This window comes from Siniperca chuatsi, linkage group LG19 (genome assembly GCF_020085105.1).
Source record: "Siniperca chuatsi isolate FFG_IHB_CAS linkage group LG19, ASM2008510v1, whole genome shotgun sequence".
Lineage (NCBI taxonomy): Eukaryota > Metazoa > Chordata > Actinopteri > Centrarchiformes > Sinipercidae > Siniperca > Siniperca chuatsi.
In genome coordinates this window covers 3948153-4497275 of record NC_058060.1, presented here as the reverse complement: position 1 = coordinate 4497275, position 549123 = coordinate 3948153, and the positions used below count along the sequence as shown (strand labels likewise).

Sequence of the window (549123 nt, the reverse complement as noted above, 5' to 3'; positions counted from 1 at the left end):
TGACATGAAAATAATAGATTATCCTTTGAAATATGGATGCTCAGTAGTTGAAGTGACGACACTGGCTCAGCATGTTTGTAAGGCCAGTTGATGTTAAGCTTTTTGCTATTTTACATCCTACAATATGTGAGATTTAAACATTTTTTCTTCCCTTGTTCTGGAGTTTTTGACTGTATCTGTATGACTGGGCCTAAACTAGACCAAAAAAGCTACATTCATGTTTCGTGTCAGCAAAACATTTTTATATAAGGACTTTTTGGACAGTCTTACTTCAATCTGCTTCTGCTGTATGAGTTGGTCCACAGAGCTCTGCAGCAGGAGAGCTGCTTTCTGAGCCTCATCTCGCTCCCTCTGCTCCCTCTCCAACACCCGAGACTGAGCCTGTTCCACAGACGGCTGCAACATTTCTATCCTGTGCTGTTGCTCCGTGAATTGTTGAGATTGAGATGTTTTACACTTCTCCAAAGACTGCTGGTACTCTCTTTGCGTTTTGGTCATCTGTGACTGGTAATGCTGAAGGGTGCTGGATATTGCACTGTAACATCTAACAAATTTAATACAGCACTTATGAACAAAAGTATTACATATATAATAGTAACACACAGGCCTGAACCATTAAAATCAGCAAGGTCCCAGTCTTGAAGGGCTACTATAAGTTTTGCCACCAGATGTCACTGTGCTTGCTCCATTTTTTCCGATACAAATAGAAAGAAAACCCCAAAGCTTCATAAGGCTTCACCCAACCATCACTAGTATTAGCTTTCTTTGCATTATTGAGAAAAAGCCGAGATATAAAATATTTTCGCTGACACGAAATCTCCCAGTTTGGGTTCGAGAGGCAGAAGGGACAGTTCACCCCAAAATCTAAATCATTGGTAGAAAGAAAATTGTTCCTACATGAAACTGCTCACAACAAATCTGTGGATTATCTTGAGTAACTGGGTCATTCATGATTTTTGGAAAGAGACATTGCTGAGTTTTTTTGGCGCTTTGCGCACCACAAGCCGAGTGTCATACAGTTCTGTTAAAAAAAGGCAGAAATCTCTGTGGCCGATATCTCTAAAACTCGGCAACTCACACCAAAACAATCTAGATGGATAAATAGCACTATAGGTAAGAGGAAAAATATGTATTTTTGTTTTTGGGGTGAACTGTCCCTTTAAGACTTTCCTCTTTGACAAAGCTTATAGTTAGGGCTGGCTCAGGTGAACCCTGAACCATCCCATAGTTGCCCATCCCATGCTGCTATAGCCTAAACTGCCAGGAAACTTCTCATGATGCACTGAGCTCCTCTCTTTTCCTCTCCCTTTCAATTTGTACGCATTCTTATCCCATTATTACATGTTACTAACTCGACATCTCTCTCCTGTAGTTTTGTGCTTTCTCGTGTCTCTCCTCTCTCCTTCTGTCGCTTACTGCAGGTATTTCTGCCTCTGGAGTACTACAGTACTAAAATCTTGCATTGTTTGCATCCATGTTTACATGCTGGTGGTATCCTTCTTTCCTGCCTTTGCTGGTGCATTACAGCATATTTTGGGGTGTCACTGCCACCTGTCAATCAGTGGAATAATGTGACACCTTTGGTAGGACTGTGTATCGTGTCATCTGCGTGCGTGCGCATGCATGTATGTCCTTGTGCGCATTAATACCAGTTACCTGAATTAAAAGACTTTTGAAGACATGCCGATAACCTGGGTAAGGACACATTAGTTAACAGGTTGAAAGGGGGATTGGACAGTGGAAGACCAAATTCCATGTTCTCCTTGGTGCTCCACAGTGCACATGGGATTTATAACATCATCGCTGCATGTGCACAACAATACTACCCAAAAATAAGATGCGGCACTACTCTAACCTGTAAAAGGATATGTTTGGACAGGGATGACTAAGATGTGTTGTGCAATAATTTCTACTTTGCAGCTCTGAATGTGATTTAAAACAGGGATATTGCACCCCCTCTCTACCAGTCATCCTCCTGATAAAAGTCACTGTGGGAAGCTTCATGAATGACTCTCAGTCCCTCTATGAGTAAGGAGTATTTTTAGTCTAGTTTAACTTTAATCACAATTCCTAGGAGGGATTCTGAGGCACATGAGAAATACAGGTCCTCAGTATTAAGTCCTGGTTATAGCCCTGGATATGACGACAGTGGTAATTTTTCACGTATTCTCATGTATTAGTCCATTAACCTTAAAGGGACAGTTCACCCCAAAATCAAAAATACATATTTTTCCTCTTACCTGTAGTGCTATTTATCCATCTACATTTTTTATTTTTTTTTTTGGTGTGAGTTGCTGAGTTTTGGAGATATCAGCTGTAGAGATGTATGCATTTTTTGAATATAATGGGACTATATAGCACTCGGCTTGTGGTGCTTGACGAGCCAAAAAAAAAAAAAAAAACATTTGACAGCCCTTGTTCTGTGCAGTTTCATGTAGGAGCTATCAGTAAAAAGAAAATAGTTCCTACATGAAACTGCTCACCACAAATATGTGGAGTAACTGGGTCATGATTTCTGAGAAGAGACATTGCTGTTGAGTTTTTCAAATGACATTTTTTGCTTTTCATGTGTCATTTCATGCTATTTAGTTTCTACAGACTTATATTGTGCAGAGACAATTTCAATTTCAAAGTGAAAATGCCAACAAAAGAATACGCAAATACTAACATGTTGTCCCTAGCATAGAGATGGGCAGATGACACCGAAGCTCCGAAACTTGTTTCACACCTTTGAAGCACACTGTTTCAATACATTGTGCTTGTGTCAAATGAAGAATATCACGTGACTGATGACGTCCGAAGCTTTTAAAGTTTTACAGCTAAACTACAGCACATTAGTGGGATAAGAAGAGAGGAGAATAATTGAGAAATATGGTGATGTACATTAGAAAGAAATAATCTTAAGTATGAGAACATTTCCTCCTGATACCAAGTAATAATGTAATAAAAGTAATTTAATGAATATCACTCTCCAAACACATCACATTTGGACTATGAAATGTTGCATACAGTGGTGTGCAAAAGTGTTTGCCCCCTTCCTGATTTCTTATTTTTTTGCATGTTTGTCACACTTAAATGTTTCAGATCATCAAACTAATTTTAATATTAGTCAAAAATAACACAAGTAAACACAAAATGCAGTTTTTAAATGAAGGTTGTAATTATTAAGGGAAAAGAAAATCCAAACCAGCAACAACTGCAATCAAGCGTTTGTGATAACTTTTTTGGCCCACTCATCTTTGCAGAATTGTTGTAATTCAGCCACATTGGAGGGTTTTTGAGCATGAACTGCCTTTTTAAGGTCATGCCACAGCATCTCAATAGGATTCAGGTCAGGACTTTGACTAGGCCACTCCAAAGTCTTAGATCTGAAACATTTAAGTGTGACAAACATGCAAAAAAATAAGAAATCAGGAAGGGGGCGAACACTTTTGCACAGCACTGTAAATATCAAACATAAGCCCACATAAAACTTTTTTTCCACCAAAAAGGTACAATAATGTTTCGTGTCAGCAAAAATATTTTGTATCTAGGAATTTTGCATAATTATTTTACTGTAACATATTGCGCAATAACATCTATATTTAATACCGCACTTCTGAACAAAAGTATACAGATTTAATAATAACACGCAGGTTTCTTGGACACATATGAGACAAAAAGTGTTAATATCAGCGAGGTGTGGTGGTGCTTCGGCCCTAGTCTTGAAGGGCTGCTATAAGTTTTACAAGCCATCAGATCACTGTGGTCACTGTGTTTGCTGAGTTTGAAGCTCCAAAGCTTCTAATCTTTTTCAGCACAAAGAAAGCCCAAAGCTTATTAAGGTTTCATCCACCCATCACTACTCTAGCGGAAACAAGATTCCAAACTGAAGCAGTTGTTGATTACTTGCGGCCCCTACCGGCCGGTTAAGAGGAGTGAGGAGCCAGCAGTCAACGGCGGTATAAAACAGAGCAGTCAATAAAATAGGTTTTTCAAAAATTTTGAATCACTGCAACCACGAGAGGTCCTTGAGCATACAGTCATAAATGTGCACAAAAAATATTAGTCTGATGGGTCCAGTAGTATGCGAGATTAGCTGGGGACAGATACACACACACACACACACACACACACACACACATATACGCCCAAACGCATGCTTACACCTGGCTGAAATAAAAAATGTTGTGTGAAAGTGACCTTTCCTCTGTTTTACAGTTCCACCTAGCAGCACCAACAACATAATTCCTCTTTCGCTTTTTTCATGTTTACAGTTGAATGTGGAAGAGTGTTCTGTGCTCCTGTTGGTCAACGTTTGGAACACGTTGAGGAATTTGTTGTGGAAGGCAGAAAAATATAGATCTGATATTCTAGTCTTTTTGCTGAGACTTTTTGCCCAGATGTGGCATCAGTTGTTGTTCACTTTGATACGCTACAAGGGATAAAATGATCAATTGTCGCGCCCAACCCCCATTTTTGTTCCTGACACCCTACATCTGTTGGGTCGGGCTGTTATTGTGCTGATATCGTGTAGTCTGAACCCGGTATAACACAACTCACATTGCTTCTGTCATCTGTCATATTGGTAGCTAAACTCTGACTGTCAGTCACACTGCAGTCTCTGTTGTATGTTACCTTCATTGTGACCATTATTTTGGCATTATGGTTACATGCATTGTTGTTGTTTGTACAAGCAAACCTGTAGGGTGTCAGGAACAAAAATGGGGGTCGGGCGCGACAATTGGAACCAGATTATAACTGTGGACAGCTGCACCAGCATGGAGAGAATATCTAAACCACCAAAGCTTGATCAGCAACAAGCACACACGTACAGTACTGTTCTTCAGTCCCACAGCTGAACATGATTTACAAAACTGTATTTTGACTGTCATATGCTCAAGAACACAATGTCTCGCTTTTGTGCATATACAGTATTTTTGATGGATGGTGAAAGCTGGTCTCAGGCCTGTCACAGTTATTAGCTACAGCATATCTCACATTTTTGGCATCTTATTTCCAGAGCCTTGCGCCACTGACTGCAGTCAGCTGGTTTGCATCAGCTGACAGAAATAGCTCTGGTGTCATGCATTCTGTCCTGTGAACACACATGTCCTGTTGGTAAGATGGTGGTATGGTGGAGCTTCAAAATAAGGCAGACATGCTGTTTCACAAAGGCTACACTTCCATTTTAGTGTCTCGTTTCAGCAATGATTAAACACTCCCCAGAGAAGAGAGTTGTGAAGGTGCAGGTGTTTACCTGGGTCATTTGTCAGCTTGACTGTCTCAGCTTGAGTACAGTTTAAATTTAAATGGTGATGGTTGGCACACAACTTTTGTCCAGACTGAAATATTACAACAACTATTGGATGAATTGCTATAAAAATTTGCGTCAGACATGTTGGTTGTGGACATTTTCCAAATACAGTGCAGATGCAGTTAGAGACGTTGTTATGGAAGCCTTGTTTGAATCAGCCTCTGCTAAACATGTGATAGAAATTGTGCCAGCTGCTTCAGTGTGATACTACTGCGTATATGCTTGATTTCAATGCATGAAAATACAAACAGTTTTAAGTGAGTTTCTTCCAGTGTACTGGCTCTATTTACATACTTTATTGGCACTGTCACACAGGACAGGTGCTACCTGTCAAACAGTGACAGCCTCATCAACATCAACAGCAGCAACAGCAGAGAATGTCTCCAAGCACATTAACATGTCAATGTGTTTGTTTAACAATACTCCGCCATACAGATGAATCTAGTACTGTAATAATATATCAGTAAAACACTGACATAGATACCAGTTTAATTTACTGGCAGTAAACAGCATTTCATCTGAAAAAAAAACATCTCCATACAAATCAAAGCGAATTAAATTAAATGTTATTTTCTAAGGAAAAAAATTAATTTGTTGGCGCTGCAAAAAGAGTATAATAAAACAAGAGAAACATTAAAAAATGTATGGAAATAAAACTCAAAACTGGACAATTTTAAACAGTGTAACAGTGCTGGTAGATGTTGTTACAGATGACTGCAGCTGTTAAGCACTGTGATAACAAAGGACTGCTTAAATCTTGTAGTTTTGATATTATGTTGCAATAATCTGCCTCCTTGACTCAACTCAAACTTTTGGTGTAGAGGGTGAGTTCGATCACTTAACATTCTGTGTATTTTATTTATGAGCTCATTATAAATACTTATACTAATCTCTGTTTGATTCCGATCTTACTCTGTCTCTAAAATGTGCTGTAGTTTGTTATGATCCTTAACACGCATATTCCCAAACACACAGATCAAACCAAAAGGTAAGACATTCTACCAGTTCGTTGAAGGACATGATGATCTATTCTAAATTTATCTGACTAAAACAAGAAGATTCTACACAATTAGTACACTTTATATCATCAACCTCAATTCCAAAATAAGACGGTGTAGTCCCTCATTCGTCCAGGAGTGTTCTATCGTAGAAAAGGTTTCAGTTGTAGTCATCTGGACACTGTTTTCAGAATCAAGACATTTCGGCTCCCATCCGGAAGTCATTCTCAATTGTGAAAAATGGACAGGGAACTCAGAAATTTAAGCTACTCTGTGATTACTTAAGCCCTGCCCTCAGGAAGGAGTCTACCTGAGTATCTGTTGATTACTCTGCCTAGTTTCACCTGAAACTGAGTAAACCCAGTAATCAGCAATCAGGCCTATTGTTTTTTGGCTGCACCTCCCTCATCACTGTTCAGTACCTGATTAGCATATGATTGACCAAGGTGCTAATACACTGTGGTAAACGTTGGGCAGATTGAATCTCAGACCACCATTTCTGTTCAAAGAGGGGTTTTCTTTTTTCACAAAAATGGCTTCCTTGACACCCCGTTCAAACCAACTCTTCTCTCTACTTAGAATCTTCACCTCACTGTCTTCAAATGTGTGGTTTGTAGCTTTTAGATGCAAATGCACAGCACTCTGCAATCCTGAGTTAGCGTGTTGTCTGTGCTGATAAAGTCTTTTGTGAAGTGGCTGTTTAGTCTCACCTACGTACCGTTCTTTGCAGTTTTCCTCACTGCATTGAATTGAGTAAACTGCATTGCTCTGTTTTTGTGTGGGCATCTTGTCCTTAGGATGAGCGAGTTTCTGTCTTAAAGTGTTGCCTGGTTTAAAGAAAACAGGAACATCGTCCTGTCTAAAGATCCTTTGTAGTTTTTCAGACAGTCCAGATACATAAGGAATGGAGACACCCTTCCTTCTTGGTTCTGTTTCCCTTGTTGATAGCCCAAGTAGGATAACCACAGGCTGAGAGTGCATTCTGGACATGCCTTTCCTCTTTCTTCTTACCCTCTGAGCCGGTGGGCGCTTCTTGGGCTCTATGTTGTAATGTCACCCAGCTTGTGCTGTAATGGATGGTGTGAATCAAAGAGCAAGTATTGATCCGTATGTGTTGGTTTCCTGTACACTTCTATCTGGAGCTTTCCATCCTCTCCTCTGAGTGTAGAACAATCAAGAAAGGCCAGGCGGTTCTCTTTGGCATCCTCTCATGTGAACTTGATGTTGGGGTCCACAGTATTGATATGCTCTGAGAACAATTCCAAGTCTTGTTTCTTGATCTTCACAAAGGTGTTATCCACATAGTGGTACCAATGACTTGGTGATGTGCCCGGGAACGAGGACAATGCCTTCTTCTCAAACTGTTCCATGTACAGGTTGGCCACGATGGGAGAGACCGGAGAGCCCATGGCACAGCCATGAATCTGTCTGTAGAAGTGTCCCCGGAATTGGAAGTAGGTTGTGTTAAGACAGATGTTTAATACTTTGCAGATGTGTTCAGGTGTAAGCTTGGTCTTTTCCTGCAAAGTGGAGTCCTCCTGCAGTCTTCTCCTCACCGATGTCATTGCTTCTGAGGTCGGGATGCAGGTGAACAAGGACACAACATCATAAGAAACCATTACATCATCTGGGTCCAACTGGAGATGTTTCACTTTGTCCACAAATTTCTGTGTGTTTTCCACATGATGTCCTATGTTCCCCACCAACGGAGCCAAGATTGTAGTCAAATGTTTGGCTGCGTTGTATGTGATGGAATCTGTGCTACACATGATGGGTCTGAGTGGAACATTCTCTTTGTGAATTTTGGGAAGGCCATAGATGCAAGGAATGGCTTCCCCAGGGTATAGTCTGTAGTACAGAGGCCTGTCTATCACCTCCTCCTTCTCAAGCTTCTGTAGACAGTCTATAACCTTCTTCTTGTAGCCATTGGTTGGATCTCTTTTAAGTTTTTGATATGTGGTTGTGTCTTCAAGAAGGTTGTTGACCTTGGTTTCATAATCAGCTGTGTTCAGAATCACAGTGCAGCGACACCTTGTCTGCTGGTAGAATGTTTATGCTGTGATCCTTCTGCAGTGCTGAGAGTGCCCTCCTCTCTTCGGATGTAATGTAAGAAGGAGGCGGTTTGGCACTCTTTAGTGTTGCTGTGACACGTAGCCTCAGGTCTGCAGCCTCTGCTTCTGTCATCTTGTTCTTCCTAATGGCTGTTTCTGTGGTTGTGATGTAGTCCACTGTAGGGATGTGGTTTGACGTAACTGAAAAGTTGAGCCCTTTGGAGAGTACATCTTTTTCTGCCTGTGTCAGGATGCGATCTGAGTTCCCAGTACATTTTTCACAATTGAGAATGACTTCCGGATGGGATCCGAAACGTCTTGATTCTGAAAACAGTGTCCAGATGACTACGACTGAAACCTTTCAATTCCAAAATATATAAAAGTTAAAAACATTAAGGGGACATCAGACCTCTGCATTTAAATTAATCACCATGTCCTTTTTTATAACATTGACATGAAGATCTCTTTTTCAAAACACATTATAGATTTAACATCAGATTAAAAAACAACGCCAATGCTGTATGATTGGATTGAATGATTGAATGTATGATTTTGCTTAGAGGACTGGCATTCACTTGTGTACAAAATGTATAAAACAGGAGTTAAGACACAGCCTTGTGGTGCTCCTGTGCTAATTATCCTAGAAGATGACAGCACAGAATATAAATGTGGAATCTGCACTGACTCAATAACTTGAGTTAATGCAGATTCCACATTTACTTTATTGCACCTTCATCACAGCAGCACTAATGATAACTTGCAATTATTACTTCTATTATTGCAAACCTGAAATGCAATTGTAATTCTTCACAATTTATCTGTAATCACGACTCCCATAACCCTGTCTGTATGCAAATAATAATGCTCCGGTTGGAGAACAGTGCCTTTTCTATATTAGAGTACACACTGTTACCATAGAGCTTAGAGTGTGCACTTTTATGTTTTTATGTTTTATGTTAAGATACATCATAATGTGTGTTATATAATAAACTGTATTGATGTATGAGCAGTGCTGTTTGTAACTAGTCTAAACTTACTATATTAACTTTTTATCTAACACGCTTCCATACTAATATTTACTCAAGGCAGTGAAGAAAAATGTGCTCTCTTCTCTCTCACAAACTTTTATCATCTGCCATGAAACCGATCATATATAATACATATCCGCACAGCAGGTCAGATTATAGAATGTATATGAATAGACATGACAGTGATATGTTATTAAATAACTCAGTAAGGTAATGATAATGCAATTCCCTCGGGCACCTGGGAAGGATCAGACAGAATATGTTGAATCTTTTGCTTCATTTTGGAAAAGTCCAAAAGGCCAATTCAGCCAGGAGCATAGTTGAGGGAAACACTGATGAACAGATGGATGTAGAGATGGACAAAGAAGGATGGGTGGATGAATGGAAGAGCAGCAGATGGGTGATCTGTTGTCCAGCAGCACATAGCAACAGGACAGCTGAACATACAGTTGAGTCACAAGCTGCTGCTGGCACCACACAAGCTCCTAATTACAGTTGTAGTGATAATAACAATGAATTAACCATTAATATTAATTTAATATTGATGTGTTTTATAATTCATGTCTGTAAGAAGACTGGCTAATAATTATTTAATAATAATAATACTTAAGATTGTCGGGTTTCAGGTAAATCAGTGTCCCATCTTAATTTAAAGTATTTCCTCCCTGATCCAAACAGAACTTAGATTTGCCAGCTAGCAGCCCTGCCACTCCCCGAGCCTGAGTGAGCACCACACTGTTAGTCATGTCAATCAAACCATTACTCAGCCTGACACTGTTTTTTTATTTCTGTTTGGGAGGGGTGGTTACAACAACAACTCAGTAATGAAGAGCAAATACATTAAAATATATGATTGGTGTTATTCTATATTTTTCCATGAAAAGACCAAAACCAACTTTGATAGTCCATCTCTCATTACTTTCTGATTTCCCTACCCTGTCTGTGGCTCTCAGCTCAAAGCCCATTGGTTCCTAATTTGTTTTAAAGGCTCAGTAATTTCCTAAAACAGCTATAATCACCATCAGTCGTGTATAATGAATCTTATGGAAGTGTCTCAATGCAATCAGTTCACAGCTTAAGGGCTATACATAGACACCCAATTTAGTTTTGATAAATCCCCATTAATATGGAATTCAAGAAATTGTATCCAGTTTTTCACTAAAGACCCATATCAATTCAATACAGCTTATAGAATATATCTGGCTATAATAAGAAACATACTGTATATTGCAGTCTTTATTTGTTTCTTTTGTTTGACTTTGAGGAAGCATTGTTTTTAGTAAAAGCTGCTACTGCTTTATATCTATAATGTGATACTATAATGTGTGTACATGTGAAGACACACAAGCACAAACTCTCACAGGAAAATAACTCAAAGACAAACAGTGCCCTCTACTGGCTTTGATGGTATCTTAGACAGGCTTCAAATCTCCACTAAAACCCATACACACACACAGTCAGTTTATGGAGACCCAAGGTGTTCAGTATTATCAAAAGAATAAATACAGACAAAATGTATATATATATATATATCCATAAAATTGGCAAATGATCCAATACATTTTTAATTTATTAAGCTCTTTATTATTCAACGTTTTTCCATCCTGCTTCTTTTCACTGTAAAAGAGTTTATTGCAGGTCACTTTTATTTACATTCCAGCAGTTTCTATTCCAATTTGTCCCTTTTTGAAAGTCTGTTTTATTTCCAACTGATCATTTTATTTAAAGGAGCTGTATGCAACATTCACTGCCACTAAATGTCGCACTAGAGCACCAGCATCTCAGACCAAAACAAATAGGTGCTACGTGTTATGGACAGAGAGGCTGGTGACACCGATAGGGAGACAGAGGTAGGTTTATTTGGATTATGACCAGAACAGACATGTGAGCAGGTATGGAGATGGGGAAGTCCGTTGGAGGGAAGATTCGCTGGAGAGGGAGATCGCTGGAGAGGGAAGTAGGGGAGATAAAGAAAACCATGGGGAGTCCTTCAATGAATGAGGTCAGACAACTGGCTGAGGTGAGTGCTGGGTTTTTATGCTGGCTGTGATTAGGTGCTGATGGGGAGCAGGAGTGTGATAGGGAGCAGGTGTGCTTGAGTAACAGACGGTGGAGCCTGGCGTATCCATGACACTACGGCCCACCAGACTCCATTGAGATAAACAGTAATTTTACCTTGCAGATCAGATCTGATCAGATCTGGTTTGGTTGAAATAAATCCTTTATTCACCGCCATAGACTGTAAAGACAGACGATGCGTCTCCACTTCCAATTTGTGCTGGTGACATCATTTGGAGTCAGAGTCAGTGCAGTAGTGATCAGAGTTGGAGCCGCGATATCGACTTCCTGCCCATAAACCTGGCCTGTAACCCCCTTTTTATAGCATCAAATAACTAATTAAAACCAAACTTATCAGAAAAATGAACAAAATTATCAGCTTGTTAGCATGATAAAAACTACCTAAAATGACACAAACCGTCTTTTGAAAAAATGTATTTGATGTGTACTTTGAGTTGGATTAGAAAAGAAACAGCTGTTATATCGCTCTCCTCAAAGTCAACAGTTTCACAGCTCCAATTCACTAGCAAGGACCACACCATCAACCAGATACGTATAAATGATTTCTTGATGAAACAAGATTGTGTGGGAGACTTGACTCGCTGTTCACTTGGTTGGCTACTATGTGTGGGGGAATCTTCGTTGGGGAATCCGCCATAGTGAATTATTTTAGACAAGATTTAGCAGATCTGAGATCTTTGAGATCTGAACAAATGTAGCAGTGATACACTTGGGAGGACCAATGGCCCATGATTTGTATTAAGTGCTCAAGAATGCCATTGTGGGAGACCGAGGTAGCAGCTTCTATCTTGAAGGAGTAACCAGAGTAATGAATGGGAGAAATGCCGGACAAGGAGAGCACATGGCAGAAGTGCTGGTGGAACCAGAATCGAGTAGCCGCTCGTCCAGACTTGGAGACGAAGAGAGGTTCTGACGTGGTTATGCTCTGGGATTTCCGGAATTGCAAGTAGTTTGCAAGTGTCTCGAAAGGGTTCAACAGTGATTGGACCTCGAAATAAAAGATAGGGTAGGATAGCCGATAATTGGTTTTGGTTTGTTTTATGTAGAATACTATGGTGTCATCTGAGTCTGAAATGAAGGCGTGACGGCATGGGTCGAAGTGAAGGGTAGAGGAGGTGAATTCAGAGCATTTGAGGAAACCAAAGAAAGCCAGCAGAAACATGGCTTCTAAGGTTCAAGCAACATGAGGGATGCTGTATCCAGAGCGGATAGTGTGGATGCAGACTGACAGCAAGTCGGCTGTAAGGGGGCAAGGATTTTGAGCTGGCTCTTGATGTTGAAGTCCTCTGAGAAGTAAGGATTTCTGAGGATGGTTAGAGGCCGGGTCAGGGCTACCAGTTAGAAGTTTGGAGAAGAAGCTGATACCACTAAGGTAAACTTTGATGGTGTGTGTTTTGAGCCATTATGGTGTGGGCATAAGTAACGCAACAGGACAAGGTGACGAGATTGAACGACAGGAAGGTTATATTGTACTGTATTGGTTGTGAAAGTGGCAGAAACTCCTCCAAGCTGACCAGTAAGTAGAGGGTAGAGGGTGCTAAGCTGTTGATGACTGAGTTCTGGAAGTTGTTGATCAGGTTTATGAGGGTAGGATTTATGTGACGCCAGGGCTGAAAATGGAGGAACCAGTGTTGGATGTGTATCTGCATTGGGGGGGTCAAGCTTCTGAACTTCTGGAATGAGAAAGAGTCAGTGATGGCGTTGGAATGACTGGGAACATGAGCTGCACGAAGAACGTATTGGTGAGTAACGGAGTGCCAGGTTAAGCAGCACATGAACGGCATGATGGATGGGACGTTGGAGCGACCTTTGTTTATTATGTTGATGGCTGCGAGGTTGTTGGTGTACATGAGGCTGGACTTGCAGGACCATTCATGGCCCCACAGAATGGCTGCAGCTGCTATGGGGTAGATTTCAAAGAGAGCAGAGGAAGTGACCTGGCTTTCACTTGCAAGCTCCTGAGGCCATGCTGCTGTGAACCATCTTCCGTTGTAGAAACCCCCAAAACTGACACAAGGAGCGGCGTTAGTGTACAATTGAATGTCATGTGGGTGAGTCAGTTGTACGTCGTAGAGGAAGGTGAGCCTGTTCCATTTTTGAAGCAAACATGTTTGAGCAAAGCAAACATGCAGTTCGGCACAGCTGGGAATGTCCAGGGAGATGGAACGGTTAGTTTATACACGATGACGATGGAAAGCAATTGATAGTGAGAGATAAGGCTCGCTGGATGATGATACGTAGGCAAAGTTGAGGTGAGGAAATTGGCTTAGTGTGGGCGGGAATAGAGCAGGAAGAGGCTGGGTGAGAAGGGGTACCACATGTGGAGCATTGTAGGACTTAACGGGTGGCGAGGATGCGGCAGTAATTTAATTGTCAAGTGTGCCCTGGCATGTGTCCTCGTTGGCCTGTTGAAGACGGAGTGGATGTGATATGGTAGAAACTGTTGCCTCCAAAATGGAGGGCCAGATTAAGGATGATGGCCATGTAATTGTCCATTTCCTGCCAGCGGGTGGGAAATTGTGAACCACATCTCTGAAGAGATAGAAAGCATAAGCAAACTCTGTGGGTGTTCGCCCTTTCAAGTAGAGGTGCCCTTTGTGTCCTTAGAGGAATCTGTTGGTAGGTGGTAGACGAAGGGAAAGCATGATGAGGAGAGCAAGATCTGTGTATGTCTATGATCTGTTGGTTTAGACTAGTGGGAACTGGAGAGGGACAGGAGATAAGGGCTAGGATGACGAATGGGAGGACTGGCTGTAGATGGGCTGAAGTTGATGGTTGCCTGCTAGGCTGGAATAGGTTGGGAGGAAAACCAGAGTTAAGTATGGAAGGAACGTGGTGCTGCGAGGGCTGTGAAGGAAAGCTGGGCACCGGAATCCTGGTGTGGAAGGCTCCAGCTGACGAGAGCTGTGGGGACTGGGAGACGGAAGATCCTGGCATCCTGGTGCCATAAGCCCTGTCTGGAGCAAGCTGCATTGCTCATTGTCGAATGCCCTCACTAAAGCCAGCTGCTGTGGTTAGTTTAAGACAGTGGGGGATATTTATGTCACTGAGTAATGTGGATGGTATTATTATTAGTGTGGATGACATAATGCCGTTATGTACATGAGGTTAATAGGTTAGGATGTAAAATAAAGCAGTAGTATCCTGCATGGCATTGTTGGAGCAACAATACAATAAGCATAACAATTAGTATGTTAGCATTACATATCTAAACTCCTTGGGATTGTTCAGGTGGAAAGCACTCTGACCTGCTCCAAGTCACTCTGTATATATAATGCATCCGGTACAGGTTTCGCTGAACTAACAAAGTCATACATCAGAAATGCACCCAAGGTATAAATATTTGTGACCCTCTAAATACTTTGGTACAATTTGGTAACAGCTATCAAAATGAAGCAGTAATAAGCCATCCTTTATTGGCTGACAGAAACACCCCACTCTGTTGGGTGACCAGGTAACTTTCTAAATAACAAATGAGAACAGAGTGGTGTTTCTATGGTGGCCCTGAGAGCTCAAAACACATGCAAATAGACAAAACACAAGCAAATTGAGAAAACATCTTCATCAATTTGACAACACGTGCAGCATTTAGAAAACACGCTGCAAATACAGAAAACAAAACCAAATATACAAATGCGTCGCAGTGTTCTATATCAAACTGGCTAGTCGGAAGAAGATAACCCGCCTTCCAAGGTAGCACACAGGACTGCGTTCCCAGTGGCGAAAGCAGCATGAGGAGATGGCAACAGCTGATACCAACCCAGCTTGGGAGACAGTGCCTTCATCATTGTCATCATCAGAAGATTATGCCGTAGGACTGGTCTGGGGCAGCCCCTACTGCCCCAGTGTCAACAGGTGGACCAGGGGGAGAACTACTGACAATGATGAGAGACTTCTTGGCAGCACAGCAAAGGAGAAAGAGCAGCACATTTTGGCAGAGATCAGAGGCCTTAGGGCCTCTCTTCCACTGACTGACCAGTTGCCTCAACCTGCCACCCAACCACGTCAAAATGTTGCCCAAGCAGCACCTGCTCCGAATCGGCCAGTCGCTGCTGCAATTCCAAGCACAGTGACAGCAAGCAGTCCCAGACTTGCTGGCTTGTTCACCTGGATACACCGTCAGAGGCACCCCCTCTCTGGTTTCAAGACTTCAGCAGCAGATCTGACCAGCCAAGGCCAGAGTGGAGGCACTATACTGAGACATAAATTCTGCAATATTAGATGGGTGAGGACATTGAGAATTATTTGTTATGTTTTGAGCACATTGCCAAAACGTGGAAATAGCCATAGAGTGAGTGAGTTTGATGACTTATTCCACTGCTGTCTGGGAAGGCATTGAACAAGGAGAGAGCCCACTGATATACAGACTTGAAAGCAGTGCTGCTGACCAAGTTCTCCACATCCCTGGAGACATGGAAAACTTGTCGGTAGATGCCATCCTGGGATGGGATTTACCAGTACTCATGGACCTACTGCAGGAAAAAGAACTGCCAGTGGAAAATGACTCTGGGGAGAAGGGGGAGGTCAATGTGAATGTTTCTTTATGGAAGTTTTTATTTGACTTTATTATTTGTAACCCACAGAAGACATAATACACAAATATTTAATTGTCAACAAATATGTAATTGCACATTTGTGGATTTTTGTCCATTTTTTACAGCAGCAATCTGTAGAAAAAATCCACAAATGTGTACCATAATACACATACCTCACTATCTACAAACATGTATTTGTATTTGTGTTGTGTAAAGTCATATCTACAAAAATACAGAGTGATTTGCAAATATGCAAAACTTACTCTGTAAAAACGTATTTTAATTTCACATAAAAATTGTATAGATTTTACAAATTTAAATAGTTTCACCACAAAAATACATGTAAAGTGAAATTTACACATTTGTGGATCCATTTTTACATGTGAAATGGGTTTTGAACATTTGTAGATTGCTTCCTGTCAGCTTATGGGCCACGTGACATTTGTGACTTCCCTGAAAATGTAAATTGAGGTGCAGTTACTAGCTACACCAGCAGGTGGCAAGATTCCCTCACATGAGCTGACAGAACTACAGTCTGTAAGCTACTGAAAGGAGGCTAAACAAGAGCCATCTGTACAACAGGAGAAAACAAGTTGGCTTCTACCAGGAGGTGAATGACAAGGTGGAGCACCTTTAGTTAACCCAATGGTCGTGATTTAGGATCGGGTTCACCATTGTCTTACTTACTGGCATTACCTACAGTTTGCTAACGTTAGTGCTAGCTGTGGCAGTGGCGTACAAGCTAGCTCACGTTAGATAATTTAGTTCGGGGCCCTGTTTCAGGTTGTTAACACTGAGATAAGGTGAAACTCTTGGTTTTTCAGTTCCAGAAAGAGAGTCCATATAAAGCAATAATAAATATGTATGTGAGTTTGTCACACCACAGAAAACTGTGTTATTAACCACCCAGCCAAATTTTAATGATTAAAAAAATCACCAAGTAAGAAAAATAAGTTATCAAAATCTTGAAAAAATGAGCAGTATTCTCTGCTCTCAAATGCTTCAGGTGTGTCCACTGAGGGCGCTGAAACCACGTCCACTCGCAGGAAAGCTGCGCCCTTCTTAACTGTCAAATAGCTACAACAAAAATAGATGCTCCCTCCAGCAGCTTAATTGGATTCACACAGCCATACAAGTTTGAGCCTCCAGAGCCAGAATCCAGTTCAGAGGACAATGACCAGCTACTCGAGAATCAACCTCGTCCCTCTCAGTCTGCAACAGAAGGGTAATTGTTTTCTTCCTTTTATGCAAGTTAGCAATATATAACTAGCATGGCAAGCATGACTAGCCAAATAAAGTTAGGCGATCAATAAATAATAGAATAAAACATATTTTACCACTTTAGCAGATTATGTTAATTATTATTATTTGTCTGTCACAGATCAAACTAACAGCCATCATGGTTTTAGTTATGTTACATATTAAAATATTAAGGACTAGGACTAATGGTAACACAGTGTTCTCCACCACCAAGTATATATGTGTGTGTGTGTGTGTGTGTGTGTGTATAAATGAGGGAATATCTTGTGGATCCACAGTAGCACTGAAGCTGTTCTGGAGGCTCGTGGTGGCCAGACTCTACATAAGACACTTGATTTTTTTTTTCTTTCATTTAAAGCCCATCTTCAGCTACACATAGTTCCAGTCTTCTGACTGCTTTAGTGTGGATTGTTGAATGTCATCATTGCAAATCACACAAGCTGAGCAACAGAATATGCTCTAAACTGTCCGGATAACTTTTATGTACAGTTGTTCATATTATAGAATTGACAACTCAAATGACTGACAATATTTTTAGTCACACTGAATTAAACTATATTGTACAGGTACACCTGTGGAGAATGCAGGACAATGCCCACATAGGATGAGAATGTCTGCTGCAAAGACCTTAATGCTGTATGTAAAGATAAACAAATGTATCTTCCACAATGATCATTAAATGTATGAATACACAACCAGTAGAGTATTAGATGTCTAGCACTAAAACACTTTATAACACATACTCCAACAGGTTCAAAATAGATGTGGAGAGCTTCCTGAAGAGCCACAGTGCATGACTCTTCCTCCAGGCCTTGAGCCTGTCTGCCTGAACCCCTACTCCTTGCAAAATGCCATAAAAACCTACCAGGCAGACCATGGGCCACTGGAGATGAAGGAAAGTAAGTAAGTAAGACATTTTTTTAAATTTTGAATGTGTAGAAATTACATTTGTGTTGATCAAATGATATGCCTGTCTTTAAAAAACTGATAAGGTTTAGGACTCAAGAACCTCAAATCGCACTGTTTATGCAATCATATTAGTGATGTTGATTAATGTATACATGGATCTGTGTATAAATAATCTATGGGAGGGTACACTACGTTACAGTATCTTGAGGATCAATGCACACTGAAAACAACATAATTTGCTTTAATTAGTCAAGTAAAGTCAATTTTATTTATATAGCCCAATATCACAAATCACAATTTGCCTCAAAAGGCTTTAGAATCTGTACAATATACGACACCCTCTGACCTTAGACCCTCAATTCGAATAAGGAAAAACTCCCCAAAAAACCTTTTAACAAGTAAAAAAAAAAGACAGAAACCTCAGGAAGAGCAGCAGAGGAGGGATCCCTCTCCCAGGACAGACAGACATGCAATAGATGTCGTGTACAGAAGAGATTCACAATAGAAAATCATAGTATATACAACTATGATGACAAAATGTAGATTGTAAAACATAAGTGAAGAGCATGGATCCAGAAGCTTCAGGTGATGCCCACTAAGTAGGATCTGATACACTGTATATAAAATTGCCACATGACATGACATTTTGTTGTTATTTTGTCATTACAGTCATGCTCGCTACCTGGCCTACAGATGTTTTGTTTCCTGGTGCTGGGGATACCTGGGAAAGCACAACAGGGTTGTCATACCTTCTTGTGTTGTGCTCCATATTCATCAGGAGTACCCGGATGAAGAAGGGGACTACACAGGTAGGAGTACACAGGCTTTAAACCTCCCATTTAAATTTAAAGTCTTTTATATTTTAATTGTTTGGTAATGTTTTATGTACACAATTATTTATTCAATACACTTTTAATACATTTCATAGAAGTCTTGGACAGCTGTCAATCAGTTTTTGAGTAATGACATGTTTTTATGTGTGTCACAACTTACATTTTTGAAATGGAGGCTGGTGAGGCGCTAGTGCAAGGATGGACTGAGGCAGGAGGTAGGCTGGAGGAAGACAAAGATGAAGAACCTTACTGTCTGTGTGAAAGGGTTTAGGTTCTTACCACAGTAGTAACATCAGTGTGAGCTGCATTCCATGAGTGTGACAGGATCTGTGTGTGATCTGTCTCTTAACATCACAGACATTCACAAAGACAAACTAAGAACCTGACCTCTCAACATACCTGTATTCTTTCTGTTGCTTAGTGTTCTTTTAGACAATTGTGTGGCCACAGTCCTTTTCCCCACAAAGCGGTCTGTCTGACATCCAACTTCTCTGGTGACTTTCTGCATGTTGTCACACTGGCACTCTGTCTCTCTTGTGTTTGGAAGGGACTGCTTTGTGAACAGATAACAGTTGTAATTACTTGTCTAATAAGTCAAACATACTAATGCATATAAACAAAAGACAACTTGGTAAAACTGGATAGCAGTTTTCCAATTACTCATAACCCACCTCATTTTTCCACTGTGGGGGACAATAACAGCTGAGCAGTAGCTTTAGTTGTGAAATTAAGTTTAGTGAAATGACTAAAACATGTATGCTGCATGCATAAAATTACATGACAACTCAAAATTTTAACCTGCTTTGGGCAAGTAAAATCAAACTCTCTCTCTCTCTCTCCATGTCTTTCTCTCTCTGTCTCAGTTTATTGAATATTTTCACTTCGCGGCTGATGCTCCGGTGCTGTCTTTTGTTTTTTACCTTGCCCCACTAAAAACTAACGTTACCCGCCACTGTGGCTGGAAGGTTCGTAATTCTACATTCCAAATTCTGTTAATACACGTCTCCCTTTGTTCAGTCCCTGATCTCCTGTTGATTGTTCTCCTGTTCTCACAATTGAGAATGACTTCCGGATGGGAGCCGAAATGTCGTGATTCTGAAAACAGTCTCCAGATGACTACGACTGAAACCTTTTCTACGATCTACATTCCAAAGCAAAATAATCACCCGCTTTTGGTTAGCTAATTTTACACCCTCCTTGGAAGGCACGTCTCCCTTGGTACATGTTTGCCATCCCCATGTACATATAATTCCTTGCCATAGCTATAATGATGCACATAAAATATTACCCATCTTTTGTGGATTAGCAGTGTATTTTCCGATGGATTCCAATATAACATTACATGCAGTAACGTTAGCTAGCTTACATGAAAATGATGTTAGGCTAAGATTACACAATGTAAAAATCACATTATGGGGTTGCAAAATTTAGTAAAGTTACTGTGGACTACCTACTATAATTAAAACATAAGCACACAAGACAACTTACACTCATTGGTGGGCACGTATGGATGAAGGCCGGGGCGGGAGATAATCAGTTCGGCCCCATTCACCAGTAACAGCAGATTATCAGTGAATCCCAGTTGTCTAGTTTGTAAAACTATCAAATGTAAAATGTTCACTGCGGAGGCGGGTGTTGGTGGTGATCCTCAACTCTCCATCAAATTGGCTCTTCACAAAATCAATCCACCTCTTCTTGATCTCATAATTCTTGGGAAATTTAAATAAGGAGGCCGAGCTGTTTTGTAAATTCTTGCATCCAGGGAATATGCATTGGCGGGACGAAGGCATAGCTAGCTAGTAACCAGTAGGCTGTAGTAACTAACGGCAATAACATTAACTCTGGATTGAGCGTGCACATCACTGATGCTAATACGCTCTAGTTATTATATAGTATTAGGGGAGGGGCCATGCTCGGTGGCTCCAGTGCGTTATCGAGCCATGATTTCTGGGTAACCTCTTTAACACATCAATGGGTTCATCATTACTGCACGAGTTCCAAAATATGTCCTGAACATATGAATTACAGGGAAATGTGTATAAAATGATGCACAATAAATCTGATTTTCTATTTGATGCAATGCTCCATATGCAACACAGCCAATAGCATCTCGGCTTTGAATATTTCACTGTACTATAAACATTCACATGTTCATCGAACATCACAAATTGAAATCTAATATTGTAGCATGAGTAGGTTGAATTTTCCTTGAAGAGTTATCTAAGCTGAGTAACCTGGAAATTGTTTGTACTTGATGCAAATGACAGCATTATCATTGTGACGTGGCTTCAATGTTCTGCAACCAGCAAGACACAGAATGTGGGAAATCAGTTATAGGAGTAAAAAGGCTCTTTCCAAGAGAATGAAGCAGATACTGTTTGTGTTGTTGTCAAGCAAGTTAATCATAAAAATGTGTCCAAACTGAGAAAATAAATTTTGCCTCATTGACAGTCATTTACATATACTTTGGCTAATTGCCCTTCTGAGCTTGTCTACATAATTTTGACAACATAGCAGTGAGAGCATGATTGTCAAATATTGCCAATATTGACAACATGGAGGTATACACTACAAAAGCCAGTAACTTCAATGTGTGATTGTGCCAGTAACAGAGATTTATCTTTATAGATGAGAAAAGTACCCTGCTGTCCACAGAGGGCATACTCATCCAGATATTCATGACAGTTGGACATTTAAGCCAAATAACACTTTCAGTTGTTTAGTACTCTGCAGTGGAGGAACTCCATGTACACTGCACTGCTCTCACAGTTTTGCCTTTTTCTTTTTGCTCCTGCTGAGAAGAATTTTAGGTGTGCAGATATGTCAACTCACTAGTACTCTGTGGTGACATGACATACAGCAACATTTTGATCAAAAACAAACAAAAACAAGCCCAGCTAGATTGACATTGATCAATCATGTACTCGTCATCATGTCTTTTAAGCAGCTGGTGAGCTGGACACAAGAGGACAAAAATAACCGTTTAAAATGTATCAATTTAATCTGATCATTTGTAAAAATATTTTTTTAAATCACAAGTTGTTCTGATTTGTCAATAATTAGTTATACTTTTCATTGTTTGTGCAAATTATGTATTTTAAATGATCATTAAACATCATATCTCGCTCTCGTCAGCACCTGCACACTATTGCTTTGCTTAGCATTTTGTTTTACACACCTTATCCTACACTATCCACACACATCCACATGAACACTACTGATTTCACTGACTAACACACATCATGTCCTAAGTTATAGTTCAATTTATTTTCTTTATTACAATAAATAATAATATATTTGCCATGATGCAACTCTTTCCTCTCTTCTCCTCTCCCTCTCCATCTGTATGCATTTTTATCCCATTACTGCATGTTACTAACTCAACATCTTCTCTCTCCCATAGTTCTGTGTGTTCTCGTTTCTCTCCTCTCTCCTTCTGTCACTTTCGGCAGGTGTTTCTGCCTCCAGAGCTGCAGAGTCTGGATCTGTGGATGTGAGCCACTTGCTGCCCCCGTGTTCCTGCTCGACAACTGCTACTACAGTTGTTATTGGCTCTGTTACTAACACTGTCATTATTATTCCTATAGCTGTCATTTCTATTATTATTAATTTATTAATATTAACACTACAATTACATTTCTACTATTTTAAAAATTCTAGGTGGTATTTGCATTGTGCAAATAAAAATAAATTGAATATATTTATTGGTATTCTGTGTCTTTTGCCGTTTCTCTCATGACCGACGCTTGAGGAAAGTTACAAATGCCTAGGCCAATGTGATGTGTACTCCACGGTAAAGAGGTTGAAAGCATTACTTGTTTCACAAGACATTAAGATTTTGCCAAATTATGACACTAGGTTATTATCCATAGGTTCTATCATTATAAGTAGGTACACATCTTTTAATTTATTTCAAGTGTACTTAAGTCATTCAAAACAACTTTTAATATTGATGTTTTCATGAATGCAAGATATGATGATTTTAATATGTTAAACTGTTGCTTGTGTGGTGGTACATTTTTGTTAAACAAAATGGATCAAGACTAAATATACTTTAGAGAAAAAGCACATTCTTAAAAGCTGTCGTTCATCAGCTTCTTATGTTAATTGGAAATATAGTGGTGATTTAAACTTTTAACAAAATAATAGTTATAAATGAAAATATTAATATGGTATTTATAGGTTAACATTTTGCATAGATCTTAGCAGAAAGTAAAAAATGAAAAGATGTTATTTGCTGGCTTTGTTTGGACATTTCTTGTGGAAACATTTAATGAGAAACTATACTCTTGTGAAAACAATTATCTGCAAACTGAATAGTTATAAAGCCCCCTAGGAGGTGTCATTCATTTGCAATCTGAGAAGATCTTGCACAGGTATTATGGGGCAAAAAAAAAACATGGCTGATTGAATGCATACCTCCCAGGGAGATTCATAACTACTCAATGTGCAGGTAAATTCGATTAAAATGTGAAATCTAACATTTTAAGTCAGTAGTAAAGACAAAAGAAGTGCAAATATAAATAGAATTTATTCAAATGTCCATCCATCCATCCATTTTCTACCGCTTGGTCCCCGTTAGAAATCGCGGGTGACTGGAAACCTATCCCAGTGACTTCGGGCCTTAGGCAGGGTACACCCTGGACAGTGGCCAACTCGTCGCAGGGCGAACACAGACACAGACAAGGACAGACAACCATTCACTCACACATTCATTCAATACGGGCAATTTAGAGTTATCAATTAACCTACACATGCATGTCTTTGGACGGTGGGAGGAAGCCGGAGAACCCGGAGAGAACCCACGGTAACACGGGGAGGACATGCAGACTCCACCCAGAGAGATTGTGTGATGTTGGTCCGGTCCGGGAATCGAACCCACGAACCCACGATCTCCTTATTGGGAGGCAGGAGCTGTAGCCGCTCTGCCACCGTGCACCCCTTTATTCAAATGTGAACCATGTTTTTTTTTAAAAAAAGGAGATAAAACACAAAAGGTGGACAGTATTTAAAACTATAAACGTAAAAGTAAACACATTTATTAAAATAAGATCAATAGACTGGGCCTGTGCAAGAGGTATGCCCAGAGAGCTGCAGAGTCCATGGGGTCGTAGGGGAAAAGGGGATTAAGGGTGTGATTGTAGGAATGAGGAAGAGCAGAGGTGGTATGTGTTATGGCTACAGATGTTATTTTTTAACAATTATAATAAACATAAAAAATAAACTCAACATTAGCCATGACGTTCAGGGCTATGTTTAGGTGTAACAAAATGGGTCCTAAAGGCCAAATTCATAAACAGTGACACTCTCAGCTGTAAGCAGTTCACTGCATTTGGAGGTGGTCTTTAAAGCAATTAGCTACTGTACTTAAAAATATAATATATAATTTCTTCTAGGTGTGAAATGAACTCCATCTTTCAAAAATAGCTGGACTGTCATGTCTAATGTGAGGGTGATCAATCATTACACCATTTAAGCTACAAACAAATGTAGCTATAAAACTGAAATAAATTTAGCTAAACAAATTTCGTGGCCTTGTCGAGCTTTACCGACACCTTTTGGGTCACAGACAAAACATGATCTTCATGCCAGGGTGCTGGAGGTGTAGCTGGTGCAGGTCCTCCATCATGTTGACCAGCTTGATGCTGCTGACCTCCCCATGTCATTGCCGCCACAGTGGATGAAGAGGACATCCAGTGCTGCTCTTCCTCGCAGGGATTGGGAAAAGAAGAGGAGAAAGCCTTTCCACCACAGTCCACCACAGCCAAACCAACAGACACGGATCTTGAGCATGCTGAGGTTGCTTACCAAGGTCTCTGCATCTCTCTCACAAATGATCCACACTGTGATTATCGGAGGAAAATAAATTAGGGTAATAAATGCTTCAGGTAATGAAAAATGTAAAGTTAAGAAAAAGGGTGGCTCAGTTTTTCGTGTTTACAATACTATTATGTCACATCTGTAGGAGAAAATGGAACAAGGGAGAAACACTTCAAAATAGATGACAGTCTTTAACATTTGTTGTTGTTGTTGTTATTTGAAGACAGGCAATGTAAAATCAGCTGTCTAAAGAGCTTTGTAGGGGAGGAGAAGGATTTTAAATTATATTCTGGATTTTACAGGGAGCCAGTGCAGAGAAGCTAAAATTGGAGAAATAGGATCTTTTTTCCTAGTTCTTGTCAGTACACGTGCTGCAGCTTTGTGGTTAAACTGGAGAGTCTTAAGGGACTTATTCGGGCAGCCTGATAATAAGGAATTGCAGTTGTCCAGCCTAGAAGTAACAAATGCATGCACTAGTTTTTTGGCATCATTTTGGATAAATATTATCAAAGATAACTCAGCCTTACGGTGGTGCTGGAGGCCAGGGCAATGCCATCTAGAGCAACTATGTCTTTAGATAATGTGTGAGGTGTTTGGGGCCAAGTACAATAACTTCAGTTTTGTCAGAGTTTAACATCAGAAAATTGCAGGTCATCCAGGTTTTTGTATCCTTAATGCATGCTTGAAGTTTAGCTAACTGGTTAGGTTCATCTGGCTTGATCGATAGATATAATTGGGTATCAACTACATAACAATGAAAGTTTATGGAGTGTTTCCTAATAATATTGCCTAAAGGAAGTGTAACCCTTTTGCCAACCTGCTCGTTATTAACAAGGAATAACTACTAGGTCATCAAACAGACCTGCAACTCTGACCAAATAAGCAAAAATGATTCATACATACATATAAAATAGTAGAGCCATGGAGGATCTTGTGTCCTAACACATGAAAGTATTCTATTTCTCACCAGTTCATCACTCTTATTCCAGGATAGATTTTTTTTCCTATTACATTGTACATTTTTGTGAATATGAAGCAATAGTATTGCCTGACCATAGACCGCTAACCCTTCAATTGGGACTTGGACATAAGTATACTTCAAGGACATGGTGATTTGATAACAATTTACTGTTACACAAAAAAGTTGTTGAGGAATTAAAAAGCCACATAGATTTGTATTTATCTATCAACGACACTCCAGATATCACAAGATCTACACTATGGGAGGTACTAAAGGCCTATTTTCGAGGGCAGATCATTTCTCGTTGCAGCTTAATCAATAAGCAACGCAGAGAGAGAAACTAAGCTTATGGATGAAATCACAGAGATAGATCAACTGTACTCAGTCTCCCCTTCACCAGATTTGCATAAAAGAAAACTGTCCCATCAAACTACTACTAATATACTCTATACTATAGAAACTGCTAAACTTCTAACTCAAGCAACACATAATGTAAATGTTACGAACATGGTGATAAAGCAGGCAAGGTGTTAGCACACCAAATAACAGGCTGCATCAAGACTAATTACAAAAATACAGACTAACTTGGGAAAAAACACACTTGACCCAGAAGAGATTAACGACACTTTAAAAACTTGTTACACAAAATTGTACTCCTCAGAATCTATAAGGGTTCGATCATTGATAGACAAGTTTTTTGAAGTACTTTTTAATGATGGGTTATGAAAACAAAGAACTATTAGAAAAACCCATAACAGAGCAGAAATAGAGCAAGCCATACAAAAGATGCAGAATTCCAAAGCCCCACACCCAGACAGCTATACTTAAAGAGCCTTAAGGGCTTCAGAAGTCAAATTTCACTTCTTCTACTCAATGTCTTTAATGTAGCACTCGTTAAAGGCTATCTCCCACCAACTTTTTTTTATCAGGAATGTATCTCCTTAATTCATAAGGACAAAGATCCACTGGATCCAGGGTCATATAGACCAGTGAGCTTACTGGATGTAGATAATAAAATACTAGCTAAAAATATATATTCAAAGATTATTAAACAAGACTCATATGCAAGTTACTAGCTCTCAACACCCTGAGATACAGCTCTCTCTGGACGCAGAGAAAGCCTTGGATTGACAGTTTGGATTTAGCCCTAAATTCATTTCCTTAATTAGGTTATTATATGCCAAACCTCAAGCCTCAGTACAAACAAACAGCATCAGTTCCAGTTACTTCCCTCTAGACAAGGGTGCCCTCTATCACCCCTGGTATTCAAACTTGTCATTGAACCTCTTGCTATTTCTCTGCGTACATCAAAGAACTATGCAGGAATTAAAAAAGGAGACTAAACATAAGGTGTCATTATACTTGGACAAGTTGTTAGAAGAATTTGTAGTAGTATCAGGATATAAGCCCAAGACACTAGAAGGCATGGTACTGTCTTGCTTTTGGTTTAATTATTAGTCTTGTAACATTCGCTCTGATGGAAAATTGATTTACTCAGCTCTACCCACTCCTAACCTAAGGTTAATGAATCCAATAGTCTCACATTCAATCAAAATTTGGTCCCAGATAAGGAGACACTCTGGCTGGCAGAAAAGCTCAGTGCTAACTCTGTTGACAGACAATCATACATTCACTCCATCACTCTATGACTCGTCATTTCATCAATGGTACCTCAAAGGCATACAATCTATATGAGACTTATTTATTAAAAAGATTTTTCCCACATTCCATCAACTACAGGAAAAATGTAAAACAAACAAACCTAAAACAAACTTTTTCAAATATTTGCAAATTCGTAAGTTTTGTAAAATGAACATTTTCATCCTTTCCCAACAAACCATCTGGTTCCACAATGGATACATTGTTCTTGTCCAACCCTTTAACTAAAGGAGATATATCAAAAATTCATACAGACTGTACAGCCACATTGAGCCATCTGAGAGAGGCCTGGCAGGAGGATCTGGGTGTGGAAATCATGGAAGATCGGTGGAGAAAGGCCCAAGATCACATCCATTCCTCTTCTGTATGCACCAGACATGGATTGTTGCAGTTAAAAATATTACACAGACTACATCTATCAAAACTGAGACTCTCTAAGATGATTCCTACAGTAAATTCACTCTTTGATTGATGTCGACAGGCACCGGCTTCATTAGCACACATGCTTTAGAACTGCCCAAGCATTAATTATTGTAAAAATAAAAATAAATAAACCCATGACTGGGTGTTATCTATGGCGATATATGTGATGTCCCCTTTTGTTTGTTTGTTTTTGGGTTTGTTTGTTTTTCACCCTTGTAATAATAAATATACAGTATAACTATTATATGATGACATGTAACTATTTAAAAAAAACAATAAACAGAAGTTAAAAAAGAGAAGATTTTTGTGTTTTAACTATTTCTTGCCAACCAGCAGCCGGGCACTAAGTGTGATAACTTCACAACACTACGCAACATTGCAAAAATCAGGCACATCCTGTCTCAAAATGATGCTGAAAAACTAGTGCATGCATTTGTTACTTTTAGGTTGGACTATTGCAATTCCTTATTATAAGTCCCTTAAGACTCTCCAGTTGATCCAGAATGCTGTGGCACGTGTACTGACAAGAACTAGGAAAAGAGATCATATTTCTCCAATATTAGCTTCTCTGCACTGGCTCCCTGTAAAATCCAGAATATAATTTAAAATCCTTCTCCTCACCTACAAAGCTCTTAATGGTCAGGCACCATCATATCTTAAAGATCTCATAATACCATATTACCCAACCAGAACACTGCGCTCCCAGAATGCAGGGTTACTTATGGTTCCATGAGTCTCCAAAAGTAGAATGGGAGCCAGAGCTTTCAGTTATCAAGCTCCTCTCCTGTGGAATCAGGTCCCAGTTTGGGTTCGGGAGGCAAACACCATCTCCACATTTAAAAGTAGGCTTAAGACTTTCCTCTTTGATAAAGCTTGTAGTTAGGGCTGGCTTGGGTGAGCCCTGAACCATCCCTTAGTAATGCTGCTATAGGCCTAGACTGCTGGGAAACTTCCCATGATGCACATCTTTCCTCTCTCCTTCTCTCCCTCTTCATCTGTATGCATTTTTATCCCATTACTGCATGTTACTAACTCGACATCTCTCTCCCGTAGTTTTGTGCTTTCTTGTTTCTCTCCTTTCTCCTGTCGCTTACAGTAGGTATTTCTGCCTCCGGAGCTGCAGAGTCTGGATCTGAGGTTGTGGGCCACTTTTTGCCCCCGTGTTCCTGCTTGACAACTGCTGCTGCAGTTGTTGTTATTGGCTCTGTTACTAATACTGTCATTATTATTCCTATAGCTGTCATTGCTATTATTATTCATTTATTAATATTACCACTATAATCACATTACTACTGTTTTAAAAATTCTAGGTGGTAAGAATTCTAGGTGCCTCCCTCTGATCAATGATTTAGTTAAGAGCACTCCTATCAAAAATGAGATTATACCTCCAGTGCAAAATTGCTAACAAAAAGTAATGAATCAAAATTAAGTTTATAAATGCACCTTTGATGGGCAATTTACAGATCTCTTTGGGAAGACTGCAATAAAATCACACAAAACGTGTGTGAAAAATGTATGCGCATGCGCCAGCCCTCATGCTGCTCGTTGCCGTAGCTCCGTCTCGTCGTCTTACTTTTTCCAACTTTTAACTTTCCTTTTTCTTCCAAACTTGAGTAACTTGTGTGTAAGTATAATTTAAACTACGCTCTTTACGAAAATGAGAGTAGAAAGTGTTTTAGTACTTTTTTTCGCCGTGGAACTTCTTCTTCTGCTACTCGGTCAGGGCACCGCTGCAGATCAGCTGTTTGGTCGCATTGTTTACACCAGGGAACAGCTGATCGCACTGAAGCCGAGCAGCATGGCGCCCAGGACAACCGATGTCCCCGCTGAGATCGGAGGAGGACACACCGAGGATGCAGAGGTGGAACCAAGCGGCGAGGGAAGCGGCGAGGGAAGAGAGAGGGGTGCAGACAAAAGAGACTTAAGAATAAGAGATTTAAGCCGTGTCTGCCTTCTCTCGTCATGGGCAACGTGAGATCGCTGGCGAATAAAATGGACAAGCTAACGGCGTTAGCCTGGAGTCAGACGGAGTTCCGTGAGTGTAGTTTGATGTGCTTCTCAGAGACATGGCTACACCAGGACATCCTGGATCATGACGTTTCCATCGATGGATTTCAGACTGTTCGGGCCGACAGGGATCACACCAGGAGCGGTAAGCGGAAAGGTGGTGGGCTTGCTGTTCTAGTTAACAACAGATGGTGTAACCCTGGTCACATTACCATCAAGCAGAGTATCTGTAGCCCGGACATTGAACTGTTAGCTGTGGGACTCCGGCCATATTATCTGCCACGTTTTCACATGCCATTGTTGTGGCTGTTTACATCCCCCCCCTCTGCTAACCCGGCATTGGCGTGCAACGCCATTCACACCGCCATAGCACATCTACAGACTCAACACCCGAGTGCTCTCATATTAATCTCGGGTGAGTTCAACCATGTCAGTGTTTCAACAACACTGACTAATTTCACCCAGTATGTGAGTTGTCCTACTAGAGAGGAGAGGACACTGGACCTGCTGTATGCTAACGTTAAGGACGCATACAGCTCCTCCCCCCTCCCCCCCTGGGTAGGTCAGACCACAACCTAGTTTACCTTAAACCCTGCTATGTGCCTCTGGTTAAAAGGCAGCTCGCAACCACAAGGACAGTGAGGAGATGGTCAGGGGAGGCCTACGAGACACTGCAGGAATGTTTTGAGGTGACAAACTGGGATGTACTCTGTGAGCCTCATGGAGAGGACATTGACGGGCTCACTGAGTGCATTACTGGCTACATTAACTTCTGTGTGGACTGCAATGTCCCAACCAAGATGGTCCATTGTTATCCGAATATCAAACCGTGGTTATCAAAGGACATCAAGGACATCCTGAATGCCAAGAGGAGGGCCTTTACTGATGGTAATAGGGAGGAGGTGAGGGCTATCCAGGCCGATCTGAAGGTGAAAATCAGGGAGGCTAAGGAGAAGTACAGGAGGAAGCTGGAGTGGAAACTCCAGCAGAACAACATGAGAGAGGTCTGGAGCGGTATGAAGACCATCACTGGCTTCAGACCGACTGGCAGCAGAGGAGTTGAAGGCAACTTGTACAGGGCCAACGAACTTAATCTGTTCTTTAACAGATTCGACACACCGGCCCCTGTTCATCCCCCCTCTAACTCAGCTGCTGTCGGCCCTCAAGCTCCTCTGAGTACTCTGCTCCCCCCTACCCATCAGGCTAACAGCCCTCTTCACACTAAGGACTCCCCTCCTCCCCCACCTGTAACTTCTGCTGTGTGCCTGACTGCTGACCAGGTGAGAGGACAGCTGATGAAACTCCACCCAAACAAGGCTGCAGGCCCCGATGGCATTAGCCCCAGGGTGCTAAAAGCCTGTGCCCCCCAGCTATGTGGAGTCCTTCAACATGTCTTCAACCTGAGCCTTCAAAGGGTCCCCATTCTGTGGAAGACATCTTGCCTCGTTCCTGTGCCGAAGACGCCGCGTCCCAGTGGCTCCAAGGACTACAGACCGGTGGCACTGACCTCCCACATAATGAAGACCCTGGAGAGACTAGTGCTGGATCAGCTGCGGCCCATGGTCAGACCCCTCCTGGACCCCCTTCAGTTTGCCTACCAGCCCCGACTGGGAGTTGAGGACGCCATCATCTTCCTGCTTAACCGCATCCACACCCACCTGGACAGGCTGGCAAGCACGGTGAGGATCATGTTTTTTGACTTCTCCAGTGCTTTCAACACCATCCGGCCAGCCCTGCTGGGTGAGAAGCTGGCAGCGATGCAGGTGGATACCCCCCTTGTGTCCTGGATTGTGGACTACCTGACTGGCAGACCACAGCACGTGCGCCTGCAGCACTGTGTGTCGGACAGTGTGGTCAGCAACACTGGGGCCCCTCAGGGGACTGTCCTCTCTCCCTTCCTCTTCACCATCTACACCACGGACTTCAGCCACCACACAGAGTCCTGCCACCTTCAGAAGTTTTCTGCTGACTCTCCTGTGGTGGGATGTATCAGCGGTGGTGATGAGACTGAGTACAGGGCTGTGGTGGGTAACTTTGTCTCATGGTGTGAACAGAACCATCTGCAGCTCAATGCGACAAAGTCTAAGGAGCTGATTGTGGATCTACGGAGGGCCAAGGCACCATTGACCCCGGTTTCCATCCAGGGGGTCAGTGTGGACATTGTGGAGGATTATAAGTACCTGGGAGTACACTTGGAAAACAAACTGGACTGGACCAAGAACACTCAAGCTGTTTACAGGAAGTGCCAGAGCCGCCTCTATTTTCTGAGGAGGCTGAGGTCCTTCAACATCTGCCGGACAATGCTGAAGATGTTTTATGAGTCTGTGGTGGCAAGTGCTATCCTGTATGCTGTTGCATGCTGGGGCAGCAGGTTGAAGGTAGCAGACGCCAACAGACTCAACAAACTGATCCGTAAGGCCAGTGACATTGTGGGGGTGGAGCTGGACTCTCTGGCAGTGGTGTCAGAGAGGAGGATGCTGGCCAAACTACACGCCATCTTGGACAGTGTCTCCCACCCACTCCATGACGTGCTGGTCAAGCAAAGGAGCACCTTCAGTGGAAGACTCATCCCACCAAAAAGCACCACAGAGCGCCACAGGAAGTCATTCCTACCTGTGGCCATCAAACTCTTTAACTCTACCCTCTAAGTGTTAGTCTGTATGACCGTAGGTCACTAAACTGGACATTGATCATTACATCTCTGCCATACTTGAATAATTGTGCAATATGCTGTGTACTACTCCCGTGCAATTTTTAGTTTTCCCATGTTAGTTTTTCCTATTTATTGACATTGATATTATATACCTCCATTACTGCTGTGCAATATCTTAATAATCTCAATAAGCTACACTTAACTCGACAGTACATGCACCACTGCTTATTACTTATTTATTACATTGTATTATTATACTGTATTATCATCTTCAACCGGTAAACCCACTTGGTACTTCACACTTATTTTATCTTATACTTATACCCACCTGGTACTTAATTTATTTTCTGACCTGTTTTTATGGTGTTTTATAGTGTATTATATTTTTTGCTAGTACTTTCGCCTTTGTGCACTGACGTAAAGGTGAGCTACTGTAACAAAGAGTTTCCCTTCGGGGATCAATAAAGTATTTCTGATTCTGATTCTGAAAATGCGTGAGTGAGACGAACAACGTTTATTGTTACATTATTACATTCTGTCTCTCACCACACATCTTATCATATCACCCTCAGATTGCTCTAGAAAAACATGCATGTATGGTCTGAAGTATGCGTGTGGTGCATTCATTCTCACAGCACATTCTGTCTTTACCAGTTTACCATGTGAGGGAAATTATGTATGTATGTTTTTGTGTGTACGCATCAAATACATCTGGCTGCAATTTGAAAAGAGGGGAATGAAGGAGATATTTAGCTGCTTTCTTAATATTCAGATGTTTCATCGTAGAGATCTATACAAAATAATCCTGAAAAACTTGTGCGGATGCATGCTGTTTTCACACGTAAACAGTGTTATTGTAAACAGTAAAAATTTGCCAGTTTAGTGTGGACATATGGTCTCAAACTGAAACTATGCTTCTCTGAAGATACATATAAACATGTCTTTGCGAACCTGTGCATAGGAGGGTGTGGGAGGAGCCGAGGCACACACCTCCCAAATCTCATCTACACATTTTTCACGAGACAGCCACGCAAACGTATCCAAGTGAACCCTGTGCACAGTTGCCGAAATGCGATTGTGCATAATTCTACCCATAGTCATGATGCCTTCAAAAGCCCCTTTCACACATGCAAATCTTAGCCCTGGACTATCCATGTTCATCTCTGTTGCCCCATTATTCCGAAACATTCTGACAGCCTGTTATCCCGAAAAACAAACGCTCATTGCTGTAGTGTGTATTTTCGGAGCAATGACCTTCGGAGCAATGGATGTTTGTTTTCGGGATAACGGGCTGTCGGACAATTGGGCTTTCGGTCCAATGGGACATTTTTTGGACTATTGGGGTTTCGGAATAACGGGCCATCAGGAAAATGGGCAGTCCCCGTAGCCCCCATGTGCAGTTACATTTTTGAGTAGTTGCACATCAGCTATGGCATAACCCCTTAACCGCTTAAGTCCATCTTAACCATTTTTTGGGGGATGAGCCTACAAAGAGAGCCCCCAGTCGACAACTTGGTATTTTTGGAAAAACTAGTACATCTAGTACTGAGATGTAACAACTACTGATGTTGCCTACAAGGCCTCAGGGTCCAACAAACGTGCCTGAATAAAACTGACACAGAGCAGAGACAGGAGAAAGCAGCCTGTAAAAGTGTGTGTGTGTGTGGAAGAATGCTATTTATATAGCTGTCCCTCCAATGTGGGCTCATAGAAAACCCAAAGTGTGGCCTTCTAGAGCAGGGCAGAGAGAAGCTGTTTGACCCTGCTTCCAGTCACAGCTGGCACACTGTCCACTCTGCCATCCAACAAATCAAATTTAATTGCAGACGTTTTTTGCTAACCTGTGGCTTTGTAAGTCTTTGATTGCCCTAAAAGCACTCAATCAAATTAGTGATGTTTTCACTCTGCAGACCTTGAAACTCTTTAACCATAAGTTTCATGGAATCAGACAGAAGTGTGAGCTGACATATGATAGAGAGCCTGGAAACAAATATTCTCTCTCATTCATTCCCTTTTCATTTTCTATTTTAATTAGCCCTACTTCTCCTCCTCTGTAGCCATCTCCATCTTTCTTCCTCAAGGTTGCCATAGCAACAGGGTCCCTATCGCAGTATATATTGTCTTCAAAATAAAAAACCTAAAGCTTTGTGCTTTGAACTGGAAGCACACAGAGATGTGATGATTTTTGCTTCCACCAACCAAACAGGGATAATTGTTGCAGAAAATATACAAGCCTTGCCTTTCAAATAGCATGGAGGGGTGACACTGAGTTCTTTTATGTAACTATAACTTAAGCTTTAAAACAACCACCCCTTTAAATATTTATGTAGTGGTAAATGAAAACCAAACAATCAGCTCCAGTTGGTAATCATCATAATGGCATTATAATCAAAAGAAAGCCATATTTCATTTTCAGAAAATAATCAGATTGTGCGCAGGTCATATTGTGTGGGTTTTACAGTAGAGCTGCTGGCCTTGTCATACTTTCTTTGACTGAAATGTTCAAAGGTAAAGAGAGAGAAAGTGAAGCACTGAAAACACCAGAGTTTCTCACAATTACCCACAGTCCTGTCAGAGAAATATCTAATTTCTCTCTCACATACACCCTTCATCCCCCAATAATCTGTCTATTAGGTTTTCATTAACCTTAGTGACATAGCCAATGGTGCCATCAGTACTCAGAATGTTACATTTCTAAGCCAATAAAAACAAACGTGAAAAAACATGTAATCATGTAACTTGATGTAGTGTAAAGTAAACATGTGTGGTTGACCACAATATTAATAGAATCAAATCAACACACGATATAATCTGTTGTGAAAAAGGGAAAGGAAAAGGTGAAAGGCCCTCCATTAGCTGAAATTGAGAGTAAGCTAATGAAATAGGTGCTTGTTTAGTGGCTGCGAGATTCCGGCACTAACAACATAGATAAAATAGTTATCCCTGTAAAAGATCAGACCACTCACCTGTGAATTTATTTTAATTTCATTAAGCAACCACCGGTCTAGACCGCACTCCTTTATAATATTAATTACAGAGACCCAAAAAATCCCACCATGAGCATGCATTTGGCGACAGTGGCAAGGAATATCTTGCTGATACTCTTTTATCACACAACACACCTGACACTTTTCTCTACCCGTTCCAACCTGCTTGCAGTCGCCTCTTCACCTCTTTTCCACAATCTCCATTGCTCTGAACCGTTGACCCTAAGTACTTAAAGTCCTGCACCTTCTTCACCTCTGCTCCCTGAAACCTCACCGTTCCACCTGGGTCCCTCTCATTGACACACATGTATTCTGTCTTACTGCGGCTAAGCTTCATTCCTCTGTTTTCCAGAGCAGACCTCCATCTCTCTAGATTTTCCTCCACCTGCTCCCTGCTCTCACTACAAATCACAATGTCATCCGCAAACATCATAGTCCATGGAGATTCCTGTCTAACCTCATCTGTCAGCCTGTCCATCACCAGAGCAAACAAGAAGTGGCTCAGAGCCGATCCTTGATGCAAACCCACCTCCACCTTGAACTCCTCTGTCACACCTACAGCACACCTCACCACGGCCTTACAGCTCTCATACATGTCCTGCACCACTCTAACATACTTCTCTGCCACTCCAGACTTCCTCATACAATACCACAGCTCCTCTCCCGGCACCCTGTCATACATCTCTAAATCTACGAAGACACAATGCAACTCCCTATGACTTTCTCTGTACTTCTCCATCAGCATCCTCAAAGCAAATACTGCATCTGTTGTACTCTTTCTAGGCATGAAACCATATTGCTGCTCACAAATGCTCACCTCTGCCCTTAGCCTAGCTTCCACTACTCTTTCCCACAACTTCATTGTATGGCTCATCAGCTTTATTCCTCTGTAGTTGCCACAGCTCTGCACATCTCCCTTGTTCTTAAAAATTGGCACCAGTACACTTCTCCTCCATTCCTCGGGCATCCTCTCACTCTCCAAGATCTTGTTAAACAAACTAGTCAGAAACTCTACTGCCACCTCTCCTAGACACTTCCATACCTCCACAGGTATGTCATCAGGACCAACTGCCTTTCCACTCTTCATCCTCTGCAACGTCCTCCTCACTTCACTCTTGCTAATCTTTGCTAATCTACACCAGTCACTTCTTCTACTCTTCATTCCCTTTCATTTTCCTCATTCATCAACTCTTCAAAGAACTCCTTCCATCTTCCCATCACACTCCTGGCACCTGTCAATACATTTCCATCCTTATCTTTAATCACCCTAACCTGCTGCACATCCTTCCCATCTCTATCTCTTTGTCTGGCCAACCTGTACAAATCCACCTCTCCCTCTTTAGTGTCCAGCCTAGCATACGTCCTCATATGCTCTTTGTTTGGCCTTTTCCACCTCTACCTTCACCTTACGCTGCATCTTCCTGTACTCCTGTCTACTCTCTTCAGTCCTCTCAGTGTCCCACTTCTTCTTAACTAACGTCTTTCTCTGTATACAGTCCTGCACTTCCTCGTTCCACCACTAAGTCTCCTTGTCCACTTTCCTCTTTCCAGATGACACACCGAGTACCCTCCTACCTGTCTCCCTGATCACATTAGCTGTAGTGGTCCAGTCATCTGGGAGCACTTCCTGACCACCCAGAGTCTGTCTCAGCTCCTCCCTGAAAACTACACGACATTCTTCCTTTTTCAACTTCCACCACTTCATCCTCTGCTCTGCCTTTGTCCTCTTCATCTTCCTCACCACCAGAGTCATTTTACACACTACCATCCTGTGTTGTCTGGCTACGCTCTCCCCTACCACTACTTTACAGTCACTGGTCTCTTTCAGATTACAACGTCTACACAAGATGTAGTCCACCTGAGTGCTTCTACCTCTGCTCTTATATGTCACCCTATGTTCCTGCCTCTTCTGGAAGAAAGTGTTCACTACAGCCATTTCCATCCTCTTTGCAAAGTCTACCACCATCTGTCCTTCTGCGTTCCTGTCCTGAAGACCAAACCTGCCCATCACATTCTCATCACCTCTGTTCCCTTCACCTACATGCCCATTGAAATCTGCACCAATCACCACTCTCTCACCTCTGGGGATGCTCTGCATCACTTCATCTAACTCACTCTAGAATTTCTCCTTCTCTTCTAACTCACATCCTACCTGTGGGGCATAACCACTCACAACATGGACAGGGAGTCAGTGTCTGTTTAAATCTCGTCTCAAAACACATTTTTATCTGAAAGCATATCCTGATTTTACGTGAACTGGCTGTTTATTTTACAGTTTATTTTATTGCTTTTCTGTATTTCATGTGTTTTATTTCTTTATATTTCGTCATTCACTGTGTTATTTTATTTTTCTTGTTGTGAAGAACTTTGTACTTTGTTTTGATAAGTGCTCTATAAATAAAGTTTTATTATTATTATAACATTAAACATCACCCCTTCAATTTCCAGCTTCAGACTCATCAACCTGTCTGATACTCTTTTCACCTCTAGAACATTCCTCACAAACTCCTCTTTCAGGATAACTCCTACTCCGTTTCTCTTCCTATCTGACCCATGGTAGAACAACTTGAACCCTGCTCCTAAGCTTCTAGCCTTGCTACCTTTCCACCTGGTCTCCTGGACACACAGTATGTCCACCTTCCTTCTCTGCATCATGTCAATCAACTCTCTAGCCTTCCCTGTCATAGTCCCAACATTCAAAGTCCCTACTGTCAGTCCTACAGTTGCTACAAAGCTGCAGTTGTCGAGCAGGAACAAGGGGGCAGCAGGTGGCCCACAACCACAGATCCAGTCTCTGCAGCTCCCGAGGCTGAAATACCTGCTGTAAGCAACAGGAGAGAGGAGAGAAACGAGAAAGCACAAAACTACGGGAGAGAAGATGTTGAGTTAGTAACATGCAGTAATGGGATAAAAATGCATACAGATGGAGAGGGAGAGAAGGAGAGAGGAAAGAGGTGCATCATGGGAAGTTTCCCAGCAGTCTAGGCCTATAGCAGCATAACTAAGGGATGGTTCAGGACGCACCCAAGCCAGCCCTAGGAAAGTCTTAAGCCTACTCTTAAAAGTAGAGATGGTGTCTGCCTCCCGAACCCAATTTGGAATCTGATTCCACAGGAGAGGAGCTTGATAACTGAAGGCTCTGGCTCCCATTCTACTTTTGGAGACTCTAGTAACCCTGCATTCTGGGAGCGCAGTGTTCTAGTCGGATAATAAGGCATTATGAGATCTTTAAGATACAATGGTGCCAGAGCATTAAGAGCTTTGTAGGTGAGGAGAAAGATTTTAAATTCTATTCTGGATTTTACAGGGAGCCAGTGCAGAGAAGCTAATATTGGAGAGGGCAGGGCAGGCAGACAGGGATCACACCGGGAGAGGTAAGCGGAAAGGCGGCGGGCTTGCTGTTCTAGTTAACAACAGATGGTGTAACCCTGGTCACATTGCTATCAAGCAGAGTAACTAACTTCTGTGTGGACTGCAATGCCCCAACTAAGATGGTCCATTGTTATCCAAATAACAAACCGTTGGTAACAAAGGACATCAAGGACATCCTGAATGCCAAGAGGAGGGCCTTTATGGATGGTAATAGGGAGGAGGTGAGGGCAATCCAAGAAGAAGTACAGGAGGAAGCTAGAGAGGAAACTCCAGCAGAACAACATGAGAGAGGTCTGGAGCGGCATGAAGAGCATCACTGGCTTCAGACCGACTGGTAGCAGAGAAGTTGAAGGCAGCTTGGACAGGGCCAACGAACTTAATCTGTTCTTTAACAGATTCGACACACCGGCTCCTGCTCATCCCCCCCCTAACTCAGCTGCTGTCTGCCCTCAAGCTCCTCTGAGTACTCTGCTCCCCCTCCTCCATCTTCCTGGGAGAGTCCTACTCCACCTTCAACTGGCTATCAGGCTAACGGCCCTCTTTACACTACTAATGACTCTCCCCCTCCCCCGTCTGTAACCTCTGCTGTGTGCCTGACTACTGACCAGGTGAGAGGACAGCTGATGAAACTCCACTCAAACAAGGCTGCAGACCAGTGACCCCGGTTTCCATCCAGGGCGTCAGTGTGGACATTGTAGAGGATTACAAGAACCTGGGAGTACACGTGGACAATAAACTGGACTGGGCTAAGAACACTCAAGCTGTCGAGCAGGAAGGGCCAGAGCCACCTCTATTTTCTGAGGAGGCTGAGGTCCTTCAACATCTGCCGGACAATGCTGAGGATGTTTTATGAGTCTGTGGTGGCAAGTGCTATCCTGTATGCTGTTGCATGCTGAGGCAGCAGGTTGAGGGTAGCGGACGCTAACAAACTGAACAAACTGATCCGTAAGGCCAGTGACATTGTGGGGGTGGAGCTGGACTCCCTGGCGGTGATGTCAGAGAGGAGGATGCTTGCCAAACTACATGCCATCTTGGATAGTGTCTCCCACCCACTCCATGACATTCTGGTCAAACAAAGGAGTACCTTCAGCGGAAGACTCATCCCCCCAAAAAGCACCACAGAGCGCCACAGGAAGTCATTCCTGCCTGTGGCCATCAAACTCTTTAACTCCTCCCTCTAAGTGTTAGTCAATATGACCCTAGGTCACTAAACTGGACATTGGATCATTAACATCACTGCAATACTTGAAATAATTGTGCAATATTCTGTGTTAATACCCCTGTGCAATATACTCTTTTCAGTTTAAAATTCCCTATTTATTGATATTGATATTTTTACTGCTGTGCAATATCCTCCGTCTCATTATAATCCAAATAAGCTACACTGAACTTGACAGTTCATGCACTATTACCTTATACCGTATTATTATTATTATCATCAACTGGTAAACCCACTTTGTACATCACACTTATTTTATTTTATACTTATACCCACTTGGTACTTAATTTATTTTCTGACCTGTATTATAGTATATTATATTTTTTGCTTAGTACTTCTATTCCTGTGTGCACTGACGTGATAGTAAGCTGCTGTAGCAAAAGAGTTTCCCCTCGGGGATCAATAAAGTATATCTCATTCTGATTCTGAGATCGATCTGATGGATAGGATTTAAACCAGCTTAGTACGGCTCCTTTAATGCCAATTACATGTTCCAGTCTCTGTAATAGCATGTGATGGTCAATGGTGTCGAACATAGCACTAAGATCTAACAAGACAAGTACAGAGACAAGACCATTGTCTGATGCAACTAAAAGGTCATTTGTAATTTTCACTAGTGCTGTCTCTGTGCTATGATGCACTTTAAATCCTGACTGAAAATCCTCAAATAAATTGTTATTTAGAAAGTCACACAACTGATTGGCGAGTGCTTTCTCAAGGATCTTAGAGAGAAAGGGAAGGTGAGATATAAGTCTATAGTTGGCGAAAACCCCTGGATCAAGGGTGGGTTTTTTTAAGAAGCGGTTTAATTACAGCTACTTTAAAGGATTGTGGTACATAGCCGGTTAGTAAAGACAGATTGATAATATCCAGTAAAGAGGTGCTAAATGAGTGTAAAACGTCTTAATGGAATGGGGTCTAAAAGACAGGTTGATGGCTTAGATGAAATAATCGTCGAAGTCGATCAAAACACACATCAGGCTCTAAAGCTGTTTCCAAGGTTCCTGTGTTTGAAGACAAGTCGGCACAGTTTGAAGGCAGGACTTGATGATTTTTTTCTCTAGTAGTTAAAATTTTATCATTAAAGAAGTCATTACTACTGAGGGCTATAGGAAAACATGGCTCAATAGAGCTGTGATTCTCTGTCAGCCTGGCTACAGTGCTGATAAGAAACCTGGGGTTGTTTATATTTTCCTCTATTAATGATGAGTAGTAAGCTACTCTGGCATTACGGAGGGCCTTCTTATATGTTTCTTCTTGCCAGACTAAACGACATTCTTCCAGGTTGTTGGAACGCCTTTTCCTTTTAAGTTTTCGTGAAGTTTGCTTTAATTTGCGGGTTTGGGGGTTATACCATAGAGCTAACCTTCTTTGTTTTATTATCTTCTTTTATAGAGGAGTGATAGAATCGAGTGTCCTTCGCAGTGAGCCTGCAGCACTATCAACTAGATGGTCAATTTGGGAGGGGCTGCGATTTGCATAGGAGTCCTCTGTTATATTGAGACATAACATTGAATTAAATGCAGATGGAAGTGCTTCCTTAAATTTAGCTACAGCAATATCAGATAGACTTCTAGAGTAAGACTTGAATTTGCTTCGTATTCAGGATTCAAGCGAATTTTAAGTGCGGAGCAATTACAGTATTATTGTAGCCACTGTCTGTGGGCACCAAGAGCTCTTTGATAGCTACTACTTCATATTTATTCAGAGACAGGACAAAAAAAGGACAACGCTTGGAGAAAAGTAAGTAATGACTACCAGGTAAGTTCTGAAAATGTGTGTGTTACTTGATTCTAGCTATCGGTTGTCCAGGATTAAAAATTAACTGAGGACTAAGCTGATACAAAAACTCCTCAAGGCATTTTCTCTCATGGCAATTGAAAGCAAACTGACCAATACATTAGACTTTGATGATATGGTGGATGATTTTGCATGAAGCAGAGACAGGAAAAATGCATTGCATAAGGTAAGACTATTTTATGATTAATTTAGGCTTATAAAGTCTTCCTGTGTTTGCTATTGCCTATCTATAGGCTTTCAAGGTGCTGAAGGCTGTTTCACTGCTGTCTGACCAGGTTACCGGGTTCCTCTGTTCCTTGCTGGTCAGTGATGTGAGTGGGGCTGCAATAGTTGCAAACTGGGGCACAAACCGTCTGTACCAGCCAGCCAATCCCAGGAAGGACTGCACCTCTTTCTTGGTGCTAGGACAATCCTTCTTGAAGACAATGACCACTGGGTTGCCCCAGTCGGAAGGCTCAATCACTCCAAGCTTCAACATCTCCTGCACCTCCTGCTGCAGCTGCAACGTCCCTAGCAATACAGTAGGTATGTTGTTGGATTGGTCGTCCATCCTTTAGGCAAACAACATGCTTGATAAGGGTGATTTTCCCTGGGCTGGTTGTAAAGAGGGAAGGAGCCTCCTGGAAGACCTAGAGGAGCTGTGCAGCTTGCTCTGGTGCAAGATGTGCCAGGCCAGGAGTAGCAGTCATAGTTAAGGTTTCCTGGTAGACGGCAGGCTCCGAAGGCGGAGTCTAGCATGAGTCTGTGGCAAAGACAAAACGGAGTTACCACCAAGGCAAGAAACAAGAATAAATCTTCACTTATCTTAAAATGCAGTTGGAGCCGTCATGAGGTGTGCGTACACATGTACGGAGACGATCTGGCACTGGTAGTGTGGTAGAGCCCGGTAGATAAGCAGTGTAGATTGATGATGATTGAAGTCAGGTGTGCCGGTGATCAGCAGCAGACAGGAGACCAGGAAGCCAGACCAGAACACAGACACACACACACACACTGCGAAGAGCAGAAATGGCAGCCAGTGGTCCCAACCCTTGCCAGTTTCATCCATCCATTGCATTGTGCCCCCCCCCTGTCTCTCTGTCTCTCTCTCCGCCCACCATTGAGTCTGGTTCTGTCCAAGGATTCTGCCTCTTAAAGGAAGTTTTTCCTTGTCACTGTCGCCAAATGCTTGCTCATGGTGGGATTTGTTGGGTGTCTGTAATTAATATTATAAAGAGTGCGGTCTAGACCTGCTCTATAGGAAAAGTGCAATGAGATAACTTCTGTTATGAATTGATGCTATATAAATAAATAAAATTGAAACTTTTGCAGCATCTTCTTCAGCGTCTGATTGAATCGTTCAACAAGACCGTAAGTCTGCGGGTGGTATGGCATGGCCTTAATTGCTGAGATGCCCAGCTTTATGGAATAGCTGACTTGCAGGCAGTGCATGTTTTCTGACATGTGGGGCATGTGGTGCAATATTTCTGAATGTCTGTGTACGTGGAGGGCCAACAAAAGCGTGAATTGATGCAAAGATACGTTTTGTGGCAGCCAAGGTGTCCAGCCCATGGGAGTGCATGTGCCAGGTGCATGGCAAGTGCTCTACAGCTAGCAGGGATTACCAGACGTCTGTGGTCATCATCAATTGTATACAACACTACTCCTTATCTACAATGAACCTTTCCTTTCCCACACACTTTCCATTTGTCTCATCTAGCACCTTAGCAAACAAAGGTTTCAAAGTTTTTATCTTCCCTCTGCAGTACAGAAATATTTTCAGGTACTACCCTACAAACAAAATGTGGTTGGGGCAATGTACTATTAACATCCTCTATTGGTCTCATAACATCTTCTTTACATATCAAATTAAGACCAGGGGCCCGTCTCTGTGACGTCACAAAACAACATTGTGTATATATTACAATTATGTTCTAAAACGTTACATTGACAAAGTAATACAATAACCTTACCTGTGATTAAGTCGGCAGACAGTCATCACACAACGTTGTGAATCCGACCGTTGTAATGCTCAATTTAATTCAATTCAATTGTATTTATATAGCACCAATTTATAACAGAAATTATCTACTTCTGTTATGTTACTTCTGAAGTTATTTACAGACCCAACAGTGTTATAGATTTACATTGCTGAGACGTTGTTTACACTTCATTATTACGTTATTTACCTTTCTACAACATTGCTGATCGGTCACTTACTTACTAAATCCTGACCATAACATTTATATTTTGTGTATTAAAAAAGACATATCATCGTGTTGTAATTTAATCTCTATACTATCCTACCAATGAAATGTCATTGTTTCTGTAATTCATGACCTCAAAATTTATTTTAAAAGATACTCAGTGCAGCAGTAAATATACACATATCAAGCCCAAATACCGTTGAGATCAGGTGCATCAGGTTACATTTCTAGGTATGCGATATGTGCTGCAGCAAGCATTATTATGGTACAGAAGATGAGACATAAACGTACAAAGCTAGATACAGAAACAACACGAAAGTAATGCAATAGCCATAGCGGGTCCAACAAAGCATAAGTGCTAGTATAATATACAGTCCCTCTCATCACCATAATCATCACCTCCACCAGCATTATAAGCATCAACTGCAGCATATGGACAGAATATCATGACTACCTCCTCCCTAGTATGATTCTTATACAATGATGGCATCACCGTCATTACAGTTTCTTGATATGTCAACAAGTGCACAAGAACTAAAACTCCCAAAACTGCTTGTCAGTAAAATATACATTGTCTTGCATTGTTGTAGTTTCAGGACAGTAATAACCATAGACCAATGATTTCAAAATTGGTCTATGGTTATTTTTGTCTTTTTCAAGCGGTGAACTACATTTCAGTTAAGATCCCCCACATATTAAAGTAGGACATCTGCAAGGATTAGCAAGTTAAATTTAAGGCTTTTTAAACATTTTAAATGCTAAATGCTTAGAATAACATTTAAGACAGTTTGCCACACAAGTAAGTACTTGCAAGTTGTAGTTCTAGCTTCTTGACAGTTTTACAATTATCTAAACGGCAACATTTTTCCAAATCTTTATTTTGGTCCAAGAAAAGGACATATTTCAGACTTTTATCACCATGATATATTCATTATATAGTCATTATGTATTAGACAACTGTATGAACAAAAATAAGGTTGGAAGGTTTTGCCTAGAGTCTGTAGTTGTTCTTCTTGGAGGGGGAGTCTCTGTTGGTTTTCAGGCATTTCCTGGTCGAGTTCACCCATGTGTTTTTGAAGCGTGTTGAGGCTAACTGAGTTGCTGAGAGGCAGATAGAAAACAATGACCCAATTGCTGATGCTATGGTGAGCAAACCACCCAGGAATCGTTTTGGGCGATTCCTGCCACTGAGGTCCTCTTCACTGACCAAGAACATCTGTAGTTGTTCGAGGATGTGGACTGTTGTTTGTTTTGCTCGCTCCACCATATCATGGGTCTGGACTCCGCTTAGTCTGCCCTCGGTCAATTGTGGAGGCAAGTGGATATGTTTGTGGTACACATTCCAGGGGTCTAGGCGCACATAGACTCTTTGGGTGTAGAATTTGCAACATGTGATTAAGAGCCCAGGTACACAATAGTAGTACAATACCGGTCAGTAGGCCAGGTTTGACCACATCAATGGTTGGGGTGACTCTCAGGTTGAAGAGAATGCCAGGGATCCAAGGGAGCTTCATTCAGAAACAAACCAGAGTTGGAGTACTATATGGAGAGGGGGTGTTTGTTGTTAGAAGTTAGTGCATGCTGAAAGGGCGTGACTCCTGTGGAGCGATGCGGGGTGGACCTGATGGCCATCAGGACCAGTGGGAGTTTTACATCCTAGTCTTTGCCATTGTTGTGCACATACTTTTTGAGTATGTATGATGACTTGACCGGATGACTGAGGGTGTTACGGGATGTGGAATTCTACTTCCACTCCCAAGATGTCACATAAGTTGGCGTATGAACACATGGTTCAGCAGCTGCTGGGAGGCATTCAACCCATTTAGAGAACGTGCAAGTTATAGTGAGGAGGTACTTGGTACCTCCTGAGGATTTTAGGACTGGTCCGACCCAGTCGATTTGAAGATGCAACCAGGGCAACCCCCTTCTCTGGAGTAGTGCACGGTCCAGTGGTTGGAATGGCTGGAACTGGCAACAGACCAGGCATTCTTGGACATGGGACATCCAGGACTTGGTGTCGCTGGCCATATTTAGCCAGTAAGCCACCTGATGGAAGGTGTGGAGAGTGGCTTTGTAGCCGCAGTGGCCCCCAACAGGGGAATTGTGTGCATGCACCAACATGACCCCTCTATGGTTTGTTGGGACCACCCACCAGGTTGGTCCTATACCATTAAAGCTATAGACTAGCAGGTCTTTTTTCTAACCTGAAATGAGCCTAGTTGAGGCAGAGAGCTTGCAGCTCAGTTGACCATGACTCAGTTGAGGGGTTCCACAGAACCCCTCAACTGAGTCATGGTGAAAGGAGCAGCCATTCACATAGACCCTTGGAAGGTCTTGATACATGTTTTCTTCATAATAATGGTGATTCGAAGGAAGCGATGGTGCAGTGACCAGTATGGACTGGGGGCTTGTCTGCCCTTCGCAGTCGTAGTGTTGGCACTCAGCCAGGCCCTGCCCCAGAAGCCATGTTGTGGTTTGGACATATTTGACCTCAATGTCATAGCCTTGTAGTACCATCATCCAGGCGACAATGCAGCTGTTGGACACATGCCCTTCCCTCAGCTGTTGGCTATTAAGGAAGGTGAGAGGTCAGAGGTCAACTTGCATAGGCAATGACCCGCTTGTCTGTGTTGTGTTTTTGTGCCAAGGCGGCACTGAGGCAGTGGAGAGATAGGCTTGCCTTGAGGTGAAACTCCTTGTCGGGGTAAGCCAGGCAGGGGGCAGAGCAGAGTTTTTCCTTCATTCAAGAGAAGGAGCACTCTTGCAGCTCTCCCCACACAAAGGGCTTATCCTTATGGGTGGTCTGGCTATCTCTGCATAGTCCTCAATGAACTGTTGGGAGTAGTTACACACACCCCGGAAGCTTCGGAGTCCTGAAACATCTGTCGGGTCTTTGATGTCTTAAACGGCTCGAATCCTCCCAGTTTGGGGTTTGATGGCTCCTACTGTTAGACCCACATATTCCACTTCCGTGCGGCACCACTGGCTTTTGGTGATGGCCAATTTGGCTCCTGTGGTGGCAAGCTGGTTAAGTATGTGACAGATTTCATTCAAGTATTCTTTGAACATTTGACTTCTCATCAGAATGTTGTCCACATTCATGAGATTACTGCTGGAGGCAACGTCGCTCATTGCCTTGTAGAGGAAGATGTTGAACTCAGCTGGGGAGTTCGAATACCCAAATGGGCAGCGGCTCCAAGTGTATTGGTGGTTACAGAATGAGAACACCAATTTATATTGGTCAGCCGGATCGACTCTCATGGTCCAGAAGCTGTTTGCCACGTCCATCGTGGAAAAGAAGTGAGGTCCCTTCACCATGGCCAGTTCTTGATCCAAATGGATCATCAGCCAACGGGAGAGCGCGACCTGCTTGTTCAAGGAACGGTAGTCGATCGTAGTGTGTGTTGGCAGATCTTGTCGTACCATTCTTGGCTGACGGCTGACTTTTCAGACCAGATAGCCAAGAGCGCACCTGGAGTTGTGACACTATTGAGGTGCACTGAACCAACCATTCGAGGGCTGTACAAGTCTGAGCTTAAGTTTAAATTTCTCAGGGAGCACAGGAAGAACTCGTGATGGTGAAAGGGGTTCAGACTTTCAGTCTGTGGTTGCGGCACACTCACAAGCAGCTGAGAAGGATCAGCACCAGGATCAGGTGCTGAAAAGGCATGATCATCGGTAGGGGTCCTCTGGATTCCTGGATGAGGGTGACTTGTCCGTCTAAGGTTGTCTGACTGCCTGTGGAGCAAAGAGATTTGGGGGATTCGACCTGAGCCCAAATGTGTCCCTTGTGGCAGTCAGTGAGTGGGGCCAGTCGGTCCAAGAGGTCCTGAACGATGAGCAGGGTTCTGTGTCCAGGATGCAGATGTAGATGGGATTCACCAGTGTCATCTCCTGGAGGGTAATGTCAACTCAAGCCTGCCGTGCGGATCTCGCGTTGGCTTCCACCGGGATCTTGTGTCGTCTTACACCTAGGTGCAGACCCACACACACACACACTCACCCTGTTTGTGTTAGTCAGAATTGGCATTTCAACTTGCACTGGTTAGACACTGATTATATATTCACATTCCTCATGTTATTACCTATTAAAAGTACCCAAACAACCTTTAAAATAAGACGGTGTAGTCCCTCATTCGTCCAGGAGTGTTCTATCGTAGAAAAGGTTTCAGTCGTAGACATCTGGACACTGTTTTCAGAATCAAGACATTTCGGCTCCCATCCGGAAGTCAAAAGGTTTCAGTCGTAGTCATCTGGACACTGTTTTCAGAATCAAGACGTTTCGGCTCCCATCCGGAGTCTCAATTGAGAATGACTTCCGGATGGGAGCCGAAACGTCTTGATTCTGAAAACAGTGTCCAGATGACTACGACTGAAACCTTTTCTACGATACAAACAACCTTTGTATATCTTTTCCAGATTTGTGTTACTTCAGTTGGGTAGTCATTCGTCTAACTCATCATGCTGAAACTGAGTAAAATGTGAGCAAGGCCTCAAGATAACTTTATTTATAAGATCTACAAGAAAAATAATGTATTGTTTGGTCTGGAAGTGTGGTTCCCATGGGGAGGACATAAGCACGAGAAAAAGATGTTTCCGTAACTAACATTATATTGTTTTGTCTGGAAGGTGTGGTTCCCGTGGCATAATGAGGTGGGAAAGTGGGTGCACAAGAATGAGGTCAAGTCTTGGTCAGAATTACAGCTGAAGCTTTGCAGGTGTGTTTGTATGCGATGGGTGGGGGGAGGGTTGGGTGTGGTGTGGGGGTATATGGGGAAGTTTTCCATCTACTGGTTGAACATAATATAGTCTCGCAAATTCATTTGCTATGGCCAATCATTTTTGACAGGGAACACCAGCTTGAATAAAACCATTAAAAATCAATGAAAGTGGTCATCACTAATTATTATATGTTCAAATGCCTAGTGTGGAGGAATACATGAAGCCTTTGGTCAGTCAGACAGAAGAAAGTTGTAATTGGTCAATTTTGCCTGGAACACAACAGGAGGGTTAAATTTAAATTATCTGTTTATTTGGCTATTTTGCATTTTTTTTTATAGTGACAGTAGAGATACAGACAGGAAACATGCAGCTACATGGTATGTGCCTCAACCAGGTCACCAGGAAGCCCCAAGCAAGCTTGTTTGCTTGAAAAACTTTGCTTGACTGCCTATGAATTGTTTCTGGGTTGATAAGAGTGGTAAGACTAAAGTTTACGGTGTGCAGCTGTAGAACCAAAATAATTAGAAGAGTCTTATATCTTCAAAGAGCTGCTGAGTTAGCTGTTACTGTCATGCCCAGTTCCTTCATTTGTACTACTAACAATTTCTTGTTACATTTAGTCATTTGATTCAATGTTAATCAAATCTGACACTGACAACACAATTTTGAACAAAAAAGACCATCATCTACTGATAACAAAAAACATGAAACTGGAAGCTGTACAGTGCATCTGTCCTTTTTTCCCCAACTACAGCAGAAACAAATCTCTACAGCCCGAATGTAGGACACAGCGCAATGTGCTTTTAAATAATTTGTCAGGCTCTTCATCCTTTTGAATGAGACAACTTTAGCATTTCCAGTGTGTATTTTTAAGTTATTGATTACAGCTATTTGAATTATTCACTGTTAATTTGACATGACTATATGGTTTGAGAGCAGTCTGTTAAGCTTCTCAGAATGGTAATGCTTTAGTTTTAGTTTTTTATTAGACATAGACATATGTTGCAGCCAGAGGCACAGGCGGACGCCAGAACTTCACTTGTCTTTATTAAGTCTTTGACTTTATTTCTATATTTAACAAGGACAAACCAGCACGTTCCTTCTCTTAAGTCTGCCTGCACACCTTCCTTGCTGCCAAAATAAAACTACTACCTTCTTATAGAAAAGGTTTCAGTCGTAGTCATCTGGACAATGTTTTCAAATTCAAGACGTTTGGCTCCCATCCGGAAGTCATTCACAATTTTCACAATTGAGAATGACTTCCGGATGGGAGCCAAACGCCTTGAATTTGAAAACATTGTCCAGATGACTACGACTGAAACCTTTTCTACAATGGAACACTCCTGGACGAATGAGGGACTACACCGTCTACTACCTTCTTGGTAACACTAATAAAACAACTGAACAAGATACATTCTTCTTCTACAACTTCTGCTTTTATAACTTGCTATTCACTCACAGGCTTCACCTGGTGGTGAAACTCATACAGCACATTCCCAAACATCAATACTGCTTAAAATAATACTGCAGCCTAAATAAAAACATGAAAATCAGTGCATTTAAATTATAAACATTGCCTGCATATACAGAAATAAGGATGCAATTGCAAATAGAAATTATACTAAAAAAGTAAATTGTAGGGTCCCTTATAAACAGTATCAAACTATAGGAAATAACAAAATAGTAAAAATAAACAACTTTCTAAATATCAATTAACCTTTCACACATAGCTTTTCTTTTCTCAAAGCTCCTCTAGATTTGACGAAAAGTGAATTTGGAGGACACAATCAGTGTACCCTCTTCAGCCCTCTATATTCTACAAACCATTGAGTCCAGGTGACTTTTTAAAGTGTGCTTTTGGGTGGTCCTTAATAACTCGTAAAGTCAGGAAATATCATGTAAAAGACTCATATATTTTTCAATCACTACATACATTTATCACATGATCTAGACCAATTAAAATAAAAGAAAAGGAAAGATTGTAGGATGTAATGTATTGCACATTACGGAAGCAGGCATGAACTCTACTGTTTGTTCTTGTTTGCAGCCTGGACTTGTTAGTAGGGGTGTAACGGTACATGTATTCGCCATGAACGGTTGACTTCCTTGGTCGTTGCCATCCGAATGGCAAAGACAAATGAGAGACCAGAGCTGGAGGATCGTCCCAACGATTAGTGTCAAACTGTATGCCGACATTGTTCAACTGATGTCAGGTATGTCTTTGGTTGCACTTGAAACATGTCATTTACGACCGCATCACCCAAATGTATCGATTAGCGAAATAAGACAAAAACAGACTGGAAGGCGAGTCCTTCTTTCCACAGAGTTCAAGCTGCTTCTCACTGCAGATTCAGACCCTGCCAAAGCAATAACTAACGCTATAGGAGTATTTATCGCTGCAGATATGCGACCAAACTCGGTCATAGAGAGTACAGAAATTAATCATATGGTCAATGTGCCTGCCCTGTATAAATGAGCGCAATCTCCTTCTTCTTCTGAAGTTTTATGGCGGTTGGCAAACAGCTTTTGGTGCATTACCGCCACCTTCTGAAATAGAGTGTGGATTAGAATGGTCTTATGCCTATCCTATATTCTTTTTCTAAGTCCTGTCTTTTCCAAAAAACTAAATATTGCCCTGTACCCCACATGCCCTGAGTTCAATTGAAGTAACTCCTTTAACCCGAACTTAATGCGATCTCTTCCCAGTTAGTTTTTTAGCATCTGTCTTTCCTGCTCGTACCTAGGACAATTGAAAATTACATGTTCTACAGTTTCCTGTATGTTACAATACTCACATATACCAGTCCCATGTTTGTCCCATGTATGCCCAAACCTCATTCTTGAGATAATGTCTTCTTCTTATTTGATCTACTGGTTTCCCTCATTTCTCCTACTTTCTTTTGGATACTTTAGTAATGTCTACCTTTTGTTTCCCTGTTCCAAATTTCCTGCCATTTCTTTTTCATTTCTACTTTTGCTTATTGCTGCTAATTATGCTTTTAACTTCAGCCTTACTATAATTTACTGTCATATTTACTTCTACTCTCTTAGTTGCATCTTTTGCATATTTGTCTGCCAGTTAATTTCCCTCTACCCCTATATGTGCTGGAATCCAGATGAATTTCTCTATTATTCCTGCTTTTGTAATTCTGAAGATAATTTGAGCTATTTCCAGCATAATGTCCTATCTTGCTTCTGACTGTATACTCTTGAAACTGGTCAATGCACTACTAGAATCTGATCCTATTAAAACCTTGCTTGGTTTGCTGCTTTCTGTCCACTCAAGGGCAAAATGAATAGCCAACATTTCCCCAGTAAATACTGAAAGGTTGTTACTTATTCTTTTATTTGACACAAAATTAAAATCTGGGATTATGAATGCAACTCCTACTCTGTTACTTTCTGCTTTTGATGCATCAGTATATATTTTAATATACTCAGCGTAATTTCCGGCAAGCTGCAGTTGTTCAGGAATTATCAACAAGTCACTCTTACGATGGAGCATTACTGATATTTGTGTTATTTATTTTTATTTATTTTTTCTTGTTGACAATATGCCAGTATTTGAATGCTTTAACTCTTACAGTAAGAATTATAGCCAATGAACCACTGCTGAATGTTTACTTTTTCTACATTTCTACATTTTTGTGTGTTTTTCCTGCTGTACCAAAAATGAACATACCGTTACACCCCTATTTGTTAGTAACTATATGTAAAGTTATATCAAAAAAGTATCACAACAGGCAAAATCAGAGACTGTTCTCCCAAGACCAAGTGCCCCAAAATTACAATATTTATCTTCAACTGACAAAGTCCTCTTGCAGCAGTAGGAATTATTATACTTATTTCCATTGCGGTCCTTAACCATAGCATTGTCACATCACAAAACAGATTCATTTTTCAACAGTGATTTGTAGCGGTTTTGGAAGGCACAGACAAATGATGTTGTCCTGCTGATAGTGGCGTCAGATCAGAAAACTGTTCTGTGTCATTCTAAAAGGCAGTTCCAAACAACATATTTTGTCATTTAATTTTGTTGTTTAATTCAACCCCTTCGCCACGGTATGCTTAACTTTGAGGTCTTTAACTTTATAAATTGACAGAGATGACTGAAACGCACCTTTATGTTTGGTCTCTGTGAGGTTAGGAGGACTTATGATTTTGAATCCTCTGTAGACTGTCTCATTAGGGAGAAATCACAGGTTCAGTCTACTAGTTCTCATCTCTGTAGGTTCTGAATGAGGATACTGTAGTTGGCTATGATTAGCATGGTTATGGTTAAAAATTTTAATTAATGTAATTTAAATTTAAATCTCCACTTATCATAATGACTAAATGTAATGGGAAGTGTACTCCAGTGTCACACTGTGACATCCCTCTTGGCAGTGGCATGTGGTTCATTAAGGGCACTGGGCCGCCCCTCCTGCAATTTCAATTGTGAAATACATATTTTGATAAAAAATCGTTTTTATTATTGTTGTGTGTGTATATAAATTTCAGTTTTTACTCTCACATAAATCATACATTATTACAGAAACGTGCAATGACTAATGAAAAGGCGCTGCCTACTACAGTCTTTGTCTGTGTGCCGAAGGGTGTACTTTTCTCTGCCCGACGGTGGTATGTGTGTAATATGGTCAGCTTTTACTGGTGGCCCCAGATTGGTTGACACTGCACGCTGAAAATAACTGGATCTGGGGCGGAAAATTTTACGTTCAAGAAATGTTGCCAGATGGGGTGATTTTAGGATGGATTATGTTAGTAAAAATGATCTTGGGAGGGCTGACAAAATTTTGTCCTGGCTTGTCATAGCGTGGACGTTTTTATTATTTTTTTCAATATTCACATTCTTTTCTGGCTAATGATGACATCTTTTAACCAATATAACCAACCAAATTAATAGCCCAGGCTTTTATTTGCCTCAATCTCAACTCAACCTGCCTAGATTTGGGGCAGGAGGCTATATGGGACAGGCAATTCCTTTTGCACAAAACTCTTGCTCAGCAAAGATGGGAAATGTTTTTTATATCAGTTAAAGTGCGGTCTTCGTTTGATGAATGAAGTTAGCAGGCAGTGAGCAAAGGACTCCACGTGACAATATTCACAACTTGGATTATTGTTTATGACAACCGTTTAGATTTTTTTGATTGGTGGACCCTTGCATACTAAAGGAATATATATAATCGAGGAATAGACACATATTCAGACTTTATGACCACTTCAAAGGTAGGGAGGCAACACTTTTATTCATCTCTTATTTACCATGCAGGTAAATCTGAATTAATTATACTTTGGTGCTCATGGTCTTCGTAAAATAAACTGAACGATTGAATTGTGAAGAATGTAACCGATCTAACAATGTGTAGCATGTCCATATTGACAAAAGTTTAAACATTTATTTTTATATGCGTGGTCCAAGCAGCTTTAGATGTTATTATGTTAGATGTTATTCCAGTGACAGGGCTTTTCTTCCACCATTTCCCACTTCATTAACAAAATACTATATTTTTTAATTATTTCTATTTTGAGATTCTTAATGGCTTAAATAAATGTAGGCTACAACTTAATATTTTTCTTTTTGTGGGTGCAGTGTGTTTGTACTCTACATTCAGCCAATTAAATGTTATTTCAGAATCATTATTATTATTAGTAGTAGTAGTAGTAAATAATGCATACTCACGGCCAAAATATACAGAGCTACCTCTAGGGCTGTAGCCCTACCTAGTGGAAAAGTCACGCCACTGCCTCTTGGGTTTGGTTAAGTGCAACAGAGCTGAGATTTATTGTGTATGTTTGTGCAACTTTGTTTATATAAACAGAGTGTGTATTTTCATGTGTGTGTTAATGTGAGTTTGTATGTGTGTACCTTGAAATGTCATGTATGTGTCAAGGCAAGTTAACATTTGAGTGAAAGCGGAAGGCTATTCCAAAGCTTTGGAGCCGCCACCTCAAAGGCACGATCTCCCTTTTCCACTGGCCTCGATCGTGGAACAGTTACAAACAGTTGTTCTGAGGATCTAAGAGGCCTATAGTTGAAGTTCTGAAATGTACAGGGGTGCCAGCCAATGTATGGCTTTAAAAACAAATAAAAGAACATTAAAATCAGTCCTGTATTTGACATGTAGTCAGTGCAGGGATGCTAGTACCAGTGTATTGCTGTCTCTTTTTCTGGTACCAGTTAGTAGTCTTTCTGCAGCATTGTGCACCAGATGCAAGCAAGACAAGTGGACTGTCCAACACCTAGGTACAGTGAGTTGTAGTAATCAAGCCTTGAGGAGATTAATGCGGTAACAGTCTTCATATCGTTGAGAGAGAGGATGGACTTAAGTTTAACAATGTTCCTTAGCTGAAAATGGCAACCTTTCACCACAGAGTTGATCTGTTTTTAAAATTTCAGTGCAGAGTCAAAGATGACACCAAGATTCCTGGCATGGGCATGAAGGTTTAATGTCAACGGTCCTAAGTGGATAGCTATATCCCCTGTGGTGTTGGGGGAGACCAAAAACAATCACTTCTGTCTTGTTATCATTCAACTGAAGGCAGTTTTTTTTGCTATCCAGAATTTCACATCCTGCAGGAAGTTAAGGATGGATGTGATGGAGTTGGAATCCCCCAGTTTCAGTGGAAGGTATATTTGCGTGTTATTGGCATAACGGTAAAAGGAGACATTGTGCTTGCGGAACTTAGAGAGCATTCAAGCACTGCTGCTGATTAAAAACTGCATTTAAGCCTCAGTATTTTGTTCATGGAGAAGAGTGTTTGCTACAGGTTGAGCCTTGCTCTTTTAGACGGTGGAGTGCTGGGTACCAGTGCTGTGGTCAAGCTAATGTTAGCAGCTCTGCTTTTTATTCACTTTCACAGTTATTAAGATCTGGATCTTTTTAATCAGGTGGAGTTTGACATATTTTCTTCTCTTTGGGCCTGTAAGTGAAGGGTTAAACAATTGTGAGAGTCCTCACATTTATCACTGTGCATATATTAGTTTATTACGTTTCAAAAGCAATTTCTCTTTTTACCAGAAATACAAGACAACATAAAAGCATCATCCCTGTGCACAGAGGTTTGTCTGCACCTCCTCTATAACACAAGGTAAGTTTATCATTTGGCCATTTTACTGCTGAACTGCCAGCAGTAAAGTGTGTTATGTGCAGTCAGTAAGTTTAAGGGTAGGAAACCATTAGTGTGGTCTTTTTTAGATATTGACTTTGACTTTAACATTTCCCACTGCCTTTAGCGCCAACAGCTGCCACACACAGTCTGCCAGCTAACTTTAAGAACTGTCTTTCAGGAGAACAACAGAAGAAGGTCTTCCATCTGCACAAACGGACTGCAGTCCACAAACAGTCCACAGCAAGGAATTTCTTCAATCGGAACCAATATTCTTCCATGCCTGGCTAAACGGGACCGCCAGATAATCACAGCAACTTCAAAGCAACTTCTTCCTTTATAGACTGCTAACGTAACCACCAAATATAACTGAGCATAGCATAGCAGAGTACATGGCTAAGCACAGGACTGTGTTACTTTTGTGAATGTACATGTATGTATTTATTTTCTCTGAGTTTTATTGTTGTGATGTGCTTCCCCCCTGTTAGGATTTGGTGGCCACATTTTAAGTTGATGTTATGTGTATGTTATGTTATGCTTCACACAGACAGAGTCTTTGCATGCTAACTAACTCTCTTTTAACCTGGCACTGTTTATCCTACACAGTTCTCACTTACACTTCAATTTGGCCCTTTAACAGAGCCACACTCTTTAACATACATGGCCTTGCCGCAATTTTGAACACACACACACATACACACACACCCTTTTGTTCTGTAGTTTAGTGTTTTTAGAGTTAGACTTCACAATGTGTGTCTTTTGCTTCTATTATCTAAGGGTCAGTCTATATGACCCTAGGTCACTAAACTGTGCAATATCCACTCACAATCTCATAAGTCTCATAATTATAAGTCTCATAATCATCTTAATAAGCTAACTTAACATGACATTACTCATTATTGCACATTACTTATTACTTATATTATTACCTTGTATTATACCGTACATACTTATCAACTTCTAAATCCACTTGCTACTTAAACTTATTTTAGCTTTTATACTTATATCCACTTTGTACTTAATTTATCTTACTTGTATTATAGTCTATTATATTTTGATTTGCTTAGTACTTCTATTCCTTCTATTCTCAAGTGTGCATTCATGTGATAGTGAGCAGCTGTAATGAAAGAGTTTCCTCTCGGGGATCAATACATTTCTGATTCTGATTCTGAAATGTTTGTGTATAATTATGCTGGTTTCTTTAATGTTGCTCAATAGTGAATAATTTGCCAACCTCTTCTATGTTGAACTCCAAATCCTTCAACCTACTAGCTATTAATGGTAGTTTTGATTATAGTTATCATTTTAATTATTAATTGGAGTCCTACATTGATAGTTGAATGTACTTTATGAGACTGAATCAATTAATTAGCTGTCATTTTCTTCTTTAAAAAGAGTGGTGCTCCCGAGGACTTTATTAATTAAAGTTATTATTTATGATTATCTTTGATAATTCTGACAACATATTGTCTGTAGGCAGCATGGCGGAACTGACAGTTGCGGTCAGTCGGGTGTTGGGCATCAGACTGCGCGCAGACATCATTCCAGATTCCCTCGGCCAGCTGCAAGACCCCTTCTTGAAGGATGTACACATCCATTTGAGGCAGCATGGATATGCACCAGGCCAGCTGCTAACCATAACATACCTTCTCTGGGTCTGATGGTATTTCCAGACACTTCTGACAGATGCACCAATGTGGTTGTCAAGGGAAAAGATGGTCTGGATCTGAGTCCTGCCTGGTGTTGAGACGTAGCGCAAAGATCAGGTTAGGGAGAACATGGAAGTCTCCGACAGCTCCTCCAGATTGAGTGTGCTCAGCGCTTCCTGAAAGGACATACATGTAGTTATGAAATATTAGTACACACAGTTATATAAAGCTTTGTTGTGGTCAAATTACAGGACAGTATACTGTAGTAGAATGTGTTGACAGACGATGACTTATAAACTACAAGTACACAAACCATGTCCTCTTGTTTGGTCTGTCTGATGTGGACTGTGATTATAACAAACTTACTTGCACAAATCAAATTGTAACAAAGTTCTTATTGACAACTGCAGCTTTACAGCTTGGGTGTTTGACAATTCAAATAACTTTCTTGCAAGTTGCCATTACCTTGTTGGCTTTAAAAACACTATGAACAAGGCCCAGTTGCTCTATTCATGTTTGCAAATGATTTTGTTAGAACTCAGAATTGTCTGGTTAACCAGCTGTGCCAGCTAGTTATTGATCCAGCCAGTAGGACAGTAGCTAATATTTTCAAACACAATATTCATACTACCATACGGGTGTAATGTATCGTTAGTCTGTGACTTCAGTAGATGGCTAGCAAGCTACATTTATTGCCAATGTTTGGTTTTATTGTACTTACTGGTTAGAGGTAAATGACCCACTGCTCTCCATTGCTGCTAATACTGTAAGGTGCAAACACCTCTGTGCGTTCATGTGTTGAGGGAGGGGGAGGGAAGTGCTAGTCTGCAAGAATAGACAGAAAGTTAGCAAAAATGCTGATATCACTTACAGCCCCTTTAAACCAAATGATTACACATGGCAATGCTAACTAATTTTATTCCACTTCCAGAGAGACAAAGTAACAGAGAGCAGGGTGGGGAAAAAAAGACAAGAGAAAAAAACATGCCTAAATATGTGTGAAATTAATGCTGCATTATTAAGCTTTCATTTATCTCATTGATATCAGCCTCCCTCTTTACCGTTCACACTCCTACAGCTGTGTCAGAGCTGTATTAGGCTATGATATATAATAGACTATAATACAGGTAAGATAAATTGGTGTAGAGGATGATATGCTGATAAGTATGTACGGTATAATGATACATTGTAATAATATAAGTAATAAGTAATGTGCAATAATGAGCACTGTCAAGTTAAGTGTAGCTTATTAAGATGATTATGAGATGGTGGATATTGCACAGCAGTAATGGAAGTATGAATAAATATCAATAAATAGGGAATTTGTAAACTGACAAAAGAGTATATTGCACAGCAGTATTAAACAGAGAATACTGCACAATTATTTCAAGTATTACAGTGATGTTAATGGTCCAATGTCCAGTTTAGTGACTTAAGGTCATATAGACTGACACTTAGAGGGAGGAGTTAAAGAGTTTGATGGCCACAGACAGGAATGACTTCCCGTAGCGCTCTGTGGTGTATTTTGGCGGGAATGAGTCTTTCGCTGAAACTACTCCTTTGCTTGACCAGCACATCATGGAGTGGGTGGGAGACACTGTCCAAGATGGCATGTAGTTTGGCCAGCATCCTCCTCTCTGACCTCACCGACAGAGAGTCCTGCTCCACCCCACAATGTCACTGGCCTTACGGATCAGTTTGTTGAGTCTGTTAGCGTCTGCTACCCTCAACCTGCTGCCCCAGCATGCAACAGCATACAGAATAGCACTGGCCACCACAGACTCATAAAACATCCTCAGCATTGTCTGGCAGATGTTGAAGGACCTCAGCCTCCTCAGAAAATAGAGGCGGCTCTGGCCCTTCCTGTAAACAGCTTGAGTGTTCTTAGCCCAGTGGTGAGATGTTGCTCATGTTTAAAGGAAACCAACGTTGACTCCTGGTAGGAGAGAGGATGCAAACTGCAGTCTCACTGCTGTAACAACACATTAGTCACTTGTTACTTTGGTTTACATTTACTTTAAAGTGACTTAAATGTGGTTAAAAACTGGAGTATGAGAAGACTACCAAGTGGATAGAGTCCTAGAGAATGTCTATCACCATGACAGTGCTTCTTCATTATACTGATGGAAGAAATACATTGGGCCATAATAAATGCATTCCTGCAGATTTAATTTTTTCTCTACTTTCTTGCAGAAATTATTTCCAAGTGAGGATCAATATGGCTCCTCAGCTATAAAAGATTTAAAATGCCTACATAAAGCAAACCAAACAAAGGAATAAAATTAAATACAACCCACATTGTTAAAATGTGTTAAAATAACAACTATTTAGGTTTTTGTATTTAATAACTGATTGAATTGTTTTTCATCGTGACATTAATTTTCTATGCCACATTAAAATCAAATAGTGCTGTCCAGCAGAGAGCAACATAAACAGTAGGGAGGATGCCATCCCTCTTATTAATAAAATATCCAAAATCTGTCCCCCTTGTTAACCTGCTCAAAAGATGCTTTGTCTCATAGTGGCGCTTCACTTTGCGTGTAATCTGCTTGGAGCAGAAATATGCAGCAGAACCGAAGTCTCCTGATATACTGCAACGCTGCGAAGGCCTGTTAGATCTCTGCAATAAAGTTTAGCACCAACGGCTATTGCACAAAGCTTCCTAGTTAACTTTTTAGAAGCACAAAGCAGGTTAACGCCAAGCTGTTAACTCTGTAAGGACAACCACAGGCAGAACGACCGGCTTCCTCCATTCTCTACAAGCGGACACTGCACAGCAAAAGACGCTTCAACAGTGGAACCACAATTCTTCCCAGCTTGGCTCGTCTACAACAGACTGACCGCCAGCTAACAACAATGCCCCAAAGCAACGTCTCTTTCCCTCCCATGGACGGTAACGTAACAACTGGGCATAACATAGAGTAACTAAGCTAAGCACAGGACTGTTTAGTTAATGATGTACATGTACTGATGTGTTTTTCTGAGGTTTGTTGTTGTGACATGTTTATCTGTTAGGTCAATTTAGTAACCACATGCTAAGTTGATGTTAGTTATCCTCCACACAGACAGAGTCTTTGCATACTAAGTCCTTTTAACTTGGCACCCTTATCCTAAACAGATCATACACATACACCTCTAGTTTGGCCCTTTAAAGACAACCACAGCCGGTGGAGAGTAACTTTAAATCTCCTGCTTCACATGTTCCTTTCTTCTGACCACATGGGTTCATGCTTGTGCGTGCAAGACATACAGAGGCAAACGGTTGCTTTCTAGACTTTCAGTAGTAGTAAAATTCATCCATCCTGAAATCGTCTCAATTCTAGCTATCTACCTTGCAGACATCTAGTAGCATTAGCTTATCCTCATTGTACTGAGAACAGCAGGGCAGCAACATAGTTCACAAACCGGTGGAATTCCATGGGGGAAGGTCTGAATAAACTCTCAAACAGTAAAGGTGTCAATTTGGATACTTGCCAGATAAGACCAGAACTTTCCACCCCGGAAGAAAGACATGTCTTGTCATGCTAATGGAGCAACAGCAAAATTTAAAGACAAAAAATTGACTCTCTGGATTAGTTTAACTAAAGGAGGAGAAACTAAAAATATCTTCTCCTCCCTTATCTGTCTCACACACACGCAAAACAACACATTCTTTCTTCTCTCACCCCCTGATGTGGTCAAAGATAAGGTTTGCCAGACACCTATCATAAAAGTTGAAAGTACATTCCTAAGTGAAAGAACTGTGATATTCTTGGTGTGTAACCCAAGTCTAAATTTATGTGAATTACCTATATAACCAATCAGTAATCCAGCTAACCTTAAATCAGCACGTTTCCTTGATTTATAACCCAACTTTTATTTTTGTTGGACATGAAGTTATTAATTCAGGGAGTTAACCTCTTATTTATCAGGTGACAGCATTGCCACCTACTGACCAACAGACAGAAGTCTCTTCAACCATTGCTATCATGAATCTGTATAATATTGTAGCTATTATACTGTATTAAGCAAATTGTATAACTTGTTTAACCTTATGCCACTTAACATTATTAGTAGTGTTAAAACATGTGTTAAAGGTAATGAAAAGTCTCAGATAACTAGTTGAATGATCTGCTGAAATAGTTGTTGGTTGAATAATTTTTCTCTGAATGTTACATAACCACTATGCTATTTTAATACCTCAAATCATGATTGTATGCCCATAGTGATGTTCAGAAAACATGAAGAGCCATGCTAAAAGTCCCCGAGCTGCTGGAAGAAATCCAACTTTGAAAGCAAAACCCTTCTGAAAGAAGCCTGGGCAATGTCTGTGTTCTAACACAACAAAGGTTAGAACCGAAGAAACTTTGAATCTCCCAGAGAACTGTGCCAGCAGTGACATGGCCCGGACCTTTTAACCCTGATTCAACCATGTAAAGCACTTTCTAATTTAGATTTTGAATAGTGTTGTGTAAATAAAGTTTATCATTATTATTATTATTATTATTATTATTATTATTATTATTATTATTATTATTCACCATCTGCCTTGAAATGAGACCACCAGTTCGGCCAGGAGACCTCATCAGATCGGAGACCAACTGCTTCACGATGTCCTGGGAGTGGCTTCCTAAATCACGGAGTCTAAGCCACAGGCAGATACGGCGGCACCTTCCTCTGCACAGCAGATTGACCCTTGCACACCATGTTGGAAAGCCGGTGGAAACACTTCACCTTTGCGAGCGCTTCAAAACAATAGGCTAAAACCACGTTTTTTCTGTGACAAAGAGTTGATGTTGAATAAAATATATTAATTCCTATTTAGATAAATTACCTACCCTACTGTTACATTAGCGTCTTGCAGTCGTTGTCTTACCTCACTACTGCCAACAGTGTTGGGCAGTAACGCATTAGTAACGCGTTACTGTAATTGATTTCTTTTTTAGTAACGGAGTAATTTAACGCGTTATAATTTTGAATATAGTAATTAGAGTATAGTTACAGTCCCAGGTCAATTTGCGTTACAGCTGCGTTATATTGTTGCCGACAGAATGCAGTGTTTTATCATCTAGATTGTAAATAGAAAATTCATCCCTGCCTGTCGCCCATGCGATGCCGTTTACCTGAGACCTACTGACTGGTAAGCTCCTGAGTGGTGATTACTATCAAAACAATCTAAGCATGGAGAGCGAAAAGTTCGCGTTCTGGAAATATAGTCATTATTTTGAGTTTATTTCAGTCAAAGGCAAGAACATTATATAATTATGTGGGGGGACACACATCTAATTTATTAAAACACCTGAAAGGTGTTTTAATCACAGCATGGTAAAACTTATCAAGCATGGTAAAACTTATCAAGAAAGCACCGAGTGATGAGACCAATGCATCAACTTCTACTGTCGAGTCCAGTGCCAGTGGATGCACTTCTCCAGCTAAACAACAGAAGTTGGATTTCTCCCGTCCAACACCAACCGTAAGTGGAGAAGAACTGAACAAACTCATCACTGGGTTTATCGTGGATGATATGCTACCTATTTCCACTGTGGACTCAACTTCCTTTGGCCGCATCATTGAGAAAATACCCACACACTCATGAACGGGCCAAAAAGGTTATTCTGTTGTTTTTTTGGGTGGGGGCAAGTAACGTAACTAGTAATGTAACTAATTACTTTTGAAAAAAACTAATCAGAAAAGTAACTTGATTACTTTCAAAAGGAGTAATCAGTAATCAGTAATCTAATTACATTTCCAGAGTGACTTGCACAACACTGACTGCCAATGACTTAAGGTTTACCTCATCATTCAATATCTGTACTCATCTGTTTGTTTGTTTATTTTCCTTTTCATATACCTTATTAATCCTTCCTTTATTCTGTTACTATGCATTTAGCTATAAATAAATGTCTTCATTTATTAAGTAACAATTTGTCTGTGTGTTTTCTTTGAAGCAGAAGACAAGGTCAATCTTTCAAAAATAATGAATTCCTTCTTAAGAGACTGATCAGTTTAATGGTTGACATTTAATTAATTCGTTTTTTTGTTTTCCCGCTTAACCAGGTGGTGCCCCTTAATGAGAGTATTAAAGTGTAATTATTTGATTAAAGTAGTTGATGCTCCTACATCATTCATTAAATTAGTGTTTCCAAGCTAGCCCTCCATTATTCAACGTAAACACGAGCTGAGGTCGGCGGCAGTGGCAGCAGCAAAAGAGTTAGGGCGGCTGCTGCTCTCATAACAGACAGATCACTGAAGAGAAACAGTAGGCTATTGGAGCAAAATCAGCTTGATTATCTGGTCTGGGACAATAAACAACATTTATGATACTAGTTAGCAAAACTTGCTGTATTAATCATATCATATTGCTAAGTTTCCTCTTTTTTAAGCCCACAGCAGCCTGTGGTGTACAGACTGGTAGGATTGGAGGTAGCAGCAGCGGGGGCAGAGTTACGTCCTGCTGGGCTGATTGAAAATATAGAATATCAATGTTTCCAGGCAGCAGCTACAGCTCTCTGCTGGACAACACTGAAATGCAATACACCTCTGCACTATTCATTCAGTTATCAGACAAAAAGATAAATGATAGTCCTTTTAACATGTTTTTTCATTTAATTATAACACAGTAGAGGAAATACCTATAATAATGTTTATTATATTCTTTATTTCTTTGTTTGATTTGTTTTATTTAAATCACATCAAATGTAACTTTATAATCCAAAAGAGGAAATTAATTTTGTGAGAGGTACATACAGGGGTGAAAACTGTACAAAAAACATTACAGAAATTTATAAATTTAGGCATTTTAAATCTTCCATACTCAGCTTGATATAAAAAATGTCCTGTAATTTTGAAGCCAGCTAGTTGTTAACCTATTCACTTTTCACATTTTTTCTTCAGCTGAGAGTTTACTTTTTCTAATGGACTTGAGGTTTGGTGACTCACTTACATGTCCATTTGTAGATTTTGCAGTAATCAGCAAGGCTACTTAAGTAAAATGCTCTGGGTTTTAGGCCTGAGTAATACAAACTGTGAATATGAAATGTGACAGCAGCCACATGGATGAGAGGACATACATCGATTGGTTTCAATAGCAAACATTTATTCCAATCATTTGGACAATGCACAATTTGTCATCTACCCTGATCAGCGTGCTCGGAATACTCAGTGTGATTGCTAGGTTCAACTGTCTTTAAGCAATTAATACTTTGCTATTTTGACTGTTACACAAAAACTTAACTATTGAGCCTTTTTTTTCTTTTTGAACTCAACTAATCCAATAACACTTTATTTGAAGTAATTTATTTCATAAGACACTTCTTCTTTATGAATGTTTTTGACTGTTGTCAGTAAGTATCATTCGGTCAATTGTGTCACTTTTAATGCAAGTTGACGTTGTTTGACATTAACCAAGACAACAATGTCTTCATGACAACTTGACATTAACCAAGACAAAATTGTTTTTGTTATAATAAGTTGTCATTAACCAAGACAAAAATGTCTTTGTTATGACAACTTGACTTTAACCTAGAAAACTTAACTTCTCATAAACATGCCATAGCAGTCCTAATTATCAAACTTAAAGAAACTATTTAGCTTTGTGTTACCATTACATTATACTGTCATATGCGGTTGGTTCTGACATTGGCTGTCATAAGACATTATAATTGTGTCATGAATAATTCCCTTGACCTCAAGTAAAGTGGAAGCATTTGAACTTGTCATAAAGATGTCATTAAGTTTCATCACACTGTCAAATGCTTTTATAACGGTGTCATGAAGAATTCATCAACATAAAGCGCTAACATTATATAAATGTAATCCATCATTATTATTATTAAAACCCCTAACTGCTGCTAACTGTAACTGTTAGCTGCCATTAGCTAGTTAGCTCTGTTAACCGTGCAGCCTGCCACCAACTCTTCTCAACCACCACCAATGTGGTTAGGTTAGCTAACATTACTTTAGCAACAAATAAAGCTATCTGTCCATCAGGAAACGCTGTAGATCACCTCGGTACTGTTCTCTGTCATCAAATGCTACCACTTCACTTGAGGTCAGGGAGTTATTCAAGACACCATTATAAAAGCATTTGACAGTGTAATTAAACTTAATGACATCTTCTATAATGGTCTCATGAAGGCCAATTTCAAAACCAATCACATAAGACAGTGTAATGTACTGTTAACACATTAAGCTAAATAGTTTCTTTAAGTTTGATAATTAGACCTACTATGGCATGTTTTCTTGGTGTCAAGTTGTCATAACAAAGACATTTCAACATCAACAACAATGTCAACTTTGCATTAACAGTGACATAATTGACTGAATGACACGACATAAACTTTCATAAGACTCCTTCATGTTCATGACAGATGTCATGTAATGGTTATGACAGTGTCATGTCAATCTTATGCACACCCCTTCAAATAAATCCATTTTTACAGTTTCTTTTCTTGCTGCATAGAATTCATACAGCTGATCACAGTATCAGAAAACATTAATTATTCATCCAGGGATAACACAGGGGGCAACACATGCAGAGAGCATCCATTCACATTGGATCTACATTTCTACCCATGTGTCACATTACACTCTTTGATTTCACCAGCCTTTGCGACAGACTCTGAATCAGACAAATCATTTAAAACAATGCCACAGAAATATTCACATCATATCTTTTTTATTTATATCCAATCTATATATTAGATATGTTACTTTGGAGGATTTCTGTTATTTCTATGTGTCATCGTAAAGGGAGTTTGATTCGTGTTGGTCTGCAGGTTAGGTTGCAGTGTAAGAAAGCAGAAGAGAACAATTCATCAAATTCCATGTGCAGACCCAAACCAACAATGAATTGATCCTACTAACAATTACTGTGTGTATCCAAAGCCTGATATATCTTATTCCTCTGTTCCTTAGAGCTCCATTGTTGTCCAAAAACAATTTTTTCAAAGGAGATATTCACACATCCAACTATATCAGCTGCAGGTGCATCGGAAAGTATCACTTCAGTCTTGAGAAAAGATCCTGCACACTGCTCTTGCTCAGCATCACAATTTATTGATCACACTAACATTTAGATCCCTTTGGACCTCCGTCAAGAAGTCAATGACTTCAAACATGATATCTCATCATTTAGTTTCCAGGGAATTTAAAAAGTGACTCTGCCAGAGAGAGGTGGCATCATTGATGAAATACTTAATAGAAGTATACTGGATATTTAATTTGCAAACTTTATCCCCCAAAGGATTGAACGATGCCATTCCATGGCAGGTCATGCTCTAAGGAGTTTTGGGATTCTATAGACCTACTTAAGTTACACTCATAATACAAGTAGTACATATGATTACACAACTTGGAATGACTTACGAAAGCTACAAGGCAATGTTTTCATTCATCAGATGTGCAATTTCTGGAAATATTCTTGTAAATAGACTTTATGTGTTGTAGTTTTCCTGTCTTTCTTTTCTCTTTCTTTTTATTTTTCTTATTTGCAGTAGGCGATTTGAGGGAGGATGAGGGGGGATGCCATCCCCCTTGTTAGCAAAATGACCAAAATCTGTCCCTCTTGTAAACTGCTCAAAAGATGCTCTGTGCTTTGTCTCGTAGTGGCGCTTCACATTGCCGCTATTAATCACCACAATCTCTGAACATATGAGATATACTTGTCTTGAACTGCTTGTGGGAAGATTGAATGGCATCTGTTCATTCTTGATTAAAAGTTCTGTTTTCGCTGTCTACTTTTCTATTTTTAGAGTACATCATGTGAAATTATTTCTCGGACTCGTCTTGTCTCTACTCTCCTTGTGTGTGTGTGTGTGTAGCCTACCTCACTCACTGACTCAACTCGCGGGCCGCCTAATCAGTGCTGTAAAGGCTAGAAAAGCTGTGCCAGTTAAATAGAAACTGTCTGTTAAATGTATTGATATTCTCTACAGCAGATGGGGGGAAAGAGAAAGTGTGACAGCAGCATGAAAGAGGCCGGGTCACAAATGAACAGAGCTTGGACCAAAAGTGCCCTTGAATGCTCATTCATTTTTTTGTTGCTGATCTCACTTATTTTTCAGATATAACAATGTTGTGCTGCAAATTAAATGTTTATTTGACAATGTAACATAATTATTATACACTATTTCAGAGTTTAGTAAAAATAGTCTAGCCTTCCTCACCCTCCACCGGAGGGGGGGACCCCCACAGGAGAATAATTGTCCCACACCTGTGCACACAGAATGGGTGGAGCATTATCTATTTAAGATCAGTGTTTTAAGAATTGTTTAAAACACTCTTGACAAAGGTCCAGATGGACCAAAACGTTAGTATGATGCTGAGCAAGAGCAGTGTGCTGCATCTTCTTTTCTCATGTCCAAGAACTATTAAAAACACATCAATGAGCCACATTGTTGCACTGGGTGACATGATCGTTCATTACCATGAACACACACACACACACACACAGTTTATTTTGACTAAATCCCACATACACTGTCCTGCTGTCCCAAATACTCACTAGAGCACCACATGTATTATTCCTCCGCTAAAAATAGTCCCCAAGTTACTGAGCCTTTTTTAAAGATTTATGTGTATTCAGTAGGAAGCAATGGGGTAGGAGCGGAGAGCCACAGAAACAGTAGGAAATGCAGAAAATAATGAGAGAGGGACTAACACATTGTTGTTTTTTGTTTTTTTCACAGGATTTGCTGACAATAAGAAAAACATAGTCAAAAGAAAAATATAGTGTTTTTCATTAAGATAGTTAAGTACCAGTACCAGTAATTATCTTTACTGTTATCATTGTAGCATTGCATTGGAAAAGATCATTTAGGAGAGGGTGTTTCTCCCGAAGAAACTGTTACTTCTGTCCTACTCAGCTATATTGTACTGTTTATGATTGTAACTGTATAGTGCTTTGCGAGTATATCTTCAAAGAAAAAACAGCTGAATAGAATATTTGACTGCCATTGAAACACATTGTCTTTCTAAGGCTTGCATTAAACATTATACTGTATGGTAGCCAGTCTAAGTGTAAGTGTTTATTTTAAAGGAAAGCCGTCTCTATAAAATGCACCTCAGTATGACAGTGAAGAACAACTATTGGCCATGCTGGCTAGCATATCTGAAGTCAAAAGTCTAACAAATCACACAATCCTAGTTAACTCATGCTAAAATTAAATCTTCATTGGATTGTGTTCCACAAATTCTAACAATACCCAGTGGTAACTCATGTTTCATGTTTTGACATTTCGAGAGCAGTCAAAACTACTTATTATTGTGATGATAGTGGGGGCAAGAAATTATTGTGAGGTACAGTTTAAAACCAAATCTAGTGATTTAACGGTTTAAATACGACAAAAGATTGTATTTCAAATATTCAGTCCCCCTAGATTACTTTCTTTTCGAGAGTTTGTTTCAGTATGAATCAAAACCTCAGCTATTATTTTTATTTTTTTTACATGTTTGTTAAATTACGTACACATTACAATTTTTTATGATGCAGTGAGTGGCAGCTTCATTTAAGCAAAAAAAGCCAGCCTGTAACAATGACCTGAAGCGACAACAGTACTTAGATAAAAAAAAACTCACTATGAAACACTGAAATAAAGAACATACTGTTAAACGCTTGTGTAATTTCAAAATAAAAGCACATTTATGATAAAAATGTTGTGATATGCACTACATAAAAGTGACCATGCAAATATTATTGGGGTAAAGAATAAATCATGTACAATATAATGCAGGTTTGCTATACAAATACTGAAAATTATGATGATTTATATTTTTTTCTATGAAAATTCTAGCTTTGGCAAATGTTCTCAAATAGTCAATTTGGCAAAGGACATTTGGTGCCATTTGTATACTGTGGGTGCTTATTTAACCACTGAGATACTAATTAATGAGGTGCACCATAATGTAAACTACTGTCAACAACAGATTTTGTAATCGCTCAACTTTTTTCCAACAGTCACTATCCTGTACATACTGTGTATCAATTTAAAAAAAACAAAACAAAGAAAAACATATTAATTTGAGATAACTATTATCACCATAAACAAACCAGATGGTTGCTGAGAGAACTGGCAGCCTCTGCTGGCCTGTACATAGCATTTGATACACTGGGTTGGATTTGGTAGAAAATCTGCTGGTTGCTTTATGGCACAAAAGTTAATTACAGCACAAAGCTGGAAGAAAGTGTTGTTCTTCAAGTGCATAAGGCAGACAAGAAGATCAATTGTAGTCTCTCTGTGTCTAGTACAGAAATAGATATATTTAGCCTAGCTTAGCAGAAAGACAGGAAGAAAGGGGAAACTGGTAGCCTCTATCTAAAGGGGGGAAAATACCTTCCAACAACTTTGCATCATGACAAAGCAACATGAATAGAATGAAAAAATGAGATATGTTTGAACTTGTGGTAAAGTTTTTTCAACAATGCTATAAGTGTATGTTATGGCCATCAGTTTTAACTATTTCAACTTTGCTTCTGAAAAATTGCGTCTTTTCTTTTCTTTTGGTATAGCATTTGTTCATCTTTTGTGGCTTAACTGGGAGAGTTCCATGCCCATCCAAGCCCTGGAAGTGCTCCAACTGCCCGTCATGCAAAAATGCATAGACATAGTTTTTGGGAACCTTGGACACCCAAATAATTACCCCACTTTGTGAGTCTGTTAATGTTAGGATTTGGCTGTGGATTTGACAGCAGCAAGTGTATTTTGCAAAATGTTAATTTGAAAGCTACAAAGACAGCTTTTAAGCAGATTGAAACCTATCAAATTCAATTGGGAAGCTTGAGGTCAAGTATTGCATTGAGTTTTAATTATCTTACAGTATAAAGAATATTCCACTGTTTTGCTGCTTTTTTGTGCTGTAGATATGGGATTGACATGGACGTCCAAATGTAAGTACAGGATATAAAGAGTAAGGTCAGGGTTTACAGTATACAAGGTACAGTAAACGCATAATTCAGTGCAAGTCACAGCAAATTCGACTTCAAAGCTACAGAAGGAATGCTAAGCACACTTATGGTTCCAAACAGTATTCTGTTGAGTATGTGATATCTGTACAGAAAAGAGCCAAAATACAAAACATATCTCTGTCACATATTAATGTCATTGTTGTTCACTCTTTGTAAAATAATTAATTCTTTATCTATTCAAATTATACAGTATGTTATATGGTAAATAGTATTTTCTGGTGTAGCACCCTTTTCAAACATACACAATATTTACAGTGCAGGGAAGTAAACACTGGTTTCACAGCTATGATACAATTATTTTGCTGTAGTTTGCTACAGTTTAAACGTTACTGTGCTGATTGCTTTTTTCTTTTTTGTGATGATTTCTATCCAAAACATATGGAACTGTTTAAAAAAGGCTCTCCCATCCCCAAAGCACTGGCACAGCATCAACATTACAATAGGTTTCCTTAGGAGTGACCACAAAAGTACACAGTGATTATTTCAACAATACTGGAAAGGTTGTGATTTAGTGTAAACATGTACAAAAATCTCATGCTGAATAAAACCTTTTCATTTGAAGTTTTTATGATATATACAATGGCAGGTAAAACTGACTGTTGTCGCAGATATGGGGTTCTCTGAAAATCCAGCCATCTTGCATTATTAGCTACATCTTCTCAGAAGTCTCCAGTCATTTAGTTATTCCTTGAAAACAGGAGTTATCGACGTTCCTTTGTAGAAAATGTTCCGGGCATTATCAGGGCTGTTGGCTCTCTCTGGAATCAGGATGATATTATTGCCTTTTCTCCGCAGTGTGGACTCACGACTGGAGGCGACTGAGGGGGTTTCAGAAGCTGTCTCTCCACCTCCTCCTCCGCCTCCACCTCGTCCAGATGCAGAACCACTACCATCCCCTGGAGTGACCCTTATTGTAGAGAGGCCCTGAGGGTGAAGCCTCTGCTCTGACTGGCTGGTGTTCTGGGTGTGAACAGTAACTATGGGCGGGCTGCTAACGGTGGCAGTGGTGGTAACAGTATGATTGGCACGCTTCCTGTCAATGGACCCTTCACGTATCGAGTCTGAGCTTTCTGAGTCTCTGTTTAGATCGTTGAGCTCAAAGGACTGCCTCAAACTCCCACCTCCTCCTCCTGATCCTCCTCCTGCTCCACTAGTCCCTGTACCTCCACCAGCTCCAGTGCCATGATCCAGGGACCGCCACCTCCATGATCCGCTTCCATCTGTGGATGGAGCTTGGATCACAGGCCTGTTGTTTCCAGGATGGGCGTCTACTCTGACAATTGCTCCAGTACTCCCTGAAATACTGCCTGTGGTGCTACCCAGTGCGCTGGGCCCCATGGTGCTAGTGGGGTCTTGATCAGTTAGTGCCCTGTAGCGAGCAGAGCCCTGGCAACTCCCAGTGGTGCTGCAGCCAATGCTGCTCTCATCTAAACTCTTGGAATGGGTCTGTAGTAGGCTCTGCTGCTTGGACATAGCAATCACTTGCATGATTCGTGGCTGGGTGTTCTGCCCATTATCATTAGTCCTGCAGGCTGTAGTCTTCTCTGCTGCCCTTTGCCAGTTAGCCTGAACTGTGCTATTTAATGTTGACATCCCCTCACTTCCTCCTCCTCCCCCCATCCTTGGGGAGGTGGTATTGTTATTCTCATGAGCTTCCTCTGGTATGTGGACCAGCTGTGAAGATCCAGGTCTAGATTGCATGGATATCCTGGCCCCTCCGGTGATGCCACTACAGTTACTGGGCAGGGTGGTACTAGCACCTGTGGCCAGTTTGGGCATGTATGCATGACCATCAAAGCCTCCATTCAGGCCCATAGCCGATGGCTCAGAGCTTGATCGGAGCTCCATGCTGCCATGGTGGTGCGGATGCTGGGAGGACTGGCCAGATGACGAATCTACAGAGGAGGAGGAGTCTGGAATCTGCAGGGAGCATTTGTGGTTGTTCTTACTTTTCCATTGAGACAGAAGCTGCTTTGAGCGGCTGGAATCCATGGAGGCATGGTGGAGGGTGGCAGCGTGACGTCTGGCTGCTTCCTCATACGCTGCCATAGCCTGGGGGGTGTGAACCCGAGGAAGGGTGTGGCTAAATGTCACCATGGCGTCTTTGCTCTGAGGGCTGCGGGGGGAGATCACTTCCACATCTGCACTGGAGCGCTTCAGACTCTCATCAGGTCTCTGCTGTTGAAGGCCTCGGTGGAGGAGGCCCTCAGAATGGGAGGTGGGTATGCCGAGCTCCCCAGACATGCTGGCTTTCATTTGCAGGTGATGGAGTATGGCCTCCTGGCTTATGTGGGGCAAGGAGCAGGGGGGGCGGTGTAGCAGTGGAGAGGGGATGGCACTTGCCTCCTCACTAGGCTGAAAATTTCCAACTGCATACAACCCCTGGCAAAAAGAGAAACATTATTTACAGTACATTTTACTTGATGCTTATTTTACTTGATACCTTTAGGAGTTATTTGTCGATACATTTCGAATAGACTTACAGAAAACCTGAGCTTATAGAATCATTTATGGTTTTACTGTGGTACACCTTTAATTGTGTGCATGTGATAGGTTTAAAACTAACCAAACAGAGTGCACTGGGGATTCAATTTTATTTATGAATTCAACAAATAATTTTCTAAAATTAAGACCTAACCAACATGAAACATGAAAACCAATTTTCACTCTTTTCTCTCACTAGAGGGAATTGCCAACAAATGACATAATAGTAACTCTCTTAACTCCTAGGGACTTGGACTATTCAAATTTAGAAACAAATTTTTAGCCATGCCAGCAGTGTGGCTCGAGTTGGTCGGACTGAAATATCTCAGCAATTATTTGATGGATTAATGTGAATTTTGGTACAGGTGTTCAAGTTCTCCAGAGGATGAATCCTAATAGTTTTGGTGATCCCCTGACCTTTACTCTAGTGCCACCAGTAGGTTGACATTTTTGGTTCAAAGTGAAATGTCCAACTGTTGGATGGATTACTATGACTATTTGGTGCTGACAATTCATCGATGACATTCATGGTCATTCATGAATTGTAATACTTCAGAAAACTGTGGCTTTTCACCTAGTGCCAGTATTGTCAAATACTTTGGTTTATGACCAAATACCTACAAGACTAATAACATTCCCATCAGCCTCAGCTGTACTTAGTGATTAGTGGTAATTAGTAAATCTAAATATGCTAACATGCTAAGCTAATATGTTGAACATGGTAAACAATAACTAACTTTAGCATATTAGCATTGTCATTGGCATTTTAGCATGGTGACGTTAGCTGAAAGCACTGCTGCTAGCATAGCTGTAGACTCTTTAGTCTTATTTCTTCCATGCACGAATGTGGGAATACATGGGTGTGTGTCAGGTAATTGTACAAATTGCTCATGCTTCCTGTCGAAGCAGTTGCAGTTTTTATGTTTAACTTCATTTTGTTCCATATCATGTTAACTGACGCTAAATGTGCCCAGCTCTTCATCATCTGCACTCACACCCCCAGCTGAGATTTCTAGAAGATTTCAGTCATTTTCTCAATCCAAGTCCTCCTGAACACTTCTTGGTTAGAGCAGTGTCCAGGAGGACTTGCTTTGGGTTAGATATGATTTGATGTTGTACTGTCAGATGTTTTACAAGGGTAGGCAACAGCCTGTCTGAAGGAATTAATTTACCAAACATAACAATGTGACTTAAATTAGGTTTGTTAGAGACTTAATTTGGTTAATTTCTCAGCTCTACTTTCAGTAACTGTAAATCAATGTAACTACAGTATGTAAGTTTTTGGTCGAAAACGTCTAATAAGCCAAGTAGGACTGCAACACACATTTAAGCTTTCATTATGGAGGACTGCTGCTTCAGTCTCCAGACAGGCCTTCTCTACAGGGACCATTGGAAAGGACACTGTTGATGGGACTGGCCCCTACCAGGTAGACAGCAATAGCTCCTCCCAGCAGGAACCCCAGGTAGACGTCAATGGCGTGGTTCTTGTACTGAATAATCCGGGTCAGACCACAAATGATGGCACAGATAATGAAGGAGAAGACCAGCAGGGGCTTGAGAAGCTTGGATGAGTCTGTCAGCGTGCTGTTGAAGTACATCTGTGGACACAACACATTTACAGATTTATTTTCCATTGTTTTCCATGATTATGCTTTTATGTTATGGCAGTGTGCTATCCCATCACCCCTCCCAGGCAGCATTATTTGGTATTTAGGTGGATATAAAACAGAGGTGGCCTCTCTCTCTATATTGTCTGATTATTGGAGATGTTCCACAGAGTGTGAGTCACCATCTCCAATCACTGTAAAATTTCATTTGGGATAGATTAATTAAGTCAGCCAGTCCCTGCTGTGGTCATTCTACAGGCACCTCAGGATCTTTACTAGGAGCCAGTATTTGTCGAGAGACTACCACATTAATGTTCTTTCTGTACTTTTGAGTCACTCAAAACACATTTTTTCAGTTTTACACAATTTTAGTATTTTACTAGCAAGGTCAGTATATCACTTCCAAATACTTACTAGGGGGTGTGAGGGTGATTATTAAATGTATTGTTAATATTTTTGTTTTTATTATATATTTTATTATCAGATTATTAATCTGTTTTTACTATGGAATGTGTGCAAAAAGGTCTTATATATCATACATATATATCATAAATGATCCTTCAGCCTTTAAGACTGACCAGGCAGTCCATTGACACATTTGAATGACAGCTGAAATAGCAGGAGCACAGAGACACAATGCAAACAAGCTAGAACTGTGAACTTTAGTTTATAAGCCACAAACAGTCAACAATTCTTATCAGTATTAGGAGCCCATTAGTATTAGTATTATTATTATACAATGTATTATTATTATTAGAATGGTGATGACAACGATTATTACTATGCAGTTTATTAGTACTATGATGTTGATGATGATGATTATATAGTTTTTTAGTACTATGATGATGATGCTGATGATGATTATTATCAGTTATTATTACTAGAATGATCATGATGCTGATTATTATTATTATAGTCATTTTTGTTGCTAGTATTTTGTATTGTGTAATAATATGAATTTTAGGCCCATCTTCCCCCTAGGAGCCCCTTTTTCCCTTCTCTCTCTCTCCCCCCTATTATTGTTATAAGTGTTATTAATGTGAATGTCCCTTTTTTCCGTTAATTTCCTTTTTTCCTTCCTCTCTTCTTTCTCTCGCTTCTATGAGGATACTTTTGTGTGTTTATTATGCAATCAAAAAATAGATTTGAGAGCAAAACTATCGACACTGCAATCGCATTAATTAATTTGTGATTTAAAATGTATTGTAACGAAAGTTTTACTTTTGAAACTGAAAGTTTTGCTTTTACAACTGAAAGCTTAGCATTTGAAATGAAAAGCTTTGCTTTTGAAACGAAATGGACTATGCTCCATTCAACTTAAACACTCCCAAGAAACTCCAGGACACAGATGATTCATTGCCATAAAGTTTACTGGGAATATTGTGAAACTGTAATGCAATACAAATGAGATATATATTAATATTGAATCCAAATACAAAGTGACAGAAAAAACAGCAGAGATTATCTACACAGCGGTGATCTATATGATAAACGCGATCGAGCTAGTAAACAATCAGCAGTAATAAACATAAAGCTAACTTAGCCGTCTCAATAATCTTACAAAAGATGAAAATACGCACTATCCTAATATTACATGATAAGAAATACTCACAGACGTTGCTTTAGCAAAAGAGAAGAGGAAAAAGCGATCTCGCACACTGCTGCAACTGACTACTGCACGGCGATCTACTTCCTGATTCGAGGCGTGCGCCGGTATTACGCTACTATAGTTACAGAAATAAACAGATTGCGCTGTACTGCTGAGACAAAATAAAAATACTTTTTTTCTCAAGTGGCATGACACTCCCCGCTTGGGGTCTTTAAAGAGCCCACATTAATTAACAGAATCAGTCTTTGGAGAAAAAAGCAAAAACACTTCTGTAACGGGCTGAGAAAAGGTCTTTCTGGTTCCATACTTGACAATTTCCACTTGAACTTTCAGAACCAATCCATCTTCTCCTGGAAAGGTTTTTGTGATGATGCCTGTAGGCCATTGATTTCTCTTATCTTGATTGTCTTTCAAGAGAACCATGTCTCCTTCTTGTAGATTCGGCCTCTTTCCTTGCCACTTGTGCCGAAGCTGTAATGTTTTGAGGTATTCATGTTTCCACCTGTTCCAAAACATGTTTGCTAGGCCCTGAACTCGCTTCCACTCTTCTCTGATGAGATGCGCTTCCTCAAAGCTTCCTGATGGAGGAGGAGGTGCAGAACCAGTTTTGAGGGTTAGAAGCATCGCTGGAGTAAGGATGAGAAGCGATTCCAGATCCGATGACACCGGGATGAGCGGTCTAGCATTCATGATTGCGGCTACTTCGGCCATGAAGGTGGTCAGGACTTCATGTGAAAGATGAGACCTTTTCTGCTCAAGCAACATGCAATCCAAAATACGGCGGGCAATGCCAATTATTCGTTCCCATGCACCATTCGTTGCCATCTGCTGATGTTCCATTTTTCCCCTCAGTCTTCTACAAGTAATGCATCTATGAAGCAAACTGCTCATGCAGCGTTTAGCTCCCACCAGCCAGAATCCTGCCGCTCGAATGGCACCTTCGGTCAGATATCTTCCTTGGTGTTTCACTGCTTCTTGATAGTGAGACACAAGCAGGGTAGCTAGATGATGCCGGCCAGGAATGACGATGGGATGAACCTTGTTCATGCTTAGATCCGACTGCTCAATTCGACTTCCTACTCTAAGTTGATTTTGGTCCATGATGGGGTGTGGTTTCCAAAGGCTGCCGCTCAGTGGAATGTTAGATCCTGAGTTGATACACTTAAGTTCCTCTGAATAGCACACGTTCTGGACGCTCTTCACAATACACACTTTGGCTCTCAACAACTCTTCCTGTGTAGGTCGACAGACATGCCACCCTTGACATTCATCCTGGGTAAAGTGGGCGAAAGAACGAGCCATGTGGATGAGGTGAGCTATGGCTGTGAGGAGAGTGCTGAACTTGGAGAAGCGTTTGAAGCGTTGTGGATGTATCACATCTCTGGTAACATGAGTGAAACTTGCCACCACCTGGAGACGCACTTCAGAGTTGGCGTCAGGGTTGATAAAGTCATAAGCCTCTTGAAGCTCAGGCGAATGTGAAGATACATCATGAAGAAAGGCTGGCCCTTTGAGCCAAGTTGTGCTGCTAAGTGTGTCTGAAGTCACAGTTCTTGACTGAATGTCAGCTGGGTTGAGGTGCGTTGGAACGTACTTCCACGGGCCGGAAAAAGGTGATTGATGGATTCTTTGGATCCTGTTGTGTACGTAGACATAGAATCTCCTTGACTGGTTCTGGATGTATTCCAGTACGACCTTGCTAACTGTGTAGTAGGTGATGTTGTCGAACGCTGTGTCCATCTCTGAAACTAACATCTCAGCGATCTCGATGGCGAGTACAGCTGCACAAAGCTCAAGTCTTGGAATAGTTCAATCAGGCTGGGGCGCCAACTTTGCCTTCCCAAAGACAAAGCCAATCTCCGTCTGTTCTTGGTGGCTTGTCACCTTGATGTAGGCTACGGCTGCTATTGCCTTGACCGATGCTTCTGCGACGATACAGAGTTCTCTTCTTAGAGTGCCTGTGGTGGAGAATGACGTATAAGGACGTGGCATCTGGAGTCCCTCCAGTTCTCGGAGTGACCGTTTCCATCTAGTCCATTCAGTCTCCATGTCTTTGGGTAGAGGTGTGTCCCAATCCTCTGCTTGCTTAGTCAGTTCTCTGAGTATTAGTCTTCCATGAACCGTGAAGGGTGCGAGGAATCCTAGAGGGTCGTAGAGGCTGTTCACGGTCTAAAGTACTCCTCTGCGAGTGAATGGTTTCTGGTCATCTTCGATTTGAAATATGAAGGTGTCTGTGCGCATGTTCCAGAACAATCCAAGGCTACGTTGTATTGGCAGATCATCAACGAAGAGATCTAGGCTGTTGACATCCTTGGTGCGATCTTCAAATGGAAACGCTTCGATAACTGCTGGCAATTTTGTGTAGCCTGAGGTTAGAAGCTGCAAGCATATTCTGTGCTCGCCTGAGGACGCTGATGGCCTCTTCCTCTGCGCTGAAGGACTTCAAAGCGTCGACAACATAGAACTTGCGGTCGATGAATCTTCTTGCATCACTACCATAGTTGCCTTCTGCTTCCTTAGCTGCCAATTGCAGACCATACACTGCAACGGCAGGTGAGGGACTATTCCCAAAAAGGTGAACCGCATTCTGTAGTCCACAATGTCAGAGGTAGGGTCATTGTTCCTGTACCAGAGGAAGCGGAAAAAATCACGGCGATCCTCCTTAACGAGAAAGCAGTGGAACATGTGCTCGATGTTGGCAGTGATCACCACCTGTTCCTTCCTAAACCTCATAAGAACACCTAGCAGGCTATTATTAAGGTCAGGACCAGTGAGCAAAATATCGTTGAGTAACACTCCTTCATATGATGCACTGCTGTCGAAGACCACACGAATCCTATCTGGTTTTCTTGGATGATACACACTGAACAGGGGTAGGTACCAACACTCTTGTCCAGGCTGTACTGGCGGGGCGACTTCAGCGTGTGCCTTCTTGAACATTTTCTCCATAAACTCTAGAAAATCGGCTTTCATCTGTGGTCGTTTTTCCAATGAGCGCTGGAGCGAGATAAGACGGTAGAAAACCTGCGTCCTGTTGTTAGGCAGATGCTGTCTCGGCAACCAAAAGGGTAAAGGTGCAACCCAACATTTGGAACTGTCCTGATAGCACTCAGCTTCCATTATCTTCAGAAACTCTAGATCCTCCATGGATGGAGCGAGTCTATGGTCGTCGGGAGAACAAGCGAAGACAGTTTGCCCTAAGCAGTCTCCACTGAGTGTCATTGAACCACGGATGGAGGTTGGTGCTGGATGATGCTGAGGTCTAGACGCTTGACCAAATACCTCTTTCACTCTGATCTGGTTGTTGCATGGTTGAAGATAACTCGTACGACCGTTCTCTAAGATGGCTGTTTTGTAGCTTCTCACCTCTTGCGTTCTGTGAGCACCTCCAAGGCACACATCACAGACGATGACCCATCCTAGATCAAGCCTTTGCGCAAACGGTGCATCTCCAGGGCCACTTATCTGTTCTCGGACCTTGTGTACTTGTAAGATGTCTCTACCCAGTAAGAGGAGAATTTTGGCATCCAGATGTAAAGGCAGAATCTTGTCAGCGATGTGCTTCAGGTGGGTATGATGGTAGGCTGCTTCCGGCGTAGGAATCTCAGTGCGAACGTTAGGGATTTGGTTGCACTCCAGTAGTATAGGCTGATGAATGCTTATTTTCTTGTCCATCGACTCCACAGTGTAACCGCTGGCTCTCCTCCCCGCTGTCTCTGAACACCCTGCACAGGTCTTGAGGGTATATGAGTAGGAACTTCCAGAGATCTTAAAAACCTCAAAGAACTCCGACAGCGCCAGGGAGCGATTGCTCTGTTCGTTGATCTCCCAGATTTCTGCTTTGTCCTCCTCCTCTTGTCCTGAAGTGGAAGGGGACGACTTAGATTTCCAGGTAGGTGGGTAGGGGTGAAGTGCTGTGACATGAGCCGCACTCCCACACTCTGTACATTTTATCTCAGCAGTGCAATTCTTTGCGAGATGGTCTGTGTAGGAGCAACAGCGAAAACAGATGTAATGCTCTTTCAAAAACTGTTAATGCTCTTCTCACGGAAGCCTCTGCATTTCCTCAGAGGGTGGGGCTTTCTATGCAGAGGGCAGTGTTTGTTAGGATCAATACGTTCCGTACTTTCTCTACACTCGGCCTTAGCAGTTCCTGAGACCTGCGTCTTGTGAACGTATAGAGATGTTTTAGTAGGTTTCTCCCACTTACTCTTTCTCTCTGCTGGAGCTTGCATGAAGAAGTTAAAACTTGGGTCAGTGCGAGCCCTTACCTCCGTGGCGATGAAGTCTACCAACACGGACAAAGGTGGAAAGCTAACGAAATGCTCCTGTTTGTATCTTGTGCCAAGGTAAAGCCACTTTTCTTGCATGTTGTATGGAAGTTTCTCAATAATAGGCTTAAGGTAGCCATCTTCTTTGGCTGCCTGTAGCTCCGACAACAGGTCGGCTAGATCCCTGAGTCTTTGTGGATATCCGTTGAAACCTTCGGAAACCATTCTGTTGAACAAAGCCTGTTCGACGGCCTCTAGTGAGCCATATATTTCGTCGAGGCGTTCCCATGCCATGTGCAATCCAGTTGTTGGATCCTTAATGTTAACTGTTTTAATTCTTCTCACTTGTTCTGTCGACTCTCTTCGCTGAGTGGGTGAGACGTTGAGAAGATAGCATCATTAGGTTGAGAATGCGTAGGATGCAGCGTTGGCAAAGCATAATCACTACCTCTTCTGACTGATAAATCTCTGCTGCAGTGGCAACTCGCTGGTCTTCGTCTTGAGGAACCTGGCTGCTAGCCTTACTGCATACTTCAAAACCCATATCTTGTAGACCAGCCACGAGGGCATTTGCCTCTGCTATGGCGGCATCCTTTTCTTTCTCATCATTTAATGCATCAAGATTAGCTTGAACGCGGGCCTGCTCTACTTTAAGTTCGATTTCCTTCTGCTTGTGTGCTGCTCTAGCTTGCGCTGCGTCAGCCTTCGCCTTTGTCATGGCGACAGCCATACTAATCTTTGAGCTGGACGATGAACCAGATGAACGACTGCTTCTTGAACGCACAGTCTCAGACTGGATATCTTTGTTCCTTTTTCTACTGTTGCTATGTTGTGACATTGTGACTCACGCAATAGCGTTGCTGACAGGGCGCTGTATTGTTAGCAATTTATCTCTTGGTATTTAGTTGCTTCGTAAGATAGCGATCCTTGTGACCCTCGTTAGCTGCGTTGCCATCTTTTCACTGTCATGGACTATGCTCCATTCAGCTTAAACACTCCCAAGAAACTCCAGGACACAGATGATTCATTTCCATAAAGTTTACTGGGAATATTGTGAAACTGTAATGCAATACAAATGAGATATATATTAATATTAAATCCAAATACAAAGTGACAGAAAAAACAGCACGGATTATCTACACAGTGGTGATCTATATGATAAACGCAATCAAGCTAGTAAACAATCAGCAGTAATAAGCATAAAGCTAACTTAGCCGTCTCAATAACCTTACAAAAGATAAAAATACGCAATATCCTAATATTACATGAAGAAATACTCACAAACGTTGCTTTAGCAAAAGAGAAGAGGAAAAAGCGATCGTCTGAGAACGGATGACTGGTAGAGCTCGCACACTGCTGCAACTGACTACTGTAGTTACAGAAATAAACAGATCGTGCTGTACTGCAGAGACAAAATAAAAATACTTTTTTTTCTCAAGCGGCATGACAGCTTTGCTTGCTGTTAACTGACTCTCATTGAAAGATGTGAGACACATCCCTATTGGCCAGCCTCAAACAGAGTGACAGTTTGGCAACATCCACTGTTTGATTGACGCTCACTCAATTATGTCATCTTGTCTTTACGCCCCTCTTATAATGGAAAATTGGTGCCACCTACAGCACCAACTCCTAATAATCACATAACAGTAGTGGATGGAAACAAAGCATTCATTCGCATTTTCTTTTGCAGATTATTTTCTCACCAACCGAAATTACTTGTGGGAATATGGCTTTATGGTAACCTAACTTCATAAGTGTGGGAATGTGTAGAGACATGGTATTATTGATGTTACTGGTGAGAAAAAAAACATTACTTGTTGTCCAGTATTGTCCTGCAGTATTGTACAGCTTGTGCATGACCGGAATCAATTGTATATAACATTTATGCTTTGCTCTTTATGATCACATTACAATTTTATGTGTCTTAAGATAAGCACATTAGGATTTTAAAGCTGAGCATACCTCCCTTTAAAACCACAGCACAGTTCAGCAAAGAAGATGCTCTGAAAACACAAGCCATAGCTCGGCTTCGCATTCTTGTTGAAAGAGCAATCAGAAGAGTGAAAGAGTATCATATCTGGGTCAACACTCTTCCTCTAACTTTGTCTGGGACAGTCAACCAGCTGTGGACCAACTGCTGCTTGATGACCAACTTTCAGGGACCATTTGATTTGAAAGGCCACATACCTGTTGCATAGAATATGAATGTGTTATTGTTAAATGTTGTAGCCACTAATGAATGATCCTTTAGACAGTGGTTCTGAAGTACAATTTTGACATACTTGTACTTTACTTGAGTATTTTCATTTAATGCTACTTCATACTTCTACCTCACTACATTTCAGAGGCAAATATTGTACTTTTTATTCCACTAAATTTATTTGACACTTATAGTTACTTTTCTCATCAAAAAACTGATATGCTGATATTGTTATAGTTTGAGGGTTTTTCATTTCCTGTTTTATTTTGTAGTATTATCCTTCCCTTGTGTGTCTTGTGGTTTTATTTCCTGTCTTTGTTTGCTTTCCCTCCAGTTTTGATTGTTGGCCCTTCCTTGATTGTTTGCACATTCCTTGATTGTTCGCTCATTGTCTCACCTCCCCTAGGGTACTTAGTCCGGGTCTCTTTCTTTGTTCAGTGTCGGATCATTGTTATTCCTGTCTGGTGTTATTCCTGTCTGGCACGTGTTCCTGATATTTGTGTGTGTCGCCGTTTGGTGCATGTTTCGTTGTCCTGGTTCCTGTGCCCAGTTCCCTGACATTCTTACCGTGAGTTCTGTTTTGGATTCTTTGTCTCCCTTGGACCGTGTCTGGATTCTGGATTTTGAACTTTACCTGCTCCCCTTGGATTTGGTTAGCCTCATTGGACTCTCTTCCTTGTTTCCACCTCTGCCAGCCTGTAACCCATATTCTTGTACCTGGACCTGTATCTACCCATTTGCCTGTTACCTGCTTGTTGCCTGTCTTCCTGCCGGTCTGTCTGCCTTACCTGTCTGTAAACCTCATCACCCCAATAATCACTGTAGCCATCCGACTACTACACCCTCATACCGCTTCCTGGTCATCTGCATTTGGGTCCACATACCACACCAGCATACGACAGATATGATATGATGCAGTACTGTGTTACTAATCTACCCACATTACATGTATTTGTTAGTGATAAAAACAGAATAATATAATATTTTATAGTAAAATAACATTTTTAAAAGGTGCCATTCTGCATACTGAATACTTTTACTTTTCATACTTTGTAAATTTTTCTCACCTCTGTACTTTTAAGAACTACATTTTGAATTCAGGACTTTCATTTAAGTATTGTTAGACTATGGTATTTCTACTTTTACTAAGTAAAGGTTTTGAGTACTTCTCCCACCACTGTCTTTATAAATACAAAAAGTATGAATTCATGTTTGATATAATGTGTTGATTTATATGATGATGATCAACTGTAGGTTAATGTAACTACAGTGAGCTTAATGCTCATTAGGCCAAGAGCATTTTACCCATTTTACAACTGTCTTTTATGTAGTTGGGCAGTAATACAAATACAGTAATACAATAACAATACAATTGTGGGTATATATAGAACTTGACAAGAACAGTCACTCATGTGAACTAAAATAATAGTTTTAATATTTGTTTCTACATTGTTTAACAAGACCAGTTCCAATGACAATTATCCATTTACAAAAATACTTAAAACCCCAAAACATGTCTCTTGGAGTTTAAAAATATTAATAAATATTTACACGTATAGGCTCCTAGATATACAGGTAAGATATAACAAGTATAGGAGACAACGAGTATACATTTTTATCCCATTAATGCATGTTACTAACTCGACATCTTCTCTCTCTCGTAGTTTTGTGCTTTCTCGTCTCTTTCCTCTCTCCTTTTGTTGCTTTCAGCAGGTATTTCTGCCTCCGGAGCTGCAGAGTCTGGATCTGTGATTGTGGGCCACAACTGCTACTACAATTGTTATTAGTCTTATTACTATAATTATCATTATTATTCCTATCACTGTTATTCCTATTATTATCACTTTATTAATATTAATATTACCACTACCATTACATTATTACTATTTTAAAATTCCAGGTGGAATTTGCATTGTACTATATTTCTTTTCAGTTTTACCTGGCCTTTCACACATTTGACATGCCCTGCCTCAGAAATGTTACAGATGTCTGTGCATTTAAATTCTGCAAGCCCAGAACTAAGAGCTACATTAGGGTCATAAACCTTTGCATCTGGTCTGGCACCAAGGTGAGGAGCATCGGGATGGATGACAAAGCCACAGGGTGAGACATTTACATTGAACAGTTTTGAGTATTGTTCTAGCATCTATGGTTCACGCTCAAGGCCCCTTTTCATTGCGCTAGTTTGTTTTACTCCCTTGCACACGGCAAACCTCATAGAACCTAATGGCTGTTACTCTTTCCATAATGTATACTGAGACTCCTCTTGTGTGCCCTCCTCTACCATAGCTGCAATCTCCTGTGTGACATGTAGACTCTTCAAATGGAAGAACTGGTGGAAGTTTGGGACAAAGTGTACAGCAGTGGAAAATTGGGCACCATCCACAGGAAGTCTGGGGAATGCTGGGGCATCTGGGTGTTTGACATGGCCAGTGGTGAAACTCACAGCACAGGTCAAAACCTGGAGTCAACCAGTAAAAGCTCAGACAAACCATGCAGCACCGAGGATATTAGCAGTTGGGGTCTGAGGCTTTTTAGTTCTTCCCCAAGGGACAGGACTGATTGGTCAGGGAGGGATCCTGAAACAAATTAAGCATAAAAACCCATAAATGTTAAAAGTACAGGTATTAAATTCATCGTCCTTCCGCACTTCTCGATGATATGATCATGAATACACAGTAAACAGTACAATAATAATGACCATTATCTGTGTACGCTTGATAGAGGGTTGATTTACATACGCTCCTGGCAGATGGCTTTGGTTTCTTCATTACCAAGTCCTGAATAGGCTCTGCACAGATCCCCTGAGAATGATACAAACAAACATCAATGATAGTAATAATGTCTTGCTTTATTTTAAAAGTTATTGTCAAGGGGTTTTACACAATGTTGAACAAAGTTACCTGTGTCCGATGCCATGTTTGTACAGTGCTTGTGCAGGCCATAGTTGGTGGTACCGCCTTCACCTGTATAGAACTTTGCCTGCTGCACAGGTGCATGATGATCCATTCAACTGAATATACTCTGTGCCAGCTTGGAAAACAATCTACAGTAAAGACATAAAACTTCATTTGACTACAAGAAATTTAATCGATCATTTTTAAAATCATAATGTGCTTATATTAAGGTGCATAACATTGTAATGTGATCATACAGAGCAAAGCATAATGTTATTAACAATTAATTCTGGTCATGCACAAGCTGTACAATACTGCATGACAATACTGGACAACAAGTAATATTTTATTTCTCACCAGTAACATCAAAAATACCGTGTCACTACACATTCCCATACTTATAAAGCTAAGTAACCATAAAGCCATGTGCCCAAAGGAAATTTCGGTTGGTGGGAAAATAATCAGCAAAAGAAAATGAGAATGAATGCTTTGTTTCCATCCACCACCACAATGTGATTATTAGGAGTTGGTGCATTGAGGTAAGCAGCAGGTGGCGCCAATTTTCCATTATAAGAGGGAGCAACAAGATGACATAATTGAGTAAGCGCCAATCAAATCTCAAACGGTGAAAAAAACAATGTAGAAAACACAATGGAAATGTGACATTTCTGTTTGTTTAATGTATTAATGTGAGGAAGGTTACAGTCTCCTCAATTCTCCACACAGATCTGACAGGTCACAGGTCTGCCTCTATTATTAAAATCGAAAATGCATATAAAAACACGTGGATAAAAGCCCAGACAGCTTAGCTAGTGTGAAACCTAAGACGAGGAAGTGACTAACATTAACTAATGTTAAGCTGGCTACGGGCTGATAAAATAATACAGCATGCCACAAATATAGAATTAACTAACTTTAGATCGTGGAAACTAGTCGCTACATGCACAACGTCATGCAGGCTAATAGACAGCCTGGGCACATAATGGTAGTGACTAGCTTATTGAGCTAAGCTAGCAGCTACAGGCTGACAAAATAAGTATTTCTTTTAACCCATTACAATATCACACATTTTTAAACAAAAGCAATCAACGTACAACAGTTCAAACATAACATTCTTGCTATCACTAAGACAAACGTTATGTGTAAACATACCTGTGCACTGATTTTCTGTCTTCTCTCTGCTCCCGCTCCCGTCTTCTCCATGGAACTCCGTCTATTGTCTGCTAACAGTGGATGTTGCCAAACTGTCACTCTGTTTAAGGCTGGCCAATAGGAATGTGTCTTGCATCTTTCAGTGTAGGTCACGCCCACAAGAGTCAACTAACAGCAAGCAAAGCTTTTTGTTTCAAAAGCAAAGCTTTTCATTTCAAATGCAAAGCTTTTCGTTTCAAATGCAAAGCTTTTGATTTCAAAAGCAAAACTTTTGGTTTCAAAAACAAAACTTCCGGTTTCAAAAGCAAAACTTTAGGTTTCAAAAGCAAAACTTTTGGTTTTTCATTAATACATTTAAAATTACAAATTCATTTTACTTGCAATAAAAAAATGTTTTGATTGCGGTGTCGATAGTTTCTCTCAAATCAATTTTTTGATTGCATAACAAAGACATAAAAGTACCATCATAGCTTCCCCATATATCCTTACACACACAACTCCTATACACACATATACACAAAATCTAAATGTATCTACTCAATTTTACTCAGGTACATCCAGTTAATTACTTAAGCTTATCTGTATTTCTATCCTTTCCTTTGGTTGTTGTTGTTTCTCTCTCTTGCTTTCTCATGTCTCTTCCTGTTAATCCCTTGTCTTGCACTATTAAAAAAACAAACAACAAAAACAGACAACGCCTTGTTAGCAGTGGTGTTGAAGACTAAGGACCATGCCATTTAGCATCTAATCTGACCGATGTTGACATTTGCAGTTGAGTTTTCAATATTCTGTTACAGCTGACAAGCTAATTAGCTAGCTAGCCTGCAAACCAATGACAGCAATCAAATGGGCCACCCCATCTTTTTTCTTTGTTCCTGAAAAGTTGACATTTAGAGATGAGTGGATTCTACGCAGTGAAGCAAAAATAGCTTAGAAGAAAGAACCATGCAGAAAAGTTAATAATGGCTGATTCCATCATCCACCACTCAATGTTTCGCTGTGTTAACTTCTACTATATCATTAGGAGCTACATGAGATAGTGAGCAGGGTTAAGTTCAAGGTTCAAGGTTCATGGTTCATTTATTTATCATTATACAACTCAAGAGTTGTACAACGAAATGCAAGCTGTAGTCCCTTCAAACTACACACAAAAAAAACAAACAAACCAGAAAACTATTATTTATGGTTTAATACAGAGAATGGATTGGAAACTGTTCACTTGCTCCACCTCAGCTCCACTGATGTAGACAGGGGTGTGTGTCTCCGTCTCCTTTTTTCTGAAATCAATGATCAGCTCCTTGGATTTACTGATGTTGAGCAGTAGGTTGTTCTCTGTGCACCACTCTGCAGATTGTTGATTTCCTCCCGATATGAATTCTCATTGTTGTTTATAATCCGGCCGATGATGGTAGTGTGATCCACAAACTTTACAACAGAGTTCTCTCCATGTCAGGGATTGCAGTCGTGGGTGTACAGCGTGAACAGGAGGGGGCTGAGCACGCAGCCCTGAGGTGCTCCGGTGTTGAGCAATAGAGTGGTGGGTGGGTGACTGTCAATCCGAACTGTCTGGGGTCTGTTTGTAAGGAAGTCCAATATCCAGTTGTAGAGAGTAGTACTTTAGCCCAGAGTGCTAAATTTCCCAGTTAGTTTCATGGGGGTGATTGTATTGAAAGCTGAGGTGAAATCAACAAATAGCAGTCTGATGTAGGTGTTGTTATTTTCAAAATGTGTGTGGGCTGAGTGGAGGGCAGTGGAGATGGCATCCTCTGCGGATCTGTTGGATCTGAATGGTGAACTGGTGCTGATCTGAACTGGTGGTGCCCAACCTTCTCAACCCTTAACCACAACACTCTCCAGCTGGCGGGTCACCAGTGGTGGCCAAGTCACTGCCACTCTCCTCCAGGCTTCCAGCTAGTGCCCTTCCTCTTGTGTCAGAGCCAACAGGAGGCTCTTTCTGCCGCTTCTCCCAACCTTCTGTGGAAAATATTTTCCTTGATATAGACATATATAGACAATCAAGTTCAATAATGATTCAGGTTGTGTTGCTAAGTGAAAGCACCAACCTGCCTGTATTGCACCTAGTATGGAGAAGCACTCTGCCTCTCCCATGTAATGGCACTCCTAATTGTGTATGCACTTTGAAGCACACGGGGAAGAGTGACCGTCCCCTTCCCTGTGTTCCTAGTGCATGAAATAACTCACTCACTCACTCTCAAGTAATATGTTTCCTGATTAATGCATATAGTGTTGTAACAAAGCCTTTATTTTTATATAGTTTAGAATATACTGTAGATTATTAAAAGTGTCTACATTTGATGAACATACATGAGCGTTGTGAGAATAAAATGTGCATGCTCTCTTTACACACGCAATACCAACAGCTGTGGGCTTTGATGTGTTTTGCCAAAGGTCGGAGGGTGCTCGTTTGTTGCAGAGTTATGATATGCTTCATTTTAATGAAAGATTCCATTGAACGGAGCCTGGGAAGTTTTGTGATAAACTCTTTCTGTATGATAAAGAGACAAAAAAGATGCTCTTCTCAGGAGTCATATCTCTCTGCCCAGATCCTCCTGTTTTAGTTTCTCACAAACAACGCTATCCTTATCTTTACCCAATGTATTCTCCTCCCACAGGACTGTTAGTTCCACCAGGATGATTTTCTGTCCCTCAGGAGACCACATGACAATGTCTGGTCCCTGGGTTGACTGCAGCTGATTCTGCTTGGCTTCACACTGGAAAACAGGCCTCTGACCCTCTTTTACAAAGGTGTTGGTGCTCATTAGTGGTTTTGTTTTGGCTTGGTGTTTCTTTCTCCTTTCCTGCTCCAAGATATCTGTGACCGTTGTCAACATCTTGTCATGGTGCCACCTATATCTCCCCTGGGTCAAAGCAGTTTTACACCTTGATAGGATGTAAAACAGTTCTGAGGTCTGTTTGATTAAAACCACCAGCTACAATAAAAATACTATCTGGTTGTTTTGTCGTAACTGCTGATGACCTCATACAGTTCCTGCAGTGCATTATTTGAATTTGCATCTGGGGGAATGCAAACAGCAGCAACAAAAACACTGGTGAATTCTCTGGGCAGATAATATGGTTGTCATCTTATCATTAAAAACTGGACATCTGGGAAACATTGTCCATCAACTTTGATCACGTCATCGTTTTGAGCACCATGCATCATTAATGTAAACACAGATTCTGCCTCCCCTCGTCTTACCGCACACCAAGTGCAATAAGTCCGTGGGTTCAAACCATTACTCACCGAAATATAGACAGCAGCAAAGGATGCAAGGGTAGCGTGCTGCGACGGGAAGGATTTCCTGCAAGAGATGAAAGAAGAGAAATAGACTCAGCCAACGTTCACATCTATGTGTGAGTCAAAAGTGGGTGGAGAGAGGGTTTAACCACAGCCAACAAAACACAAGCATAATGAGATATCTCAAACACCAACCTGCACACACACATGGTTGTTATGAGTTGAATGACTGAACCATATGCATCTTTTTTTGTTCTCTTCTTTTGTTCACATGTTAGAACCCCAAAAATAATTTAACAATGGCAGCAATGAAGCAGATTTTTACATTGTAGTAATATGAAACATATACAAACATACACACACAGTGTGAATGTTGGATCAGTCATATATTGCAGTGTAGCAGCAGCAGCTTAACTGTATACTACATAATGAAAGTGAACCTGTGGCCCAATTTCTCACTGAGCTCCAACACAATGACCTACTTCTGATAACTCCTGATACTCATTCCTCCAGCCAGCCCTCATTTTTACTCCTGTGTGTGTGTGTGTGTGTGTGTGTGTGTGTGTGTGTGTGTGTGTGTGTGTGCATGTGTGCTACAGTTGTGTGCTCTCCTCCTTAAACCAGCATTTATAACAGTCATAAAAATTAGATTTACATATGAAAACTGAACTGAAGCACATTTCTGAATTAACTGATCCACTATTAGTACTGAAATAACCAACACAACTATAGTTGTATATATTATTATGCATCTGCTCTTATGCATATATTATTATAAATCTATACTGTTATAAACACAATAGTTAGGGTTTCTAAATAATAATAAATTAATACATATAATACATTTAAAAATATATGTTATAGTCAGATACCTATGTGTACATTGAAACTGATTTTGCAGGCTTGATTTGACTAACTCAGACTGCTAAAGCCTCATAATAGCTTTAGATAAACTTTAAAAATTTTTTGCATGGAATGAGGACTGTGGATTTTGTACCCCATCACTTACACTGGAGGCATGTTAGGAAAGGATCTTTTACTGGCAAGTATGAACAGGAGGAATAATTATAGCACACAAAACTCTTTCAGTGTACATATGAACATGTGTATATTGTTTTAAGACAGACTTGGAAAAAATGTGAACTTATCCTTCTACACAACCTATTCTAGGCAATATGGCCCATACTGTATAACATACTGTATATTTATGGTTGTAATGGTTGATCATATTCCCTATAATCCTCACTGTTTCCCGTTACATTGTGCTTGCTTCTTGTCTCCATTCACCTGCCTGGTGTTGATGTTATTTAGCCCTTTTTGACCAAATAGTTCCAGGAACTAAGGAGACTCAGGTACTGAACTAGGAACTACTTTAGTCTTTCCTGTTTGTGTTTCCACCGTATCTGAAGAACTGTGAAGATTATTATCAATTATAAGAGGCGTTGATTCAACTTAATGATGGCTGCAGTCTGTGGTGCTGTGGAACTGTATTGTAAGAGGTGTTTCTCTTATTTAGCCTACCCTTGTTGATATAAATGAAGAACCGTGAAGATTAGGCTAATTACACTGATGCCGGATAAAACAACAGAGTCAACTTGTTCTTTGTAATTTGCTGTTATGAAACTCACATTGTAATGAATGGATGTAAAGGGGATGATCATCATGACTGTATTAAATCAAACAGCAAATAAAGCTTGATATCTCTTGTTCATATGCTAGCTTTCTTACTCTCATTTACAGGCACTGTCTTTATCTCACTCTTTTTAGACTCATTGGGAACTTCAATTAAATTTAATTTAATTTATATTATATATCTAAATATTTAGCGACAATTCATAAAAGAAGTTATCTCATTGCACTTTTCCTATAGAGCAGGTCTAGACCATACTCTTTATAATATTAATTACAGGGAACCAACAAATCCCACCATGAGCAAACTTCCTTTAAGAGGCAGAAACCTTGGACAGAACCAGACTCAATGGTGGGTGGCCATCTGCCGCTGCCGTGTTAGGTTTTGAGAGAGAGAGAGAGAGAGAGAGAGAGAGAGAGAGAGAGAGGTTCAGCAATAAACATTACAAGAAATCCTGGACCATCCTGGATCATTGGGCTACTACCCCTTTATTGGTGACTTTTTTGGGTTCAGGAACTATGTCTCGGGAACTAAATTCCGAAGCCCAAAAAAGTAGGCAATGTTACTGAGTTAAAAAGGTTCTTTGAAAAGTCCTTCTATGGAAATACTATGGAGGGGAGTGCTTAACTCTAGCGTTTTTTAATAGTGAGTTGGTCCTTCTGCTTCCGCTTTTAAAATAGATTAATAATACCCCTTGTGCACAACCACTGCAGCAAAACAGCTTTCCATGCTGCTCTGAAAACGAGAATGAAGCTAAAGCTGCCATAGAGAAAGCGGAAGACAGTGTTTATGCCAGGAGCAGTAAGTTATTTTTAGACCCCCATAGTCTGCAGTCAAATCTATGTGTGTCCCAAATACATGGGTCAAACCTTAACCCCCTCGCCCACATCCCTATGCTGTCTACTGTCACACACACACACACACACACACACACACACACACACACACACACACACACACACACACACACACACACACTCACATGGAGACATGATTCCATTGAATCTCACAGAAACCAATCTCCATTAATTAGAGACAGAAAGGAAAGTGCTGCAAACAGACAAACTCAGTGTTGATCATTTAAGCTAGTGTCTATCCAGAGGACCGTTGCTGGGCATCATTTAGTATTGCATCTGTCTGTATTGAGTCTTGCTCTGGCTGTCTCAGAGGACTTAAAAAAAGCTTAGACATTAACAGCTAAATTGCAGGAAATTATAAGAGCTGTTGATTCAACTTAATGTTCGTTTTGAAGGCTGCAGTTTGTGGTGCTGTTGAACTGTATTGCATTATACTAAGAGGTGTCTTATTTCGCCTACCCTTATGGTATATATAAATGGGATGGGAAAAAATAATAGAAACACCTGTCAGTAAAACACAATACAATGCAAGAGCACCACAAATACAGCCTCAAAAATTTGCATGTTGAATCAACACCTCTCTAAAACAGTTTCAAAAAAAATTAGAACATTCATGAAGGTGGGATTTATTGCAGGACTGCTGTATTATTCCTTATCCACACGTATACAGAGATTTTTGAAAATGCCCTCTAAGGTGCAGATTTTTCAAAACTCCTGTATCTGTGTATCCGTAATGGCCATCAGAGAGAAAATGAGTAGTGGTGTGAAGTGAACCAGTGGAGAACTCGGTAGGCGTCTTGGTAAATGGCCAACATTAGCTAACAATACAATATCTAATGCTGTGTTGTTTCACTTCAATTCAATTCAATTTATTTATATACAGTGGTGTGAAAAAGTGTTTGCCCCCTTCCTGATTTCGATTTTTTTTTTGCATGTTTGTCACACTTAAATGTTTCAGATCATCAAACTAATTTAAATATTAGTCAATGATAACACAAGTAAACACAAAATGCAGTTTTTAAATGAAGGTTGTTATTATTAAGGAAAAACAAAATCCAAACCTACATGGCCCTGTGTGAAATAGTGATTGCCCCCCATGTTCATTGCAGAAGTTATCTCATTGCACTTTTCTTATAGAGCAGGTCTAGACCGTACTCTTTATAATATTATTTACAGAGACAGAAACTTCCTTTACAAGGCAGAAACCTTGGACAGAACCAGACTCAATGGTGGGTGGCCATCAGCCGCTGCTGTGTAAGGTTTTGAGAGAGAAAGAGAAAGAGAGAGGTTTGGAGAGAGAGAGAGAGAGAGAGAGAGAGAGAGAGAGAGAGAGAGATAGAAAGAGAGGGAGAGGTTATAGGAGAGAGAGAGAGGTGTTGGGGGGAGGGAGGCACAATGCAAATACCACCTAGAATTTTTAAAATAGTAGCAATGTAATTGTAGTGGTAATATTATTAAATTAATAATAATAGGAATGACAGCTATAGGAATAATAATGACAGTATTAGTAACAGAGCCAATAATAACAACTGTAGTAGCAGTTGTCAAGCAGGAACACGGGGGCAGCAGGTGGCCCACAACCACAGATCCAGTCTCTGCAGCTCTGAAGGCAGAAATACCTGCTGAAAGCGACAGAAGGAGAGAGGAGAGAAACAAGAAAGCACAGAACTACGGGAGAGAGAAGATGTCGAGTTAGTAGCATGCAGTAATAGGATAAAAATGCAGAGAAGGAGAGAGGATAGAGGTGCATCATGGGAAGTCTCTCGGCAGTCTAGGCCTATAGCAGCGTAACTAAGGGATGGTTCAGGACTCACCCAAGCCAACCCTAACTATAAGCTTTATCAAAGAGGAAAGTCTTAAGCCTACTCTTAAAAGTGGAGATGGTGTCTGCCCCCCGACCACTTAAATTAATAAAATCTAAAGTTAACAGAGGAGGAGTTATAAATAAAAACCTAAACAAAGACGCTGAAATAGCACAACAAAATAGGAGAGTTAAATGTGGACTCTTAAACATCAGATCTCTGTCATCAAAAGCTGTACTGGTGAATGAATTAATATCAGAGTATCATATTGACTTATTTTGTTTTACTGAAACCTGGCTGGGTCATGAAGAATGCTAGCCTGAATGAATCCACTCTGCCCAGTCATATTAATACTCACATTCCTCAAGTCACCGGTCGAGGAGGTGGAGTTGCAGCCATCTTCAACTCAAGCCTATTAATCAACCCTAAACCTAAACTAAAACTCATTCGAAAGCCTTGTTCTTAGTCTTTCATACCCAACCTGGAAAACGCGACAGCCAATTCTATTTGTTATAGTGTACTGCGCTCCTGGTCCTTATTCTGAATTTTTATCTGAATTCTCAGAGTTTTTAAAACAGATAAAGTAATTATTGTAGGTGATTTCAATATTCATGTGGACATTGAAAGCCTTAGTACTTCGTTTATCTCATTATTAGATTTGGTTGGCTTTTGTCAGAGTGTACATGAAGCCACTCACTGTTTTAACCACACCCTCGACCTTGTTCTGGTATATGGCATTGGAATTGAACATTTAATAGTCTTTCCACAGAATCCTTCTTTATCAGGCCATTATTTAATAACTTTTGAACTGCTATTACTGGACTACATGCCATTAGGCAAAAGTTCTTACTCTAGATGTCTATCAGATATTGCTAGATTCAAGGAAGCGATTCCATCTGCATTTAATTCAATGTTATGTCTCAATATAACAGAGACTCCTATGCAAATCGCAGCCCCTCCCAAATTGACCATCTAGTTGATAGTGCTGCAGGCTCACTGCGAACAACACTCGATTCTATCGCTCCTCTAAAAAAGAAGATAATAAAACAAAGAAGGTTAGCTCCATGGTATAACCCCCAAACCCACAAATTAAAGCAAACATCACGAAAACTTGAAAGGAAATGGCGCTCCAACAACTTGGAAGAATCCCGTTTAGTCTGGCAAGATAGTCTTAAAACATATAGGAAGGCCCTCCGTAATGCCAGAGCAGCTTACTACTCATCATTAATAGAGGAAAATAAAAACAACCCCAGGTTTCTTTTCAGCACTGTAGCCAGGCTGAGAGAATTATAGCTCTTTTGAACCATGTAGAGCCTGATGTGTGTTTTGGCTGCTTTGCTCCTGTCAACCTTCTTCACCTGAGTTTGACGATTAATTCATCTAAGCCATCAACCTGTCTCTTAGACCCCATTCCAACTAGGCTGCTTAAAGACGTTTTACCCTTAATTAGCACTTCTTTACTGGATATGATCGATCTGTCTTTATTAATAGGCTATGTACCACAATCCTTTAAAGTAGCTGTAATTGAACCGCTTGAAAAAGCCCACTCTTGATCCAGGGGTTTTAGTCATCTATAGACCTATATCTAACCTTCCCTTTTTTTCTAAGATCCTTGAGAAAGCAGTCGCCAATCAGTTGTGTGACTTTCTAAATAACAATAGTTTATTTGAGGATTTTCAGTCAGGGTTTAGAGTGCATCATAGCACAGAGACAGCACTGGTGAAAATTACAAATGACCTTTTAATTGCATCAGACAATGGACTTGTCTCTGTACTTGTCTTGTTAGATCTTGGTGCTGCGTTCGACACCATTGACCATCACATCCTATTACAGAGACTGGAACATGTAATTGGCATTAAAGGAGCCGCACTAAGCTGGTTTAAATCCTATCTATCAGATCGATCTCAGTTTGTACATATTAACGGTGATTCCTCCGTGGACGCCAAAGTTAGTCACGGAGTTCCACAAGGTTCTGTGCTTGGACCGATTCTATTCACCTTATATATGCTTCCTCTAGGCAATATTATTAGGAAACACTCCATAAACTTTAATTGTTATGCGGAGGATACCTAATTATATCTATCGATCATGCCAGATGAAACTAGCCAGTTAACTAAACTTCAAGCATGCCTTAAGGACATAAAAACCTGGATGACCTGCAATTTTCTGATGTTAAACTCAGACAAAACAGGTATTGCCCTGGCCTCTAGCACCACCATAAGGAACCTCTGAGTTATCTTTGATCAGGATATATCCTTTAACTCCCACATGAAACAAACTTCAAGGACTGCCTTTTTTCACCTACGTAACATTGTGAAAATCAGGCACATCCTGTCTCCAAATGATTCAGAAATATTTGTGCATGCATTTGTAACTTCTAGGTTGGACTACTACAATTCCTTATTATCCGGCTGCCCGAATAAATCCCTTGAGAATCTCCAGTTGATCCAGAATGCTGTGGCACATGTACTGACAAGAACTAGGAAAAGAGATCCTATTTCTCCAATATTAGCTTCTCTGCACTGGCTCTCTGTAAAATCCAGAATAGAATTTAAAATCCTTCTCCTCACCTACAAAGCTCTTAATGGTCTGGCACCATCATATCTTAAAGATCTCATAATACCTAATTATCTGACTAGAACACTGCACTCCCAGAATGCAGGGTTACTTGTGGCTCTTAGAGTCTCCAAAAGTAGAATGGGAGCCAGAGCCTTCATTTATCAAGCTCCTCTTCTGTGGAATCACATGCCAATGTGGGTTCGGGAGGCAGACACTATCTCCCCATTTAAGAGTAGACTTAAGACTATCCTCTTTGATAAAGCTTATAGTTAGGGTTGGCTTGGGTGAGTCCTAAACCATCCCTTAGTTATGCTGCTATAGGCCTAGACTGCTGGGAGACGTCCCATGATGCACCTCTTTCCTTCTCTCCCTCTCCATCTGTATGCATTTTTATCCTATTACTGCCTGTTACTAACTCGACATCTTCTCTCTCCCGTAGTTCTGTGCATTCTCGTTTCTCTCCTCTCTCCTTTTGTCGCTTTCAGCAGGTATTTCTACCTTCAGAGCTGCAGAGACTGGATCTGTGGTTGTGGGCCACGTGCTGCCCCCGTGTTCCAGCTTGACAACTGCTACTACAGTTGTTGTTATTGGCTCTGTTACTAATACTGTCATTATTATTCCTATAGCTGTCATTCCTATTGTTATTAATTTAATAATATTACCACTACAATTACATTACTACTATTTTAAAAATTCTAGGTGGTATTTGCATTGTGCCCCCCAAAACCTCTCTCTCTCTCTCTCTCTCTCTCTCCCTTTCTCTTTCAAAACCTAACATGTCAGTGGTGGATGGCTGCCCACCATTGAGTCTGGTTCTGTCCAAGGTTTCTGCCTCTTAAAGCAAGTTTTTTCTTGCCACTGTCACCAAATGCTTGCTCATGGTGGGATTTGTTGGGTCGCTGTAAGTAATATTATAAAGAGTACGGTCTAGACCTGCTCTATAGGAAAAGTGCAATGAGATAACTTCTGTTATGATTTGGCACTATACAAATAAAATTGAATTTAATTGCTCCATCGAAAGTGGGATCAATGCAGTCTCTCTTAATCAGACCAGGTCTTACCCAAAAAGTCCTATGGGCTAAAGGGCTATGCTTCCTTTGGAGAGTCACCCAACCTCCCTGGTTTCCCGGCTAACAGGAGCTACCTCTGGTCGGTCCGCACCGGCTACTGGGGGCTGACTAACGACAGCAGCTAATGATTTTTTTCCGATTGTGCGGAACCATGTTTCCAATTCACTAAGCCTCGCCTCCAATGCTACAAATAAACTATATTTATTACATGTACCATTATCACCAAAGGAGGCAGAGGAATAGCTAAACATTTGACACACTGAGCAAGAGAGAGCAGGAAAGTTAGCTGCTAAGGTAAAGAATGGTAGCTAGCAAAAATGAATAGCTTGTAAACTGTGGGATTAGTGAGAAAGTCATTAAAAGAAGGAAATAGCTATGAGTGCTTGGGCAGAACTAGTGTATGTTTAATAGTTTGTCACTATAATGAAGAATCGAATAAAATTAAATGTGATGAACTAGAGCTGCAAAAATGTTCTACTAGTAAAACACAAATACCGGTGACCGGAAATGAGACAAGGACAGCGAGTGCACCCATCAGCTCGGACATCCATGCCAAAGTTTGCTATCACATATAATGAGATATAACATGTTAATTAGTGAGCTTTAGAGTTGTGGAAAGAGCCTGGCTAGCTGTTTCTGTAACAATTTACTTTAACCCCCCCTATTTAGCATTTGTAAACCCTATATAAATTGAATGAATGGTTTCTAACATACTATAACTTTGTTGTACACAGACATAACATTTTTAGGTGTTTATTTACTATATTGTCATTCATTATCTGTTTACACCAGCCTCCACTTATGAGTGCCCATAGGAGGAGTTATAGTTGGTGAAAAATACATTAATAAACACATATCTTCTTACAACTACATTATAATGTGTTATAAACCATTTCTTATCATTTATTGGGTATAAACAGCTTATAAATGCTAAATAGGGGGTTAAAGTAAATTGTTAGCGCTGTTTCTCCCTGCTTCCAATCTTTATTTTAAACTGGGCTGATGGCTTCCTAGCTGTTGTTCCATACATAACACACAGACGTTAGACTGATATTGACCCTCTCATCTCACTCTCAGAAAAAACAAAATAAGCTAATTTCCTAAAATGTTTAAGTTTAGCTTAAACAGAAACATAAAATAAACAATGTGGTAAATGGTTCTTCGAGTTATAACCAAGCTATGTAGTAAATAGCTTCTCAGTGAGAACCAAGCAAATTTAAAGTGTAACTTCACCTCAAAATTCTCGCGTAAACTCTTGTGAATGATGCATCTCGATCATGCATATTTTTGAAAATGAGCGCGATTTCACAGACTCCTACTCAAAGGCTGGGGGAGGTGGGCTGCCCACCTCTGATTAGAGGGCGTTAACACTCTTTTTTAATATAAATGTCATGACGTAAATGAGTCCCAAACGGTTGACTCTATGTCAGCATTGGCCTTGCAAGGCTCATAAATTTGGTAAGAATGACAATATTAACGACAGCATAGATGTGTTTCATCACAGTACAATCATATAATTGGGTTTGCAACAAAAAAACAACGTGTAGTACCTCTTTAAATTCAACAGTTTGATATTTGCGTGAATGTGGATGTCCAAATTAATTAACGATCGGAGGAGAAAAGAGAGGACTAGTGAAGTGTGGGTTGTGAAGGAGTCGGCTCCTTTAAGTGAACGATGGGAGCCAGCTCCTTCCTGAGAGCCGATTCCCCCCCCGCCCTCCACCACCAGAAAAAAGAAATGCATGACAATGAACAAATGACACTTTTGAACAGAGCAGAAATATTTTTTGTTTCATATTATATCAAGTTTTATTGAAATATACTAATTGTGTAATTATTTATTTACCATACTATTTCATTACTAGGGTGTTATTTTTGTTGTGCAACTAGGACAGTTATTCTTGACATATCCCACTTTTTAACCATCAATATAACTGAATATTTCAATGTATTGCAGATGAGGAATCTTGCATATTTATTTTTTGCAACAAAAAGGAACGGAGCCTTAAAATCCAACTTCCTCCAAAGAGCCGTAATTCCCATCACTAGAGAGGCTTAGGTCTACATAACAACGTTAGCTGTGGTGAAGCTAGTAGCCTGAGTCTGAGGGACAGTTGCAGGAGAAAAGAGAGAGGACCAGAGAGGAAATGCAACCAAACTACATACAGTCAATGGACCAAACCCGCACAGACAATAAAGAGATGTGGAGAAGTCCCAGTCAAGGTAAAAGTTAGGGAGAGAGACAGCAAGAGTGCAATGTCTGTGTGTATGTGACAGAGGGAGGGAGAGAGAGAGGCAGCCTGTGTGAGAGAGCGCAAGAGCGGAACTTAACGTTGTATCCACTGGAAAGACACTTTTAATAATACTGTGTAGCAGCAGCGCTATTCTGTATTCTTGAGATTGACAGCAACCAGTAAATGTATCTTTCTCTCCCAGTTCCAAACTTGTTGGGATATTAAAACTCCTGGCTCAGCCTTGTGAACTGTGAGAAGCTGACAGAACCCCTTCCTGTTTCGTTAGATGTTGCCTAGCAATGCAAGCAACAAACGTTCTGAGGCTCAGGAGGATATTTTATGATAGTTAAAACAGAAAAGCGAGATGAAAATTAGATGTATGTGTAAATTAACAACTGATATTTGTAATTTGATTACAAATGGGATTTTGTAGGCAAGTGGTCATGGTGTAAGCAGATAATATCCTCCAAGACTGCACGTTCCATGATTGCAATGGATGACGCAGGGGCTGAGAACCTGGTTTGCCCCTACATCATCCATTGCAATCAGTTGCAATCACTTGTTGGGTATTATCCCTTACATAGCTCTCATAAGGATGCTAAAGTCATTTCCATATCTAACTGTGACAGTTACTGATACACTCTGCAGTCAGTTTCTTGAAAAATCTATAAATGTTTATTCTTGTCAGTTCAAACATTATTTTGTAGCTTGAATTCACAATGGGAACATGTTTCCATTCTCATTCTTTTGATTCCATCCAGGTTGGGTGTGCACAGTACTTATTTCATACTGGATTTCTTCTTGTCATCTTAATTTAACATTTATTAATCAAAGGGCCTCGTTATTGTCATCACTCAAGTAGACTCAATTATATTTTCTCTGTTTTCAACAAGCTTCTTTAATTATTTGGTTTTCTCCAAAAATCCATGAACAACCACAGAAACCTGCCAGTGTTTGTCTTTGTAACCAAGAACATCATAGGCTATCCCCCTCTCTCTGTCTACTTCTCTCCCTGTGACCAAAATAATTCTGCTCTGGCTCATACTTTTATGAAAACAGATTCCAGCCACAAACAAAAAACAACAATTAGCAAAATCCTTCCACAGACATCAAGGCCATTGAATTTGCCCGAAAACATATTGTTTAGTCCAATGTAGCTACTTAATGTTAATGTGGTGAATTGGCAAATTATAAAATGAAACTCCTGTTTTGTGGCTGAGCCCTCTACCATTTAAACATGTCCAAAGCTGCCATCAATCTATGCTATCGTCCACATTTCATGAGGGCAGACAAAGCAGAGAGTGCCACCTACAGTCAAACTTCATCTACACAAAATACAAAGAAAAGGGAGAATCATAGCGACATCCACTTTGATTATCAAGTGATCTCCGTGACAACAAAATAACAAATGACCAAAAACCAACAACAGTAATCTATGTATTTGATTGCATCATATTGATCCTACTATTTTTTGTCATGCTGCTTTTACAGTATCATGTTCTCATGAAAATAGTCATCATATAGTTGTAGTGTTTTTATGCCTTATAATACCATATGAGTAGCAGTTAGCAGGTTTCACACTTGGCCTTGATGTCTGTGGAAGGATTTAGCTAATTGTTATTTTTTGTTTGTGGCTGGAATCGGTTTTCATAAAAGTATGAGCCAGAGCAGAATTATTTTGGTCACAGGGAGAGAAGTAGACAGAGAGAGGGGGATAGCCTGTGATGTTCTTGGTTACAAAGACAAACACTGGCAGGTTTCTGTGATGTGCATGGATTTTTGGGGAAAACCAAATAATTAAAGAAGCTTGTTGAAAACAGAGAAAAGATAATTGAGTCTACTTGAGTGATGACAATAAAGAGGCCCTTTGATTAATAAATGCTAAATTGTCTCTATCTTTCTCAATTCAAAAAATCTTCTCAAATGCCTCCTCACCTGCCCTGGTTGATGGCTGCGGAATCGGCCCCTGAGCAGATATCCTCCATAACATAGGGGTTCTGCTCACAGCTGACATTGAGTGTGGTGTAGTTGGGTTTACACACAGTGAGAAAGTAGGGTGTTGGGTAACCTGTCATCAGTTGGAGGATGTCAGTGATAAGGGCCGTGGCACAAAGTCCGAACGCATGAACGCCTGAGGACAGAGGAGAATGTGATGTAAAGGTTGGGAAACAAGCTGAACATACAGACAGCATAAACACTACTGATCTTATTGTTGGATGTGCTGTACAGGGCCAATATATGCAGGCAATGTAATTATTAGCTTTAATATCAGATGTCTAAAACATTACAGTCAGCCTTTGAAATGCATAGGTTTTAGAGTTGATAGACACAGTATACAATTCACACCCACAGAAATGAGCACTTAACCTGTTAATAGGACTTGCTTTAATGTTTGCTGTCTCTTTCTAAGACACACACACATGCACACACATACATACACATTTAAAACAACACATTTTGGCTACCAGGGGTGGGAGTAACGCATTACATTTACTCTCGTTATTCTTACAAAGTTGTATTTTTGTGTACTTGTACTTTTTTGAGTATTTTTAAAATCAGTAAATTTACTTGTACTTTATTACAAGTAAATGTTTTTGTGAACAGTACATAAAATGCACAACAATGCAATAAAATTATGGATGATGTCATTATGGGCTATGGTTAAGATTAGCATTATTGTATCGCTGCATAGGTAAATAAAAGGTTGCATCTACGTTAATCACTGATTTAATGCACCACCCATCGAATTAGCAGTTAAACTGAGAGGAGATTATGGAGGACTTTGCAGGTCACAAAGCTCACACAAAGCCGTTCAGAAAGGTGAGTACCACAACAAACTCACTGATTGTTGTAACTTACTGTACAGAGGAGGATGTCAACAACCACTGCCTTGCCTAGAAACGTAGTGTTGTGTGTGTGCGTGTGTGTGTGTGCTACGTGGTGTGTAAAAACTTGCTGTTGTTGCTTTAATGTGTTTGTGAGCTGTAGCTGCTGTCGAGTTTATATTGTTTATACATCTCAGTGTTGTCTGCCTTGCTTAACTCTGTTGTTAAAGTGGTAGGTTATTTAATATATGTGGCTTAATAATACTTGTTGCACCCGCCACCATATCAATAGCTCTTTTTGTGTAATATTGGTCATTTTTGTGTAATTGTCTGATTTTTGTCCTCTTTTCTGGTTAATTCTTATAAGGCAGTACTGAGATTGTTTATTTATAAATATATACATAAGGCTCTGTGGCATGATGTTGTCTGTAGACACGTTGACATGTTAATGCTCTAGGCATTTTGTAGCCTAAAGGTGGTCTTTAATATAAAAGTTCTATCATATAATATTATCATCATCATATCATAACACAATGAGTACATTGTAACTGACTAACTTTTTACTTTTATCTGAGTAAATTTTTACACAAGTAAATTTACTTTTACTTGAGTAAAATTTCTTTAAAGTAACAGTACATTAACCTGAGTAATACTCTTTCCACCCCTGTTGGCTACTATAGTTTGTCTGGGTTGAGAAATCTTAGCATAACATTAGTTAAGTAAATGTTGGTTCTTGCTCGGTGAGCAAGAACCAACCAAGAAGAAATCTTTGACAGCTGAGCAACTGTCAAAGATTTCCTTTGCCTTATGTTGCAAATGAGTCATGAGAAAAAGTCACCAGTCAGTTACCATACTTTATGGCCAATGTATCGAAAGAAAAAAATCAGTGTACCAACAAAGCGGACGGCTCTGCGTATGAAGGAGTTGAAGTTGCAGCCAGCAGCGTTGATGTTGGCCTCGGCCCCAGCACCACTCTTCCTCTGAGACAGACAGCAGAACAGGATGGCCTCTCCAATCATTATCTGTTAACACACATAACATACCTGTCACACGTGTTTGCATACAGAAGTGGGTGACAAGGGTATGATTTCCACTGGGGATGAGGGCAGATATGTCCCCTCACTTTTCAAACTCCTATTTTTGTCCCTCAACTTTTACAGTTTTAGTTTCCATACCTGCTTATTCCGTGGGGGGCAGCTTATCCGAGCACGCACTGGCTGAGAGGCAGGCAACACCCTGGACTTTTGCCAGTTTATTGGTTTTGTGATTATTTGTGATGTTCATATTTCTATATTCAATTTAATGTTCTTTTATGACTTTTAATTGTGTGAAGCAAGCCTAGATGTTTTTATATCATGCTTGGACACAGATGTAAACAGTAGCATCTGAGTGTCAGAACGTTGTAACCCACTGAGACTGGCTGTTTGATGTGGGTGGTGTCCCACAGCTTGGCCTATCTATGGCCCTCCAACGCTCTGGTTTAAGCCAAGAGTGCAGGCCAAGACAGCTCCTTCCTGTGTGATACACGCATGCACACAAATGCACACTACTCTAGAAATGACATGTGGTATTGCAGTGGGATACCTAGCTGTCTGCAGAGCAACTATCTAGGATCACAGATCTCTGCAGAACAATGAGGTTGGAGAAAAATGTGAATAATACATATATATATATAATGTTGATTAAGGAGAGAGAGACAAAAAATGGATGGAGAGAAGATAAAGGAAGGCAGCATCAGTGATTGACAGAGAGAGGGATTAGGAGTACTTTAAGGAAGGCCTCCAGGGATCTACTGAAACTGACACACTGTACTTATGAGTCTCACTATACCAGGGTTTATCTAAGAAATGTATACCATATTTTTCTCTTGCAAAGGAGAAAAAGTCATTTTCTCTCCATTTTTCTCTTTTTAGAATTTAGATTCTTTTCCTTCACATTTGGTAGTTTTTACTGTTTTACAGTCAGAGTGTATTCTTGTCAGGGTAAAAACAGCGAGGCCACAATGACACTCAACCACTCCACTAAAAGCCAAAGAGTTGCTCCACCAGCAAAACAGACTGGAAAAGACTGGAAGCTGCTATCACTCTCAGACAGTTTGACAGTTCTTTCAAGATTCAAGGTTAATTTATTTGTCATTTTACAACACAGGGCTGCACAATGAAATGAAAGTTGTAGCCCCTTGGTGGAGTTGAGGAGTCTTACAGCCTGAGGAAAGAAGCTGTTCTGTAGTCTGGTGGTACAGCATCGTTATTTATAACCCTCCCCGGAGCTACAAATATTTTTCCACGAGCCTCCCTGAGTAACTGGGGGAAAATGCATGACCCTCCCTCCACCATAAATAACCATATTTTATTATATTCACACCACGTTTTACAACCATTATGTTTAATTGTGAACTGTGACTCTTAAACCTTGGCACTCTGATCCCCCTTTCCTCATTGGGAAAAAAAACAAACTGCCAGCCCAACTTACTGTGTTCTCTCCTATAGTAGCTACTCAAAAGTTACCTATGACAATTCCAGCTCTGAAACTAAAATGCCTCTTAAAGCAAGTTTTTTTCTTGCCACTGTCGCCAAATGCTTGCTCTGAGTCTCTGTAAATAATATTATTAAGAGTATGGTCTAGATCTGCTCTATAGGAAAAGTGGAATAAGATAACTTCTGTTATGAATTGGTGCTAAATAAATGAATTTAATTTAATTGAATCTCAATGGGAATTCATTTATTTTATTCAACACCAACTCAAAACTGTGATTTAGCATAGTGTTTTGAAGCGCTAGCACGAATGAGATGTTCCCACTCGCTTTCCGCCGTTGTGTGCAGGGTTGTTGCCGTGCAATGAGAGGTGCAGGCCTGTGTGCCTGTGACCCAGCTGCAGGTTACGCTCTCAGGTGACTCCTTGAGAGCAGTCGGTCACCGAGCAGATGAGGTCTCCCAGCCAGTCTGGCAGTCTCGTTTCAGGGCCGACGCCAAAGATCCGGGCCAAGACATTGCACTGTTCTCAGAGAGATGCAGGACTCAGTTTCCTCAGTTCTAACTTTTGTTGTGTTAGAACACAGACGCTGAGCAGGCTTCTTCCAGAAAGTTCTCACTTTCAAAGTTGGCTGGATGTTGAATAAAATGCATCTGGCTACACTAACTTCTTCAGCTAGGCTTGAGTAATTCTGTAAATATCGTGCTATAAAAATCGCAAGGCTTAGTGGTACAAAAAGGAAACAACTCTTCAGTTTGAGGCACTCAACGGCTTGTTTAATAAAAAGGTTAAGTTGTGAGTGGACTTTAGGCGAGGAAAAGAAAAACATAAAGAAAGACGTCTAAGAAAAACTAGTGTTGGGACCACAGGTACTCCACCATTTGAATTTGTTCATTTGTGGGACTTTAACTAAACTTTGTATTTGACCACATGCTCCTTTGTTCTGCAAACAAAGGAAAGCCATTGACCTCAGTTTCCCACAATCCTCCAGACTTCACACCTAATGACCTGCTAGCCACACTGAGAGAAAAAAAAGAGGTGCAGATGGATCTTATCTGTTAGAATTTTTTCTCAAAAACCACTTCTGAATCACAAGTAAGGAGGAAAATATGAGTAATGAGAAGAATGAGGTACCAAAGAACAAACTTTTTTCAATATACCCATCATCTTCATGGGCCTCTTGCATACATGCTCAACATGTTTTTCCAGTTTAATTTCTATATACTGTACATATAAGTTTTACAATGACTTTTAGAACTATAGACTTTCTGATGTATATAGTAAATATTTGTAATTTTTGCATTACTACTGTTAAGGTGTGATGATAACATAAAATATTTGTGTTTGGAACCTAAAATCTATTTGGTGGTGTGCAAGATATCAACATAACTACTCCTACCGGGGTGAATATACTCAAAACATAATGTGAACCAAGCCCACTATATTTGGTTGTTTGTTAAGAAAATTTTTAACATAATGGTCTAAAGTGTATCTTATCATTATGCAAATTGTGATATGCTACATGACAGAGCAATAAAGGATATTTTAAACTAAATTATAACTAATTTGAAAGCCTTGTTCTTAGTCTTTCACACCCAACCTGGAAAACACAAGAGCCAATTCTTGGTCTTTATTCTGAATTTCTATCTGAATTCTCAGAGTTTTTATCAAGTTTAGTCCTTAAAACAGATCAAGTAATTGTAGGTGATTTTAATATTCATGTGGACGTTGAAAATGATAGCCTTAGTACTGCGTTTATCTCAGTATTAGCTTTGATTGGCTTCTGTCAGAGTGTACATAAAGCCACTCACTGTTTTAACCACACCCTCGACCTCGTTCTGGTATATGGCATTGAAATTGAACATTTAATAGTCTTTCCACAGAATCTTTCATTATCGGACCATTATTTAATAACTATTAAACTGTTATGACTGGACTACTGGACTGCCATTAGGCAAAGACTCCTACTCTAGATGTCTGATAGTGCTGTGGCTAAATTTAAGGAAGCGATCTCATCTGCATTTAATTCAATACTTTGTCTCAATATAACAGGACCCTTATGCTAATTTCAGCCACTCCCATAGTGACCATCTTGTTGATAGTGTTGCAGGCTCACAGTGAACGACACTCGATTCTATCAGCCATCTAAAAAAGAAGATAATAAAACAAAGAAGGCTAGCTCTGTGGTATAACCCCCAAATCCGCAAATTAAAAGCAAACATTGCGAAAATTTGAAAGAAATGGCGTTCCAACAACCTGGAAGAATCTCATTTAGCCTGGCAAGATAGTCTTAAAAGGTCCTCCGTAATGCTAGAGGAGCCTACTACTCATCATTAATAGAGGAAAATAAAAACAACCCCAGGTTTCTTTTCAGCACTATAACCAGGCTGACAGAGAATCACAGCTGTATTGAGCCATGTATTCCTATAGCCCTAAGTAATAACAACTTCATGAGCTTCTATAGTGATAAAATATTAACTATTAGAGAAAAAATGTATCACGTCCTGCCCTCAACCGGTACCAATTTATCTTCAAACACAGGAACTTTAGAAACAGCTGTAGAACCTGATATATATTTAGACTGCTTTTCTCCTATCGACCTTCTTCAACTTCAACGATTTCTTCATCTAAGCCATCAACCCGTCTCTTAGACTCCATTCCAACTAGGCTGCTTAAAGAAGTTTTACCCTTAGCACTTCTTTACTGGATATGATCAATCTGTCTTCATTAATAGGCTATGTACCACAATCCTTTAAAGTAGCTGTAATTAAACCGCTTCTTAAAAAGCCCACTCTTGATCTAGGGGTTTTATCCAACTATAGACCTATATCTAACCTTCCCTTTCTCTCTAAGATCCTTGAGAAAGCAGTTGCCAATCAGTTGTGCGACTCTCTAAATAACAATAGTTTATTTGAGGATTTTCAGTCAGGATTTAGAGTGCATCATAGCACAGAGACAGCACTGGTGAAAATTACAAATAACCTTTTAATTGCATCAGACAATGGACTTGTCTCTGTACTTGTCTTGTTAGATCTTATTGCTGCATTCGACACCACTGACCATCACATCCTATCACAGAGCCTGGAACATTTTATTGGCATTAAAGGAACCGCACTGACCTGGTTTGAATCCTATCTATCAGATCGATCTCAGTTTGTACTATGTTAATGGTGCATGCCAAAGTTAGTCACAGAGTTCCACAAGGTTCTGTGCTTGGACCGATTCTATTCACGTTATATATTTACTTCAAAGACTGTCTTCTTTCACCTATGTAACATTGCAAAAAAATCAGGCACATTCTGTCTCAAAATGATGTTGAAAAACTAGTCCATGCATTTGTTACTTCAAGGCTGGATTATTGCAATTCCTTATTATCAGGCTCCACTAATAAGTCCCTTAAGACTCTCCAATTGATCCAGAATGCTGCGGCATGTGTTCTGACAAGGACTAGGAGAAGAGATCATATTTCTCCAATATTAGAAATCCAGAATAGAATTTAAAATCCATCTACTCACATACACTCACTCTTAATGATCAGGCACCATTGTATTTTAAAGAGCTCATAATACCTTATACTGCGCTCCCAGAATGCAGAGTTACTTGTCGTTCCTAGAGTCTCCAAAGTAGAGTCTCCAAAGTAGAATGGGAGCCAGAGCCTTCAGCTACCAAGCTCCTCTCCTGTGGAATCAGGTCCCAGTTTGGGTTCGGGAGGCAGACACCATCTCCACATTTAAGAGTAGGCTTAAGACTGTAGTGGCAATTTCTGCGGAATAAAGAAACACTCAAGGCAACCACTTGTCTTTCTGTAGGTTTACTTCAAATGTCTGCAGACGGACTCACAGCAGTAAAACATACATCAGTATGATCTGCTCTGAATGAGTACAGAGGGAAAGGAGCATCAGTTATTTATCCAGTCTTCAGGGTCAGGCTCCTCAGCCTGGGAAGAAGAGTGTCCCTGAAGCCTGGGCATAACAGTCAATAGCATGTTTTATATTCCGTATCATCATTATCAATGAACTGTTCTCATCACGTACTCCAAACAATCATACACAGATCAGTATTGACGCCAAACAGTTGTGTGTCTGATACACAAAGAGTCATATGTATACATCAGAGAGTCTGTTCTTGCCATTACAATTCCTCCCTTTTAACCTTAGAAATCATTTTAAAAAATGCTAATCGAAATAATTAAGAACAAACGTTAAAGGTAGGAAAGGAAAAATCAAACAATCAAATAAGTGGGGAAAACCTCAAGTGTCAGAGGAAGAAAAACCCAACATGTCCTTATTATTAGCTTATTAAGCAAACTTCAATTCAATAGCCTGTCATTAGCAGTCATTATATCATTATACCTGGACGCAAATAGAAATTAACTCAAAAATATTATGAGAGACTAAACCAAAGAACTAAGTCATAAAGAATAAGCATGTGTGAATCAACAGAACTGTAACCATTAGGTAAATAACTCTAGCAGTAATATATGATTTCATGAGCATTTTATTCTAAATTCGCATCATACTTCAAAATCCAGTGTGGTTATATGCAATTTCATTCTCCTAAAATCATATCATTGTCAATCGGTGGAATCCATTCAATAGAGCTGGATGTTTCTATTGGCATATTCACATACTGACCCATAGATGATTTAATTGCAGTAGAAATCATATCGTAGAAAAGGTTTCAGTCGTAGTCATCTGGACACTGTTTTCAGAATCAAGACGTTTCGGCTCCCATCCAGAAGTCATTCTCAATTGTGAAAAAATGGGACGGGAACTCAGAAATTTAAGCAAATTTAAGCTTTTCTACGATAGACGAATGAGGGACTACACCGTCTTAGTAGAAATCATATATCTGAAACAGGGAATTACACAGCAGGTCAAAAGGAGGAAGAGCACAATAACTAAGAACACGAGTTCCAACATTTTCATCAACACATTCTTCCATCCTCCCATAGTCAGCCATGACCACATGTCCCATCCTCCCATACTATGGGAGTCTAGGCTTTTCTCTTTGTGCAGTAGATCGTTCAGGTGGGAAACAACATGGGTCATATTGTCTGTGATATCTGGAACATAGGTGCAACAATCAGGCCTAATAAGATGACAAACTCCTCCTTGACTAGTCACCATCAAGTCTAAAGCCATCCTGTTCTGCAGGGCCACGTTTGATCCCCTGCATGGTAGGAGTGAGAGTGGAAAACCCTACCTCTACCAGGGCTGTCAAGTTCTCAAGATCTATGGCCAGGTGGTCTATCTTGTGTGCATTATTCCCAATTAATTAATTGAGACTCATAAAATACACTTAACTATCAATTTGGAACTCAGATTAATAATTAAATTAATAACTATAACCAGAATTACCATCAATAGCTAGTAGGGTTAAGGACTTGGAGTTCAACATAGAAGAGGTTGGCAAATTACTTACTCTTGTGAAACATTAAAGAAGACAGCATAATTATACACACACATTTATTTAACAGATAAACAAAGCAAAAATACAATATGAAGACTAACTCTAAATACTAAATTACAGAACATAGAGTGTGTGTGTCTGTGTGTGTGCCAAAAGGAATGTGTGTATGTTTCTTTGTTCTGCCTCTGTATGTCCTGAGTACACAAGCATGAACTCACGTGGTCAGAAACAAAGAAACATGTGAAGCGGGAGCTTTAAAGTTACTCTCCGCAGGGAGTGGTCATCTTTAAGGGCCTTTGAGGTGTATGTGTATGACCTGTTTAGGATAACGGTGCCAAGTTAAAAGGAGTTAGTTAGCATGCAAAGACTCATAACATAAACTAACATCAACTTAGCATGTGGCTACCAAATTAACTTAACAGATAAACATGTCACAACAATAAAACCTCAGTGAAAGCACATCAGTAACGTCACATGTACAAAAGTTAAACAGTCCTTTGCTTAGCTATATACACTGCTCCGCCCAGGTGTTACATTACCCGACCGTTGGGAGGGACAGAGAGGTGGCTTTGGTGCTGCTGTTAGCTGGCGGTCAGTCTGCTGTAGACGAGCCAAGCTGGGAAGACTTGTGGTTCCATTGTGGAAGCGTCTTTTTCTGTGCAATGCCCGCTTGTAGAGATCGGAGGAAGCCAGTTGCCTTACAGAGTTAACAGCTCAGCGTTAACTTGGTTTGTTCTTCTTAAAGTTAGCTAGTAGGCTTTGTGCAATAGCCTTTGGCGCTAAACTTTATTGCAGAGATCTAATAGGCCTTTGCAGCACTTTGGAAGATTAGGAGACTTTGGTTCTTCTGCGTGTTTCTGCTCTGAGCAGATTACATGGCGAAGCCAGGAGGAAAGAGTTCAGGTGTGTGTCTGCTGGTGAGCATGCCACACTGAGTAGACAACAGTAGGGTTGTCTGCCGCAGTGAAAAATTCCAGGAGAAAGAGAGAGAACCAGTGATCACTGACCTTATTATTATTATTTATTATTTACCTGGTGACATCAGTCAGACTGGCCAATGCTGCGTTCAACGGCTCTCAGGATTGTGGGAGAAAAGAGAATGCAGTCTCCTAACAAAAGTTCAGTTAACAATCACCCAAATGAATGAATTCATCTGTGGAGTCCAAACACATTACATTATTATTATTTTAAAATTCTAGGTCGATTTTGCATTGTGCCACCCCCTCTCTCTCCGCCTCTCCCCTCCCCTTCTCTCCCTTCCCTCTCTCTCTCTCCCTCTCCCTCTCCCTCTGCCTCTTTCTCTCTCTCTCTCAACCCAACCGGCAACCACAGATGGCCACCCACCCTGTCTGGTTCTGCCCAAGGTTTCTGCCTCTTAAAGGAAGTTTTTCCTTGCCACTGTTGCCAAGTGCTTGCTCATGGTGGGATTTGCTGGGTATCTGTAAATAATATCATAAAGAGTACAGTCTAGACCTGCTCTATAGGAAAAGTGCAATGAGATAACTTCTGTTATGAATTGGCGCTATATAAATAAAATTGAATTGAAATAAATTGAAAAAACAGTGACAACTCAGTCATCTTGTCATTTACTGAACACCGTAAAAGTGCCTGCAGAACCAGGAGAGGGAGACAGCTTAAAAAAATCCACAGCAGTTGCTCCACCAATCACTCATCCAAAAACTGCTGCCAGCTCACTAAATATCTTCCCCAGTACCACCCCGTCAGCACGTTCTTATGATTTTACCAGAGGAACATGAACTGAGTTAGAATAACTTTAACTAAAGTCAAACAGCAGCTCTAACATAGAGTGACAGTCAAAGCACTTCAGCACTTGGCAACCTGACACAAGGGAAGAAAAGCCTCAGGTCTTCTCCTGCTCCAAAAGTTGCTGGGAGACGGATCTCTGAGGAAGAATATGTTATCCGCAGATATGAGGAGTCTGAATCTAGTGATGTCTGAGGGAAAAAAAAAACAACCTGTCTGATGGATATCAGAGGGACCTGTGAGATCTCCAGGGCTTCGATCGATGTTAGAGTGTTGAGTATTACCTCATCAGCAGCTCTGCTGCACATCTGTATCTTGGTTTCAGATAGTGAGCTTCTGGGAAGACACTGCGGTTTTAAGCTCTTTGTGCCTCTTCTGCCAAAAGTTACTATGCACTATGAAATCAACAATTCTCTGGTAATGGGTTACGCATCTCTGTGAGCTAAGCAGAGAGATGGAGTTGTTTTTTCTTTTTTCTTTCTGTCTTTTTTTAATGTTCAAGGTGAAGAATGAGAGATAATGTCATTTAGATGGGAGAGAGCTCGATGTTGATGTACTATTGGTTATGTTTGGTTTTAGGTTTTGGAATTTGGGAGCACTATCTGACACTATAACAAAAACTTAGAGCGTGGCCATCCCACTGACTTCCACTTGTCCATCACCATGTAATTGTAATGTCCCAAGTTAGATTCTGGCTAAGGTCCTTTGGTGAGTGTCAAAGGGTACAATTTCCATTGAAGGTTGCGCGGACATGCTCCACTCACTTTTCAAAGGAACAAGCCACTTTTACAGCTTTAGTATGTTTATCACTAAAATCTCTCTAAACAATGTCCTCTGTTGCAGTAATCCAGATGAGGACACCCTGTTTATGAAAAACTACCCAACATCCTCTGCATGTTTTTAGGGGAAAAAGCTAAATCACAGCTAAGGCAGCAACAGGAATTTTTGGTGACCAAATCGTAGAGATTTTACTATATTATTATAGTTTAGGGATTGAATTTCTGGTGAATTTATCCCCCAAATAAAACTAAAGCTATCTGCATGGCTAGATACCACCACAAGTTGAGAAAATGTGAAAGTGTTTTTTTGTACTTTGTTGACCTTAAAGGGGGGAAGAAAAAGAAGAAATAGAATGACAAATAAAGAGATTGTTCAAGGAAAGTCAGTAATGGAGAATACTGGCTGTGCTGTGTTGTTACTCTTTGCTGTCAGAAATGGTCATCAGGAAGACAAAGTATTTAAAGCTTAGCCTGTTTTTTGTCAGCACAAAATATAATTAAGCTAGTGATTTTCCTACAAAAAGCAGCTTACTGAGAACATGCCCTGCAGTTTGAATAAGGAAATGATTCATTGCTCAGCTGAGCAAAATTATTCTTTCCTTTTTACATGTTCTCAGTCACAAATATCCTTTATCACCTTTATCAAGTTGGAGACCCACACAGATGTTTTTGCTTATGTTGCCGCATTACTCATGATTGTGTGGGTTTGTACAAACTGAGCTTGATTGACATCTCCCTCACTCTTCTGTTTTGTTCCACCTGTTAGGGCAGGACAACTTACACCATTATCATTCGTTTTAGAAACACAAGAGGCATGGCTCTAAGGATGGTAATGTCCAGACTGAAATGTCTCAACAACTATTAGATGGATTATCATGAAATGTACAGACAGTCAAGGTCCCCAGAGGATGAATCTTACTGCCTTTGGTGATCCCCTGCCTTTTCATCTAATGCCACCAACAGATCACATTTTTCACTTATGGGACGTGACGTGCTGACGTGCTGCGGTAAGCGTATTGTCTCATTTCTGGTCACCGGTGTTTGTGTTTTACTACTAGTGTATTTTTGCTGCTCTAGCTCATCACAGTTAATTTTGTTCAATTCTTCATTATAGTGACTTCTGCTCAAGCACTCATAGCTCTTTCCTTCTTTTAACGACTTTCTCGCTAATCCCACAGTTTACACGCTAGCACTGGTGAAAAGTACAAATGACCTTTTAATTGCATCAGACAGTGGACTTGTCTCTGTACTTGTCTTTTTAGATCTTAGTGCTGCATTCGACACCATCACATCCTATCACAGAGACTGGAACATGTAATTGGCATTAAAGGAACCCCACTGAGCTGGTTTGAATCCTATCTATCACATCGATCTCAGTTTGACCATGTTAACGGTGAGTCCTCTGTGCATGCCAAAGTTAGTCACGGAGTTCCACAAGGTTCTGTGCTTGGACCGATTCTATTCACGTTACATATTTACTTCAAAGACTGCATTCTTTCACCTATGTAACATAGCTAAAAATCAGGCACATTCTGTTTCAAAATGATGTAGCAAAACTAGTCCATACATTTGTTACTTCAAGGCTGAATTATTGCAATTCCTTATTATCAGGCTGCCCGAATAAGTCCCTTAAGACTCTCCAATTGATCCAGAATGCTGCGGCATGTGTAATGACAAGGACCTTTTAATTGCATCAGATAATGGACTTGTGTCTGTACTTGTCTTGTTAGATCTTAGTGCTGCATTCGACACCATTGAGCATAACATCTTTTAGGCAATATTATTAAGAAACACTCCATAAACTTTCATTGTTATACAGATGATACCCAATTTTATCAATCGCTCAAGCCAGATGAAACTAACCAGTTAGCTAAACTTCAAGCATGCCTTAAGGACATAAAAACCTGGTTGACCTTCAATTTTCTGATGTTAAACTCTGACAAAACTGAAGTTATTGTACTTGGCCCCAAACACCTCCGAGACACATTATCTAAAGATATAGTTACTCTAGATGACATTGCCCTGGCCTCCAGCAGCACCGTAAGGAACCTCAGAGTTATCTTTGATCAGGATTTATCCTTTAACTCCCAGGTGAAACAAACTTCAAGGACTGCCTTCTTTCACCTATGCAACATTGCAAAAATCAGGCACATCCTGTTTCAAAATGATGCTGAAAAACTAGTTCATGCATTTGTTACTTCTAGGTTGGACTATTGCAATTCCTTATTATCTGGCTGCCTGAATAAGTCTCTTAAGACTCTCCAGTTGATCCAGAATGCTGCGGCACGTGTACTGACAAGAACTAGGAAAAGAGATATTTCTCCAATATTAGCTTCTCTGCACTGGCTCTCTGTAAAATCCAGAATAGAATCCTTCTCCTCAACTACAAAGCTCTTAATGAGCCAGAGTCTTCAGTTATCAAGCTTCTCTCCTGTGGAATCAGATCCCAATTTGGGTTCGGGAAGCAGACACCATCTCCACATTTAAGAGTAGGCTTAAGACTTTCCTCTTTGATAACGCTTATAGTTAGGGCTGGCTTGGGTGAGTCCTGAACCATCCCTAAATTATTCTGCTATAGGCCTAGACTGCTGGGATACTTCCCATGATGCACCTCTTTCCTCTCTCCTCCTCTCCCTCTCCATCTGTATGCATTTTTATCCCATTACTGCATTTTACTAACTTGACATCTTCTCTCTCCCGTAGTTCTGTGCTTTCTCGTCTCTCTGCTCTCTCCTTCTGTCGCTTTCAGCAAGTATTTCTGTCTTCGGAGCTGCAGAGACTCGATCTGTGATTGTGAGCCACCTGGTGCCCCCATGTTCCTGCTCGACAACTGCTACTACAGTTGTTGTTATTGGTTACTAATACTGTCATTATTATTCATGTAGCTGTCATTCCTATTATTATTAAAAAATCACGCATTGTGCCTCCATCTCTCCCATCAACAACCCCCCCAAACCTCTCTCTCTCTCTTATAACCTCTCTCTCTCTCCTCTCTCTATCTCTCTAAAAATCTCTCTAAACTCTCTCTCTCTCTCTCTCTCTCTCTCTCTCTCTCTCTCTCTCTCTCTCTCTCTCTCTCTGTCTCTCAAAAAACCTAACACGGCAGCACAGTTGGCTGCCCACCATTTAGTCTGGTTCTGTCCAAGGTTTCTGCCTCTTAAAGGAAGTTTTTTCAAATGCTTGCTCATGGTCGGATTTGTTTGGTCTTTGTAAATAATATTATAAAGAGTACGGTCTAGACCTGCCATGTAGGAAAAGTGCAATGAGATAACTTCTGTTATGAATTGGTGCTATATAAATAAAATTGAATATAATTGAATTGAACTTATTCAGAGGAATATCTCAACACAGGTTAGCATTTAGCCACTGTGCCTACATGCAGCTTCACTGAGACACTAGCCTGGCTGTAGACTCTTAAGATGCTTTACGACAGTGAGCGGTTGCTGCAAGGTGAAGCTGTAGTAATAAATTTAATGTGTTCACAGTTATCTCGAACCCACCAAACGTTTTGGCCTAGAGTCAAAATTCTTTCATCATTTTAATCTCTCAAGTCATCTGCATCTTGTCTACTGCTCTCAAAATGTAAAATTTTTTATTTATTTTCTCATTTTTCTCGAAATTATATTTTCGACATCTCATCAGAATCCGCTGGGCCAATCGTCCCAAAATTTTGTCAGGATCAGCTACAGACTTCACTGATCTGATGTTGTTAAATAGAGTTTGATACATCAATCCGTTTCAGTTATACAAACAAATAAATATTTATCAAAATAGCAACAAATGTAATCCTGTGAAACACATCTTCACTGAAGGCCATAAACTACAGTACAAATGTTTCTGAAAATAGATTTACCTCAACAGAGCATCAGCATATAGTGATGACCACAATGAATTATTTTAAAGAAAAACGACAGTTTTGTTCTTGTCAATTAAATAAGAAACAAACATCCAAATGCACGCAATCTGCTTGGACCCCATCATTGCTCCTTGCGGCTATATTTATAAAGATAATTTTCCAAAAGAAAACTGAGGCATCAGGTGTAGGGAATAAGATACAAATAGAAACTGGAAAAGTAACTTAAAAAAAACTGACTGTTAATGTTAATGTGAGTACTACTACTGTATATACAAGCTTTTACATATGTAAGTATATAGACTATAGCTAGATATCCGGGTGCTATGTTATCATAATCACATTATCATAATAACTGAAAACGACAAAGCGACAGTACAAACCTGAGGAAGCTTTGCAGCTAATGCTTTCCAACGAGTTGCTAGGCAACAGCTGGTGCAGCGAGGAGGAGCACAGCCAGGGGATTGATCCATTGAAGACAATAAGTGAGTAACGTAGCTTATTTTTATTATGCAGTTTGGGTATCATTTATTACATGCTATTCCTGTACAACAGGAACATAATTCGTCCTTCGAGTTTTCTAATAGATGCATTGACTACTGTTCACATCAGGAAGAGTCCTGCAGACAATGAGGCTGAAGGATGTGTCCAGGAGGGTCCAGGCTGCCAGCAGAGGAGACAGAGGACCACACCATACCCTTACTCCATAACAGCCACCCTGACCGGGAGTGGAAGAGGCCGTGGGGCGGAAATGGGGCAGGGAGACACATCACCTCAGGCCCCAGAGGAGCTGGGTGGAATGGTCCTGGTGTATGTGGGCCTTATGATTTATATGGCACTTCTGAAACTGCCAAGAGTTAGAGACGACTGGAGGAAGGGCTCACACCTAAGTGTACACTATTCTGCTTCTGAAAGGACCAGAGACAGGTTTGTGGCAATTAGCAGAATTTGCACTATTTGCCTCTTACCTCTCTTCTTCTCTCTCACTCCATCTGTATGCATTTTTATCCCATTACTGCATGTTACTAACTCAACATATTCTCTCTCCCGTAGTTTTGTGCTTTCTCATTTCTCTCCTTCTGTCGCTTCCAGCAGGTATTTCAGCCTCCGGAGCTGCAGAGACTGGATCTGTGGTTGTGGGCCACCTGCTGCCCCTGTGTTCCTGCTCAACAACTGCTACTACAGTTGTTGTTATTGGCTCTGTTACTGATGCTGACATTATTTTTCCTATAGCTGTCATTCCTATTATAACTAATTTATTAATATTAACACTACAATTACTGTCTACTATTTAAAAAAATGATAATAATTCTACGTGGTCTTTGCATTGTGCCTCCCTCCCTTTGTGGAACATTTGTTGTTCATGTTCAATTGATAATATATTTCTCTGAAAAGTCACTTTTATTATTATATTCTATTTACTTCTATTTGACACGTCTATATGGTCAGTAAATGAAATATAGGAATACACCTGTTTTTAACTGAAAAATGCCTAGAATGATATAATAAATGGCTGTGACTTGCTGAGGAAAGGTTAAATGTAGACAAAAAATCATTTGGAAGTCTAAAACACTGAAATACTTGAATGAGCTGCTGAAATAGTTGCTGGTTGAATAATTTTTCTCTGAATGTTTCATAACCACTATACTATTTTTATATCTCAAATCATGATTGTATGGCCCTAGTGATGTTTGAGTATGTGATATTTGCAAATAAGTGTCAGAAAACATGAAGAGCCGTGCTAAAAGTTTGAAAGAAAGGAATAGAGCTTTTGGCGCGAAAGCCACACCCAAAACTCCTCCTCCTTTGGCAAATGGATAAAACCACTTTCACCGGCATAGCAGTCTTAGGCTGGCCCTCACCCCTGAGCTTTTATTTTCTTAATACGTATTGCTTTATTTTCCTCGCCTAAAGTCTGTTCACAATTTAACCTTTTTACAAGCAAGTTTTTAATGCCTCAGTATTAAACTGAAGTTGTTTCTTTTGACTTTTATATTTTTGTAACTTTACCACTAAGCCTCGTGATTTTTGCAACGTTATTTTGTTTTAAAGTCACTCAAGCCTATCTGAAGAAGTTAGTGTAGCCAGAGATATTTTATTTGACAAGCCACAATATTACAGACTCTACAGAAGCCGCCCCGAGCCACTGGAAGCCAACCAACTTTGAAAACAAAGCCTTTCTGAAAGAAGTCTGTGTTCTAACACAACAAAGGTTAGAACCAAAGAAACTTCGAATCCTACATCTCTTAGAGAACTGTGCCAGCAGCGGCTTGGCCCTGACCTTTGCCGTCTGCCCTGACCTTTGCCATCCCGGAGTCTGAGCCACAGACAGGCACGGCAGCAAATTCCTCTGCACAGGGGATTCAAACCTGCACACCACATCGGAAAGCCGGCGGAAATGCCTCATCTTTGCCAGCGCTTCAAAACAGTAGGCTAAACCACAGTTTTGCTGTGATAATGAGTTGATGTCAAATAAAATATATTAATTCCTAGTTAGAGAAATCAATTGCCCTAGCATTAGTATCTTGCAGTCATTTTTATAATCAAATCACATACCTCACCTCACTATTGCCAAGATCAGGTATATTTTTATCACGCAATATCTGCTATTTCATCTGTTGGGCAAGACACTGAACCCCAAATTGCTCCCGAGGGCTGAGTGATTGATATGTTAATTTCTTTGAACTGATGAGCAGTTAGCATCTGCCATCAGTGGGTGAGTGTGATATGTAGTGTGTAAAGCATTTTGTGTGGAAGACTAGAAAGGCGCTTTACAAGTACAGTCCATTTACCATACCTTATTAATTCAGTTATTCAGTTATTAGGCATTTAGCTAGAAATAAATGTCCTCATTTAATCAGGAAGAAGTTGTCTTGTGTTTTCTTTAAAGCAGAAGACAAGGTCAATCTTGGAAAGAATTCAGTCCTTCTTAAGAGACTGATCAATTTAATTTGTTTTTGTTTTCCCGGTTAACCAGCTGGTGTCCCTTAACGAGAGTATTAAAGTGTAATTATTTGATTAAAGTAGTTGATTTTCCTACAATAAACAACTGGCAGATGTAGTATAGTATATATTCAAGCACTTGATCAGAACAGAAACTGTTAAAATTATTCTTATCAGAATAATGCTAATGCTTGAGGGTGTATTTCATTGTGGGAAATCCTGATAAATTAAGGTTAGTGTCATAGTTGTCTGTCTCATATTTTCTGTCTCTAATTTTCTGTTTCTAATCCTTACCGTGATGGCAGGTCCGGCGAAGGCCAGGCTGAGCAGCATCAGCAGGGGGATGACCTCGTGGTTCGGGTCGATGTAGGGCAGGCTCAGGCTGCGATCATGGCAGTTGAAGCCAGACTTCACCGGCTTGAACACATCCGTCCACTCCAGGAAGTACAGACTGACCAAAGACGATACCAGGATTGGCAGCTATCGATGGACACAACAGGAGAAGACAGAAATACAAAGTTATAAGAAAGTTCAGTCATAAACAGCTGAGGCAGGAGGAGTTTCAACAGATTGCCAATGAATAAATAAATAGATAAACAGGCAGTCAATGCTGCAAATGTCACCATAACACTATGGTTCAATGACCATACTAATTTGATTGGATAATGAGGACGACGGCATGGAAAATAGTTTTCATGACCTAAAGGGGGTGAGGATGGTGCTGAGGGTGATGGAAGATGGCATGTGGAATTAATTGCTTTTATGAACATCAAGTGCTCCCACTCAGCTCAGCTCAAATCTACTGTGTGAATTCTACTCATCCCAATAAACCAAATGAGAAACAGCTAGTTCATATTTATTATAGCCAGCTTAAGGTCTTAAAATCATAAAATACCAATCATAACACAGCAGTTCATTCCCAACCATGAAATAAAGTTAGAGTAATAAAGCTGTTGTTGATCTCTCAGTTGAGCAAATCAAAGTGCTTCAGTGGTCTGTGGAAGATAGCCAGGGATCAACTCTGCAGAGGGCTCAGTTGGTTATGTAAATTTCTGCTTTAGACATGGCTGGCTGCAGCGATTTCACCACTGACCTGTCACAGTGTCACTGTACTGTGTGTTACGTATTGGTGGCATTTTACCAGTGGATATCTAGTCCTGTCAAGAGCTCTGAAAGAGCAGAGCTGTGGAGCTGAGAGTCCAGACAAATTGTTTTCACCATGGACACAAAGAATTTTCACTAGGCCCTATAATAGCTACATGTCACAAGTATGTAGGAGGACAACTAGAGACTCCAAGATGGCGCCTGTTCATTTCAATAAAATCTGACTTACCCAGCATATATGCAAAAAGAGAGCAATTCTGTGTTGTGCAGCCCTCTGCATATGTGCATTTGGCTCTCTAATTTTCTTTATTCTGGTCTACCTCAGTCATCAATTTCTGCAACTTGTCCAGAACACTAGAATCCTAACCAGAACCGGAAAATGAAATCACTCCAATCCTGATCTCTCCACAGGCTCACTATATATTGAGCTGGATTCCTCTTGTAACTGTGGCTAACGATCATGGGTAATGTAGCCTAGCCTTCCGCTATCCAAAACTGACAACAAAAAATTTTATTTCTCAGAATTGAAGGAGAAATAATCTAAATTGATAGCTGTGACATTAACCTATCTTACTGATGAATTATCCAGGACACTTTCATGTTTTTGTGTGGAGAAATGTTGAGGATATCATTGAAAGAAAATTCTAACATGGTAGTTAACGGTGAGGAAAATACATCTAGGTCCTCGGTTCTTCAATATTGCCGGTGGTTTTACATTGGAGTTAATTGAAAGCCTGGTGCATCTCATGCAGACGCTAAAGAGTACCTTGTGCATCTGTATGAGACACCAAGGGGCGTGACAAAATACCTGTATTTGACAACCTGGGAATGAGAACGAGTTGGGTCCTCCCACTTAAATTAGAATAGCTCCTTCTTTGGAAGGCCAGACTCAAAACTCACCTGTTCTCTCTGTCATACAATATATAACTTACCACAACCTCCTGTTTGGTTCACTCACCTGTTTGTTTAAACTCTTACTGTGCACTTCATAGCTTTAAATCCCCATTTATTTTTATGGTTTCATGATTAATAACAGTATCAATTACATTTATAAAATTAGACTTTTTTAAACTTCGTTATTCCATGCGTCTATTGTCTATTTGTACTGTATGTTACTACTTTGTTGTGTTTCTTCTTTGTAAAGTGTTTTGTGTTATGATGCACTTTTAATATATCACGATCCACTCATTCCCTGGCCCCACCGGCTTGGCCAATAGACTTTACATTAAGATGATATCAAGCACATAAAAAATGCTTCTCTGAGAATGTTAGAAATACAAAACTTTATAGTTTAAAATTTTATAATGGTGGTCTATGGGTCTATGCTTTGTGGGAAGCAGTGGATTTTTTTCAGTACCGCAAATGGCCACTGTGACGAAGTGGCAGCCTGGCTGACTCCATGGCACTGACATTTTAGAGATAGAACTGTGTCTGTTGTGTGAGACAGGCATCTTAAAAAAGTAGAAACTATTCATAAAACAGTGTTGGTTAATATGTATGTATTGCTGCATGAGCGTCTGTTAATTGATATGATTCTAAAGTATCAATAAATATTTTTTGCAAGCAAGGAGTTCTTACTCTTTGACATTCATCCTTGACATTCTATCAGCTCTCTGTATCGCAGAAAAAAACACTGTTGTTTTATAACCTCCCATAAAAAACCTACATCATACAAAGAAGAGCGAGATGGACTAAAATGGCACGACTGAGTCATGCAAATGAGACCAATTCATTAAAAGGCTGGTAATATCACTGCATATCTCTTGGGGAAAACATGAGCACCTAAAATTGCTCTGACATTTTGCTCATTGACACTTAACAAAAAAGAAATGAAAACTCAATAAGTGACAATGCCATTCAACACACCAACGCTCTGCAGTTCTGATGTGTCAAAATTCCTTCCCAAATTTTTTCCCAGCCCCCGGGCTCTGTGGTGTCCCATTAAAGTGTCCACAGAAGACTGCAGTGAGATGCGTCAGTGGGAGTTGAATGTGGCCCGCAGCATCACAGGCTTTATCATTCAGCTTAATACCCTGATTCTCTGGTACACAGCGGCAGGCGTGCTGCTCGCTCAGCTAATGCTAAGTAGAGCAGCGTGATAGAGAAGGGCCCCACTAGGAACCCAACATAGGGGGATCTCTTCAAGTCAGCACTCTCCGGTTGTGAGCTGTACACACTTGTAGACACACACACAACCACACAAGGGCCTCTGTTTGTAGACTTCCTTCCTTTTGCCTGTCTCACATTTCTGCCAGGGGTTACTCACTAACACACTACTTTTCTTGTCTTTCCATCCTGGCTTTTTATCATCCCCTCCTTTCTTTCCTTCCCGCCTTCCTTCCTTGCAAAGAGAGAGGTTTCATCTAGTTTTGAATCAGTTTATTCAACATTAGTGGTAACTGCTGGGAATTAGGATATTTGTACAGATGGGAGACATTAAAAAGATTGGTGGAAGGTAGTCAAGAATTACTTTTAATTTTATTTATATAGCACCAATTCATAACAGAAGTTATACTCATTGCACTTTACCTATAGAGCAGGTCAAGAGCGTACTCTTTATAATATTAATTACAGAGACCCAACAAATCCCACCATGAGTAAGGACTTGGCGACAGTGACAATCAGGCTGCATTCACAACCTGAGAGTATTCAGTGCGCTCTTAACTTACAGTGGCATAAAAAGTCCTAAAAAGGAGCCCTAGCTTCAGAAAGATTTAGGACATTCGGAGCAAGTACAAGAAAGGATGTTAATGATACCATTGGTAAGTATGACGCTGTCTTTGTGCCAATAATGAAAAATCTCAGCATGCCTCTTTTTGGTATTCAGAATGCAGTCAATTTTATTTTAAAGGATAATCCTAGTTTATTACAACTTGGTTCTTATTTTTGTAGTTTGGCCATTATTTTATATCTGTTATGATAATACTGTAGTCACTAAAGTGGGGGGCACACAGGAGGATCGTTGAGCCGATGATGAATATGATTTGGGCGTGATGACTGATGGGACCAAGTTGGACCGGGTCTGCTCCAGTCTGGGTCAGTTGGTCATGACAATCGGCAGATAAAATCATATAATGTGTGATATGTAAAGAGTCTAATCTGAAGTCTTTAGATCCAGCAGTGCCAGTCGTTCACATAAGCATTTTTTTAAACTCCAGAGGGAGACATACCCCTAAATAAACAGCTTTACCTGAAGTTAGCTTCGTTTTACAAAATTCACTCACCTCCTATTACCTCTGTACAGTCCTACACTCCTCTCCATGTAGGATCTCACCTAAACTCTTTTTTTCCTCCTTTTTCGGCCTTTTCAGCGCAAATTGCACTGCATGTAAACAGTGCAAGCTGTTGGTTGCCGTCCATGTTTGTTTTAGAGCAGAGCATGCAATAGTTGGCGATCTCGTAGGATTTGCAGGGTCGTGTATCCCAGAACTCCAGTGGTTACTGGCCAGTGTTTCAGTGTATTTACTCCTTGCTGACTGGCAAAGGCTAAAACAATCTCTGCAAGTTGGTGGAAGCAATCTTTATATGGTTTGTCCATTCTTTGTAGCTTTAAGCTAGTATTCAGCTTTGTCCCAAGCTTAAGTTAAAGGTTTCCTGTGGAGTTTTCTTGTAAATAAAGTTCTGTTCACATTCAGTGTTTCTCACCAAAACACATTGTGTATATCCTTGAGGTCTAACATACATGTTGAATGCATTTCCTTCCTCATAAAACATCTCCAAAGCTGATTTTTTTAACAATTTGAATCTGTCATTGTTCACATCCATGTTTGCTAGCTTGCACCTTTCCTCTTCTCTGTCTTTGTGGGTGTTTTTTGCACGCAAGATCAGTTGAATAGTGTCTAACCAGTGTCATGTATGTATTGTGTCTCCTGTGTGCTCGTGCTCAGACAAGCAACGGACAAATCAGGGACCCACTCATAAAAAATGGCTACATAGCGCTACTACAGTGGTGGTCATAACACAGGGTAACTTGTACTGCTGATATCTGAGAACACAACAACATCACTAAAAAGAAAAAAAACAAAGGCTAATGGCAAAATTGTTATCCAAACTGTCCTTTGTAAACATCTAATATAGTTTACAGACCCTCTTCCTGCTTAAGCTTTGACCTACTGTACTTGTGCGCACAATGAATGATTATTATCAATATTTCAGTTGCGCCCACTTTCAGAAGTGGTTTAGATAATCTGGATAAACTGTTGGTTTGTTTCCAACCTGTCTGATCATCTGATTGCTCGTTTGTTGCCCCATCTGACTTTGTTGTAGCGATGTCACCATCTTCCGAGATCTCAGCAGTGACTTTGTTGAGTACAACCTTATCATAACTGATAGAAATGATTGACAAATTGAGAAAATTAAACAAACATAGAACTTGATTGATTCCCCTTTTTTCAGAACACCAGAACCTCCTCTTCCTTTGATTCCTGCAGCCATTTTGTATTTACTCAAGCTGAAGTTCTCCTCCTCACTCTGAACACTGCTGTCTTGAGGGATAAGCTGCTTTGTGAAAAGTTACTTTTAGGTTCTAAGATTTAATCAAATATCTTTTGTTAGAACCAGGAAGCTTTGTGAATATGGCCTTGAATGTATTTCTAAAGAATGGAACTCTGCAGAACTCTACATCTGTATACATTATCACTGATCCAACCAACAATCTTCAATTATTTGTTCCCTGAAGAAGAACTTTTTAACAAAATGCTTAACATCATTTTAGAATTAGAACAAATTTTCACACATTTCAGTTCCCAAATACATTGAGCCCAAAAGGTATCAGTGATGCATTTCTTTCGAAACATTTGTGCAATTTAGTCATTCTGAATTGTTAATTTCGAATACTAATAATTTGTTAAGTTCTTTAATTAGTAATTTATTCCTTTTAATTAATATCAATGAATTATATGAATTAATAATTTATTAAAATCAACAGAACAGAAACAATCTGTTGTCCAGTAAAATATATTTAAGAAATGTCATAGATATTGTGTTAAAAGTTAGAGATAGATTTAAGCTCATGTTGATATGGTTACTGGTGATTCGCTTTGTGTATTACTATTGCAGTGCCTGTTCATGACGTGCCTGTTCGGAATGGGCCGATTGCTTGGCTTCCAGTATTGCTGCATTAATGCACAGGAAAATTAATACTGTTGATTTGAGGTGTGAATGAGTATATACACGAACAACACGAAATTAATTTACTAATTTATTAATTACTATTATACACAGATGTCAAGTACTGTAATAGTGAATCGTTTCCCATTTCATGTATAAAGAGGGCTGCATTTAAAAATACAATACATAACAGAGAGCTTTTGAAAAAATGCATCCGAAAATAAAGTGGATCGATCATATTGGGCTCTCAGATCGTTTATTTTCTGTGCCTTCAGTTCGATCATTTGAGTGGGTATATTTGCTCAAAAGATTTGTGCTTAAATGAGACATACTGATTTTGAACTGCCCTGGGAAGTAGCCCAAAAGCTGTGTTTTCACTGTCTACTTTTCTCTTAGAGCACACAGCAGAAAATTTTCTGCAGTTAAGATCATATATACACTGAACAGATACTGCATTAGTGGTTAGGCCTGCATGCTGCAGCAGCAAGACTAATAACAAACATGTCCCATATAAATAATAATAAACTATTAATGTATTGCAGTTAAGACAATAAAGCACATTCAATACAAACGTAAACTAAGAGTTAACCCCACCACCAAAACACAAGATTTGAAGTTTTTAAAATATGTATGTGGATGTACCAAATGTAAATGGTCAAAAGAAAAAAATACCAATTGACCCATTTAAAACTAGAAAGCACTCAACAACTAAAGCTGATCAATCCTCAATATTTTATTAATAGAAAATGTTTTAATTAGCATCTGGCTCTACATCAAAATACATACAGACCATTTTTCAACAAAGTAAAATAAGCAGTAAATAAGTAAACAGTGAAAATGTTCAAAATGCTCTCTTGCTGTTGATGTTGAGAAAACTTTTAAAAACAAAGCAACAAAAAAACTATTCACTCAATTCTTTGAACAGCCGATATAATGGAATATGTCTATATCTTTTAGCAGTATCCGGAAAGGGGGGTTAGATGCAATAGAGGGCAAGACAGCACTTCTCTCTCGTAGAGCCTTTGGTGACCTGGAGTATCCCTCCGTCAGAGACTCCATGAGGGCCGATGCATATGCTGGGGAAAGGACATTTTTTAGTAGAGACAACATATAGGAAATTGTAAAACCAATTTTTTCTTATTGTGTAGAGTGTTGAGGCAATGCTGCCAGTGTGACTAAGAAGTGCCATTAGCCATTGACGGGACAGAATATTCAAATACAATAAATACTTAGTTCCAGTTTATCAGGTACACCAAGCTAAAACTAATGCAGTCCAATACAACAGCCCTGCAATAAATTAAATCTTCATGAGGGTTATGGTTTTTTTTGTGATTTGTATAATGCCTTGTTCGTGTGTTTTTACTCTCTTTCTTGAAAATGGCTGTTGAGCTGAAACAGCAAATAAAAAAAGATTCATAAGTTGAAGAATGTCACGCATTTTTCAAAGCATAACTTTACAGAATTACCTGTGGTTTACTTTTTAATTAAATTTTGGTGTGTTGCATCTCCTTTATAAAATAAAAACGCAAGCAATTCTTGGCACAATCTGCCACCACAATATTTTATGACTGATTTTGGGCCTCACCACTTATGGAGAACAAAGAACAGAAGCCCTTGGGAAAAAAGCCTGAACTCATAGAAACGGCGCAAAATCTCCACCAGCCATTAATTCAAATCTAAATGTGAAATTTCAATTGATGCCAAACCCTGGATTCCTACGGGACAAGCCGCCACAGGAGCGCAGGAAATCGTGGCGCTCTGGCCACAGATCATTCACTGTCTTTCCACTGTAACTCTGGTTACTACAGGATGCGCTCAACATTAAACTTTTATTTTCCTAGGAAGGTCTTAACTCGTTGGACGAGCAATAGACTGTTTTGTTTTTGCTAAAACACTTTTTGGATCCTGATTGCTATACTCCACATAACAATCTTTACTTGCAGAAGGAATATAGGGATTTACCATTTGTCTTCATGGAGAGAAGAATAACCGCTGAGCCCCACTCTCTCCCCACTAAAAGTCGAAAGCTGCTTCCCTCCACTGCTGCCTGAATTGTGTTTTGCATTATTGTGGAAAGCAACAGACTGCTGTGTCCTACAGCAGCTGTGTGTTTTCGTGCTTAGCACATTTCTTTTTTGAAACCAAGCCATCAAGTCCAAGGAATTGTCTGTAGACCTTCGAGACAGGACTGTATCGAGGCACAGATCTGGGGAAGGGTACAGAAAATCTCTGCAGCATTGAAGGTCCCAATGAGCACAGTGGCCTCCATCATCCGTAAATGGAGGAAGTTTGGAACCACCAGGACTCTTTCTAGAGCTGGCCGCCCAGCCAAACTGAGCGATCAGGGGAGAAGGGCCTTAGTCAGGGAGGTGACCAAGAACCCGATGGTCACTCTGACAGAGCTCCAGCGTTTCTCTGTGGAGAGAGGAGAACCTTCCAGCAGAACAACCATCTCTGCAGCACTCCACCAAACAGGCCCGTATGGTGGAGTGGCCAGACGGAAGCCACTTGGAGTTTGCCAAAAGGCACCTGAAGGACTTTCAGACCATGAGGAACAAAATTCTCTCGTCTGATGAAACAAAGATTGAACTCTTTGGCCTGAATGGGAACCGTCATGTCTGGAGGAAACCAGGCACCGCTCATCACCTGGACAATACCATCCCTACAGTGAAGTATGGTGGTGGCAGCATCATGCTGTGGGGATGTTTTTCAGTGGCAGGAACTGGGAGACTAGTCAGGATCGAGGGAAAGATGAATGCAGCAATGTACAGAGACATCCTTGATGAAAACCTACTCAAGAGCGCTCTGGACCTCAGACTGAAGGTTCATCTTCCAACAGGACAACGATCCTAAGCACACAGCCAAGATAACAAAGGAGTGGCTACGGGACAATTGAATGTCCTTGAGAGGCACAGCCAGATCCCAGACTTGAACCCGAATGAACATCTCTGGAGAGATCTGAAAATGGCTGTGCACCGACGCTCCACAACCAGATGGAGCTTGAGAGGACCTGCAAAGAAGAATGGGAGAAACTGCCCAAAAATAGGTATGCCAAGCTTGTAGCATCATACTCAAAAAGATATTTAGGCTGTAATTGGTGCCAAAGGTGTTTCAACAAAGTATTGAGCAAAGGCTGTGAATAAATTTTTCGTTTTTTATTTTTAATCATTTTGCAAAGATTTCAAACAAACTTTCACGTTGTTATTATGGGGTATAATGGCATTATGCCTGCCATTTTGGATCTGTGCGTGATGACCACGTCCACCATCTTCCTCGCACCCCCCTCTCTATTGTCACACACACACACACACACACACACACACACACACACACACACACACACACACACACACACACACACACAGACCAATCGGAAAGGTCGGCGGTTCAATCCTGGCTTCCCCCAGCCCACATGTCGAAGTGTCCTTGGGAAGACACTAAACCCCAAATTGTTCCCGAGGGCTGTGCCTTCAGTGTGAATGAGTTAGTTGAACTGATGAGCAGTTGGCACCTGCCATCAGTGTATGAATGTGTGTGAATGGGCTTTGAGTAGTCAGAAAGACTAGAAATGTGCTATACAAGTACAGTCCATTAACCATTTACCATTTGGATGTGATGGTCAGTGCTCGAATTCACCCTCCACTGTCCACTATTATTAATGTAAGGTACTACTTTAAATATCAGCATTTCTAAGTTTACAGCCACCTTTTGAGACTGTTTTTCACATTTGGTTATTGGTTCTTGATCCCAGGGTAGTGCCCTGTAATTATAAATCCATATTAATGATTTTGATAATATTAATAATTATATTAATATTCATAAATATATTTGATATTGTGCTGATAACCAAACCTGAATGGCAACACTGGAGTGTACTGCAACCAAAATAAACCAAGCACCAACCAGCACCAATGAAGATTGGACCACTAATAATTTTCAGCCACATACTGTATGTACTGTAGGTATGTTGTACCTGGTTCCAGCATGGATGTTGTGAACATGGTTCACATCACATCTGGATCTGCATTAGAGTGGAAACTACAGCCCAGTACAGGTGGTGAATAATGGCTGGCCTCCACAACTTCAGGTCCTCCCTCTCCTTTGCAGCAGTATCCAAAGTTTTATGTAGACCTGTTTTAGAACAGAAACAAAATCTTAAAAAAGAAAACGTAATTGTAACAACAGCCAACCTAAACGAAACTACCAAAAGCCCTGCCATAAAATCTACCTGTACAGAGCTTACAATGTTCAGTTTTTGTTGATATTTAAGTCTGAGATGTGTTAATTCAATTATATGTTAATTATTGAGGTCATAGTGTTGAGTTGTACCGGACTGCATCATACTGAGGTGTTTCTAATATTTTGCCCTCCTACATTATGTATATGCAGTGAATTTGTTTGCTACAGAACATGCACAGCTAATGCTAGATAGCCTATAAGAGTAAAGTTACATTACCTGATAGAAAGTTTGAAGTCACACTGTGAGCCACAGTGAAGCACAGATGGTGGTTGAGGAGCTAATGGAGAGAAGGCCTCTTGCTCTGGGTCGATAACTTTAAGGTACTGACCGAAATAACCCAGTACCAAGTAGTATCGAAACATCTCCAGTCAAACGATACCTGCATTCGATCCTTTTTGTACCCACATCTAGGGGAAAAAAAATACTATTTGTATGGGTTTGCTCACAGCCAATCACTGCAAGTGTTCTTCGATTTAATGCGACATGATTGGAGCTACTTCTGCAGCTAGAAACTACGTACAGTCGGTGGTGGTGGTGGTGGTGAAGTCAAGCACTGCAACACTGGGTGTAAGTCACCAAGGTGTAACTAGACTTCAGGGTTCTAATGTTAGAAAACTGAGGTCGCCGATCATGCCTTCTCATGTGGTAGGTTTTACAAAGTTGGATGCTAATGCTAGCTACCATTAGCCATTATGCCTTATCAGCTGGTGGGTTTTACAAAACAGTTACGCTGCCTTACAACACTTCCCACACGTTGCTTCTCATCATTGAAGTCATTATGCTGAATAATCTGGAAGTTAGTGAGCATTAGAAAATATGACTTACGGTGCACAGTTCATGTTTTCCGTCGGTGGCCGTAATGTTACCAGCCGCCTGCTGACGGTGGACCTGATGAAGCAGCTGTGTGTACTGGAGTAACCGCAGCAGCTGTCAGTCTCACACGGTCCTGGCTTCGTTGTCCTGAACTCCATCATATCACCAGGAACATAATCCTCCTATCTAAAATGAACACGGCCACGGTTATCGTTACAGATGCAGCAGTTAAGTTCTGTAGCTTCACCTGCAACACCCACCGGGCACCAAAGCTTGCTAGCTAGCAAGCGTTTTCTGTTAGGAAACGGTGTTGAGCAATCTGCACAAACACAATTATTCGTCATGATGTAAAATGGTGAAGTGTAATGTAAAACTACCCAAAAAAGACAACTGCTCAGACTCACTACCACCTACTACCGCACATTGAGCTAAGGCAGAGTCAAGGCTACCAACTGGTAAGCGGTGTGTGCAGCTCTCTAAACAATCAGAGAGCTTGTTACACTAGCACCGCCAAGACAGTCTGACAGACCGTTTGGATTTCTATAATGCAAATAACTTAAAACTACAAGCATTTCAGCCCACAACTTTAAATAAATGTGTTTTTGATGTTTTCCGAAGCCACTTTACGCACAGATTTACACACTAGCATAAAACTTGGAAAGCAATGATCATAAGATGGAGAGAGGAAGAACAAGAAAAAGATATACTGTTGAAGGCTTTGGCAGTGTTACAGGAACTAAGCGAGGGGGAGTCTGATGGTGGAGAAGTTTCAGACTCTAGTAATGTGGATTGGAGTGAGGAGGAGAGTTCAGACTCCCGAGCCTTAACCCCCATGCCAAAAAAAGAAAAGTTGTGCCAGCTGCCCCATGTGTTGGCGTGTCCACTCCAGGTAGACATGGTTATTAATTTTGTTCATTTGTTTTTATTACTTTATTAGTTTTTTCTGGTTAATTTTTAATTAATTTTATGAATTATTTCATGTGGGATAAAGCATAGATGCAGCCACTTCAATATGAACCAGCTAGCCTATATTTTGTAAATACAAACTAGATGATGTAACTAGTATAGGCTATAAACAGATGATGAATAGGGAATTATAATATAGCCTTATAAATCTCAACAGTTCGACTACCAGATGCTCAAGTGCTGCCGGCTGCTGTCCAGTCCAGTGCTCAAACCACACTGGTCTCTGTGAATGCTCGTATCTCATCTCCAGGTAGAACAAACCACTTATGGCTATTTTTGTTATATATCAAAATCAAACACCAACAGGCAATAAACAAGGCTGTGTTCTAAAAATTTTTCATAAAAAGTTCATAAAAAATAACAATGTAATAAATCTCAACAGTGCGATAACCGGAAGCTAGTGACATGAGAGTGTGCACACCATCTCCAGATGCAGGTAAGTCTGTTGTCTACCAAAGTAGGTTACACAAACATGTATAGACCCATCTCTGAAAACGAAAATATTTATTTGAAGTAAATATCTAAAGCCTGATTAGCATGTATACATTCTAGCCTGTGTTGCTGGGTAGCCGTTCTGCTGTCTTGAGGAACTATATTACTTGATGGAAGAATGATTTGTTATCAATAAATCAGCCCATTTTATGTTCCTATGTGTTTATTCTTTGAAATATTACTAGGTAGTCTATAGTAACCGTTTTATAAAAGCAATGCCACTTTGGGCTGTGATTTTAGGGATTTTAGAACAGATACATATTAATCTCCATATGCAATTTTTTTATGTTTTGCAGTCCTGAGCCCGTGTGAGCAGGGGAAAGATGGAACCATCTAGGAAGCCATCCAGCCTGGAGGACACTCGGGGACACAGCAGTCACACAACGGAATTCGGGGGCCCCACAGCGCAAGTGCAATATTGAAGATGCTCTGAGCACTTTCTTGTGTTTGCTGGACAGGCAAATGCTGCAGCATATATAGGACAGCAGCATGGCAGAGGAGCATTGTGTTGAAGAGGGCAGTTCGTGGGATCTTTCCATTGCTGAGCTAAAGGCCTTCATTGCCGTGATGTTTGTAAGAGGAGTTTATTTATTGGTCTGAGGAATGGGGGCTGGCCTTCTTCAATGTGAAGATGCCAAGGAACCACTACAGGGATATTATGCTCTACCTGCCCTTTGACAAGAAGGACAACAGGCATCCGTCAGATGTGTGTAATGGATTTGTCGCCAACAGCATTGCCTACTACAGGCCTGGGGTGAACATGACTGTAGACGAGCAGCAGTTCCCCACCAAAGCACAGTGCTGCTATACAAAATATATGGCAAGCAAGCCACAAATTTGGCATAAAATTCTGGTTAGCTACAGAGAGACCAAGTACCTGAATGGCTTCCCATACCTGGGCAAAGAAAAAATGTGCCCGACACATCAGCGTTTGGGAGTGTGGTCATGAAGCTGGTGAAGCCACATGTGGGAAAGGGAAGAAATGTAACCACTGACAACTTTTTCACATCCCTCACCCTCTCCAAGAAACTGCTGATGAAGAACACCAGCCTGGTTGGCACTGTCAACAAGGCCAGACATGAGCTTCTTCCTTCAGTCCAGCAGCAGAGAGGAGAAATGTTCTCCACCAAAGTGCTCAAGCATTGAGCGAGCCACTCTTACAGTGTACCAGGGCAAACCGAGAAAGAATGTCACGCTCCTCAGCACAATGCATCAGACTGTATCCATCGGGAGTGACCAGAAGAGAAAGCCAGAGACCAGACGTTTCGACTCCCATCCGGAAGTCATTCTCAATTGTGGATGACTTCCGGAAGGGAGCCGAAACGTCTTGATTCTGAAAACAGTGTCCAGATGACTACGACTGAAACCTTTTCTACGATGGAACACTCCTGGACGAATGAGGGACTACACCGTCCTATTATTATTATTACAAACGTATTCATCGTGCGCTATAATTTCCATTATTATAGGTCGGGGTTGACTTGCTGGACCAGACGACTCGTCTCTATTCAGTAAAAAGTGCAACTTGAAGATGGCCGGTCACTGGGTTTTGCAATTTCCTGGACATGGCTGCAATAAATCCTGAGAGTCTTCATCCTGCAATTGGCGAAGGAACTGCGAGCAGATCACATGTGCGCCAAGGCCAGTCTGACGGTACCTATGGAGCCAAAGCAGCCACAACCAGCAAAAAGGAGGCAGTGTCCGGTCGACAGCCACTGCAAACAAAACAAGACCTTGATCTCCTGTAAGTGGTGCAAGCAACCTGTGTGTGGGAAGTGCACTGTAAGGGTAGAGAGCTTTTGCCAGACAATTTGATTTTGACATATTTAGCGCTATGCTAGTGCAGTGTGCTTGCCTGCTTTTCTCTGTCAGTGGCTGCCTGAGGAACAACTGGACATTGAGCACCCCCCCACACATGCTAACATGTGAATAAGGGAAGTACTGGCACTTTTTTGTTTTTATTTTTTAAGCACTGCTTGTGAACATGAACAATAAAATAACATATGACGGTCTGGCACTGTTGCTGTGCTTGTAGGAGATGCTAGAATGCTGGTGGTCCTAGTGTTAAATGCCTAATTAAAATCTGTATTCTCAATTCAATTTGTGAATCCAGTTATTTATTTCTTTTTAAACTGCATTTTCAAATAGATTTTTAAAGTCCATGATTTATTTATGAATTCATTAATGTATTTTTAAATGATGTACTTATAGACTGTTTTATGTTGTTTTTGTAAATCCCTTTTTAATTTGAACGATTGATGGATTAATTTTTAATTTGTAAATTATTTTTCTAATTCCTATCTGTATTGCTCATTAAAATATCAAACAATAATTACTCTGTAATTTAGTCTATTTATTTATAGATTAATAAATTCATTTGAAAACATGTATTAATGCTTATTGTTATTGTACAATTAGTTATTAATTCATTAAATGCTTTTTTACTATTTCTGTGACACTTGTGGTCCTCCATAGACAAAGTCACATAGTTATACTAAAGAATCTATAGCACAGGACAACCCATTTATGTCATGGTTAGTCACCATGCTGTGTGATCCCTGCAGTATTCTGTGCAGTTTTCCCTCTCCCTGTGTGTGTCCTCCGTTTGTCTGTAGTGTGTGTCTGTGTGTGTGTATGTGTGCTCCAGCTCCCCGGGCTTCCACCGGCTGCTGATCACCGGCGCACCTGTCATCAATCATCATCAGTCTCCACAGCATAAAGACCAGGCTCTTCCTCATCTCCAGTGACAGATCGTCTCCGTATACCTACATCCCTCTCGCCGGTGATCACAGCTACGTCACCTCATGGATCTCTGCCCACCTGTTCGCCCATCCTGTTCCTGCTCTGCCAGCAAATCAGCAGTCTCCTTGCTCAGCCAGCTAACTAGCTGATTCCCTGCTCTGCTAGATAACCAGCTGTCTCCCTGCTCTGCCAGCTAACCAGCGGTCCCCCGGCTCTGCCAGCTAGCCAGTGGACTCCCAGCTCTGCTAGATAACGAGCAGTCCCCCGGCTCTGCCAGCTAGCCAGTGGACTCCCGGCTCTGCCAGTTAACCAGTGGTCTCCAGGCTCTGCCAGCTAGCCAGCGGTCTCCCAGCTCCACCTGTGAAAACCCCCGTGCCACTCGGAGCCAACTCACGGCACTCTGCGGAGCCGTTGCCGGCCTCACATCGCCGGCCTCCGTTCTTGGTTCCGTGCAGTTCCATCGAGGATTGAGTTCACAGCTTTCCCAAGAGCTGTAGTGGACAGCTCTGATTCCCCCCTCGAGAAAAGACTATTTTTGCACTAACAACTGTGTGAATAAATACTGACTTATCCCCTCACTCCTTGTGTTCTGCATTTGTGGGTTCTGACTCGTACATTACGACAATTTACCTATAGCTAAGAAACAAATAGTTTAGAGTGCAGAGAAGGTGGGAAGATTGATAAAGTTGAATCTATACAATGATAAGGGGTTTAAATAATTCACCTAAAACAGTTCCAAAATTTCCCTCAGTCATTCACCTTGGTGATGGTACCTCCAATTAAGGTGTGCAGTTGCTTTTAGGAATCAAGCTCATCCATATATCAGACTGGTCTAATGCTCTAATGAAAACTTGAAAAATCCATTTACATAAATATCAGCCCTCTGTATTATTAGAATGCTGTATTTTGTTTTTGGTTTCTCAATTGTTATTAGAATATGGGTCACTGTGTTTGCTTTTTGTTTGTGTACAGTTCTGCAACTAACGATTCTTTTACTTATTGATTAATCTGCCAATTATTTTCTTGATTACTTGTTTGGTCTATAAAATGTAAAAAAAATAAGGAAAAATTCTGTTGCAATTTTGCAGAGCCCAAGATGATGCTATCAAATTGCTTGTTTTCTATGACCAACAGTCCAAAACCTAGTACATCATATAAAACAGAGAAAAGCAGCAAATGCTCACATTGGAGAAGCTAGAAGTATGAAATGTTTTAAAGTAGTTGCCAGTTATTTTTCTGTCGACTGACTAATCCATTAATCGACTTGTTGTCTCAGGTCTATTTGTGTATGTTATGAAATTAAAATGAAAAACAAACATAAAAAAATGCTACAAAGAGACGCAAATGCTGAAAGTGAATACACTGAATGGCAATTGGCTATTGATGAAATCTGCTGACCATAAATAGAGTCAAAAATGGGGTTTGAAATAATAAAAAATCTTGGACAAGTAACTGCATGAAACAACACGCATGCAGGAAGCATCCTGCTTGTGTGTTCCATATTGAAACCAGCTCATGCAGCCCCCTACTGAGCCCCATGCTGTCTCCCTCCTTTCTCCCCCCTCCCCCACTCTCAGGACTGTTTTCTTGGCTTAGTGTCAGCCTCCCTCACTTCTTGTCCAGCATCTCAGCTTGTGGAAATTAGAAATATAGGTCAGTGGTGTCAGCGCTCGCACTGCTCATGCTCTGCAGATGAAGCTGCTCCAGGAGGAATATTGTACTCTCCATACTTCAAAGTAGATTTCTGCAGGAAACGGAATTTTACATCCTGTTATTTTGATAGTGTAGCAGGATTTGTTCCGGCCAATAGCAGCTATCTGATACGGTTCAGTGTCTCGACACTTATGATTTCTTTCATTTGTTGGTGCGTTAAATAAGTCATTTAATGGTGAAACTAACCAGTGCACAGAAAGCAAGTCATTCACCATCTCATCAAGATGTATGCATGTGCTGTTCAGATCACACTAGACGACATTAAACTACTGTATCAGTAAATATTCCCTACAGATAATAGGGTATCAAGCATAATATGGATAAATTCTGCATGTTGCAGGACTATTTCTTGTCCTAATAGTGGCAGGGCCAACATATTGTAATGTCAGTCGGTTTGTTGGTCACTCTGTCCAAGACTTTGGTACAGAGAAAGATATCGATAGCTACTGGCCAGATTGTGGTGGATTTGATATGGATATTCATGGTCCCTGAAGGAAGATTAATCATGATTTTGAAGACCTCTTGACCTTCGGCCAGGGACTCACTAAAAGTTTCTGCTGGCAAAAAGTCACCTTTAGGTCAGAATTTCTCCAGACCCCATTTGCTCCATGACAAGACATCTGTTAAACTAAAGGTGTATATGCATGGTCCCCAGATGATCCCTGTTTTTGCTGACCTCCTAATCAGTCCTTTAGTGTGGGGCTTTTGAAAGTTCAAGGTTCAATTTATTCATCCATAAAAACATGGAAATTACAGTGCTCCCATCCTAATGTACCAACGCTGATTACCAAAACACAGGAAATAAATATCTATAAAATAAAAACATGGTAAAAACAACACAAACTACAAATAAATCTAGACCGGACCACGTGTCCATGTGTGATATATGGGTTTTTTGGGGTTAATCCTATGTTTTAAAATCTGACAGATAAAGAAAGATCCTTCATCCCCACGATCCTGTTAATACAACCAAGGGATAGTTACCTTGGTATAATTAGTATAAAAAAACCTGACAGTTCACAAATTTATATTGTCTCCACTCCAAATTATGTAGGGATATATTTTCTGTGGTGTAGCATTGCTCATGTAATAGAACTTGCCCACATACTTATTAGTATGCATGTATGTACAGTATGTGACGTGTTGCAGACTGCGAGACTACACTGTGTGTGTTTGTGTGTGTGTGTGTGTTTGTGTGCTCGTGCCCATTGTCATTTTCTACTGTATGCTTGAATTCACTCTGGGCCAGTCACCCATAAGCATTATGTCATTACTATTACTACTAACAACAACTCATCACAATCAGTCACTGACAAGCTAGCAGCAAGAGAATTCTGAAATTTGTGTTCATGTCCCTGCAGTCCAGCACTGAACCTACAGTATGTGCTCAGACTGTACCATGACTGCTTCACAGATGAACTTCCATTGGGAAGTGTTTTCACTTTTGTTAGTTCTCAACATTCTTGGATAGGGGATGCTTCTCTTGATCATGACAGGTATCTTTGCAGCCCGGTAGCCAACACTGCACGGGCCTGTACTGGAATCATTGGTCTGAGTTTTTGTTATGTTTGGACAACTTGTAGCTTTCTTTGTATTATGTATTTTTATGGCACTGTTGCAGGCTTCTTGTAAAATTCATATGTGGACCTTTTAATTTAAAAAAAGTGTGAGTTCCCCTGCCCATGCCACCAAAGCTAATATTACTAATTGTGCACAATATATATCGAATTCTTAAGGACACATTGCAGTGAAATTGGCTGAGCACATTCATGCTCCCCAGTGGATAAACCCATGAATTTTAATGACTCTGTGACCTTTCCTTTACCTTCAGGATAAATGCTACATTTTTAGCTCTCTAAAAGACTTTCAGAAAAGCCAAATAATTTGTATGTTTGTTGCACCCAACACTTTTGATTTTGTCAGGTTTAAAAATCATGCCTCTAGGAGTCATTATTGTGATATTTGACTTTTGTTTTGGCATTGTGTTATTACATAGTGCAGTTAGATTTGATTTTCTGCTTTGTGCACTTAATTCTTTGGGTGTTTAAATGTCAGTAAGTCGGCCTTATGTCATACAACACTCCTCTGAAAGTTTTCCTGACAATAATCCCTCCACTGGCTCCCATGTGTTCCTGGCAGGCCCTTAGTGATTACAGAGATGAGAGAACAGGGAGGAGACAGTGCAGTTTGAATAATAGATGTGTAAAAATGGAAAGCAAGCTCCAGTGGGCTTTTGCTGGCAGTTATTTTTGGCGGGTGCTGGCCCAACAGCACTGACAGTCATGGAGCTTTCTCAGTGAGTTGAGGTGTCCGACTGGTAATGATTCAAGTCTCTCAGTAGAAAATCAAATGTGTTATGAAGCGAACGTTTTGGATAAAATAATGGGAAAATGGAAGGAAGGCTGCCTGTACTGTTTTTTTTAAATATATTTAAAAGAATAATTTCATTATAATCTTGCATTATTTAAAACTGCTCTGCAAACTGCAACTTGCAAAGCTGAAAATCTGATTCTATTAAGAAATGTATCAATATCTAGAAATCCTGATATCAACTGATAGGAATGAGAGAAGAGTTCTAATGTTTGAGTCCAGCTTTCTTCAACTGAGTTCTCACTCCTGTTTAGGAGGCAGTTTGGATTCACTCTTACTTTTGAATTAGTCAGTTGAAGCGCTTAGGCCTGGAGCAGTGAAGGAGTCTCCCCTGTTCTCCCATTTGTGTCTGCTTCATATGCAGTGTTGTGTTACAATGTGATATCTTTTAAAAAAACCTATATTTTAATCTAATTAATACATATAACAGGCATAGTTTCTCATGTAGAACATTAGTGAACAGATAATGTTCCTGCTGCTGTGAGCAGCTGTGATCAGAGACCTGCTTCAAGCAGCTGCCCTCTGTAACATTACTTCCACAGGTGTCAGGCCATGCACATGAAGGCAGAGGCATTGCTCATCTTCATTACAAGCTTAAGGTTTTGCATGAATTGCAAAACACTTCTGACCTTCATCTAACCGCTTCACCTGTGTGATAATCAATATTTTCCTTCTTTTTGCTCACAGGCCAAAACTGATCTCCTGATCATCATAGCTCTGACTTTTTCTTTTAATCCAGTAAAAAGTGAATTGTTATCAGTCCTCATTGTTTACTGAGCTGCTGTTGTTTTTTCAGAGATGTAATAATGATCCTTTATTCCATCTCTTAAACAGCTTCCACCTATGCAATGTTTCAAACTGTCTTCCTGACAAAAAGTGCTGAAAAATCTAAATCTATTTTCAGGATGAAGTTAACCAAGTGATGAGTCAAGCCTTCTGTCGGCAGCATTGACAACACTTCCTGTGATTATTTCACAATAAAAGCATATCACTGCTTTCACATAAAACAATCACATTTAAAATGAAATACATGCAAGAGGTGTTATGTTAGTATCAACAGTCATAATATCTAGAATCATAATCAATGATATCAGTCATTTCTGTTTTAGTGAGACTACCATTTGGAAACCGCCAAAGGAAGGCAAACAGTATTAACTTCTGTAAAAGGCCCAGCCAAAATAACTTTGGCCCATCCAAAATTGAAATCCTGGCACTATGCCTGCGTGGTGTCACACCAGAATGAATTTAGTGGAAGCTATGTAAATATATACAGGCATTAGTGTTTCACACTTAAACTACTGTAAATCTAGTGATACTGGCTTATCCATGACTAGTTGACTACTAAAACACTAGTCAGCACTGTAGCCAGGCTTCAACTGCTCTTGGAAAATATGATTTTAGCCAACATCACCAGATTACTAGACTTTACTTGTAGAGTAACTGGTGAAATCCCCAGGGTTGAACTGTTCTGCATGGTTTTTATTTACTTAAGCAAAATTACATATTATCAGCAAAATATACTAAAAGTACTTGTTAGGCAGAATGGCCGCTGTTAGTGTTATATTATATTATTGGACCATTATTATTGATGCATTAACATATAAACAGTACTTTAAAAGTGGAGCTAATTTTAATTGCTTTATATACTTTTGAGTTGTTGAATATATCACAATGCATCATATTTTCTAAATCTTAATCTGAAAAATAACTAGTAACTATAGCTGTCCGATAAATGTAGTGGAGTAAAAAATATAATATATTCCTCTGAAATGTAGTGGAGTAGAAGTATAAAGTAACATAAAATGAAATATGTAAAGTACAAGTACCTAAAATTTGTACTTAAGTACAGTCCTTGAGTAAATGTATTAGTTTGAATCCACCACTGGCCATGTCAAATACAAATTGGAAAGGGGCTTCCAATGAAATCCAGAGATAAACAATATAAAGACAACAAAAAAAAAAAAAACAGTTGGTAGGGCCTTGCTTGCAAAAAAATGGAAATATTTTATTGGAGCTTCTGATGCACACAAAACAACAACACACAGAGCAAAAGATGAACATAAGTAGCTGTTGTACAGCATTCAGAGAGACATGTTTCAAGCTCAGTGCTCTGCCTCAGGCAGAAATGCTGCATATCTGTCTTCATTTGTTGTAAATGAGGTGCTGCTGACTATTAGTTGACTATTTGACTTACATGACTGGTTTTATTAACTGAATGACTGTTTGACTGAGAGCCTTATGAACTGATTTTACTGACAGTGATAAATGAATCTCCAAAAGGCTCATAGAACAAACAGTGCAGTCAGAATGGAGGAATAGCACAGATAAATCACAGAGTAGAATGTCTTAGTATTCCTTACGCTCTCTTTCTCTGAAAAGCCTCGGCTCCTCTGGGAGAGTTCAGCTCAGCTCCATTGCCCTACATCTGCTAACGCTCACTGCCAGCCTCCTCTGTGCCTCATTCTCTTCGTCTCACCTTTATTTCCTCTGTTTCTGTCACACACAAAGACTCTATATGTGTCCAACTCAGTCTCACGGCAGTTCATGAAATAGTCACGAAATTAAATCTATAGATTTGTGTACATAGACATGAAATAAAAAAAAATTTGTGGCACGACTTTCAAACTAAGGAAGAATGTAGTATAAAGAATGACAAACCAATAGTCATTGTTGATTGTTTTAACCCTCATCCTACCAACATACTGTAAGAATTAACTACTGTAAGAAACAACCATCATAGTAAAATGTTATTTTAAACTTATTTATTCTCAAAACATTACTAATTATGTAATTAATGTCATCTGAAAAAAACATACATCTTGGAGCTCTGAGAAACAGAGCAAACCTCCTCAAATCCTTCTTCTTGCATATCCCTCCTTCTTGCCCTCTCCTTCTGTAGCCTCACACCATGTCCTGATAATGCTCTAACTACATGTCAATCATATGCACACTATTTGAAAGTCTTATCTTGTATAATAGAACATAAACATTTAATTTGATAGTCATAAAACATTTTATTATGAAATTATGTATTGTATTTCTGACATTGAAGATCATCTTACCTTAGGAAGAGCAGCATTTATGATCGTCAACAGAGCACATGAGGAAGTCTGTTGCTGCATCTATGTCTGTCTCCTTCAACATAACTGACAGGGTGCCACTACTCCCCCGATAGTTTGTGATACTTTAAATTAGGACCCACGACAAACATGAACTCAATAAATAGTTCCATCTAACTGCATAGGCAGAATTGGGTGCTTTTGACAGTACATTGGTATTTTTAAGAAGCACTAATTAGAACAGAAACAGAAAACAATGATATGAAGTCAAAGAGTGATAGAATAAAGCACCTGTGAGATATGACAAAAAGTATACCTCTGCGAGTCTGCGGGTATCCCAGTCGGTAGGTTGAGGGGAAGTAGCCTATTTTTTCTAACCCAAACCATGATCTTTTCCTAAAGCTAACCAAGTAGTTTTAGTGTCTAAACCTAACCGAATGCGACCATCACCTGAATTGTTTCTCAGCAAGCTTTATCTTGAAAGTCTAACCGGACGTTGCATATTTTTTATTTCTAACTTGGCTGGGAAAGAAATGCGGTGCAGGCACAAAAGATACTTCCAATTGAAATATATTAGTTTGAAAGTCATGCTGAGTGTCACGAAAAAAATTTAATATTTGTGTCCATGTACACAAATCTTATAGATTAAATTTCGCGACTATTTCATGAACTGCCGTGAGACTGTGTTGGTGTGTCTCACATTATACTGTTATATCTCACCATCAGCCTCCTTTCTTTCATGCAGACTGGCTCTCTGGCAATGTCCTTCCTCTTTTCCCTCTGTTTGTATGTCTGCCCGGGGGTCATCTAATATGGGTTTTTGAAGCCTGATATGATACAGATAATTTTGAATCAAAGCTGCAAATAAAAAGCATCACAAAAGCTGGACTGTACCTTGCAGGATCAGTTTTCATCTCAAGATTTGATTCTGGTGAGCGTTTAATAAATACAACCAGTTCAGACACATACAGGACCAATAGGTCCAATCACCACACTATGAAAGGAGTTTATGTGATGACATAACTTGTCGTGTCTTTGTCTTCTGTTTATCTGTCTCTAAATACACTTATTATCTTAAAATATAACTGTTTTGCACTTTTTTTTTTCTGTACAATTGGGGCTATTGAAAATGCAGAAACATTTGATTTGAATAGTAATAGCAATTAAGACTGAATTGATATCTTCATTTCAGCTTTGCCTAGAAAAATCCAAGTACAAAATGTATTCTAACTAATCAGTGAATTCTGGTTCTGACGTTCGTGGTGAAACTGACAGCAAATACGGGCTTAGAACAGCATCAGAACCAATAAATAAAACAGGTGAACAATTACGAAGTGCAACAACAAACCTTTATTAAAATCTTAACTTTTACTATCAGTCATTCAATTATGGGTCAATACTTGGGATGTCAATTGTTTACAGAAACGTCATAACCAATAAATAACACGAGCAAATATTTACAACAGTAAATATGATTGTGTCCCACTTCAGGAGAGCGGGATACAACCAAACTTGATGTTGCTTGGATCACCAAAACAACACACAAGGAGTGACCTTTTGCTCATTCGTAAGGAACAGGACTTTTGACATGCTGATTAACAGCGAGATACATCAATGGATTCACAAATAATCAATAAAGTTAAATGTTTATCTCCTGCATTCTATTGTGGTTTCAGTTTTTAGTTTGTGTTAAAGGGCAAGAGATATTCTGTATCCTTACTGACATGTTTCTGATTAACTTCAGTGAGTCTTTCCTAATGACAGCAGTGTAATTACCTACTGGATGGAGCTGGGACACTGAGGATACCTTTGGTTGTGGTCACATCATGTCATGGTATTAAGCAATTAATGCTGGAATTATCATTATTTTGTTAAAAGGCAAGATGTGCCACATCTTTCACACTGATCCTGGAAAACCCTGGAGAATACCAGTTATTGGTTATTCTTGTTATACTACTTGTATTTAAGACTGGAAGAGCCATTGCAAGAACCACTCGTGAACAGATTTGTTCTTAAACAGCACATAGTGAGTTAGGAACAGTCTGCCTTTCTCCATTGGGGGAAAAACACTTGTATGACTTAATTATAATGCCTTAATCTGAATGAATGAGTTTAAATGCATTACCAAAATCAACAATAAAATCATCAAAAATTTTTATTGATTTGACAACTTTTTTTGATTGACATTTTGGCACAACTTATACATTTTGCTGATGATTAAATCTTATGAACAGGTGAGATTCATCAATTCACAATAAATTTGTGCAGTTAAGAAAGTTTACTGAATCCACTTGGAACACATGTAAGTACAAAACTGACTGAGGTTTAGGATAAAAATCTGAAAAATGTTCAGCATGACATTTACTACAAATGCTTTGCACTCATTCCTTCTACTTTAAGAATAATTTGAATTAATATGCCACTAGACCAATAACTCCATCTGATTTTATTGAACTCACTTTATTTTATTTTATAGACACAACAAAATGAGAGGGCGCCAGGAGATGGCCTTGAAATACGGAAGAACCTGGAAAAACGGGAGTGTTGGCAGGTATGAACATATCAACGTATACAAATCACACCAGAACTCACAGAACCAAAAATAAATTCCTTTTCTATAGGCACTTTGCAGCCTGTGCATACAACTGATTATCAATTATACAACCACCTTCCTCAGTGAAGCCTTACTAAAATTAACCAGAAGAGAGGACAAAATTCAGAAAATTAAACAAAAATGACTGACAATAAATAAAAAGAGCTATGACACCATGGCAGATACTATAACCATTAAGCTACATAAATTAAATAACCTGCCACTAGAATTAACATCAGAATAAAACATCATCAAGGCAGAGTAAGTAAGTAAAGTAAATTACAGATTTGTAAAAATACTCAAAAAAGTACAAATACACACAAAAAAACGACACAGTAACGACAGTAAATGTAATTTGTTGCCTCCACCAGTGATGTATCTTTTCTCTCACAAACTATCTTTATTTGAATACAGACACACAAAGAAACCAGAGAACACATAAACTTTTCGTTTTAGCCATTACGGAATTAACGCTAATAAGCTACAGCTGATCTGCCACTGCTGATGTCTGTCATTTTAACCAGCGACAGGTTGGAGCGTTTGGATCTAAAAATGAGAAAATGTTTTCCATTACTCTTTGCTAATAAAAAAAGAGTGCGGAGAAATAAAAGATTTAATAAGAGATTTGTTAACATCGGAGCCTCTGGTACATTCCTGACTGGGAACCGGATCCAAAGTGGCTTTTGGAACCCATCCTTACAAATGACTTCTTCAGTGGTAGTTGCACATTTAATAGTTTTTGTGATGCTGGTGATGCTGCAGCAGACATTAGCTGACATCACATTACAATTTTTGGACTGTCTACAATCTGGCTTACTTTCCATAACAGTATGTAACAGGCCTGAGGCTGAAACTTTATTTTACGTTCCATCACACTGCCAAATTACAAACATAATCAAAAGTCATCTGAGGTGAAAATTTACTAAAAATTTACTGGCCAGAGTTTGGATAACATGTCATTCACCGAAAGCCAAGATCACAATGGCCTGATCCAAAAGACATTGAGCTTCAGGAGTGACAATGCGGTCAGATCCAACAATTTTGCTATTTTTTCCTGTGAAGTGTCATAATGGAAGGCAACAGATTCTGTGTCTAGTACACCTTACAAGGCACAAGACTTAAAGACTAGCATGTAACTTTTGCCTTGCCTTTCCTCAATTGGTTTGACAATGTTTACAACGTGATATGTGACAGACACCATAGTTGTTGAAAATACTGATCCAAGGAAGTCTGTCTCTAGCCCCTTCTGGCCTGATCACCTTCACACATCATGCAAAATGCATGCTATGGTTTATTAAGGTTCAACATGTAGTCTGACGTGTCGCTCTGCCAAGTCACATCAGGATCATGATCAGCTAATCTGACAGATAGACCATCTTGTGTGTCAGAAAAGAAGTTATAATACAATCAACACAAGAGCTCAGTGAGTAAACAGTCCTTAGGTAACAGAACCCAGCGTTAACCTTTTCTGAAGGTGCACCATACTCTTTATCCTTTGGTTAATGGCCATGTCCCTCCCTACAATTACACATGTGATTTAATCATTTGTTTTTCCCCAGTTTTAGATAACAGATGTTCAGCCCTCCTCATGCTTCCATTTGTTCCACTTTGGAGGAAAATCAGCCTGAGGCTTCACAGTGGAGCCTCACTGGCCTTCACAGTCCAAACTAAAATAGAACAGCCAGCTTGTTACAGGGAACACAAAGATCATATCTGCAGCTGCTCCTCAAAGCCACATATGGAATTTCAATCTAACAAAACCGTATCATAATTGATTACCAGTAATGGGATTACAGTAATTATATTACAGTCTCTTACATTAGCTAACTTTGCTTTAGATTACATACAATCCAGCTGATTTATATCACATTACATTCCTGAATGTGACAGTTTCCGCTTTGCTAGTCATGCATGGCCATTATGGATACAAGGATAATAATAATAATATAATAATAATAATAATAATAATAATAATGAAGCACCGTATATACCTGCTCTATATGAAAATTACAATAAGATAACTTCTGTTATGAATTGGCACTATATAAATAAAATTGAATTGAATTGAAAAGCAGTATTAATTAATTTTTTGGCCACTTGGGGCCAGTACAACAAGCTGTAAACACAAGTGAAATATTATCACTTTTTCACCTAATGAAGTTGATATGGTGAACATGTTGGCAAACGCCAAGCAGAGACAGCGCAATATTACCTTTCATTCTGAGTGAATTCTAATGGTCACTTGATGAATGTGTCCATGAAGTCCAATATTCATAACCCTACAACATTGCACTTTTGTGAACCAAATCTGCACTGAAAAAAAAAACTAATATATAACTAAGTTATATATTAGTCTCTAAACTACCAGCTGAGACATCATTATGACATCATCAGGGTTATTTTCTCAGACTTGACAAAGCTCCTCCAGAGCCACAGAAGACATATAACTGTTTTCACAGGCTGAGTAGTACTCGTCACAACTAGTAAAATGATTTTGATATGTAGAATCAGTTGAGTTCCCTTCAAAGAGAATTACAAACATTAGTGGCATGTGTTACTTTTCTCTTTTGCAGTCCCACTTTGCAATTTACCATGCTTCACTTGCAGTTTAGGGTACACCATCAGAGAACATGTTAAAAATTAAAAAAATATAAAAAAAAGTTTATGTTCATTAATATATCCAGATTTTTTCCATTCAAGTTTGTTGATATATGTCAAATGTCAAATGTAAAACGTTTTTTTATTAGTCTAGCTTTTGTAGCTTTCTAGGTGGGTACAATTACTATAGCACAAATTATGATTTTTGGAAGGGAAGGGTGGCACGGTGGCGGAGCGGCTAAAGCTCCTGCCTCCCAATAAGGAGATCGTGGGTTCGTGGGATCGATTCCCGGACCAGACCAACATCACACAATCTCTCTGGGTGGAGTCTGCATGTCCTCCCCCGTGTTACCGTGGGTTCTCTCCGGGTTCTCTCCGGGTTCTCCTCCCACCGTCCAAAGACATGCATGTGTAGGTTAATTGATAACTCTAAAATTGCCCGTATTGAATGAATGTGAGAGTGAATGGTTGTCTGTCCTTGTCTGTGTCTGTGTTAGCCCTGCGACGAGTTGGCCACTGTCCAGGGTGTACCCTGCCTAAGGCCCAAAGTCACTGGGATAGGCTCCAGTCACCCGCGACCCCTAACGGGACCAAGCGGTAGAAAATGGATGGATGGAAGGGAAGGGTTTTAAACAGAGATGGTCAGAGGTGGATCTACAAACAAAAATCTACTGACTGAAAAAAAGAGAAACTGTTTTTTGTTACTGATATCCTCAAACCATGGCATTTTATTAATTTGTATAGTAAAATGTTTGCACCTTGTTTTTTACAGCCTGTAAATCAGATTAAATGACATTGTGTTCATGTTAACCATTTTAGGTTGTTTGTTTTGCCCAAACCCCTTAGTATCTGTCTTGTCACACAGTTAAGTTAACAACAGTTAACGTTTTTCACATCAATTGAAGAAATATGTTGATTTAAGAGTTCTTACTTCTATAAGTCAACTTACAATAACCTGTACTGTTTTAAAATGGGGGAGCAAACTTGGAAAGATACATAATTGGTGGGGGGGTCCTCCCCCAGAAAAAAAAAGTAATTTATTGTATGTATTTTATGTATATATTATGTATTTCTACACCACCTAATCATGTAAGATAATGACAATTGTTCACCACTGTTATGTCTACAATAGAAATGAAGAGCCTTATAACTTTGGCCTCCTGACTTCCTCGACTGTTCTTCTGGATCTGTGTTTCCCAAACCACCCCTGGAGTAGCCCACCCCCTGTCCAAAATGTTTTTCATTCCATCCAACCCTGCTCCACCTGAGAAAAAGCCTTAGCTAGCCCAGTGGGCTGAGCACAGAGTTGGACTAACTTGAGCCAGTACCGCACTACTTGATCAATAAAAGAGCTAAGCTACTCAAAAGGTATTTGATTCAGAAAACAGCGATGCTACCACCACGTTACTGAGAAATGTAGTTAAACTAGTAACGCTGCTACTTGTAGCACCGCTGCTGCCCAACACTGTAGGTTAGTCTGCTGTTGTGCAGGGTGAGGGAGATAGCGGGGCAGCAAATTAGCCTGAGATATTAACAGTAATTGAACACAATCACTGAGATGATTATTGGGACTCCACAGATGAATTCATTCATTTAGGTGATTGGGTGATTGTTAAGGAGACTTCTCTTTTGTCCCACAATCCTGAGAGCCACTGAACGCAGCATTGGCCAATCTGACCTGTGACCCTGATGTCACCAGGTCAATAAAAAGGTCAGCGATGCTGTGTTCTAACTCTCTTTCTCCTGGAATCTTTCACTATGGCAGACTGCTGTGGTCAGCTCCCTCTCAGTGTAGCTGCTCACCAGCAGACTCTCACCTGAACTCTCTCCTCCTGGCTTTGCCGTGTAATCTGCTCGGAGCAGAAACACGCAGCAAAACCGAAGTCTCCTGATCTACTGCAGTGCTGCGAATGCCTCTTAGATCTCTACAACAAAGTTTAGCGCAAACGCCTGCCACACACAAAGCCTGCCAGCTAACTTCACATGCTGACAGGGGCACGAAGCAAGTTAACTCTGTAAGGACAGCCACAGATGGAGCGAGCAGCTTCCTCCGATCTCTACAAGCAGACACTACATAGCAACAGACGCTTCCACAGTGGAACCACAATTCTACCCAGCTTGGCTCGTCGACAACAGAATGACTAACAGCAGCACCAAAGCCACCTCTCTTTCCCTCTCAACGGACGGTAACGTAACCACTGGGCATAGCATAAAACAACAGTAACAGTGCTCTTGGCTAAGCACAGGGCTGTTTAGTTAATGATGTACGTTACTGATGTGTTTTTCTGAGGTGTTATTGTTGTGATCTTCTGTGAGGTTAATTTGATAGCCACACTTTAAATTGATGTTAGTTTATGTTATGCTCCACACAGACAGAGTCTTTGCATGCTAACTAACTCCTTTTAACTTGGCACCATTATTCTAAACAGATCATACACATACACCTCTAATTTGACTCAAACACAACCACACACACGGCAGAGAGAAGGTTTAAAGCTCCCACTTCAGATGATCCTTTGTTTCTGACCACGCAGGTTCGTGCTCGTGCATGCGAGACATACAGAGTCAGAACAAAGAAACAAACACACATTCCTTTTGCCGTGCACCCAGACCTGCACACACACACGCAGAATACCAGAGCGAAGAGGAGGAGATGGGTTAGGTAGGTCTGCTAGATAGCTCCAATTCACTAGCAAGGACCACACTGTCAACAGGATACGTTTAAATTATTTATTGATGAAACAAGATTGTGTGGGAGGCTTGATCTCTGTTCGCTTGGTTGGCTACTATGTGTGGGGGAAGCTTCGGTGGGGAATCTGCCATAGCACCCGGGCACGATGGACCCCCAAAAGCCTCCACTTATTTTAGACAAGATTGAGCAGATCTGAGATCTTTAGATATGAACAAATGTAGAGGTGATATGCTTGGGAGGACCAACGGTCCATGATTTGTATTAAATGCTCAGAAATGCCATTTTGTCTCGAAAGGGTTCAGCTGTGATTGGACCTCGAATTAGAAGATGGGGTAAGATGGCTGGATTGATTGGTTTTGATTAATTTTAGGTAGAATACTATGGTCTGAAATACAAGCGTGACGGCATGGATCGAGGTGAAGGGTAGAGGAGGTGAATTTTGATTTGAGGAAGCCAAGGAAAGCCTCCAAATTGGAGGGCCAGATTAAGGATGATGGCCATGTAATTGTCCATTTCCTGCCAGCGAGTGGGAAATTGTGAACCAAGTCTCTGAAGAGGTAGAAAGCATAAACAAACTCTGTGGGTGTTCCCCCTTTCGATTAGAATCGGAATCAGAAATACTTTATTGATCCCCGAAGGGAAACTCTTTGTTACAGCAGCTCGTCTTTACGTCAGAGCACACAGGAGAAAGTACTAGCAAAAAATATATAATACAATACACTATAAAAACTATAAAAAAACAGGACAGAAAATAAATTAAGTACCAAGTGGGTTTACCGGTTGATGATGATAATACGGTATAAATGCAATGTAATAATATAAGTCATAAGTAGTATTGCAGCAGCAGTAATGGAGGTATGAATAATAAAAAGGAAAAAAAAAAACCTAAATAATGCAAATGAGTATTACACGGATATTGCACAGTTATTCAAGTATTGCAGAGATGTAATGATCAATGCCAGTTTAGTGACCTAGGGTCATACAGACAAACCGTTAAAGGGAGGAGTTAAAGAGTTTAACTCCACCCCCACAATGTCACTGGCCTTACGGATCAGTTTGTTGAGTCTGTTGGCGTCCGCTACCCTTAACCTGCTGCCCCAGCATGCAACAGCATACAGGATAGCACTGGCCACCACAGACTCATAAAACATCTTCAGCATTGTCCGGCAGATGTTGAAGGACCTCAGCCTCCTCAGAAAATAGAGGCGGCTCTGGCCCTTCCTGTAAACAGCTTGAGTGTTCTTAGCCCAGTCCAGTTTATTGTCTAAGTGTACTCCCAGGTATTTGTAATCCTCTACAATGTCCACACTGACCCCCTGGATGTAAACCGGGGTCACTGGTGCCTTGGCCCTCCGTAGATCCACAACCAGCTCCTTAGACTTTGTCGCATTGAGCTGCAGATGGTTCTGCTCACACCATGAGACAAAGTTCCCCACCACAGCCCTGTACTCAGACTCATCACCACCGCTGATACATCCCACCACAGCAGAGTCATCAGAAAACTTCTGAAGGTGACAGGACTCTGTGTGGTAGCTGAAGTCTGTGGTGTAGATGGTGAAGAGGAAGGGAGAGAGGACAGTTCCCTGAGGGGCCCCAGTGTTGCTGACCACGCTGTCCGATACACAGTGCTGCAGGCGCACGTGCTGTGGTCTGCCAGACAGGTAGTCCACAATCCAGGACGCGAGGGGGGCCTCCACCTGCATCGCTGCCAGCATCTCCCTCAGCAGGGCTGGCCAGATGGTGTTGAAAGCACTGGAGAAGTCTGCAGCCTTGTTTGAGTGGAGTTTCATCAGCTATCCTCACACCTGGTCGGCAGTCAGGCACACAGCAGAGGTTACAGGTGGGTGAGGTGGGGAGTCATTAGTCAGAAGAGGGCCGTTAGCCTGATGGGGAGGGGGGAGCAGAGTACTCAGAGGAGCTTGAGGGCCGACAGCAGCTGAGTTAGAGGGGGGATGAGCAGGAGCCAGTGTGTCGAATCTGAACAGAAGAACAGATTAAGTTCGTTGGCCCTGTCCACGCTGCCTTCAACTCCTCTGCTGCCAGTCGGTCTGAAGCCAGTAATGCTCTTCATGCTGCTCCAGACCTCCCTCATGTTGTTCTGCTGGAGTTTCTGCTCCAGCTTCCTCCTGTACTTCTCCTTGGCTTCCCTGATCTTCACCTTCAGGTCGGCCTGGATTGCCCTCACCTCCTCCCTATTACCGTCAGTAAAGGCCCTCCTCTTGGCATTCAGGATGTATTTGATGTCCTTTGTTACCCACGGTTTGTTATTTGGATAACAATAGACCATCTTAGTTGGGACATTGCAGTCCACACAGAAGTTAATGTAGCCAGTAATGCACTCAGTGAGTCCATCAATGTCCTCTCCATGAGGCTCTCAGAGTACATCCCAGTTTGTCACCTCAAAGCATTCCTGCAGTGTCTCATAGGCCTCCCCTGACCATCACCTCACTGTCCTTGTGGTCGCAGGCTACCTTTTAACCAGAGGCACATAGCAGGGTCTGGTAGACCAGGTTGTGGTCTGACCTACCCGGGGGGGAAAGGGGGGAAGAGCTGTATGCATCCTTAACGTTAGCATACAGCAGGTCGGGTATCCTCTTCTCTCTAGTAGGACAACTCACATACTGGGTGAAACTAGTCAGTGTTGTTGAAACACTGACATGGTTGAAGTCTGAGATTAATATGAGTGCACTCGGGTGTTGAGTCTGGAGTTGTGCTATGGCGGTGTGAATGGCGTTGCACGCTGATGCCAGGTTAGCAGAGGGGGGGGATGTGAACAGCCACAACAATGGCATGTGAAAGTTCACGTGGCAGATAATATGGCCGGAGTCCCACAGCTAACAGTTCAATGTCCGGGCTACAGATACTGTTGTTAATCAGAAGAGCAAGCCCACCGCCACGGTGTGATCCCTGTCGGCCCGAACAGTCTGAAAGCCATCGATGGAAAGGTTATGGTCCGGGATATCCTGGTGTAGCCATGTCTCAGAGAAGCACATCAAACTACACTCACGGAAATCCGTCTGACTCCGGGCTAACGCCATTAGCTCGTCCATTTTATTCGCCAGCAATCTCACGTTGCCCATGACGAGAGAAGGCAGACATGGCTTAAATCTCTTATTCTTAAGTCTCTTTTGTCTGAACCCCTCTCTCTTCCCTCGCCGCTTCGTTCCACCTCTGCATCCTCGGTGTGTCCTCCTCCAGATCTCAGTGGGGATATCAGTTGTCCTGGGCGCCATGCCGCTCGGCTTCAGCGCAATCAGATGTTCCCTGGTGTAAACAATGCAGCCAAACAGCTGATCTGCAGCGGTACCCTGACCAAGTAGCAGGAGAAGAAGTTCCACGGCGAAAAAAAGTACCAAAACACTTTCTACTCTCATTTTTGTAAAGAGCATAGTTTAAATTATACTTACACACAAGTTACTTAAGTTTGGAAGAAAAGGGAAAGCTAAAAGTTGGAAAAAGTAAGACGACGAGACAGAGCTATGGCAACAGGCAGAATGCGGGCTGGCGCATGCGCACTAACTGATTAGAGGTGCCCTTTGTGTTCTTTGAGGAATCTGTCGATAGGTGGATGACGAAAGGAAGGTATGATGAGAAAAGCAAGATCTGTGTATGTCTATGATCTGTTGGCATAGACTGGTGACAACTGGAGAGGGACGGGAGATACAGGATAGGATGACGAATGGGAGGACTGGCTGTAGATGGGGTGAAGTTGAATAGGTTGGGAGGAAGACCAGAGTTAAGTATGGAAGGAACGTCGTGCTGCGAGGGCTGTGGAGGAAAGCTGGGCACTGGCCTCTTAGTGCGGAAGGCTCCAGCTGACGAGAGCTTTCCCAGCTGGGACTGGGAAAAGATCCTGGCATCCTGGTGCCATAAGCCCTGTCTGGACCAAGCAGCAGCATCGTCAAATACTCCGACTAAAGCCAGCTGCTGCGGTTGCTTGTAGTAGGCAGCAGGGTTCGATCCTGGTGCCAGGTTCCCTGCTTAGGCTGGCTACTGATTGCTGGAAGTAGGCGGCAGGGGGCACTGGCATCATGGTGCCTGATTCCCCTACTAAGCTTGGCGCTGGAATCCCAGTGCAGGGTTGCCCTGCTAAGGCTGGCTTGCTGTGGTTGTTGGAAGTGCACGGCTGGGCTGTGATGGCATCCCGGTGCCAGGAGCACCAGTTAGAGCAAACTGCTGTGGTTGCTTAATATTGCTAGGCAGCTGGACTTACAAGATCATGATATCACGATGATCCCTCTTGCCGGGCTTCAAGCTATGCACTTGTGTTTGCGCCACAGATTGAATGCACCGATCAGCATCCTATGAGGAAGTACTGGCAGCTACGGCATGACCTACGGGCGTGCCCCAACGTTGATGTGATTGCTGGAGCTGGATGACAGGAGGTGCTGACAACCCGGTGTAAATTGCCCTAGATGATGTAGGCTGCTATAGAAAAATCTGACGAAAGGTGGAGTGTCCTGGAATTATTGTGCTCCATCTGAACGTAATTGTGTATGATGAGAGGTGGTTGCTGATGACTCCTGTTATTCATTATTGCTGGCCTTTCTGCTGTCTTGAGCTGAAGGACATGGTGAACTGTCCCGTTAAAGTGGGCTCTGCTGTCACAGCGTGTTGTTGGGGTGTGCGTGATGACGGAAGAGCGGAAGAGCGCTGTGTTGAACGGAACTGTGGGCATGACAGGCTGACATTAGAACGTTGGAAAGTTTTGCTTTGTTGTCCGTTCTGTGAAAAACAATTCCTTTATCTTTTATCTTTTAGCTTTTTTGTAGAGTGGCAACAGTCCAGTCGGAATTATATCAAAGAAGGCTGGTTACCAGGGAACCTCGCTGGAGTGTGGTGATGCTGTGACTGGCTACGTGTTGTGAGCTCGTAGTGGTTGAGATGATGGCGGGGACTGGAGTTGTCCTGATGGGCGATGGAATTCCATCAACACAGCGCTCTTCCTGGTGACGTCAACTGCAGTGGCGGCGATGGACTGTCCTTGAATTGCCTCTTCCTCTCTTTTCTGCTGAGGGAGGAGGGCAAGGCAGAGACTGTGTAGGGGCTTGCTGTACTCACTCACTTCATGGGTGGGTTTTGGATTACGGAAAGCCGTTCATTCGCAAACGTCCCAACATGGGTACTGTTAAATTAAAGAGCCCTTTTAGGGCAACACGTGGAGGATCCATCGTGAGCATCTCAGCATTTAGCATTTTGCCAAACCCAGCATGCACCTGGTCACACAACATCTTTGGTGCATTGAATCAGTGAATGACTAAAGTAGATGCAACCTTTTCTCAACTATGCCGAGGTATATTAATGCTAACTTTAACCCATAATGACGTCATCCTTAATTTTAGTGCTGTGCATTGTTGTACTGTTCACAAACCGTTAGGCCAGGACCATTGTTCGGCAATGTTTGTTCAGTTTGCTGTCACATCTCTCGACCCATGCTGTGGCAAACGCAGAGATGGGTTCGACTCAACCAACTCAAAAGGTGGTCCAAAAATGTGTGATTTTTTTATTACTGGTTTTTGTCAGTTGCTGAAAATAGTAAAATGATCATTTAGGCTGCTTAAATATAATCACCTGATTGCGGGGATTGTATGATGATAAGTTTATTTTTAAAAAGACAAAGTGGGGTAGCAAAACCATATCTTTGCTCCCCCTAATTGAATAATGGGGATGCATTTGTCCCTCTTGCTCCATTGCTCAGGCACCTATGGCTGTATCAATCTCACCCACCCTTGTTGCTGGTTTGTGGGCATGGATGTAGCTAGGTAGCTACAGGTATAAGTGGGAAGATGACATCCCCATTCTTAATCCCGCCTACAAAGCTCTAATTGGTTTATCGTTTCTGCAACCAGAGGAAACAGCCACTTATCATGCTATGTTCATGTGATATCAGTTATTACCAGTTTCCAACTTCTAAATAGCGTTCGCATTATATTCAAGATTCCGGCAAGAAATTGTTTTTTTTTTTTTTTTTTTCTAAAACCTCATATATATCCAACTTGAAACTGAAAACCAAACAAACATGAACGCTTAAAGAACCATGAGTCCTGATTGCAGAGGTAAATCTTTCCGGGGAGGAGAGATACATCATGACTGGCACACTCTGATCTTCTCTCTACATCTATTGTGGGACATGGCAGTCACGGCTGACAGGAGAGCAGGATGGGATTAAGCTGAGCAGGCCAGCACCTCAGCTCTCTGCAAACCAGCCACTGACACACACACTCAGGGAATGAGCCTGAGTGGGCCTAATTATATGCACAAGTGCTGTAGTTCACTGAGTAGATTTAACTTTCAGCATTGACCTAGTTTACATGCTTCATGCTGTTTGTAAAGATAGAGGGCAAAAAATCCTTCGGTGAACAGCAGCTTTAGCAATTTGAAAAGCTCAAGGCTGACTTCTTGTTCAGGCACATTAATTGTAGTGAGAGTGCATTGAAATGTGAATGAAAGATTCCAAAAACAAAACAAAACAAAATTGAGGGAATCCCCTGTCCAAGTCACCACTGTGAGACAAATCCATGGGAATGATGCAGTCATCCCAACAGCATCCATCATACAGTATTAGAGGCAACTCTATAATATATGATGCCAGTTTGATTGGCGAGCCACAGGCCAGTGGTGAACTAGAGCGTGCATAAAGTGCACAACAGCAGAACGAGTGACAGTCACCACAAGCTGCATGCAATCTGTACTTGAATTTTTGAAATCATCAGTTCATTTGAATTATTTTCGAGTAAACCTGATATTCTTAAAAATACAATCATCAGAGGAGTGTGGTTGACTGGCCCCATATTAAAAGACACTGTTGCCACTAAGGAATCCCCTCATCCACATCCATTATGGCTGCACTACCCTGTCACTACAGACTCATATTTAAAGCTACTTGACAGTGTAAGTCTGCCATTCTGTTTGTGGAAATTTCCTCATCATGTTTGCATTATGCCTTGTGCTGCACATAATGTTAGTCTACTTAGTCTGTTTGTGTGTAAAATCATTTGTTGATGCTACAGCAATTTTCAGCATGTAATGCATGCATTGTAAATATGATGCAAATGATCAAAATATATGTTTGAATCTGTGATCACAAAATAATCAAAGTCTTCTTTTAGAAAAGTTAATAAAAAACCTGAATGACACAAAAAAGCGTGTGTGTGTCCACGTACACTTCCTTCACTGTGTTCATATTCAAGAGACACATTTTTAGTCTATATATGTGAATGTATACAGTATGTTGGTCCAACTGTTACCATACCAGTACTTTACTTTATGGGAATAGATAATATTAGGTTTTTGGGACATAAAAATATATAATAGATGAATTCAAAAGCAACATAATACAAAATGCAGCAATGCATTTCTTTATACTATTGTAAATCCAGCCATTTCTTTACAATATGAGTACAGGTGACTAAATTGTACAGGTAATAGAGGAATTATGTGATATATCATATAGGCTAGGCTTCTAGTGGAGGAAAATCACCTAAAGGCACTATATGCACATTTCATTTTCTGAACACAGTGTATTGCGTTTTGATGCTGACATTATTATTTTTGACCTACATATTAAAATAGTAACAGTCAAGTCATATTAAGCTGGTTGTCATAGGAAGCCCATCTTCATGGACTGATCTTTAGTAATAGGTCTTTGGTGATAGTTATACACAACCACATCAAACTAACGTTACATTCTCATTATGCTGTAGTATTGTTTGATGGGGATACAGAGCGGCTCTGATGGGAAGCATGCAACATCAACCCACCTCTACAAAATAAAAACAGGGCAGCAGGCTGACACTGTCTTTGGTCAGGATCCCCTTCTCTCTCGCCGACATGGCCAGGTCTCCAAATATCCAAACAAGATCCAAGATGTGACGAGGGAAGAATGGCTGAGCTCTCCTGCAGAGATCAGGAGCGCTCCATGCCGCTGTGTGTATCTGGACGCTCAGGACAACAGCCGGTCAGTATACTGCCCAGACTCCAAATACCCAGACCTGCGCGGCCCTTTATCTCTAGTGAGAAGCCCGGGACTTGGTTCTGTGCGTGTCTTACGATGAGCTGTCAGGTAGAGAACGGAGCCACACCGACTGAGGGAGAGAGGAGGAGAGGGAGCGCAGGCGCACTAGGGAGGAGGGGTAATTAACAGCATTTGCTTTTCACTGCTGACAATGACAATGGATGGATCAGATTCACACATTTTTAAAACAAATTTTCGCAGTATACCCTGTCAGCGCATTTTGGCACATGTTGGCACACTCAGGTATCGGCTATCATTACATCATTTTGACATGCGCCCATATCCACAGGCCTCTGTCACGATCGGGTAGCCTGATATGTACTCCACTATACCAGCAGCCTTTATTTCTGTGATTGATGGCCGGCAATGATTAATACAGGATCATATTTGGCGCAAAGGTTCCCCTCTTTTCTCCTCATATTCAACACTGAGATCAGCGACGCCACCATGCAGCCACAAAGAGGCCAATTTACACACTTGCTCACACAAGAAAAAAAAAAATCCTTGCATCCAGCATCTAGCAATATTAACCACACTACAATTTTCAGTATTTACCAATTGCCAGTTTGATTCCTTTGCCTAACACGTTTTTCATTATTCTTTAAAAAAATATACATTCCTCTCCAAATTTAGTATAAACCATATGTGGACCAGCCCCCTGTTGTAGGAAAGTAACTGCATTCAGTCAAGTATTGTACTTGAGTAATATTTTGAGTCATTTGTATTTTGAGTATTTCCATTTGATGCTGCTTCAACCTCACTACATTTCAGGCGCAAATATTGTACTTTTTACTCCAGCTCTTTATATTTGCACATTTCATTTTCTAGCCTATACAAATATATGACTGTTATAAAATATGTTATATATATTATATATACAATATTATATATAATAAGTATATAAAATCAGTATGTAGTGGATCCACCTCCACCAGCCACATGCTCAACTTAACAAGTTTCAATACCCATGCATTTGAGTCTGAGATCATAGGAGCAGTCTCAAAAATCCTCTGTTGGTTAGCTGCGTTAATTTTGCGGGAGAAGACCGTGGGAATGAGAGGCGTTTTAAAAATTAAACATTTCTCAATAAAATGAAATGGTTGGTGGATCAGACTCATGCTAAATTAAACACCAACTCATAACACTGTTAATTCACCATCTATCATGTGTGTGACGGTATTTGAGGAGTTTTTTTCGGCCATTACCAAAGTAACTACCTGGTTCGCTGCTTCTTCTTTGGTGCTGGAGAGATATATGCGCAGACGGTAAGAAAGTTTTCTTTGACAACAAGGTTTCTTTTGTTTATTTCTATGATTTCAACATAGATTTGTTCTTCACAATGTAACGTTAACACGTCAACATGTATCTGGGAAAAAATACCATATGTGCGCTTCTTTTGTGGCATTGCGCTGAAAAAGTAGCAACCTGTCAGATCTCACTACAAGTTATAAATTCTATGTAGCTTACGTTTGTAGTTAGCCAACACTATGCAGCAATATCCTAGCACACTTTAAAACACATTAATACACTTACACTGTACTGTGTTTGGCTGTTTGTGCTTAACGTATAACATTGTTAGCTAATGTTAGCTAGCGGGTTAGCTGTTAATGTTTACTGTTAAAATTATACACATATTGGTGTGGGAGAAATCTCATGCCACTGTTGATGTCCAGCTTGATGATGGAGACACTGGAAACTGGGAAATTTGCTGCATTGCATGTAGTTTTACATGAGGAAATCCGCAATTTTATTTTAAGGGCACAACAGCCTCTTTAAAACAGGGCATGTCAAATTGGACCACACTCTGGATCATCCATGGCACTGGCCGTTGGTATCATTCCTGCCTTGAGAGTGGTAACGTTACTGATAGAGTTTTGCGATAGAAAAATAAAAAAATGAAGCGTCGCCAACAACAGCAAGCTCGATGAATTGATCTCTGTCTGTTTTTGATTAATTTATGATTTTACCATTTTAAAATGTAAAAGTTAAGTATGGATACATGAAGGTAGGAAGGATTATGTTCCCATATAAGCCATTCAATTTAAGACAAAAAGATGGTGGCTACACAATGTTTTTTTATTTTTATTATTTTTTTTAAAAAGGAGTAAAAAAGGCATGTAATTTGAGTTACAGTGAGAAGGTATAATCATAATGTACTCCTCATAATAAAGAGTTTTAGACACTGGACTTGAACATAAACAAAAGCTAACACATTAATTTACAGTGATTTTGATAAAACTATTGACACTGTGAAACTTTTTATATATATATTTTTTGATACATTTCTTATATGTTGTGATTGAAGTTGCAAATAGAACATAATCTGTTGATAGTGCTATAAATAATGTGCCATAGATCTATTAGTCCTATTCTTCAAAGTATAGCTTATATACCTAATTGAATACAACAGCATGAGATGTTCGGTAGGGTTCTGGGTTAAACATGCAGAGAGTAACGCGGGGTTCAGACAGGAGGCAGAAGCACTATAAAGCACTGCCGCTTCCTTTCAGCACCCATATTAACCAACTGGGCTGTTCAGACAGGACACGCTCACAATCTGCAGCGATAGTTTCGGCATCTATTTTCTTTGAATGCCGCGTGCGAAGAAGAAACACATTGATAATCTATTATAAACAATATAAATGATATATTATATATGATAAAAATGATTTGATTCTGATAAATTATAAAATATGCATCCATTGTTTGTCAACCCTTTTGATTTTCCTGCCCGTCTCCCCGCTGTACTCCTGGAGTTTCAGTTCCCCTGATTTTTCCTCCCACATGATGAATTTCAAAATCTGCCCATCTACTATAATTATTAGAAATAGTCTCACTGCTGTTTGTGATTGTGTTTTTTAAATGACGTACTTATTTCACATATTTGACAGTTGTGTCTACACAGAGAGCGAGAGAGATGAGCAGACACACACATACACACAAGCAGACAGACAGAGACAGAGATAAAGATTAGCTCTACATGTGATTAGAAAAGAGCAGAGAAGCGGAATTGCTTGTTGACCGGCACAGAGAAATGCCCTTCTGGTGTGAACAGCCAGGCTACTGCCTTCACAACGCTTCCGTCTCCTGTCTGAATTTGAGTGATTAAACTAACCATGATGGCCATCTTAATCATAAGGTGTTTAAGTAGCTGAGGATATTGTAAAAGTATGTAGAAATGCAGAAAATGGTATTCAAATCCTTTTTTTGTCTGGGGAAGGACCCCCAGATCCCCCGCTTTATTGTGTCCCCCCCCACTTTTCAAACGAATGTTATGCCCTTGAGGTGAGTTCTACAAATTTTAAAATCTAATCACACGACTCCACATTTCGGCAACAAAATCAGGGTTCCCACTCTTTTCTAGAGATCATTTTCCAGGACTTTCCCAGAACATTTTCAGTGATGATCTAGCTGGTATGACAGAGAAGGGTTGCGCCATACACTAATGCGTTCCTCTCTGTGGAAGTCTGATTTAAAAGACGTGCAGTCTCATCACTGTTAAGTACCTGATTAGCTAGTGATAAGGGAGGTGCAGCCAGAAAACAATAGGCCTGATTACTGGGCCATGATGGAAACAAAAGAAGGTCAGTTTCAGGTGAAATTAGGCAGGGTAAACAGCAGACACTCAGGAACACTCCTCCCTGAGGGCAGGGCCGAAGCAACACAGAGTAGCTAAAATTTCTGAGTTCTGAGACCATTTTCACAATTGACAATGACTTCCGGATGGGAGACGAAACGTCTTGATTCTGAAAACAGTGTCCAGATGACACGACTGAAACCTTTTCTACTTAGTGTAAGACATTTAATCGCTACTGCAGTTTTATTTACAAAAAGGTGGAGCGAAGAAGTTGTGTGAAGAGAACGGGATCTGCTCATCTAATACGTTTCAAAAGGAAAAGTTGACCATTGGAGAATGTAAAGAAGAACTCATGGTGGATTGGACAGTTGCTTAATGGTGACTACAGGACACACACTCTTTCTAAGGCTGATGCTGACAGGGACAAGACAAATTTACTCAGGGGTTTAATTGAAGAGTTTGAAAACAGATGACTCCCTTAAATCATGTGATCATTTTTTAGTTTTTGATCCTTCCATTTGGCCTCAGGAAATGCAAGACCTCTACCATTTTGGCAACGATGCACCATTCTTCAGAAATATGAGGCCAGCTTACAACTTGTCAGAGACTCCAATGTGAGAGAATGGATGCACTTAAAGCAGTAAAAAAACACTTGGCAACAACCTCTGTATATGTCTTGGTCCAAATAGTAAATACAAGCAATCCAGATTGTTACTCCAACATCAACAAGGTGGTTAAATTGTCTATTTGTGAGCTTGTGAGAGGGGATTCTCGCATCTCGACATAATAAAAACTAAGTACAGGTCTTGTCTGTCACATACTCTTCTCTCTGCCCTGATGCACATTCACCCGTCAAAGCCAGCTGTTGACCTGTGAATGGAGAAAGCTAATCAGAAGCTCAACCAGGACCCGGGAGGTGCATCTTCATCATCTACCATGCAGGAAGATGAAGTGGTGGACAGTGAGGGAGACACCGAAGTGGACAGTGAGGACGATTGCATTTATTAAGACCAAGCTATGTATGGGGTGAGTTTCCTGAACCTGAAAAAGTTATGTGCACCCCTGGATATAAATACATCTTAACATATATAGAGCTCTGGAAAATATTAATATTACATTTTTCTTAAATCATCATCTCTACATGTATGGCAGTCATTCCATTCCAGTGTTTGTTGAGTTCCAAGCACCTCATTCTACTGAATGAGGTACTGATTAGGTGATCACCTGAACCAAAAACCACTGCGGTGGTCATCACTATACTCTTGCAACAAGACCAGCTGGATGGCAAAACAGTGCTAGTAGTACCTCAAAAGTAATTGGTATCAAAAAATAACTTCAACTCTTTTGGCATGGTCAATAGGGTAAAGGAAAGTCTTGAGTGAGATAAATAAGGGTTCAATTCTGACTTTGCTGGCAGAGGGATACAGTGAGCGTCAGGTTGACAGTGGGTCATAAGAACAAGGTCAAGCAGCAGACGTTGGGGACAACAAAGCTACAGACTAGCAGAGGGTGAAAACAACTCTCCACTGACTGGGATGACCGCCAACTCATTTGAATGTCACTCAACAACAGTAGTATGACATCAAGTGACCTACAAAAAGAATGGCAAACGGCAGCTGGGGTGAAGTGCACGGCGAGGACGGTTCGAAACAGGCTCCCAGGGGCAGGGCCAAAGTCGTGCAAAGCTAGAAAAAAGCCCTTCATCAATGAGAATCAAAGAAGAGCCAGGCTGAGATTTGCAAGACCATGAAGATTGGACCATAGAAGACTGGAGTAAGGTCACCTTTTCTGATGAGTCCAATTTTCAGCTTTGCCCAACACCTGGTCGTCTAATTGTTAGACAGAGGCCTGGAGAGGCCTACAAGCCACACTGTCTTGCACCCCCTGTGAAATATGGTGGAGGATTTATTCATATCTCTATTACTGCTGTGCAATATCCTCCATCTCATTATAATCTTAATAAGCTACACTTAATAAGCTCACTATTACTATGCACTATTACTTTATACCTTACTTTATACCGTATTATTATCATCAACCGGTAAACCCACTTTGTACTTCACACTTATTTTAATTTTATACTTATACCCACTTGGTACTAATTTATTTTCTGACCTGTATTATAGTGTATTATATTTTTTGCTTAGTATTTCTATTCCTGTGTGCACTGACGTGATAGTGAGCTGCTGTAACAAAAGAGTTTCCCCTTGGGGATCAATAAAGTATTTCTGATTCTGATTCTGAGGATCGGTGATGATCTGGGGGTGCTTCAGCAAGGCTGGAATCGGGCAGATTTGTCTTTGTGAAGCCAAGTACACGGTTGTTGAAAACTTGTTTCCTACTACTCTGACAATGTTTCCCAACTCTGCTTCCAGCAGGACAATGCTCCATGCCACACAGCCAGGTTAATCAAGGCGTGGATGGAGGACCACCAAATCAAGACCCTGTCATGGCCAGCCCAATTTCCAGACCTGAACCCTATTGAAAACCTCTGGAATGTAATCAAGAGGAAGATGGATGGTCACAAGCCATAAACAAAGCTGAGCTGCTTGAATTTTTGCAGCACAAGTGGCATGAAGTCACCCAACATCAATGTGAAAGACTGGTGGAGAGCATGCCAAGATGCATGAAAGCTGAGTGAAATTCAGGGTGGACCCAAATATTGATTTCTGAACTCTTCCTAAGTTAAAACATTGGTATTGTGTTGTTTAAAAATGAATATGAACTTATTTTCTTTGCATTAGTTGAGGCCTGACAACACTGCATCTTTTTAGTTATTTTGACCAGTTGTCATTTTCTGCAAACAAATGCTATAAATGACAATATTTCAATTTAGAATTTGGGAGAAATGTTGTCAGAAATTTATAGAATAAAACTAAAATGTTAATTTTATCCAAACACATACCTATAAATAGTAAAACCAGAGAAACTGATAATTTTGCAGTGGTCTTTGTCTCTCTATATATATTGTCACAGCCCGGCTCCTAGTCTGCGACAAAGATGGGAGACCAGATAAATTTACAAGCTGTAACAAGCATATTTATTTACAGAAATATAATGAAAAATGGAAAAAAAAATGTGAAAGTGAGTCAGCAGTAATGTAAGCATGTGTGGATGTGTGGAAATGTCTGCATCCGGAAGTCATTCTCAATTGACTTCCGGATGGGAGCCGAAACGTCTTGATTCTGAAAACAGTGTCCAGATGACTACAACTGAAACCTTTTCTACGATGGAACACTCCTGGACGAATGAGGGACTACACCGTCTTATTATCTAAAGATATAGTTGCTCTAGATGGCATTGCCCTGGAACCTCAGAGTTATCTTTGATCAGGATTTATCCATTAACTCCCACATGAAACAAACTTCAAGGACTGCCTTCTTTCACCTACGTAACATTGCAAAAATCAGGCACATCCTTTCTCAAAATGATGCTGAAAAACTCGTCCATGCATTTGTTACTTCTAGACTGGATTATTGCAATTCTTTATTCCGGCTGCCCGAATAAGTCCCTTAAGACTCTCCAGTTGATCCAGAATGCTGCGGCACGTGTACTGACAAGAACTAGGAAAAGAGATCATATTTCTCCAATATTAGCTGCTCTGCATTGGCTCCCTGTAAAATCCAGAATATAATTTAAAAACCTTTTCCTCCCCTACAAAGCTCTTAATGGTCAGACACCATTGTATCTTAAAGAGCTCATAATACCTTATTACCCTACTAGAATACTGCACTCCCAGAATGCAGGGTTACTTGTAAATCTAAATGGACTGTACTTGTGTAGTGCATTTCTAGTCTTTCTGACTACTCAAAGCGCTTTACATGACATATGACATTTACCCCATTCACACACATTCATACACTGATGGCAGGTGCTAACTGCTCATCAGTTCAAAGAAACTAACCATTCACACACACTCACACACTGAAGGAACAGTCCTCAGGAGCAATTTGGGGTTCAGTGTCTTGCCTAAGGACACTTCGACACGTGGGGGAGGCCAGGATAAAACTGTCAACATTTCCGATTGGTGGACGACACGCTCTACTACTAAACCACAGCCGCCCTAGAGTCCTGTGGTTCCTAGAGTCTCCAAAAGTAGAATGGGAACCACAGCCTTCAGCTATCAAGCTCCTCTCCTGTGGAATCAGGTCCCAGTTTGGGTTCAGGAGGCAGACACCATCTCCACATTTAAGAGTAGGCTTAAGACTTTCGTCTTTGATAAAGCTTATTGTTAAGGCTGGCTTGGGTGAGTCCTGAACCATCCCTTAGTTATGCTGCTATAGGCCTAGAATGCCAGGAGACTTCCCATGATGCACCTCTTTCCTCTCTCCTCCTCTCCTTCTCCATCTGTATGCATTTTTATCCCATTACTGCATGTTACTAACTCAACATCTTCTCTCCCGTAGTTTTGTGCTTTCTCATCTCTCTCCTCTCTCTTTCAGTATTTTTTTCTTTTCATTTGGCTAAGGCGCTGTGAAAAAACACTTAGGCAAGATCACAGACTTTATGGGCACAACACATTAGCTGGGTGTGCTCCGATAAATTCTGACCAGGCTGCACAGTTTGCATTAGTGGCTATTAATTCCACGTTGGTTCTGTTTTGTAGTTGTTAAAGCGTGCATTTTTCCCCAAAACACATTTAAACCCAAGACTGAAGTTAATGCAACTTTACAAAAGTAATGTTAACTTGAATCAATAGACCTGTCCAAATTGCATTTAAGACATTTTAAGGCCTAAAATTCAGATTATTGGATTTAAGACTTTTCAAGGACCCGCAGAAACCCTGACAAGGTGACACCCAACTAGACCGGGTGACGAGGGCTCTGCAATACCTTTCTTAAGCATATATTTTATCTCTATGTCAGTCACATTGCGCTTTTCCTCCGACACCCAGTAAAAATGCTAGTCTATATCAATGTTATGTTCTATCAAGTGTGTTTGGCTTGGTGTATCATTAAACAAACACAAATAACTGTTAATAAGAGCAGACAGCTCAGCGCACCTTTCCTCTGACATATGCCCAAATGGAGACTCCAGATTACACAGTGTTTCAGAGTTCGTTAACCTGCCATGCAACAAACTCTCATCAGGCGGGGTAACCCCATCATCCTCCTGTGCAGAGAAAAAACTAGCAGAAGAACTCCACACAGCCACTGGTTTTACAGACTATTACTGCTCCTTGCCACTAGATGCAGAATGCCTTTGCAGAAGTTACATATTTTGGTCATGTCAAACTGTATCTGACTTGACCACGTTGTGGCTTACCCAGGCGAGGACCAGCTCCTTCCTCCCATTTACCTGTTGAACGGAATGTACTGCTATCCCCCCTGTAACTAGCATCATCCTGAGCCCTAACGGCCACCCCTGTGTGTCAACAAATACTCTTGCGCCAACACAGCGGCCTCTGCAGCAGTCTTTACTTTATGTTCACTGATATATATATAGCAATGTGGCTAGGAACATAATTTTTAAAATGCTCCAGAACAGCTAAATCATACAAAAATCATACATTTTGAGAGTGCAGTGTTCTAGTAGGGAAATAGGGTACTATGTACTATAGAGCTTTAAGATATGATGGTGCCTGACCATTAAGAGCTTTGTAGGTGAGCTTTTAAATTCTATTCTGGATTTTACAGGGAGCCAGTACAGAGAAGCTAATGGAGAAATATAATCTCTTTTCCTAGTTCTTGTCAGCACACATGCCACAACATTCTGGATCAACTGGAGAGTCTTAAAGGATTAATTGGGGCAGCCTGATAATAAGGACATAGCCACATAATCCAATCCAGTTTCCAGTCCAGGTTTTCCATTTCCTCCCTTCCAACCCTCTGTATTTAATGTAGTGCCATTCCATGTAGTTGCCAGTCCATGTTTTCCACCCTTTCTTTCCCTTGTCATAAGACACACCCCCTTTGTTTCAATTAGCCAATCACAGCCCTCTGACTCAGTATAAAAGCTGTCCTGACTTCTCTCAGCTCAGTTGTGTGGGAGAGAAGCCAGAGGACAGCAGGTGTATGTCAGTACCTCCATTCAAGCAAATAGTTGTTTTCATTTATACTCTACATTTCTGTAGAAACCAGAATCATCCGGTGATTGGGCGTTGTTGTGTGTGCTGGGCAAAACGGTTCTTACTGAACTGGTGAGTTTGAACTTTTACTGTTAGCATTAGCAACATGCTAGCTTAGGCTACATGCTAACATGTGCTCATGATTGATGCTACTTCCGGTTGAATTCAAGTGTGTTTTATATGTTGGAGACAATATGCTAACTAGCATGCTAATGTTAGCATGCTACATGCTAACATGTGCTCCCATGGGTTTCTTTTATTTTTGTGATTTTTATTTTGTAATGTTATAACTAAGCTAATGTTAGCTTAATGTTAGCCACAGATATCAGTGTACACCCATTTAAGTGGCCTTTTGTGTTTGTATACAGGCCAGGTGCCCATTCAGGGTATATTCGATGGCGAGCTAGGCTCTGGAGCACACAACGTTCCTGTTATCCATCCAACACTCTTCGGTCTGGTAGGAGGCTGTACAGCCTGTCCTCTTACTCTCCCACCTCCTCGAGCTACACAACCGCTGCAATATTCAACCCCCCGGACAATTGCGCTAACGGACATTTCAAATCACTCAATAACAAACATATGAACTCAAACGCGGTGCGCAGCTTCGGTGTTCTTCATCCTTAGTTGGGAGAAGAGACATTGAATTTTGTTGTCTCCTTTCTGCCTAAATGAACAATATCTTGGACATTTGATTTAATTTAAAATTGATTGAAGTTGATTTTTGATTTATTTCTGCTGCAGTGGTTTATGTATATATTGAGTTCTGTTTATATTCACTTTTTTGTACAATACACTTTTCCTTAATTCAACTATTCTGTCAATTGTTATTACTTACTGACCCCTGCCCTCCAGCAGCCGTTCCTAGTCTTTCTGATCAATTAGCCTACAGCATTCATCCTCAGCTATTACAAATCTATTACACAGTACTAACAAACACTTGTTACAATTTCCTAAAGGAAGCATATATAAGGTTAATAGAATTGGTACAAGCACAGAACCTTGTGGAACTCCATGACTAACTTTGGCGTGCATGGAGGATTCGTCGTTAACATGTACAAACTGAGATCGATCTGATAGGATTTAAACCAGCTTAGTGCAGTTCCTTTTAATGACAATTACATGTTCCAGTCTCTGTATTAGGATGTGATGGTCAATGGTGTCGAATGCAGCACTAAGATCTAACAAGACAAGTAAGTCCTTTGTCTGATGTAATTAGGTCATCTGTAACTTTCACCAGTGTTGTCTGTGTTATGACGCACTCTAAATCCTGGCTCAAATAAACGATTTATATGTAGAAATCCATGCAACTGATTGGCAACTGCTTTCTCAAGTATCTTAGAGAGAAAGGGAGGGTTACATATAGGATTATAGTTGGCTGAAACCCTGGATCAAGAGTGGGCTTTTTAAGAATAGGTTTAATTACAGCTACTTTAAAGGACTGTGGTACATAGCCTGTTTAAATAAAGACAAATTGATCATATCTAGTAAAAAAGTGCTAACTAAGGGTAAAACTTCTTTAAGCAGCCTAGTTGGGATGGGGTCCAATAGACACGTTGATGGCTTAGATGAAGAAATCGTTGAAGTTAGCTGGTGAAGGTTGATGGGAGAAAAGTAGTCTAAATAGTGCTGAAAAGAAACCTGGGATTGTTATTTTCCTCTAATGAGTAATAGTCTGCTCTGGCATTACAGAAGGCCCTGGTTGGTTTTCTCCACTAGCCACCACCACACCAGGTTCACCTCCATTCTCCAAGTAGGATCGTAAGGCTCACGGACTAGTAGCCCCTCCAGGCTACCTCTCCTCAACCTATCACAACACCACTATGGGGCAGCTGTGGCTTACAGGTAGAGCGGGTCGCCCACTAATCGGAAGATCGGCGGTTTGATCCCCGGCTTGCCCCAGCCTGTGTGTCGAAGTGGGCCATTGGTGGGTGTGTGTGATTAGTTTCTTTCTGATGAGCAGTTTGCACTTTGCATGGTAGCCTCAGGTGCCTCATGGTGCCATCAGTGTATAAATGGGGTGAGTGTGACATGTAGGACATTAAAACAACCACCATTTCCATTCCTGCCGTTCATTCTTTTGAACACCTTCTTCAAACTCGCTGGTCCCACTGCTTTTGTCAGTGTCGTTATCTACCGTCACTCCTAAGCCAAACCCCTGCTTTCTTTTTGACTTCTGATTTTCTGACCTAGCTTTGTGCCATCTTACCTTCCATTTCCCTCCTGGGTGATTTTAATACTCACATTGATGTCAGTGATTGTAAATCTGCCATAGAATTCCTGCAACTGCTACAATGCTAAAACTTCACACAGCATATCAACTTCCTGGAGCATCCTGGATTTGGTCTTCACTGGTCTTACAATACATCAACTCTCCAGCCTCAACGTCATTATCTCTGACCACACATAACAATCAGAAATACTTTATTGATCCCCGAGGGGAAACTCTTTTGTTACAGCAGCTCACCTTTACGTCAGTGCACACAGGAATAGAAGTACTAGCAAAAAGGAAAGCTAAATGTTGGAAAAAGTAAGATGATGAGACGGAGCTACGGCAATAGGCAGCATGCAGGCTGGCGCATGCACACTAACTAATCACTATGGACATTGATATACCTATGCCCATTCCAAAAGACAAATGCAAAATATCCTTCAGAAATCTCAAATCCATCTCCCCTCAGCTCTTTCAACCTCTCTTGCCAATAAAAGGTCTGCCACCCATCCCCCACTGTCTGATAATCCAGATCTTTTTACCTATTATGACACAGTCTCCTCCTGTCTTGATCAGCTGGCTCCAATTAAAACTAAAATAGTCTCATTCACACACTCATCTCTCTAGTTTACTTCTGAACTCCACCAAATGAAATCCGGTAAGCGCCAGCTTGAAAGGCTCTGCAAGAAAACTGGTTTAATAGTGCATCTCCAAGCCTACACAGACTACCTTCAACAAAACAAAGACACTCTCATCACAGCCTGGTCTACCTACTACTCAGACCTCATACATTCTGGCTCCACCAACCCCGAGGCTGTCTTTTACACAATAAACAAACTTCTCAAACTCAGTGACAACACCTCCAAATCATTCACAGTTAATAAGTGAAAGTCTTTCCTTTCCAAAAATTGACACCATGTATAGCAACCTGGTTCCCCCCAGGGCTCGGTGCTTGGTCTTCTCCTGTTCATCCTCTACATGCTCCTCCTTGGCAACATCATACGTCATCATGGTCTCCACTTCCACTGATACGCTGATGACGTCCAGCTTTACATCTCCACTAAATCCATCACCACTTCAACCCACTCCACTCTGACCAATTGCCTCACTGAACTTAAAACATGGATGCAAGCCAACTTCCTCCAACTAAACTGTGATAAATCATCCTCGGTCCAAAATCCCTTACCAGAACCACTTACAACTTCTGCCTCAGCATTAATAACATTAATTAAAAATAACATTTTTGACAGCAACCTCTCCTTTGAACACCAAGTCAATCAAATCACCAGAACTGCCTTTTCACATAAAAAACATAGCTTGTCTCAGCCCATCACGCTCCTTCTCTGCTGCCAAAATTTTGATCCATGCCTTCATCACATCCAGAATTGACTACTGCAATAGCATTCTTTAAGACACATCATCCAAAATCCCAAATAAACTCCAGTATATCCAGAACTCTGCTTGTCTGCTCACCCACTCCCGCTCCTGTGATCACATCACCTCTGTCCTCCAGAACCTCCACTGACTCCCTGTTCTACAACGGATCCAATTCCAACTCCTTCTCCTCACACATAAAGCCCTCCATAACCAGGCCTCCAGGCCACTGCAAGCAAACGCATTCTTTGTTTAAATTATCAAATGGAGCTGAAATCTTGTGAAACCGTGGCAACAAGTGTGTCCAAGCTGTGTTCAGCACTTTTTTTTTTAGTTTCCTCTGGAAACACTTCTGTTGTTTGGAGGATTTGCAGCACGTTTCTGTATTTGGTTGTGTGTATTTGCAGCGTGTTTGTGTAGGCTATTTGGTTGTGTTGTGTGTAGGCCTATTTGCAGCACGTTTGTGTATTTGCAGCATGTTTTCTAAATGCTGCGCATGTGTTAAATTAATGAAGATGTTTTCTTAATTTGATTGTGTTTTCTTAAGCTGCAGTGTGTTTACCCTTGTCGGCCACAGAGCAGTAAGACATAAAGTAAAATGGTAACCACCAATAGCATAGATATTAATAATATGTAAGTAGAAATTGTTTAAAAGATGGTAAAATGATATCACACACTAAACGTTAACCATGCAGCACAAAGTCATAAGACATAATTGTAAAACTATTAATACCACATTATTTATAGAATACTAGTAAATGTGTCCATATATGCCACAACATGCAAAGCAGACTATTTAATAAGGTATAGGTTGACATATACACTCACATTCATACCTATGTGGCAAATGTAGAGTTTCCAACTGAGTATCATTGACTTTTGGTATGATAGATATGATGTGGTTTTATCAATCTATTCTACAGTGTAAAATATTGTACACTGTAGAACTGATCAGAGGATATCTATAGGAGGGCCTTAACCCAAATTGATTTTAATGCTGATCAGATTCTACACAAGTATTCGTATGTGTCATGTCAATATTAAACTACCAGCATCTGTGCTCAAAAGAGCATGTGATCCTATGCTAATTTATATTTTTGACTGTCAATATTTCAGTGTGCATGTTGTTGTGATGAGAGAAGCTGTCATCACAGAGCCTGTGGTACAGTGTGAGGTTTAACATCTCAGCTTTGACACACTAGCTGCGTGCCAAGGTTGCTTCCCCCTGTTCCATGACTGCTGGCCCGGTAAATGGACACCACATGCACAGTAAGTGTGTGTGAATAGGACTCTTGTTACTGCTGCTGGAACAGGCACAGATAAGGGTAATGTTGCCTTCATGGTCCGCTCCAAGCTCTGACATCTAAAAACTCTGAGACATACTGTTGCATATTTAAGTTTTTTTGTTTATTTTTTTTTAGGTCAGATAACGTGTCTGGGAGCTAAAGCAGTAAATACAAATGTTATGAAGAAATTATGTCAAATGTTAGTTACACTGGGAGAGAATTAAAGACTAAGGATTTCCTTCCACTTCAAGAGATACTCTGCGGCTTGACCTGGCCTTATATCGTTGAATCTGCTCAGGCTAACCTACAGTGTCTGGCCCCACTGCCTTGAATGGCAACTTCCAGACTTACCAATAGGCACTAGTTAGCAACACCTCTGGTATGAGAAACGTTTCCTGAATTATGTCTTTTGACCTGTCTTAGCAAAGAAAAGAACATGGTTTCAATATGAATTTCAGTCTTTCCGCTGGTATTGTGTTGTCAAAATCTTTGCAGCCACAGCAAAAAATCCCCCAAAAAACTTTTCGCGATCAATTATCTGAGCCACTTCCTCAATACATACGTGGTTGTTATTGCTGCATAATGCATTTCTACCTGCAAAGCCCAATTCCCACCCCCATTTTACAACAGCACAATTTTTGAGAAAATTAGTTAGCTAGACTATATGCCTATGTGCATTATATTTTGACAAATAAAATTATGTAGCCTAAATTAATGTGATTGCATATGTTACCTTTCCAGGTAGTTGGGACACATCTAGTTTTAGAATATTTTAATTTACTTTAGCCTGGCTCATAGCTGGTGACTAGCATTTCACAGTCCAGACCAACTCTTCTGTGTGGTAGTTTAAGGTTTTTCATTTCCTGTTTTATTTTGTAGTATTCTCCTTCTCTTGTGTCTTGTGGTTTTACTTCCTGGCTTTGTTTTCCCTCCAGTTTTGATTGTTGGCCCTTACTTAATTGTTTGCACCTGTGTCTCGCTGTCTCACCTCCCCTAGGGTATTTAGTCCGTGTCGCTGTCTTTGTTCAGTGTTGGGTCATTGTTGTTATGCATGGTGTGATTTCTGTTTGGTGTTGCTCCCGTCTTGAGTTCTGTTCTCATCGTGTGTATGTTTCTGACTTTTGGGTGTGTCGCCATTGGGGGCACCTTTTGTTGTTCCTGTGCCCAGTTCCCCAGCATTCTTACCATGAGTTTTGTATTGGATTCTTTGTCTCCTTTGGACCTTGGCTGGATCCTGGATTTTGTAATTTGCCTTCTCCCTTTTGAACTGTTTTGCCACATTGGACTCACTTCCCTGCTTCCACCACTGCCAGCCGGTAACCTATCTGCCTTTTGCCTGTTTGTTGCACTGTCTGCCTGTACCTGCCTGTAAACCATCAACCCCAATAAACACTGTAGCCATCTGGCTAATTCATCTTATACCGCTTCCTGGTCATCTGCATTTGGGTCCACATACCACTACACATCATACGACAGAATGACCCAGCAGAATTGTCCAAGGAAGTGGACCAGATGGTCCGAGATCTGGTGTGCCTAAGGGACATCTGGAGGGAAATACATGACGAGTCTCGCAGAGAGGCAATCAAAGGTTGGGTCGAAACCAGACTCTGGGCTGAGGGAGGCCATCCCTGAGTGGCTCACAGACTTCCTTTACACCCAGACACCACAGCCTGCAACTCCTCAACCGATCCCAGTCCCGAACCCATACCTAGGCACCCATCTTGGTGGTCCTCGCAGCCAAGAGCCTGCACCCCAGCCTGCTGGCCCCCAGTTCATATCCCTACATACTTACCTCCTACGTGCTAGTCTCCAGTCAGCATCTTAGTCTGCAAGCCAGGGGCACCTCAGTCTGTTGCTTTCTTGGCGCCTTCCGGGAAACTCTCCAGGAGGAAGCGTGGCTCCTACAGTTGCTCGCCTGCTCGGCTGCCGCCTCCAGTCCCAGCGCTGCGGCGGAGGCAATCACCCCCTGCCTCTGCTGGATCACATCATACGACATTCTGTGAAGAATGCAGGAAGATGTCGTAGTAGTGATGCATGAACATGGACTTTTTATGTCTCTATTGTGACAGCGAACACAATACATGGCCCAGGAACTATTATGCTGCAACCTAAGCTTATAGACACTTTATGGCTGACTAAAGCAACTTAACTACCCTCTAGCCTAAGTCACATACAAAGGTTGCTCACACTTCCATAAAGGGGAGTCTCAGCTGGTAACACATAGGTGCTGTTAGGCTGAGGTGTTTTCACCTAGGTTGTTAAAAAATAGTTGTTACTGTCAATGAAAAATAACTATTTCATTTATTTATTATTTATTATTACAAATAAAGTATTTGTTTACCTTGATAGACAGGACATGGATCGAACATAGGGATGGATGAGGACAGGAGACCTCATGGAGGGACAGATGAGGAGAAAGAAGAGAGAAGGCAATGAGAGGAAAGTGTACAGGTGAGGAGAGCAGGAGAGGAGAGGGAAGATAAGACAACCTTCCAAAAAACTTCCAAACACAGGAAGTCTGGATGAAACCCATACTGGCCTGAAATACCAAGGTTCAAGCCTTAGTTGTACTATACTACTACTACAATGGCAAGTTTCAAGTACAAAACTACTGTTAAAATATATATAATGTTTTTAATAAATGTATCCACCCTTTTATAGGAATGTTTTTACAAATTTCAATGCACACAGGTTCCTCAGTTTTGGTTGCCTTCAAGCCTGTTGTTGTCCTGGAACATGAAGCTGTCATAGGGGCCTTTAAATGACTGTACCGCCTTACAAAACAAGAACAGTCTCATCACACCAATTGTCCAGCACTATTGGACTAGGCAGAGCTACTTGGTTGTGATTACTTTGAAAAGCTCAAATAAATGGTTCCATACCATTCTTTACTATTTTTTGTTTTCATTATCACCTAGTATGAAAATATTGCAAAAATAATACATGCTCTGCTTCACTTGTATATCAAAAAAACACAAACTATAAGTCTCATTTCACAATCAATGAAATACTGGAGGTCCTTGCTGTAGTGGTGGAGGAGCCCATCCTCAGAGCAGTACAGGCCTCTGTGGCCATAGGCCCTGAGGCTGATGAGAGTACTGTAGTATTGCAGTAATCCCTAATTTAATAGTCAGATAAAAATCATTTTCAGATACATGGACCAAGAGGGGGAACTATGGAGCATGTTCCTAGACCTTGTCACAGTGCAAGATGGGAGGGCAAACACTATAGTGGCTGCAATTAAGGGGGTGCACCAGAAAAAGAACATCCCTACACACAAACTGTTTGGGCTAGGGACTGATGGAACAGCTGTGATGACTAGTATGAACAAAAAATCAATTTAAGCATTTGGGTTTTTACTAGCCTATGTGATACAAATAAGTAGCCTATTTGGCAATCCCATTATGCTGTCCTGTTTCAATTGCGCAAACAGTTGCAGAATGCATTCCCATGGATGGTATCTGTTGCATGTGCTGCACACCACCTGGTACTGGTATGCAAAGACACATCCAGCACCGTGCCATAAATGGATACATCTAAAGAGCACCTGCAGGAGCTTCACATTTATTTCAGAAATAACTGCAACAGGACTGCTGTCCTTCTACTGGCATCAAAGACCATAGGTCTTTGTGATTTGACTGTAAAGGTAAATTTAACAGAAAATGTCAGATGTCAATAATCATCATAAATTAGATTATATCTGTAGTACAACTCCAGAATTGTCTGATTTTAATCAATCTAACTTTATTGTTATCTTTTTTTAATTTGCACTTTAGGAGGTCGAAGACACTCGCTGGCTGTCCCAGCACCAGGCCATCATGAATTTGTGACAGAACCTCAGCGTTGTGTTGGCAGCATTAGCTAATGAGGTGGAGGTAAAACGATGCCAGCAGGCTTCTCAAATACCCATTTCCGACCCCTTGCTCTTTTGTTGCAATTTGCTCCTTGTCATATACTTCCCCCTTAATCTGTTTTATTTTTTGCATAACAAACTTTTGCCTTTAATCTTATCTGTTGAACCTCCATCTTTCATCTCAACACTTCACAGCCCCAATTAACAACACTGTGATTACTTCCACAGTTACAGCACTTTGGTCTCACTCCCTCTCAACACTTAACATATTCATGTTCCCCACCACACCTAGCATGTATTTTCTTTCCTTTGCATACCTTAGCCAAATGCCCAAATTCCTGGCAATGAAAACACCTACTAGGCTTTGGTATGTACTCTCTTACACTGTATTTCATAAATCCAAAGCATAGCTCCTTTGGGAGAACTTTTGTCTCAAACTGTACCAAAATGGTTTCAGTCTCCTTTTTCTCAACTCCCTGGAAATGACCCCCTTGCAACCACTGAACCTCTGCTCTCCACTGTTACTACTTTAGCTACTTTCATTTTTCCAACAATAAATTTCTTTGCCTTCTCCATTTGCACTTCAGTATTACATCCTATAAGCTGGTCTCTATATCCCACTCTCTCATATTTCACTTCTCCAACTTCTCCATCACTCCCTCTAATGATTTTTGTTAGCTTAAGCAGATTGACTTTCTTTACTCCCCCTCTCCCTCCCTCAAATCTTACCACTAAATTAAGCATTCCTGCCTTTGGGTCCTTCTCCTCATCCTCTCTTCCCTCACTCTCCTTTCCACCTGAGCTAGCTGGATCCTTTTTCTTCCTCTTACGGCTAGTCACCTTCATGGATCTGCTCCCTCTCACTACCTCTTCCCACTCACTCTCCCTCCTCTCATCACTAGTTTCCCTGTTCCTCACTAAACGCCATCTGTCTCCTTTCCTGCCATCCTGTCAGTTTCTAAGGAAGTGAGTAAGAATATCGTTTCAGGCCATTGGTCGATATTCCTACCCACTTTTCCCCACAATACCCAATCCTTCAACTATGAAGTCCCGATGTCTGCAAATCCAAAGTCAATGTCGTTTAGTCAATCAGATAAGTTAAAAAAAAATAAAATAAATAAATAAATAAAACGGCATAGCAACATACAACAATTCAAACCTTCCGCAATGATAACCACTTCTACTCTCCACTCAACTCGATTACTACAGTTGTGATAAGTTTGCCCAGTTGTGTGGGTGACCACCAGCACTTGGCACGCCCAGTATACACATGCGCATACATGGTCAGTTCAACACCGACCACACTTCCTCCCGGTGGGAGATCAATGAGCTGTTTTCTTAAATCTACTCTCATTTTCCAGTCCCTCTCTGCCTTTAGCTGCCTTACATCATGACTGTTCAAAACGGCTTGTTCTTATCGCCTTTTTGCATCCAGTGAGTTTACTTCTAAGCGCTTGCTCGCAATGGCTGCTGTAGTGCCTTAGATTTTACATTTTGAGCAAAATGCAACTAGAAAACTCATAACTCTAACAAATATTTTAATAAAGACGGAGAAAAAAACAGCAGTAATAGTATGGGTCGGTGTTTATAAAACTAAATAAATTATCTTGAGAATGCTACTACATTGACTTATGAGTCAAAAAAGGGACTGAGTAGCTTTATATAAAGAAGCTAAAAGAACTTTGATTCTTTAGTGCACCTTGTCATTATTAAGGCTACCCATCATTCATTGTATTCAAAATTATGTATGCTTCATTATGTTGCATGCAAGAGGAAAGCTTACATACAGTAAGATATTAGCCCCAATAGTTATGTTGACAATATCAGATATTTTGGATATTATTCTTAAAGATAGGATATATATAAACAATACACAGCAAAATCGTCAGTGTTAATTCAACGGCAATAGAGTTAAATTCAACACTTTGAAAGTGTCTCTATTGGTCCACTCTACATAGAGTTAAAACTACACTTTTGAAAGTGTTATAACAGAGTTGTTCATAATACAATTTCACTTTAACTACAAACTTCTTTGTATTGGTGTCTTTTTATGCTACTGCGATAGACGTGGCCAAAGGCATTATGTTTTCAGGTTGTCCGTCTGTCCCATTCTTGTGAACGCGATATCTCAGGAACACCTTAAGGGAATTTATTCAAATTTGGCACAAACGTCCACTTGGACTCAAAAATGGACTGATTAGAATTTGCTGGTCAAAGATCAAAAGTCAAAGGTCAACCAAAGGTCACATCCATTCCATTCTCAAGAACGAGATATCTCAGGAACGTCGGGAAGGAATTTCTTCAAATTTATCTCAATGGTTGAAAATTTAACACTAGTCAACATAGGCCAGTGTTGAGTTTACAACACTAGTGTGTAGTGTCAAAAGTTACCACCACCAGTGTTTTTTAACACCAAATTCCTGCCATATTAACACTATATATTATATGCATTCTTTCACCTACGTAACATTGCAAAAATCAGGCACATCCTGTCTCAAAATGATGCCAAAAAACTAGTCCATGCATTTGTTACTTCTAGGTTGGACTATTGCAATTCCTTATTATCTCAAATAAATAAACGTTATCTTTTATTCAATTTATTCAGTTGTGGAATAATATTGTACTGTGTGTCGGAGTGGAATTGGGGATTATAAATTGCCTACAGTGTTCAAATCAACTAAAGAGTTAAATATGGAGTTAATTTTTAGATCCTCTATGCAATTAAATTTTATTTATATAGCGCCAATTCATAACAGAAGTTATCTCATTGCACTTTTCCTATAGAGCAGGTCTAGACCATACCCTTTATAATATTAATTACAGAGACCCAAGAAATCCCACCATGAGCAAGCATTTGGTGACAGTGGCAAGGAAAAACTTCCTTTAAGAGGCAGAAACCTTGGACGGCCATCCGCCGCTGCCATGTTAGGTTTTGAGAGAGAGAGAGAGACCATCTTGTAGTTGAATTATACTAAACAAGAGTTGAAATGACTATATTTTTACTCTCAACTCTAACATTGCAGTTTGTGGTGCTGTTGAATTGTATTGCGAAAATTAATACATTTTCCGTTTTTTCTTATTTCCGACATCACTTGAAGGCAGCATTCACCTTAGCCCACCACAGACTGACCTGAGCCCTGCCTGAGTCTTAGCAGCGGAACCCCCGTGCATGCACCAGCAAGGATCCGGTAATTAAACCAACGAAGATACGTAAAAGTGTGAGGACGTAAACTGGTGTAATCGGATGTTGTGACAGCTGCAGACACCGGACATTGTTGCTATCTGAACAATAAACTGGTGCCGTTTGTTGCTGTTGTTTAGCCGGCTGAGACTCCAGAGAGGCTGCTTAAACTCCTGGAGCTGTCCAATGTAGGAGCCGTCCAAGGTAGGAGCCTCTCCCCGTGTGTCCTGTCGCGTAGCCGCTTGTCTCCACTGCGGACCGGTTAACAAGAGCAGGAAGTGCAGCGGTGTGTCACACACTGTGTCAGATAGCTTTAGTAAAACATTTACTGCGCCAGGTTGGCGATCACCATCAGAATAACAAGTAACAACTGAACAAAACACATATGCCTTTCATTTCTGCTAGCTACAAATCTGACACTATCATTGAGCCTTAACAAGGCGACGACCTCTTTTTCTACAACTACAGTAAACTGAGTTTACCTGTGGACTTCACATCATACACCACATCTCTGGTTACCTAGCAGTAGTTTAGCCATCGAACTTCAGGAAGTTGGTTATCCCCTTGGTCAGTGTGTTAATTTGATGCCAGTCACAGGAAAGAGTATGATATGCTGCAGTTGCTACTGTTTGAATGTTGCTTCTGTGGTTAGAGTTGGATTTATATTAATCTCTTCTCCATTAATTTTACACATCAAGGTCAACTTACTCGCCACAAACAGTACTACTCAGCCTGTGAAAACAGTTGTATAATTCAATTTTATTTATATAGCGCCAATTAATAACAGAAGTTATCTCATTGCACTTTTCCTATAGAGCAGGTCTAGACCGTACTCTTTATAATATTAATTACAGAGACCCATGTCTTCTGTCTGTGTGGAGGTGCTTTGTCAAGACTGAGCAAATGACACTGATGATGTCATAGTGATGTCATCAGGGTTATCTGTTCTTGGGCTTGGTGACTACAAATGTACATATAACTGAAAGGGGGTTTATGATAGATATTTATCAGGCAGGGAAAGTCTAATGTAGAGATAGCTTGCCAATATAGCAGTCTCATCTGTCAAAGAGTTTGCTGACAATGCAATTTATGAAACATGAATATGGATAATTATCAATGACCCAGTAATCAGTCTGTCCTTACTTTTAGGTGATTTTAACTTGATAATGTTCTAACTCTTCAATTTCTTTGGTGTCATTTTGCAATTTTTGCTGTGGTATTTCCACACTGCAATCCTAGAGACTTGTCAGTCAACCAATACTTTGTTATGCTTGAAGCAGACTACTCGACACAGCATCGACCTGTCAAAACAGAAGTATTGCGGCAAGATGCAACAAATCAAGTGACCGGCCAAAAAGAGGCCTCGTTATGCCACCCTTGAATCAGAGAGGTGATGCGCTGGTTTTTAATATGAGATGTCCTTCTCAGTCTACCACAGTATTTATTTTGTATTTAAAGAGTTTCCCTTCGGGGATCAATAAAGTATTTCTGATTCTGATTTAAAAACAGAGCTGTAGAATGTTTGTTTCTTAAGAATGTCGTCACACTGTACAGGTGTTACAGCCAAACCACCTCCAGATGTAGTCTAGTTGATCTGCATGTGTATTTCAGATAAGATACAGATAGAATGTTAATACCAGGTGTAAGTGGGATCATAATGTGATGTGTCACCCTCTGTGACAGACTGCTGACCTGTTCAGGATGTACCCTGTCTCTTGCCCAGCACATGCTAGTATTATTATTATTTTTTTTTTTTTGACAGCAGGCATGGACTTACTCTAAAATGTCCTGTAGATGTGTTTAGTCTATATGTGTCAGCCCTGTGATAGATGTATGGCTTATTGAGGATGTTGTTTTTGAGTTTATGGCTGTATTTGTAATCATTTCTGATATTTTGCTAATTTTTCTTTAGGTTATTTGACTTATGAATTGCAAACCTCTCACACTTTAAGGTGTATCATTTTTAGCTTATGTTTTCTATTTATGCCACTTTGTGTATTTTAACATATTAATTTTATATATGATGGTTTTATTATTTGTCTGTTGTGTTGAATGTCCTGTCTGTCCTGTTGCACTATGAGCTCACCAAGGAAAATTCCTAACATCATTTGCTGTAATAGCAATAAACTTAACTCAACTCGATTGTTCACATGAAAAGTGAATAATGTAGTTGTGAAGAATGAAGAAAGAGAGCTGATACAGCAGTTCAGACCCTGCCTACTTTCACACCTCCACACACCTGACCAATCACTTTGTGAAGTGGGCGTGATTGTTGCATTGTCTGTTTCACAAAGTTGCAAAACTGTTGTATGCAATCCCTCCCACTTCAGACATTAGAAAGGTCAAGTCAAGTTTATTTATATAGCACATTTGATATCACAAGCATAGACTCAAAGTGCTTCAAAATAAAAAGCAAAGAAAAACAAAGATCATACATGACAAAAACATATGAGATAAGAACATATAGGATAAGAAGTTATTACAATAAAAAGGGAAATAAGATAAAAAGGTATTATTATTATTATTAAAAAAGGAATACTAGCTGTAAGAAATGTTTGGCTATCCAATATTTGATATCAGCAATGCATTGGATGTGTTTTCATCAGTGTAGGAGTGAAATGAAATTTTGTATTGCTGAATGATGGACCCAAGTGGGAGTGTATACAAATTAAACAGCAGTGGACCAATTATTGACCCTTGAGGGAATCCATATGGAATGCCGACTTCAGTTAAGAACTGTGCCTCTAAGGCCTAAACAGTGTTCAAGGCGCTGAAGAAGAATTATATGGCTAACTGTATCGAAGGCTACACTGAGGTCAAGAAGTACCAGAATAGAAACTTGATGGTTGTCTGGGCTAATTTTAAGATCATTAACAACTCAGACCGCGGCAGTTTCTGTACTGTTGTTAACTCTAAAACCAGACTGCTAAACATCAAACAAATTGTTATATGACAGATACGTAATTGTTGTTATACAATACCACCTTTTCAAGAATGGAAGGTTTGAGATTAGTCTGTAGTTCTCAGAGACAAATTGATCAAGATTACTTTTTTTCAACGATGGTGTTATAATATCATGTTTGAGACCTGTGGGGAAGATTCCAGAGAGTAGGGAGGTATCAACAATCTCAAGGACATCATCTACCAAACAGCAGAAAACATTTTTGAACAACTTGGTAGGCACTGGGTCAAGAGCACATGTTGTAGAACTTAACTGCTGCACCACTTTTTGTAGTTCACCACTCTGAATAAGGGCGAGGTTGGAGTGTTGGCAACATGGTACTGAGTGGAAGAAGAGTGGTCACACCCACCAGCAGAGGAAGCCACAATATTATTCCTAATATTAGACATTTTATATTTTTAGTATGAGGCAAATTCATTACATTTCTCTGAAGAGTGGAGCTCAGCAGGTGTTGGTCTAAGAGGATTAACATGTTTATCAATTGTACTAAACAGAAACTTAGACTTATTCAAATTTTCAGTACTAATTTGAGAAAAGTAATGCTGTCTAGATTTTTTAATTTCTTTGTTATATTTACTAATCAGATCCTTATTGATATTATAATCAACCTGCAATTTGGTCTTACGCCACTTGTGCTCAGATTCTTTTTAGTGCCCTCACTCTTTCCACATTCCTCCAAGGTGTTTTTGTTTTACCATACATCAACTTTATATGTCATCCATAATTTGTGTCACTGAAAAGTTAAAATTATGGATGAAATTGTTACACAAAGACATGGAAGACAAATTAAAATCAGAATGTGACCAGGTACACCTAACAGAGTTAAATAAACCCGTCAGATGTGTCTGCACAAATGGAGCATCTTTTGACTAATTTTAAACCAGGCACATGTTTGGTCATCCAACATTGACAAAAATACAAAAGTGATCTGAAATCCCGAAATTTAGAGTGCACTTTGGGGTTATATCAACATTGGTAGAGCAGCCAAAGGAGCAAAGAAGTTTGACAGCTCCAAATCAGTGGCATCATCCTGGGAATTATAGAGGGGAAGGGAGAGTCTATTCTTGCCCTTGACTACTGAGGCCCAGTGGAACAGTTAGGAGATGGGTTGACTCAGTGGAGGCTGGTGGAAAATTTTCTAGGTAGGGGTGTGCCACATCCAATCAATTTCAGCAAACATCCCAGTATGATTTTCCACATTCTCTTAGCAAGGCCTGAGTTGTATCATTGAGCCATGAAAGAGCTCAAGATTTTGATCTCCTATTTTTGAGAGGAGCAATAGAATCAAGTACTTCCAAACAGATTTTGTCAAAATGGGTGACGAGCTCATCAGTGTCCTTGTGGGATTACATGACAGATATATCATTGTGAGTTGCCAGGAAAGCATCAGAGAATTTGGTTGCAGAGGTTGCGTTAAAGATGCGTGAATTACCTTATGGTCAGACACACACATATTCTTTGTTTTAGGATTATTTATGAGCAAGCCAAGTGAAAGTATAAGGTCAAGAGTATGACCCTTTACATGCGTAGGTTCATTTACAAATTGAGTAAGGTTAAACGACTCAGTGAGCTGCATAAAATCAGTGACAAGCGCATGTGAAGGGCAACACACATTAAAAATCACCAAGTATTAAAATTCTGTCATATCTAGGCACAATGAGAGACAGAAGATCAGATAATTCCTGGATGAAATCTTGGTTCATTTTAGGAGGTCTGTAGACTATGACACAGAGCAGTGGAGCCTTACCATTTGTTAGAAAACACAGTGATTCAAAGGTGTGAAAAGTGCCATTAAAGATGGGGGAACATTTTATATGATTTTTGTGAATAACAGCTAGAGAGATGAAAATGGCCTTGCTACTGGACTCTAGAGCGTTAAGAAGAAGATAAAAATCTTGTTTCAAAAGTTCAGATTGTCGACGTTGGATGTCATTAGTGCCAGCGTGAATGATGACTGTGCAAACAGAGTTAGCAGACCAGTAAGCTCGCCTATAACATCAGTTACCTTAGCTCCATGAAGGCAGTGGATCACCGCCGAGTCGGACTTGATGTCCCTGATGATGGAGTCCCCAATGATAAGGGTTGTTGGCTGTGGCTGTGATGAGGGGGTGACGAGGGAGCAGGGATGACTGCCGTGTGGCGAGGCCAGATGCCATTGACAGCGGATTACAGCCTCGTTCAGCATCTTATGGCTGGAAAAGGAGGTCGTTTCCCTTTGGAGGGGGCCACTTATTTGGCCTTCCAAGGGTGGAAAGTCAGACCGCCCAATCAATCCCAGCCACCGGTGATGAAGGAGCTGCAGCGTTGGCAGGTGCCTTAGTGGGGGAGTCAGGTTCAGGTGGAATGGTCGCAGGGGCATCAGCCCAGTGAGCTGGAGCCTCGTCAGACAGAACCGCGTAGCGATTCAAGAGTTCCAGCCGTGGTGGTGAGGCAGCATGATCGGATCACTCCTTCGGCTGCGGGCCACCACCTCTGCCCAGGACGAACGGTGGTTGGGAGTTGAGCAGGAGGATGGTTGTGGACAGGTGGAGGGGTCTCACAGGACTATGTCCTGGCAGGCTGACAGCAATCCATTTTGACTGCCCAGAAGCCACGTCCATAAGGCTGGACAGGAGTGATTATTTTTTCTGTAATTCACCGGAGAGTGGTCGAATATCTTCCTTGTGGTTAGTAATAATCCTGTATGCTTTGCAGAACTATCACCTGTGCCCTGGTGGTCTCATGTTTCCTTATTTTATATGACAGGTGCTTCATATCTCTCACTCCCGTAACTGTCCATGCTGAATCTGTCCCCGTTGTTTTAAAATGCAAGCACAGAAAGCAAAATAAGGCATTAGCATGATTGCATCCAGCTACCCAGGCCTTTCTGGTGTACCAGCTATGAGAGAAGCCTTGCATACACTGCTTCCCTTTTTTCGCTAACCTGCTGTCTGATTGCGAGGTCAGGTTGATCTGGGCGATAAAATAATCGCCCTTTTCGGATTCTAAAAAACCAAACCTAGCTAACAGCAGTCCAGGCAGTCCAGTAGGCTACATCCAGCTGACAAGATTACTTATAACTTAAGATCCAAATGTCTGATGACAAAAAGTGTTGCGTAAACAACGCCGATGTATACCCACAGAGGTCATGTCGTCCGTCCGTGTCGTATGCAGTCCCTCCCACTTCAGACGTTAGAACAGTGTGGGGGGAGATGCTGTTTGACTATTTGAAGCAGTCTGTTTGAAGCAGGCTGACTCCTATAGTCTGTTCACTGTGCATGGGAAGATCATAGTGCTAAGAGACCAGCCTAGAGTGTGTTTGACTACTGGGATCATTTCTAAGAAAATCTTTTAAGCTTCAGTGAATTTTTTTATGAAATGCTTCTCATTCTGAAAACAGCAGCCATTTAAAACAGTTACAAGTTATAGTCGTTGACCTGAAGCTGCTGCTGAATGTATGCTGCTGTATGCAGAATTCACCCCTGAGATTGCATCACAAAGCCACACAATCTTGTATATTTTAAAAGGCTTATCCAGAAGCAGCAGGGTTTGCCTCCACCAAAGGCCCACATGGGGTACGATAGATGTTAAAAACATGCGACAGTGTTCGACTACAATGACAGATTCGCACAGTTCTCCTGGAATAGTCTCAGTGATTTGCTGTTTGATGTGCTGTGTAATGAGGGCTGGCGGACTGCTGCTCAGCTTTATAAAGGTCACTAGATTTCAAGCTGGATGTGCATGCTGTGCTAGTCTGTAAACACTGTGTGTGTATGTGTGTGTGTGTGTGTGTGTGTGTGTGTGTGTGTGTGGATACTCAGGATGGACTGTAGCACTTTGAATGTCATCTTGAGATTCTCCTGGGTATCCACGGGTCCTTCTGATGTCTGAAATAATCTCAGATTAACTGCTGACTATGAAGAGGCTTTACAGGGTCTTGCATTTCATTAAATCAAATAACCCGACGTCACTGGATGTCATGTCCCAATAATAATTTATTTTCTGGAGTGTGTTCTCTTGCTCTACCTGTAAAGGATAATTCTGCTTTATCACAATCTGGGTTGTATATTCATGGTTTTGTCCATCATTTCTATCAGTTCTGATAACATTGTGCTCAACAAGTTAATTGCTGAGATCTGGGAACACGGTGACATCATTAATTCAGAAAAGTCAAGGAACAGCAGCAGTCAGATGATCAGACAGGTTGTAAACAAACGTCCAGGTTAATCAGACTTATTTGGAAGAGAAAACAAAGATTAACAGTAAAATTATGACCCAAACTGTCTGTTGTACATCCATCATGGGTCTGTCCTGACATTAGAAACAACAGCATTTGTTGTTTGTTCACATGCCTAAAACAACCTATTTTTATGTTAACCTGACAAGGACCTCTAGTGGTCATGTGAATTATTACTCTTGTCTGTCAGAAGCAAAGGTGGAAGTAGTGTAGTTTGATGTTTTTATAGAGCCACAAAACTTTGTAGGGAGGAGTTGTGTGCATGGATGAAAGGCCCTCCTCTTGGCATTCAGGATGTCTTTGATGTCCTTTGTTACCCACGGTTTGTTATTTGGATAACAATGGACCATCTTGGTTGGGACATTGCAGTCCACACAGAAGTTAATGTAGCCAGTGATGCACTCAGTGAGCCCATCAATGTCCTCTCCATGAGGCTCACAGAGTACATCCCAGTTTGTCACCTCAAAACATTCCTGCAGTGTCTCATAGGCCTCTTCTGACCATCTCCTCACTGTCCTTGTGGTCACAGGCTGCCTCTTAACCAGAGGCACATAACAGGGTTTGAGGTGAACCAGGTTGTGGTCTGACCTACCCAGGGGGGAGGGGGGAAGAGCTGTATGCATCCTTAACGTTAGCATACAGCAGGTCCAGTGTCCTCTCCTCTCTAGTAGGACAATTCACATACTGGGTGAAATTAGTCAGTGTTGTTGAAACACTGACATGGTTGAAGTCACCCGAGATTAATATGAGTGCACTCGGGTGTTGAGTCTGGAGTTGTGTTATGTTGGTGTTGAGTCTGTGAGTTGTATCTCAAGTCTGAACATGTTGGAATTAGCCTGTAAAATACCCACCATGTGTAAGTCTTCGATTGTAGACACCCTAGGCTCCCAAAAAAATACAGATGACATTTATTGTCATCTTTGTTGTAGCGATTATTTTGGTAAGAACACTGCCACGTTTAAATAAACTGGAATTCTCCTTTGCTGTCCATTTTATATCTTCCAATTTGAATTTAATTTTTTTATCTTCAGTTATTTATCCTTACTTTACTGTAAAGCAATTTGTAACATTGTTATCTGCATGTTTACAAGACTTGCAAATAAAAACACAATGTTACAAAGTGATTTCCTTGTTCATTAATGTCTCTATATTTTGCTCCTACACAAACACATTTTAAGTTATACTGTGAAGGATTTACATTGACAAGAAAAAAATGACATTTTGAGCCACTGTGGCATCATGACCAAAGGGATCCATCTACTTGTTTGTAATTTATTACTAATGACACCAAGTGTAAAGTAGGGACACTGCAGTTTTTAGTTTTTGTATACAGTATCAGTTCAGCAGAGCAGACTGAACAGTTAGAAATGAGATTATGTCTTTTGATTTTATACATTCCTGTAGTGAGCATGGACACTGACATTGTCTGTCCAAAGACAGTGCTTGTTTTCTGTATTGTATATAAGATACAAAATATGCACAGTATATTGATCTTCATAGTACACTTTAGAATGCAAGAAAGATCAGCTGGCTTAATGGGTTTTCAGTGGACCACGGCACATTGTGATGTCCTGGGTTTAAATTCAGCCCAGAATCTTTATTATTCCCCCTTTTTTCCCCCAATCGTTCTTGTCTGTCACACTTGTCCACATTCTGTCTATTCTAACTTGTCTTATTTTTCTCTGCAGTTCATGCTGATAAGAAGAGCAAGTCAACATGCCTCCAAAACAACTCACTAGAAAAGAGCAAAGGACATTGTACACCTCATTGGCAGGAGAGGTAAGATATGTTTCATAAATACCAGCGAGGAGGTGTAAGACAGTGTAAGATGGATGCCTTCATCCTTTCTGATTCTGAGCCTTAATTTTCTGCTCAGAAAAGTTCACCACACAGTTTTACAAGGTAAAAGGGAGGTAACACTTCATAGCACCAGTTTTACAGGGTAATCCAGTGATGGACATGACATATTGAATGTATATATTAAATTTGTATGTATTTATTGCAGTTGGTGATTATTTAATATACACGAAATAAACTGTTAAACATAGTGGTGCCTGAAGAGTGCGGTAAGGATCATAAATAGAAACTGGTAAACAGTAAATTGTAAATACATAATATACACAATGCCAAAAAATATGAATAGGTTAACTATAAGGATCATAAAAATACTATCAGGTTAATGGTAAGGATCATTCTTGGTGGGTTGCATATAGATATGTATGACAAAGTGGCTTATAGCTATGCATGTGTTGTAAGCGGGGGTGCTGTATGGAGGTATGTGGACCCAAAAGCAGATGACGAGGAAGCGGAAGTAGCTGGATGACTACCGTGTTTATTGTTGGGTGGAATGCAGGCAAGAACAGGCAGAGGTGAGCAGACAGGTAATGAGCAGACAAAAGCCAAAATCCAAAAATCCAAAATCCAAACAAGGTTCACCAGAGAACAAAGAATCCAAGATAAACTCAGTCAAGGGCTTGGCAAGGAACAACACCATGTGTACAACAATGATCCAACCCAGAACAAAGAAAAGACCCAGACTAAATACCCAAGGGGAGGTGAGACAACGAGACACAGGTGCAAACAATCAAGGGAGGACCAACAATCAAAACTAGAGGGAAAACACAGACAGGAAGTAAAAACACAAGACACACAAGGGAAGGAGACTACTACAAAATAAAACAGGAAGTGTCAACACCAAAACTACCACAGCATGTACAATATCAAATCTGAAATACAGGTGTATACAAGTGTATATGGTTAGTTTGTAATGTTCATGATTATGTCCATGATATTGCATGTAATGTCCCATTATTGCACATTATTAGTTAGTTGTAATTATTGTAATCCATGACAAACAGTAATCTAGAGAGAAAGAGAGATTAAATGAAAAGAGGAGAACAAAGCTGAAATGGAGGCTGGAGCCACCTCAGCACCCCATGCCTCTGCTATCCATCTCTCGATATGAGGTAGATAATAATAATAATAATAAGAAGAAGAAGAAGAATTATTATTATTATTTTCTTATTATTTTATTTGTATAGCACTTTTTAAGATAGAAGCACAAAGTGCTTTCCATAGACAGCATAAAAAACAAAAAAAACAAAAGATGAGTTTGATTGCCACGGGAAGAAAGGCTTTCCTGTGGTGTTCTGTCGTGCATCGTGGTGGTAACAGTCTACTGCTGAAAATGCTCCGGTGCATGACCAGCACGTTGTGGAGAGGGTGAGAGCCATTGGCCATGATGCTCCGCAGTTTGCGCAACATCCTCCTCTCTGACACCACCATCAAAGAATCAAGCTCCAACCTCAGGACAGAGCCAGCCTCGCTGATGAGCTTGTTGATTCTGTTGGCATGCTGCCCCAGTAGGGTGATGGCATAGGCATGGTGAAGCAGGAAGATGATGGCGTCTTTCACTCCCACCTTTGGCTGGTAGGCAAATTGAAGTGATGGTTTAACCAAGGGCTGTAGGTGTGACAGGACCAGTCTCTCCAGGGACTTCATCAGGTGGAAAGTCAGTGTCACCAGTCTGTAGTCATTGGAGGCACCAGGATGTGCCTTGTTAGGTACAGGAACCAGGCAGGATGTCTTCCACACACAGGGACCCTTTCCAGACTCAGGCTAAGGTTATAGATGCGCTGGAATACTCCACACTGCTGGGCAGAACACTCTTTGAGTACCCTCAGGCCGACGGTGTTGGGACCCGCAACCTTGCCTGGGCAGAGTCTATCCAGCTCTCTTCTCACCTGCTCCGCTGTGAAGGCTGGTGTGCAGTGCAGTAGCTGTGAGGGAGGAGAAAGCCAGTGTAGTGTTGTTGGGGGGGACAGGCATGGTGTTGTTGGAGAGAATATGTGGGGGAGGGGGGACAGTACAACAGGGGAGTTGAGGGGGAAGGTGGTTGAAAGAGCTTGGGGAGGGGTAAACAGGGCCCCTGCCATCAAATCTGTTGAGAAAAAAGATTCAACTTATTGGCCAAATTCAGGTCCCCCCTTGATACTCCTCATGCCACTCCACAGATCCCTCACATTGTCCTGTTGGGGTTTTTGTTCCAGTTATCTCCTGTAGCTGTCCTTGTTTAATCCTCACCTTAAGTTCTCTCTGAACCCATTTCACCTCTTCCCTCTCCCCGTCTCTGAAGGCCTCATTCAAGACGACCTTGACATCTCTGGTGAGCCAAGGTTTGTTGTTAGGAAAACAGCAACTAAACTCACAGAAGTTGATGTACCCCGTTATCAAATCTGTGAGTCCATCAGCGTACTCTCCATGTGAATTACAGAGCACATCTCTTTCCAGTCCTAATAGTCAGAGGCTACAGCTGGACTAGAGGCTTGTAGAGGGGCAGAAGGTGGATCAGGTTGTGATCTGATCTTCTGAGGGGAGGGAGGGCTATGGAACTGTGCCTCCTTAACATTGGCATACAGCAGGTCCAGTGTCATATTTCCCCTGGTTGGACAGTCTCAGGGAAATGGCAAGCATGAACCCAGAGGCACAACACACAGACGATCAGGTTAAGATGAAAGTTCTCATTTACTTCAGTCAAAAGGCAAGCAGGGATCAATACAAGGTAATCAGTCAGAACAGGCTAACTCATCCAAGTAGGGGTCAGGCAGAGAATCCAAAGAACAATGGTCCGGCAGGCAGAAAGCAAAGGCTGGAAAGCTAGGGCAGATGCAAACTTGACAGCCTGGTAGGGAATGAGTGAACATGGGCTGGTATATATACTGAGGGACTAATGAGGGGAAAGTTGGAGGTGATTGAACTGGTGGGAAAGGGGTTATTGCAGGGCAGGAGGGATTGGCTGGATCTGGAATGACAAGAGAGTTAGAATGATGGCAGGATGAACAGAGCAAAACAACAGAATGAATATTATGAGCTGGCGGGAGTTGTGACACCAGACATCATGATGAAGGCATTCGGGTGCTCTGTCTGAAGTCTCGTGATGACTGGGTGTATGACCTCAATCGCGAGTGCCGTGTTAGTTGAGTGAGGAACTTAAACAACCAGAATGATAGCATGGAAAAGTCTCTTGGTAAATAATATGGACGTAGGCTCACCACAAACAATGTCCAGGCTGCACACATGCTCTTTAACCGTGATATGACCAGGATTGCACAATTTGTTAACGAGAATAGCAAATACCCCATCTTGCCTCTTGCCACTCTCCCTGAGTAGTATATAAGGGGGACATTTTTCTTGCACACGCATGGGGCTAATAGACACTCGTGCACGTGCATGACCTATGGTGCACGAGCATCTGCATGTACACCGCATGTCTGGGGTGCGAGCATGCCCATTCACGCCTCACAGTGTAGGCTTTCACCTCTTCAGTCTCTCTCTGTGTGTGTGTGAGTGTGGTGTAAAGGAGGGTCAGTCACTCTTTCTTTTCGCACCAGGAGGTGTTAATTTTTTTCTTTTTACACTTTAATATGTATTTTCCCACAGTAGATACACTGGGTTAGGGTGTTAATAAATGACATTTGGGTCTATTTCCCACAAACTAATAGTGATACGCTGCAGACAGATAGAGGATGTGAAAAGTGGGGCTACATCCTCACATGTGTGTGTGATTATCATTGGCACGCAAGACCCCACCATCGGATGAGAGGTGTTGAGTAAAGGAAATAAATCTAGCCCTTTTATCCTTTCCTTTCCTTAAGTTTTAAAACATGTCCCCATACGTCCTCAGATCGCCAGTTGTTTTAATAAATGTAATGAAGTACTTTTTGCATCTGTGCACACTGGCGACTTTTCTCGCTGGGCTTTGCAATTTTCTTCATTGAAAAGCGACTTGCGTCAATCTAAAGAGTTACTCAGACCATCAGAGGAAAAGCGGGGAAAACAATAGCCTACATATATTTATATATACGCAGAGTCATCTCAGCAGTGCCGGGCCTCTCCTCTCCTCTCGTGATGTGTGTGCATGTAGGAATGATGGTGTTACTATGGTTACTAAGGATGCTATGTGCCTCTTTCGTTGTAAAATTATTCTGACAGTAAAGGAAATGTTAGTGAAGGATTATAATATATTCATAGATAAATAAATAAATAAAAATTGTATTTTCTACAAAGTCAGATGCAGGATGTAAAACGGGGATGTCTTATTCTCTTCATGTGATGAGCTCACATCTGTGGCCTTCTGTGATGGAAACTGGGACCATCTATACTGGAATTATCAAAGTTACAGGACACCGTAACATGTAGAAACTCTTTATATTTACTTTTTAATAGAAATGGTCTATTTTGCATGTGCACACAATTTTGTTGATTTATTTGCCAAATCATAATATAGGAGACAACAAGCAAATAATGTAATTTTAAAAAAGTAATCCTAAACTCATTGGTGTAAATAATAATAATAGAGTGCAATATTGATGCAATAGGGAAAAAACTGCTGTTTCTTGGGCTAAAACATATCCCGATATGTTAGTGAGGGATTGTGACGTATTCATAAATAAATAAATATTAATTGTATTTTCTACAAAGTCAGATGCAGGATGTAAAACAGGGGTGTCTTATTCTCTTCATGTAATGAGCTCACATCTGTGGATGTCTGTGATGGGAACTGGGAATTCCAGTATAGATACTAGAATTATATGTGTGTGTGCTGAAAAACAGGGGTCCTCTTCCCTTCACACATCCCTCTTCCTTTCACGGACATATGGTCTGATTGAGGCATCCCTATAAGATTATCTGAGTATATAAAATAAAAATTATGAAAATTATCTGGAAGATCTCGCTTGCAATTCATGTATTTAAACATAAATAAGCATGTTTGAAAAACATTTATCTTAAAAAAAAGAGGTTCAGGTGGATCTTTCTCAAAAGCTTCTTCTGAACCAGGGAGAAATATGGGAAATGGCATACATTATTAATACGTTTTTTATCCCAGTTTAATCTTTCATCTGCAATAAATCTTGTGAATTGTATGGTACTTGGAGAATCCCTGTTTCATTTCTATTTATTTCAGATTAATTTTGGAGTAGGAGTCTGATTTTATTACGTAAGATCGATTCCCATGGGTAATCAGGTATAGAGCAATGGTAGGTAGACTGAAGAGGTAAAGAGAAACCCACACTGTCAGACGCGACCAGGCATGTCCGCACCCCAGACATGAACGTCACTCATGGATGCTCATGCATCATAGGTCATGCGCATGCACAAAAAATGTCCCCTTTATATACTACTTCCCTGCAATTCCTGTCTGCCAGTACAGTCTGGAAGTCACATTCAAATTCACTTACTTATTTAGAGGCTTTCATGGGACCGTTTATCAGGGGCTAGGACTTTATGTCACAGTGAAATGGAGCTTAGAGCATATTTAGCTTCCATAATGGGACATACCGGTATTTCAGATAGAAACAGAATGTGTGGTATGGTATAGTTTTGATAGTGATTTCTAAATCAAATCCTTCAGATTTCATTGGCTTGCTAATGAGTGGGCGCAGCTTAGTGAATACAGTGCATAATAGAGCAGTCGTACAGAGTTGCAGAGAGATATAGAGCTGTACACCTCCCTCACCTGCGTTATTAGATCAGGAGGAGGAGGAGGACGAGGGACAAATGAATAAATTAGAACACAACCACATTCTTTGGAGATGTAAACAAAGTTTTTGTCAAATGTTACTGCAAACCATGAAATTCAAAAACTACAATTTTCCCCAAATTATATTAAAAAACCTTTACCACATAAGCTAAAGCAAACAGTACATTCAATTTGTATGAGTTATGGCAAAAACTTTGCTCCTTTGGCATAAGTGGCAGTTTTTATTAATGCAATGCTGCCTTTTTTGGGGTTGTATATAAAGAGCAACAAGTTTGACTTCATGGTTGTTTTATTTCAAATCCACGGTTCTAAACGAACATATTATTAAATATATACTATTGAAACTTAAAAGTTTATATACTCTATGTTCATTTTTATCCTTCAAGAGCATACACATGTTGAGAATCTCTCTTAAAACCTCTCTAACATCTGTGGTCTCTAGGGAATCAAAGTGCAACTGTTGAACGACAACAAAGAGAGGAATTGGCAAAGTGATATAGGATGTAACAAATATACATACATAATATACTCCAATGGATCATCTCTCAAGATGCTAATTTGTATAGTCAATCTGTTTTCACAGTCACAATGTACAGTATGTTTGTACAGGAGGGACTTAATTGATTCTGTTCTCTCATATCAGTGACAATAGTGTAACTGTGTCCTTCATTGAGTTACAAAGTAAAAATCTGAAGCTATAGTCTGTACCTTATTAACAACATTTTACTACTAATTAACGCTTACATACTGTTTGAGTCAAACAGACACCCTATATGACAATATTTAAGCCTGGAATTTGATGACTTTTCCTAAAGTAGTCCAGAATATTCAAAAATGGAAATATTTCAAAATTATTTATTTTTGTGCAGCTGGTATAAATTCAAAGGGATTATAAAGTCACCAGAGGGGGTCATATAAAGATAAAGGGTTATGGGGAATTTTGAAACAATGAAACTACATACTGGCATGTTGGCAGTGGTGGTTGGTGGTTTTAATGGTTATAATGAAACCTACCATTCAAAAATGTTGTTGCATCCCTCACTTTCAATAATAATAGAAATAATTATGACTGTCATTTTCTCCTGTTTTAGATAACATGAGATCATGATATAGTGTGATTCTGAATATATTTTCTCTATAAACTAATAGTGTCAAACCTAAAGAAAAATCGCTCTGCTCTCTGAAACTTTAATGAAGGATCAATCACCCATTCATTGATGACTGATAAGATATTTATGGATACATAATGCATTACTGGTTTAAATTTGGTATAGTGACAAATTATAAAGGAATACCGGTCAGGTCAAAAATGACCCGCTCGGCTACTGTGAAGGGTCAGAATATGAACAGTAGGCTATGTACATTTTACATTTATTTTTCCTTTTTTATATTTCAGTGTGTAATATTGTGTTCTGTTCACTCTACCCACCCTACTCTGCCTCTGATTGGCTAGTGTTTGTTGCCTTTGTTGGTTTGGTTGGTTAGGTTTAGGCATGCGGAGTGAGATGGTTAGGGTTAGAAAAAAATGTCAGGGTCAGAGCCAATCAGAGGCAGAGTAGGGGCAGGTCTTCGTGGAATATGGGTGGGAAAAAAATAATGCAGGATTTCTACAATCGTTGCCATGGATACATCATTGTGCTGGACTCCTTTTTACCGGACTGATAGTCTGGTAACTTGACTAGCGTTACTGCATTGGACAGACAATCTCTACTCTGAAGAACCTCAACGGGTAATACATTTATTTATTATGTTCCATAGGTAATAGGTCATAAATATGAGCATTATTTATGGCGTAAAGATGAAAGGTCATAAAAAATAGAGAAATATCAGTATTACATTGCATTACTGAACTTCATAGAGACAGTATACGTGTAGTTATAGATCTATGACTGAACCTAATGTAAGCTAGCTAGTTGTGATAGCTATTGGTCCATCTTTGTATGCCTTGATAAAGAACTTTCATTGAGGATGAGACAGAGAAGGGTTACTATAACTGTTAACTGTAAATAGACATTGTTGGTACTAGGGGTGTCGCGATATACCGGTATTGACGATAACTGTGATATTTAAAAATGAAATACACATATGATAATATCATATAAATAATCCAGCACCTCTTAAATCATTTCTGTTTCTTTCCATTCTCACTTTGTCATAGTAGGTGGCGGTAATGCACCTTAATGCTGGTTGCCACCCGTCCTAAAACATAAAAAAGAAGAAGACGCAGTAACTAGTTAGCTTTTAGCTAGTTTTTAGCTAGCTAACTTTTTTAAATTTTCTATAGATAACGTGATAATATTGTTATAGTGAATTCTTTTGGCCATGATAATCGTGTAGTGAAACCCTAGTTGGTATTGACATGTTTTAAATTAAGTTTAAAGGGGCTTTATTGGCTGGGGGAAACAGACGTTTACATTGCCAAAGCAATTGTGACATAAAAACAATGAACAAAAACAGAAGAATTGTGATTTTGCTGAAAAATGCTATAACTGTCCAACATTACAGGCAATATTATAGGCTATACAGGAAATAGCTCTGCTAACACTTACTTAAGTTTCATCAAGCACTAACTTCATCCTGTTGTTGCAGATATAAAGGGGGCACACAATTTAACAAGGACAAGATCTATGTTGCTTGCAAGAAGTGTCCTAAATGTAAGGGCCAACAGCCACACAAGGACAGGCTCGTAAAAGACAGAAAGCAGTTTGCAGCTGAGGAAAAGGAGTGGAAAGAAGGAATTTTAAAAAACTGCAATGGCACATGTTTTAGACTCCAGCTTCAAAATGGTAAGCGCATGAGGTAACACAACTTGAAATAGTACAGAGATGATTTTGTGTGTTTCCCCCTATGTTAGTAACAGTCACCTGTTTCATCAAAAGGAAATACCAGTCATAGCTCAATAATGTGGCTTTAAATAATTAATTTTAATTTTGAAATAATTTTAATGAAAGGGACATTGACATCTGGACCTTTTGTTGAGTAAATAAAGCTTCAAATTGTCAGAGTACAGCCCACGGATCAGCCACATATTTAGTGTTTCATTAATTTAAGGGTTCTGTATTTGGTGTCTGCTAGAGAAACAAACTGCTCCTGAAATGTTCATAAAACATCAAAAAGACTCAGAACTATTGTTATTTGAAAGAGTAAAAAACTTCCTGTTTATTTACTTTTAGTTTACAGGTAAATAAACCGCACTTCATCATGTTTTGTTTAACACATGGATATTCATAGTTTTCTGCTGTGAAATCCAGGCTTTATGACTTGCATTTACTTACTACCATTTTAGCAATGTTCATTACACAGCCCATGTCTTCAGTAGCATGCAAATGAAGCTGGATCACTGTTTGGAAGAAGATCTAAAAAATGTTGCTACAAAAGTATTAAAGTGTGAGTATTTCACTTACTGTATTGATGATTTATTTGAATGTTGGAGACAAGGTAAAGCAAGGTGAGCTTATTTGTATGGCACTTTTCAACAACAAGGCAATTTAAACAATACAATGTTAAATAAACATAAACGCAACATAGGACAATATAAAAAGACATTTAAATACAATTAAAAAGAGTTTAATAGAAAATAAAAACAAGATAAAACAGGAGAGTAAATGCTAAAGTGCAGTGTAAGAAATTAATCATTATTTGATTTTAATAAAAGGTAGCGGAAAACGGAGAAGTCTTCAGCCTTGATTTAAAAGAACTAAGAGTTGCACCAGACCTGCAGTTTTCTGGGACTTCCAGATATGTAGTGCATAAAAACTGAATGTTGCTTCTCCATGTTTAGTTTTGTCTCGGGGGACAGAAAGCAGACCTGTCCCAGATGACCTGAGAGGTCAGAAATATATAAGCAGAAAAGGGAGTAAAAGAGGGGATGATGTTCACAAAGAAAGAGAAAGTTACTGTAATCCTGAGTTGAAAAGACAGGCACAACTGGAGGTGCATGAATGACAATGTTGTTGATGGTGTCAACATGATGGTGCTTTTGCTGGAGGAAATTAGGTTAGCAAAGTAAGAAGCCCTTGCATCCTTAATGATGTAGCATCCTAGTGCTGTAGCTAAATTTAAGGAAGTGATCCCATCTGCATTTAATTCAATGCTATGTCTCAATATAACAGAGGACTCCTATGCTAATTTCAGCCCCTCCCAAATTGATCATCTTGTTGATAGTGCTGCAGGCTCACTGTGAACGACACTCGACTCTATCGCCCCTCTAACAAAGAAAATAATAATACAATGAAGGTTAGCTCCATGGTATAACCCCCAAAGCCACAAATTAAAACAAACTTGAAAGGAACAACAAGCGTTCCAACAACCTGGAAAAATCGCGTTTACTCTGGCAAGATAGTCTTAAAACATATAGGAAAGCCCTCCATACTGCCAGAGCAGCCTAATACTCATCATTAATACAGGAAAATAGAAACAACCCCAGGTTTCTTTTCAGCACTGTAGCCAGGCTGACAGAGAAACAACTGTAAAACCTAATATATGTTTTGACTGCTTTGCTCCTATATACCTTCTTCAACTAACTTCAACAATTTCTTCATCTAAGCCTCTAAACCAGACCCCATTCCAATTAGGCTGCTTAAAGACATTTTACCTTTAGTTAGCACTACTTTACTGGATTTGATCAATCTGTCTTTATTAACGGGCTATGTACCACAGTCCTTTAAAATAGCTGTAATTAAACCTCTTCTTACAAATTACCTTAGATCTTAGTGCTGCATTCAACACCATTGACCATCACATCCTATTACAGAGACTGGAACATTCAATTGGCATTAAAGGAACCGCACTAAGCTGGTTTAAATCCTATCTATCTGATCAATCTCAGTTTGTACATGTTAACGGTGAGTCCTCCGTGCATGGAGTTCCACAAGGTTCTGTGCTTGGACCGATTCTATTCACCATATATATGCTTCCTTTAGTCAATATTATGAGGAAACACTCGATAAACTTTCGTTGTTATGCAGTTGATACCCAATTATATCTATCGATCAAGCTAGATGAAACTAGTTAGCTAAACTTCAAGCATGCCTTGAGGACTTTATAACCTGGATGACCTGCAATTTGTTAAACTGACAAAGTTGAAGGTATTGTACTTGGCCCCAAACACCTCCGAGACACATTATCTAAAGATATAGTTGCTCTAGATGGCATTGCCCTGGCCTCCAGCACCACCGTAAGGAACCTCTGAGTTATCTTTGATCAGGATTTATCCTTTAACTCCCACATGAAACAAACTTCAAGGACTGCCTTCTTTCACTGACATAATCAGTCACATCCTGTCTCAAAATGATGCAGAAAAACTAGTCCATGCATTTGTTACTCCTAGGCTGGAGTATTGCAATTCCTTATTATCAGGCTCCACGAATAAGTCCCTTAAGACTCTCCAGTTGATCCAGAATGCTGTGTACTGACAAGAACTAGGAAAAGAGATCATATTTCTCCAATATTAGCTTCTCTGCACTGGCTCCCTGTAAAATCCAGAATATAATTTAAAATTCTTCTCCTCACCTACAAAGCTCTTAATGGTCAGGCACCATTGTGTCTTAAAGAGCTCACAATACCTTATTACCCCACTAGAACACTGCGCTCCCAGAATGCAGGGTTACTTGTGGTTCCTAGAGTCTCCAAAAGTAAAATGGGAGCCAGAGTCTTTAGTTATCAAGATCCTCTTCTGTGGAATCAAGTCCCAGTTTGGGTTCAGGAGGCAGACACTATCTCCACATTTAAGAGTAGGCTTAAGACTTTTCTCTTTGATAAAGCTTATTATTAAGGCTGGCTTGGGTGAGTCCTGAACCATCCCTTAGTTATGCTGCTATAGGCCTAGACTGCCGGGAGACTTCCCATGATGCACCTCTTTCCTCTCTCCTCCTCTCCCTCTCCATCTGTATGCATTTTTATCTCATTACTGCATGTTACTAACTCGACATCTTCGCTCTCCCATAGTTTTGTGCTTTCTTGTCTCTCTCCTCTCTCCTTCTCTTGCTTTCAGCAGGTATTTCTACCTCCGGAGCTGCAGAGACTCGATCTGTGGTTGTGCTCGACAACTGCTACTACAGTTGTTATTGGCTTTGATACTATTATTGTCATTATTATTCCTATGACTATCATTCCTATTATTATTATTTTATTAATATTAATATTACCACTACCATTACATTATTTGCATTGTGCTTCTCTCTCCCCCACCCCTCTCTCTCTCTCTCAAAACCTAACATGGCAGCGGCGGATGGCCGCCCACCATTGAGTCTGTTTCTGACCAAGGTTTCTGCCTGTTAAAAGGAAGTTTTTTCTTGCCACTGTCGCCAAACGCTTGCTCATGGTCGGATTTGTTAGGTCACTGTAAATAATATTATAAAGATTACAGTCTAGACCTGCTCTACAGGAAAAGTGCAATGAGATAACTTCTGTTATGAAATGGTGCTAAAAGATGACTGGTCAAGTTAAAGCACTTGAAGAAAGAACTCAACGAGACGGATGGGGGGGCCTCATGATGCAGGTGTGTATTGAAAAATTCATGTTGTTTTAATTTCACCCCTGAAAAAACATTTGACTTGACTAGTGACTAGAATTTGAATGTGGCTATACAGTATATTGACAGACTTACTATGGGCGTAAAAGGTTGTTTACAATGGCGCTACATTGACATTTTTTAGGTTTGTGATATTACTTCCTTGATTTGCTACTGACACAATGATTTCAAAACTGAAGTATTTTAAATTATAATGCTATTAAAAAAGGCCGGTTATGTTAAATGTCCTCTTGTGTGATATTATGCAGGATCTCTAAGCCATGATGTGGAAGTGGTGAATCAGAAAGGGCTTTTGTGGATAAAGCTGGGCAAGGTTTGTAGTGATTCATAAAAATTCAGTTTACTAATATCATGAATGCAGTCTTGCATAATATTTGCTTCATTACTTTAGTAAAAAAAAAATCACCTGTCAACACAACACTGAATTCAGCAATGCTGTGGTTGTTTAACATGTGGGAAATGCCTGATGAAGGTAATTTGTAATAAATTCTAAACAGGGAGTTGACAGTGTGCATTAGGATTTTTAGTCTTGAAACGTTGCCTTTTCTACCTGCCTGTCTGTATACAGGTGTGCAAAGACCAATTTTTTTACTTGGGTATGTTACATAAGAAGTTGTTAAAATCCACTGAGTTAATATTTTTTTATTTTGAACTGTGGAGTTACATTTAATGAATGATACAGCATATATTTTTGACACTTACTCTGCAAAACTTTGCTCCTTTAGGTGTAGCTGTCACAAAAGACCCTGAAAGCCACTCTCTAGGACACTTGAACATGGTTCCGGGAGGCTTCAATGAGGATGGGAGCAAGAGCTCAAAGAGACAGGGCAAAAGGAAACCCCAAACCATACAGGTATGGTTTGAGAATCAATTTTTATTTTAACTTCCATTTTTTAGAAACTTGAGAATTTGACTATGTATATATTCACACAACACATGGAGTGAGAAAGGTGGTTTAATATTTGGATATTTTTACAAATGAGACATGCACATACAGTACATAAGCTGTCTCCATGGTCTTTGTTAGACATTGTGTCTTCTCAAAAGAGTCTAGTGTGTCTTTGAGAACTCTTTATAATACAGTGTTATATATACAGTATGAATGGTGCTTGTTTTTGTAATAATTATTTGAAGTTGAATATTTACTGTGTCTGTTACACATACTGTATACTTGTGAAAGTGGAACAATTCTTTAGCAAACCTGGGTCCTTGTGGGTGCAGTTACCACAAATAGATGGCATCGATGATGCCAGTTGTTGTAGCAATGCATCTTATTATTATAGTGTGTTCAATAACACAGTGGTTCCCAACCATAAAGACCATTTCATTCTGAACCAGATTTACAAAGTTCATTGGCTTCAGGGAAATATGGTTATGTTCTAATGATAATTGGTCTGATTATTTGTTGAATCAGTAAATCATAGCTTTAATTTCCATTGTTGGATATCTCCTGGAGTGTCATTTGTGGGCGGTTTATGTTTATGTTTGGATGATGTTGCTGTATTGTGCTGTTAGATGATGGTGGGTTTACATGCCAGAATAACTGGTTTGTTGTTAATGTGTCTGAATAATTCCATGAGGGATGGGTCATGTAAATGGCCAGATACAAAAATAAAAGTATTCATTCATTCATAGCTAAGGTGTATTACATTGATACTACAATTCCCTGTGTGTAATGACATCAAAACAAAGGCTGTCTTGAACAAGTCATGGGTGTAGCCATTTCACTTACAGTAATAACTTACTGTTGCAATTTTGAATCTACATAGGTGAACAATGTGAAAAATGCACCGACAGAGCCGCTACAGGGTCTGTTCCTTTTTTGAAGATTATTTGAAGGACAGAAGACAAAGTAAGTTTCAGCAAACAGCTTTTGATGTTCTAATGAGCTAATCTATAGTGTCACATGATGTTTTGTTAGTTTAGTGTTAGATTTGACAAAAATTCTTTGGAAAGAGCAAGGAATCAGTTGGTCTTAATAATCCATCTGGAAACTCATCATCTGATCAAACCTCAGGTGGTCACTCTTGCACCACTAGAACTACTATCTCCCATAGGATCTGGTGTTTATATTGGCCTTTACTGATGCTTCACACTACTGTCGTCATAACATGTTTATTTTGAATACACATTTGCTAATGGAGTGGAGTTCTTTTGGAACTGACTGGTATGGTAGAGTTAGAAAATATAGGCAATTAACAAAATGAAATGAATGCCACTTGATGTCAGTATTTCAACACTGGCATTGCTTGAAACAAATAATATATATCTCATTTGAAAAGTACTTTAATCTACACAACCAAAGGTCTACTGGGCATGTGGCCTAGGGAAAAGCAATGGCATGACTATGCTTAAAAAGAAATTAATGTATTTACATCTTGATAAAAAATGGAATTGCCTATTTGACTGGGAAGTCAGCATATACACTGTTACAATTCTGGATCAGGTACCAAAATGTTGCCAGTTTTTCCAAAAACAATTTTATATGCTAAAAAGACTACGTTGCTAATATGATTCTGTTTCACTGGATTGTTAATGTTTACCCTGTTCCTGTAAAATTAGCCTAAAACACCTATTCAAGGTATACCCAAAATAAATTGAAACCCATTCTTGAACCATTAGGATCTTTGAAAGGTAACACTCTGAAGTTTTTTCCCCCAATAGTCAGAATCACTGTAAGTGCTACTGGCATTGAACACACAGAAAAAGAAAGTTTTTATTGCCGCCTGAATATTTTTTTGCAAACAGATGCCTGCAAATGACTAGCTGGGACTTATTAGCTGAAAAACACAATGGGACAATAGCATGAAGCCTTACCTAGTTCAAGCTCAAATTTGATAACAATACCACAAAAAAATACGTACGAATATAACTTAATGGCTCCCGCAGAGCTTAAGATAAGTGAAGTTTCGGTTTTGTTTCTCACCTTGGTAAAAACTCCATTTGTCTTTGTTACAGACTCTCGCTCTGCCGGTGATCACTACCTCAGTCTGCCTTTCGGATCATCCAGATACCCATTACCACGCCCCTCTCGCCATCCGGCCGATTTCGCCTCCGGAGACTGCCGGCTACCCGCACTACACGCCCGGCTTCAGTGATCCTCCGCCTGGTCGGCTCAGCCTTCCCGTTACGCTCGCCAGTCCAGAGCCAGCCCACCTTGTCTGCGTCCGGAGCGCCGCCAGTCTCGTCTCCGACCTGGTCTGGTTGAATCTGACCACGCCGGATTCTCCGCTAGCTTACAATTATCTGCACAATAAAAATTGTCCAACTAAACCCAGTTCTGTTCAGTGAGTTTCTGCATTTGGGTCCTGAAAACAGTCCTATGACAATAGGCTATATATCTATGACAACATGCAAAGTGCATTGATGTAGTGCTCTATGCAGAAAGCTTGCAAACACATTGGGTGGTTAACAGTTCAAATGCAGCACTCAGGCTTTAAAGACCACAAGCTTTTATTGCCTCCTAGAAAATATAGAATACGCTGGCATGTAGCTAGAATGAATAGAATAATTTTGAATAATGTAGAGTGCCTCTATGTACCACAGAAGGGGCTCGATTTGGCTGATTACAATTTAAAAGTATGTAGCTATGAAAGAGACATGAAATGACAAAAAACACTATTGTGATTATTTACCCATTAACCAGCATCAGCACCCTAACGGAAATGTGAGCCCCCCCCGCAGCTAACCCAGAGTGGGCCCCTTCCTTGCAGAAAAGAGCAGGCGAAATTTAACACCTTTCATAGTGAGGATACTAAATCATTTCAAATGCACAAGATTTAACAGACCACTTTAGAACACTGGACACAGATTATGGAGTTAATTGTACTGAGTACATTTTAAACAGTTGGAGCTTTTTAAAGTGTCACAACTACTGTCAAGGTGCTGATCCTGTGACGGCCATGATTGCTGGAGCTGTTCACGGTACTCTGTATTTGACTCCTCCTCATTACTCATTGTCGCAGAGTGCAGGATTTCATTATCAAAATTATTGTAAAAAGCCCACCTGCCCACTCAACTCAGATTGTTACACAATTGTTAAGCTACTGTGAAGACAGAGCTTTTCCTTTAAGCCAGCATATTTTTAAATCGGTTTTTCAAACAGAAAAAGATAACATCAATTGTGAATACATGTACATTACTAGGACTACAGTATCTGTTTCTTACAGCACGTATACTCAGGGTGGCCAGCCTCGACAGTCTCAAGAAATAGTTTTATAGCCGTGGCTACATCAGGCACACTTGATAATATGGAGTGGTGCTTTATGAGTACAGCCGGGGGCGGGGCCTGTTTGGACTGTGGGGGCTGCGGGGGCTGTGGGGGTACACTACCAGGCCAGACCAGCATAATTAGTCCAAAAGATTTGGTCAACAGGAAATGTTAACAGGATAACCATTTCAGGTACAGTGAGCAGCCCCCTCTTCGAGTATAAAATCATCAGTGCCAGCGATTATTATTAAAACACAACTCCAAGGACTTTGTTTCGAAGTAAACAAGGAAAAGTTTCAATGAATTTTAAAATGGGGTGGGGGTTCCCTACGTATGTCCCTCATGGGGATCTTATTATGCATGATGTCACTTGGGAATTCCCTTTGACACATAGTGTCAGATTGTCTGTAATCCAGCATATCATGGCACAGTCCACCTTCATGGCTGTAAGCTTCTCTGCAAGCAGGAGTGGCTAAATGGTGTTGAATGCACTTGAAAAGTTAAAAAACATTATTTTTACCATGCACCTGGCCCTCTCCAGGTGAGAGTAAGCCTTGTGCAGTAGGTAAATGATGGTATCATCCACACTGAGGTTTGCCTGGTAAGCGACTGCAAGGGGTCCAGAGAGTCAGCCACCAGTGGCCACAGGTGCAGGACCAGCCTCTCAAAGGTCTTCAATATGTGAGAGGTCAATGCCACTGGCCTGAAGTCTTTGAAAGCACTGGTGCATCCCCTCTTAGGCACTGGGACGACACATGATGTTTTCTATAGGGAGGGCACCCTCTGCATGTCTAGGGAGAGGTTGAAGAGGTGACAAAGAATGCCAGCCAGATGATCAGCATACCCCCTCAGCATCTTGGGGTTGACACCATCAGGGCTAACAGCTCGGCCTGGGTGGAGCCTCCTCAGCTCCCTATTCATCTGGTTGGTAGTGAAGGTCAGGCGAGTGTGGGGGGGCAGGGCTAACGTTCTAAAGAGTTCGTAGTTGCGGGCAGGAGCAGGGAGGGAGGGAGAAGAGTGCAGGAGAGGGAGGGCATTGGCAGCAGTGGAGCTGGTGGGGTGTGACGGGGCACCTGAGTCAAACCTGTTGAAGAACTGATTAAACTCGTTTGCCTTCTCTTTACTCCCCTCCACCCCCGGCCCTTGTTGTTTGAGATCAGTCATCTTCCTTAGCCTAATCCACACCTGCTTTGAGTTGTTCTGCTGAAATTGACTCTCAGCCTTCTCCCAGTATGCATTCTTTGCCTCCTTAATCTTTCTTGCTGTGCGTCCTCTCTGTCCAGAGCCTTGAAAGCCAGGTTCTTTTGGATAAACAGGGATTTGATGTCTTCCGTTAATTCAGAGCTTGTTGTCAGGGAAGCAGCTGATTGTTTTTGTCCATGCAGAAGTTAATATAGTACGTAATGCAGTCTGATAGGTTGTTGACATTCTCACCATGTGCAGTGCAGAGTACATCCCAATCTGTAGGACTACCATGGATTCCTCTGACGAAATCCTAACAGTCCTGGTGTTGACTGGGATATGTAGGAAAGCAGGCACGTAGGTGGCCACTAGGTAAATGGTAAATGGACTGTTCTTATAGTGCCTTTCTAGTCTTTTCCGACTACTCAAAGCACTTCAACTACAAAACACATTCACCCCATTCACACACATTCATACACTGATGGCAGGTACCAATTGCTCATCAGTTCAAAGAAACTAACTCATTCACACATACTCACACACCTCGGGAGCAATTTGGGGTTCAGTGTCTTGCCCAAGGACACTTCGACATGTGGGCTGGGGGAAGCCGGGATCGACCGACCTTCCAATTGGTGGACAACCTGCTCTACTACTAAGCCACAACCTAAGTATACTAGGTTATGATCAGATTTTCCTAGTGGGGGTAGAGCAGTCGAGGAGTATGCCTAACTGACATTTGCATACAGTTAGTCCAGTGTTTTATTGTCCCTTGTTGTGCATTTTACGTGGTTGAAGTTGGTTAGTGTGGAGGAGAGGGGGCCATGGATGAAATCACCCGAGATGATGATAAGGGCATTTGGGTGCTGTGTCTGAAGTCCTGCGACAGTCGAGTGGATGACGTCACGGGCCGCGGCTGCATTCGCAGAAGGAGGAACATAAACAGCCACCTGATGGATATGAGTTAGCTCATTGGAATATACTGTAAACTGCTTTGGTGCAGTGAAGTCTTGTACACAGTATAAACACCTCTGTCTGTAAATAATTCCTCAGCATAATAATTGAACTTGGTAATACTGTAATAGACCGTAGGATGTGCCATCACCCATGGGCATTGGCTGCACTGCCTATATTTCTGCTACTGCTGCTGTTGGAGTTAATAAATGATTAAGCTAGAAAAAAGCATGGAAAACACTACTTTTCTTCAAAATTACAGCTCATCTTAAAAAAACATCAGACAACTTGTAAATGTTGTAGATGCTGAATTCAGATTGTAGAATGCCATTTCATTCTGTGCTTAAGTCCTTTAAGAAGTAGGTTTGCAAATGCTGACATTGAGAAAATTAACTGGAAAATTGGTGTATTGACAGCTCATGTTGAAGGTGAACTGAAAAGTTACACTGCCATATCCTTTGTGATATTTATTCAGAAATGTTTCCAGGTTCTTTTTAAGTATATTAATACTACTTAAGTATTGCTCTAGAATATAAAATATTTCTTTTTACTTCCCTCCTTTGTCAATTTCTACTTTATTATTAATGCATACTACCCAAGACATGAATTGCTCAGTGTCTGAGAAAAGACAGCAGCAAGTGAAACAGTTAGACAGCAGATAAAGTCACAGAAAGTACCACAAGTCAGACAAACAGCATCTAATGAAAAGTATAGAACCAGTAAGTAAGAACTGTGCCTGTATCTCGTCTGCTTCCAGGCCAAGCCAATCAGGCTCCATTATCTCCACAGCACTCCAAAGAGGATGTCATCACTCTAATCTTCCTTAATTGTCCACAATTGTCAGTGTGAAAATCAGAAAGTCAGTGTTGTAGCCTCAGTCTGCAGAAAGTGTATGAACTGCAGTTACTCAGTGTTCATGTGGTTACATCGCTATTGGAATTGATTTGGGCCTCTTTTAGCTACTTTCCATTGAGTGTAATGTTGACTGAATACTAATGAATCTCAGAATGTAGTGAAAAGGACATGTTTACAAGCAGCAAAGGAAAATGTCAAGAGGTGTGCAACTTATTTTTTTTCATTGTTGATTTATGTATTCATTTATCTATTTTTTTTTGTATGTTTGCCATTATTCTATATATTTCTTACTGTCAACACATCCCAAACCAACTATGTGTTAGTCTGTCTCTCATTACTTTCTGACTTTCCTACCCTGTATGTGGCATTCATCTCTAAACTCTTTGGTTTTCTACAGAAGACGTGAATCTTTAAAAACAGCTCACAAATATATAATTTCATTTTAGCCATGCCAGAGGCTCTAAATTCATCCTACTGTCTTTGGTGATCCCCCCCCACAGAGGAATACGATATATCAAATACACAGACAGTATTTGCTAATAGGGCCAATTCATGTTGTTTTCTTGGGATTTGGGATTTGTTGACAAGGAAATAAAACATATCCTTTATTTGAATAATCATTTAGTCTAAAAAAATGTGTAATAACAAATAATGACAAATCACAAGTTGCCTAAAACTCAAAGTGATGTCTTCATAATAGTTTAGTCTGACTAACAGTCATAAGAAAGAAAAAACAGTATTCAAGATATTGAAATATATTCAAGCTAAATTAATGTCAAAATGTGTGTTTGTCCCTTTCTCCCTTCCTTTTCTTCTCTCCGTGCATTTTCTCCTTTCCTTTTATTCTCCTTTTCCAATCTCCCTTCTCAGCTTTTCTCCCTCCTGTTCATTCCAACTAACTTCACCCTGACTAAATTCAGCTGTCCCCTTGTGCAGAATAATTTTCAGAATGAGTCTATAAGTTTTCCACTGGGCCAGATGGGTGTAGTGTGGATTCAGTGGTCTGTGTGTGGGTGGAATGTGCAGCTCTGTAGACAGTCTGGAGAGACATGAGAAAACAGCATGGGTGCACACACATCCATTATCCTGCACCTGCACGTCACATAAATGAGCCTAATGCTCCAGAAAGTTCTAGGTTGCAGAGCAATTTATTTCTGGTAGGAACAGTATAAAGTTTACATTTAAAAAAGATTAAAGCCTCAATTTATTAATAAACAGTACAGATATTTGGAAGAGTATAAATGAGATGTGTGGTGATTGAACAAAACACACGATGAAGAGGCAAACAACATACAGCAATAATCAGGGTCTGACTTTCTTTTTTCCTGTTCTTTCATTCTTTCTTCTCTCAGAACTTGATGGATTATTTTTTGTGTATCATGTGAACAGGGAAGCATGACCTTAAAAATCTATTTAATTTTCAAGAAATATTGTATTGATTTTGAATTGATTGATCATTTATTGAATTTGGTAGTCAAGTTTGAAAACAAAGCTAAAAAAATAATTCAAATGCTATGAATTGTATAGTTTCATAATACACTACACCTCATGCAGGAACCTCTCTTACTGTTGTTACTGTCTACAGTGCAATTAAAAAGTATTTTGTTTTTTCTGAACCCTGCAGGGTTGCTGAATTTCTGTTTACATTCTGTTTTACATTGATTTATGAAAGTCTGGTAATGTAGTAAACATACAAGTGATTATAATTGTTCAAGTGCTACATTTATAAACAATGAGAGATAGAGAAAGAGGGTTTTATCAGCCAAGGTGCAGTCTGAACAGATGAGTTTCAGTCTGTTATGGAAGATGAGTTTATGCTGTCCCGATGTCTTGTTCCACCATTGTGGAAGTTGTGATTTTGTTGAGCAGTAGCTGAGCCCCCCTCATAGTGAGGGAGTAGCAAGCCTGTGCAGGGTGCGGAGGAACTGTAAAGTTTGGGAAAACTTGGGTAGGTTGACCAGCAGAGCTGCTGCATTCTGAATGAGCTACACCAGCCAGGAGGGAGTTGCGGTAGTCTAGGTGCGAGATGACAAGGTCTGGACCAGAATCTGCAGTGCCTCCTGGGTGAGGAATGGATGTATCCTCCTGATGTTGTGGAGGATGAATCTGCAGGAGTGGGTTGTTGCATCGATGTTGGCAGCTAAGGACAGCTGGTTATCCATTGTCACACCCAGGTTCCTTGCAGTCTGAGCCGGGGACACCACAGAGTGGTAATGGAGAGGCCTTCCCTGTAAGGAAGATCAGCTCAGTCTTGTCGAGGTTGAGCTTCAGGTGGTGTGCAGAGTTTCACTGAGAGATGTCAGCCAGACACGCAGAGACTTGTACTGCCACCTGAGTTTCGGACCAGGGAAAAAACAGAATTAGTTGAGTGTCATCTGCATAGCTGTGGTAGGAAAAGCCATGTGACTGAAAAACAGCGCCAAGTGTAGAGAGAAAAGAGGAGGGCACCCAGAACAGAACCCTGAGGGACCCCAGTAGTGAGGCTACAAGGTTCAGACACAGATACTCTCCAAGTTACTCTGTAAGTGCGGTCCTTGGGGTAGGATGTGAACAGGGAGAGTGCAGAGCCTGACACTCCCTGTTCTTGGAGGGTGGAAAGGAGGATCAGGTGGTTCATGATATCAAACACTGCTGTAGGGTCCAGCAGGATAACGACGGAGGAGAGGGAGGCTGCTATAGCAGTGTGGAGTTCCTCTGTGACGGCAAGGAGGGCGGTCTCTGTTGAGTGGCCTGCCTTGAAACAAGACTGGTGGGGGTCAAGAAGGTTGTTCTGGTGGAGATATGCAGAAAGTTGAGTGACAGCACGCTCAAGTGTTTTAGAAAAAAATGGAAGAAGAGAGACAGGTCTGTAATTCTTTACATCACAAGGGTTGAGTTTGTCTTTCTTTAAAAGAAGGTTCACTCTGTAGAGGAAGAGGTATTGATGAGGTGGGTGAGGAAAGGAAGGAGGTCAGGAGCAATAGACTCAAGAAGGTGAGAGGAGATAGTTTCAAGAGGGCAGGTGGTCGGGGGGTGGGAGGTAACCAGAGTTAGTACCTCACTGGGAGAGTGGGGTTAAAAGGTTACTTGGAATAGGAGATGAAGAAGTGGATATAGGACAGGTGGTGTCAGCAGGTGGGTGGGGAAATGAGGAGCGTATGTCATCTTAACATAGTCATTCGGTAGAAGGGATGTGGGGGATAGCTGAGAGGACAGAGAGAGTCCATGAAAGAGGACAAGTTGGGGAGGAGAGTGTGCATGGCAGAGTCGGGAGGCATGAGTGAGAAGGAGTCAGGTGAGGGGAGAGCCGATAGGACAGATGAGGCAAGAGAGGAGGGAGACAGGGATCTCATTTGCGGTGGATAGGGACAGCATGTGTAGAAGAGAGTTTGAGAGAGGGGGAGAGAGTAGGATATGAAGAAGTGATCAGTGTGGTAGTTTAGGTGTTATCACTTCCTGGTTTATTTTGGCAGTATTCTTCTTCCCTTGTGTGTCTTGTGTTTTTACTTCCTGTCTGTGTTTTCCCTCCAGTTTTGATTGTTGGTCCTCCCTTGATTGTTTACACCTGTGTCTCATTGTCTCACCTCCCCTAGGATATTTAGTCTGAGTCTTTTCTTTGTTCAGTGATGGATCATTGTTGTACACATGGTGTTGTTCCTGCCGAGCATTTGCTGTAAGTTGTGTGGGATTCTTTGTTCTCCCGTGGACCTTGTTTGGATTTTGGATTTTTGGATTTTGCCTGCTCCCTTCTGTACTGTTTTTCCACCTTGGACTCCCTCCCCTGTTTTCACCTCTGCCTGCACTTGCCTGTATACCACCCCACAATAAACACGGTAGTCATCCGGCTGCTTCACCCTGAGACCGCTTCCTCGTCATCTGCTTTTGGGTCCACATACCTCTATACAGCACCCCTTACGACAATCAGATTATATTATTATGGTGATTATAAGGTTGAGTTGGTTACCAGCTTTGTGGGTACCGGATTTCACAGGATAAATAACAGACACAGCATAACCTTTGAAAGTGTGGAAGCAGGTAGAGAGAAAATCTCCATATGGGACAGAATAGCAATCCAGTGCCACAGGTCTTGGTGTGTAGGTGAAGGAGTAGGCTGAGGAGAGGGCTGCAGGGGTGGAAGTTTTCTATGGTGTGATCCAAGTCTCAGTGAGAGCAAGGAAGTCCAGAGTGTCACATGCCTCCTGTCACGAGGTGTTGGGTGTGTGTGGAGTGGGTGCGGTAGATAAGGTTAGAGAGGTTACAGTGATGTCTTGAGTAGGTATGTGGTCTATAGTATCTACGAGAAGAGTGGTGTACAGGAATGGAAAGTATACACATATCAGATAAGGGAAAAGTAGGTATATAGACAAAGTAACAATGTTAACCTGTCATATCACTTTTCCTCCCACGAGAGACTCCTTCGTCTTCGTATGATGAAACTGCTGCTTCAAACAAGGAGTGACTTTTTAAACACAAGTGCTGTTATTTAGCAATTCAATGACCCTAGTGGTGATGGCCTTGCAAAAGAAACTCATTTCCATGGACAGCTCAACAAACAACAGTTAAACAGATCAGGGATGAGGTGTGGTTTCTAAATATAATAAACTCCTACACTTAAGAATAAGGTCTCCCTACACTGGTTTCAGATTTGTTCACCCTAACCGCAGGTGCCACAAAAACAGCCTGCAATCAAATTAAAGTCTACTAACACCACAAGAACAGTCTACAAGCTGATTAAAGTCTACTAACACCACAAGAGCAGTCTACAATCAGATTAAAGTTTACTAACACCACTAGAACAGCCTACAATCGGATTAAAGTCCACAAGAACAGCACACCATTAGACTAAACGATTTGTCAACTAACACAGCAGATAGAGCATAGTCAAGCAGAGAAATGTCTATTACACCTAGGGGCAAATTCACAAAGAATGAATTGTGGCCACAGATAGCACCATGAATTGTGCTACATTTGCAACTGCTATCTGCGCCGCCTCAAGGTCCCGATTAACAAAAGATATTGCACTAATGATATTACAGCGCAAACACACCCATACATTTTTGCAGCTGAGTGCAGTTTGCCATTGTTTTGCATCTGTTAAATGTTCATCTGCAATTTTCTGTAGTGGTCCCAGTAATATTTGTTCTTAAGGTGTACTGAAGTAGCATATCACATAACATGGTTAAACAATGTTTCCACTTTCCACAAAGAAATGTTTGATTTGAAAGAGAACTTATTCTAATTATAATTATAACTGTTAAATGATCTAATAACTCCCCCTGCTCTTTCATTTGTTTCTATCTGCAGAATGTTTCTCATTTTTCTATGACTCACTCTGTATGGAGTGATTATTTGTGATGCTTTAACTGTGCGCTCTCCCTCATGCCTCTGGGTGCATGGAGAGCTGTTTTCTCTCCTACTCTGCTCTATCCTGGACTGTTACAGTGTGTAACCATCATCTCCCTTTCTCACAGCAGCATGTTTTATGTTGTTTTACAATTTCATTCCCTCATGGTGAATATCAGGTATTGTACTGTCTCTGTGCCACCTGTGTGCATATGATGTTGTTGGGACTCCACAGATGAATTCATTCATTTGGGTGATTGTTAACTGAACTTTTGTGAGGAGACTTCATTCTCTTTTGTCCCACAGTCCTGAGAGCCATTGAGTGCCCCTGAGGACTTTATTCATTAGTTATTTATGATTATCTTTGATAATTCTGATTGTAAATTGTAAATCCCAACAATGTAATGTTTCAGTCTCTTGTCAGTCAACTTTATGGAAGTACAATAAATAAACCACTACATCACTGGCAAACTCTTTATTGAACGACTGTCAGTTAATGAGAAACATGTTTCTTGGCCATGGTATAATGTAAGATAAATATCTTTGTCCCATTTTGTGGGTCTCCTGTGACAATCAGGCCTTCTTTTGCACACGACTTGAGGGTATATTCGGTGTATTCTTAGCTATCCCAAAATCATATCAAAGATGTAGAACCTGAAAAGGACATTGCAATACATCATAATGCATTACAGTACACTGTATTTGTAATGGAAAACCCACCCCTTGGTCTCTGTCTTTCTCCCTGTCTCATTTTCATCCCCTCTTCTATCCCAAGAGAGACATAGTTTTATCCTGAATAATGTTGCAGTTTTATAAACATTTACATCAGTGGGAGATCATTCATCGCATGTCATTTGTAAACCGATTTGAGGCTCGTTGCTGTTGGGACACGAAGAGGAGAGTGTCCGTGGCAGAGTCGGGAGGCATGAGTGAGAGGGAGTGTTTTCCATTGTCTGTCATTTATTATCAGACAGTTCTGGCCTCATCAAATGTCTGGCAAATGGGCATTTAGAATACAGACTTGATTTCTGCTCCATCATATTTCACATAAACTTGTATAAACAATGTGTATGTTGTTCATTGTGTTAAATGAACGATTCAGTTACAGTGGGACTGAGCTCTTGTTGTTTAGGGATTCACCACTGGAGGGCACAGCCTGTATAGTCAGTAGAAGGTGGGGCTGGAATGAGGGTTATACACATACAGATGGTGATGCTGGTATTGACCTGCACTAAGACTGATACTAAATCCTAATACTAAACTACACTATGATAAGTCTAGTAAAGTGCAATGCTATACAATATCATGTACTATACATCTAAAGTGTACTATAAATATGGCTATTCTAAAGACAAGTAGTTTTAGATTCAAATTCAGATTCTAATTACTCTAGACCACACATCGTGGTATGGAGTAAACATAGAACAAAACAGCAGTACAAAGGTAAACAACCAGAATAGATCTTTAGCACAAGTAATTTAAAGAGGGGCAGAACATTGCTCAAGAAAGCAACTTGTTTACATACTATCCTTGGTTTATCTGTCTTTAATAATATAAGTTTAAACATCAACGTTTTTTTCCAAAGTACTTTGGCAGGTACTTCTTTCTATTCTCAACAATACTTGTATTTTTACATTCAAACAAAACATGATATTCAGATTGGATATGCTATACAATATACCACCATGCTATACTGCATTGTGCCACATTATACTGTTGTTTCTCTATGTCTACTATACTATATTATTCTAACCACATGCATTACTGTTGTATATTATACAGCACAACTAATTTATACTGTATCATATACCATAAGATTTCAATTAATAGCCTGAGCTTTTATTTGCTTCAATCACTGAACTCAGCCTGCCTATATTTGGGACAGGCGTCTATGGGACAGGCCTTTAATTCTTTCCCACAAAACTCTTGCTCAGCAAAGATGGAAAATACTATCAAAATGTCCATTTAAACCAGTATGAATAGTACTTAAAAATTAGGCTATCGATTAACATCAATTACCAATCATTCATTTGATCTAGCTCTGATGCAGAGAGAGAGAGAGAGAGGTTGCCTACATTAGACAGGATGAAAGCTGAAGGTTACCATAGTTAGTTCAACTTGGAACTTGGAATAATTTTTATGAAAAAACGTTTTGATTCTTTTGATTGATGGACCCTTATGGACTAAAGGAATAAAAATAATCGAGGAATGGACACATATTCAGACTTCATGACTGCTTCAAAGGTAGGGAGTTACCACTCTTCTCTCGTTTACCATGCTGGTAAATCTGAATGAATCTGTAAAATGAACTGAACGATTGAATTGTGGAACGATGTGTAGCATGTCCATATGGACAAAAGTTTAAACATTTATATTTGCATGCGCAACCTAAGCAAGTGACCCAGTGGGCTTAAAGAGGTTTTATACTTCCAAAGAACTTCTTTAAAAACCAGACCCAGCATCTAATTGAAACCTGCATTTATTTATCAAAACCTTTGTGTGGTACAACTTTCTGGACTGGAAAAACTGTTACCACTGAACATAATCCAGGCCGCAATTACATTTCCTCCAAAACATATTTTGCAAAACCATTTATAAATATAACTTTCAAGAGACAGGGTTATTTTTCAGACTTGACAAAGCTCCTCCAGAGCCACAGAATACATTATACAATTACTTTCATAGGCTGAGGAGAACTAATCATGACGAGTAAAATGATCTTAATATGTAAAATCGATGGAGTGCCCCTTAAAAATGTATATCAGCACACCTGAAACGTAGCTCTGTAAGTTTAATCACCTTTTTAGGTCTATATTAGGCTGAAAATAACCATAACAGGATCACCTGGGGCCTCATTTATTAACCATGCTTATGCTCAGTTTTGTGCTTAAACCATGCATACGCTTATTTCTAGGAATTTAATCGAATTTATCAATTATCAATTAAGATCTTCTTGTGCTTGAGAATGTGCGTACATTTAGAACCACTCCTGACCAGGCGTACCAACAAACTCTTAGTGGTACACACGTATAAAAGCTGGTAAACCAACTCCTAAATTACAGACAAGCAAACTGACTGTACCGTCAACCGTGTAACAATGGATAGATTGTACACTATCGGTCCTGAAAACATGGAATTCTATTTTTATTTGGTAAACAAGGTAGTCAATCTCTCAGAGTGAAATTATTCCATCAATCTCTCTCTTTCATCTTGTTTCTCTAGTACTGCACTACTGAGCTCATGTTGCTTCAAAGAGATCATCCAGATAATCAGTTAATGACATTCAGTTCTTATCAATCAGCATTAATAGTGAACAGTTATGTTTTGGTACCAACTTCAACTGTTAAAAAGTGCAAGAATTATAAAGCAAGTGCAAGTACAGTGCCCAATGTCTATTTGGTTTTCTGCTTTTCTTTATTTGACCATCACATGAAGTTAATCATCTATCAATCACCTGTCCCCATACTGTATTTGTATTTAGGCTATTTATGTTTGGAAAAGCTACCTGTCGAAGTGTAAAATAAAACAGTTTGGTTTGGCAGAATTTCGTTCATTTCTGTGGTGATCTCAGGTTCTCAGCTGTGAAACGTTAATGGAGAGAAAGTCTGACATTACACAGTATATTAATATGTTAACAACAGGTGCAACATCCTGTCAGCCAAACAGACCATAAAGTACGGTATGATCACAAGGATTTGTGATCATACCACTTCCACTTCCACTTCACTTTCAGTCTAACTGCATTCGCTTGTAACAACTAACTGTGTAGCAACAAATGAAGTGTGGAAATAGTGGAACATGTTGTAGAACACAATGTAAAATACAATAACACCAGTAACAATGCAGTGATAGATATAAAATGAGATTTACGTCCATAGGTCTGTTGCCCTGGTGCATGCTGGAAAGCTTTTCCCGCACACCTGCTCCATAGATGCTACAGTATCTGAACTTCATTGTCTGTGATGTTTGACTTTCTTGTTTGCTACTTTTGTCCACAACATCTGTATCAAGACTACTAGAAGTTTCAGACAGATGTGTTGACCATATTTGGCATTCTGGGGCCGTGTCTGTTTGTAAGTGAGCATGTACATGCACCATCACATGGATGTAGAACAGGTGAGATTTTGTCATTTTTTGTTGCATGACCATGTTCAATAAATAACAAATTTTCTTGTTTGTGCAGACATTTAGAACTATGCATGCTTTGATAAATGATGCCCCTGGTTTTCATTCTATTCATCTAGTCAGCAGCAACAACACACATCAAGCAGAAGTAATGCACAGTTTAACTATTTTTGGCGCATTGTATGCATTTATTAGTGAGGCGATAGTAGAGAGATGACAGGAAACAAGGGGAGAGAGATGGGAAATGACATGCAGCAAACATCCCCAGGCAGTCTCCAACCTGGGACATTGCGATATTTAGCATTAGAAGGATCAGTATGCAGATTTGCACTGGAGGAATGAACTTGATTATAGCAGTGATGACACATGGCAAAGACAGAGTAGGAGGTGTTGGTTTTATGAATCTCTACTGCTCTAATTTCTCAGTACAAATTCATCATCCTATTTTTGACTCTCTGTCTGTCTGTTTATGTATGTCTCTGTGTGTTTGTCTCTTTCCATAGTTAAACTTTAAAGAGCAATGGGAGAGATAAACAGAGTGAGAGAGCATTTATATTGGTGGTTGGTCGGGCATGGAGTTCACTGGGTAGAAGTGGCAAAGTGAAAAATTCATCTTTATTTCTATACAGATAATGTGGGTGTCACCCATTCTCTCCAAAACCACCTAAGTGTTTGTTAGTATTTTGTGTTACATACCTTGAGCAGCTCTCATTTTAAACTAAATATATCCTAAAGTACAAACTGAAGTCAGCATATGTGAAACTGGACTATGCAGCAGCAACACACTGCACACACTCTCTACTGTGATACCCATCCCTACCCCTCCTCTCCATCATTTTCTGTGGGGCTTGTTGGATCTGGTGAATGTGAATGTGTACTGATTGACTTGATCCTAACAAATGGCTTTGTTTTTTCCTGAGAGGGGCGAGGAATCAATTACTTTGGATTAGAAAGCTAATGCTTTGATTACATGATAGAGGACGGAGCATGTGCCGGCCTGCTGCCACTTCCTTTCTAGGACAGAATATCAGACAGCCGACAGATGTGTGTTGTCTCATCAGCTATAAAGTTAAGATCTAGGCATCTTAATGAGAAACAGATATTAAGATGTTTCATTCTGTACCTACATGTTGCATATTTTTACTATTTAAACAAATTAACTATGTAAGTTCATCACAATATTGGGTTTTACTGCCTTGTATTTTCCCAAATGTTTGAGGGACCATGTGTGAAGAGCTTGAAAGAGGAAGCAGCCTGTGCAAGGCTGAGATGTCTCAACTAGAGGTTTTCACAGGTCCAAAATCTGAACAGACCCAAATAGAAAGAGAAAACCAACACTGGCAGCAGCATTACAATAGGACCCTACCCAACCCAAGATTTTACAGAGTCAATAAAATCAAAATCAGAATCAGAAATACTTTATTGATCCCCGAGGGGAAACTCTTTTGTTACAGCAGCTCGCCTTTACGTCAGTGCACACAGGAATGCACACAGGAATAGAAGTACTAGCAAAAAATATAATACACTATAATACAGGTCAGAAAATAAATTAAGTACCAAGTGGGTATAAGTATAAAATAAAATAAGTGTGAAGTACCAAGTGGGTTTACCAATTGATGATAATAATACTGTATATATATATATACATAGTAATAGTGCATGAACTGTCAAGTTAAGTGTAGCTTATTAAGGTTATAATGAGACGGAGGATATTGCACAGCAGTAATAAAGGTATTAGTAATATCAATCTCAATAAATAGGGAATTATAAACTAAAATATTGCACAGGAGTATTAACAGAGAATATTGCACAATTATGTCAAGTATTGCAGAGATGTAATGATCAATGTCCAGTTTAAAGACTTAGGGTCATACAGACTACCCTTAAAGGGAGGAGTTAAAGAGTTTGATGGCCACAGGCAGGAATGACTTCCTGTGGTGCTCTGTGGTACTTTTTGGGGGGATGAGTCTTCCGCTGAAGGTACTCCTTTGCTTGACCAGCACATCGTGGAGTGGGTGGGAGACACTGTCCAAGATGGCATGTAGTTTGGCCAGCATCCTCTGGCTCTGGCCCTTCCTGTACAGAGCTTGAGTGTTCTTAGTCCAGTCCAGTTTATTGTCCAAGTGTACTCCCAGGTACTTGTAATCCTCTACCATGTCCACACTGACCCCATGGATGGAAACCGGTCACTGGTGCCTTGGCCCTTTGTAGATCCACAACCAGCTCCTTAGACTTTGTCGCATTGAGTTGCAGATTGTTCTGCTCACACCATGAGACAAAGTTCCCCACCACAGCCCTGTACTCAGACTCATCACCACCACTGATACATCCCACCACAGCAGAGTCATCAGAAATCTTCTGAAGGTGGCAGGTCTCTGTGTGATAGCTGAAGTCTGTGGTGTAGATGGTGAAGAGGAGGGGAGAGAGCACAGTCCCTTGAGGGGCCCCAGTGTTGCTGACCACGCTGTCCGACACACAGTGCTGCAGGCGCACATGCTGTGGTCTGCCAGTCAGGTAGTCCACAATCCAGGACTCAAGGGGGGCATCCACCTGCATCGCTGCCAGCTTCTCACCCAGCAGGGCTGGCCGGATGGTGTTGAAAGCACTGGAAAAGTCAAAAAACATGATCCTCACCATGCTTGCCGGCTTGTCCAGGTGGGTGTGGATGCGGTTCAGCAGGAAGATGATGGCATCCTCAACTCCCAGCTGGGGCTGGTAGGCGAACTGAAGGGGGTCTAGGAGGGGTCTGACCATGGGCCGCAGCTGTTCCAGCACCAGTCTCTCCAGGGTCTTCATTATGTGGGAGGTCAGTGCTATCGGTCTGTAGTCCTTGGAGCCACTGGGACGCGGCGTCTTCGGCACAGGAACGAGGCAAGATGTCTTCCACAGAATAGGGACCCTTTGAAGACTCACACTCATGTTGAAGACATGTTGAAGGACTCCACATAGCTGGGGGGCACAGGCTTTTAGCACCCTGGGGCTAACTCCATCGGGGCCTGCAGCCTTGTTTGAGTGGAGGTTCATCAGCTGTCCTCTCACCTGGTCAGTAGTCAGGCACACAGCAGAGGTTACAGTCCGAGGAGGGGGGGAATCATTAGTAGTGTGAAGAGGACCGTGTGAGAATGTGAGAATTCAGTTGGCAGATAATATGGCCGGAGTCCCACAGCTAACAGTTCAATGTCCGGGCTACAGATACTCTGATTGATAGTAGCGTGACCAGGGTTACACCATCTGTTGTTAACTAGAACAGCAAGCCAACACCGCCTTTCCGCTTACCGCTCCCAGTGTGATCCCTGTCGGCCTGAACAGTCTGAAAGCCGTCGATGGAAACGTTATGATCCGGGTTATCCTGGTGTAGCCATGTCTCTGAGAAGCACATCAAACTACACTCACGGAACTCCGTCTGACTCCGGGCTAACGTTCTCACGTTGCCCATGACGAGAGAAGGCAGACACGGCTTAAATCTCTTGTTCTTGTCTCTTTTGTCTGCACCCTTCTCTCTTCCCTCGCCGCTTCGTTTCACCTCTGCATCCTCGGTGTGTCCTCCTCCAGATCTCGATCAGCTGTTCCCTGGTATAAACAATGCGGCCAAATGGCTGATCTGCAGCAGTGCCCTGACCGAGTAGCAGGAGAAGAAGTTCCACGGCGAAAAAAAGTACTAAAACACTTTCTACTCTCACTTTAGTAAAGAGCGTAGTTTAAATTATACTTACACACAAGTTACTCAAGTTTTGAAGAAAAAGGAAAGCTGAAAGTTGGAAAAAGTAAGATGACAAGACGGAGCTACGGCAACAGGCAGCATGCAGGCTGGCGCATGCGCAAATCTGGCCCGACGGGTTCTGGTTCAGCTCTTGGTTACTAGTAACCACGTGAACCCATGAAAAAATGTTTGACATTTTGAACAATCAAAAATGTGAGGAAATGTTATTTAATGATTTATTAATTTATTATTAAATGTATTATGGCAACTACAATGTGGTCAAGATCTAGTTAAGATTTGAGGAGTTATGGTTGAGGTCTGACAATCACACCCAGTTTATGCAGTGGTGAATGACCAGGTGAACAGAGGTGTGAAAGTAGGCAGGGTCTGAACTCCTCTCTCAACCTCTCTTTATCCATTCATCACACAACTACTTCTGTCACTTTTTGTGTGCGATGCCATGAATGTCTTTGAGGAGAGACTGGCCAATACCACCATTTGTATGATTCAGCTCAGAGCTCAAAGAGAGGAACCACTAATGCAGAAAGTTTTTTACCAGATGGCAACCCCTCTTCAGCCTGAATCTGTTTATTGATAGGTCAGCTGATCTGATGGGAGAGGCTAGGCTGTTGTGGAAACTGGTTTTCTGTAATATTATATGTAACAATGTTGCATGATTGTAATACTGTAGATTAGACAAACGACTTGTGGAAACAGGAAAAACAGCACTAACAGCAACTCTAACGTTATTCATGTTTATTCACAAAATAAAATGATTAAAAATGAATCATGAAACATTATTTATTTTTTCTTCAAAATCCAAAATGCTTTTCTTTTCGTCTTTTCTTGGCTCATTCAGGCAGAATGTAAAGATATCCAGTCCTATACAGCCACACAGTTATAGTTATCATTAGTCCTATAATGTCAGCATGAGCATGAAAAGGACATCAGACTTACTGTACCTTTGGTCTTTCACAAACTAATAGGATATAGATTTTATTTAGAGTGTTTATAACTGTTGTTGCTCCCGAATGTCCATACTGTTCTTTCAGTAATAATTGTTTATATAAAAATATAAATAAGTGTTTTATTTCTATCAGTCACATTCTATGACACTATGCACATATGTGTATTAAGTGTTAGAGCAGCAGTCATCAGGCGTTGGATACTTTTCTTTTATACTGTTACAGTTACTGAATTATTTCTACATACACATATACACCCAGGAAATAATTCAGTGCATTTTTTGAATTTCTATCTGGGGGAATGCCAGACAGAAGCAACAAGATAGTGAAGATAATGATATGGTTATTATCTTCACATAAAATGCTCGACATCTGGAAACAGTGTCAATCCACTTTGACTGCGCTCGACTTGCTCGGAACACAGTCTGCCCGTTGAGTGCTTGATCCAGGATGTTGGTGGAGCAGGTCTCTGCAAAGATGTGGGCACAACAGTCTCAGATTTCCCATTGCTTGGCCAGTCTGAGTCCCATTTTGTCCAGACCTGACATTAGCCAGAAGTAGCCTTAAGTCCAAACTGGGCCAGCTTGACTCCTATCCCGGCTCTTCCTCTGCTCCCGGGGCGATTACACAACACCCACCGTGGTGTCTGGTCCAGTTGATCTGGCTGTGTGGATCATTTCAAGGTCTGCTGCTCTTTAATCCAAACCCCTGCTTCCTTTTTGGATGAATAAGAAATAATCGTGTCAGCAATAAGGCCGGAAAAAAATGAAATAACAGATAAAAACAAAAATGTAGCAGAGTTTGAAAGAGCTAGTCTTTCCCACAGTCAAAATCTCCTGATCCAGTCGATTTGAACAATTTTGGCTTAGCCCTTTAAATCAAATCTAATCATTCAATGATGTCTCAGCAATAAAGGCAGAAAAAAAAACAAGTTCAAAAGAGCTACTAACCGCTGCATCTACATGCAAAGCCGTTGCCCAAGCAACCTGATCTGAACCTAATCAGGCCAATCTGGGATTTTTTCACTTTCTCTGGGATGGTATTCATTTGCGGGACAGTCCCAGACATTCTGGGAGACTTGGGATGTCTGGATTCAGTAACAACTTGCACTGCACAATTTTACACTGCATTGCAGTGTTCAAAACACTGCAATGCAGTGTAAAATGAGTATTCAGTAGTGTCTTTGTAGCACACTGAAACAGTGATTTTTTATATTTAATGTTGATTTTATAATGTCAGTGTGTCGGTTAAATTAATTTGATTTATGTAAGTCTTTTAGTTAATTCATATTTTTATTATTGCAAGGTTAAACTAGTACTTACCTTAATGCTTACTTACTGTGAAGGAAGAAAACGTTACTCTATGTGCTATTCCTTGTATGTTTGTACTGAACTTGTTTGGGGGTGCAACATAAATTTTGATGTTTCCACCCGGTTGAAGCACATTTTCAGCCAGAAAAATTTGCTGATGTTGAGAGGAAACTTGTAACTTTATCACTCACTGATCTCAGTACAGTAAGTGAGGAGCTAGGACTTCAGCCCAGTGAACCAGTAAAATCATCATGCCGGTTACTAAGAAAGCTGATCCTGGTTTACCTGGAAAGTGAGGAAATTACAGGTTTAGAAGATACAGGACTGTCAGTGCTTCTAGCTACTAATTATTTTATTGACAACCTGGGAAAAGAGACTGATGGCACTGGTAGAGCTAATGTATTGGTAAGCCAGGAAGACAGTGGTGGGCAACCAGAGACAGTTTACCAGCTTTCAGCTTTGCCACTGCAGAGAGTCAGCGCAAGGCAGAGGCCAGCTGAATCTGCATCCCATGTACAGGAAAGATTTTAGCTTGTTAAGGAAAGTCTTTAGGACTCACTTCATAGAGAAAGATGCCACAGAACTATATCATGCACTGACTCATGCTGTCCAAGAGCCAAAAGAAACCACTGTTCATTTTTTAATCCCCACCATGGACCTCAGACAGAAAGTTCTGTTTGCATCTGAGAGAGCTAAGGTAGGGCTGAAGTATAACCCTGGACACGTACAGACCCAGTTCTTGCAGACATTGTTGACACATTGTTGTGTTTACAAGATAATGCTGTACGGGGAGATATCAAGTCTTACCTGTAGGATCCATCTGTACAGGATGAAGTGTTACTCGATAAAATGAGCGCCGCCTACAGTGTGGAACTGGTGAGGATAAGTAAAGCAGTGAAGTTGAGCAGGTTAGTGGTTCAAAGAAAAATAAAAGCCATACAGCTAAGCCCAACCCTATTCTTGAGAAATTCGATGCTGGTAATAAAGTAATCTGTGAAGCCCTCCAGAACCTCACCACACATGTTGCTAGTCTCAGCCAAGCAGAGACAAATAGTGAGGAAGACAAACAGCCTAAAACTAAGCAGAACAACTCTGGCAGTGCTAAACAAACCCCCAAAAATGTTGTGAGTGTGAAATATCAAACCCAGAGGGAAGATGCACACACTTTTACAAGTGGCAGTAGTGAACAGTGGGCTATTGGCTGTCGGAAAAGAAAAGATCACTGCCAGCACTTGTAAAATAGAGGTTTCCAGTGATAAGTTGAACCATGCTGCTCTGCTACCTAGCCAGGACCCATTGTCAAGAAAACAGGAAAAGACAGCAAAGCTAGTGGGGTGCAAAAGTCTTGTTCAGAATAACTTTGAAGGGGTCCTGACTACAGTGTTATGGGATACAAGATCACAAGTGTCTATTAATGATATTTATTGAAAAAAGACACACTTGCCAGATACTGAGATTCGATCAGTGAAAGAGTTCCTTGATGAGGGAATGAATACTGGATCTTTCCGCTGCAAATGGGACAGAGATACCTTATGAGGGCTGGATAGGAGTAGAGTTTAGCCTGCCAGCAAATAAGGACCGTGAACCACCCACTCACCAAACCAATAATAGGGTTCATATTGTTGAAGTGTTAGCATAGACTAACATGTCTACTGTAGCAGTAACTAGAACATTTGTGCACAGCCTTGGATCAGCACTAGATTTTGGACACAAAAAGGCAAGACCAGAAAAGCCACACCTGTAGTATCTGAGACACAAACTAAAAATGGAAATTTGAGCAAAAATGACCAAGTGAAACCATCTCAGGAAACAACAGCAGAAAAGTGTAATGGAAGCAAACCTGAAGAACAACTCCAGGATCCACCAGTTGACCTCTCCCACTTAACAACAGAGCAGCAACACAAGGTTTTTGCTAGGGATGATTGGGACACTGGATGTATTCCTGATCTGCAGATGGCAATACATCTTAAGGATGACATCCCAGTTACAAAGACATACAATGCCATCGCCTGTCATCTATATCAGGAAGTAAAAAAACACATACAAGACTTACTCAGCAGAGGATGGATCCAGAAGTCAACCTCTTCTTACTCATCACCAGTAGTGATTGTAAGAAAAAAGGTTAACTGTGATGCAGACTTCCTATCCCGTCAGCCAGCAGAAATGGACAAAATAATGAAAGAATGCACAGAGGAGTGTAAACTAGATAACATTGCAGCAGTTGGAGAAGGACTACTTGCCCAGAACAAACGTAACACTGACTGGATTTCAGCCATTACATGTAATGTAGATGTTCTATCTGAACTGAACTCTGTTAAAGTGCAACTAAACCCCAAAGTGAAGTGTCTCTAACCTGGAAATTCAAAAAAATGCCTCTAAAACGCGAAAAAGTATCAACTTGGGCAGCACTGGAAGGGGGCGCAATTGGATTGACCTACAACCAATCAAAGCAACGAAACGTGTGACATTATGTAGTGCTGAGCAACGGTGCTTGGTCCGTTTTCAAGCAGGAAAAAAATGGTGGCCTGGTCACAAACTTTCTCAAATTACAGCTAAACATTACACTAAAATGTGTTTATGAAAACATTTGAGCCAGGAAATAGGCAATGCAGTAACAGAATCTTGATTCATATTTGATCAACACTGCCTAGTTTGACAGTTTGATCTGAGTTTCGTGAGCCACAATTCAAAATTCAATTGCAATAGCCAGGTTTCAACCTGTAGAGGGCAGTCATGCATATTTATAACACAATATGTAGAATTCAAATACTTAGTAGTAAAATGTCAAGATCTGGACCTGAATCCATCATCAACACTACTCCATACACATTGATTTTAAGCTGAAAAAAGTGGTTTGAGGGTTTAGTTACCCTTTAAGTATGCTTCAGAGACTGGAAGAGACACAAAAACCTAACTGGAAGGACTACTTGAACAGTGGTTCATGCATATAACCACGAATCAACAGGATTTTCCCCTTTTTTCCAGCTGTTTGGGAGACGGCTTGCTTTGCCCATTGATCTGATGTTTCCCAGAGAGCAAGCAAGTCTACAGTCTCATGCAGAATATGCTGAGATATGGAGAGGGTCAATGCAGGAAGCTTATGACATTGCACAGGAAAACATGAGAAAAACTAGTGAAAGAGGACAAAAACACTAAAACCAGAGAGCATGGATTCTATTCTTGAACCTGGAGACCATGTACTGATCCAGAACCAGAAAGAGGAGGACCAGGAAAGATACATGCTTACTAGGAAAACAAAGTACATATAGTCAAAGAAAGAAGAGGAACAAACGGTCCAGTGTATGTTGTGAAACCTCTGGATGGAGAAGGTAGAGAGAGAATCCTACACAGAAATCTGCTGTTACCTTGTCCTTACCTTGTTGATGGACACAACACTAAACACCTGAAAGAAAGATATGAGGATCATAAGAAAGAAAAGAACACTCAAAAACCAAGAGCAAAGCCTCAGGTTTCCCTTGGGGACTCTGAGAGTTCAAGTGAGGAAGAATATGCTGTGTGGGTGCCTGGAGCAAGACGACATTCCTTAGTAGGAACTCAGGCTGAAAGACTCATTCAGAAAGAAAGGAGCCAGCCACAAGATGGAGAGGATACTACTCAGGATAGAGGTCAAACAGAGGAGATAAGACAACAGGAGGAGGGCATGCAGGAGCAGGAGATGAGTCAGAGTTAAGACTCAGATTCTAAAGTCCAAGAACCAGAACCCCCGGTGTATGAGAACAATGCAGTGTCTTCAGATGATGAAAATGAATCTGAGAGGGCCAAACAGTCTACAGTGACATGGCAACCAAGATGTATCTTTACATATGATGAATTAGGGAAACCTAGTATTACACCCCTAAGGAAGTGATAAAGAGATTTAGAGATGCGGTAGCTGTTTTAGTTTATAGTCAGTAACACAGTTAATGTTAATTGGAGAGTTCATATTTGTTGGGTGAATATTTGTTAAATAGTACAGTTGCAGTAATTTATTAGTCATTTTTCAGAAATTAATTTCTTGAGACTTAAAAAAAAAACAAGATGTAAGTACAAGTACACATAACAAGATGAACATGTTTATTTAAGGAAATGTGTGTGTTACTGTGGAACAGGGTGCCACAAAATGTATTCTGTAACTAATAGTACTACACGTCATGTATGTATAATGTTAATATACATTAAGTATGGTGGAATGGTAGATAGAGCCATATAATTTAATGGACTTGGAAGGCCTACCTATGTACCGATGGATTAAGGCAATACCACAAAAAAGGAGAAGAAATAGTTAGCTATCTATCCTGTAGTAGTCACCAGATGTGTAGTTATTGATATATTTGTGATTAGGTAACTGTTTACTAGTCAGTACTCATCTAATGGTGTTAAAATGTTCAAAAATGTAATCTTGAGGTTAAAACAGGTGTTGATAAGAGAAATGTTTTGCCAACATTTTATTATTGTAGTAGGGGAGATGTAGCACACTGAAACAGTTATTTTATATTTCATGTTGATTTTAGAATATCATTGTGTCCAGTTAAATTAATTTTATTTATGTAAGTCTTTTAGTTAATTCATATTTTTATTGTTTCAAGGTTAAAATAGACCTTACCCTAATGCTTACTTACTGTGGAGGAAGAAAACTTGTACTTACCCTTTAAAAAGAAAGCTCTATCCCTTTAAGAAGGGAAAACACGCTGTGGGTAAGCTGAAAAAAAAGCAAGCTTGTATTGAATTGTGGGCATTTTCTATTATTAAACTGTTGCTAAAACGAAAATGGACGTGTTTTTGGCAGTTCATTTTGGGGGTGTAAAACCTAGTATTCCATGGCTTTGTGTGTGATCTGAAGGCAAAATCTCATTTAGATGGAAGATAACATGTTTTTGAGTAGAATACATGTTATTGTCTTAGGTTTCACCAGAACAGTGTGTGTTTTTGTTTTTGTTTTTATAGTTTTGGGAAAATGGAGTATAGTTTCATGAAATGTGTCTAAGCAGTTGTGACTGTAATAAAACTGTAAACTGTAATAAATAGCTTTGTATTGGAGTTCTATTTTCCTTCATAACTGTACAAATTACCTTGCTGAAGAATCTTTTACAACAGTGTATGAAATTATTATATACAGTAACTATAACTACTTTAGTTGCACTGGGAGATGAACCACTATCGCAATAGTCAAGTGGTCTTTCTTTGAAGACTTTCTTTTTAACTAGCAATGTAAACCTTTCAAAGTAATCAATACATTTTGATATTATTAACAAAAAATAGGAGAAACTTTACATAGTGTTACTTTTAGTACATTTGGGGTGGATTTTGAACAGTACTGGGCTGGAAATTTTAGCAGGACCTGGCAACCCTGGTGTGATAACTATTGGCAGCAAGTTGTTTTTGTATTGCAAGGAAATGTACAGTACAAACAGGAATATGCATGGTTTAACAGCATCACAGGTACATTTGATGTGAGACAAATAAAAGAAAATACATATAAAAATAAATAAAGGACTCATTAATGTTCTCAGTAAAAATGTTGTTCACTGTCATTCTTATCATTATTCATTTATTATTATTAATATTACCACTACCATTACATTATTAGTATTTTAAAATTTTAGGTGGTATTTGCATTGTGCTCCCCCCCTTTCCCTTCTCTCTTTCTCTCTCTCTCAAAACCTAACACGGCAGCGGCGGATGGCCGCCCACCATTGTGTCTGGTTCTGTCCAAGGTTTCTGCCTCTTAAAGGAAGTTTTTTCTTGCCATTATCGCCAAGTGCTTGCTCATGGTGGGATTTGTTTGTTGGGTAAATAATATTATAAAGAGTACAGTCTAGACCTGCTCTGTAGGAAAAGTGCAATGAGATAACTTCTGTTATGAATTGGCACTATATAAATAAAATTGAATTAATGTAAGTGCAATATTTGGTGAGAATGTAAATGGTTAAAACCTGTTCTTCAGTTTACTAGCCTGCAGAAGACAGGCAGAAACTAGTTGGAATTTAAGATGGCATGATCAGCAGACGTAAGGCAGAAACTAGTTGGAAATTAAGCTGCATCAACTCACTTTAATTTAGTGACCTGCTCAGCAGAAGTTAGACAGAAACCAGTTGGAAAGAGAGGAAGATGGTTCAGGACTCACCTAAGCCAGCCTTAACTATAAGCTTTATCAAAGAGGAAAGTCTTAAGCCTACTTTTAAATGTAGAGAGGGTGTCTGCCTCCTGAACCCAAACTGGGATATGATTCCACAGGAGAGGAGCTTGATAGCAGAAGGCTCTGGCTCTGCCCGATCATTAAAAGCTTTGTAGGTGAGGAGAAGGATTTTAAATTCTATTCTGGATTTTACACAGATCAGAGCGCAGAGAAGCTAATAAAGGAGAAATATGATTTCTTTTGCAAGTTCTTATCAGTACACGTGCCGCAGCATTCTGGATCAAGTGGAGAGTCTTAAGGGATTGATAATAAGGAATTTCAATTATCCAGCCTAGAAGTAGCAAATGCATGGAGTAGTTTTTCTGCATCATTTTTATTCAGGATGTTCCTGATTTTTGCAGTGTTGCAGTCTTTGAAGTTTGTTTTATGTGGGAGTTAAAGGACATATCCTGATTAAAGATAACTGAGATTCCTTACAGTTGTCCTGGAGGCCAGGGGAAGTTAGGCAGAAACTAGTTGGAAGTTAAGCTGTAACAATTCAGGTACACGCCTGTTATACAGAAGTTACATATGAGGTAAGCGGTTACAATTCATCTCCTGCTGCCCTGAAGTGAATATGGGCCCATGTTTTGCCATGGGCCTACGCTCATTGCCTGTCACAAGCAGGTAAGGACAATGTAGAGCCCCGCTCTTGGTGAAAATCAAAAATGACCCCTTCTACGCTATAATGTCCATGTAAAAAAATGTAGGCCTAATTACAAAGGTATATAATTCCTCTATATTTTGCATGTGAGCCTAATTATTCCTATCAATTAACTTGGTAAAACTATATAAAATAAATTACCAATTAATTATCAACTGCTTATTGGGAAATAGAATATAATTATACAATTATTTTGTTGCAATTTCCAAGAAATTTAAAAAAAAGTTATTATCTACTTACCAGGAAACGGCAGCCCTGGGAATAAAGCATTTGTAATGCATATCAATTAACTTCGTATTACTTTCCTGGAAATGTATTGAAGAAATTACCAGCTATTTATTACCTGATAATTGGAAAATAATGCAATATAATTATTAAATAATGATGGGGTAATTTGGGTGAAATTTCCAAGACATTTCAAATACATTACTTGCTAATTATCACCTACTTCCCATGAAATTCGCAGACGCAAAATTAAGTGTTACCTTTGATCTGATTATTTTCAGTAATTGTGAAATCTACTTTCATTTGTCACCCATTTGAATGTGAGTCACTGACAAGATTTAGCTGTATGGATCACGTTTGTACACTCACAAATCTGGCCCTCCATGGCTGTAACAAATAACAGTGTCAGCTGATAGATGAACTCCTGTTAACCTTCAACTGGAATTGGTTCTTTGTGACCCACCTTATTAGTGTCATCAACTCACCTGGCTACCCAGGCATTTCTTGTTTGTTGTATGTTGTATTCTTAAATAAGAACATTTTCTCTTGCTTCTAAGAAATTTACAAAGATCAATTGCATATCATCTGATTTTGGAACATCACATCGTGCATATTCTACTTAAAGAAACAAAGAGAAGCATCAAATTTGAGGAAACAATCAGTGTAGGTATCATAAAATTTCCAGCAGCACCCAGCCTGTGTTGAAGGTTCTGTCTGAGCAAATCAGTTGTCAGTTTGGATATTGATATTGATTGACTAATCAATCACAACAGTCTGAGCTGCAGCCACGATCAAAACATGGACTTGAGCTAGGGCTGTTTGTTCATTTCAAAAAGTGTTGTGGGACAAGCCATATTCTATCTTGTGTGTCCTTTAAGAAGTTATTTATGTGAGCCTTTATACATAATTCCTGCTATACTATATTAAGACGTGGTAAACATGCTAAACATCAACATGTTAGAATTGTCATTTTGAGCATTTTAGCATCATACTAAAATGAGGAATTAGCTTAAAACATCAATTTACCATCAGGTACAGCCTGCTAAATGAAGAAGACTGTGATATATATAAATATTAACATATCTATTATGTTATCGTTAACATAATCAGAGGCGAAAACTAGATAATATACATTTTAGACAAAATACAGATACTAAAACTAAATCAAAATCTGGTGCCAAAATTAACAATATAAGTGAAGTTCCTTGTATGTGAAAACCTATCTGGCAATAAACCTGTTTTTAATTCTGCTTCTGATTAACAGTGATTGAAAACATGACCCTTGCATGTCTATTTTCAGTGCAACATCAAATACCAGGTATTCATTAAAATACTAACACCATATCTGCATAGATCTCCCATCTTGCATCTTTCCTCCCACCTGTGTGCCATGTGTTCTGTGCTGGGCATGAAATTACCACATTAACAGGCAAAAAAAGCATTTCAAGGTCATGAAAATACCAACATGTCATAGTGCTGCTTGTGCCAGTTTCTGCCCCAGCATAAAAATAAAGGCCTGTGTGTTTCATTATAGGCTGAGCAAACCCATGAGTATGTTCTCTAGAAACCTTACAACACCTATGCAGATGTTAAACATTGGGTTTTCAACTAAATCTCTAACATTATAACTGGCAGATTGGCATGTTGGATACATGTAAGATACACTGATCTTCTCAGGTCTAATGCAGCAAAATGTCCAAAACATTTGGACTGTTCCTTGTATTCAGTGCAGAAGGCAGTGCATTTGAGATAGTGTGAGGAGGTAAACAGCTTAGCAAGCCTAGGAAGCAGGAATGTTTTATTGGGATGTATCATTAATTTAAACACTAACAACCCTAGAGAGAGTCTTGATCTACTTTGTAATTATCTGCCCACCAGTCGCCTGGAAACAGGGAGAGAGAGAGGGCGAGAGAGAGATGCAGCCCAACACATTTGGCCCGGTGTTCCTCTGAGTCTTGCCAATAGAGTAAGAGTAGCACAAATATGACGAAAACAATTACAACAATTACAACTTAGTTTGTCAGCATGGATATAGCAATATATATCCATGCTGACAAACTAAGTTATAATTGTGTATATATATATATATATATATATATATATATATATATATATATATATATATATATATATATATATATATATATATATACACATACATACACACACACTGTTTTCAGATCTGCTTTTGTTTTTACTTGCTGTTGATGCTGTTTACTGTTAATACAAACAGTAGTTACCTAATGTCTTGATAAATTCAGGATAATAGCCATAGCACTAATTGCAGGTGTTCAAATTTGCCTTTTTTTTTGGTCACTGTTAAGCTATTGTAATCTGCACAAATGGGCATAAGCTTTCCCTTTTCTGGAAGTTACAGTGACAGTAGCTTAACAGTGATAAAAAAAATGGCTAAGTAGAAACAATTGGAATTATTTTGTCAATGGAAACAGTATTTGTGTAAAAAAAAGAGAAGATGAAAGCAGCAGAGTGATGAGTATGACATGACTCTGTTGTTGAACTGATGGAACTAGTGCTGTGGAAATGTACATTATCATGAATTTAGTGTGAGCTATTATAGTACAGGTATTTCCGCCACACGTTTTTTGCCTTGCCTTTATCAGCCACCAGCCTTTATTTATTCATACCACTGATGAACAAATAAAGGCCATTCACCCCTTGTAGGCTTGAAAGGTGGAGCTTGCTCTTTTGCAGGGGACAGCAGCTGTAGTCAACTTGGAGTAATAGCAGTTACAATGGTGAGCCTGAATCACAGGTAAAAAAAAAAAAAAAAAAGCATCAAATAATTTTAAATCAACCAGATATTTCCTCCTTGCCAGGTTTTGGGTAAACGTTTTTAACACATTATTCAAATCCAGGGCTTCGAGCAGATCTGACCTACCACAGGACAAGGAGCTGAGACACTTGAGTTATCTTCATTTGTTATATGTCCCAAATTTGGAAATGATGAATTGCAGAGCTATTGTTTTTGATTGGATTAGATTGTACAGGTATGACTGGTAACTCTGTGGTTGAGTAATTCTGTGGTTGCCGATGATGTGTATAGGACTACAGTTGAACACCTGACTCTCTGGTGACAATCAGGGATGAACCCTTGATGGCACTCTCATATGAATGGGGCAAATGTCGGTGAATCCATGTTTAGTAGAGCGTGTCATATGCTCATTAATCCATCTCGTAATGCTTTCTGGCTTCTCTACCTTGTTTGTTGCTCTCAGTCCCAAAGCCCATTGGTTCCTACTAAAGACGTAAATCTTTAAATATGTCTAACAAATGTATAGTTTAATTTTTTAAAAAGGTTCAGTAATTTCCTAAAACAGCTGGACACTGTAGTTTTTGGCAAATGTTACAGGAGGAAATAGTGCATTTGTTGGAGACTATTTTCAGTGGTTGAATAATACTAATTTGTAACCTTATAAGCAGACTTAATTTGCCATTTAATTTACTTCTGAGTCTGACATTGTGTTCAAGTTGACATGGAAGCTGTAGTAATGGTTGTGAGGAGCGGTTAACTTAATGTTTTCACATTGCTTGAAGAAATATTCAGGTTGACTTACAACATTGCCATGAAATGGCTATTTTTCTGGCTCTAGCACAAGACCATGACGTCCCCATTCCTGCTCTCACCTATAAAGCTCTCAGTGACTCAGTTGGTTTTACAACCAGGAAAACAACCATCATTGAGCACAGCAGACCTATTTGAATCGCTAAAACAATCAGAGGTCTGGAACCAGGGTAACTCTGGTGAGTATTTGGGGCAGCAGTACGGTGTATGTGGGATTGAGTCAAAATAAACTACAGTGCGTGTGTTCATGGCAATGAAGGAACATGACACCCAGTGCAAAGATGGCACTGTAGCTCACTGATGTGTTTTTAATAGTTTTTGGACAACAATGGAGCTCTATGGCACAGAGGAATAAGATATACCAGGCTTTGGATACACACACAATACTTGTTAGTAGGATCAATTCATTGGTGGTCTGCATATGAGTTTGAAAAAAAATATAGAACATCGCCAACACATTTAATGTCACTCATCATTCGTTGTCCATGTACTATAATTCTTGTGTAAATTATGACAGTAGAGAGATATATTAAATTCAGGGAGTAAAGCAGTCTTGCCATTTGTAGTTTTTAGCCATGCCAGCCACAAAGCTCTAGCAACGTTGGATGGCCGGTCCACTTCTTTGGTTCAGACTGAAACAGCTCAACAACTATTAGATGGATTGGCACAAAATTTGTTACAAACATTCATGGTTCCCAGATGATGAATCCTAATGACTTTGGTGATGCCCCGACTTTTGGTGTAGTACCACCATGAGGTTGACATTTGTGATTTGTGATTCTAAGTGAAATATATTGAGATGTTGGATGGATTGCCATGGAATTTGGTTCCTCTCAGGATGAACTGTAATCACTTTGGTGATCCCCTTAATTTTGATCTAGCACCATCATATAGTCAAAATGTGAAGTTGTTTTACTTTGGTTTATGACCAAATACCTGCAAAACTAATGACATTCCCATCAGCCTCAACTGTACTGCGTTTAGTGCTAAACACAGTGCAGTTTACACAGTACATGCTGTTAGCATGCTAACATGGTAAACATCTGCTAAATATCAGTGTATTAGCCTTTTCATTGTGTGCATGTTGCCATGCTGATGTTAGCATTTAGCTCAAAGGACCAGTGCAACCTCACAGAGCTGCTAGCCTGGCTGTAGACTCTTAGTCATTAAATTAGAAGCACACCTTGATTTAGCTTTCAAATGTTGCATTGTGAATTTCTTCTAAAATTCAGTTTGTGTCACGAGAGATTAACTTCCATTTAAAATGCAGATCTTAAAATCAACTACTGTAGCAGCAAAAAAACTAAATACAGTATAGACGGTGTAGTCCCTCATTCGTCCAGGAGTGTTCTATCATAGAAAAGGTTTCAGTCGTAGTCATCTGGACACTGTTTTCAGAATCAAGACGTTTCGGCTCCCATCCGGAAGTCATTCTCAATTGTGAAAAAATTGGACGGGAACTGGAAATTAAAGCTACTCTGAGTTACATAAGCCCTGCCCTCATCTGCCCCCGCTATTAACAGATACTTAGGCAGATTCCTTCCTGAGGGCAGGGCTTATGTAACTCAGAGTAGCTTTAATTTCCAGTTCCCGTCCAATTTTTTCACAATTGAGAATGACTTCCGGATGGGAGCCGAAACGTCTTGATTCTGAAAACAGTGTCCAGATGACTACGACTGAAACCTTTTCTACGATAAATACAGTATATTTTATATGCTCCTTGATGTGACCTGGTGACCCATGTATGTAGAGAACACAGCTGCACTGACTGCCTCTGGGGAGCTGCCCCAGCCTTCAATCTCTACTTCCTTCACGATGCCTGCCACAATTATTTTCATTCAAGAACATGGGCCTGCAGGAACTGTCTTCACATCATTGGGATGCGAGAAAGACATGCATGAATTTCTTATGAAGTGTGACATACCAGATAAGCCTGGGCTGCTTGAAGCATGCTACTTTGAAGTTTTCTTCTCTGCCGCTTTGCCTTTCAATAAGAGCTATTTATTCACACGTGATGATGAAATCAAATCTTATGTGCTACATTTGACTTGCCTGTAGAAATCAGAGAGCCATACATTTCGGCCCCTATTTATGATAATCAACACTTAGGCCTATTTTAAATCCTGTTCCTCGTGTAGCTATTGCTTGATTCTGTGTAAAAAAAAAAAAAAGTTCTCAGTGTGAATTTGTGTGGACTGAGAGAGATTTATATGCATTTCAAAGGATTGTGCATGTCTGTTAGCTAATTGTTGCATATCTAGTTCTGTGATGTACTGAGTGTATCTAGGTCACACTGCTGCCGTTGGCATAATGGTGTTTCTCATATCGCAACCATACCATACACCATAGATTCTCAGTCAATCAGAGTGATGTTGTCTTGGCAGCATATTATTTCATTTTGAGTGGCTTCATGTCTTTTGAATATGTCACACAGGGAAACAGTGATTGAAGGCAGATTTCACTCAACAAAAAAAAAAAAAAAAAAAAAAAAAAAAAAAAAAAAAGTCTCTTCTGTACATTATAGACTTGTGACCCTGTGACCCCCTATTAACATTATGGATGACTGGTTCTCTCCTGATACCAGTCCACATACCTAAACTCAGGGTTTGTATCGAATACCGATCATATACCAGTGCTCCCCCCAATTTAGAATCTGCAAACCTCTGTGTGGAGGTGATTGGGATACTTCTTCTATGTGCAAGGCAGGGTTTTCAAAGTCTGACACTGTGGGCCCCCTCTCAGACAACACCCTACACAGATATATCTAAGAATGTTAAAAAATATCATGAAAGTTAAGTTAATATTAATGGATTTTGTCATTCCTTTTATTCTTTTTTCTTATTTGGGGGATAATCATGCTCTGAGTTTTGGAACTAAAGTTCCCATAATTTGGGGTCTTTGGGGGATGTAAACCGGAAAGTAATAAATAATGTTTCCATGGAGTCAGTTTGTTCTTTACATTTTGTGAAATTGGCACCATTAAAAATAAGCCAAATTAGCAGTTCCTAAATTCCTTGCAGTGCACCCATTGATATACAGACAACTGTCACTGGACTACTTTGTTACTGAAGAAAATTTAAAAACCTGATGATTCTCAGGCAATATATGTTATAGGGAGTTTTCTTTGTGTGTGTTTAAATTTGACTGAGAAGTAGTGAGCCGTGTGTCACAGCCACTGCTGCAGCTCCAACTGCTGACCGTGTCGATAAGTGGCCAAATCCGCAGCCAAACTGCAATAACTACCTTCCTGTTGTTTTTGGAACACTGGTATGCACCTGTCCCTTTCACCTCATGTTGTATTTAATTTCTACATACCTCACATCTCTCCCTCTGCTCCTCCCTGCAACTCTCCTGCGCCCCCCTGGAGAGTGAGCACCTCTGGTGTAAGGGAACATGAGGCTGTAAGTACACAGCACAGTATTTAATAGGGCTGTCACGTTTTATTTACAATTCAAAACTACAGTTTGAATGTGGTAAAAGATTAAATATTCTATCCATAGTTACCCAACCAATTTCAAAACTCACAGTGCAAAACAGTAGCACAGAGGGAACATGTGCAGCGCACCACCAGCCACAAAGCTTAATTCAGAATCTTAAGCTTAATAAATAATTGAATTTTCAATAATTTTAATATGACTTCAGAGAATAGATATACAGTAAAAGATTAACCACAAAAAAATGTGTCTATTTTGTATTCTCTTTCATAATGGGTGCTGTCCCAGCCATGCAATACACACTAATTTAACACTAGCTCCCTCCTGATCCCGTGTTATGGTACACAGATTCTGGACCCGACTGACACAGAGAAGTGAAGTGGTTAGTTTTGGTTTATTGTAAAAAAATAAAATAAAATAAAATAAAAAATGAGAAACCTGGTAGGAATTGCTGTGAGCAGGTGGACTGGGCGAGGACAGCTGGCTGGAAAGTGACTGGTGAGAGCAGGCAGGCAGAGCGAGGAGAGCAGGCTGATGTGGAGCAGCAGAGAGTCTGGAGTGAGCGGTTTCTGGAGAGCCGGTGAGTAGTTTGGAAGCAGGTGTCGGTTGGAGGAATGGGCCTGGACACAGAGTTAATCAGGAGTTCAAAAAACATGCAAGAAAAATCTTTCAATGCCGCAAGCCAGAGGCCGAGATGTGGTACCATTTGGGTAAATGGACTATCTGGCAAAGACTGGTGAGAGGAGCCGGGTAGATATACTGCAAGGTGTTGATTGGTGGATGGAGAGCAGGTGGGTAACAGCAGATGAGTAGCAGGTGTGTCAGTTTCTTATTGGCGGTTCACCCGAGGCCGTGCCCCGCCAGCACACACACACACACACACACACACACAATGGAGGGGAACCAACAGGGGACAAACAGACAGAGACACTAGGAGTGGTTCAGCTGTAACTTGACATCCCGCCTCCATCTAATACACATCAATGGGTGTAAGAAGGGTGCAGAAGACAGTGTCCTAACACCAATAAAATGGGATTCATGAGTGATTGGCTGAGTAGCCAATCAAGACCTCACACAAGGGAGGCTGTCCCTGTTTGTTTTTCTCACATTATCAATAATTCTAGCTTATCGTTAGAGAAGCAGAGACTTCTAGCCACTCTATTCTACTATTTTACAAAATGAGGTATTAAATCAGGTCTAATATTATCAATATGAGGAGGACACACTGCGGTACTTTGAGCTCTGTATGTTTTCAACTTCTTCCTATTTACATCTAGATGTAGTACTGTAGCCTCTGTAGCCTCTGACACAACTAACCATAGCCACTAGCCATTGCCAGCTCCACTGGTCTAGTCCAATAGATGGCAACAACACAAGAGGAAAGGGGCTTTCAGTAGCATGATGGCATGGGAGGCTAAATTGTAGGCTGTTACCACTTTTTATATGCACTAATGCATTTTTTCTTTACTGTAGCTATCATAGAAGAATTAAGCAGAAAAGCTTTCCAATCATTTCATTCGGCGAAGCCCTGCGACAGCCACAGATACCAGATTTTTTTTTATTTTTTTCCAGAGGATTTGATTTATTTATTGCTGTCAGAAAAGAATTTCAATAAATATAACAAAAATGCTTCTGAAATACAGTACCTACCCTAGCTTTAAATGTTATTTACATTTAAATAAACTTTTTTTCGAAGTCCAAGCTTTGTTTAGTTTTATAGAGGATCTTTCTGAATAAGTAGAAAAGCTGAGCTGTTGGATGGCGTGTGTTTGCTTTTCTGATTCAGCTGTTGAGAAAATGTAAGTCTTTTATAGCTGGAATCAAAGTTTAGTGCACCAAGCTAGACAACAACATTGTTGTGTGTAAGTAAAAGCCCTCAGTGCCTGTAGCCTCATCCAGGTAAATAATCACTAGCCAACACTGGTGCATAAACACAACATGCCAAGTCTTGTATTCCAGCTGGGGTGTTCATAAGATGTAGTCACTCTCAAATTTGAACCAGGAGGTTTATCAGATCGCTAAATTTCCTGACATCCTGTTGATGGCACATACTGCATATTAGAATAAAGAGGAGTTCAGCCATTCAATCAATGCACAGAAAACAGGATTAGTTGTTTGCCTAAATGACCTGGATCAAAACACGATGTTTTCCAACAAATCCTCCAAAGTAAATGTCAAAATATGTTGTTTCTCATGTCTTTAGAATCTCTCTCTCATATGATCAGTGATGATATGAGTAGTCAGATGATCAGACAGTTTGGAAACAAATTTTTAGGTCAGTTTAACTTATTTGGAAGAGAAAATGAAGGGGAAATATCACAATTTACAGACCTATTTTGTTTACAACCTTTCTGATGCTGCTTGTGTTTCTTGCCCTGTCAGACTTTGTTGGAGTGATGTTCCAAGTTCTTAGCTATTAACTTAGTGATTACAACATTATCATAACTGATAGAAAAACTACAAAAATAAGACCAAAGCTGTATAAACTAGAATTATCCTTCAATCTTCTCTACCTCATTTTCTCCCCTCTTAGTGTCTCCCCTGTGACTTTGTCAGTTTCAGCAGTAAGGAGGTGATTTTTTGACTTGTCAAAATCTAATTTGCAAGCAGGGGTAAGTGGCATGATGTTAACACTTTGATAGGCTGATATCATCACTTACTCTGATGTTGCAGTGAGATGACACCATTGTCACACCTGGGTACCATGGTAACATTTTTTATGGACGATGCGTAAAAATGGCACATTTAGCACACCCACATGATGCAGTAATAATGGAGTCTAATTGAATGGAAAAGGCATTCAGAGACTTTCTTCCCAAGAAAATAAACGAGTCACATTCTGCCTCACTGTCCCTCTCTCCAGCCACATTCTCACTTCCCCAAACCTGTTCAACGTGTAGGGAATTACAATGGGGGCACCAAAGTGCAATCAATTAATTTTGAATTATCAAAGATAATAATAAATAATAACAATAATTAATAAAGCTCCCCGGGGCACGACTCTTAAGAGAAAATTGATAGCAATTAATTAATTTAGTCTCATAAAATAAACTAAACTATCAATTTGGAACTCTGTCAAAATTACCATCAATAGCTAGCAGGGTGAAGGATTTGGAGTTCAACATAGAAGAGGTTGGCGATATATTCACTATTGTGCAACATTATAGAAACCAGCATAATTATCCACAAGCATTTATTAAAAAGATAATAAAAGTAAAACACATAATTAATCTCACTTTAATGTATTTTATTCAGGTGTGTGTGTGGGTGATCCAAAATGGCAGCTTGGATTCAAAATGGTGGCTGAGGCCACATGGCATTGGACAAAGGAAAACTACAAAACAGTATGGTTGACAAAGTTATGGACTCATGTCCAAGATGGCGTCTGAGACCATGTGTGTGTTTAGCTAGAATAAGGTAGAATAAGTTGCTTTGCTGCTCTGTTAGCTGGCGGTCAGTCTATTGTAGATGGGCCGAGCTGGAAATAATTGTGGTTCCAGGAAAAGTCTTTGCTGTGCAGTGTTCAGAGTTAGCCTGGCGCTAACTGGCTTATTGCTCCTGCTGCTTGTTAAGTTAGCTAACAGATTTCTACTAGTGCTAATACTAGACTTCAAATAACTAAGCTTGTTGCAGGGGTCTTAGTTATTCTTAACAACAGGACACAAGGGCCTGTTTAAGATCAGAGTTGGTGTGTCTGCTGGTTAGCATGCCACACAGAGAGACACAGCTGCAATTAAGAGGATCCCAGGAGAGAGAACAATCGGCAACTGACCCTTTTATTGACCTGGTGACATCACGGGTCAAAAGTCACACTGACCAAAGGTAAGTGAATGCTGGGTCCGTGGGCAGAGTTCACACACAGGTGTGAAGTCTGGAGGATGGCTTATAAAAAGTTCAGTTAATGTCACACAAATGAACCAATTCATCTCTGGAGTCCCAGTGATCCCAACAATCACCATTTTCTACCTGTCCACCAGATGCCTTCACACTTTTCCACCTGCCCCAGTCACCTGACTCCCTCATCCACCCACTCCCCTGTTTCCACTTACCCTCATCAGCCTTGCAGTATATAGCCCTGCAGATCATCAAAGTTGCCATCTTGCTTTGTGCTTTTGCTTTCGAGCCACCGGAGCCTGCCAGCACGCCTGCCTGCACGCCTGCCTGCACGCCTGCCTGCCAGCACGCCTGCCTGCACGCCTGCCTGCCTGCACGCCTGCCAGCACGCCTGCCTGCCTGCACGCCTGCCTGCCAGCACGCCTGCCTGCACGCCTGCCTGCACGCCTGCCTGCCTGCACGCCTGCCTGCACGCCTGCCTGCACGCCTGCCTGCCTGCACGCCTGCCTGCCTGCACGCCTGCCTGCACGCCTGCCTGCCTGCACGCCTGCCAGCCTGCCTGCCTGCACGCCTGCCTGCCTGCACGCCTGCCTGCCTGCACGCCTGCCTGCACGCCTGCCTGCCTGCACGCCTGCCAGCACGCCTGCCTGCCTGCACGCCTGCCAGCACGCCTGCCTGCACGCCTGCCTGCCAGCACGCCTGCCTGCCTGCACGCCTGCCTGCCTGCCTGCATGCCTGCCAGCACGCCTGCCTGCCTGCACGCCTGCCTGCCAGCACGCCTGCCTGCCAGCACGCCTGCCTGCCTGCACGCCTGCCTGCCAGCACGCCTGCACTTTGACAATAAATCATTGAACTGTCCCATTCTGAGTTTGGGTCCTCCACTATGTTGCTGGAATTCACCAGATGTGACAGAATGGCCCTTTGTGTACAGTGTAGAGTTTAACACAAATCCTTAGGTTTCATTTTGTTGTATTAGTGATCAAAATTGTGCTTTGGTCTCACTTTAACTAGTATTTGCCTTTTAAAAGCATCTGATTGTGCTTTCATGTTCTTTACAAGTGTGTGTGTGTGTGTGTGTGTGTCAGGCTTTGAGTCTCTATATGCTTTAATGCTGCTGCTGTACAGTACCTGTATTCACCAGACAACAGAGCTCATTAGTCATTAGAGCGAACACACTCCTGCTCCTTATGAGAGGAAGAAGACAAAGAAAATACGCCTGTCATACTTGCTCTAGTGTCATATTTACTGTGGCAGATTTTGTATCATCCCAGATAGTTTTATGTTGTGAGAGGGCAGTATCTATAGCAGATTACATAATATTATAATGTAATATTATATTAATTTCAATGTTGTGTATTTTGATTTCGCGGCAGCAGGGTACAACTTCGCCGCCGTGGCTCCCGGCTACCTCCAATCCTAGCAGGCTATACAACACAGGCTGCTGCTAGTCACTATCCATCGAGTTTAATCTCATCACGCAGCTAAACAGATTGTATCTTAAAATAGAATAAGCGGTTAGCAATATGACACGACTGATATAGCAAGTTCTGCTAAATAGTGTCATAAACGTTGTTTATTGTCTCAGACTGCATAATCAATCTTTGAAGCTGATGTTGCTCACAGACCATTTCTCTTCATTGATCTGTCTCTTTGCTGGTGAGGAGGTGTGTAATTCAGTGTAATTGCACATACTTTTCCATTTGCCTCCATTGTATTGGGTTTGAGGCTCAAATCTAAGACAGATATCTCAGAACATGGACACCCAAACTATCTGCATGGAAAGAAACCACTAGAGGGAAGTCAGAAAATATTTTTGCTCGGATACAAGATTCCCTTGCTGTAGTTTCTGTGATGGTCACATGGCGAGCCGCTGTGGCAACTTGAAAACGTTGAACCATCATAAACTCAGAACAAAGAGCCGACCTTGTGCCGCCGTGTTTAAACTGAAAACAGCCGGCAGCAACTGCTCGCTGTTTTGAAAGCACCTCAACACTCCTCATAACCTGATTATTAACATTTTTGGAAACTTGTAAAGGATCAGTTCACCCAAATGACAAAAATATTTTCTGACTTCCCTCTAGTGGTATCTTTCCATGCAGATAGTTTGGGTGTCCATGTTCTGAAATATCTGTCTGAGATTTGGGCCTCAAACCCAATACAATAGAGGCAAATGGAAAAGTATCTGCAATGCCCAAAGCAGTGAATAAGATAATGTTCTTGGATCCCAAAACCGAGAGTTGCAAAGTGTCCTCTCTGCTGCTTTCCTGCAGGATTCATGAAATGCCAGCAGCATATCAGAGCCTTTCTTTAATATAAGTTTCTTTTTTCATGTTCTATCATTTTTTTGTTCCAATATCTCAAATTAAATGTGGTTCCTGCTTGGATTTAAAATTTTTACTCAACCAGGCAGATCTAATATATCAAGCTTCAAAAAACCAACCACAATAAATAGTCACTATAATCATCACTGTTGCTTTCTCTTTGGTTGTAAACAATCCAACATTCAGTCAGGTGGACATACAATATGGGAGTCCAATGGCAGTGGAGAGGCAGTGACACAAGAAAACATCAGGCTGTCACAGACAAGTCTCTTTGCTGGAATTACCCTTGAAAGTAACAGATTACCTTGTTTGCTTTTGTTCAGTAGCAATCTTAAAGCCGTTCTGACACTGTACATCGTATGCTGAAAGTGAACTGTGTGCGAGTGCTTGCGCGTGTGCATGTAGCCTAACCTGTGCCTCAGCAGTTGAGCAGTGACTTCAGGACTCCTCATAGGCTGAGCGGGACAGTGACAGATGGACCTATAGGTCTACAGGAGGCTCAGCTGTGTTCACAAACTCACCACTGAAGCCTCCTTTCTACATGATAGTTTCTGTGTGTGAGTGTGTGTGTGTGTGTAACAAACACAGTGTGTGCACACACACAGCATATGTGTGTGCAAACAGTATGTGTGGGATTGCTGCTACTCACCTTTATGTCAATATATGTGAGTCTATTGTGAAAACATACGCCACATGTGTTTGTCTGCAAGATGAGCATTGCCACACGTCCAGGAAAGCCTAAGGCTTTTTAATGGAACTTTGCAGTCATAGAAATGACAAATTTGCCCCAATGTCCTGGAAACAATGAGCTGTCCTGGAACTGTGTTAAATGTGCAGCATGATTACCATCAGGCTGATGTATGAAGTGTCACAGGCTGCAAATGTCTTTTTGGCCAATGTTCCTGAAACGGCTGCAGCTGAATTTAAAGCTCTGTTCAGCAACAGTAACACTGAAATTAATTCTCCACTCCACACATCTCTTCCATGATGAATGAGTCTTTCCAGGTGTGCTGCTTCATTCACTCTAATAGTGGGGCAACCGTTTAATGGATTTATTACTTTTTTAAGAAGAAGAAAATAACAAATCCTTGGGTAAAATGTTTCCAGTTTACCAAATTATCTGTTTGAGGTTTTTCGCCATGCTAGTGGTGTGGCCGTATGTATGTATGCTGTTGTCAGTCAGTCGGTCCACCACTTTGTTCCAGACTGAAATATCTCAAAAATTATTGGATGGATTGGCATTAAATTTGCTTGTGACATTCATGTCCCTTTCAGGATGAATTGCAATCCCTTTGGTGATTCTCTGACTTTTCATCTAGCACCATCATCAGGTTAAAATGTGAATTTGTCCAGCACTTTGGTTAATAACTCAAATACCTGCAAAACGAACGACGTTCCTATCAGCTTCAGCTGTACTTTGTTTAGTGCTAATCAGCCAATGTTAGCATGCTAACACACTAGAGTAAGATGATGAACATGGTTAACATTATTCTCGCTTAACATTAGCATGTTTACATTGTCTTTGTGAGCATGTTAGCATGTTAATGTTGGCATTTAGCTCAAAACATGGCTGTGCCAGTACAGCCTCAAAGAGGCAATTTCTTGTATCCTTTCTTAGTTATTACAATAATGATCCCAGTAAAAGCTGCGATTCAATGATTTTTATGAAGAAATGTAGTTATATTGATTATCATACCATATGTTTTTCACTCAATCCTCTGGTGAATCCTTTTGAATGCCCCCCAAAACCACACAAAGAAACATATCATTCCTTAAATCATTAAAAACATCCTGGGAATGTTTCCTCGTACTTTATTATAAGTTATCATACTTGTGTCCTGAACATCAGGGTTTATAGTTAATTATACAGCTGTCTGATAACACTGGATTCATAATGTATGCACACTTTCTGATGATATTATTATGTAGGAAAAATGCATCTTTAGGCACCTCTCTGGTGTGTTTGAACATGAAGCAGTATATAGATTTGGCCTGGTTAGTATTAAAATGGGGAGTGATGACAGAGTGACACAGTAATGGCAGCTATTACTCAGAGCTGTCAGCATGTACCCACCTGACTCCACACACCCTTTGCATCTCCATCTCCATCTCTGTCTGTCTCGCCATCTCATCCGTCTCTCTGTCTCCTCTGACAGCCTTCAATTATGGATTTCAGCATGCCAGTGAAGCAGATAAATGCGTTTCTGGTGTTGGAGAAACAGGATGAAGAAGATGAGGCTTCAGTGATCCATGTGGGGAAATGGGGTCACTGCAGCAATAGAAGGGAAATAAATAAACAAAAAGAAAATATAAATAACTACAGAGCCAGCAGTGGGTATTTAGCATAACACAACCATTCCAGCATGACAGGAAGTGGAAATGAAGAGTTATGACAACATTTTGTGCAAACAGTAGGAGAACACAGTGAGACAGAAAGTACGTTTTGAAAGTATGACAAAAAGTGAACAAAAATGGAGTGTATGAGATATTGAATAATGAAATAATCTGAGTAATATAGGGTTCACTATTGTAGGGGCTTGCAGGGTGCATGGATAATGGTCTCTTATCTGAAACTCTGGCAGGTAATGTTATACACAACACTTTTATACACAATTAGACGGGAAGACAACATGAGAAAATGGGAAAGAAAGTTTAGTATTCACAATTACACATGCGATTTACTTGTTTGCATGTTGATATGACTTTGTACGCACACATAGATGTGCTCGTGTACAGTATGTAAGCCTTTTACATTATTGCATTCACAATGATTGATACAGTACAAGTGGCTTTTAAAATAATACTGTTATATTGGAGATGGCAGCTGACATAAATTAAGATTATTCTGTCAGACTACTAATCCTGAGGTCAAGAATTAACTTTCTTTTTCAACTTCAGTAGATCCTTTCCTGTGTATTCCATGTGTGCTTGTATGCAATTTGAATCCTGTGCAGGAATGGTGGACTTTGCCAGTAGCAATGGAAACTACTACATAGAGAGATAATTACTAAATATACATACATTTAATGGCTATTGCAGAAAAAATGCTGACTGTGAAAATGGGTTATGCTTAGGGCTATGAGGATTATAACGTTAACTATTTTTACTACTTATTTTATTTAGCTACTTATGTAAAGTATCTGAACACTTCACATGACTGCCCACAAGCAATAACTTGCCAAATCGATGGATGTGACATCATGCAGCTTCTGCTCATTCAGTTTTATGTATTGACTAATTTCTCTGAAACTCTGCTCCTGAATTTGTTAAACATGGCAAGTTCTATGTCCACTTTACACACACACACACACACACACACACACACACACACACAGATGGAGAGAGCTGTCAATTCTCCTATTTGCCTACACGTTCTTCTAATCTATCTCTCACTCAGTCTCACACACTCACTCTCTCTCTCACACACACACACAGAAATACTGTGCTGTACTCCTTATCTCTTACATGCTTACACACCCTCACACACCCGCTGTCTCTCCCTCCTTCTCTCTCTCTCTCTTTCTCTCACTCTCTCTCTCTCACACACACACACACACACACACACACACACACAGTGTATAGTCGCAGCATTAGCGAGCAGAGGAAGCCAGGGCGAGCGAGCCTCCGCCACGATCAGAGAGGGACTCATCGCGTGCAGCCGCGCCGTCATGAGCCGGTCAGCGGGAGTCGGTACCGCCGGGGAGGAGGAGGAGGCTGGGTAGGAGAGAGAGAGAAGCTTTGTTTTAATTAAATGTCTCTCGCTCTCCGTCTGCATTATGCTGTACTTCCAGCTGGTGATCATGGCCGGGACCGTCATGCTGGCCTACTACTTCGAGTACACCGACACCTTCAGTGTGCACGTGCAGGGCTTTTTCTGCTACGACACCACCTACACCAAACCCTACCTAGGACCCGAGGACAGCAGCGCCGTCCCGCCCGTCCTGCTGTACGCCGTGGTGGCCGGGCTGCCCACGCTGATGGTGAGTGCATACTTCATCAGCAAACTTCACCCATCAGACCTGCAGGTCAATTAACACACTGAAGATTACTAGCCTAAAGAATCGGATCACAAAATCCCGTGTCTCTTCATATTGCTTTCAAATAGAAGCCACATTCATTCTGGCTTTGCTTAATCTCTGGACTGTTATCATATAATGATTACTGTAGGCTAGCACTGGAAAATTAGTTGATTAATCAAGTAGTCAACCGACAAATTGCCAACAATTTTGAATCGCTGATTAATTATTTAGGTCATTTGTCCATCAAAACACCCAACATTCTTTTGTTGCAGCCGCTCAAATGTGTGGGTTATCTGTTTTTCTCTAGCTTTGGGTTTTGGACTGTTGGTTGGACAAAATAAGACAATTATAGATGTCACCTTGGGCTCCAGAAATTTCCACAAATTTCTGACATGGTATAGAACAATTAATCAATTAATCAGAAAAAAATAATTGACAGAATAACTGATAATGAGAATATTTCTTAGTCACTGCCCTAGATTATTGTATTGATTAAAAAAAAAACACCCCCATAATTTCAGACTAAATATTATCCTGAGTAATTATCGATATTGTTGTGTTTTTCCATTAAAATAGCATCCTCTTACTGCTGACGTTTGCCTGATCTTTGGTCCATGATATAATGTCAGAAATGACAAGATCAAATTTAAAATGGCATATACAAGCTGCCTTCCCATAACTCAGTGCACAAGATCAAATGTGAAACCCACCTGTTTATCTGTATTGATTTGATCTCTTCAAAATGCACCAATGAGAGATGAGTAATGGTCAGTCTGATGAATTATTAGCTGCCATCTCAGAGGAAATATTGTCCTGAGTAATTCTGAGAATGATTCAGCCTCCATGTAGATTACTGCTGACTTTGGTCTGATCTTTGCTCCTTGATATAATGTCAAAAATGACAAGATGAAATTTCAAATGGCATTTAGGGACTGAGTTGACTTGTCATTGCTCAGGAAACAAGATCAAATGTGAAACCTGTTTATCTCTACTGACTTGATTTCTTCAAAGTGGAGTCAAGAAAGATCAGTAGTTATCAATTTGAAGAATTATTAGCTGCTGTCATAAAGGGAGTATTAATCCTCGGTGATTCCTATTATGATGTTTTTTTGAAGTTGCATTCATTGATTTTTTTGCCCACGCAACAAGCTGTAAACACAACATTAAAGGGACAGTTCACCCCAACTGATTTTGGGGTGAACTGTCCCTTTAATATCACCTAGGGGTGGGCGATATGACCAAAATCTTCTATCATGGTATATGTAATTTTATATCACACTATATATCACAATACAGTTATTGTAATGTAAGTCAAAAGTTTTTCTCCCTCATCTTGAGTTTGTTGGGATGCCCCCTGCTCTGTATTTACAATTTCACTCTCTTCCTCCATTTTTTCTTGTCACTCTCTTCTTCTGCGGTGGTTGGCAAACCAGCTAAGAGGTGCATTACCGCCACCAACTTTTACTCTCATGTCACATTAGAACGTGGTAAGCAGTTCTGCTGCCCAAATCATGTTACTTTGCAAGGCATCTGGACTACATAGTCTGTCCCAGATATATAGCAGAGATAGCTCCCGTGGTGGAAACGGTATTGCCAAATCTCTACCAGTCGACACATTTCTACCGTTGCACAGTATATACTGTCATATCGCCCAACCCTACTTTTAGGTTAAGATGATATGGTGACTGTGTTAGCAAACAATTGCCTACACAGCCAGTAGACACAGAGTGACATTACTATTCATTTAGAGATGTTGGTGTCCACCTGATGAATGTAAGTTCAATATTCACCATCCTTTTAACTCTGGTTTGGTCTCCACCAACCCCTGAGAAAATGATCTGTCTCTTTAGCTGCTAAATCATACACTATGTTCACCAGTTAGTCTCTAACTTTGGCTGTCTGCTGTTTGGTGCTGTAGTGGAAGAGAAGGAATATCTGGCATAACTTCCAAGGTGCATGGAGAGGGAAAAAGTCTGAAGAGGTCAAAACTTGTAGTAAAAAAAAGAACTTTATTATCAGTCCAGCAGCTTGTGGCCTGCATCAGGGTCACCTTTAAACACATTACACAGTACATTTCAATAAGATGGGTATGAAGCGAAAAAGGGTAAAAAAAATAAGCCGACACTCGTTGATCTGACAGTAAAGTTATTCTTTATGCTACAAGTGTTGCTGGGAAGGCAGTGTACAGTGGGTTTGTCAGAGCTTTTTCACTGAAAACCTGCCAGCCTGATGCTGCTGGAAATGAGGTTGATGAGAGCAGAGTTTGCGAGCCAGAAAGTCAAAACAATCAGCTAAGAGAAGCTCATCAGTATGAGCGACATCTTTCACAGTTTACAGTCATTTGATCCATTGTTAATAAAAAAATATAGATTAGTGCAGCTTTAAGACACAGCTTCCTCTTATTTTATAGCTGACTTTTGCCTGAGCTTAGTTCCATGATATGATTCTCAAAATGACAAGATCACATTTAAAATGGCCATGCCATAGCTCAGTCAAAAGGATAATAAAATGTGATAAGATGTGAAACCTTCCTGTGTATCTGTATTGATTTGATCTCAAAGTCAAGCAATTTTTTATTTGATCATTCTGTTTAGTTATTAGTCACAAAGCTGTTATTTCAGGGAATATATGTCTTGAATGCTCCCTGATGTGATTATTTTACATACAGCACCTGCATATATTCCTGTGGTTTTTGCCTGATCTTTGTTTTTCATATATAATATATAATAATAATATTAATATTATAGCTGCTTATCATTAAACCTTGAAGTCATGTGTCTCATCTAAGTCTTGAACTTACAACCTCGGCCACCAATGGCACATTGTGATCATGTTGAGCTACCAAGAGAAATTGGCCAATCAGAGGTGGCTTCACGCTAAGACTTACGCAACCACCAGGATTGCGATAACAGCTGTCCATGCATGAAAAAATTCAGTTATCAAGACGAAATTATGTGTACTTCATCTAGACAACATAGAGATGTCTGTAATTTTCTTTACAAAGATTGATTGTGCCATAACTGACAAACTGATGTTTAAAGATGCTCTATTTCCATTGACTAAAATAGTTTACAAGAGCATAGAAATCAAAATAAGGCAGGTATATGACAGGCAGCTTTCCATGTAGGAAGAAATAAATTAACAACACTGGCAATTCCAAGATGGTCCGGCAGCATGCGCTGCCCGGCCCCTAATAATCACAAATAACTGGATCAAATTTAATGTGGACTGCAGAGACCTCCTTTCCTCACCATTATAACTCCGTGGCCCCTGAATGAATGATGCTTGTGTTATGTTTCACTGTTCTTTCATTAGCTCTGCCAGTTACAAACTGATTGTGGAAAGAACACAAGAACACACAGAAATGCAGCCAACAAGGTTGCAGTGCACCTTGAATATTAAGTGCAGTGATTACCGCTTCAGTAGCTGGTCTGAAGCTGACAGTGCAGGCCAAGCGTTTACACAGTTACCCTGCTCTGGCTACATGTAGGACTGTCTGTATGCCTCTGTGTCTGTTTCAGTTGCTCGCCTGCCTACCTGTCTACAACCGCACACACACACACAGCCCAGGCATCCTGGCACGTCACACAACACACAGTCTCAAAGCAGCAACATTACATTTAACCAGATTTAGCAGCATAAGTTTGCTACGATCTCCTCTGCTGCCCAGAGTCTTTGGTGGCAGTGTTCATTACACTGCATATTACTTTTTGATGTAATTAAGTCATGATATTCCTATTCAGACTGATGGGATCTTCAACATGTAGTGCAGAAGTGTGCAGCTTCAGTGCAACATGGACATGGATGTGGACCAAGCATGAGAAATTGTAATGGTAATGAACACACAGCATACTGACATTTCTTTTCTTGCTGAAAATTAAAATAGATCAGGAGAAAACAACAGAAATTATTCTCAGACAACATTTTTTGCATTTTTTGTGTCAAATTTTTGGCAAAAAGTGTTAGGGTCCATACAAGCACTCCCTCAGGTCCCCCTTTTTAAAAATGGGAACCACCACCTCGGTCTGCCATTCCATAGGCACGGTCCCTGACCTCTACACGACACTGAAGAGGCGTGTCAGCATCTCAGGTCGAATTTCATCCACACCTGGAGGAGCTTTTTTGAATACCTCAGAGACCTCTGCCCAGGGATATGGTTGAGGCTTTCTCCGAGTCTCTGTCTCCTCCGTCCTCCACAGAGGACGTGTTGGTCGGGTTTAGGAGTTCCTCAAAGTGCTCTTTTTATCGCTCGACAATATTCCTAGTGAGGGTCAGCAGTTCTTCTCCCCTGCTAATAAAAGCCTGAGCCAAACCCTGCTTTCCCTTCCTGATTTGCTAGAATTTCCTTGAGGCCAACTAAAAGCTCTTCTCCATAGCCTCCCTGAACTCCTCCCACCCCCAAGTTTTTGCTTTGGTGACTACTAAAGCTGCAGTCCTTCTGGGCCCCTGGTACCTGTCTGCAGCAGGCCTCCTTCAGCTTGACGGCCTCCTTCACTCCTTCTTACGTTGCCGCCATGTCAGGCACCGATGACTTTCTCACCACAACTTCTAGCAGCCACCTCCACAATTGATGCTTTGAACATGCCCCACTTGGATTCCATGTCCCCAACCTCCCCCGGTCTTTAACCACAACCATTATTTTTTTTATGCTGATTTAAACACATCTACTGCGCTCTTCAATAAAATACCACACAGATGGGCAAAGCAAATTCCATGGTCAGGAAAATACCAAACTGTCGGAGCGGTGCTTGTGCTGGTCGTTGCGCCGCTATGAAAATCGGGCCCATGGAGTTGCATTATGGGGAGTGTAGGATCCATTGTTTTTGGGAGCTTGACCCATACATTGGACTAAAAATCAGGATCTCTCTCTCTCTGCTGCAAATTTTGACCATTTTTTATCTGTCTCTTGCAAGTCTCCCATCAGTATGGAAGTACAGGACTAATTCACTGCCCCTTTAAAGAGTAAGGCTGGCATTTTCTTTCTTATTGTCAACAAATCATATGAAAAAATGAAAACAATCAATGTGTTAGTCGTCTCTCAGTACTTTATGACTTCTCTACCATGTTTGTGGCTCTCAGCTCCAAGCCCATTGGTTCCTACTGAAGACCTAAATCTTTAAAAAATACCTCACAAATATATTAGTTTAATTTTTTACAAGGCTCAATAATTTCCTAAAACAGCTGGTCGTTTTTAGCAAACCTTACTCAAACAGGAGGGAATCGTTTGTTGGGGACTATTTTCAACGGCGGATTAATACACATTTGGTGCTCTAGTGAGTATTTGGGGCAGCAGGATGGTGTATGTGGGATTGAGTCAAAATAAAGTACAGTGTGTGTGTTCATGGTAATGAAGGATGTTAGTAGGATATTCAATTCAACTTTATTTATATAGCGCCAATTCATAACAGAAGTTCTCATTGCGCTTTTTCCTATAGAGCAGGTCTAGACTGTACTCTTTATAATATTAATTACAGAGACCCAACAAATCCCACCATGAGCAAGCATTTGGCGACAGCGGCAAGGAAAAACTTCCTTTAAGAGGGCAGAAACCTTGGACAGAACCAGACTCAATGGTATAGAAAATCACCAGACTTATCCTTTGAAATAGAGCTACTTCAAACTGTACATTGAAGTTTATCATGAAAAAATTGAAAATTTGATCAAAGTATCACAATTCTGACTATAAAAACATTGGATTATGCTAAAACTATTTCAGTAAATGTGAATAAAATGAATAGCAAACATATTTGAATGTGTTTTTCCAAACAGACTGCGTTCCTCTGAGATTCCTCTGATTAAATTAAATAATCCAGAAGACAAACAATGAGCCAACCTGAACACTGAAAAGACAGAATTTGAATTTGTACATATTTGCATTAAAGTGGTTGCTGTTCAACAGCCAAATAATACATTTTAACTTTTCAACAGCACCACCATACCTGATATTTCAAATGAGTCCATGCTCTCGCACTGTCACTGTCATTACAACATCAAGATATGGCAACTTTGACAAAAATATAATCTGCTGTCTATATGTTCAATGTAATGGATTTTCTATTGGAGCATGTTTCAAATTTCAAGTCAAATGTGCAAGTTAGTTTTCAAACTGTACCGAAGTGAAATCAATGACTACTTGGAAGGGAAATGAGACTCTGAATCAATCTCTATCCAAAGTGGTCTGCAGTAAAGTAATATGTGATGTTATAGTAAGATAAACAGTGTGGAGAGTGCTACAGTCTCCCTACACTTGCATGTATGTGTCCAGCAGAGACTTGGGAGAGTTGTATTGTTTGTCAATTAATATGAATGCCTCTTCCTGCTGCTGAGACTTAGTAAATGTCGCAAAATTACTGGAAGGGAAAAAATAAATGCTTCAAAGGTACTTGATTATACAGCATTTAAAGCACAGTTTCATATTGTTTCAAATCTTACTAACAATATGCCATAATGCCATATGTTCATTGTTGATTGATTTACAATGGTTAAAGGGGGGGACCCACTTGTGTAGGTGCGATCAATTAATTATGGCTAACAGAATTATCAAAGATAATCATAAATAACTATAATGAATAAAAATTAAACACAGCAAAAACACACCATATGACTAACTCTAAACTACAGAAAAAAGGTGTATGTGTGTGTGCGCAGGTCTGGGTGCACGCCAAAAGGAATTTGTGTGTTTCTTTGTTCTCCGTATGTCTCGCGTGCACAAGCCCACGTGGTCAGAAACAAAGTAACATGTGGAGCAGGAGCTTTAAAGTTACTCTACACAATGTGTGGTTGTCTTTAAGGGTCAAATAGAGGTGTATGTGTATGATCTGTTTAGGATAACGGTGCCAAGTTAAAAGGAGTTAGTTAGCATGCAAGGACTGTCTGTGTGGAGCATAACATAAACTAACATCAACTTAGCATGTGGCTACCAAATTAACCGGTCATGATGATATTAACAGGTAAACACGTCACTACAAAACCTCAGTGAAAACACATCAGTACATGTACATCGTTAACAAAACAGTCCTGTGCTTAGCCAAGTACACTGTTACACTATGTGATGCCCAGTTGTTACGATACAGTCCGTCGGGAGGGAAAGAGAGGTGGCTTTGGTGCTGCTGTTAGCTGCTGTTGTCAATAAGCCAAGCTGGGAAGAATTGTGGTTCTATTGTGGTTCCGCTGTGGAAGCGTCTTTTGCTGTGCAGTGTCCGCTTGTAGCGATCGGAGGAAGCCAGTCGCTCCATCTGTGGTTGTCCTTACAGAGTTAACTTGCTTCGTGCTCCCGTTAGCATGTGAAGTTAGCTGGCAGGCTTTGTGCAATAACCGTTGGCTCTAAACTTCAGTTCTGCTGCATGTTTCTGTTCCGAGCAGATTACACAGCAAAGCCAGGAGGAGAGAGTTCAGGTGGATGTCTGCTCGTGAGCAGGAGAAAAGAGAGAGAGCATCGCTGACCTTGAGGCCCAGGTCCTCCGTATAATCCACAGACCTCACTGTCAACAGGTTTCATTGGGGCTGTTTTCTACTTAAACCATGTGTCTGTCTGCGCATAGAAGGACATCTTTGAAAGCTGTGATATTTGCATCATTTGCAATAAGACATCACTTTAATAAGAATATGATTTGTTGAATTAGCACTGTTGGCCACTTGGATGGCTAAGTGACTCTCTCAAGGTTAGAGGAAGAGTTTTGTTAATCTAGTTTACTCATGCAGACTTTCCCAGCAGCTATAGGTAATCAAAACCGCAAAGTCCCAGTAACGCTTTTTTAAAATTATTTCTTCCTTATCTTTCCAGCTGTAATCTCATGTGTTTAAAAAATGTCCATGCAGTCATCTCTCTTTGTCCATTCTCTGGCCTACTAGTTGTAGGATTTACATCCATATTGGACAATTCGCCATCTTGGGGATGTCATTATTCTGTGCCAGAGCCAGAAATATGGTGACAGAAAAAGTGTCATGAAAATGGAAACAGGCAGTCATGAGATGGACATATATAGATGGACTTATAGAAATAATAACTATTAATTACCCTAATGACAAACCATAAGTGCTTCTAGTGACCGCTCTACTAATTGCATTGGTATAGAAAATTACATTCTTTGGATGTGCCAGCCACTGAGATACTGGTTTACGACAAAATACCCCATTTATATATCGGCATTTATGTTAAATTAAATGTTTAAATTGATATAAACCTTTTTTTTTCAAGTCCAAGCTTTATTTTATGTTCTAGAGGATCTTTCTGCTCGGTGAGAAAAGAGACAGTTACATTGAGTAGCAAAACAGAGCTATTGGATGGAGTGTGTTTACTTTTCTGATTCAATTGTTAAGTAAAGTAAGTAAGTAAATGTCTTCTATAGCTGGAGTCACAGTTTAGTGCACCAAGCTATACAACAACATTGCAGAAGCCGACACTGCCTCTGAGATGTATAAAGGGGCATAGTCTGAAAAGACACTTGTTAGAAGTCGCTTGTCAGTTGTCCCAGCACAGAGTGGTTGATTAAATGTCTGAAGCCATGCCAGTCGGTTTGCATGGAAGTGTAACACAGATATTTTTCCAAGAGATAATAGGACAGTTTGATGTTTATCTGAGATCTGGCTAACACTGTTGTGTGTGATGTTCCACAGTCCTACTTTTAGAGAGATTTGTTCTGATGACTGATGGTCTCAACCAGACTTATTCACATAGAAATCATGTCCAGGGATGGTCAAGGGTGCTTTTTATGTTCTAGATGCACTTTTCCTCCTTCCTCCTAGTCTGCATAGGAAGGTTTTTGTGTTAAGTTTTGCTTTTCAAAATCAGAAAGTGACAATTTGAAAAACGTGATTATATAATTAAAGTGTATCTTCACCCGCCAAATTCTGCTAGCTCCCTTCCTCCCAGCATATTTTAAAAATGCAGTAGAGGACTGTAGGACAAACCCTGTAGGGGGCGTGACCTCATGTGTCCCACCGGAGGTAAGGAGACACCGACCAGCGTGAGCGACAGACAGCTAACCAGCCATGAGGAGCTGCTGTCAGACTCTCCGTGTCCACGCTGGAAACACACTGGAGCTTTGACAGTCAGAAGCACATTCATGGCCCTTTGTAAAAGTTTGTGTGGTACCTGTGTTGCAGCTGAGCTAACGTTAGCGGTTTAGAGAGGCTCTCCGGAGAGTGTGTGTCTGTGGGGGAGTGTCAGTACGTAGCTGTAACCTGCTGTTTATCATGGGATGATCATCAAGAGAAAGTATGCAGTCCGATCGTGCTTCTACAGCCATCAAAAGCTGTTCGAACCATTGCGCCAAAATTGAAAAATACCAAGTAGAGGGTTAGCAAAAACTAGCGTAAACTCTTGTGAATGATGCATCTCGAGCTGCATATATTTGAAAATGAGCGCTGTTTCACAGACTTCCACTCAATGGATGGGGGAGGTGGGCCGCCCACCTCTGATTAGAGGGCGCTAACACTCTTTTTTTAATATAAATGTCGTCAATGACGTAAATTAGTCCCAGTCGACTCTATGTCAGCATTGGCCAATTGGCATTGGCAAATTAGTACCATTATAAGTAAGCCAAATTAGCTATTAGCAGTTCCACTGCAATCATCACTGGATTACTTTGATACTGAAGAAAATTTTTTAAAAACTGATGATTCCCAGACAAGCTCTGGAGTTATAAGGAGCGTCTTTTGTTTAATTTCTAGAATTCTATAATTTATAATAATAATAAAACTATATTTATAGAACACTTATCAAAACAAAGTACAAAGTGCTTCACAACAAGAGGAATAAAATACCACAGTGAATGACGAGATACAAAGAAATAAAATACACAAAAGCAATAAAATAAACAGTAAAATAAACAGCCCGTTCAGGTAAAATCAGGATATGCTTTCAAATAAAAATGAGACTTAAACGAAGACACTGACTCAGACAACCAAATTTCTCCGGGCAAGTTGTTCCAGAGCCTCGGTACCCCTTAGTTTTCATCCTGGACTCAGGAACAGACAGGAGACCCCTGCCTGAAGATCTCAAACTACGTGAAGGTTCATAAGGGATTACAAGGTCTAAAATATAATCTGGGGCCAGGCCATGAAGATCCTTAAAAGTAATCAACAAGATCTTAAAATCAATCCTAATACCAACAGGGAGCCAATGTAAAGAGGCTAAAACAGGTGTTATGTGGTCGTACTTCTTGGTCCTGGTTAACAGCCTAGCAGCTGAGTTTTGTACAGTCTGCAGTCGTGTCAAAGTTTTTTGATTAAGACAAGTGAACAGGCTGTTACAATAATCAAGGCGTGAGGAGATAAAAGCATGTACAACAGTTTCTGTATCACTAAGATTTAAAATAGATCGTAATTTTGCAAAGTTTCTGAGGTGATAAAAACATGATTGGACAAGCTTAGTGATATGTTGCTCAAAACATAAATTGCTATCAAACAAGACACCAAGATTTCTTGCAACAGGCTTGATATGTTGTGACAGGTTACCATTAGATGGCAGTATTTGTTTAGTGATGTGTTGGGGCCCAATAACAAGGATTTCAGTTTTATTTGAGTTGAGCTAAAGAAAATTTATCGACATCCAATTTTTTATGTCAGACAGGCAGTGTGAGTGCTCATTTAGTTTCCGTCTTGGTTTCACTCGCTCCGTGTCCAATAAAACAATCCACATAGTCCGTTTTCTTATAAAATATCTTCCTTTAATCTTGATTATCAGATAAATAAAACAAATAAAATTATAAAGGCAAAATATGATCTCAAATCTTCAATATCACGGATGCGGTAAAGAAAACTGTGCGACTCCACTGTATTCCCAAGAGCGCACTACCGCCAAAGCTTCACAGTCGTGATTCTTAAAGAGCCAGTACGCAATTTTAACATATTACAAAATATCACAGAGTTGGCTTCTTATCACAAAAGAAGCCAACTCAAACAAAAATATTCAAAAACTGAATCCAATCAAAATAGGCTCTTACAGGCAGTCCTGCAGAGAACTCAGCGTACTAAGGTCAGTGGGCTTGACAGGGAGGTACGACTGCGCGTCATCCGTATAACAATGAAAAGAAATACCATGTCTGCGGATTACATCACCCAAAGGAAGCATGTACAAAGAGAACAGTATTGGTCCCTGAATTGAACCTTGAGGCACACCGTACTTAATGCTGACACAGAATTTCCTATTGGACAGATAAGATGAGAACCAGTCTAGTGCAGTGCCAGATATGCCCACCCAGTGCCTCAGTCTATCTAAAAGAATGCCATGATCAATTGTGTCAAAGGCAGCACTTAAGTCCAACAGCAGAATTGAACACATGCCTGCATCTGCATTCATTAAAAGGTCATTGGTGACTTTGAGAAGGGCTGTTTCAGTGCTGTGGTGTTGACGAAAGCCAGATTGGAACTTTTCAAAGGTATTATTGTTTTCCACAGCAGCAAGAAGCTGCTTAGATACAAGTTTTTCGAGAATCTTCGAAATGAAAGGCAATTTGGAGATTGGGTGATAGTTATCCAGGAGGGTGGGATCAAGCCCAGGTTTTTTTAGGACTGGCTGGACACAAGCTGTTTTAAAGAAATCAGGGATGCAGCCAGTAGACAGCGAGCTGTTAAAAATAATTTGTAAAAGGGGCACAATACAATCCATAACTTCCAATAAAAACCTAGTTGGGATTTTGTCCAGAAGGCTGTAGGACACTCTCATAAGAGACATGATGTCTGCGAGTTCAGGCAGCGTAACAGCAGAAAAATTGCTCAAAGAATCTTTGAGCGGGTGATCCACATCTAAAAAGACAGGGTTGGGGGTGATATCAGATCTTATTAACTCCACCTTTCCAGCAAAGTGCAAAAGAAACTTTTCACAATCAGCATCACACTCAGCAGGGGCACAAGGAGAGGCAGGGTTAACTAACTGATCCACAGTCTTAAATAGGAATCTGGGGTTGTGCTGATGGGCAGAAATAAGTGCAGAGAAATGACATGTTCTTGCATCCTTCACCATCCTATTATAAAGGCATAATAACTCTTTCATGGCCACAAAGTGGACCTGGAGACCTGATTTCTTCCATCTGCGTTCTGCTCTTCTGCATTTCTTTTTACAGTTTCGAATACTGTCATTTAACCATGGCTGTTGTCTAGTCTTTGAGTTTGGTCTATTTTTCAGAGGAGCTATGAGATCTAAGGTTGAAGAACACAGATAGTTAAAATAATCAACCAAATCGTTGGTGTTGGAGGGATTGTGAAACACACTGCCAGGAGGATTGAACAGTGTACAGAATTTTATGGCACTATGCTCATTAAGGACGCGTGTGTACTTAGAGTGAGATAAGACAGTACTAGCAGCCTCTAATTCACAGTTAAAAACGATGCATAGGTGATCAGATAGAAACATGTCCCTGATTTCCACAGATGGGGTTTTCAGGCCCAGACTAAAGACTAGGTCTAAGGTGTGGCCACGGGAATGAGTTTGACCAGACACATGTTGTTGAAAGTTAAAAGAGTTAGTGATATTTAAAAAAAATCAGCAGCAAGGGCATTAGAGGAGTCATCAACATGAATATTAAAATCACCACAAAGAAAAATTCTATCATAATTTAACACAAGACTGGATAAAAACTCAGGGAGTTCCAACAACAAGGAGCCAGCTGGTTTAGGGGGGCAATAAATAATAGCAAATATGACCAGGAGGGGGCCGCCAAGTTTAAACATGAGCACTCCACAAAGGAGGAAAAATCATTGCAAGCTATGAGGTTACACTTAAAATGCTTCCTATAGACAGTAACAAGGCCCCCACCTCGACCACAGACCCTAGGGTGACTAAAGCAGTCAAAATCAGGAGGGCACAATTCAGCCAGCTGACTGTGATCACGAGGACGTAACCAGGATTCAGTTAAAAATATAAAATCTAAATCAGTAGAAGAGATAAAATCATTTAAAATAAACGTTTTGTTAGAGAGGGATCTTACATTGAGAAGAGCCATCTTAAAAAGTCTGTGCTGCTTCAGATTTGAGGTTGAGACTGGAGGTATGGTTCTGGCCCGGATCTTATATTTATTATTATTATTGCTGTTTCGGCTGTGACTGTTTCGCACTAAGGACCTATCCGAAATTACCACAGAAATGTTAAAAGTGGCACTAGAGGGATCTGGGCTCCAGATAGCAGTACTATGAGTCAGTCCACTATGAGTCAGTCCACAAGGGGGAGTTAGTGACAGCAGAGTGTGCGTGGCTGTTTTTGGTGGGCAGAGAAGAGGAAGAGGAAGAGCGAGGGGAAACAGGTGATGTAAATAGTGAACTACGTGAGGAGGACAGCGCAGCGTGCTGCAAGTTTGCCGCCAGCATGCGACTACCTGACTTGTTTGGGTGAAGACCATCTCGTGCAAACAAGGAAGAACGATCCCAGAATAAGTTAAAGTTGTGAATAAAACCAACGTCATGGGTGCTGCAGACAGACTGAAGCCAGGTATGAAGGCTGAGGATCCTGCTAAAACGGCCAATTCCCAGACCCAGTGTAGGAATTGGACCCGAAATGAAAGCATGCTTTCCGGTGCTGTTGAGCAGGTCAAAGAGGCGGATGAAGTCTGCTTTCGTCAGCTCAGATTGCTGACGGGTAGTATAAGTGGTGCCGACATGGACTATGACTTTCGTGATAGTCGTCGGGAGTGCAGCCAAAAGTCCGGGGAGCTTTTCGAGGATGTCGGGGGTCGTAGCTCCGGGAAAGCAGTGTGTGACCGCATTAGCGAAGCGGATATTCCTCACTATGGAATCATCATCATCTTCATGCTCCGGGGCGCCAGTGATGATGGAGCCGAGCCACGGAAGAGTGGGATCATTGTCCAGTGCTGGAGTGGAGCAGTCAGGGGAGTGAGATGGGATGGTTGCATTCCGGCTTGCGCAGCCAGAGGAGCTGAGGACTGCCAGGTGTTTTGCCTGGGCCGAGGCGACAGTGGAGAACTCCAGGATGAGCTTGTCTTTTTCTCTGAGCTCGGCTTCCAGACAGGCGATACTTTTCCTCAGCTTTGAGACGGTAAGGTGACAAGATCCACACTCAGCCATCAGGCTATCACTTAGTCCGTGAGAGTGCTTCAAAGCTTAAAGTCCTCAGTTAAGTCCATAAAAGTGCTACAAGCTTAAAATCCTTGGTAAAGCCCGGCTAGCCTAGCAGCCGGGCTAAAAACAAACCTAGCTAAGCTAGCAGCAGTCGAGGCAGTCCGGTAAATCACGCCGACTTGCAGCCAGCTTAAAGTCACTTAAGATCCACATGTCCGAACCGAGGTGGGAGACACCGACCAGCGTGAGAAGCGACAGACGCTAACCAGCCATGAGGAGCTGCTGTCAGACTCTCCGTGTCCACGCTGGAAACACACTGGAGCTTTGACAGTCAGAAGCACATTCATGGCCCTTTGTAAAAGTTTGTGTGTGTACCTGTGTTGCACGTGAGCTAACGTTAGCGGTTTAGAGAGAGCTCTCGGGAGAGTGTGTGTCTGGGGGAGTGTCGGTACATGCAAGCTGTAACCTGCTGTTTATCATGGGATGATCATCAAGAGAAAAGTATGCAGTCGATCGTGCTTCTACAGCCATCAAAAGCTGTTCGAACCATTGCGCCAAATTGAAAAATACCAAGTAGAGAGGAGCTTAGCAAAACTAAGCGTAAACTCTTGTGAATGATGCATCTCGAGCTGCATATATTTATTTGAAAATGGCGCTGTTTCACAGACTTCCACTCAATGGATGGGGAGGTGGGCACGCCCACCTCTGATTAAGAGGCGCTAACACTCTTTTTTAATATAAATGTCGTCAATGACGTAAATTAGTCCCAGTCGACTCTATGTCAGCATTGGCCCAATTGGCATTGGCAAATTAGTACCATTATAAGTAAGCCAAATTAGCTATTAGCAGTTCCTGCAATCATCACTGGATTACTTTTGATACTGAAAGAAAATTTTTAAAAACTGATGATTCCCAGACAAGCTCTGGAGTTATAAGGAAGCGTCTTTTGTTTTAATTTCTAGAATTCTATAATTTATAATAATAATAAAACTATATTTATAGAACACTTATCAAAACAAAAGTACAAAGTGCTTCACAACAAGAGGAATAAAATACCACAGTGAATGACGAGATACAAAGAAATAAAATACACAAAAGCAATAAAATAAACAGTAAAATAAAACAGCCCGTTCAGGTAAAATCAGGATATGCTTTCAAATAAAAATGAGACTTAAACGAAGACACTGACTCAGACAACCAAATTTCTCCGGGCAAGTTGTTCCAGAGCCTCGGTAAAAGCTTGTCCTTAGTTTCATCCTGGACTCAGGAACAGACAGGGAGACCCCTGCCTGAAGATCTCAAACTACGTGAAGGTTCATAAGGGGATTACAAGGTCTAAAATATAATCTGGGGCCAGGCCATGAAGATCCTTAAAAGTAATCAACAAGATCTTAAAATCAATCCTAATACCAAGGGAGCCAATGTAAAGAGGCTAAAACAGGTGTTATGTGGTCGTGCTTCTTGGTCTGGTTAACAGCCCTGCAGCTGAGTTTTGTACAGTCTGCAGTCGTGTCAAAGTTTTTTGATTAAGACAAGTGAACAGGCTGTTATAATAATCAAGGCGTGAGAGATAAAAGCATGTACAACAGTTTCTGTATCACTAAGATTTAAAATAGATCGTAATTTTGCAAAGTTTCTGAAGTGATAAAAACATGATTGGACAAGCTTAGTGATATGTTGCTCAAAACATAAATTGCTATCAAACAAGACACCAAGATTTCTTGCAACAGGCTTGATATGTTGTGACAGGTTACCATTAGATGGCAGTATTTGTTTAGTGATGTGTTGGGGCCCAATAACAAGGATTTCAGTTTTATTTGAGTTGAGCTAAAGAAAATTTATCGACATCAATTTTTTATGTCAGACAGGCAGTGTGAGTGCTCATTTAGTTTCGAGTCTTGGTTTCACTGCGCTCCGTGTCCAATAAAACAATCCACATAGTCCGTTTTCTTATAAAATATCTTCCTTTAATCTTTGAATTATCAGATAAATAAAACAAATAAAATTATAAAGGCAAAAATATGATCTCAAATCTTCAATATCTGCGGATGCGGTAAAAGAAAACTGTGCGACTCCACTGTATTCCCAAGCGCACTACCACTTAAACTTCACAGTCGTGATTCTTAAAGAGCCAGTGCACGCAATTTTTTAACATATTACAAAATATCACAGAGTTATTCTTATCACAAAAGAAGCCAACTCAAACAAAAATATTCAAAAACTGAATCCAATCAAAATAGGCTCTTACAGGCAGTCCTGCAGAGAACTCAGCGTACTAAGGTCAGTGGGCTTGACAGGGAGGTAAGCCGACTGCGCGTCATCCGTATAACAATGAAAAGAAATACCATGTCTACGGATTACATCACCCAAAGGGAAGCATGTACAAAGAGAACAGTATTGGTCCCTGAATTGAACCTTGAGGCACACCGTACTTGATATGGGAGAAGGATGACATAAGTTATTAATGCTGACACAGAATTTCCTATTGGACCAGATAAGATGAGAACCAGTCTAGTGCAGTGCCAGATATGCCCACCCAGTGCACTCAGTCTATCTAAAAAGAATGCCATGATCAATTGTGTCAAAGGCAGCACTTAAGTCCAACAGCACAAGAATTGAACACATGCCTGCATCTGCATTCATTAAAAAGGTCATTGGTGACTTTGAGAAGGGCTGTTTCAGTGCTGTGGTGTTGACAAGCCAGATTGGAACTTTTCAAAGGTATTATTGTTTTCCACAGCAGCAAGAAGCTGCTTAGATACAAGTTTTCTGAGAATCTTCCGAATGAAAGGCAATTTGGAGATTGGGTGATAGTTATCCAGGAGGGTGGGATCAAGACCAGGTTTTTTAGGACTGGCTGGACACAAGCTGTTTTAAAGAAATCAGGGATGCAGCCAGTAGACAGCGAGCTGTTAAAAATAATTTGTAAAAGGGGCACAATACAATCCATAACTTCCAATGAAAACCTAGTTGGGATTTTGTCCAGAAGGCTGTAGGACACTCTCATAAGAGACATGATGTCTGCGAGTTCAGGCAGCGTAACAGCAGAAAAATTGCTCAAAGAATCTTTGAGCGGGTGATCCACATCTAAAAAGACAGGGTTGGGGGTGATATCAGATCTTATTAACTCCACCTTTCCAGCAAAGTGCAAAAGAAACTTTTCACAATCAGCATCACACTCAGCAGTACATACTGACAGTATGAACAGATTTATTCTCTGGTACTTCTGAGTGATTTAAGAGAATTTGTAGCATTCACCAATTTTCTCGTATTTCGAATTTTCTCTTAGGACAAAATTCAGTCAGCTAGTAAAGTACAGTAAAGATTGGGCTGATTTTCAGATCCTGAAGAATAAAAAATTGGCTGGTATTGGTTTGTGCATTGGTGTATGCATCGGCAGCACACCAACACTGCGTCTTTACTCCAAAAATTAAATGAGAGGAAGTAGTTCTAACCTGCGCTGTTTACTGGAAAAAGTCTGTATCCATCTGCCTCAAGGATAATTCTGGTTAATTACTCATCATGTTAATAGCTGATATCTGGGAACATGACAAAATAGTCACGTGTAAAAGACAAGTAGTCAGTACAAGCATGTCCAGTGTTTATTCTAAACTATAAGTAATAAACCTCAGCTTTTGGTGTCACTCTTTCAGAATAAGAGGCTGACATGAAAGCGACCAGATAGGAGAAATCTTTTAGTAGAAGAGGCCGAGATACTCTACTTTCCCACCACAGACAGATAAGAATTAAATGCAGCTGTGAGACAGGTTATGTTGTGACTATTTTTATTCTATAGTAGTATGTTTTACTATTTGTTAGTCTGGAGCTGTGACAAATAAATGTGATTTGATAATAGCTGCCAGATAATAAATTGACTGTATGCTCTATAGTGCTATTAAAGAGAACAGACATAATTGAATTGGGACTGTGCTCTCCATAATGAATTTGCTGAACTGATTTGAAAGTGTTTACAAAAAGTATTTCCTAAACAGGCAATTCTCACAGCAATTATAATCCCCATCCTGAAAATATGATTATATCATTCACTTGATTACAGGAAGGTGGTCTAATATGTCTTGTTTCATCTAGTAACACAGAATTGGCTTTGTGAAGGAAAAAAAAAAAAAAAGAAAGTACAGTTGTGTTAATGTCAGTGCATTTTGTACTTTTACTGATTATGTGTGATTATGCGAGTTGCATGAATGTCTCTGTACTGTAGTGACAAAAATTTGATGATATTAATATTTCCACTTCTTAGAGTGGAATATTGAATCTAGAGATAATGCAACAAATCTTTCAAATTAATTGACAAAATTTGTCATTTGCAAATGGCGCCCTATCGACAGGATGACATTTGTCTTAATGTGAATTTACAAATCACTAATCAAAAAACTAATCTTTTATTGATGTGACATCGCTGTGGTTAAGGTTTGGTTAGGCTAGAGAACCCATTTTTAAAAAAGCACTTTGCAAAGTCATGGTGAAAATAACTACCAGGTTACAGTTATGGAGCGATCATGGTCATAGTTAAAGAATCCAGCGTTGATTGACTGTCCGTGAAACTGGAAAATAGTTGTTTCTGTGTTCAAAAGTCAATGTTTTTGTTCTGGGGGTCTCACGGTCAGTGTCCTGTAATAAAGTTTTCAGTTCACCTGCCTGCATGTATTGGGTCTGTGGGTTTCCTCCCACAGATAATCCATATTACCAAAATTAGTGCCAACACAATGTCTAAAGAAATCTGTACTGATACCCAAATAATGTTTTCCTACACCTGCCTTTATAAGTAACACTTTATTTTTATTTATTTATTTTTTTAATAAACCTCCCAACAATTTAGTGTTACACTTCCATACATTTGGGAGTCTTGTGAGACAAATTTAAAGAATTTTGTTGTTGTTTTTACCTAGAAAACCACACAAGAGGGAAATGACAGGGCCTTTTCTAGCCTGAATAGTTTCTGTAGCCATTCCTGTCAGATTGTATACAGCCCCAACAACATCCACCTATCAAGTGTATTTCTGTATTTGTTCTGAGAGAAAACTGGGGCAAAAATAAAATAAATAAATATGCCCTTGGTTTGCAGTGGTGTGGATGCACTTTGTATAAAACAGCAATACATATTGCAACAAGAAAATATAATTTGAAAATTCTAAATAATATTATGAAGGAATCAATTTTGAGAAACCTATGTCTCATTGAGATAAGCCCTTTAATTCTATTATCAGAGTGTGGAGCAGTCAGGGGAGTGAGATGGGATGGTTGCATTCGGCTTGCGCAGCCAGAGGAGCTGAGGACTGCCAGGTGTTTTGCCTGGGCCGAGGCGACAGTGGAGAACTCCAGGATGAGCTTGTCTTTTTCTCTGAGCTCGGCTTCCAGACAGGCGATACTTTTCCTCAGCTTTGAGACGGTAAGGTGACAAGATCCACACTCAGCCATCAGGCTATCATTTAGTCCGTGAGAGTGCTTCAAAGCTTAAAGTCCTCAGTTAAGTCCATAAAAGTGCTACAAGCTTAAAATCCTTGGTAAAAGCCCGGCTAGCCTAGCAGCCGGGCTAAAAACAAACCTAGCTAAGCTAGCAGCAGTCGAGGCAGTCCGGTAAATCACGTCGACTTGCAGCCAGCTTAAAGTCACTTAAGATCCACATGTCCGATGACTGAAAACTTTTTCCAAGTTAAAACATATAGGTAAAGCAGTGGCCAGGAAAGCAGTATAGCGTAGAAAACTTTGCTTAAAAACTCAATAAAATATCAATTTATGATGGTGTGGTTTAAGACGAAGTTTCTAGCGACGCTTCTGCTGGGTACACAAAAACGCTGACACATGCGCAGTGAAATCGCTATGGATTTCTACATCCATAGCAATTTCTGGATGGTCAAATAATGATATCCCGAGAAAGAGTTATGACTGAGAAGGAGTACGATTTCGGACGCGTATTGCAGCTATCAGGTGCTAAAGTACCTTAATATCCTCCATGAGTTGTGCGTCATAGCGGCTTCAGCAACTGCTGACCGTGTTGATACATGGGCGAAATCAGCGGTCTAACTACAATAACTAACTTACAGTTAGTTCTCCTGCATCCCCTGGGGAGGCGCCTCACAGTTTGAACACCTCTGCTCTACGGCATCCAAACCAAACTCGTCTCCTACAAAATACATTCATATACTACACATTTTGGCAAAAATCTAATTGTTTCCTGGATTACATTAAAGTTAAAGAGTCAAAGAGTTAAAGAGTTTTCCTTCGGGCATCAATAAAGTATTTCTGATTCTGATTCACTGGCAACGCATCCTGTCTGGGGCTTCAAGTCAGTTTTCACATGTCCGATATTTAACCAAGACCAAAATATTCCCTTAGCCTTAACAAAGAGATTTGAGTGTCTAAACATACAGTACAATAACCATAAAAACATCAATCGTGCTTTGCCAAGATTGGGTTGCACCCGCTAGGCCTCTCGCGATAACTACTTTTGTTGGACGATACATTGTCCCAGAAATAATTGCGATAAATGATATTAGTGTCATTTTAAGACCATTTTATGCCACCGATATAATGATAATATAATAATACAAGTACACCCTTTTAACTAACTTAAAATTCTTAAAGAATATTCAGACACTGGAATTGGAATGTGAAAAAAATATTAAAACATCCTAAATAAAAACAAATAAAATCCAACAACCAAAACAATAAATAAAATGGACTCTGACTCAGTTAACAAAAATTGCACTTAGATAAATATTAATCATTTGGCGCAGGGGTAGGCTATAGAGTCATTAATTCCTTAACAGGCAATATAGTAATGGTAAGGAAAACCCTGCTGTTTATTCTGGCATCATGCTGGCTAAAATGTTGGTGACATTCTTATGTAAAAAAACACACATGTAAACACTATGGGCAATATCGAGGTCAGCAAAAATTATTGAGGTCATGTCCATATACGATAAGTCAATATCATGACAGGCGATAGGTACATATCATATATATCGTCCGAAAAGTCGATAACATAATTATTGTGACAGGCCTAGTACCCGCTGTTTGTAAATCCATAAGTTTATGGGCTCTGTTTTCCTTAAACAGGGCACAGAAGCAAACAAGCAAAATCTCCAGGCACAAACACAAATGGGTATGCACATTTATACCAGTCCAGCACATTTTTGCAATTTTGGTGACCACAGGCCTTGGCGCAAACCAGGCGCTGCTGGGTGCAACGTGGAAGAGGCTGAATACATTATTAGTAGGGGGAATACAGAATCAGCAGGTGGAGTCAGGGTGAGCATCAGTAATGATGTCTGTCAGTGGTAGAATGAACAGGCAGCTGATTGGTGCCACAGCTGCTGAAATATCGGCACGGCTGGTTATAGTTGCGCAAACAGTTAATAAAGGCTTAATAATATATCTGGTCCAATAAGTCCAATAAACATAAACAAGTCTATTTGCTAAATATGTCCTTAAATTAAACAGCCCTAATGTCTTTAAACAAACAAATGCAAAATAGGGTTTGGAGATTTGTGTTTGTAATATTCCACAAGGTCTGTTATCATTAAATCCAGATGTCTCATCAGAAGATTTAAATAATTAATGAAGGTATCTACGTTGTACCTGGTCTGAGTACAGCTCAGATTTTGGAGAGGTCTGAGGGTGATCTTCTGCCATGGAGTTGGATCTGAGTGGAAGGAAACACATGTGTTCATAATCCACTGAAAGAACATGAAGGGTGCTTCTGCCTCCTCCAGGTATCAGTGTGTTTTTAGGTTATTTGTTTCATCATTTATTACCTCTTGCTGTGCGCCCTGACAGTATCCTGCGCCCTGAGATTTGTCTTCATTCCCCAGCAGCAGCTGTCACACAATCATGGTTCAGTCGCATCGCCTCCGGATTTGCAGGGCGAGTATAGGTTTAGGACCACACGTGTGAAATTCTTTAAAAATATTTTATTAACATGTTTTATTTGTTCACGGCATATAGAATGGATAATTTTGTGGTGTTACTGATTATACTGATACGCTTCAAAGCCACAACTGCAAATATTTATAGAGACTAAAGTATTTAAATGGCTATTAATTTGGCTCTTTTTATAGGATGGTTGCCCAAGGTGAACTTAATGTGAGTTAAATTCTGTCATTTGATATTAATACTGACTATTTCTGATAGCCGGAAGTGAGTGTGAATTCGCTACTTCCTCTTTCCAAAATTAAGGTCATTCACTATGATCATTTTAATACCTTTAAGCCATATGTCGCTACAGTATGAACAGATTTATTCTCTGGTACTTACGAGTGATTTAAGAGAATTTGTAGCATTCACCAATTTTCTCGTATTTCGAATTTTCTCTTAGGACAAAATTCAGTCAGCTAGTAAGTACAGTAAAGATTGGGCTGATTTTCAGATCCTGAAGAATAAAATTGGCTGGTATTGGTTTATTGCATTGGTGTATGCATCGGCAGCACACCAACACTGCGTCTTTACTCCAAAAAATTAAATGAGAGGAAGTAGTTCTAACCTCGCTGTTTACTGGAAAAGTCTGTATCCATCTGCCTCAAAGGATAATTCTGGTTAATTACTCATCATGTTAATAGCTGATATCTGGGAACATGACAAAATAGTCACGTAAAAGACAAGTAGTCAGTACAAGCATGTCCAGTGTTTATTCTAAACTATAAGTAATAAACCTCAGCTTTTGGTGTCACTCTTTCAGAATAAGAGGCTGACATGAAACGACCAGATAGGAGAAATCTTTAGTAGAAGAGGCCGAGATACTCACTTTCCCACCCACAGACAGATAAGAATTAAATGCAGCTGTGAGACAGGTTATGTTGTGACTATTTTATTCTATAGTAGTATGTTTTACTATTTGTTAGTCTGGAGCTGTGACAAATAAATGTGATTTGATAATAGCTGCCAGATAATAAATTGACTGTATGCTCTATAGTGCTATTAAAGAAACAGACATAATTGAATTGGGACTGTGCTCTCCATAATGAATTTGCTGAACTGATTTGAAAGTGTTTACAAAAAAGTATTTCCTAAACAGGCAATTCTCACAGCAGATATAATCCCCATCCTGAAAATATGATTATATCATTCACTTGATTACAGGGAAGGTGGTCTAATATGTCTTGTTTCATCTAGTAACACAGAATTGGCTTTGTGAAGGAAAAAAAAAAGAAAGTACAGTTGTGTTAATGTCAGTGCATTTTGTACTTTTACTGATTATGTGTGATTATGCGAGTTGCATGAATGTCTCTGTACTGTAGTGACAAAAATTTGATGATGGGATAATGCAACAAATCTTTCAAATTAATTGACAAAATTTGTCATTTGCAAATGACGCCCCTATCGACAGGATGACATTTGTCTGTGTCGTTACAAATCACTAATCAAAAAAACTAATCTTTTATTGATGTGACATCGCTGTGGTTAAGGTTTGGTTAGGCTAGGCACCCATTTTTAAAAAAAAGCACTTTGCCGTCATGGTGAAAATAACTACCAGGTTACAGTTATGGAACGATCATGGTCATAGTTAAAGAATCCAACGTTGACTGTCCGTAGGAAACTGGAAAATAGTTGTTTCCTGTGTTAAAGTCCAATGTTTTGTTCTGGGGGTCTGCGGTCAGTGTCCTGCTTAATAAAGTTTTCAGTTCACCTGCCCTGCATGTATTGGGTCTGTGGGTTTCCTCCCACAGACCCAATACATATTTTAAAATTAGTGCCAACACAATGTCTAGAAATCTGTACTGATACCCAAATAATGTTTTCCTACACCTGCCTTTATAGTAACACTTTATTTTTTATTTATTTATTTTTTTTAATAAACCTCCCAACAATTTAGTGTTACACTTCCATACATTTGGGAGTCTTGTGAGACAGAATTTAAAAAATTTTGTTGTTGTTTTTACCTGAAAACCACACAGAGGAAATGACAGGGCCTTTTCTAGCCCTGAATAGTTTCTGTAGCCATTCCTGTCAGATTGTATACAGCCCCAACAACATCCACCTATCAGAGTGTATTTCTGTATTTGTTCTGAGAGAAAACTGGGGCAAAAAATAAAATAAATAAATATGCCCTTGGTTACCCAGTGGTGTGGATGCACTTTGCCATAAAACAGCAATACATATTGCAACAAGAAAATATAATTTGAAAATTCTAAATAATATTATGAAGGGAATCAATTTTGAGAAACCTATGTCTCATTGAGATAAGCCCTTTAATTCTATTATCAGAGTTCCTGATTCAACATTCATACACAGGCCATTTTGACAATTTGAAACATGGCTTAGACTACCAGACCACTAAACCTAAAAGCTGATCTGACACGGCACATTTGAAAATTTATCATGATAACATCAGTCATATTAGGCATTTCCTAGCAGCCCAGAGGTGTAGCTTGTGGTCAAGTACAGGGTAGATTTGTTATTTTACAACACAACAAAAATAACAGTATTTTCACAACACAGCTGTGTGCGCATGCGTCAACGTGAATGCTGCCTGTTGCCGTAGCTCCGTCTCGTCGTCTTACTTTTTCCAACTTTTAGCATTCCTTTTTCTTCAAAACTTGAGTAACTTGTTTGTAAGTATAATTTAAACTACGCTCTTTACGAAAATGAGAGTAGAAAGTGTTTTGGCATTTTTTTGGTCCCTCAGGGGACTGTCCTCTCTCCCTTCCTCTTCACCATCAACACCACAGACTTCAGCTACCACACAGAGTCCTGCCACCTTCAGAAGTTTTCTGATGACTCTTCTGTGGTGGGATGTATCAGCGGTGGTGATGAGACTGAGTACAGGGCTGTGGTGGGGAACTTTCTCTCATGGTGTGAGTAGAACCATCTGCAGCTCAATGCAACAAAGTCTAAGGAGTTGGTTGTAGACCTACGAAGGGCCAAGGCACCACTGACCTCGGTTTCCATCCAGGGGGTCAGTGTGGGCATTGTTGAGGACTACAATTACTTGGGAGTACACATGGACAATAAACTGGACTGGGCTAATAACACTCAAGCTCTTTATAGGAAGGGCCAGAGCCGTCTCTATTTTCTGAGGAGGCTGAGGTCCTTCAACATCTGTCTGTGGTGGCCAGTGCTATCCTGTATGCTGTTGCATACTGGGGCAGCAGGTTGAGGGTAGTGGACACTAACATACTCAACAAACTGATTCGTAAGGCCAGTGACATTGTGGGGGTGGAGCTGGACTCTCTGTCGGTGGTGTCAGAGAGGAGGATGCTGGCCAAACTACATGCCATCTTGGACAGTGTCTCCCACCCACTCCATGACATGCTGGTCAAACAAAGGAGTACCTTCAGCGAAAGACTAAAAAAATGCAAAATGCACCACAGAGCGCCACAGGAAGTCATTCCTGCCTGTTGCCATCAAACTCATTAACTCCTCCCTCTAAGTGTCAGTCTATATGACCTTAAGTTGATAAACTGGACATTGTATCATTAACATCACTGTAATACTTGAAATAATTGTGCAATATTCTCTGTTTAATACTGCTGTGCAATATACTCTGTTTTCAGTTTAATTAATTGATATTTATTCATACTTCTATTACTGCTGTGCAATATCCACCGTCTCATAATAATCTTAATAAGCTACACTTAACTTGACAGTACATGCACTACTACTTATTACTTATATTATTACATTGTATTATTATACCATACATACTTATCATCAACAGATTTATCCACTTTGTACTTTACACTTATTTTAATTTCATACTTATACCCACTTGGTACTTGATTTATCTGACCTGTATTATAGTGTATTATATTTTTTACTTAGTACTTCTATTCCTATGTGTACTGACGTGATAGTGAGCAGCTGTAACAAAAGAGTTTCCCCTCAGGGATCAATAAAGTATTTGATTCTGATTCTGAGGGTTGTGAAACGAGATTTAAGTTGCAGGTCCCTTTATGCTACTCACAGAAACAGATGTTAAATACAAAAATATATACAGTAGATGATGAATAATAGACTAAACTATTTTACATGGTAGAGTGCTGAGGATGAATTAAGGAATCTTACAGCTTGAGGGAATAAACTGCTTTGTAGTCTGGTGGTAAGGCAGCAGATACTTCTGTATCTCTTACCAGATGGAAGCAGTGAACAGGCTGTGGCTGAGGTGGGTAGTGTCTTTTAGTATCCTTTTGTCACGTTTCAGGCAGGGGTACAAGGGTTCGGCCCCAAATACAGGCATAGAGGCAGAGCTGGTATAAAAAACCAACACTGGCAAACAAATCTGACGGGGAGCAGGCAAAGTCCAAAATCCAAAGTCCATGAAATGAATCCAAGAAGCACAGAAAATTCCAAAAACGAAACACTGGGGAACTAGCTAGGACAACTGACAAAGACAGTCTGACAAAGAGACAAGCGAAGCACACAGACAAAATACACTCAGGTGAAGGAAGATAACGAGACACAGGTGAAACTAATCAGGGCAGAGCAAACAATCAAAACTGCTGGGCAAAGCAAACAAAGACATGAAGTAAAATTACCAGACACATGAGGGAAAAATAGCATTTCAAAATAAAATAGGAAACCCAAAACCATGACACCTCTGCCCAGGCACCTCACCTCACTGATATCACTGATACTCAGTAGATGGTTACCAATGATATTCTGAGCAGTTTTAATCACCTGCTGCAGAGCCCTCTGGTCCTGGGTTGTGCACATTCCATGCCGGTTTGTGATGTTTCCAGTCAGGATGCTGAGCACACAGCCCTGAGGGGCTCCGGTGTTCAACACTAGAGTGGAAGAGGTGTGACCACCAATCTGAACTGTCTGGGGTCTGTTTGTGAGCAAGTCAAATATACAGTTGCAGAGTGTGGTACTCAAGCCCAGAGAGCTAAGTTTGCCAATCAGTTTAAAGGGGGAGATTGTGTTGAATGCTGAGCTGAAATCAACAAATAGCATTTTGATGTAGGTGTTGTTTTTCTCAAGGTGTGTGAAGACTGAGTGAAGGGCAGTGGAGATGGCATCCTCTGTGGATCGGTTGGTTCTGAAAGCAAACTGGTGAGGGTCCAGTCCACACATTGGCTTTAGGGGTGCATGCTGCATGGTGCTCTGCTTAAAAAGTGATGAGAAGAGTGGGAGGGAGGGGGAGAGTTAGAGGCTTAGCGGAGGGCCAATAGAGACACACGCCACTCAGACCTCTGCATTATAATCATGCAGTAAAACATTATCATCCTCATTTGCAATAGCCCAGTGAACCTCGCTAAAGAATCCAGCCATGGATATCAATTTGGCAGAGGAGATGGTGGAAATTACTAATTCACTTTGCCTAGTGTGACAGATTGAGTTGCTTTTGTTCAGGGTAAGTTTTTGAGGCAACTGCAGTTGGTTAGGAAGCAGCAAAAAGGCATACAACAAAATTAGACACATTTTTAAAAATGTCCCTTTCAATTTGGATTCGGTGGGCTTGAGCCATATACTGTTAAAAACATGGATGTGACATCTGAGACTACTCACTGCCAGCTTGTTTTCAGAAGTGGGGATGGCACATGAAGTCAGAGGTTCTTCAATAACAACAAAAACAAAACTGTATATATGTGAATGTTATTTCCTGTGTTTATATATTTATATCAATGTAGCAAATAACATATAATGGAATTAGTTATAAGGCTTCCCAAATTAATGATGGTTCAGGACTCACCTGAGCCAGCCCTAACTATAAACTTTATCAAAGAGAAAAGTCTTAAGTCTATTTTTAAATGTGGAGATGGTTACTGCCTCCCGAACCCAAACTGGGATATGATTCCACAGGAGAGGAGCTTGATACCTGAAGGCTGGCTCCTATTCTACTTTTGGAGACTCTAGGAACCACAAGTAACCTCGCACTCTGGGAGTGCAGTGTTCTAGTGAGGTAATAAGGTACTATGATTCAATTCTATTCAATTCATTTTTATTTATATAGCGCCAATTCATACCAGAAGTTATCTCATTGTACTTTTCCTATAGAGCAGGTCTAGACTGTACTCTTTATAATATTATTTACAGAGACCCAACAAATCCCACTATGAGCAAGCACTTGGCGACAGTGGCAAGGAAAAACCAGACTCAAAGGTGGGCGTCCATCCGCTGCTGCCGTGTTGGGTTGAGAGAGAGAGAAAGAGAGAGAGAGAGAGAGAGAGAGAGAGCTCTGAGCTCTTTAAGATACAACAGTGCCTGACCATTAAGAACTTTGTAGGTGAGGAGAAGGATTTTAAATTATATTCTGAATTTTACAGGGAGCCAGTGCAGAGAAGTGGGCATGTTAGTACACATGCCGCAACATTATTGATCGACTTGAGAGCCGTAAGGGACTTATTCGGGCAGCCTAATAATAAGGTATAGCAATAATCCAGCCTAGAAGTAACAAATGCATGGACTAGTTTTTATGCGTCATTTTTAGGCAGGATGTGCCTGATTTTTGCAAGTTTGTTTTCATGTGGGAGTTAAAGGGACAAATCCTGATCAAAGATAACTCCGAGGTTCCTTACGGTGGTGCTGGAAGCCAAGGCAATGCCATCTAAAGTAACTATATCTTTAGATAACATATCTCAGAGGTGTTTGGGGCCAAGTACAATGACTTCAGTTTTGTCACAGTTTAACAACAGAAAATTGCAGGTCATCCAGGTTTTTATGTTCTTAAGGCATGCTTAAAGTTTAGCTAACTTATTAGTTTCATCTGGCTTAATCGATAGATTAAATTGGGTATCAACTGCATAACAATGAAAGTTTATGGAGTGTTTCCTAATAATATTGCCTAAGGAAGCATATATAAGGTGAATAGAATTGGTTGGTCCAAGCACAGATCCTTGTGGTACTTTGTGACTAACTTTGGCGTGCGTGGAGGATTCATTGTTAACATGTACAAACTGAGATCGATCTGATAGGATTTAAACCAGCTTAGTGCTGTTCCTTTAATGCACTAACACCACTTTTCCTTACCTGATACTTTATGATCACCTTTATTGGCCAAGTATGTGTACACAAACATGGAATTTGATTCCAGTTTAATGTTGCTCTCAGTGTACTTACACACAATTCCAAGAACAATTTACAGGTAGATGGACAACAAAGCTGAACAAAGATAAGTAAAAATAAATATATAACTATTATGTAGATACAAGTAGGTGAAAAATAGGTGTATATATAAATATATATAAAGAGCAACAATGACAAGCAACATACAATGTCTATATACAAGTCAAGTGTTTCTGTAAATTGTAAACAATACAAATAGTGCAAAGAAATAAATATTGAATGAATATACATGAAGTGGGTGGTTATGTACAGTATATGCATGTATACATGTCTATATACTGTATATACAGCGTGCAGGATTTATATTTGACACTGATGGATGATATGTACATGTTAAAGTACAGTGTGTATGTTAAACTATAAATATAGAATTTATAATTTTTAGGTAAGTGGATATTTTAGTGTTAGACTTCAGGAAGATAACGGTAGGGTCTCCTGAGTTGTAGTCGTTGGTGTAGAGGGAGAAGAGCAGTGGGAAGAGCACACATCCCTGGGGGTGTCTAGATGTGATTTTCCCCAGCCTCACCTGCTGCCTCTTGTCCGTGAGGAGGTTTGTGATCTACTGACAGGTCAGGGCTGGCACAGTGATACCAATACCAAGCTGAAGTCCACAAACAGGATCCTTGTCTCTGGGGAATCGAGGTATTGCAGGATGTAGTGCAGTCCCATGTTGACTGCATCATCCACTGACCTGTTTACCTGGTAAACAAACTGCAGGGGGTCCAGTAGGGGGCCTCTGATGTCCTTCAGTTTATCTAAGGATTTCATGACCACAGACATCAGGGCGACAGGCCTGTAGTCATCGAGTCCTATTCACAGATCCTGAGTGCAGGTGGGGGGTCAGTGGGGAGCGGTGAGGGAGTGGCAGGGGGTGCAGTCGGTTGTATGATGTCTGAGTCACAGTGCATGTGGGGTGTGACTGTTGGCTTATCGAACACATTCAGGTCGTCAGCCAGCCAGTTGATGGCTGACGCAAGGTGGTTGGCTGAAAACCTGTTTTTCACCTTTTCAATGTAGCTTCTCTTTGCTAATCTGATCTCTTTTGTCAGCATGTTTCTGGCCTAGTGGTACAGGATTCTGTCCCCACTTCTGTAGGCCTCCTCCTTGGCCTGACGAAGCTTCCTGCGTTTAGCTGTAAACAGGGGTTTGTTGTTGTTGTATGTGCAGAAAGTTTTAGTTGGTACTAAAACAACTCCACCAAGGGACACAGATGCTAGCAACATGGCTAATATAGCTGAAGTTTTAAGCGAGCTGAAATCACTCCGGGCTGACTTTAGAACAAAGTTGGACAATATTGACACCTGGCTGACTGGCATGGCGAACTCAATTGTTGCGTTGGAATGTAAAGTGACAGAGTTAAAATGAGATGTTTCCTCCAATGCAACGCATATTGAAGAAGCTTTACTTGTTAGTGAACCACTACAAATATGTAGCACACCCAAAGTAGCTAATATAGACTAATGTGAGAACAGTGAAACTTGAAAAACAGGAGGTTTTCCTGTTCTTCCCATTCTGCCGACATTGCATTAATGCTGCATTGGTCTCCTTATGTCTTAGCTAGGTTTGCCATATACTGTTATTTTCAGGTTGTATCATGCAACTCAGAAATGCCTTCAGTTGGTCAGTGAATTATACTATTCTGATAATCAGACTTTGCCATTTCCTTTCACTCCATTCATTCAGTCTAAAGTCTTCATCATGTCTAACATGTTCAAATTAGTTGATTTTGTTTTGCAGTAGCAAAGATATGTCCCGTCTGCATAATATTCTGTTGTTTGCAAGGAGCAGTCAATGTTCATTTTTGATGACTGAAGAAATACACTATGTTGTTATTTCTGTAAGTCTACCTGTACAGCCATGTCCACGCTTATTGCCATTTTTCTGTCGCAAGTTTTCATAGATTTCATATTTTTCTGGCTCTGGCCCAGGATGATAATTTCTCCATTCTTAATCCTGCCTGTCGCAAGTTTTCATAGATTTCATATTTTTCTGGCTCTGGCCCAGGATGATAATTTCTCCATTCTTAATCCTGCCTACAAAGCTCTGATTGGCTGATTGTTTCTCCAACCTGGAAAATAGCCTTTAATGAGCACAACACCAGACCTATTTGAATCAACGGGCAAATCAGAGACATGAGGCGGTGATTAAGAGTGCTTTCACCCCTGTTGAACAAAACCAAACCCAAAATTTCTCACCTAACTTGTTTGGTTCAGTTAAAACGAACCCTGGTACATTTGCCCAGTTAGTGCAGTGTTAGGGCTGGTGTGAAAGCTGTCAATCAAACTCTGGTGCAGAGCACTTGAAAAGAAAGGTCTCTGCCTGCTTCCAAGTGGACACTGCGGTTCATTTGTGGCGTGAAAGCTAACTGACTTTATTGACAGTAGATCTGTGATTTTAACATGATTTCAAAACCTAAACCACTAACAATTCCCTACTGCTGATTATGAAATGTTCAGGAGGCGATCTTATTATCGATCTATAAAAGTGATGTGCATATTTATGCAAATAATTTGTGATAGTAGTTATGTGATTCTGGCAGGCATTCAAAAGCTGCACTACTATTGAATCCATCTGCTGATCATTAACTATCAAGGAAACAATCTGTGTGATATGTGACTTATCTAATTATGTGATTTTGATACTTTGGAAAACATATAAACAAGATCTGAAGTTACATTATAAGAGGTGTCTTTTTTACATGATTTCTAACAGAGTTATGGATGTTTATCCTTGATGGACATCAGAGAGTCAGGGAATGAGTAAAGCCTTGTGCACTCTACAAGATTTTGAATCTCTTTGACTTGCTGTGCTGCTCACACAAGACATTTTTTTGTGACCCTCACTGACTTGAGGGTGCACAAACTACACAACTGATCTCAGACCAGATGTACTGATCACAAGATTATTCCACTTGGAGAAATCCAAGACTGGATTAAATTATTGCGATATTATAAGAAAATCACATGAGAGGTCACCATGTTGCAGATTGTGGCAGTTTTTTTGCATTCTTCCCCAGACATGTGGTGTATGTACCAGTCCGTCCTCACCAGAAAAATCGTATAGGTCGATTGTGCAAGCAGTTTATTACGACCCATATTTACGTTTATTGTTAGGTCGCTACCTCTAGTGGCCATAGGAATTATGACGGATCAAAGGAGGAAGTCAGGTGATGTAATTTATAGAGCGACAAAGTCCGTGCCAGGAGACTGGGCTTCGTGTCCTGTATGAAACTAATTAAATGTTGACTTATTTCAAGTTTTAAGTTAAATAACGTTACATAGGTTACTTACGTCACGTGAGTGAAGTTACGTGACTTATGTTATTTATGTCACATGACTTACGTTACGTAACTTATTTTAACCCAAACTATGATCTTTTCCTAAACCTAACCAAAGTGCAACCATTTCACAACATTAATCACATGTTTAACATCATGCGACTTACGTCACGTGACTTGCGTAACGTATTGAAGGTCCGGTACACCTGTCGCCAGTAGGCTACTTTCCATGTCATATATGTAGTTTTGGGGAACGGTCGTATATGTCGTTTTGGGAGTTACTGACAATCGGCCTATTCTGTTGTTAAGGTATGAGGATGTGTTGTTATGTGCTGCATGTATCAAACATAGACTGTATATAATTATATACTTTTGTTTGATACCATAGACTGTATATACAGACTGAGCTATGACAGGTATCAAACAAAAGAGCAGGTGTAAAAATAGCTCAGAATGGATATGCACTAGCCACAAGGAAGGTTCTGGTTGTGAAAAGAAACGTGAATTAACTTTTAATCTACAGGAATATCAGTAACATCAGTCATAAGGTGAGTGCACCTTAGACAAAAAAATCATATGGAATGTCTTCAATCTGATAGTAAAAGCAAACAGATGGCGGGAAGTTGTGGTGTGTGGTGTGTGATAAACTTGAATTTGAGATTCATAATTGTAATTGTAACATTACATTGTAATTGTAACTCTTATATTTTTTGCTGCATTTACTTCAGTGCTGTACTGAGACACCAAGTTGCCCGCTTGAGCTAGTTCTAAGCTGCTTAGATCATTTTAGGTCTTCTTTTGGAGTCTGCATCTAGTGGCCATTTGAGGAACTACATCTTAAAGGGATAGTTTGGGTTTTTTGATGTGGGGTTGTATGAGGTACTTAGGCTCGATAGTCAGTGGATAAAGACAGCTGCTCCATTACAGATGCTCAGCTCTGTATTGTTGTGAATAGGGATCAACAGTAATACGTATTTTAACCGGTGCTGCGAAGCACTGTGTGCCTCACACAAAGTCTGCATCACCAACCATCCAGTTACCTGCCTTATTGACTGCCGGTGTCTTGCAGACCTCCAATTTTCCGAAGATCAATTGGAAAAAGTGTCCCAGACCAGAAGGGCCTAATGACAGTTTGTCTTCAAAGTAAGTTTTTAGTTCTCACTACATTTTATTGCATAATGACTGATTATTAGACAACTAAAGTTTCAGGGTACGTTTTCCTTATCAACGTAGATTACTTGTGTTAGTCTCATTCAGCAACAGCACTTTCTTACCGGCGGTATAGCTGATTTGCGAGCGGCTTAATACAGTGCACTGCTTCGCAGCACCGGTTAAAATACGTATTACTGTTGATCCCCATTCATAACAATACAGAGCTGAGCCTCTGTGGCAGAGCAGCTGTCTGCTTCTCCAAACTGGCTTCCCACTGACCCCCATCTACTGTAGGTAAAAACACTGACTATCAATAAGTACCTCATACAACCCCACTTCAAAAAACCCGAACTATCCCTTTAAGGGATTCCTTGACTGGCTTCATCCCTCAGCTGTGGTGGTTTCTGCTTGGTTTGTGGTGCTGTTCATAGCTTTTTCCAAAGTGACTGCCATGTATCACTGGACTGCAGAGGCCAGATGCTTCATCCATGCCTCAGTGACTGAAAATCAAATACTCTGCTCCCCCTCTGTCCCAGGTGTATCTTTGTATCAGCGTACCCAAAGGCCTCTTCTATTGTTCTAATGTCAGGCACTGTCTCACTTTCCTGTTATAAATTGTTGCCACTGCAAGCCTAATTAACTTGTAAATGGAGTCATATTGAGCAACTAAGCTTTATTGTGAAAATCATTTGTGGAGGCAGGCACACTGACCAGCAAAACCTTGCCTGGATTTTGGTATTTTCCTGTTGGCTACACTCTGCCTTGCAATGCTGATGAAGATAGATTAGTGTCCTGACTTAGACTGGTGTGAAATTAAATAAGTGAGAGTCTCTAGAGGAGGGATGAAGTAAGAGAATGAGAGGAGTTAACAAGTTCAGACCTGACCAGAGGAACAGTTGAGTAAATAAGCAGCATGGGTCACCCTGGTCCTGTCATCATGACTTAGCCAGCGGGGGAATTGCTCTACAGAGAGAGAGAGAGAGAGAGAGAGAGAGAGAGAGAGTTAAGGGACTAAACAAAAAGCACATTGTCACTGTGGCCCTGCCAGCTTGTGTTATAGCCGATGAGAAAGTGGGACAAATGGCCCGTGGCTGTCACAGTGCTGCTCAGGCTTTTTGGAAATCAGGCGGCCCTTCAGCCACTTCTTGCCAATCTCAGTGAAATCACAGGCAATAAGTTGTGGCTTCTAATGTGCACGACCAACACAGTATATGCAAGCCCTATAATAATAATAATATTCTTTCTTGTCCACAAATGTGTAAATTTGCCTTCAGCTTCACAGGTAATAATAGCACTTTATAAAAATTGTATAATAGTAACTTTATAATCATAGTGCAATTCCATGTAATAAAGTGAGACTATGTAACTTTGCTGAACAGCATTTAAAGGATAATGGCACACTGAATTTCCTTTCATCTCCCAAGATTCTCCTGAGTCACTTAAAGATTTAATTATTAGGCAACCTGATTAAGAGTGAGTGAAATGGGCCACAAGCCGAAACAATGAACATGTCCTTTGATGAGCTACTCTATGTTTTTTTTTGTTTTGTCTTTTAACTTTTGTGATAAAATTATTAGTTACAGTGTGCCAGTAGCACAAGTAGCTCAAGAAGTATCATAGGGGGCTTTCAAACCTAACCTGTTTGGTGCGGTTCAAATGAACACTCTAGTGCATTTGCCCTTTTGGTTTAATTAGTTTGCATCTGATAAATTAATTACAAAAATAAACTATTCAATCCATCTGATGATCATGAACTGTTAACAAAGCACTCTTATGTGCTCTATATAAATGATATGCAAGACCATTTGGTAGCCATGACAATACATATTAACATCTCCAGAGTGGGAGAGTAAGGATTTTCCCTGATACATCTGAAAGTGAAAAGCAGTAAAAACAGAAGTGTTGAACTTGTGTCTTCCTCCATGTGTTTTATCAGTTCCTGATTAAAAAATAAGTGAAACCACACAGTAAGTTTCCCCATAATATAACAGTAGAAGATTCCTCTTTTGTCCCTTTTCTACCTGTTTCAGAATCAGAAATACTTTGTCACTAGTTTGTCACTTTGTTAGTTGAGACAGTATAATAATGATCATTAATGGTCATTTCACTAGTAAAAGACCACACCAATAAAGATATGCAGTTAAAATAGTTTATTGTATTGAAGGAAAGTCAAAATGATGTAGGAGGGATGAATTGAGGGTCCGGAGGGAGGGATGAAGGGATGGGGGGTGAAGGTCGAGGGATGAAGGGATGAAGGGATGAGGGGATGAGGGGCTTAGGGTAGAGGGCTGAAGGGATAACGGGAAGAAGGGTGAATGATGAAGGGATGAGGGGAGGAAGGGTGAGTGGTGAACAGGAGGGGAGAAATCGGCGTCGTGGACAGATGGATGGAAGACTACAATAATGGACCAGAGCAAGCAGGGGAGTCAAGACTCTGAGTGGGGTAGCCGTCTCTTTATGTGCTCTGATTCGGAAACTTTGAATGGAAAGAAATGCATGGGCGTTTCTGATGTCGTTCAGATCATTGCGGACGTAGTTAAGGTATGCTGGAGAAGGCCAGCGGACGAGAATTTTTAAATGATGTGGTCAGGGGTTCCCTGCCTGGAAACGGCAAAGGCGGCGCCAATGCCCTGAGTGTAGATCGGGGGATACTCCAGATCTGGATAGAATTTGGCGAAAGGTGCGAAACCAGAAGCATGTGGCCACTTTACCTGTCACTGATGCGAACAGAGGGTCTCGTGGGGAAGCTTGACTGGCTGGTCTTGAGTTTATGAAGTCACATGTAGGTTCATGTGGACTTGAGTACGAGTAGATGGGTTGCAGTAGACCAGATGCTTCTTAATGTGCTCTGATTTGGATAGAGCCCCCCAAAAGAAACTTTGAATGGAAAGAAATGCATGGGTGTTTCTGATGTCGTTCAGATAATTGCGGATGTAGGTAAGGTGTGCTGGGGAAGGCCAGCGGCCAAGAATTTTGATGATGTGGTCAGGGATTCCCTGTCTGGAAGTGGTGGAGGCAGCTCCAATGTAGAAGGAATGCCCTGAGTTTAGCTTGGGGGATATTCCAGCTCTGGATGGGATTTTGTGAAAGTGGATGTGAAACCGGAAGCGTGCGGCCACTTTACCTGTCTCTGACATGAACGGAAGGTATTGGGGGAAGCTTGACTTACTAGTCTTGAGTTTATGTAACCACGTGTACGACTATGTGGACTTGGTATGAGTCGAAAGAGATAGATGGGTTGAGGTCGACCAGACTGGTCTTACTGAATTTGAGGTGATAGATTAGAGTGTCAGAAAAATGGATGAAAATGTTGGACATAGTTACGTGTCAAGATGGATGTAGTTGAGGGTAAAAGCAGCGAACTCTCAGCTGCTCAAAAAGCCAGAGAATGCCAGTGGAAACATGGATTCTAAGACTTTGACGGGTAGCCTGTGCAAAGAGTTCTGATGCAGCTGGCAAGGAGGTCTGAAGTGAGGGGCGAACATTTTGGTGTTGGAGGTGGTTCAGTCATACGGAGACCTTTGATTAGCATGCTGATGTGAGTAGGACAGGCCAGGACACGGTACCCCTGAGAGCAGTTTTGCAAAGAAGTTAATTCTGCTGATGCAGACCTGTATAGTGGAAGATTTAATCTTGAGAATGGAATGGGTGAATGTGATAAGCTAGATTGGCAAGAGAATTCGGGAAGGATAGGATGAGGGTCATGTACGGTGGGATGATTAGGATCGAGGGGAGAGATGAAAGGGGGTCGAGGGGAGGGATGAAAGGGGTAGATTGCATGGGGATGAATGGGGATCGATTAGAGTCGTGATGCGCTGGAGTGGCTAGGAACCCAGGGGTCGAGACTCACAGTGGGGCACATCTTGATGAGATTCTGCTTCATAATCCCCCAAAGTTAACTTTGCGGGACTAAGTATGAGTATGAGCTCTTTGGATGTCGCTGAGGTGGCTGTGGCTGTAGCTGTGGTAAGCTTGAGAAGACCGGCAGCCAAGACATTTTTTATACTGTGGTCTGGGATTGCTTTTCTGGAAGCGGTTGAAGCAGCTCTGATGCGGAACAAGTGGCTGGAGTATAGTTCCAGATAGTTGTAGTTGGATGAGGTGCTGGTGAATTCCGAGCATCATAAAAAAAACAAAGAACGCTAGGATGAATGTTGCTTCGAGGATTATAAGTAAAAGTATCCTGCACAGAGGGTTTGGGTAAGCATTTAGGTTCGAGCTGAGGTTCTGTCTTTTGTAGGCCTTTGAATGACATGTTGACGTGGTAGTGAGAAATGGAAGGGGCTAGAGCTCCGGAAAGGCGTTTTAAGGAAGAAGTTGATACTGCTGAGGTATGCTTGGATGGTGGATGTTCTGATTTTGAGAACTGAGTGGGAATAAGTGATGAAGCAGGTTGAAGAGATGATGTCGATGGAAAGAAATGGCAGGCTGAGCGAGGTATGGAAGGTTTTGAAACTTCACCATCCTGAATAGTACGATGAAAGGGTTTTCGGAGTGAGACTGGTAATGATTGCTTGTTGTGATTTGGTGTCCAGGTGGAGAAGCTGAGGATCCAAATCTGCTGCCAAAGATTTTAATTTCTGACAGGATTTTCTGCCTGAGGGAAGGTGAAAGGGCGAATGGTTGTGTGGCCAAAAGTGGACAGACAGGGGGAAAGAGTCATAGGTGAAATTGCTGGTGGTCATGGGATTAATGATGGGTGGAGTGTGAGGACCGGTGAGGGGGGCGCTGTAGGAACGGAAAATGCAGTGGGATTTAGGGGGAAGAATGACCCTACGAACATGTTGCATAATGGCAACATTGCAATGTGGTCATAAGTTGGTAAGTTGCAACATTAACAACAGGTGATGTTGTGACAACATTGCTCTATGGTCACAAAATAACCATCCTCATGGAGACTGTTTTGCTATGCTGCGATAGATATTATGTAATTTAATAACGTATTATATTACCTTGTCAAATGTAACCTTTGTAGAACGTAAATGTGTCATGTCCATGACACTGTTTTGTGACGTGGCCCTGGTCTTGCGTTTTTACGTAAATATTACGTAATTTGATAAGTAAAGCAGACTTTATGAGACCAATACAGGGCTGATGAATGTTGATAGTACGTTGACCCAACCACATTTGTGCGGCCTGCTGGGACAGGGATGAGAGAAAAATAGGAAAACACATGAGAAAACACATAGGGTGAGCAGGCACAAGGGGTGATACGACCTGGCCCCTGGAGGGCTGAAGCAGTTGCTGTGCCGCTTTAGTGGGCTGCGTCGTGACATCATCGGCGTGCCGCGTGCACGTGGTGCTGGGTCGAGAACCCGGAAGCGAGCGACTGGCTGTAGCGGTGGTGGAAGTGGCTGTTTAGAGCTGGAATAGCCTAGCTTTATCGGCAGTCTGGTGGAATGGGATTTGCCTTTCCTTGAGGGTACGCTGGAGGTGGGGCGACTATCCAGTCGGAGATGGTTGTGGCATGGGAAGGAGCTGAATACGGGGGCTGCAAGTTCAGCATTGAGGGTCTGGCTGGTCGGAAGTCAGGTGTCTGGAAGACGAGTTTCTCCTGAAGGTTGCCGATGTCGGCTACGGCCTTTGTGTAAGTGCGGTGGTGTCTGGGCGGAGCTGCTGGAAGGAGAGTAATGGCGACGCCTGGCAAGCTGACCAGATGTAGCGTTCCCTTTTGTGCACAAAGGGCCAGTTTCACCAAGATATTTCAAACTGGTCTGTAGTGTTAAGTCTGTTTTAATTTTTCTCTTAAATTAGTCCAATCCAAGTTAGACAGTTACACAAAAATGAAGAGTATAAAATAAGGATTTATTTTAAGCCTAAAAAGTTGAGAAGGGTCCAACTGTGGGCCTCATGTCTGAGGACTAAAGGTCTGCCAGCCAATGGGAAGAGAGTTCATACAATTCATAACAAGTTAGTCCTATTGAAGATAGTGAAGAACTAAACAGATTTGTGCAATGGATGAATTTAGATGTCTATCAGAAATCTGACTGTTAGATCTAAGCCATAGTAAAAGTCTATTTTTGTGGAGCTGACCCCAGGTGCTAAATATTGTGTGAGCATTGCAGCTATTTGGTAATGTACTATCATATTTTAAGACGGAACCTCAACAGGATACCCATGCTTGAATGCTAAAACATTTAGAATTCCCCAAGGGTTATAAAGTAATTCTTCTTCTTCTTAAAAGCAATCACTTTAACAGATAGATGAAACTAAATTCCATGTCTGCAAAGGGCTTATCTTACATTTTCTAACATTAGACCCTAAACGGAACTGGTCATATACTGTAAGATCAAGTAAGAATTAATTCCATTTATTAATTGCAAGAGAATAACCGCAGCTACTAGCAGGCCAACATTGTTGTTGGTGATGGTGTTAAGCAAGTGTCATGGCAACATCACTTCATCACACTGATGAGACACTGAAGAGACTCAGAGATCATTTCCATGTAGAACTGGAAATCTACAGCCCTGTTAATACCTGACATCCACATGCATCTCTCGTCCAGATTGTGTCTGTTTACGGCTCTGCTGAATCACAGTTTCAGCTGCCAGTAACAAGCTCTGTCAGAAAGGGAAATCATGATATTTTGTGCAATTACTTTTCAAAACACAGAAGTGGATATAGTCAGCGACTGAGGAGAAGGCAGTTTAAAACAGCTGCTGTCAGAACTGACAGGTTTCTCAGGCTGAACTGCCAACAGACACTTGATCGCTTGAGTGTGTATCATCCCTTTCACACCAAGAACTCGTGTTCAGTCGGTGTTTTCCAACAGGGTCTGACCTGCATGGCACCTTTTAACACTAAACCTGATGACCCATGATCTTGAGTCAATCCATTTACACAGGGTGCAGGTGTGGGTCACGCAGCATGTCACACAGTACGTCATATTGTTTTATACCCGTGTTGACCCTTTTTCATAAAGCTACCTGCGTTACAGTTGTTTGTTCAACCCTGATCTCCAGGTGGGTCATCTGTACAGGAACTCAAAGCTATAGCCAAGCCTTACAGAGAGAGCTACAAAGAGCTTTTTAGCGCTCCCTTGAACATAAAGGACAAATAATGGCCTTGTTTTGGTCTACCAGAGAACATTTGTTTTATTTTAACATTATTGAGGCTTCCTAGTGGATTAATCAGCTCAGTGAGTTTAAGCTCCCGGCACTTGGATGCACTGTGCTTTATTCACTGACAGGACTTTATGCTTCTGGGTGTTCAGCCAGGTAGAAACATTCAGACTAGGCAAGGTCAGGAGGTTGACGGTACAAATCCTGAGGGGGGAACCTGTAAATGAAAGACTAATCCCTCAGTGCATTAACTGTGAAATCGGCCAAGAACTGGAAGCACAACTCTGGGCTCGGAAGACACAGGAGCACGGGCACATCCTGGAGACAAGCAGCCACAATAGTGTTTATCATGTCCAATTGTGGGCCTCTGGTCATGGTAGCTTACTAACTTACACAATGAGCTTTAGCCAGAAGTGCCAGTCCAGCCCTCCAGTCTGGCCATCACTGCTTTATCACTGTCAAAAAGGCCCATGTTGTTTTGTTTCTGCAGAGAGCTGTTAGGAAATGGCCTGCTAAAACTAATGCACAGGGGTTATCAACTCTCTCCATGTGCTGCAAAAATACTAGCCCTTTATTTTCAAGGCTTGGTAAATACACCACCATTTGTTGAGTAAAAGCACTATTTTCTCTGCTCCACCGAGCTGAACACACTCATGCACACACTTCATACATGTTTCCATTGGCAACTCGAAATTCTAGTTATGGCACCTAAGATGCCTTTCTTTTTTAGACATGTCATGTCATACTGAGCAAACCATTTCTTAAAATTGGACTGAAAGTCAAAATCTAAATTCACTGTTTCCTTCAGAAATTAATCTGGATGAATGAAACTATGTATTTATCTTTAGAGTGATGTGTAAGTTTAAATGATTTAGCTACATATTTATTGTAAAACTAATCTAATAAATCTAATGTTAAACTAATATTTGCAATGAGAAGCCAGTAAACTGAACTGATTCTAATCACTGCCCAGGTTTTACACAAGTACTGTATGTGTGATTATATTTTATCATTATGACTTTCATCCTAGGATTCAACATGATTCTCAACCCCAAAAGGTTTTTTACAAAAGGTAATATATTGCATGTGTTTTCAAATAATATTTATTTATTTTAAGTATTGCTATAATCTTAATCTCTTGAAACACACAGTTTAGTTGCAAAACAAAACATCATTAGTGAGCTGGGAGAAAATGTTGGGATTTGGGTTTGCAGCTGGTTACCATAACATATTCAGGGAGTTTATCTTCAAATAGATGCTTACATTGCGCCAAAATATCACCACAGGACTTATATTTGTAATTCACTGATTTGGGGAACCCCAGGGCTCTAAGACATTCTTACAAAGCTTGTTCTTAGAAGGCTCTATGAAAGTTTGTTTTTGGACAAATGGGAATTTGAGAGTACAATTGGGTGCTACTGTATTAACATATCAGTGTTTTTTTCAGAATTTAGTAATGCTGAATGTTGTTATGAAATGGCAGTCTGGTGGAATGGGATTTGCCTTTCCTTGAGGGTACGCTGGAGGTGGGGCGACTATCCAGTCGGAGATGGTTGTGGCATGGGAAGGAGCTGAATACGGGGCTGCAAGTTCAGCATTGAGGGTCTGGCTGGTCGGAAGTCAGGTGTCTGGAAGACGAAGTTTCTCCTGAAGGTTGCCGGCGTCGGCTACGGCCTTTGTGTAAGTGCGGTGGTGTCTGGGCGGAGCTGCTGGAAGGAGAGTAATGGCGACGCCTGGCAAGCTGACCAGATGTAGCGCTCCTTTGTGCACAAAGGGCCAGTTTCACCAAGATATTTCAAACTGGTCTGTAGTGTTAAGTCTGTTTTAATTTTTCTCTTAAATTAGTCCAATCCAAGTTAGACAGTTACACAAAAATGAAGAGTATAAAATAAGGATTTATTTTAAGCCTAAAAAGTTGAGAAGGGTCCAACTGTGGGCCTCATGTCTGAGGACTAAAGGTCTGCCAGCCAATGGGAAGAGAGTTCATACAATTCATAACAAGTTAGTCCTATTGAAGATAGTGAAGAACTAAACAGATTTGTGCAATGGATGAATTTAGATGTCTATCAGAAATCTGACTGTTAGATCTAAGCCATAGTAAAAGTCTATTTTTGTGGAGCTGACCCCAGGTGCTAAATATTGTGTGAGCATTGCAGCTATTTGGTAATGTACTATCATATTTTAAGACGGAACCTCAACAGGATACCCATGCTTGAATGCTAAAACATTTAGAATTCCCCCAAGGGTTATAAAGTAATTCTTCTTCTTCTTAAAAAGCAATCACTTTAACAGATAGATGAAACTAAATTCCATGTCTGCAAAGGGCTTATCTTACATTTTCTAACATTAGACCCTAAACGGAACTGGTCATATACTGTAAGATCAAGTAAGAATTAATTCCATTTATTAATTGCAAGAGAATAACCGCAGCTACTAGCAGGCCAACATTGTTGTTGGTGATGGTGTTAAGCAAGTGTCATGGCAACATCACTTCATCACACTGATGAGACACTGAAGAGACTCAGAGATCATTTCCATGTAGAACTGGAAATCTACAGCCCTGTTAATACCTGACATCCACATGCATCTCTCGTCCAGATTGTGTCTGTTTACGGCTCTGCTGAATCACAGTTTCAGCTGCCAGTAACAAGCTCTGTCAGAAAGGGAAATCATGATATTTTGTGCAATTACTTTTCAAAACACAGAAGTGGATATAGTCAGCGACTGAGGAGAAGGCAGTTTAAAACAGCTGCTGTCAGAACTGACAGGTTTCTCAGGCTGAACTGCCAACAGACACTTGATCGCTTGAGTGTGTATCATCCCTTTCACACCAAGAACTCGTGTTCAGTCGGTGTTTTCCAACAGGGTCTGACCTGCATGGCACCTTTTTAACACTAAACCTGATGACCCATGATCTTGAGTCAATCCATTTACACAGGGTGCAGGTGTGGGTCACGCAGCATGTCACACAGTACGTCATATTGTTTTATACCCGTGTTGACCCTTTTTCATAAAGCTACCTGCGTTACAGTTGTTTGTTCAACCCTGATCTCCAGGTGGGTCATCTGTACAGGAACTCAAAGCTATAGCCAAGCCTTACAGAGAGAGCTACAAAGAGCTTTTTAGCGCTCCCTTGAACATAAAGGACAAATAATGGCCTTGTTTTGGTCTACCAGAGAACATTTGTTTTATTTTAACATTATTGAGGCTTCCTAGTGGATTAATCAGCTCAGTGAGTTTAAGCTCCCGGCACTTGGATGCACTGTGCTTTATTCACTGACAGGACTTTATGCTTCTGGGTGTTCAGCCAGGTAGAAACATTCAGACTAGGCAAGGTCAGGAGGTTGACGGTACAAATCCTGAGGGGGGAACCTGTAAATGAAAGACTAATCCCTCAGTGCATTAACTGTGAAATCGGCCAAGAACTGGAAGCACAACTCTGGGCTCGGAAGACACAGGAGCACGGGCACATCCTGGAGACAAGCAGCCACAATAGTGTTTATCATGTCCAATTGTGGGCCTCTGGTCATGGTAGCTTACTAACTTACACAATGAGCTTTAGCCAGAAGTGCCAGTCCAGCCCTCCAGTCTGGCCATCACTGCTTTATCACTGTCAAAAAGGCCCATGTTGTTTTGTTTCTGCAGAGAGCTGTTAGGAAATGGCCTGCTAAAACTAATGCACAGGGGTTATCAACTCTCTCCATGTGCTGCAAAAATACTAGCCCTTTATTTTCAAGGCTTGGTAAATACACCACCATTTGTTGAGTAAAAGCACTATTTTCTCTGCTCCACCGAGCTGAACACACTCATGCACACACTTCATACATGTTTCCATTGGCAACTCGAAATTCTAGTTATGGCACCTAAGATGCCTTTCTTTTTAGACATGTCATGTCATACTGAGCAAACCATTTCTTAAAATTGACTGAAAGTCAAAATCTAAATTCACTGTTTCCTTCAGAAATTAATCTGGATGAATGAAACTATGTATTTATCTTTAGAGTGATGTGTAAGTTTAAATGATTTAGCTACATATTTATTGTAAAACTAATCTAATAAATCTAATGTTAAACTAATATTTGCAATGAGAAGCCAGTAAACTGAACTGATTCTAATCACTGCCCAGGTTTTACACAAGTACTGTATGTGTGATTATATTTTATCATTATGACTTTCATCCTAGGATTCAACATGATTCTCAACCCCAAAAGGTTTTTTACAAAAGGTAATATATTGCATGTGTTTTCAAATAATATTTATTTATTTTAAGTATTGCTATAATCTTAATCTCTTGAAACACACAGTTTAGTTGCAAAACAAAACATCATTAGTGAGCTGGGAGAAAATGTTGGGATTTGGGTTTGCAGCTGGTTACCATAACATATTCAGGGAGTTTATCTTCAAATAGATGCTTACATTGCGCCAAAATATCACCACAGGACTTATATTTGTAATTCACTGATTTGGGGAACCCCAGGGCTCTAAGACATTCTTACAAAGCTTGTTCTTAGAAGGCTCTATGAAAGTTTGTTTTTGGACAAATGGGAATTTGAGAGTACAATTGGGTGCTACTGTATTAACATATCAGTGTTTTTTTTTCAGAATTTAGTAATGCTGAATGTTGTTATGAAATATTATCTGTCAGTTTTGTCAGCCCACAAATATTTATATTGGCCGACAGAAACCATAACCGTGAGGGTCACATGCTTTGTGTTTATACCTTACATACTTATCATCAACTGGTAATCCACTTTGTACTTTACATTTATTTTAATTTTATACTTATACCCACTTATTATTATATATATTAATATATTATATTACGTATTATAGTGTATTATATTGTTTGCTTAGTACTTCTATTCCTGCGTGCACTGATGTGATAGTGAGCAGCCATAACAAAAGAGATTCCCCTCGGGGATCAATAAAGTATTTCTGATTCTGATTCTGATTGATTTGCTTTCCCTAGAAAGGGAGAAGGAACAGTGTCACAATTTTCATGTCCATAGGAGTTGGCAATTTTTAAATAGTTATTGGGTAGTCGTGTGTGGCCCTTATTGACTTGCCTCTTAAGTGTTGATTAGAATGTTGGCACAGTAATGAATCTTTAACTTCAAAATTTAAGGTAAAAAGTGAGGACCTGCAGCTTGTCTGCAAAACCACTGCACACACACTTTCAATCCATTTTGTCTTCAGCAAGAAGAATAGAAATATTAAAATAACCTAACTTGTTAGTGAGTGAATCTTGTATTTGTGTAAAGTTGTCCTTGTTGAGGCTTTGTTGCAACTTGTCGGCCTTATATTACAATAATGTTCAATATTTTTTTAAAAGGTGCAACTGTGGGAAGAAAATGGTTAAATTGGAAAAATTTAAAGTTTATTACAGAAAGTTTGATTTTGATACAGTAGGTAAATGTGAGCAGATGGTGAAAATTCCTGTTATAGTAAAAGTGTTTAAGTTCCTGGCTAGCCTGACTTACTTTCACTCAGAATTGAATCAGGCAGAGTTATTATGTCAGAGATGTTTCGCTAAGTTCTTAATTGCCTACCATACATATCAGTACCTCAGGCATTATTTGCACGGAAGTGAAAGTATTGTGGTTCAGGTTTAATTTGCCTTGTAAGAATTTTTTTTTTAACTTGATATTTGCTGAATGATAAAGTAGAATTTATATTTTTTCCACTGTGTTGTGCAGCTATAGCACAGCCCCCTAGTGAGGAGCAAATGCCAATTTCCCTCGCAGTAAAAGGAAAAATTAGTCAGGACAGAGCAGTGACAAAATATGTGGTGAAAGCCCCACACCCTTACAGCACAGTAGTATGTCTGTGGTTTAGGTATGAAACTGGGTCTCTGTAAATAATATTATATAGAGTACGGTCTAGACCTTCTCTATAGGAAAAGTACAATGAGATAACTTCTGTTATGAATTGGCGCTATATAAATAAAATTTAATTGAATTGAAAACTAAGTGAAATAAAAACAGTAATTTTTTTAAACTAAGAGATGTCTTCATTCCCTTCATTCTCATTCAAATAGACTACCTGAAAAGATTTGATAAGGGATTCAAAAGGATTTGGCTTTGATAAGCAGATTCAGAACTGGATTCAGATTAGATAAAATGCTATCAAAACCCATCCCTAGTTAGAAGCCATATATTTTCTTTTTTCTGAGATTAAATGAGCTTCACAGAAATATCTCTGAACTGGCTATACAGAGATAATAATAGTGTAGTGTCAAAAATGCAAAACATGAAAACTCTGTCCAGATAAAGCTAACCCTGCCAGGCTTATCTATTGCCTTGTTCCTCCCTTCTTCCTATGAAGCGTGACAGAAGAGTCAGTCAGAGACATAAGTGTTTACTGTCATCACTTTGAAAGATTTCTGGGTATAGAAGTTCACATTTTTCACACTTACCTCATGCTGTTTTTTTAAGCTGCAGGTGCATAAAGTTGTATTTTGTAGCTTTAAAGTTTGTTTGAGTGTGGCTGGTCACCATAGGTCAGATCTTTAAAAGGTCTTTTTAACTTGCAGTGAAACCTGAAATTCACCAAACTGAGAGGAAAGATGCTTCTCAGCTATGAAGGGCCATGCCAGGAGAGATCAGCTTGACAAAACCACTTTTACACATGAATCCATGAGCTAAACTTTGGAACAGGTGAAAATGTCTGAAAATATCAAGATACTTTCAATTTATCACAAGAGAAGAACAAATGTGGCTTTAGTGTGACATGTATCACATAGTACTTATGTTCAACCTTATGGTATACAAGGTATAAAAGAAAGCAGGGTTTTACTAAGCTTCAGCTGTTGAACTTTTTTCTTCAAACTGTTCTTACTTCCGCATTTCCACACTTTGTAGGGTTTTGGGGTTTTACTGAAATTGTGATGAAGCAGAACACGGTTCACTTATATAGTGGTATCCTATCCTAAGATTTCCTCCTTTTATCATTATACAGGCATATCCTATAGGTCTAAATATACCTGTTTCCTCATATCCTTTTAGGTCATACCAAGAGGTCCCTCAGGTAACATACAGTATACCAAGAGGGCCTCATTGCGGTGAGATTATGACAGAAGTCTACTGTAAGAGGATACCAAGATAGCAATAACAGTATACATTTGTCACACATACAGTTTATCAACTTCATAAACAGTTTATTTATCAAAACATTTACAAGCATGTCCTTCCTCATAGAATGTCATAGCTTAAGTGATAGGACCAAAGGTTTTTTGAACTTTGGCCTTCAAAACAACAAGAAAGCCATTCAATAGTTTCATTCACAATTTCTTTCCTCATATACATTTTAACAGACATTGCTTTCACCTATTACATGTCAACTGACACTTCAAGTGAAGAAATGAATGGCGCTTCCACTTCAACTGACATTTCACATTCTTTCATCTCTTTCTCTTCTGACATGACAATAGCTTTTATCTCTTACTCAACTAACAGTTCAACTGCTTTCAGTCATCACAAGTCAACAGATATTTCACTTGCTTTCGTCTCTTACCCTTTGACATTTCAACTTCTTTCATCCCATATAATTTAAAGTTAATCTGTTTTTCAGTGAATACACCTCAACCTGACTTAAGAACTGCTTTCATCGCTTACAACTTTCAACTGACACCTCAACTACTTCTAGTGCTCACTACAACTAATATGTCTAACCCTTTCAGTGTTTTGAGTGACACTTCAAATCCTTGAGTGCTTCAACTTCAACCATAACTCTCGTAGAGTTATTGCAAGATTTCACAAGTAAAAAAAAATGTGAAAAGAAAAATAACTTTTATATTTAAGATATTGAAACTGTTTAAAATGTTTTAACTGCACATTTTCAGTCCTTAAGAAAAGCTTTGCCTTTTATAGTGTATCATCATATTTCCTTTTGCATATTATTTTGCTTTTGTTTTCTTTTCCTCTTACATTGTTCTAATTTATCTTAGGCACACCATCGTGTTACATAAATGAATGTTATTATTATGTTCTGTTATTTCATCACTGTTGGAGCAGCAGAAGCTCAGCAGACATGCAGTATGCAGCCTCCTCGGGCTGCAGTATGGCTGTCCTCAGAATTAACTCAGACCTTTTTCATTATTATTTGTTGATTCAGAGCTGCTTTGCTTGTTTGCCCCGCTGCCTCAATCCCTCCCTGTCTTAGCACGATGGAGAATAATGACAGAAAAACAAGTGGGTTTCACTCTCACTATTCCTCATCAGTTTATAGGTTTTCAGTTAGTTCAAAATAAGGTTGTCTACAGGCCTGCTGTTTCAAGTGCAAACAGTGTTTGAAGTTCACTTGCTTTTGGTATTCCTATGAGGTTATTTTTTCTTTTTTGATATTGTGCTGCTCTCTCAGTATGTGTTAAAGAACTTTTTTTCTATTAGCAATGCATTATTAAATTGGTTTTAATCCATATTCCAGGGCTCCCTGTGGTTATGGAATTTCTGTATGGAGCTAGTTGTGTTCAACCTAGGGATATTTAGACTTTCTTTGGGAAAGACATTGAATATTGGGTAATTTTTTGCAAATGGTTCACTTTGCAGGAATACAGGAGAAAGTTTTATTTTAATTTATTACATTGTATTAGATTTCACCTTTATGAAATCTAAAACAATACACTACAGCTTTCTGAAGTGAAATCTAAACAACAGCATTAATAAATATAGCCTGATTTCAGTGATTCAAATAGCTTCAGTGTTGTTCTCACTCCCAGTTGGAAAAACAACCGAGCCAATCAGAACTCTGTAGGCAGGATTAAAATCTTCATGTAGCTTGTGTTTTAAGTATAACTGAAATCACACCTTTTTTGCACACAAAAGAGGGGTCAAGATCCTTATTATCATTTTAACAGAAAAAATGATTTAGAGTAATATTAAACTAGATTAATAAATAGCCATTAATTCAATGATAATGAAATAATAAACTTAGCTGCAAGCAGTAATTAGCAGGGCAAAGCACAACCGTTGAAATGGCAATCATTTTTTATAAATCTGAACTTTGTTATGGTACACCGGGGCTGGGCCCAAAAGCATGACCAGGAAAGCAAGTGTGCAGTAGTAGGTTCCGTATTTAGAAGAACGCACAATGAGGAACCAGGAGTGTGGAGGTAAGGCTGGAAGTCGGTGGACTGGAGGCAGACAGCAGACCGCCACGAGGCTGAGGAGAGAAGGCAGGCTGAGGCAGAAATACAGTCCAAGACAAGGCAGGTGAGAGCTCTGGTGAAGTCTTCCTGGAAAGCCGGTGGGCAATGCAGAAGCAGGTGACACAAGCAAACCTGGGCATAAGAAGTTAAACAGGTTATTCAGGCGTTCTGATAACATGCAGGTAATTATTTAGTGGATTAAACAAGAACCGACGAGTTATACCACTGAGGTAAACAGATGATCTGGCAAAGACTGGTGAGAAGAGCCGGGTAGATATACTGTCAGGTGTGATTGTGGATGGGGAACAGGTGAGCAGCAGTAGATAGTTTGCAGGTGTGTCAGTTGCTGACAGTCGGTCTGAAGCCAGTGATGCTCTTCATGCCACTCTAGACCTCTCTCATGTTGTTCAGCTGGAGTTTCCACTCCAGCTTCCTCCTGTACTTCTCCTTGGCCTCCCTGATCTTCACCTTCAGGTCAGCCTGGATTGCCCTCACCTCCTCCCTATTACCATCAGTAAAGGCCCTCCTCTTGGCATTCAGGATGTCTTTGATGTCCTTTGTTACCCACGGTTTGTTATTTGGATAACAATGGACCATAGTTGGGACATTGCAGTCCACACAGAAGGTAATGTAGCCAGTGATGCACTCAGAAAGCCCATCAATGTCCTCTCCATGAGGCTCACAGAGTACATCCCAGTATGTCACAGAAAACATTCCTGCAGTGTCTCATAGGCCTCCTCTGACCATCTCCACACTATCCTTGTTGTCGTAGGCTGCCTTTTAACCAGAGGCACATAGCAGGGTTTGAGGTGAACCAGGTTGTGGTCTGATCTACCTGGGGGGGGGCTGTATGTGTCCTTAACGTTAGCACACAACAGCAGGTCCAGTGTCCTCTCCTCTCTAGTAGGACAATTCACATACTGGGTGAAATTAGTCAGTGTTGTTGAAAGTCACCCGAGATTAATATGAGTGCACTCGGGTGTTGAGTCTGGAGTTGTGCTATGGTGGTGTGAATAGCGTTGCACGGCGATGCCGGGTTAGCAGAGGGGGGGATGTAAACAGCTACAACAATGGCATGTGAAAATTCACGTGGCAGATAATATGGCTGGAGTCCCACAGCTAACAGTTCAATGTCTGGGCTACAGATGCTCTGCTCGATAGTAACGAAACCAGGGTTACACCATCTGTTGTTGACCAGAACTGCAAGCCTGCCGCCTTTCCGCTTACCGCTCCTGGTGTGATCCCTATCAGCCCGAACAGTCTGAAAGCCGTTGATGGAAACGTTATGATCCGGGATATCCTGGTGTAGCCATGTCTCTGAGAAGCACATCAAACTACACTCACGGAACTCCGTCTGACTCCGGGCTAACACCGTTAGCATTTTATTCGCCAGTGATCTCACGTTGCCCATGACGAGAGAAGGCGGACACTGCTTAAATCTCTTGTTATTAAGTTTCTTTTGTCTGGACCCCTCTCTCTTCCCTCACCGCTTCGTTCCACCTCTGCATCCTCGCTGTGTCCTCCCCCAGATCTTAGTGGGGACGTCGGTTGTTCTGGGTGCCATGCCGCTCAGCTTCAGCGCAATCAGCTGTTCCCTGGTGTAAACAATGCGGCCAAACAGCTGTTCTACAGCGGTGCCCTGACCAAGTAGCAGGAGAAGTTTCACGGCAAAAAAAGTACTACTACTACTCTCATTTTTGTAAAGAGCGTAGTTTAAATTATACTTACACAAAAGTTACTCAAGTTTGGAAGAAAAAGGAAAGCTAAAAGTTGGAAAAAGTAAGACGACGAGACAGAGCTACGGCAACAGGCAGCATGCACAGTGACAGTGAAATAGGTTTGGATGCTCCATTCACAAAACACAATTTTTTTTCAGTGGGTTTGTGTTTGCATCTGTTTGGGCTAAGAGTTGTGGGAGCTGGGAGACCTGTTCAAATAACACAACGATGGCCATTTAAGTGTAAACTCACAGGAAACCCCCAAAGAAGTGTCTCTTGTCTTATTCTTACTCAAACCACCTGAACCTGTAAGAGGTCCCAGTGTGTTGCGGTACCACTCTCATCTGCACAGATGAGCGCTGCGCACACTGTCACACACACAGTTTTTTCTTACTGTATATCATTAATTTCCCACCCATATTGCTTTCTTCTTTTCACCCAGTTATGTTGAATAACGCATCTCTTGGTGCTTTATGGCACAGAATAGAAGGCATAATCAGTAACTAGAGGTGTGTATCTTTCAGTCTTCTGGCTTGCTCGCTCACTAAATTTGAACAATAACCTTTATTTTATGTTAGAAATACATGCTGAAAGCAACATAAGGAGAGAGGAGAGAGGAGAGAGACGAGAAAGCACAAAACAATGGGAGAGAGAAGATGTCGAGATAGTAACGTGCATCAATGGGATAAAAATGCATACAGAGAGGAGGAGAGAGGAGCTCAGTGTATCATGAGAAGTCTGCCAGCAGTCTAGGCCTATAGCAGCATAACTAAGGAATGGTTCAGGACTCACCCAAGCCAGCCCTAACTATAAGCTTTATCAAAGAGGAAAGTCTTAAGACTACACTTAAATGTGGAGATGGTGTCTGATTCCACAGGAGAGGAACCACTTGTAATTCTGTATTCTGGTAGCGCCGCATTCTAATGGGGTAATAAGCTTTTATGAGCTCTTTAAGATACCACTAGAACGGCCACGATGGTTATTTTGACCGTTTTGAAATTTAAATGTCCTAAACTTTGTTGAATAAAAAAATACAATCTTGATGGTACCTGACTTTTCCTAAAAGTGTCTGTATTTTTATTTACAATAGGCTTTATATAAATTATACAAAAGGCAAAGAAAATATGATAATTTTTACCTATTTCGGCCATACATGGTCATATTGACCGGAGTGAATTTTGCACTTTTCTATAGTTTTATTCTGCTGGCCCCACAGCACACACAAAGCTCAACATCAGAGATGCGCTCATGGCCTTCTTGTGTGTGTTTGACGATGGCATGCTGAAACACATCAGGGACTGCACTGTGGCTGAGGCACATCAACACCGTGGTGACAGCTCATAGGACCTGACAGTGGCTGAATTGAAAGCCTTGGTAGCCCTGTTGTATATCTGTGGAGAACAGGGTGCAAAAAACATGGAGAGGCTTTGGTCAGAAAAATGGGGATTTCCGTTTTTCAAGGAAACCATGGCCAGAAATCACTTCAGGGAGATAATGAGATTCCTGCAGTTCGATAAAACTGAGACCCGACATGGGCGTCTGCAGTATGACAAGTTTGCCCTGGTATCAGCCACTTGGAACAAGTTCGCTCAGAACAGCATAGCCTGCTGCAAGCCAGGTGCCAGCATAACAATAGACGAGCAGCTGTTCCCCACCAAGGCCCGGTGCAGATTTATTCAGTACATGGGAAATAAGCCTGATAAATTTGGAATAAAATTTTGGCTGGCTGCGGATGTCAATTCAAAATACATGCAAAACAGGGCTCTGTTTCTGGGAAAAGAGGAGATGCGGACCAGAGGTCAGCTCGTGGGAGAGAGTGTGGTGCTGAAACTGGGGGAGCCATTCCTGGGTAAGGGAAGAAATATTACCCCAGATAATTTCTTCACTTCTCTTAAACTGGCCCCACTGCCTTACAGGCCAAGAAGACCGGCCTTGTTGGCACCCTGGGGAAAACTAAGCACGAGTTGCCCCCCTCCGCAAAAAAGCAAGCGGAACTGTTTAGCACAAAGGTGCTAAAATGTGCTGATGCGACGCTCATCATATACCAGGAAAAGCCGAGGAAGAATGTGTGCATTCTGAGCTCTGTGCACACAATTGTGGGCATTATCGATGGGCCGGAGGCAAAGCCGGAGTCTGTGACATACTACAACAACACCAAGTGTGGCGTGGACATTCTAGATCAGATGTCAAGGGCGTACTCTGTGAAAGGCGGTACATGTAGAATAGCCAGTGGCTGTATTCTATAAGATCCTTGACCTGGCTGGAATCAATGCCCACATCCTCTTCAAGGAATGCACCAGCAGCAAGATAGCCTAGAGGAAGTTCATGGAGGAGAAAAGGGTAGCATGGCAGTAGACACAAGATCCCAGTCAGCAGCAGAAGCAAACACCAGAGCAGATACCAAAATAGAGGCAGTGCCAGGTTCGGAGAAGCTGCAAACAAAATAAAACACATGACACCTGCTGCAAATGCTGCAAACCAGTTTGTGGAATATCCTAACACAATAAATGCATTGATCTCCCATTTGGGTAATTTATTATTAGAGATTATAGAGTTTGGAATCTAGTGATCAAAATGACCGCTTACGGCAATTCTAGTAATTTTGGAATTCTGACATTTCTAGTGTTAAGATACAATGGTGCCTGACCATTAAGAGCTTTGTAGGCAAAGAGAAGGATTTTAAATTCTATTATGGATTTTACAGGGAGCCATGCAGAGAAGCTAATATTGGAGAAATATGATCTCTTTTCCTAGTTCTTGTCAGTACACGTGCCACAGCATTCTGGATCAACTGGAGAGTCTTAAGGGACTTATTCGGGCAGTCTGATACTACAGGTAGAAGATATGTGAGGGTTGGTGGCTGATCTGGACACCTAGCACCTAGCACAGCAGTCCAACCGTGCTAAGTGTCAGGACTTTGGATCTGGTAATACTGAGCAATTTAAATCTTGAAGCCGCTGATGTTGCACTAAATGTTGTACTGGTGGTTGTTATTATGTCTGAGGTCACTGTTGGCTGCAATCTGATGGAGAACAGTAGTTGGTGGCTGGCAAGCTGTTTGCAGCAAAGTGCAGCAGCTGTCACATATTGACATTGCACTGATTTTGAACACATACAAAGATACATACAAATACAAACCACACGAAGATTTAGGTTAAAAGCTCATACAAATACTAATTCTGAAGTGTGCAGTTGCTGATGTTTATTTTGCAGTTATTAAAGAGTTCTGTAAACATAGAATTTAACTTTTAGTGTGGGTTTCAACATGCAGTAGTGCCCCACAACATTACAAATCCAAACTACATTTGGTGAGCTCAATTTCTGCTGAGATGCAAGCTTGAGAAACATCCAAAGAGAATGGAATGAGTTCAACAGAAATGTAAGACTGCCCTCCCAAGAAAAAGAACAGCATCAGTCATTTGTTTAAATGCTTACGTACAACAAATGTTTACATTGGTTTGATAAGGAACTCTGGGGGCTATGACTGGCATGACTTGACAGGAGCAAAAACGAAAGTAGTGTGACATTATTATACTTGGGTCAACAAAGCAGTAGACCACTGTTTGTTCCCTGTTTTCAGTCAACTTTGGTTTCTGTTAACCCCGACCACAATTGTTCCCTAACCCTAAGCAAATAGTATTTTGACTAAACCTAATTAAATCATAATGGATAACTCTGGATATTTTCTAAATACTATTCTTCTGTGCCATAGAGCTCCATTGTTGTCTAAAAACTATTAAAAACACATCAATGAGCCACACTGTTGCACACACATACTGTAGTTTATTTTGACTCAATCCCACATACACTATCCTGCTGCCAGAAATACTCACTATAGTGTATTAATCTGCCTCTGAAAATAGTCCCCAACAAATACACTATTTACTCCTGTTTGAGTAAAGTTTGCTTAAAACTACAGTGGCCAGCATTTTTAGGAAATGACTGAGCCTTATTTAAAAATTAAACAATGTATTTGTCAGGTTTTTTTTTGGTTTTTTTTAAAGATTTACGTCTTCAGTAGGAATGGGGTTGTGCTGAGTGCCACAGACAGGGTAGGGAAGTCAGAAAGCATTGAGAGACAGACTAACATATTGTTGGTTTGGGTGTGCACGTGGGATTTGTTGACAATATGACAAATTTAGAATAACACCAGATTTATCCTTTAACCATAGCAGTGGTAGATCAGGAAATAGTCATATTATTTATTTATAACTGTGATTTGTAACACGTTTACTGACGTCAAACATTGGGTTGTATGGGTTGTTTTTAAAGTCAATGAGAAACACTGTATTTTGTCATTTAGTTTAGAGGACTTGCACATGTGCTGGACCAGTTGTAGCACCATGGGAATCGTTTAGATGATGATGTGTCTTGCTACTGTTCAAAAAACAGTATAACTATAAAACAAGATCAGATTTTGTGGTTTCTCCTCATTGCCATGCAAATGTACCAAGCACCGCTTTACATTTCACAGTTATCATGCCTAAAATGTCCAGTGGTTTGGTTAAAAATATTTTACAGTGATCTCTCACCTTTATTTAAAACAGCACAGGGGATTTGGTTGTGTGTGGAGATTTAAGTGTTTTTAAAGATGGATTTGTTGGGATCTGAAATCTTGCCAGCACCAAAAGTAATCCTTTGTGTACAAGTGAACAATATTATAGAATGTAAAAAAAAATTAAAATCTAGTATGATAATAACAAAAATAATAAATAAATAATATCCACCATTGGCAACACATGTGGCGTTGATCTACTCTTAATCAGTCTACATCAACAAATCAGGAATGGATGGAACCATGGACAGGATGCCATTTTTCATTAAAAAAATGATGTCACCCTACGTACATGCACACACACCACTGCTCCTTCTCTCACAGTACCGCAAGCTGATTTCATCTCTCCCATATGTTCCTGTGTATTCCACAGATGTGTCTGTACAGATGGAACAGTCAAACAAGCTCTGGGCTGTGTGACAGAGTGTGAGAAAATGGCCCTGCCAACGACAGCAACTTTGACTCACAAATAAACTGTTACTCAGCTCATTTGAATTCTATTTCCTCTCTCTCTGTGTCTCTGGCCTTTGTTTCTATCAGATCACAATAACGGAGACTGTGCTGTTCCTGGTCCAGTACACGTCCAAAGAGTTTGACCGGTCAGAGAAGACAGTGGCCACTGGGGATTGCTGTTACCTCAATCCGCTGGTGCGCAGGACCTTCCGCTTCCTTGGTAAGTCTCTGGCTTATGTCTAGTTTTTAATTACTGCAAACCCAAGTTTTTACTACTTTTTAGACACACAGTTGGGTTTTTAGTGAAGCATTTTTATGAATGGCTGTGGTCACAGACACAACCACCTGTCCACCTCTCAAAAACAGAATGGGATTTGGAACATTTTTCTGTGTTTTTCAGGCAGGTTTCCTGCCACAGTCCAAAGAGTGTAGGAGAACATTGGCCTCTCTAAATTGCTGCAGGTGTGAAGGGTTGTCTGTTTTTTTGTGTGTTATCCCTGTAATAGACATTTCTGGGGTATTGACCTTATGCGCTTCAGCAATAAGGAAGTGTTCCGACTCCTTTTGTCTTTTAACTTCCTGTCTACTCCAGAAGTGGAAATGTGTTCCTTTGTGCAGATTGACATCTGCTGCTCGTGATCACCTTGCACCCACACTTTAGCAAATATCGGACTAGCTTTATAATCTAATGTACAGCAAGAAGGACTGCCAGAGCTGGAGGAAAATGAGAGACTTCTTCTTCTTCTCTACAGCAGTCTGACAAACATCAATCACAAAACAAAACTGCGCTAATTAAATCAGTACTCCCACACATCTCTGGGATCAGCTGTGATTGGTCAGAATGTGTTGGTATGTGTTTTTTTGTGTGTTTATAACAATATGATATCATAACAGAAGTTGTCTGAGTGTTGTTCAAAATATGTGTTATTACAGTATTTCTTCATCCAAAACACAGTCACAGTGGATACTTATTTGGTTAGTTATACTATTATACACAGTTATTTTTAACAAAGTTATCATTCCAAATTACATTATCATTAACATATGTTATATTAAATTACATAGTTGGATGAAAAGTGTTTTAATTCATGTTGATCAACTAGATTGCAGACCAACAAAAATCATCTGAAGAATTTAAATAATGTTAATGACTTTATAACCTGCATCATCGTAATTATAAATTAAGAGCTCTTGAAGAAGATGGTCTTTTTAATCTGATATCTGTGGTGGATGTGGTGGTGTCAGTTCACATGACCTCCTCAAACATGTGGATGTGTGTTCTCAACTTTTAGAAATCTAAAGAGAAACTTGCAGGTTGAATTTCTAAACAATTTCTAAACATATACTTAATGTTGCAGGATTTTATATGTTTTACAAGACACTAGGGCAGAAATTCAGACGGAAAAGCTTTTAAAAACGCTTTTTTCCTCACACGTGTCAAATTATGTCACACAAGGGAGTCAGCTTCCCTGACTCTGTCTCAGTGGAACGTGCAGTAAGAGGTGGCACTGAGTCTGGTACTAATTTAGTGAGTCGGTCTTTTTCATCATGGTTTGTGCAGGTTGCATCTGTAACGAAAAATGCTGTTGTGTGCGGCGCTCATTTTAGACAGGATTATGTTCCAGGCGATATGATAGATTTCAGGATTGAATGCCAGGACCCTGTGAGGCTGATAGCTCATGCTGTTCCGTCAGTACACATGGCTGCTTCATCAGTTCTACCATCAGCAGCAACTTCTGGTACTGCCGGCAGGAGTAATGGTCACAGATCCGTAAGAGATTCAGCTCGACGAAAACGTGAACTGTGCACCGTAAGTCTTTTTTTTAATGTTTGCTAACTTCCAAATTTGTCAGCATAATGATTCAATAATGACCCAGCAATGTGTTGCTAGTATTTATTGTTATAAGGCAGCGTAGCTATCTTGTAAAACCCACCAGCTGATAAGCCATAATGGCTAATGTTAGCTAGCATTAGCATCCTATTTTGTAAAATTTACCATTTGATAAGGCATAATTGGTAACCTCTATTTTCTAACATTAGAACCCTGAAGTCTAGTTACTTTGTTTGCATAGCTAATACATTTGTAACTTATTTTCTTGTGATATGTTGGTATGTTATAAGGATACTGCAAGTAATGTAGGGACAGATGCACCTACAACCAGTGCAGTGCTTGAAGACTTAGAGAAAGAGGCCTTCTCTCCACAGATCCCTAGATCTAGATCCCAGGTTTTTTTAGGACTGGTTGGACACAAGCAGTTTTAAAGTAATCTGGGATGCAGCCAGTAGACAGTGAGCTGACAGTGAGATAGCAAATGGGGTGCAATACAATCCATAACTTCCAATATGAACCTAGTTGGGATTTTGTCCAGAGGGCTGAAGGATACTCTCATAAGAGACATGATGTTTGTGAGCTCAGGCAGCTTAACAGCAGAAAAATCGGTGATCCACATCTAAAAAGGCAGGACTGGGAGTAATACCAGATCTTATTAACTCCACCTTTCCAGCAAAGTGCAAAAGAAACTTTTCACAATTAGCAGAGGCACAAGGAGAGGCTGGGTTAACTAACTGATCCACGGTCTTAAATAGGAATCTGGGGTTGTGCTGATAAGCAGAACTAAGTGCAGAGAAATGACATGTTCTTGCATCCTTCACCATCCTGTTATAAAGAAGTAATAACTCTTTCATAGCCACAAAGTGGACCTGAGACCTTTCTTCCATCTACATTCTCCTCTTCTGCATTTCCATTTAAAGCTTCAAATACTGTTATTTAACCATGGCTGTTTTCTAGTCTTTGAGTTTGGTCTGTTTTTCAAATGAATGAAATCTAAGGTTGAAGAACACATGTAGTTAAAGGAGTGAACCAAAATGTTGGTGTTGGAGAAATCAGGAAACACATTGCCAGGAGAATTGAACAGTGTACAGAATTTTGAGGCACTATGCTCATTAAAGATGCATGTGTACTCAGAGCGGGATGAGACAGTACTAGCAGCCTGTAATTCACAATTAAAAACAATGCATAGGTGATCAGATAGAAACATGTCCCTGATTTCCACAGATGGTATTCTCAGACCCAGACTAAAGACTAGGTCTAAAATGTGGCCACAGGAATAAGTTTGGCCAGACACATGTTGAAAGTTAAAAGAGTTAGTGATATTTAAAAAATCAGCAGCATGGGCATTAGAAGACTCATTAACATGAATATTAAAATCACCACACAGAACAATTCTATCATATTTTAAAACAAGACTGGATAAAAATTCAGGGAGTTCCAACAAGAAGGAGCCAGCTGGTTAGGGGGGCAATAAATAATAGCAAATATGACCGGGAGGGGGCCGCCAAGTTTAAACATGAGCACTTCAAAGAAGGAAAAATCATTGCAAGCTATCAGGTTACATTTTAAATGCTTCTTATAGACAGTAACAAGGCCACCACGACGACCACATTCCCTAGGGCCGCTAAAGCAGTCAAAATCAGGAGGGCACAATTCAGCAAGCTGACTGATCACCAGGACGTAACCAGGATTCTGTTAAAAACATAAAATGTAAATCAGTAGAAGAGATAAATAAATAAATGTTTTGTTAGAGAGGGATCTTACATTAAGAAGAGCCATCTTAAAAAGTCTGTGCTGGGTTAGAGCTGAAGTTGAGACTGGAGGTATGGTTCTGGCCCGGATCTTTATTAAATTATAATATTGCTGTGTCGGCTGTGTCTGTTTCGTATTAAGGACCTATGTGAAATTACCACAAGAATTTTAAAAGTAGCGTTAGAGGGATCCGGGCTCCGAATAACAGCACTATGATCAGTCCACAATAGGGAGTTAGTGACAGCAGAGTGTGCGTGGCTGTTTTTGGTGGGCAGAGAAGAGAAAGAAGAACGAGGAGAGACAGGTGATGTAAACAGTCAATTACATGAGGAGTACAGTACAGTGTGCTGCAGGTTCGCTATTAGACTTGTTTGGGTGAAGACCGTCTCATGCAAACAAGGAAGAACAATCCCAGAATAAGTTAAAATTGTGAATATAACCAATGTCATGGGTACTGCAGACAGACTGGAGCCAGGTGTGAAGACTGAGGATCCTGCTAAAACGGCCAATTCCACGACCCAGTGTAGGAATTGGATCCAAAATAAAAGCACGCTTTCCACTGCTGAGCAGGTCAAAGAGGTGGATGAAGTCTGCTTTTGTCAGCTCAGATTGCTGACGGGTAGTATAATTGGTGCCGACATGGACTATGATTTTCGTGATAGTCGTCGGGGAGCTTTTCGAGGATGTCGGGGGTCGTAGCTCCGGGAAACCAGTGTGTCACCACATTAACAAAGCGGATATTCCTTACTATGGAATCTCCAACTATCAGCGTAGTTGGGGCGATGAGAGGAGGCATAGTCAGTGATCGTGGAGACCGCCAAGTACCGTCAGCCATCCGTAGGATAGTTGTGGCAGGGTACTGCTGTGGTGAGGGGACAGCGTCCTTCTCAGCAGAGGGGTTTTCAGCTGTCTCTGGACGAATGAGACCTCCAGAGCTTTTCCTGATCACGGCCTCTATCAGTAACTTCCAGCAAGATGAGGAGGAGGACTTGACCGCTGGAAGATGGGAGTGTCCCTCCAGTGGAGGAAAGTCCTGCGTATCCAGGCTATCAAACCTGCTGGCCAGGAGGTCCCGATGTGAAGGGGGGGGAGGCAGGCGCTTTACACCGTGTCTGTCCTTGCAGGCTACAGTTCAGTGCTCCAAACTGACGTAGAGTCAAACTCACCAGAGCCTTCACACAGAAGCCAACGAGTGACCGTGCATCCACCGGGGCTTGGCAAGGAGTAGTAATGGCAATTGCTTTGGGCTTTGCCCCCATGAGGAGCCATGGATCTTCAGGCTTAGCTGAAACGGCTTCATGCTCCGGGGCGCCAGTGATGATGGAGCCGAGCCACGGAAGAATGGGATCACTGTTCAGTACTGGATTGGAGCAGTCAGGGGAATGAGATGGGATGGTCACATTTAGGTTGCCGCAGCCAGAGGAGCTGAGGACTGCAAGGTGTTTTGTTTGGGCCGAGGTGACAGTGGAGAACTCCAGGATGAGCTTGTCTTTTTCTCTGACCTCGGCTTCCAGACAAGCGATACTTTGAGACGGTAAGGTGGCAAGATCCAAACTCAGTTAGTACGTAAAAGTGCTAAAAGCTTAAAATCCACAATAAAGTCCATAAAAGTACTAAAAGCTTAAAATCCTTAATAAAAGCAACCAGCCTAGCCGCCAGGCTAAAAACAAACCTAGCTGGGCTAGCAGCAATGGAGACAGTCCGGTAAACCACGTCGAGTTGACAGCCATGTTAAAATCACTTAAGATCCACACGTCCGATGACAAAAAACTTTTACCATGTTAAAACATATGGGTGAAACAATAGCCAGGAAAAAAGTGTAGCGTAGAAACGTGGATAAAAAACTAGATAAAATGTCAATGTATGGTGGTTTAAGACAAAGCCTCTGGCGTAAAATGTAGATTTTATAGCAGGGCTGTTTTATTGGATTGCAATGGATTGTAAAGGTGTACCTAATAAAGGTTTCACTCATAGTCATCTGGACAATGTTTTCTAATTCAAGATGTTTCGGCTCCCATCTGGAATTCATTCTCAATTGTGAAAGCGCACTCACTCAGGAAGATTCCTCCCTGAGGGCAGGGCTTAAGCAGCAGAGTAGCTTAAATTTCTGAGTTCTCAAACCATTTTCACAATTGAAAATGACTTGCGGATGGGAGCCGAAACGTCTTGAATTTGAAAACATTGTCCAGATAACTACGACTGAAACCTTTTCTACAGTGGAACACTTCTGGACGAATGAGGGACTACACCATCTTGTACCTAATAAAGTGGCCACTGAGTGTATGATGTTGCACAATTATAGGCTATAAGCTAGACCTCTTTGTATCCTAGCTGTCCAGGTATGGCTCAAAATGGCCAGAGTGGGGAGTCAGACAGAAATGGTTGAGAAACAAACATCAACTCCACTGCCCAGTCCTGATGAATCATCCAGTTTTCATGGACCAACCTGGTGATGCCTCATGGACTCCAGAGGAGGAAATGATGACTGAGTTATCTGATGAGGAACCATCACAAGAGCAACTGCTGGAATCTCACCCTGACCTCAAGAGTGATTGATTCTCTGTGGATTCTCTATGTTAAAAATAGACTAGCTGGTTGGCACATGTTCTAATTACATGGCTAGGGATGTTGTCAGGCCCAGCACCTTTACTCACATTCACTCTCGGCAGGGTTTTTCTCACATCTGCTATGGATACTGAGAGTGGCCGTTCCTCTGGAGGCAGAGTAGACTTGACAGCTGACTCTTTGTTGAGGAGATCAAAGTGAGCATAAAAGGTGTTAAGCTCACCTGGCAACATGGCCTCACACATGATGGGGGCGCTCCTGCTTGTGTAGCCTATGATGGTCTGCATCGCCTGCCACACGTCTTTGGTATTGTTGTTGAAGTCTCTCTCCTGATGCCTCTGCTTTGCCTCCTTGATGCCAGCTTTCAGTATTGCTCTGGTGGTGCTGTATGCGTCCTTGTCACCTGACCAAGAGGAAGCTTTTTTGGCTCTGAATTCATCCAGGCTTTCTGGTTGGGAAATGATTTTATTGTCTTTTTGATCGCCACATCATCAACACATTTGCTGATGTATGATGTCACTGATGATGAATATTCCTCAATATTGATGTGGTTCTCCTGGGTATCTGGCATCTCTGAACATTTGCCAGTCTGTGCACTCAAAACAGTCCTGTAGAGCTGCTCTTGCTTCATCTGTGCACACTAACTGTTTTTTCTGATTTGACCCTTTTAATCAGCTGGGAGTAAGTTGACAAGAGAAGCAGGGAAATGTGGTCTGATTGTCCAAAGTGGGGCCAGGGGAGGGCTTTGTAGCTGCCAAGAATGTTTGTGTAAACATGGTCCGGGGTATTTCTTCCACTGGTGGGTGTGTGGACATGCTTGTGGAATATAGGTAAAACAGTTCTGAGGTCCGTTTGATTAGAATTGCCAGCTACTATAAAAATTTTGTCATGTGACTGCTGATGACCTCATACAGTTCCTGTAGTGTATTTTTTTAAATTCAACATCTGGGAAACATTCAACTTTGATTACGTTTGAGCACCAAGCATCATTGATGTAAACACAGAGTCCGCCTACCCTCGTCTTGCATTCTATCAGTGTGGAGCACGCTTGATCCGGGATGTTGTGGTGGAGCCAGGCCTCTGTAAAGATGTGGGCACAACAGTCTCTGATTTCCCGTTGCTGCTAGCCTGAGTCTTATTTCGTCCATTTTATTTTCCTGTGATTGGACATTAGCAAGGAGTAGGCTGGGTAGTGGATCAGCCTTAGGTCCAAGTTGGGTTAGCTTAGCTCTTATCCCGGCTCTCTTCCCCCTTGTCTATTTGCAATGGCACCGCTTGCGGTGACGTTTGGTCCCCCTGGTCTGGCTGGGTGGTTGCAAGATATTGTGGGCAGTGATCGTCTCAAGGTCCACTGCACTTAATCCAGTGCCTGCGCTTCCTTTTCCTATGCTGATGAGTGTTTTTCTGTCATAGGTAATATAAAGGTGAAAAAAATAACAAATAAAAACCAAAATGTACTGAAGTTTGAGGGAGCTACTGGCCACCACATTGACACGTGACACCATCATTATATTGTTGTCTCTACTTCTGGATTTATTCACATACGTATGTACTGTTAACCGGTTCTGATGGACTCCAAAATCTAATGCAACAATCAATCTGGGCACTGCTTAGGAGCCCAGACCATGGTCCAATGAAGTTCCGATCCTATTGGTTTGGTGCTATTTAACCATTCACAAGTACTGCCATGCGGATCAAGTTACAAGGACTATTGCGCTACCTCCTGCCTGTCTGCTAGGTTGTCAGGTTTGTTCAAGGATTTACACAATGCAGTATCGCACTGGGGTGATCAAGAATGGATACCTAAACCAGTGTCTCTAACCACTCTCCTCCTAAAGGTTATTAGTATCTGATAGAGAATTGAAGGACAGAGAGAGGTATTCCCTTCATTCTAGGCATCACTCTGCCTAAAGCTCCTATCCTGACACCTTTAATGCTTGTTCCTCTCCAGAGATACAAAGATTAGCACTTCTAACATTTTAGAGAATTGTAGCATGCAAGGGGCCTTACCAAAGTGTTGTTGAAGAAGCCTTGGATGTCAGGTAAAGAAATCAAAAAAGAGAAAAATGTCTTTCAATGGATCAAAACGATCTACTTGGTTTTATTTACCAAAAACACAAAGCAAACTATGTACAGATACAAAATACATACAATATATACTCATACAGAGTAAAATATTATGAAGCTTGCTATTCCCTGATCTAACAAGATTTCCCAACGTCCAACAGCAACCTACAAATCGAAAAATAAAACAAGATGAACAGAAATTAAAAATAAAAATTAACAGAAAGACAACAAAATCAACTGAAATAGAAAAAAATGTAACCTCTCTCTCAGTATTATTCTCCTTTTATATAGTGGAGCTAAGGGGAGTTTCAAGCCTGCTGCATAACAAAGGCGTGTAATGCTTTTCATTGGTTATACAGAGCATGCATATATGATTAAATAATAATTATAATAACTTTATTTGTATAGCACATTCTATCCAAAGATGCAGCCCAGAGTGCTTCACAAGACATATCATATCAATAATAAATAATAAAGGCAACAGAAAGAAGAAAGAGAAAAAAAGCAAACAAACAGTTAAATAGACAGACAGATAAATGATAAATAATTAATAAACCAGCAACGTCAACCCAAATTAAAAGCCAAGTTAAAAAGAAAGAATTTATTTTTAAAAATACCAAGGGAATTTGCTGTCCTGAGATCCAAGGGGAGGGAGTTCCACAGTTTAGGGCCATAAAAGCATCCTCACCAGATTTCTTGTGGGACACTTTAGGAACTTCTAAAAGAAAGGCAGTGGAAGATCTGAGAATTCTTGTTGGAACATAAAATGAGAGGCATTCGCTGATGTATGAGGGTGCTAGATTATGTAAGGCTTTGTAGATGAGTAAAAGGACTTGAATTATAGAAGATACAGTGCAGTGATGCAAACAGAGAGGTAATGTGATCTCTTTTTTTGTATTGGTCAAAATCCTAGCTGCAGCATTCTGAATTATCTATATATATACTGTATATATATAAAAGACTATAAGACTTTTTAGGTAGACCAGTAAATAGAGAGTTGCAGTAGTCTAAGTGACTAGTAATAAATAAAAGCATGTATTAGCATTTCAGCATCGTCTAATTTTGGCAATGTTCCTCAGATGAAAAAATTATGTTTTGGTGACCTTGTTAAAATGGCTTTGATTTGCTTAGACAGGCTAGCAAGCACTGACTCAAGTCTCTGCCTTTCTGCTGTTGGGATTTCAGGTAGGGCAGGTTTGGTTATTAGCAGAAAGATATTTATAAATATTAATACAATTATTAATATTATCAAAATTATTAATATAGATTCATAATTACAGGGTACCACCCTGGGATCAGGGACCAATAACCAAACGTGAAAAACAGTTTCAAAGGTGGCTGTCCACCTAAAAATGTTGATATTTAAAAGGTACTATCTTACATTAAAGGGATGGCAGTGAAGAGTGAGATCTGAGCACTGACCATCGCAACCAGCTATTATCACAACATGTACACACAATAACCACAGGCAACTGCTCTTTAAAAGATACAATAGCATTTATTTAACTTTAACACTGATTAACAATCAATAACTTCAGGCAACAACCACTATTGTCTACTCTGAACTATTGTGTGTGGTCGGTCGTGACTCGCGTGAGTTTATTGTTATATATGACTGGTAGGTGCTTCCTTCTTAGAAGGGAGGGTGGTGAAACTCTGTTTTTGGATCTTGGTTTGATTTTAACTTAACTTTGTCTATCGTCTCTATTATTTTGGTTTGACCTTTCAATTAACTGCTGTATAGTGGTTAGGTTTCCTGTTTTTATTGCATTTTTCTAATTTTATGCAAACCGTTGCTGCCATGGTATATTTATATGGTTGGCAGAGCATCCATCTTACAGCCTTTATGATTAGCTTTATAGTCCAACATATTATTTGCAAGATGAGCTTAATGGATTTTCCTACTAGTCTCATGAAAGGTGTTATTAATCCTAGTTTGTGTAGTATTCCTAATAGTAGTAAGAGATATCATAATGGTGATGGTCAATAATCCCCATTTAGGTTTCTTAAATATTGATCTAAACTGATCCCAAACTGAGGTGAAGGTTTCTTTAACATTTGTTACATCTTTCTTGGTTGCCTTCTATTTCTTATTAGGAATTCCGCGTGAGGTGGTGAAATCAGTCGAATTGTGGCTTTGCAGATTCCATACATCATTGGATCTTTTGCCATCATTATACAGCTCCTTATACTTTGCATAGGCCACACCATCACTCTTTCTCCCTTGGAATGTGGAAATGCCCTGGGTGTGATATGTTTTTGACACATAGTAATCTTTTGCCAAACAAGTACCAGGATGAAAAAACTATGTACGCATATGGTGATTAAACGGAATTTTAAACATTTTAATGAGTAGGCCTTCTTGAATGATCCAATTCCAAGTGATATTCATGATACTGCTCAAATTTCAGATGTCGAATTAGGTCTTGACCATTTTTGTAAATCTTTTAACACAGTAGTTGGTAAGCACACACCGTTTAAAAAAATATACAGTACAATACAGAGTACAGAATAGGTCAAGTCTCTGGTTCTCTGCAGAAATTTCATTCTTACTTAAAGAGAGAAATAAAGCTTGGGCCCTTGCCAGACGTACCAGGGACCCCAGTCATTGGCTTGCTTTTAGGCAACTTAGAAACAAATGCACATCTGCAATAGAAAATGCTAAATCTAATTATTATTTGTTTTTAATTCCACAATCATATTCAAATCCAGCAACATTTTGGAAAGCAGTGAATTCTCTTAACCATAAGTCTTCAACCTCATTTCCCCCTCTTGCCACAGCTGATGGGTGTTCAATAAGTTTTACGCTACAGCTCTTTTCTTCTGTTGACACGACCAATGCATTGATAGCTATAGATTTGAAGAATTCAGTTGGCGCGGATAAACTTGATCCCTATTTCTTAAAGCTCTCTGCTCCAGTTGTAGTCAGCTACATAACTTATATTTTTAACTTTTCAGTTTTAACTGGCACTGTTCCTAGGGTCTGGAAGGCTGCTTATGTAACTCATATACATAAAGGTGATCTTAACATCTATAAGCCAATTTCTAAATGATCATACCTTGCAAAAATACTAGGATCTCTAGTATAGCGTTTCTCAGCGGGGTCGATACTGCCCCCAAGGGGGCATTCAAAGAATGATGGGGGGCAATGGGGTGTGCTGGGGGGGCATTTGTTTAAGGCGAGTTTACACCAAAGATTCACCACAAGACGAGTTGAAGCTTGCAACTACTTGCAAAAGATTGTGGTCTGCAACATTCTAAAACCTGCCAGTTAAACCAATGCGACCAGAGGAGATGGTGTATCGTTTCCATAGCAACGACTCTTTACTTCAGTATATCTGTCAGCTTTCTGTAGTGCAGCTCCATGCTGCCTTCACGAGAACAGGATGTCAGAGTATCATCTTTAAAATTTCACCAACATGGCATTTACTGTGTCAGCACAACTGTGTCAATATATATACTAAATATATATACTAATATACTAAACTATCAATTTGGAACTCAGATTAATAATTAAATTAATAACTATAACCAGAATTACCATCAATAGCTAGTAGGTTGAAGGATTTAGAGTTCAACATAGAAGAAACATTAAAGAAACCAGCATAATTATACACAAGCATTTATTAAAAGATAAACGCAAAAACACACTATGAAGTTTAACTCTAAATGCGCTAAACTACGGAACAAAGGGTGTGTGTGTGTGTCCCAAAATGGCTGCTTGGGTCCAAAATGGCATCAAACAAAAGAAAGCTAATTCAAAATGGCGGCTGAGCAGCGGCCGCATGGTTAAACAAAGAAAGGAAATTCAAAATGGCAGCCAGGTCATGTTTGAAAAGAGTGTGGCTCTGTTAAAGGTCAATTTGGAGTGGATGTGTGAACTGTGTAGGATAAATAGTGCCAGATTAAAAGAGAGTTAGTTACCATGCAAAGACTCTGTGTAGTAGCTGTTGGTGCTAAACTTAGTTGCAGAAATATTACGCAGGTCTTTTGTCGCTGAGGTAAGAGAGTTCAGTTGCTGTGTGCTCCAAGCAGATTACACGGTGGTGGTAGGAGCTGCTGCCGAGCAGCAGCTCTGTAGACAAAGCCAGGAGGAAAGAGCAGAGAGAAAAGAGAGAGAGATGGTCGCTGACTCCTTTTTATTGACCTGGTGACATCACAGGTCACAGGTCAGACTGACCAGTAGCAGCTGGAAGGCTGCGTTCAGTGCTCTCAGGATTTTGGAATGCTGAGTTCAAATGCTTCCCTTTGTGAACAATACAAAAGACCATGCATTCTCCTAATGAAAGTTCAGTTAAAATTACACAAATGAATGAATTAATCTGTGGAGTCCCAACACTGCTAAATTAATTCTCTATTTAATGCCAATAGCTAGGCTATTTTGACATGTCTGAAAATACAGGCCTATATATGCATTATAAATATAAACATGTATTAGTAGACTAATTGGCAATAAAATAACCAGTTCAAAATTGGATAGTCTAAAAATCTGCAGAACAATTTGCTGGTTATACTGTAGGCTACTCATTGCAGGTGTCAGAGGCTCTTACTGATGACCGCCTCCCCATTTACACCGAACACCTGAGAATGGTTAAGGCCGACATGGAGATCTGCTTCAGGGATACCCGTCTGGGTGGTGCAGCCCTTTCAGGCGGACGTGACTGAATGCGAGCCCGCTATCCAGGAGCATCTTGTTGCAACAAGTCCTCCAACCCATACGACCACATAGGTCATTTGTTCCTACCCTCTAATATGACCCACAGGTGCGTTTCCTAAATTAGCGCCCCTACTGGTGGAGGGAAGTAGAGAACGGGCTGTAAGTAGCCTATGTTACATAAATCACGTGACGTGGTTAATAAGTCATGCAAGTCATGTAAGTTAAGTTATGTAAGTCACGTACGTAACGTTCTGTAACTTTAAATATGTCAACGTTGACTTTTGGTTTCACATGGGACATGAACCCCAGTGTTCTTTGTTTGTTTGTGCCATCCATCCATCCACCCCACCATCTCTAGAAGCGAACATTGTCGCTCTTTATACTATGTTGCCTGACTACCTCCTTTGCTCCTGTCACAATTACCATGAACACTAGAGATCACATTCGACAATAAACGCAAACATGGGTCGTAATAAGCTGCTTGTACAGACGACTCATATGGATGTTTTTCTGATGAGGACAGTCTGTCTTGTCGACATCCAGTGCAAAGACGCGGCCCAGGCTACTTTCCGCACCTCTGGCTGGGGCAGCATATGGGTCAAATATGCCCAGCATTACCTGGCTTACTGGAAGAACACCAGGCTGCCTCTTTTTGCTTTCCCAACAATATATCTCGGTGAGCAGGGATTCAGCCACGTCCTCCAGTCTAAGTATCGTAGTCGCAACTCACAATGAAGAAACTGGAAACTTGAGAACCAAGCGCAGGGCTCACACTAACTTTCAAAGAAATTAAGCTTATTTCCTTCAAAAGATAAATCCTTCTGCTTTTTTCCAGTAGCCTCAGACATTTTCCTTGGTAGGCTGCTCTTGTTTTCCATTGAAACAAAGAATGCTTCTTGTTTGGCATTTCTGATTGGCTGCTGTTTGTAATAAATACCGACACCTAATTAAAGCTTGAATGTCAAATTTCTAATCATTGCATTTGTTAAACACTCATAAATATAATTTCTATTCACATTTTGCTCCCTGGGAAACTAATGATAATGATATTCCAACTCTCCAGTTAAATCAAAACTGTTATTTGCCAATCATTGACATGCTTTTTAATGATAAAACACAGAATAATAATCATAATAATTATAACAATCATAATAATAAGAATATACATGAATGATACAGAAATGAATCATAATAATAATCATAATCAACATTAATATTCAGGGAAGACAAGTAGCCTACATTTTATCTGATGGAGAGCAGTAAGGGACCTGGATACCACGTTGAGAACCACTGTAGTAAATAAAATATTCCTCTCAGCCCATTCTATATTAAGTGGTCACCAATCGGGTTTTAGAGAAAAACACAGCACTGTTACTCCCACCACTCTTGTTAGGAAACCCTGTATTGTTTGTTTTGTCTTATGCTGCGGCTCAAATTGCCCTGAGCTGGAATGAGCTAGAAACACGAAACTTGGCCAAATAACTGGAGATGATGTGCATGTACTTCCACAGAAATGTGATCCCAATCGGCCACATGCTGGCGCTGTAATTAAGGCCCAAAAATACAATTTTGAACAGGCCACACCCCTCACACCGTAAGTCTGAATGACATGAAATTTCTCAATTTCACAAGTCCTGGTCAATGTGCTCTACAAAAACGCGTCTTGGAACACTAAAGTCCACCTAACTAGATTTTCCACCATTTTGATTTTTTTGAAAAACACATTTTTGATATCTCCTAATAAACCGTAGGACCAATTGCTACCAAATTTTCGGTGGATCATCATTGGATGAAGCTTATCAAAAGTTTATTGTATAAAAATTGCTGACATCTTATTTGGTTTTCAAGATATTGACCAATGAACTTCAAAAGGGGCATGGCTCAGCACATAAATAGACTAAAGTCACCAACCGTTGGGCACTCATCACAAAACGTACAGGAAATGTCCACAGAAGTACCTGAAATATACTCTGAAAGTTTCATTCAAATCAACTGCTAGTGGGCGCTACAAATGCAAAAAATGTGCATAGCATAACACAAATCAGACTATGAATCAGAAATTGTTTTTCTTCATTCTATTTGTGAAAATGCAAAAAAGGGAGAGTTCACTGCTTTTGTCACATCTAGGCCACATTTGCCCAGGTCCAGATCAAAAGCTTTAAACTTCTAACAGTCTGTGTTGGCTTGAACCACAGAATTGCCGCTTGCAGCTATATATTTAAATTATCTTGGCTTTGAATAGAAAGAAACAGTGTGCAGCTCTTTTTATTGATCTTTCAAAGGCATTTGATACAGTTGATTATGCATTGTGTTCAAAAGAACCTTGTAGTATTGGATTTGATGATATAGCATATAAATGGTTTCAGAGTTGCCTCATGGACAGACAGCAATGTGTGGCTATTGGAAAGGTGTCTCTCAAGGCTCAATTCTCGGGCTGGTTCTGTTCACTCCTTATATAAATGATGTTGTCTCTGTAACTGGGTGTAACATTCATCTTTATGCTGATGATTCTATCTCATACTGTAGCGCCAATGTTGTACATTCTGCTGCTAAATCTCTTCAGTGCTGCTTCACTGATTTACAAGTTGCACTCAAAAACCATAAATTAGTTCTTAATGCAGACAAAACTAAATTCATGTTCTTCACCAGAGCCAAAAATATTGATTATGAAAATGTAATCTCTATACTAAGAATGGTACGCATATTGAAAGAGTCACAAGTATCCAAGTATTTTGGAATTTGGATAAATGAGAAGGTAACTTTTAAATACAATATGAACAGTGATGTTGATAGGTTTTCAATATAGTGAGTCCCTGGGACCCACAGGGGGTCATTTGAGTGGGTCCCAGCGAAATTTAGTGTGGTGCCAATAAAATTTGTGTTTTTTGACAAATTGTAGTTTTAAACTCGTCTTTAGTATATGATTATATTGATGTTAGGTGTGTAATGGTATACAAAATTCATAGTTCGATATGTACTTCGGTTTTAGGGTTTTAAATAACCTTTGTGTCATTTATTTTGTCATTCCAGCCCACATGTCGAAGTGTCCTTGGGCAAGACACTGAACACCAAATTGCTTCGGTGTGTGAATGGGGATATGTAGTGTGTGAAGCGCTTTGAGTGGTTGGAAGACTAGAAAGGTGCTATACAAGTACAGTCCATTTACCAGTACTTTTCTTCTTCCATTCCTTCAGAGCCATATGTCTATTTCCACTCAGTTGCTCCTACCGCGCAACGTAACAGTATATCAGCTCATTGAATTTTACTTTGAACTGGGCAGTATGCTGATGTAGTACTACTGCTCAATAGGCATCCATGGTTATGTAATGAAAGTAAAATTAAACACATTCCTAGATCAAGAGGTCTCTCCAGAAGAAAGCACTACGGTAATCTGCAGGATGCTGTCGGTTTCATTTGTGAACAGTTACTGTACTCTGTACTGTACTGTACCCCAGAGGGGTTTCACTGAGGACAAGGAGACATCTCCAGAGGTGGAATTATAGATGTGCTGTTGAATCAACCTCATCAACCTAATGTGCTGTATTTGTCAAAAAAAACAACAAACAAGAAGGTGACTGCAATGCTGCAGAGTCTGTTATTCTGTCACAGAAAGAGCAGACAGCATTGAACCACAGACATACAGTACATCAGGAAAGCAGACCAACGCAAGTTGGAAAGCTTTTTGCATTTTTGCACAGGGTCCTCTGTTCTTTAACAAATTAAAGTAACCTTCAATGCTGAAACAGGTTTTGCTGTTGCTATAAGTGTGTTGCAATAGTTGATGTTCCTTATATATACAGCTCCTACCCAGAAGTTTGATAATGTGCCGATTGTTTTCACTTAGTATGGAAAATTGTGCACCTGGAATAATTTGCAAAAAACTCCCACATTTTTACCCTTAGGACAATTTATATTTTCGATTTCATCCTATTTCACTTCCAGCTGCTCTTGTTTTAGTTGATTAATTTGCTTTAAATTTTAATAACATTACTTATTTATAAGGTTTTATTATTTAATAATGTGTTTTTCTTTTTAATTATATTTGCTTCACCATTTTTATCTAAATGTCTTACTTGTGTTTCTTGTTGCCTATGATCTGGTTGTTTTTTACTCAGCTAGATTGTACATGAGGTCTCTACCTGAATGTTTTTCCGAATTAAAATAAAGGTTGAATGAATGAATGAATGAATGAATGAAAGATGGGTGGTCTCAAGAGAGTTTTTCGTTCGGGACTCTGTTTGGCTGTTTGTTCTCCCTCTCCATCCTACCATCCCTTCATCTGCTGTTACATGTTCTATTATCCCACGATCATTAGTTAGCAGGCCTATGCCTCTGTTCATGATAATAGCTTTAATTGGTCGGATGGGGTCAGGGTGACATAATTCTGCTCTACTTAGACTCTCTCCATCCCAAGTACTCAAGCACTGGGTTTTGGGCATTTTTAATAATGCAGTCTTTGGTTGTCCTAACTGCTCTCTCTGTTACTCCGTTTGTTTCAGGTTTGTAGGGGACAGGCCAGATTTGTTGTATTCCATAGTTTTCTAGGAGTTTGGTCACAAACAGGTTTTTGAAATGTGTCCCATTGTCCATCCTTGAACTTTCTGTTCTTAGATATTGGACAATTATTTGGGCCAGCCTATCTGAGAATCATCTCCCTGTGGCTGCTCTGAGTGGGAACACCCATTTATCCGGGGATCCATTGTCGGCCACTACTAAGAAATATTTATTCACGAGGCCTGTTTGCTGAGGCAATGGCCCTGCAATGTCAGGTGCGGTGTGGTGCAAGTGATTGGCTGTGTGATACCTGTTACTTGTAAAACCACCTGCCTCAGCTGGTTAGCCTTAGCTGGTGCATGAGTTGTTTAGCTTTATATTTTTTAACACAATTATTTACAAGAAACCGCAATACTTTTGGTGTACCTGCGTGGCCTAAACCGTCATGTATTGTTTTTAGGAGCTTCATCTGTTCTCCTTCTTGAACTATTAAGTGTTCCTTAGAATCTTTCCATGAGTCTGGTAGGGCTAGTTTCAGCACACGTAGTCTTCACTATTTCCTTCTGACAAATAGTCTTTGGCATTGGTGTGACTTTCAACTTTTATTCATTTTATTTTCATCCCCCTACACGTTTCTGCTATTATTCCCCATGCTTCTGCATGAGTCAGGGTTTTTCCCTTTGTGTCCTCAAATCCTCTTTGTTCCCATTGAGCAAGTTCCTCTGTTCTTGCCATGTAACAATAGTCACTGTCACTAGTGCAAGCTGCCTAACATGTTTCTTTTTGCAAAACAAGAGAGCTTCTAGAATTGAATTAGCCTTGTTTGGGCAAACCCTTTTGTTATTCTCTTTTTGGTCCATATGGTTTTGTCTTTCTTTATGACATATGCCCAATGGGCATCTTCCCCATCTTCTCCTTGTTTTCTTCCTCCCATGAACACATAAAAGATTAATAGTTTGGGGACTAAGTCCCATTTCCCCCATCTGCTTGCTAATGCTTTTGAGTCTACCGAGTTTTGCTTTGAGGCAGTACTTAGACCTGGAAATGGTGAAAAACGGCTCTGGTGGTTTAGAGGTGTATGATAGGAGGAGGCATGGTATTTTTAATCCTTGATTTTTATATGTTAGGGAGATCCCTTTTTCTTCTAAGTCTGTTTTCACTAAGAGTAGTTAGTCATTGTCCCTTTGTTGACGTTATTCCAGCTCTTAGGAATTTTAACTCATGGACTGCCAGGTCACATTTTTGAGGCCTATTTTGAATCCTTCTAGAGTGAGTCTCTTTATAGCTTCCTCCAGGAGGTCAAGTTATTATTCCTCATGATCTTGTGTCAAATAGACATCGTGACATCATTATGTTAGTAACGGCATTTTCTAGGCCGCATTCCATCATATTAATTTGCATAAAGCATAGGGGTTGTGTCAGTTGCAGCAAGGGAGAGATATAAAAATCTTTAGCCAAATAATCACAAACTCACTACAGGGACATTTGTATATTTAAGTAAAAGTTAAAAGTTTTTAAAAAATCTACAACTAGAGGGAGAAGATCAAACAAACTATTTACATATTTACAAGCTATAGGAACACTCTAATATGTCTGTGCCACACCCCGTAGCATGCATGGGAATGAATTACAATATGAATATGAATATATTTCTCACCTTTTCCATGATTGTCTGAATAGGTCACTAAATCTAGCAAGAAAGTCACCAAGTTGATAACGCTGTAGAGAGGAGCTGCCTGAGCCCCACCCACGGTAAAACTCCACACAGAGAGAGCAGGCGACGAGAGGACAGAGAAAGAGCTCAACCAAAAATGACAGAAAAACGTATCTCAGCATAGTTTTTTATGTTCATTTGGCTTAGGTGCTGTGAAAAAATGCTTAAGCACTGCGTCCCAAGTCTTATAATGGTAGGAAAACCCCGCTGTTTATTCTGGCATCATGTTGGTTAAAATGTTGGTGACATTCTTATGTAAACAAACACGCATGTAAACACAACGGGCAATATCGAGGTCAGCTAAAATTATTGACGTCACGTCCATATATCATACAATTAATCGATAATATAATTATCGCGACAGGCCTAGCATTTTCCAATCTCAGTAATTACTCCTAATTGTTCCAGTTCTCTAATTGTTATCCCCAATTCCTCCAGGCATCCTGGGTTAAGGGGATGTTGGGGTGGTTTTGGGGGTACTTGACCTCTAATGGTGTAAGTGTATTTTGCTTCAACTAGACCACAGTCATTTTTGAACAGGGAACACTTTGTTTGGTTAATTATTTTAAAAAGCCTATCTTTGTATTTGGTCTCTTATTTGGCCAAGATATTTTCTTTTATTTCTGTTATATCTACTATCTACTAACTCCAATTTAGTTTTTAGTTAGCTCTGGGGTACCCTTATCCAGGTCTTTTATTGTTACTAGGTTATGTTTTGCTTTGTCTTTGTCATTTCCTGGTCTTTGACTTCTGTCATTTTGGTTATCTGGCTGTTTTCCTAATTCTGTTATTTGTGTCCTTCTTTTAGGCCCGTTTACTTCTGCTCCTGTATCTAGGGTGAATTGCGCTAGTTAATTTGAGTTTTCAATTCTTCTTTATCGTCATAGGTTTGTTTGGCAATTTTGCACAAGAGAGGCCTCTCGGCTTTAGAGATGCTCAAGGTCTGGAGTTTTTTGGTGGCTGGTCTTGGATTTGCGCCTGAGTTTTTTGAATGCTTCTCTGGCTAGTTTTAACAACTCTTTCTGCTCTGGTGTGAGGGTTCTCCACTCATCATCATTATAGCTCCTGACTCCCTGTTGTTTGGAATCGGACCTGAATTTTGTCTGTTGTTGGGCCTAGAAGAGCCTCCCTGCTGTGGCGGGCCCTGGCTTTGTCTTTGGGCTGGGGGCTGCCTTTGATTTTGATAACCTTGCCTCCTTTGATTTTGGTTATAGGACCAAGGGGTGGCCCTATCTTGAGGTGGATGGTATTCCTTGTAGGTTCGATGAAATACCACCTGTCACTCGTTCATTTGTTGGCCATCTCTAGGTGAACCTTATGATCTTCTGCTGGTTAGGCCTGCAGATTTCTTTTAGCTCTTTCTTCCAGGGTCCTGTTAGGATCTTCTACTGGAGTTTGGAATATTTAGGCTACTAGGTCAAGGGCAGTTTGTCCCTCTGGTGCTCTGATTTTGTGTTCTTTTTGTAGGTACAGGGCTGAACCTGTGGTATTTAGCACATGTGAGGGTACCGATTCTAGTACTACTTTGAGGAATTTTTGAACAGGGTCTTTAGGGTATTTTCTCAGGCAGAGGATGCCCATTGTTTCTATTTCTGCTTTTAGGTCGTTTGTGGCAACCAGAACATAAGTGGGTTGCCCATGGAGGATGCTTCGTCCTCCTAGAGTGGCCATGGTGGTTGGGAGTCAGGCACTTATAGGAATTTGGGGTTGAGGTGGCATGTTATGGGTATAATCCCTATTAGAGGTTGAGTGAGTGATTGGGGGTTCTGCTCTGACTGGGCTGGGAGACCAGATTTGTGATGTTTCTGGTTGTGCCATTGCTCTTCAGCTCCACAAGTGCTCGGTGGGCCTGTTCTGTGATTAGGTCCCACTTAATATCATATCTTGCCCCTAACAGCGCTTCTTTTGTGGGATGAGATACCCCGTGAGTTGCCATAGTTTCCTCATGAGGGAGAAGCTCGGCTATTACTCCTGCCTCTCCAAACCATAGTTCTTCACAGCCGGGGATTGGGTCATCTTCTCTCCCTTGGGGTACTCCCAGAGTAGACTGTTGTGGGAATGTCACAATTGGGTAAGCCTTAAGAGGTGTGGAGTATTCTACCTTCAAAAGGCCACCTATTGGGATCTATTGTTCTCTGTGTTTGGCCCTTAGCTCTTGGACACCGAGCTCGGGTGGCTTTGCCATTTCTCTCTTCCCATTCCTAGGTTGGGGGCTGGTGGCACTGGGATAGGAGGGGTGGTAAGGGGTTGAATCCTAAAGGTCACTTTCATTGGGGTGTTTGCTGATTTACAGTTTGATGTACAGTTTGCTGTATTAGAGTTTCTTTTAACCTTTATTTATTCAGGGAAATTTAACTGAGAGGAAGCCTCTCTTTTACAGTAAAAACCTGACATTCACACAGTTACACACATTCACACCTGGAAGCTGCCCAGAACAACAATAGTCTGATTTGGTGCCCACTGAGCAGCTCTACTGGAGCTGTTGGGGTTAAGGGCCTTGCTCAAGGTGGTGGTAATGAGGAAGTGTCAAGGGCTGCTTTTTTTACTTTCCCATTGTTCGGGTCCGGGGATTACCCCAGGTTGATTGTCTCATTGTGTGGGAGGAAGGGGCAGGTGTGTTTTCCTCAGTGAGGTTATTTGTGAATATACTTTCTTCTGGTACGTTATAGCCTGTGCTGTCCGCATCTGTATACAGGGTTTCATTTAACAAAATAGCATTTCTAGTCGACTCAGGAGTGGTGGGAACTTGGTTCTGTTTCACTAAGTTTTCCAGCAAGGTTTTATCGTGTTGGTTCGCTACTAAGATGTTTATTTTTATCATATCCTTTGTGGGTTTATCCAGCAGTGTGGTTAAGAGGGCTCTGATTGAAGTTATTGGAGAATGACCTTCGGGGTATACTCCTTGTAAGGGGGTTGTAATCATGGGATTAGCAATATTTTCTTGGATTTCTTGCTGGGCTACTCTCAAGGCTGACCAGTAATCTTCTGCTTGGGTGGATTCTAGGCTTGTCCCTATGGTTATTTTGTTGTGCACCTGTCTGCCAGGTACACAACAGATTCATACCTAGACATAAGCCCTCCTGCTGGTAGAATAACTACTGTTCCTAGGCCCAAGGGGCCCAATTTTGCCTGGCCTGTACTAGTTTTTATCCTCCTATATCTGTCACTTCCCGCTCATGGGGATCTTTTCCGGTCATCCAGAGTCTAATTGAGGCTAAGAGTATGCCTCTATGAATAGAAGGGTTAAACCTGCTCATGGTAGATTCCGTGATGTTGACCCTATATTTTCCCATCATGTATCTAGTAACGGGGGTTGGTTCTCCAGTATGAGGAGGCGGAGAGTTACTTGGTGCTCTCGTTCTTCTTCCAGGATTAACCCATTTGCTTGGGGTATTGAGTCTGGTAAAGAAGCCGGGTGGGGCATTCGGGGTGTTGTTTGTGGTGGTTCGTAAAATAATCTCCTTCTTAAGGCATAGTGATTTTGTCCTGCCTCTGCCTTTCTCTGTAAGATTTGTCACAGTACTCCGTGCACTACAGGTTCAGATACGAGAAGGTTGATTGTGAATGGTACGGCTGCCATTGTTTGGCGTGCAGCGTCTACAAATACCTCGACAGAATTATTCGGAGAATGCCGAATTTTCCACATCCGAAGAGGGTCGTAGTGACACTGTTTGATACTGCCCCCTGGTCATATTGGTGGAGGGCAATCACAGAGCAGGAATGAATACCTAACTCCAGTGTCTCTAAGCACTGGATAGTGGTTCTCCCTTGCGGGAGGCCTAGTGATATCAGTGTTAGATGTGTTAGAGGTCTCTCTCCTCCTGAAGGTTGTTAGTATCTAATAGAGAATTGAAGGACAGAGAGAGATATTCCTCTTATTCTAGGAATCACTTTGCCTAAAGCTAATATCCTAACACCTTTAATGCTAGTCCCTCTCTTGAGGTACAATGATTAGCACTTCTAACATTTTAGAGAATTGTAGAATGCAAGGGGCCTCACTGAAGTGTTGTCGAAGCAGCCTTGGATGTCAGGTGAAGAAATCAAAAAAGAGAAATGTCTTCCAATGGATCAAAACAATCTACTTGGTTTTATTTACCAAAAGCACAAAGCAAAATCTCATACAGAGCAAAATATCATTAAGCTTGCTATTCCCTGATCTAACAAGTTATCCCAACATTAACCTACAAGTCTAAAAATCTCATGTGTTATGCTATACATGGTCATTAAACTGAATTCAAAGCTTTTCATTGGTTATACAAAGCATGCATGCATGAGTAACAGACAACAGGGTGAAGTTCCTGTTTTCTGAAAAAGTAAAAATAGCTGGTTACACAGAAGCAGGGTGGAAAGTAGATATTCATGCAGACACGAGGTGGTAAATCCCTGTTGTCTGTGCAGAGTTCAGATAACACATGTTCTTTGTTTCAACTTATCAGTTTCTCAGTCTTTAAGGCATGGTTCTGCCTTGCTTGCTTGGGTAGGGATCACTGGCAGAATGACTCTCGACATCTTCTCTCTCCTGTAGTTTTGTCCTATCTCATCTCTCTCCTCTCTCTTTCTGTCGCTTTCAGCATTTCTGCCTCCGGAGCTGTAGTCTGGATCTATGATTGCGGGCCAACTACGGCCCCCATGTTCCTGCTCGACAACCACTACTACAATTATTATTATTACTCTTATTATTATCATTATTATTCCTATTATTATTTTATTAATATTAATATTATTACCACTACCATTACTGTTACTATTATTTAAAATCTCTGTGGAATTTGCATTGTGCTACTGTATGTTCTCTTTCCTCCTGCTCTCTCCCCCCCTCTCTCTCTCAACCCAACCAGTCGAGGCAGATGGCCGCCCACCTTGAGTCTAGGTTCTGTTCAAGGTTTCTGTCTGTCAAAGGGACGTTTTTCCTTGCCATTGTCTTCAAATGCTTGCTCATGTTGGGAATTGTTGGGTCTCTGTAAATAATATAAAGAGCACAGTCTAGACTTGCTCTATATAAAAAGTGCAATAAGATAACTTCTGTTATTAATTGGCGCTATATAAATAAAATTGAATTGAACTGAATGAGTTTTCTCATCATTGCAAGATATGATATTTTTGAATATTTCCACTATTTACTTACTTTGTACTCAGTTGAAAACCACCCACCTGGCATATATCTTATGTGTTTGTATTTTGATGTAGAGCCAGATGCAGGTTTGGTTGGAAACCTGTTTTGAGTTTTGAGTTATGAGTTTTGGTGGTGGGGCTACTTTGTCAGTGCTTGTAGCTTTCATGGCTGCAGGAGCAGTGATGGCACCAGTGATGTCAGCAGGATTTGTGGTAAGTGCAGCAGTTGTGGTAGCAGCAACAATGCTGGTAGCAGGTGGAGTCCTGATGGCTTTAGGAGCAATGGGTGAGTCAACAGCAACATTTGCGTTGCGGCATTGCAGCGGTGTGATTTCAATGTTTGTGATTTTACCTTTTTCAGTAGTTATTGTCACATCATCCAGTTTCAGGAGCTGAATTTCCAGTTCTTCCTTCTAAACTCTTGGCTTGAGAGTGGATATTCGGATACGGTCACCACATTTGGTACATTTGATGTTGAAACTGTCTGGGTTGAATTCAGGATATGATGTTCTCCAATTCTTGCAGATGTAGGTCCTCTGAATGTTGCAATTTGGCCCATGATTTTCTCCTCATTGGTTTGTGTGATTTTGTTTGTTTGAGCACGGGGTGAGGATGTAATTTTTGTTTATGGAGTGGTGCTGAGATTTTTGCAGTTACTGAAGGTCTTAACTGTCACTTTTTCAAAACAATACCAGCTATTGATTGTTAGATATTGTTGTCCCCAGACATTCATATTGTCACTTCCTCATGCATCATTAATGAGGTAGATTTTAAATGGTATTGTTTCACCATTTTTTGTGTCTCCAACATTTTTCACCTGGACCACTTTGGCAGTGATGTTTACCTAAAAAGAGAATATATTTTTATACATTTTCCTCAAAAATTAAAACTTTGTTTGACAGAATACAGAATAAAGTTCTTTTTTTAAAGGAATCCAAGTCCAAAAGAATTATAAGAAAATATTTGATGAACTAAAGACCACAGCAAAAAAAATTCTTACTACTATACTCAATTCAGTTCAATTTTATTTATATAGTGCCAATTCATAACAGAAGTTATCTCATTGCACTTTTCCTATAGAGCAGGTCTAGACCGTACTCTTTATAATATTATTTACAGAGACCCAACAAATCCCACCATGAGCAAGCATTTGGCGACAGGGGCAGGAAAAAACATTTGTAAAATACACCAAAGCAAAACTACTGCGCTATGAAAGCCTCTAGTGACAAACTGTGCATAAAGGCTAATAGCTAAGCTAAATTAACCTATGGAGAAGTGTGCAGAATAGGCATTTTGAGCACCAAGAGGAAGAAGGGGAGGATGAGGAAGAGGAAAAGGAGGAAGAAGAGGAGGAGGAAACAAATGACAAAAACATGAGGGTCCGTAATTTATTAAATTAAAAATATATTTGAAGTCATGTGTCTCTAATCCACACAGCACAATGCCATGCATTATCTTGTTTATTCTGCATTACCCCCAGGCTCAAACTCACAACTTTAGACACCAAGGGCAAGTCATGATCTTGTTGAGCTACCTGCCAAGTGAGAAACTATAGATGACTTCACATTATAACTAAAGGCTTTCAAACTAGTGTCAAAAATTCAGTTATCAAGACAAAACTCAAAAAGAATTGTGTACTTCATAGACAACATCTGGAATTTGTTTTTACAAAGACCGATTGCTCCATAAGTGACAAACTGATGTTTAAAGATGCTCTATTTCCATTGACTGCAATAGTTTACATGAGGATAGAATTCGAAATACTGTCAAATTCTGTTTTTGAGATACAATTCTGAAATTTACCACTCTACTTTCATGAACATTGGAGATTTATTCAGCAAGAATTTGCAGTAGCTGTTTACAGTACTGTTTGCAGTAAAACATTGATGCACTGTGAAAAACAGAAGCCATGGACTTCATAATTCCTGCCAGCTCGAAGCATCTGAACATTTCTGAGTTTTAAACTTTAGATGGTTGCTGTAGCACCACCATCAGGACTATCAGCCCACAATGCCATTTGAGGAAGTTTGGCATAAGACTGGACCTATGTGCAAAGTTTTGTTTATTTTCATGCAGGGGAAGGCTGATTTCCTGGTATATAGATTGATTTAATAATAATAATAACAACAACAACAACATTGGCAAAAACAAGCGAGTCCGGCAGCACAGCTGCCCAGCTCCTAATTAATAATTATTAGTTAGACAACCTGGCTGTAAGCTGTGTAGTGGTATTGTCTGGTGTGACACCGCCCATGGACCCAGCTTTCAGCTACCATTGGTCAGTGTGACCTATGACCCATGATGTCATCAGGTCAATAAAAGTGTCAGCTGCCCTTTGTTCTCTCTCTTTCTCCTGGACTCTTTCACTGCAGCCTCCGCTGTGTAATCTGCTCGGAGCAGAAGCATCGAACTGAACTCTCTTTCTTACTGCAGCAATGCGAGTGTCATGGTTTGAGGGTCTGTGTTTGGTTATTTCCTGTTTTATTTTGAAATATTCTCCTTGCCACATGTAGTTTTACTTCCTGTCTTTGTTTGCTTTTCCTGCCAGTTTGGATTGTTTGCCCCACCCTCATTAAGTTCACCTGTGTCTAGTTATCCTGCCCTCTGTGATTCCTTTGTTCTTTGTCAGTTTGTCTCAAGTACTATGTTGGCTTCTGCTGTTTTGTTTCCTATCGTTTGGACTATTATCTGCCTGCCTGTTACTGGTGACTATCTTGCTGCCTGTCTTAACTGTTGCTGCCTGTCTACCTACTGGCCTGCCTGCCAGTACATTGGTTGGCATTGACTGCACCTGTCTGCCTGTGGGTCCTTTCCCTGTTTCCTGCATGCCGATATTCTTGACAGCGAGAGCCTGCATAAGAGTCCTGCAACCAAGTTTAGTTTGCGCCAGCAGCTACCACACAAAGTCTGCCAGCCAACTTTAAGGGGATAGTTCAGCCCAAAATCAAAAATACATACTTTTCCTCTTACCTGTAATGCTATTTATCCATCTAGATTGTTTTGCTGTACTACTGTCACTGCTAAATTTGTCATGATTTTGTCTACAGATTTCTAAAAGCTGGGCTTCAAGCTCTAATCACAATAAATAGTATGTTAATGGTAATAGCCTTAATAGTCGTTATCATAATGGTAGTAACAGTAATAATCATAATAGTCATTGTCATCGTCATCATCATCATAATAGGCAACTACATTAACCCCACCAGTGATAAGGTAATCATACATACATATGCACATTTACATATACACATATTCACATATATACCTGCATGCATGCACACACACACACACACACACACACACACACAGTATATGCATCTATATAGAGAATTTTTTTCATTAAAAATTTTTATTACATGGCAGCAGTAATTGTATGTAAAAGTATGTAGTGGAGGTTCATCTTACATATATTCAAAATTAAGTTTGTTGAGTAGGGCAATGGGTTTGATGTTGGTGTGGGTGGAGTTATTGGCTTCAGCAGTAAAGGGGGGAGGTTGTATTTAAGGTTTGATTATATGTGACTGTGAGTGGGTGAGATGTGTTCAGACAGTAGGTGAAGCCACTGTGATGTAGAAAGGTTGCATCTATTTTTCCTATTCATTCATTAAGGCGATTCAAGTTGGCTGTTTGTTGTGTGTCGGTTCAACTGAAGAGAGTTCTCCTAAGAGACATACAGATGGGGAGACTGGAATGCTGCAACCCAAAATGGAGGATAATTAATGAGTAATAGCTGTCCAGAATTTTTGAATGGGTGGACAGAGCCAGAAGAGGATTATTACCTAGATCCCTGAGGGGGGAATCCACTTGGTGGCCCAGCTTTACCCTCGCATTTACACATCCAGCATGACATTCATGCTGCCCTTTAATGTAAACGGGCCTCTCATTCCAGGCTAAAGCTTCTTTCATCTCTAAGAGACTCAAAGGAATTGGTTATCATGTATTATACACTGATACACTGCATAATACATAATCACCAATGTCTTACTGTTAATTGATGTCAGTTTTAAACTTTAAACAGTTCTTTAAAGTGGTATGTTCCCTGAAAAGCAGAGGAAGAAGGACAAGCAGCTTCAGCTACCAAGTTTCCTTTGTATCTTTGTGTTTCTTCAGCAGTGATAGTGTACCACAGTAAGAATCCCACCGTACCTGCTAGGGGAAACATTCCTTGAAGAAATGTATGCTAATCTAGTCTTACTTTAGCCTACAACACAATCAGGAACAGGTTTAAAATGGAGAATCAAATGGCCACAATAGCCATATTTTAGTACCTTAATAAAGTAAAAGTAGTAATAAAAAAAAACAGTGAACAAACACAACTATGTCAAAAGAAACTGGACTTTTTGTTTGTTCTTGAAGATGCTTCTCTAATTATCTGAGAGGTTCAATGAGTTACACTGACTCCTGGGGAGTACTGGGTATTTTAATATCATCAGAATCGCCGTATAACCATGTCCATGTTCATGTGTGAATTGTTGTGAAATTGTACATGGAAGGTGCCCTTTTTATTCCAATTTACCTTCCAATCCACCCCTATGGTCGCAGCTTTGGGTAGAGACCGAAAGAATGAGAATGTAGATACAAGTAGCCAAAATTTGTTTCCTTTGGTTGGCTGGGCTCACCCTTTTAGGCCAGGGTAAGCTTGAAACAAACTAGTTTGTCATTAAGAGGATCGAAATGTGACAATTGTACAAATGGCGCACACTTTCAAGTCAGCCTCTTCTTTAAGGAATAAGGTTTAATAATAATAATTGGATCATACTGAGACCTTTAGAGACAGGGTTTGAATACCTGTTTAAAACAACAAAAATAAGACTTAAGCAGTGAACCTTAATTTTCCTTTAAAATAATTTTTAGAGGAAGGTGCTGATGGCATACAGCACCTTTCCCATATGTGGCACTTATTTCAAATGAGTTTGTACTACATGCAGTGTTTGAGAGATGGAGATGGAGACAGTTGTCTTTTAATGTTTGGGGAGGGGTGCAGAAAAGTGCTTCTGCCTTTTAACTAAATGCTTACGGCTCACTGAAGTAAACTGCATAAGAGGTGCAGCATTTGCTTCTTTTTACCAAAAGCTAATGGGTCTGTGGTGAGCTGTCAGTGCCTCTTTACAGCTGCATTAGCAACAGCAGTTATCCAAAATTACAAAGCACTATTTAACATACACAATCTGGAAATCCATATCCAATCCAATTACATACAGTGTGTCTGCCTGTGTGTTTTATGGTGCATTTGATCCATGGCTATTGATAACAACTTTTGGCAGGCGTTTTGGCACAGTGAGAGCACACATGAATGAGACTGCTGTGCTGTGTTGAGCAATCGGCTCTCCCTGCACTGCTGAGCTCCCTTGTGAGGCTGAGCGCTGTTGCTCGCCTGCCTCTCTCAGAGCCCTGGAGCCAAATGCCATGATCCATATTCAATCAGGGTCCAACGTGTAGTCTGCCAGGCCTTTTGGCCAAGTCACAGCAAGAATTTACTGTATGATCACCTAATCTGAAACAGTGACCATCTCAAAAGACTATAATATCGTATAATCTATCCTGACATTAGTAAGTTGTTTTTCACCATGCTTCACCAACTTCAGAGCTCTGTTATATACTCTTCAGGTGTGGAACTCTACAGGAGGGATGAACAGCATTCTTCTAAAAGATATTCCCTGATTTGGTATTTTGATAATGGTGGTGGAGAGAAGTGTCTAACATGCCGCTCCAAAATCTCCTATAGGTGCTCAGTAGGGTTGAGATGTAGTGACTGGGAAGACCATAGCATAGGATTCTCATCATTTTTATACTCAAACAATTGAGAGAGCCACTGTGCCTCATGGATGCATCTGCAATTGTTATGTTTTTTCACTCATTTATTCCGGTTTTTACTTTAATTTGTCACATGTCTGTATCTGTCAAGGTGATTAACCTTACTGACTTAAATACTATTCCAATTGCTAAGATTCCTGGCTTTCAAAACTCACTTTCTACTTCGCAATCAATCAAGAACAGAAAGTCCTTGTTCATTGGCTATTTTGGGGAGATTTTGAAAAAATTTGCCTGCAAATTCCAAAATGTATTCACAGCTTACTGGCTTTGTTTTTAGCCATGCTGTGGCAATGTTGCAATATTAATTGGTCCATCACTTTGGTCCACACAGAAATATATCAACAATTATTGATGGATGGATTGCCATGAAATTTTGTACAGACTTGCAAGGTGCCCAAAGGATGACTCCGAATGACCTTGGTGATCCCCTGACTCTTCCTCTAGCACCATCATCAGGTCAAAATTTTGATTTATCCAAAACTCTGGTTTATGACTAAATACCTACAATACCGATGACATTCCCATCAGCCTCAGCTGTACATTGTGTTGAGTGCTAATTAGCAAATGTTAGAATGCAAATACGCTACGCTAAACTACTAACTTCCACACTTCAATAAAAGATCAGCACATAGTCACTTCCCTACATTTTTTCAGCTTGGATTCTTCTGTCCTCCATAACACATTTAATAGCCAAAGGGTGTTTCCATAACAAAGGAACACAATGATAAAGAATGGATAAAGATATCTACTTGCCAAGAATGCATTATGTAGTGAGTTGAGTGACAAACTCACAGTGAAGATGGCATATCACATTCAAACAGATGGGGAGGCAGATGGGAAAATGAACAGCTGTGTTTGATACATGACATCACCACCCAGCTCAAGCTGACAGGATGCTTCTCTGTGTTTGCTTTCATGAGATGTTAATTCATTTTACTCACAAGAACTCCTAACCCTGACCCATGGATGTGATACTTAGCCTTGGATTACTTGATGACCTTTAAACTTTCTTACTATGGTATTTTCTCAGATAAAAGCCAGTAGTCAAATAAAGGCCGGTCTCAAATACAGAAAAAAACAAGGGTGGATAAACTCCTGGTATATAATATAATGTGCAATGTACATTTCCATCGCTTTAATTTAATAAATTCAACAATATATGCATGCTGTTCTCAACAGTCTGTTGTTCTGGATTACTCATCTAAAGTGTCCTGTTTCAGTCACTGTGGGTGTATGCGTGTTAATGTCCCAGCCAAACTGTATTTTGTAGTAACATACAAGTGCCACAAGATGGCAGTGGCTAAATTTGAAGCATCATATGGGAACCCTGCAAGTCACTGAATTTTCCACAATACGGTCCTGCAAATGTTTCACAATAAAAGCCTTGTTAGGAAATGAAGGGATTCTATCCACTGAAATGCTAGAGGGCTTTAATTTTAAACAGATACAGGATGTGTTGAGTTTGTATTAACAGCGTAATGCAGTGATAAAAAATTTACAGGGAAAACAGGAGCAGATCAGAAAACAAGGAGGCTTCGTATTAAAATATGACCAAATATTAGGGGTGTAACATAATTCTTGGTTTGATATGTACCTTGGTTTTGGGGTCATGGTTTGGTGGATTTTCAGTACAGCAGGGAAAACAAAAAAAAAAAAGTAGAAAATGACATTTTTGTCATTTATTTTGAAGAATGTACACATTCAATAGTGGGGTATTGGCCATAATTCTTACTGTAACAGTTAAGGCACTCAAATACTGGCATTTTGTCAATAAGAAAAAATAAATAACAAAAATGCCAGTAATGCGCCATCCTAAGACTTTGACCTGTTGATAATTCCTGAATCGCAGCTTGCGCTCATTTATACAGGCCAGGCACAACGGACTGACAAATATACACGTGAAGGCATATTGTAGCAGGGCACTTTGACCATACGCTTAAAATCTGTATTCTCTACAACCATGTATGGTTGCATATCTGCAGCAATAAACACTCTAATTCAATTCAATTAAATTGTATTTATATAGTGCCAATTCATAACAGAAGTTATCTCATTGCACTTTTCCTATAGAGCAGGTCTAGACCGTACTCCTTATTTACTCTAGCATTAGTTATGACTTTGGCATGGTCCGAATCTGCAGTGAGAGGCCAATTGAACACTGTGGGGAGAAGGACTCGTCTTCCAGTCTGTTTTTGTCTCGTCCGCAAATCAAAACACATTCGGGTGATGCCATCATAAATTACATGTTTGAAGCGTTTCCACAGACATACCCGACTTCACTTGAACAATGTACAGTTACACTAATCGTTGTCTATTTTCACTGCACTACATGAGCTTTACTAACCTGGCTAACTGGGCTCAGCCGACTAGCATACTATAGCTGATAGACAACAATTGGTGCACTGCCAAAACTTTCTGGGTAAAACTCACGCTCTGGAATTTCTATTCAATTCAATTCAATTTTATTTATATAGCGCCAATTCATAACAGAAGTTATCTCATTGCACTTTTCCTATAGAGCATGTCTAGTCTGTACTCTTTATAATATTAATTAATATCAATTTCTGTTCCACATGTGTGAGTAGTAGACATAAATTGACTATTTTGACAGTAATTGTTTGAGTCACAGGGTGTACCGAACTGAGGAAGTCACATACCGAACCAAATGTCCTGTACCAAATGAGACAAATACACGTACCGTTACACTCCTACAAAATATACTTATCAAACAGAGGGAATTCCAAATAAAGACCCTGAAGACCTCTAATATAAGCCTGCTTCAAATAAAGGCCCAGTACCGGCCACTATTTATTCACATACTCATATTTCTTAGTATGTGCAGTGAATTGTGGGGTGGCATACTCTCAGCAACTTTGACTGCACATCTCAGCCTGTAGGACACCTGCTTGTATTCTTTCACATCTCTGACAGCAAGTCCTGAGCACACCCACCAAAAACAGTGCAGATGGATCCATCAGCCCATGGTTCCTTGTTTGGAAATGACTGTTAGCAATGATGTTGTTAGCCAGCATTACTATGCAGCTTGTCATTACTTTTGCAGACTCACTGATGTTGTCAGAGCTGGATTGGAACATATTCCAGTCAACGTCAGTGCATCCATAGGGTAGTATCTGATAGGACAGTCCAATGCATGGCCTTTCTCAACACCCTTTGTTTATATTCTGGTATGAGGATGAAGGCGGCATGGTCTGACTTCCCAAATGGTGGAAGAGTACTGCCTGTACTGAACACCAGCTCGTCTTCCCCGATGTTACATGCTCCCCGTGTTATTGTTGCCATGGTGAGCGTTTCACAGGATCTCTGCCACTATGTACAATCAACACAAAAATTGACATCTGGGAGATATTTCCCATAGCTGCAGGATGCAACATGTCATGTTGATGCACTTTACACATTGTGTCAGTTAGCGGGTGTATCTCCAGTGTAGGAAAAATATTCATATCCTTTCCTTAAGTAATTGTTCCAATACAAAAATTATAAAATACAAAATAAAGTATTATCAGCAAAATATATTTAAAGTATCAAAGTAAAACTACTCTTTCTGCAGAAAAATGGCCCCTGTGAATGTTACATGAATACAACATCAGCATTTTATTGTAGCTGGTCAAGGTGGAGCTAGTTTGAACTACTTTATATACAGTTAGGTAGTTTAATCCTGTGGCTCCCAATATAGGCATCGGGCCCACTCCAAAGAGTCACAAGTAAGATAATTAATGGGGTAGAAAATAAGAAAAAACTAAGTTTTCATACACAGATCTTTTGACTTTTCACTAATCTTTGCTTTTTTGTGAAATATTGGATAATATTACCTCCTTAGGCCTCAAAACGTTATTTAAATAAAACCATCTGTGAATTTCTGTTACGAGTCACAAGTCACACAAGATGTTGGGAACCACTGGTTTAAATAACAATGCTTTGTATTTTATAACTCTAGTATGTGTTCTTTTTATGAAAAATGTTAATCTCAAAACCAGTAACAACAGCTGTCAAATAATTGTAGTGCAGGAAGATGTACTATATGTTTTTCTGAAATGTAGTTGAGTAGAAGTATAAAGTATCATTTAGTGAGAAGCTGAATTGTTTTAGTCTAGCTGCTACCAGACCTCTCTTTTGTGTTTTTCTTGACTGTCTTTTCTAATATCAGTGTGCCAGTGTTCACACGTGACACATTCCATGTGCGTGTTTGGGCTGTGCATATGTATTTCTGTGTGTGTGTGTGCAAGTGTGTGTATTCATGCGCATCAGTATGCTTGCAAACGCTTGTTAACAGAATTTACATCTGCTGGAGAGCAGCTCACCATCATGTGAGCCCAGCCATCTCGCAGCTCCACATCCCTACCCTTCCAGTGAGGCCCAGCGTTGCTTTGCATAATGAATGGGCTCACAAACAGCACAGGGCCGTGCTGTTTGGGAAAGATTAAATTTAGAGCACAGCCGAGGGGCGTGGCGCTCTCTCACACTCAACTTCAGCAGTGTGTTTTTACCTATGCAGTTAAAGACTTTGCTTGTTGAACTTTAGATTTAAGAAGTTCATGCACACCCCCCTATTTCAGTGGCATTATGTAAAATAGTCCACATAACATAAATGTTTAAAAAGATGTGCCGCTTCCTCTTTGGGAACACAAAGCACTGTTATTTTACCACCAGTACTACTGGTAAAGACCTTTTCTTTTCAGCACCAGTCCCTATGTGTATTTATCCTTACAAACTTTATTCCCAAGCTTTCAGAAGCTACACATTTAGATAACACCAGTGTAGAGAATTTTAGTGTAAATTAATACTCAGACTATGAGATATTTTTGTCATTTTAGATGGTTGGATTAGGTGATTTATAGAGTCATAAATTCGTTTTGTGATTTTGCTGAGAGTTAAGGTAGACAACATATTGGACCCCAACAAAGCACAGCTTGCCATCTTTCACATCTTTTGTGATGTATGTGCCAGGAAGCAACTTTACTGTTCCACCTGACAGCATCAACAATTAATGTTTCAGTAATCAGTTCAATTCAATTCAGTTTCTGTATGTAATCAGGTTTTCTGAATGACAGCCAAGCTTGAGCCATTCATGGTCATATCGCAGTCAATAGAAAGAGGGTGAGTGTGTGTGTGAGCAGCAGACATACAGTGATGTGAAAAAGTGTTTGCCCCCTTCCTGATTTCTTATTTTTTTTACATGTCACATTTAAATGTTTCAGATCATCAAACAAATTTAAATATTAGTCAAAGATAACACAAGTAAACACAAAATGCAGTTTTTAAATGAAGGTTGTTATTATTAAGGGAAAACAAAATCCAAACCTACATGGCCCTTTGTGAAATAGTGATTGCCCCCTAAACCTAATCACTGGTGGGGCCACACTTAGCAGCAACAATGGCAATCAGGCGTTTGCGATAACTTGCAGCGCTGTGGAGGAATTTTGGCCCACTCATCTTTGCAGAATTGTTGTAATTCAGCCAAACTGGAGGGTTTTTGAGCATGAGCCTTTTTAAGGTCATGCCATAGCATCTCAATAGGATTCAGGTCATTTTGACTAGGCCACCCCAAAGTCTTCATTTTGTTCTTCTTCAGCCATTCAGAAGTGGACTTGCTGGTGTGTTTTGGATCATTGTCCTGCTGCAGAACCCAAGTTTACTTCAGCTTGAGGTCACGAACAGATGGCCGGACATTCTCCTTCAGGAGTTTTTGGTAGACAGCATAATTCATGGTTCCATTTATCACAGCAAGTCTTCCAGATCCTGAAGCAGCAAAACAGCCCAAACCATCACACTACCACCACCATATTTTACTGTTGGTATGATGTTCTGTTTTCTGAAATGCAGTGTTACGTTTACACCAGATGTAATGGGACACACACCTTCCAAAAAGTTCAACTTTTGTCTTGTCAGTCCACATAGTATTTTCCTAAAAGTCTTGGGGATCATCAAGATGTTTTCTGGCAAAAATGAGATGAGCCTTAATGTTCTTTTTGCTCAGCAGTGGTTTTCGTCTTGGAACATTTTTTGCCCAGTCTCTTTCTTATGGTGGAGTCATGAACACTGACCTTAACTGAGTCAAGTGAGGCCTGCAGTTCTTTGTATGTTGTTGTGGGGTTTTTTGTGACCTCTTGGATGACTCGTCGCTGCGCTCTTGGGGTAATTTTGGTCGGCCGGCCACTCCTGGGAAGGTTCACCACTGTTCCATGTTTTTGCCGTTTGTGGATAATGGCTCTCACTGTGGTTCACTGGAGTCCCAAAGCTTTAGAAATGGCTTTATAACCTTTTCCAGTCTGATAGATCTCAATTACTTTCTTTCTCATTTGTTCCTGAATTTCTTTAGATATCAGCATCTTGTCTAGCTTTTGAAGATCTTTTGGTCTACTTCACTTTGTCAGGCAGGTCCTATTTAAGTGATTTCTTGATCACTTAATGGCACCCAGGCCTGATTACTGCCACACATGTTGAGAAATTGAACTCAGGTGTGAAAACCACAGTTATGTTTTAACAGGTGGAGCAATCACTTTTTCACAAAGGGCCATGTAGGTTTGGATTTTGCTTTCCCTTAATAATAATAATAACCTTCATTTAAAAACTGCATTTCGTGTTTACTTGTGTTAACTTTGACTAATATTTAAATTTGTTTGATGATCTGAAACATTAAATTGTGAACAAAATAAGAACTCAGGAAGGGGGCAAACACTTTTTCACACCACTATACATGTGCAGAGAGTGATGTCATAACTCAGCCCAGTATCTATAGGAATTCTGTCCATATTGGACAATCCTGTATGATTTACACCCAGTGCCAACATTCAGTGTCAGTGCAGGAAATACTGTGTTTTACGTAGCCAGACGGAAAGTGGGTGTGGAGGTAGGGGTGGTGGATGGAGCCTCTAGTCACAGACCTGAAATTAATGTTTCATGATCTTTCCCTATCCTTAACCATACCATTGTTGCCATGAGCAGATATTGTAGAAATGGAGAATTATAAAAACATTGGCATTGGTCAAAAAAAAAAGAAACATTTAACATAATCTGGGATTTTGAAGGAATCGACTAATATCAATGTTTCTTGTCTGGTGATAGGGTTGCTCACTCAAAAGGTGTGATTGATATGGTATAATACTCCTGAGCCGAGGATAATAGTCATATGGTTACAGGATCACTCAAATGAAGTAAAGCATCTTTCCTCTTTCTCTTCTACAAATCTACAGATTTGTGTAGAAGAGCATTCTTTACTGCTGATGGTCAACATCCCCGAACACTTTGTAAAAGGTGAAAGGGCAAATAAATTCAGACACGCTAGTGTTTTTGTCAGGATGTCATTACGTGTCCCAAATCCTGCTTTGGTTGTCTTCCACTATGACACATTTAATGGGTTCAAACTACCATTGTCATGCCTGACTCTCAATTTTGTTCACAACACCCCATGTCTTTCAGGTTGGGCCCTCAGGCTGATATTGGGTAATGTAAATATGGCATTAATTCAGCCCAGTTTGAGTCAAAGCCATTGTCTTGAAGGATGAAAGCAAGACTTCATGCTTTTTGAGTTGGGAAAAGAGGATATATCTAATTTGTATTATGAAAAAAATGTAATGAATTAACGGAATTCTAGGGACACAAGATTGACCAAGGGATAAAGTTCCTATTCAACACTGCAGACATGTGGTTCGACTCCTGGTAACAGCATCTCCAGCTTGGCTGTCTGTTCCAATGAACCCAACTGGTGGTGCTTGAAGGTGGGAAGGCTTCTTGTCCATGTGTATAGAATAAAAAACAAAGACCACAACACCTGAAGTTACTCTAACAGAAAAAACAGCAACTTTGTAACTGGATTTTAAAGTGGAGTTGTGGTGCAATGCTTCTAAAAATTTGAAGGCTGACCATGGACATGCCACAGCCATTTCAATTCCCGATTTATATATGATTCACTGGAAGCCCATGTTGTAAATACACACAACAGTTTGTGCATCCACTGGAATAGTAAAACAAGTCACAGCAGCTCATTTGACCAAGAGCTGTTCTCCATAATCAACACTTAACAATACCACAGAACTGCTCTGCCTTCCTCTCTCTCAGCATTAATGTTTTATAACCAATGTCACACTCCTCTGTCACGAAGAGCAGTGTCTCCAGAGACTGCAGTGTTCCTGATGATAAAGTGTTTGTGGCTGCTGAACGCAGCACAACTCTACTCTGACAGTCTGATTTCACTCAACAGAAACATCCCTCCCTGTTCTTGTGGTTGGGTTAAACCTCCCTCCCAAGGTTGCTCTGCACCATGAGCACTCTTTGAACATGTTCTAAAAATGATCCCTCAAAATGGTAATCCTCAGCCTCCTCAATGTTTTTCTCCATATTTCATGCTGCACACTCATTGCTGCTGCTGTGCTTTTGCACTAAACTCCAAGGTTGAGTTTGTGATTGTGGCAGTTTTCCCCCATCATTTATTCCAAACTCTTACTAGAGAAGATGGCAACAAGGACAGCTGCTGTGTCTCAAGCTCCTCCTTACCTCTTTACAAGCTGTGTAACCATCACAGTATATATATTTATGAGTGCACAGCGTGCCTAAATCATGTTCTTACCTGTCCATAACCTGTCTAAATTAGAGTTTATTCATTTTATCATTACTGTACACCTGCCTACCACAGTATTATCTTATTATATTTTATTCTATATATATATTCATGTATTTTAACTTCTGCACTATTTTATGTCTTAGATTCTTGTTTACTTGCGTGATTTTTTTAAATACATATTGTTTTAGCCTGAGAATTAAGAATTCCATTGCCAATGACTGTTTCACTGTAATTGTTGTGCATATGACAATAAGGAACATGAACTTGAAACAAATTGAAAACACAATTAAAATGTGTTTTGTGAACTCTAGGTGGAATTGATCAGTTACAGTAAATCAATCATTGACATAGAATTGGAAAATGCACTCTTATTCATGTCAAAATAAAAAAAAATTCTATATCCAAAATCTAACCTGGGACCTTTTCTTTTGACAGTTATCAGGAATAAAACTGAATCATAAGAAACAAACACACCTCAAGCAATCAGTCGCTCAGTCAATCTCCTGCTTATCTTTGTTTGGAATCACCTTTTAATAGATCCTAGTGTACAGAAAAAAATTACGTATTGATATTTTCAGATAAAGATTAATGTAAGAGATTATTTTTTAATTTATTTGAGGCCTCAAATTAAATTAAAGTTGCTGTAGGTAAGTTACTGTAAACACTAAAACTAAGCAAAAGTCACCTTATTACTATAACAGTGTTAGCCTGTGTGAGCACTATAGGCTCGCAAATGTATTTACAATTTATTATTGTAGTGAGAACACAGGGGGAGTGAATGTATCCCCACATTCACCAACACAGCCACATCATATTCGACCTGGTGGAATTCCATGGGGAACGGTCTGATTAAACTCTGCTCAGACCTCTGGATCCAAACTGACTCCTCCTCTCAAACAGTAAAGGTGTCAGTTTGGATACTTGCCAGACAAGACCAGAACTTTCCACCCCGGAGGAAAGACATGCCTTGATTTTAAGATTTCACTGATTTCCTTTAAAGCACTTCATGGTTTAGCTCCCAGTTATATTGCTGAATTTAACTCCCACTGCCGCTGGCAACAGCTGGATAATGTAGTGACAGACTCAATAAGTCAAAAATTAAATAATTAAATAATTCAGAGCGGATGATACCTCAGATGTTTCTTTCCAGTTCAGGCAAGATGAAGCATTGTTGCAGTTGACAGTGAGAGGGGTTTATCTACAGAACTGTAGCCAGCCTGAGGTCCACAAAGACTATCAAGAAGTTATGTCAAGGTTACCAGCTATACTTTAATTATTAAATAACTAATTATTGAGAAAAATGGCTGATCCAGTAGACCGGTAGATGGAAAATGTATCTAAATTGAATCTAAAGTCAGATGCCATTTTAGCACCAAACTAACTTGCTCATCTGATAAGAGTTGAAGGAACCACAAAAGACCACTGTAATTACTGCTCAAATAAGCATCTTGAAGAGCAGGCCTCAGGATGTCTGATGCTGATATGAATGAGATGTAGCTCTCTTCATCTAATCAACAATTAGACTAAGACTTTGGACTATATTTACTTGGTTTGACAAGATAAAATTCCCCAACCAAACAGCCTGGATGAATGGAGAGGTGAGGGCTGTTGTGGAATTTTCTGTAATAAAGACTCACAAGAGAGAAAATATCTCTTACCCAGGCTTTATTCTTTACACTTGCAAGCGGGTACAGCTACCATCACAGTCGCAGAGAGCCGTCTCAGGCAATGCACAAAGGTTCACACTTAGCAGTCACTTTTTATACATTTTGCAGGAAGTTATTGTACACCCGCTCATTGGGACATTCTGACATGTCAGAGTGTTTTCTGTATTTTTGCCACCACAAGGGCCCAATCCAGAGCTAAAAAAGCTGCCTTTTGGTCAGGTGAAAAGGAAGCATACAACACAGCTAGAGCGAGACTAAAAGCTGGTATCAAGGAGGTAAAGCGGATGACTGGAGAGAGACCTCAACACCAACACATGTGACAAGTGATCCAGACCATCACAGGCTACAAAAGCAGGAGCACCCCCATCATGTGTGAGGCCACGTTGCCAGATGAGCTTAAGACATTTTATGCTTGCTATTGCTATCAAAAAGGACACCAAGAGTAGCTAATTAAACCTATTTAAATCATGAAACGCCATAATTCCTTGCTTGTAATCAAAAGTAATGCATCATTTATTAAAATTGAAAACACATGATGCTGTAAAAGTGGAATTTCAGCCAGGAAAGTGGTACCAAGATAGCAAGAAATATGCTGGATGGCACCTCACCATTGGCCCCATGTAACCAGATCATTCAGTCTAGCTATGTCTGGTCAGTTCTTTGTTGGCATGCCACTCATGCGATTGAAACATGAGGATTAAATAATAATGGAGATAGGAAAACAAATTAGGTTTCATGGAGCAAAGGCTTGTGAATCAATCAGTCACACTTTATTTATATAGTACCTTTCAGACAAATCAAACGCAATTCAAAGTGCTTTACAAGAGATTGGCAAAATTTAGGATAAAAAAATTTGATTTAGAGACTAATGCACACTAAAACAATCAAAAACTAAAAGTTAAATGAATAAGACAATAAAAAGGGTATAGTTAAGATAGTAAAAACATAATGAATAAATAATAAGTTTAATATTAATAAAATAAATAATAATGATAAAATGCGTATAAAAAATAAAAACATAAGATTATAAATATACGTAAACTATGTAAAAGCCAGACTAAACAGATGGGTTTTTAAGTTTACATTTAAAAATATCAATGTTTTCAGCTGCTCTCAGATCCTCTGGAAGGCTGTTCCAGCGGTTTACTGAACGCAGCATCTCCAAATGTTTTTGTTCTGGATTGTGGAACAGCTAAAAGAGAAGAACCGTATGATCTGAGGGTCCCTCCTGTTTCATAAACTAAAAGCATTTCTGAGAGGTAGTCTGGTGTAAGGCCATGTAGTACGTTATAAACAAATAAAATTTTAAAATCAATACGAAAACTAACAGGCAACAGTGTAAAGACTTTAAAATAGGTGCAGCAGAATTTTGAATTATTTGTAGCTTATTTATTGTATTCTTTGGTAGACCAGAAAGGAGAGCATTACAGTAGTCTAGCCTGCTAGTTATAAAAGCGCGCATCTCTGCATGTCTCTGCTGCTCAGAGAGAGAAATTGCCTTACTTTGGAGAATTGGGTGTGACACCCCACACATGAGCCTTAAAATCAGAGTCAAAAATCACTCCTAGGTTTCTAGCTTCTTGGCTTGGGTTGAGTCCTGGTGTATTTAGTTTGATCAGTACTTCTGTTTTATCCTGGTTGAGCTATAAGAAATTATGTGACATCCAGGCCTTTATATCTAAAATACAGTTAAAAAGTGAGTCAATCAGACCTGTGTCGGTGTAGAGCTGAGTGTCATCAGCATAGCTGTGGAAAGAGATACTGTGCCTCCTGATGACACTGCCCAGGAGTAGCATGTGCAAATTAAAAAGTAACAGTTCTAAAATTGATTGTAGTATCCCACAGGTAACCTCAAAGTGTTTGGAGGAATGGTCATCTATAAAAGGTAAAAAAAAAAAAATCTTCTGTAAAGAAATGAGGTAAACCAGTTAAAAGCAATTCCAGACTGCGTCAAGCACTGTTTTCATTTTATCATTAACTAAGTCTTCACAGGATGACGGCAAGATGTTATTTTTGTAAGTTGCAACATATGATGTGAGTTGTGGCCACTCCAGGGGTAATGTAGCGTAATGTAATGTAGCGTTAAAAAACACGTAGTGGTGGTCAGACAGAGCCAGATCAGTGACAGAAGATAATGATGTTCAGACCACATGATATAATTAAATCCAAGGTGTGTCCATGTTTGAGAGTCGGTATGTTAACATGCTGTTTAAAAGCTATAGTCATAGCTCATGTGAATGACAGATAGAAAGTCTGAGAATTACGTAAAAAAAAAAGAGGGAACAGATAATTTATGAGATCTATGTATTGTCACTGCAAGGAAACAGGGCTGAGAAAATAAAAGAGTAGCATTAAATTCAAAGGCATGAAATGTGCCTAGGTCGACATCCCTGCCCTTCAGTGTCTCTCTGTAGATTGCAGCTGTCCCTCCAACCTTCTTTCCCTCTCTGGGCAAACAGGAATACGTGTAGGTGGGGGGACTGTGCCCAGCCAGGTCTCAGTGAGAAAATATATTAAATATATTAAACAGCCATGTTGATTTCTGTTCTTTTTGCAACCGAAAATAAGTTCCTGTTTATGGGTCTTATACAAATCAACGAGGGTAGGTGGGGTTGGTAGTCAGGGTGAAATACACTGTACTATGTTGTGGGCAAGAACCTGAGAGCCCCTGTGGTTGGGGTGCAGTCCATTGCACTTGAAGAAGGCAGGGCGCCCCAGAAAAGTTGTTTATAAAAGTGTCCTTAAATTTGTCACATGCAGTTTTTAAGCCACGAGTGTCAGAGAGCCAACACAGACACCACCAGCTCCACCCATTGCAATCAGCAGATCGCACTCACCTGAGTATTGATTACACACCTGCCACTAATCATCTACTCCACACTATATAGTCTCACTCCCCGGTCTCAAACCTCTTACGAGAACTCAACCCGACCACAGCTTCTATTGACAACCCCTTTTGGACTTCTCCGTTGTGTGTATCGTCAGCTCCCGGCTTTCCTGCCACCCGTCTCCTCCAGTGGATCTTACTACCAGCGCTACATCAAGATAAGACCCATAGACTTTACTAGCTTAGCTCCCGTCATTGCTTTTCTCTGTCTGCCTGTTTCAATAAACTCCCTCGTCTCAGTACTAACCTCTGTGTCCCGTGTCTGTCTGCTGACGAGTTTAAGCAGAACAAATGACTGAATTTTTCTATGCCCCTTTTGTAAGTCGGTAGGGGTTCTGAAATTATGACAATGTTTTTTTCCAGTGGCTTTAAGGGTGGTGAGAAGTTTTAAAGTGTCTTTTATGCCAATGTGTGCCACCACAGTACTCATGTTAGCGTGTTTTCCAAGCACGTTCAGGTCCCACACACGGGTTCCAGGAAAATAGTGTACCGCTGCAGCGGTTCCGTGGGAGGGAGAGCCCCCGAACGATCGAATCACTGATGATGGTGGAAGCAAGCGATGGTGGAGGGATGGGTGCTGCAGAGGGATGGCGGTTGGAAGACGAGTGCGGGTGCAGCAGAGGGATGGCGGTTGGAAGACTAGTCCGGGCTCAGCACGTAAAACGGTTTTGCAGCCTCACCTTCGGACGAGATGGTAGAGGGCGGAGGATTTCCTTCTATCTTCCCTGCCTGCCTCTGTCACCCATCTGATTCCACTGATGTTCCCTCTGAAATGGTGTGGTCCGTTGAGCGTCCCACAGCTGGAGCTGCCATGTCAGTGGTGGAAAGTGCTCCTTGGCCAGTGTTTCCACAAATGGCTCTTGAACCGGGAGAGTTGATGCAACGAGTTTTGTGCTCCCATGCAGCTGATCTCATTAAAACTGTGGAGTTAAAAGTGTCCTGAAGTTTCGATGTCTCTTTTAAGACAGTGTTTAGCGCAGTCATTTGTTTCCACACCAGAAAACCTGGCAACAGCTCTACTAGGGCAGGATAGTCACTTCAGTGCAGGAGTCTGATTACTGGATGAGCCTCAGGTGTACAGCAGGTAGCGAGGTAGAATCAGGTGGGTGGTGATTGCAGTGGATGCCACGCCCAGACAGGCAAGCACACACACTAAGACAGAAGACAATACCATCAGGGGACTCACAACACACAAGGAGAGGAATAACACAGGGGAAAAACAAGAGAGACTCACAGGATCATGACAATTACAGTGTTATACAAGGTTTTACAAGTGAGATGCCACTGCAATAATGGCAACTTGTCTTCATTCTGGATTTGTCTATACTGAGTGTTTATAAAGAGCGTGATGTTGGATGCTTAATTGAAATGTTCAGCAATCTTCTACACTCGATGCTCCACCTGTTGAACGCTGCTCTGCTCTCTGATTTGGGGATGGAATGAATGAGAGTTTGTGGGCATCAACACATCCAGATCTGTAACTGTCATCAATGAGGGTTGGTGATCAACACACAGGTGAACAAAGACACACAAACACCCATAAAAATCCCATGTTCCCACCGGTATTCTTCCTGGGAAAAGGAGTAGGTTTTGGCAAGAATTCCCAGAAAATACCATGATCTCAATTGTTCTCTCATTTCACAACCACTAATAACAGGCTTCACCGCTGGTGTTGTGTACTATAAGTACTAACTTATTCTAATTGAGTGCTCAAAGGGAAAAAACTCTTAATTCAATCTTTATCAGATTAATACTTTAACACAGCCACATGTTCTGAGGTCTCTACCTACAGTATGACTTGTGTGTGTCAAAGTGTTTGTGAGCACACAGGGAGTCTGGAAAACTGTGATAATGCACTGCATCACACTGAAGCACTGTGAAGACACTGGCACCAGATCAAAGAAGAGGTGCATTGCTTCAACCCTGCTCACCCTCCAACACACACAAAGAGGATCACATACACCCAATAAGCATGTGTACTTAAACTCCAGCACATACACATGCATGGCTACACAGTGGCTCTGCAGCAGATCATGGCATTGTATGAAGCAGGCTAACTGAATTAGATTTATGCTCTAATAAGCCGTCTCTGTGTTCCCAAAGCCACACAGGAGTGTGTGTGTGTGTGTGTGTGGGGGGGGTTAGCTACATCTTGTGTGTGTGAGTAAGTCATCCGTAAAATTAGCGCCCACATTTCTACATTCGTGTCAGAGTAAGTAGGACAGCGTCGGAAAGATGCGCTGTGGGGCGAGTGCTCGGCGAGTGAGTCACACGACGCTTGACAAAACCTATTTGATGCTTGTTACAAAATGGACCTGTCATTATCTGGAGCCTCACACTGCTGCTCTTTGTGGCTGATAAGGAATGAGAAAGGAAATGAGTTAGACAGCGACATTTAAACAAGAACTTGTGTGAAAGAAGAAGAAATATGTGCCTTGCTTAACAGCGGTGATGCCTCACTACCAGTTTTCATGAATGTCTTCCAGCTAATGCGCTTCAAAGCCTGGGTTGAATTAGTTTGCAGTAGCACAAACACTTCACAGTGATTGGTAAAGTTGCTATTGTTGCCCCAGCAAATAATACATCCTGGAAGCGTATGTGTGTGTTTGTGGTGTGGTGAACACCTCTCAGTGTGTGTGAGATAGTGAGAGTTGTCTGACTAAGCACCTGTTTGGTAATTTAGTGTGACAGAGGGCCGGGCTCTCGTAGGAGGGAAGCAATTATTTCTGTTAAAACCCCTACACTCACTGAGACATAAAGCCTGGCTGGTTTGGTTAAGAGCAGTATGAATAGACGGTGGCACCTGGGTGACTGTTACAAAGTGTGTCTGTGTGTGTGTGTGTGTGTTCGGTTTGGGTGAGCAGCAGGGGATTGTGTTCTTGGTACTGAGGTGCCCCTGTAGACAGTGCAATGTCAGGAACAGCAGATCTCTGCTGTGGGATAAACAGGCTTCGTCTGGTGTTAGAAGTAATCATTCACACTGAAAATACAAGTTGGTTGAATGATTTATGTCTTGTCCTTGTTTTACGAAGCACTCTGCTTATGTCTAAACACAATGTGTCTTTTTTAGGAGATTAGGGAGAGGAGAGACAGCAAAGCTATAGACAAAGGATACACTATACAGATTCACTACACGAGAAAATAAATTACGTTACACTCACTAAAGTCACTAAATCAGCTATGTTCTAAGTCAATGTAGAGATATTATTGTAAAATTATACAGTACACAATTATAGTTTTTTTCACTGTTTCGGACTGGTTCAGAGTATTTCTGCATCTGCTTTCATTTTTCACGCAGTCCTGCTGAATAATATAACACATCTGCTGCTGCCTTTATGAAATATATTTGGCATAATAACAAATTTCATGTTTAAGTTTGTTATTTTTATTCACACAGAATTTGAATTGGGTAAATAAGCCTCTTACTAAAATGAGACCCTAGTGTGGTGTAGTGGACCCATATCTTCATATCACAATTTTTCTCAATTGCTAAAACACAATTTCTGAAACGTTGCTCCATTTTCTGAAACCATTAAACACAAAACCTCATCTCCAAGCACTATTTACAAAACCTCTGACTCCTCTCGCAAAATGAAACTTTCTCCTCAAAACAGTTTTACCTGTGTTCAAAATCAAGCACTGCTCTCAAATCATGAACCAAGTGATCAAAATGATATACACTATCAAGCAGTCAGTAAACAATACACCAAAAAAAACAGAAAACACTTTGTTCTTCTCAGGAAGAAGTCAATTTTTAATCTCAAAACAAATGTAATATTTCTCCGTCATTGTCTTTTGATGAACGAAAAGATGTTCTATCATAGCAGCTCAAAATTGATCAGAAATTACAACTCTGCTTTGCTCTTTGCAATTTTTTGTTGTTCTTCCTCCTCCTTTTACCCCTATTTTTACAGTATTGTACCCTGCATCTCACAAACTGGTCCTTTGTCTCTGTGATACTGTAATTCTTGTTCATTGTTGATATGAACCTGCAGCCAGTCAAAATCTGTTGAGCAGTCAGTACTGTTAACAAATGGAAAGCACGATGTTCAGGGCCATACAATTTGTTCATTGTACACTATACAGCCTACAATACACTGTACTACAGTATACAATAGTAAAAGGGACACAAATCAAAGGAGCTGGGCTTATATTGGTTGTGTCACATCATTTGAAACAGGTTACATCAATTTTGAGTGGTTGTGTTCAATCAGTGACATGTGTTCTTTATTTGTATTTGATTGTTGCCACTTGTGTTTACCAGTATGGATGACATGTGCATTAGAGTGCAGAATGTGTTTTGAGAATGAGAATGTGTTTAGAGTTTTTCTGAAAAGTCTAAGTGAGAGCTGCAAATTGTGTTTTACCATGTGAAATGGTTTAAGGTATTGACAACAGACTGCACCATTAGCTAAATGAGGTCAGGCAACTGAGAACTTTGTTCAGCCAATGGGTTTTAGTGTTTTAGCAACTGAGAAAAACTGTAAACTGATGGAGCAAGTGTTTCTCCTCAGATTTCTGTCAGCAGCTGGAAGTAAATACTGTATTTTCCCAAATATAAGACAACCCCTGCTTTTCGAACACCTGTTTTTCTAAAAAGGCTTTTTTTAAGATACAGCACACTCTTACATTAGTCCTGTTGGGAAAGTTTCCCTAAGATACTACATGTACTAATCCAAGGAAAAGAGAGTCCTCATCTTTCAAGCCTTTTCTCTCATAAAAGTAAAACAGAAATACTAAAGCAGAACATAAAATCCCACATTTGTGTATCTTGTCCATCAGTCACATACTCACTCTCTCTTGCCAGACTCTTGGAAGTGATTGAAATTATTTTCTCTGATATTTTTCATTTCATTCTATGAGCTGTCAAAAACTCTCATAGGTTACAGTTTTTTCTGAATGCTTAAGCGCTAATCGTGATTCTTGTAGCACAATTTCTAAAACTATTAATACGTATAGCAAAACCACTCACTGAGTTTGCAAAACTAAAAGCACAAACACTGCTTTGCACTCAGTTTGCAATTTTGTAACACACACTGCAAAACTGTAGGCACAATTCACTGCACAACACTCTTTTTGCAGAACTTTAAACACAACTCACTTCTTACACTCAATTACCAAATTTCCAACACACTCCTAGCAAAATTATACACATGTATGGCTATCATTAACACTATTTTGCCAACTGTCTGGCACACTTTCACATGTGAAAACTGTTTTAGATAATTGTTCACTTTGCAATCAGCCTAAGCACTATAAATAAGCCACAGGTAAGCTGTCTGTGTGGAGTACAATGGAAGGAGCAGTAAGAGTGAGAAGAGTGAGAATCAGAGGAGGCCGAGGGAGAGGATGTGGAGTTGAAGAAGTTGGAGGAAGAGGACGTGGAGGTGAAGAAGTTGGAGGAAGAGGACGTGGAGGTGAAGAAGTTGGAGGAAGAGGACGTGGAGGTGAAGAAGCGAGAGGGTTAGAGGAAGAGGACAAGGAGGAGCAAGAAGAGGACGAGGAGGGGAAAGAGGAAGGGTAAGAAGAGTAAGAAATAGAATAACTGATGACATCAGAGCTACAATAGTGGACCATGTCATCAACCATGGGATGACCCTGAGGGAATCTGGCCAACGGGTTCAGCCTAATTTGAGCCGCTACACTGTGGCAAGCATCATTAGGACATTTCGAAATGAGAATCGGTAAGTACTTTGTAGCACTGCCATACTCTAATGAGAAACACAACAGTACCATACATGCAAAAATACTGAAATTGTTACTTTACAGAATTGCTAGACGTCCAGATGTTGGGGCAGAGGAAGAATGTTCACTCCAGAGCAAGAGACCCATATAGTGAACATGGTGATTGCCAATAATGCAATAAGACTGTGCGAAATACAGAAGCGCATAATTGATAATGACACCATCTTTCAAAATATACACAGTGTAAGCATTTCTGCACTAAGTCGTGTACTTGCGCGCCACAGAATAAGAATGAAGCAAATTTACAGAGTTCCTTTCGAGAGAAACACAGAACGTGTAAAGCAACTGCGATATGACTATGTGCAGGTAAGCTATAGTGTCATTGGTTCTGAATTTGGAAGTGCATACTGTAGTGCTGTGCATGGGCCTGATGTGTTGCATTTGTTTTGTCTTGTCCAGAGAGTGATGGAACTAGAAGCAGATGCCATGGGACATGAGCTACTTTTTGTAGATGAGGCCGGTTTTAACCTCAGTAAAACCAGGAGACGTGGCAGGAACATTATTGGACACCGTGCCATCATCAATGTCCCAGGATAACGTGGTGGTAACATAACCATGTGTGCAGCTATAAGCCAAAATGGTGTTGTTCACCATCATGCAACCATAGGCCCATACAACACTGCACACATTATTGCATTCCTGGACACCTTCCATGACATGCTCACTGTTCAGAGACCAGAGCATACCCGATATGTCATCATATGGAACAATGTTAGTTTCCATAGGGCTGCTTTGGTCCGCAACTGGTTTACAGACCACCCATCCTTCATGGCACTCAACCTCCCTCCATACTCTCCATTCTTAAATCCCATCGAGGAGTTCTTCTCTGCCTGGCGCTGGAAAGTGTACGACCGTCATCCTCATCAACAGGTAGCCCTTTTACAGGCAATGGAGGAGGCATGTGGAGACATTGACCAGGCATCATGTCAGGCCTGGATACGGCATTCAAGGAGATATTTTCCCCGGTGCCTTGGACTGGAGGACATCACATGCGATGTGGACGAAATTTTGTGGCCGGACCCAGAAAGACGACATGATGTAGGCTGATTGTCTTTTTTTTTTCTTTTTTTTTGTGAAATTACTATTTTGTGTTCTGACTTTGTCTTGGTTTTGATGAGTGTGAATAAACACCAATACTTGAAGGTTGGATCCTTGTATGTTTACATGACACTATGACAAAAGTATGACCTCAAATTGACATCTGTACACAGAGAAAGCAAAAGCCAGATGTGTTTTGTATTCATACCATCAGTGTGTAGTTGGCACATTGTGTGCTTAGTAGATGATGGCTTGTGTTTACTGTTTGATACGAAAACACCATTTTTACAAAGGTGTGAAGAGTTAATCTAGCTGTGTTCACTTTTGCAAGAGAACTACAATGTTTTGATAATTGGGTGAAAAGTTTTCTTATTTGTGTGTAGAGTTTTGCAAAAATAGCCAATAGTTACAAAAAATGTGCTTAAGCAATCAGAAAAAACTGTAAATCAGGCTCAATGTTGCTGATTTGGTGACTTTGTCGCTAGATTTAACGACTTTTCAGACCCTCTTAGTGACTTTATTTCTAAAAAGCGACTAGCGACAAATTTAGTGACTTATTCAGTCCATTAAGGAATAGGCGAAAAATATTTCATTGTAATTCCCATACATGCTGCACGGCTCTTCTGCCAACAGCGGCGGGTCTCTCTCTCCCTCTCCTCTTGCACTGTACGCAGGAAGTTAGTGTGTGGCGTGTGGGTCAGGCAGCTTCTCTCTCACTCTCGATTTCTGGATTAGAATGTTATAGATTGTAAATATAGTTTGTTTGAGCTTGTCAATATTTAAATAGTTTGTTTGATTGTCTCCCTCCTCTTGTAGATTTAAAAAAAAAATTTAAAACATTTTTTACTTCAAATATATGATGTCCCCATAGTGAGTTTGTGATTATTTGTCAAAAAATGTCTCTATCTACCTTTTTTATTTGGCTTAAACTAAGGTGATTTTGCCCTCATGCGCTAAGCTTTATGCAAACGGATGCGCCATCAACATGCAAATGAGTGTATGACATCATCTGGCAACTTTTACTGACTTTTGGAGCTAGTGCTAGCTACTTTTATTGGAAAAGAGTTGGTAACACTGACCAGGCTAACAAAACTATTTAAGTGCTGACTAAAAGACATACTATAAATGGACTTAATAAAAGCAACATTAAGGCTACAAACAACCCATAATGCAACACTTTCTGTAGGAGCTGGTCATACGCTGGTACTCTCTCCATTCAAAAAGGATAAGTTGTGAACACAAAATTGTCTAGTTCTGGAATATGATACAACCTCACTTTTTCAAACATGATTTTCAGAAAAAACACCATCTTATATTTAGGCTAATATTAGTTTGTCTGGAGGCTGATGGATATCAGAGGTGAACTGAAATTTGACAGATAAACTTTTGCATGTCAAACTGAGATGAGGTTCATGATATCAGTAGCTGAGATGGCTGGTAGAGGGACAACCCACACAGCTCAGTATTTTTAAGTAGCTCCACCTTTTCATTCTTGATACCACCAGCGTTGCTGCAGATTGTAGCTCCATCTGTCCCATTCGTCCTCCCTTTTAACATGTTTTTTTCTTCCCAGGAGTCTACACCTTTGGCCTCTTCACCGTTGACATCTTTGTCAATGCAGGCCAGGTAGTGACGGGGAACCTGGCACCCTACTTCCTGACGGTCTGTAAGCCAAACTACACGGCACTGGGCTGCCAGCAAGCGCTGCGCTACATCAGCCACCAGGAGGCCTGCACAGGAAACCAGGACGACATCCTGCATGCCCGCAAGACCTTCCCATCCAAGGAGTCTGCACTCAGTGTCTACGCTGCACTCTACCTGGCTGTGAGTTACTCTGCTCTTCCATTTACTGCTCTCACTGTATATACTGTAGATCAAATGAAAAATACTCGTATTAACTTTTGTTAGTGTATGAATTGACCAAAACATTTTTAGTTCACATTTTTTAAGTTTGAATTTCCCATATGTATATTTACTGAAGCTCTGCTGCTGCTTACAGTTCTAGGTAGTACATTTACATAGCTTTATTAAAAGATAATTCTGGATTACAACTTCAGTCTTATTTCCATAGGTTTGTCCATTTATTTCAGTAATATTAACATTATACTAACCAAATTAAGACTTATCTGGAAGAAAAAACAAAGGTGCACAGTAAAATTATGACCCACACTGTCCATGGTAAACATCCATTGCAGTGTACAGACCCACTTTCTGTATCATCTGTCATCTGTACTTAATGTAGTTGTGCTCAGTTTTCCTGTGCAATGAGGGAGTTTCGTAACATTTCATCTGTGCTCACTTTCAGTTTAACCACAAAATATTGTGGTTTAGAAAATCTGGATAAACTTGTTTCCGACCTATCTGATCATCTGACTGCTTGAAAGCAGTTAGCAGCAATTACTTTGGTGAGAACAATGTTATCATGACTGAAGTGAATACAGCTCAAACTTTGACACTAAGATCTAAGTTGCAATAAACAGGAATTAATCACAACTGACACAGAATGAGGAATCATCAGTGTTGTGCATGAACGCGCTAAAAGAGCGCAGTTCATTGAACACACTCATGTTTTAGTGAATGGTGAACTGAATGTATCTGTTTGCAACTGATGAACGTGAGCATCGTTAAGTCCTGCAAGAGTTAACAATGCTCACACACTGTGTTTTACGGCACCCGGCATGCCGGTGTTTTGGGTCACAGAATCTGATGGGTCATAAATCAGTCTTGGGAAATATCAGTGACTGAATGATGATCGCAAGAAATCATTAACAAAGGGTTAGACAAGCCAACAGCTGCAAAGTTCCTCCACCCATGTCAAACTCACAGCAATTTGTAAAGGAAAAAAAATGAAAATATTTTGAAAAAACTTTGAGCTAGAACTTGTGAAGTGTGAACTTGTGCAACACTGGGAATCATCACTTGGTCGCCACAAAGTAAAAGACTTTGCCTCTAGCCTTTAAAAATCTGCAATGGTGTTGTAGATTGTTTTCATTCATAATGTGATATGCAGGTGCCTGACAATTATTTTAACATAGCTGAACTTTACACATCACATAACACATCTATAAAGACTCTGGAATTTAAACAAATATGAATGCAAAAATAAGTACAAAGATAACATGATTAAACACGAATATTAAATGTATAATTGACTTGCAACAACTTAATCTTAAAATAATAGGTCAACATTTTGAGAAATAATCCTATTTGCTTTTCTGTCAAGAGTGAGATGTTCAGATAAGTAAGGAGCTGGAGCTAGGAGGCAATTAGCTTAGCTTAGCATAAAGAGTAAAAGCAAGGCTCTCATGTCGTCACTGTGAGTTTGCCAATCAACCAGCAAAGATTACAGGAAGTCAGTCAGCGGCCATTGTTCTCTGCTCAGCAGCAGCTGCTACCGCCGTGTAATCTGCTCGGAGCAGAAACACTGAACTGAACTCTCTCTCTGATCTAAAGCAGCTCTGCGAGAGTCTGCATATGATTGATATGGAATAATGACAGTTTCCACAATATTAATTAATGCCACTCAACTAAAATAATATCACTATATATCACACTAACTAGCTAACTTTAGCTTAATCTGAAGCTACAGGCAACCAATTCATTTGCAAAGTGCCTCGTTCTCCTGACAGAAAGTTCTCACACATTTCACTTTTATTTTGATGGTTTAATTTTACTTCCGGTTCACCCGGTCATCCAGTCACCTGTAGTCTTCAACTTGAATGGGAAAATTGAAAAATGGAAACCAATGGGCCTGTTTTATCATTTTTGGTTTTTGGTTTAAAACGGAAAAACAGATTATACTTTGGTACTCTACCAAACGCTACAGATACATATTTTCAGTCAGAGAAATTAGGTAGAATCCTAGGACATCCCTCAGTTTCTATTCAGTTTTTGGTTCATTTTCAGTAAGAATTGCTATCAAAATCTGCTAAAATCTAAGTGGGAGTTGAAATAAGTTTGGTGGAATCTACAGTAGTGTTATTGCCTGTATGTGTTTTATGGGTAGAAAACAAACCTTGACCTAGAAAGTTAAAATAAGTATGTTACGTAAGTCATGTAACTATCGTAAGTTAGGTTACATAAGTCATGTACATGACATTATGTAACTTAAAACTTTAATTAAGTCAACGCTGACTTTTGGTTTCACACAGAACAGGCACACCGGTCTCTTGTGTGAAAGTCATTTGTTTGTTTGTTCCATCCGTCCACTCCACTGCCTCCAGAAGCGAACTTTCTCACTCTATATACTATGTCACCTGACTTCCTCCTTTGCTCCCATCATAATTAACATGACCACTAGAGATTGCATCCTACAATGAACGTAAACATGGGTCATAATAAGCTGCTTGAACAGACGACCTATATGGATGTTTTTCTGGTGAGGACAGTCTGGATGGATCAGAAACTGCTGTAGGAAATATTTGTGAAGTATTAGCTTCATGGGTGGAGCTTCCCCTACACCCACATTCTACTCTACATTCTACTAAAGTATTTTTGCTGTATGCTACCTTATTCTTTCACTCTAATATGTTTCAGTAGGAAATGTGTGGAAGCAAATATTGACCATAAAGTTTTAAATTCAAAGAAACTGAATTTCTTATTGTGAAATTTTATCACCTTTGAATACTTGATGTTGAAATGTAAATATTACTGAATTTATAGCCCTGAAATATTTTAGTGAAAATGATCTGTCTGAATTTATGTGGTCTGAATTCCTGTCTTTGAAAATTTCAAGTCAATTTTAAGCTGTGCAATTTAAAAAGCTTTATCAACAGTATATATGTTTTTCAGGGTTCACAAACTCAGACAACAAATCCAAGTACCCATCATATATAAAAACCTCTATTCAGATTAGATCTAAATCTTCAAGTCAAAAAAATCCAGTTGATCATATTGTCTTGGTCAAATTCAGACACTTAAATTCAAGATAATAAATTCAGAACTGAACATGTGGAATACTGAATGGAATCAGGCTCAGTTGCTAGCAGCTCTGTGAGGTTGTACTTGACACATCAGTGCTTTGAGCTAGATGCTAATGTCAGCATGCTAGCATTTGATAATTAGCTCTAAAAACTTAAGTACAGCTGAGGATGATGGTAATGTCATTAGTTTTGCAGCTATTTGGTCATAAAACAAAGTAATGGACAGCTTGATATTTTGAAATAATGATGCAGCACAGGAAACCTCAGAGAACCACCAAAGTGATTGCAGTTCATTTACCAAATGTCATGGCAAGTCTCCCAGTTTGACATAGCCTGTTTTCCACTTTGCTGAATACCATCTGTCTTCTCTATCTAAGTTTAGGGCCACAAAACTGTGAATTTGGTCGTGCAGCTAGCTCATTCTGTACCTTGGGCAGGCCAACTCAAAACCTTCTCCAGAATGTCAACTCGCTTTTATTGGCCACAGCAGTTTGCTGACACAGTTCAGTTTTGCAAAGTATGTCCACAGTGCCAGTTGACAGCACCAGGAAGGAAGGGTGACAGGGCTCCATTTATCTCCATGCCAGTTAAAGACACTCCTTTCTTCTGCATCGCCATGGACATTGTAGAGACTAGAGAGGAGCAGTGCAGGTCATAGGTATATTTGTGTATATAGTGTGACTACGCTACAAGATATCCAGAGGCATTACCCCCTAAGGAAGGTCAAGGCACGCCAGATTTCAAACTGTCTAATACAAATGTTCTTGAGGGTTGAGATCACCAAAGAAATTATTACTGACCAGGGTTCCAATTTCACCTCTAACTTCCTGAGGGAAGTCTACAAACTGCTGGGGATCAGAGCAGTCAAGACCCGTCTCTATCACCCACAGATGGATGGCCTTGTTGAACATTTCAACAAAACACTCAAATCCATGCTGAGGAAGTTTGTGGAAGACTCGGGGGCACACTGGGACCTATGGCTCCCCGATCTTCTTTTTACCTACAGAGAGGTGCCTCAAGCGTCAACAGGTTTTTCTCCATTCCAGCTCCTGTATGGTCATTCAATTTATTTATATAGCGCCAATTCATAACAGAAGTTATCTCATTGCACTTTTCTTATACAGCAGGTCTAGACCGTACTCTTTATAATATTATTTACAGAGACCCAACAAATCCCACCATGAGTCATGCAGTAAGGGGGCCGCTGGATATGCTTAAGGAGGCCTGGGAAGGACCTAAACCGGAAAAACAATGCAGTGTTCTCTCGTATGTATTGAAGATGAGAGACAAGCTTGAACAGTTCCAGGAACTGGCCAACACTAATCTGGTCAGTGCTCAGCAGCATAAGAAGCAGAGCTATGACAAAGTGGCTCACTCTAAGTTCTTCCAAGAGGGCCAGAAAGTTCTGCTTCTTCTTCCAACATCAGAGAGTGGTCTCTTAAGTGGCAGGGGCCCTATGTAATCAACAGGAAAGTAGGTCCTGTCACCTATGAACAGTACATGCCAGATTGCCACAAGAAGCATCAGGTATTTTATGATAAATTGTTGAAGGAATGGCTTGACAGACCTGCATCATCAATACAGTTGTGAGCTCGCACTGTAGTGAAAGAAGAGGAAGCACATGAGTAGTTCTTTCCCTCTGCAGGTGATGAGCAGTCAGAGAGTGATATGCAACACTTTCTGCCACTTTTTAATCGATGATGATGATGATGGTGATGGATGGTGACCTTTGACCTTTGATTAAACATGAATTAAACCCCGCCCCCTTGAACCTCCCTCCCTGCGTAAGTGCGTGGCCCTATGCGTGGACTTATGAGCATGAAGCAGGCATGGTTAGCAGGAGCCAATGAGCGTGAAGCAGGCGTGGTGAGCAGGAGCGAATGGGAGTGAAGTAGGCATGGGAATGAAAAAAAACCTGTAAATGAAATAAAATGATTAAATAATTCAATCATTTAAGTGAAATCAATACTATCAAAAGTATAAAAATTGTCTGTCTGGTGCAGAGTGAGGTGTGAATGAATTGGAAGAATGTTGGAGGGTAGACGGAGTTTGCGTGAACCAATGGGAGGGTTAGCCAATGGGAAAATAAGTTAGGAGGAGCTTGTGTGAGGCAATGATTTTGTGAAAATGTGAACTAAAAAATAAATGATTAAAGTTTTGAAGCTGAATAAATGTCCGGATATCCGTTGATGAATGTCAGCGTGGGGCATCTCTTACAGCTCCTGTGCAGACTGTGATCTGTGGCTAGCATTAGCCTGCATGAGCAGGATCTCTTGCAGCTCCTGTGCAGACTGTGTGAAGGCAGACTGAGAAATGAGGGTATCAAATTTCCCCAGTAATACCATCACCCTTGCTGCTCAATCATCTGTGAAGGCAGTTTGAAATTGGTGGATGAAACTCTTCACACAGGGTAAATAAAACCATATGGCATGCCCATGCTGTTTGTTGCTCTTTTTAAAGGCAAACTGTGTGAAGACAGACTGAGCGTGGTTTCATCACAGCCATAGGATGACACAATTGTGCTTGCCTCAGGCAGTCAAAACATTAAACGTCCAGTTGACCGGAGGAGATCCTGGGGATGTGATACCGCATCAATATTTTGAAGAACAACCTCCATTATACCAGGAGCCTGCCTCAACCACTAATCGATGGCTGTGGAGAAGTCTACTGCTCAACCAGTGGACAGAGATCCAGGATTCTCACTGGGTTGCAACCAGAGGAGAACCGGTTCCAGTTCTGAGAATCCACACCTGAGACCCCGTAGGGCTTCCAGCGAAGGATTTCCATCGGCACGCTGTAAGTCTATTTGCTTTTAAATTGTTTTACAGTGCATTGTGAGACGGTTCAATCAGGCCATATAAAAGTAATAATTACCCAGCAGATAACACATGTACCTTCCTTTTCTCTACTTTTCTCTCATTTTACATCAGAAGCAAACACGGAAGGTTTTGTACTTGTGAAATTAAAGAGGTAGTGCTTTAAAATGTAATTTCTACAAAGCTGACTCTCATAAGGTATATTTGACTCTCTGCTTGTTATAAGCTATTATTGCTGTTGGTTTGAGTTCTCTTCAGTGTTTTCTCATAAGTGTTATCTTGGTGTTTATATATAGGGATAAGTTGTTATAAAGGTGATTTTCTAAGGTTTTGTACGTGGTAAATTAAAGGTAGTGTTTTAAAATGTAATTTCTACCAAAATTGGCTCTCATAAGGTATTATGGCAGCTGGTTTGAGTTATAGTGTTTCTCATAAGTATTATCTTGGTGTTTATATATATATATATATATATATATATAGGAATAGGCTGCTATAAAGGTGAAATTCTAGGGTTTTTGCGTTTGTTATTCTCATCACTCATCTCATCTCTTAAAGTAAAAACAGCTGTTTTTGGTCATTACCCCTTGTCTTCACAACAAGTGAGACACACTCACATACACACACACATACTTACACAGACACACACGTTTATGAGGTCTGTCTTTCTGTTTACATACCAACCTTATGGTTGGTGTTTATGAGATCTGTCCATTTATGAAGTTAATGTTTCTTTTTGTTTCTCTCTCTCTTTTTTGTCTCCAGCAAACAGACCCAGGTCCAGATGGTCCAGGTGCCATCAGTGTTGTATAACTACATGCCAGCAGTTGTTTCTTGTCTAGAGCCTTTTGGTTCGTCTTTCAGAAATTTGGTATACACCGTGACAATTTGTAAATGCAATTTGTAAACTATTTACAGTGATTTTTATCATGTGGATAAATTGCAATGATGTTTGATTTTTATTAGGTCATAGATCAACACACACTAGTAACTATTGAATGTTAGAGAGTTTAGCAGACTCAGTAGCACAAAATCTTCAGAATGAGTCAGGTTTTCAAAATGATTTAACTGAAAATTATTTGAATGAAAACGACACAGCCACTACATCTAACAGCTAATCCTCTCCTTGCTTTAAATCAAGCTCTCAGTAACCTTGAACAGTTAGAGAATGAATCATGAAACAATCAGAATAAATAATATCCTTGAATTGTTAGAGAGTTTAGCAGACTCAGTAGCACAAAATCTTCAGAATGAGTCTGTGTTACGGACAGAGTAACCGGAGACGATGGTAAGGATACAGAGAAAGTTTATTGCAACACAGAAGTATAAAGGAGTGAAATAGATACTGTCCTTTATCTTACGGATGGCGGAACCGTGTGTGCACTGGGGCGACACACACGGAAGACAGGAAACACACAGGAGCTCGGGATACCGGAGACAGACGGGAGCCAGGAGTAGGAGCAACACACTCAGGAGATAAGTGACAGACAGGAGCCGGGGTTCGGAGTTCCAAGGGGTAGGTTTCCAATGAATCGTAGTGGTGAGTCCGTGAAGTATACGTAGGAAGACTGCTATAATCTGTCCTTAGTATTAACGAGACCGGACACTGACTGAGGTGCGGAGCTGGGTTTTATAGGGAGTAGGGTGGTTGATTAAGTGCAGGTGTGTAATGGTTGACAGGTGTTGGGAATTAGTACTCCGGTGAGGGAGTGCGGTGTGGCTGTGATGAGGTGGAGCCTGGCGTGTCTGTAACAGTACCCCCTCACGGTCCGCTCCTGAGGACCGGAAACCCCGACGCCGCCGCGGCGGCCGTCCTCTTCCTCGGGGCTGGACGATCCGGATGATCTGCGTGGAATTCCGTCAGAAGAGAAGGGTCGAGAATGTCATGTCGGGGAATCCATGACCTCTCCTCTGGACCGTACTCTCCCAATCCACCAGATATTCCAGAAGGCCACCACGGCGTCGGGAGTCCAAGACCTCGCGGACCTGGTAAGTGGTACCATCCTCTAAGAGAAGCGGTAAGGGGGCATCTGTCGTTTCGCCAGGCTCTGTGGAGACAGGAACAGAAGGATAAAATGGTTTCAGTAATGAGACATGGAAAGTAGGATGGATCTTGTACTGGGCTGGTAACTGGAGTTTATATGTGACAGGGTTGATCTGTTCGATTATGGTAAAGGGGCCAATGAATCTGGGACTTAGCTTTCTGCAGGGCAGGCGCATCCTGATGTCGCGAGTGGATAACCAGACCTTCTGGCCGGGTAGGTATCTTGGAGTGGTGGATCTCCTAAGATCGGCCGTCAGCCTGCGCCTGCAGAGTGCTCTCCGTAGTTGATGATGAGCTGCGTCCCAGACCCTCTCGCTCTCTCGGAACCAGTGATCCACAGCTGGAACTTCTGAGGGTTCCCAGACCATGGGAAGAGAGGGGCTGGTAACCGAGTGCGCACTGGAAGGGAGTGAGTCCAGTAGATGGTTGACGTAGGGAGTTCTGGGCGTACTCGGCCCAGCCCAGGTACTGGTTCCAAGAGTCCTGGTGGTCATGGCAGAAGGTACGTAAGAAACGCCCAATGTCCTGAATCTTCCTCTCCGTCTGACCGTTGCTCTGAGGATGGTAGCCAGAGGAGAGGCTGACGGTCACACCCAGGAGGGAAAAGAAAGCTTTCCAGAACCGGGAGATGAATTGTGGCCTCGATCAGAAACTATATCCTCCGGTAACCCGTAGTACCGAAAGACATGGTTAAATATGCATTCGGCAGTCTCCATAGCCGTGGGCAGTCCTCGAAGTGGGATGAGGCGGCAGGACTTCGAGAACCGGTCCACGACTACAAGGACACAGGTGTGATTGTCTGAAGGAGGGAGATCTGTGATGAAGTCCACCCCCAGGTGTGACCAGGGTCTGTTGGGCGTCGCCAGGGGACAGAGTTTGCCTGCGGGAAGATGACGTGGAGATTTAGATATGGCACATTCTGTACAACCCTGGACGTACCTTCTCATCCTCGCCATGCTTGGCCACCAGAAGCGTTCCCGTAGCAGCGAGAGGGTTCCATTGGCCCCTGGGTGACCAGTGCCCAACGAGGTATGAGAAGTATGGATGAGTTGATTACGCTGGAGTCTCGGGCGTACTGTAGACCGGGGACAGCCCGGCGGAGTACTGGTGGAGACATTGGAGGAGGGAACTGAATTCTCGGACCATAGTATGGGATTGACGAACACGTGCTGAGAGGTATAATGGGTTCAGGGTCATCTGTAGTGATCTCGGGAGCGTGTAGCCGGGACAAAGCATCTGCCTTGATGTTCTTAGAACCGGGACGGTAAGAGATCTGGAAATGGAATCTGGTAAAAACAAAGCCCAACGTGCCTGGCGGGGTTAAGACGTTTGGCCTGTTTAATATACTCCAGATTTTTATGATCAGTTAGAACCGTAAAGGGGTGCTGGGCGCCCTCCAACCAATGCCTCCATTCCTCTAAGGCCAACTTCACGGCCAGCAGTTCTCGGTCACCGATGTCGTAGTTCATCTCCGCCGGGCTGAGTTTCCGGAAAAGAAAGCACATGGGTGGAGTTTAGCTGGGTTACCATGAGGTTGGGATAGCACCGCTCCTACCCCAGTCGTAGGCGCGTACTTCGACTATAAAAGGTTTTTCTGGATCTGGATGAGTAAGGAGCGGTGCACTGGAGAAGGTCCTCTTGAGGAGGTCAAAAGCTTCTTGAGCAGCTGGTGGCCAGGACAGAGACTTGGGCTTATTACGAAGGAGGTTGGTTAAGGGGTTGACTATCTTGCTGTAATTGCGGATGAAGCGACGGTAAAAGTTTGCGAACCCCAGAAATCGTTGCAGTTCCTTTACCGTAGTTGGTGTGGGCCAATTCGGATGGAATCCACCTTCCCCTCGTCCATCTGGATGCCACTACCACTGATGGTATAACCAAGGAACTGCACTGTAGTCTGATGGAATTCACACTTCTCCGCTTTGAGAAAGAGGTGATGACTTCTCAGGCGTTCTAGGACCTCCGCAACATGTAGGAGATGATCCTCTGGGCTCCGGGAGTAGATCAGTATGTCGTCTATGTACACGATTACGAATTTGTGAAGGAACTCCCGGAGTACCTCGTGAATAAAGTCCTGGAAGACAGAGGGGGCGTTGGCCAGACCGTAGGGCATTACCAGGTACTCATAATGGCCCGTAGGTGTTACGAATGCCGTCTTCCATTCGTCCCCCTCACGTATTCGGATCAGGTTGTAGGCGCTGCGGAGGTCCAACTTGGTGTAGATAGTGGCACCGCGTGAGTTGTTCCAGCGCAGCAGGGACGAGGAAGTGGATACCGGAACTTGACTGTGATCTTGTTGAGGGCTCGATAATCCACACAGGGCCGCAAGCCTCCATCCTTTTTGGCCACGAAGAAGAAGCTTGAGGCTGCTGGAGAAGTGGACGGTCGGATGTAACCCTGAGCGAGGGCTTCCTCGATGTACTCCCCCATGGCTTTCTGTTCCGGAATAGACAACGGATAGATCTTTCCATGGGGCACTGGTTCACCCGGGATGAGGTCTATTGCGCAGTCCCATGGCCGGTGCGGTGGCAACTGAGAGGCTCTCTTAGGGCAGAAGACATCCTTATAGGCGGAATAACATGGCGGAATCTCCACTGACTGCTTCTCTCTGGGACTTTCGACGGATGTGGTGCACAAGTGGAGACTCTGAAGGCGGGATGTCGATGGTTTGGGTCGGCGAGGGAAGCAGCCAGGGAAACAGGACTGACCCCATTTCAGGACTTCTCCAGTAGCCCAAGAAACGATGGGGTCGTGGTGTTCCAACCATGGGCGCCCTAAGATTACCTCTACAGTTGAACCCTCCAGAACCATTAAACGTTGTTGTTCCTCATGCAGCAGGCCTACCCGGATGGTGACAGGATGGGTAGCCCTCTGTATGCCACGGCGACTGATGGATTTTCCAGTTATGGCTCGGACTTGGTAACTGGTGGGAGTGATGGACGTCTTGATGCCAAGCTGACGGCAGAGGGAACCGGAGATGAAATTGCCGGCTGACCCGGAATCAATGAGGGCTTGTACTGGAACGGACACATTATGGGTCACCAGAGTTATTTCAGTAGACAGGGGTTTACTGCAAGGGAGACTAGGAAGAATCACACTCACCATAGGACGTGGTGGTCTCACTGGACAGGTGGCCCTACTATGTCCAGAAGCTCCACAGTACAGGCAAAGTCCTCGGGTCAGCCGTCTCTGCCGCTCCGTCGGGTTAGATGATAGGAGTCCACCTGCATGGGTTCGGATTCAGGTTCTGGAGGGCGGAGTTTCTCTGGCGGACGGAGGTTGCGTGTGAGTGATGGCTGGTCCTGGTGTTCTGGGTAACACGCGTCTGCATACGAGTAGCCACCCGAATGGCTAACTGGATAAACCGTTCGAGGCCGATGGTGTCCTCGTATGCAGCGAGATGCAATCTGACCCGGGGTTCCAATCCCTGACGGAAGGTGGTAATAAGGGACTGCTCGTTCCATCCACTAGCTGCCGCGAGGGTTCGGAATTCCAGGGCGTAGTCCTGGATCGACCGCTGACCTTGTTTCAACTGATATAATTTCTCTCCGGCCGAGGAATCTCCAGCTGGTCTTCCGAACACCTCGCGGAAGTGCTCCAGGAAACTCGTCAGGGATTGAGTGACTGAACTGTTCTGAGACCAGATAGATTCGGCCCACTGCAACGCTCTCCCCTGTAGCTGAGAGATGACGAAAGCCACTTTTGAGCGTTCAGTGGGGTACAGGGAGGATTGCATCTCCAGGACCAGGGAACACTGTAGGATGAATCCGTTGCAGTCCTCCGCCAGGCCAGAGAATGGCGCTGGTTTGGCCATGGGACTGGGACATGGCGGAACTGCTGGAGTGACCGAAGCGGAAGCGGAAGCATCGGAGGTGGAGGTAGATGGCGATGAAGCGATGAGACCCCGGCGTAGAATCTCCAGTAACTCCTGTACTGGATCGGTGGTACTCATGCTGAGTATAGTTGTCTTCGTGGGTCCGGTCTTCTGTTACGGACAGAGTAACCGGAGACGATGGTAAGGATACAGAGAAAGTTTATTGCAACACAGAAGTATAAAGGAGTGAAATAGATACTGTCCTTTATCTTACGGATGGCGGAACCGTGTGTGCACTGGGGCGACACACACGGAAGACAGGAAACACACAGGAGCTCGGGATACCGGAGACAGACGGGAGCCAGGAGTAGGAGCAACACACTCAGGAGATAAGTGACAGACAGGAGCCGGGGTTCGGAGTTCCAAGGGGTAGGTTTCCAATGAATCGTAGTGGTGAGTCCGTGAAGTATACGTAGGAAGACTGCTATAATCTGTCCTTAGTATTAACGAGACCGGACACTGACTGAGGTGCGGAGCTGGGTTTTATAGGGAGTAGGGTGGTTGATTAAGTGCAGGTGTGTAATGGTTGACAGGTGTTGGGAATTAGTACTCCGGTGAGGGAGTGCGGTGTGGCTGTGATGAGGTGGAGCCTGGCGTGTCTGTAACAGTCTGGTTTTCAAAACGATTTAACTGAAAATGATTTGAAAGGGAATGTTTCCTTATAAGAGGTTTAAGAAGAGCTCGCACAGAGACTGAAGAAAGTCAGATGATCAATGGTTGAGAATATCTTTACGTTTCCGAGGTGTAGCGTGACATAAAGCGCGTAGTAAAGGCGCGTTTCTTTTTAAATTCACTGACATGCTGGATCAGGATTTGGATTTAGGTAGATAGACGATGGGCCACTGATGGGGGAGTATTCCTGTCCTTAGTCTGCATTGTTCTGGGCAGCTGGGTGTGAGATTGATGATTAAATACCGTGAGGATCTATGGTAGCGTCTTCAAAACTTTCTAATAAAAAGGCTTTTCGTCCAGAGTTTTGCACATAATCCTGAACCAGATCTTTGACGCTATCAAAGTTGACCCTTTCACAGCATTGGTGCATCTATGTAATGCCTTTTAAGCGTAAAACAACCTTGTTGTTTCGAGTTTCGTAAGCATAAGTTTTTGGACCTGCAGCCACAAATTCTTTGCTATCTCCCCCTAACTCGGTCAAATCTCCCAGGTAATTACCCAGCTTGAGCCGTGTCTCTCCCTCTTTTGTGACATAGTCTGTATCGCAGTAAAGGACTCTGTCTTGCAGCTGTTCGAAATTTCTGTACAACATCAGACACCCGTAGGCTGTGGTGAAAGCAGCTATAAAAACGTTATATACCTAGTTTAGTGGCGGGTCTCCGTAAGACCACTGAACCAAAGCCACTTTGTCATTGACAAAGGAGAAGTACTTGACTCTATATTTTTCAGAAAACATGAGGTTGAAGAATTCTGCTGGCTCTGTGACTAGTTTGGTTTGTGTTTGGTTGCATCTCTGCGTGAACTTACCCCAAAAGGAGTTCAGACATAATTTAGACGCTTGCCTTTTAGCAGGGTTTGGTTTGATTTTATCAGCCTCCAGCAAAATCCCTTTGTTTGCATGATAGTCACTAATGTATATTTCTCTGCTTTCCTGATCTACAGCGTCAGATGGGTAACCCGACGCTTCCTGTTTACCTTTCAGAAAAGTGTGCATATAGTCGACAAATATAGAATCACACAAATCGCTAGAAGTGCCATACCTCAGTTATTTCAGCAATCCGATAGCCCAACTCCAATACTTTGTTAAATTCAGGAGTGATCCAGACACCGGTCAATGCCCTGTCATCATCGCTATGCCAACACGGACCCTCCTGCAAATTGAGTTTGGCGCATGCTCAACAAAGGGTAAACACAAGCTTAGTCTCCGTCGTTCTATAGGGCAGGACTGGAAAGTACAACTCTCTCAGTGGGTAGACCCTGATTAGCCCAAAGTAGCTTTGAGGTTCTTGGAAATCTTTATAGATTATTTCAGGGTGTCCAAGAGGATAGGGGAAGTTAGTGTTACAGTAAGGATAGAGAAGGATAGAGAGATGTCATATCTACATAAGAGATTGTCTCGTTTGACTCAGCGGTGTGTCTCAACTTTATAGCAGAGGTACGCTCTCCGTACAAAGCTTTTGAGAACAGCATGCAATCCTCAGCGAGAATGTCTACATCATTTTGACAATAGAGGCGTGCCTCTTTCATGAAGTTGAATGTACCGTGCCGCACCATCTCGTACCAACTGTAAAAGTCTTTTAGTTGTAATGATCTCAATACCATAAGACTGAGGGGGTGGGTACTCGCCTGTGTAACTCAAATGGGTCTCTGAGCTGAAACCATGAGGAAAGTACCCCTTGATTTTATCATTGAACCCCACCTCTTTCGGTATGGTTGCTAAACACATTGTTAGAAAGGACAAAGAGTCAATGTATCTTTGTTTGTAATCGATATTGGTGACACAAATGACTTTTGACCCTAGCATAATCCAAGAGGGTTTTAAAACCTGTTCGACTATGGCTTTGATAAGGTGATAGCTGTCAAAACCTTGGGCATTGTGTGCTATAAACACTGCATTTTTGTACAAAGGTTGTCTGAAATGCAGTAGAAACTCTTTGGCACAATCTGTGCCCTGAGTGCTCCATATTTTACCATCTAAGGTTTGTGTACACACTAAAAATGGAACGTGAACGCTGCTCTCGTTGACGTAGGTTTCAAAATCATAAAACACCACTTTTTCATTGTGTTTAGTTTCAGGGGGTAACGTTTGGATGTAACACTGATGAACCTCTGTCTCAAAGTCAGAGATCAATTTCTCGCCACAAATTTTACATTTTGCAGTCTGACACTTGTGTTGTTTACCATTAGCATTCATGGCACAGTAGTACAACCTTGCACATTTGGTAAATTTTTTGTACAAGGCACAAGGGCTGGCATATGTTTGACTTCTCAATCTCTCTGTAGGTTCTTTGTGTTTGGTCAAACAGAAAGGTGAGCAACACGTTCTGTTGCATTGGTCACACACAGGTTGACACGGTCTATGTGTACAACCAGGGTCAAAGCATTCGGTGCAACGAGCGTCGCAAGTATGGCCCAACACGCTGTTCAACCTGTAAAGCAGTGTTCACAAACATAAGGCGAACCTAGCAAGACTTTGAGATTTTGAACCGCATAGTAGTGATTTTGGAAGAGAAACAAAATCAGGGTTTTACTCTGTCAAGAATTTGTGGAGAGCCCTGTCATCCTCAGTTCTGTAAAACACTACAATTTTACAATCCAACGGCCTTTCAAATTTTGGGATGTCACTAAAGGATACAGCAGTCTGATCGTCTAACCCTGCTTCATTTTGAAACTGTCTACTGCGTTAGAGGGCTTCTCTATTGCTGATCAGGTTGTAACAGATGAACCAGACAGATGGCAAAACATAGTTGATCTCTGTTCTGGACAATGCACAGAAAACTTCTTTTTTTATGATTTCACAGTCTACCATTTTATCACTTCCATGATAAGTTCTAGCTGACCATCGGCCATAACAGCCCAGTTGGACTGTACAGTGAGTGTGTGTGTGTGTGTGTGTGTGTGTGTGTGTGTCTCACAACATGTTGTGAAGACATGGGTTAAGGACCAAAAACAGCTGTTTTAACTTAAAGAGAAACTGATGAGAATAACAAATGCAAAAACCCTAGAATTTCACCTTTTATAGCAGCTTATTCGTATATATATATATATATATATATGTATATATATATATATATATATATATATATATATATATATATATATATATATATATATATATGTATATATAAATAACACCAAGATAATACTTATGAGAAACACTATAACTCAAACCAGCTGCTATACCTTATGAGAGCCAATTTTGGTAGAAATTATATTTTAAAGCACTACCTCTTTAATTTAACACGTACAAAACCTTAGAAAATCACCTTTATAACAACTTATCCCTATATATAAACACCAAGATAATACTTATGAGAAAACACTGAAGAGATATAACTCAAACCAATGGCAATAATAGCTTATAACAAGCACAGTGTCAAATATACCTTATGAGATTCAACTTTGTAGAAATTACATTTTAAAGCACAACCTCTTTAATTTCACACATACCAAACCTTCCGTGTTTGCTTCTGATGTAAAATCTGAGAAAAGTATAGAAAAGGAAGGTACATGTGTTATCTGCTGGGTAATTATTACTATTATATGGCCTGATTGAACCGTCTCACAATGCACTGTAAAACAATTTAAAAGCAAATAGACTTACAGCGTGCCGATGGAAATCCTTCGCTGGAAGCCCTACGGGGTCTCAGGTGTGGATTCTCAGAACTGGAACTGGTTCTCCTGTGGTTGCAACCCAGTGAGAATCCTGGATCTCTGTCTGCTGGTTGAGCAGTAGACCTTTCCACAGCGGTTGATTAGTTGTTGAGGCAGGTTCCTGGTGAAATGGCGGTTGTTCTTCAAAATATTGATGTGGTATCACATCCCCAGGATCTCCTCCGGTCAACTGGACAGCCTCTAGAGAACGTTTAATGTTTTGACTGCCTGAGGCAAGCGCAATTGTGTCATCCTATGGCTGTGATGATGGAGATAGCCCTTCTTGGAAATATTGGTCCAAACTGCCCCGCAGGTCTTGCATGAGAAAAAGTTTTTGATATATATTCTGTGTAAGTTGTAGGTAAAATACTGGTTAAAAAAATGTAGCAACTCAACCATTATTCCACGTCCTCAGAAAGCACAGATGAGGAGTTAGTATCAGATGAGGTCTCATATGTTGATCAGTGGATGACAGGAGTCAGTGGATGACTCTGAAAGATCTAATTTATAATCACAATAGGAAATAAAAGTCTTTAAATATTTCTGTATTAAAAGTACACAATATAGACCTGCACTTACCAGACTCCTCTGCTTAAAGGTTCAGCCTTCCATTTAGAGTCACTGCAAAGAATGAAAAAACTCCCTATATTTTTGCCTAAAGGTTTAAATGCATTAAATATAGTTTTAAAGATATTGGTAATTTACCGGTTGCTTGAGCCATTTCCCATTGTCAGATGTCAGAAGTCTTCCTGATCTCTGTGTCTTACTTCGTTTCCCGTCTTACTTTGATGTCTGCCTACGTCACTAGGTGCCCCTGTCTTTTATAGGGTTCCTGTGTGAAAACAAGGGTTGACCTCCTCTGTGTGTGTGTGTGTGTGTGTGTGTGTGTGTGTGTGTATTCAGTGCAGAGATTAGCCTCTGAGATTTAACATTCAACATTACTTATTTTTCTCATCATTTGTGATGTTTATTATACAGATCTCCCACAGGAGCTTCACACAGAAACTTCAAGTACATTTGACATCTGGCTCTGTGTTAAAGACAGTAATTGTAATTTCCCCTTATGATATTTAAAGTATAATCTTTTCCAACATTAGAGTGAGTAAAGGTCCCCAGATTCCAGAATTTACCCTTATTTTGTATTACGTATGAAAATGTTGTCCGGCCAGTAATTGTAATTTCCCCGTATGATATTGTGAAACTTTAAAGTATAGTCTTTTTCAACATAAGAGTGAGTAAAGGTCCCCAGATTCTAGAATTTACCCTTATTTAGTATTTTGTAAGTGTGTATGAAAGTGTTGTCCGGCTGACATGCATTCAGCATACCATAAAGCCATAAAAGCCACAGTCAGTCTGTCTTCACACAGTCTACCTTCAAGAAGAGCAACAAACAGCATGGGCACCCCATATGGTTTTTATTTACCCTGTGTGAGGAGTTTCACCCGCCAATTTCAAACTGCCTTCACAGATGATTGAGCAGCAAGGAACCTTCAGAAAGAGCAACAAACTCTGACCATTTAGGGACACAGATATACTGATGACGGAGAAACAGCATGGGCACCCCATATGGTTTTATTTACCCTGTGTGAAGAGTACAGTGAATAGAGCGGCTCCACTTTCAAACTGCCTTCACAGATGATTGAGCAGCAAGGGTGATGGTATTACGGGGGAAATCTGATACCCTCATTCCTCAGTCTGCTATCACACAGTCTGCACAGGAGCTGCAAGAGATGCTACTCATGCAGGCTAATACTAGCCACAGATCGCAGTCTGCACAGGAGCTGTAAGAGATGCCGCACGTTGACATTCATCAACGGATATCCGGACATTTATTCAGTTTCAAAACTTTAATAATTCATTTTTTAGTTCACATTTTCACAAACTCATTGCCTCACGCAAGCTCCTCCTAACCTATTTTTCCATTGGCTAATCCTCCCAATGGTTCACGCAAACTCCGCCTACCCTCCCACATTCTTCCAATTCATTCACACCTCACTCTGCACCAGACAGACAACAGAGAAGGACATGTCTTTTTCTCCTGAAAGATTAGATTTTACAGATGTTAAGTTTGTAAATTATTTTTTATACTTTTGATAGTATTGATTTCACTTAAATGATTGAATTATGTAATCATATTATTTCATTTACAGGGTTTTTTTCATCCCCATGCCTACTTCACTCCCATTCACTCCTGTTCACCACGCCTGCTTCACGCTCATTGGCTTCTGCTAACAATGCCTGCTTCACGCTCATTAGTCCACGCATAGGGCCACGCATTTATGTAGGGAGGGAGGTTCAAGGGGGCGGGGTTTAATTCATGTTTAATCAAAGGTCAAAGGTCACCATCCATCACCCGTCTTCTTTCACTGCAGTGCAAGCTCACAACTGTATTGATGCAGGTCTGTCAAGCCATTCCTTCAACAATTTATCATAAAATACCTGATGCTTCTTGTGGCAATCTGGCATGTACTGTTCATAGTTGACAGGACCTACTTTCCTGTTGATTACATAGGGCCCCTGCCACTTAAGAGACCACTCTCTGATGTTGGAAGAAGAAGCAGAATTTTCTGGCCCTCTTGGAAGAACTTAGAGTGAGCCACTTTGTCATAGCTCTGCTTCTGGTGCTGCTGAGCACTGACCAGATTAGTGTTGGCCAGTTCCTGGAACTGTTCAAGCTTGTCTCTCATCTTCAATACATACGAGAGAACACTGCATTGTTTTTCTGGTTTAGGTCCTTTTCATGCCTCCTTAATATTGATTTCACTTAAATTATTGAATTATTTAATCATATTATTTCATTTACAGGGTTTTTTCATTCCCACGCCTACTTCACTCCCATTCGCTCCTGCTCACCATGCCTGCTTCACGCTCATTGGTCCACGCATAGCGCCACACACTTATGTAGGGAGGGAGGATCAAGGGGGTGGGGTTTGATTCATGTTTAACCAAAGGTCAAAGGTCACCATCCATTACCCGTCGATTAAAAAGTGGCAGAAAGTGTTGCATATCACTCTCTGCAGTCATTCCCAGATCTAAGTCATCTTGCAGCAGACCAGTAGGAGGAGTTAGAGGCCATCATGCCTGATCAGCTCTTCAGCACCAAGCCAGGTTGCACAGACCTCATCCAACATGACATACGGCTCCATTGTCCCAACCAAAAACCCATCAAGAACATCACCTCTAGAGTTCCAGCTAAGCTGACATCTGCAGTGAAGCAGGAGGTGGAAGACATGCTTGCCATGGGGGTCATTGAGCCATCTAGAGGTGAGTGGTGTAGTCCAGTGGTGCTGGTCCCCAGGAAAGATGACACAAAACAGAGATTTTGTATACATTTCTCTAAACTGAATGGTGTTTCTGCTTTTGATGCCTATCCAAGAGTATAAGAGTTGACTGCGCGCTTGGAAAATGCCAAGAATCTTTCAACCCTTGACCTTTCTAAAGGGTATTGGCAGGTGCCATTAATAATAATAATAATAATGATAATAATAAACTTTATTTGTATAGCACCTTTCATACAAGAAATGCAGCTCAAAGCGCTCAGAGTGCTTCACATAAAAAACAGAATGAACAGAAAAACAGGGATAGAATGCCATAGTTAATGTAAAATAAAGTAAAAATAAGATGAGAATAGAATACATGCACCTTCACATGAAAATGATAGAATGCCATACATATTGTAAAATTAAAATGAGGAATGCATAACATAAGATGGTAAATAAAACCTATTAAATAATAATAAAAAATACAAAATAAAATAAAGTTAAAAAGTAGAACACATAAAATGCATAAAATCTAGTAAAATACAGCATTTTAAAATAAGTGCAGCAGTGCATAAATGCGAAAGCAAAAGGCAAAAGAGTTTTGTGCCTGTATCAGGAAAGTCATATCTAGTTAAAGGCTAAAGTGAAGAGATAAGCTTTTAGCTTTCTTTTAAAAATATTTAGTGAGCTGGCTTCCCTGATATCTATAGGTGTGTTCCATAGCTTTGGGGCGTAATTGACAAAGGCTGTATCCCCGATTTTCTTTCGGCTGTTGCTGGGAACCGCCAATAAACCAGCAGCAGATGATCGCAGTGTTCTTGAAGGCAAGTAGTGAACAAGGGCTTTAGCAGTGTATCTTCTAAAGACTTTAGGGACCTTAGTGGACTTTATCGTTTCAGAACAATGCCTTTTGGACTGCACAGAGCTCCAGCTACGTTTCAGAGGCTGGTGGATGAAGTACTGAGAGCTGATGGCTACGCTGCGGCATACATTGATGACATTGTGGTGTTCAGTGAGACCTGGGAGGATCACATTCAACACCTCTCTGTGATGTCCTTCAACAGATCCATAAAGCTTCACTGGTCATCAATGCACGCAAATGTCACATTGCCAAGACAGGTGGAGTACCTTGGCTATGTCATCGGGGGTGGGGTCAGATGGAAGCTCTTGCTACCTATTCTCCTCAAACTGCCAAGAGGAAGGTAAAATCATTCCTGGGTTTGGATTGTTGCTACCGCCATGATGGTTTCATCCCCAATTTCTCTGCCAGGCTGTTCTTAGTGATGTGACCCATAAATCCAACCCGATCAAGGTAAAATGGACTCCAGAGTGTGATGCTGCTTTTGTGGACCTGAAATTCTGTCTGTGTAGTAAGCCTGCGTTGCAGTGTCCAGATTTCACCTGTCCATTTACTGTGCAGACGGATGCTTCTGGAGTAGGACTTAGAGCTGTGTTGCTGCAGGGCAAGGAAGTGGACCAAAGGCCAGTGCAGTACATATGCCGCAAGCTCTTCCCAAGGGAAACGAGGTATTCTACTATTGAAAAAGAATTCTTAGTGGTTAAATGGGCTCTGGACACTTTTAAGTACTATCTAATGGGTGACAAATTTGTGTTGAAGACTGACCATCGTGCATTGCAGTGGATGAACAGAATGAAGGATTCTAATGCAAGGATTACCAGGCGGTATCTGTCCCTACAGCCATATCGTTTCAGGATCCAGTACAGGTTTCAAGTTTGAACATTGTTTAATTGTTTGTTCCTTTATTCAGACCCACCATGTTAGGATTACTTACCCTTTCTAGAGCTGTTTAGGCATGTAAATGAGCTTGTAAATGTGTTCCTTGTATTAAGGTTACTGTGTAGTTCCACCTGCTTTGTTCTGGTACTGACTGAATCACTCTAGCTGTTAATTGAACACCTTATATATAGTCAGTGGGATTTCTGCTCTGGGAGAGGAGAGGTGAGGCATGTGCTGCTGTTATGAGTTAGTGAGTTGTGAGTTTTGTTCCTTGTGTTTTATTTTATTTGTCCTGACTTACACATGTAATGGAGTGCACTGTATAAATATTAAATAAATATTGAATAAATATTCACCTCTGGAAAATCAATGTCTACTGAGTCTACCTACCTACCACCTTCCTTGACACTCGAGCCTGACTATTCTACAAGTTTGTAATATAGTTTCCAGTATCATCAGCCACAATAGTTAAAATTGAAGAAACTTTTACTTTAGCATCCTCTCCCTTGAACCACCTCATATCAAAGTGTTTGTTATATATTATCTGAGCACTGTGCTGTTCCACTTAGTGTGCGTGACCTTGCATCTAATCTCTCTGTTGTCTCATAAGATTATTGCATTTAACGCCCCGATTAATTTCTCACTAGATTGTCTTATGTAAGGACCAGTTATAGATCACAGAGTGTCAGAGTGACAGCGATGCTTCCCAGATTTCATTTGAGTGGGTGGCTGTCTCCCCTCACAGATATTAGATTTGAGCAGGTGGAATCTGTTGAAGATTACTGCACTAAGTGACTAGAGTATTGATCCAAAATGATTTGTGTCTGTATAAGATATTTTAGTATATCAGGTGTCCATACTCATGTATTTACATGTTACTACTGGTAACCAGCCTCATCTTAAGTAGGAATACAAACAATCACTAATCCAAAGTTGCTGGTAATTTTTCTTCTAGACTGTTGCATTAAAATTATACATAATTCCAATTCACATGTGTGCAGACCCATTCAAACAAGCACACATGCGTACTGTACATTTGTGCAAACACACAAAGCTACATTGTCTTCCCTTATTTTTAATCATATTAGTGTAATTTGTTGTGAAATTGCTGATTCTCGTATTTTAGCAGTGTAGAAAGGAGTGAGCTAGCCAATTAGAGTGGACATAGATCAAAGTCATCTAGTGACAAGATAGCACATTATCATGCAAAATATTTAAATTGACACTATATGATGGTGTGTCTTAAAATTCAACCTAAGATAACATAGGATAAAATAAGCAGCTGTGAAATTCAAGTTTCACAGCAGCAGAAGTATAAAAACAGATCCATAGGTAAGTGTCAGAATACTATATATATTTTATAAAAACTAAAAAAAGAGGTACTGAATACTATATACAACAGAATCAATAGTTATTGTACTAGCCAGTGTCGGCGGCAACCAGCAAGTCATTGGTGACCTTGACCAGAGCAGTCTCAGTGCTGTGTAAAGAGCGAAAACCAGAATAAAATTTTTCAAAAAATTTGATTGTTGTTCATAAGAAAAATCAATTGAGTGGAGACAATTTTTTCTAAAATCTTTGATAAAAATGGCAGCTTAGAGATGACGACCCTAATAACCAAATACATGTGTTCACCAACGTGAACCTTCACAGTCGTCATTTCTTTTGACGCTCTCTGCTCACCTGTGGTGTACCAGCTGCTAGTGCTCCAAGACAGAGACTCTGGCTGGGACAAATTCTGCAGCTCGGATCCTATTTTTTATCAGTCGTGGGGTTCCACTTGAGTGACAGATCGCAAAAAGCACCCCTTGCTCTAGACCTTCCACTGCTGCTGCTAGCTTGGCTAGGCTTGTCTTTAGCCTTGTGGTCAAGCTAGCCAGCTGCTTGACCATGGGTGTGGTGAGTGGATCTGAGGAAGAAGGATGAGCTCTTGATGCACCTCTCCACAATCACCACTGCCCAGGCTAAGCACATTTTGTGCACCGTGTCCTCATCCCTTGTCCCACTGGACTCTGATACCACCCTACCTTGGTCCGGGTCCATTCTTGCTATGGGTGAGTCTGCCCAATCCGATGCCCCACCAGTTGTGAGAGAAGATACATGGTTGAGTCTTGGAGCAAAGCCCAAGTCGCGAGCTTGTTCAACCCCAGAGCCCTGGACCTTGGTGAAGGACAGAAAGCTGCGAGGGCTCCCCTCGCTGCACTATGCCAGAGGCTCTACATCTGGAGAACAAGATTCAAGCCCTGGAGCCCACAATCGATGTCCTGGATGAGAAGGAATTCTCCTCTGTGTATGAGTAACCCCGATTCTCCATGCCATCGACTGCACCGCGACACCCTCCATCGCCACCAGCCTTCTCTCTGACCATGCCGCGGCAGTCTGCCCGTCACCCAAGGAAACATGCCACTAGTGCAGCTCACTCTCGCCCGGTCAAGTGCCATGGTCCGTCATGTTCAGATTGACAGGTGCCACACCAAATGCCACCCAGGTGCAATCGTTAAGGACATTAACACCTTCACCCTACAGCTGCTATGTCATCACCTGTCTGTCTCAACTGTTGTGGATGCATGTGGGCACAAATGATCTTAAGATGCAGAAATAATCCTTAAAGAGGATTTTGTCTGCCTCATGGACATTGTCTTGAACACTGGCAGAACAGTGCATAATTTCAGGCCCACTGCCTTCCCTCCTGTTTTGGTGGCGTAAAGTTTTGCTGACTAAGGAAACTTCACATCTGGCTTAAGGGCTACTGCTGTACTAGAAACATCCCCTACGTGGACAACTTCAACACATTCTACAACAGAACAGATCTCTTGACATGATCTCTAAACATGAGAGCCTCCATCCAAATCATGTTGTTTCTCTGAAAGTTGTTGCTCTCGACATTATTGAAAAATGTCCTCAATGATTCCTCGAGGTTTAAATAAAGGTTGAGGGAATGGATGTATTAAAAGAGGAAGAGGGGCCACTCATATGCACAGGTGCCAGATTTTTGTTCTACACAGCTGTATAGTCACCTCAAAAATCCCCACAATAGAGTGAGATATGTAGTGTTCATATAATGTACAATACTATTTTTTCTTAAAATTCCACAATGAAATGCTCCACCTTTGAAAGATTAAGAAATTGCAGTTATGTGACCCATCAGCGATGTTGAATGTCAAGTTTTGTTTACTAGTGACCTTTATTTTTTGTTTGTTCCATTTCCGGTTTTGTCTTTTAACATCTGGTTGCTATTGAATTAGCTTTATCAGAATCAGAATCAGCTTTATTGGCCCAGTATGTTTTCCACACAAGGAATTTGACTCCGGTTTCCAGTGGCTCTCAATGTACTTACAAACATTACTGCTATAGTAAATACAAGTCAAAAGTTATGGTCCTGATCGCTTCACACAGCCTGCTTTAAATTTCTAAAAGTTGGGAGCACACATCCACATTTATGAAGAGGTCATGTGACCTGACACCACCACATCCACCACAGTTATCAGATTAAAAAGATCATCTGTTGAGCAAAGTTACATTTAGCATTAACTAGCATACTGTGTATTGGAGCAGTACATTAACTTGATGGTGAAACATTTCAAGAGCTCCGATGCTTAATTGATGATGCATGGTTATTAAGTCATTAACATTATTTACATTCTTCACAAACTAAATCAAATGATTTATGCTTTGTTGGTCTGTAATCTGATTTATCAACATGAGTTAAAACACAACTCTTCATACTATATATTATGTGTTATATATAATATTGAATAATCATCTTGTTACACAATAATAAACTCATGTCATGGAAAACTGGACTGTGTGTAACAGTATAACTAACCAAATGAGTCTCCACTGTGACTGCACATTTTAAATGGCCCCACTCAGACAACTTCTGTTACTTTTGACGTTGCTTGCTGCACTTCTAAGCTTTTCATCCTGTTCAGCTACATCATGTTTTCACCTGCTTTCTCCTCTTCTAATTTTACATGTTGTGTGTTTTAGCATTGTTTTAATTGCTAATTTAACGTCTGGCGAAGGAACAACAGTTGGAAATTAGCCTTTTGGATAACACTGGCACATTTTCAGTGATGTTGATAAATTCGCATTGTCCCTGGAAAGAAAAAAATAAAAACAAAAAAGGGAGAGTTCACCCCCAAATCAAAAATACATATTTTTCCTCTTACCTGTAGTGCTATTTATCCATCTATATTGTTTTGGTGTGAGTTGCCAAGTTTTGGAGATATCGGCCGTAGAGATGTCTGCCTTTTTTTATGTAATGGAACTATATGGCACTCAGCTTGTGGTGCTCAAAGCGCCTAAAAAAATAAATTTGAAAAACTCAACAACAATGTCTCTTTCCAGAAATCATGACTCGGTTACTCAAGATAATCCACAGACCTTGTGAGCAGTTTCATGTAGTTTCATCGGTAGAAAGAAAATAGTTCCTACATGAAACCGCTCACAACAAATGTGTGGATTATCTTGAGTAATCATGATTTCTGGAAAGAGACATCCTATCCTATCAGAATCTTACAGATTTTATCTGTCATCAAGCAGGTACATCAAATTCCCATACACCGCCGTTGAACAAGTACAAATTAAGAAGAACTTTCATGCCATTACTGGACTATCAACCATCATAGGAGCAATAGACTGTACGCATCAAAGTGTGTTCCCCTGATGTATTCCACTTCTTCAGTCACAAGCATCAACGTCCAAATTATATCAGATGCAAAATACAACCTACTTAATGTTGTTGCTCGATGGCCTGGGGGAGCGCACAACTCCTTTGTGCTGAAAAATAGTGCGGTTGGGACACATCTTGTGCAAGGTCACAAGTCACAAGCCAAAGCGCTTGACAACTGTTATTGTCACCATGCAAACTATTTTCATTTAATTTAACTAAAATTCAATATTTTCTGCGGGCAACCAAGGTTATGCTGTAGTTCCCTGGCTCATGACACCTCTAGTCAACCCACAGAGTAGATAGGAAGCTTCATACACTCACCGTTGCTGGTGTAGAGTGCACAATTGGTTTAGGTTTTGAAGGCCAGGTGGATGTGCCTTGATACAGCTGGTGGCAAACTGCTCTACATCCCAGAGAAGGCATGTCAAATTATTTTAGCATGCTGTGTATTGCATAATATTGCAATGAATGAACAACTGATTGCACGGCTTTAGGGTAGGCTATGCTGTAATTAACTGAAAATAATCAACGACTTTATTTAGAAAAGAATTATTCGTTTTTAGATTTTATTGGCATGAGAATTTTTTAACACATCAGCTATGCTTGCTAGACTGTCCAACATTTTTTCTAATGTGGCACACATAGTTCGAAGACATTTCATCATCTCCTCCTGGTTTTTCAGGACTGCATCAGACACCACTTGTGCACGTGGGAGACGATGGTGACATCGAGCATCAGATCGTCCCGGCTGTGGAGTCTAATTGATTTTCTGAATAAAAGAAAATACTGAACACGATTGTTTGACAATTCCTTCCACATAACTTAAATTTACAACATTTGGATAAAGGAAAATAAGAGTATTATCAGAGGGAGATAAATCTGATTTCAAAGCTATGTCCATTTTATGCCAGTTGATAAATATAATGTGGTTAAATTTATAAATGAGAAATCATACCATTATTGTCAGGCTTATTGGCTTTTTCTTTACATGCAGGTTCATGCAAGTCGCTGTCCATCCTCTATTGCAATCACATGCTCAATTACACACAGATGGCATTTATCAATTCAATTCAATTTTATTTATATAGCGCCAATTCATAACAGAAGTTATCTCATTGCGCTTTTCCTATAGAGCAGGTCTAGACCGTACTCTTTATAATATTAACAGAGACCCAATAATTCCCTCCAAGAGCAAGGTGGAGGGGAGGCGGATCATGTGAAGTCTCCCAGCAGTTTAGGCCTATAGCAGCATAAATAAGGGATGGTTCATGACTCACCCAAGCCAGCCCTAATTATAAGCTTTATCAAAGAGGAAAGTCTTTAGCCTACTCTTAAATGTGGAGATGGTGTCTGCCTCCCGAACCCAAACTGGGACCTGATTCCACAGGAGAGGAGCTTGATAACTGAAGGCTCTGGCTCCCATTCTACTTTTGGAGACTCTAGGAACCACAAGTAACCCTGGATCCTGGGAGCGCAGTGTTCTAGTCGTATAATATGGTATTATGAGATCTTTAAGATACAGTGGTGCCAGACCATTAAGAGCTTTGTAGGTGAGGAGAAGGATTTTAAATTATATTCAAAATTTTACAGGGAGCCAGTGCAGAGAAGCTAATATTGGAGAGATATGATCTCTTTTCCTAGTTTTTGTCAGTACACGTGCCGCAGCATTCTGGATCAACTGGAGAGTCTTAAGGGACTTATTAGAGCAGCTGGATAATTAGGAATTGCAGTAGTCCAGCCTAGAAGTAACAAATGCATGCACTAATTTGTTTGCATCATTTTGAGACAGGTTGTGCCTGATTTTTGCAATATTACGTAGGTGAAAAAAGGCAGTCCTTGAAGTTTGTTTCATGTGGGAGTCAAAGGACAAATCCTGATCAAAGATAACTCAGAGGTTCCTTACGGTGCTGCTGGAGGCCGGGGCAATGCCATCTAGAGTAATATCTTTAGATAATTTGTCTTGGAGGTGTTTGGGACCAAGTATAATAACTTTTGTCAGAGTTTAACATGTCATCCAGGTCTTTATGTCCTTAAGGCATGCCTGAAGTTTAGTTAACTGGTTAGTTTCATCTGGCTTGATCGATAGATATAATTTTGTATCATCCGCATAACATGAAAGGAAGCATATATATAAAGGTGAATAGAATTGGTCCAAGCACAGAACCTTGTGGAACATTGCTGAAAAGGATACAGTGGATGAATGTAGTTCTGAAGCCATGCTGGTTTGTTAGATTCCTATTAATAAAGAACATAGACTATGCTTTACATAGCACAAATATAATCCAAAATGTCAAAACTCAGTCTGAATTAAAAGCCAAAGAAAGAAAATGGGTTTTCAAACCAGTTTTAAAAGTGTCCACTGTAGGTGAGGTCCTGATTAGGAGGGGTAGGCTGTTCCATAATTTAGGAGCAGCGATAGGAAAGGCCCGATCTCCCCTGTGCTTTAATCTGGACCTTGGGACGACCAGAAGCATATGGTCAGCAGACCTCAGTGATCTCGAGGAAGTGTGCAAAGATAAAGGAGGTGCCAACCCATTTAACGACTTAAAAACAAACAATAAGAGCTTAAAATTATTTCAAAAATGAACTGGAAGCCAATGCAGAGAGGCAAAAATTAGCGTGATGTGATCACGTTTACGTGTGCCTGTTAAGAGCCGGGCAGCAGCATTTGGACCAGCTCTAGGCGAGAAAGCAGAGACTGCCTGACTCCTGAGTAAAGACTATTGCAATAGTCAAGATGAGACAAGATAAAGACGTGAATCACCTTCTCAAGTTCATTGAAGGAAAGAAAGCGCTTGAACACAAGGTCTGTAACAGTTGTTTGTGACGATATCTGATAGGTACTTTGTTTTTGCTGCTCTGACGTTTTTCTGATAATTTGACAGAGAGTTCCTTAAAATATCAAAAGATACCTGAAGTTTATCTTTTTTCCATTTACGCTTGGCTGTGTAATTAAACAGAGTGAGTAAGTGGTCAGTAGTCAGGTGAGAGGGAAGCCTGTCCAGAGAGTGTATTTTGATAGGCAGTAGAGAAATGTCCAGCAGTAGCAGAATTAATAATGCGAGAACAGCATGCAGGAAGCTGAGGTTTGACAGATTGACATGGCAGAGAAATCTCAATTATAACAGGAAAGTGATCAGATAAATTTATGTCACATATTTCAATGTCACAGAAAGGCAGCCCACTAGATAAAACAATGTCCAAAGTCTGTCCACATTCATGTGTGGGACCTTTTACTGACTGAACAAGATTAAAAGAGTCAAGGTTCAAAAGAGTCGATAGATCCATTTGAAATAGTTGAAGTTCAAAGCTGGAATAGACCGGCAGTTAAAACTGTTTTTAAAAACAGAGGCCAGCCCTCCGCCCCGAGCGGTTGTATGAGGAGAATTAAAATAATTACAGTCAGGACAGACAAGTTCAGAAAACGGGATTAACTCACCGACATTCAGCCAGGCAGGGCTGGCTGTATTTTTATTAAAATCCAGGTGTTAATGACTGTTTTTACAACCTGACATTTCTCACTGTTGCTCTGCTAATACCCTCACACTCTGTCTACACAGGATGCCTGTCATCCGTGTTTTTCAGTCATCCATCTCACACAATTCTGATAGAACAGATGGGCTTCTTTGTTCACCAATACAGCTGTCTATACAGGCTTTACAGTTAAGTACAGTTTTATTGTACAGTTTCATGCAGAAACACTACTCATTAATTTCTCCTCCATGCAATTACAGTGACATTCATCTGGGTCAACTTCAGATATTAGCGTGAGCTCACAGCAATAATCTTAATGAGCAGCAGTGAGTGCTCAATAGACTTATTTTTGCCCCAGGAGACTCTAGAATTGAACATCAATCAAAGAGAAGGCAGTAAGAAACAGTACTCCATTATGCAATGATGCAAGCACAAGTATCTGAAACTGTGATTTTTAGTACCAATACTGCATGAATAATACAACTGTGTGAACTATGTCAACTTTCATAATTTATTATATTGATATAAATGGAGGATATAGGATATTTGTTTTCTTTCTTTTTTTTTTTTTGATTGAAGACGCCAACTGCATTTAGTCCCCCGCCACTTATGAAACAAAACCTACACCCTTGGCTACACAGCCAGTGTAGACATACCATATCAATTCACCACCAACCCAAACTCCTTGATTGTTACCCCCTCATTCCCTAACTTCACATCTTGTTCCCTTGTACCTACATGTATATATTGGTAAATACTGTACTGGTATACCATTAGTACAAAAAATTACACTGTAAATTGTGAAGAATTACACTGTATGTTGTGGGCCATACTCTAAAGCGTCACCGTGTTGGGTATTGGTTAACAAGTTTTTATACAGCATCCTCCATAGGCAGTGTTTCCCAATAAAAAAATTTAAGGCAACCACAGAATCCACAGAGAGCAGTGCATCAGCAGATTTCTGCCCTATGTGATTCACAGTGGATTTATCCTTTAAGCACAACACACAAATCAAACATTTCCAGAAAGGCTCTGATTCTTGCTGATGGTCTGATTGCTTTGATTTTCTGTGTCAGAGAGCCAGCGTTAGCCCAAGTGCCCATGATGATGGATGCACAGCTTTGGACCATCAGTGACTCCCTGCACGATGGGGAGAGCAGATTGCCTCTGTTATCTAGGTCATTTAGCAAAGGCGATTGTTTGTGTACAGTTGTCGTTCAGGACATACATGCAGTTTGCACACACAAACAAGTATACACATAACACAAGGGCACACACACACCACTGCAGCTCTGAGGAGATAATGATTAATCCTCCTCAAACTCTCATTGTCTCGTCATTACAGCAATGCTTGGGCCAAACAGCCATCCAGCATTCCGATTTATCGAAATGAGGCTGTAATTACCCCATTCAAATGGTAATGTAACAGTAATGTGGAGACTCACAATTACTTATTGGAATGTTTTGGTCGGAATCTACACTGTAAGGTTGTGGTGTGTTGTGGCAAGTATGAATAATTTGGTCCAAGAAGTATCCCTGCATGGCATTTACATTTTTTTAACAACATAGGTCTTATTATTTTATCTTTGTGGCTCATTCCTATTGGTTATGAAAACATTTTAAACATGAATTTGAAGAAGTGGTGAATTCACCACTCCTTAAAAACCCATAAATGGCTAATAGGAAGGAACAAGTTTGCGGGGGCCCATAACCTTAGGGAAAAATGGTACCAGAGGGCAGAGAGAGGCTGAATGACCCATATTGCCACAAGTAATGCATGACATAGCTTACGAACTGCCCACTGTCATGACCAACAGTTCAGTGTCCAGAACAGACCAGTTCAAGTGGATGTTTGATTGAGAGTGCTACTTAGGTATATATATACTTAGGTATATATTTTTCCCGTACCTCAAGTTAAGGTCACTGATTAGAATCAATATTTGTCCAGTTCTTGTCCACGCTCTGGGTAGACAGAGCATATCACATTGCAATAAATGCTAAAAGCACCTACAAATTCACCTATTGTCATGTCTCTTGGCAATCTGGGATTGGCAGATTTAATTATGGCTGCAAAATTTTCACTGGTGGAAAGTTTGTTCTCACACTCTGGAGATGGCAGAATTAAACTGATGTGGTTGATGTCTTTTCCTTGCAAATTTTTTTTTACCTTAAGCAAGGAGAAGTGTTAGGACCAAAAGGAACATACAGCCTACCTAGCATGGGAGCAGAGACAGCAGAAGCCAGGGGATGTTATGACATGGCTAGGGCAGTTGCGGTGGAAGTAGATGGCTGAGGTGCTGGTGCTGGGATCGGTGCATGAATCGGCGGGATTTGAGAGACAGTGGGCATTGCCAAGGAAGATGATGAGGCTTGAGTGATTCTCTGGAAACGGCAACCCTTTCTCATTCCCAGGTCATCAAATAGCGAACTTTTGTCACGCTCCTTGGCGTCTCATACAGACGCACAAGGTACCCTTCAGCGTTTGTATGAGACTCATCAGGCTGTCAATTAACTCCAATGTAAAACCATGCGCGCCAATATTAGACGCTCAGAGGAACTGCTCCAGCCGTCCATTCACTCCAATATTAACCTGACCGCGGCACTATAAGACACTGTGAGCATCAGTCCCATTGGAGAACCACAGAGTATTTTCCTCACTGTTAATTCCCATGTTAAGGTTTTCTTTCAATGATATCCTCAACATTCATCAAAACTAAAACACGAAAATGTCCTTAATACTTCAACAATATGATAGGTTAATGTTACGGATATCAGTTTTAACGATTTCTTCTTAGATTCTAAGAATAATAAAGTTTTTTGTTGTCAGTTTTGGAGAGCTGAAGGCTAGGCTACATTACCCATGATCCTTAGCCATGTGTAATCAGATTTGAAATATCTAATTATTAAATGGGTAATGTACCTTGTGCCTTGTATAAGATTTATTCAAATAAATCGGCATTGATCAGATCTATCTCTGAGTCTGACATCATGAGGAAAGGTGACAGCCCTAGAAACAGAAGCAAAGCGACATGTAGACTTGCCATAATCAACCTGCACTATGACAAATGCGCACAACAGGTGCATGAACGTACTGAAGGCAAAGAGAGAATCATATTTAAATTGATCGTAGTAAGATGATAGGTTAACAATGAAGGTGTGTCTCTGTACTATTGGATAGATGAGACCAGCTGATGGAACAGCTGATATCCCAATTTGAGAGCCCCGGATAATGACAACAGGAAATATGAGCGAGCATGCTTGAGAGTTTGCATGAGGATTTTCAATTTAAAATTCCCTATTCATTGATATTGATATTTATTCATACCTCTATTACTGTTGCGCAATATCCTCCGTCTCATTATAATCTTAATAAGCTACACTTACCTTGACAGTTCATGCACTATTACTTTATACCGTATTATTATCATCAACCGGTAAACCCACTTTGTATTTCACACTTATTTTATTTTATACTTATACCCACTTGGTACTTAATTTATTTTCTGACCTGTATTATAGTGTATTATATTTTTTGCTAGTACTTCTATTCCTGTGTGCACTGACGTGATAGTGAGCAGCTATAACAAAAGAGTTCCCCCTCGGGGATCAATAAAGTATTTCTGATTCTGATTCTGATTCTGAGAGGAGTGAACAGGGAGGGAGGCACAATGCAAAGACCAACAGCCTTTGCTGGCTCCTCAGCACAGTCTGTGTGTCTCTGTCTGTGTAGGTCCCCCGCGGTAATACCACAGGACACCATTTTAACTTGGCAAGACAGAGAGATTGATGTCTGACACATCACCGAGCAGAGGACGAGCTGCTCAACCTCATCTACCCCAGTTTAATTTTTCATGTTGCACTCTCCATTTAGCTGACAAGCCTCTGATATTGTGAGCAGTTGCTAATGTCTGACATTAAATGGGAAATACTGGTTAGAGCGTGCTTCTAGCTAGAAAACGCTCACAAAGGCTGTTAAGACAAATCAACTGCAAATCAACAGGCATGCTATAGACGCCTATAGAAATTCTGCCTGGAGCTCTTCATCATTAATTATATTACTGATAGATGTGTGGCTGTGATGAGCAACATGATATGAAGAGTATGGTCTAGACCTGCTCTAAGAAAACTTCTGTTATAAATTGACACTATATGAATAAAATTGAATTAAATTGCATGATGTGATACAGATCGTTCAGGTAAAATTTTATAGTGGTGTTCCCACAAGCAAAACATGTTTCTCTTACATGTAAAACAGTCAGTGAGTGAACTAAACTTTAAGAAAGAAAAATAAATAAATACAACATGCAAAAAACAAGACCACATGTTTACTTATTGTTTTATTCTATTTATGGTACTATGGTGGTATTTAACTGCAGATGGTTATTGTGCGGATCATTGTGATGCAAATTCTAATCGTGCACTATAACATGGAAAACGTGGTGACCATCGGATCTTCAACATGTTTAGAATCATGGATTTATCTTAAGAAGAGTTATCATTTGCTCTTGGCAGTATATTTGAGCTGCTGTATTCATATTTGAAACTCTGCACATCCCAGACAATAATAAGCTTCTTCTGAGGAAAACTCTCCACAGGATTCCCAAACTGTCATGAAGGGGAGAGCCCTATGTTTAAAGGGGATTTAAAAGGGCACAAATGTGATCGGCCGTGTTTGTTACAGCCTCTAACACACCCAGCATAATGTATGATAAGGTATTCTTTCTGATCCCAACCCATTTCTAAGTGTGCCACAGATTCACCAAGAGAGTGTGGCTACCGAATTACCAAAAGTGCATTTGGCACACCGCTGATGTACTGGGCAGGGTGCACTTTACTGCAATCTGTACTCCGCTCATTGATTGATGAAAATAGAGAGCTTGCAGGCCATTTGCAGACCATTACTACAGCAACTGGGTCTTTTGAGCAGGATGTGCTGATTACTGAAGACTTATCAAAATGTAAACAGAGCACCTTCATTCACCTGGAGAGGAACTATATGGAACTATACAGAACCTTGCAGAATGCTTTCTCAAACCACATGTGTAACCATTTTACCCTAGTGAAAAAACATGATATTCTTAAATCTTGAATAACCAAAAGAGATGAGGAATAAACTAATTGCAGATTTGAGAAATGGAAACATTTGATCTGGCCTTAGACGAGATTACACACTCTAATGAAAAATACAATTAGGCCCTTAGAGGCTGTCTCAAAACAACAGATTAGTGATTAGAGCCAAACATAGACAAATATAGACCAGAGGAAACATGTCTGTTTGTCTCTCTCTGCCCCATGATATCATGGCAATAAAATAAGGCTAGATTGCATAGTAAAGTGCATGTATCACATGGTTGTTGTTCAAGAAACAGCTCCAGTGTGGAGGGTAACTGCTAAAACACATTGGCCCTCATTTATCAATCTAACATAGAAACCAGCGCAGATCCGAGTGCAGAAATCATCTTACAACAAGGTTCACCTGTGATTTATGAAATGATTGTATCTCACCAATCACAGCGTAAGAATGATCACTCGTTGATAAATGTGACAGTTGAAAACAGTCGTCATTTAAATATCACGGCCTTAAATATTCTCAGTTCAGAGGTCTCGCCTCTGGAGTTTACGACATGGAGAAGCAGAACACGGCCGAGAAGAGGAACTTTTATGACCTTGAGATTGAGACCCTCAATAATCACTTGTAGAATCAAATAATGTAATTCTTTTTGGCAGCCTGAAAAGTGGCATTAAAAGGGACACATAAGAATGCAGTATGGGGAAAAAAAAAACAAATAATAAATTATTATTAACTAATATATCATAGTAATAATATGATAGCTTATGTCGCAATTCTTTACATTTAGGTGAAGAAAAATGGTCAGACCCTCAAACTCACCACCAAAAGGCGTATTGCTGGCCTTAGGCGCAGCAGCAAGCAGACTGGAGGAGGCCAGCTGGACCCCAGCCTGACACTGACCCAGACTGAGGAGCGAATAGCTGTGCTCATCGGGTCTCAATTAATGTCGGGCATAAGTCGTGGAGGAGACACGATGCATTACCTTTGTCCGATAATGGTAAGAATTTAAAAGTCCAGGCTACTAGGATTTTTTTGTAGGCTATATTTAAATAATTAACACGGTAACATGGTTTACATAGTTACACAGTTTATTTTTAAGTTTTTTATTAAAGATGATTGAGGTAAAGGAGAGCCAGGCACCAGTGGTGGATCGCAGCCCTCGGCTACACAAAGCGGCCTGGAGGCAGCCTCCCAGAACCAGGCAACTGCGTCCTCTGCTCCACGTGCTGGCCCATCATGACCCTCAATTGTAACAGCACAGGTTCTGGAATACCATGCCGAAATTTGTTGGTTAATGGCGTTGACTGATCACACACTTCTAGCAATTAACGACATTAAAAGAGATGAATGAAAACATGAAACGTGCACCACCAGATAAATAAAATGTTTGACTAAACAGTGTGCATTGTCTGTTTCCCTATTGAATAGCATAATTTCAAAACATAAGTATTGTGTTTTAAGTGTTAAGGTGTACTATACCTGTCTCCTTCGTATACCCCCGAGTTGGGGCTGTGCTGGCCATGGCTCTCTGGGCACAGGTTCCTCTGGCTGCATCAGCACATAAAATGGCACCTTGTTATCGAGCACAATATTGTGCAGAACCCCACAGACTAAAATCACCTTCTCTGGCGTCTACAGGAAAGTTCCTACCGCTGATCCGAGACAGAGCCACTTGTCCTTCAGCAACCCGTGTGGCCCGTGTGCGTATGTGCGCACTGTTACAACCTGCGCTCCTGCTCTGTCGCAGGGTTTGTCAGTGGGGTTATGAGTTACTCGGTGAGGGGATAACCTTTGTCACCTAGTACAAGAATCACACCAAAATGTTAAGTCATTGGACTAGTTTTAGAATATTAATTTAACTCTGTTGTTACTTACCAAGGAGAGCATCACAAATTATCTGTACATTTATAGGGTGGTAGTTTTTGCGATTGATGAATGTGTAATCATTAACAGATGGTGGCTTCATACACACATGGGTACAATCATTCACACCTATCACATTAGGAAGCCCAGCAATCATAAAAGTGTCTCTTAATCACTGTTTGCTGGGCATCACTATATGGAAACCTGATGTAATTATGTGAAAGGGACTTTATAGCAGCCAACACTGCTGGCATTGTTCTGCTGATGGTTGGCTGGGATATACTGGACCTATCCCAGATCTCCCACTGAAAGGTCCCAGTGGCCAAAAAACCCAACATGGCGAGCACCTGCACAGGCACAGGTATGGCATTTGAGCGCTGGTTCTCTCTCCTTAACCGAGGCTCCAAATTGTGGCATAACTCCAGCAGAACATACCTTGGGAGACGAAAGCGACTTAACAGCCACTCGTCACTCTCCATGAAGAGATCCCTGCGGTCCCGGATAATTCTCTCGCATCTTAGGTGTGCGTAAATGTCTTCCAAGAAAAAAAAAAGATCTGCCATTGTCAAGATGTGATGACTGTCAAAGCTCAAGCTCAGATTAAATAGATGACTGAATGAGCATCTAACCTATCACATTGCAAAACGATTACTCTGCCCATTGTGTTTAATTACTTGATTTTAATTGCTTGTAATTATGTCACCTGTTAACCCCTTTGATTGCCAACTGTTTGGAAATACCTATTTATGTTAGGGATATATGACACCAAGTCATGTAGGCCTTTACAAAATAGATTTTGCCATAGGTTAGGCTACATACTTTTACATAATGAATATGTGACTGCATATGCTTGGATGCCAGTCAGATATATAATATATATCTGATTTATAACAATGATTGACATTTGATTGTAGCCTCCGCTCATGTTCAGATTGATAAATGCCGATCTTGAAATGAGCATACGCCCACTTTTCTGTCGTACGTTCGAGGGCCATTGTCTACTTGTGTTGAATGCACTTTCCATCTTACTAGAAGGTGTTCAGATTTGGAAGTGTGAAAAAAAACATTGCACTGTCTGAGTGTGCTTTGTATCTGGTGAGAAATCAACCCAGTCATGCTGACTCATAGGTCTGCAGCTGTTTTACAAAATACACTTATTGATATAAAAATGATCTACACTGTAAAGGATTGTAGGTAAATACTCTGTGGTGCATCTGTTCCACCTGCAGAACTACAGCTGTTTTGTGGCATTTCAGTAGCCAGACAGAGCCACAGCTCTGGCTAACAGTACCAGAGGCTCTTCTCCTCCATCCTCCACAAATGTCACATGATTGGTCAAAGGTCTTCAAAGGTCATATAACATGAGTGAGTTTGACATTCCCTGGTTTCATTGTATGATCTCATTATTGACATATACTGATGCTGAGCATTTCAAAACAAGGGGGGAAAAAAGCTATTTCAAATTCAAATCAACATTTGAAAAGGTTTGGGACCCAAGTTCAAAATGGGTTGTGGGTGTGACAGGTAATGACAACCCTAAAAAATATAGCTGAAAGAAATATTGTTTCTCTCAGGACTAGCATATAAAAAAAATTACAAAAACAGCAAACATGTAGGGTGCGTCAAAAACCTGAGTGCAATGAACGAGTTTCAATCAATTGGGGGGGGGGGACTTAGTGGAAAATGGTGTTTTTTCTTGTGTCACTGTTGGCTTCAATCTAGGCTTTCCCAACAAGTGCTTGCAGTTCCCTAAACAGAGCCATAAAATCATCAATAATGTTGATGTTTATAATAAATGTTAATAATTTCATTACGACAAGCTGATATTGTAGGTACACAGTCAGTGTTTGTCAGTGAGTGTTTTGCAGATACACTGAATATGAACATTTTATTATTTTGTAGATACGTTAGTGTGAATGCTGTTCTGACTTCAACCCTTGTAACTTCCACAACTTTCACTTCTCATACACAATTTGTACATCAAAATGTAGACAAATTTGTCCTATTTCAGATAATGTAACTATTTAAGGAATAGGATTTACAGTTTTTGAATGTTCTGCCTCAAAGAAACAAGAGCGCCCTTCAACTGTCCCATTGACTGCAATGTTATTTTCCCTCTGAAAGTCTTGGGCAAAAATACAAATATGGGGACTTAAACTAACATTTCTCAGTCATTTTTAACTTGATCCATACAAATTACACATGCTCACAGTGAAAAAATACAAAGTATAATTTTGGACTTTTGAAGGAGTTCCTCTCTTAGCCTTCTATCATATCTGTCATATTATATTAGTATAGATTACTTTCTCTAAATCTTTTTGCAACAAAGGAGGGCCCTGAGTTTTGCAATGTTTCTTAAATGAAAAGGTAACTGAACCAGTTATTTTACAAGAAAAATTGAGATGATCTAATCCTTGCATCTCTCTTCCATGGCAGATGTATGTGACGTGCACGGTGCAGGCGAAGGGTACTCGTCTGGCCAAGCCAGTGCTGTCTCTCGGGCTCATGTGTCTGGCATTTCTCACCGGTCTGAACCGTGTGGCTGAATACCGCAACCATTGGTCAGACGTCATCGCTGGCTTTATCATCGGCACTGCCATTGCCACTTTCCTGGTGAGACTCACACCCACAAAGGTCATATGTGGTGTTGTATGTTTGTGTAGGACAGAGGTATTGAGGGAAGTGTATGACATGAGACATAGTGTATGACATGAGACATAGTGACATATGTCCAGTTCTTGGGATGATGGTATTTCACTTGTACTACACATGTACTATATACACATAAAGACACAGCTAACGTAAATTCTCAATTGGTGGCCAGAGACTTATTTGACCTCAAATCCCTTGCTTTCCTAGTAGACTTTTAATAGGGGTGGCAGAATAAATTGATTCACGTAAGAATCCCAATTTTTATCTTTTATGATTGTGAAGTGGTTCACAGATTCCAAAAATTGATCATTGTAAGTCGTCAATCACGTAATGTTGGCGGAATTGAAAGTTCTACAGAAGATTTAAAATGCCTAAATTAAAACAGATCAAACAAAGTAATAAAGTGAATGTAAATGTAAATGTGTGCATTTCACTGTGTAATAATTACAGGATTTGTTGAAAAGGCAATCACTTTATTGAGACATGAACTTTCCATACCTCATTGAAGTCAAAACACAACACAGAATCAAAATCAATCACAAGCTCTGCCTATGGTCCAGCCCCCAAGCTGCTCTTTTCATTTTGGCATGGATGATGTGTCTTCATCTCAAAAAAGAAAACTTATTCTCATAAAAACTAATGGCAGTGGTTTAATATCACTTTGGTTTCTGTGTTCAGTGGACAGACTGGTCTGAGATGTGCTAGCTTGGCACAGGGGCTCGAGGTGGGGGAGGCAGTTAGCCTCTACCAAAAGAGGAGAATTGCGACAGCCAGTAATGACAAATGTGTCTTATTCACATGGTGTGTGTCCTTAGCGGGTTTGCTAACATTAGCTACAGGTACGCCTACATTCAGGACTCACCTCGTTTTGTTCAGACTTGAACCGGACAGCTGAGGTCAGGACTTCTGGAGTGCTGTGTGCAGTAGCAGAGGCTAGGCTAGCTGCTGCTGGATGGTCAGTAATCGTCCGACCAATTGTAGAGCTTTTAACCGGTTTTTATCAGTGATTGGCCATGTTGGAGACTATTATTTTAGGCCATTATTTGAATTGGATTTGATTTTGAGAATTGGCGATAATATCCTATCTGGCACACAAAATTTAATTAAATTCAGTTTTATTTATATAGCGCCAATTTATAACAGAAGTTATCTCATTGCACTTTTCCTATAGAGCAGGTCTAGACTGTACTCTTTCTAATATTATTTGCAGAGACCCAACAAATCCCACCGTGAGTAAGCACTTGACGCCTGCTAATCAATAATTCAATAAACATACATGGTCTATAAATATTCCATCCACCAAACAAAAGTCATATTATTTTTGGCCTGAAAAGTTAGGCATTAGCCAAACATGAAAAAAGATCCAGTGGTATGAGAGAGTTTACACATACAACATCCAGCAGGGTCACATAGTTGAGCTGCACTCGACACAGCAAGATGATGTACACCTAATTGCTGTCAGTCTGTGGCTACACATGCTTTTTTATATAGCCTGTGTTCTTTCATGAAAACCCATATATCAAGGCTTGTCTTCCCCTCACAGCTGGGCTGCACACTATCATGAACACACAGTGATGATGAGTGGGCCTCAGATACAGCATGTCTCCTAGCAGCAGCTGAAAGACAGCAGCTTTTTTTCTCACTTTCTCATCCTCTTTCTTCTCCTTGTGTTCGAAAGAGAAAGGCCAGTGCATTCTTTGCTGTGACTAGAGGGCTTGGAGAGAGAGAAAGTCTGCGATAAGGCCTCGCTCGGCCTCTTCATACATAGCTCCATTAGTGTTGGCCCTGGTTAAAAACACTGCACTGCCGTTAGTGATGAACAGAGATAGTAAAAACACAGACAACACTCTTTCTCTTAATACCAGGGAAACTGACTTCCTCCTCTCCTCTCATCTCCTCTCCTCCTTTATTCTCCTCTTATCTTCTTGTTTCCTCTCCTCTATGCTCCACTCCTCCTTCCCTCTCCTCTCCACTCTGCTCTGTGACAGTTACCATAAGTGACACAGAAGCCACACAGAGTTTTGTTCCACCTGATCAGCGGACAGAAGGAAGATTCATAGAGTTTTATATTCCCTGATCAACTAGTCAGATGCAAAAGGAACCTTTCTGTCTGGAATGTAGTTGCATTTGTGTGTATGGCCTGGGGCAGACCTCTGGTCTCGGAGGGTGCAAAAAGCCCACCCCAGCACCCCCTCAAGATATATTTTGTGTTTACTATATTGTGTCTATATTGGAATAATTTCTCTAAGTTAGGTAAGATGTGTACAACACTATTTGTTGCAAATACAGCACCGGAAGGAATGGCATCAAGCCTCCATTCTAATTCAGTTGGTGTGTGACTCCCTGTTTTGCCAAGGGCCAAAACACAAGAATAGAAACCTGATTGGCTGTTTGTTGTGTGACTTTTGTCAAGTTTTCTAGCAAGCTTTATGACCCTCCATACAAAGTTCCCTAGGTTGCATTGTAGGGTACAATGGACTGCAGAGGACTCAACACCGCTCCAGTCCTCAGAGTTTCTGTGTATCTCATCTCTGCTCAGCCAACTTGAAATTGATCATTTCATTTTGAACCTCAAAGCTACGTTTTGCTCCATATTAGAGGAGCTCATGCAACACCCACATCCATCATAGTTACCCCCAGGAAAAAGTCAGTACACACATATGTGACCTACATATTTGGGTTACTCTCTTAATCCAACCAACCACTCAGGAATCTCTATCTGCGCTTGAAATTCAGTTAAACACACATCTCTGTCCTCTGCTGGGAGACTTCTGTGTTTCGTGTTGTGTTGTGTGTGTGTGTGTGTATCACTTGGCTGTTGGTCCATTTTCATTTATGTGTGTATCAGATTTGCTGTGTGTGTGTGTGTGTGTTGTAGGTGGTGTGTGTGGTCCATAACTTCAAAGGCAAGTTACTGCTGAGCGAGGAGTCACCAGCGGAGCAGCGACCCAACACAGCCATACTGAACATGGGCCGAATGGAGAGTCCTTTGGAGAAGTATATCGCTTCACAGGTCAGTACAGCACAACACAACACACCTGCACTCAGAATGCACACATTTTTATGCCCGGAATTAAGTCTGATCACCTTTTCGTGCCGGAATACTGTATGTCTGTGTGAAGTAAACTCATACTGTACATCAGCTTTAGACCAATATGGTTCTTTGAACTCTCATAAGGCTGGTAATGGTTTGAAGCTGATGGTAGCTGATAGCCTTACTAATATTAAGTTTTAAAATTTGACAATTTTCATGCAAAAACATACATTCATGTTTTGTTACACATCCAGTTTCAGTAATTTGTTCCAAATTTCAGTAGCCGAGTTTCAGACCTCTGAATGGCCACCAAATTTTCAGTGAATCAAATAGCTCTGGTGTTGTGCGCACTGAAGCTGATTATTCGATTGGAAAAACACTTGAGCCAATCAGAGCTTTTTAGACAAGAATAAGAATTGGGATGTCATGTGTCAAACAAAAATACATTCAAGTGTGGATGAGATCGACACCACTGTACATGTTGTTGCAGGTCAACTTAAAGAAATAAGAATTCTTACTATGTTCAGACAGAAAGAAGCAAATTTTAGAGGCAGCGCGATTGCATACAAAGTCAATGAAAGTCGGGATTAGATCCACTTGGGGCAGCATGGGCAGTTGGTACATTGGCTGTGTTCCCATCTTGCCATACGTGAGTGCCAATGACTAACCTATAGGACGATTCTTTGAAAAAGCCATTTTTGCCTAGATATATGTTGTGACAATACTCATACTGGTCTAACCCTGGTATAGAGTATCAGACTGTTTGCGTTTACACCATGTGTGGTCTAAACTATGACTTTATGTTTCTAAAAGTTAGCAAGCTCACTACATCACTGACAACAGTGCAGTAATAACATAAGCAGTGAAGTTGAGTGAAGTGAAGTTTTCAGGCTGGACAGCAAACTGTAAAACAGAAAGATTGTAATGCTTTCCTTTGATGTCTTTTTAGGCTGATTAATTTACCCCAAAAAATCATTGCCATAGAACCCACACAATGTAAAAATAATATAAAAAAATGCAGATACTGTCGCAGACACGCGAGGCTCCAAAAACCCACAACCACAACGTTACTCCCTCACCAGAATTCTAATCAGGACACCTGTTGCCAATTACATACCTGAACTCCATTTGCATCACTCCAGCCCCAATACAAAAACACACCACTCACCTCAGTCAGTGTCTGGTCTCGTTTCAACAAGGACACTACTCTCTGCCCTGCAAGACAACGTTTTGGACGCCCATCTTTGAAAAGAGTGCTTTCTCCTCTCCTGAGCTCCCGTCTCCTGCCTCGTGTTCTCCTGTCTCCCATGTGTGTGTCTCCAGCCTCTGATCTCTAACCCCGCTGAGCAAAGGACGGTATCAGTAGCCATTATCCATCATTCTACTCACTGCTTGTTTTCATCTTGTACAATAAAACCATCTGTGTCTCCAGCTTGGTGTCTCCGGCCTACTATATCCGCAACAGATACTGCTTACCTTTGGATAATCCTCACTGAATGCTCAGAGAAACTGCAGTATCTACCAACAAAATGTGTTCGCAGTTAGTTTGCTTAAGAAAATTAATTGTAGTTTGATCATTATTTGAGGTTCATAGCTTATCGGAATCAAGTGTTTCTGTCGTAATGCACGATCCGAGAACCCAAGAATACAGAACACAAGATTGTTTTGAGGTAAGTCAGTATTTATTTAAACAGTAAGAGATGAAGGGAGATAGCACTTCTCCATAGTGGTAGAACCGGTGCCGTCTACTGTAGCCCCAGAAGAAGCGGTAAGCCTGGCCCCGGGCGGACTGCGAAGTTCCAGGAACGGAGACTGGGGAGGTGTGTTCCGGCCTGGTTTGTGTAGGGCGATGTGTAGGCCTGGCAGCGGATCCGCAGAGTGGAGTAGACCGGATTGGCAGTGGCTCGTGAGGTGTAGCTGGCAGGACAGCTAGCAGGGATAGCGTGGCAGACGAGACAGGTTGGCAGAGATCCAGGAGGAGACCGTGACTGCGATCGCCGGCGAGGGGTTGTTCTGAGACAAAACGAGATAACTAGACAGAACTACAATAGTACTTAGCTTGGTCAAGCAGGGAGCCACGGTGTCGTACAAGTGTACGGAGACGATCTGGCGCTGGTAGTGTGGAAGAGCCAGGTATTTATGCTGTGGAGACTGTTAGTAATGGGCGTCGGGTGTGCCGGTGATCAGCAGCAGGCGGGAGACCAGGGAGCCAGACCAGGAGACACACACACACACACAACTCGAGACAAACAGAGGACACACAAGGAGAGGAAAGCACACCAGTGCCTGCAGGGGTCGAACGGGCATGGTGGCTGACTATGACAGTTTCTGTGTTCAGCTGTCTATCTGTCTGAATACCAATAATATTTATATTGAATCAATATAATATTAATTTACAATTGAATACATTTAAGGTAGCTTAACCTCACTAGAGTCAAATAATGAGATGGCAGCTACTGACATCTGCTAAGCTTGCTACCTGTAGCAGGTTTAGCTGTTTTTTTTCCTTCTCCATCATGAATTGATGTAGTTGCTGCTTTATTTAATTATGTGGAATAACAAACTGAATAACCAAAATGTTACCAGCCTAGGTAACAATACAAAGCCGGAATGCAGTAACTACACAGCCAAAGTGCAGATACTGCGTTTTTAGGTCAGTTTTTTTATGACTGCAAATTTAAAAAGCTGTTTTCACAGAAATGACACATTACTGTGGAATAATATTTTTTATATTGTGCAGTGTCTAAATTTAAAATGTTAACACACCCACAAACACACTGCTGCTGTAGGAGATGGATGATGAAGATGAAGAGTCTGGCTACATTAAGAAACGCCTCCTGGCCTTCCTGCACTGGCTGCAGGGTCTCGACTGGTCCCAGTGTCTCAGAAACAAAAGGCAACAAACTGTGAAAATGCTGTGCTCTGCCAAATCTCTGGACACATCTATACTGTACCTTTATTTTTATTCCACATGTGAATTCGACTGATACGACTGGCTAATATTGTTCTGCAGATCTGGTCCAGCCTTGGTTTGACTGTGTGAGAGGGAGAGTAATATTTATTTACCATTATAACAACAATAAAAAAATAATCATGATGATAATAACAACAGCAGCAATAATAGTAGTCAATAGTAATAATGGTCAAATGACAAGAGCGGGGGGGGGGGGGGTGTAATACCACCACCATCATCCCCAACAACAGCACCCTGAGATGTGTGAAATTTACTGTTAGCTAGACTGATGGTTCCCAAACTTTTTCTATCATGCCCCACTTTGGAAAAAAATGTCCAAACCACCCCAAAAAGTAAATTGATTGCATTTTTATCAACAAGTAATTCGAATTTTACTGAAATAAGATTATCAAGACCATGAACTGTGTGTTTCTATAAATGCATGTATCTCATTAGGTTATATACTGTGCAAATGAAAAATGCAAGTTACACATTGTCCAAACTTCCAGAGATTTTAGACACAAGGCCCTTCTGCTATAATAACAGTGATCATGATAGAACAAGAGGCTTTAATATATTTTGGATTAGACTGGTGTTTTCGCTTAATGAGAATCATCTGTTCATCTTGTATTTTACATGTTATGTTTGTCTGAATTAATCTTGCTGATCTGCTGAATCTTGATAGCCTTGCAGCATCAGAGCACTCTTGTCGTTTTGACCTGTCATACTAAGAAAAGCACAGGTGGAACTAATACAATCAACAATGTCTCTGTTTAAGCAATGATTGCAACTACAGATACTAATACTACTACAACTGATAATGTTATTAGTGATACCTGTTTTTCATAGGTCAAAATGTCTGCTGTAAAAAAGGTTTATTCAACCTTAGCTTCACTCCACCCCTGTGAAACCCCTCGGGGGCCCTCAGGAAAGCCTGCCCACCAGTTTGGGAACAACTAATCTAGACCAACAAGTCCCCTTCACTAAATGATAAAATATGTCATTTGTCATTGCCTTCCAAAATGTTTTCTGATTTTGCTCCTGTATCAGTTGGACATCGCTATTTGTCACTGCTGTGGTTACAGTTTGATCATAGTTTGGGTAAAAATAACTACTTGGTCATGGTTAAAAGAAACCAAGGTCAAAACAGTGGCTTCCCATTAAAATCACACGCTTTGTTGACCCATCCATCCGCCTCACACATGTGGGATAAAGCAGGCTACCACATGACAGAAGCATGGACGTCCATGTTTTATACATGGACGTCGCAGTGTCCATGACATCACCTGTAGGTTTCTGAAGAGCGGTTTTGAAGCTCAAAGTGGGAGGTGCCGGCTGTCACCATCATGGCAGTGCGTCACTCGGCCCAACTCCCGGATAACCAAAGAGGTGGAGCGTATGTGGAGCTGAGGTGCCTGGTTGCTGAAACCTAGCCCACCTAGCTTGAAGTTGCCAATCTACCTAAGGCTAAGAAGCTAGGCTATATGCTACTCTGCGTTGCTAGCCAGCTAAAACCCTGTGCTATGCGGTAGGCAGTCTACGGTTGATACCCAGTTGTCATCTCAGCTTACTCTTGAGGTAAGTTAAACTGAAACTATACAACAGAACTTTAAATGATTTATATGTTATTGAGATTATCCTAAACAAGATTTAAAATGCCTCAACGTTTTTTTAAATGTATAATTAAGTAATTTGCAACACTAGATTTTGTCGAGACTTGCAGAAATTTAATGCAATTTTAGAGTTTCACGTAACCTTAGTTGCGAGTCATTTATTTGGATGTCACTTCATTATGATGTTACTTTTAATAAGTTAACATTAATAAGCTAACGTTAAGTTGCATGTTACATGTCATTGCATAGTCATAATTATTATTGCCGCTTTTTTTTTAGCCTATTAAGGAGTTATACCAAACAAGAAATTTGAAAATCTGCAGTTCGATTCTCAGTGCGGATGCGTCAGTGCATAACGCCCTACGGATTATTATAATTTCCCACAGAGCTATTTTGATTTTGTTTTATGTACTGCTACAGCAGCACTGTGCAATATTTGACTGGTGAGAAAGAAAAGCACTTTTAAATTTGTTACAAGATGTTTATTTCTTTCAGTCCTTGTTGAGGTCATGGCCATTTGTGATGCCGCCACACTACGCCTGCTACACAGCATGAACTGTCAGTACCAGCTTTGGCTACTTGACTTTAGACAGCTGCTTTTACATTGTCTGTCTTCAAAACAATTTTTAAGATTATCATCTATATTTTGAAGTGTTGCTCCATTGTTCCATTTTCTCCTACAGATGTGACATAATAGTATTGTAAACATGAAAAACTAAGCCACCCTTTATACTGTAGTTAACTTTATAGGTTTCATTAGCTGAAGCATTTATTACACTTATTTATTTTCTTCCCATAATCACAGAGTAGATAATTTGTGAGAGAGCTGCAGGGGAAGCAACCTCAGCATGCTGGACGTCCGTGTCTGTCGGTTTGGCTGCGGTGGACTGCAGTGGAAAGGCCTTCTTGCCTTCTTTTCCCAGTCCCTGCGAGGAAGAGCAGCACCCAATGTCTTCATCATCCACTGTGGCGGCAACAACATGGGGAGGTCAGCAACATCAAGCTGGTCAACATGATAATGGAGGACCTGCACCAGCTTCACCTCCAGCACCCTGGCATGAAGATCATGTTTTTGTCTGTGACCCAAAAGCTGTCGGTGGAAGGCTGGTACCAATCCGGTGAAGCTTGACAAGGCCAGGAAATTTGTCAGCAGTTTTATAGCTACATTTGTTCGTAGCTTTAATGGTGTTATGATTGAGCATCCTCACATTAGACATGACAGTTCTGGGCTATTTTTGAAGATGGAGTTCATTTCACACCTAGAGGAAATTATATGTTTTTAAGTACAGTCGCTAATTGCCTTAAAGACCACCTCCAAAAGCAGTGACCTGATTACAGTTGGCAGTGTCACTGTAGGACCCATTTTGTTACACCTAAACATAGCCCTGACCGTCATGGCTAATGTTGAGTTTATTTTTTATGTTCATTATGGTTGTTAAAAAATAACCTCTGTAGCCATAATACCACGTACCTACGTAGTTATGAATCCCCCCTAGGAGGTATCATTTATATTTTTTTCCTTTTGCCTCACTATACAGTATTGGCCTGTGCAATACCCACATGACCTTCTCAGAGATCGCAAATAAATGACACCTCCTAGGGGGCTTCAAAATTAGTGTGTAACTACTTCAGTGTGCAGATAATTGTTTTCACAAGAGTATAGTTTCTCAGTGAATGCTCCGCATTTGTCTTTAAAGAAATGTCCAAACAAAACCAGCACTTAACATTATCTTTTCATTTCTTGCTTTCTGCAAAGATCTATGCAAATTGTTAACCTATAAATACCATCTTCATATTTTAACTACTATTAACTATTTTTGTTAAAAGTTTAGATCACCACTTTATTTCCAAGTAACATAGGAAACTGATGAATGACAGCTTTTAAGAAAGTAGTAAAAAAGTATATTTAGTCTGATCCATTTTATATAACAAACATGTACCTACACAAGCAACAGTTAATTAAAATCATATCTTGAATTCATGAAAATATCAGTATCAGTATTAAAGGTTGGAAATTTACAAGCTGTTTTGTATGACTAAAGTACACTTGAAATAAATGAAAAGATGTGTAACAGTAATTATAATCATAGAACCTATAGATAATAACCCAGTGTCATAATTTGGCGAAATTTTAATGTCTTGTGAAACAAGTGATGCCTTCGACCTCTTTACCATGAAGTTCACATCACATTGGCCTAGGCGTTGTAACTTTCCTCAAGTGTCTGTCAGAATCCAGCCTATAGACCATGACAAAAGACACAAAATGTCAATAAATACAAGTTATTTATTGTAGTAAAGACAATAAACTGAACTGTAACTTTGGATATGAGGTGTATAGTCAGTGAAATCAGTGGATCATCTGTGGATGTGTGTGGATCGTGTAGGATAAGGCGTTGTGGAGTAAAAGTAAAACAAAATGCTAAGCAAAGCAATAGGGTGCAGGCACTGACAGGAAAGAGAGCGAGCCACGCTGGAAGCTGGGACTTTTATATCCTGTAGAGCACTGTGTGAGGTGGATCTCACACAGACGCCATTTGTTCAAATATTATCACCCTAAATTCTAACACTTCTCTATTATGTTTTGACTTCGGTGCATGCCGGTTTAATAACTGTGGCTAACATACGCTCCCGTTAAGTTAGCATCGTTAGCACAGCTGGGCATCTTGCAGACACTGATACCTGCTAATTATTGCGAACATATAAATAAAATAATAGAATTTCACTCATCAAAAAAACTGGAGCACAGACTTCTTCACAGTCTGTTGGTGTAATTAACCGCACAGCGAGCCATATTATTCTTCCGATATTTTCATGACAAAGTCTCCAAAAGGCACAGACACGGCCGAGAGGTCAAGTTCGGTGACTCACTGAGCTGACGGCTCAGCTAGCAGACAGCATACTGTTAGCGATGAAGGCACTGGCACCCCCCACCTGTCACTCAAAGCAGACATGTCCTTAATTATGCATAACTTTAAGCCTTAATATAATATAATTAATTAATTATAATTTAACAGGTGAGTTTCACCCCCCTCACAGATTTCGTGAAGGGGAAATTAACTATAGAGAACAAAACCGTTTTTTGTACCAGTCTAAAAACAGGTTTATTTCTGCTGTAAAGTGGGCATTTTAACATGGGGGTCTATGGGGATTGACTCCCTTTTGGAGCCAGCCTCAAGTGTCTATTCAATGAACTGCAGTTGTTGGCTTAATTTATCAGCCCTGAAGGTTGCCGTTTGGGCAGAAGATAATACACACATACACAAAGTGTTCACTCATGTATGTTCAAGTGCATTGAAAAGCTTTATTGTACAATAAATAATACCAGTCCAACTCTCCCAAAGCTGACTGAAAATACTGTAGTTTTAATTATGAATGTGTACTGTTTACTGTACTTGCTATAGTTTGTGTGCACACAGTTTTCATTCATTAATTTCCCTTTCAACCTTTATTTATAGAGTATAAACATTAAGACAGACATACTAAACTATAAATAAACATCAAACCAGCAGTAAATCAAAATGGGAGGGGCCATGAACCACAATGTCCCCGGTTCGAGTCTGGACGGGTACCTTTGTTGCATAACTTCCCCATGTCTCTCCTCTCATTTCCTGTCATCTCTTTACTGTCAAAATCTCTAACAAATAAAATACTTATGGGATAAAAGCCTGGTTAGAGATCTGCACTCAGATCTAACCATTGCAGGTGCAGGGATAGTCAGTGATGGAAGAAATCAAGTCTTTCAGTTTTGAATTTGGGAACCTCTGAAACAAGACTATCCTGAGCTCTAAGGCAGCGAATTTGCTATACTGCAGAAGAGATGTAAGATAAATGGGATAATAGATAGGCTTTAGAAATATATAGGTCTATATAAGTCACAGTGATGGTGGGTCCTGAAGCCGTCACCTGAAAGGAATCTCAGAGCGCTATGACACAAAACATCTAATGATTGAAGTGTAGATGGTGGAACCTGCAAATAATATCACCATGGTCCAGTAGATACAAGAATATAGACTGAACTAACTGTTTCTTAATAAGTTTTGCATCTGTACAGAAGGTTAAGCTTTTGTTTGAATTTCCTGTACAATGACGGTTTATTCCCAACATTTCAGGTGCCCTCACTTTAAGTTTTTGACCTCCAAATAAAGTGGTTTTGATCATCTGGATAAACTGTTACAATCGTCATGTTTCTTGCCCTGTCGTACCTATTTTAGTGATGTCACCATGTTCCCAGATCTCAGTTATTACTTTGGTGAGTACAGTGTTTTCATGACTGATAAAAATGATAAAAGCCAAGGTGTAAAAAAAGTGGAATTTCCCTTGAGCAAATATATGTATATTGGTCAAACCCAGGTCCTTTGGCCCACTAACTACCCATTTGTGGGCCATCCTGGTCCACAGTGACCAAACTGGTTAATATCCAATGAAGCCAAAGAGAGGATGAGGCTGATTCAACCAAACGTAACAGAAATGTCCAGAGTATTTGGCTTGTGTGGTTGAAGTGCTTTTTTCTCCTTTCACTTTGCATCTGAGTGAAATCTCTGTTTTTACATCTTCAGAATTCATAATGCCAGATGTAACAGCGGCATGTTTCTATTTACTCCAGCCTGCTGTGTTTTCTTTTCGCTTCCTCTAACAAGATACACATTTAGCAGCAAAATGTTGAAAATACACGGCTCCTATCTGATGATTCAATTCACACCTTCCTTCCGAGAGAGCCTGCGCTCAGTTGTCTAACAAAGAGCAGAAAATCTCACACTCTCACCTCAACTACGACAGAAAATGCCTGCTCTAAAAATAGCTCAGCCTAAAGATGCCTGGAAGCTAAACAAGCCACAGTGAACAAAATGCCAGGCAGGAAGGAACCTTTGAGCAGCAAAAAATGAATCCCACGCTTTTATGACTTTATGCTCAACCCCATCATGAACCCTGCTGGAAGGTGCCATAGTCATACATTTATCACTGGCTAAGTATTATTTCCCTGAAAGAAAAATTAATGAAACAAGCTAACAATTTGATCATACTGGCTTTAATTAAACACCCAGGAGAAAATCACACTTTCTCGTTTTGGAGGGTGAATTATTGCTTTTTTATTAGAAAAACGACAGGAGAAAACTGCTACGTGTGGGAGATATTTCTTCCAATATAAATACTAATAGCTCTCCTTAGTCAAATGAAAACTCTAAAGGATGAAAAGGAAGACAAAACATTGGCTTGAACTGGCAACCTCCTAAGACTGCTGGATGGGATTATTTTAACCCAACCATCAACTATACTGAGTAAAACAAAATCAAGGAGTATGTCTTTCATAATAGGAAGGGAGGTCAGTTATTTGATTTTCCGCATGGCTGCTATGTGGCCCCTCATGTACATGAGATGTAGCTGTGGTTGCATCACATCTCTGTCGTGGTTCAAATGTACAGATTCAGAAGTGGAGCATCTTCAGGTGGGGAAGTGTGCTGGTAAGATACAAAATACAGCATTGTTGAGATGGCAAAAGGGACTAATGGTATGCCACAGTCTTAGCATATTCATCTCTACTGTTTATTCTATTTATTACCTCTATATACAGTGGTGTGAAAAAGTTTGTCCCCTTCCTGATTTCTTTTTTTTTTTGCATGTTTGTCAAACTTAAATGTTTCAGATTATCAAACAAATTTAAATATTAGTCAAAGATAACACAAGTAAACACAAAATGGCCAAGAGTGGCCAAGTCAAGTCCTGACTTGAATCCTATTGAGATGCTGTGGCATGACCTTAAAAAGGCAGTTCATGCTCAAAAACCCTCCAATGTGGCTGAATTACAACAATTCTGCAAAGATGAGAGGGCCAAAATTCCTCCACAGCGCTGTAAAAGACTCATTGCAAGTTATCACAAACGTTTGATTGCAGTTGTTGCTGCTAAGGGTGGCCCAACCAGTTATTAGGTTTAGGGGGCAATCACTATTTCACACAGGGGTTTGGATTTTGTTTTCCCTTAATAATAACAATCTTCATTTAAAAACTGCATTTTGTGTTTGCTTGTGTTATCTTTGACTAATATTTAAATTTGTTTGATGATCTGAAACATTTAAGTGTGACAAACACCCAAAAAGAAAAAGAAAAAGAAATCAGGAAGGGGGCAAACACTTTTTCACACCACTGCATATATACATTACATTACTGCTTTTTGCACTTCTGGTTAGATGCGAAACTATATTTCGTTGTCTCAGTACTTGAACTCTGTGCAATGACAATAAAGTAGAATCTAATCTAATCTAAACATGTCGTGCTGATTCCAAGTGGTATGTCACTGTTGACTATTGGTATGTCACTCATGTTCCATTGTCATGCTGTCATACTGGTGGTGTGGTTGTTTTAGTGTCATATGCTGAGTGGTTCTTAGTGGTACACCACTTTGAATAGTGGTATGTGGCTGCTGCTTTTATTTATTTATTTACGACAAAACATTAAATAAAGATTTCACAGATATGACAAAAATAGACAGTTCAATATACAAAGTCAGACAAAGGATGACACACAAAACATACTATATACACTTGCAAAATTGTAAAAACAGACTGGACAGAAAATGGAAACAAAAGCAAATATATAGTAATAAATGTATTATGATAATATTAATAATAATGGTGGTAGTAGTGGTACCATTACTACTACTACTACTAATAATAATGATAATAATAATATGGTCTGATGTGCCATATGTTCTAGTCAAAGTGGAGAGTCATTAAGAATCAGCATATGATACTAAAACAAGAGTGGCACACTATTGGTATATGCCGGTGGGAAGTGGTATCTGTCAGTGGATCATGAGTGACTAATAAGTAGATAGAATGGCAGCGACATACCACTTTGAATTGGCATATGCCATTAAAACAAGAGTGTCCTACAATCAGCCACTTTTCCATCCACAGTACTGTGTGTGCAATGAGAAATTTGTTAAACAACACAAGTCAATTTGCGTAGCAATACGTCTGTTGGATGAAATAGTCTCAAGGTGGCTGTCCACCTAAAAATGCTGCTATTTTAAGTACTATCTTACATCAATAATGGTGGCCAGCAAAGGGTGAATCCGAGCACTGACCATCGCAACCAGCTGTTATTACAACACGTACACACAATAACCCCAGGCAACTGCTCTTTGATAGATATAATAGCGTTTATGTAACATTAGCACTGATTAACAATCAATACTTCAGCCAACAACCACTATTGTCTAACCTAAACACAATAAGCATACAACAATCAGCCAGCATATAAGGCCTGTGTGTGTGTGGGACAATAGAGGGTTGGGTCCGAGGAAGATGGTGGACGTGACCGCGTGGGTGGTTGTCACGCACAGACCCAAAATGGTGGGCAGACCCACGAAACTCAAACAAAGGAGAGAGCCCGGATAGAGGACGTGCTCTATTTGTCCTCAAGATAACGTGGAGTGTAGCTAGTTATGCTACCACACTATCTGGTTTGTTTAAGATGTGTGTGTAGCTATTCCTTTATCACATGGGAACCCGGGAGCAAACTTTCTTTCAGCAGCCGTGTCACTGGACTTTGGTCTGATAAAGCACAGTTATTAGCTACCACAGTGGCTAAAACTAACACAGTTAAATGGTCCAACGGCGTGGTACTGACACAAAATAGAATGTGCTAAGCACAAAAAAAAACACACAGCAGCGGTTCGCTACTTTCCAAAATAAGCACAGCCCAATTCACAACAGTGAAGCTGAAATAACACAGTTATGAAATCTATCTCTGGTTGTCTGGTGAAATCCTCTCAAGGCTCGGATACTGACAGAGCCAGGTCTGTGCTGTCGGCGGTTCTAACGGCAGAACTGTTCCTTCGAATGGCAGCGGAAGAAAAGCTGTAGTCAACTTTCGGTGGGGAGAGAGAGGCTCAGCGGCGGTCTTTCTCTCCGTGAAGAAGCAGTAAAACCTAACTCTTCCATTAAAGTTCATGTGATGTGCCTTCCTGTAGTAACAGGGTTACAGTGGAAAAAACATCAAGCAGTGTGTGGCGCTAGGCTTTATCGAGGTGATGACGTCATAGCTGTGCACCGGGATTTCATGCACTGTATTGTGCATCTCGTCCAATAGGAATCCAGTGTTTTGATTCAACTGAGATCTCGCGTTGGCTTTCACCGTGATCTCTCATCAATTTTACACCTAAGTGTGAATTAACGGCTGGTGGAGATTTGGTGCCGTTCTACTGTCTGGCCTTTGTTTCCCATTTAGGCCTCAGGTCAAGGCTTTGCCCTTCCCAGCTAGGCCGCTGTCTTTGTTCTCCACACATGGTGTGGTGAGGCCCAACACATTGATTATATTATCAGCTGGTATATTTATACAGCTTGATGAAATATTTCATATACTGTGCAACTAACTAAAAAAAAATACAGGACAAACAAGTCCTCATACCCAAATGAGAAAATACTGTAGGTCAGTGCCTTCCAATATGACCAATATGACTGATCTGCCTCTATGGCTCTGTGGTAACTGTGGTTCTCCAGTGTTAGCCATATGTGCTTTACACCCAACCATCCACCACTTGTCACCATGGTCACTTGTCAGGAAACCATAAACAGAGTTTGTTTGAATAAACAACCAGTGCTGTAATTTTCTCTGACAAGGACAGTCTCAATAGGACATCCTCTCCTCTGCCTAGCAGTGAGGAAGCAGAGAGAAAAGCACTTTACCCCCCCAGCCCCCACACATACACACACCTCAAAGCTTTGAGTCTCCATGAACAACTATCCCCTGATTCTGCTTCATACATGCATTTTCTTAAATGCTGTGGTGATTGCTAATCAGGTCTAGGTCTCTTTCTATTTGAAATGCTTTGATATATATGTTATAGGACTTCATGAGAATGATTGGAGTACTATGATGGTGTGTTTTGGAGTTATGAAGGTTCTTAGCTTAAAAGAACATTTTAGGTATATTTCAACCTGGTGTATTCCCATAAATGTGGCTATTGTGACTATGGGCTGTGCTAACTTTTCACTCGCCACCTCCTGTTGTAGAGATTTGGGGAAACAAGAACTCATGCAACAATGTATATCAAGGCAAGCATGTGTAAGCCTCCTACAGCTTTCCAACTAAACATGATTTGTACATGAATCATTTCAAGAGCTTGTCTCTGAGTCTGACCCAAAGTAAACACAGAAAGTAGCTGCGTGGAAAGGCCACTGTGGCTAATTGTATAGGAATCTACATCTGGTGCGAGTCGTTTTTCAGAAACTCTACAACGGAGATGGCGAGTGCAAAGTTAGCACAACTCAGAGAGTCACAATAGCGACATCTATGGGAAGTACACCAGGTTGAAATATACCAGAATTTTCCTTTAAACCTCCCCAGATTCGAAACCTCTTTTCTGGTTTTCTGTTTTTTTCTGCTGTGAAAACCACCTTAAATGATTCTTTTATTTGGTGCCCTCCCTCATAGATATATTTGTGGCTGAACTCTAAAAGTCGCATGACTCTAGAAGAGATCATGAGATATTTCTGTACTCTAAGATAACATAAAAAAAGACCAAGAGCAGCTTGAAATTACATTTGAGGGATTCGTCCTAATAAAAGTGTCCTGATCGACCAACCTGAATTCATCATTTCCATTGTTCTGATTTTGCTTTTCTGTTTTCCTTTTTCCCCGCAGAATCACATCGCCTTCGCTGAGGTCACATGACGTGGAGTCGGCTGTGTGGCAGACCCATTGGACGTCCACGCTCTTCACCGTCCAGTCCAATGAATCATAGTGCAGCACTAAACCCATTCTCTGTGTGTGTCTGGTCTGCAGTATGTTGTTCTATGTTTTCTTTATCAGACCCCTGTTGTCATTTGCAGCTTCTTGTATTCAAGAAAAAAGAAAGAAGAGCGGGACAGGTTGCTTCTGCTTTCTCCTTCTATGAACTTATTCTGAATCCTTGTTAGACTCTCGCCTCCCAAATTACGCTTGTTATGAGGTAAACCCCAGAGCAGACTTGTTGCACACTGTGGGATACTAGAAGAAATGGTTTGGTTATGTTCTGTGTGAAACACGTTGTTCCTATAAAATGGCTATAAGGAAAACTGTCCAGTCAGTAAGTTGACTGAGAGTGTACAATCAGAGAGAAAGATGAAAAACCCCTCTCTTGTTATGCTGCCAAAGATGATTTCCACCTTATTATTGCTGTTACCACATTACCTTCATAACATTCAGAGGGCCGCTGTGAATATCAGAATATGACACTGGGCCCATATTTATCAAACAAATTAATGTGAAATTTTGGACTTAAATGAAAGATAAAACCAAAAATCCTTTACTCACAAACTTAAGAATAAAAGACATTTATTTAATGTCTTTACCTTAAAATGCTCCTAAATTTCTCCTTCTTAAGTTGCTCAAACGTAGCATCTTAGCGACCCAGATGGTTGTGGTACAGAGACAGAGGAGAGCTCTGTTAAATATATCATTGGTCATGATGAATAAAACATTAACTGAAACAATAGGTATAAATTAAAAAATAGTCTGTATCTCGCCTGTTGCTGCTTTCTTGTAAACTATTTATGACAGTATGTTACACCACATTTTTCGCATTCCACAGGAGTATAAATGACAAGGATAATGGCCAGTCAAGCCAGCAATTATGACAGTGACATGAGTTTCACTTGTGGAGGCAAAATTCATGTGAGCAGGGCTTTCATATTGAGAACTTTGGTGAACTGTGACATGTGAAATCACACTGTAAAGCAATAGAAAAGTGGCTGACTGTACTGAGCTTTGAATGAACAAAGAGCTAGACAGTCCAAAATACAGGAGGTTATCATATTAGCTGTGTCTCACCATCCAATAAACCTGATCGGCTAAACTAGAAATTGCTCCACAAGCTACAGTAGTTTACCAACTTACCTCAGGTAGTTTGCCACCAAGCCTCCTGCACCACCTACTTCAAAGGGCCCGCAGATGAATTTTGCTGTCGCTTCCTGTATTGCGTGGGCGCTATGGCTGGAATTGATTCTGTTTGCATAACGATGCTTGTTGTTAAGGCTGTAACATGCAAGTGAACATGCACGGGGGTCGTTCACATGAGATGTTCACATACGTTGGCTCCTCTGCATCCTATGGTTACCCATAACAACCTTCTCTGCATAGACCCGCAGAGACATTTACTTGTATCTTTTAGAAATCCATAATTCCAGCCTCTGTCGCTTTTTTGTCTTTGTTAATTATAATCATAATATGTAAAAAAAAATAAATAAAAAATTAGTAGCCTAAATGTTTTAGGACACAGGTCTGTCCATGCTATTATAAAAATGCTGTGTTGTGGTGATACGATTTTGGAGGGGCTTTGCCAAGTGTGAGAAATATAACCCTGATGAGCTTCCAAAAGTTTGTGGAGTTTGAAAGATGTGGGCATTTACCAGGCAGGGAGGGTCTCTTGCAATGTGTCTCTTGCAAGTCTCCCAACTTTTTGGAAGTGCAATACTTTATTAGTTGAGGAACAATTAAAGTGTAATTCTTGACCTTTGATAAATATGGGCTCAGGTAAAAGTAGAACATTTAGGAAAACTGCTAGATCTTTGTATTCATGCGTAATTTTGTTCTCCTGACATCTCTATGAGGGTTTAGGGTTTGTGTACAAGAGTGTATATATGTGTGTGTGTACAGTATGTATACAGTCAAGTGCAACCAATGAAAACACTATACACTCCATATTCTAACAAAACCGTCAAGGGTTTCTTCGTCGCACCAGACAATCACCAGCTCCCTCTCTCTTTCCTTTTTATCTCCTTTTCTTTTAATCTAGGCATTGGGTGTGCGGTAGCAGGTATAATAACCCAACATTGTACATGAGGAATGGCCATTGTGAAAACAACAGAATGCAATTTGCTTTCTTTTTTTCATGTGAAAGCTAAAAAATACAAAGGTCAGCCTGACTCACAGGCCAAAACTGAGATTTTTATTGTATGCATTTATTAGTCAGATATAATTAGTTATCTTCTTGTCTCACATCTGATGTTTTCTGCTATGTCAAATCAGGTTACAGTGATGTAAGAACATCTACAGTTAAGATTTGTCCCCCTCTTTTCTCAGAGAAAGTATTTATTCAAGACAAGACGAGACATGCTGCGCTGCCTTCACATTGGGGAAAGGCATTCTCTGTAGTTCCATCTCACAGCCAATCAGGACTTGAACGTCTTTGATCATTGGCGAGGCTACAAGTTTTGTCGTTGCACTATTTTTTTCTCTAAGATTTCTATCACGTAGCTCAGTGTAACATTAAACATGAAAGAATCATTTTACTAGAATGTGATTGGCTTTTTAGTTACATTTATACATTAATTACTATTCCTCATAATGGATATAATGCAGTTTCTTTTAATGTATAAATGTTTTGTATAATTGAAAAGTCTGTCATATTCCTATTATACTAGTTGTCTATTAGTATAATAGAACCTATTTCAATCCAGAGAGACTTTATCAACTTTATCAACAACACCTGGGCATGACACGGTCACATTTAATGGAACATTCCAGCATTTTAGTAAATCTTCTTGTTTGCTGTCTTCCCCAGATTCAGATTAGGAGATTTATTTCAGCTTTATCTCTGTGTGTAAAGTATTAAAATTGGTCCAGGATGTATTTAGCCTAACTTAGTCCAAAGACTGGATGCAGGGAGAAACTGCTTAGCTGTTCAGTTATGTTTTGTTTTTCTTATTTAGATATTGTGTGTAGTCACATCACACACCTATTTTTGTATGTTAAATACAAGATATAAGGGTACATAATCGAGCTTTCGAGTTGTTGCAAGGTGTACTTTTTATCTCTTTTGATGTAGCTAGGCTGTCTCTGTACTGGACACACAGAGACGATATCCATATTCTCATGTTACTCTGGGTAACACAGCAAACACATTTCCCCAAATGCGGGAGCACGTTGCAATAATATCAAAAACAGAAAAGCAACAAATACTCACATTAGACATGCTGAAACGGCTGTTGTTTCTGGCTAGTAGCCCCAGTTTGTGTACTACAATTACATCAAAGTCACACAGCTAACTAACTAACTAAATATATATAGATTTTTTTTGTTTGTCTTACAAATGGTACCTACACATATTTTTCCATTCAGTATTTTTAAATGCAAACCCATATGCTCTAACAGTAATTTTTCAAAGCCAAAATTAATTATTTGTCACCAGACCTTTTAAAGAAAACTAAACACTGAAGAATGCTGCTTGCATAAGTATGCAACCCCTACACATTAGTACTTGTTAGAGCCACCGTTGGCTGCATTAACATCTTTATAAAGTCTTTTGGGTTAAGAATCTACCATTCTTACAGGCAGAATAATCCAGGCTGATCAGGTTGGTTGGATGACACTTGTGGACCACAATTTTCAAATAGTGCCACAGATTCTCGTTCGGATAGATCTGGGGTCACATTTATGTGCGTAGAATCCATCTTAAAAGTGTACGCGTGCACAAAAGCCGAAAATGGCGTGTGCAAAAAAATGGGGAAAAAGAATTCAGATTTATAAAACTGTGCGTACACACACCTGAAGCTTTCCCTTCATAAATCACAGTCCATCTGGAAATGTGCGCAGGTGGATCAGCCTTATATCCCGCCCTCTACATGCCCACATTTAACCATAGATAGTCAATGCAAAGCACCACATGAATACTGATGCATATAAACAAGCTTGTTTAAAAGGTGAATCATGGCAACAACAGCCGACAGGAAGACGAAAAGAAATGACTTTGTCGCATAAATCGAGGTGCTTGTGAGGTGGAGGTTACAAAGCACATATTGTTTGATGTCCACAGCAGCGGGGTAACAACCAAAAGAAAATACAGTGAGTTAAACAGAATTATATTATTCCCAAAAGGGGCTTAAGACAGAAAGGTAAACATTATACATTGTTGGTTATATCAAACACACACCTGTCAAATAATTCCCGCCAGTTGCCAGAAACCCCTGAGTGGTTAGTAGCCTACTTTTATTTCTGGGATGGCGCAGTTCTGTTGGGTTGGTCTGTCTAATGCTGGACCCAGTTCAGCACATAAATCCAAGTGCACAGCTTCTAGGGAATTTAAATTGGCCTATTAGTCATCATGATGGGCCAGAAAATCTTCTTGGTCCCTGAACACTCGTCCTCTGCAGTGCCAGCGCATCCATCATGCAGCATTACGCACGAGTGTCACCACAGTGTTTAGCCTATAACAGCTATGTTTACCCCATTTTGTGCGTACGCAACGGTTATAAATGAGACCCTGGACTTTGACTTGGCCATTGTAGAACATTTCTGATTCTGATTCTGATTCACCTTTTTGTTGTTTAACCACCCATGTGCTGCTTTGGCCTTGTGCTTGGTGTCATTGTCCTGCTGAAAAGGTAAACTTTTTCCCAAGATTAATCGTAGAAAAGGTTTCAGTCGTAGATGCAGCCAGAGAACAATAGGCCTGATTACTGATTACTGGGCCATCTTGAAACTATTAGGTCAGTTTCAGGTGAAACTAGCTATTAACAGATACTCAGGCAGATTCCCTCCTGAGGGCAGGGCTTATGTAACTCAGAGTAGCTTAAATTTCCAGTTCCCGTCCAATTTTTTTTTCACAATTGAGAATGACTTCCGGATGGGAGCCGAAACGTCTTGATTCTGAAAACAGTGTCCAGATGACTACGACTGAAACCTTTTCTACAGAACACTCCTGGACGAATGAGGGACTACACCGTCTTCCCAAGATTAAGTTTTTTTAAACAGACTGAAGCAGGTTCTCCCTGTATTTTGCTCCATCCATTCTGCCTTAAATTCTAACAAGATGCCTAGTCCCTGCTGGGTAAAAGCATCCTCACAGCATGATGTTGCCACCACCATACTACACATGTGGGAATGGTTTTGGTTGAGGAATGGGCAGTGTTATGTTTGCGCTACACATAACGCTTTGAATTTTGGCCAAAAATCTCAATCTTGGTCTCATCTGACCAAGAAACCTTGTCCGACATCTTACCTGGGTCACTCTCATTGTTAGAGTTCAGGAGGTGGACCCAAAAGCAGACAAGACACACAGGGACTGGTTAAATAAACAAAAGATTACTTTTAGTACTTAGTGGGGAGGAACACAAAACTATTAAAGGCAGCTGAGAAGTCCAGGTAAGAGTCCAATGAAGAGTAATCCATGAAAAAGTCCAATAAAGAATAAAAGAAGTCCAACAAAGGTAAATGCACAGGGAATCCAAGAACAAAAGGGAAAAGCAGGAACACAGGTAGAACACGGAGGCAATGGAAAAATGCAAGACTGAAGATAAAATGCAGAACTGGGGGAAACAAATGGAGAAATCTGATAACTGACAGAAGGAAGGCACATGGACTAAATAAACAAGAGACTGCATTTTGATGCAACACAGGTCTGGGCAAACTCCAGACGTGCTTTGAAATGGCTTTTCTTGAGTAATGGCTTCTTTCTAGTCACCCTCCCATACGGGCCAGTTTTATGCACAGCTCGTGACATGTTTGACTGGTGTACCTTCACTCAACTCTCAACTGTGTAGCTCCTTCAAAGTGATTTTTGGTTTGTTGGTGGCTTCCCTCACAAGTCTCCTTCTTGCTCGGACACTGAGTTTTGAGGGAAGGCCTTGTCTAGGCAGTGCTTGGGTGGTATGATGCAACTTTCATTTCCTCACTGTTGATCCAACAGTGCTCACTGGCATTTCCAAACATTTGGATATTATTTTGTAGCCTTTTCCTAATTTGTGCATTGTGCATTGTGTAATTTGTTTGGAGCTTCCAGAGCATGGGTGTTGAATTTCAGTTTGAATTTCAATATTTTCTAACATTGAACCAATGTCACTTTAAAACAGTTAATTTTGAGGGCCAGTCTTTTAAAATAAACTATTACACACACATATATATATATATATATAATCCCCCCTCTTACCCCGTGGGGTGGTATGTGTCATCCTCAAGCTCAGGTCCTCTACCAGAGGCCTGGGAGTTTGAGGGTTCTGCGCAGTATCTTAGTTGTCCCTAAGACTGCACTCTTCTGGATAGAGACTTCAGATGTTGTACCTGGAATCTGCTGGAGCCACTCTCCCAGTTTAGGGGTCATAGTCCCTAGTGCTCAGATTACCACTGGCACCACTGTTGCTTTTACTCTCCACATCTTTTCTAGCTCCTCTTTCAGCCCTTGGTATTTTTTGAGCTTCTTGTGTTCTGTGACGGCTTGGATCTTGTTCTTCCCCTTCAGCTGACTTTTCAGGACCTGCCTTACGTAGGTATTTGGCTGTGGCTGACTTTCTTGCTGCCTCTGCCTGGCTTCTAGAGTTGTTTGCCACAGCCCCATTGAGTTCTTGGTGAAGGCTTTTAGTGTGCTGTTGATCTTGTACATTTCCAGGCATTACAGTATCCATGTATGCGGCACTGAGTCATAGGCTTTCTTGTAGTCAAGGCAGTGTAGGTGGTGCACAGGTTGGTCTGCCTGGTCTTGCAGTCTCGAGTGACTGCTCTATTGACCAGTAGCTGGTGCTTGGCTCCCCTGGTATTGCTATCAATTCCCTTCTGGGCCCTGCCCATGTATTAAGCCATGTGCCTACTCATCTTAGCTGCTATGATGCCTGACAGGAGCTTCCATGTTGTGCAGAGGCAGGTTATTGGCCAGTTGGATGGAATCGTTCCCTTCTGTGGATCCTTTTGGGTTAACCATTCTGGGTGGTTCCCATCCATCAATTGGTTCATTTGTGCTGCCAGGAATTCATGGAGTGCAGTTAGTTTCTTCAGCCAGTAGGTGTGGATCATGTCAGGGCCTGGCACTGGGAGATTGCTGTGGTCTGTTCTTAGATCCACTAGCCACTGTAGTTATGTGATTCCTCCTTCTCCCATATGTTCTTCCAATACTGTTGAGTCTCAGCCCTGGTTGGCTCTGTTCTTGTATTACCCTGCCACCAAGAGTACACTTTGGATGGTTCGGTGGAGAACATCCGGTTTATTCTCCTGGCTTCTCCCATGTATCTCTTCAGGTGGGTAGCCAGAGCTGTGAGTCTTTGTTTGGCAGTCTCCAGTGCCTCAGGTAGGTTAGGTAGCCCTTTCTTCCTTGCCCTTTCCTTAGCCTCTAGCCTCCTCCTCCATGGGGGATAATGCTCTTTGTGGCTTATGGTGTTCATCATAAGCCTCTGAGACCAATGAGCTGATATATGCCACAGTTATGGTCTTAGTAGAAATAGTATATAGTGCTGCATTCACATCTTCTAGCAGCCTTTCAGATGGTACTTTGTCAGGTGTCCAGGTGGTCATGGCCAGCTAAGTCAGGGCACCCTGGTGGCCTTGGGGTTAAGGTGCCAACAATGAACCAAAACGTCCCTGGTGTCGTGTATGGCTGGGGACCTTAGTTGCATGATGTTCCCCATATCTCTCTTTTCCCAACAATTCCTATCATTGCTTTACTGTGTCTCTCTAAACTTTAAAATGTTAACTTAAAAAGTTTAAACAAAAAAAAAAGAATTGTGGTAAATAAATTTTAATCCACCCTCTGGGTTTTTCAAAGATCGCTGGGTGTTATTATGTTATTTTTCAGAAAAAAACTATGCTTAGCTCTTCGAATGTAATTGTATTACATGAAACTGGGGCTAGCTAACTAGCAGACGACAAAGGTACAAAGTTAGCGAACAAGAGCTAAACGGAGAGAGAATATCTATGTTTTACATTCATCATGTCGACATAAACACAACTCCAAATGAATGCTAATGTTGCTCTGTGTCTGATGAATGTGAAAGTAGGTTAACCATAAAAAGGTAAGCCATAAAAACCAGTGACTCGTGGTGGCTCCCATCCCTCGTTTGTTTTACGTCATTCTTCTTTGTAGCAATAACATGTCAGGCTTTCTTTCCCATCAGAAGAGAGGATAAGAACGCTGAAAGTCTAAAGGTCTTTTCACACAGGGAGCGACACTCTGCTTGCATATGCGCTTGGATCCGTGGAGGCACACTGCACTCCGCATTTGACTAGACAGGCAGACAAGCGCCAGACACTCAATGTGTGGTAACCATGGAAATAGCTTCTGTGCACTACTGTATCCATGCCAGTACAACTATTTTTTCTTTATAGCTTAGCTTAAGTTAAAACTATACATAGCGTTACCTGATACATCCAGTCTTGTGCCAATGCTCTGCCATGCAAAAGCCCTCCTGTTTATGAGGCCTATATATTTCAGGGAACTCACAAATGGCAAGGATCAGTCCCTTGTCCATTGATTTGCATGGTAGAAAAAAGTTCAAGACAATTTTACTATGGCAGCGGGCAGGCGTGTGCGTGAGACAAGCACGACCGCAACAGTTTCACAGGATCGCGCTTGCTTGATGCTCCGCCTGTCAGATTGCCTGTGCCTCCCTACCTGCCCGCCCGCCTCTCTTTGAAAATGAATTACCAGACGCGTAAATCGCTCCCCCTCTGAAAAGACCATAATTCTGTTGCCCCTTCAAATCTCTATTTTTGTAATAATCACTGAAGCACTTATGAATAAGGAGTCCAGGCAAGAACATGCAAAAAGCAGCACTTTAAATCAATCTGTAACTTCTGTAATCTCATTGCTAATGAAATGGACACCCATGTTGCTGCTCCTTGAAAACAAACTGAAAAAATACAATCTGCTCAAATTTGCATCGCAAGAGCTACTACACTATCCTAGTAGCCTATATTTAAAGGAAATAGAACTGAACTTGCTTCTTTGTGTCATTTTATTAAAATGAGGTATATTTCATGTTATTGTTCAAAATTACAGTTACATTTTTATACTCTGTTTTGTGAATAGTGATATTCATGTTCCTTATGTTAATATTTGTTTCTTATCCTGCTGTGTATTACACATAGGCCTACTGTATTTCCTCAACTGAGCTTGTTCTGAGACATAAGTTACAAACTTTTGTAAACGTGTGGTTTTTATCTTTTTTCCCCAGACAGTCATGTGATTTCTAGTGGGCCATTTTGAATGGATTTTGTTGCTCTTCTTCTGTCCCACTTCTATTTTATATTATTCATATTTCTTTTTCAAATTTCCCTTCTTTTCAACTTGAGTTCAAATTGTGACCTTTTACACTGTAGAAAAGTAAGAAATTTACAGCCTTTGAATAAAAAATATTGAAAGGGATCAAACATTTGTCTCCAGTAATTGTCTCATTCTTTTGTTTTGAAAGCAATGTATGCATGGTGCTGGATCTGTATTTCATTATTTTTGAAACTATGCTGCCTTTACTGAACACGGGCTGCTCAGCTATTCGGTTAAGTTAAACACTCCTTCCATCACCCTCCAAAGAAACAGGCAGTTGTGTGCTTTGAGAGTTCATCGGAAGAACATGTGAAACTGCAAAGCAGAGCACAAACATACACATAATAAGTACATGAATATTGAAATATATACACATTGCTAGCGCAATCACACTAGCAAGCTACTATCGTTGCTAACATCACTGCAGGCTGCAACAATAACTGAGAATGTTTCATTACATAAATATCCTGAAACTAAGGAAAATATTGCAATAAATAATAAACTCTGTAATAAGTCTGTAAGTCTGGTGTGTGCCATCAAAGTAATTATTGTATAGACGTTTCAGTGTTTATCACTTAACACTATGCTAAAAGCACAATTACAAAACTAAAAGTAATAAAGAGTAACAAATAGTAATAAAGAGATTGTTATATTTGATAAACAAATCTTAACTCAAGGTTCATGCTGTCTTCATCAGTAAATGGAGTTTTCTTAGTTGTCATGGAGATAGCTCAGCTGCCATCATGTGACATAAGTACACAAATTTGGTTATGTGGTGTGATTAAGGCCCTGAAATTAAACATAACTGTGATGCTTGTATGACAAAGTGTCATGTCAATATCAGTGTGACTTTGTCCTGACATCATTGTGAAAAGTGACTGTTTTAAAACAATGTTGAATGCTGTAGAAGTCTCTGTAGTGTGAATGTGAAACGGGTGCATGTCAAAATGAAAAGTAAAACATAGTTTGCTTTTTCTGATCAAACATGTCTAAACATGTTCAACATTCAACATTTACCAAAGCAGTACCAAGCAGCAATTTCACAGCATTTCTCCGAACAACATGCTCCAGATTGTTGGCATGCTCAGAGTTTGCTTTGTGCCATTCATGTATCTTTGACATCAAAGGGAACTGAAGCCTTTTTTGTTGCTGAACTCCATCTTTCCCATGCTGTACTTGACTGTCTCCAAGGGAAAGCACACAGTCTGACTTCAGCATTCTCTTCCAAATGTGAAAGGAAACGCAGAGACACTTACATTAAATATAGAACATTAAACAGCTCGGGATAGAAGGACAACATACTCAAGGGTGAAATCTGAAATCTATGAGGGTACTTTTGTGTCTTTATTATGCAATCAAACAGAATAGGTTGGAAAGCAAATCTTTCCACACTACAATCAAAAAATAGATTTGAGAGGAAAACTGTCGACACTGCAATCTATTTTTTTTTCTTTTGCTAGTAAAATTAATTTGTGATTCATAATGTATTAATGCAAATCCAAAAGTTCTGTTTTTAAAATCCAAAAGTTTTGTTTTCTAATCCAAAAGTTTTGCGTTGGGCTTCGAAACGCTTTGCTTTTGAACCCAAAAGTTTTGTTTGCTATTGAGCTGACTCTTGTGGGCGGTACCTTTGCTGAAAGATGTAAGACGCGTCCCTATTGGCCAGCCTCGATTGGAGTGACAGCTTGGCAGCTTCCACTGTGGAGATGGAGCAGGAGCGGAGAAGACAGAAAATCAGTGCACAGGTATGTTTACACATAACTTCCGTTTTAGTAATAGCAAGAATCTTATGTTTGAACTGGTGTACATAGATTGATTTTGTTTAACGATCTGTGATATTGTAAAGGGTTAAAAAAACATATTATTTTGTCAGCCTGTGAGTTAGCTGCTAGCTTAGCTCAATTAGCTAGTCACTACCGTTACGTGCCCAGGCTGTCTATCACACTGCATAGCGTTCTGCATGTCGTTACTTGTTAACAGTACTATTTGTGTTCAAGGATCTAACATTAGTTAATGTTATATTTGTGATGTGCTGTATTATTTTAGCAGCCTTCATCTAAACGTTAGTTAATGTTTGTCACTTTCTCGTTTTAGATTCGATTTTAATAATAGCGGCAGAACTGCAACCTGTCAGATCTGTCTGGAGAAATGAGGAGACTGTAACCTTCCTCACATTAATACATGAAACAAACAGAAATGTTACATTTCCATTGTGTTTTCTACGTTTTTTTTCACTGTTTTAAGTTTGACTGGCGCTCACGTTGCGCCCTCTTATAATGGAAAATTGGCACCACCTACTGCTGATCTCGATAAGCCAACTCCTAATCTAATAATCACATTACGGTAGTGGATGGAAACATTCATTCGCATTTTCTGTTGCCGATTTTTGGCCATTATTGTACTGTCATACTGTTGGCTGTGTATTCCTGATAATATTGTTGTATGTTACCAGTTTGAACGTGCAAGAGAAGTGCGGAAGGATGAATTTAATACCTGTACTTTGAACATTTATGGGTTTTTTATGCTTAATTTGTTTCGGGATCCCTCCCTGACCCATCAGTGTCGTCCCTTGGGGAAGAACTAAAAAGCCTCAGACACCAACTGCTGATATCCTTGCTGCTGCATGGCTTGTCTGAGCTTTTACTGGTTGACTCCAGGTTTTAACCTGTGCCGTGAGGTTCACCACTGGCCATGTCAAACATCTAGATGTCCCAGCATTCCCCAAACTCCCTGTGGGTGGTGCCAAATTTTCCACTGCCGTACACTCAAACTTCCACCAGTTCTTCCATTTGAAGAGTCTAAATGTCACACAGGAGATTGCAACTATGTTAGAGGAGGGCACACAAGAGCAGTTTCAGTGTCCATTATGGAAAGAAATGTGCCAGCCCGGAGTAACAGACAGTAGGTTCTATGAGGTTTTCCATGTGTGAGGGAGTATAAAAAACTAGCGCAATGAAAAAGGGCCTTGAGTGTGAACCTCAGGTGCTTGAATAATACTCAAAACTGTTCAATGTAAATGTCTCATCCTGTGGCTTTGTCATACATCCCGATGCTCCTCACCTTGGTGCCAGCCCAGATGTTTATGTCACTAACGTAGCTCCTAGTTTGGGGCCTGCAGAATTTAAATGCCCAGACATCTATAACATTTCTGAGCCTATATGTGTAAATATTTATAAATGTAATAAATTCCAAGAGACATGTTTTGGGGTTTTAAATATTTTAGTAAATGGATAATAATGTAGAAACAAATATTAAAACTATTATTTTAGCTCACATGAGTGACTGTTCTTGGGAAGTTCTACATATACACAATTGTATAGTTACTGTATTATTGTATTTGTATTACTGCAGAACTACATAAAAGACAGTCGTAAACAAAATGGGTAAAATGCACTAACTAAATGCTCTTGGCCTAATGAGCATTAAGCTCACTGTAGTTACATTAACCTATAGTTGATCATCATATCAATCAACACATTATATCAAACATGAATTCATACTTTTTGTGTGGAAGTGGTGGTGGAAGAAGTACTCAAAACTAGCCTAACAATACTCAATTGCAAGTAAAACTAGTAAGTAAGCAAGTAAAACTAAAAGTAGTTATCAAAAGTACAGAAGCATTATCAGAAAAATGTACTTGAAGTATAAAAAGTACTCTATATGCAGAATGGCACCTTTTAAAATGTTTATTTGATTATAGAATATTATATTCTGTTTTTATCACTAACAAATACGTGTAAGAATATTTTAATGTTGTAGTTCATCAATGTGGAGCCAATTTTGGATACTTTGTATACCACTGGGTAGATTAGTAGCACAGTACTGCATCATATCATATCAGCATATCATGTTTTTTTATGAGAAAAGTAAGTATGAGTGTCAAATAGATTTAGTGGAATAAAAAGTACAACATTTGCCTTTGAAATGTAGTGGGGTAGAAGTATAGAGTAGCATTAAATAGAAATACTTGAGTAAAGTACAAGTATGTCAAAATTGTACTTCAGTACCTAAAGGATCATTCATTAGTGGCTACAACATTTAACAATAACACATTCATACTCTATAGGTATATGGCCTTTCAAATCAAGTGGTCCCTGAAAGTTGGTCGTCAAGCAGCAGTTGGTCCACAGCTGGCTGACTGTCCCGAACAAAGTTAGAGGAAGAGTGTTGTCCCAGTTATGATACTCTTTAACTCTTCTGATTGCTCTTTCAACAAGAATTCAAAGTCGAGCTAAGGCTTGTGTTTTCAGAGCATCTTCTTTGCTGAACTGTCCTGTGTAATAATAAAAATAATAATTCTAAAACAGTAATAATGTAATGGTAGTGGTAGTATTAATAATGTAATAATAATAATCATAGGAATAATAATTACAATAATAATAATAGAGCTAATAACAACAATTGTAGTAGGAGTTGTCGAGCAGGAACACAGGGGCAGCAGGTGGCCCACAACCAAAGATCCAGACTCTGCAGCTCAGAAGGTAGAAATACCTGCTGAAAGCGACAGAAGAAGAGGAGAGAAACGAGACAGCACAAAACTACGGGAGAGAGAAGATGTCGAGTTAGTAATATGCAGTAATGGGATAAGAATACATACAAAAGAGGTGCATCATGGAAAGTCTCCCGGCAGTCTAGGCCTATAGCAGCATAACTAAAAGATGGTTCAGGGCTCACCCAAGCCAGCCCTAACTATAAGCTTTATCAAAGAGAAAAGTCCTAAGCCTACTCTTAAATGTGGAGATGGTGTCTGCCTCCCGAACCCAAACTGGGACCTGATTCCACAGGAGAGGAGCTTGATAACTGACGGCTCTGGCTCCCATTCTACTTGTTTCCATCCAGTACCATAATGTGATAATAACTAGGACTTGGTTCATCGAAATAAACAGTAGGTGGTGCCAATTCTCCAGAATAAGAGGGCGCAACAAGATGAGTGAGTGCCAATCAAACCTCAAACGGTGAAAAAGGTTTAGGTTTAGGCAAAACAAATACTTGGTTAGGTTTCGGCAATAAAACTACTTGGTTAGATTTAGGAATGTACACAATGAAGAAACAACACGTACAAATCTCGCGAGAGTTTCACAAATCCCGGGTTATCATCTAGACACAACCGAAAAAAACTGTGGAAAACACGATGGAAATGTGACATTCCTTTTTGTTTCATGTATTAATGTGAGGAAGGTTACATTCTCATTGCTCTACACAGATCTGACAGGTCACAGTTCTGCCGCTATTATTAAAATCGAAAATGCTCATAAAAGCAGGTGGATGGAACCCAGACAGCTCAGCTTGCGTGACACGAAGACAAGAAAGTGACTAACGTTAACTAACATTAAGATGGAGGCTGATAAAATAATACAGTACATCACAAATCTAACATTAACTAACGTTAGATCGATGAACACAAATAGTACTGTTAACTAGTAGGTCATGCACAACGCTATGCAGAGGGGGAGAGTGGGAGCGAGAAGCACGATGCAAATTCCACCTAAAATTTTAAAATAATAATAATGTAATGATAGTACTAATATTAATGTTAATAATATAATAGGAATGATAGTGATAGGTACAATAATGATATTAATAGTAATAAGTCTAATAATAACAATTGTAGTAGCAGTCGAGCAGGAACACAGGGGCAGCAGGTGGCCAACAATCACAGATCCAGACTATGCAGCTCTAGAGGCGGAAACACCTGCTGAAAGTGCCAGGAGGGAGGAGAGAGACGAGAGAGCACAAAACTACGGGAGAGAGAAGATGTCAAGTTAATAACATGCATTAATGGGATAGAAATGCTTACAGATAGAGAGGGATAGGAGGAGAGAGGAGCTCAGTGCATCATGAGTCTCCCAGCAGTCTAGGCTTATTCAATTCAATTTTATTTATATATCGCCAATTCATAACAGAAGTTATCTCATTGCACTTTTCCTATAGAGCAGGTCTAGACCATACTCTTTATAACATTATTTACAGAGACCCAACAAATCCCACCATGTGCTGACTGAAGGCTCTAGCTCCCATTCTACTTTTGGAGATTCTAAGAACCACAGATAATTAAGAGCTTTGTAGGTGAGGAGTAGAATTTTAAATTATATTCTGGATTTTACAGGGAGTGAGGGCAGAGAAGCTACTACTGGAGAAATATGATCTCTTTTCCTAGTTCTTGTCAGTACACATGCCGCAGCATTCTGGATCAATCAATATTTGTTTCATGTGGGAGTTAAAGGACAAATCCTGATCAAAGATAACTCTGAGGTTCTTTACGGTGGTGCTAGAGGCCAGGGCAATGCCATCTAAAGTAACTATATCTGTAGATAACATGTCTCGGAGGTGTTTGCAGTAGTATAATGACTTCACTTTTGTCAGAGTTTAACATCAGAAAATTGCAGGTCATCCAGGTTTCTATGTCCTTAAGGCATGCTTGAAGTTTATCTACCTGATTAGTTTCATCTGGCTTGATCGATAGATATAATTGTGTATCATCCGCATAACTATGAAAGTTTATGAAGCGTTTCCTAATAATATTGCCTAAAGGAAGCATATATGAAGGTGAATAAAACTGGTCCAAGCACAGAACCTTGTGGAACTCCGTGACTTTGGCGTGCACAGAGGGTTCACCGTTGACATGTACAAACTGAGATTGATCTGGTAGATAGCATTTAAACCAGAAGTGCGTAGCAACTCTACCTGATTCGGTGGTGAAGCGCACCCAGGGAAAAATTTTGCTGCTCACAATAGTCTTTGTCTAATCAGAAATAAATCAGCTTCTTATTTGGAGATTACTGAATTCTGACCTGTTTCTCCTAAACCCCCCCTTAGGAGCAATAAAGAGCAAAAGAATAAATCAATCTTAGTCCAGTTTGAGAATAATAGTAGAAACACAAGTTTTTTCCTTAACAACCTTATGGAGCAATAAATAAACAATTAATAAAATGATTCTCAGTATTCTCAATATTGTCTAACTTTGGTATCAGGTATGTCTTAGTATGTCTGATAAATAGCTTGGTGGCAATAATTTAAGAAACACATGAGAAAATGTGTTTATAAATTAAACGTGAAGGAAAAGTAATGCACAAAATTACAATCTGGAAAATGTTACACCCAAAAAAAAATGATTGGATGAATGTAATATCATCGTGCCACCTATATTCCATCTAAACCAATCTCACATCTGGCATTAACAACAGATACAAACATTCATGTTCTTCCAAGCTTTCTTTTTAACATACTATTTTAACATGTAACTTGAAATTCTTTTCAGTGCATAAGACATAAATTCATTATCCAGATTATTATGTCAGTCCTACAATAAAGATTCTAATAAAGGTTCTAATGTTCAGTTTTTGATGCTACTGTTTTAGAGAGATGCTGATATAACTGTATGGTCATTTTAGAGGATGTAGTTTGTGGTGATGCTGAGCAGAGTTATACCGAGAGGTGTTACCATTTGGTTAAGGATAGAAATCTTTTTTATTAAATTTTTTTATCAAATATTACTTTGAGATATCTTTCACTTTTTCCTGCGCTTTCAAAGCTTTACACTTTGTACAGTGTGCAGTGGAAAAACCCAACCTACCTGGGATACGGATAAATACTTCAGGATATATGCATGATTTTCAGTCTTTTTCAAACTCACTTCCACCAGCAGCTTGTTTTTCAGGAATTGTCCCTTTGACGACATCCTCTGTCCATCCAGATCGAGGAAAGTCTTCAGGACTTCATATGTGCATCTGCGGTCTGATGAGTAGCATATCAGTCCAAATAAATCAAGAGTCCAAAGAATGCGAGCACAATGCTCCCCATTCCACTGAAGCCCTCCATTTTTTCCCATCAGGCTCAGGCTCTTCACTATTCCTCCGTACGCCACATAACACATTGCTCCATGGAACTGCTGACCTCAGTGTCTGTGTTCTGTTGGGTAAAATGCAACAGAGGGCCCATGAACATGTTAGACATGTAAAGAAGAAATACAGATGCAGTTATAAATAAAATGGTAAAAAGTAAAATCAAAGTGTTTGGACATCCCAATAGGCACTGTTATATTCACTGGGAGTGAATATAGGCACTGTTATATTCACTGGGAGTGAATAAGAGTTAAGAGTTAAGAGTGACGGTGCATCAGGAGCTCTGCAGAAAACTGGCCTGTGGGAGTGTGGCTACGCAGGTACCATCATGGCCAGTGTTTCGGGTTTCTGGTGTAGCCAGTGTCCGTTTTCCGGATATCCGGGCCAAGACTTCCTCTGCAGTCTGAATAGCAACTTGATACGTGATAAAGACACATTTTGGCTACTCTCTTTCAACAGATGTCTGCATATGAATGTAGATTAATTGTTTAAAAAAAGCTAATAAAAAGCTAAATCGTCGTCAGACGATAGCTGATGCGTTCCGCTTCTTTTGCTCTCCACACGGACTATTTAGCTGCATGCAACCAAAGCCCACTCAAACGTGATAGGTCAATACTACTCGGACTACAAATGGAAACCAGAACGCTTCCGATGTCAAAATCTTGGTCCCTGCCTACAGATTCTGCATTCATATGGAGATATCTGTTAATAGAGATTACCATCACCTAAGAAGAACCATGTCAAAAGTGGCCTGAAGATTTCCAGAGAGGAATTGAGTGACATCTAAGATGTTGGACAAGGTTTTAAAATCATAAGTTAAAATTCTGCAAGCTAGCATATAATCAGATGCTTTCTCCACTGATCTACAGCTACTTTGTCATCTGCATTCTCTTTACACTCTGTTGCACATTTACCTACCATTCAGTACAGTGAGTATGTGTAGCCAGAACCAGTCAAGCTCAGGAAAAATGTAGACAGCATAGGTAGAGTGGATATTGTGCATGGACTCCTTACTGATCTGAGAAAACATCAACAATACAAACAATAACAACTTGTTACTCACCTCATATCAGAACTACATCACAACAATATAAAATATAATATATATAAACAATATGAAACAACATATAAAACGATAAAAAAAAAAAAAAATCCTAATAAAAAGGCAGTGGAAAATGTTAAAGTGAAAGTCAATATCTAAAAAGGACCACACTAATGGTTTCCCACCATTAAACTTACTGACTGCACATAACACACTTAACATTACTGCTGACAGTTCAGAAATAAAATGGCAAAAGATAAACTTACCTTGTGTTATAGAGGAGGTGCAGACAAACCTTAATGCATAGGGATAATGCTTTATGTTGTCAAGTATTTCTGGTAGAAAGTGAAATTGTCTTTGAAAGTTAATTAACTAATATTTGCACAGTGAAAGAGTGTGAAATGAACACACTAAAATGTGAGGATTGTTTAACTCTTCACTTACAGTATAGGCCCAAAAAGCAGAAAATATGCAAAACTCCACCTGATTAAAAAGATCCAGATCTCAATAACTATGAAAGAGACAATATAATTTCCATGACTTGCCCTACAGAGAATAATCAGACATTAGACTGAAAGCACATTTTCAAATTACATTACAGCTATTATTTTCCCTGTAATTTCCCATAATAAAGGTTGGGGGGGTCTCAAAGCCATTAGCATTAGCTTGACCACAGCACTGGTACCCAGCACTCCTCCGTCTAAAAGAGCAAGGCTCAACCTGTAGCAAACACTCTTCTCCATGAACAACATATTGAGGCTTAAATGCATATAAAATGTTTTAAATCAGCAGCAGTGCTTGAATGTTGCCTCTTTTTTTAAGCTAACTAAATAAATGAAGCTGCCAGTTGCAGTTTGTTTTCTGTGTCTGCGCTTAACTGTTACCAAGTTAACTACAGAGTTTTAATGGAGTGCAAAAAAGATATTTCACAGATAATGTAAAAAAATTCTAGGCACCATAATATTAATTAAAGGTGGGGTATGTGAATCTAATCCAATACACGCCTTGTTGTTAAATTTCGCGAATATGATTTGTGTGTCAGGTAACGTTAAATGACTTGCCCATGGACACTTGGGGCGACTGGCTCAGTGGTAGAGCAGGTCGTCCACCAATCGGAAGGTCGGCGGTTTGATCCTGGCTTCCCCAAGCCCACACGTCGAAGTGTCCTTGGGCAAGACACTGAACCCCAAACACTGAACCCCAAATTGCTCCCAAGGGCTGTACCTTTGGTGTGTGTGTGTGAATCATTAGTTACTTTAATGAGCAGTTCTGCCATCGGTATGTGATATGTAGTTGAAGTGCTTTGAGTAGTCAGAAAGACTAGAAAGGTGCTATACAAGTACAGTCTGTTTACTTTCTAGTTTGCCAAGATATGCTGTTGTTGTGATGTTAGCTATATAGTAGCAGGTTGTAGAGTTGTGAGTATCGCTGTCTGGAGCTCGTTTCCTGGCTCTCATCCTCGCTGGCTGTTAGTTTCTGTTTGCTAACCCAGTTTGCTAACTCACAACCTGGTATTGGTCATGGTATTGGATTTCTCCAGAATCGCATACCTCTTCTTTAACTAAACTAGCATTAGCTAAGCTAACGTTACCTGTGAGAATAGTGAGTGACAAAACTGATGTTTAAGGGTAACCTAGTCTAGAAATGGCTAGGTATGATAACTAATTTGTATCACTCATCCTATTGAACTAAACACATTGATGTCGATATATATTCAAAAGTTGAGACTTGAATTTGATCACTGAGACATATTTCTGATATTGTGCAGGCTCATTCAGAAGCCAATCAAGTTTTCTTTTGCATCTTACTGTTATCTCAGGAGCTGATTATTTCAGACAAATAGCTAAATGGTGCAGCCAGAGCATTAATGTTAAGCTAGCAGCATAAATATGGGTTACTAGATCTAGCTAATTTAGGCTAGCTAGCGTGTATAATCTCATGAGCACAAACACATTCCTGTTGATAATTTTCTGTAAAGTAAATTATACAAAGAATGAGGTCATCGTTAAATAAATATCACGTTTACCCCCAGTCACGCAATGTTATGTTTTCGTTAACTCCTAGCTTACATTAACGTTAGCCATCATCACAACGACGCTGTCAGGTCATTTTCAGGATGGTCTGAAGGGATATTTCACATTCACTAACTAAAACCAATAAAGTACAATAAAATTGCCACTTACTTGTGAAAAGTTATCCCGCGATGCCTGTTTTGAATGTTTCGTCTGTTTGCGCAGCCAAACGCTACACATGCCTGCGGCATTTTTCCAAGCAGTCTTGACTGTTGACCACACCAATATGGCAGACAACAGCGGCCAGTCCGGGGCACTGAGCTGTCATTCAAAAACACACTAGCCAATGGGGACACACCCCTGAAAAAACCCACCCACGCAAGACGTTTGTGTCAGAACCATAGAAGAACTGCAAACAAAAAGTCAGACAGCGCAAAAGAGAGAGTTGGCAGCATAACTGCAAAACCGACAGTAAGGGCAAAAGTCCGATCAGTGAGAAAGAAGCAGAGGGAACTGTAAACAAAAGGACATGTAATTAGAAAAGTAAAAGACAAATAGTTGGTTTGCAAGTTATAAGTTTTACTTTTGAGATGACTTTTTTTTGCTTCAGTGAGTTTTATTCTCTCACAAATTCTTATTTTTGTTTGATATTTAAGAAGTTTTGTTTGATTATATTGACATAAATCTGATTCCATAGTTTGGAAGCATTGAGTAATGTTGGTTGAAAGACATCTTATCCTATTTCAGTAATCTGTGATGGTTGAAATGTAAAGTAAATTAAGCCCTCTGTGTTTCCTATCAGACCAAATACCAGACCTTTTTGTCAGTAACTGATTTCCCATTGGTTTATAGTTTAATATGTTATGTCTTACCCCAACATCCTGTTTCCAGAGGACATGCTTCACATGAAGAAAGTAAAGATGACATTTCAGGGAGCTTTTACCAAACACAACAAGTGACATCACAAATTCAGTATTAGTTATCTTTGCCCAAATTAATTCAATCTATACAATGTGGACTCTATTGAAAGCCCAGACAGTCAGATTTAAATAGATGTTCAGTTAACTGTTCTCATCAGCAGACCTTTGTGGGTTTTCTCTCTTCCTCCTCCTCCTCTCCTGCACTCTGAGCAGTGAGCTGTCTCACCATATTTCTCAGTTAGATCAGCTTGTCTATGAGCTGGGGCTCTTGAGAGCCAGAGCTCTCCATAAGAGCCAGATCTATAAACATCAGCACAGAGTCTACCTTGACCCAGACTGTACTCAGCCTCTTGTCTCACACTGTGGGCGCTTCAGACTCGCTGCCTGAGGTGTGTTACTGTAAGAAGGAAAAGATGTACACTACCAACAGTTAGACTGACACTCAAATTCAATCATTTTTGTTTTTTAAAGTCACATATTTTATAGTTGGCCAGATAGTTGTTCTGATATGAAAATAATGCATTTTGTACTATCACACTGTACGGTATGTCATCATTCTGATGTTTAATGTTTGTGTCTGTGTAATTTACTCTGCTGATGTGCCCACTTTCCCTCAACCTGTCTCAGCTTCTTCTTCAGTTGAGTTTCCTACATCTGCAAGAATGCATGTTACAGCCCCCAAAAACCCTCAGTGTTTACTTTTAGGTGTAAATGAAGAAGGCCACGGCACAGAGATGATGCCGATCTCTAGATCCTATCATTATAGCCCTGGCACTACATCTCAACAACAATTTATTTATTTATTTGTTAGTTTCTTTCACAGAGATAATACAGCTACGTTGTAACAAAAAATAAATAAATGCACCAGATGTGATGTATTTAGGGCATCTAGCTGAAGTTAATTTGCACTCCCTGTCCCTGGTTAGGCTTTTAACTTCAGGTTAAAACAACTAAACCAACAAAAAGACAAAACGGTGCGCACGTGAAAATGCATGTGGCTATGTGTGTAAACATAGTACATTTAGCTTCAAAAGTGTGAGTGTAAGTGTATAATTTTAAGTGTACATGTATGTCGCCAGTGGATCCATTCAAAACTCATTTATTGTTCACATCTTTGTTGTTGAAGCCACAGTTTCACTTGTGTATTCAAGAGCAACAACAGAATCAGTCGTTTCAGCCGGTGCCCAAAAACGACGTCTGTTTATGTTGAAGTGACAGCGCTATCTAGCAGCGGAAGTAATTATGGGAGCAAAGGAGGAAGTCAGGTGACGTTGTTACAGAGCGACAAAGTCCTCTTAGGGAGGACGTCAGGATGGACGGGTCAACAAAACATCAGACTTTAACACTAGAGACCGCTGTTTGTTTCCTATTTCTGACTGACAGTCAACTTTGGTTTCTTTTAACCATGACCACGATTGTCCCCTAACCTTAACAGCGTGTTTATTATTGTAACCATGACTACGAAGCTCTAACCTCAAAGAAGTAGTAATTCTAACCCAAACCACAATGTTTCCCTAAACCTAACCAAATTGTATTTGCCACAAACAAATGAGTTGATAGGGGCATCAGATCAGAAATGCTTCAATGTGTCGTTCTAGAGGTCATGGACCAGCGGCCATCATTTGTTGTTTAATATGTTGTTATTAAAAACTTTTAATTCTGATTGTGTTTTTAACTCAGATTTTAAAGAGTAACCTAACAACCCCTGAAAATCTTGTTTTTGTGGATCAGTGGTTTAACTTCTCACCTTGCTGCAGTGATGTACCGGTGTACTCCAGGACAATGTGACATCACTGTTGGGTGTGGTTGCACATCCAACCAAGCACATTTCTGACCACACCCAACCCAACCAAGCACTGATGCTGGCTGTGGTCAGAGGTGACCTTTTGCATGCCACCACAGTGAACATCTTGTCTGCATTCATTTTTCAGTGAGATTATCACAGTTGTAAACGCAGTTGCAGTTAAAAGTCTGCACTGCATTACCTCTTAATCATAATGTAACTTTGACAAAAATAAATGCAGACCTGATATTCACAGTGGTGGACTACATAACTACCCTACATAATAGGTGTCCACTAGTTTGATTTTCACGCCACATGGAAATGAATGGACTGGCTAATGGCTGCCCGGGAAATCAGAAAAAGACTCACATGGAGCATGATAATCAAAATAATCTTTTTGATTTCCCTGCTATAGTGAAAATATCCCTAACCATGACCACAAAGCCGCAGTAACATACTGTACATCTACTATTAATTTGTGTGCTTTCACAGCTATAGTTGCAGAAGCGGCAGCAATATTACTGATATCAAAACACTGCAGAGGCTTAGCATTCACGATATCAGTGGTTTTCCATTTAATCATTAGTTTTAATGATCATGACCACCAAGTAACACAAACTACCAGCTGTATGTGTCTGAGTCCAAAATCCACTGCACTGCCAGTATTTTTTTAAATAAACAGCAGTAGGAACGCATCTTTTCTAAGAACAGTCCTGTTTTGTTGGAACAATAAATTAAGCTGGAAAACTGTTGCTGCTTACTGTTACTGCTATAAATGCTCTGAAGATACAGCCTTATTTCAACTGCCATGTTTATATGAAACAGCTTTTGTGCCAAAAACAGACAAATGCTGGCACAAGATTAGAAATCACTGCAAAAACTGAAACCATCTGTGTACTTCTAATATGCAAACATCCTGGCAAACAGAAAAATGCCCTGGTTAGTATTTTTTTTTAATTGTTATATTACAGTCTTGCTGTTCTTCACACATACCTGAAGACTAAAACTACATACAAATCAGTCTGTCAAGTACAATGTGACACAAAGCCTTCTCTCCCAAAACTTTTCATTTGCAATTTTTTACAATCGCCAGGACACATTTCTCAACACTTTTTCAAAACTCTTCACACAGTGATCACAGCAGAAGTCTATGTGGGCTAAACTACGGATCATTTCTCATTGCTTTGGCACAAAATGCATTCAATGACGACATCTTTCAAATTACATTCATTCTTTTCTCACTTCGACACAACAACCGCCAAAACTCTGTATACCTACAGGCCAATTTGCACATGCTTACATACAGTTTTCAAAACTGTTAAACTTAAATTCAGAACAATAACATAATACAAAACTGAATAAGTCAGCAATTTTCTACATTTCTACAGTAATATTGTAATGAAATATATTTCGAATCTAAAAATTAAATACTGTGAAAACAATTGGACCAACCACAGCTGATTCCCATTGCAGCTGAACACCTACACAGGTGTTACTCTTTCAATTTCATTACCATCTATACAAAAGGAGACAACTTCGGAATAGTTTTGTATTGGGATGTAAACATGGACCCAGCCAGAGATAGAGAAGTGGCTGAAAGAGGAAGAAGAGTGGCTGGGAGAGGGAGAGGATACGTATGCGTGGTGGAAGAAGAATAGAAAGATCAAGAACTGTAGTCTCAGATGAGATCAGAGCTACTGTAATTGATCATGTAATAAATCATGGTCTCTCAATGAGAGAGGCTGGTCTGAGAGTGCAGCCAAATCTGCAACGCTCAACAGTGGCATCTATTGTTAGAGTTTTCCAACAGGTAAGTTGTATTCTGTAAGGGCATCTGACTGAGTAAATAGAGCAAAGCCTCTAAACCCACTTGTGTGTAATTGCTTTTGCATTTCTGCTTAGGACCCAACAGTTACCTCACACAGGTGGGAGAGGTAGGATGTTCACTGATGTGCAGGAAACTGCAATCATTGATATGGTCATCAGAAACAATGGCGTAAAACTCACTGAGATTCTAGACAGTGTTGGCAGACAACGTTACATTTGCAAATATTCACAGTGTAAGCATAATAACTATTTCTAGAGTCCTGAAAAAACATCAGGTCAGGTTGAAGCAGTTGTATACTGTGCCTTTTGAGAGGAACTCTGAACAAGTCAAGCAACTCAACATCAGGCAGATACATCAGGCTCCACACTCCCCCAGGCACAGCGCACTCCCTCACCTGCGTTCTAATCATACACCTGTTCCCAATCGCTCACCTGAGCCCTATCGGCATCACCTCACCACCAGTATAAAGACCCCCCACTCATCTGTCTCTAGAACCGTGTTGCCTTCACTCCCGTGTGTGAGAATCCAGCTCCCGAACACCCATCCCAGCCTCACTAAGGACGGTATCAGCACTACTGTGCGCCTAACCCTTTCATCCACTGTTTGCCTCATTGCTGTGTTGAGAAATAAACAATATCTGTCTCCACCTCGGTGTCTCCAGCCTGTCTGTCCGTAACAACTCTCCATTCCTCAACCCCATAGAGGAATCATTTTCCTCATGGAGGTGGAAGGTTTATGACCACCATCAACATGATCAAATGTCCCTCCTGGATGCCATCAATGCTGGATGCCTGGAAATAGAAGAAGATTGCCAGGGATGGATCAGGCATGCCAGAAGATTCTTTCCTAGGTGTATTGCCCTAGATGACATAAGATGTGAAGTGGATGAGAATCTGTGGCCAAATGCAGAAGACAGTGTTGACTAGCACAGCTATATCTGTAACTATCCTATACAAAAGTGTATAGTGAATATGTTTAGTTTTGTATTACATTACTGGAATTTAGTTTCATTTTGTGCACTTGGAATTACTCTATGCAAAAATGGCAATGAAAAAGCCCATAGAAGCATATTGTAGCATTTCTGATTCATTTCTGTGACACAATACTGTAAGGTAGCACAATCCATGCAATAAAGAAGTGCCTTTCTTTTTGTTGCATAGTAATGAAATCTTGGTTTATGCTAAATAAATAAATAGATAAAAGCTACTTCAAAGACAATGTGAAACATATTGTAATGCAACCTGTTGTTAGTGGTTTTTAGGTCCTTGTGTAATGAGAGACAAAGTGTTGCTGTTGGGAAACAAATGTTGTCAGTGTTCTGGTACAAGAGTTGGTCCTGAGATGTGTATGAAGTGCTTTAGTTGCATTTGTGTATTTTGGATGCTAGATTAACTGTTGTGCTGAGCTGCATGTTGGTAAAGAGAACCGACTAAACAGTTTTGAAAAAGTGAACTCAGTATAGAGAAATGTGCGTTACCAATTGTAAAGAAAAACGTGGAAGTAGGGACCTGAAGGTGGCACAGGCGAAAGGGGCCACCAACACTGTTAGATTCATCTCTAGGTACCAATATTAGCCACATTAAATTTAATGGAACTCTGTCCAGTAGTTTTGTAAGATACCTTGTCATGGATCATGTGAATTTGGAAGTGAAGTTTGAGTTAGACCAAAGGTCAGAGGGTCAACAAAATCATTTACAACCATCCTCTGGGGATAATGAATATCCACAGTGAATTTTATGGCAATCTGGTCATCAGTTGTAAGAGATAAGATCATGTTAAACAGTGACCTCATACTTTACATGTAGAATTTATCTGGAAACTGTTGTACTTTGCATTCTTCCATTATCAACAATAGCAGCAGCAGCTGTGTCTGTCAAACAGCATGTTGCTCAGTCAGTACAGGGCTCTGTTGTCTAGCCTGTCCTCCCAGTTCACATAATGGAAGGTCTCTGGATCCATTACCATCATTTAGCCCTGTGGCAGCGCTCACACTGCTGTGCAATTACACCCTGTCCTGCTGAGGCTGGACATGGACCAACACACACACTCACACACACAGAGTAAACATGAACACTATATGGTTTCTTATATCCTTATAAATTAATTTAAAATAAACAATTGTACAAATATAAATAATTTGCAGTGACACATGATACCGAGATTTAAAGCTTTTTTTACACAGATTTGTCTTGCGTATGCCAAATACATGTGTCATGGTCATGTCTGTCTCCCTGGAGTGGATCACTCAACTGACAATCATTTATGGGGTTTTACCCCATAAATTTATTTCATGGACTTGGCCAGTGCCAAAAATCTTTTAAAAATCCAAATAAAATCTCTGATTGCAATTGGCATGTTAGAGTAGCAGTCCTTGTAGTAAGTTTAAGGTTTGGTGTAGTTCTGGTCAGGGTAGTTGATGCCTTGGTTTTATTTTCAGACAATGTTGATTGATGTTCTGGCCTGACTGAACTCTGTCTTGTAACTCTAGAGGCTGACAATCTATCAGGAAACAGCCTATTTAGTTTTTGGTAATTCTACTTGACTGAAAATTCATGATTTATTAATAGTAAGCTGTTACCTGTAGCACCTGTATTTGGAGGAACAATAAAATAGTAGCAGTCGTAGCAGTCCTGCCCCACTTTCTGGCTAGCCTCTGTTCCTCTATCCTGTATTCTGCAGTGTAGTTTTGTAGGTTTTGTAGGCAGCATTGGAAGTAACAAATTATATTTTCTCTCATTGCTGTAGGAGTTGTTTTTTGTGCACCTGTACTTTTTTGAGTATTTTTAAAAATAGGTAATTTTACTTTTAATTAAGTACTTTTTATTACATGTATGCTGCACTCAGTTAACACCTACAAAAGATACATATTGAATGTTTACGTTCACTGGCCCGAGTGTCAGGTGGGTTTGGGGTGTGTGGTCGCACCTGCTACGGGGCTTGCAGTGAGTGGACAGTACATAAATGCACAATAATGCAATAAAATTAAGGATGACGTTATTATGGGTTATGGTTAGCATTATTGTACCTCAGCAACCTTAATGTATCACTGATTTAATGCACCACCCGACGAGCATGGTAAGTGACCGAAATCAAACACACCCATGATGTTGCATGACCTATAGGTGCATGCATAACAACAGTTTATTTGAGGATTTTCAGTCAGGATTTAGAGTTTATCATAGCACAGAGACAACACTGGTGAAAATTACAAATGATATTAAATCCCGCCTGATTAAAGATCAACTCGTGACTCTGTGCGTTCTGTCTTGTCATCTCTCGGCAAAGAATCTTACCCATCACCTATTAAGGAATTATACTAAACAAGAAATTCGAAAATCTGCAGTTCGATTCTCAGTGCGGATGCATTGGTGCACAACAGTTTACAGACTGATTTTGATTTGTGTACTGCTGCCGACAGCACCGTGCGAGATATGACTGTTGAGATTGAGAAAGAAAGGCACTTTGATATTTGTTAAAAAATGTTTATTTCTTTCAGTCCTTGTTGAGGTCATGGCCACCTGTGATGCCGCCACACTACGCCTGCTACACAGCATAAACTGTCAGTACCAGCTTTGGCTACTTGACTTTAGACAGCTGATTTTACCTTGTCTGTCTTCAAAGGACAACAACAAAAACATTTTTTAAAGACTGTCATCTAGATTTTGAAGTGTTGCTACATTGTTCCATTTTCTCCCACAGATGTGATATAATAGTATTGTAAACATGAAAAAGTGAGTCACCTTTATAGTTAACTTTATATTTTTCATTACCTGAAGCATTTATTACATTAATTAATTTTCCTTCTATAATCACAGTGTCGATAATTTGTGAGAGAGCTGCAGAGACCTTGGGAAGCAACCTCAGCATGCTGGACGTCCGTGTCTGTTGGTTTGGCTGCGGTGGACTGCAGTGGAAAGGCCTTCTTGCCTTCTTTTCCCAGTCCCTGCGAGGAAGAGCAGCACCCAATGTCTTCATCATCCACTGTGGCGGCAACGACATGGGGAGGTCAGCAGCGTCAAGCTGGTCAACATGATAATGGAGGACCTGCACCAGCTTCACCTCCAGCACCCTGGCATGAAGATCATGTTTTTGTCTGTGACCCAAAAGCTGTCGGTGGAAGGCTGGTACCAATCCGGTGAAGCTTGACAAGGCCAGGAAATTTGTCAGCAGTTTTATAGCTACATTTGTTCGTAGCTTTAATGGTGTTATGATTGAGCATCCTCACATTAGACATGACAGTCCTGGGCTATTTTTGAAGATGGAGTTCATTTCACACCTAGAGGAAATTATATGTTTTTAAATACAGTCGCTAATTGCCTTAAAGACAATTGCCAACTAGTGGGCAGTGTCACTGCTTTTGAATTTGGCCTTTAGGACCCATTTTGTTACACCTAAACATAGCCCTGACTATCATGGCTAATGTTGAGTTTATTTTTTATGTTCATTATGGATGTTAAAAAATAACATCTGTAGCCTTACCACCTCTCCTCTCCTTCATTCCTACAATCCAATCCTTTATCCCCTTTTCCCCCTAACACCCCATGGACTCTGCAGCTCTCTGGGAATAGCTGTCTGCCCAGTCTGTTGATTTTATTTGAATGTGTTTACTTTTACATTTATAATTTTAAACATTGTCCACCTTTTTGTGTTTTGTCCTTTAATTTAAAAAACATGGTTCACATTTGAATCAATTCTAATTATATATGCGCTCCTTTTGTCTTTATTACTGACTGGAAATGTTAGATTTCACATTTTATTCCGACTTATCTGCACACCGAGTAGTTATGAATCCCCCTAGGAGGCACAATTTATTTGCGATGTTGCAAACTCTGAGAAGGTCTTCCTCAGGCAAATACACAGGTATTGTGAGGCTTATATAGTGAGGCAAAAAGAATAATAAGCTGATGGAATGCATCTGTGGCAAGTAGACGCAATCAATCAGCCATGTTATTTTTCTTTTGCCTAACAATACCAATAGTATAGACACAAGAGCTTCTCAGAGATCGCAAATGAATGACACCTCCTAGGGGGCTTTCAAACAAAACCAGCACATAACATTATCTTTTATTTTATTTTTACTTTCTGCTCTATGCAAAATGTTAACCTATATATACCATCTTACTATTTTAATTTATAATTATTAACTATTATTTTGTTTTGAGATCATTTTTCCAATCTGAATGATTTAAGAATGTGCTTTTTCTCTAAAGATATTTAGTCATTTTTTATATAACAAAAATATACCACTACACAAGCAACAGTTTAACAAATTAAAATGATATCTTGCATTTATGAAAACATCCCTATTAAAGGTTGCAAATTTACAAGTTGTTTTGTATTACTTAAGTACACTTGAAATAAATGAAAAGATGTGTAACAGTAATTATAATGATAGAATCTAGGGATAATAACGCAGTGTCATAATTTGCAAAATATTAATGTTTAAAGTGATGCCTTCAACCTCTTTACTGTGAAGTACACATCACATTGGCCTAGGCGTTGTAACTTCCTCAAGCATCTGTCATAACCCGGTCCACAGGCCATGACAAAAACGGGCAAAGATACAAAATGCCAATAAATACAAGTTATTAATTGCAATAAAGAAAATAAACTGAACTGTAACTTTGGATATGAGGTGTATAGTCAGTGAAACCAGTAGAGTTCATGTGGATGTGTGTGGATCGTGTAGGATAAAGTGTTGTGGAATAAAAGTAAAACGCTTTAAAAATGCTAGCCGTAAAATGCTAAGCAAAGCAATAGGGCGCAGGCACTGACATGGACGAGAGCGAGCCACACTAGAAGCTGGGACTTTTATATCCTGTAGAGCACTGCGCCCAGGTGCTCCTGATCTGGTTTGATACTGCAGTCAGCTCTTTGGCACCTTAAAAGACAACATGACAAAGCACACACACACAAGTAGACTAAGGAGGGGGGCCTCACACATCCTAATACTAACGTTACTCATTTAACCTTACCTAACTCAGGAACCTCGCCCTACAGCCCAGCGACCTGTCTTCACCACTGGCAGCCCTAACCAGCATGCAAACGGCACCTACCCCAAGCAACGAGTGCTCTGCTTGGCTTGGCCAACCCTACCAAGCGCCGCTCCCCAGAACAGCATACCCACCAGTTACAGTACCTAGCCAAGTCTACCATTAACTTTATGGTACCATGTGGTAAGTTTAACGTTAACATTGCATAACGTTAGCTAACTAAAGAGGTGGACCTTTATTTTCCAACCTTACGCCATTTCAACGTCAACAAGATCAACAACTACAAACCTAAAGCCCCCTATTCCACTAACAACTTGTGCCTGGCCAACAACCTGAATGAGTTCTACTGTCAATTTGAAAGACAAAGGGACAGTTGTGACACCATCCCCCGTGACTCCATCCACCAGCTCCACCTACCACCTAGTTCAGCAGGTGCCACTGCTCAACTGCCCGCCTCAGAGACCCCACAATGACGGCTCTGTGCTGATCAGCTGTCCCCGGTGTTCACAGACATATTTAACACCTCACTGGAGACAGGCCATGTGCCAACCTGCTTCAAAACCTCCACCATCATCCCTGTCCCCAAAAACGTAGTGACTACAGACCTGTTGCCCTGATCTCTGTGGTAATTAAGTGCCTTGTGCTGTCTGCCTTTGGACCCCAGAGCTCTGTGACTGATGAGTCACTGCACAGTAATATGGCTGTATATTGATCTCAATGGGCAGCACTTGCAATCATCCACATCCAGTCCACACACTCCCTAGTCTTAAGTCATGAGTTAAATGGCAAGGCTTTCAGACTTTGGATTCATGCAGAGTGAAGAAAGACACAAATCTACAAAGTGGAGGTAGAATTTCCTCTGAATCCCCAGTCCCGGCCAAGGACAGAGGGTTCATTTCAGCTACTGGAGGGACAGATTCCACACAGCAAATCACATTAATCACAGTATTCATCATAAACAGGGTCAAAGCAGGCTGATGAAATATAAACAAGACGATAACATGGTGAAGCGGTGATGCCTGCACAGCGTCAGGAGCGGGCTGCGGTCATTAAGTCGTATTATGTCACACTGACTGTGAGTCTGCATCTCTGTCGGCCTCTGGGCTCAATACATGCTGCAGCGCTCACATGATGTCAGAAACAGAGACAGCAGGCCGGATCATCAGTGTTTGCAGGATGAGATATTGCAGAAAAATGTGGTGACTAATTTTTAAGAACACATTCTGTGGTATAGAAAAGAACAAGATGGCGGCACAGGGGTTATACAATGTTCTTTCTGTTAATTTTGGCTGGCCAGGGGGCAGCCGTATTGTATCAGAGTCTCAGTGCTTATGCATAATAATAACTATTATAATAATCATATTTATCATCACAGCTTTTACTTCTAAAAGATTTCTTGAAACAAAGGTTTACAAGACCAGATGATGAAAATAGGAACATGAAGAACAACAGTTAACAGATAATTCCACTTTATTACAGCTTGGGTCTTTCTGTTGATAATTTTAGTTAATTTTTGAATGTTTTAAATTTCTTAAATTCTTACGCATTGCACCTTGCTGGCTGTTGTTATCAGATGTGTTGTTTGGTTGCACCATCGACATGGTGTGTGTCATGAACACGTGCAGACGTTTGCACTCACAGAGAACCATTCCATCAGTGCTGCCATTCTTGGATTGACTCCATCGCACTGAGCATGTCATACAGTACCAGCATACTTGGCTTTAGTTCATCTATGCTAATAGAATATTCATTCTCTGCCAGGCCAGCGCTGTAGCCATGAAGACTTCGCACATTTCCTCTCTCCACCTGAGGAATACTCCATAGGTCCATATGTGCTGCCCAAAGACTCCAAGAAATGAGGCAAGAGAGGGAGATACCAGCTGTGCTGTTTGTAACAGAACCAGCATTTTAACAGAGAAGATACATTATTCAGCTGCTTGTCCGGTGAGGGAGTGTCCTACAGAGTGCAGTAAAGACTGTTTAAAATATGTGAACCACTGAAGATGTAGTATATTGAAATAATGCATACTGTAATGCAATGTTTTATTGGAGCAGTAATTGCCATAGGTAAGTCCTCAAATTATATTTTTCCCCAAACAACTAGCAAACAGCTGGGTCTCCATATGCAAGTCTAGAAAAATGTTTAAGGGATCAGTCTGTGTCCTGATTTCTCTTGGGAGGAGCATATGTAAATGATCCCCACCTTGAATGCATGGTCTTACCCACACCGCACTTGACATACTACATAGTATACAATGTTTCCCCTACGAATTTTTCCAGTAAAGTGTGTGAGTTTTATTTTGCGCTTCTGGAAGATATTTAGTGTGGAATTAAATATTTTCGTTTGAGTTTTGTGGTCCTTAAGATATCTGATCCTTTTGACATATATGTTCTATCTCTCTGATTATGCAGTTAGCTCAAGGGTGTAACATTGGTCTGAAAAGAGCGGGGGACACAAAGTGTGGGGTCTGGGGGTCCTCCCTCAGAAAAAAAGGATTGAAAGATGTATGAGGCTTTGGATACAGAGACAATACTTTGGGTCTTTTCATGGGATTAATTGCCATTAAGAAACATACAGAATATCACTAGACATTTTAATTACAAGAACAAGCTTTAATAGTCATGTATGCATGAAAACATGTTGTGCAAACAATTTAATAATCTCTCTCTCTCTCTCTCTCTCTCTCTCTCTCTCTCTCTCTCTCTCTCTCTCTCTCTCTCTCTACAGGGAACTCCATGCAGGACACAGTGAATAGAGAACACAGCAGTCATCGGCCCACTTATCATCAGTGTATAGCTCTGATGTATGTACATGTACGAACACGTTCTCTCCTTCCCCCTCTCTCCATCTTCTTCTCCCTCGCTTGTATTCCCCTCTGCATTATGAAAAAGTGCTTTGTTGAGGGCTGAATTTTCAAAGCACTGCTTTATTTAAAGAACCTTCTTTAATATTTAATGAGATTAAGTACAGTATGTAGGATAACCTACTTAGTAGTAGCATGTACATCTGCACATTCCACACCATGTAGAGAGGAATAGACGAAATGTTTTGCTTGATGCTAAAAACAAAGCTGAACTTGTACACACTTATTGTAAAGAATGTACAAACCACTAGCCTCCGATTGACAGCAATTGTTGCCAAAGATTTTTGGTTTGTAATTCTAGCCACTGCTTTTTATGAAAATGGTTTGACTGATATGGGTTTTGGATCTTGGAAACTATTAGGTCAGTTTCAGGTGAAACTAGCTATTAAGCAGATTCCTTCCTGAGGGCAGGGCTTATGTAACACAGAGTAGCTTAAATTTCTAGTTCCCGTCCCATTTTTTCACAATTGAGAATGACTTCCTGATGGGAGCCGAAACGTCTTGATTCTGAAAACAGTGTCCAGATGACTACGACTGAAACCTTTTCTACGATAGAACACTCCTGGACGGATGAGGGACTACACCGTATCAAAAAGTTGTGTCAAATTAGAATACTCAATTTGTGTTATGACCAGAGGTGGACAAAGTATTCAGATTATTTACTAAAGTAAATGTACTGATACCACAAGGTAAAAACAAGTTAATGTAAGTTACAAGTAAATGTACTGCATTCAAACTGTTACTTAAATGAAAGTATGTAAGTATAATTGCACACGCATGCATTGGTGTTGTGTTTGTCTGTGAAGAGCTCTGTCTTAAATGATCATTTTATCCAGTTTTAAGTCACGTTTTACGTTACTCTTTTAGATCCTTGCTGTTTTATCCATATGGTTTAACAGGGTAAAAGCTTTTAGACATTTGGATCTGATGGTTAAGTATTCTAAAGTTGGCTCTCAGCTACTGGTCTGCCACAACGACTGCTAACCTAGGTTGGCCAGGTTTGTTTTTAGCCTGGTGACTAGGCTAGCATGGTTTTTAGCCTGGTGGCTAGGCAAGCCTGGTCGCTCTTATTTTGAAATCCACACAGCATCCTCACAGATGTTCCAAACAGGAACTTCTCTCGCTGCTAGGCCACCTCAACTATGCCATCCGTATCATTCCGCGAGGTCGATCTTTCTTGTCACACCTCCTCTCCATAGCCTCCTCTGTCCCATCTCTCCACGACCATATTACACTGGACGAAGCTTGCAAGATCAAGCTATAACTGTGGTACCAGTCCCTCTCCTCCTGGAATGGCATCTCCTTCTTTTAGGACAACCACATCACAGAGCCAGAAGACATCCAGCTCTTCACAGATGCAGAACCTTCCATCGGCTTCAGCGGATACTATGGCAGCAGGTGGTTCTCAGCCAAATGGCCACCCGAATTCAGAATCAGAATCAGAAATACTTTATTGATCCCTGGGGGGAAACTCTTTCGTTACAGTTGCTCACTATCACGTCAATGCACACTTGAGAATAGAAGGAATAGAAGTATTAAGCAAATCAAAATATAAAACACTATAATACAGGTCAGATAAATTTAGTACAAAGTGGATATAAGTATAAAAGCTAAAATAAGTGTCCACTGTCCAAGATGGCGTGTAGTTTGGCCAGCATCCTCCTCTCTGACACCACTGCCAGAGAGTCCAGCTCCACCCCCACAATGTCCCTGGCCTTACGGATCAGTTTGTTGAGCCTGTTAGTGTCTGCTACCCTCAGCCTGCTGCCCCAGCATGCAACAGCATACAGGATAGCACTGGCCACCACAGACTCATAAAACATCCTGAGCATTGTCCGGCAGATGTTGAAGGACCTCAGCCTCCTCAGACAATGGAGGCAGCTCTGGCCCTTCCTGTAAAGAGCTTGAGTATTCTTAGCCCAGTCCAGTTTATTGTCCATATGTAGTCCAAGGTCCTCAACAATGTCCACACTGACCCCCTGGATGGAATCTGGGGTCACTGGTGCCTTGGCCCTCCGTAGATCTACAACCAGCTCCTTAGACTTTGTCGCATTGAGCTGCAGATGGTTCTGCTCACACCATGAGACAAAGTTCCCCACCACAGCCCTGTACTCAGTCTCATCACCACCGCTGATACATCCCACCACAGCAGAGTTATCAGAAAACTTCTGAAGGTGGCAGGACTCTGTGTGGTAGCTGAAGTCTGTGGTGTAGATGGTGAAGAGAAAGGGAGAGAGGACAATCCCCTGAGGGGCCCCAGTGTTGCTGACCACGCTGTCCGACACACAGTGCTGCAGGCGCACGTGCTGTGGTCTGCCAGTCAGGTAGTCCACAATCCAGGACACAAGGGGGGCATCCACCTTGCACCTCCAGCCTTGTTTGAGTGGAGGTTCATCAGCTGTCCTCTCACCTGCTCAGTAGTCAGGCACACAGCAGAGGTTACAGGCGGGGGAGGGGGGGAGTCATCAATCATGAGAGGCATTCCCAGTCTGTATCTCTCAAGTGTGATATCACAAAATATTACATTAATATTAGACTCTATTAAGTACACCAATAAGTAAAGTTTTTCTTAATTAAATTGTTTGCTTGTTGTCTCCTACAGTATATATTATATTATGATTTGGCAAATAAATCAGCAAATCGTGTGCATGTCCATAATAGACCATGTCTATTAAAAAAAGTAAATATAAAAAGTGTCAGCATGTCACAGTGTCCTTAAACTTTGATAATTCCAATACAGATGTCCCAAGGCTAAGTTTCCATCACAGAAAGCCACAGATCAGATGTGAGCCCACCACATCCAGGTCTTTCTAATCACATGAAGACAATAAGATTAGAGAAGTGGCCAAATCAGTCTCTAATCTTTCTGAAAATGTCTAATATCAGATGACTCATTTAGGCTAACTAGGAGAAAATGCCTATTAGATACAGGTGTGTTTACTTCTTCACTTTTACCTGAGGAAGACCATCTGTGGTTGAAAAGTAATATCAGTCATGTCCACAGGTAATAAAAGTAGTTTGTCTATTTTTTTCTTTTCATGTGCATAATTTGGTCTCTACTTTTCTGTCTCTCTTTATCAGGCTACACGAATGAGCATGACTAGTTAAAAGCACACCGCTGGCACACTGTTAGCTTTTCATTATTACAGAAAGCAGGAGTAGTAGCAGTTTTGAGGCATGATATACTGTGTGTATACATTATTAAACTTATTAGCATTAACACAACAGACACACTTATTACTCTCTGTCAGCTCAGTGTCAGCATGGTTTTGAGATCTCAGACCTGCGTTCACAACCGGAGCCTGCTGCACTGTACGCTGTTAATTCGTCTGTAAACATTAGCTGCTAGCACTATTTGAAAGCCACTGGCAATAGTCCAATGTTTGCTTTAATTTGCGGTTTGGCAGTTATACCATGGAGCTAACCTTCTTTGTTTTATTATCTTCTTTTTTTAAAGGAGAGATAGAATCGAGTGTCATTCGCAGTGAGCCTGCAGCACTATCAACTATATGGTCAATTTGGGAGGGGCTGCAATTTGCATAGGAGACCGATCTTCAGTTATATTGAGACATAATATTGAATTAAATGCAAATGGGATCGCTTCCTTGAATTTAGCCACAGCACTATCAGATAGACATCAAGTGTGGGAGTTATTGCCTAACGGCGTGTAGTCCAGTAATAAGAGTTCAAAAGTTATTGAATAATGGTCCGATAATGAAGGATTCTATGGAAAGACTATTAAATGTTCAATTTCAATGCCATATACTGTCAGGGGTATCATGCAAGCCAAAGTTCTGGGGGGCACACTTAAAAATCCTGCATTCAGTTTTTAAAAAAAGGCTGAAAGTAGTTTATGACCAGTGAGATTGCTAAAAATGTGAGGAAACAAACCCAGAGAAATCTGTTGACACAACCTCCACTGAAGTCTGGCAGTGGATGTGGAAATGGGTTGAGCAGTTGGGTTGAGCACAAATGTTTCCTTGAACTGCTCCCTGCATTAATTGTGCCCATCTTTGCTTTTCACATCACTTCTGCTGCCTTTACAGTCTACAAACAGAGGCCAAAACAGTGTAATAGTGTGAGATCTGTCTTTATAATTATATCAACATCTCAAAATCAATTTCAGTCAGACTTTTTTTTTTTTTTTTTTTTTACATATTCAATAACAATAAAAGCAAAAAAAGAGAGAAAAAGATTATATCAGTATAAAACGATTATTTAAGCATTCTGTTACAAAGACATTGAAGATACTGTAGTTAGTCTTCATCAGACATGTAAACGTGAAATCTCTATCAGCACAAACAACCAAACATTCTTGAGAGAATTTCATAAAGCATTTAAGGCTCTGCTCAAGTTTAACAGGAGATCAATAGTACTGTGTGTTATTCATACCATTCTGATCTTACATGTTAGTCTGAAAGGAAAACTAACTTTAGATGGATGTCGATGTCATCTATATGTGATGTTTAATGCATTTTTTTTTTAGCAATTTTGTAATGAAATTTTTGGTGTACACACTTCCTCTTCAGTGAAATAAAGAGAAAATGTATTATAGACACAAGACCTGAACTTGCTTTAAGTCAAAGGCGGGTATATTAATTGAAATTTTGATCATGTACTTGTGCCAGGATCAGACTACACGACATGTAGTCAGGGTTATCAGGGTTTTCTGAATAACAGTGAACCTGGAACCATTCATCGTGGAGAGGATGATGTCACACTCACAGATAGGATTAATTTGGTATAATGTTCCTGACCAAAGGGTGATAGTTAAATGGTTTCAGGTTCACTGAAATTATTTTTTTTCCCTCTTTCTTGTCTCCATGTTTACACTTGAAGAACACTCTGTGCTCTTAGTAGTCAATGTCACAGAACATGTTGTAGAAGTTGTAAAAATAATAAAGGCAATACAATTCTGACACACGTTTTTTTGTTGGGATCTTGTGAGGTGTTCCAGATGCTACGTCAGTTGTCTTCCACTATGATACACTACAAAATGAAACACTGTCGTGCCCAAAACTCTTTTTCATTCCTATTGGGTCAGACCATTATTGGACTGATATCTTGTAGTCTGATCTCAGCTTTAGATGTATCTATGACTATAACCATGCCTCTTACTAAAACCAAGTCCTAAAGCTGCACAGCAATCTTTTGAAGCTACTGTCAGCAAAACAGTAAAAAGACAAGTTTTTGACAAAATAAATCTTAACTTATGCTCCACTTACTAGCTTTTCCCAGAACTTTCAACCAGATCTCAGTGTGAAAAACGATAGTTAGTGGACCTTGAGTGGCGATTGTTTTGTCAAACTACCATTCCCAAGATCAAGAGTGAACTTTCACACAGACAAGTCTCTTGACCATGCCACTAACTGAGAAAAAAACGGGGGAAAAAACGGTGGTCATGGCTAAAATGTTATTATATGGTTATGGGTTGGAAAAGATTATGTTCGGTCACATGTTTCCATGACATTGGTATTATTGATGCAATACATTGGTATCAGTAGCTGTGTCCCAATTCAGGGATGTCATCTGTCTGCATTTTAAAATGAATACATTAGGACTGTTAATTCTTCAAAAAATCTAGTTGGAACAAATGAGAACTAACAGATGATTCGTTGTAAATGATTTGAACCCAACCCACAAAGCCTAATCCCAAACTACACTGTAGAACTGACGTTCTGTTCATTTACTGTGGCAAGCTAAAAAGTAACTTCAGATTTTTTGTCCTGGTAACGTCACTCTAAGCCATCAGCATTTTTAAAAGGCAGCAAACAGCCTCACTTTCATCTACATTACATTACTTTGGAGCTTTTAGACTCCTGTAACAAGGAATTTGCACTCTTATTTTGTCAGTTGAGTGCAATTTCCTGATGGTAAAGCTGGAAAATTCCAACTAACGCAGTTGAAGAGGGCCACCTGAACGCATCTTTAGTTTTGATTTCTGTGAGGTGAGGGGCAAAAACTTATGATAACGCCACACCTTAGCATTCAGCATCCTTCCAAGGAGGCATCCCCAGAAATGGGACACAGCTGTTCTCCATCCACAATGGAGGGAAATATTTCAAAGTACCACTATGTCATCAAAACAGAGTACAGTTACTGTATCTATGAAAAATAATTCACCACAAAACAGAGTGGAGCCAGAAGAGCCTTCTTTTAACTTTTGTCAATGCACACAGAGGTGTGTAAACACTGATATCTGGATATTTGGATCACAGTGTTGGTTTTAGTGATGCACAATCATCACTAAAGTGGTGAGACTGGGATTAACCTCTGATGGAAAGAAAGAGAGACAAAAAGACAGAGTGTGCTTGTTTTGCACATGATGCATGTTTGCATAAGTAGACATTGGTTCAAAGTCTATATTTGGATGTGTTGGACAGACAACAGAGGGTGTGTATCATCCCCACACTTTAAGATGGGTCTTCCTCATCTCTCTGCTCGCTGGGCTCCACTCTCTGAGACAGGAGGAATGACTCCCACACAGCCAGGCACTGAAAGAGAAGACACATCATCATCATTATTATAATACAGGTTTTGGTGGTTTCCTTTAAAGTTCTCAGTATACTTTAGGTAAAGTGCTTGTTGGTTGTCTAACAGCATCCGAAAACCACTTTCCAATAACGTGACAGTGACAGCAAGAAAATCTGACAACCGCACCCACTACATAGCGATTGGCCAAGACTTTTGCCTTAAGCATGTTCTGATGACAACCTATTACATTTGAAGCATTTTGAGGCCTTTACACTAATCAAGGATCATTGTGGTTTAACAAGCAGCCAGTCTACAGTTTGGAGGTATTTAACATCAACAGCTATCTTAAGCTGGGCTCACACTTCTCTAATCTCAAACATGCTCACAGTACACTAAGATGTGAAAATAATGGAGTATCACACACTACAGGATATTATTAAGATTATCGTGCCAGAGGGACCAACACACCACCTCACGTGACCTTGTGATCTCACGTGATCTCACGGGGAAGCAGACGTAAACAAAAAATGGAGACCGAGGTGGTGCAACAACTTGCTTTGGTGATGTTAATAATGCAGTGAGAAGAAACAAAAGCAGGTGCACGAGTCTGGGTGAGGAAATGGTTGGGGAGATGCGGTCAACACGGGTTGTCAAGTCTTCAGAGAGAACTGGAAGTGAGATTTTAACTCTCAGTTTTAATATATGTCAACAGTAGCTAGTATGCTAGCTAACATTAGCCTCAAGGGCTACAATGTTTACCGTCAGCATCACCGTCTCCTTGTAGACTTGTCTCTCTCATTGGCTATTGTGGTCCCGCTCGGAAAGTAGTGATATAATCATCCAGATTTTAACTCCTAAATATCAAACATGTTTGAAATTATCGGGAGGGCCCTGATGACTCTGTGAGCAGGTTTGGAGGCTTAAGACTCTATCTGTAAACCCCTCACATTACCAGATAATCCGAGCCGAACATCGGTACCAACCACGGTGCCAGACCAGATTTCTCCTCCGATTGACAGGAGGGGTGAATAAGGGATAAATCGGCACAAAACTCCTGTAGTGTGAGCCCAGCCTTTGCCCCAGTGACTGCACACAGCACTCCAGAAGTCCTGTCCTCTGAATAAAACCAACTGATTCCAGAATGTAGGCTTACCAGTAGCTAGGTAGCAGCTAAGAAGACACAACGTGTAAATGAAACTTCGGAGTTACCAGACAGTACGTTCCTCCTCCTCTTTTGGCAGAGGCTCGCCATGCCATCCCATTTCCAGCCCCAGTACCGTCAAAATGTCAAAACTGACATCAACCCTCCATCCAATTCCTGGCAAGACAGCAAACAAGTTCACCCTCTATATTGTCAGTGTTATTGTAACACATGTAACATGTTACACATAACACGTTACTGAGTAACGCGTCGTGTTACTGAGTAACACGTTGTGTAACAGAGTAAGGCGTTATTACCCAACAGTTAGCTTCCCTAAAAGACACCTGACCCCTGAAAACAACAAAAGTTTAGGGTGTTAATTTTGTTTGAGTTTAGGGGATTCTCAAAAAACTGCTAAACTATCAACCATCATCTTATAGCATTTATAATGCTGCAATAAATAACAGCCTTTAAGAAAATAATTAAAATCAAATTCAACTTCAAAGTCCTGTCATCTGTAGTTTAAAATGTGTGGGACAGTGTAACTGACTACATCTTTTGTCAATAACACACATGACATGATTTGTTGCAGGGTGTTTTCTCTGTATCATGATTGTGGGCTGCTTTCATGTTGCATTGTTTTGTGCACCTATGAGTAAATTGTGTGTGGATTTTATGTCAGATAGATCGGTGATTAGCAGTGACCAGGTTGTGAACTGGTACTGGTCCATGCAGTGTTGGCTATTGGTCCACTTGGATGTTAAGAGACAAGAACGGACATCTTCTACCCACTCTTCCCCACCGCCACGTCCTGCCAGTGTGAGCAAAAGGTGAAAACCTTACTGTTCTTCCCGACCACACACCTCTGATCAGCCGCAAAAACAGAAACACCTTCTGCTATTCTGCAGTCAGACAGATTAATTGTCGAGAAACAGCCTCAAATTTCTCACCAAGAGGTGAATTATAATTCTCTTTGTATAAATATTTGATATAAGGCGCAAAACAGAGCCCTCCCGAATGCCAGTCTTAGAACAATGGTCTCTAAGACTCTCAACCTATTCACAGACTGAACTACACTTGTTACTGTCTATAGGAAACATTTACAATGTAACCTCATAGCTTGCAATGATTTTTCTTCCTTTGAAGTGCTCATGTTTACTTGGTGGCCCACTCCCAGTCATAATTGCTATTATTTAGCACCCCCCTAAACCAGCTGGCTCCTTCTTGTTGGAACTCCCTGAATTTTTATCCAGTCTTGTTTTAAATTATGATAGAATTGTTCTTTGTCATGATTTTAATAGTCATGTTGATGAGTCTTCTAATGCTCTTGCTGCTGATTTTTTAAATATCACTAACTTTTAACTTTCAACAACATGCGCCTGGCCAAACTCATTCCCGTGGCCACACTTTAGACCTAGCATTTAGTCTGAGAATACCATCTGTGGAAATCAGGAACATGTTTGTATCTAATGACCTATGCATTGTTTTTAAGTGTGAATTACAGGCCGCTAGTACTGTCTTATCCTACTCTAAGTACACACGTGCCCTTAATGAGCATAGTGCCTCAAAATTCTGTACACTGTTCAATTGGCAATGTGTTTCCCGATTCCTCCAACACCAACGATTTGGTTGATTCATTTAACTATCTGTGTTCTTCAACCTTCGATCTCATAGCTCCTCTGAAAAATAGACCAAACTCAAAGACTAGGAAACAGCCATGCTTAATTAGCAGTATTCAAAGCTGTAAAAGGAAATGCAGAAGAGCAGAACACAGATGGAAGAAATCAGGTCTCCAGATCAACTTTGTGGCTATGAAAGAGTTATTACTCCTTTATAATAGGATGGTGAAGGATGCAAGAAATGCCATTTCTCTGCAATTATTTCTGCCTATCAGCACAATCCCAGATTCCTATTTAAGATTGTGGATCAGTTAGTTAACCCAGCCTCTCCTTGTGCCTCTGCTGATTGTGAAAAGTTTATTTTGTACTTTGCTGGAAATGTTGAGTTAATAAGATCTGGTATTACCCCCAATCCTGCCTTTTTAGATGTGGATCATCATGTCTCTTATGAGAGTATCCTTCACCCCTCTGGACAAAATCCCAACTAGGTTCTTATTGGAAGTTACGGATTGTATTGTGCCCCATTTGCTAACTATTTTGTCTACTGGCTGCATCCCAGATCACTTTAAAACTGCTTGTGTCCAAGCAGTCCTAAAAAAACCTGGGCTTGATCCTACCCTCTTGGATAATTATCGTCCGATCTCCAAACTGCCTTTTATTTCCAAGGTTCTCGAAAAAAATGTTCCTAAGCAGCTTCTTGATGCTGTGGAAAACAACAGTACCTTTGAAAAGTTCCAATCTGGTTTTCGTCAGTGCCACACCACTGAGACAGCCCTTCTCGAAGTCACTAATGACCATTTAATGAATGCTGACACAGACGTGTTCAATTCTTGTGCTGCTGGAATTAAGTGCTGTCTTTGACACTACTGATCATTGAATTCTTCTACATAGACTGAGACACTGGGTGGGCATATCTGGCACTGCACTAGACTGGTTCCCATCTTATTTGTCCAATAGGAAATTCTGTGTTGCCATTAATAACTTCATGTCATCCTTTTCCCATATCAACTATGGTGTGCCTCAAGGTTCAATTCTGGGATCAATACTGTTCTCCTTATATATGCTCCCCTTGGGTGATGTCATCCACAGACATGGTATTTCTTTTCATTGTTATGCGGATGACACACAGTTGTACCTCCCTGTCAAGCCCACTGACCTTAGTACACGGAGTTCTCTGCAGGACTGCCTGTCTGACATAAAAAATTGGATGTCGATACATTTTCTACAGCTCAACCCATATAAAACAGAAATCCTTGTTATTGGGCCCCAACATATCACCATACTGCCATCTACTGATTACCTGTCACAATATATCAAGCCATTTAGCAATTTATGTTTTGAGCATCATTATCACTAAGCTTGTCCAATCATGCTTTTATCACCTCAGAAATATTGCAAAACTCCGAACTATTTAAAATTTTAGTGATGCAGAAACTGTTGTGCATGCTTTTATCTCCTTACGCCTTGATTTGTGTAACAGTCTGTTCACTTGTCTTAATCAAAAAACTTTGAAATGACAGCAGACTGTACAGAACCCAGCTGCTAGGCTTTTAACCAGGACCAAGATGTACGATCACATCACACCTGTTTTAGCCTCTTTACATTGGCTCCCTGTTTGTTTTAGGATTTTAAGATCTTATTGATTACTTTTAAGGCTCTTAATTATATTTTAGACCTTGTAATCCCTTATGAACCTTCTGTCTGTTCCTGAGTCCAGGATGAAAACTAAGGGGGACAGAGCTTTTGCCATCATTATTATTACATTATTATTACAGTACTAGTAAACGACTGGCCAACCAGTGAACACTGCATCATTTTACAAAACTTTAGCCAACTCTGATCAGGCGAAGAAAACAACTTGGTACATGTTCTTTTTAATTTCAAAAGACCTTACGTGTATACAATGTTGTGGACAATCATGGGTTTTCCTCGTACTATTGCTGTAGCAGAGAGGGTTATCTCCACTGCTGGTGACAGAACATTGGTAACAGCAAAGCACTCTTGACTCCAGAACATACAGAACAACTTCTGTTTCTACAAAAGAAATGAGACATTCCAGCCAGCAGTGGTGGTTAGTAAATGACACTTTCATTTTAGTATTCTCATACACACAGGACACTAACATGTTTGTAAATTATTGCAGTTCAATTTTGTTTCATATTGTAATGCATTGGACTGAGTCAATGGTTTGGCACAAAGTGCACTGGAGTAAGAGCCTGACAATAGTGCCCCATTTTTTATGTATTGAGTCCATTTTGAATGGAAAATAAAATTTCAATTGAATCATGACACCAAGAATCCAATCATGAGATTCCAGAGACTCCAACCCCTACCAACACTGATCTTTGTTGGCATGATTACCACAGTTAGCTATGGTGGTTGCTACTTGCTAGTCCTCCCTCAGAGCCACTAAAGCTTTGTTCCCTTTAGTCAAATTTGGATTTTCTTCTAGTAACTAGAGATGATATAGATATATACTATGGGATGGCCACCTCTGATCATATACCAATTATTATCTCTTTAAATGTTGAGAATATACCTGTGCTGGCCGTTACTGGTAATGATGCTCTGGAAGCTGGACTGGACAAATATAACTATGGAGGAGATTAACAGATATTCCACCGTAACTGACAACTTGCTAATTAATATTGAACTGCCTAGGGATGCATTGATGTATTTTAGTATGAACTATAAAAACCCTCATCATGTTATTGAACTTTGTGCCTTGTATGAAAATATTGTGACAGCTCTTAATGCCTCTAGTAAGTCGTTTTGTCAACACAACAACAGGGTGCATAACATTAAACCTGGATGTAATGATTTTGTGGCTGAGCAACATGCTTCAGCTAGAGACACTTTTAAACTCTGGTCAGAATAAGAAAGGCCTAGACAGGGTTCATTGCTTGAACATAAATTACAAAACATTCTCTCTAAAGTGCTGGAAAGAATCCTGCTAACAAGGTTGGAAATGTTTGCACTAACCACTGATACTTAGTTTGGGTTTAAAAGAAGACATTGGCACTGATATGTGTGTTTATGGTCTAAAGGAAATAGTTGCTAAATATGGAAATTAAATTCCACTGTATTTATGTGTTATATTGAAGCATCCAAGGTCTTGGACAGAATTAATCATAATAAATGGTTTCCGAAATTGTATATTGTAGAATACTGGTATGCCCTTCAGACACTATGGAACAATGTTGTATATGCCCCATTTCATGTAAATAATGGTACATTATTGTCAATTAGTAGTATACTGGTACTACTTCACAATCAATTTAAATAAACTGCATCATATTCATTATACTACAGGCCACTGATACTTACTGACTAATGTTGACTTTGTTCATATTTATTTGTTGTATGTTGTCTTGCATTTACTTGACATCACATTTTAGGTTTAAGATGAAAACAAGTTTTGTGTATTTACACAAAAATGACAATCATCATGGTTATTATTTACATCATAATAATTGTCTTTACTACTGTTCAACTTTTACGATTATGGTTCTCATCAGCACTATCAGATATAAAACAGTGTTCTGTCAGAGCTTTCCCAAATGTCTATCCCAGAACTTCTCTCCCCTTTCTCTTTTGATCTGTCTCTCTCTTCTTTCTTTCTGTAACTTCCTTGCCATATCATCAGTGAAGGCACATTATTGCAGCGACAGAAGCACTGAGAGAGTCCCATTGTGGATGTGTGTGTGTGTGTGTGTGTGTGTGTCACAGAAGACAAAGCAAATCACACTTTTATGGCGTAAAAGCAGTTATCTAGATAGCAGGAGAGGCAGGAAGCCATGCAACCGGAAAGTAAAAACGACAAGCACACACCAACAGGCACAGACACACTCAAAAGCCAGTCTGTGAACTTGGGTTCCACTCTGTCAGCACACATCAAGTGCAGTCAGTTTTTCCAAGGTAATAGAAGTTTGTTTAGAGGCAGCAATAAGTCAGAGCTTCGGCCCGTCAACTCTCCATTTAACAGTCAATTTCTCTCAATAGCACCCACAGCACCTCAGCAGCACTGTGGCCGTGCACGCTGGAGTTTTTGTCATTTTAGGAGACAGAAAAGTCATTGGTCAAGTTAAACCACAATGGGAGGAGCCAAAAGGTCCAGTGAAAAGAAGAGGAGTTGGGAGAGAAGGAAGCAAATGCTAAGCCTAGAGCTCATGCTAAAATATGAAAACTAACTTATAACACCTTATACCAACTTACCTAGAAATTAACATAACTTCTAGATCAAAAACAAAAGGTTCTCTAATGATTTCTTTTCAATTTATCTGTTTATATATCCCAGAATTGTATGTCTTGTCGCTAATAATAAATGTCTGCTGATGTGAAGAGAGTGTAGACATCCACATGTCACACACAGTCAGCCACTTCTTTTCACATGATAGTGACGGACTTCACAAAAAGGGTGAACATATGCAGAGGTACTCATGATATCCCAGATCCCACTTCCCTCCAACCAACCAGTAGGAGTCGCTGGTGCAACAGCAGGGCATGATCCCTCACCAGCTTCCCACCTAGTAGCAATTTCTCGGGGCATTGATGCCGGCGACATTGCTGCCAGGGGTTAAACAGTGGTTGGTGAGTGTTTCACAGCAGTTAATTTCTAATTAGTTCATTTCTCTCCTTAAGGAAGTTGCATTACGCTTGAAAACAGCAGCGGGGGGCACTGTTAACCATCTCACAGCAGATGAGGACAAGGTGCTGCCAGATAAAGCTGAATTATGATTCTCTGAAGATACACATGTAAATTTCTATGTGAACACGCACAAAGAAGGGTGTTTTGGGTCGCAGAGGCTCCAGAGGAGCTGACATGCACACCTCCCAAATCTCAACAATTGTTTTGAGGACCTGCGGATCAAGAAAGCTGATCGGTTGATTCACCTCTAGTCTGGAGTGGAACTTGTATAATGTTCAGGTTATACAAGTTGTAAACACAAGTATAAAAGAAACACCCAATTGAACGTATCCAAACGACCCCTATGCACGTTCACCTACGCAAAGCCCAGAGAAGCCCTCCCTCCAGGACACAAATCCGTCATGTTGCCTAGTGTGAGCCTGCTAAATATGTCTGAGTGATCAAACCCAAACCTTGTATGATTTGATCAAATCTCTCATAAAATTATACCCCACCCGCATATTAATGTCAAGTAGTGCTAGCAGCTAATATTTACACACAAATTAACAGCGCAGTGTAGCGGCCTCTGGTTGTGAATGCTGGTCTGAGGTCAGTACATCAGAGAACCGTGCTGACACTGAGCTGACAGAGAGCAGTAAGTGTGTCTGTTGTGTTAATGCTAATAAGTTTAATAATATATACACACAGTATATCATACTTCAAAACTACACCTACTCCTGCTTTAATGTAAATATTCAAGCTAACAGTGTGCCAGCGGTGTGCATTTAAGTAGTCATGCTCATTCGTGTAGCCTGATGAAGAGAGACAGAAAAGTAGAGACCAAATTATGCACACGGAAAAAAAGACAAACTACTTTGAGTACATGTTGACATGAGTGATATAATGTTTCCACCACAGATGGTCTTCCTCAGGTAAAAGTAAAGTAAACACACCTGTATTTAATAGACAATTAATGATGAAACGACACAGCATTTTTCTCCTAGTTAACCTAAATGAGTCATCTGATATTAGACATTTTCAGAAAGATTACAGACTGATTTGGCCACTTCACTAATCTTATTGTCTTCATGTGATTAGAAAGACCTGGATGTGGTGGGCTCACATCTGATCTGTGGCGGTCTGTGATGGGAACTGGGACTTGGGAATTATCAAAGTTTAAGGACATTAGAACATTTTGACACTCTTTATATTTACTTTTTGACATAACTGACACAGTCTATTATGGACATGCACATGATTTGTTGATTTATTTGCCAAATCATAATATAATATAGGAAACAACAAGCAAAGAATGTAATTAAAAAGAAAATCTTTACTTATTGGTGTACTTAATAGAGTTTAATATTAATGTAATATTTTGTGATATCACACTTGATAGATACTGACTGGGAATATTGTCCTGGTATTCATGTAGCAGATTATCTCATCAGGAGATTATGACTTGTCATTTCATCACAAATAAATACAGGTGTATGTTCACTTCTTTACCTTTACCTGAGGAAGACCATCTGTTAAAATAATTCAATATCAAATAAAAGTGTCCCAGTGTTTTTTTCTTTTTAAGTTACTTGCTACTTTTCAGTAAATACTGAAGTATTGAGTATTCTAACTCAAGTAGTTATTTTGATGACTAATTTTACTTGAGTACTTGTTTTTGCAAAGTAACACTACTTTTACTTGGGTACAGTTTTTGGCTACTCTACCCACCTCTGGAAATGTGTCACATTCAAACTGCCATTTCACTAGGACTTTAAAGGGATACAACAGTTTTATTTTTTGTAGCGCCAGCCATACTAAGTTTGTTATACTAAGATCGTACTCACCAAGTTAATGTCTGAGATCTGGGAACATGGTAACACATTGCTACACTGAAGTCTAACTGGGCAAGAATCATGAGCAGTCAAACGGGCTTGTTGCCCCTTTGGACCTGTAAGCAATAAAGCCACGTTCTGAGATCTCAGCATTTTGGCGTATACAATGTTACATAGCTATAGCTATGAGAAAAAAAAAAGAAGTTGTAGAAAGAAGTTGTAAGAAACCATAGTTTTTCTCTAGAAGATAATTCTGGTAGTCATAAAATTGTTCTCACCAAAGAAATTGCTGAGATATTATAAACAAACCTCCAGGTTAACCAAACTTATTTAGAAGAGAAAATGGAGGTTAATACCAAAATTATTATCCAACTGTTCGTTATAAATGTCCATCACAGTTTACAGACCCACTTCCTGCAAATTTGATGTACTGTAGTTACTATAGCTGTGTGCACAGTTTTTCTGTGCAATGACGGATTATTAGCAACATCATGGTTGCACTCACTTTGAGTTTGACCTCCAAATAACATGGTTTAGGTAATCTGGATAAACTGTTGGTTTGTTTCCAACCGGTCTCATCATCTGACTGCTCCTGATTCTTGTGCTGATGTCACTGTGTTTCCAGATCTCAGCAATTACTTTGATGAGTACATTATCATACCTGAAAGAAATGTTGAACACAACTATGTAAATAAGACCCAAGTTGTAATAAACTGGAATTATCCTTTAGGAGTGCTAAACAGACAGACGTATTAGTGATGAACAGTAGCATTTGGGATAGACCAATAATTCAGTTGAAAATATTGTAGTAACTGGCCTTGAAGCATTATATAAATAAATAAAACACTGGCAGAACTGGCATGTACTGTATAATACACAGGAACAGACACATTAACATACATGCACCTATTAATTAAAGACACACTAGCATGCGCACACACACTCACACACAGAACTTCATTCAGCTACATGTGCACACACACACGGTCATGCACGTACACACACAGAGACAACCCCGGGGCAAAAGCTCTAATTACAGATTTCATTACGAAAGCAGAGGCCTGATCGGTCAAAAGCTATCCTCCAGGCTCCACTGGTGATGAACAGGTAAACACAGAGAATCAGAACACATCAGCCTCTTGTCTAGATCCACACTCCCCTACTATAAATTAAGGCCTACCATGTACAGATGAGCTTTTTGTCCATTACAGCCTCACACTACTACAGCCACTACTATTATAAGTGTTCAGTATGCTTCAAACTACGCAGTACGATGTGTCGTCCAACCATGTCTAAAGTCAAAGTTTCTACCTGTTCTGCATGGCCACACTGGAAGGCGGAGTGAAAACCCTGCCACCATGACTGCGTCTTTATCGTCTTGATGCAATGAATCATTAGCCCCTTTTATACAGCCTGTTCAAGGTGGGAATGTTGCGGCGTTATTCCACCTCGCCATTCTGTACAAAAGGGACGAACACGGAATGGGGGGCATTGTTGTTCCGCCATTAAGCTGGCAGCGGAGGTAGTAACGGAGCCGAATCGACGTCTGTGTAAAATGGGGGAGCCTGCAGGACAGGACAAACTAGATGCCGACACTGGTTTCTGTAATCCGGGTAGGGGTGTAGTAAAACTTGATTTGCCCAGGTAGATTTCTCCTGGACACCCCTCCCCCCCAACAAAGTCAGGAAGCAGCATCTTCCATCTGCTCTGACAGAACTAACAAGAGACACAGCGTCTTCTAACGCTAATGCAGTTAAAATAAGTAAGCCATGCTTCCAAAATAAGGTTGGGATAAGGGAGAAATCTGATTACTGACAAGCTGCATGTATACACGGCTTGTAACCTGGAACCAGGTTACTATGGTGCATGTAAACACGTTCTCTGATAACCTGCATACCCTGGTTTCTCGGAGTAACCCGGTTACTTAAGTGCATGTGTTTTGGTTAGAAACACTCAATATAAACAAACAAACTCCTTTAAGATCACATGTTCCATAAACCCTTCCCATCTGCCTTATCCATCCCTGCTGTTGTTCTGCATTTGTTAGTTTTAAGGACAAATAGTATCAGAGCCAATCAACTACCACATTAAAGTAATGAAAATCTGAAAAACATAATTTAGTTTGTAAGATAGTTTAATTATGACCTTATCAGAAAAAAATGTTCAATGGATTTGGCAGGATTCATTTTCACTTGCCAGAGACGACCAATACATTCAGCCATGATTGTGTAATTGTTGCATTGGGGAAATTTCCATCTCACACGCCCACAATTATGAGAGATACTTCAATATACTGGCACAGCTGTTGGCACCTTCGGCCCAAAAGCACTAGCACTGCCCTTCAACAGCTAGTTCAATCCTATGAAGACAGTAAAAATAATCTCAAATATAAGAAATATCCATATATTTATATCAGTTCCATTTTCCAGCAGAGTCCCTGTTGCTATGAAGTAACCATGGCAATGCTGACAAGGTTCTGCCTTTGCCATCGATGGTGAAGGCAGAACTCTGCATGTGAATGCAGGATTTGGGGAACACAAGCTTCATCATGTATGCTAACAGCTGATAACTTTAAATTTGGTTGCATGTGCCACCACTCACTTAATAAATGTAAAAAAGGTTTGAATCAGTGCTGGGGTTTACAGCAAGTTCTTCTGTCTCTAAATAATTACATACTTAACTAATTCATGTGTATTATACTTTTTGTCTGTGATGGTTTATCTGGGCTTATGTTTGAATCTGATGCATGAAAACAAGCATGGTGTCAAGTGTGTTCTTCCACTGTCCTGGTTCTGTTTTGAACTTTGACTTTATTCGTACTATCAAGCAACATGAGCCAGAACCTGACAAGCTAAGCCCACACGTGGATAAATGGACATTTATGAAATAAAATAAATCAATCATTAATACCAGCTTTATGCTTTCAATAAATGTAAACTTTAAACTGAGTAGGTTGAACATTTGGGTTGAATATTTCATGATTAATGATGGACTGTCACTTCTTTCCTGTCTCACTATAAAACAACGTGCAGACTATGCAAGAGGAACAACTGCGATGAACACTGCCTGTAGACGTGCTAATGGAATTGCAAATATTGGCGCATCCTCATTCTGCTACGCCCACACACAGCAATCTGATTACAGCATGGTTTAGACCTAATAGCACGTGTATTTCTACCAGCCAGTGTATACTGATACATTACAGCAGCAGAGGGTTATTATTCATGATATTACAGATAAAAGTTCTCAAACAGTGAGCAGGAGGTTTGTCACATCCATACATGAAGTGAAGGTAATCACCTCTCCAGTATGTAGTGTACTGCTAAATTAGTCTCTTCTCCATGTTTGATGACAGAATTAACATCTACTGTAGTAGTCCATCAGTGATGAACGTTTCTGTAGTATCATCAAGGTAATCTTGCAAATTATCTAATGCCTTAAGTGTCAGAAGAGCAACAAACACAAAAATCAGGATTGATGCATAAGGATTCAGCACTGTCCTATCTGCTAGCACTGATGTGTGTGAATGCTCCCAAAAACACAACAGAAAAGCTGCAATTTCCTAAAATTTACTCCCCAGATTGATATATACCAGCTACCGAGCAATTAAGGACTAACATTTTTGTAAATAGTGAAATGAGAAGATGGATGCCACTATCACGTTTGTGTGCTACGTCTGGGGCTGGATTTAGAAGACATTTAGCTTAGCATAAAGCCTGGAAGCAGGGGAAAACAGCTAGCCTGAACGAGCACTGTCTGTCAATCACTTTTGTATTCTTTATTCTCTCACAGTTATACTGTATGTCAATCTAATAATTAATCAATAATATGATAATTTTCGTTAAGTTCTTTGTTTTCTTTGTTTTGTAATTTTTATTATCCATTATTGTGTCAATTATACTTTTGGTCTACAAAAATCACAGAAAATATTGAAAAACTTCCATCCAGACGTCTTCAGATGTCTTGTTTTATCTAATCAACAAGCTGAAACCATCAAATGTTTGGCATTTTTGCTTAATAAAAAACTTTTTTGAGTCCGGGTTCAGTGGCAGTAGGCTGAGCAAGGTAGCTCAGACATCCCCAGGATGGCTACCTTATGCCTTATAACGTATGCCCTGCCCCACCTCAACTGGCATCTTTAAACATCCAGGACCAGCGGTTCTACTGATGGCAACACACATCCACCTGTTGATATGTGCCACCTGTTGATTTGCTATTGCTATCTTGTGAACAAGTATCAATCTATAATCACATCCTTATTGGGTGAACAGTGTTGGAGATGCAGCAGTTTTTTCTACAGTTCCATAATTTTAGAATAATACAGCAATACAATTAAGATAACAAGATAATTAAGGTATTTTTTTGTTGGAGAAAAAGGGGAATGATATGGACTAGCCAAGTCGGTCACCTAACCACAAACCTCAAAGTCATTTGAGCATGAAAGTTCATTCTTGACCTTAGGGAACAGTTTGTCCATCAAAAAGTTCAAAGGCCCACTTTCTAGCTTTCTAGCTTCCAACCCCTTCTTCACAGTCTTCATCCTGGAGGTGGTTCAAGTGTCATCAAGTAAACTAAGTGTGGAACTTCGGTTACATAATAACAAGTGTTTGAATATGAAGGGATATGGTAATTCCTGTTTACCGTCTAGGGTACACCAGCAGAGATCTTAAGGTGTTGAATAGTTTGTGGTAAGAGCCTGACTACTTGTGACCTGAAGACTCTCACTAAATGTTACACCAGTCCAGCCACGTAAGGGCGTCCCACTGGGTGGTCCCTGTTGAGTTAGCAGTGTCTGTCCTGGTCTTAAGCCAGTGTGGTATTCACATCATCCACTCCGTGTACCTGTTGGCAATAAATGCCCCTGGACCTGCAGCACTTCCCTGTCTCTATCCTCCTCCTCTCTGACAAGATGCTTTGTGCAGGAGGCTCCTCACCATTGATTGGTGTAAGTGGAGGTTAGAGTTCTCATTAGTCTGTGTGAGTGGGTTTACTATACTTTAGGCGCCCTTCAGCCCTCACATGAACACAGGTGTCGAGGGATGGCAGCTCACCATCCTCTTCCTGTTCACTAGTGAACTTGAAGTGTGGGTGGATGTTATTAATGTTTTGGGTGAAGCTGTTGATTCTGCAGCAATGAAGTCTTACATGTACTTGTACCAGATATCAGGTGGGGTAGAAGCCATTGTCAGGGCGATGTTCCATGTACAAGTTAGCTACAATGGGGGAGACGGGTGACCCCATGGCTGTTATTATTTCATTTCATATCTAATGTGCTGTGGTTACAGAGCCAAAGCAACAACAACAACAACAACAAAAAAGGTCATGTAAGGTAATGATAAGTTTGTCCTGCCATCGACTTCACACCTGTCCTCCCCTGCCTGCTCCTCTGTCACTCTGTGTTAATGGTGCATGCGTATCATATGGGAATAACTGTCAGAAGGACTTGGATGTTAAATGGATGACTTGCTGGTGTTCAAGCATTGAAAAAGGTCTAAATCCCTCAAGAAAAACATTTTCATTATCCAGTAATGTCTTGATTATTTTGTTGATTAATCTAAATCCCTCATAAATAGAAAATGCATTTTCATTATCCAGTAATGTCAGTTGACATTGGCCGTCAGTTTTCATACTTGAAACGCATATGCACTTGTTTGAGTTCAATGCTTATTTCTATATTCAAACCCTCTTACTTCCCATCTTATTTCTTCCTCTTGCTCATTTTAACTTTGAATCTATTTCTTCCTCTTAGGTCTTCCCGACCCTCCCCAACACTCCTAACCCATTCTGCCTTCTTTATGATATTTATGTCTCCTTCTTTCCTCACATTGCTCTTTTCCTCGATCTCCCCATCAATCCTCCCCCTTCTATTTCCCAGTCTTCCCCTACAACCCATCTAGGTGGTATAAAACCCTCCCAGGTGCAGGTGTCTTATTAGATTCTTATAGGCCATCTCTCTGTGCGCCACTCCAATAAATCATTCACAGACCCAAGGCTACACTAGCCCACATCTCCAGCTGAATAACAATGTTAGCACATAGTAAAGAGTGATCTCATCCTTTGAGACAATGTCAGGAGAATAGAAGAGTTCAATGCATTTTAAATTAATTGCAATTGGTTTGCTGTGTTCCGTTCAACTCAAGAGTCTTGCCAAATGAGTCACTGAGATGAAATCAATTTGATGTGGCTATCACTATGGAAAGAAAGGTGGTAATTGAGATGTGGCTGAGAAAATATTAACCATGCTTCTTGGTAAATAGACATCATATTCCTCAGCTCACTACTTATTTCTTAGGTTATAGGAAGGCAGCCTGTTGCTGTATACCTTAGGCCAGGGGTTTTCAAAGTCCGACACTGTGGGCCCCTCCTCAAACAAAACAAAGAAAATTGCTCCATCTAACTAAAAAGGAAGGAGTCTGTCAGTCTGTCTGTCTGTATGTATGTATGTATGAGAAAGATTGGAAACCTGTCCAGGCAGACCTGTCCCCAATCCCAACAAGTGTGAGCATCCCATGACCCTGAAAAAGCAAGTATAGATTTCAGCATCAATGTGATTAATGAATTTTTGATTTGTCAGGTATTCAATTCACTGGATTAGCCAACAACAATGACAATTTTATGTATTTTATCTAAAAACATTTTCTCAATTGAATATCCAGCAAATGTACAACATTATGATATACTGTATAACAATAATGGGATACAGTTGATACAAATCAATAATTGAAATTGCAGCTTTTCACACGCAAAACTTCTGAATAGATTTGGGAACACCAGGTATTATCCAGATGGAATAAATTCTCAGAGGAACGACAAGTGTGCCAAAAACTAGCAGGTATTTGGGGCTGTAATTAATACTGGGGGGAAGGGGGCAGAAATCATACGCACACATGTGCTCTGGACAGGATTTAAATCACTGAATATGCAATATTAAAACCATCCTACCAACCATACAGAACTAAATCCTGTCCAAATAGGGCTTGCAATTTGATCTCAGTGACAAGATGTTCTTACAAAAGATGAGGCAAAATAGTATTGATTTTAGGTTATTCACAATCAAATTATACCACAGTAAGGGATTCTCTCACTGGAAACAGCCAACCTCCCATCAAAGAAAAGCATATTTAATGCCTTAATCTGGTATAACCCTGCATTGGACAAGGTATGGAATCATACTCCATGTAATGATTTTATGCTTTACCGGAATATTTTGCATTGCACCAAGAGATCAGTGCTATTTTAGCACTGCCCTGACTTGCACACATTCACACCAGAGACATGCCCAGTAGAACCACCAGGCCCACTGGACTAAATCTGACAGTTTAAGAGTCACAGGTCTGCTTTTCTTTCCTTGAGCCTACCCTCAGGTCAATCTCATATCAGTGAGGTATGTGCCAGTGTTATTGAGTGTTTTCATACATTCATGTAATGTCAACTCACCAAAAAACTTAAGATTTAAGTCTAACTTAAGTCACCCTTGTGCTGTTAACTGTAGCTTACAAACCAAGGACAGACAACATTTTGTTAGCAGTGGTGTTGAAGAATAACCCTTGTTCATACAGTCAGACTCAAAGTTACAAGTTTACTCTCGTCTCCCACAAGCCTGAAGCTTCCAGACGTGTTTGTGTTGACATGACAAAGTACTTTATTTCCTGAGCGATGCTTTTCCCATGCATGGTTTTTCTTATTCAAGTCCTGGTCGCTTGAAGTTCTATTCATATAAAATGGGGAAGCAGTTGATTAACATCCATTTTGTTTGAATTACTTTTAGTTGACATAGTTGAGTGGAGTAGAAAACAGCTGTGCTGTGTAATTGGTTGTCTCCAATTTGGTGCTCCCCCACATCAAAAGGACATTTGCATAAAGTTAAATTATCACCTATACACAAATTATTGTAATGGAGTTTCTGTCTTTTCCCAGTGACAGAGCAGCTCTTTTGGAGAGGCCACTGCTGCTTAATAAATGTAGAGAACATATTGCTAACAAGACAAGTGAGTGTCTGAGCTTTGTCAAGTTAATGTACTGACTTGGCAGTAAAGACATCTAATAATCTAAGTCATGGAACATTCATTGCATACATTGCAGAGCACGACTGACCTAATCCAGCAGTGGATGTGTCATTCCCGCTTTTTCCCACATCACCTGTAACGTCAATAATGTAGTCAGCAAATTATATACCAACTCTTGGGAAGTAACACTAAGTTACTACTGTCGGTAGTAAGCTAATTCACCATGCATGCTAATATTTTAGCAGATAAACAAGCTGCATTTTTAAAATATTTTTGCTGTTGTGTTTTTGGTTTTGGAAATGCAAAAAACATTTCATGACCCTCCAAACTCTCTGGGCTTAAATACTAGACCCCAGACAGTTCAGATTGGCGGTCACACCTCCTCCATCCTAGGGCTCAACACCGGAGCCCCCCAGGGCTGTCTGCTCAGCCCCCTCCTGTTCACGGTGTACACACACGACTGCAATCCCCAACAGGGACAGAACTCTGTTGTGTTGACTCTGTTTGTGGATGGATTACAAACAACAATGAGAATTCATATCGGGAGGAAATCAACAATCTTGCAGAGTGGCGCACAGAATAGAACCTACTGCTCAACGTCAGCAAAACCAAGGAGCTGATTGTTGACAAACACCCATGTCTACATCAGTGGAGCTGAGGAACGAAAAAATGCATATATGATATCAAAGTTGAGCATCTCATTAAGCATCCACAAAAATCTGACTTAAAATAAACATTCATAATTACTAGAATACCTAGATCAAAAACAGTTCATTTAGCTCTTTACACTATTTCTCAAGGCGTGGCAGATCACATTTTGAATGACCTCTCCCTCAGTATGATTGACATCTCTCTGGCTCCGCCTATATCAACAGTCACTCACAGCAATGGTGCAAGCGATAATCAGCACAGTCCAGCCGTACATGTTTGTGCCGTCTGATTCGGAATCAGATCAAGCCCTGCCATTTTTTCATTTCACTTGGTCACTGAAAGGTGAGTTACAAAATGCTTTGCTATCCATATTACTCCTGAGTAGAATAGTTAGCAAACACATGCAAGTTAGCTAAGATGCCCCTACAGTATTTGTTCTGAATGAATGAATGAATGAATGCAAAATGATGGCTCTGTAGCATTAGCTAGTGTCATACAATGACCGACAATAGATGCTCTGTGGCCAGCACTAAACCCCTGCAGCCGAAAATAGACAACCGCGGCAGACACTCAACATCCACGGCCACCAATAATCACCCGCGCACAACGCTCATGTCGGGTGTGAATATCCGAATGGCTGCTTGTGACCATCAAATATAGGCAATATATGGTTAGCTAGCTAATTGCAAAAGGCTAAGTAGAGACGTGTTAGCTCAGACTCAAAGAGGCAGATTGAGTGGGAGCCGAGAGGTTTTGTTGCAACTGTTTATGTGGGAAAACTGACTGATTTTTTATGATTGGTTCGCGGAATTAATTGCGGTATTACCGTAATAAATATCAGGTAATAACCAGACTGAATTCAAACCCAATAACAGGAACGTTTACAAAAGCTTAAATGACAATATTTTGAATTTAGATGCTTAATATTATGTACATAAGACCATAAATTACATAGTTAGAAGGCTATTGTGGATTTGGGTTTCTAGTGGCTTTAAGAAGGCAAAATTATCTTGCCAAGTTCTTGTTAACTTTTACAGAGGAGGAATAGAAAGCATTCTCAGATTTTTTTTCAGAAATTAAATGAATGATTCTAAATGTATGTATGGTCAACTCATAAATATGCAGAAAGCAGTCTCATTTGTCTATATTGTTGTGTATGTCCATGGCTGTATCCATAGATCAGGCACAATCAATGTTTTAAAGCTTGGTTTCTAATAAATAGTTTCAATGGCTGTATTAGAAATGCTTTCACATTCAGAAGCCAAGTGCCCTTTGACTGCTTCTATATACACATTTCTACATTGCACACACACCAGTACTCATTTTTTGTATTGCATTTGCTTGCCGGGGGCCGCTGTGCTGTGTGATGAGTGTTTTTGTTAGAGCTGCTGTAGGGAAAGGCCAGGAGATACAGCCTGCCCCTGCAGAGAGAGACACTGGAGAGAAAACCCAAATATGAGAGCAGGACACACACACACACACACACACACTATTATTACACTCACTGTTAAAAAAGAAAAGTCTACCCAAATGCCATGGTCTTCTGATGTGAGCAAAAAAGGCTGACTGACAAAGAATTCTGCTTTTTAAAAATACCAACTAATATTTATTTTGGCCTCTCACAATATCAAGAAGATATAAAACATCTTCATTTTACATGACATGGCCAAAAGGACATGAACACTCAAACAAAGTATGTGGATATCTGAACATTTCAGCCATATATTAATTTCTAACAAGTCATCCCAAAACCATGGGCATTAATGTGCTGCTCTTCTGGTTTCAGGGTTTCCATCAGATTTTGGAACCCGGCTGCAGGGATTTGCTCCCATTCAGCCACAAGAGCATTAGTGAGGTCCAACACTGATGTTGGCTAATAAAGTTCATCCCAAATGTGTTGGATGGGTTTGAGGTCAGGGATTTGTGCAGGCCAGTCAACGTTTTCTACACCAAACTGAGAAAACCATTTCATTATGGAAGCACACTGTTATCACTGTATGCTGGAGCATTAAGATGTCCCTTCATTGGACAAAGACCTAGACCAAACTGGAAAAAACAGACCTGACGTTTGCCATTTCAGATTCACAAATTCAAATAGAAAATTCAAGTGTGCAAGATTTCCAGTTGCTCAAACGTCTCTTTGTTGGATCACATGATTGACAGAATGTAACCTGATTGGACAGAGGTCTGGCTGCTTAGTGATAGCTTATACTAGGTAGGTCGGACGTTCAAGTTTGAAGTAGAGCTGAAACAATTAGTTGATTTATCAAGCCAGTAAGTTTTTAAGCAAAATTGCCCAAACATTCACGTCTCAAATGTCAGTATTTGCTTGTATTCTTGGTCTTATATGATAGCAAACTGAATATCTTTTGGGTTTTGGACCATTTTTTCGAACAAAAGAAGACATTTAAATGTCACTTTGGGCTCTGGGAAATTGGGATGGACATTTATCACTATTTTCAGACATTTTATAGACCAAACAATTTAACAATTTATCAAGAAAATTATTGACATACTAATCGATAATCAAGTTATTAAATCGTTAGTTGCAGCCCCAGTCTGAATTTCACCATTCCAGTTTGAGTAACTTGATTTTTTAACATCAGAACCGCCAACGGGTCAAATTTACCCACTGCTGTTTTTCGATTGTATGTAAATTAGTTTCAATAAAATATTCAAGTCCCCCAGTCTTTGACTTGTCCCCCAGTGTGTTATGTAGCACCCCCTATTGTTAAAAACTATAAAGATAAAGCCAAATATAAAAACTGGGCATTTATACCTCTAGGCGCCAGCGGGTAAAATTTACCCCAATAGAGAACGCAGTCATTTTCGCACTCTTAATTTCGCAAGTTTAGATAAACATTCTGTGTTGTTATTGGCAATGCCTTTTGTCTACTACGATGTGTGACAGAGTTGCGTCAGATCATTGGCTAACCTTCAATTTGGATAAGAGAAAGAGAGTTATGAATGCAAAACAGAGACTACACTTGCTCAGTGCATTGAGTGAAGGAGAGTCTGATGGTGGGGAGGTTTCAGGACTGAGCGATGTGTCCTGGGTTGATTCTGCATCTGACAGCGATCCAGAGCCTCCGCGAAAAGTGAGGACGTCCCATCCTCCGGTTGAAGATGTGTCAAGGCCTAGGCCTACTACAGCACATGCAGAAGGTAGGCATGCATCAACGTTGCATGTGCATTCATGTTCATTAGCCAATATAGCAAGGCTATATAAATTGGTTAAATCATCATCAAAAGTAATGGTGTAGTGAATAGCTTATTTATTTTTAAATAGGCTTTTTTTTCCGAAATAATCACAAAATCAATGCATTCTAATAGTGGAAATATATTTTAGGTTTACAGCAGGCATGGCAGTTCTGGTGTAAAACCAACTTGAACTCTTAGATCTGGAAATGACCAACTTAATTTGCTTGAATATAGTTATTTGAATATTAGACATTTGAATTTTCTTTATTTGTGAAACCTAAAAAAAAAAAAAAGGTTATAAATGGCACAACTTAAAATTACTCTCTTGAAGTTCAATTTCATTCAAAGAGAGCAATTTAAGGCACTTAAATTCAGATAGATCATTTTCAAAGTAAAATATTTCGGCAATATTTGGCATTTAAATTTCAACATGAAGTATTCAGTAGTGATCAACTTTCACAATTAAAGGGTGTCTGGTCTGTCTATTACACCCATTTATTTCCTGTATTCAGTTGCTGAAAACTCAAATCCTTTCCGCCTTTCTTTACTTCCACAGATGCCAACCATCTACCTATGACAAGCAGAAGCTATAACTGCTGCAGTCTGTTGAGGAAAACTTTCCTCCACAAGCCCACTTCAACAGCCATGAAGCAGATGTTCAAATCTACTGATTAACCAGGAAACAGGACACATGTCTAATGAGTGTTTTTGATAGTCACCAGACTTTAAAAGGCCTTTAACTGTTGGAGAAGCAACAACACCTTCCACAGGAAATATAAGAGCTGACAACCCCTCTCAGGCCACTTGTTTGAGGAGAAATAAATCTAAAGCGCTGCTACCCTCTGCTGGCAGAGCTCCAGCTTCCAGGACAAATATACATCCAAAGCAAATGGAAGTATATCTTTATCCTAACAGCATGCTTCGACTCCAGCATGACTAACACAACCTATGAAAGAGAGAACATAACAGCTTCATCATCTTATTCTCCTCCTGCTGTAATGCTCTCTCATTCTAACCAGCTCCATTGTTCTTTTTCAATGACTAATTCCCTGCTGTCTCTGCTGGGCTGTCTGTCTGTTAATCTGGATATAGGATTGTCTCTTCGACATTGCAACTTGCACTTCTCTCACTCACAGTTTCTCCTTTTTTGCTGTTTCACTCTCCTACTCTCCTTCATCATCATCTCCATCCTCTTCTCTCAGGTTAAATTCTCTCTCTCTCTTTGAGATCAATCTGAAAAGACATGAAACTAGCTAGGCTTTTGGTACCAATATTTTGTGCTGATTCTCAAAATTACTGGCAGTCAATGGGTGAAAAAGTATCTGTAAAAGGACTTGGCTTAATTAGTCATTATGACCAATGCAAATGACTAATGAGACATTTTAGATGAACCATTCAGTTGAAAGATTAACTGTAAAACAGTCAACATTTGGTGGAAACAGATGCTAAATTCATGGCGGTGTGTTTTCACTCTGGTCTTAATGGAATCTCCCATTTGAGCTGGATTATAAATATCAAAAATAGCATAATCACTTCAAAGTATTACATGATATGATAAATAAAACATTTGAAAATAAGTCCAAGTACAACACTAATGACAGAGAAATATAACTTTAAGAATTTGACAAAAAACTTTAACTCAAGTTTAGCAGCTTATTCTGGGACTTTCCATCTCATGTTCTCAAGTGTCCTCAGTTGTCATGGAGATGGCTCACGTGTCATAACAAGACCAAAGTTCCATACTTAGTCAGTTTAAATAACAGGTGGTCGTATATGTCTCTGTTCAAACATGATGTTTGGCGTTGGATGTGAACTTCAAGGGACCAACGTTCCACACTTAAGTCACGTGAAGACAAGCGATACATCTCCATTACAGCTGAGCAAACTTCACCTGCGATAGTTTCAGCATCTGGTCTATTTTTCCTGTGTGACTCTGGCAAGCAAACACACTGATAATCTTTTATAAACATTATTCATTTATATTATATATGATATAAATGATCTGATTCTGATAAATAATACCGCATGCTTGCCAACCCTTTTGATTTCTCTGCCCCTCTCCCCGCTGTTTTCCTGGAGTGATTTTCAACCCCCCCCCCCATGATGAAATATCAAGATCTGCCCATCCACTATATTTATTAGAAATAGTATCACTGCTGTTTGTGATTGTGTTTTTTAAATTCCGGATTTATTCCACATATTTGTCAGTCGTCTCTAAACAGAGAGCGAGTGAGACGAGCAGATCATCACACAAGGCGATCCGTTTAACTTAATTGTTGCAGAAGAAGCGACGCCCCACAGAAACACATAAAAAAAGCTTTAAGTTATAAACTCATGAGGTTATTATAAAGATCAGCTCTTTTTTGTGATTAGAAAAGAGCAGAGGAGTAGAATCGCCTGTTGACCAGCACGGAGAAATGCGCTTCTGATGTGAACAGCCAGGCTTCTGCTCTGAGGAGAAATGACCTAATGTGGCGATACGCGGCGCTGCCACCTCCTGTGTGTCCCTGGAGTAAGAGATGTGGTTGAAAGCTCTGGAAAAGTGGTAGCTAGTAAGTGGACTTCAAATCAAGAATAAGCTTTTACAATCTACTCTGACATGACAAATTACATAAAAGAATATTAAGTTACTGAATCCTATAGGGATATTATTATAGGAATATAATAATGTGGCGACACCCTTTGAATTTTACATCTGTAGTTATTGGCTGCTGGATTTGGTGGGTGAGCTGACTCCGTTGCTACAGTGAAAAGAGATGAAGCGGTGAACAGCTGGAGGCGATTGCCCATGTGAAAGGAGCCATTACAGACAAGTGAAGTTGCCAACTCACCCGCTGCTGCTGTCACATTCTGCCTCTGTCCCTCCCTCCAGCCAATTTCCTACTTCCTCAAACCCATTCATTGCCATTCTCTTCCTGTCGGCCAGATGCCCTCTAACTTCTCCTGTCCCGGTCACCTCACTCTCACATCCAGCCACCACCTCTTCACCTGTTCCCACTTTTCGTCATCAACCCTGCAGTTGCCTGACCTTCCCCGACCACTCACTCACCTGCTTCCCACTTCCCCTAATCAGCCCGGTAGTACATATACCGGGTCATTTCCACTAGTACTCTGCCAGACTGTCAAAGTTGCCATGTGCTTTGTACCTTTTCTTTCAAGCCACAAGAACCTGAACTTTATCCTGACTCCAATCCTGTACCTGCCTGTCTGCCTGCCTACCTGTAAGCCTGTATATACCTTCATTGGGACAATGAATCATTGAACGCTACCAGTCTGTCTACATTTGGGTCCTATCTTGGTTACCTTGCTCACACCACCCGTGACAGTTTCAAGTTTTGTTTGAGTCTTGTCCTCTAAGCCTAAAAACTGCTAACCAGGGACCTCTAGTAAAGACAAGCGTAAAACGACTAGGCTCACTGGTGGAGGTGGACTGGTCAACTGCAATGAAGAAAGGAGATAGAGAGACAAGCCCATGCTGAGTTGGACTGTGGAGCTAAGCCTGTTCCTCTACCAGTCCAATAGCCACTGCCAGTACTTTATTTTCACCTTTGGCCAGCTCTTCCCCTAGGCTAATTATTAACATACGGATTCTCCTTCATTAAACTGGATCTGAAATGATAACATAAGTCGTGTAATTTATTATATCTTAAATGATGCTGATAGCATTTCCCACCTGCATGGTGCTTAACATGTTCAGGCAGTCCTGCTGAATAACATAACACATCTCCTGCAGCTTTCATGACACAAATGTATTTGGCATAAGCAATAACTAATTTCATGTTTAGGCTACTTGTTGTTTTGCATGCACACAAAAATGGGATTAAATAAACCATTTACCAAACAAAATGCTAATTTGGTTATGTAGTGGGCACATTTGGATGGATCTCAGTGGTAAACTGAAATTAATATACATTTTTTTAACTAGCCCAAACCTTCAGTTTTGTTACCATGGGCTTTGCACAGACCGCTGCTGCTCTTTCCCCCAGAACCTTTAACATGTTTTTGTATTTTTTTTACTTTGCACATACAGGTTAGAAAAAGTGTGGTTGATTATATGTATGTGGAATAACAGAATAATTGAAAATGTTATACTGAACTCTGTAATATACCCCATGTTTTTTTTTCTTTATCACATCTTATATTATGTCTGGAGTAATATTTTCTGAAACTGTTAAAGGAATTTTTCTTGTGAGTATACTGTTATAAGTACTGTTTGTGCATCATCCTTGCTTTTATTGCACTTTATTTTTCCCAAATAAAGGGAAGGGCATTTGTTTATCTCTTTGTATGTGCCTGTCACCTTAGGTGCTACTGCATTAGCCAAACTTCCTCACATGCAGCAGAATATTCATCACACACACACCAGGAACACCACACTCACTGAGTTACATATTGTACTTCAGAGAAAAGAGTATGGGTAGTTTAGTGCCTTTTATTTTGCAGCTCCCCGCTTGTATCAATGTGGGAGTAAATTTAGTTAGTTAACTAACTAAATTTAGTTAAACATCTTTCTCTCTCTCTCTCTCTAGTCCATCCCTTAGTTATGCTGCTATAGGCCTAGACTGCTGGGAGACTTCCCATGATGCACCTCTTTCCTCTCTCCTTCTCTCCCTCTCCATCTGTATGCATTTTTATCTAACTCAACATCTTCTCTCTCCCATAGTTCTGTGCTTTCTCGTTTCTCTCCTCTCTCCTTCTGTCGCTTTCAGCAGATATTTCTGCCTCCGGAGCTGCAGAGTCTGGATCTGTGGTTGTGGGCCACCTGCTGCCCCCGTGTTCCTGCTCAACAACTGCTACTACAGTTGTTGTTATTGGCTCTGTTACTAATACTGACGTTATTTTTCCTATAGCTGTCATTCCTATTATTACTAATTTATTAATATTAACACTAAAATTACTATTCTACTCTTTAAAGTTTAAAAGTTTAAAAAAATACTACATGGTCTTTGCATTGTGCCTCTCTTTCTCTCTCTCTCTCTCTCTCTCTGTCTGGTTCTGTCCCAGGTTTCTGCCCTCTTAAAGGAAGTTTTTCCTTGCCACTGTCACCAAATGCTTGCTCATAGTGGGATCTGTTGGCTCTCTGTAATTAATATTATACAGAGTACGGTCTAGACCTGCTCTATAGGAAAAGTGCAATGAGATAACTTCTGTTATGAATTGGCGCTATATAAATAAAATTGAATTGACTTAATTTACTAACTAGTGTCGACTTAATATATCCAGTCTTCTAGCACTACATTGCTGATGTGAATCTCTGTGCTGCCAACTTCTACCCCATTCATACAAACTGTTCCATTAATGACTGATGACAGAAGAAGTTTCCTAGATTGATGATGGCCTTCTATAATTGGAAATTAGCTCCAAATGGAGTCCATCCTAATAGTTCATCCATGCAAAATCAATAGACTGTTGGCTTCATAAGCCCTGGGGCCAGGCATAAAATTGTGTAGATTTATGACTAAAACTGTGTGTACAAACTAAGAGAAATATGCATATGCATTCTTTTTGTCAGATTTATAAAGCCGTACGTACGTACGAAGATGCAAAGAAGTGCAATTTCACCAATTGCGTTGCATCACCGAGGTTCTCCGACTGCTGTATTTACGTTCGACCATTAGGCATGGCTGTGGCTATTTCTAGAGCCCATACCACTAATTCATCACACGTACCTGTAAACCATCATCACAGTATTGCGCAATATCTCAATCATCATTAAACGTCAGAAGGACGAGCAGTTCCTTATTCTGTCAAACAGTTAAATCAGCGTTTGGGTTGTAAGTAGGCCTCAATGTTCCTGTATAGACTAAGCACTGAATGTATAGGGAAGTGATTACATTGATTACACTGCAGCTACTTATTTGTAATGTCTGATGTAATATATAATAATAGTATTTGTTTTGTTGTTTTGGTTAAATGTTTTTTTGTTATGTATGTGAAACAGTGTACATCTTGGGATGCAAGACAAATTTCAGAAAATATTCGGATAATAAAGTGAAATCAAATCGATGATTAATTTATAGAGCTCATATTGAAAGAAACTTTACAAAGTGCTTCACAATTCAGGATAAAATTAAACTATCATTAACATGGAAATAATGGCTGGAATGTAAATAAAGAGTATTTTTATTTACATTCCAGCACATTAAAGTTTATAAATGCAGCTTTGACATTTTAAAGAATGCTGTGTAGACTGCAAAAATAATAAGACGATCAGTGAAACTGTCAAACAACCTAAACAAACAATTACTTACTATAAGGTTACTTCTCTCACTTTATAGTTCATGTCCACCTTATCATTTCACCCCCAGCTATCTCTGGAAAAACGTGTGTACGCCTGGTCTGAAGTATGCGTGAGGTACAAACATTCTCATTGCGCATTCTTCCTTTATTAAATACTAGTTCGAAATATGTACCCTGAGTTTTAGACCAGAGTTCTAATGTTATACTGTATTTCGTACAGTATTCTAATGCTATGTTCACACTACGAGCGACAAAGCTACAAAACGGCCAAGCGTGGCCAGCTACATTGTCGCTGAGTCGCTGTTGAAGTGCTCAAGTGCTTGTTGATGTCGTTAAGTTTTTCTTCCACTTTTTAGACGGAACAGAACAGGAATTGTGGGGAAAGAGAAGGGGACCGGAAATGGTGAAACAAAAACATATGACAAGCTCAACTTTGATTTGTAGCGTGTCACGCAACGACAAGTGTAGTTTGTAGCTTCATGTCGCCGGCTTCCACTGAAAATGACATGTAGTCTGTTGCTTTGTCACTGGTAGTCTGAACACAGGTAAGGCTATCATAGGTGGGTTCATCCCTACTCATGCTCAAGCAGCACTGAAGACTTTTAATCCATGCGCACATGGTCTCACCTTGTGTATAAACTGAGCTTAGACCAGACATTCAGCTCCCATTTCTCTTCAGCTATGCTTAGGGTGGCCGATTATCAGCTACAATATTCAGTATTTTGATAATTATCGGAATCGGATTTTTTATCCAATTGACGATAAAATAAATTAATTTAAAAATGCGCTATTTTGGCTCTGATGCAGCCGCATCTCTGTCTGTAGTCACCACTCTGTAGTCTCGCTCAATGTCCCACCCACAGCACTATCCGATTGGTTACATGTCACGAATCACAGCCTATCAACACTGAAGGCTACTGTGCCACAGTCGGGCAAAGAGGAACACATTCGCAGACTGGAGCTGCTCCGGTGAGTGGACAGAGCTGTGTTTCGAAGATAAGGCAACAGATATTGCTGAAGTTGCATTAAACATTACAATCCTCTACGCTGAAGTTGCAAAAACACCACAATGTTATGATTGATTTCCATCATGACAAGCATGTACAGTTTCCCAGTTACACCACTGAAAATGCCTGAAGTCATAGTCTACGGGATTTCATTCAATGGAGGCAAAAGCGATGACTTTTAAATCAGTCACTCTTTCCCCAGAGTCCCTGAATAATGCACTTTGTTGCAGTGATAAACAGTTACTAAAATGAGATTATTAAGTTTGTTTATTTAGCAATAGCTACATCTTTGAGTAACGTTGGCGCCACTGCCAATGCAATTGGAACATTACGTAAGTAACATACAATTACTTGCCTGTTTGAGTTGGTGTTTTTACATGTTATAGGTAGCCGAACTAACATCAGGTTTAGCAAATGTAACATCAACTTTTCTTTATAGTGATGGGCAAAGCAGTTCTTTTCAGAGTACTGAATCATTCGAATCAGTTCATTAAAAATATTTGTTCAAAAGATGTATTCACCGAATCGTTCAGTGCTTGACTGGAGCTCTGACTGTGTAGTCCCACTCACTGAACTGAAACACGGCCAAACATCCAGTTCAGCTCGCTAACTAGTGAACTGAGAACGGTTGTTTGTGAAGGATAAGCCAGTGAGCTGAGAATTTAGTTGAGAGGAAGGGAGAGGGGCGGGCTTGAGCGACTCAGCGAATGTCTATCACTCAGGGCTCACATTCAGTGTGTACGTTCAGTAAACGAATCACTGAACATGCTCCATTCCCTCGCAGTGAAAAGATCTGAGTAAATCTCAGGCTCAGCCAAGCATTTTTTCCATAGTGCAGGTTTCACAATGCATTGTAAACAATAAAATGGGGTGAGATTTGCGTGTGTGTGTGTGCAGCACTGCGCGCAATAACATTAAATGTTAGCCTATGCATATAATATCAATCTAGATAATGTCATATATCTGGATTGCAGTCCAAATCCAGTGCTGTTTAATCAATGCAGCTAAATGTTATATGGAAAATATTTTCCTTGATATAGACATACAGTATATAGACAATCAAGTTCAATAATGATTCAGGTTGTGTTGCTAAATGAAAAATAATATGTTTCCTAATTAATGCATATAGTGTTGTAACAAAACCTTTATTTTTATATAGTTTAGAATATACTGCAGATTGCAAAAAGTGTCTACATTTGATGGACATACATGAGAGTTGTAAGAATAAAATGTGCATGCTCTCTGAATACACATAATACAGCTTCATAACCAATCAGAAACTGTCAACGCATCATTTCAGGAAGTGATTCAGTACAGATGTGTTCTTTTGAACAAAACATTCACAACGAAGGCAAAAGCAATAGTGTTGTGTCGTTCGCGAATGTTTCTCTGTTGCCCTTGTTGCCCTTTACTGAACAGGTAAGCTAGCAAACTACATGGACGTGTGTGTTAGTCAACACCAAGGTAACGCTGAGTCTCGCAGAGCTAACTTGAATGCGATAGCTAATGTCAACAATTTGTTGATCCATAATTTAGCCAGCTGACTAGCAGAAAAATGGATAGGCTATAACGTTATTTCTTACACATCACTTACCAAGGCCTGTAATACACTCAGTCTCAACCAACGAGTACTAGCTAATGTTGCTGAAGTATGTCCTGAAGCTGTCTGACTCTTTCTTGTAGAGAGGTGCAGGATATTGTTGTTCGAGACTTTAGATAATGGGACTGCATCTAAGTCTTGTGTTAATCCATACATGGACTGCATAGATGGAGTACAGTTATCAGAGCTGAATAGTCACTTCTATTGCTATTGTACATACTCAGCTATAGTAGTCATTAGTAATGTATCGTCATAGAAAAGGTTTCAGTCGTAGTCATCTAGACACTGTTTTCAGAATCAAGATGTTTCGGCTCCCATCCGGAAGTCATTCTCAATTGTGAAAGTAAACTACATTGCTCTGTTTTTGTGTGGGCATCTTGTCCTTAGGATGAACAATGCCCACACAAAAACAGAGCAATGTAGTTTACTCTATTCAATGCAGTGAGGAAAACTGCAAAGAACGGTACATAGGTGAGACTATACAGCCACTTCACAAAAGACTATCAGCACAGACGACATGCTAACTCGGGATTGCAGAGCGCCGTGCATTCGCATCTAAAAGCTACAAACCACACATTTGAAGTGAGGTGAAGATTCTAAGTAGAGAGAAGAGTTGGTTTGAAAGAGGAGTCAAAGAAGCCATTTTTGTGAAAAAAGAGAACCCCTCTTTGAACAGAAATGGTGGTCTGAGATTCAACCTGCCAACGATCTACCACAGTGTATTATCACCATGGTCAAGCCAATCATATGTTAATCAGGTACTTAACAGTGATGAGGGAGGTGCAGCCAGAAAACAATAGGCCTGATTGCTGATTACTGGGCCATCATGGAAACAAAAGAAGTTTCAGGTGAAACTGGGCAGGGTAAACAGCAGAAACTCAGGAAGACTCCTTCCTGAGGGCAGGGCGTAAGTAACACAGAGTAGCTTAAATTTGAGTTCTCAGACCATTTTCACAATTGAGAATGACTTCTGGATGGGAGCCGAAACGTCTTGATTCTGAAAACAGTGTCCAGATGACTACGACTGAAACCTTTTCTACGATGGAACATTCCTGGACGAATGAGGGACTACACCGTCCCATTAGTAATGTAGTAGCCTAGTTTTGAATGACAGGTTCCCTGTTATCACATGTTGTTGATATACTGTATAACATTTAAATAATTGAAACCAACTTAAAGGCTTTTCCAAAGCTGTTTTGCTGTAATAAATGAAGCATACTTGTGCAAATGTGGTTCCAAATATTGGTTATCGGTCTCATTGATTACTAATAAATCGGTATCAGCCCTGAAAAAAAACATATTGGTCAACCCCAGTCTCAGCTCAATTTATAAACAAGATGAGACCAAGGTGGGGCCCACGTAGTACGTGGGCCTGGATTAAAAGTCTGGACGCGTATAGGGATGAACCCACTAGCAATATCTGTAGAGGGCTACACCCATACTCATAGAATCTGAAGTTACAGTACGTAACGAACGCTCTGTGGTCTTACAGCATGATTACATCAATATCAGTAACCTTCAACTCACCTTCTCATAGTACTCCACGTTCTTCTCGGCAGTGGATATAAAGGCTGATTTGAGGTCAGTTCTCATGCTGTTCTGCCAACGGGACCAGTCTCCCTTCAAGGCGTTGTTGGCCAGTTCCACCCGGTCCGCCAGACCATCCACCTCCTCCTGCAGCTGCCAGTCAAACACATATAACAATGACTGAACACCTCTTGGAAAAAAAAAACCCTTCACAGTCTGACAAATTTTGTTGTCAGTATGCCAATATATACAGGTGATGTACTGCATGTTGTCTGTTACTAACAGAGATGGGACAAAGTTATTGTTTCGTAAGTCAAAAGTAAGTCATGAGTCAAGTGTGTTTACAAGTCTTGGGGATAACTACTGCATATGTGAAAAAAGTTGAATAAAGCATTTTGTGTCTCCAGAGGGAGCTGTGTGAAGTCTGATAAATGGCCTCAAGTAATGTCACTTGAGTCAGCATTGGTTGGGTCTGAAGACTACAAGTTAGAAAATGAAAAAAATCTGAGGGCGTGGCGTTAGGAGCGGCATACAGGTCTGGTAAGGTCACTTCTTTCTAATTTCTGCTTGAGGCTAGAGGACTCAAAGTTACATTAGCCGCTACTAGCATAACACAGCTGACTCTCTCAACAAACTCTGTAATGACAAACCTGCACCAGGTTTTGACAAGGAAGAAGAATGCATGGAATAAAAAAGACGATATATCTGGTTCTGTGATTTGGACTGTCCATAGTGAGTCCGACAGTGTTATAGGAGTGCAATGCTTATTATGCACTCTTCACACTTGATGACTTTTTTTTTTTAAACAATCAAGTTAATTTTCTGAAATGTTATTTATTACTTTGAAGTATAATTTATAAAATTTTAAAATCAAACTGGTCAGGTTTGTCTGGTGTGTGTTTTATGCGACACACAATCATTTGTCATCTCTGAGCTGAATGTTTTGCATGTTGCGGTTTGTTTTTTGTCTTTACACATGGATGGGATAATCTGTTGGCTGTCTGCTGATCTGCACTGACAAACCGCCATTTTGAATTTTTTGAAAAACACATTTTTGACATCTCTTCCTAAACCGTACGTCCGATTGCTACCAAATTTTCCGTGGATCATCATTGGATGAAGGTTATCAAAAGTTGTATAAAGCTTGTTGATATCTTAATTAGTTTTCAAGATACTGACCAATGAACTTCAAAAGGGGCATGACTCAGCATATAAATAGACCAAAGTCAACAATCATCACAAAACGTATATGATATGTCAACATAAGTACCTGAAACATACCCTGAAAGTTTCATTAAAAAATCAACCACTAGGGGGCGCTACAAGGGCAAAACATGCGTGGCATAACACAAATCAGACTATGATTTAGAAATTGTTTGTTTTCTTCATTCTATTTGTGAAAATACAAAAAAGGGAGATTTCACTGCTTTTGTCACGTCTATCAGAATCACAAATACTTTATTGATCCCCGAGGGGAAACTCTTTTGCTACAGAACATATTTGACCAGATACAGATCAAAAGCTTTAAACTTCTAACAGTATGTGTTGGCGTGAACCCCGGAATTCCATACAATATTCGTATATGTTTTTAAATGTCAGGACACAGGTTTTAAAATAGCTGACAACCTAAACATTTTCCAGAATATTTGTCAGTGGGAATGCAAACATTGCACATCATTACCCTCTCTCTTCCCTGGTTTCCTGTCTTTCTCAACGATCAACTGTCCAAAAGGGGCAAAATGCAAAATAAAAAAAAATAAAAAAATGCAAAACACTTCACTAAACAATTTTTATTTTAAATAAAATCTTTGCACCATTGCTATTCCTATCATGCCCCTCCAGTGAGAATACTCTATATCTTTGACTGATTTTTATTTTTGGTTATTTAATTATTTCAGCATTTTATCTGTTTATTTATTTATACTGTTAAGCTGACTTCACATTAAGCCTTTAAAAGTGTTGCTGAAGGAGACTTTTGCTCTGATAGGAGTACTAAATTTGACAAATAAACCCAGACAACCGAGTGTGAGCAAATGTTAAATATTTAATGTGTATGTGGACCAGTGCCACATACCACAGCATTTAGTTTGCTATGCCTGTTCCTAGATGGGACTTTATACAAATACCCACAACTCAACAGAAAAACTCATACAGAACAATACAAAGCACACACAGCACAATAAAAATACTGGAAAAATATGAATGAAAAGCACTTGAGCATTCATAACTACATGAGTGATCCCTCTTTAAAGCTGCACTGGTCAATAATTATCAAATAACTATGTGTAATGCTGCTAGAGCTGTCACTTTAGGCAACACAGCTAAAAGGAGAGTGAATATTGCATTTACATTCATCAGAAGGACACACACGCGGCTCCAAATGAATGCTAGTGCTCCACCAAGTCACTGAGCACCTGGTTATTTAGACATTTATGAATTAATCTAATATTAGACAATATAATATAATGAAATTATCCAAACGTAAAATATTTAGTATGATTATACTGTCTCCTTCATCCCCTGCTACAACACCTGAAATCACCGGGCAACTTCATCAGAATCCTCTCAACTTCAGTTCCGCATTCATACACTATCATCAGCTTAAGAAGATCCAGCACATCAATGTCACCCCACTTGTTATTCACTGGATACACAACTTCCTCAGTGACAGACCACAGATTGTAGGGGTCTACACAGAAATATCTCCAACCATCACCACCAACACCGGAGCCCCACAAGGCTGTGTCCTCAGCCCCTTCCTCTACACCCTGTACACTAATGACTGGCTCATCTCCCATCACCACATATTTTAAGTACTCTGACGATACTGCCATACTTGCACTCCTTAATGTCAGTAACTCTGTGATGACTTATCAACACTCCATCTCTCATTTCACTCAGTGGTGTAACAATAACTATATACAGCTGAATGTTAATAAGACAAAAGGAACTGGTCATCGGCACCCCCAACACACACTGCACTTTCCTGGTCCCCATTTCCATCAATTGTGAGACAGTAGAGCAGGTTGACAGTTTCAAATACTGGACAATAAACTCAGTTTTCACCCACACAAAGACTGCTTTTATGATTTACAGTAACTTAAATGTGAAAAGATGGTGGAATGCATTAAACTATTTGCAGCATAGAAAAGTAAGCAGTCTCTGATGGGTCTAAATGTATGTAAATTTAATTTTGCAACCCTGCTCGCCATTTTAAAAAAAGATAAGAGGTCGATTTCAGTGCAGTATTTCTCCTCCTCTATACATAAAGTTACTGCAGCTGAATAGAGGAGGAAGTTGGGGAGTTAGAAATAAGTGGACATTGTTTTATTGCACAATGTCGTGGTTCATAACTTAGTGGGCTCTAAACCATTAGAGGAGCATTAGATAACCATTAGAAAATTACTGGAGACACTGACCAAATACATCCCAATAAACCAGAGTTATTATTTTAAACGCTTAAAATTAAGTTTGAAAACATGGTTGAAGGACAATTAGGTCTGTAGTCACTGAGCTAAGAGACAATGAAAGTGGCCAGCATTTTTGTGTCTGTTTATTTAACCTGTGCATCACTAGTCGCCTCCACCCAGGGACTACAGATGAAAATGATCTTTTAGCTATATCTGGTACAAGTATTGTGCATTGTCCCTGCTAAATAAACAATAAATAAATAATAAATACAATACAATACATATTATTATGTATATTTCAGCTTAAATAAATACATTTAGCCTGAGACTATATGAAGACCCTAAAGCACACATGGTATTACCTCTCCTCGCAGTGCAGATCATCAGATGTTATCATGCTGCTGAATGCAGCTGGATTCACTGAGTCTGAGCAGGGATTAGCTGTCTGACATTTAGACTGACAATGGCATTTACTCAAGTTCAATAAAGCATGCCTAACATAGGCTTATCCACAGCATGTATACACATACACAGACACACACTCATAAAGTGTGGAGATCTCAGTGGCCTGCTTGTTACTACAGTGATATAGATCCAGCCACCTTGTCAAGGCTATGGCTGAATAGCATCTAGCATTTGTGTGTGTACGTACCGTTACTTGTTTCCCCTACCAAATTGTCCAGTAGTAACATAGGAGCCAAGGAAAACTTCAGCTATGAAGCAGTGTTCAGTGTAGTAACTGTACAGTAGAGTTAGTCCACTAAGTCACTTCATGAATGTGAAAAGTAACAATAAAGTATTTTATCCTATAAGGAACACAGAACAAACAAAGTTATTTACACAACAGACTGTACAGACTTAGGTGGTGGCTTTTTCTCTGGAGAGTCCTGCTGAGCCACTCACATGTAGTATCCTAGTTGTGATCTGTTTTTTGGAGTATCCTGGTTATGTGTTGCACATGTAAACATCATATCCTGGCTTAAGGCTCCAGAAACCTGGATAAGCCCAGGTTTTGAAGAAACTGAAGCTGGATTAAACCTGCAGCCAAAGTATCACTGTTCATATTTATTATTAGATTTTTATTTTACTGAAATATGGCCTTTCTTTTAGCTGTTATAATGTAAAATAGCACAGTATTGTATTTTTTAATGTAAATGTGTTTTTTAAATGTATTTTTTATATTTTGTTTGTCTCAGCCAACGGAGGGGCGTGTCTGTGTGTCTGCCGCCGTTACATTATCTGTGAATTTCCTGGTCTCTTAGTTAAAGGTTATTATCAGTGTGGCTGGATGACTCATCCCATGTTTCAAACCTGTGCTCCTCAGACTTCCTCTTACTTCACAAAATACGGCTCTTTTTTTACACATATCCAACGACAGGTCTAGAAAAATCTGTAGTTTCATTCCACAAACCTCAATCAGAATCAGAAATACTTTATTGATCCCCGAGGGGAAACACTTTTGCCGCAGCAGCTCACTATCACGTCAGTGCACACAGGAATAGAAGTACTTAAAAATATAATACACTATAATACAGGTCAGAAAATAAATTAAGTACCAAGTGGGTATAAGTATAAAATAAAATAAGTGTGAAGTACAAAGCTGGTTTAGACCCTCCATTTTCGAAATCCTTACAGTGTCTTCTTTTACCATATACCTTGCATTCTCACAAGTATTCACAGCGCTTCACTTTTTCCACATTTTATGTTACAGCCTTATTCCAAAATGGATTAAATTCATTATTTTCCTCAAAATCTACAAACAATACCCCATAATTACAGCGTGAAAGAAGTTTGTTTGAAATCTTTGCAACTTTCTTAAAAATAAAAAACAAAAAAATCACATGTACATAAGTATTCACTGCCTTTGCCATAACAAATTGAGCTCAGGTGCATCCTGTTTCCACTGATCATACACACACACAGGTCTATATAAGGCCCCACAGTTAACAGTGTATGTCAGAGCACAAACCAAGCCATCAAGTCCAAGGAATTGTCTGTAGACCTCTGAGACAGGACTGCATCGAGGCACAGATCTGGGGAAGGGTACAGAAACATTTCTGCAGCATTGAAGGTCCCAATGAGCACAGTGGCCTCCATCATCTGTAAATGGAAGAAGTTTGGAACCACCAGGACTCTTCCTAGAGCTGGCCGCCCAGCCAAACTGAGCGATCAGGGGAGAAGGGCCTTAGTCAGGGAGGTGACCAAGAACCTGATGGTCACTCTGACAGAGCTCCAGCGTTTCTCTGTGGAGAGAGGAGAACCTTCCAGCAGAACAACCATCTCTGCAGCACTCCACCAAACAGGCCTGTATGGTGGAGTGGCCAGATGGAAGCCACTACTCAGTAAAACGCATATAACAGCCCGTCTGGAGTTAGCCAAAAGGCACCTGTAGGACTCTCAGACCATGAGAAACAAAATTCTCTGGTCTGATGAAACAAAGATTGAACTCTTTGGCCTGAATGGCAAGCGCCATGTCTGGAGGAAACCAGGCACCGCTCATCACCTGGCCAATACCATCCCTACAGTGAAGCATGGTGGTGGCAGCATCATGCTGTGGGGGTGTTTTTCAGCAGCAGGAACAGGGAGATAAGTCAGGATCGAGGGAAAGATGAATGCAGCAATGTACAGAGACATCCTTGATGAAAACCTGCTCCAGAGCACTCTGGACCTCAGACTGAAGGTTCATCTTCCAACAGGACAACGATCCTAAGCACACAGCCAAGATAACAAAGGAGTGGCTACGGGACAACTGAATGTCCTTGAGTGGCCCAGCCAGAGCCCAGACTTGAACCTGACTGAACATCTCTGGAGAGATCTGAAAAGGGCTGTGCACCAACGCTCCACAACCAGATGGAGCTTGAGAGGTACTGCAAAGAAGAATGGGAGAAACTGCCCAAAAATAGGTGTGCCAAGCTTGTAGCATCATACTCAAAAAGACTTGATGCTGTAATTGGTGCCAAAGGTGCTTCAACAAAGTATTGAGCAAAGGCTGTGAATCCTTATGTACATGTGATTTTTTTCGTTTTTTATTTTTAATTATTTTGCAAAGATTTCAAACAAACTTCTTTCACGTTGTCATTACGGGGTATTGTTTGTACGATTTTGACGAAAATAATGAATTTAGAGAGAATTTTTCTGTTTTGGAATAAGGCTGTAACATAACAAAATGTGGAAAAAGTGAAGCACTGTGAATACTTTCCGGATGCACTGTACTTCTGGTTCCGACTGGAGTTTGACTTGAAACAGCTCCTTAAACAGTGAAGACTTTCCAGCCGCTCAGCCGTTTCCTTCAGTTCACCATTCACTTTGCAGAATAACTCCTACAAAAAGTAGTTGGAAACAATCTTTTTTTTTCCTATATGGATGCCAGTTAAGTCAAAGTGCTAATTTACTCTTTAGTAAAGGTACCCATATAACAATATGAAATGATTTAATTCAAAGTGAAAGTCCTGCATTCAAAAGTATACAAAGTAAAATTACAAAAGTAGTAGTGGTATTCTAACTCGAGTTTTTGTTGAGAAAACTCTAAATAATAGTGGAATATGTTTTGGTGAAACACACCTGGTTCCTCACTGTGTGCTGCTAAATTAGAGCGACATTGCCCCCTCCTGGTTGTGTTGTGTCACAGAAACACATTCAGTCTGTCTCTGGAAAGGTTGACTCATATAAAATACTCAGTATTTTCTTTTCAATAAAAGGTCAAGCACATTTTTACAGAGGGGAGGAATTTAATTTTGTGCTGTTTGGAGTTCATAAAGTTTTTCATATTGGTCAGTACAGTTCTGAATAACTGATCATACCTGACATTCCTAGATGACTATTCATATCTTTTCCAGTCTGTAGTCCAGATCTGATAGCAAAAAGAACTGACAGCAGTGTTATTAAGACACCTACTGCCCCACACAGTGATGTTAACAAAAGACATCACATGCGTTTTGTGTTTAAGACAGCTTAGTCATGGAATGTGTCTTCCAGTTATGACTGAATAGATGCCAAACCCAAATCAGATCAGCTTTGCATTGCCGTGTCTCAGTGTTCTCTGTGCTGACAATGCTTCAGCTAAGCTGGCTTTTTGGACCACATCTAAAAATATAAATCCATTCAGCTATTTGTTGGTCAGAAAGCACATGATCTTAATTACATATGAGGGGAAAAAGAACTGCTTGCTAGCAGCCTCTATGATGTTCAATACCCTTGTACTGAGGGTGGCTCTACAGTACAGTTGTTCAGGGGTCCAAAATTTTGAATCCAAAATTTTTAACTTTGTCTTAATGTCTTAATTCCCCACCAAACACACTACTTAAAAGATTTGATAAGGGATTCGAAGGAATTCAGCTACGATAAGCGGACTTATGTCCCATGTTGAGTTTTGGGTACTAGGAACTGAAAGGACCTGTGAAGACTTCCAGTCTAGAGGAAAGACCACAAGGCCATTAAGATCAAAATGGGAGCAACAAATTTCATGGTAATTATTTTTTGTCATGGACCAAAGTGTGTGAAAGGAAATTTCACTGCTAGAAGAAAGGTCAGGAGGTCACCAAAATCATTTGAAATTATTGCACTAACTCCGTCCAGTAGTTGAGGAGATACAGTATCTTTCTCAGGCTGAACATGAGTGGGTAGGTTTGAGCATTGAACCTCAATACTTTTTTGGTACCTACCAAATTCTGTTTGCATTGCCAAGCATCCAAGTATTGAAAGTTGGCATCAAATGTCTGTTCAGATTGGTAGTCTTGTTTCCTTATTCTTTGATCAGATAGTTCAAAATGCCAGTCAAAATTCTGCCTTTTAGGATTTTAGGATATTTTATTCAGGTTGAGTTCTTGTATGGCTGCTTGTGTTTAGACAACCATTAACATTTGACAAATTTGACTTCCTGTTGTTAAATGAAAAAAGGGTTTTGCATGGGGCCCTGTTCAGACCTGGTATTAAAATGCGTCTTGGGTGATCCGATCATAAGTGGACAGCTCCAAGTAAGTGAGTTTTACACCTGGCATTAGAAAGTCTCCACATGCGTCTCGAGTGACCACTTGTGATGAGATCTCATTTCCCCACTATATGTGCAAATAAACACGTAGGCTACATCATTTCCATTTGCAAAGACCAATTGCATTGTTGTTTTTAAATTTTGAATTTGATGAATTTACTGTTTATCAGACCACAAATGAGACAAGAATTACTACTGTGCCCGGCCAACTCTGAAGTTGACAAGGTGAACGAGTCCATGACAAAGATGTTTCCAGGAGAGGAGCATGTTTGCAGCGGTGTGGACACAGCGGAGTCCGAGGGTCAACATGTGTACCTGACATCTAGTATGCCTCCCCATCGCATCACTCTAAAGGTGGGAATGGTGGGAATGGTGATCATGCTACGTCAAAACTTGGACAAACAACATGTTTCCTACATCCCTGGAACACTTACACTTCCTGTCCATTCATATAAACTTATTTATGATGTGTTAAAAACTTGTGGACATGCAGCAAAATACCATTCAATTAAAATGTCAAATTGTGTAAAAAAATTTCATAATAAATGTCCTCGGACATGTATAGTATTACTGATATGCAAAATGATGGAATTTCTCAGTAACCCATTTTATCCTGTAGCTACAGTAGCAATAATATGGCCTGCTAAGCTAAGACATGTAGTAACTACAATGAAGCCTAGGGGTCAGAAGGTTAAAATTATTTCTATTAACCTGTACCCCAAGCCTTGTCAGTAAGAAAATAGCCTACAGTTCTTTATCCAATAACACAGGTGTATAATGTATACTAATACATTAATGCAATCAGAGGGAGCTCCTTTAAATAAAAGCTGAATGAAAGCCGTTGTGTTTCCTTGGCTCTTATTCAGCTCAGCGTGTGGCCACATCATTTCTTTGACAAAAAGCCCAACTGGAAACAGTAACAAAGAGATCTAGTTGACATTTCCCTTCTCATTAGTACAGATCTGTTAAAGGCAGAAGCAGACTGATATGCATTCGAAGCTGGAGGACTGAATTAAAGACACTCCATTCTCACACACACACACACACACACACACACAGCTAATTAAAGCAGGAATACAATATAAGTATGTGGGGGAAAATCACAGTCCTGCCTCTTAATTAAAATCTCACAGATGGATCTTGATATCAGCTGGGTGAAGGGGATACACACCTGCAAATCTATACACACACACACACACACACACACAACAGCACATAGATGCACCTCAATTAAAGTGTCTAAAAATAGCTCTGTCCTTTGCTTTCCTAACTTTCCGTCTTGTGCTTTGTCTACTGACATTTTGAAGCGAGTCGTCATCTAAAAAGGATGTGGGAATTTTCATTACGTTGCGATTAGCTGCTGGGCTTACAATGTGAAATAATATTGACAGCTCTTTTTTCCATTGAGCTAAGGACTGACTTCCAGCCGACAAGCCTGGATATCTAGATAATCCCCCCAGGAAGCTCTTTTTCCTCCCCAATATGAGCTGGGGTGGCCCTGTGGGAGAGGCCCCACTCCATGCTTCACTTTATTACACCTAATCTCTGTGAAGATGACTGGAGGACACACAAACACATTGGCTAGCTCAGAGGGACACAGGGAGGGAGGAGGGGAGTGTGTGTGTGTGTCTGATTTGCTGTTAGTGCGTGGATGTAAAATTGCACTTACCGCTTCTTGGTCGACTTTTCTGGAAGCCAGGACCTCTTTCTTGGCTTCAAACGCGGCCTGGATGTTGTCTCTCCGTCTCATCACAGCCTGAGTCAGACCAGCAAAGAGTTACTTTTAATAAAACTTTCTCAAAGTCATACAGTTTTTTACAGAACTCACTAATTGCCCAGGGGCCCGTTTCCCAGAACAATTGATCTTGGTGAGTGTTTTGAAGTGTGATTCTACAAATGTTCATTTTGACACACGTCTCCCCAAACAGCTGATTGGCCTGGAGTGTCAGGTCAGCGTTAAAAATGCTAAATGAAAGAGAAAACAACACAGGGCAGCTACAGTCCCACAGAACTGTAGACCGTCAGCCCCGCCGCCTGCTTTTAACCTGATGGTATGATCTCTGTCTGTCATCACACGCGATTGGTTGCACGCACATACACATCAACACAACGTGCATCAGTCAGTGCATGGAGCGCACGTGGCCGAGCAGTGTGGAGAAAAAAATGGGCAGCACAGGAGAAAGAGAGAATGAGAGAAAGAGAAAAGGTAGAGCTTAGAGGGAGCGCATTAAAAAGAAGAAAAGCACGGGAGGAAAGTGGCACAAAATGCTGTAAAATATCTTCAGATACAATTCAATTCAATTTTATTTATATAGCGCCAATTCATAACAGAAGTTATCTCATTGCACTTTTCCTATAGAGCAGGTCTAGACCGTACTCTTGGTGACAGTGGCAAGGAAAAACTTCCTTTTAACAGGCAGAAACCTTGGACAGAACCAGACTCAATGGTGGGCGGCCATCCGCCACTGCCGTGTTTAAAAAAGAAAAAAAACATACTAGGGCCACCCTCAGCACGTCATATCAAACTACCTTTCCCAAGTTGATTCTGTTTTAAAAAACCTAATCATGCTATGTAGGAAAGTAGAAGGTGCGTATGCATCGAAATAATCTGGAAAATACAGACCTATATACTCTTTTCTGTCAGGTGGAAGTATCTCAAGTTACTCAGAGCTACCAGAGCTTCATGATGATCAACATAAGTCCAGTCAGAGCTTTGAGGAAACAACAGGTGCAAAACAAACACAAGTGCACAAAAATTATATATATGAATATTTATTCCTGTTGCCTTAATTATGAAAGTGCAATTGACTAACTCTTTAAACTGAAGACACTTGGCTGTTTATAACTATTTTAGATGCTGTTTTAAAAGTAAAAGATATGTTACTGGCGTAAACAGAAAAATATTTCAACAAAACACTTACAGTATATGTTTGGTAATGACAAATTTTAAACAAATGCAAATTAATGTAATAAAAAATAGGAGGCGTTTGGAGATGGCTCACAGGCAAGGGCGTGTAGTTTTGTAGACTTTAAGAGTGCTCAACAGAAGATAACATGAGTCAAAGACAGTGATGTAATAAATAAGCACAACATAACCTGCAACTTACATCCCTTTTGGTCAAACAGTCCCAGGAAATAAACTCAGTAGTGATAAATCAACAACTTATTAAAAAGTTATTTTTACGCATTTCTGTTTGTGTTCCCACCGCATCTTAGGCAAATTATACCGATAACAGATTTAAAAAACGGTGTCTCTGTTAGAGGTGTTTTTTTTGCACATGATGAAACAAATAACAGTGAAAACTCCAGAGCCCCCGTCCACAGCACCCAAATAAAAGCAACTGCATGAGTGTCTCTCTCTCAATCACAAACTCTGTTTATCTCACTTTTTGTAGCCACAGTAGTGGCGTGGCTCTAGGAATGGTAATGTCAGCCGGTCAGTACACCATTTTGGACCAAACTTGAATTTCTCAACAACTACTGGATTGATTGGCACAACATTTTGTACAGTGTTTCCCAGATGAGTCCTAATGTCTAGTGCTAATTAGCAAATGTTAGAACGCTAACATGCTAAACTCAGGTGGTAATCATGGTAAACACTATAACTGCTAAACATCAGCATTGTCATTGTGAGAATTTTAGCATGCTGACATTAGCATGGCTGTAGACTGTCTTAGTCGACTACTTTGTTCTGAACATCACTAAACATGACAAGTTGTGTTTTGGCACGGTTTGCTTACTGTGTTAATGGGGTGTTTGAGTAAACATGAAGTTCAGCACTGCAAACTGCCCCCATACTTCCTGGGCCATCAGACAGTACTCCCACCCAAAGCAGGGACTTTTCTGGTGTAATTCCAGTGAAAACTCTGTTTGTTAACCCTGAGTTGAGGGAAACTCTGTGTTTTCAGTTCCAGAAACAGAGATCACTTTAACTGTGGGTCAGTTACTGTGGGAATATATGTTGTAAACTATCCCTGAGTTTCTCTCTGTCTCCTCCCGTGCTGCCGAGCTGAAGGCGCCTATAATTTCCTCATTCATACAGTCGATATCAAAACGCATATCGGAGCGCATTAATTTGCAGACGTTTACGTCAGGAGGACATCAAGATCCCCAGTTGGGTATTAGTTCGTTACCCAAGGACAATCTTCAACATAACCGCTTTTATGATCAGCATTTCTGTTACTATGTTTAAATGTAGTCACTGAATGCTGTTTAGCAAGATTTTTAAATGACGTCTATATATAAATAGACATCTGATAATTTACTCAGTTTTAACCTATATGCAAATAAACTACAAATCACCAAAATTATTATTACTGGGATTGACTATGAGATTACAATCATAGGTCTATGAGTAAACTATGTCTTATCTGTTTTATCTATATTTTCATCTTCAGTTGCTGCCACCTGCATTTTGTCCTCATCAGGTTACAGCTGAATAAATATATTTAAAAATGTAATGTAACATACAGTAGGATTCCATCACTTAATCATCATTTACCAGACTTGAATTTCCTTAATGGGCGATAGAGTGGACTACTCTGAATAAAATGTAATAGTGTTAACTTACTGACTCTTTTCTCCACTTCAACTCAGGTTCTTTCACAGCTCCTGCTGCTGTTTTTAAAGATAAATGCACATAATCTGCATTGGCTAGCATTAATATTTCTAGCTCCACTGGATTAAAATGGATACTCTGCTCTTCATAGTATCGGAACTCCATTGATGAAGGCTTTTTTCCCCCATTCATCACGCACATTTTTAACTCAGAATGATTATACTCAGTTGATTAAAGCTACTTTCTGGAAGAGGACCCAGCTCAACATATGGACCAGCAGACCTTATCTTCTGTTGTGAGGTGGAGGAGTTCAGATGTGAGCTGTGTGGTCTGGGCTCACCTTCAGGGTCTCTGCACAGAGGACGTACTCGTGCAGGGCCGGGACAAGGACTTCAGACAGATGCTGGATCTGCTCCTCTGTTTCCTTACTGCATCGCTCCACACAGCTGGCCACGCCCTTTAGTGGTTCTGCCAGCTCCTCCTCTGACCCCGCCCACTGGATGTAGGTGGGGTTGTACTGCTTTAGCTCATCCAGATACTCTGGAAGCACAGAGGACACATTTAAACATAAACCAGTTGGATGGGTTAAACAGTTACAATCAACAACTTGTGATTTGTTTATCCAGTAACCTTATCCCTTAGCCTTTAAGTTCAGAGGGGCCTGACCATGTAATGCGTTGTAAGTCAAAAATAGATTCTTTAATTAATCCTACAACTGACAGGGAACTAATGGAATGCTAAAATGGGAGTAATGTGTGATGTACGTTTTGTTTATGTTAAAAGCTCTGAAACATATTTATGAGTAATGGAATCCTACCTGAACACACTATCCTCTATCAACAGGTTTGGTTATTTCACATGAGAGCTCTCTGTGTTTGTGCTTTTATCTGTGCTCTTCACGTTCTTCTGTGCACCAGAGATTAACAATATTTTAATTCAAATCTGGTGACAGCTGTTGGGTTGTTTGGTCACTGTCAATCAAATCTGATGAAACCACACCCCCACAGTCCTGATGGGTCCTCAGTCCTCAGCAAGTTAGCTGAGTGTTTAAGGTGTTTTTTTAATGCACATTTTCATTTATTTAGTCACAACTAAATGTTAGAGAGAAGTACTTCAAAGAGTACACGATTCAGCATTGCACTCCTATAACACTGTCAGACTCATGATGGACAGTAAAAATAAATAAAAAAGGATCGAACTCGATGCAGCAGAACCACAGCTATCTATTGTATTCCATGCATTCTTCCTTATCAAAACCTGGTGCCTACATTACCCACAATGCACCACGACCACTGACAGTGCAGTCAGAGATTCAGGTGTGTTATGCTGGTAGCGGCTAATATAGCCTGGAGCCTCTAGCCTGAAGCAGAGATGAGGAGCGCTCTACAGAGGTCTGGAAAGCTCACTTCCTTCTAACGTCACACCCTCAGATTTTTTTCATTTTGAAACTTGTAGTCTTCAGCCCCAACTGATGCTGAATCAAGTGACATCACTTGAGGACATTTATCATACTTCACAAAGCTTCCTCTGGAGCCACAAAAGGCTTTATACAACTTTTTTCACATATGCAGTAGTTATCCCGAACACCTGTAAACACACATTGATGTGTAAAATCAGTGGAGTTCCCCTTTAAGATTTGAAGACAAGTTTTCAGGGGCTTTTAAAGCCTCACTGCACTAGGACTGGACTAGGTGGAGGCGTTACAGTAGTGGAGGCGTGTAGTAATAAAAGCATGAATGACATTTTCTAAATCTTTATGCTGAAGGAAGGGAAAGATTTTTGCAACGTTTTTTGGGTAAAGCAGGACTGTGCCAGAGATTTCACATAGAGCTCAAAATTTGGGCTGAGATTACAACACACTGAGTGTAACATTTTGGGCAAGCAGGCCAATAAAATTTGAATGACTGTGCATAACAGTATCAGGGCCAAAAAGAAGAATTGTGGTTTTGTCAGAGTTAAGAGAGATCTATTCTTTTGCACGTATTAAGTTCTCCCTAGTTTGGTAGAATTACTATGATTAAAAAAGAGACCCAGCTGTGTGTCATCAGCATAACAATCAGAGGAAAGCACTGCAATGATTTATGTGACCAATGGGCAGCATGTATGCAGGGAACAGGACTGGACCAAGAACTGACCCATGTAGCACACCACAAATTAAAAGGGGCTGATGACAAAACATCATCATTTATGGAGACACACAAATATGGGAAGATAACATTTAAAATGGATAGATGGATGGATGGATGGATGGATGGATGGATGGATGAAAAGTTAAAAGTTGAAAATGAAAGCATTCATCCTGACATAATTACATAATGACACAAGTGTAGAAAAAGTTCAAATTCAAGCTTTTTTCTCATTTCTGACTTTTCTTTTAATAAACTATTGGATGTTTTTCTTTTCAAACATTCAGAAACAACACTGAAAACATTTTTTTCTTCTTTTTCTTACAAATCATCAGAAAGTGAAAATTATTTGCATAAAGAAATTTTAGATATCAGTAAATGTCAGATTGTTTTCATGCAATCCATTGTTTCGTGGTACAAAATACTTCAACTTTTTTTTTTATTTACATTTTTATGCTTTCATTCAACTTGGCACAACATTTGACCTTGCTTAGTTTCCATAGCTTCAGCACAGTATTTAAATGAGTTTCATGAATCGTTAATTTCTGTTAATGACCTCATCAGTGTGCCTGCCACAGTACCTTTCTGTTCCTTGATGATCCTCTGGGTGACTTTGTCCACAGAGCAGACCTTGTTACTGAAGTCCTCCACATACTCCTGCATCAGAGTGAACTCCTCCGGCCGGCTCCTCAGACCTCGTACAGAGTTGGCCACCGCCCTCACTGTCTCCCCCATCCTGCTCAGGAAGCCTGGACCCTGTTTCCTGAGAGACAACAACTCCTGCCGGAGTCACACACCAAGGCTATAATTAAGCAGTCCATCAATGTTGATTCAGCTCCTAAATGTTCATACTGTTCTAAATGCATTACATATAACTAGATTTTTAGAGACCATAAATAAGATGCCTGATTGGGGGAATAAAGCTGAATAAAGAGAGAGTTTGTGATGCGCTGAAACTATTTGGCTCCATGAAATCAAACGGCTAATATACCTGTAGCTTAGCGGAAAACAACACCTTCTGGTCAAGAGTCCTACAAGCTTGATTTAACATTACAAGATTAATTAAATTCAAATTTATTTATATAGCACCGATTTATAACAGAAGTTATCTCATTGCACTTTTCCTATAGAGCAGGTGTAGACCATACTCTTTATAATTTTAAAGGAATTTATTTATTTATTTATATATATATATATATATATATATATAGGAATATTTAAACATTTTGGAAAATACACTTTTTCTAAACGTGAGATGGATATCAGTCTCATGTCTATGTGTTCAGTACAGAGATGGAGTCAGGATGTGGTAAGCCTGGCTTAGCATGAAGAGTGGAAACAGGGGGGGAAAGCTAGCCTAGTTCTGTCCAAAGTTCAAAAATAAACCTACCAACATCTCTAAAGCTCACTAATTAGAATCAACATGTGTATCTCATTTGTGTCTGATATAGGCCTACTCTGTAGTGGAACAACCGCCCCACCCCCCCATTCATGGGATGGGTTTTTTGTGTGTGTGTGAGACACCTGTGCAGTGAGGAAGACTTTGAAGTGCTGGCTATAGGACAGTATGGGATGTTCAGAGATCTTGTTGAGAAAGCGGTGCAGAGCTTTCCTCCTGGTCTCGATGAAGTCATCATTAAAGCGCTCCACCATGCCTTTCATCACAAACTTCTCCGGCAGCGGCTGAGGACACAGCAAGACACAAATTCAGGCCTTGTATGTGTGCAAGGTAGATTTTGCATACCATTTTAAACATTAAAAACTGTAGTAATAAAAAAAAAGATATAATAGAAGAAAACAAAAGTATGTACGATTAAGATAGTCTGAGCAAGGCAGTTCATGCTCGAAAACCCTCCAGTGTGGCTGAATTACAAAAATTCTGCAAAGATGAGTAGGCCAAAACTCCTCCACAGCGCTGTAAAAGACTCATTACAAGTTATCGCAAACGCTTGATTGCAGTTGTTGCTGCTAAGGGTGGCCCAACCAGTTATTAGGTTTAGGGCTCAATCACTATTTCACACAGGGCCATGTAGGTTTGGATTTTGTTTTCTCTTAATAATAACAACCTTCATTTAAAAACTGCATTTTGTGTTTACTTTACTGTGTTTACTGTTATCTTTGAATAATATTTAAATTTGTTTGATGATCTGAAACATTTATGTGGAACAGACATGCAAAAAAAAAAAAAAGAAATCAGGAAGGGGGCAAACAATTTTTCACACCACTGTATACTCCTCATACATATTACATACATATATGAAGGTTAAATAGGAGGAGGGCCAGATGGATGTAAAGTTGGTCTAAAGTGTCTATGATGAAAATGAGAAAGATTTTTTTTTTTAAAATGGGAGGAGATCCTGATGAAAATAAATTTGTTTGAAATGTCTAATAAATAAATGAGAAATCTGAGAGACTCCCATTAGCATGCACTTTTGAGATGGTCACATTAGTTCCTGTCTTCTGTCAAGTTGCACACAGTGTAAGGCTTTAATATCTGATCATGAGGTAAAAATAACCTGTGGAACATCAGTCAGGCTTTATTCCACACTGCACAACTAATCTGGCATCGATGAACGTCTGAGTATTGAACTTAATGCGCTCTGAACAGATACAAACCCCCCACTATCCCTACGTCTGTACAGTATGAACAGGAAGGTGGTCTGGTGTTCTGAGGTTTATCTGTGTATATACAATTAATGTATTGTATTCAGGTACATCACTATCACATGTCCTAATAACTAATTTATTAGAAACTAAATATGTTAGGGCCCTTTCACACCTAACTCTTTGGGCCCAGATGTTCTGACTTTTCAGTTTGATCTGAACCAAACCTACATGTGTGAAAAGACCCTAAGTTCCAGGTCTCTACAAGTTGATTTTCATACTGTATGAAAATGAATGAAAAACCAAAGGAATCCTGGATGGTAAGAAAAATACTTTAAAAAATCTAAAACTCCACTGAGTGCTTTGTAAAATGGCTGACAATAATGTTGTGTGTGTGGCTTGTGGTAAATCAATCAATCAAACTTTATTTGTATAGCACCTTTCATGCAGGTTAGTGCAGTTCGAAGTGCTTCACAGATGACTGACAAGACGATAATAAGTGTAGAGTGTAATATAGTTTAATAAAATTAATTAAAAGACAAAACAAAGATAAAAATGATGATAGTGAAAAAAAGATTAAAAGCCATAATAATAAAAAAATAACAGTAAAATAGAGTTAGATAAAAGCTAGACCCAAAACTAGATAAAATAGTTAAAAAGACACAACAAAATAAAATAAAATTGATAAAAGGGATGAAAAAAACAATTTGGCCTACTAATAATAAAATAACATGTTTACAACAGAAATAGAATAAAATAAGAGAATAAAATTATGTCTACAAACCAGTCCTAATCAAAAGCCTGGCTGAAGAGACAGGTTTTAAGTTTACGTTAAAACTTCTACATTTCAAGACTTCCAGCTGCTCTCAGCTCCTCCGGCAGACTATTCCAGCGGCTTGGGGAATAAAAGCTAAAAACTGCCTCACCAAATGTTTTAGTTCTGCAATTTGGAACAACTAACAAACTCGTGCCAGAGGACCTGAGTGTCCATACTATGCTTACTTGTATGAAGTAAGCATGTGAGACATATATGCCGGTGCCAGACCATGAAGTGCTTTAAAAACAACTAAAATAATTTTAAAAATCGATACGGAAACTATCAGGCAACCTATGTAAGGACTTTAAAACAGGTGTAATGTGTTCTCTCTTTAAGGTCTTGGTCAGCACTTGGGCCACAGAGTTCGGAATCAGTTGGAGCTGATATATACGTTTTTTGGGTAGGTCGATGATTGGACTTTTAAGTAAAAGTCGGGTGTAAGCTGACCAGATTGATTGGTTTTAGTTCGCTTTAAGTGGAATACCATGGTGTCATCTGAGAAATGAGACATGTCTGAAATGCAGGCGTAATGGCATGGGTTGAAGTGAAGGGTAGAGGCAGTGAATTCGGAGGTTTGAGCAACATGAGGGATGCTGTATCCCGAGCGGATGGTGTGGATGCAGACTAATGGCAAGTCTGCAGTAAGAGGAAGGCGGAGAGGATTTTGGGCTGGCTCTTGACGAAGAAGTCCTCTGTGAAGCAAAGCTATCTGTGGATGGTTAGAGGCCCAGCCGGGGAGTTTAGAGAAGAAGGTAAAGGTAAACTTTGATGGTATGCGTTTGATAGCCATAACGGAATGGGTGTAGGTGGTCAAGGTGACAAGATCAGACAACGGGATTGAGGGTGCTATACTGTTGATGATAGATATCGGGAGACAAAAGGATTTACATGTTGAACGTCAATGCCGAATATGGAGGACCTGGTATTTGGTGGGTATCTGCAGGGGGGGCCAAGCTTCGGAACTTCTAGAATGACAAATGAGAAATGAAAAACGAGAAAGAAAGTCGAGACAGAGTTGGAATGACCGGGAACATGAGACATATAAAGAAAGTATTGGTGAGTAACGGAGTGCCAGTTTAGGTGGCGCATGAACAGCATGATGGATGGGGCACTGGAGCGACCTTTGTTGATTATGTCGATGGCTGCAAGGTTGTCTGAGTATGAGGATAAACTTGTGGGACCATTCGTGGTCCCACAGAATGGCTGCAATTAGTAGATTTCGAAGAGAGTGGAGGAAGTGACCTGGCATTCATTCAGCTCCGGGGGTCATTCTGCTGAGAACCAAACTTGGGGGATGTGGAGGGGCCCTCTGTTTTCTCTGCAGACAGTGGAACCCCGAGGTCGGAGAAAACCAGAGGGCTTGATGTGGCTCAGCGCAGGCAGGAAGGTTCGGTGAGACGGGGCACGACGTAGGGAGCATGGTAGGGCTGCACAGGCGGTGAAGACGCCGCAGTAAATTTCATTGTCAAGTGTGCCCATTTAAGTGCCTCACTGAACGGCTGAAGACAGGCTGCGGATTCGAAAACCATTGCGAAACCATTACCTCCAAAGATTTAGAATAATGGCCATGTAATCGTCCATTTCTTGCCGGCGAGTGGAAAATTGTGAACGGAGAGAAAGCATAAGCAAACTCTGCGGCAGTAAGCTCTCTGGAACAGGTGGGTGTTCTCCCTTTCAGGTAGAGGTACCCTTCAAGGAATCTTCCAGCAGGTGGTTAGTGAAGGAAAGGCATGATAAGGAGAGCAAGATATGTTACCGTCTACGATCTGTCTGACTAGTGGGAACTGGAGGACAGGAGATGACAGAGTTAGGATGACGAATAGGAGAATTATCTGTGGACAGGAGAGAGAGGGAAGACTGGAGCTAAATATGGAAAGAACTTGCTGCTGCAAGGGCTGTATAGGAAAGCTGGGTGCTGGCATCCCGGTGCCAAAGGCTCCAGCTGACGTGAGCTGCTGGAACTGGTGAAGCAGGGAGACGGAAGATCCTGACATACCAGGATCCCTAACAAAATTGAGCATATCTGAGATCTTTGAGATTTGAACGAATGTAGCGGCGATCCGCTTGGGAGGACCAGCGGCCCATGATTTGTAGTAGATTTGTATAAGCGCTCAGGGATGCCATTGCCCCCGGCTATAGTCAGCTGCTGCAGTTGCTGGAGGTGGGCAGCAGGGTTGCTAACGTCCCGGTGTCATTTGCTAGGGATTATTTAGTCTTGTGTTGAAAACCTGATGGGAGGTGGTTGCTGAAGCCCTGGGATATTGATCTGCATCCCTTGTTGGTCATGTTGATCATTTCTATGAATGGCCTAAAGATGCGTCACTTTAAATGTTGCTGCTGCAGGGAATTGTGGGACGGGATTATCTCATTTCCTTTTGTAAAAGGATGGTCCAGTGTACCCTATGCTAAAGGAAATAAGAAGGAAGCATTGAAGCACCTTTCCTTAGCATTTAGAGAATTCGACCAGCTCTTGGGAAGTCATTCTTCTAACTTCGATGTGTTCATGAGCTTTAAGTTGTAATGTAGAAGCAACACAGACATTACGAAGATGTTTAAACAACGCGTTGACAGCTGTTTCCCTAGTGTCCCATAGAAGATTATGTATGCATCAACCCAACATTTACTTGCATCTGTCATGTTTCTGCGTAAAATGACATCAACCTGGCAAGTCGTGTACCAAAATTTTCGCAGACGTTCCGAGTTTTTGTTCCAAATTAAGGGGGCATCCGACACCACATGAATGCAGCATTAGGGTGTGCGTGATGATGTCACCTGGAAGAGAGTTGGCGTTGACGGAACTGTGGGCATAACATGCTGACATGAGAGTTTTAGATGAAGGCTGGTTGTTGGAAGACCTCACTGCGATCGGCTGTGTGTTGTGAGGGCGAGTAGTCGGGGAGATGGCAGGTGGCTGGCGATGCCTTTGGAGGCAAAGGAGTCAGAGAAATGCAGCGACAGCAACGGACTGACCTTAAATTCCTCTTCCTCTTTTTTTGATGAGGGAAGTGGGCTGGGAGATGCGGAGGACTCGTCAGTGAATTGTTCTTGAATGTTGAGGAGAGATGAACTGGACGGGATACAGATCATGGAAGAGATGGAGTAAGTTTCAGGCTTGCTGGACTCACCCGTTCCTTGGATGGCTTTAGGACTGCAGAAAGCGGGGTCTCAGGCATGGAGGCAGCAGAGACGTTTTCAGTTTCTGATGCTGGGTCTGCTGACATGGGATGTTAGAAACTTTCAAAGTGATCGTCCTGATTTCGTCAAAATAATTCATTGTCCAATGAGGATAGCGAGATGGAGTCCATTATCAAGATGAGGTAAGTGGATGGATGAAGTCGCTTGTAGTAATTCACATTACAGAATGGTAGCTTAGCGTGCTCAAGATGATGTTGCTTGGTCTCGGTTCTGGCACAGAATATGAGAGCAAAAGAGGAGGAGAGGGTTAGGTGGGTATTCATAGGAAAGCCGGATGTGGCATTAATGAAGTGTGGTCCTGCTCCTGAAACTCTCAATAGATAGCTCCAATTAAAAAAAGGAATCGATTTGTCCTGTGTCATCAGCAGACGCGGCCACAGAAAGTTGTGTGTCATCAGCGTAACAATGGAAAGAGATGCCGTGCCTCCTGTTGACATCACTGAGGGGTAACAAATAGATTAAAAATAAGTGGCACTGAAATCGACCCACAAGTTAATTTGTTATTATCAATAGCGACAAAAAACTCTCTGCTAGAAAGATAAGAGGAAAACCAGTTAAAAACGGTTCTGACAGTTCAATGTGATTCCTCAGTCTATTTAAAATAATTTTGTGATCAACTGTATCAAAAGCAGCACTCAGATCAAGTAGTACCAACAGTGAAGGTTGCATCTAGATGCATCCTCATGTCATTGACTACTTTGACTAGGGCTGTCTCAGTGCTATGATTATCCTGAAAACCAGACAAACATTTCCAACGTATTGTTTGAGTTAATAAAATGTATTTATTACACAAGTTTTTCTAAAATTTTACTTAAAAATGGAAGATTGGCTCTTTACAAGTGCAGTTTTTAATACTGTGGGGAATATACGTTGTTGCATTGAGTGATTAAATTTTCTTTTAAAAAAGGAGGTTGGGATTGGGTCAAGGGTGATTGTGGAGGACTTCAGTGTTGTTACCACTTCCCTGAGCATTTCAGAGTCAACTAGGCTAAAACTGTCTAGGGCTTAACACTGTATGGTGGGTGTTTCTTCAGCTGTTATGGTATTTTGGAGTTGAAAGATACTAAACCTGATGTTGGCTTTCTTCTCTTTAAAGTGGTCAGTAAATTCATCACATTTAGCAGAAGCCATAAGATGGTTGCTCTGTAACAGAGTTAATGAGGTGATCAATGGTGTTAAATTCGAACATAAGCAACCCCAGATTGCTGTTTATTAGGTTAGAAAAATAAAATTGCCTCTTTAATTTAGAGGTTTCATGATTCTTCCATGGCATGTTCCTCCTCTTTTGAGTGGTGCAACAGCATCAAGGACTGTAGCCAACTTATTGATAAAAGCATTAAGGAGACTGTCAGTTGAGGAGGGAGTAGATGTGATCTATCCTTTAGAGTTTCAGTGAGTATTGGGGCTGTTCCCCCGCCTTTCCTACCTTCTCTACAGGAATGGGAGAACACATAATTTGCTGGACAGACTTCTAAGTGTTGCTGGTGCATCCACACCCAACCAAATTTCAGTCATAAATAGACAGTCTAGCTTATTGTGTTATTATACAAAATGGTTTGTTAGGTTATGCCCTTACATTAAAAACAGCCATATGGCGTATGAACTACAGTGGTGTGAAAAAGTGTTTGCCCCTTTCCTGATTTCTTATTTTTTTGCATGTTTGTCACACTTAAATGTTTCAGATCAAACAAATTTAAATATTAGTCAAAATAAACGCAAGTAAAAACAAAATGCAGTTTTTAAATAAAGGTTGTTATTATTAAGGGAAAACAAAATCCAAACATACATGGCACTGTGTGAAATAGTGATTGCCCCCTAAACCTAATAACTGGTTGGGCCACCCTTAGCAGCCACAACTGCAATCAAGCGTTTGCAATAACTTGCAATAAGTTTTTTAACTGAGACACTATGGAGAATGTTTACCGTTAACCCAGGAGGTTCGGGTGTAGTCCATATTTCCTAAAATACGAGGAACGTTCCTAAAAGAGATTAGAATTGTCTATGTAAAAGAGTCAGTTTGTGGAGCAGTGTGAGTAGAGCCATGTGTGCAAGCTGAGAAGTCTAGAGAACTTGCCAATCCCACAACCCAACGTAGGATGGACTGGAGATAAACAAACTTTTCCCAGGGTGGCCTTTCAGCAAGTTAAAAAAGAAGGCTAAAAATCAAATTTTAGCAGTTGTACCAACATGTATCACAAGCTTTGTTGCTGTTGGATGGTTTTCCAAAAGGTTGGGGATTTTAAAGCCAAATTGTTTACAGTAGCTCTGGGAAAGCAAAAGGTTTTGGCAAATTTTGACATTTGACATTTTGACCCAGACATCCCTGATGATGGAATCACTGATGATGAGCATCATCGGAGCCAGGTATTCCGAGGGTGGCGGTTCTGCGAGGGAGGGAGAGATTGCAAGTGTAACCTGCTCAACCCGTCTGGAGGGACAAAGGGTCCAGGGTGCAGCAAAGAGCACTGCACGCCGGAGGGACATGCAGTCAGTGGGCACAGCACCATCCCTTACCCGGTGCATTGAAGCCGGTCTCCTCGGCTCCTACAGCACAGCAAACCAGTATGCTTCGCCTGGGCAGTTGCAACAGTAGAAAATCCCAAGAAAAGTTCATCCTTTTTTCTCACTTTATTTTCTAAGCATTGAATATTCTGTTATAACTGTATGTAGTCATGTTTGCAATTTACACATAGCCCAATGAACAGGTGGGCCTAGATAAAAAGTCTGTAAGAAGGTTATCACAGCCAAAGCAGGTGGCAGATCAGGTTAAAAATCAATAAAAAGCTAAACAATAATTAAAAAATTAAGTTTAAAAAGGGCATAAAAACTAAAAATGATCAAGCAACAACCTGCCACTCAGTGTTGCACAGCGATGACGTCCAAACAAAGAGCAGACATCCAGTATCCACATCTAAATGAGCTGAATCATCAAAACTTTGGTATGTGGACTCTGCAGGAGCCGACATGTGTTAAGCAGATGATGTTGTGTGCTGATACATACATGGATGATGAGTGTCGGGTGGTTTTCTTCCAGTCTGCTTCGGAGCCACAAGAAGTCCTGGTAGCGTCGGCGTACCTCATACTCACTGGAATCAAACTCGCACCGCGTGGTCTGGAGAGAGAAGTTACAAATGAATACGAAGACATCATGAAGATTAATCCCTGGTATCGGAGAGTGTTACTACCTATACCTGGTAGTGTCCGGATGATACACAGACTTGAGTCCATATTTATCAAGTGTGCCAGAATCTCTCCTACAGTAGGAATTGCACTGAAAGTTACACTACTGACGGACTAAAACACTACTAATTCAGAGTAAGATTGAGAGTTATTGATGAAGCTTCCTATACTGAATGAGACAAAGTAGACATTATGATAATTATGCTTGTAGTTTATATGATAGCTGCGATGTTACTGAAATCTGAATTTTCCCAGTTGAATTGAATTTGACAGTTTGGGATACAGCTTCTTTATTTTATTTTGTTATGTGCTTTTTTTTTTTTTAAATACTCAGTATCATTACTGATGTATTTGATCCATAAGAGAAATACTGTATTAACACGGTTGAACTCTTTTGTAATGATACATTTCAAGGACAAATTATTTCAAAATTTAAGGGCCAATAATTCACATAGATGTTCACATATACCAGTCTAACCCAGCACAGTACTATACAAAGCCTTGAATGATTTACTTGAATTAGATGGCAGTAGAAATTTAAGGCCAGGCATCACCCGTGAATAAGGGAAAAGAATCCCTTTTATTCCATCAAGATGAAACTTTGCCAGAAATAATATAGACCCAAATACAAGACTTTTTGTATTATGACTTTATTTTTTTAATCATTAAATTATACAAATTACGCATTATCTCATTAAATATGTGATAATTTGCATATCAGTAGAAACCATTTTTAGGCCCAACAAATAAGGGTCGGAACTTGTTGTCATGCTTTATTGTGATTAATAACTAAATAAGCCACTGACCATTACCAGCTATTTCATCAAGGAATTGGTATGTAAAATTTGGTAGCTGTAACTATTACGAATCCGGATATTTTTGAGTGTATGCTCAGCTATTGCTATGGAATGTTCGTGTCTGGCCTTAGTGCACCCTTTCTTTTTTCATCAATAGTTACCACTACAAAACAAATCAACATATCTGGATATGATATGTTTACCCAGAAGAAAATGGGCTTTCCAACCATACTTCATTGTTATGCCAAATATTGTGGAACTTATACATCACTCAAAAAGGGTAACATCTGATCAATTTTGGTGGAATTTGTGTCGTATAGTATCACATTGTTGGGATTCAGGTAGGCCAGGTATGGTTATTAGCAAAATATCAAATATAATATTTATGAATATTTATAAAATTATTAACTATCAAAATGATTAATATGGATTAGGTCTAATAATTACAGGGCACCACCCTGGGATCAAGGACCAATAACCAAACGTGAAAAACAGTCTAAAAAAGTGGCTGTCCAATGCTGATATTTAAAGTACTATCTTACATTAATAATGGTGGACAGTGAAGGGTGAATCCGAGCACTGACCGTCACAACCAGCTGTTATTGCAACACATACACAAAATAACCACAATATAATTTATTTAACTTTAGCATCGATTAATAATCAATAACTTCCGCCAACAAACCACTATCATCTACTCTAAACACAATATGTATGCAACAATCAGCAACCATCAGAATCAGAAATACTTTATTAATCCCCGAGAGGAAACTCTTTTGTTACAGCTGCTCACTATCACATCAGTGCACACAGGAATAGAAGTTCTAAGCAATCAAAATATAATACACTATAATACAGGCAAGATAAATTAAGTACAAAGTGGATATAAGTATAAAATTAAAATAAGTGTAAAGTACAAAGTGGAATTAGCAGTTGATGATAAGTATGTAAGGTAAATGGTGAATGGTAAATGGACTGTACTTATATAGCGCCTTTCTATTCTACTCAAAGCTCTTCGGTAATAATACAATGTAATAATATACAGTAAGTAATAAGTAATAGTGCATGTACTGTCAAGTTAAGTGTAGCTTATTAAGCATGTAGTGTGTGTATGTAAGTGTATGTGCATGGGTCTGTGTGTGTTTGTGTGTGTGTGGGACAATGGAGAGGGGGGAGTGAGCAAGATGGCGGACGTGACCACGTGGGTAGTTGTCACGCACAGATCCAAAATGGCAGGCAGGCCCGCAAATATCAATCAATTTATCTTCAAGATGGCATGGACCATAGCTAGTTATGTTACCACGTTACCTGAGATGTTTGTGTAGGTGTGTATATGTACATGTAAATGAAATGTGTGTGGGTTAGTGAAAAGGAGAGAGAAAGAAAAGCACACAGAGTAAGGTACAAGAGATCTCAAGTGCCGTGATAAGACACAATTATGTCCCTTTATCACACCCGGCATCGAACTTGGATTCAGCAGCCGTGTTACTGAGCTTTGGTTTAATAAAGCAGTTATTAGCTTCCACAGTGTCTAAAACTAACACAGATAACAGCCCAGCGGCGTGGTAATGACACAAAAAAGAAATGTGGAAAGCATGAAAACACACAGCAGAAAAAGGACACAGCAGTCTGTTACTTTCCATAATAATGCAAAGCACAATTCACAACAAATGAAGCTTAGATGAATAACACACAGTTCTAAACTCTCTAGCCTCTTACTTGAGATTGCTCTTGATAGCAATTTAATGCATCATTTCACATTGTCCGTCAGAGTCCTCTCAGGCTTGGATGCTGGCGTGGCTGGAGCACTGCGCTGTCAGCGGGTTCAACAGCAAAGCTAATCCTCAGTAGGCACCAAAGGAATACAGCTGAGTCGGGGGAGAGACAGCGGGGCTCAGCGGCTATTTTCCTTACGTGAAGAAAATGGTAAATCCAAATCTTCCTTCTGCAGGTGAGAGATTGTTATGTGGAATATAACAATCTCGTTCAGGATCCAAAATTGTGTTCAGCAAACACAAAGCAGTCTGTTGCTCGTCTAGCGAGTTGAGACTTCACCTGGGGAGTTTAAAGTTCACGTGATGTGTCCACTGAAGCAACCAAAGTTACAGTATAAGACAGGGAGCGACCATTGCGCTCTGCCTTTATAGGAATGATGACGTCATGATTGGAGCGGCGGAATTTCCTGCACTCCTGTGGCAGCTCACGCAGTAGGAATCCAGGGTTTGGATTCAACTAGAATTCGCGCACAAGTGTGAATTAACGGACCTGGGGGGGTTTGGTGCTATTTCTCCTAATCTAGGCTGTTTGTTACACTGTTACGTCTGTGGACATTTTCACGATATAAGTGTTAAAGCAACATGCTGAAGGAGCAAAATAACGAGAACTCTCACTCGGGAAAGAGTCCAAATATAGGTTTTTCCCAGGTGGTGCCTAACCCTACACACACACAATATGTTGACATTTGTAATGATTTTCACTTCACTTTCAATTCTGGAGTTGCCACTAAAAAGCATGAAAATGCATTTTAAGATTATTTAGTAGAACATGGCCTTCACACTCACCCATCCATCTTTATCACATCTTTATCATTGTTAGGGGTTTCCAAACTGCACATCAACTAAAACAAACAACTAAACTAACATCTTACATTAAAAGAAACACTTTTTCTGGGTGTGCTACTTAGACCTAAGACAGACCAGGTCCGGAAATCTATATTATCCCCCTGGTATAAAGCACGGCCGTAGCACCTGCCCCTTGGAATCAGCAGCATTCAGAGCCTATTTTTTTCCTTTCAAGGGGTGAAGTAGCAACATGAGAAATACAGTGGTGTGAAAAAGTGTTTGCCCCCTTCCTGATTTCTTATTTTTTGCATGTTTGTCACACTTAAATGTTTCAGATAATCAAACAAATATATAGTATTATTCAAATATATAATATTAGTCAAAGATAACACAAGTAAACACAAAATGCAGTTTTCAAATGAAGTTTGTTATTATTAAGGGAAAACAAAATCCAAACCTACATGGCCCCGTGTGAAAAAGTGATTGCCCCCTAAACCTAATAACTGGTTGGGCCACCCTTAGCAGCAACAACTGCAATCAAGCATTTGCGATAACTTGCAGTGAGTCTTTTACAGCGCTGTGGAGGAATTTTGGCCCACTCATCTTTGCAGAATTGTTGTATTTCAGCCACATTGGAGGGTTTTCGAGCATGAACTGCCTTTTTAAGGTCATGCCACAGCATCTCAATAGAATTCAGGTCAGGACTTTGACTAGGCCACTCCAAAGTTTTCATTTTGTTCTTCTTCAGCCATTATATCTACTGTCATATATTATATATATTATATATTATATATATATATATATATATCGGTAAGCCATTTTGTATATTGGTAAGCCATTTATGTGGCTCAAAAAATGTATGTATGTATGTATATGCAGAGAGCAGGAGCAGGAGCAGCTGTGTGAAAATTATCATTTTACAAAGCCTAGTTTGTGTAGCATTGTTTTTGAATGGTGGGGAAACGAATGAATCTGCACGATATCTGAGGCCAATCAGAGTTTGATTTATTACTGCCAAAATTGTTGTTTGTGACAGAATCCTCACTGCTGCAAAGCTGCATCTTTGTTGTTGACAAAAGGCGTAAAATTGCGAGGACCTTGGGTTCAGGAGATTATGTTCTACTTGATGGACTGATTGCATCTAACATTAGTCACAAATATTACATTTTATTTTGCCAGTGCTGCTTCTTTTAGTAAGCTCATTGTCATTAAGCATTCCCAAAACATCTCTCCTCCTAAGGAAAGTTTCTTCCTTAATGATCTCCTGCAGCTCCTAACAGCTGAGACACTTGATAAATAAGGTCAATTTACCATGCTGCATACATACAGACATGTACAATAAGACCTCCTCACCTTGGTCACAACTCTGTACATGATGAAGGTTTCGATGGCAGTAACATGGTTCTCTGGGTTATCAACGGTGATGAAGATGTCTTTGGTGTTGCCATCCTGCTGCTCCACCTGATCCTCCTCCAGTCTGTACTGGTTGACCATGGAGCTGGGAGAGTTGGGCATGGGACTTCCATCTGACAGAGATGTGTTCTGGACCAATGAGACAATGCCACTGTTAGCCCACAGTGATGTTTACAGCAAACACAAGTTCTACAAGTTCTGTCACTTTTCATGTGAACCACAGAGTTCAATACCATGAATGTCTTGGAAGGGAGACCATCTCAAAGTGTGTGCTGTTATCTCCATTTGTTTAATTCATTGTCTCGTTCCCCTCTATATGACAGAGAGGCTTTGAGTGTAGCCACTCGAAACAGCTAGCCTATAAACACTTTTGCCTTTGAAAGTGGTTGGACGACACTTTGTACAGACTAATTTATTTTAAGCATGGGTATGCTTGAAGTAGTCTAATCATCACTTCCTGCATGTGCTACACAATGCTTAATATAGGAGAAAAGCACAGAAAACAGACTGACTTATTAACAACAAACTTTCAGTAACTGGAGTTAAAAAAACACTTTAGAGAGCTGTGTTGTTCAGCAGGTCGGTTTTGTTTTATGAGATAAAAGACAGAGCCATGCACAGGCGAAGTGGTTTGGTGAAGAGATGCAAAAGCAGGAAATTCATTTAAGTGAAGTTTTTTTCCTTCATTTTCGGGTGGTCATGAAGCATCAGCATCACAGCTTCTTAAAGCAGCTCAGTGCAGTCAAGTTGTTTGAAGTTATTTTACCTTTAGAAGAGACATGCTGAGTTTGAAAGTCATATTTTATATATATTAATTTTGATATTTGGAAATGACTCTCAAAGTTTTTCAATGACTGTAGTGTATGTGTCCGTTACCGTGACAGGTTATAAAATCATCATCATTTAACTGCCTCATCATGTTTCAATCCACATAAACCTGTACTACCTCAGGCTTCTTCTTCTTCTTTTGGCATTTTTGCTTTATTTGGATAGTGACAGTATAGAGTGACAGGAAAGGAGGGGTCCGGGACACCCCCCACCTCAGCCTTCTGAAGTCCTCTGTAGGTACAATGTTGTACGGACTGTTTCTTGGCTGGGATAATAACTTCCCATAGTCTCCACTGGTTGGCAACTTGTCACCACCTATAAATAGTGATCCCACTTTTTGTGAGATTTCAGGTGGTTGTACTAATCTGTGGTGTTACTTTTGGTTGCAGAGTAACGTAGGTGCTTCATCATCATCTTTGAATCCAATTCCACACAGCAGACTGGACAACTTTTTTACAGTATGAGCACAGCTTTTTTGTCAGAACAGATTAGCCTGTATTTCCACTTTTTCTAATGTTAATCACATTTAGGCTAGTAGTTTGAAACACAGTAAAAACACATTTTAAAACCATTCAGTTCATTGTGGAGTAACATTAAAACATACAGTTCATTGTGAGGAGATATCAGTCACAAAATCTTGAAGCTCATGTATCATTAGCCTATAACTTAAGCAAATAAACAAGAAAGATGCCAACTTTTCTGCAATTTCAACCTTCACCTAGGCTAAACGAAGGCCTATGTTATTTGAGGTGATTGTATATAATCTATACAATCCCATAAATAAATATGGGTATTAATTATATGAATTATGGAGCTGATTCATCAGGTGAGGTCAAAATTAGGGAGGGAAATGGTTCAAAGGTCAAAAGGGAGAAAATCCCTATTGAAACACAGTCAAGTGGGCTTAATGGGAGCAGGTGGGTTTAAAGGGAACATAAGTGAGTTTATGGTTAAAGGACAGAATATTTTATTCTACACACGACATTAAAAAATAACCATATGAAATAAATCGATATATGGTGCACTAACATAACATGAAAAGTAAAAATTGATCATGCAAAGTAAAGTAATTAGCTATACTCATTTACAGCTTATGCATTTGATAGCATGCTAAAACTCATTTTGATTGAAAATGAAACAATATTTCTAATCCAAGTAATATTCTAACATATACAGTATCTTATTCAAAACACTAATCACTTAAATGTTTGATAACAAATGAGTACTTATCAAAGACAGGAGTAGAAATATGCAAAAAAATGTTGTTATCTTCTCAGGGTATTTATCAAACTTGCTTCCTGGATTGGCACATCGTGGCTTCCCTGACTACTTCTTCTGTCTGTATGACACATGCAGTGTGTGCTACAACCTTTAAATGATACAATGCTCGGCAACGTGGACAGCGTTTTGCACTTTAAGCTGCCAGTTTGCTTCTCTGGATGGTTGAATAGCTTCAGAAGGCCCCTCCCCCCCATACCTTTCTGACATTGGATTAGGGGGGTCACTTTCCGAGACCAACAATCCGACATTCACACGCATTTCACGGCATGATTGGTCAGCTGTGTGGAGGTGAGAAAGGAGCCAGGGTTTGAACTTTGCTCTTTTTTCTTTCTTGACACAACTATTTCTGTCACTTTTCATGTGAACAACTGAGCGCAACGCTATGAATGTCTTCCTGGAAAGACTGTCTGAAAATGTGCACCATACATATTTCTGCCTGTCCATATTTAAACAATATCGGGTCTCCCCCCGCTCTATAACAGCCGGCCCTTCACTCTGTCTTCGAGTGTGGCTGTTCAGAATAAGTATAAACACTTTAGATTTTCCTTAGTCTTAATTTCTTTTTTTTTCTTTTCTTTACAGGCCTCCATCTTAAACCATACTGCTTTTGTTTTTACTCAAAAACAGTTTGTTGAGCTGACAGCGGTATTTAACTGCTATTCCCTCCTTAAAAGATAACTTAAAATTAGTTTCATGATCCACTTATCTTAAATTTGTGTATAGACTTTAAGATGGAAACTGTACATTTTTCATTTGGTCAAGAGAATTTTGAAAGGTTTTTATGGACCTTTGTGGATGGAGAATTTTGTCAACATTTAGAGGAGCAGATAATTCTTTAAATAATCTAAAAGTATAAAAACACTGAGGATATGACAACAACAATACAGGTTGCCAACTGATAATAAAATGGTTAAATTTAAGATACTGTACATGATACCTAATGGCAACATCTGTGTGACTCATTTTTAAGCACAGGCCATTTCACAGTGGATTCACATTTAAGTCACATCCAGTTTATGCAAACAGCAGTGAACCATGAGTGTGCTGCCTGCAGGTCTGTGTCCTGTAACAACAGCTGTGAAGCTGCTGAGGTCAGCAGAGGACCCAGAACACTGCTCCACACTACAAAACAATGATGACAAACGTGATGACTTCTCTCTCCCAGATAGATGGTTATCATCTGACCATACATGTGCAGCAGGGAGCTCTCACTCTTTTTCCAGGAACCGCAAATAGAGCACTGTCTGCTGTCAGTATGTTAATGGAAACATGGTAGCCTATGGTGTACTTTTAACTTCTGCTGAAAACAACTAAAGGTTATTTAAACCAAATTATATGCAGAGAGTAACCACAACGTACATCTATTTATGTCTTTGTGATGAACTGGTTGTTATGGTAACAGCCAGGAGGCAGCAATTTCTACCTCTGCTTCCAGGTACCACAATGTCATCGTGTGGCAGACAAGACAGGAGCTGTTGGAAAAGTCGCAATAGCTCCATACATGCTGCACATATGTTACGTTTAGACTACCCGAGCCAAATGTATCCACAGCTAAAAATAACTGTTATTCAGATCAGTGGTTCATGAGAAAAACAGCTTTGGATGATGTCAGTAGCAGCTCAGAATTTTTAGTAACCGTGTTAATGTGTTTCAGTGGAAGTGGAGGCAAAGCCCTATAGCTACATTTATTCAGATCTTATCAATGACATGTCTCACTAGAACTGGATAAACTGTATTCATTTAATTCAACCTCGCTGACATCAGTAGTCACTCAGCAACCTAATTTAGCTTGTGCTGGGATTTTCAGAGACAGCTTTCCCAGTTGGTTTTCCAAGTAATCATGACTTCCTAATTCTAAAAATCCAAAGATTGATCTTTGCATCCCCTCCTTGAACCGCCACCTTAACGTGGTGGAGGGGTTTGAGTACCCGAATGACCCTGGGAGCTATGTTGCCTGGGGCTGTATGCCCTGGTAGGGTCACCCATGGCAAACAGGTCCAGGGTGACGGGTCAGACCAAGAGCGGTTCAGAAGCCCCTTATGGATTACTTAAAATCAAGGCCAGTTACGCGCCCGGATTGGCGCTACCGGGCCCCACCCTGGAGCCAGGCCTGGGGTGGGTGCCCGACGGCGCGCCTGGTGGCGGGCCTTTCCCCACGGGGCCCGGCCGGGCACAGCCCGAAGGAGCGACGTGGGGCCGTCCTCCCGTGGACCCACCACCCGCAGGAGGATCCGTAGGGGCGGTGCAGAGAGATCTGGGCGGCAGTCGAAGGCAGGGGCTTCGCGACCAGATCTCCGGACACAGAAACTGGCTCTAGGGACATGGAATGTCACTTCGCTGGGGGAAGGAGCCTGAGCTTGTGCGGGAGGTTGAGCGTTACCGGCTAGATATAGTCGGCCTCGCCTCCACGCACAGCCTGGGCTCTGGAACCCGTCTCCTCGAGAGGGGCTGGACGCTCCATTTCTCTGGCGTTGCCGGGCGGGAGAGGCGGCGGGCTGGTGTGGGCCTGCTCATAGCCCCACAGCTCAGCCGTCCACGTGTTGGAGTTTACCCCAGTGAACGAGAGGGTCGCGTCCCTCCGCCTCCGGGTGGGGGACAGGTCTCTCACTGTTGTGGCGGCCTACGGGCCGAACAGCAGTGCAGAGTACCAGGCCTTCTTGGAGTCCCTGGGAGGGGTACTAGACAGTGCACCACCCGGGACTCCGTTGTTCTACTGGGGACTTCAACGCCCACGTGGGCAACGACAGTGACACCTGGAGAGGGGTAATCGGAAGGAACGGCCCCTGATCTGAACCCGAGCGGTGTTCAGTTGTTGGACTTCTGTGCTAGTTACAGTTTGTCCATAACTAACACCATGTTCAAGCACAAGGGTGTCCATCAGTGCACGTGGCACCAGGACACCCTAGGCCGGAGGTCGATGATCGACTTTGTTGTCGTATCATCTGACCTCCGCCGCGCGTCTTGGACACTCGGGTGAAGAGAGGGGCGGAGCTGTCAACCGATCACCACCTGGTGGTGAGTTGGATCCTCTGGCGGGGGAGGAAGCCGGACAGACTTGGCAGGCCCAAGCGTATCGTGAGGGTCTGCTGGGAACGTCTGGCGGAGCCCTCTGTCAGCAGGGTCTACAACTCACACCTCCGGGAGAGCTTCTCCCAGATCCCGGGGGAGGTTGGGGACATTGAGTCCGAGTGGACCATGTTTTCCACCTCCATTGTCGATGCGGCGGCTCGTAGCTGTGGTCGCAAGGTTTCTGGTGCCTGTCGCGCGGCAATCCCGAACACGGTGGTGGGCGCCGGAAGTAAGGGATGCCGTCAGGCTGAAGAAGGAGTCCTATCGGGCCTTGTTGGCTCGTGGGACTCCCGAGGCAGCTGACAGGTACCGCAGGCTAAGCGTGCTGCAGCCCGTGCGGTCACAGAGGCAAAAACTCAGGACTGGGAGAGGTTCGGAGAGGCCATGGAGGAGGACTATCGGTCGGCCTCAAAGAAATTCTGGCAAACCGTCCGACGGCTCAGGAGGGGGAAGCAGTGCTTCACCAACACCTTATGCGGTGCGGGTGGAGAGCTGTTGACCTCGACTGGGGATGTTGTCGGACGGTGGAAGGAATACTTTGAGGATCTCCTCAATCCCGCTGTCACGTCTTCCGAAGAGGAAGCGGAGGCTGGGGACCGGAGGCGGACTCATCCATCACCCTGGCCGAAGTCACTGAGGTTGTTGGCAAGCTCCTTGGTGGCAAGGCTTCGGGGTGGATGAGATCCGTCCTGAGTATCTTAAGTCTCTGGATGTTGTGGGACTGTCTTGGCTGACACGTCTCTGCAACATCGCGCGGCGGTCTGGGACAGTGCCTCTGGACTGGCAGACCGGGGTGGTGGTCCTCTGTATAAGAAGGGGGACCGGAGGGTGTGTTCCAATCACAGAGGGATCACACTTCTCAGCCTCCCGGTAAGGTCTATTCCAGGGTACTGGAGAGGAGAATTCGTCCGATAGTCGAACCTCGGATTCAGGAGGAGCAGAGTGGTTTTCGTCCCGGTCGTGGAACACTGGACCAGCTCTATACTCTCCATCGGGTGCTCGAGGGTTCATGGGAGTTTGCCCAACCAGTCCACATGTGCTTTGTGGATCTGGAGAAGGCATTCGACCGTGTGCCCCGGGCGCTTTGTGGGGAGTGCTCTGGGAGTATGGGGTCCGGGGCCCTTTGCTAAGGGCTGTCCGGTCCCTGTATAACCGGAGCAGGAGCTGTGTTCGCATTGCCGGCAGTAAGTCAGACCTGTTCCCGGTACATGTTGGACTCCGCCAGGGCTGCCCTTTGTCACCGGTTCTGTTCATAATTTATATGGACAGAATTTCTAGGCGCAGTCAGGGGCCGGAGGGTGTCCGGTTTGGGAACCACAGGATCTCATCTCTGCTGTTTGCAGATGATGTCGTTTGATGGCTTCTTCAAACCGGGACCTGCAGCATGCACTGGGACGGTTTGCAGCCGAGTGTGAAGCAGCTGGGATGAGAATCAGCTCTTCCAAATCTGAGGCCATGGTTCTTGACCGGAAAAAGGTGGTTTGCTCTCTTCGCGTGGGTGGGGAGTCCTTGCCCCAAGTGGAGGAGTTTAAGTATCTTGGGGTCTTGTTCACGAGTGAGGGACGGATGGAGCGTGAGATTGACAGGCGGATCGGTGCAGCGTCTGCAGTGATGCGGGCGCTGTATCGGACCGTTGTGGTAAAGAAGGAGCTGAGTCGAAAGACAAAGCTCTCGATTTACGGTCAATCTACGCTCCTGCCCTCACCTATGGTCATGAGCTTTGGGTAGTGACCGAAAGGACAAGATCGCGGATACAAGCGGCCGAAATGGGCTTCCTCCGCCGAGTGGCTGGGCGCTCCCTTAGAGATAGGGTGAGGAGCTCAGTCACACGGGGAGCTCGAGTAGAGCCGCTGCTCCTCCACGCCGAGAGGAGCCAGCTGAGGTGGCTAGGGCATCTGATCCGGATGCCTCCTGGACGCCTCCCTCGGGAGGTGTTCTGGGCATGTCCCACCGGGAGGCGGCCCGGGAAGACCCAGGACACGCTGGAGGGACTATGTCTCTCGGCTGGCCTGGGAACGCCTCGGGATCCCCGGAGGAGCTGGAGGAAGTGTCTGGGGCGAAGAAGTCTGGGAGTCCCTGCTTAGACTGCTGCCCCATGACCCGGCCCCGGATAAGCGGAAGAAGATGGATGGATGGATGGATGGATGATCTTTGCATCTGTGTGTTTTCTCAGTGAGCATGTGTAGATTTGCACTAAATGGTGTTGGCTACGGTTACCTTTTAAGTTAGGGCTGCATGATGTGTAAAATGTCTAAAAGTTATTACAAAGCACAAAATAGGGCCTTTTTTCAGTCAAAAAGATATATGATAGCTGATAATATTAGCTGTGTAGGGTCACAAAATCTATTAAGTCAAAAGTAATTTGATAAGGACTTTCTGAATCAAAATCGAATCGAATTAGTAGATCAGTACCAAAATCCAGCTGCCAAACAAATTAGTAAAGTTGTGGGCCAGACAGCTAAACAATAAGCTGAAACTGACTATAAAGCCCCATAAAGCAGAGGGGAGCTGCAAATTCAGTTGATAATGATCTGTAGGTTCATCACTAAGAGCGACCTCTTTTACATTGTCACAATTTTTTCCCCACACATTGTCATTTGATACATTGGTATTATAAAAAATGTCCATTATAGCTGCTTTAAATTGTTTCACAAAAACTCCTACACAAGGGACCTTGCAAGAGCTACCACTGTTTCTCATGTCTAGGTGTTACCCATGTTATTTTTCCAAGTTGGAATCACAACAATTTAATCTTCTATACAACTAGCAACAGTTGAGTATCTTTGACATTTTGCAATATAGGTGCCAAAGCAATGCATAAGATTCAGTACCAATTACAAAATAATTGGTGATACCCGGTTTGTACAGTACGAATATCACCACTGGTTGTTCACTTAAGCTAGTGCTGGAGTAAATAACGTATTCATTATCAATAATCAAGTCAATTAATTTTAATTCAATAAGGCTTTATTGGCATGGGAAACAGATGTTAACATTGCCAAAGCATGTGTAAAATAATAGATATACATAAAACAGAAGAATTGTGATATTAAAATATATACAGATAAGTAAGATAGGATAGGTGTGTGTATGTGTGTATGTAGGTCATTCACTGTCCCTCAGGGCTAGGGCTGGGCGATTAATCAAATTATATTTTCAATTACGATTTTGGCTTCCAACGATTATGAAAACAAGATAAATCGAGATAAAACGATTATTGTGCAGCATTCCATTTTGCAATGACGCTCTCGTTTTGTCTTGTGTTCCAGCACACCCCTTTCCTTTACAGCGGTGCGATTTTGTCCCTCCCTAAAAGGCCAAACTCTCTCAGCCAGGCTGTGGCATGTTGATATATACTGGGCAGCATGATATGCCCTGTCTCCTTTTCCAAGGAGTATGTTTAATTTTGAGAGGTCATTTAGCTCTTTGAAATCTGAGATTACAGAGTTGACCTTGTTACAGTAAACGCTCCTTATTTCATTGAATGTTAATTAACAGAAATGATTTATCTAGAATTTTCGCCCACTCCTCTTGACAGAACTGGTGTAACTGGGTCAGGTTTGTAGGCCTTCTTGCTCGCACTCGACTTTTCAGTGCCGCCCACAAATTTTCTATGGGATTGAGATCAGGGCTTTGTGATGGCCAATACCTTGACTTTGTTGTCCTTAAGCCACTTTGTAACTAATTTGGAGGTATGCTTTGGGTCATTGTCCATTTGGAAGACCCATTTGCGCCCAAACTTTAACTTCCTGGCTGATGTATTCAGATGTTGCTTCAATATATCCACATCATTTTCTTTTCTCATGATGCCATCTATTTTGTGTGCACCAGTCCCTTCTGCAGCAAAGCAGCCCCACAACATTATACTACCACCCCCATACTTCACAGTTGGGATGGTGTTCTGAGGCTTCAAAGCTTCGCCCTTTTTCCTCCAAATATACCGTTTAAAATTGAACTGTTTATGGCCCGAACAGTTCAATTTTTGTTTCGTCAGACCACAGGACATGTCTCCAGAAATTAAGATTTTTGTCCCCATGTGCAGTTGCAAACTGTAGTCTGTCTTTTTTATGGTGGTTTTGAAGTAATGGCTTTCTCCTCCCGGAGTAACCTTTCAGCTCATGGTGGTACAGGACTCGTTTTACTGTGGATAATGACACTGTCTTACTAGTTTCAGCCAGCATCTTCACAAGGTCTTTTGCTGTTGTCCTGGGGTTGATTCGCACATTTCGCACCAAAAAGTGTTTCTCTCTGGGACTCAGAATCCGTCTCCTTCCTGAGCGGCATGATGGTTGTACATTCCCATGTTTTTTATACTTGCGTATTATTGTCTGAACGGATGAACGTGGGACCTTCAGGCATGTGGAAATTGCACCTAAGGATGAGCCACACTTGTGAAGGTCCACAGTTCTTTTCCCGATGTCTTGGTTGATTTCTCTTGATTTTCCCATGATTTCAAAGAAAGAGGCTCTGTGTTTGAGGTGTGCTTTTATATGCATCCACAGGTGGGCCACCAATTAACTCAAATGGAATCAATTATCCTATAAGAAGCTTCTTAAGCTCAGAATGGAATCATCTGGAGTTTTCTTTTTGTTTAAAGACACAATAAACTTGTAGTGTATGTATACTTCTGACTTTGATGAAAGTGATAAGAAAAATACATAAAAATTCTCCCTCGCTCGATTGTGACATTTAACAAATGTAAAAAAATATGTTAATATTTATTGATCTAAAACAGAAAAGGTTTACTCTGATTTAATGTATGACAGTAAAGAAAAAAAAGTTTTTGTGTTTTTTTCTGAAGTGTAGTAAATATAAATATCTGGTTTCAACTGTAATTATGATTTTTGCCATAATCGAGCAGCCCTACATTAACGTTAAGCTGGCACTTTGGCTGAGGAGCTCAATTTATGTTGTAATCATCGGCAAAATAGTAACATTAAACGAGTAGTCCCAGAGCCCTAACATCAGTAAAGTTATACAAGTGGAATCTGGAATAACAAGAACCCTAGCTATCGTTAGACTCCATGGAAATAACATTAACACCTGTTGTTACATCCAAATTGTGATGGCTAGGGTTCGCTAAATCAAAACAACTCAACCTTATCAGGCTAATTAACAGTCACAAGCTTGACATATCGTCATATAAGCCCATTAAGGTTATCATAACACTACTAAGAGAGAGTAAGAGATTCTTAAGGTATGTGGGCAGTCAAAAACTGACCTCCCAGAGATGGCCCTCTTGCGTTGTAAATGTCAGTAACTATGGTCGAATTACGTAGAAAGGATAGTATGCAATAAAAAGCTAGATTCAAGAACTACACAATTACAGTGGGCGGATCACTACACTGGTCACTTAATGGGATTAAAAATACTGTTCTGTCATTTTGGTTTCTTCTTGCCATACTGTATTCACCTTGACATTAGCACTTTGATCACCACACACCCAGTTAAATTAATTATTCTCCTTCATTCAAGACCAAATTTATATGCAGTTTAGTTGCAGTTGTGGTTGGCCCTGACAAAACATGACAAGTACAAGTAATGTACATGTACAAGTAACACTGAATCCACGTTTAACAGATTATCTAGGTTTCATCTGACCTGATAAAGCTCATGTTTGATTATGTGTTCCTGGACCCACCAGATTATCCTCACAGTATGAGGACGTTATTGCTGGGCAGGTGTCATGCTTTCGTCAAGCAAAGGCCGGAAGACAACAGAGCAGCCAGCAGCATCAGGAAAGTCTCTGTTTCCACAGGAAGACGGGTCAGGATGACGACTGTGACCTGAGAGCTCCATTACCAGCTGACAAAACTTCAGCATACAAATAACCTTCGCCCTGGTGGTGGACATGATCTGCACAGTTTACATAAAACTTATGGCTTTGCTACTTTGTGCATTTTATGTACCCAGTCTAGATTTCCATTTCATTGGCTATGAATCTTCCTGTTCTTTCGGCTGCTCCTGTTAGGGGTCGCCACAGCGGATCATCTGTTTCCATCTCTTCCTGTCCTCTGCATCTTCCTCTGTCGCGTCAACCACCTGAATGTCCTCCATCACCACATCCATGAACCTCCTGTTTGGTCTTCCTATATTCCTCTTGCCTGGTAGCTCCATCTTCAGCATCATTCTCCCGATATACCCAACATCTCTCCTCCGCATATGTCCAAACCATCTCAATCTTGCCTCTCTCGCTTTGTCTCCAAACCGCCTAACCTGAGCTGTCTCTCTAATATACTCATTCCTAATCCTGTCCATACTCGTCACTCCCAACAAAAATCATAGCATCTTCGACCCTGCCACCTCCAGCACGCCCTCCTGTCTTTTCATCAGTGCCATCGCCTCCAAACCATACAATATACCTGGTCTCACCACCATCTTGTAAACCTTCCCTTTCACTCTTGCTGGTACCCTTCTGTCACAAAACACTCCTGACACTTTTCTCCACCCACTCCACCCTGCCTACACTCTCTTCTTTACCTCTCTTCTGCACTCCCCATTACTTTGAACAGTTGACCCCAAGTATTTAATCTCATGCACCTTTGCTACCTTTACTCCTTGCATCCTCACCATTCCGCTGTCCTCCCTTTCATTCACACACATGTATTCTGTTTTGCTCCTATTGACTTTCATTCCTCTTCTCTCCAGTGCATACCTCCACCTCTCCAGGCTCTCCTCAACCTGCTCCCTTCTCTCATTACAGATCACAATGTCATCCACAAACATCATAGTCCATGGAGACTCCTGCTCCTGATCTCGTCCGTCAACCTGTCCATCACCATTGCAAACAAGAAATGGCTCGGAGCCGATCCGTGATGTAATCCCACCTACACCTTTAACCCATCCGTCACTCCTACTGCATATCTCACCACTGTCACACTGCCCTCATACATATTCTGCACCACTCTTACATACTTATCATTTCAATGGCTATGAATAAAGTGCTGTACTTTCAAGGAGGGTTTTGTTTTGTTTTTAAATTTAGTAGTAAGAGTCCTGTGGTATTAGAGAAATATATAATTTCCTTTCACAAAGGTTTTATGTAATTACACTGTTTAAACACGTGATATGAAAAACTTGTGGTTTCAGATCATCAAACAAATTTAAATATTAGTCAAAGAAAACACAAGTAAACACAAAATGCAGTTTTTAAATGAAGGGTACAGCACAAACATAATCGACACTAGCCAATGAGAAGCAAGGGGGCACTGAAGGCCCACCCACCAATGAAAACAAGGCATTGAGTGGTAAATTTGTTTTGTCAGTAAGAACGGAAATTGAGCTGAATTTGTGTTATTTGTTGTGTTTCTGGCTTCTGCCCGCATGGTCTTTGATCACAGGTTTCACTCTCCCCACTGATAATTTCCCCAACACAGATAGCTCAGTGGTCATTGCTGCTGGTGACTGAGCCCACACTGGGCAGTTTTTTTGGGGGGGGCCTCAGTGAGGCTACAATAGACCCCTTGGCAAGACTACATTTGTCGTCTGCCGACGCTACAATTGTAGACTTGCCAAGGTGACAAATGTAGTCTGTGCCAGTGAAATGTAAGGAAATAAAGCTTTTTTTTTTTAATCTACTCTTATCCTACTTTATTAAATACAAAAGTTCAAAAAGGCATCTGTAGAACATGACATTAGTTCATTACAATACAACTGAGAACATGAATGCCACAAATATTGATATACTGAATACCTTTTTATCAATTTGATTCTGATGGCAAAATATTATTTACACAAATATAGATCTCTTCCTGTTTTTGAAGCATTTAAAAATGGATTGGCCATCTTTTAAAAATCTTTGAGACATATTAATAGTAAGAATTAATTAAAACTTCTTGACTCCCTAGAATTGTATTTTAAGTAATCTTCTCTCAAAGACACGTCATTTATTTGGATTATTTTACTTCCTAAATTAAATTATTTGCTTTTATCAATAGGCTATTTGTGGCACGTTCTTAGTTGGCAGTGGCAAAAACCTTATTGTTGGACCCTGTATACAGTATATGTGGACAATTATCCCTAACAATCGCACCAAACTGCAGAGGCCTATAGAAATGTCACAATATAACGTTGCCTTGATTATGTGCATAATACTTGACCCAAAAAACACAACTCTGGGCCTTTATCAAATCTTCAGAAGGAATAATTAAATTTGGCTTCTACATAATTCAAAGCCAGTTAAAATAGTATTGAAATTGAAATTGTTAATTCAAGTTTAAATGCATTTGCTTGAAAACAACTAAGAGGTGAACCAAGGTCAAGAGTTAAAATCTACTGGACTAAGTGTTGGTTTGTGTTTTGGAGCTAAACCGAAATGAAAAGGTGGCTCTACAGATTAGTAAAAGCTCTCAAGTACTTTTTTAGCTGGTGTTTTGCAGATAAGCAAATAAACGTTGAATTATTCAAAAACTGAACGGAGTTTGGCGTTAGTCTTTCCATAAAAGACACTAACAGCAAAATGCAGATAGGACAGTCGGGTTCTAAGGTCAGCTCATCAGCTGATCCAGGAAATTTGGTTTCCTTCCTTCTATACGTGACAGTATGTGGTCACGATGTGCACCACTGTCACTATATCCAGGCTGGAGGAAACTTATAAACTATATATTCTTCTACAAGTGAAAGTTAAAGCGGGTATGTTAGTGCCAGGGTCAAATCCACGTAGCAAGAAAAGCAACGGAACTGTTTGAAGCCGAGAGTCCGAAGCTTTCGCCGTTTTTTCAGGCAGTTTCTCTGTACCTTGCTGAAAACCTCCAGGTCTTCGTCCTCATCCAGATCCAACATGTGTCCGGAGAAGTCCGCAGGGACCGTCTGTCCGCTCATCTCTCTCTCAAACTTTCTAAGTGAACTGAACTCATCAGACAGACCTGAGAGTTAAACTTCCACCACAACTTCCGAACAGCAGAACAGAAAGACAACGACAGTAGACAAGAACAGCAGTTCCTCTAATAGATTTCAAAATAAAAGCTGTGCATCTACAACCACTTTGGGTGCAATGACTGATTCACAAGAAATGATTTGCCAGGATTTTTCAGCTACCTATTTTGTGGTTCGGGAAGTATTCAAGAGATTTCACATTTTCTGAGTAAAGGGTTCCAGACATAGGATACTAATAGAAAATAAACAACTTTAAAGTCTTAGTAGTTTTTATTGTCAGCAACACAGCAATGTGTTGGAAAGGACAGAAAATGCTGCACATTTAGTGTTCAGAATTAGGTTTACATTTTTACAGATTTTCATGATGGATTGAAAAAATGAAATCTCTTTTGGTTCTTTTTGAAGAATTTGCCCTTATTTCACTACATATTTTTGTAGGTCTAACACTGAATGCTGTGCTATTTTTGGCCAAAATGTTCAGAGCGTATATACATTACAGAACTGAACTGTGAGCTGTCAACGTGATTTCAGCATTACCCCGTGGTCTGAACAGAGCTGTAATTTCAGTTGCATATGGCTGTGTCATAAATAAAAACGTTTTTTTTTTAAAGCTTGTAATGTCTGTGTTAGTTTATACAACTACAGCCTGGCCATTATTTTGTTGCCCATTAAAACCTTTCCAGAACAACTTGTTGTTTTCCAGGATATTTGGAGCAAATCGGTCATTCTGCAGGAATATGTCATTTTCCATGGAAAACTACTTCCAGGTTCTCCAGGATGCACACGTTTAGGTGGTCAATTAGAACAGTTTCAGTGCAGGAAAAATAAAGAGAATGTTCTGTACATTTTCCACTTTTGTTTTATTATTGAATTTAACATTAAACATAATAATGGAGACTATTTGACTGAATAGTTTTGTTTGAACCATGTAGAGAGTCTGTATCATCTATAACACAAACAAAAGCAGTCTTTACAATATCACACAAAAAAGAAAAAAGTGGACATGATGACAAATACAGACAATATCATGTCAAGTCAACAACACATTGCACTGTTCTACACATTCTGAATGAAACACCTGTTGAAATGTTAGTTTCACCAACTATAGAGTATAGAGATTAATCTGAAGTAACTCATACTTGATATTCGTCTTCTTTAATCAGAATCAGAATCAGCTTTATTGGTCAAGTATGACATGTACACAAATACAATTGGCGTGACTCCGGTTTTTCGTTGACGACATACTGCTAAAAACAAGGACAACAAAGCTAAACTGAAACATTTGAACTATTATGTACATACAAGTAGGTGAAAAAACATAAATATATATAAAAAGTATATATATAAAAAACAACAATGAAATTTGTAAACAATAAGACAATACTGCAATGGTGCTGAGTGCAAACAGTGCTGGAATAAATATGGAAGGATTCATGTAGCAGGTTATATACATGGAGAAGGAGGATATGACAGTATATGTACAATATATGCAGTGTGCTTGGATTTATAGCTGACAATGATGATATGTACATATTAAAAAGATAGTGTGTATTTAAACTATAAACTATATAATTTGTAATTTGTAGGTACAGTGGATGGTTACTGTTACAAGGTTATTGCACAGAGATTTTGCTGACACTATGTGTCTGATGTGAACTGTTAGTCAGAGTAATGGCATGTGGAAAGAAACTGTTCTTGTGTCTGGTTGTTTTGGCGTACACCGCTCTGTAGCGCCTACCAACTTCCTGAGCTGGCGCAGGAAGTACATCCTCTGCTGCGCCTTTTTTGACGATTGTGTCTACGTTTGATGCTCACTTTAGGTCCTGGGAGATTGTGGATCCCAGAAACCTGAAGGTTTCCACAGCAAACACAGTGCTGTTAAGAATGGTGATGGGGGACAGGGTTGGGGGGCTCCTCCTGAAGTCCACTATCATCTCCACAGTTTTGAGTGTGTTCAGCTCCACGTTGTTTTGACCGCACCAGAGGGGCAGCTGTTCAACTTCCCATCTGAATGCACACTCATCACTGTCCCGGATGAGGCCGCTGACCGTTGTGCTTAATGATTGTGGAGCGTTTGAAGCAGGAGGGGGCTTCACACAGCTCCAGTGATCTGTTGAAGATCTGTGTGAAGATGGGGGCCAGCTGGTCAGCACAGACTTTCAGACAGAAGGGTGACACGACGTCTGGGCCTGGTGCCTTCCTGATCTTCCGTCTCTGAAAGAGTTGACGCACATCCTCTTCACAGATCCTGAGTGCAGGATCGGTGGGGAGGGTTGAGGGGGTGGCAGGGGTTGCAGATGGTTTTGTCATGTCTGAGTCAGAGCCAGTGAGGGGTGTGAATGTGGGCTTATCAAACCTGCAGTAAAACACCTTCAGGTCGTCTGCCAGTCGATGGTTCTCCACAGTGTGGGGGGATGGTTTCCTGGAGTTGGTGATGTCCTGCAGGCCTCTCCACACTGATGCAAGGTTGTTCGCTGAAAACCTGTTTTTCAGGTTGAGGTGAGATGTAAACACTGACCCGAAGAAATGCGGAAAACTCCTGTGGTGAATAAAATGGTTTACAGTCAATGAACATAGTCTTTAAGTGAGGACAGCATGCTTTCTTTAACACTGGGACATCTGTACACCAACCATTGTTTATGTATAAGCAGATTCCGCCTTTTCTTGTTTTCCCAAATAGCTCCGTTATGCAGAGGATGGATGCAGATGGAGTGTAGTATCCGGGATGTGCTCACTAAGCCAGGTTTTGGTGAAGCACAGAGCAGCAGAACTGGGAAAGTCTGTGTTTGCTCTGTTGAGAAGCAGCAGTTCATCCATCTTGTTGGCCAGAGAGCGGACATTCGCCAAAATTACCTCTGTCACAGTTTAACAAGCGCCCCGGCTCGCTCCCCCCATCGGCATCTCCTGCAAATCTCATAGAGAGCCGTTGCTCCTCCAACTAAAAGCTTTGCAAAACATTCCAGTTGAATGAAAAGCTGTGAAAAAGCTTGACAAGTGAATTGTCAAATGTTCAAAAGTTCCTACCCGGTGATTGTAATCGGAGAGGGAGCGCTGAAAACTGAACAAACAAACAAAAACAGAAAAAGTACCAGAGAGCGCAACACCGAGGTGCCATCTTGAATGTAATTAATATTGTTTTCACAGCATCTATTATAACTCTGTATATAATAGATAGAGTCTGTATACTCCGATACCTCAGGTCAGGCGATAGCAAGTACTGATCTGATGCTAGTTCTCTCTTTGCACCAAATGTAGAATCTGTATAATTTACTGGGTGGAATCATTTTAATGTAATGATGGAGGAAACACTCAATTATGTGATGACATGAACAAAGAAAAAGTGTTTCATGTCGTTTGGTCACGTCACATCTAGCCAAAACCTGATCTGTGTAATAAGGTCAGTGTATCAGATCCGTGCATAAAAGATCATCTGTGTGTGGGAGTGTGTGTTGCTGTCTCTTTGGTCTTCCATTTGGCTCCTGATCAGTTAGCTACTTCCTGTGGTATATGAGTGATTAGAAATGTATTAAATGTGACACAGTAATTATTCTACTGCCGTTGTGTAATTCTACATTTAATCTAAAATTCTAACTGTTTTGATGTGACTCGTGGAACCTTTAAAATATTAAAGGATAAAATTAATGATGAAAATTATTAGAATGTTTTTGGAAATATTTTAGGGATGACTGTCTTTTGTGCTTTCTATTTATTTATCATATAAACTAATTTATCAAAATATTCCTTATGCATGTTTTTGTTCTTTGTCATACTGTATATATCACAACGATCATATTTGGCTCAGTTGGGACTGAGACACGTTCTTTTTTTTTCAAAACTGAGTTGTTTAAAACAAGGGAGACTTTATTTTGGTGAAAAATCAAAGCACTTCCGGTATAGTGCTGGAAATGTTTACTCTTGACGCAGCTGAAGTCTTGAGCGCGCATATGCGGAAGGATCAGAGCAGAAATCACTCCCTTTAATATTTAGCTGGGAGGAACAGAGCAGGGCTGGTTATTGAGCTCTTCAGTTTTCCACAAGACTCGAACCAATGAAAATAAAACCAAGATGGAGATGTTCTGTGCTGTGGCATCACTTTCAATAGAAAAACAAATGGAAAAAAATAAAGATTAAAATCTCTGTGTTGCATTAAAAAAATGCCATGCAGACCGCATTTCTGCTCTCACAGGGGGAAGAGAAGCCTTCAGACTGCTGCAGTCAATTACTGTTGAAGCAGAATTTACTTTAAAAACCAATGTGAGCTTTGCAATGCAGTGCTCCAAATTCAAACTAGATGCACATAATGAATAACTGAATAACTAACATGAATAACTCAGCATATTTATAAAAAAAATGATAAAATATGTGCACCAAGTAAACTACAGCATAGATCTTCCACACAATTAGCAGCATTGTACGTTTGAAACGCAATGCTTATAAAGGCTCATGAAGTCTGCAAAACAACATGAAAAGTGTGAGAGAGGTTTATGATCCATATTGATCAAAATAAAACAGGAAATAAGTGAAGTTTAAATACCTTGGTGTCATTTTTAGTTTGGATTCTAAATTTCTTTTATGCCAATATTAGGAAACTGTATTAGATCATCAAGACAAATCTGAATGTTTTTTGTTCTTTTGATAGGATCATGTATATCTGTCAGAGCAGCTTATAACATAGAGGGTGGGCTCAGATTCAGTGGAACATCTGGTTGAGTTAGACTGTTGGATAGTTAATTAAGAAGATATGAATAACAGTATATATAATATATAAATAATTTATAAGATGTGTGCAAGTACATTACAGCATAGATCCAGTAGGAGTTCATGTTTTATATTAATTAGCCTACAGAAAATGTCATGCACACTGCTAGGGAGAAAAAAGGAGAGAGAGGGAGAGAGGAGAAAAGAGAAGTGAAATAAAAATTATTTTTAAAGAAAGCAGAGTAGAGGCAAGAGGGAACAAGAGTCCGTCAAAACCTGGTATATGGCTGGACCGTGTATGGTGAATGTGCTATATTGTGACCAAATTGTTACACGGACAGTCAATGGTAGTGTCTATAATCTGAATCCCTGGATATTAAATGTTCATCTGCAATTTTCTGTAGTGGTCCCAGTTTTGTTTCAATCTGGGGTTTTTTGGCTTTATTGCTGAGACATCATTGAATGATGTCTGACTGGATTTGATTTAAAGGGCTAAGCCAAAATTGTTCAAATCGACTGGATCAGGAGATTTTGACTGTGGCAACGGCTGCACATGCAGATGCTGCGGCCCGTAGCTCCTTCACACTCCCTTCACACACATTTTTGTTTTCCATCTGTTTTTTTTTTTCTTGGCTTTATTGCTGAAACATATATTACGTATGACAGAAATACAGTCATTGAAAAAGGAAGCCTGGGTTTGGATCAAAGAGTAGCGGACCTTGAGACCATCCACCCAGCCAGATCAACTGGACCAGACACAATGGCGGGTGCTGTGATCACCCCAGGAGGAGAAAGAGAGAAAGAGAGCCTGGATAGGAGCCATGCTGGCCCAGCTTGGACTTAAGGCTGCTCCTGGCTATTGTCCGGTCTGGACGAAATGGGACTCTGGCTGGCCAAGCAACGGGAAACCAGAAACTGTTGTGCCCACATCTTTACAGAGACCTGCGGACTGTGTTCCGAGCTGACAGGGCGCAAGACTCTGGCAAGATGAAAGGAGGAGGACTCTGTGTTTACATCAATAATGCTTGGTGCTCAAACGCAGTCAAAGTGGATGGACACTGTCAAACTTGATGAAAGATGAAAACCATATTATGATCAACATCTTGTTAGACCTACTGCTGTTTACATTCCCCCAGGTGCAAATTCAAAAAATGCACCTCAGAATTATTTCCTGGGTGTATACGTGTATGTATATATGTATATAAATAACTGTCTATATTAGTTTTTTTAATGTATTTTATATGTTGCCCTATTCTAATATAAATTTAATTGTCTATGTCCTGTGTGTAGCATGAAGGCACTGCAAAGTTTCATTTCGTTGTATACCCTTGCATTGTAAAATTATATAGAAAGTATCTTGACACCTTGAATATTTGCTCTTGAAGTGTACTGAAGTAAAATATTAAAACAATTTCTTTTTAAACAATTTTTTTTATAAATGCAGTTGCAAGAACAATACTTTCCACTCATATCTCAAGATGTTTGATTTGAAAGAGAACTAATTATAGTTATAACTATTCTAATTATCGATGATACTGTGACGCGCCATTGCGCTGTGACGCATTGGTGCGGTATGGACTGGTGATTGATTCCTTGAGAAGTGGGTGTGTGTTTGTGTTTGTGGGTACCGGACTGAACCAGTGGGGCATGGACCACATTCTGCTTCACTGTTATCCCACTATCGATAGCCTTAGAAGGTGAAGCCTATATGAAATAGAACGTTAGTTATGTACCGTAACTCATGACAGGTGCAGCCCTCTAAGCTGTGGCCCCACTGGTTCCTTTAACTAGCCATTCACTAGCAAGGACCACACCATCAACAGATGCGTTAAAATGATTTATTAATGAAAATGAAAGATTATGAGCTTGAACTCTTGTACTTCCTCAGTCGGGAAGCTTCGTGGGGAATCCGCCGTAGCACCCCGGGCACGACGGACCCCCCTGGAGCCTATGGAGAGTAGAAAGGAGGGGAAAAATAGGAGAAAGAATGGACTGGGAGGGAGGGGCACAGAATACAAGAGTGAAAGAGGAGAAGAAGGGTTAGGTGGGTATTTATGGGAATGCCGGGAGTGGCGTGATTGAGGTGCATGCCTGCTCCTGAAAATCTGCTAAACAGCTCCAAAATAAAAAGCTGTTTTTGGGAGCCGATTGTCTGGTCTCAGCTAAACTTATGCACAAGGTGAGACCGAGGCGGGGCCCACGTAGTAAGTGTGTATAGACTAAAAGTCTTCAGTGCTGCGTGAGTGAGGGATGAACCCACTAGCAATAGCCTTAAGTCTTATTTATACTCACTCGACACACCGTGACACAGGCCTCCACAGATGTCGCGTGATCTACGAGGGTGCACAGAGGCGTTTATACTCGACGCGCTATCCGTTGCAGTATTCTCCGAAACGCCAGGGGGCGTACAAACAAAACATTCTGTGAATAAGTAAGTAGTCAACAAGTGTTACCAGAAGATCGTGATAAACCAGCATGGCTACTTGCACTGCACTAGAGCTCGTTATCGCTGAAGAAGAACCCATCTGTTTTTGCCTATTAAAAAGAAAAAAGGTACGCAAGAGCTTTAGAGGGTTGCACCTATACTCATAGCATCTGGAGCTACATTATGTAACTAACATTCGTGCCCATTCATTTTGAAAGGGCAATGGCCAATGGGGAAACTCCAACACTCGACTGACTAATGGTATAACTTCATCACTCGCTCACTCAGTCAGTCATTCAGTGACAGACTTTTATAGGCGTTTATAGGGCGGGCCCCACTTTGCTGTGGTCCAGCCAAAAACAATATATATGGAGGAAAGACAATAACAGGAGCTGTAAGAAAGGGCACTGCCCAAATCCTGTCCAAACATATCATTACAGCTAGACCCTTAGACTAATTAAACATGTTTTGAACTTTTTTTAAGACCTTTTGGTTTTAATCAAACAACAATATTCCAGTTTTTAATTCACTGACTTTTAGTAATTTTTACAGTTTAATATTCATTTCCGTCTAACTATGTTGACTCCTGAGTCACCGTATTCAGTATCAGCGTAGTTGACTACTGGATACTATTAATAAGCTAAATGAACGTACGGATGCAATTTGGAATAAACAGAAATATCTGAAATAAATAAATAAATTTTGCTTACATGCACGATATATTTTAATGCTTAAGTAAGTGTCCCACCTTACCAACAAAAGTGTTCCACTCAGCCAGAAAGTTACACTGACAAAAAGGGGTGACAGATGTAATTTATGTGATATAACTTGTTTTTAGATCTTTCTGCAATTTCACTGTCGGCAAGTTGATGAGGACCTGTTTAAATAAAAAAACAAAACTATTTTTAGTTGGTGTTATGGACAGATAGGCGGGAGACACCGATATGGAGACAGATGTATGTTTATTTGATTACAGCCAGAGCAGACAGGTAAGCAGGTATGGAGAAGGAGAATCCCGCTGGAGTGGAATGGAGTAGATACCTCGCTGGTGTAGGATGGAGTGGGTAACACGCTGGAGTGAAGACACGGAGTGGAAGAGCGCTGGAATGGAAATACACTGGAGTAGAATGTGGGAGTTGAGAAGACTCTCATGTGGAGTCCTTGGTTCAACAAGGTCAGACAACTGGCTGAGGTGAGTGCTGGGCTTTTCTGCTGGCTGTGATTGGGTGCTGATAGGGAGCAGGTGTGTATGATAAACTGAAGGTGGAGCCTGGCTTATCCGTGACAGTTGGACTGGACAAACTGTTATAGTCTGCAGAGCGATTTGCCAAAAATTGTCCAATGTTCAAATTTCAATCTTCAAGTCACCCTATATGCATGCCATGATTTTATCACATATATCCTAATGTGTGTCAATTGGGACCAGGCCTCCCAAACAATAATCAAACCTATAATTTTATACAAACAAACCTTAAAGCTGGAGTGCGGATCTTTTTTCTCCCCCGATTGGCAGGGAGAGTTATCACACATAAACTGTTGACACATGCTTATGACGTATGCCTACAGTGAGCTCGCCCCACGCTCCTGTTCAGAAATAATTACAAAAATACAGAGACATTTTCCAAGACAATAATGCATTATTTTGGTAGAGTAAATGTAACAGCTACGTAGCCTACTTCAAATATTTTACCAACCTGTCCAAAAGCAGTAAGGTGTCTGTCTGCCCTTAGTGCCGTCTCTCAGCGCTCTCCAACAAGGAAAAGCTAAAGCTACACCAGTGGTTATTCGTGTTTGTCCTTGCCATCAATTGCTTTCTTTTTTGACTGTAATCCTTCCTCTGAACGCTGAGTTTCTTTTTTATCTGGAGCATCAGACACTTTTCTTGGACGCTTATGTTTACTGTTTTATACAGTCTATGGTTTTACTCCTAGTTGCTGTAGCCTACTCCATTGCTACGGTTGTTCCAGAGCCATGTAGAGAGAGAGTTGCGTCATCTCTGTTCAAATTCAATTTAAATGGCTTTATTGGCATGACTACATACAATACAATGTTGCTAAAGCATATTAACACAAACTATACAATTATAAAACACAAAATAAACAATAAACAATTCTCAATAATAAACATCCAATTCTTTTTTTCTTTCTTTTTTTTTTTACAGCAATGGCAGACCGTGGAGCTCTCTACAGCTCTGGGTTGCTCCCTGCTTCCATTCTGGCAAACCAATCATTGCTGGTTGGCGTAAAATGAATCATTATTGGAGCGCCAGTGCGGGAATGTCGCCACAGACAGACTTAAAAACTCCAGTATACTGCCAAATACAGAGAGACTCACTTGGTGGTGATAGGCTTAATAAGCATTGTTTGAAATCGTTTGGCAAAGGCTTGAATATAATGGACGTTCATTTATATGTAAAAGTCCTGCACTCTAGCTTTAAAGACCGTCAGAGGCTGATGAAATGGCCCCATTGTCAAATATTTCAAAAAGATAACCTAGCATTGACAGTTTCATAAAAGTTCTCACTCTTAAAACTATATTTAAATGTTTAAATGGCCCAGATATATTCTCTCAATTTACCAAAACATATCATAGCAAAGCAATTATTATGAGTGAATGCAGTTCTAACTGCCATAAGTGATGTTGTGTGCATGATAAGCAGATATAATCACATGAGACTGTTGTGCCCACATCTTTGCAGAGACCTGCTCCACCAACATCCCGGATCAAGCACTCAATGGGCAGACTGTGTGTTCCAAGCTGAAGGAGTGCAAGACTCCGGTGGGATGAGGGGAGGCGAACTGTGTCCATCAATGGTGTTTGGTGCTCAAGCGCAGTCAAAGTGGGTGGACATTGTGAAAATTATGTGAAAATAATAACCATATTATTATCTTCACTATCTTGTTGCTTCTGTCTGGCATTCTCCTAGATGCAACTTAAAAAAATGCACCAAATTATTTCCTGGGTGTATACGTGTATGTATATATGCAAATAACTGTAGGATACATATATATGTTGTATGTGTGTAGCATGAAGGGACTACTAACTAACTTGTACAACCTTGTGTTGTATAATGATAAATAAATTACTTTGTACCTTCTACCTTGTATGAGCAATAGTAAGACAATAAGTTTGATAGATGGTCTCCTGTAACATATTCCATTTTGCAGTAATTGATTGTTGCAATCCAAGTATATACAGTAAAATGCAAATTGTACTGTTAAAATCTATAGTTAAATATCATGTTGTCTGTTTTTTTTCCTGTATCATATTTGATGAATCAATCATTCAATTTATTCATCACAACAATATTTATTTTAGAGACGAAAACAAATATTGTTCATTGCATTTGGAACATTTGGAACATTTCATTTGGTTTGGTCCTTTTTATAAAACAGGAACCTTTTTACAAACTTTTTATTTTGCCTTGTGTTGGAAATAAAACAGTTTCTGTTCTTTACCATCTAAAAATACACACAAAAAAACAAATTATTGTGTACTCTGAATTTCCTCTCTGAATTGGTCAATATAATGTGCAGATTATGATAGCCATGGAATTGTTTTAGTGAAAATTGATAAGAAAAAGACAATTATTAGCAAATGAGCTATTGCAACATAAAATAATTATAATGAGAGCAGGTTGTTTTCTTATGAATTTCATATATAAAAAAACATATAAATATCTCAGTTTCCACTCTAAATATATCTTAAGATGACAGTTCAATCTTTAATTAGTTTAACTAAATCATCAAAACATTTTTGGCATTGTGGTAGTCCTAATACAGATGCATCATGAAATGCAATACAATGTCAATTGAGGGATTTATTACCTGCTAATATTTGTCAGATTGCATACAACAGGTTTTTCAGGAAAGTATTGATCCTGTTGATGTCGTAGAGGTCTCATGTAGCAAATATGATACAACTGGCATTACAGGGTTAAGAAAACTGTCATTTCTGTCTGAAAATGGGTTCATAAATGGAGATTCACTCTAAAAACTCTTGGTCATGATACAGCCAACTGTAAATAAGCTGCACTTTTGCAAGTTTGGCTTCAAGGACTTGTTGCTCTGACAACAGCTGCAGATACATTTTAATCCAGCTTTGAAGAACTGAAACTAACTGAAACTCAACAATCATATCAAGCTAACTCAGTTATTCACGTACCAGAATTTGTTTCTCCCTATGTGGATCCGTGTTGCGCTGATGATTCAGGATGACATCACCAAAACTGTCCAATGAATGAGTTACCTGTCAGTTCATGTGACTTCAAGTTTACTCTTCTAGATGTGAGAACTAAATGGCAACGATGTGTCTTGTTTTAGTTTTTTCCCCCTTGGATCGTACCAACTGAACAGAACTACAGGTGTGAAAGCGACATTAGTGAGAATTAAATTATATTATTAATTATATATAGCATACACAGGACTGTCTGATATAACATATATACATACAGCATGACATTTTGTGGGCCAGGCACATAACTGTTTGGCGTCAATACTTGATCTGTGTATGATTGTTTGGACTGCGTGATGAGAACAGTTCATTGATAATGCTGATATGGAACTATAAAACATGCTATTGACTGTTATGTCCAGGCTTCAGGGACACTCTTCTCCCCAGGCTGAGGAGCCTGACCCTGAAGACTGGATAAATAACTGATGCTCCTTTCCCTCTGTACTCATTCAGAGCAGATTATACTGATGTATGTTTTGCTGCTGTGAGTCCGTCTGCAGACGTTTGAAGTAAACCTACAGAAAGACAAGTGGTTGCCTTGAGTGTTTCTTTATTCTGCAGAATTGCCACTACAGGTCCTACACTGATGTAGGCTGATAAGTCCTGGCTCTCAGTCGGCCTTCCAGTTCATCCCAGTCAAGACCAGTCAAGTTCTTACACAGCAAACTGGGTGAACCACTTCTTTATGGACCTGACTTTGTGCATGGGGAAATTGTCATGTTGAAACAGGAAAGCAACAAACGCTAACTGTTGACACAAAGTTGGAAGCACATCACTGACTAAAATAATTCAATTTCAATTCAATTCAATTTTATTTTTATAACGCCAATTCAAACAGAAGTTATCTCATTGCACTTTTCCAATAGAGATGGTCTAGACCGTACTCTTTATAATGTTATTTAATAAATAGCAGTGTATGATGTAGCATTAAGATTTCCCTTCATTAGAACTAGATCTGATCCCATCAACCAATAGCAGTTGAAATCCAAAAATGTCCTCCTGGTTTGACATTGGTGAGAAACCTGATGTCCAACCAATCAAATGTGCAACCAAAGCCTCCAAAAAACTACAAGTCTCAACCTGTGAACATTTCCAAGTCCAGGCTTTTATTTGCTGGCTGCTTCAGCTCACCTCTGAAAGCTCATTTTGTGCTCACTGCACCTGAAACAATATGATATATTCCTGTGTATCTGTCAGAGCAAGACTTCCTATCACCTTCAGCCTTGTCAACACATGGCTGCACAGTCAAACTCTCTGTTGCCTTGAGGACTCAAATAACTGTCAGAACACAAAGAGAGAGTGCAGGCTAACATGGGAGAGCTTTGTACAGATGGAACAGTCATTTGCATAATGTGATCATAATCTTTATTTACTGTAGTGTGGCTGCATTGACAGACAGCCTCAGCTCCACCAGCAGAGGATGAACCAAAAGATGTCACTGTTGCACAAGCCATGCTGCCCGATGCCCGATGGATGCATTCGATCACAAGCTACACTTTCCTCTCTGTGTTCATCACCACAGCTGCTGCCTCACATATTCACAATTCCTTCAATCCAAACACTGCTCCAGAAAGAAAAAGAAGAACAAAACATTTTTTTTTTATTCTTACATGTTCTTAGAATAAGAATTTCCTTTCTAGTCTGAAGGAGTCAGTGATTCTTAATGTCTTCATTTATTCTGTCAAGAAAAAGTCTTTCTAAAAATAATTATTTGGTTTTGTGATCCAATTTTTATTACTTTTTCTATATTCTTTAAACATCCACACTGTGAGGGTGCAGCAAAATTATATCACATAGCTATATGTCAACATGTAACCCAACCCCATTCCCACCATAGAGACATTTTCTAAAAAACCCACCCTGTCCTAGTCCCCACCCCATAACTTCAAAGAAAAAAAATCTAGGAGATTATAGAAAAAAAATAACAGCAAAGTAAACAAAGAATTTAATGAAGAAATACAAACATTACTATATTCAATTTTGTACCAACAGCTGTAAACCCATTTTCTTCTCCTTCATGCACATGCTTATGAAGGACAATTCAAAAAACAACCAGCAAAACCAATCAATCAATTTTGCAATATGAGAAGCAGAAGTTCACACATAAATGGTGTGTTGTTTAGCTTCATTCATTTTACTTTCCTTTGATATTGATATTTCCAAAGAAAATATGTTGCAAACAAAAAAAATGTAACTATTGAATATGGTCAAGAGTAATGCATGTGTACATGAAAGTTTTGCTGTATTATATATAGAGATAAACAACAGAACCATTTGCTAATAAGATATTTCCATATTAAGTAAATTAGATAGTGTGGAAGACACCTGTGTCCAAAACGTTGCCAAATTGTTGTTTTTTTTTTAACACAAAGTGTAGAGAAAGTAAAATTCATAAAAAAATAACATTTCCTGGGAGTTAAATGAATTGTGAAGTGTTGTTCAGGTTGTTCCAAAGAGTATATTGGTCAATTTCTTCAGAAGAAATCCTTGGTTATTTGATTCATAGGTAGAAAATTCCCAACAGTGAGTTTACACTTGTATCAACTGATTCCAATAAAGCAAAGCTGTGGATGATCAAGTTATGACGCATCAACTAAACTGACTGTCAAATTGTGCATTTTCTTTGGAATCGATGATGTTTTACTCTCAGCTCACTTGTGTCGATGTACTATCACGTCGCTCGCTCAAACATCACCAATTATTCATAATGGACAGAAGATAATCAATACTTATTGACCCATTCTCTCCTCTACAGTAACAATTACTGCTAGTCTTCCACTGGCCTGGGTCAGATTGTTCAGTCTGCACTCAGCGCACATACACACTCACATATGCACACACACACAAAAACACACACACACAGCGCTGCACATAATTATCTATTCAAACACTCCACAGGATATTTTTTCTGTATTTTCTCTAAATGCACAGTGCCATTGGCATTACAAACAATGTGTCGTTCCACTTTTGGCATTTTGCAATTCAAAACGATGCGAGCGCTGCCTGAGCGGAATACTGAGGAGCAGAGAGAGGCGTTCCAGCCAGCAGCATTAACATACAGGAAGCCATTATCACATTTGGCCTTTGCAGCTACCAGGAAGGCTGCAGAGAGAGAGAGAGAGAGAGAGAGAGAGAGAGAGAGAGAGAGAGAGAGAGAGAGAGAGTGAGAGTGAGTGTGTGGTTACATGCATGTTTCAGTTTGATTGCATGTTTCTATCTTGTGTGTCTGTGTTAATTGTTTTTATGCATGCACATGTGTCTGCACATGTAAATATATTAATCTACATGGATGCATGCTGTTTGTGTGTGTGTGTGTGTGTGTCTTCATTGATACATATAAATGAAGCAAATGCAATACATGCTTGTATGTAGTGTGTGTGCCTGTGCAAACCTTTCAGATTAGAAGCCTCCGTAATGGTTCTACAAAGGTCAGGGTTTTTCAGTGGTTGGGATGTAACAGCAGGCTGTGTTTAAAGGTCACTACGCCACACCATTGCATTATCTCCTTGCCATTTCATACCAGTTTGTCTGTCTGATTGATTTTTAAAAATAAAGCTTCACTTCCTCCAAGGCTCAGTGCGGCTGATTTTTCTTTCACAGTGAAAGCAGGGAGAACGGAGGGGGAGGATGGGAGAAGGGGGTGGGGGGTTTGTTAGAGCTTTGTGAGTGTTAAGAGAGATCTCTATAGTTTCTGTGCTTCTGATGGTGAGTGCTTGCTGCCGTATAGGTGGCAAGGTTTTGTCTGGTTTAATTTGCTGTATGAGAGATTTTTGGCAGGTCTCATTGCATAAATAGAATATATTTAAGGTGGTTCCTCAGCTTTAAATGAATTACTGTGCAGCTGCAGGAAGACTGTGCTGTCTGTAGCCATAGTGCCATGTCTGCCCATCATGAGTGCAATAATATGATTGACACTCAGCCAATCAGATGCATTAGTTGTATTAGTGTTTGTGTCTACTTGCTCAGGGACTGCAGATGAAAATTAGCTAGTAGCTAAATCTGGTACAATACATCTCTTCTACTTGTGAGATTAATGTATATGGTCCCTGACAAATAAATGTAACAATAATTAAAAAATAAAGATTAATTGCGTTTTGTTCACTGATATTAAAGATTCATCCAAGATTAACAAATCAAGCCTGGATTAGCTGAACCCTGCTCAAAGAACGGGGCTCTGGTCAATATTTCCCCTTGATGAGGATTGTGTTACAGACTCGCCAGGTTCCCCCATCAATCAACCTCCACGAGGTCCCTCACCGGAATACTAATCACACGCACCTGCTCCCCATCAGCACCTAATCACAGCCAGAATAAAAGCCCAAAACTCACTTCAGCCAGTTGTCCGGTCTTGTTCATGACAAGAAGGACTACTCTCGACAAACCTACTTCGACATTTTACCGCTACATCTTGTTCCATCTTCCTCGTACTTCCCTTCCAGGGTGTGCTCCACTCCATCCTGTGCCAGCGTACTTCTTTCCAGTGTGGTTTCCCTTCCAGCTCCCCACCATCAACAACGGATCAGTAAGGCAAAAGACAGTATCTGGTTGCATTCTTCATCGTCATTTATTTCCTATTATCTGCCATCTGTGTCTGCTCTGGTGTTGTTACAATAAAATACCATCTTGTTCCATATCGGTGTATCCCGACTCTCTGTCTGTAACAGAAGACCGGACCATCGATACTGGACAACAGCATGAGCTCCCCAGATCCATTTTAGGAGCTGGTGGATGGTCTCCGCTGGCTACTTTCCCCCAATCCACCTATCTCCACACCAGCGAGCTCCTCCATCACTTCCGCCATCACTCCACCAGTGTATGCCACTTCCATGGCCAAACCAGCGCCCTTCTCTGGCTCGGTGGAGGACTGCAACGGATTTCTCCTGCAGTGTTCATTGGTCCAAGGTGGCCTTCATCATTTCCCAACTACATGGATGCGCTCTCCAATGGGCAGAATCCCTGTGGTCGCAGAATGGACCAGCTACACAATCTCTGTCCAGCTATATCATTTAAAACAAGGGTCAAAATACATCCAAGACTATGCACTAAGGTTCCGGACTCTCGCAGCAGCCAGTGGTTGGAACAAAACATCCTTGATCCCCATGTATTGCCAGGGTTTGGATCCCAGGGTGCGGTTGCATCTCGCTGCATACGAGGATACCATCGGCCTCGAACGCTTCATCCAGCTCTCCATCTGAGTGGTCACTCGTATGCAGGCGTGTCTAGAAGAACACCAGGGCCAGTCCTCTGTCTCACCATCCCTACGCCAGCCAGAGCCCATCAGCCCTCCAGAACCAGTCCCCGAACCCATGCAACTGGAAAGTAATTGCCTGACCTCGGCTGAGCAGCAAAGGCGGCTGGCCCGGAGTTTATACCTGTACTGTGGAGCTGCGGGGCATGTCATCACGACATGCCCCATCCGTCCATCTTGGCCCATGGGGAGTACCATCTTCCCCTTCATTAACAAAATGAAGTCACTGACAACCATTGTAAAACTCACTGCACCCAATCCATCCATCGAGAGCCCGGTGCAGAAACAGTCTGTGGACATCCCTTCCTTGTAAAGCGCTTTGAGTGGTCAGAAGACTAGAAAGGCACTATACAAGTACAAGTCATTTTCCTTCGTGTTACGCCCCCTTTCAGAGATGTCTTCTGCCCCAAGAAGGCCTGAAAGCTGCCTCCACACCGGGCATGGGACTGCGCTATAAATCTACTTCCGGGTGAGCCAGTGCCCCGCGGGAAGATATACCCATTATCCATACCAGAACAGAAGGCTATGGAAGAGTACATTCGTGAAGCACTACAACAAGGCTACATATGTCAATCCACTTCCCCTGCTGCTTCCAGTTTTTTCTTTGTGGCCAAAAAGGATGGTGACTTGTGGCCCTGCGTCGACTACCAGGGCCTCAACAAGATCACCGTCCAGTTATGGTACCCACTTCTCCTCATCCCAGTGGCTCTGGAACATCTCCACGGTGCCAGTGTCTTCACTAAGTTGGACCTCTGCAGCACCTACAACCTCATCTGAATACATGAGGGGGACGAGTGGAAGACAGCCTTCATAACTCCCACAGGACATTATGAATACCTAGTCATGCCTTACAGTCTGGTCAACGCCCCCTCCGTATTCCAAGACTTCATTCATGAGGTGCTCTGGAAGTTCCTCCACAAGTTCGTTCTCATCTATATAGACGACATCCTGATCTACTCCCGGAGCATGGCAGAACATTGCCACCACGTTGCGGAAGTCCTGAAATGCTGAGGGAGTTCCAGCTCTTCCTAAAAGCAGAGAAATGCTCTTTCCACCAACCCTCATTGCAATTTCTTGGCTACACCATCAGCCACAGTGGCATCCAGATGGATAAGGGGAAGGTCAATGCCATAAGAATCTGGCCCACTCCATCAACCATAAAGGAACTCCAGAGATTTCTCGGTTTCGCTAACTTCTACCGTAGATTCATCCAGGGCTACAGTTCCATTGTTTACCCACTTACCAGCCTACTCCGCAACAAGCCCAAGTCACTGTCCTGGTCCACAGCTGCAAGCAAGGATTTCAACACGTTAAAGGAAGCCTTCACCAAAGCACTGCTCCTCGTCCACCCCGACCCGGAGAAACCCTTCGTCGTAGAAGTGGACACCTCCAGGAGTAGGAGCAGTGCTTTTGCAGCAGCAGGGGAATCCCGCCAGACTCCACCCATGTGCCTTCTTCTCCCGGAAACTCAGCCTGGTGGAGAGGAGCTATGACATCGGCAACCGAGAACTTCTACCCACCAATCTGGCCCTTGAGGAGAAAATCATCGTTAATCCCATACAATGGGCGGACCACTCAGTACCCTCCTCCACTGCCTCCTCCAACACTCCGCCGGGCTGTCCACCAGGCCTGCAATATGTGTGCAGAACATAGCGCAACCCGCTCATCCACTCCTCCAAGAAATCAGCCGGTTCCTGCGTACCTTCTACCATGGCCGCCAGAACTCTTGGAACCAGTTCCTGGTTTGGGCCGAGTACGCCCAAAACTCCCTCCAACAACCTACCACTGGTCTCACTCCCTTTCAGTGCGTACTTGGTTACCAGCCCCCTCTCTTCCCGTGGTCAGGAGAACCTTCAGAGGTACCTGCTGTGGACTACTGGTTCCGAGGAAACGAGAGGGTCTGGGACACATCACCAGCTACAGCGAGCACTCCGCAGATGCAGAATGATGGCCGACCGATGACGATCTACGACCCTGGTCTATCAGCCTGGTCAGAATGTCTGGCTCTCAAACACGGACATCAGGATGCATCTGCCCTGCCGGAAGCTTAGTCCCAGATTCATTGGTCCCTTCACATCATAAAACAGATCAACCCAGTCACATACCAACTGCAACTACTACCTAAGTACAAAATTCATCCAACCTTCCACGTATCTCTCCTAAAACCTCACCACCCTTCTGTCTCTGTCTCCACAGAACCTGGCGCAGCAACGGAGCCCCCCTTCCGCTTATCCTGGAAGACGGAGCCGGGTACCGAGTCAATGAGATCTTGGACTCCCTTTGGCAACTGGAATACATTGTGGACTGGGAGTACTACAGTCCAGAGGAGCGCTCTTGGGTACCCAGGCATGACATTCTCGACCACTCTCTACTCGACGACTTCCACACAACTCACCCAGAGCGTCCTGCCCCCCGGGGAAGAGGAAGGCCACCGCGGCGTGGTCCTCAGCCCTCGGGAGATGGCTGTGGAGGGGGGGTACTGTTACAGACTTGCCAGGTTCCCCCATCAATCGACCTCTCAACAGGACTACTCTCGACAAACCTACTTCGACGTGTTACCTCTACATCGTGTTCCAACTTCCTCGTACTTCCCCTCCAGCGTGTGCTCCGCTTCATCCTGTGCCAGTGTGTTCCCTCTCCAGTGTGAGTCTCCCGTCTTACCACTCCAATGTGTGCTTCTCTCCAGTGTGGTTTCCCTACCAGCTCTCCACCATCAACGACGGATCAGTAAGACGAAGGACAGTATCTGGTTGCATTCTTCATCGTCACTTATTTCCTATTACCTGCCATCTGTGTCTGCTCTGCTGTTACAATAAAACACCATCTTGTTCCATATCAGTGTCTCCCGAGTCTCTGTCCGTAACAGATTGTGGTCAGTGAAAAAAAGTATTTTAATAACTACTGCCAAGATTGTCATAAAATCTGTTGAGGATATTCCTGGTCCCCAAAAGCATGAGTGCTAGTGTCATTGCTAGTTTCCGATCGATGCAGTTGTCATTTTCACGCCCAGCGCCCATGTTGTGTAGTAGCAAATGTTAAGCGCTGTTTAACTACCAAAAGTGGAGCTGGACATGCCCTAAATGCACTTGCGCCATGTACTTTAGACCATGCGCTGTAGATTGTTTAAATAGGGCCTCTTATGTTTTTGATGACCCCCTGACCTTTCCTTTGATGCCAACATTTACATTCTTACACAAGAAATGTCAAAATCAAACAAGCAAATTGCCATAAAATGTGTCAAGCAGAATCATATTGAATGAGCTAGGGTCAGTGTACAGTTCTTTAACCAGACTTGACTTTTAACAGTAAACCTTGCTTTTCTGAGCCAACTTCATAAAACCCCCCTCTAAAACTTTTTATATGGGATAACCATGTAAAAAAAATATTGATCATAGCAGAGTAGTTTTACATATTTTACAATGTATCTGGAGGCTTTTAATGGTTTAATCTGACATATACAGTATATAACAACAATAATAAACATATTGATTACCTGTCAATGTGATAGAGAAACCTCATCACGTGAGAGGTGGATTAGGCCATAGCTGATTCTTAAAAGACTAGTATTGAGAAATCAATGTATTGGTGTAACCCTGCCAAATCTCCCCATGATCTCCACTCACCAAATAACTGGCACAGTATCAGGTTCCATGCACAGCCACCAGCAGCATAATAATCGTCCACTGGATCAACCAATCCCCAGGCCTCCGTCAACAATGGCTTAAGTACAGTAGATCACTGCTGTCAAACTGGTTTTACACACTGTCATGGCCATTAGACTGCACAGGCCTGAGTGGCTTTTCACTAAGACAGAAGGAAAAAAATCAAAGCAAATGGAAATCATCCACTGTGACTGTTTGCCCTGTACCACGTCCAAAATGACTTAAGTAGAAAAGCGTTATTCACAATTATGGCACAACACTTGTGTTTGTCAGTTTGCACACCCCCCCCACCCCCCACCCCCATCTATCCTCTCTGTCTAATGCTGAATGAATTGCTCTTGTTCAGGAAATTGCTGCTAACGGTGGCAGGCAGCTACAAACATGTTCCACTTAAAGAGAGGGAGAGAGACAGAGAGAGATTAAATGGGGGAACTTGGCCACCTGGATGAATGCAGGGAATGAACAATTAAAAATCAATTTACCGTCAAAAAGCTTTGCCTTCTAATTAGGACCGCATGCAGGCCAGAGGAGCTTTTCTGTTGAAGGGCACTGCTTTTTTTCTCATCGCACATTGTTTCATATTTGTGTTAATGTTTTTCCCCCCACTCTATCCCATTGTTTTTCATCCTCTGCTTACATGCCTACATAATGATAATGCAGTGGTAAATAGTGTATTATTCAGACACAGACTAGTACAATAAGCCTAAATGTATCTGCCAAAATTGAGAGATGTTTGTTTTGATTCTCAGCAGGTGCACAGTGTTTGGACCAGTCTTTACTCTGATGGAAATGACAATGTCTCATACAGCAACAGTGTCTCATACAGCATGAAACTCAGCACATGTACTAAACCAACACATACATAAATGTTGCAGGAAAACAAATAAAAGCACTTTCAGTGTGATCTGAAAAGCCTGATCTAGCACTCTCATTCTTTATGAAAGGAACTGAGGATTTGTCTCTTTGCC

At 40.5% G+C, this 549123-nt stretch overlaps 4 protein-coding genes and 6 long non-coding RNA genes across 11 annotated transcripts; 4 read left to right on the top strand and 6 right to left on the bottom strand.

Annotated features, from left to right (window-relative positions):
• The first annotated feature begins 16477 nt into the window (after nucleotides 1-16477).
• Nucleotides 16478-19396, top strand: LOC122867005. The gene is made up of 5 exons (XR_006375843.1): nucleotides 16478-17212; nucleotides 17814-17883; nucleotides 17999-18150; nucleotides 18826-18965; nucleotides 19165-19396. It is a non-coding gene; the product is annotated as an uncharacterized LOC122867005 (long non-coding RNA).
• Nucleotides 19397-64608: 45212 nt separating this feature from the next.
• On the bottom strand, nucleotides 64609-158765 carry LOC122866864 (2-lysophosphatidate phosphatase PLPPR4). Of its 2 annotated transcripts, XM_044177056.1 has the most exons (7): nucleotides 158428-158765; nucleotides 120471-120656; nucleotides 103846-103975; nucleotides 102064-102259; nucleotides 89983-90040; nucleotides 74406-74579; nucleotides 64609-72879 (listed from the first exon to the last, which is right to left on the bottom strand). In XM_044177056.1, exons 1-7 carry the CDS (start codon nucleotides 158497-158499, stop codon nucleotides 71179-71181), a joined length of 2517 nt encoding a protein of 838 aa, XP_044032991.1. In that variant the 5' UTR covers nucleotides 158500-158765; the 3' UTR covers nucleotides 64609-71178. The 2 variants fall into 2 exon arrangements, with proteins under 2 accessions (XP_044032991.1, XP_044032992.1); XM_044177057.1 differs by lacking the exons at nucleotides 120471-120656; nucleotides 158428-158765 and adding an exon at nucleotides 108995-109051.
• On the bottom strand, nucleotides 75765-78230 carry LOC122866865. Its single transcript, XM_044177058.1, has one exon. The coding sequence runs from the start codon at nucleotides 77950-77952 to the stop codon at nucleotides 76423-76425; it is 1530 nt and encodes a 509-aa protein (XP_044032993.1). The 5' UTR covers nucleotides 77953-78230; the 3' UTR covers nucleotides 75765-76422.
• On the bottom strand, nucleotides 84494-85640 carry LOC122866867. The gene is made up of 3 exons (XR_006375820.1): nucleotides 85572-85640; nucleotides 85410-85472; nucleotides 84494-85247 (listed from the first exon to the last, which is right to left on the bottom strand). It is a non-coding gene; the product is annotated as an uncharacterized LOC122866867 (long non-coding RNA).
• Nucleotides 126561-134136, bottom strand: LOC122866866. The gene is made up of 4 exons (XR_006375819.1): nucleotides 131455-134136; nucleotides 130846-131036; nucleotides 130363-130520; nucleotides 126561-127465 (listed from the first exon to the last, which is right to left on the bottom strand). It is a non-coding gene; the product is annotated as an uncharacterized LOC122866866 (long non-coding RNA).
• A 14139-nt stretch (nucleotides 158766-172904) lies between the features above and the next one.
• Nucleotides 172905-403744, top strand: plppr5b (phospholipid phosphatase related 5b). The gene is made up of 12 exons (XM_044176787.1): nucleotides 172905-173177; nucleotides 175544-175645; nucleotides 176971-177069; nucleotides 180146-180432; nucleotides 189095-189185; nucleotides 191542-191643; nucleotides 248126-248314; nucleotides 304836-304968; nucleotides 356243-356493; nucleotides 395163-395339; nucleotides 398257-398391; nucleotides 399612-403744. Exons 5-12 carry the CDS (start codon nucleotides 189123-189125, stop codon nucleotides 399747-399749), a joined length of 1188 nt encoding a protein of 395 aa, XP_044032722.1. The 5' UTR covers nucleotides 172905-173177; nucleotides 175544-175645; nucleotides 176971-177069; nucleotides 180146-180432; nucleotides 189095-189122; the 3' UTR covers nucleotides 399750-403744.
• Nucleotides 201180-205661, top strand: LOC122866746. Its single transcript, XR_006375798.1, has 5 exons — nucleotides 201180-201445; nucleotides 201727-201791; nucleotides 202204-202331; nucleotides 203248-203330; nucleotides 204437-205661. It is a non-coding gene; the product is annotated as an uncharacterized LOC122866746 (long non-coding RNA).
• Nucleotides 353385-354773, top strand: LOC122866747. The gene is made up of 2 exons (XR_006375799.1): nucleotides 353385-353937; nucleotides 354031-354773. It is a non-coding gene; the product is annotated as an uncharacterized LOC122866747 (long non-coding RNA).
• Nucleotides 403745-429291: 25547 nt separating the features above from the next.
• Nucleotides 429292-433154, bottom strand: LOC122866734. The gene is made up of 3 exons (XR_006375794.1): nucleotides 433048-433154; nucleotides 430741-430840; nucleotides 429292-429889 (listed from the first exon to the last, which is right to left on the bottom strand). It is a non-coding gene; the product is annotated as an uncharacterized LOC122866734 (long non-coding RNA).
• Nucleotides 433155-450338: 17184 nt separating this feature from the next.
• Nucleotides 450339-527928, bottom strand: snx7 (sorting nexin 7). The gene is made up of 9 exons (XM_044176706.1): nucleotides 527752-527928; nucleotides 513778-513966; nucleotides 508888-508998; nucleotides 500795-500953; nucleotides 499852-500050; nucleotides 497485-497684; nucleotides 494256-494342; nucleotides 484190-484342; nucleotides 450339-452758 (listed from the first exon to the last, which is right to left on the bottom strand). Exons 1-9 carry the CDS (start codon nucleotides 527833-527835, stop codon nucleotides 452678-452680), a joined length of 1263 nt encoding a protein of 420 aa, XP_044032641.1. The 5' UTR covers nucleotides 527836-527928; the 3' UTR covers nucleotides 450339-452677.
• Nucleotides 527929-549123: the final 21195 nt, after the last annotated feature.

Coding starts and splice junctions, on each gene's coding strand:
- snx7 (XM_044176706.1), bottom strand. CDS start 527,835: ATGAGCGGACAGACGGTCCCTGCGGACTTCTCCGGACACATGTTGGAT. Junction 500,954..508,887: donor ACCCGACACTCATCATCCAT/GTATGTATCAGC, acceptor CTGTGTCCTCAG/CCGCTGCCGGAGAAGTTTGT. Junction 494,343..497,484: donor TCTGTGCAGAGACCCTGAAG/GTGAGCCCAGAC, acceptor GGTCTGACTCAG/GCTGTGATGAGACGGAGAGA.
- LOC122866865 (XM_044177058.1), bottom strand. CDS start 77,952: ATGTTAGTTTCAGAGATGGACACAGCGTTCGACAACATCACCTACTAC.
- plppr5b (XM_044176787.1), top strand. CDS start 189,123: ATGCCTCCAAAACAACTCACTAGAAAAGAGCAAAGGACATTGTACACC. Junction 191,644..248,125: donor TGTACCCCGTTATCAAATCT/GTGAGTCCATCA, acceptor CTGTACTTCCAG/CTGGTGATCATGGCCGGGAC. Junction 248,315..304,835: donor CCGGGCTGCCCACGCTGATG/GTGAGTGCATAC, acceptor TGTTTCTATCAG/ATCACAATAACGGAGACTGT.
- LOC122866864 (XM_044177056.1), bottom strand. CDS start 158,499: ATGTCGGCGAGAGAGAAGGGGATCCTGACCAAAGACAGTGTCAGCCTG. Junction 103,976..120,470: donor TCGCCGGACCTGCCATCACG/GTAAGGATTAGA, acceptor GTGTGTTAACAG/ATAATGATTGGAGAGGCCAT. Junction 72,880..74,405: donor GAGCTATTGCTGTCTACCTG/GTAGGGGCCAGT, acceptor TCTTTTTGCCAG/GGGTTGTATGCAGTTGGAAA.